Genomic DNA, 486,536 nt, shown 5'->3' with positions numbered 1-486,536 from the left:
AAAAAATTATTGACGGTTGTCACGCATACCAAATAAAAGGAAATTAAATTTTCCTCATAAAGTGTCTTATAAACTTTTTTCGTAATATTATACATAGTTTCTGAGAAAACTGACGAAGATCTACATCAATAGAAACTACTAGTTATTTTTGCATAAATATGCCATTTGCCTTGTTTCTTGATAATGAAAAATTATTGACGGTTGTAACGTATATCAAATGACAGGAAATTAAATTTACTTCAAAAAATGTCCTATGTGTTTTTCATTGATATTGCATAGCTTCTGATTAAATTAAGAAAAACTGAACCAACACGTACCCCTAGTTATTTTGCCTTAAAATAATATTTGCTGCATCTTTAGTTGTAATGCATATCAAACTCAAGAGAACTGAATTCTTTTTGTTTAATGATTTTTCTCTTGGAAATTGTATCGTTTTTCACTGAACCATTACGAAGCAATAGTTTTTTTTTACACATGAATGTCATTGGACTTGTTTCTTGACAAACAAAAATTATTGACGGTTCTAATGCATGTCAAATAAAAGGAAATTAAATTTTCTCCAAAAAGTGTCTTATCAGTTTTTTATTAAAAATGCAGGACTTCTGAGTAAATTGAGAAAAACTGCTTGAGTGCTTCGCTGTATATAAATTCACCATCGTCATTGTTATGATCCGCTAAATAAGTACATTATAAATAGTATGTTATGTATTGCTGTGTTTGGGATTGTGTTGTTTTTTTATCCTTATATATAGACAAATAAATTGTTTGAGAAGTACTTGCAGGCCCTTCTGTAGACCCTTATCACGTTTTGGGAAAAAGAAAACATTTTTTTATTGACGTCCTGTATAATTAATGGAAAGCGACGATATGCTCATAGCAGGCTTCCCTTGCAATCAGCCAATTTAATTACTCACTCAGCAATTAAATCAGTGACAATTATTAATTTGGATATACCATTCTGCATGCGAAGTAAGGGCATTAGAGAAACCTGGTGCAGCGGTAGGATCAGCCATATATCAGGGAAAGGGGGATTCTAAAAGCGTTTTAGGAGCAATTGATACTTTAGTAGTAGTAAGTAGTTTAAAAAAGAGTAGTATGCTGCTGATTATCTTTAAGAGCTTCATAATTTTTATTCAGTTCAGGGACAGCAGCTATGAGGTTTCTACTTGATGCTAAAATTATCAAATATAAAGGGAAATTGAGAGGGTCTATTTCAAAACTCGCCTTATCCTTTTTTTTAAAAAAAATTAGATAATAATGTCTATAGCATCTGCTAAGAGCCCTCTATATGATGAATGCATTAAAATATGCTAAAACATAGGAAAAATCTCGTTCAATGCTTACAACGCAAGACATTACGAAGATTCATTACTTATATTATTCTTTAAAAAAAAACTTAATTAAATTAACAACGAAGTGGCTGTTCTTCAAAAGAGTCTTCGAATTTCTAAAAGTAAGACAGAATGACCCTTCAATTGACCAGAAAAGGGACAAAATTATCTCTTTGATCAAGTGGAAGAAAGACAGACGAATTCTTCGACTTCCTAGAAGTAGGACAGAATGACCCTTCAATTATCCAGAAAAGATAAAAAATTATCTTTTTGACAAAGTGAAAGAAAGACAGAAAAACTCTTCAAATGTGCAGAATAAAGACAAAAATTAACTTTTTTGACAAAGTAGAAGAAAGACAGAAAAACTCTTCAACTGTGTAGAAAAAAGACAAAATTACTCTTTAGCTGCTCGAAATAAAAACAGACGTATTCCTCGACTTCTCAGAAGTAAGACAGAATGATCTTTAACTACCCAGAAAAGGGAAAAATTATCTCTCTGACAAAGTGCAAGAAAGATAGAAAATCTCTTCAACCGTGCAGAAAAAAGATAAAATTACTCTTTAGCTACTTGGAATAATGACAGATTGACTCCTAGAAGTAAGACAAAATGACCCTTCAAGAGACCGGAAAAGAGATAACATTACTCTTTGACAAAGTGGAAGAAAGACAGAAAAACTATTCAACTGTGTAGAAAAAAGACAAAATTAGTCCTTAGCGGCTTGTAATAAAGACAGATAGATTCAACTGCCCAGAAAAGGAATAAAATTATTCTTTGACAGAGAGAAAGAAAGACAGAAAAAATTTTCAACTGTGCAGAAAAAAGACAAAATGACTCTTTAGCTGCTTGGAATAATGACAGATTGACTCTTCGACTTCCTAGAAGTAAGACAAAATGACCCTTCGAGAGCCTAGAAAAGAGATAACATTACTCTTTGACAAAGTGGAAGAAAGATAGAAAAACTATTCAACTGTGTAGAAAAAAGTTAAAAATTACTCTTTACCTGCTTAAGACAAAGACAGCCAGACTCTTAAATTTTCTGGAAATAAGACCGAATGGCTCTTGAACTATAAAGCAGAGAGATGAACTTACTCTTTGACAGAGTGGAACAAAGACCGAAAAATCCTTCATTTGTTTAAAAAAATACAAAATTACTCCTTAGCTGCTTGAAATAAAGACAGACGAACCCAGAATGACCTTCTAACTGCCCGTAAAAGGGATAAAAGTATCTCTTTGACAAAGTGAAAGAAAGACAGAGAAACTTATCAATTATGCAAAAAAAACAGGGTGACCACGGTAACTTTGGCAAAAATTGTAACTAGCAATTGCTTGTGTTCATATTTATTGCTTTTATAAAACATTTTTTGCCAATTGCAAAATTTTAATCAATGTGGCTGAGGAAACTTTTGGAACGAAACTCCTCAATTATGAAGCTTCTCAAAAGATAATCTTGGCTCGACCTTTTAGAGTTTCACGATACTCAAACTACAAAATTACATTGACATGACTTAAGACCTAAGAGTTTCAACATTCTTACTTTTAAACCAATAACCGATAAATTTCCATTGGTTGGTCGGATATCGATAAATAACATTTACCGCTCGCTCCCGTGCCTGTGCTCGTTCCCGCGGGACATCCGTAACAATTATTCTTTGAACGGGATAAGAAAGTTTCCATCGTGCCGAGGGAAAATTGCAGACATCGGTCCTAATTTAAAAAAACAACGGGTCTCTTAAATAATAGTTTTAAGGTGGCGGAACTTTTTCTGCACACCTATAAAACACCGTTAGATAAATCCGAGGGATGGGGGAGGGGTAGAAGAGGGAGAGGGAGAAAGAAAAATAACTTTCGCCCCGTGGAAATGGGAAAAGTGTCTAAGATCGCGATGATTTGTGTTGGGTATGAATAAGTCGTTACCGGTGGGGTTTTTCATATACGAAAGATACATATGGAGGGGTTCATTTCTTTAATGTAAAACGTGTATGCGGTATGTAGAAGTTAATTTTTGAAGGAGAGAAGGGTAGAGTGAAAATTTAACCTCAATGGTCAAAGTCATTTTAATTTGTCAACAATATCAAGATTATCAAGATCTAGGAGTTCTAGACAGCACGTAACCAATATAAATCCCAAATTTCAAAGGTAAATGATGTATGTACAATTTTGGAATAATTTCTTGCTTCCAGATAGTTATATTTGTTTTGTTAATTATTTTAAATAGTTCAAGTTCTATTTTCTATATCTTACAATCAGTTAGAGTAAATTTCTTATTTCTTGCAAGTTACATCGAATAAAAGAAAATTAAATTCTTTTCAAAAATTGTCTTATGAGATTTTTTCGTAATATGCACAGTCTTTGAGTAAATTGAAAAAAAACCAACAATAGGTACCCCTATTTTTTTTTGCATAAAAATGACATTTGCCTTGTTTCTTAAATATAAAAAAGTATTGACGGTTATAATGCATGTCAAATGAAAGGAAATTAAATTTTCTTCAAAAAGTATCTTATGAGTTTTTTTCTGAAGATCCATAGTTTTTGAGTAAATGAGGAAAAACTGAGCCAATACGTTCTCCTAGTTCTTCTGCATAAAAATATTATTTGCCTTGGTTCTAGTTGTAATGCATATCAAATTGTAGGGAATTTTGTGCCCTTAGTTTTTCTTAAAAATTTCATTGTTTTTGAGAAAACTGAAGAAAATTGGACCATTAGGAACTACTAGTTTTTTTAACATAAAAATACCATTTTCCTTGTTTCTTGAGTATAGAAAAGTATTAAGGGTTGTAATGTATGTCAAATGAAAGGAAATAAAATTTTCTTTAACAAGTAACTTATGATTTTTTTTGTGAAAATCTATAGTTTTTGAGTAAATGAGGAAAAACTAAACCAATACGTTCCCCTAGTTCTTTTGAATAAAAATATTATTTGCCTTGTCCTCTTAGTTGTTCTTGGAAATTATATTGGTTTTTTTAATGCAAATATGTCATTGGCTTTGTTTTTTTGTTTAATAAAAGTATCGACGGTTTTTATGCATATCAAATAAAAAAAAAATTAAAATTTCCCCAAAAATTTTTTCGTAATATGCATAGTTTCTGAGAAAACTGACGAAAATCTACATCAATTCCTCAGTTTCCCAAAGCTAAATCATTGATACCAACCTAAGAAAAATTAAATGTGAATTTTAGGAGTAATAAGTATGACACATAAAATTATTTTAAAAAATCTCTTAGTTTCTCAATAATGCCTGCATAAAAATATATTAAATTTTTGACAATTTCAGAGATAAGCAGTGCCACAAACCTACAAACATTTTGAATTTCGCGCTCATTCTAATCACCAACCCAAGAATATCATAAGTGTCAAAGGCAATGCCATACTGCCAATATAAAAGTAAATTGAATCTGTAAGGGTTTGAAAGTCAGATCAATACTACCAACCCAAAAATGCTCTGAATTTTCGAGTCTTTTAAGTCAATGTTGGTAGAACTTATAAAAATTCCCCAGTTACCCAAATCATTACTGCCAACCTAAAAATGTCCTATGACTTCACGTCTTTCAAAGCAATAATATCAACTTAAAAACTCTAATGTTTCGAGCCCAAATTAGTACTGTCAATCCCGTTTTTCGAACCAACACTACCAACCTAAAAATCTAAAACTTCTACGGCAAAATACCCAATTTCCGAGACTTGCCAAATAAATACTCAATAAAAGGGTATAGTCGAATTCCATGATCCTCCAAGGGCATTTGACCTTACCAACAATCAAACGTCCCTATATCAGCAGAAATTATGAAGAAAGCAGTAATGCCAACATAAGCAGAAATAACCACGGAAACACCTTGAATTTGTAAATAATTCAAACCACAACTACCAAGCTGGAAACCTTAAAGTTTCAACGCCAAATCGATACAATACTTGACCAGATTCTCGTAGTTCTTCAAGGCTTATTCAGCACTACCAACAGAAACCGAATAAATGAAATATCTTCGCAAAATTCCCTAAATTTCCTAACTTTTTTTAACGTGTTCCGTGACTTACCAAAGACATTTGACAATGTTGACAATTTCGTGTTTGTATTTTGTTTTCGTGTTTATAACAACATGAGATTTTTGGGAAATAGTTAATGGAATATTTAATAACTTATATATTTAATGGAATACAAACCTATGAATATCTGAAGAAACGGGCGAACATCAACAGACAACTTGCGAACTATAGAAATCATAAGTGTTTTCTTTTACATTTACTCAACAAATTGAAAACAAATTGAGTTGTAATGTGATCTGTGTAGGTCTAGGCCTGATGATGCTCCGACAGGAGCGAAACTTTTAAAGAAATTATATGGATTTGATGAGACCGTGACTTTGTGTCCTTATCTTTGTTTTGTTTTCGTTTGGTCTCTTAGAGAAAAATGGATGGATGTTTTTATTTGAAAATGCATAGTTGAGCAAGCTTAAATTGAGCATTTAAGAAACTTTCGTTGATAATTCTTAATTTACTAGAGGTAGCAACATAAGTCAAACTTTATTTGATTGACAGCAGCCTGTTCTACAATAATGGTTTTAACATCTATGGCTATACGAGTAATATCAAAGAATATATCTGAAACTGAAAAATTTAAAAACTGAACTAACACGTACCCCTGGTTCTTCTGCATGAAAATATTATTTGTCTTGGTTCTACTTGTAATGCATATCAAATTGCAGAGAATTTTGTGCTCTTAATTTTTTTTGAAAATTGAATTGTTTTTGAAAAAACTGAGCAAATCTACACCATTAGAAGCTACTAGTTTTTTTGCATAAAAATGCCATTTTCCTTGTTTCTTGATAATGAAAAATTATTGACGGTTGTAACGTATATCAAATGAAAGGAAATTGAATTTTCTTCAAAAAGTGTCTTATCAGCTTTTTGTTGAAAATGTATAACTTTTGAGTAAATTGAGAAAAACTGAACCAACACGTACCCCTAGTTCTTTTGCATAAAAATATTTGCCTTGGTTCTAGTTGTAATGCATATTAAATGGAATTTTGTCTGAAATTTTATTAGAAATTGAATTGTTTTTGAGAAAACTGGGAAGAAACTAATCTACTATATAAGTACCAATTTAAATTAACCTCTATTTAGTTGCAAACAGTCTATTCTACAACAATGACTTGGTAGGTTGACAATAATGACTTAGTTGGTAGTTGTTTTCTGGTGATTATCATTAGAATTTAAGTTGAAGATCAAATCAATATCTACCATTTAAATCATTTTAATCAAATGAAAAGGTAATGAGATCCATGCTTGTCATCCATGCAATATACATTATCAGTCAAAGGGTAGGTTTTTACTGATGAAATAATAAAAAAAAGTGCAACTTTTCGGTCGAAAACTGCCCCCTTAACCCCTTCCACCCCCTTAGAAAATGCGACCGCTCTCGCTGGCGAGTCATCAGGGTGGCTTTCGGGGGTTGTCGTCGTCCCTTTGATAAATTACGTTTAAAGTTAGTCCGATGGCGAGTAAGGGATGCGGGGGGGAGGTGGGAAAACGAGGTCGAGAGACGGGACTTTCCCACGTCAAATGTAATTTTCGCGACGTACGTCGAGTCGCAGTTGGCAGTTGCTTATTGGATTTCCTCCCCTCCCCCTCCAACAACCATAAAGTTTCATTTCTTTTCGTCACTCTATTGAGATATATGGAGAGAATTTTCGTGAAATGGCGATGATCGTGATGTCATATCAAACTAATTGACAACACGTTGCGTAAAGAAAGACAGAACTGACGTTGACAGGTGACAGCTGACTCAGCTCTCTCTCTCTCTCTCTCTCTCTCTGTCTGTTGTACTGACCGTGTTGGAGAAACTCCAATTTAAATTCGTAACGTTCTCAAAGACATTCAAGTCATCCTGACAATTAAATTTTTCCATCATTATCACTCGCATCATCTCCATAATCAATCGAAATCCTCAGTGTACGTACCACAGTCGTCCTGATTGATGTAGTATGGCCTCATATGTACCCAAGAATCTTCCAGTGGGCATCGACCTCGGCACTACCTATTCAGTTGTTGGAGTTTTCAAAAACGGTGTGGTCGACATTATTGCAAACGACGAGGGAAATCGCACGACCCCTTCTTATGTGGCTTTTACAGGTATATCACCAACAATATCATCGACAGTATCAGTATCAGTATCAGTATCAGTATCAGTATCAGTATCAGTATCAGTATCAGTATCAGTATCAGTATCAGTATCAGTATCAGTATCAGTATCAAAATCATCAGTATCGGTATCTTTTTTCTCTCATTTTTAGACACTGAGCGTCTTATCGGAGACGGGGCTAAAGGACAGGCCGCTCTAAATCCCTCTAATACAGTTTACGGTATCAAAAGACTGATCGGGCGTAAGTTCGACGATCCCACCGTACAGCAGGACATGAAGAACTGGCCATTTGATGTCATTAACGAGAAAGGTACATTCACTTACATACCACCATATCACCTAGATCTCAAGATCATCATGAGAAAGACCATCTTCAAATGACTGAACAGATCATTTGATCACTGGTTGTGCTCACCTTGAATCTCTTCACTTTTGATTCCAGGTAAACCGAAAATCAAAGTAAAATACAAAGGAGAAACCAAGACATTCTTCCCGGAAGAAATCTCGGCCATGGTGCTCACAAAAATGAAAGAAATCGCCGAGTCATACCTGAGTAAGCTCTACTGATCGCTCAACTTGAATCTCTTTAATAACCATTTGGTATGTTAAAGCTTCCAACGTCTCCAAAGCGGTGGTAACGGTACCAGCCTACTTCAACGACTCACAAAGGCAAGCGACCAAAGACGCTGGCACAATAGCTGGCCTAGAGGTGCAACGGATCATCAATGAGCCTACGGCCGCTGCGATAGCATATGGCTTGGACAAGAAGAGCGACAAGGACAGATATGTGCTGATCTTCGACTTTGGTGGCGGTACGTTTGACGTGTCTGTCCTACAGATCGCTGGGGGGATCTTTGAGGTGCAGAGCACTGCCGGCGACACTCACTTGGGTAAGTGATAACATAAAAAGTGCTGCTATCTCTGTTGCTATTGGTTTTATCGTAAATAACTTTATCATCAAAGTTGAAGACCAAGTCAATGTCTACCAAAAACTTCTTAAATCATATTGATCAAATGAATAGTTAATGAGATCCATCGGTTCAAAGTTTACTACACCTCACCAAGAGCTCCATGCGTCGACCTAAGAAACTTTGGACGATAATTCTTGATCTGCTATAGGTAGTAATATAAATTAAACTTTATTTGGATAATATTTGTGAGTTCTACAATATTGATTTTAACACCTGTGATGGTAGGACCAGTATCAATGGAGATATGCAGCCTAATAGGTCCAGGACTTCTTCATGGCTGAAGCTAACGCGAAAATTGCTGATACCTCAGTTGGTAGTTATTTTTTGCTGATCATCGTTATAATCAAAGTTGAAAATCTGCCAAAAACCATGTAAACTATTTTAATGAAATGAATAGGCATTAAGATCTACGGAGTCAAAGTTTGCTACATACCACTAAGAGCTCCAAACGTTGACCTGAGAAACATTCATTGATAACTCTTGATCTAGTATAGATAGCAATGTAAATTAAAATTTATTTGATTGATAATTCTTAGTACTACAATAATGATTCCTCCATCTGTCATCGTAGGACCAATACTAACGGAGATATTTAGTTTAATAAGTCCAGGACTTCTTTATGACCAAACCTTACATGAAAATTGCTGATATTTCAGTTGGTAGTTGTTTTATAGTAATCATCAATAAAATCAAAATGGAAGATCGAGTCAATACCTACCAAATACCATTTAAATCACTTTGATCAAATAGATAGTCGTTGAGATCCATGGATCCAAACTTTGACACAAGCCACCAAGAGTTCCAAGCGTCAACCTCAGAAGCTTTGGTCGATAACTCTTGATCTACTGTAGCTAGCAACATAAATTAAACTTTATTCGCTTGACAATAGTCTATTCTACAATAATGATATTACTATATATGACTGTAGAACCAATACCAATGAAGATATCCAGCTTAATAGGTACAGGGCTTCTTCAAGGTCGAAGATAACGTGAAAATTGCTGATATTTCAGTTGGTAATTATTTTCTGTTGATTAGCATTATAACCAAAGTTGAAGATCCAGTCAATATCTACCGAAAACAATTTAAATTATTTAAATCAATGGGATAGTTCTTCATATCCATAGATCCAAAGTTTGCTACACACGACTAAGAGCCCCAAACGTCGACCTAAGAAACATTCATTGATAACTCTTGATCTATTATAGGTAGCAACATAAATTAAACTTTATTTGGTTGATAATTTGTGGTTCTACAATAATGGTTTCTATATTTATCACTGTAAGAACAATATCAACGGACATATCCAGCCTAATAGGTCTAGAGCTCCGTCATAGCCAAAGCTAACATGAAAGTTGCTGATATTCCAGTTGGTAGTTATTTTATGGTTAGTATCAATGAAATCAAAATGAAAGATCGAGTCAATATCTTTTAAATTACATTTGAATTATTTAAATCAAATGAATAGTTAATGAGATCCATGGATCCAAAGTTTGCTACACACCACCAAGAGCTCCAAACGTCGACCTGAGAAACTTTCGTTGGTAACTCTTGATCTACTGTAGCTTGCAACATAAATTAAACTTTATTCGCTTGACAATAGTCTATTCTACAATAATGAGCTTAACTACTTTATCCATAAAACCAATACTAATAAAGATATCCGGCCTGATAGGTCGAAACGTCCATTAAAAATTCCGAACTTTGATCTAATGATGAGGTATTTAAGGTGGGGAGGACATCGACAACCGGATGTCTCAGTATTTTAAAGAGGAATATAAGAGGAAGTTCAAAAGTGACCTCACAGGAAACAAAAGAGCCTTGAGGAGGCTTCAAACTGCTTGCGAACGTGCTAAAAGAACTCTGTCAACTTCCACTCAAGCGACGATAGAAATCGATTCTCTTGCTGACGGTAATGATTTCTATTCGAATATGACCAGAGCGAAGTTTGAGGAAATCACGTCGGACATTCTGCAAGCCACTTTGGCACCCGTGGAGAAGGCACTCAAGGATGCCAAAGTGAGGAAGGAGCAGATCGATGATGTGGTGCTGGTGGGAGGTAAGTTTTAATTTCAGTGGATTTTTCTGGCTAAAGAGGATTTCGGACAGGTTCCACAAGGATTCCGAGGGTGCAGAGCTTATTGCAGGACGTGTTCCAGGGTAAAACTTTAAATAAATCGATTAATCCAGATGAGGCGGTGGCTTATGGGGCGGCAGTACAAGCTGCAATCCTTGCCGGGGATACTCATGATACTGTTAAAGATTTACTTCTGCTAGGTGCGTTCTATCCAGAGAACTCTTGAGAGAGTTTTTGAGTTTTTTCTTATATAGATGTCACTCCATTGTCGCTGGGGATAGAGACGGCCGGTGGGGTAATGACCGTGCTGATCAGAAGAAACACCACGATACCAGTGAAACACACTCAGATTTTTTCCACTTTTGCTGACAATCAACCTGGAGTGCTCATCCAGGTTTATGAAGGTGAGCGCGGGATGACCAGGGACAATAATTTGTTGGGGAGGTTCGATTTGTCTGGAATACCACCTGCTCCTAGAGGAGTTCCGCAAATAGAGGTGAGTTGTTTTAGAATTTTGATTTTAATTGTTTAGAATTGACAAAAATTGTTTTAAAATTGAGATAAATGGTTCGTTATCGTGCTCTTTTATTGCTAATTTTTCCAAAAAATGCATTGGTACAATTAGATTTTTGAGTCTTTCAGAATCAAAAAAACTTTTTTTAAAATTAGGTAAATAGGTCAACATTCAACAACTTTCCTGGCTGTCTCTTTCACAGAATTCGATCAAATTTTTGGTACCATCAATGGTTCTCTCAGAATCAAAAAAGTTTCTTGAAAATTAAAATTTATAGGTCGACATGGTACTCTTTTCTTGCTAATTTTTTTCAGAGAATTCAATGATTTAATCAGATTTTTTGTATTATCAATGGTTCTTTCAAAATCAAAAAACGTTCTTAAAAATCACGATAAATGGGTCAACATGGTATTTTTTTCTACAGAATCCAATGGTGCAATCAGATTACTGGTATTCTTAGAATCAAAAAAAAATTGTTTAAAAATTAGGATTCTCCTTCTCCTTCTCCTTCTCCTTCTCCTTCTTCTTTTCCTTTTCTTTTTCCTTGCCATTTTCCTTTTCCTTCTCTTTATTTTTCTTCTTCTTCTTAGAATAATGAAATTATGGATCAAAAAATCAGAATTCAGAATTCCTTGGATTCTATCTTTTACTTTTTTTGTAACATGTTTAATTGATCTATTTTTTTATCATCATTATCATTATCAATAATATGAATATTATCATTGGCATCATCAGCATCATCTTCTCATTTTCATACTTTTATTTCTATTCCTATGCAGATTCAAATTCAAATTCTTCTTTTTCTGTCGCTGTCTCTTGTCTCTTTCTCTTCTTCAAAAGAATTGAGAACTTTTTGTAATCCATCCTTTATAGTCTTCAATCATGTTTTCAAATAATCTACTTTTTTATCATCATAATTGCTATTTCTTTTTCTTTTTCCCCTTCTTCTTCTTCTTCTTCTTCTTCATTTTCTTCTTCTAATTCTTCTTTTTTGACTTATTTTTAAATTTGATTTCTTATTACATTGTGTTTTTTTCACTTGTTTGTGTTTCTGCTTTAGTACTATTGTTTCGATTGCTATTTTGTTTGTCTTCTTCCTTAATATAATTATTTTTTTCTTTTTCAACCTTCTTTCCTTTTCCCCTTCTACTAGTTTATTTCTTCTTTTTTTTTCTTCTGCGTCTTCCTAAAATATTGAAGTTACGTATAAAAAGATCAGAATTCAGAACTCTTTGGATCTCATCTTTGTTACATTCTTCAATCACATTGAATTTATCTACTTTTTTATATTCATCATCATCATCTTCTTTTCCTCTTTTTCTCTTTCTCTCTCTGTATTTTTTTGGTCTTTGACTTTTCCTTAAATACAATTTTTAATAAATTCTCTTTTCTCGTCGCTATCAGATGATCGTTTTTTTTGTGACTTTATGAATAACGTTAAAAATTTCTGTGTCAGTGACCGGTGCAAGAAAAAAATTACGGTTCGAATATTTGGGAACTTGTTTCCTTACATCGTGCTTCAAGTTTTTTGTTATTTTGGCAATAGAGGATAGAAAATACTTATTGAATTCTTTACATATTAATTTATTTTTATCCGCGTCCGTGCCATCGGGAGTATTTATGTTTATATCTGGTTTGAAATAACAGTTTTTATTTACAGTGGACCACAAAAGTGATGGTACAATAGACAATTTATATATAAATTTTATTTATAATTTTTATATGAAATAAAAATCAATTTTTACTTTTATGTATTTATTTTTTCCAATGCCCAACATCATAACATAAACCTATTTGCATAATATATCTAACACACAATAAACAAAAAAATAAAATAAAATTTTCTATAAAAATTTAATCCACAAAAGTCAAGGTACTCTTAATTTGTGTAAATCAAAATATGCAAGTATCTTTTAAATTTATTGTTATTTTGTTATTTGCTAATAAGAACATTCCTCTAATACTATTCTGGCATTCGTTTTCAGTATTCACTAGAATATTTCTTCTTAACTTTGACTGGTAAATACAGTGATAATCATGGGAAGAACCGAATTAAGTGTCAGTGAGCGGAAAATTATTATTAATTTGCATAGAGAGGGAAAATCATACACCAAAATTGCAGAAGTGATTAAAAGAAGCAGGTCCACTATACAAAAAGTAGTAAATCGTTTTCAAAATGAAAACAGAATTGAAAATAAAACGCGAACAGGACGTCCTCGGAAGCTGTCAGAGCGCGAATCCCGGTACATATTAAATGAAATTAAGAAGGACCCAAAGAAAAGTGCCATACAAATATCATCAGAGTTAAGAGAAATGTTTGGAGTATCTGTTCATGAAGAAACTGTTCGCCGGAAACTTAACCAGGGTGGATACAAATCCTGTAGTGCACGTAAGAAGCCCCATGTTAGCGATATTAATAGAAAAGAGAGACTGGAATTCGCTGAAAAGTACAAGTCTATTGAACTTGATTTCTGGAGTAAATTTAACATTTTTGGGTCCGATGGTCGTGTCAAGGTGTGGAGGAAACCCGGTGAAGCTCTTAATCCGAAAAATACAATCAAAACAGTGAAACATGGAGGAGGTGGAGTAATGGTTTGGGGTTGCATGGCAACTTCAGGTGTAGGAAATATTGTTTTTATCGACGAAACAATGGATCAAAAAGTATACTTAAATATTTTAAAAGAAAATTTACGTGCCAGTGCTGAAAAATTAGGGTTGCATGAGAACTATTACTTTCAACAGGATAACGACCCTAAGCACAAAGCTTATACAGTACGTCAGTGGTTGGTTTTTAATACTCCCCATCTGCTGGAAACTCCTCCCCAAAGTCCCGATCTTAATCCTATAGAACATTTATGGGATGTTTTGGGGAGAAAAATTTGGCAACATGTGATTCATAATAAATCAGACTTAAAACAGGTAATTTTAGAAGAGTGGCCAAAAATATCCAACGATGTGACGAAAAAACTAGTTCATTCAATGCCAAATCGCTTAAAAGAGGTTATTAAACTGAAGGGTTTTCCCACGCGTTATTGACAGAACTTTATTAGCCCATAGTCTGAAATGTACCTTGACTTTTGTGGATTAAATCTTTGTAAGAAATTTTATTTTATTTTTTTATTTATTGTATGTTAGATATATTATGGAAATAGGTTTATGTTATGATGTAGGGCATTAGAAAAAATAAATACATAAAAGTAAAAATTGATTTTTATTTCATAAAAAAATTATAAATAAAATTTGTATTGTAATTCTCTATTGTACCATGACTTTTCTGGGCCACTGTATATTGCGGTTTATTATGGACCAGGCCGTTTTTTGGCCTCCGAGATGCTTTTTTTGTATTGTTTTTCTAAAGTTTTATATTGAGATTTAATGTTAGGATAGGACCCCAGTGACGTTTGAGAGCCAATGCAAATTTTTTACTTGTTTTGAAATATTTACAATTTCATCGGTTACCCACTGACATTTATGTTTATTTTTAGTGCAATTTTTTAATTTTTTTTCAGGAAAGGATATGTTAAAATAGTGGGTAAAAGTAGTTAGGAAATTTTCAAATTTTGTGTTTAAGTAGATGGTACGGCAACGTAGCGAGACTGCAGGTGTTTTATTGTTATCTCATAATATCGTTTAAATAATCTGTTTTGAGTCCGATTTAATAATTTTTGTTATTATAGTTCGGTAGTGTACGGCTTACGTATTACGAGAGTGTATTTTGTTTCTCTGTGGTATTCCTGCTTCGTAAAAATACTGCTTTTGTAGTCGTTCCGCTGCCGAGTTTGGACCTTGGACCCCTAACCGTTGAGGATAATTTCCATTGTGCTTGGTCTCGAGAGTGTGCAGTGTTGCCGTAGTAACGTGTTTTTCGACTACAATCCGCTATGTCGAGTAAAATCTGTAAAAAATGTAATACCTCCATAGGCAAAAAAATAAAACTGTATTGTGGTGTCTGTAAGGGCTATTTTCATCTATCTTGTGGAGGCGTTTCAGAAGTTGACGCCAGGTTAATGCAGGCTGAAAAGGCTCCCTGGAGCTGCAATCATTGCACTAATAGTGGCCCTTTTAATGCTTCCTCATCCTCCCGTAGAACTACAATTTTCTCCGTACCTGGTGAAGATTTGGAACTAAAAATGCTAATAAGAGAACTGCAGGGTGAACTTCGAGAAATGCGTAAATCTATGGAATTTCTAAACGAGAAGTATGAAGAGGAGAAAGCGAGGGCCAAGGTTTTGTCTGACATAATTACCGAGATATCCAAGGAAAATACTTTGCTTAAGCGGGAGGTACAGAGTATTAAGGATTATCACAATATTTATAATAACTCATGAAGGTTTTAAACATAAAACACTTAATAATTATCAAAAACTTTAATATTATAATAGGTGAATAAAATAGCCACATCGAGTCAAGAGCCGACTTGTTTAACCCCCAAAATCGCAACGACTGCATGCCATCGTTTTTACTTGAGCAGGCACGGTTCCACGATGATTCACCTACGTTCTCGGGTCGTTTTTCGGGTGGTGTGATGATAAATTCCCAGGTCTTCGACCAGCCGATATATTTGTGATGCTACACTCGGCCGTGCTACCATCTTTTCCGTCCCGGAAAACTTTTCCCATAGTTACCTGTAAAAACAAATACATACATATTATCAAACAAATTACACTTTGGAGACAGGAACGTTGGAGTCAACGTAGATGCTAGCTAGACATCCCACTAACATCACAAATTTCCTCAGTCTCCTTTATTTATCTATATCATTTGTCATTAACTAAAACATTTTCCTCAGCTTTCGTGTCTGAGTCACTACTACTACTGCTTTCACAAGCAGCCGTAAAAAGCTTCATACGGTCGACCGAACTAATACCTCTGTATTTCTTTTTTGAACGTTTTGAGCCTGGCAGGTCTTCTACTACGTATCTGTCATTTTCAAGTACCTCTTTTACTATAAAGGGACCCTGATACTTGGGCACTAACTTTGCACTTTTACCGTCATTTGCAAGATTTGTCCGTCGTAGGACTACTAAATCTTCTACTAGGTACTTGTGACACTTCTTTCGTTTTTTATCAAAATAAGCCTTTTGCCTATCCTGATCGTCCTGGATTCGTTTTCCAGCTTCTTCTCTAGTTTTATGGATATCGTTATCCACTTTTTCGTAAGAAACAGCCCCACTTAGAAATGAATCGTGCATTCCCCTAGGCTTGTACCCAAATAGCAACTCGTAGGGACTTTTCCCTGTCGCTTTATTAGTCGAAGAGTTCATACTAAACGTAATAAAACTAATTGTGTTATCCCACTTTCTTTCATCTTCATGAGAAGCTGCTATTGATGACAATATTGTCCGGTTGTAACGTTCTACTTGGCCATTTGCACGTGGTGTTGCTGTGGCATTTAAAATGACCTGTATACCAAGATTTTTGGTAAATTCTTTAAAAGTCTCACTCGTAAAACGTGAGCCTTTGTCACATATTATTCGCCTAGGTACGCCAAATGTCTGGAAAATATATTCCAAAAAAGTTTTAACTGGTCCAGCCTTTGTGTTTTCACTTTACAAATAAAAATTTTGTAAGAGCATCTATTGTCATTATCAAATAAGCATTTCCTTTTGTACTTGTTACAAAAGGTCCTAAATGATCCAGGCGTAAGGTATCCATTGGAATCGTTGTCTTTGGGATTGGATGTAAGTGACCCTCCTTCTTTCCACTGGGTACCTATTGTATGCACAAGCTAAACAAGCTGAGATATATCGACTTACATACTTCCTCATCCTAGGAAACCAATACTTATTTGCTATATTTTCTAGAGTCCTCTCAAGTGCAAAGTGACCCATATTATCATGATGGAACATGGTTACAACTCGTCGAGCTGTTTTAGGTACATACCATCTTAGTCCATTTTCCATATTTTTATATAATCTGCCATCCTTAAGCTTAAAATCTTTGTGTATCTGTCGTTCTTCATGATCTTTTGGTTTGGACGAGAGAACTTCAATTAAATATTTACAACGTTCATCTTTTATTTGAGTTGCCAAAACCCAATCATCATTTGTTATGTCTACCTGAAAGATATCAATAGTTTCCTGTGTTTCCTTGGGTTCTTCCACAGGGTTATGACTCAGTGCGTCTACGTGAGCTATTTTCGTCCCTGGTCGGTACTCAATAGTAAAATTATACTCTTGCGTAATGAGCCACCATCTACCAATTCTAGGGATAAGGTCACGTTTCGTCATGGCCGTCCTTATAGCGTTACAATCGGTGACTATTTTAAAGTGTAGTCCCAGCAAGTAAACTCGAAACCTCTGCAAAGAATTCACAACAGCCAAAGTTTCTAGCTCGAACGAATGGTATCTTTGTTCTTCTTTGCTAGTTTGTCGGCTATAATACATTACAGGTCTTAGCCTATTGTCGGCTTGTTGCTGCATTAGTATACCGCCGAGACCAAGCTTTGAAGCGTCAGTATGAAGCTCTGTGTACCATTTTGAGTGCATGGAATCCCTCTAGCAACAACTTGGTCTTGCAAAATACTAATAGTATTTTCTGATGTGTTCAGAATTGGAAGTCTTAAATCTGACGTAGAAGTCGCACATCTTGGAACAATGGATTCTTTTGTAGGCTCAAAAGACTTTCGAAGATCCACAAAAACGTGACCATCATAACCATCCGAATTTGAACATCGCACCAAGCCAATGTGATTGGGTGGTATTTTAACACTTTTTATTGCACGCAAAATTATTTTATTAGGTGGCAAGCTTTCGAGCTGAGTTAATTCTGCCATTTCAGCATTAAAGAGTCTTGCATTTCCATCGATCAGCATAGCTACAGCATTTTTTCTTGATATTTCGCATTGACGAAGTAACTGCATTTTTCCAAAGTAGTATTCAGTCTAACTCTCATCAGGTAACTTAATGCGGCGAACTAGTTTTCTTATAGCCATAGGAAAATCATGATAGTCTGGAAATGCTTCAATCATTAGTTGCTTCCATTCACTCCAAGTATGTTTATAATCATCAAGACTATTATACCAAGTTCTGGCTAGCCCTGATAATATCGACTGCATATGATAGATCGTCGTTTTCTCGTCCCACCTATTGATCTGTGACAGCTGATCAATTTTGTCTAGCCACTTACTACAGTTCTCACCATGATTTCCAGGCGAAAATTCTGGGATACAGTCGGGCTTAATAGATAAGCGTACAGCGCCCCTATTGTCATTTTGTAATAACAGGTCTACCAATTCTTCCAGCTGTTTAATTCGTTTGTTCGATTCATTTTCGTTTGCACCATAAACATCAGAGCGTGGACTCTCTGTGATGTTAGCTTCAGGAATGGTTTGTATGTTGTCCCAATTTGCCTGATTTAATGACCTTCTGACCGTATCACGTCTGTGTGTAACGTCTACATCACGTACGTGTGTCAAACGATCACTATTTTGCGATTGAATATTACGCCTTTCGTTGTGGGATAAACTTTCTTCAAATGGCCTATTTGTATTATGTACTTGAACAAAAACTTTTTCTATAGGACGCTGTAAGCGGTTATCTACTACTTTACTAGGTACTGACACTGAGGAGAGTGTTTGATTACCACTATCTTTCGTAGAAATTGATTTGGAGGTATTTAAGTTATGTTCCGGAGTACTTACAGTTGTTTTTCTATGAGTTTTTCTTTGTTTACGTTTTCTTTTGTATCGTCCTGCACAATCACTACTAGATAAAGTACTAGAGCTGCTACTCGTAGAATTAGTAGAGCTACTAGGACGCCACGCTTTTTACCCATGTTTTGTTATAAAGACAAACAATTTAAAAAAAAAAGTTTCTTAGCTGCACGGACGACTGCAGCAACAACAACTAACTTTATCCAACAACAACAACTAACAACAGCTTACACAACCGAACTAGGCCAAAATATTATTAACTCCAAAAAAATAATAATAAACTTAAACACAATAAAACAATACATATAGTCACAAAATTACACGAAAACTGCTTCGGATAGAGCGTTTTAATCCCTCCGCTGCACTATAATAACTCACGAAGGTTTTAAACATAAAACACTTAATAATTATCAAAAACTTTAATATTATAATACGTGAATAAAATAGCCACATCGAGTCAAGAGCCGACTTGTTTAACCCCCAAAATCGCAACGACTGCATGCCATCGTTTTTACTTGGGCAGGCACGGTTCCACGATGATTCACCTACGTTCTCGGGTCGTTTTTCGGGTAGTGTGATGATAAATTCCCAGGTCTTCGACCAGCCGATATATTCGTGATGCTACATATTTTAGAGCAGAATAAAGTCAAGTCCAATATTTGTGTGACCGGTCTAGTGCAGAGGGAAGAAGATAAAGTAACCACAGTGGGAAAATTGAAGAAGCTTTTCAACTACATTGATGTCCAAGTATCTGAAACCGCATTTAACACCATTAAGTATGTCCCTACGAAAACTAGTGGTACAAAGGTTATCCTTACCCTAGAAAACGTAGACGCGAAAAAAATGATTCTTGATGCACGAGTGAAAAAGGGTCGTATAACGAGTAGAGCCATAGGACTGGGTGAGTCAACAAGCTACATCTTTTTGGATGAGGAACTAACTCCACTAACCTACCAGCTTTTTAAAAAGGCGAAACTACAACTAAAAAATCACGGTTTTAAATATATTTGGCATAGGAATGGTAATATTTTAGCTAGAAAAAGTGATAATGATGATTTAATCGTAATTAAAAATGAAAGCTTTCTGGAAGAACTACTTAATTAATCTAATAATTCTCCTTTATTTTCTCTATTAATTTATTTGTTATTTACTCCTTTCACTTTGCAATGGATTCTTTAGGAAAAGATCTTAAAATCGGTCATTTGAATGTAAGATCCCTGCTGCCTAGTATCAAGGACGTACAAAATTATTTACTGGCTTTAAACCTAGACATTTTGGCGATTTCGGAGAGCTGGCTAGGAGTAAGTGTATCTGACGAGGAAATTTATATCGATGGCTACCATTTTTATAGAGTTGACAGAGGGATTAGAGGGGGTGGAGTGGGAGCTTATATAAAAGATAATTTACAGGTTGATAAAATTAATGTAGTAGACTCCAACGCATCATTGGAACAAATGTGGCTTACAATTAAATTTAAAGTAATCACCCTCGGTGTGGGTATTTTTTATAGACCTCCAAAATATAATGTAATTGATGCACTTAATATTTTAGAAAATTCAGTCGGGTTTATAATGCCCTTGTGTGACGAATTGGTACTGTTGGGGGATATTTATATTAATTTATTACGTCATAACAAAATTAGTAACGATTATGATAATTTTTTGGAATCTTTTAATTTTAAACAAATGGTTATTAATCCAACTAGAATTTCAGCATCTGACCCTAGCTTACTAGATGTTATTATTCTCTTCAATGAAAATTTGTTGATAGGGCCGGTGTATCACAAGGATTTGCATGATATTTCTGATCATCAATTAATATACTGCTCAATTAATATTACGGCACAGATTACCTAAACCTTTAGGTAATCTGATTACCTTTAGGTAATCTGTGATTACGGTACCTTCCACCATTCCTAAGTATATTGAATACCGAAATTTTAAATATTTTGATTCTGATCGATTTCACACTGATTTGTGCAACTGCAACTGGTCAAATATTTTAGACTACGATAACGTTGAGGACAAGCTACAGTTTTTTACTGACTTAATAGTTGCTCTATTTGATATACATGCCCCTAAGCGTAGGATTAAAGTCACCAAACCCAAATCACCTTGGTTTACAGATGTTCTAAAGTTAATGAAAGCTGAAAGAAATAAAGCTTTGTCAAAGTATAAAAAATCTCGTGAGATCAAAGACTGGGAGGCCTATAAAACCTTAAGAAATATGTTTACCCAGGCTGTCCGCAGCGAAAAGAAAGCCTATCTAGAATATGTGACAAGCAGCAAAAATGATAAGTTGATGTGGCAATCTATAAATCAATTAAATGTTTACAATAAAACAAAAAATAATTTTAACTTACCATTAAACTTAAATAGCCCAGACAAGATTAATAATTTTTTTATTGAGTACGCAAAATATGTCCCACTGTCGACCAAGACACAATAAATTACTATAATACAAACCGCGGGACTAATGGCAGGTTTAAGTTAAATCTTGTTACAGAAAAGGATGTTGAAAGTGCTCTATCCCAACCAAGATCGAATGCTGCTGGCGCTGATGGCATAACTCTTTCCATGCTTAGACTATGCTGTCCTCTTGTTATTCCATTTTTGACCAATATATTCAATACATCAATAGAAACGGGTGTTTTTCCATCTCAGTGGAAGACAGCTATTGTTATTCCTATACCAAAAACTCCAGGTGTAAAACAACTGTCAGATTTGAGGCCAATTAGCCTTTTGAGTGTTTTGTCTAAGGTATATGAGCGGCTTATATATAAGCAAATGCTGCTTTATTTTCACGAAAATCATTTACTTTTTGAGGGCCAGTCTGGTTTTCGTAAGGGATTTAGTACAGCAACGGCCCTGCTCAATATTCTTGATAACATAATTAAGGCATCAGATCGTGGATATACGTCCGCGGTTGTGTTTCTCGACTTTAGCAAGGCATTCGATACTTTGGATCCAAAACTTTTTCGAGCAAAGCTGAAATATTATGGTTTTGAAGAAATAACTTTAGATTTGCTCGGGGATTATTTGGAGGGGAGATGGCAGCGTGTGTCTTTAAATAATAATAAATTTGAAAGTCTTCGCGTGGAGAGGGGTGTGCCACAAGAATCAATACTGGGGCCACTGTTGTTTATTATTTTTACAGCGGACATGTGGAAATCTGTTAGTCATGTGATTTAACAAGTAATATTATATCATATGATTTAACAAGTATATTAATATTGTTTCCATATTTTGTGGCAATTCAGTCGTAAACACTTGCTTTTTATTATTGTATACTATCATTTCGAATAGTTTATTTATACTGCAGTACGTTAACCGAATATATTTTATGAAATTGCGAAACCTAAAACAATTGAAGGAGTGCCGAAATATTTTGTTAAATTATGCTGTGTGCTACCTGTACAAAAGTAAAAATTAACAATAGTTGTTCGCATTGATAAATGATTTATAAACTAATTAATTCAGGTAAATGCATTATAGTCAAAAAAATGTATTCATGTCGAGTACATAATGTTAATAATTTCAAGTCAAAGCGAAAAAGACGAAATAATGAATGACATTGGTGATCACTAATTGTAATCTAGATAAAGATGTCCTGTATGTAGATGACACAAATATATGCAATACCTGGAATTCTTTCAAATTAATGTCCATTATCGAAAAACCTATGAGAAACTTTTAGCATATAAAAGCTTACTTTAGTCGAATATTTTTTATTTGGAGCATAAACAGGATGTGCCATATGTTCTAATTTTTTTGGAAGGACTCTCTATAGCTTATGGGTCAAATATGTTCTTTAAGGGGATTTATAAATAAGCTTTAACCCTTGAAAATGTTCGTCGTTACATATGGGCACGAAATAAAAACTCTTCTGTCAAGAAATATGAAATATTTTGATGAATCTGAAAAAGAAAAATAATCTCTTGAATAATATATTTCTTATAAGAGATTCTTAATCTTTTTTATTTAGTCTGTCATGATGCAGCTATAAGTACCATTTTATCTTAAGACTTGTTTTTTACTTTTTATACCATTTTGAATTTTCATTCTTAGATTAAATAAATTCTTTTATTACCTGCCAGGTTTACTTTATTGACTCAGCTTATAACTGGATATTGTAATTTGTGGCAATATAGATATTGACTGATTTATTGATTGATTAATTCCTAATACAATATTCTAATATCTAGTTAGATATCTGCATACCTTGATCTTATAGTTCAGGTTTGATTTTAACAAATACGTTGATTGATCTACAGTGTGACCTATTTGTTTTCTGGTCACCCTGATAAAAAGTTTATTTTTGGTGCGATTTTGCTCGGGTTTTTTTTTAAATGTTAGGTCCAGAAAAACTGCATCATTATAGCAAAAAAAATTCTGCCATGCAAATTCCAAGGCCTACTAATGTCAGTTTTTAAGGGCCAAATTTTAAGAATCCATGCTAAGCATTTTTTTTAGCAAAAAATTGTGCACACCACTGGATTCGGCATCCCCCAAAACGGCCTTATACCAGATTTCACCAAAAAATATTAAATAATAACAATTTTATGATAAAAAAAAGAAATGCGCTTTACTTCTAAATTGTCTTTAAAAATTATTGAAATATTGAATTGTCACATTTGACATCTAACTGTCAAAAGTGGTAATAGAACGTGTTTAGATAGTATTAGTAATCATGGAAAATTTAAATTTAAGAGAAAAAATTGAAATTGTTCGACTGTACTGTGCAACGTGTTAATAAAATTTTCAATGAAACAGGATCTGTTTCAAAAAATCTACTTAAAAATAGACATAATGGACGGCATAAGATGTTTGCAAAGTAATAAGATGTTTGCAATAAAATAACATAAAAGCATTTAAGCCAAAATTTTTGCACACCTTAGAGGATGGTGACCAGGCAAGAAGATTAGAGTTTTGCTATTGGCTTCAGGGAGAATATTTAATCAACAGAAACTTTCTAGATCAAATCCTTTTTAGCGATGAAGCCACTTTTACCACAAATGGCATAGTCTGCAGTCAAAATTGCCGCCACTGGTCCGTGCAGAATCCAGAATTTATAATAAATGCAAGGAGACAGTATTCGCAAAAAATTAACGTTTGGTGTGGAATACTAAGCGACAAAATTATTGGCCCTTTTTTCTTTAATGGTAATTTGAATAGAATTAAATTTTTGAATTTTCTTGAGAATGAATTTTCGAACGCATTAGAAGATTTTCCCTTAAGATATCACCTTAATTTGAAGTTTCAATTAGATGGTTGTCCTGTCCATAATGCTCGTTTAGTAAGAGACTTGTTAAATCAACATTGCAAGTCAGTATGCTGATGACACCCAAATAGGAGCAGAATTCTCAAAAAATAATTTTAAGGCGGCTGAAGACAGACTTAATGAAACGCTAAATAGTATATTAACATATTCAAATAATAACGGTTTAAAGTTAAATCCCAATAAATCCGCAGTAATGTTCTTTGGGCCAAATACCGGGTGGGCTAAATCGAATATAAAAATTCAAATGGGTGGTGTTGATATACCAGTGGTTGCAGAGTACAAGAACTTGGGAGTTTGGTTCGATGAAAAATTAAGATTTAGGGGACATATTTCAAGGGTTAAACAAAAATCCTATTTTTCATTGCGTAATTTATATAAAAGCAGGCACTTTCTCAACTTCGGTATAAAGAAGCAGTTATGTGAGACCCTGGTTTTGTCCCAGTGCAACTACTGCAACTTTGTCTATGGCCCTTGTCTTGATATGAGTAGTAAGTACAAGTTACAAAAAATACAAAACTCCTGCATAAGACTTATTTTTAATCTACGCTTAAAAGATCACGTCAGCCATAGACTAAAGGAGCTTCAGTGGTTAAGTATTGAGGACAGACAGCAGCTTCATTTTGCTTCTTTTCTTCATAGGATGCTCAAAACTGAATCGCCAAACTATCTATTTGCAAAAATTACACATAGATCAAGCCTTCATAACCGAGATACTAGATATAGAGACTATTATGAAATTCCAAGGCATAAGGGAAGCTTCTTTAAATCTTGCTTTAGCTATACTTCTGTTAATTTATTAAATCATTTGCCTGGAAACATAAAAATGTTTAATCAATCAACTTCGACTTTTAAAAAGAAGTATAAAAGTTACCTTTTTTCTAAATACTAATCACTTTATTTATTTATTTATTGTTTTTTTTTTGATTAATCACTTGTTTTTGTCTTGTGGATTCTGGAGAGAATTTTGCCTTATTTTTTTGCTTTTGATTTACTTTATGTTTTGTAGATTTTTTAGGGACAATTTTCAGTTGTATTTTCTATTTATTTGAATATTTAATTTACCTTACTGTATGTTTCGACGTTGTTGTAATTATTGAAATCTTATATTTTGTTTTTGCTATGAATACTCGGCTAGCAACAGCTGTGCTGAATCTCACCGAGTATAAAATAAAGTCGTTTTTTTTTTATTTATTTATTATTATTATTTAAGTTCGTTCACCCAGTGCTCTGCTAATAAAGAGTCATGGAATTTTATTTTGTTGTTTTCATTGTAAATTCGCCCTACGACAGCACTCACCTCTGTGGCCCGCCTCTGAGCTGCAGCGTCCACCAAGACAGCCTTATGATCACAAAATTCACAGTCTTCCGTAAATGACAGTATCTCACCGTAGTTAGTATAGATTTTGTCGAGCGTTGAGCCTGAAATGGATTTAGTAGGAAGAGAGTGTGATAATTTAAGATTAAAAGCAGACATTAAGTCGTCAAAACTGGACCTAGATGAGTTAGATATATTATTGACATTAAAAAAATCTAGATTAAAATCGGCTCCCAAAACAAATAAGTGGCCTTCCCTTTTGCTGCTATTAGAAGTTTCTCTAGATTTTTTGAAGAAGAATAATTTTTCCTTTACTATAATCGGGAGAACGATAGAGCGACAAAAACATGCAATTTATTTTCTCGAGTTTAAACTGACATGCGCAATATTCAAATGTTTGTTCCGTACATACACAAGGCAACTCCTCCGCCCCCCATATTTGATCTACAATAAAAGGAACTTAAATAATAGTTTTCGAGTGAAAATGTTTTTATTTCGGATTCACTGCACCAGTGTTCTGCAAAACTAACCAGGGCAGGGTTTTTTAGTTTTCTCAAAAATACCTCCATTTCTAGCTGCTTTTTACGGACGCTTCTAGTGTTGATTTGGCATATTCGCACGGTATCTCGGTTTAATTTTCTGTGGGGCGAGTCTCGAAAAAACTGAAACTGACTTACAATAATTCCTTTGTCCCATACAGATAGACTCCTTTATGTTCGCTCTCACACCAATTTTAAAGGCACTGTTAGATCCCTTTGTGTTCAGCTTGTGGCATTTAAAGCTTTCATTAGGCCAGTGTGTTTGCAGAAAAAGGTGAACATCGGAAGATTCAATGTGCCCAGCAGTGTTCCCCACATACAGCCATGTGAATGTAGTAGCTGCCTTCAAGTCCACTGGCTGCGCATTGGGTTTAATGGGTGCAACGATATCGGCTTTGACGTGAGTGAGTTGATGTTCTAGTGTCACAACGGTTTAACATAGATTAAAATTGTTTTTACTTTCTTGTTTTCACTTTTCCAGGTCTATTCGATGATAAATAGCAAATGTTAAATTGTTTTTTTTTTTTGAAAATAATAAAATCTCTGATATTTTCTATATGACACCCAATATATTACATCATTTTTAAATTCTTGCCTAGAACTCCATAAAATTTGATGGGTCACAATTCAGACAAACCGTTTTAGAGGTATAAACAGTTGAAAATTGCCTCTATTTTTTTTTCCTTTGAAATGCTATAGTGTCAAAACGGTTCAACATAGATTCAAATGGTTTTCACTTTTCTATCTTGGATTTTGCAACTGTTTATCTTACCTTATATCTCCTTTTGACAGGTGACATTTGACATAGACGCCAACGGCATCCTCACCGTTTACGCTAAAGAACAAGCCACCGGTAGACAAAACACCATAACAATCACCAACGACAAGGGCAGACTAACAAAGCAGCAAATCGAAAAAATGGTATCGGACGCCGAGAAATTCAAGGAGCAAGACCAAGAGGTCCGGGCAGCGGTCGCTGCCAGAAACGAGCTGGAATCTTATGTTTACCAAATGCGATCCGTAACTCAAGACCCGGCAGTGTCCAGCAAAATCAGCAGTCAAGAGAAGGCGAATATCCTTAAGGTTTGTAAGGAGGTGGACGACTGGTTGAAATCCACCGATAAAGCTTCCGAGAGGGAGTACGTAGCTAAGAAAGACGCTATAGAGAAAGTGTGCAAACCTGTTATGGTGAGGCTGTACTCTTCTGCTGCGGGACAGGCTCCACCACAAAGAGATTTTCCTAGTAATAATGATGATAGTGGGGGGCCGGTCATCGATGAGGTTGATTAAGTGTATTTTTTTTCAATAAAAACATCATCATTAAAAGCGTTTTTTTATTTACTCATTCCCTCTCAGTTTCATAGAAAAGTTCCCAAACAGTACAAATATGTTTGAAATTGTCATAGAGCACGCCATATAAGGATGTGTTAAAGAATATTTCTACCTGGATTACTATGGTTGTCGAATGTCATTAACCCATTTGACCCTGAAACTATATTTTTCCGAATTTGTATATTTTTTTCTTAAAAACGGTCAATAGAAGGTCCCATAAGTCGAGAAAAAATCATGACAGGACTGTAGGATAGAGGGCTACTATTAGAAAACTTAAAAATATGTTTATATATCTTACAAAATGCTTATACTTAAACTTAAAAACTAATTTGTATGATAGTCCACAAAACAGTTTTTTGAGTGAAGACCAACTTCACATTTTTGGCACACAAAATTTGCTTTTTTGTGGCACACAGCACATTTCCGTTGACTCTCGTGATATGTAACTAAATAATCTAGTCTATCGTAATGTGAGAATTGGAATGCAGTTTTTGGCAATTTCGAAGGTCCTCTCTTGTTTCTTGTTGTTTCCTGTACGTTTCGAGCAGCTGTGTCCCTAGGTCCCTTCTAAACTGAAGTTGGTCAAAAGTACCACCATTATTCCTATGGAGTTGCCACGAGTTTTGTGAGGCCATGTCTACACAGTGGGAAAATAACGGAAAATACCACTTTTTACCTCGTACTGAAACTCTATATTGGCTTATGTTTTGGTCACTACGGTCTACACCTCCCATAATTTCGTTGTATGCCTTGATCAATTGAGGCTGTTCTATATAAACATGCTTTTTTTCAGCCTGTGAAAATCGTTTGACCTTATTTACTGGCAAAACTGAACATGCATTGGTGGCTAAAGTAACAACGCTGTGGTCACTCCATTTGCATAATGCGATTTCATTATCGGCAACACCCCATTCAAATGTACCTCGTGTCTTTTTCTTCAGAACTGCCGCATTGCTAAATGGAGATTGTGAGATCCGGTTTTCACCTATAATACCAGTTGCCTTGATGTTCCTCAATTTTAGCTCCTTTAGAAGTGACAAAGATGTGAAAAAATTGTCAAAAAATATGTGAAAGGGCTGGTAAGGCATTTTCTGTAAAACATCTGAATATTGTAGAACAACTGACGCTCCCAAACCCAGGTGTTTATATTTGTCCGGAATTGTTGTCGACGCACTTTGGTAGGGATCAAAATAAACAATGTATCCAAGGCGTAGGGTACCTACCCAAAATTTATACCCTCACCTTATAGGCTTGCCTCGAATAAATTGCTTACCGCTATGTCTCCCAAAATACGGTATCATGGCCTCATCAAGGCTGTGATTCTCTTCAACTGGGTCATAATCAAAAAATTTTTTATTTAGACTCTTGAAAAGAGGACGCAGTTTCGAGTACTTGTCTTTTTTATCCAGGGAAGTATTATCACTGCAATGAAGTTAGAAACGTATCATCCATTTTTCTCTAAGAGACCAAACGAACACAAAAACAAAGGTAAGGACACAAAGTCACGGTCTCATCCAATCTATATAAATTCTTAAAAAAGCTTAAAAGCTACACGTGTTTCGCTCCTGTCGGAGCATCATCAGGCCTAGACCTACACAGATCACATTAGAACATGAGTTGTAATTATGTAATTACGTTTGATAACTTATAATGTTTATAGGCTGTTCTTTTTATTTATCAATATTGTTACCATAAGAAAAGTGCTTTAATAGGTGAAAATGAAAATCCCCAATAATAATGCTAGCCAGTATCATTAAAATCATTAACTTATTCTAAGTAATATTCAAAAAAAACTAAAAAAATTGACATTTTCAATCTGACGTTAATGACATAGAACTGAACCCAAATATTTAATGTCAACTAAATCAACACACAACAATCAAACATAATCTCTATCAGATACTACAGACCTAATTTTATATTTAATATCTATCTCGCCTGTTCTACTATTATCACTCGTGCATTTTTCCAACCTGTACTCATAAATGATCAGCTCGCATGGTTCAATTTCAGGTGTTACGTGAGTCTCACTAAATAGTATATTCCAATTTATTGCCAATTAGACAATGCTATTTTTGTTGTTACATAACCCTGGCAATTATAGTAAACTATACAACATGTTGTAATGTGATCTGTGTAGGTCTAGGCCTGATAATGCTCCGACAGGAGCGAAACACGTGTATCTTTTGAGTTTTTTTTAAGAAATTATATAGATTGGATGAGACCGTGACTTTGTGTCCTTACCTTTGTTTTTGACTGCAATGAAGATTACTCATTATGAATTGAAATCTATCTCTGGAAATAGCGGTTAATATAAGTTTATTCTGGGTATCGTTGCAATTTTGCCAATACATATGTCGCTTTGGAACAGTTGTATATCCACTGACAAGTAATACCCCTATGAAGCAGTGCATCTCGTCTGCAGTAACGTTACCGGGGCGGTTTTTTTGCTGTGCATAAATATTGGTAAAATTCTCATCAAAGAACAGCTTGAAAATATTTCCAGGGGAACGATTGCTTTGTGCTGATTGCCATTGCATAAACGTAGACTCTAAATCTTTATTGAGAGTATAGTCAAACGTCTTTATGTGTTTAGGTCGCCTTTCAACAAAAGTGGACAGTAGTAGATCGTCTTCACTGTCCCAATCGTCTTCACCTTCTACGTCAAATTCAATTTCCGCCGGGGCCCTTAGTTGCACTCCGGGTAAATTATTTGGTACTACATCGTCTTCAGCCCCGGAATCTTCATCGGTATCGCAGTTTTCGTTGGCATTTTCGGGTGGAAAAATTGTAATGCCTGTAGGAATGTCCGAGATAGAGTTCTGCCATGGTTAGTGGCTTTTTCCAATACCTGTAAAAAACCACATAGTAGTATACAGGGTGACAATTTCAAGAGTAGCCATGGCTTATAATTTTTAAACCGTAAAAGATATAAAAAAATGCTTAAAACCGTTTCTATAGTAACAAGGGGAAACCAAAATGATGAATTTTTTAGGGATATACTATCATCCCCCTAACCCCCAGAGCCACCCCCTTAAAAATTTTAAATTGGAAGGGTAGTCGAGTGATACCTTGTTTGAAAGGTCTATTAATTCCCTATATTATGCGACCCTACTTATAATAATCAGTGCATTTATTTTAGAGTTATGCCAATTTTAATATTTTATTAAAGGTTATTTAAGTGTTTTTTAATTTCTTATAAAATTAACATATTTTGAAAATGTCATAAAATATTTAACATTTGAACATTAGTACAAATGGTTAAGAACTAGGAAAACACTCTGCAATATTGCATTTATTCTATTTTTAAAACAATAAAAATCTGCATTGAACTTTAATTATTTTATTAAATGCTCAATGTGGCTTCCATTATTTTGCAAGCAAAAGTACAATCTGTTTTCAAACTCTTGACGAACATTTCTAAAAACTTCAGTAGTTAATAATCGGCACTCTTGTGTAATTCTTTGTTTTAGCTCCTCAATGGTGGCAGGCTGCGTTTTGAAAACGACCGATTTTAGGTGACCCCAAAGAAAAAAATCGAGAGGTGTGAGATCTGGCGATCTTGGCGGCCACTCAATAGGTCCTCTTCTACCAATCCATTGGTCTGGATAATGATTATCTAGCCACTCTCTAACAGGCAATACATAATGTGGTGGGGCCCCATCGTGTTGAAAATGCAATAAATTTTCATCAAGAACAAGATCTCCATTTTCATCCCTTTGGTTTTCCAATTCCGTTATTACTAAAGGCTCAACAGTTGTTTCTAACATTTCAGCATAAATTTCTCCATTTAGATTATCATCAATAAACAATGGCTCAATTATATTATTCCCTAGAATTCCGGCCCACACATTTATTTTTTGGGGATATTGGGTGTGCCCTTCCCTAAAAATATGGGGATTCTCATCACTCCAGTAACGGCAGTTTTGCTTATTAACGTTACCGTTTAAATAAAAAGTGCACTCGTCACTGAAACAAATGTTTTTTATAAAACGTGGCTCATTTATTATTTTTTGGGTCATTAATTCACAAAATTCGACCCGCCTGTCTGGATCGTCATCACCAAGTTCTTGAACAATCTGTAGCTTGTAAGGATGGAATTTATTAATTTTTAATATCTTTCGTACTGATTCACGAGACACTCCTGTGGCAGCTGCTGCTTGACGAGTCGACATACCAGGATCCATAGCAAAATGCCCAAGAACCTCAATCTGAGTTGCTTCATCCAGTATTCTTGGCTGATTTTTCTTTACATCACCTACAAACCCAGTTTCTTCAAATTTTCTTACCAACTTCTGGATGTAATAATGCCCAACCTGCTTATCTGGGTGCCTCTCATTAAATATTGTGGCACTTCTACGAAAACAGCGATTTTGAGAACCATAAATAAATATCATTTCAACTCTTTCGGCGATCGTATAAACCATTGTAAAAATAAAACTAGAGCAGTGAGAGAACTTTAAATCACAAAAAGAACCACGATATTACTAACCAAACCAAAAATTGAACATTTTAAGGCAAAATTTAAATAAACAAAAAACAACAAATATTTCGAGAATGGCAGGCATCGAAAATTTTCCTTTTTTTTACATCGCCAAATACCATTCCGACAATTCAATAATTTCAGTATAAGTGTACTATTTATTGGAGTTTTGTTTTGGCTTTTAACAATTCATTTTAGTATCAGAATAAATATTTTTATTCTGATAGTAAAATGAATTGACTAACATTTAAAAGGACATACATATCTCGGAAATGGTTGCATTGATTTTAATGAGTAAGACGGCAAAATATAGGGAATTAATAGACCTTTCAAACAAGGTATCACTCGACTACCCTTCCAATTTAAAATTTTTAAGGGGATGGCTCTGGGGGTTAGGGGGATGATAGTATATCCCTAAAAAATTCATCATTTTGGTTCCCCCTTGTTACTATAGAAACGGTTTTAAGCATTTTTTTAAATCTTTTACGGTTTAAAAATTATAAGCCACGGCTACTCTTGAAATTGTCACCCTGTATAATCTTACCGTCCTTTTAAAAGAACTCGTTTAATTGAACGCTCCTGGATTGATCAAGAAGTGTGAAATATAACCACAAATATATAAAAAGGTCCGTATGTCATGTTATTTGTTAAAAACAATCAAAACAAGAACGAAAAAATAAGCGAGTTTTAACATATCTTACCTTGCGTCACTCATTGCAAAATCACTAGAAACACAGCGTGTTTTATTCGTCATTATCGATCCAAATATTAACAAAATCCTAACGATCGCGATTGACCTTGATTAAAATGTTAACTAAATATAATGTGACAATGGGGACATCTTCAAACCGTCAGCTGAATCAGAAAAATACAGGTTTCTTTTTGAAATCCTTTTAAAAGGACGGTAGGCGTAAGAGCGTTGATTGAATATTTGGGAAGATACGCAATCCTGTGTTAAAAAGTGTACCCAGTCGACTATCGGATTGCCGTTCAGTTTCGTGCACCGTGTGGTGCTGCCGCAAAGCGTCAAATCTAGGAACGATTTATTTTAGCTGCGTGGACTTGGCTTTTGGCTTCTTTGAGTCAGGCTTTCAACAACGCTGGAATCTCCGGTTACGCGGCCGTGTTGGATATTTTTTTAAGATATGGGATGATGCTGCCAACTATGTTTTTAGTATTTTTTTTGAACATACAGCACGGTGTCATTTATATGGTGGTCAAGTGATAAGTGATATACTTAAGGGTGGAGGCATATTGAAATTTCTTAAAAGTTAAATTTTAAAAACAAATAATTACTTAAAAATTAATACAAAAATATATATAAAAAGCTATTTTTACAAAATTACCAACAAAGTTTAATATAAGTTATAATTCCAACAAACATTATGTTTCCTCCATTTTGTGTTCAAGAGGGTCAAGTTTTTAAATAAAAAGCCCGTTGCACTTAATTAACTAAAAACTAATATACAAAAAATATGTGGAACAAATTTTAAGATATAAGTAGGTTTCACGTAAATATTATAAAGAATAATTGAAATAATTCATAAGACTTAATACCGATGGTAATATAACTTCTTGATCAATAATTTTTTGTAAAAAGTAACCCATTTTGTCACGTGATTCAATATCTGAAAAATTGTGCAGGGTAGTGAGATCTGTAAAGTAAGGGGTTGTGAGTGAGGATGTTAATAGAAATAAAAAATAGGCCACATTTTAAGTTTTAAGCGACACAGGAAAATTCTCAATTACCAGTTGTTACAACTATACTTAAAACTATAAAAAGATACCTAGTAACAAAAAAAAACATTTTGTTTAAAGACCCCGCATCACGGTTATACAGGACGTCAATAGAGGTGGTATAATTAGAGGACAGTTAAGCAATATAGTGTCCTTTTATAATAAAATCTAAATACTTCCTAAATTTTGCAAAAAACTGAAATTTGGCAAAATCATTTTTTTTTCTGGCGTTATTTCAAAATATATGACAAAAGTATTTATTAAATGAATAAATTATTGTGACCACTTTTCCTCGCCTATACGATAACACCTTTAAATTTAAAATACGACGTTCTGTCTTTAAAGAGCCATCATCAACTTGTTTTGTTTTTCTTTGTCGGCGCTATATTGACCATTTGCAGTTGACGACGCGGGAATCTTTGGGCGCCAGGCCGTTTTGTTATTTTTTTAAGACAAGGGCGATGATGATAACAGCGCTTTTATTTATTTTGTTATTGCCGATATTTAAATGCGCTGTGATCTCGCATAAATAACTAGATAAATGTGGTGGTCAAGTAATGTATTGGAAGGTGCTATCTCTTACAACTTAAATTTTATTAACAAATAATTACTTACCAAAATCCTTTTTTGAGACAAAAATAAATAAATAAAAACAAAACAAAAATTCAATAAGCTTTTATTTATTAATTAGAAAATTAACAAAAATATTAAATAAAGGTGGTGATATAGGTAGGTTTAATATAAAGAGTAAATTCAATAATTAAAGATTTAATATCTATATACGGTACTACAGTTTTTTAGAGTCAATAATTTTTTGCAAAAAGTAGCCCGTAATGTGATTTTTGACAATACGGGTTTGTGAAACCAGCCAATATCTCAAAAACTGTGTAGGGTAGTGAGATCTGTGAAGTACACTTTTTTTGGACAAAAATATTGAAAAACAGATACCTTTAACTGAAATTAATATAAAAATAAAATCGCAAAATTTAAAAGGTTTTGAATAAGGGTGTAACAACACTATAAAATATAGAAAATAGGCCACATTTTAATTTGCAATACAGGCAAACACTTAATTACTAATTCTTAAAACTAGAAAAAGTTAATAAGAAAAAAAACAAATATTTTGTTTAACAGTATGAAGGGTCTGATCGCGATTATACAGGATGTCCAAAGTAAGGATGAGCAGTAAATGGTTTAATTAGGCGAAAGTTGCGCAATATAAATGCAATGATTGAATAAATGGAATTTTAAAAATTGGAAAAATGCCAAATACTTCCTAATATTCAGAAAAAAGGTGAAATTTGGCAAAATGGTTTTTTTATTTTTTTCTGACGTTATTTGAAAATATAAAATAAAATCATTTATACATTGTTGTAAACACTTCCTCTCATTTACAAGTTAACATCTTTAACTTTTAAATACGACGTTCCTTCTTTAGAGAGTCATAATCAACTTTTTTTTTTCTTGTCGACGCCATATTGGCCACTTGCAGTTTTGAATAACCCTTTTAATTACTTTTTTAACGAGGTAATTTCTAGTGAGTAGTTGGAATCATCCCTATTAAATATTATATACCTCTCTCTCTTTTAAATACAATTTTGAATTTCAAAAAATTCAAAACATTCTTTATTCATAAATACATGGTACCTACTTGTTGACATGGTACTTCTATGATATAAAATAGGCACATTAATCGACATATTAACAACACATAATTTAAAAACAATACACAATAGTGGATTCAACATACTAGTATAAACACAAAATGTTTTTTCAATTTCAAAGCAAGACGACTTAAAAATTTTTTAGAGTAACATCACAAATTCTAACCTTTACATCTTTACTAAAAACTAATTATATACTATTGGCCTATTCCTAACTATCTTCAAAAAATTCTAATGCTATAAAAATACTTGCTTTTAAGAAGTTTCGTTAAGAACTTTTTAAAGCGAGGAGAACCTGTAAAGACTTTTATGACATTTGGAAAATGATTAAAAATTTTTATGCTCAAGTAAATAAGAGAATTCTTAGTTCACTTTTCGGGATGGGCATTGGAATATTGTATTCTTTTCTGATATTATAATGTTTTAAGGAGCCATTATTTTGAAGATACAATTTATATTTTTTATATATTAGGCAAGCAGACTCAACAATAAACAAGCAACACAAGGAAAGTATCTTTAAATAGGGGTCTGCATGTCCTGTGGAGATTTATGACACATATATTTAATGGCTCGTTTTTTAAAAACAAACATCGAGTCAAAAAGCCGTTTACTAATGCAACTCCAAAATGTTATTCAATACTGTAGGTATTTTTGTATAAAAGTAAGTTCCAACTTTCAACAAAAAAAAATAGACTTTTGCAGATATCAATCTCAGTTCATTTAAAACTACTCAATAGCATAACATCGTCTAGCCAGTTTTTGCCTCCTGACATATCTCCATAAAACTTAGGTTTATGATCGATAACAATTCCAAGAATCTGTTAAAATTATTCACTTCCAATTCTTTGTTGTGAATCATGAACTGCTCTGAACATTAAAAATTAACAATTTAGTCTTATCTATGTTTAAAGACCACAAATTAGCATCAAACCACTGTTTAATCATTAATAAATCTTTAGAAATTGTTCTTGTTAATGTGCTTTTATTATTGTCTGCCCATAAGATAGTGGTGTCATCTGCAAAAATAGTAAAGAATCCTCTTATCTGGAGAGACGCCAGGTCATTTATATACAATAGAAATAAAATAGGACCGAGAAACGAACCCTGCTTACTACACAAAGTTCAGACAAACTGCCATTTGGCCAAACAAACTTTTTTCTGTCTAACAAAACAAAATTTTAACCATTCTAGAGCAACTCCCCTAAACCCATATCTAGAAAGCTTACCGAGCAGTATTCCATGGTTGACACAGTCAAAGTCTTTAGAGAAGTCGCAGAATACCGCTGCAGCAAAGTGACCTTCTTCAAGCTCAAATATAATCTCTCCAGGAATGAAAACATTACTTGACATTCATTTAATATGTTATTTTTTTTAATTAGGAAAGCTACCATTCGTACTATAACCAGTTTCTCAATAACTTTAAAGGCTTTTAGGCTTTATTTTTATCTTTTTCATGAATGAATTTTATCATGAAAACAATTATTGAAAATACTTAAAACACTAAAGACCATAAACATACTATATTGATTTAAAATTTTCTTAAAGTAAAAAAAAGAAAAAGAGAAAATGGCTCTCATAGACATGAAGAGACAATATCTTTAAGAGTTTGGATTGATTTTTGTAGATAAAATAGATAATTTTCTGTGAGGTTTATAATTAGATTTTTTTAAAGATTTTCTAATAAGATTTTGAGATTCCCATTTTAGGTTGTTATAAATCAAAGTCTTAATTAATAAATGCAAAAATTTATCAATATGCTGTGGACATATGTTTGGTTTATTTATATTTATTTTATCTAGTAATATTTTATTAATTGACTTGCATATATTATTATTTACTTTTAGAGTATGATAAAGTTAATTAAAGGATTTTATTGTGTTTTGACATAAATTTGAAAAATTCTCTGATGGGTTTATTAGAGAAGATACATTATTTGATTTAGCAAAGCTTTTATTAATTAAAAATATTTCTTAAGAAACTCAGAACATTGTTTTTACATTTTCTTACATTATTGCACCCACGATACGCACACTGATTAATTTTGCCTAAAGGAGCCATTGTCTCACAAACTGAACACATTTACATATATCTATCTATTTGTGATTATGATATCCAACAAAATTTTTAACAACTACCAAATTTCAATACGGCAAACACGAACCTGTGCAAAAACTCTCCCACACGACTCAGGGATGATCGGCCAATTACTAATGAGAAGCGACGGACGAAATTATTTTCGCGCATACTGGAGAGAATCGCCATCTATTTTTCACGCATATTTGCGGTCACGCTTTAGCCCATAAGGTTGCGTATCTTCCCAAATATTCAATCAACGGTAAGAGTATTTTATCATAGGTTTTCGTTAAATTGTGAAAAAAGCCTTGTTTTTCATAATTGGTTCTTTGAAACACTCTAAGTAAGACTCTATTCCGCAGGTAATTGCATTAAATTTACTCGTGTAATGGTTTATAAAGAAAAATAACAAGAAATTTTTTTGTCTTCGGACTTTGAGACCTCTAAGTCCGTCCAATTAAATTGAAAAATAGTGTCTTCGTACAGAAATTTTAGTTTATACAATAAGAACTTATTTTGCTACTTTTAAAATTACATGTATACAATGGACACCATATCACAAAACAAACACAGTTAAAACACAATTGTACAATGACTTAATAGCTCGAGTATCACAGATATGATAACAGTAGGCACTTTTACAAATCAAGAGTAACGACATTTTAAATTCAGAAATTATCACTTTCATATGAGAAAAATTATTCTTTTTAGTGCAGGTTTTCATATACAATTGTTTTTAAACTCATAAATTTTAAAAGTAATTTTTTAAATCATCCATAAAATAATTTTCTTTCTATTGTTTTAAGATCATAAATATTTTAAACATCAATATAATATCCCATAAATAACTAAAAAGTTTGATATGCACTGGCTTGCAACACAAGAGATCAATTTAGTACAAGCTAAAAAGAGACAGAACGCAGCGAATTCCAGTAACCATCAAAAGTAATAATCATAAAAGTATAAACCATTTTATAGAAAATCCAATTAATTTGTTTAGTCCGGGTGTTTCTGTAATAAAAACTATAAAATCTCGTCTTCTACTGTATGGATCTTAGCGATATTTGCCATTTTAGTATAAAAAAAATTCAGGAAATCCTACAAATCAAGAATCACTACTATTACAATCACATTTATATGAAAAAAATTAAAATTCCGGAAGTATCCGGAATTTTAAAATTTTTTAAACGTCATTTTATTAAGCTCCACATTGCACAACTTTGCCTTTATTTAACCGACCCTGTAACCTTACGGTTTCCGAGATTCCAATGGTCACCCTCGAATTTGGGACACCCTGTACATAATGATTGATGATCGATGGTACGTTAAGTAAGTTTATTATTTATTTGTTTTTATTTTTTAATTACATATGGAAAACGCAACGTAGGATTTTTCTGAAAATTTCGTAACCGTGTGGTACAATAATATAATAGTGATATATGTTATTTATTTTTAAGTATCATACTGTATATTAATTTGTTATACAATGAATTATTATTATTGTTAAATATTTATGCAATACTATTGCACACGTATGCACGACAATTATGTAGAACACTGTTTTTAAATAACTACTAATATACCAGATATCATCGAAGAGAGTAATATACAATGGTGTAAGCGCATTTGGAATTCTTATTTATAATTCCTAAATCAAACCTTCACATGGCGACCCTGCCAGGATGCGATTAGATTTAGAAGAATATAATTTTGAAATTGAATATATTAAAGGAAAGGACAATGTAGGAGCAGATGCATTATCGAGAATTTGTATTAGCGAACTAAGCGATTTGGCGATAAATAACAAAACAGTCAACGTATTTGCAGTAACACGGGCAATGGCAAAAAAGGATACTACCTTAACAGAAGATAATAGCAAGAATGCTAGCATGCCGTTTACGGTTAAACCAAAAGTCCTAGAGACTTTAGAAAATAGTAATATTTTAAAATTAGCTTATGTAAAATTTAAAATTCAGCATAAATATCTATGGATAATTATGGGTAAGAATAAAGATTTTATAATCGAGGATAAAATGTTAATCAGTAATGACAAAACATTCTTAGGAACAGTTTTGTCTAAGCTGCAAAAAATGGCTGCTGATTGCAACATTAAGGAACTAAAGCTAAAAATAACAGATGAAATATTTAAATTGCGCACAATAAACGAATTAAAAAATATTGCTTTAAGTAAATTAAAAAATCTTACTATTTTTCTGTATGAAGAGCCCAAAATTATTAAAAATAATGATGACAAGTTAGCGTTAGTACAGGAATATCATGATAATCCACTTACCGGAGGTCACTGTGGACAGAAAAAATTGCTTAAGAAGCTAAGAGCAAATTACCGATGGAAAGGAATGTCCCGCGATGTCAACAAATACGTTAAAAAATGTCAAAAGTGTCAAATTAATAAGAGAAAAATAACTTATTCAGAGCCAATGGTAATAACACCTACACTACAAAAAGCATTTGACATCACATGTATCGACACGATTGGACCATTCAGAAAAACTCCTAACAACAATATTTATGCAATAACAATCCAGTGCGAGTTAACTAAATTTATCAAAATTATCCCTATTCCGAATAAAGAAGCTAAAACTATAGCTAGGGCAATGTTTAATGAATTTATTTTTAATTATGGCCCAATGCAGGAAATCAGAACCGATATGGGCACTGAGTATAAAAACGAAGTACTTACATCACTTTCTGAACTTCTAAAAATTAAACATTCTATTTCGACAGCCTACCATAGTCAAACTATAGGTGGTTGCGAAAGAAATCATAGAGTCTTAAATGAGTTTCTTAGAATGTACATAAACGAAATGCAAGACGATTGGGATGAATGGACAAACTATTTCAGCTTTTGTTATAACACAACTCCCAGTGTATATCACGAATATACGCCATTTGAATTAGTTTTTGCACGTAAGGTTGATTTTTCTAATATTTTAAATGGTACTTTGATAGACCCTGTATATAATATCGACGCATATTATCAAGAAGTCAGATATCGCTTACATATTGCAAATAGACGAGCCAATGATTTTATTCAAAAAGCAAAAGTTCAGCGAAAATTAGAATACGATAAACAGTCTAAAGAAATATATTTAAAACCCGGTGACTCAGTACTTTTAAATAATGAAAATAGATCGAAATTTGACCCTTGGTATAAAGGCCCTTTCGTAGTAGAGGAGGTAGAAGGTGTAAATTGTATATTAAGTAATAGTAAAAGTGACGCTAAAGTGAAAGTGCATAAAAATAGATTACAGCATTTTTATAAGTGAAAAAGCCATTTTCAGTGTTTATCGTAGAAAAATTAAAAGAAAAACAATTCATTATGTCAATTATAGCAGTTGTACCGAAAAGAAAACATGTACTAGTTTTAATTTACTAACCTTGTAACCTAATATTTTATAATACATATTATGTACTCATAAGTCAATGCAAAGCTTCGCAAAAATTGAGGTTCATAATTTAATAACTTAACACGTATTGTTTAGGCTTCGAAATAGTTAAGAATTATGTAACATTATTTAAATTAAACAACTTAAGTACATGTGTACTTTAATTAAGTAATAGGTTTATTTAGGTAATAAGTTTGTTTAAGTAAAATCAGGGTTAACATTTTAGGTTTCATTTTTAAATAAAAAAAAAATATTTAAATCTATATTCGATCGATAATACTTTTCTTTTCTATCCTTTCTTTATTATTTATTTTCTTTCTATTATTCCTCTTATCTTTTTCTTAACACTTTCCTTAAACCTCTAATAATTTTATTTTTATTGTAAAATAGAAGTGTAAAATGTAGTAAAAAAACCTTATGAATATTTATTTTTGTACGAAAGTACTCCATTTTTATTACATTAAAAATGTAGTTCATTCTATCAAAAGGGGGAGATGTGGTACAATAATATAATAGTGATATATGTTATTTATTTTCAAGTATCATACTGTATATTAATTTGTTATACAATGAATTATTATTATTGTTAAATATTTATGCAATACTATTGCATACGTATGCACGACAATTATGTAGAACACTGTTTTTAAATAACTACTAATATACCAGATATCATCGAAGAGAGTAATATACAATGGTGTAAGCGCATTTGGCATTCTTATTTATAATTCCTAAATCGAACCTTCACAACCGTAGATCGGTCTAAAATATTTTCAGCACTGCAGCGTTGCCGCTCATATAGAAAAATGGCAACAGCTTTGATTATTCACTTTTGGAACACCCAATATATTTTGATTTACTATTTCGTTATGAGTCTTTTTTAATCATACTCCCCTATACTTTTAATCATACTAGAGGTTTTTACGAAAAAAAATATTTTTTTTTTACTAATTGTTTATTTCTATGCTACTTATGTAAGACCCTGTTTATTTTCTAAAGAATTGAAATATTTTTCTTAGTCTTTAAGATGTAATTTATCGGTCTGACCGAAAAGAGGTCCAGGATATTTACAAAACTAAAGCTAGCTCAGCGGTACCGTAAGTAACCAAATACGGTTTACACTTAGCGTTTCCCCTCGGGAATTATTTTTATGGGTTTCGATAAAAGAGTGAGATAAATATTTGGTTTATAAAATTCATTTGAGTTTTGGTCACTAAAGAGTGAAGTTATTTAATAAAAACAATAAAGGGTGTTGCGACGTGAAATAAGCTGTGTTGGTTTGGTGTAGTGTTTTACTACAAGAAAGGGTGAGTGTTATCACAGAGCATGCTTATTTCTATCTTATTAATTACACCGATATTTTACCTTTTTAATTAAAAAATTGATTAATGACATATTTTAATGACCGATTGTTGTTTGTCTTGCTTGTGTTGTTGTGACGATTGTTTATTGTTTTTTGTTAAGATACTGAGCTGGTCTGGGACCATTGCATAGCTCGTTGTATTTAACAAGGCTTTGTATCTGGAGAGGACCCTCGCGTTTTGGTGTCCATTGCACCCCTCAGTACAAAGTGTGTTATCGTCAAGTGGTCTAGATCGGAGATTGCTGTCTCAATCTCATGTTTTATGATAATGTTTTTGGTAGCATTTTGGCTACGGTTTGTAAGTAATGTAGTGCTCACGTTTTGGCATATTGAACGATTGTATATCATTCAATATCAGTACGTTGTCGTTACTGGGACATTTAACAATCGGATAAAAATAATAAATTGGTGAATAATGAATTTTGGGATATTTAAGTTAAGTGGTTAAATGTTGGTGAACATGAATTAAATGGTTATCGTAAAAGTAAAATCACTGAGCAAGTTTAAAACATATTAATTCATATTTTTCATATTAATGAGTTTTGCTTAATATTTTTATTATTAATTAATTTTACGGGAATAAGTGTGCTTAGGTTACTTTTATTATTTCAGGTCTACACGTCACCATCTCTACTTTGGAGTCGCCCAAGCGTCCAGTTGTTTTACAAGGTGTTTATTCTATTTTTATGATTTATTTTGATTATTTTGGACTATTTTGAATTTATTTAACGTATTAAAAATTATACAATTATTTAAATGACGTTCACAGGTTTTAATTATTATACTTAAGTTCCTGAAAAGCTCAAATTCTAAACATCACTTTAAGAGATCAGCTTTATTAACTTCCCATAGCCTGATTTAATCAGCATTATAGAGAATCGTTTAAAATTAAATTTTTTATTTATTAAAATGGCGAAAAGTCAATTTTTCTTAATAGAATAAGCTATATTTTATTTTATTTTATAATAGACAAAAATACCTTTAATCTAATATAACACATTCCTATACCTAAGTAGCCGTGTTTTAGAAATAAATACGTATTTTCATGAAATTTGATAATTTTAAACATTTTTATTTTGTAAATTATTTAGTTATGAATGGTTTAATAAATGACAGCGACATTTTTAGTTATAGTATTACCGTTACGTTTTATAATAAACATAATTTAAAAAAAAAGGAACATGTAAAAAATTTATTAATTGTATTTAGATGTACAAGTGGATAAAGCAAGCTTATTTATAATACAAATACTTCATTAGTTAAAAAAGAAGTATTATAGGACATTTTTGAAATGGCTTTGAAATAGGTGTTCAATTTAATTACTTCAAAAATATGTATACAACAAAGTTTTGGAATTTTATTTCTACTGGTTTTTTGGTCAAATTTTTGGGAAAAAAACGCCACCAAAATAATTTTTTGCTGAAAACTTTGTTAATTTTTTGAAAAATATTAAAATTGACGCTAAATTAAATTATCTTAGGAGTACGTGTAGAAATTTCCAAAATTTTATTTCTACTGGTTTTTGAGATATGGGCATTTTGAGATAAAAAAATAGACCCTAAGAAAGAAATAATTTTACATGATTTTTTCATAATCCTGTACATTTTTGAAAGATGCTGAAAGAGGGGTGCAGTCAAGTTGTTTCTGGAATATGTATGAATGTTTTCAGAATTTAATTGATCTATTTTTTGATTTGTTTTAACATTTTTTTAGTTTTAGATTTTTGAAAAAAAAATCGATCATTCAAAAAAAATTTTTTTTCAAAAGCTTGACATTTTTTTTTAATACTGAAATATATGTCAAATCAAATAATTCCAGGAATGCGTATAGAAACTTTCAGAATTTTATATTTATTGGTTTTGGAGATATGGGCACTTCATTAAATTTTGAAAAATTGTTTTCTTAAAATTTTGTTGATTTTTTGAAAAACGCCGAAACAGGTGTTACTATTCCAGGAATTTCTACAGAATTTTTTTAAATTTAATTTTGAATTATGAAAATTTTGTAAATTTTTGAAATAAAAAATCGATTCCTTCAAAAATTGTTTTTCCGTATCCAGAATAATTTAAAACTAAAATGAAGAAACCCGGCTTTATGAGTTTCACTGGATATCCTCAGATAAACATGACATGTAAAAGATTAAAAATTTGCAGGGTGCTTTGTAGTACAAATTTTCAAATAGTACAAAGATACTACTATTTTGTACTAGTTGTCACCCTCAGTTTTACAATAAGATTGTACTAAAAACGCCTTATGCATGGCCATTATTCCAATATTAATGCTAGACTTTTGAAACTTGGAACAATTGTGTGCTCGGGCTTTAATATTACAAATTAGCCTTTGCTAATTCTGGAAACTGCTTTAGTGGAGCATAAGCATTTTATTCAGAATCATAATGAAAGCAGGAATGTGCCAAATATTCGGCATCTGTACACACAAGTCAGGATCATATTAAGCAGGGTTGGTTAACAAAGGCATGAGAATCCAGCCTAAGAATTTTTACCTCAATTGTCAATGCCTACAACGTCGTGCATAATAAACAGTAAATTTTATGTTTTATACATAACTTAAATGGACACTTATATTTACAATTTTCTATTAAACCAGTGCCATCAATTATGGCATAGCATGAAAGGCGTGTCGCACGCAATGTTGTCTACAAGCATTTCTTGATTAAAATTTGAAATTCCTACTGAAAATGCACGGGAATTTTGTTTTATTTCAATTTGAATGTCCCGTTAAATTTTTGAAAATGAGAGAAACAACAAATGACGTAATCATTGATAAATAAACAAGCAGACATTCTTGACGAATAAAAATTCACCCCAAGGCAATCTTATGTCAATTGCTACAGGGTGTTTTTAGTACGAATTTTTAAAGAGTACAAAGTTTCATATTTTGTACTATTTATCACCTTAAAGGATTTTGTTGATGAAAAACATTGTTTTTGCGGAAAATATATATTTAACATTTATTTTAATAACATTGATTATTTAAATTTGATATAATTTTATATAAAAACAGCGTTATTAAACTAGATACTATGGACAAAAAATAGTGATTCTTCAGAAGAATTTTATCAAATATTTGAGCTGTAGTAATGAAGCTTAAAAACAAGATAATAATATGTAAATCTTGTGTCAATTTTTTTAAATGCCGAAATTTTATCCTCAGAAACAGGGTCGTATATGATATACGTATATTCTTCAATTTAATGAATATATCTTGACTATATACAATTGAAAAATATGTAAAAACCAAAAATTTACTAAAAAATCGTTGAATAAATAAATACATAACAATTATAATACATGATATTGTGTTGCTTGGGTTAAGTATAACAAACAATATATAGATATTTCTTTATACAATAATATCAATACATACAAATTAAAAAGTTTTGGTATAAGTGCAATAATGATATATGTATTGTTCCAAGTAATTTAGTAGAAAACTGTAAGTTTGTTAGTGACATTCATCAACACAATACAACATCAAAAGATAATTTTTACATAAACAGGGTAAATACTGGTGCAGCTCAAAAAATTCCCATCAAAAGTTCAAATGAACTATATTTCTTATATTAAAAAATCATTTGTAAAAAAATACATGTCAGTTTGTTTAGTCTTTATTTAGGTTAGTATAGATTTTAGTGATTTTCCCCATTTTAGTATAAAAAAAAACTTCAGAAAATCCCACAATTCAAGAGTCATGAATATCATGTAAACTCAAAAATCATCATTTTTATATGAGAAAAATTATTCATTTTAGTACAGGTGTGCGTATATATTTTTTTTAGGCTTATATATTTTCAATTAAAAAAACTCTTTAAATTCATTTATACAACAATTTTTCTTTCTATTTTTTAAGATCCTGTATATCTTAAACATTAATATTCCACAAATAAATAAAAAGTTTGACATGCACTGGTTTGCAACACAAGAGATCAATTTAGTACAAGCTAAAAAGAGACAGAACACAGCGAATTTCAGTGACCATCAAAAGTTTTACCAAAATTTATTTTTATATAAAAAAATGATTTTATAGAAAATACAAGTTAGTATATTTAGTCCAGGCGCTCCTGTAACAAAAACTTTAATATCTCGTGTTCTACTGTATGGATTTTAGTGATTTCTTCGATTTTGGTTTAAAAAAACCTTCAGAAAATCCCACAAATCAGGAATTACTAAGCTTTCTATTAAAAATTATTTTCTTTAAATTCATTTATAAAATAATTTTTTGTTCTATTTTTTTAAGATTCTGCATATTTTAAACATTAAAATTTCACAAATAAATAAAAAGTTTGACATGCACTTATTTGCATCACAAGAGATCAATTTAGACAAGCTAAATAGAGACAGACTACGGCGATTTCCAGTGACCATTAAAAGTTGCATCGAACTTTATTTTTTATATTTAAAAATCATTTTATAGAAAATCCAATTAGTTTGTTTAGTCCAGGCGTTCCTGTAATAAAAACTATAAAATCTTTTCTGCTGTATGACTTGTGACTTTTTCGATTTTGTTAATAAAAAACCTTCAGAAAATCCCACAAATCAAGAGTCATGGCATTCTAAACTTAAAAGTCATCACTTTTATATGAGAAAAAATATTCTTTTTATTACAGGTGCGCCTATACAATTTTTTTTAAACTTAATAAATTCACTTATAAAACAATTTTTGTTTAATTCTACTTTTTTAAGATCCTGTATGTTTAAAACATTAATATTCCATAAATAAATAAAAAGTTTGACATGCACTGATGTGCACCACAAGAGATCAATTTACTACAAGCTAAAAAGAGATAGAGCAGGGCGAATTCCAGTGACGATCAAAAGATTTGTCAAACTTTATTTTTGTATTAAAATAGTTATTTATGTAACAAGTGTGTAAAATGATCCTTTTTTTATTATTTTTATTAAAGTTTTTTCCACTACCGACGAAAACATTAAAAAAATCAAAAATACTAAAAAACGTCAACACATTTGTTAACAAATTATAAATTACATGTCAAACAAACGAGTGAGTACTTGGTTTTATTAATGTTTTATTGTAAATTTTTAAATACATTTTATTTTTTTTTTAATAATTTTTTAAAATTATATTCATAGATTCTTCTCAACCTACTATACTTAAATGAATTTAGACTAAGGACAAATACAAAAATTAAAAAAATAAATGAATTTTTGAGGAAGTCTTTTGATTTTCTGAACTAAATTGTTAATACGTAGGTCTCATCTTGCTAAATTGCCAATTTTAATTTAATTTCAAATTAGGAATAAGAAAAATAAATTATCAATTGTAAATAATCTTAAATGTACTGCTGTAGAATGAAAGCTAAATGACACTGTTTTATTAATTATTGCTATATTTTTGTAATATTTTTTTATACAATATTCTTGTGAATCTTAAATATGTTAATAGTTATAGAGGCGTTTATTTCCATTCATGTTGCCCAGAAAATAACTCTCAAATAATGTTGTTATATGTTAATATTAACTGTCTTGTCTTATACATTGCTATTGAGGTACGTTTGTCTTTCTCTAATTCATTATATATTTAAAAAACTAATTATTAGGCTAGAGGTGATATAAGGAGACCGAGTGATACGTAAGATTCTATGATTTTTAATAAATAAGTGGAGGGAGACTGTAGAATTTTTATTTTACTTTAATCTACTGCAAGTATGGACTATTTCTTCACTATAAGTATATTTGATAATTTTTTACAGGCAATTTATGTATACCTCATTGGATTTCGAAAGTCACCAATAAAGGTGAAAATTACCACAAAGTCTTATTTGAGACAGAGTGTTTATGTTATTAAATCCTAAAAGTTCTGAAAAAGAAAACTAGAAAATTTCCTGAAAAATAAACAGAGAAAAATAACCTCAACTGCATAAAAAAGGATTTTAAGAGATTTGGTCTGGACTTGTTTAAAAATAATTTAATTTGTTAAATATGTAAAAATAAAACTTCAGGTAGTTTTCTCTTCTTCTCGCCCCTATTCCACCATCAAACCGAATCCAGAGATCCTCTTATGCTAAAAAAAAAAAGACGAAAAAACACAACCGAGCGAGAATAAAACAGACACGACGACGACGCTGCTATTGAATCCGCCCGTAGCTGAGCACAGCTACATGCCTAGCGTCGGTATACAAAGCATCAGGCAGCGTTTAGCTATGCAAAGGGAGGCGCCTTCCAGGAATTTCAATATACACGTGTTCCTTAAAGTCTGTCGTCTGTTGAAGGTGCCGAATACGAATTTCCAGGTGCAGCAGCAGAAGATGTTGCACGTACTCGTTCCTTGTGCCATCGTCTCTTTCGGTTATTTGATTAGGTTTCGCCATACGTGACATGGATGGTGTGTCGTCAACTTGTCTGTGAAACTGGAAAAAGCTATGAGGAGGAGTCAAAAGTGTACTAACTGACTCATCATCGCAGAGCCCAAACTACAATAGCTAGAAACGTGAAATTTTGCCCGGATACGAACGAACTTTTGAAATTCCACCGATAAGGGGTGTTAGCGATTTGATAAATATCGCATAGCGACATAAAACTGATTAATAAATACGATTGAAAAAGTGCCTCTGTATTATTTATATTTTGGTAGACATAACAACAAGGCGGGCCCATGCGAGACTGATACCCGAGAGGTGACTCGACTCAGTCTTACTGCTCGCTCTGCATCTAAAGCGAGGTTCTCACGAGGCGAGTTCAAATTTTAATTCAATCAAATAGAGATCAAATTTTAATTGATCAAGAGAAATCGCAAGCGATTTGCGTTCTCATGGTTGAAACAGAAATCGCTTCATACGGCTTTAAAATGGCACCGAGGAAAATTGTGCAATCGTGTATTTGTGAGATTAAAAAAGTTTTAGTTGACGAATTGAGAATTATTTTGAAAAAAAAATATTCAAAAAAAGACGTAAATGTTGGGTGAGAGCTTGGATCTTAAGAAGAGAGCAATTAGGAGCATCGCAGTCACTTCTGAAAGAGCTAGCAATTGAGGATAAGGCTGAGTACAGGAACCATCTGCGTATGAACGAGGCTATGTTTAATGAACTTCTTGCTAGAATCCGGCCATACATTTCAAAACAGGATACCAACATGCGAGAAGCCATTCCAGCAGAAGTTAAATTGCAAATCACCCTAAGATATTTAGCAACAGGAGATTCGTATTCCAGCCTTGCCTACCTCTACAAAGTTCCAAAAAATACAATTTCTAATTTTATGAAAAATGTTTTAGAAGAAATATACAGGGCCTTGTAAGAGTTCAAGTTAAGCAATAAGAAAAAAAATTATTTACCATATTATTTATAAAACCTATAACTACATACATAATGTGTTCTATTCAAATATTTGCAAAAGCCTTTCGAATCATATCAGAGGGATTAATAAGTATTATCTTCATTATCTACATTACTCGGTATCATAGGTTCAAACGTCCTTCCGCTGTATACTGGCTCAGATATCAATGATGGTGGAGAATTTATTATGGATTCCTCTGATGGAGATAGTGTTCATGAATATTGAAAAGAAGACGAACTCGCCGAAGTATTTCTAATAATTTGAATGCGTTGCTTTCTAATAACATTTTCTATTTTTTCCTCGCACAATAAAGCGTCCAGTTATGGCATTTTTCTTAGTTGAGCGGCAACTAATTTTCCAAAGTGATAAAATTCATCTTCCGTTAGAACATTACCTGATCCTACAGCATTTAGCCTGTCAATAGTTTCATTGATATCAGCCAATTTACGTTTACGGGAAATTTGTGACGATTGTTTCGAAATCACTTGAGGTGGACGCGAGGGTGGACGGTTTTTTGGAGTCGAAACTGACGAAGCTGATGGAACCAAAAACTGGGTATTCGTCGCTGCGGGTGTTCCTTCATTTTCCACAGATGTAACATTTGTGTGTCCAATGTCCACTCATCCCCATCTTCAGCCGTTGCTGTACTCTGAAAAAATGTTTTTGTTTCAGATACCACAAACAGATGGAGAATGGAAGAAGATACAAGAAGATTTTAACTGTCGTTAGAATTTTCCTAATTGCTGCGGTGCCCTTGACGGTAAACACGTTGTTATTAAAAAAGTTCCAAATTCCGGATCCGACTTTTTTAATTATAAAGGAACGTTTAGTGTTATATTGTTCGCGAGTGTCGATGCAAATTATTGTTTTCGCTATGTTAAAGTCGGAACTAATGGACGACCAAATGATGCAGCTATTTTTGCCAAGTCATCTTTGAATGATTCGTTGCAGAGAAACATGTTAATTTTCCAGAAAATGGGGTATTTGTAGCAGAAGATGCGTTTCCTTTAACAACAAATATTCTCAAACCATTTGCAAGAAACGCACCACTGACAAAAAAACAAAAAATTTTTAATTACCGGTTGTCAAGAGCACGTCGCATTGTAGAAAATGCTTTCGGAATTTTGGTGACAAGGTTTAGGGTATTTGATAAACCTTTAGCGTTAAACAGTGACAAGATCAATGATATCATTAAAGCTTGCTGTGCACTCCACAATTGGTTACGAATACATTCAGCTGAAAACTACACACCCCTTGGTTAATTGGACGTTGAAGATATAAGTTCATATACTGTTATACCCGGTACGTGGCGATTTCGTTGCCAAACAAATCAAGCATTAAAAAACATAGGACGAATTGGAAGTAATAATTTTTCAAGGAATGCTGTTACACTCCGTGAAAATTATGCTGCTTATTTCTGTGGTGATGGAGCTGTATCTTGGCAGGAAAATATGATTCATTGACAAATATAAGTTTATTAACCACAATACCTCTTTTATTTTTTAATTTCTTCAAAAAATGTAGTTTGTATTATAAAATTAACAATTTTTAAAATGTCTTCAATTTCCTCAAATAACAAAAGAAAAAGAGATAAATATATGCTTATAAATAATTAATAATTAATAATTAATAATTAATAATTAATAATTAATAATTAATAATTAATAATTAATAATTAATAATTAATAATTAATAATTAATAATTAATAATTAATAATTAATAATTAATAATTAATAATTAATAATTAATAATTAATAACTGCTCGTCAAAATAGGGGAGACACCTACGTTTTTGGATCAGATTTAAATGCATGTAACTTAAAAAAATATATTTTTTTTTAAATTTAGTTTTCAACACTTAATAGGTATATTTATCCTTAATTTAAAATCCTATTAAAATTTTAAAATTCTCCTTTATTCTAAATAAATATTATAATAAATACTTATTGAGCTATACCAAAACGCCACAAAAAAATTTGTGATCATTTGTCACCTTCAAAAACTTAAGGCATTTTTTCTTAACTTGATTTAACCCCCTGTATAAATTAGAATAACGAAGATTTTTAAAATTTGAATAAGTTTTTAAGTTAATGATAAATATACCTATTAAGCATTGAAAACCAAACTTTAAAAAAGTAAATAGTTTTTAAGTTAGAGGCATCTGAAATCTGAATCTGACCCAAAAACGTAGGTGTCCTCCCTATTTTGACGAGCAGTTTATATAGACTTACCAAGTTGGAAGTGCTGTCTCTAGTAGTGAACACACTTCTCAGAAAAGCATCTGCTCTTTCGAACCAAACTAGTTTGGGTTTATAAATGTCGCTTGTCCCAGCTCCACTCTTCACTGATTTCAGCACCAAGTTCAGTTCTTTTTTGTGCATGGTACGTACAGATTTTATTTTATTTTTTATGTCTTCACATGTTAACTGGGAACATTCCATATCCACAGTTATTGCTTGGATAGCGGTCTCTCTAGCATCCTTGTTTTTATATACATTAAGGGTTTGGTTCCACAGACATTGTTGCTGTTGATACAAGTCCAAAAATTTTAAATTTAACACGATCTATACCACAAAACAAACAATAAATCGCTTTCGACTTGAAATTAGTCTGTTCCTACGTTCAACAAGTTTCAACTCGCTTGCAATTTTCGTCGACTCGGCTCAAAAAGTTGACGGGCAGCAAATTTTTGTGGTTCAATAAAAATTGAACGATTTTTATTGAAAACATGTTCTCATGGAACGATTGTCATTTCAACTCGAGAGCGATTTTAAATTGACCGACAAAAATCGCCTCGTGAGAACTTCGCTTAACGAATCATTTTTAAGATTACTTGTGTCTTGGTTTTATAATAATTATATTATATTAATCGCGCCCCTTGACCTCAAGAAAAACGGCGTGGCAATTGTGGGTTGCATGTACTATCAATGAGGAGAGGCTTCGGATTTTATTTTTGTGTATTGTGGGTTGCATTTACTATTATTAGAGGCCTTCTTCGACTTTTCTTTTATTTTCACGCGAGCAACGCCGCGGGCATTCAGCTAGTATAGACATATAGATAGATAGAGACAATCCATCATCATCGAACTCTAAAATATTTTTATAATCGAAGTGGTATGCGACTTAAAAAGTCAGTACAAAGGTCAAATTGGCAACTAAAAGAAATTGGCAATAATGTTAAATTTGTCGTATTTGTCAACGATCTCGTCGATCGATTTGTATCTACTGATCCTGTGAAAGGTAAACGAATTTTTAAAATTTCAATTTTTCTCTATGACACCACTAATTTTTTGAAAATTTTCGATCACTTGTCAATTTTTTTTTTGGTGTTTTTAGGAAATATATCACTTTTTTCAATGACAGTACTTGTTTGGACAAATTTAAGCAAAAGTTCGATTTTTTGGAAATTTATCGCTTTTTTTAAGAGCACCACTAATTTCGTAAAAGTTTTCAAAATTGTTTGAATTTTTTCGGAATTTATCACTTTTAGTAAAATTTAACGACTTTTATAAATTTTAATTGTTTTGGAAACTTATCACTTTTCTTAATGACACTACTATATTTGTTAAATTTAAGCAAAATTTCAATTTTATTTTTAGAAATTCTTTGAAATGTATCACTCTTTTTAATGACATTATTGATTTGGTTAAATTTAAGGGCAATTTCGTACTTTTGTTTAATTTAGTGAAATACAAGCAAATTCTCAAAAGGTCAATTTTTTGGAAATTTCCCTTTTTTTTAATGGTAATTTGTTCAAATTTTTTTTCCAAAAAAAAAACATTTTGATAATTCACGTTAATTTAAAGAAATTAGTGATGCTATTAACACTGATAAATTTACGCAAATTTCTGAAAAAAATTGAAATTTTAAAAATTGGCTTTAATTTGACCTAAAATGACAATGTTTTTTTCACAAAATAAAAGTCATCTTCTAGATTGCATGGAAAATTTTAAAATTAATATTAATGGAACAGCTATACCAACCGTTGCGGAAAAACGTAATCTAGGGGTTATATTCGATTCAAATCTCAGCTTTGCCTCCTACATTAAGAACAAAATTAAAATTGCTTACGGTCGTTTAAAAAACTTATATCAATACAAAAATCAGTTACCATCAAACACCAAATATTTGCTTTGCAATTCGCTTGTACTGTCTTTGGTGGATTATGCGGACATTGTGTATGGCGACTCACTAACCGTATCTCTGTCAAGGACGGTGCAGAAACTGCAAAATAGTTGTATGCGTTTTTCCTTTAATATATCGTATAGAGACCACATTACTTCTTATCTAAATTCACATTTTATATTAAATATGAGAAATAGAAGAAAGTGTCATATGTATAATTTAATTTACAAAATAATTAAATCAGGTCAGCCGCCATATTTAAGAGACTTATTTTTTCACCATGATTATATACACAATATAAGAAATCCAAACTTAATTAGAATTCCATTTCATCGAACATCAGGTTTTAAAAAATCATTCCAGTATGTAGGCATTCATATGTGGAACAAGTTACCGGATTACATTAAAAATAGTTCACCCAAGAAATTTATTGCATATGTTAAAGAAATCCTTCTTAATTCTCAACTAACATAGGTATTTTAACAAATTCACACCACCAAATTTTTATTAAAAATATAATTTAATTATTTTTATTTAATTGCAACCATATTATTTTTGAGTTCTTACTTTTTAAATCAACACTGGTCTTGTTGATCTTGCAGGCATAAAAATAAAATTTTAAATGGTTCATTTTGGAATATCTATTCATTTTTGCGTCGTGTTGCCCTGGTTTTCCAGCCTCGGCTCGTGTTTTTTGCCGCCCTTCCTCCTCTCTGTCTATTGCACAGATGGTACCTATATTAATGTATATGATATAGTAAATTATTACACTATATTTTTTTTTCTTTTTAGCTTTTATATGTTTTTAGGGTTTAATGACTTATTTTCTTAATAATTATAATTGGGAAAGTCTGTATTCTTCTTTTAGTTGTAATTAGGTTAGTATGTTTTAACGGTCTGAGCGCGCTAGCTCGTGTATGTGTTATCGGTTGTTTTTATAATCGCAGTTCAGTCCGCATTACTCTTAGCATTGTGTAAATTCTTGTAATAAAAAAATGTAATTTTCTATGTACAATGTTTAAGTGGTAATAAAAGTCTTTTGAATTTGAATTGAAAAAAATAAATCATAACAAATGTTGAAAAATTTTAATTTTGCTTAAGTTTTACCAAATGAGTGGTACCATAAAAAAAGTGATAAAATTACAAAAAATGTTGAAAATGAGCCACATTTAAGCCAAATTTAATTTTTTTTTTAAATTCTTGGAAAATATTTATTTTTTTAATGGCGCAACTAATTCCGTAAAAATTTCAAAATTGTATTCAATATTCTTAAGAAATTTCTTCCCAATTTTTTTGGAAATTTAAAGAAAATTTTTCATATATAATTTAATTTTTAAAAAGTACCAAAAATATCGAAATTTTTCTAAATTTCACAGAATTGATGAAATGATACATTCTCAAAAAATTTCGAATAAAATCGTAACTTTGATTAAATTAGACGAAACTAGTGGAGCCATTAAGAAAGTGATATATCTGTGAAAAGTAATAAAATCGAAATTTTAAGAATTCAATAGAAAAAATGATATATTTCCAAAAAGTTCCAAAAAAAAATGCGCTTTTCAAAAATTAAGAAAAAAACAAGTTTTAAAAATGTTGAGTTAGAGGAGCCATTACAAAAGTGAAAATTTCAATTAAATTCTCTAAATCAATGATAATAATAAACTACCTGAAAAACATGAAAATTAACAAAAAAACTTTAAATTAAAAACAGCTTGAAAAATAGCAAAAAAAGAATATTATGACCCTTCTCAAACCTACATCAGCATCCTATTCTAACATATCTCTAGGAGTCTATAATAATTAATATGTTCATTCATAACTAGGTTAAACACAATTTTTGGGGGTAAATATTTATGCATAATTTTAGTCGACCTGACAACCTCTTCCAGAAATCCATTCCAAACAAATAAATTCCGAGAAATGGTATTATACTACATACTATTTTGCTCTCTTTCTCTCTCCCTTGCCATCACCCTCTAGCGCTTAATTTTGCTTTGTTTCCCAGTGAGGACCATAAATTCCTCGTCTGTTATACTGCTCCCCCGGGCTACGAGTGTTGTACCGCCCATAAACTTTCCCCGAAATGGCATCAAAAACCCACAATAACCGTGTCGGACTTTACGCCATAATTCCCTTTATACCGGGCCGAGTATGTATGTTGTGTAGAAAGCTTTTCTAAATATTATGCTTTTGGTTTCATGAAAATGCTCCCGGTAGTTTGAGAGATATTGGAGATTGAATTAGGCGGACATCCTAGTTGGACTATGATGGATAAAAAGTAGGTTATCTCCAAAATAGTTGCTTCTACTGGCTTGATCTAAAATTTGTATCTTTAGTGCAGGATGCTTTTTATTTTATAAATACAATAAACTTCAGGAAGAACTGCTTACATGCAATTGGAATAGAAATAGTTCAAATGTTGACTTATTAGCTAATACTTTTGTAACAGATATTAAAACAATTCTTGACAGTATGTGCCCAAGGATTAAAATTATACAAAAACAGAAATATGCCGATAAAAAATGGATAACTCAAGATATAAGGGAGCAAATACAGGAAAGGGATCGATTATGTAAAAGGGCTACCATATAAGACAACATTTAGAATGAATATAAAGCTATAAGAAATAACATAGTAAACAAGATAAGAGTAGAAAAGGACAGATTTTTTGCAAATACCATAGATCTAAATAAAAATAATCAAAAAGAACTCTAGAAAAATCTGAAAACGCTCTTGCCAGGAAAAAACCAAAACATGCCTAATGAAATAAAGTTTGAAAATGAAATCATTACACAGGAGGATAAAATTGCACATAGATTTAATAATTATTTCGTGAATAGTATTGATCTTGTTCTTGCAGATAATCCACCAGCAGCAAATGGTCAAACATATTTCATTGAACAACCTTCAGTCCAGAAAACCTTGACACAATTTAATAAAGTTCCGATGACTAAATGAAGGAAATACTTAAAAATCTAAAAAACCTCTGCTTATGTTGTGGGTGATCGTCTTTTGGATATAGTCAATACATCCTTAAGTACTGGGGTTTTTCCGCGAGCCTGGAAACTTTCTACTGTTGTTCCTGTTCCAAAAATTGTGTAATGAATTTTGGCCAATTAACACCGTACCTATTTATGAGAAGCTCCTTGAAGTATGTGTTAGGGAACAGCTACTCGAACATTGTAATATAAATAAAATAGTTGTGCCTAACCAATCGGGGTTCCGTGAGAATCATTCATGTGAGTCTGTCATTATTAATATAGTTGATAATTTTCTCAAGGCCCTTGACTCAGATAATCTAGTACTTGCTGTGTTTTTTGGATTTTAAGAGAGCGTTTGAAACCGTGAGTAGAGAAATGTTAATTAGGAAATTAGAACGGTTATGCCTTAAACATAATGTATTGAAGTGGTTTCAATCTTATCTAAGTGGTAGAGTTCAGCGAGTCATGTACAAAAATGAAAGTGTTAATGTAAAGCATGGTGTGCCGCAGGGAACGGTCTTGGGACCCTTGCTATTTTTATTGTATGTCAACGATATGGTGAAGGTAGTGCGGGGGTGTAATGTGGTGTTGTTTGCGGACGATACAATGTTATATGTGGTGGGTAAAGACATTCATCAACTACTACAGGTCATGAACGTTGAACTCAATAACTTATTCATCTAGCTTTGAAGAAATAAACTAAGTTTAAATGCAAGTAAATCTAAGTTTTGTATATTTGACAAGAGATTTAGAGTAAGTTCTATAGACATGGGCAATATACAGATTTCTGTGAATGGGGAAAGTATTTTGTATGCCAAAGAAATTAAATATTTGGGAACAATTTTCGATGCCAATCTGAATTTTTTTATTATAAGGCAAACAACAATTAACTGTGTTTTTAATAAGTGGGGCAAGGAAATAATGTTTAGGTTAAGTCTAGTTTTAATTTAAGGTCTACCTCTGACAGGATATTTCTGGAACCGGGATGCTGTTTCTGGATTACGGAGACCATCCATGGACAAACCGGAGTTTCTTGATACAGTTATGGCCAACTTATACTTTTACTTTATTTTTCATTTATGTTTTTTTTTATTGAATGTAGCTTTTTTTGCTAAATAAAGATATTATTTATTTATTTATTTATTTATTTATTTATTTATTTATTTATTTATTTATTTATTTATTTATTTTAAAAGTAAACGGAAAATATCTTGGAAATTTCACAGAACTTTTTGGAATTTTACAATTTTTTTAAACATTGAAGAAAATATTGAAATTTTTAACTGTTGAGCAAAAGGATTTTTTTTGTTACAACGATACGATCCTGATTAATTTTTCTGGAAAAAACAAGGAAAAAACGTATTTTCTGGAAAAAAATAACATTTTCTGGCAAAGGCCTGTAAACAATCGTAGCAAAATAATTACACCAGCGCATCCAGATAAAACCCGTCACAGTAACGTCGTTTTCCCCCGTTAAATTCGTCGTCGTCGTCGTCTTCGTCTAATTCTGCAATTTCCCATTTCCTTTAATGCACTTTAGGTCCTAGCCGGGGCTTCACCACCAGTCGGCTCCTGCCGCTTTTGTGCATCAAAGTTGCCTCCTCCAATTAGGGAAATATTTGAGTCCGTCTGTTGCCGGGATTATCGTGGTAATTGCTCCTGCTACTTCAGTCATACATTCTCTCTCTTTCGCACAATTTTTAATGTAACGAAATTCAGGAACATACTTCTTTCACATATACACTTTTATGTCAGCAACACAATAATAATACATTTATTAGCAATAAATAGCATTACAATCATAGTAACATATCGCACATGTATCAATCCAAAAGTGTCACTATACGAAAAATGTAAATTTTTCAGGAGAGCAATTTAAAGTTTTCAGCAAAATGGAAAGACAAATGAGGCTATGAGTACAAAAACGGACTAACCCCGATATTATTAAGTACTAAAAAATAGGTTTAAAAAAATACGAAAATGAGAGTGCGCAAAACCCTTTTAAAAAGACATTTTTGTAGATCGGATTACTTGAATGTTCTTAAGTATTACTTATATTTGCGGAATTTATTTTAAATTTTTGGATATGGCTAATATTCGATTTTTTTATGTGGGTTAGTCCACTCTGCATTTAAAATTGATTGGGTTTTCTAATGGGTTACTATAACTTAAGCTATTATAAGTATTACGTCAAAACCTGTATTACTCGTATTGCCACGAGAATAAATAAAAAAAATATAGAAACTTAATTTTTTTATTAAGTAGGTAGTTATTAAATACGTAAAGTTTCTTCTTCCTCAATTGGGCCAACTACTTCACCTCCAGTTGCTTGAGCGGATGACCTCAGATTTTTATAAAAATCTTGGTATATACAAGGGATGAATTCCATTAACTCAAGGAGATCTTTATTTTAGCTTCATTAATGGCATTACCATTTGGGTATAAAAGGGGCAGATCCTTAATTTTACTGTGTTAAAATAAACCTCTTCATTATTCGAGTATCCATTTCTATTATGGCAAAAAGATTTTTTTTAGCATGTCTTATGACTGTATGCCAGTCTTGAGGTATAAAGATATGTGGATGGAATTTCTTTTCTTTTTCTATGATTCCGAAATCTTGGTCGCATGGTAAATAGGAATGGCCACTTACAAGGAATTTATGATCTATTTCTTCCATAGTAAATAATGGAGATTCAGTAATATAGTTACATATCAATGACATTTTTATATTACGATTCTGACTACCACATTGGTCAGAATACATTATAAGTCTTTTCGATGTAATAAAGTTTTAATGTAATATAAAATACAAGATCCCACCGCTTGCGGCCCCTTCGAAGCAATACTTTCATCCCATAAAAACATGAACGAATTATTGCTTCCCATTTCATGTATCATAAAGCAGTAAGTCCATAACTGCCTTTTATAGTAACAATTGCCTGTGGTAAGTACATGTGTAGGAAGAGTCTTCATTAGATCAAAACAGATGACCGCTGCGTTTCCACTTTTTGCCAGTTCAGTGTGTTTTCTTAGGGTGTCTCTAGCACATAAACTTCTTACTTTTAGCAGCACAGTGGACTAACTGAGAATAGTCCACTTTGCTTCTTTAAACTTTTATCAATAATAAAGTTCAATAAAGTTCTAGTTTGGTGCTGCCATCTCGTAACGAAAAGGAATAGGTTGTTTAGTCCACTGTGCAATAAATAGATTTTAACTTGACGGATAATATTCTATAATACAGTCGATTTTGAATTTTTGTGGGTTAGTCCGATATTGCACTCATAGCCTCAAATAACGGTGATTATATTGATAATAAATGAACGATTTTTTTATCACAGTGAACGATGTTTTGGCTTTAACCATTTTATTAAACAGAAATGGAAAATAAATTCTTTTATTTGTTTATTTTTTAGTTTTTTGATTTATAGTGTCACTTTTCCATTTATTATATGCAATATTTTTAGAATTTGTCAAAATTTTTCAAACCATAAAATTTAAAAAAAAAATAGAAATATGTAGAAAAGCATAATATTATTATATTAAATGAAACATGAAACATTTATTTTTACACACAACTGCTTGAACAAAAAGTGATGTAGGTAGGTACTTCTAAAAAATATTTTTTATCTTAACTACTAACTTAACTTAAACCGACAATCTAAATGACTACTTATGCACCGCGAACTTAACCATAGCTTAAAATTTAAACCATCACTGTTATTTTCCATTCAAATGCATACAAAATAGCTGTCGTTTACGTTTAAATTTTAAACTACGGTTAAATTTACACTGTGCCAATAAAAGTTTACATCACTGCTACAGAAATGGCACTAAAGCCAAATTAATGGCTATAAAAACAACTGCAAAAACAAAAAATTAATTCCTAAAACAAAATATTCAAAAACCTGGTAAATACAACATAAACACAACTTTAAATATGGACAGCTTCCATTATGAAAAAAAAAAATATTTTCGTTCGGTAAATTAAATATAGTGGGTAATTATCATTACAAAATATTATTATAAAAGGAGTGTACATCGCATTGAAGTATTAAGGAATTTTCAATAAGACTTTTGATGTCTTGAACAATTTTAATCTTTCTGTGTAAAGTTTATTTAATTGAAAACTTTTGCGATTTTGACGTGTTGAACGACGCGCCGAACAACTAATTTGCTTAAAAGTTTGGTCACTGTATGAAGTTTTGTAATATATTTCAATTTGGGTTTGGCTAAACCGTCACTAAACAAAAAATGTCACTATTGCCCGCCACGAGAGTATCAATATTGCGTAAGCCATAATGACACTTGCGCCATCCAGAGGTCTCTAATATAATTATTCAAGATATTTTGTATAGTGACACTTTTGGATTACATGTGCGATATACTCTTAAATATATATTTTTTGTAAGGCACCTAGCTAAATGAACAGCTGTATGTGCCGATATAAATTTACATAAATCTATTATAACTTATTAGAGTGTATTCAAATAATATCAATTTTAATAAATTTCTAATTGTATCATTATGAACGAAAAACTAAACCTATACTTATTCCATACATATACATCAAATTATTATCTTATTTTCTTTCTCTAAAACAGATTTTCAAAAATTGGGTAGCTGGTGACTATATAAGATTTATATTTTTTCAAGAAAATTTTATTTATTTTTTTAATTTTTCTAATATATGTACAGGGTGAGTTTTTCAAAGCGCGGAGTAGTATTATGCATTGATGATATTATTTATCGATGACGTGCTCCTGGACTATTATTTGGTTAAGCATTCTTCACATTTTAAAAATATTTTGGACTATACAGAGTGCTCCGAAAAAGCAGGGCACTACAAAAGTTAATTTTTTTAAATGGAACACCCTGTATTGCAAAACATTTTTGAATTCTTTGCGTAATTACCAATCTTTTTTGATAATGGTTTAATATGCCAAAAATTAATAGTTTAGGAGATAAATCAAATTTTGTTAAAAATTTAGAATTTGCACGCATCTCTTTAATATAAAAATTTAGCACCTAAATTTTGAATACAGACTTAATTTTTATCATCAGAAGTAAAATAAAGTTACTTTGATATGCGTGCTATGTAAAATTATTCATTTTGTTATACAGGGTGTTTTTTTTGAAAGGCCAAACTTGCCCAACTTTAAATATAAAAATCTCTCTTATTTTAAATGAAACACCCTGTATATTTTCATGTCATCTAATAGCTTACTTAAGAGCCTATAAATTTTATTAATAATGTCCTATCTCTATATCTAATTTTTGAGATATCATGGATTTTTCTGTTTTTCTCCTGTAAAAACTGACAATGCCGACTTAAAGTTTTGAAGCACCTCGTATTTTTTATGTATCCATCAAGGCGCCGTGGAAACAAATGAAAAAAATCTCAATAACAAAAAGACAGTTACATTAATAGTTAGATTAATAGTTAGATTTGTTTTAAGGTGTTTTTTAGATATTTGTTTTCAATATTAAAAATGAATTATTCAAGAAATGAATTTATTGATATGATTTTTGTTTTGGGTGAAGCAAATAAAAATTGTCTGCTAGCTCAAAGGCTATATAGAGAAAAATATCCTCAACGGCGCACACCCGATTCCCGCAGTTTTCGCGTTGTTATGGACCGATTTATGACGACTGGTAGCGTGGATCTGCCAAAACGTAATGTTGCTAATAGGGTGGCAAATGAAGGTAAAGAACTTGAAATTCTTTTGCAAATTGAGGAGGATCCCCACATTGGTAGCCGTAGGTTAGCCTTACTTTCTGATGTTTCGCAGACAACGGTAAACCGGACAACACGGAAATATAAATACCACCCATATCACATTAAGTTGCATCAAGAACTTCACAATCAAGATTTTCAGCTACGTGTAACTTTTTGTGAATGGTTACTTCGCAAAATTGAAATTAATCCAAATTTTGTTAACTATATTATGTATTCCGACGAGGCGACATTTAAAAGCAATGGTGCTGTCAATAGGCATAATATGCACTATTATGCAACAGAGAACCCTCATTGGGTACGTGAGGTTCAGCACCAGAATCATTGGTCCCTTAATGTATGGTGCGGCTTCCATAATAACCGTATAATTGGACCATATTTTTTTAATGAACCTTTGAATGGGCATTCATATCGAGTATTTTTACAGCAGCAATTGCCTGAATTATTAGAAGAAGTCAATCTCCAGGAACGGCAAAGTATGTGGTTTCAACAAGATGGTGCGCCTCCCCATTTTCATCGTGCAGTAAGGGAATATTTGGATCAAGAATATCCTCAAAGATGGATTGGTCGCGGAGGATTTGTTGCATGGCCGCCAAGGTCTTGCGATCTTACGCCGCTAGATTTCTTTCTGTGGGGTTATCTCAAAGATAAAGTCTATGCAACAAAACCAACTACAAGGGAGGATATGATTATTAGAATTAGGGATGCCTGTCAAACCGTAACACCAGGAATGTTATACCATGTTCGACAAAATATAATTAAAAAAATTAATATTTGTATCGAACAAGGAGGACATATCTTTGAACATTTGTTGAACAGAAATTAACTTTTATTATATAAAAATAAGTGAATTTAATAAAAAGAAACGTCCATAAATTTGTTTCATTTTATAAGAAAAAAATAACACGAAATGAAGAAATATAAGTATATTTCAAAAACTATTAGAGATAGGGATAGAATATTATTAATAAAATTTATAGGCTCTTAAGTAACCTAATAGATGACATGAAAATATACAGGGTGTTTCATTTAAAATAAGAGAGATTTTTATATTTAAAGTTGGGCAAGTTTGGCCTTTCAAAAAAAACACCCTGTATAACAAAATGAATAATTTTACATAGCACGCATATCAAAGTAACTTTATTTTACTTCTGATGATAAAAATTAAGTCTGTATTCAAAATTTAGGTGCTAAATTTTAATATTAAAGAGATGCGTGCAAATTCTAAATTTTTAACAAAATTTGATTTATCTCCTAAACTATTAATTTTTGGCATATTAAACCATTATCAAAAAAGATTGGTAATTACGCAAAGAATTCAAAAATGTTTTGCAATACAGGGTGTTCCATTTAAAAAAATTAACTTTTGTAGTGCCCTGCTTTTTCGGTACACCCTGTATAGTCCAAAATATTTTTAAAATGTGAAGAATGCTTAACCAAATAATAGTCCAGGAGCACGTCATCGATAAATAATATCATCAATGCATAATACTACTCCGCGCTTTGAAAAACTCACCCTGTATACTGGAAACAAGTTAAATCGTTTATTGACATTTTTGTGATTTTGTGCAATCATCAGAATTTTTATAAGAATTTGATCTGGAATTTTGCTGATGGTCAATAAATGATAAAAACTATTATTTTTTTTTTTATAGGTATAGCAACATGATTTAAGAATATACAGGGTGGTCCATTTAACTTGAGACATCGCAATATCTCGAAAACTAAACATGTATCCAGAAAATGTTTCATGTGAAATTTGAATGGTTTACAGAAGGCCATAAAATGACGTCATTGGTTTGACCTTGAGTGGACGTCTTCAAGGTAAAATGAAGGTCAACTTCATTTTTTTGCATAGAAACCTCTATTTTTTTTAATAGTATCTGATTAAACGTTAAAAAATAAGTAACTTTCATTTGATACTTTTTTACATGCAATTTCTCCTTTTCAAGATATTAATTCTTGATTCTTTTACGTTTATCCTTGACAATGACATTTGCCTTCGTAGGTAGTATCTGATGATCTATCAAAAGGAGTGAAAGTATCTTGATGATACTTTCTTATACTTATCTTGATGATGATATCTTGATGATAGAATTTTGTTATCAATACAATCGAAAACTTACGTACAAAATTCAAATAAAAGAAATTGAAACAAAAAAAGTCAGAAAATTTTTTTAATAAATGTTCAAAGTGTTGACCTTCCACTTCTATACATTTTTCGACTCGCTTTCTAAACGATCAATGAACAGAGTTCAGCATCTGTGGAGTTATCTGCCCGCAAACCTCCGTGATTCGCAGCTTCATATTTTCAGGAGTCGTTGGTGGATCGCGATATACGATCTCCTTCAAATAACCCCATAGAAAAAAATCTAAGGGCGTCAAATCAGGTGACCGTGGCGGCTAGTGGACTGCTCCACCGCGACCTATACAACGTCCATTAACCCTTTCAGGCATAGTGGTTTTACTATGAAACCACCATATCAAAAGTCTTTATTTTGTCTCACAGTGGTTTTTAAGTGAAACCAACGACAGTATTAGCGATATCTGTTATCGGCTCGTTTAATTAAATGATTCAAGGCCTTCTATCGATTCAATTTGAGGCTACCGTTCTTCAAATATTTCCGTCAGGTGGTTTTTTGCAGAAGTATCCAATTTCGCGGGTGTTTTTTTATTATTGTAAATTGGCATAAAATTAAGCGGTAAGTACAATATGATTAGTAGGTGTGTAGCATTACGGTTATGTTTAGAGCGATGTATGTCAAATGTCTGCAAAAGTAAGATTAGTGAAAACGTTTCTTGTTATGGTTTCGCGGTGAAACCAGTATGAGTTATCTAGTATGAACATAGAATTTGATAATATATTTTGCAATTAGTGTTATTTAGTTTTGATTTGATTTACTGTTTTAATTTTTATAAATTTTATAAATCCTACCTAAATAATGACATAAAATCTTGCTACAGTATTGACAGAAAATCAAGAAAATGGTGGCATAGACTGTTTTGGCACTTCATTGATGTTTCTGTGGTAAACTCGTATTTTTTATATCGAAGCTCACCGAATGCGGAAAAACTAACTATAAAGTTATTTCGCCTTAGAATAATTTCTGGTCTTATTGGCGCGACTAAAAAAACACTCCTGGCAAAAAAAGCGTCATAAAAGAAAATAGGTACAAGCCGTACGTACCGCCTGAGGTAAGAAAAAGTAATGCTCTTCATATGCCCGTCCATGGAGGATCTAGACGTTGTGCTCTATGTAGCACTGCAGTAATGCCACATCGAACTAAATGGGCCTGCAATACTTGTAATGTTGGCTTATGTCTCATTTCGGATAAAAACTGTTTTATTACGTACCATACCACATAAATTTAAGACTTTGTTTTCGGAACGAGTTTATGTTGTATCTCACAGTGGTTACCAGATAAAACCATGTCCTGCAGGATATTTGTAAATAAATTAAGGAAAAAAAATAAAGTTAAGTTATCAGTTAGAGTATAAAGTTTTTATTTATTAATAAACATTTTTTGATTAAAGACTTTTTCTTTTATGTGCCTGAAAGGGTTAAAGTCTCGATTCAACACTTGGCGCGCAACGCGTGAATAATGTGCAGGATAACCATCATGCTGAACCACATATTTAGTATTATTTCAAAACACACATCTTCCAAAAATACTGGTAAAATCTCCAGCAAAAAATTACGGTATTTTTGGCCTGTAAGGACACCATCAATAAAATAAGGTCCTATGACTTTATTATTGATGATGCCACACCATGGCCGCTGATGTTCTATCGCTCGAAACCACCTAGGATTTTCAACTGCCCAATAATGCATGTTACGACGATTAACTACACCATAGTTTGTAAATTAAGCTTCATCGGTGAATAAGACGCGCAGCAAGAAATTATTATTTTCATGCAACTGATTTTGGACCCATTCACAAAATTACACTAGATTTTGGAAATTATTCCAGTGAAGCTCTTGATGTAGCGACAATTGATACGGATGAAACTTGTGGAGTCTAAAAATTCTCAGGATACTTGTTTTGGAAGATTCCAGAAGCAGAAGAAATTAATCGTGAGCTGACTCCATGATTATGGGCAACTGCAGCTAAGACGGCAATTTCATTATTTTGACTGGTAATGCTTCTCTTTCATGATCGATTTATCGTTCTCACACTTCCATCTTCTATAAAGTGGTTCACTACACGATAAAATGATGATCGCGATGGAGCATGTCGCATGGTATGCAGTTCAATGGCTCTATTAATATTCCGTTCAGATTCACCATAGATAAGGACCATTTCAACTTTTTTATTTATTGTTAGGCATTTCATAGTCACTCAACAAAATAGTCAAATACTTGATAACTGAACGAATACTATGAACCAAAATAATTTCTCATTTACTTTATTCATCAGTATTTGTTTACAATCGCCTGAAATACCTGGGATAAACACGTGAGATCTGTTCACTATAGAAAATGTTCATCATAATAACTTGCAATAACAATGCCTTGTCACAACAATACTGAAGTTTCTAATGTTATTGTCAAAGAAAAAATTCGTAAAAGAATCAAGAATTAATATCTTGAAAAGGAGAGGTCGCATGTAAAAAAGTGTCAGATGAAAGTTACTTATTTTTTAACGCTTAAGCAGATACTATTAAAAAAAATAGAAGTTTTTATGCAAAAAAGTGAAGTTGACCTTCATTTGACCTTGAAGACGTCCACTCAAGGTCAAACCAATGACGTCATTTTATGGCTCAAAGAAACCATTCGAACTTCACACGAAATATTTTCTGGATACTTGTTTAGTTTTCGAGATATTGCGATGTCTCAAGTTAAATGGACCACCCTGTATATTGATCTCACATTTAGAACATCCGCTGTAAATAATAAATCGGTTGGATAACGTTTGTTCTTTTTATAAATTATTTTTAAGATATATTTCTGCATTACGTTCAGTTTAAAGTTTAAAGTGGTGTTATAGAGACCTCCTCATACCAAAATGCCGTAGCGTATAAGTAACTCAACTACCGCCTTTTATATTACTATCAATAACTTTTTAGATAATATTTATCTTAAAATGTAAAATTTATATTTGCTGCTGTTATTTTTTAGTTTGATCGTATGACTTTTCCACTTCAAGTTTTTGTCAATTTTTATACCCAAATATTTTGTATTATTTACTTCCTTAATATCAAAACAAAGGTAAGAACACAAAGTCACGGTCTCATCAAATCCATATAATTTTTTAAAAGCTACACGTGTTTCGCTCCTATCGGAGCATCATCAGTCCTCAAGATTGATTTTTTCTCAAATAATTGTGCAAGTAAATGCATGCCATAACAATTTTTTCTGCTTTATGTGGTTCTAACAACATTGGCTTCCTTAAAACTCGAAACACCGCAGATATTATATCGAATACTATTTCAACAATTCTTCTCGCTCGAGAAAGTCTATAATTAAAAACTCGTTTGGAAGATCCATTTTGATGAGAGTCTGGGTATGGTTTTAAAATATTATCTTTTAAAGGGAAGGCTTCATCAGCAACGAAAACATACGGGACATGGTTGTGTTTTCCTGGTAAAACATCTGGATTTGGCAAATTAAGAGAATTTTCTTCGAGTTTTTTGAACAAAGTTGCATTTCTGAAAACACCTCCGTCAGAAATTCTTCCCGGACATCCAATATCGGCATATAGAAAGTTGTAATCAGCATCGACAAGTGCAAAAAGAACAATGCTAAATGTTGATTTATAATTAAAATAATTCCACTGCAAATTGGTGCTTGTATTTGTATATGCTTGCCATCCATTGCACCGAGGCAATGGGGAAAGAGCTACTTTAAGCCAATCCTCGGATGTTTTGATTTATTAAGGAAATAATAAAAGTAGCTAACAAAAAATAAAATAGAAAAAGTAAAAAGGTACAAAAAATAAAAGTGTATAACTGCTGAATATTGTTATATACGATGACAAACCATGCGGTTCCGGGTTCCGACTAACAAGCAGATCAGTTTAAAAATGTGGGTTATAGCCGAGATTAATAGAAACCAATTGCATTTACACAAAAAAATGTTTTGAAATCATAAACATAGGACCAATTATTAGACTACGTAATTATTTCTCAATTATTTGTTTACAGGAGACCAATTTGGCCGGAAACACTGAATCAGAAGACACATCATCAAACATACAGCAAGAAAGCAATGAACTTGTACAGGAAGACGGAGAAAATATTGAAGAGACACAAGTTCAATCAAATAATAAAATAAGTAAATGTAAATCACTCACAAATATGAAACCAAAAAATGTGAGAAGCGAGGATCCTCGAATAGGCGAGACCTTCAACATCTTGAAAAATATTGAAGCAAAGAAAGCCAGGAGGACAGAGAAAACGGAATCTACTCTATATGGGGAGTATGTCGCAAGTCAGCTTGAAAAGTTTGATCCACATCCACGAGCTGTGGTTAATCACAAATTTGCCACCATTCTTTTCGAAGCAGAAATGGGAACATATCGACATCTGCATTCTGCATCTATGCATCCAAACCCCAGCCCACAATGGAGTTACCCTGAAAGTAACAGTTCGGCGTTAACATCGACTCCATTGCCATCACCCAATTATAGCCAGCAACCAGAACAGACATTCCAAGGAAAAAAAAACATCTGGCTGGGATGCAACATCAGCAACCAGTACTGACTCTACACCAGCATTTTTATCAGCGCTCGGTTCTGCTCCAGGACTTGTCGCACTCAGTATGGCACAACCCTCGACATCCACTAATGAGCCATCACCTGGACAATATGAACAACTATATTAAGTGTCGCAAATAAAATAATACCTACTTAAGTACCTAATGTTTTTATAGGCTAAATTTTATAAGCAAAACCAAATAAAAATTTACCTTGATATATTCTTGTAGTGATTCAACTAAGGCCAAGCAAACTTCTGGAATAATGGACAAAATTAATTGCTTCGATACTTTAAATGTGTACGCCAGACTAGTAAAGGAATTTCCAGTTGCTAGATAGTGTAGGGTAATGGCCAATCTTTCTTTCGCTGGAATAGCTTTTCGGTAATTGGTATTCTTTTTCTCAATTTTTGGAGCCACTAAATTAAGCAGTTCATCAAATATTTCTGGGGACATTCGGCAGAAGTTCCTAAAATGAACAGAGTCTTCATTCCGAAGCTCATCCAATAAATTACTCGCGTTCTAGGACCTTCTGTTTTTATACGGTGTTGTCATCCACCAGCGTCTGCGCCTTCACTTCTTATTTTTTTTTGTTTAGTAAATTATGTAAAACGAGAAATCCTGCACTTGCACACATTAAATCATCATCACTTTCGTTCGATGACATATTTAGCTCGATGAAAAATTGAAAAACCACCACACAATCAAAAAAAATTTAAAACCACGGAACCGCTACCAACGGTCTTCAATGCAACACTAAAAATTCGGTGTTGACGATCTTCTCAAATCCTTACGCAACGCTTACCAATTCCAACGCCAATGACACCACATGTGCCGTTGGCGTTGGTCTACGTTGGAAACTCGGTCTGTAGGCGGCTTAATAACTAATTTAAAATATATGCTTATGATGTTATCACAGGTTTTTATATTATTCGATAATTTATTAAATTCGAACAGACCTTTATAAAGCACCGAATTGAACAGTGTTACATTTATAAGATAGGATAAAATCTGTACAATTTCTTGTATTATTATGGACATCATGAAATATTAGTAATTTATCACAGATATATCTTGGTAAAAGGCCCTTTTTAACCTAAATATAAACATATTAACGTCAAACACTACTCATTCATGGACGGACAACATATTTAAGACATTTAACATTAATTTAATTGGTGTATAACGGTTGCATTTTAAAATTATCCTTATAGACCTATTTTGAATTTTTCCCAATTTTTTTGGCAAATTATGTAATAGCGTTGAACAAAACTGCAAATACAAAGAAATTTTAATAGACATCGACAGATTTTGGCCTATTCTTGCTATAAATCCCACTTTCTTTGCAAATTTTCTCATAGTATAGTTCATAGTAGAAATTAACAATTTGGTTTTAAAATTTTCAAATTTATTAGACCTTGGTTGATAAAATCGGCTTTAATTCAAAAAGTTTTTGAGGTGCAAAAAACGTTTAGATGTGAAATTGTCCGAAAATAACTAGACTTTATTATGTGTAATTCTTTTAAGAAATTTTCAATTATTTCATAGAAATTTTTGCAATAAAATTCAGAAATTCGTAAAAAATTAGCAAAAAAAAAATGGCCTAACCAAAAATGTCCCTTCTATTCAAATCTTGAATTCAGAGGCACGTTTTTACAACTATATTCATCCTCAGGAATTCCAGTATTTTATCGTGAAAAAATTATAAAAGTATTTACAAAAGGTTCTCAATTTATGGGCAAAAATGTCGATCAAGTAATAAAATTCATAAAATTACAATTTGGTTTTAGAATTTTTAAATTATTGTCATGGCATTTTTGCGAATTTTCAAAGTGCTCTCAGAATAATAATAAATAATTAATTATCACTAATAGTGTTATATTTATTGTAGTGCCCTGAAGATGGTCTAAAATAACGTCGGCAATATTAAAATGTAAAATATGAGTTTCATTTCACTCCTCACATCCACTTTACTTCGGCAAAGTTAAAGTTTCGACGTTTGCCTCTTTCCTCAAATTGTGGAGGCGAATATCGATCAAACTTTGAGGGTTAAAAATTAAAACCAACGAACGTGTTTCCGTTTTGTTTTTCTAAATATGGCAGCGTCCTCCGCTTGCGATTTGGTTGTTAAATATGAGGTTTTGTGAGTATTTTAATTAACTTAAGTTAATTTAAGTTTCACTATCAATTGTTTTAGGAGGGCCCAGAATCTGTTGGAAGAGAAAGCGAGGCGACAGTGGCCTCAAAAATGGGCGGTTTGCCTCAATTTCGATAAGGTAACGTTTTATTAAATGTGAATTTTTAATATCACAGTCCTAGTTAAACGGAAATAATAGTTGCAATGAAAATTGTTGAAAGGGTGACCAGGGGAGGAGTAAAAAGTCATAAAGAGGAAGAGTAAAAACGAGTCTAAGAGTCAAAAATCTAAAGAATAAAATGTCAAGTGATCATGAGGACGAAGAGTTGATGAGTAAACGAGTCAGGAAGTCAAAAAGCCAAAGAGTCAAAATGTATTAAAGGCGAAGAGTAGAAGAAATAAAGAGTCAAAGACTCAAAGAGTAATAAAGACGAAGAGTAAAAGAGTGAGGGTCTTATAAAGATAAAGAATAAAAGAAACAAAAAGTCAAGGAGTCAAAAGTCGTAAATAGTAAAAGAGTCATGAAGATGAAGAGCAAAATTGTCAAACGGTAATGAAGACCAAAAATAAAAGAATCAAAGAGTCAGAGAAAGAAAGAGTAATAAAGAGGTAGAATAAAATGGACATAAAGATAAAGAGGTCAAAGAGTCAAGGAGTCAAATAGTGAAAGAGTGAAAGAATGAAAGAGGGAAGGAGTAAAAGAGTGAAAGAGGGACGAAGCAAAAGGGCAAAGGAGTGAAAAAATGAAAGAGCGAAGGAGTGAAAGAATGAAAAAGTGAAAGAGGGAACGAGTGAAAGAGTCAAAGAATGATGCAGTAAACGAGTAAAAAAACTTATATTACTTTAATTTATTAAATTTAAAAAATAAAAATTAATCTAAAATCTAAAATCTAAAATCTAAAATCTAAAATCTAAAATCTAAAATCTAAAATCTAAAATCTAAAATCTAAAATCTAAAATCTAAAATCTAAAATCTAAAATCTAAAATCTAAAATCTAAAATCTAAAATCTAAAATCTAAAATCTAAAATCTAAAATCTAAAATCTAAAATCTAAAATCTAAAATCTAAAATCTAAAATCTAAAATCTAAAATCTAAAATCTAAAATCTAAAATCTAAAATCTAAAATCTAAAATCTAAAATCTAAAATCTAAAATCTAAAATCTAAAATCTAAAATCTAAAATCTAAAATCTAAAATCTAAAATCTAAAATCTAAAATCTAAAATCTAAAATCTAAAATCTAAAATCTAAAATCTAAAATCTAAAATCTAAAATCTAAAATCTAAAATCTAAAATCTAAAATCTAAAATCTAAAATCTAAAATCTAAAATCTAAAATCTAAAATCTAAAATCTAAAATCTAAAATCTAAAATCTAAAATCTAAAATCTAAAATCTAAAATCTAAAATCTAAAATCTAAAATCTAAAATCTAAAATCTAAAATCTAAAATCTAAAATCTAAAATCTAAAATCTAAAATCTAAAATCTAAAATCTAAAATCTAAAATCTAAAATCTAAAATCTAAAATCTAAAATCTAAAATCTAAAATCTAAAATCTAAAATCTAAAATCTAAAATCTAAAATCTAAAATCTAAAATCTAAAATCTAAAATCTAAAATCTAAAATCTAAAATCTAAAATCTAAAATCTAAAATCTAAAATCTAAAATCTAAAATCTAAAATCTAAAATCTAAAATCTAAAATCTAAAATCTAAAATCTAAAATCTAAAATCTAAAATCTAAAATCTAAAATCTAAAATCTAAAATCTAAAATCTAAAATCTAAAATCTAAAATCTAAAATCTAAAATCTAAAATCTAAAATCTAAAATCTAAAATCTAAAATCTAAAATCTAAAATCTAAAATCTAAAATCTAAAATCTAAAATCTAAAATCTAAAATCTAAAATCTAAAATATTTTTTTATTATTTTATCATAAAATCATAAAATTCCAAAAATCCAAAAATTTAAAACGTCAAAATATCAAAAATTTAAAACGTCAAAATATCAAAAATTCATAAATCCAAAATCCAAGACTTTAGAAATCTAGAAACACCGAAAATTCGAAAATTGAAAAATCAAAAATCAAAATCTTAATTTCAAAAATCTTAAATTGAAAAAAGTCCAAAAAATTTTATAAGACAAAAGTCAACAATTTTAAGACACTAAAGCCTAAAATCTGAATAATCCGAAAATCTCCAAGAATCTAAAAATTACAAAAATGCCAAAAACATTTAGAAATGTGACAAAAATCAATAAATATAAAATTCTCAACATCCTAGAATATTAAATTTTAAAAACTCAAAATATCCAAAAATTAAAAAAGTTCCAAATTGTATTAAAAATTTAAAAATTCCAAGAATTTAATAAGACAAAGGTCAACATTTTAGAAAGACCAAAACTTAAAATCTTAAAAATCTAAAATTTTAAAAATATTTAGAAATTCCTAAAAACTCAAAATTCTAAGATCCTTAAATATTAAAATTTAAACATCCGGAAAGCCTTTAAAAAATCCTAAATTCAAAATTTCAAAAACCTGAAAACTTAACATCATAAAATTCCAAAAATTTTATATGATAAATGTCAACATCAGAGTCATCCTAAACCCTAAGAGTTGAAAAACTCCGGAAAAATCCAAAATAAACCTTGAATCCTAGAAAACATAAAAAGCCAAAAATAATCAGAAATTTCAAAAACCTAAAAACTTAAATTTGTTAAGATCTTAAAATATTAAATTTTAGAAATTCAAAATACCAGAAAAAATTATTTATATGTCAAAAATCTAAAAAATCCAAAAATTCTAAAGATAAAAGTCAAATATCTTAGAAAAATCCAAAAACCAAAAAAAAAATCCTAGAATCCTAAAAAATCTAAAATGCTAAAAACTATCAGAAATCTCAAAAGCCTAAGAATTGAAATTTCTCGAGATCCTAAAATACTAAATTTTAAAAATCCAAAACTCCAAATTTCCAAAATTTCTTTAAGATAAAAGTGAATATTTTGGAGACCATAAGATCTGAAAATTCCGGAAAACCCTATAAAAGACAAAAAATCAAAAAAAAAATCAAAAATCTTAAAAAAAATAGTTGTTTCAAAATTTTAAAAATTTAAATATCTTAAGATTCTAAGACTTAATTTTGAAAATCCAAAATTCAAAAAAAAAATAAAATCCAAATTTTAAATATCTAAGAATTAAGAAAAGATCCTAAGATCCCATTAAAAGATCCTAAAATCCAAAATATCAACACTTCAAATAAAAGAAATCCAAAAACCCATAGAAAAAATATAAAAATCCATAAACTCAATAAAAATCCAAGAGTCTTATAAGCCACAAATCCAAATAGTTGAAAATCAGGAAACCTAAAAAAAATCCTAAAATCACTAAAAATCCACAAAAGTCTCAAAAGATCCTATGATTCTACACTTAAAAAATCCAAGAAAGTAAAAATCAAAGAAAACAGTCAACATTAAATAAGAAGACTATATAAAAACTCAAAGATTCAAAATAAAAAAATTCTAAAAGTGCAAGAATTTAAAAACTAAAAATATGTATAGATGCCAAAAGATAAAAGTTAACAATTTAAAGATATTAAAAGCAGGATCTAAAAAATCTTTTGAAAAATCCAAAATGTTCCAGGTCCTATCAGAAACGATTCGGGAACACGGTTTAACCAGGGAAGAATACGACAGGAGAACTCGCTTTAAAAAACCAAAAGGCAACTTAGAACCGGACATTTGGCCAATAAAACCGAGCAACCGTATACCAAGAACATCTTCAGGTACAGAAAACTCCAATTTTTTCCACTTTCTTACTTCTGTTATTTATAACATTTTTCAGGAGTGATAGGCTGTAGGGCCTACAAAGAATATTCCCTAGAAAAGTTCGGACCGTTATACCTCAGCCCCAAGCTGACCCTACCTTACGACCCACCGTACCATTCAATCTATTTAGCAACAACTAGAGTATAGAGTTTTATACAACTAGAGTTCGTACTAGAGTTTTATACAGGTATCATACTAGAGTTTTATACAACTAGAGTATCTTATGTAGTCTTGTTTGGTATTAATAAAGTAAATTGGAGAGATTTATTAGAATCTTTGATGTGTCGCAGATGCCGCACTAAATAGTCCATGCGCCTATGTCGTATTTTTCTATGAAATCATTTTAAATGTTTTACACTATTTTTTATTTTTCTTATGAGAATGTCCATTTTTAGAAAGGAAATACTATCGAAAAATTGACCGCGGACTAAAATCCAAGCATTGTACAAAACATTTTAAACACTCCTAGCACTCACAGACTTCTCACCTCTTCTTAGCCAGTCTGTTAAACAAAGATAAAACACCTGCGTTCTGGCGATTCCTACTTTAGGCTGTGCAAGTGATTGTGTATCTCTCTCTATCCCACTGATTTTGAGGATTACGGCCAAAAATCCCGATAAATAAAATTTTTAATACAAATAAAATTTAAGGCCGGATCTGTGCAATTTTTTACTCTTGAGTGGCTGGGACTGAGGTCAAAGTCTAACAAAATAGTACGTGGGCATATGTAGTCAAATTTTACGAATCAAATGTATACATTTAAAAAAAAATTGATTTATTTAATGAAATGATTAAATATCGTTTAGGATATTACTTTATGACTCTTTCTACATAAAATTTTGCGATGCATGCTGTCGCGAAAAGGTGGTTCCTATTAAAAGACAAATGTGAGTGTCGCAGGGATCCCTGATTTCCTCTCGAGAACTTGACTGAATTCTGCTTGTTTCAAAGCATTCACTTAGATTAGATTTTCTTAAAAACAATGTAGACTTTTGCGAAAAAGAGCTTGCGAAGAACTACCTTTTGAGAATTACTTTTTTAATATGCTTGGAGAGAGAAAGAGAGAGAGAGAGAGAGACGACTGGTGGCGCTTCAATCGCAAGACTGCTAAGTCGTCTGCGCATCCAGGTGCCAACCAAGTATTGCCAATGTATAAATATAAAAATGTAACTTTAGACGCGGGAAATAATTGTTGCAGCGACACATGCCATGTGGCAATACAAGCAACACCGGCACACGGACTATTCGCGGCACATCAAAGATCTCATCTAATAGATCTCTGAACTGGACTTTACTAATTATATACTATAAATCATTTATTAATATTGTTATTATTATTATTACTCAAGTCTTGTGATTTCTCCCGGAAGAAAAATAAAAACTAATTTTCTTTTTTATCAAGTTACAACAAGAGAAAATCGAGGGAGGGAAAATTCGCTTCGCTAACTCTGACCCGAGGCAACTATAAAACCTTTTAAGTCTCTCGGTGATGCCGTGAGGACGCTTTTCGAAGAAAAGCACTAATGAAAAATTCCGTCCGAAAAAGGCAAAGAAATTATTTCATACTGAGATAATACAATTTGTAACGAGCGGTTTTCTCGGTCATGCATTCACCAAAAAGGATGAAAAAAGTTAAAAATACGACTCAGAACGTCCGAGTGTTCAAATGTTGAATTTTTATGAGGAATTTTGTGCATTTTTTTTCATAATTGAAACTACAAAGAAAATCAATAAATATTACATTTTTAAACGAAATTTATGCATAATTTAAATATAGATGACGAAGGTTTCTTTTATTATTCAAAAAAAAAAGCAATCATAAAATATTACATCCCAAGCAACACATCATATATTATTATGGTTAAATATACAGGATGTCCAGTAATTAATTGGACATAGGTTAATGTAGGATACCTGACAAGAAAATAAACCGTTTAAGCTCAATATCGCCTAGCACAATGTTATTGGTTTTCGTTCTACAGGGTGTTAAAACTAATTTATTGAAATATTTTGGAATCCACTGGACAGATTAACCTAAAATTTGGCGTACTCTTATTATTTGGGATGTGGAACACGAATATGATATCTATTTTGCCATTGCCACTAGATAGCGCCACATACAACAACATTGAGTGATTAAAAAGGTCATAACTTTTTTGACCTCCCTGTACGACATTTACGAGTGAAAATAATAAAACAGCACTGAATTCTAGTCAAAAAAAGGTATACTTCTTTGATCTCCAAAAAAGTAGACCGTTATCGAAATAAACGCATTTTTTTATTAGGTTGCATATGAACACTTAATCTAAAATTTAATTAATAGTCATCTTCCTCATCATAGTCATCATCATCAGGGTTAAGTAATTTAATATTTTGTATTATGTTTTTAGTATTAAGGGTAAGGGTATAATAAAGATGCACTAACATTTTCGAATGGTTAAAAGATAATCTGTTTCTAAGAGGTGTATGTACGTGTCCCCAATTTGAAAATAAGCGCTCAACTTGAGCAGAAGATGCCGGAATTTTAAGCAACTTAAGAGCCAAGGAGCCCAAGACTGGGCACTCCATCATAGCCATACTAACGGTTAATACTAATACTTAATACTAACGGCTTCGTTACGTTCTTCTTATAAAGAATTTCGAATATACCTACAAAAAAGTTTATAAGTATTTATTTTATAAAAGTTATGGATATTCATTTACCTGATCTGATATTAAAAGAATCCCATTCCTCTATTCCCTTGTTGTTGAGATGTTTAAAAAGAAAAGAATTTATTTTTCCAGTGTGAGACGAGGATAATTTTGAATTGTCATATGTTGGATGAAAAAAGTATGCTGTCAATGCATAAACGTTTAATGCCATTTCTTGTCTGCTTTTTAGTTTTTCTGCAAAAGATTCTGGTACCTCCAATGCGAGCCAAAGATTCACAGCATCTGCCAACGAAGTATCCCCGCTCTGACAGCTATTAATAAGATTACAAATTGGATTTTGTATATCTAAATTTCTTTGGACGTCATCAGCAAAGTCGTCATTGAATATTAATGCAGTAACTTGTAGTCTTGCAGCTGCTATAATTTTTTTCATGTAATCTAAATTTTCCAAAAAACTCTTAAACGCATTACGATATGAACACCAACGCGTCTCTACAGGAAGTTTAATTCTTCGACCTCCTTCATCTAAAATCATTTTTTCGAAGTCAGGTTGCTTGAACTCTTTAAGCACAAGAACAACATTTTTCAGCAATTTCTTGTCCAATATATCCTTTGCTAAAAGATTGCCTGTGTGACTGTTACAAGTACTGTGCCACAAACAATGTTTTAAGAGAGATCCCATTTTAACCATTGCACTAGCGTTATCAGAAACTACAGCGTACACATCAACATTATATTTTTCTTTAGCAATTTCTCTAGATTGTATAATTATCTCAGCAAGTTTCTCTGTAGTCTCTGATTCAGTCGTTAAATCCCAGGCATCAATAAAACCACTCTCTCCATCGGTCGAGTGTAACATTGTTACAACGGTCTTGGTGTTGCTAGATGAATTTTTCCAACCATCGCACAAAATGACCGAATCTGATTTAACCTCTTTGCGAGCACTATCAAGGCACTCTTTATAACATGTCTGCAATAGTGTTGTACTGAGTTTTTTACGGCCAGGTATGTGATCAACATACGCAGGACGAATTGTCCTAATGAAGTTTTTGAATAAAGGTGATTCAACTACCCTAAAGGGTAGATTACATCCAAATATAAATTTAGCCAATGCTAGATCTATTTTTTCATCTTCGTTTTCTCTTAAAACATCTATATATTCCGTTATTTTTCTTGATTGTTTGAGCTGTCTTTTTTTTCCAGATGGAGTATTAGTAGGATCTAAATTTATTGCATCGTTAACAGATAAAGTTGATGAAGATTCTACATCAGAATCAGCTAGTTTGCTTTTTTTATTAGACATTACCAGTGTCGTTAACAAATTTCTTTTTGGGGGCTTTCGAATTATCCCCAAGTCATCTTCATTTGTTTTTTTTGCAAAATTTGTATTATTTTTAGAGTTAGGGAAACTTTCTTCGGTTACATCAGGAGCCGCGACTTCTTCTGTATTATTGGTACTATGTGAATCCGTTGAACCAACTGGAACAAGCGATCCATCTTCCGACACTAAGTAAGCCTCAACTTGAATACATTGACCATTTTTTGAATGTGCGCTCTAAATAAAATAAAAAATAGTAAATTTATGTAAGTGTGCAGGAAGGAATTCTTAAATAGAATCAATTCGATATCAAAAATGCGATATTATATTATTTATGCAATATACAGGGTGTCATTGAAATGGTGTAAAAAAATTCGGGGGGTGATAGTACTCCTAAAAATTTTAAAAAAAGTTCCTATAACTATAGGGTGGAAAATGCATATTAAGGGAGTTAGGGGCACTGAAAGGGTAAATTTAAAAAACGGTTTTTTGAAATTGTAGGCTTAAAAAACGAGATAAAATTTCGAAAAAAAATCCTCTGCCATAAATTTTGACCCAAAATCAAATGGTGGTACTGAAAAATAATTTGGAAAATCGGAAAGGGTAGTTTTTGCAAGGGTAGGGGGTTAATTCGCGAATAACTTTTTTTAGGTTATTTTCTTCGCAACGTGGGTTCATTTTTTAAGAACTACATACTTTTTCCTACAAAAAAAGGTACTCTTGTTGCACATCGCCCAGAACGATGGTTTTCGAGACAATTGAAGGCAAAAAGTTTGCTCTGATGGGCTGCTAACTGGTTAAACAACATAAACTTATGAAAGTTATGAGGTTTCAAAAGTAAACAAGTAGTTATTAAATAATTAATTGAAAAATCTAAATTTCATGATTTTTAAAACATTGTATTGCTTTAAAAAAACGAAATAAACCAATTACCAAAATTCCTTATTAAATGCATACTTATTTGATTCATTAGCCTAGTTTACACCGCGAGTACCAAATATTCAATACGCGGACCCAATCCCCTATTCTCAAACTCAACGTGCGCGAGTTGACAAGTTTACACGTAAATTATTCCAAATTGTGACTTAATAGGTTTGAGAATATGTAGAGGTTTTAGTCCGCGTACTGAATATTTGGTACTCGCGGTGTAAACTAGGCTAATGAATCAAATATGTATGCATTTAATAAGGAATTTTGGTTTATTTCCTTTTTTAAAGCAATAAGATGTTTTAAAAATCATAAAATTTAGATTTTTCAATTAATTATTTAATAACTACGTGTTTACTTTTGAAACCCCATAACTTTCATAGGTTTATGTTGTTTAACCAGTTAGCAACCCATCAGAGCAAACTTTTTGCCTTCAATTTTCTCGAAAACCATCGTTCTGGGCGATGTGCAACAAGAGTACCTTTTTTGTAGGAAAAAGTATGTAGTTTTTAAAAAATGAACCCACGTTGCGAAAAAAATAACCTAAAAAAAGTTATTCACGAATTAACCCCCTACCCTTGCAAAAACTACCCTTTCCGATTTTCCAAATTATTTTTCAGTATCACCATTTGATTTTGGGTCAAAATTTATGGCAGAGGATTTTTTTTCGAAATATTATCTTGTTTTTTAAGCCTACAATTTCAAAAAACCGTTTTTTAAATTTACCCTTTCAGTGCCCCTAACTCCCTTAATATGCATTTTCCGCCCTATAGTTATAGGAACTTTTTTTAAAATTTTTAGGAGTACTATCACCCCCCGAATTTTTTTACACCATTTCAATGACACCCTGTATAAAACTTTTTAATTTTGTGTGTAATTAATTTATCAAAATATAATAATATAAGAACTGTCCCTTTTTCAATAAATAAAAATTCATTGGTCACCGTTCTTGATTTTAATGTTTTTGTGAATTTAATTTTGTATAATAGTCATTGTTTATTACCATAGTCATATTCTTTAAATTTTTTCCACGTAAGAATTCCACCCTGTGTATGATTATTTATTAGTAAACTTACTGTACCACTACTTTCATGTACAACAGGAAAATCATCATCATCTTCGTATTATGTAGCTTATCTCTATTATAAGATATTATGTAAAAAACCAAATTTTAAAATTTTATAGTGCACGGGAAGGATGGGAATTATAAATGTACTGTAATTACCTGTGAGCTTGTAATCTTCTAGCGCCGGTATTTTTAATAATATTATCACAGAATCTACACTTTGCTGAATATTTCCCATTTTCTTTTATCAAATCTAAGCGTTCCCTCAGGTGTTCCTCAAGGATCACATTTGGGGCCGCTTCTTTTTAATGTTTTTATGAACGACATCCACTCATGTTTTAAATATTCCAGATTCTTATGTTTTGCAGACGACCTGAAATGTTTTCTAGCTATCTCCTCTCTTAATGACTGTGTCAATCTACAGTCAGATCTTTCCAGACTGGAAGAGTGGTGTGTTCAGAACTGCATGGATTTGAATCCAGCCAAGTGCTATAGTATTTGCTTCTCCAAGCGTAGAAATACCACAACATTCGCATATTCCTTGTGCAATAGACCCTTGTCGAATGTGACAACAATTAGGGACCTTGGAGTCATATTCGACTCATCTCTTACATTTAGCTTTCATATATCTGAGATAGTAACAAAAGCCCTTAAAATAATAGGTTTTGTCAAGAGATGCACAAGAGATTTTACAAATACCCCTGCTATCCGCATGCTCTACTGTACATTGATCAGACCTTTGTTGGAGTATGCCTCCTCAGTCTGGAGTCCTCATTATGCCTGCTATATTCACAGGTTGGAACAGGTGCAACGGAGAATGCTGAAATACCTGGCATTTAAATCCAAAATTGATCCTGTTGACAACTACCATTATGATTACAGGGTTCTGTATGAGCTGTTTTGTCTTCCTCCTCTTGTTGTTCGTCGGAAACAACGGGATTTAAAAAATTTGTATAACCTTCTGACTGCTTCTGTAGATTCACCAGACCTGCTATATTCAATAGGTCTAGCAATACCTACGAGGAATACAAGGTCAAACAGCCTTTTCTACCAACCTTTCTGTAGAACAGACATCAAGTACAATAGCTTTATTGCTAGATCAGCCAGGCTTGCAAATAATAGTACATCTCTGAACATAGATTTCAATATAAGTCCAAGGCGCTTTGCTAAGTTTGTTGAGGATTTTCATGTGTGACTTTGTATATTGTTGTGGGGTTTTTGCTATTCTGTTTAATTGTGTGTACATACTATTCATACTTCATACTATTGTGTGCTGGTTTAAACCAATTTTGGAGGTGATAATTGGGTTCAAGGGAGTGAAAACTGAATTTAATTAATTTTATTGTGTTCTTTTGTTGTATATTTTTTAAGTTCTCCTGTTGCCATTATTTATTAATCCTGTTTTATTCTATGACTGTGATAGTGATGGGTTGTGAATATCAAATGATAATTATATAAAATAATACTAAGTATAAATTGTTTGAGGTTATAAATTATTGTTATTGTAAATTATGCTATTTCTGTAAAAATGGGTAATGCCCGTAAATAAATAAATAAATCAAATTTAAGTTCTTGTTGCACTTTCTTCCACTCATTTTATGTCACTTAATGAAATAAATCAATTAAAATATAATTTCTCTCATCGATTTACACAGAGGAGACGGGATACAGAACCCCTTACACTTCTGAGAGAACAGGAACTAATAAAAATAAACATTAAACCTAACCTAGATCTCCATTGTCGACATTGTTGACATTGTTGACATAGTTGACGTGTCGAGGTCGACAATCAAAGTCGACGCGTCGACGCCCATCACTGACTAGGACACATTGTCTAATTCTTTTATTTAAATTTTGCCTGACCACAAACAATGATCCTTCTGGGGCCCTGATGGTATTGACTCCTTCCACAATCTTTTGCCACAATTTCTGATGGTTATTTATTTAATTTTTATACACAAGTGATTTCAAGTAGCCCCAGAAATAAAAATCTAAGGGATTAAGATCGGGAGTACGCACAGGATATTCACTACATCTACCAATCTATTTATAGGGATAAATTTCGTCCAAGTAATTTCTGACTTGCAGTGAATAATGTGCCGGTGCACCATCGTGCATATACCAACTGTCACGTCTTAAATTTAGAGGCACATCTTCTAGAAGAATGGGTAGATCATTCCTCAAGAAATTTATATAACGTTCTCCATTAAGCTTAGCTGGCAATTCAAACGGTCCCACAATACAATCCCCAAAGATGCCACACCAAATATTTATTGAAAACTCATGTTGAAAATGGTGTTCTTGTGTAATAACTTAGGTCTTAGGTTCGTTTTTAGAGGCCATTAATAATAGTCAAAATTCAACCTTTCTACATAGTTTATTCAACTATCTGCAAAAACAATATCGGTGAAAACATCTTGTCGAACTTGCATGGTCTTATTTATTTAATGTAACACGACGTTATCAAGTGTAAACTGTTTACACTTAAGTCAGTTTACACTTGATAACGGTTGGAGATACTTACCAACCGAAACGTCGTGTTACATTAAATAAATAAGACAATGCAAGTTCGACAAGATGTTTTCACTGTACCATTGTCTACCACCTTTAAAAACAACAATATCGGTCGTATATTGACCGGACATCGCACTTGCTTACTTTGCAGAATTGCATAAAACTATAACGATAACAATTACCCTAGGATATTAATTAATTCTAATAATATACCGGATGATTTTATTTATATTAAAATTACTTCATACTACAGTACACTTGGAAAGCATGAGGATTTTCCATCGAATAGATATGATTGTTATGCCAACTAAAAACACCTCTCCTTGTGAACGTGGCTTCATCCGTAAATAAAATTTAATTACAAAAAAATGGATCATTCAATTGGCGCTCTCTTAAAAATTGACTGAATTGGAGTCTTGCAGGAAAGTCTTGTGGAAGAAGATTTTGAACTGAAGTGAAATGATACGGATACAGTTTTTCTTGGCGTATAATTTTGGACACCGAAGATTTCCTTACACCAGTGGCTGCCTCAATACGTCTTGTGCTGGTTTCGGGATTTTTGATAACACGAACCAACATTTTATCTTCCATATCTGCTCTAATTATCCTTGGCCTTCCCGCACTTACGTTTTTTGAACGAAATGAGCCCGTTTCGCCTAATCTATCGTACAACGCTTTAAATGTTTGATGATTGGGCTGCCTTCTATCCGGATACAGATCTAAATACCGCTGCGCTGCTCTTCGACACGAAAATTTTCTTGAGCATATACACATACCATATCCCGCATATGAGCATTAGAAAAATCATTGTGACGTGGCATTTTTAAGCGAAAATAACACAACAAGAACACGAGCTTAAATTAAAGACTTACTTATTAATACTGTACCTTAACAGGTCGTAGTTATGACGTGTTCATCCTAGGCAAGGCCTACTTTGTAAAACTCCGATAATAATTTGTTCATACGCAACCTAATACAAAAATGCGTTTATTTCGAAAACGGTCTACTTTTTGGAGATCAAAGGAGTATACCTGTTTTGACTAGAATTAAATGCTGTTTTATTATTTTCACTCGCAAATGTGCGTACAGGTAGGTCAAAAAAGTTATGACCTTTTTAATCACTCAATGTTGTTGTATGTGGCGCCATCTAGTGGTAATGGGAAAATAGATATCATATTCGTGTACCTCTTCCCAAATAATAAGAGTATGCCAAATTTTAGGTTAATCTGTCCAGTGTATTTCAAAATATTTCAATAAATGTTTGGTAAAAAATTAGTTTTAACACCCTGTAGAACGAAAACCAATAACATTTTGCTAAGCGATGTTGAGCTTAAACGGTTTATTTTCATGTCAGGTATCCTACATTAACCTATGTCCAATTAATTACAGGACACCCTGTATATTTATTCAGCGATTTTTTTGTAAATTTTTGGTTAAGATATATTTTTAACTAATATGATCAAGGAAAATTTACCAAATTGTATATTATGTACGACTCTGTTTGCAGAAAGGAAAAAAATTCGGCATTTAAAAAAATTGACACGGGATTTACTACGCCTTAAATATTTTATAAAATTCTTCTGAAAAATCACTGTTTTTCGTCCATATTATTCAATCTAATAACGCTGTTTTTATACTAAATAATTACATATCAAACTTAAATAAATAGTGTTATCAAAATAAAATAAAACAATAAATTAAAATTAATTTAAAATCTTTATAGAGATAAACGATGATGATATAAGAGAAAAACCATTATATTACTTGGCACCCCTTTTGCCCTATAAAGGTCAAGGCCATGACATGCTTGGGGGATAAATTCAAGCTCCATTTCTCCCCCTCAAAAAATCCGAGTGCGTGTAGCTTTATGGCTTGTGCGTGTAAAAGGGACCGATTCCCATTTTATCCCTTTAGCACGTTTTATGGGTTTTTTCTGAAAAAGAAAACCTATTAATGCTCCCGTTTTTCTTCAAGGACCAAAACTGGTACATCACTACTCTGCTTAATCCCATTTAGGGGGTGAAACTTAAACTCTACACTAACAAATGGAGTCATTTAAAATGAAAAATTTGTCGCATGTTAGTCAGAAAAGAATCGACTGTTCTGCTGCCCCCATTCCTGTGAGAAATACGGGAGATCTCTACGATAGATTGGCACGCCGGGAGAGCGACTTTTGACTGTTTTAAATGACGTCAATTTAAAATTCCTCCTCTCTAGTCTAGACGTTGAATTTCTATAAAATCTCAGTCGCATTCTTCCTCGCCCTTTTTTTTATTCCCTAATGGATGTTGCGACTGACTGAACGGACTAACTTACGCTGAATAGGTGCCGACGTCCATTATGTGCAGTTAAGTCGATTTATTTTGGAAAATCACGTGGAAATTATTGATGGACTATACTGGGATCTTTAAGTTGCCAATTTAGTCCAAAAAGCTTTATATAGGGACTTGGATTATAAAAGAATGTAGCTCAAAAGTTGTATGACCTACAAAAAAGCTTTATATATGTAATTATTCCTCAGGAAACGCGCTTACTTTGGTTAAATACTTCATTTAGGTACCCGAAGAAGTTTTCTAGTGAGCCTCAATAAACTAAAAAATCTGCTCGAAAAATTACCTCAGGATCAAGGTTTTTTTCCCACGGTAATTTTTAACCTAGAGATCAAATTTTCACTTAAAATCTATACACAAAGTACCCTCTAAGATACAGTAAAAAAATCATAAAAATATCTTAATTAGATCAGAAGATATATGGAAATAAGTTTCAGAGTAATAAGTCAAATTGTTTATTTAGTCTTCAATTTTGAGTTTGGTAAAAAAAATTATAAAACATTTATCACAGCAGTGATTTTAAGGCGTCATCAATGAAAAGCAAATAAACAGAATTTTTTTTTAAATAAAAAAGTGATGTGTGCGGTTCTATTATAATAAAGAATTAATCTCAGCTAATCTAATAAATATTATTTTTCCTTTCTTAGGATTAAATGCATAAAATATTTATCACTGCAGTGATTTTGTACTTTGAAATAGAATTTCCTAAGCACGAAAATAATTTTAAAAAATTTATCACGACAACGATTTTTTGGAAGAAAATAAACAGTGATTTAAAAGCTTTCTTACTAAATTTTTTTTAAAAATCACTGTTGAGATAATTTAAATTATCTCGCCTAATTAAAAAATCACTATTGAGATAAATCGTTTTTAAGCCTTTTAGGAGAGCCATTTCCTGACTCCTTCTCAATTTGAAAATCACTGTTTAGATAAACGGTTTATCAGTTTTAAGACGATAAAAGTAAAATCTGCGTCGATGAAACTACAAAATCTAAAAAGAATGATAAGAGAATGAAGAAATACTAAATTTTTAGCTTATTCCAGGCAGTCAAAGCTATTAAATCACAACTAGGATTAATCAAAGCGGTAACTTTTTAATTTATTATAAATCACTGTTTAAATAAATAATTTTTCTATTGTTGCCTAAAACAGGAACGATCATTGTTTTTAATAATTACTGTTTAATAAATTTTCTTAAACAAGAAAAAAAACATCACAACTGTGATTTTTGTATGGTCATCATCAAAGGACCATAAATACAATATTTCCTCCTCCTATCCTACTGCGATAAATATTTTATCAATTAAACCTTCAGGAAACAATATTATTATTTATTAGGCTTAAATATCCCTGCTGAGATTATATTTTTTTATTTTAATCAAGCCAATGCACTAAAATTAAAATCACTGTTGTGATTTTATAATTTACAAGCGCATCAAAGATAAGACTTTTAAATCATTGTTGATTTGCTTTTCATGAATCAACGTTTAATATCATTGTTGTGATTATAACAGCAGTGATTATTGAAATGTGACATTTATTTTTACGTTAGACAAGTTAGACAAAGATTTGTTTTCATCACAACAGTGATTTTAAAAAATATTTATTTTAAGAGTGATTTTTAGTCATGGTTCAATCAGAATCTCTATACTACATTGAAATATTAAAACGTTCTCTTAAACAAGGAAATAATCTTTATCACAGCTGTGATTTTAAATCAATGGTCAACAAACAAGCATAAAAACAATATCTAAACAGTAATTGATAAAATTCAACGATATCATTCATACTTATTGAACAATATCATTCAACTTGAAAATAAACAAATATTTATCACAACAGTGATTCTTATAATTTATTTGTCGCTTGTCTCAAAATAAAATACTAAATCTCAACAGTGATTATTAAAAACAATGAACAGTGATTTATAATAAATTTAAAAGTTACCGCTTTGATTAATCCTAGTTGTTATTTAATAGCTTTGACTGCCTGGAATAAGCTAAAAAATAAGTTTTTTTTGTTCTCTTAGTATTTATCACAGCAGTGAGTGAGCAATTAACCGAGATAATTTAAATTACCTCAACAGTGATTTAAAAAAAATTTAATAAGAAAACCTTTAAATCACTGTTTATTTGCTTCCAAAAAATCGTTGTCGTGATAAATTTTTTAAAATTATTAAAAATCTTTTAAACATATTTTGATGCATTTTCTCAGACAAGGAATTTCTTTTCATCACAAATGTGATTTTAAAAAATATTTATTTTAAGAGTGAGATAATTGGTCATGGTTCAATTAGAATTTTTATTCAACATTTAAATATTAAAACGCTCTCTTAATCAAGGATTTAATATTTATCACAACAGTGATTTTTAGATGTAATATTTATTTTAAATGATTAAGGCAGATAGATTTATATAAAACATTTTTAAAAATCACTGCTGTGATAAATAATTTCTCATGTGTAATAAAATATATGGAATTGTTTAAATGATTTTAGATTTTCGAATTTTTCTAATCACTATTATAATGAAATTTGCCTTTATGGATTTTTGTTGTAAAAATCACTGCTGTGATAAAATATTTCTTTTCAACTAATTGAAAATCACTAAGGTTCTTATGCCGTGATTTCAATTTAAATCAAAATCACTATTATTATTTTAGGTCCAAACAGAGAAAAAAAATTATTAATTTTATTAAAAATCATTGTTAAAATAGATATTTCTAAAAAAACAAAAAAAATTATTTTTTTGCTCATTCCAGATAGTCAAAGGTTATTAGTTTTAAATCGCTGCTGAAATAAATAATTTATCTGTTGTTAATAATCACTGTTGAAATGAAATATTTTATCAATCCACTTGAGACTCACAGAGAGATAAATTTTAAAAATCACTGTTGTGATAAATATTTTTCTATGCTTAAAAGAATAAGTGAACTTGTTTAATTAGATTTAGATCGTCAAATTGTTTAAATCACCGTTAAGATGTGACCATCGATTAAAAATCATAGCTGTGATAAATATTTTTTTTGCTGAAAAAAATACATTAAATTTTTATGTGCAGTTTAAAAATAATCTCTGTGATAAAACATTTTTTTTTTAATTTAAAATATTCAAGTTTCATATGCATACTATATATACATTTAAAAAATCACTGTTGTGAGAAATATTATATCTTAAAAATCATTGCTGTGATAAAGAATTATAAGAGAATTAATGAGAAAAAAATTAGATCGGAAAATTTTTACAATCACTATTGAGAAAAAATTATCGTTATAGTGCTTTATTGACAACCGTTTAAAAATCACACTTGTGAATAATTATTTTTCTTGTGTAGGAAAATTTATTGAAATTTTATATAAAGATTCTAACTGCCTTATTGACTTAAAATAAATATTACATCTAAAAATCACTGTTGTGATAAATATTAATTCCTTGATTAAGAGATTGTTTTATTGTTGAATAAAGGTTCTAATTGAACCATAATCAAGAATTACTCTTGATATAAATATTTTTTAAAATCACAGTTGTGATGAAAAAAATCCTTGTCTGAGAAAAGGAAGCAAATAAACAGTGATTTAAAGGTTTTCTTATTGAAATTTTTTAAAATCACTGTTGAGGTAATTTAAATTATCTCGGCCAATTGAAAAATCACTATTGAGATAAATCCTTTTCAAGCTTATTAGGAGATGACAATTTCCTCATTGCTCCTCAATTAAAAAATCACTGTTTAGATTAACGGTTTATCAGTTTTAAGACAATAAGAGTAAAAATTGCTCTGCGTCGATAAACCTTCACAAAATCACTGCTAAAATAAATCAAACAGTTTGCAAATCACTGCTGTGATAAATATTAAGAAAACAAAGGAATACTAAATTTTTAGCTTATTCCAGGCAGTCAAAGCTATTAAATCACAACTAGGATTAATCAAAGCGGTAACTTTTTAATTTATTATAAATCACTGCTGAAATAAATAATTTATCTATTGTTGCCTGAAAAAGGAAGGATCATTGTTTTTAATAATCATTGTTGAGATTTAGTATTTTATTTTGAGACAAGCGACAGAAGAATTATAAGAATCACTGTTGTGATAAATATTTGTTTATTTTCAAGTTGAATGATATTGTTCAATAAGCATGAATGATATCGTTGGATTTTATCAATCACTGCTCAGATATTGTCTTTATGTTTGTTTGTTGACCATCGATTAAAAATCACAGCTGTGATAAATATTATTTCCTTGTTTAAGAGAACGTTTCAATGTTTGAATGTAGAATAGAAATTCTGATTGAACTATGACTAAGAATCACTGTTGAAATAAATATTTTTTAAAATCACAGTTGTGATGAAAAGAAATCTTTGTCACAGACAATGCATCAAAATATATTAAAAAGATTCTTGATAAACGGTAACTTAAAAATAAATTTCATATATTAATAATCACTGCTGTTATAATCACAACAATGATATTAAACGTTTATTCATGAAAAGCATATGAATAAACATTGATTTAAAAGTCTTATCTCTGATCTGCTTGTAAATTATAAAATCACAACAGTGATTTTAATTTTAGTGCATTGGCTTGATTAAAATAAAATAATTATCGCAGCAGGATAGGAGGAGGAAATATTGTGTTTATGGTCCTTTGATGATTACCAAACAAAAATCCCAGTTGTGATGTTTTTTTTTCTTGTTTAAGAAAATTCATTAAATTTTCGTATAAAGACTCTTAAGGGCCCATTTACTAAAAATAACTTTTGTGATAAATATTGAATTTTAAAAATCATCACTCTTATAAATATTTCTTTTTTTGTAGAAGATTCATGCCTAAACATAACCTTGGAGATAAATAACACATCCAAAAAATTGTACGGTATGGTGTAGAAATATTTAAAAAAAAGTGAGATTTGGTCAGAGTTTAGAATATTTTAAACGAAGACTTTCTTAACTATTGTTCTTTATTAGTGGCCATTTCAAAATCACTGTTGTGATAACAAAAATCTTGTTCAAGAGAATAAATTTAAATCTCATATAAAAATTTTAAATGAACAATGAGAAAAAATCACTGTTGAGCTTACATTGTGTTTATGGATTTATATAAATCACTTTAAAAAATCACAACTGTGATAAATTATTTTTTTTTGTTTAAAAGAAAATGTACTAAAATCTTGTAAAGATTCAAAAATGTTGCGAAAATCAATATCTTATTGTAAAAATCACTGCTGTGATAAAATATTTCTTTTCAACTAATTATGAAATTAAAGCTTTATTTATCTTACACAAATAAAAAGTGATTTAAAAGTGTTATATCTGCTCCGCTTGTAAATTATAAAATATTCATAGTTATAAAATCACAACAGTGATTTTAAACTTGAGTATAAAAAAAACTAAAATTTTTCTATCACAACAATCAGCCTGGAAATTATAAAACATTCACAACTAAAACATCATATCAGTGATGTAAAAACTTGGTCAAATTTTTTTTCTTCTTGACGTTGAATTTATAAAAAAAATATTACTACAATGATTTAATAAGTACATTCTTAAAAAGTAAATACACTGTGATTTAAAATCCTCTATCAATATAAAAATTTATTTTTCTCTGATCAATCTAGAAATTATAAAACATTTACAATTATAAAATCACAACAGTGATTTCAATTTTAGCGCATTGGCTTAACTTTAGTAAAATATTAATTTTAGCAGTGATTTTTATGCTTAGTAAATTATATTATTTTTTTCTGAAGGCTGAATTTATAACAAATTTAACACATCAGTGATTTTAAAGCTTCATATATGGAAAGCAAATGAACCCGGGTATAATAAGTAAATGAGGAAGAAATATGGTGTTTATCGTCCTTTGTTAACGACCTTATAAAAATCACAGTTGTGATAAATGTTTTTTCTTGCTTAAGAAAATGTATCAAAAAATCATATAAAAACTTTAAATACCCATTTACTAGAAATAACTTGAGAGATAAATAAAAAAAATTGTACTTTAAAAATCACTTATGTGATGAAAAAATCTTGTTGAAGAGAACACATTCAAATGTCATATGAAAATTCTAAATGAACAATGAGTAAAAATCAATCACTGCTGAGCTTACATTGTATTTTTATGCCAAGATAATAAGTAAAATTATCTTATTATATCATCTAATTTTTAAAATCATTGTTTAGATAATATTGTATTTATAGTCATTATCGATTATCGTTTAAAAAATCACAGTTGTGATAAATGTTTTTTCTTGTGTAAGATAATGCTTTTAAACTTCGTATGAAAATCTTACGATGTGCCATAATTAAGAAGGACTTGAAAATTGATATCACATTTAAAAAATCACAAGAGTGATTTTCAATTTATCGAAGAGGTTTAATTATATAAAGGTCTTAATCTGAATAATGGTTTTGAAACTGTGTAAAAAATATTTTTTTCTTTGCAGCATTAAAAATTAAACATTTAACACAGCAGTGATTTTAATTTTATTTCCTAAGCATGAACATAATTTTAAAAAAATTATGACGACAACGATTTTTTGGAAGCAAATAAACAGTGTAGATTTAAAAGCTCTCTTACAATTTTTTTTTAAAAATCACTGTTAAGGTAATTTAAATTATCTCGCCTAATTGAAAAATCACTATTGAGATAAATTGTTTTTAAGCCTTTTAGTAGATAACCATTTCCTGATTCCTTCTCAATTTAAAAATCACTGTATAGATAAACGGTTTATCAGTTTTAAGACGATAAAAGTAAAATTTGCGTCGATGAAACTACAAAATCACTGCTAAAAAGAATGATATTAATCAAACTGTTTGTAAATCACTGCTGTGATAAATATTAATTAAGTTTGTACCCCGAGAGTTTAATCTTGTTTAAAATCTCTGTCATTATTTTCAGTCTAAAAAAAAAATAACTTTTTAGTTAAATATTTCACGAGTAACAAAGAAAAAAATATTTTTTTCAATCAATTTTATTAAAAATCACTGCTAAAATATATACTTTTAAGAAAACAAAGAAAAACCAAATTTTTTAGCTTATTCCAGGCAGTTAAAGCTATTAATCACAACTAGGATAAATTAAAACGGTAACTCTTTAACTTATTATAAATCACTGCTGAAATAAATATTTCATCTGTTGTTGCCTAAAAAGGGAAAATATCATTGTCTTTAATAATCACTGTTGAGATACAATATTTTGTTGCGAGACCAGCAACAAGTGAATTATATTGTTTAAGTGTTAGATCGCTAAATTTTATAAATCACTGTTGAGATATTGTTTTCATGTTTGTTAGACCATCGATTAATCACAGCTGTGGTAAATATTATTTCCTTGTTTAAGAGAACGTTTCAATGTTTGAATGTAGTATAGAGATTCTGATTGAACCATGACTATGACAAGAATCACTGTTGAAATAAACATTTTTTAAAATCACAGTTTTGATGAAAAAAACTCACTTATCATCAATATGTTTTAAAAATCACTGCTGTTATAATCACAACAATGAAATTAAAGGTTTATTTATTTAAGACTTTAATTAATTATAAAATCAAAACAGTGATTTTAATTTTAGTGCATTGCCTTGAAGAGATTTTTGGACCTAGAAAATTATGTTTTTTTTTGAAGATTGAACTGATAAAAATTTATCACAGCAGTGATTTTAATTTTAGCACAAAGGTTTACATATAAGAGAATATTAATCCCTTGATCATAAAAAAATAATTTTAAAAATTTATCAGAACAACGATCTTAAACCGTTATTACGAAAAGCAAATAAATAGTGATTGAAATTGAATATTGTTTTAATTGATAAAAAAATTTCTGCGATCAACTTATAAAATTATAAAACATCCATCAGTATAAAATCATGGCAGTAATAAAATCACTGCTGTGATATTTATTTGTTAGCAGTTGTTTGATTATATTAAAGTATTAACTTCAGCAGTGATTTTTAGGCGTAATAAAAAAGACTAGCCTATTATTAGGGTTAAACTTAATAAAATATTTATCACAGAAGTGATTTTATACTTATCATGAAAAAAAGTTTTTTGAGTTAAAAAAAATAATTACTACAATGATTTTCAAGGTTTATCGATAGAAAAAAAACAGTGATTCCAATGCATTATCGATAAAATTTTTCGTTTCAAGAGAGACATTTATAGAGAGAGAGACAGACATTTATAATTATAAGATCACAGCAGTGATTTTAATAGTTATTGGATGCATGTAGATAAAATTAATGAAAAATAATAATCTCAGTAGTGATTTTTATACTTGATAAAAATGATTTTTTTCTTCTCGGTGTTAAATTTGTAAAACATTTATCACAGCTGTGATTTTCTCAACAGAAAATTCTTTTAAGCATGAAAATCTAATTTTAAAAGTTTATCGTTGGGAAGTAAATAAACACTGATTTAAAAGCTTATTTATTTGATTTTATTAGGAAAACTATATATTATACAGATAGATCGAGAAAGTGAGTTTTTAAGGCACTAAAGGAAAATTGAATCCAAGATTGTAAATAATAAAAAAAGTTGTCACAGCAGTGATTTTAAATAGTTAAAATAGTGATTTTATTAAAATAACAATCTCAGCAGTGATTTTGGAGATTTTTTGATAAGAAGCCAGTGGAAGAAACACACAATTTTTTCCATAAATTTATTAGGAAAACTATATATTATGGAGAGAGATCGAGAAAGTGAGTTTTTAAGGAAATATAAAAAAATTAATTCCAAGATTATAAATAAAAAAAATGTCACAGCAGAGATTTTAAATGGGTAAAATAGTAATTTTTATTAATATACTCAGCAGTGTTTTTTGAGACTGATAAGAGACTAGTGAAAGAAAAATAATTTTTTTGTCAATAAATTGATTTTATTAGGAAAACTATATATTATATAGATAGATCGAGAGAGTGAATTTTCAAGGCACTATAGGAAAATTAATTCCAAGATTATATATTATAAAAAAAGGTGTCACTGCAGTGACTTTAAATAGTTTAATAACAACTGAATATCTTAATGTTTTAATCTTATTAAAATATTTTCAAAAGGTAATGACATAGGAAGGTAGAGAAAAATCTTAAAAGTCATGTTAGACGCATAAATATAACACTCTTTTTCAGCTATTTTTTTCCAGCTAAGCTAGTGGTAAAATAAAATTTTTGATATTATCAATGGTATAATAAAATCATAAAAAGGCATCCAAAGGGAGAATAAACCTATCGATATGGTTTTTCGGTTAGATTTTTGCAACCGAGTTAATGGTAAAATCAAAATTTTATTACCATCATTGGCATACCCAAAATCACAAGATTCTATCAAAAATAACCTCAATAAAAAGTTGATTTTCTAAAAAAAGAGACTTCAGCTTTTAACTATCCATTATCGACCTCATAAAACCCGATACCCCCTTATAAAAGTCCAGCTATTAAGCAAATCTGAGCATGAAAGCCGTAAAAGATCAAAAGACATTCACCGGCTGGATTTTCCTTTTTTTACTTCTTGTGTCAGCCAAAGTCGTTCAAAGGGCGGTTTATGGACAGGGTGGTGCTTCTTAATTGAAAGAAAATTCAATTTCAGACCTTTGATTGTGCACGCTCGATCAGATGAAAGGGCGGCACACGGAGTTACCAAAAAAAAACTGGATTTTGATTAATTAGGGCTGTTGTCATAGTTTACCGGTGTGCAAGGGCCTTTTTGGTTAACCTGCATCGGCAGATGCCCCGATCGTCGTCAACTTCTCCTCGTTATACCACCGACCTGCACTCGCAGGATTACACCGTCACTTCTTTGGTATAAAAGGGTCCAGATAGAATCTATTCCATTAGAAAATCTCATACCCTATTATTGCTTTAAGGCTGTTGCATTTTTTGTACAGGAAATTGTGCCGTCAGTTATGAAGGGCGTCAAAACCAGGTCCGTAATTTTGAACATTTTTAATTTAATTTTAGGTGGAATATAAAACAGCCCTAATTTGTACAAAACAAAGCCAGTTGCCACGTAATTGAACCTTCCCTGACATTTATAAATACTTTTTTGCGATTTAAACTGAAACAGGCACTGAATTTCCAAACAGGTCCACTATAAATAAGAGCGAAAACTCGGTCAACTCATAAATTCAATTCGACGGAACGGACTCTACGTCCCGCTTCGATCCGCTTGTGACGTAGCGTCTAGACTGTCTCGCTTACGCCCCGCATCACCCTTTTTACCTCCCTCCCGCTTCCGCTCTCCATGCCCGGGCGGTCATGCCGCCCTTAACGCCGCCCATATAGCGTCCCGACGCCATCCATACCACAGAGAGTTGCCACACTGTGGAACATTCAATGGAAAAAATGGACAAAACTCTTATATAGAGGGTTTTTGATATAGTTAGTTAAATGTTGGTTAAAGAACGATTTAGGGATATACAGGGAACCTGGAACAGTAAATTTTGTCCATAAAAGTCCGGATATCCGCCCCTGGTGCATCGTGACGTCCGAGGAGACGCGCCATGATGATTTGCTTGAGATTCCATGAGGGTTGGGGGTTGGGAGGAAGAGGGATGAGGGGTGCTAAAGAAGGACAGCGATAAGGGAGCAACTGTCCAAATGAATGGAATCGGTTCATGTGTGCATAATGGAATAACAAATTGATGTCGCCGGTGCAAATCTGCCTGTCGGACGCCTCGGCTGGAAGATTTTCTTTTATGTTTTTTTTGAGGTTACGTTTGTCCTTTTTTTGCTCTAGTTGAATGTGTCTGTAGTTATTGGGTGGGCATTATTAGGAGTCATGTAAGAATATAAATAAATATAATCTTTAATTTCATATAGTGTTTACAATAATAATGTACAAACAAATAAATGGACACTTCCAGACAGTACAGATGTGTCCTGTGGACATCCAAAGGTTTCTTTTTTTTTGGAAATATAAAGGTCCAATGGACATTCATTAATTTCTTTAAAAAGGCAATGGATATCCATAGGATGGTACAAATATTACAAAAGTAAGTAGACTGAGTAAAATTATCCACTGTACGAATAATTTGTCATTACAAAGGGATGCAAAAAATAACATATCCAACGTTCTTCTAGATAAAATAAATCAAATTCAAATTCAAATTCAAATTCAAATTCAAATTCAAATTCAAATTCAAATTCAAATTCAAATTCAAATTCAAATTCAAATTCAAATTCAAATTCAAATTCAAATTCAAATTCAAATTCAAATTCAAATTCAAATTCAAATTCAAATTCAAATTCAAATTCAAATTCAAATTCAAATTCAAATTCAAATTCAAATTCAAATTCAAATTCAAATTCAAATTCAAATTCAAATTCAAATTCAAATTCAAATTCAAATTCAAATTCAAATTCAAATTCAAATTCAAATTCAAATTCAAATTCAAATTCAAATTCAAATTCAAATTCAAATTCAAATTCAAATTCAAATTCAAATTCAAATTCAAATTCAAATTCAAATTCAAATTCAAATTCAAATTCAAATTCAAATTCAAATTCAAATTCAAATTCAAATTCAAATTCAAATTCAAATTCAAATTCAAATTCAAATTCAAATTCAAATTCAAATTCAAATTCAAATTCAAATTCAAATTCAAATTCAAATTCAAATTCAAATTCAAATTCAAATTCAAATTCAAATTCAAATTCAAATTCAAATTCAAATTCAAATTCAAATTCAAATTCAAATTCAAATTCAAATTCAAATTCAAATTCAAATTCAAATTCAAATTCAAATTCAAATTCAAATTCAAATTCAAATTCAAATTCAAATTCAAATTCAAATTCAAATTCAAATTCAAATTCAAATTCAAATTCAAATTCAAATTCAAATTCAAATTCAAATTCAAATTCAAATTCAAATTCAAATTCAAATTCAAATTCAAATTCAAATTCAAATTCAAATTCAAATTCAAATTCAAATTCAAATTTAAATTCCTGAAAGTAGCCTCGCAGTGACGCAAAAATGGGTCTAATAAGTATCTAAAAAAAGGGATTTATAGGAAGTAAGTATTAGATGATCCTCAAAATATAAAGTAATCCAGCTCCAAAGTGCAGGCATTAGTTGTCTACTAAAAGCCAAATATCTCAAAAACTGCTGAAAATAAAAATATGAGACGAATAGTTTTATAATGAGAAAAGAGTGTCGCATAAATGTCATTTAAGGTCCAAAGCGATCCAGGCAAAATTTTCCAAGTTATCCAGATTCAAAGTCCAAGCAAGAATTTATTCTCTATTTTGAGTATAAGAGTCTAAAATTGTAATTTTTTTGAGTTTCTTATGTAAGATTTTTAGGCATTTAAAGGCAATTTTTCATGAAAAGTAATTAGTGACTTGCCCAGGATTAAAGAGCCCCTAGACTAAGTGCATTATTAACTTTAGTCGGTTATTTATTCCAGGAATTTAAATTACTCAGAAGTTACTTATAGGCACTTGAACTTACTTAAAGCAACCTTTTAATTAATTAAGTACTTATTCTAGGTCTTTGGATTAATGAACAAATTTCTTCAAGGCACTTGAGGTACTTCTGTAATTGAGCACTTATTCCAGGCTTTTACATTTAACAGTAACTTGTTCCAGGTATTTTAGGAACTTATCAGTATACCCGAAAAATGAAAATTTCCGAACTTTGAAGGTCGATATTTCGGCTTCTATGGGAGCTATCGGGAAAATTCCAACGGCTTTGTCTTAGTTTCGTCGCTCTGAATCCAACGAGACTATCCGCAAGGTCGTAGCTCTTCTAGTAGCTCAGATATGGCATTTTTGATGCCCATTTTTGGCCTCAAAAACGGACGTCGAAAACGACTTTTTCAGGATTTTCAAAGTGCTCTCATTCCCTTAGTTCTGCTCGGATCCTGTTATAACCCGGTGTTTTCGTAATCTAGGTGACTCAAATAAGACACTGGTATACTTAGTTTGATTTCGAAAAAAATCAATTTTTGGTGAAAAAATTCGATACGGGGGGGTATACCCGAAAAATTAAAATTTCCAAACTTTGAAGGTCGATATCTCGGCTTCTATTAGAATTTTCAGGGAAATTCCAACGGTCTTGTCTTAGTTTCGTCGTTCTGAATCCAACGAGACTATCCGCAAGGTCGTAGCTCTTCTAGTAGCTGAGATATGGCATTTTTGATGCCTATTTTTGGCCTCAAAAACGGACGTCGAAAACGACTTTTTCAGGATTTTCAAAGTGCTCTCATTCCCTTAGTTCTGCTCGGATCCTGTTATAACCCGGTGTTTTCGTAATCTAGGTGACTCAAATAAGACACTGGTATACTTAGTTTGATTTCGAAAAAAATCAATTTTTGGTGAAAAAATTCGATACGGGGGGGTATACCCGAAAAATTAAAATTTCCAAACTTTGAAGGTCGATATCTCGGCTTCTATTAGAATTTTCAGGGAAATTCCAACGGTCTTGTCTTAGTTTCGTCGTTCTGAATCCAACGAGACTATCCGCAAGGTCGTAGCTCTTCTAGTAGCTGAGATATGGCATTTTTGATGCCTATTTTTGGCCTCAAAAACGGACGTCGAAAACGACTTTTTCAGGATTTTCAAAGTGCTCTCATTCCCTTAGTTCTGCTCGGATCCTGTTATAACCCGGTGTTTTCGTAATCTAGGTGACCCAAATAAGACGCTGGTATACTTAGTTTGATTTTGAAAAAAATCAATTTTTGGTGAAAAAATTCGATACGGGGGGGTATACCCGAAAAATGAAAATTTCCAAACTTTGAAGGTCGATATCTCGGCTTCTATTGGAACTATCAGGAAAATTCCAACGGTCTTGTCTTAGTTTCGTCGTTCTGAATCCAACGAGACTATCCGCAAGGTCGTAGCTCTTCTAATAGCTGAGATATGGCATTTTTGATGCCCATTTTTGGCCTCAAAAGCGGACGTCGAAAACGACTTTTTCAGGATTTTCAAAGTGCTCTCATTCCCTTAGTTCTGCTCGGATCCTGTTATAACCCGGTGTTTTCGTAATCAAGGTGACTCAAATAAGACACTGGTATACTTAGTTTGATTTCGAAAAAAATCAATTTTTGGTGAAAAAATTCGATACGGGGGGGTATACCCGAAAAATGAAAATTTCCGAACTTTGAAGGTCGATATTTCGGCTTCTATGGGAGCTATCGGGAAAATTCCAACGGCCTTGTCTTAGTTTCGTCGCTCTGAATCCAACGAGACTATCCGCAAGGTCGTAGCTCTCCTAATAGCTGAGATGTGGCATTTTTGATGCCCATTTTTGGCCTCAAAAACGGACGTCGAAAACGACTTTTTCAGGATTTTCAAAGTGCTCTCATTCCCTTAGTTCTGCTCGGATCCTGTTATAACCCGGTGTTTTCGTAATCTAGGTGACCCAAATAAGACGCTGGTATACTTAGTTTGATTTTGAAAAAAATCAATTTTTGGTGAAAAAATTCGATACGGGGGGGTATACCCGAAAAATGAAAATTTCCGAACTTTGAAGGTAGATATTTCGGCTTCTATTAGAACTATCAGGAAAATTCCAACGGTATTGTCTTAGTTTCGTCGTTCTAAATCCAACGAGACTATCCGCAAGGTCGTAGCTCTTCTAATAGCTGAGATATGGCATTTTTGATGCCCATTTTTGGCCTCAAAAACGGACGTCGAAAACGACTTTTTCAGGATTTTCAAAGTGCTCTCATTCCCTTAGTTCTGCTCGGATCCTGTTATAACCCGGTGTTTTCGTAATCTAGGTGACCCAAATAAGACGCTGGTATACTTAGTTTGATTTCGAAAAAAATCAATTTTTGGTGAAAAAATTCGATACGGGGGGGTATACCCGAAAAATGAAAATTTCCAAACTTTGAAGGTCGATATCTCGACTTCTATTGGAACTATCAGGAAAATTCCAACGGTCTTGTCTTAGTTTCGTCGCTCTGAATCCAACGAGACTATCCGCAAGGTCGTAGCTCTTCTAGTAGCTGAAATATGGCATTTTTGATGCCCATTTTTGGCCTCAAAAACGGACGTCGAAAACGACTTTTTCAGGATTTTCAAAGTGCTCTCATTCCCTTAGTTCTGCTCGGATCCTGTTATAACCCGGTGTTTTCGTAATCTAGGTGACCCAAATAAGACGCTGGTATACTTAGTTTGATTTTGAAAAAAATCAATTTTTGGTGAAAAAATTCGATACGGGGGGGTATACCCGAAAAACTAAAATTTCCAAACTTTGAAGGTCGATATCTCGGCTTCTATGGGAGCTATCGGGAAAATTCCAACGGCTTTGTCTTAGTTTCGTCGCTCTGAATCCAACGAGACTATCCGCAAGGTCGTAGCTCTTCTAGTAGCTGAAATATGGCATTTTTGATGCCCATTTTTGGCCTCAAAAACGGACGTCGAAAACGACTTTTTCAGGATTTTCAAAGTGCTCTCATTCCCTTAGTTCTGCTCGGATCCTGTTATAACCCGGTGTTTTCGTAATCTAGGTGACCCAAATAAGACGCTGGTATACTTAGTTTGATTTTGAAAAAAATCAATTTTTGGTGAAAAAATTCGATACGGGGGGGTATACCCGAAAAACTAAAATTTCCAAACTTTGAAGGTCGATATCTCGGCTTCTATGGGAGCTATCGGGAAAATTCCAACGGCCTTGTCTTAGTTTCGTCGCTCTGAATCCAACGAGACTATCCGCAAGGTCGTAGCTCTTCTAATAGCTGAGATATGGCATTTTTGATGCCCATTTTTGGCCTCAAAAAAGGACGTCGAAAACGACTTTTTCAGGATTTTCAAAGTGCTCTCATTCCCTTAGTTCTGCTCGGATCCTGTTATAACCCGGTGTTTTCGTAATCTAGGTGACCCAAATAAGACGCTGGTATACTTAGTTTGATTTCGAAAAAAATCAATTTTTGGTGAAAAAATTCGATACGGGGGGGTATACCCGAAAAACTAAAATTTCCAAACTTTGAAGGTCGATATCTCGGCTTCTATGGGAGCTATCGGGAAAATTCCAACAGCCTTGTCTTAGTTTCGTCGCTCTGAATCCAACGAGACTATCCGCAAGGTCGTAGCTCTTCTAGTAGCTGAAATATGGCATTTTTGATGCCCATTTTTGGCCTCAAAAACGGACGTCGAAAACGACTTTTTCAGGATTTTCAAAGTGCTTTCATTCCCTTAGTTCTGCTCGGATCCTGTTATAACCCGGTGTTTTCGTAATCTAGGTGACTCAAATAAGACGCTGGTATACTTAGTTTGATTTCGAAAAAAATCAATTTTTGGTGAAAAAATTCGATACGGGGGGGTATACCCGAAAAATGAAAATTTCCGAACTTTGAAGGTCGATATTTCGGCTTCTATGGGAGCTATCGGGAAAATTCCAACAGCCTTGTCTTAGTTTCGTCGCTCTAAATCCAACGAGACTATCCGCAAGGTCGTAGCTCTTCTAATAGTTGAGATATGGCATTTTTGATGCCCATTTTTGGCCTCAAAAACGGACGTCGAAAACGACTTTTTCAGGATTTTCAAAGTGCTCTCATTCGCTTAGTTCTGCTCGGATCCTGTTATAACCCGGTGTTTTCGTAATCTAGGTGACCCAAATAAGACGCTGGTATACTTAGTTTGATTTCGAAAAAAATCAATTTTTGGTGAAAAAATTCGATACGGGGGGGTATACCCGAAAAATGAAAATTTCCGAACTTTGAAGGTCGATATTTCGGCTTCTATGGGAGCTATCGGGAAAATTCCAACAGCCTTGTCTTAGTTTCGTCGCTCTAAATCCAACGAGACTATCCGCAAGGTCGTAGCTCTTCTAATAGTTGAGATATGGCATTTTTGATGCCCATTTTTGGCCTCAAAAACGGACGTCGAAAACGACTTTTTCAGGATTTTCAAAGTGCTCTCATTCGCTTAGTTCTGCTCGGATCCTGTTATAACCCGGTGTTTTCGTAATCTAGGTGACCCAAATAAGACGCTGGTATACTTAGTTTGATTTCGAAAAAAATCAATTTTTGGTGAAAAAATTCGATACGGGGGGGTATACCCGAAAAATGAAAATTTCCGAACTTTGAAGGTCGATATTTCGGCTTCTATGGGAGCTATCGGGAAAATTCCAACAGCCTTGTCTTAGTTTCGTCGCTCTAAATCCAACGAGACTATCCGCAAGGTCGTAGCTCTTCTAATAGTTGAGATATGGCATTTTTGATGCCCATTTTTGGCCTCAAAAACGGACGTCGAAAACGACTTTTTCAGGATTTTCAAAGTGCTCTCATTCGCTTAGTTCTGCTCGGATCCTGTTATAACCCGGTGTTTTCGTAATCTAGGTGACCCAAATAAGACGCTGGTATACTTAGTTTGATTTCGAAAAAAATTAATTTTTGGTGAAAAAATTCGATACGGGGGGGTATACCCGAAAAATGAAAATTTCCGAACTTTGAAGGTCGATATTTCGGCTTCTATGGGAGCTATCGGGAAAATTCCAACGGCCTTGTCTTAGTTTCGTCGCTCTGAATCCAACGAGACTATCCGCAAGGTCGTAGCTCTTCTAATAGCTGAGATATGGCATTTTTGATGCCCATTTTTGGCCTCAAAAACGGACATCGAAAACGACTTTTTCAGGATTTTCAAAGTGCTCTCATTCGCTTAGTTCTGCTCGGATCCTGTTATAACCCGGTGTTTTCGTAATCTAGGTGACCCAAATAAGACTCTGGTAGACTTAGTTTGATTTCGAAAAAAATCAATTTTTGGTGAAAAAATTCGATACGGGGGGGTATACCCGAAAAATGAAAATTTCCAAACTTTGAAGGTCGATATCTCGGCTTCTATTAGAACTATCAGGAAAATTCCAACAGTCTTGTCTTAGTTTCGTCGCTCTGAATCCAACGAGACTATCCGCAAGGTCGTAGCTCTTCTAGTAGCTGAGATATGGCATTTTTGATGCCAATTTTTGACCTCAAAAACGGACGTCGAAAACGACTTTTTCAGGATTTTCAAAGTGCTCTCATTCCCTTAGTTCTGCTCGGATCCTGTTATAACCCGGTGTTTTCGTAATTTAGGTGACCCAAATAAGACGCTGGTATACTTAGTTTGATTTCGAAAAAAAACAATTTTTGGTAAAAAAATTCGATACGGGGGGGTATACCCGAAAAATTAAAATTTCCAAACTTTGAAGCTCGATATCTCGGCTTCTATGGGAGCTATCGGGAAAATTCCAACGGTCTTGTCTTAGTTTCGTCGCTCTGAATCCAACGAGACCATCCGCAAGGTCGTAGCACTTCCAATAGCTGAGATATGGCATTTTTGATGCCCATTTTTGGCCTCAAAAACGGACGTCGAAAACGACTTTTTCAGGATTTTATTTAATTAATTAAAAGGTTGCTTTAAGTTAACTTAAGTACCTATAAGTAACTTTTGAGCAATTAAATTCCTGGAATAAGTGACCGATTAAAATTAATAAGGCACTTAGTTCAGGAGCTCTTAAATCCTGGACAAGTGACTTTTAATTAATTTTTATTAAAAAATTATCTTTAAATGTCTGGAAATTTCACAATAGAAACTCAGAAAAAATTACATTTTTAGACTCTCATACTTAAAATAGAGAATAACTTCTTGTTTGGACTTTGGACCTGGATAACTTGAAATATTTTGCCTGGATTGCTTTGGACCTTAAATGACATTTATAGGGCACTCTTTTCTCCCTATAAAACTGTTAGTTTCATATTTTTATCTCCAACAGTGGTTGAGATATTTGGCTTTTAGTAGACAACTATTGCCTGGACTTTGGACCTGAATAACTGGAAAAATTTTGGCTGAATCGCTTCATACCTTGAGAAACATTTATAGGGCACTCTTTGCTTATCATGAAACTGTTAATTTAACATTTTAACTACAGTAGTTCTTAAGATATATGTCACTTAGTCTCACCATATAATGATTCTTTTAGGCACTTAGCACTTTTACTCTTTTTTGAGTCACTTCGAGGCTAATTTTAGGTATTTAAATGAATAATTAATTCAGTCCAGAATATTAAGTTCATTAAGAACTTTAAGTGCCTGAAAGTAATCTCTAAGTAAGTTCCTAAAATGCCTGAAGCAAGTTGATATTTAACGCAAAAGAAAATACGGTTGCGAGCGAAAAGCCGCCTGATTGGTTATTTAATGCCTAAAATAAATTTAAAAAGTCTATACAGGATAATTTAGGAGCTATTCCAGGCATTTAGATGCAATTTTGCAGTTTAAGAAGTCTCTGAGCTAAGGTCACATTTGAGAGGGATGTACCCAGGGTTCATTTAAACACACTTTTAAAGGGTATAATTTAAAAACCCCTTAACGAATTTTGATATATTTTTTTTAAATATAGGGACCTTAATAGAAATGGATCATATGCATAAACCACCTTTTTAAGTATAAGATTTACTGAAATAGGGCAGTTTTGGTTGACCAGCTTTTTTTTTAGAAATGTTAGTTTCTATCCACCATAACTCAAAAACTACTTGAGGCATTTTTCTGAGGGTTTTACTTGAATTTAAATCAGTTCTTTTGACTCACTTTTCGGAATTTAACTTCATCTCAAGAATCCTGGAAAATCGTTATGAAATAGTGATGGTTGAAGTTCGTAACGTACTCCAGATGAAAGGAAATTAAATTCTCGTAAAGAAATTTCTTATACATTTTTTTGTGAAAATCCATAGTTTTTGAATAAATCGTAAAAAACTGAACAAACACGTGCTCCTAGTTTTTTTGCATAAATATTTTATTTGCCTCGTTTCTAGCTGTAAAGCATACCAAATTATAGGGAATTGAATTTTCTTTAAAAAATGTTTCATGACTTTTTTTGGAAAATGCATAGTTTTTAAGTAAATAGTGAAAAACTGGACCAATAGCTATCCTAGACTTTGGCTTATTTTGGAATACAAAAAAAAAATTGAGATTTGAAATGCATATCACATGAAAGGAAATTGAATTCCCCTCAAAAAGTGTTTTATGTGTTTTCTTCTAAAAATGCAATGTTTTTGAGTAAATAAAGAAAAACTGGACCAACACATACTCCTAGTTTTTTTTGCATGATGGGTGTAAGTGGGTAAATAGTCCATTATTTCGGTTTCTACCGTATTTCATAGTCCAGGCACGCCTTGAATCAACTCAAGTTGATTATTAGTGACAAAAGGCAATTTTACTAAGGGCTCTGTTTTACTGACCGAAAAGCCGCCTGATTGATTATTTAATGCCTAAAATAAAGTTAAAAATTCTATACAGGATAATTTAGGAGCTATTCCAGGCATTTAAATGCGATTTTGCAGTTTAAGAATTCTCTGAGCTAAGGTCACATTTAAGAGGGATGTACCCAGGGTTCACTTAAACACACTTTTGAGTATACCACCATAACTCAAGAACTACTTGAGACATTTTTCTGAGGGTTTTACTTAAATTTAAATCAGTTCTTCTTACTGTGGGAAATTTAACTTCATCTGAATCCCAAGAATCCTGGAAAATCGTTACGAAATAGTGAGGGTTGAAAATCGGGACATACTGCAGATGAAAGGGAATTAAATTCTCGTAAAAAAATATCTTATTCATTTTTTTGTGAAAATACATAGTTTTTGAATAAATCGTAAAAAACTGAACAAACAAGTGCTTCTAGTTTTTTTGGATAAATATATTATTTTCCTCGATTCTAGCTGTAAAATACAATAGGGACTTAAATTTTCTTTAAGAAATGTCTAATGACTTTTTTTTTGTAAATTGCATAGTTTTAAAGTAAATAGTGAAAAACTGGACCAATAGGTGCCTCAAGTCTTTTTTGCATAAAGGTGTCATTTGATTTATTTTGGAATATAAAAAAAATTTGAGATTTGAAATGCATATCACATGAAAGGAAATCGAATTCCCCTTAAAAAGTCTATTTCGTGTTTTCTTCTGAAAAAGCACAGTTTTTAAGTAAATGAAGAAAAATTGGAACAATACGTACTCCTAGTTTTTTTGCATAAATATATTATTTTTCTCGTTTCTAGCTGTAAATTACACCAAATTATAGGAAATTGAATTTTCTTTAAAAATTGTCTTATTACTTTTTTTTGAAAAATGCATAGTTTTTGAGTAAATGAGGAAAAACTGAACTAATAGGTGCTGCTAGTCTTTTTTGCATAAAGGTGTCATTTGGCTTAGTTTGGAATATAAAAAAATTTTGAGGTTTGTAATATATATCAAATGAAAGGAAATTGAATTTTCTTTTAAAAATGTCTCATGCGTTTTTATCAGAAAATGCACAGTTTTTGAGTAAATGAGGAAAAAACTAGACCAATATCTACTCCTAGTTTTTTTGCCTAAATATATTATTTGTCTCGTTTCTAGCTTTAGGATACACTACATTATAGGGAATTCAATTTTCTTTAAAAAATGTCTAATGACTTTTTTTTTTAATTGCATAGTTTTTGAGTAAATGAAGAAAAACTGGACCAATACGTACTCCTAGTTTTTTTGCATAAAAATTTTATTTGCTTCTCTCCTAATTGTAATTAAATGATAAGGAACAAGTTGATAGGTACAATAGCTTTGTAGCTTAAGAACTATTTGAAGTAGAATCACATTAATAAGGGACGGACTCAGGGGATGAATGACCCAAGGATCATTTTTGAGTATAACTCAAAAATACTTCGAGGAATTTCAATAATTATTTTAGTAAAAGATATTAGTATTCTGAGGGATGAGTTTTGTGTATGAGCTGCGGCAGTTTTAGATAGACCATGTTTTAGGAGCACTGGTTTTTTTATAATTTCAACTTTTACCCAGGATAATTTAAAAACTATTACAGGCATTTTTATGCGGTTTCCACTTTTAGTTGGAGCGTTTAACAACAAACAATTTCATATACAAACAATTATTGTAGGTCAAGAATTATTTGATTTACAGTCAGATTTAGGACCCAGGGGACCATATATATACTCTTTTGAGTATTCCTCAAAAACCCCTTGAGGAATTTTAATACTTTTTTTAGTAAATGGTAAAGAGATTCTTCAGGATGCTTTTTATACATAAATTAATTTTTGAGTAGTTTTGGTTCGACTGTGTTTTAGTAGCATTAATTCCTTAAAATGTCAAACTTTATCCAAAAAAATTTAGGTACTATTCCAGGCATTTTTATGCAAGGGTCACTTTTAATTAAAGCGTTTAATAGTGAACAATTTTGTATATAAAAAAATTTTGTAACTCAAAAGTTGCTTACGCTACGGTCAAATTTTTTTGAGGGATAGAGCTAAGGGGCATCATATAAACACACTTCACTAAAATATAGAGGGACTTTTGAGTACGGTTCTTATGCTTAAATCACGTTTTTTAGTGCCAAATTTAATGAATTAGGGCAGTTTTAGTTGAATTATGTTTTAGTAGCATTTTTACCTTAGAACGTCAAATTTAATCCATGATAATTTAGGAACTATTCCAGGCATTTTTATAAGATTTCCATTTTTAAGTGAAGCTTTTAATAAGGAGCAATTTATTGTACAAATAATTTTTATAATTCAAGATTTGTGAGGCATAGACCTAAAAGGTGACCTAGTGTGACCTAGAACCACCCTATAAACACACTTTTCATTATAACTAAAAAACCGTTGATTAATTTTAATAATTTTTTTACTAAAGGATACAAGGATTCTCTAGGATGTCTTTTATACAGAAACAATTTTTTTAGGTACAAAACTTAATCAACTACGGTAGTTTTGGTTAAACTATGTATCAGTAGCATTTTTTCCATATAATTTCAACTTTTATCCAGGATAATTTAGGAACTATTCCAGGCACTTTTATGCGATTTCCACTTTTATTGGAAGCCTTTAATAACAAATCATCTCATATACAAGCAAGTTCTTTAGCTCAAATTTGCCTGGGCTAGACTCAAGAAGCATCATACATATAAAGACTTTTAGGAATAATTTAAAAACCTTATTAATCAATTATTTAGTCCTAAAGCAAATTTACAGATGGCGCAACGTAATCGTATCTACAATCATGCTAAGCGCATGCGTGATATAAATTGTTCCATTGATGACTTGTCAGTTTTACTGGTTCACCACAAGATGACGCACTCACCCAACCGTTTTTTGTATGTACGGATCTGTATTGATGACTTTATTTATTTATAAAGGATACGTGTCATAATTGGAAATAGATTTGAATAATGGCGGGAAAGCGTCGAACTGCCTACTAGATACTTGAACATAGTTTTTAACGTTTGTTGACTTAGTTGTAACATTTCTGCTATAATTGTACGAACTACGAAACACGATTTTCAATTTCTGTCTCTCTTTTACATCAACGGTTTTATCGTTTTTCTCTACTTCGCCCGTCCCGATGCCTTTCTGGTCTTATTTTGTCTGAGGCGGTCAATCAATGTACCGAGCAAAAAGAAATTGCAGAATAAAGCTTTTGTGGTCAGTCACGAGAGAGAGAGAGCGATTAGATCAAACTTCGTGGAAGCGCGATGATGAATGACATTTTCGAAATAATCGTCTTTTGTATTCTGCGACGGATAATGTGACTGGAGAGATTTTAGTAATTTTTTTTAGGTTGGCATCCCGTCATGTATAAAATAACATATGAACTTGGCTTAACGGTTTGCTATTGGCAACCATTGCTGTCAACGTGATACGCATTAAGGTGCGTTTTGACTAGACGCATCTACTAGAAACTTCGTTTGACATAAGAATGACAGTTGCAGGTTTTTGTATAGGGCGTGGCTACTTTTTGGAAAATTCAGCTTGTGACCGCCCCATTTGGGGTTGTTCCTTAAATTTCATTAATTTTTTTTTGTCAAATGAACATTAGTAACGCCGCGGTTCATTCCAGCGTATTGTTCTGCATACTTTCTCCCCTTGTCGCTGATAATTAATAGCGTATAACCGTTGAAGCAAGGGTGAGGGGCGAAAAGGGTGCAGGGGGGTTAAAACGCTTTTTGTTCAATGTACGCTCCGCCGAACTGTTGTTGTTATGCCGGAAAATTTTATATAGGAGAAAAAAACTATTGTGGGATATTATTCGCTTGTCATGAACTGGATTAATTTTATTAATGTAAGGTTATACGGAAGTATAAGGCACTTTGACAACACCGTCACTCAACGCGGCAACATTGAAATAATTTCCCTAAAAGGATCACCAGAGAGTGTAGCGATGCAATGGTCCAAGAAGTGCAGGTTCAAATCCTATAGCAACCGATTCTTTTTTTAATTAAAACGCTATGGTATTATACAGATTTAAATAAGTTAATATATAAAAGTCAAAACTACAGCCCTTAAAAGTAAAAAAAAAGAGAAATTAAAAATTCTGATATCTCAAAAACCCTTAAAGTTCACTATGAAATATTACACATCATATTTCTTAGGATTTTGCCTAGAATCTAAAAACGCAAAAATATAGAGGGTGTCATGTGTAAAATAACGAAGTTAGCAATGAGGTGTAAGTTCAAAATACGAAGCAACCATTTTATACATTTGTATGATTAAAATAGTCCAGTAATTTGCTAAAAATGTACCTAGTCCATTATTTCGGTTTCTATCGCATCTCATGATCCAGGCACGCCCTGAATCAACTTGAAATATCACTTTGCTTGAGTAATTAAATCCACTGCAGACGTAGAGCACGATTTTAAGAAAATCGTCAATAATTCATGGGTCTCAGATGGGTTTAAAGGTCAAAAAGTGCGTAAATAGTCCATGTGCATTTGATATTAAATAAAGACATATTTATTTATTTGTTTATTTATTATTTGATTTAAAATAGCATCCTTAAAACAATCCCAACCCACGCTTCCAGCATACATTGAAATCAAAAACATACTCAAATGATATGACAAATGATGTTCTCATCAGTCAATGTCAACGTCATTTCTGTCAGCTCCCTGTCAATTTTGTCAAGAAAGATGATCGACATACGATTCCGATTTTCACCATACAAGCTTCATACATGCGGGCATATGAAATTTGATTTTATTATGAAAATCATGTGTCGTACATTTGTCAACATTGACATCTTAGGTTGCCTTCACATTGTAACACTAAAGCGACCTTTACACTAAAAGATATTAAGTGCGCTTCACAGTAACACTATCACATACGTGTTTCCTCTCCTCTGTCCTTGGATCAGATATAACCGGCTAGTGTACTTTCTTTTCCACTCCATCAGTTCGTATACACGTACCGCATATTATATAGAGTTCCAAAAACTTTAACGCTCTATACTTGGGACCGAATGTTTGTTGAGTGGAAGTTGTGAGAGGCAGGCAAACGATGGCAAGACAAACACAATCAAGCGAAGCCTCCCTTCCGTCTCTTCAACCCCTAACGAAGAAGAAACACGTCGTTGCATCAGTGTTCCAGTGTTGACATTGGCCTCTCTCCCCCGCCTCCTCCCTTTGGCCCTAAAGTGTCTCTCCCGTGATAAATTGCAGTAATGCATTCTATTCATCGACTCTCGCTCGGGTTTATACGGTATTCATCGGATGCCATTTCCGGCAATTTAGTTATGAAAGAACGACGTCTGGGGCGGTATAGGATGAGGGGTTGGGTGGATAAGTGGAGCTAGGCTAGACCAGGAGATTTTTTATAAGGTAATATAATAAATTTGCGGAAAGAAGGAACATTAAAGCAAGTGATAACTGCGTTATTTTTAAACGGGATTCACTGTATGTTTTTGAATTTTCGGAATCTATACCAAATTCTAAGAAGGTCATGGAAGATGACCACTAAGAGAAAACACTATTTTTGTCAATGTTTTTAACGTAAAAACCCATTTTAGATTATTGACGATCGCTATGAAATGTTCTACGTCTGTAGTGGGTTTAAAGTAAAGTGACATTTCAAGTTGTTTCAAGGTGTCTGGACCGTAAGATGTGGTAGAAAACGAAATAATGGATTATATACCCACTCTAGGTCAGTGGTGTACGCTCAAGTGTCCTTTACAGGAAACTCTAAAAATGTTCAAAATATTTTTGATTAGTTTTTGAGCTATCGCTAGGTTTTCCCAGGAAGTCTTTGTTATAGCGGTAAAAATTAAACTATAAGGTGACCTTCAAATATTTCCTGATTTTCCAATAAAACTAGCCAAGCTAGAGTTTCCAAACCTAGACAGTGGTGTGCGCTCAAGTGTCCATTAAAAGAAACTCAAAAAAATTTCAAAATATTTTTGACTAGTTTTTGAGCTATCACTAGGTTTTTCTAAGAAGTCTTTGTTATAGCGATAAAAAATAAACTGCAGGGTAACCTTGAAACATTTCCTAATTTTCCAATAAAACTTGTTACAGGATTAATTACGCTTTAGACGGGATCTGGAGAATCCTAACTTTTATTTATTTGGTTAAAATATTTAAAAATGACTTTGTTCTAAATTTTTCTTTCGAAACTTTATAAGTACGAGACTGCTGACTGAGACCCACCATAATAATTACAATTGCCTTCGACTCTTGATAGAATTCGCCAATATTTTTCATTGAACCACTATCAATATTATCACCATTTTAATTCTTTGTTATTGTTTACAATATGCTGTGCATGGAGAAGATTTCACGGCAATTGAATTGGTCAACCGGTTTACTAAAGCGGACGCCAGTGGCGCCGCGTGTCGAATTATTACGATTTGGCCCGTATTTGTACTTTCTACCAGCCACTCTATGGTTTGCTTATTAGTGATCTACGTATGAGCTTTAATTGGGCCCATAGCGGCTAAACCCATAAAGTAACGAGCGAAGTTCCTCAATCTCCGGTCTTCCGCCCATACGTCTTTTGGACTGCTACTTAAGCAGTTCCGCGACGCATCTGGGGGTCTTTCCAGCTCCTGCGTCTGTCAAAGGTGAATCGTGCTGTCCGCTGTGACGGAGAGAGATTAATGGTGTAGTGAAATAAATCTAGTATCATCTCTCTCCGCCAGCACATTTTTATCGAAATTAATACTAGAAACTAAACTTCATTAGTGTTTCTGCATTTTTCAGCAAATATTTTTTTGAATGGTTTTTAGTGGTTTGATGCCTCTCGAAACTTCGTAAGTAGTTCTCACCGTTGGTGACATTTTATTTGGTGTTCCGTGTTTCCATTGAGAAATCTTTCTTAGGGCTCCTTGAAAATGAGTACGTAAATCGCCAGTCATGACCCAGCAGTGGAGGATTTCGCCCTGAAGCCTAACAGCAAATTTCGCCGCCCTTAGCCCCGTCAATCCACATCATGCCTTAGGCCCTATGTTGTGCAAAATAGCCCATCGCGGGCTCTCGCCCCCGAAATAACAACATCATAGGACTTGACCCGTAAGCTTGCTAGTCTTTTTATTTTTGATTTTAACCATATTCTTTTGATTTCTCTGTATGATTTAACATGAATTTATTATTATTATTATTATTTATTATCATCTTCTAATTTTTATCTCTATAACTATATTTTTATTTTATAATTATGTAAATTAAAATACTTTCATGTTACGCCTTATTATGTAATTCTTCCGAAGTGATCACTGACGAATTAAGGTACCTTTGGGTATAAACATATACAGGGTGTCAATTTGAAAACTTCCCACCCCTATTATCTCGAAATGGGTTAGGTTTTTATAAAATCGCTAGGACACGTCGATTTTATTATCGAGGGGGAACAATTTTTATGCAGAAATCACTTCGCCTCTTTCAACCCCCTACCCCCCAGAACCTGCCTCTCAAAAATCTTAAATGGCAATAGGGGTTGAGTGATACCTCATTTGAAAGAACTTTTTATTCTCTACATTTTGGCACCTTATTTTTTAAATTTGAGTGCTGCGTTGCCAAGTTAGGGTTATGTAAACATTGTTAAATTACTTATTATTAAACATTATTCCTGTAAGTGTTTTAAATACGTTGAAGCTATGATTTCTATTGGAACGTGTTTGACCATAAAGCGAACCGGTGCATTTCTCACTGAAAGTGTTTATCAATCCGACAAATTCTTTTGGTCATGAAAGATAAACATTTAATTTTTTTTCTTTTTTGTTTATTTTCGTTTGCAATGGAATTCGTCTCAATACAGTTCGATGATATGATCCGAAATTTAAAATAGTATTTAGTGAACTTTCCTACCAGTCAATGTCACTAGGTATTTAAATCAGTTAAAATTTATTTCGATAATTTGTGTGTTATTGTTAGTTACTATGGTATACACGCTTAGGCAAAGAATTGAACTGATTTTTATTTATGGCGAGCAAGAAAGATGCGCAAGAAGAACGGCAGAAGTTTTTAATAATAGAAATCCTAATTGTAATGTAAGTCACAGATACATTTTGGACGTAGTAGCTAAATTTAATGAAACGGGTTCAGTTGGAAAAAAAAAGGGCAAGTCGGCGTGTTTTAAACGAAGATGCTCAAGTAGAGATTTTGGGAACATTCGTTGCAGAACCCACCAATTCTCTCCGTACAGTAGCACGTCTAACTGGAATGTCACATGAAACTGTATGACGAGCATTACAGTTACATAAATATCATCCGTACAAGATGCAAATTTTACAGGAACTTCATGAGGACGATTTTGATAGGAGAATAGAGTTTTGCGAAATTATGTCCAACTTAATAAACACTCGTGCAATTGTGGTAAGCAACATTTGCTTTAGTGATGAATGTACCTTTTTCCTAAACGGCCATGTCAATAGACAGAATTGTCGATACTGGAGTGAGGACAATCCCCACATTTTCAGAGAGGGTGCTACACAGCGGCCACAAAAAATTAATGTTTGGACCGGTATTCTTGGAAATGCTGTTATAGGACCGTTGTTTATTGAACAAAACTTAACTGGAGAGCTCTACTTACACCTACTTGAAGATGTAATTGATCCTTTGATAACAACTGAACTGGAAAATCAAGTTGGTAACATTTTGCAAGAAAACGAACTACACTTTCAGCAAGATGGAGCTACGCCGCATTATTTTCGGCCAGTGCGGGAGTGGTTAAATAACAGATTCCCTAACCAATGGATTGGTAGAAGGGGACCGATAGAATGGCCTGCTAGGTCACCAGACTTAACGCCGTTAGATGTTTTTTTATGGGGGCACATAAAATCGGTTGTTTACAAAACTCAGCCTGATGATATCGAAGATTTAAAAAGAAGAATTACAGAGGCAAGTAGGGCTATTCCAGAAGAGGTATTTCAGAATGTTCGGGAAGAATTTGAGAATAGACTTTATTTTTGTTTGGAGAACAATGGAGAACACTTTGAACACCTCTTAAAGTAGATGTGTTAATAAAATAAATTTTAGGCGTGCTTTTGTAAAGACCATAATTGTAACGGCTATGCAAATGTTTAGTAAAAATAATATTAACCTAAATAACATGTTTCAATGTAATATTAACCTAAATAACATGTTTCAATGCAAATCATAGCTTTAACGTAATTAAAACACTTACAGGAATAATATTTAATAATAAGTAATTTAACAATGTTTAAATAACCCTAACTTGGCAACGCAGCACTCAAATTTAAAAAATAAGGTGCCAAAATGTAGAGAATAAAAAGTTCTTTCAAATGAGGTATCACTCAACCCCTATTGCCATTTAAGATTTTTGAGAGGGAGGTTCTGGGGGGTAGGGGGTTGAAAGAGGCGAAGTGATTTCTGCATAAAAATTGTTCCCCCTCGATAATAAAATCGACGTGTCCTAGCGATTTTATAAAAACCTAACCCGTTTCGAGATAATAGGGGTGGGAAGTTTTCAAATTGACACCCTGTATATATATATATATATAGTGCTTTTCTTTGAAGTCCCCCCCCCAATTTATTTTTTGAACGGGTCAAAAAAAATTTTTGAAACTTGGCATAAGTAACTTGGTCTATAGATACTATTTTTCACTGTAAACTAGGTAGTTGTAAATTCCAAGATGGCGGCTGGGCGACATCTTGAGAAAAAAATTTAAATAGAAAGGGGGGTCTTGTGGTACCTCATTTTAAAGGTCTCAATGAGTACTTTATAACCCTGAAATATTAGACCCATATCTTAACTCGTTTCAAAATGGCGGCCTAATGAAAAAGTATTTTTTTTTATTTTAACGTTTTACATGTTTATGATTTTTGAATAGGTAAAAATCAGTGTACGAAAATAAATGCGTCACTATTTTATTTTGACTTAAAAACGACAGTTCTAAATGTCACAATAACACATAAGCGCCATCTTGAATAAATGCATTAAATAGAAATCTTGTGTTACCTCATTTAAAAGGTTTTATCAGGTCTATCAACATAAACTTTACTTTTGAGGAATCCCCACAAAAAAAAGTCCAGTGGGGTGAGGTCGGGAGACCTAGCTGGCCAGTTTAGATCTCCATAACGGGAAACCACCTTTTCCGGAAATAATCCTCTAACGACTTCCATAGACGCTCGGGCTGTGTGTGCGGTAGCCCCGTCCTGTTGAAACCAGGTATCCTGATTGAAGCCATCAAAATCTTGTAGCTGAGGTGTCAAATAATCCCGAAGCATCGCACAATAACGAGCACTATTAACAGTAAGGGCTGCGCCGCGTCCGTTTTCAAAAAAATACGGACCGATAATTCCCGAGGACGACATAGCACACCACACAGTTACCTTTGGGCTATGTAGGGGCTTTTCGTGTTTTCGCCTTGGATTGTCTGGTGCCCAATAGCGACAGTTTTGCTTATTGACTGCGCCTGAAAGGTGAAAGTGCGCTTCGTCACTGAACAGGATATTGTTAACTCGATCGTTTACAAAAAAATGGTCTATAATGGTTTCAGCGAAAGAACGCCGGTTTATAAAGTCATTTGGGTTTAATTCTTGCACTATTTGAATTTTGTAGGGATGAAACTTCAAATCTCTCTTTAGAATTGTGTGTAGAGATGATTTGTGCATTTGCAAAGCTTGTGATGTTTTACGAACTGATCCACTAGGGTTACGAATAATCGCAGCACGCACGGCCTCAACATTCTCAGGAGCAGTTGCAGTCCTTGGACGACCAAGGGGTTTTGCATTTACAGCTGACGATGTTTCTCTAAACCTTCGCACCCAGGATTTCACCAAATTTTTGCTCGGAGCGTCCTCCACACGCCTAATATTGAAGTGAGAACAAAATCTTCGTCTTGCAACTATGTAAGAATCATTACTCTTGAAGTATGCCTCAATAATGAACGCGCGATGCACACCTGACCAACGCTCCATTTTGACTAAATAATAGACGCCACTAAAAAGCACCCGATTCCCGGCGGTGATCGTGTATGTTCGGAGAAAAATTCGGTCGTTTGACGTGAATGACAAGAATAACGACACGAATGTTCCCGCGTTTGTTAGTTGTTTACATTCGTAAAAAAGCTCCAACTAATTTGATCAATTATTGCGATTATACTGAACTTGTTTCTTTGTGAAATATTGACCATATTGTTGCTTATAGTGTTTTAAAATAATACCTGAAAAGCTGTATTAATTCCAATTCAGCGATTTTAGCTGTAAAGATGGACGGCCTTACTCAAAACTATCAGAATCAGGACCAAACTATCAACAAAAATTTGTGCCACTTATGCAGTAAAATGTTTTCTTCCATTTCAGCTAAGAACAAACATATTAAAGTTATTCATAAGCAGCAGCTCCTAGATAACCCAAAGTCACACATTTCTTGTCCCTTATGCAAAGAGACTAAGTATTCTTGTGAGACTTATCAAAGACTTGAAGCTCATTTACAGGTTAAGGCATGATATCAAAATAGAGTCCTCAACTTTCCATTTTTCCAGCGAAGAAAGATTTGAGGAATGGTTAAGAGAGCATAAAATAAGCACAAACTATGCACTTGTTCGCTCAAGGAAAATTGAAGACAAGATTGAAAAAGTATATTATTGCAATCGAAGCGATTTTAGAGGTAATTTGTAGCAATTTCAATTGTTCATTATGGTGTGTGAGCAAAGGAAGGGAAGAGATTCTGTTTTAGGTGAACTCCTTGAGGAATGTTCTTTTAATAATATTGAAGCTAGCCATAGTCTAGAAATTGAAATTGAAAGTGTATCAAACTTTTTAAGATCTTTAAATGATGAAACTTATGATTTATGATAAGTAAGTTATCTTTTTATAAAATTATATAAGATATATTAACATATACCTGTAAATGTCTAGGTGCATGAGACAACTAACATCAATGATGGAACAGATAAATAAGACAAATGCAAGTAAACGAAAAATGGACAAACAAGTTTATTTTCCATCAAAGAAGAAGAAGGAGCAGTAAATAAAAATAATTCATTGTATATTTTTTTCTATTTATCAGTATTTTTTTATATAATAGTAGGTATATTTTTATAGGTTTAACTATATATGTATGTATATGTGTATTATAATTTTTTATGTAAGTTTTAGGCAAATATTTGAAAAAACATTACCTATCTCATAAGTTTCTTGCAGTTTCTTCTTAGGAGTATTAATCGAAACTGCGAATTGTAAATTAGTATTTTAGCATAAAATAATTAAGTTTATTTTCAAATCAGTCATATACATGTCTTTGCAGCATTTATAAAATAAAACTATTTAATATATGATACATTTATATAACAGTATAACTAATTAAATCCATTGTGTTTTCATTTACCAAAATTACCTCTCTACCTAGGTATAAAAGTTATTTAAAAAAATAGGTACTTATTTCAAAAAGATTAATAACATTTATATATTTAAGATTAAAATTAAAGTACAATACTACAATATTTTATAAATTATGTTTTCCATTTATTTATTTTTTCTAAATATACAATACCCTATTGTTTAATTTGGGCTTTTCCTTTTGATATGTCCACATATAGAGAACTTAAAAAAATAATTATTTGTATAACAAAAGGGAGCAAAGTGCATAATTTCCTTAAGTGGGTGAAGTTTGATCCAGCAAAAGCATCCACAGTGAGGAAATGACACTGCTCCTACAGTACTTCATTTTCTACTTTCATTCTTATTAATAAGCACAATGTAATGTAAAAAATTAATTTCATAAAAAATAATAAGCAAGATATAGTCAAATAAAAAAATTTAACTATGCAGGGAAATAAAATTAAAAATTTTCTTATAAGGTAGTAGAAAAATACATTTTTCAAATAACACTTTCTCAAAAATAAACTATAGTAATTTTAAATAATATCCAAAATCAAATAAATCCATGTCCGTCCAAAAAAATTTTTAAAAATATTTATTCAAAAAAAAAAAATTCAATTTCCATTCCATTGGATCGTTCAACCAAACTGCATTTTTTTGATACTTACATTAGGGTATTATGTATAAAATTAATAATTCAATTTTCTTGTTTGCATCCTTTATTTATATTTAATTTATTTAAAGAATCAATAATTATTATTATTCCAGAAACGCTATTTTTTATTTTAATTAAATTATTATTTACATTACTTATTCTTATTGCCAGAAACCGTTGCTTCTATAGCAGCAAACATTGCTCTTTTGTTGGTTGCCCGCCATTCACATAATATTTAAATATCCGAATGGGACAGTCGGAGATTTAAATATTATGATATACGAATGGTGACGGGAATCGGGTGCTTTTTAGTGGCGTCTCTAAATAATCCGCATCGATCCACTATCGAACGCCGCTAACGCGGCTCCGCTATATTACACGCTTGTCAACTTGTTCAAGTTTTAAAAGGGAAATCCATTCTTGGACACCTTATATATATAAGTATTTGTGTTTACACGTTTTTAAGATCATCAGGTATACTTATTTCCTTGTATTTATGTACTTACCATGTAGATATTAACTTTAATAAACACCCTAGTTAAATTGAATTAAGGTGTTTTACTACTGAGTGAGTGAGGGTGACTGAGACAACTGACCATATAGAGAACCCACAAAGCCGGCCTGATAGGTTCTTTTTTTTTTCATCATTTAAATTTAACAGGGTTTTCTGGAACCTATCAGATCTAGGGAGTTGTTCTTGTTGTTTAGAACTTTTAAATCAAGACTGTCGAACAAACTCAACTCCCTAGAAATGGTCCCTGTAAACCGGTTAGTCTTGCCGGAATATTATTTATACCATAACAAACTAGCCGAGCTAGTTTTATTGGAAAATTTCCGAACCTGGACAGTGGTGTACGCTTAAGTATCCCCTACTAGAAACGCCAAATTTACTTCCGATCTGAGTAATTATACACCGTTAATGACATGTACGAGGGTTGTCTTTTAAGTTTTGCATATGCAGCTGGAATAAAACAAAAAATTACTTTTAACGACTTTATTGTTTTTCAAAGTATTCTCCACGAAATTTAATGCACTTTTGCATGCGCTCAAACCAGTTGTCAAAGCTGTTATTCCACTCGTTTGTGGGTACTGTCAAAATTGCATTTTTAAAGGCGTTAACTGCTTCCTCTGGCGTCTGAAACCTCTGACCACGCAGTTCATTCTTGATTTTTGGAAAAGTATAGAAATCTGTGGGACTTAGGTCGGGACTGTACGGAGGATGATCCAATAATTCGACGTTTTGATAAGTTAAAAATTCAATAGTTTTCCGGGCTGTGTGCGAACTTGCATTGTCTTGGTGGAGGATGATTCGTCGTTGTGGGTTCGCTTTTCGAAGCTCAGCGATGACTTTCGGCAAACAAATGGTAATGTACCAATCGGCAGTAACGGTTCGTTGATTCTCCAGAGGAATTGTTGCAACATGACCTGCTTTTGAGACAAATGTTGCAACCATCTTTTTGGATACACTTCGAGAACGAATGACTTTTGTTGGCTTTTCTTCATCTTGAAATACCCATACAGACGACTGACGTTTATTTTCAGGTTCATATGAGTAAATCCATGAGTCATCACCACTGACAATGCTGTACACATTTTTAGAGTTTCCTGCCTCAAAGCGGTCTAGAGTTGTTTGACACCACATCACCCTAGCTTCTTTCTGTTCTTCAGTTAACAGATGCGGTATCCAGCGGGAAACTAATTTTCTTACCCGTAATTCTTCATGCAAAATTTTTTGAATTGAGGTCTTTGAAATCGCCAATGAAGCCTCAATCTCACGATATGTCACATGCCGATCTTCCGTGATAAGTATACGCACAGCATCGATGTTTTCTTGGGTGACAGCCGTTTTTGGTGCACCTGACCTTGGATCTGGTGACTGATGTGGTGCTTCATTACCGAAAACAGAAATCAACTCAGCACAGCATTCTTGTTGAGATAATTGCCTTCGAAAATTGTAAAAAATGATGGCCCGAAAATGTTCTCTGTTTAATTCCATGGTATGCGCAATTTGCTACCTTTAAAAATTCACTGTAGCTGTAAAACTATATGTATCGCACTGACGTTTTGAATTTAAGAAAAGTAAAGTTTGAGGTTAAGTTTGACTAATGACATTTGATTAGTGACGCCCTCTATGTTTCTATATGCAAAACTTAAAAGACATCCTTTGTATTCTATAGGCTTATATACTAGATGTGTGCAGCGATGTGGAAAGGCAAGTCATCCGTGAAAAGAGTTGAAAAACTTCCTCTTCCGCCAGTGCTGTTCCTTGTGCAGAATCTTGGCTTCTGACCAATGGATATTGTGTCTATTATGCCACGCGTGCTCTGCTATTCCGGATTTGGAAACCTCTTCTCTTTGGGTCCAGCTGCGATGTTCATTCGCTCTGACTTCAGGGGGCGCTTCGTTTCACCTATGTGTGAGTCACCGCACTCACATGGGATCTGGTAGACGCAATTTTTGGTATCCAACAGGCCATCTGGTTTGATACCACGCTTCTGATAGTAGTGCTAGATCTAAAGGTAGTTCTAATATTGTACTTGCTGGCAATGCGTCGGATTTATTCCGATGTACCCCTAATGTAAGGTATGGGTAGAAGTCTGGTTTTCGTGGTGGCCTCGTCTCTGATTTGATTTGGACGCGTCCTTTGGATGGTCCTACTTATTAGCTTCTTTGGATATTCATTCTGTTGTAGGTCTTTGTAGATGGTATCCACTTCAGTCTTGAGATCCTCGTCGCTTCTACAGATGGTTCGAGCTCTATTGTAGAGGGATCTTATGATGCCTACTTTGGTGGTTGCAGGATGGTTGGACTCATAGTGAAGATACTGGCCCATGTGTGTTGGTTTCCTATAAACTGAAGTTCGTAGATTTCCACCGACCTTTTTAACGAGGACATCTAGGAAAGGTAGAGCTGAGTTCTTCTCTGTCTCCATCGTGAACTTGATTGTTGGTCTGATGTTGTTGAGGTGAAGCAGAAACTCCTGAAGTGCTTTTTCCTCTCTGTCCCAGATGATGAGGGTGTCGTCCACATATCGAAGCGAGAGCTTGGGTTTGCAATGGGAGGCATTTATTGCATGTTCCTCGAACCATTCCATGAAGATGTTCGCTATTACTGGGGAAAGAGATGAACCCATCGGAAGTCCTTCGTCTTGGGCGTAGAATCTATCCTTGACCTGAAAGTAAGAATTACGAAGACAGATCTCCAAAAGTTCCATCACCCCGTCCAGAGGCAGTGTGGTCCGAGTTGAGAAAGCTGCATCCTTGCTTAGTTTGTCTCGGATGATGTTAAGAGTCTCTCCTATGGTGTAGAGACTTTCGACATCAAAGCTCACCAATCTGTCATTGGTCTCGATTTCGATCCCTCCAAGAAGGTCTATAAAGTGGGCAGAGTTTTGCACGAAAGACGCTGCATTTCCCTGGATCGGTTTAATGATCTCCAAAAGGAATTTCGAGAGTTCTGATGTCGGCGAATTTCTAGAGCTCGTGATGGGCCGCAGAGGCATTTGCTCCTTATGAATCTTGGGTAGTCCGTATAGGTGTGGAGGTTTGCTATAATGTGGTGTCAGCCTAGAGCGTACCGCATCCGACAATGTTGAGGAGTACTTCTTAAGTGCTCTGTAAATTCGACTTTCTATGGTTGTCGTCGGATCCTTAGATAGTAGCCTGTATTCGCCTTTGTTCAAAGTTTCCTCAACCTTGTTTTCGTAGGTTTCCAGGTCCATAACCACAGTTGCATTGCTCTTATCTGCAGGAAGAATTTTGTTGTTCTTTTCACTTTTGAGATTCCTGAGAACTCTTCTTCGCTGATATTCTGCGAAGGTTTCTGTTTTTTAAGTGAGTCCAGAGCAACCCTTACCTCGTGTCGAAGTTCATCGGCCTCAGAACGTGGTAGGTGGATTGATTCTACCGAAGACACTATGTCAATAAAGGATGGTTTTGAGGATATGGCGAAGTTTAGTCCTCTGTTTAACACCTTCTGTTCAGCATCGGTAAGGGTTCTTTTTGACACATTAATGATGGTGGCGGGGAGGTTAGAGGTTGGTGCTGGTTGAGTCCTGTTGGTTCGTCTGGATTTAAGGTTTTGGAGTTTTGAAAGGTGGCCTGCTCTTAGCTTTTCTCTTAGTTTCTGGCAAGCGAAGTCTATTTTGTCAAAGATTGGTTGATAGTCTTCCTCCAATGTAACTTCTTTGATTTCTTCGAATCGCTGAATGCATTCGATTTCTATTTGTGTTTTCTTCCAACGGTGGTAGCTAAGTTGAGATCGCAGCAGCTCCATGCTAGCATGTTCAAGTATACGTTCAGATCTTCCAACTGGTATAGCGGTTTTGAGGCGTAGACCAGTAGGAATGACATTGGCATCTCTCGTCTCTCGCAGGAAGCTGATGTGTTCCTCCTCCTTGATCATCTTTATCTTGGTTTTCTCAAAGCCTCTAAATAGGTTGCTGGTCCGTACCGGTTATCCAATCTGTTTTTGAAGGTGGTCGACAATGGTACAGTGAAAACATCTTGTCGAACTTGCATTGTCTTATTTATTTAATGTAACACGACGTTTCGGTTGGTAAGTATCTCCAACCGTTATCAAGTGTAAACTGACAGCAATATTGTACAAAGCAAAAAAAATGCACAATCATTTGCCGTTGAACATCAAGTCCATCACATCTTTTCCTACTTTCCGTAAGGCATTAAAATCATTCCTACTAGAGAGAGCCTTTTACTCGGTAAACGATTTTTTTAATACTTAATTTTAACTTTACACACACAGACTGATTTATTGTTTTTATATGTACTGTTTTATGTAGCTATATCTATATCTTACTTTTCTTTTATACTTTTTTAATGAACACTTTTGTATATTTTTTAATTTTTAATTGTGTTTTATTTATTTATTCGTATTTTTGACCACAATACAATTATTGATTTGTATAAGTTTGTATATTTGTTTTACTAGTTTTATAATATTTTTGTATGTTTTGTTTGTTTTTTGTAAAATTTTTTGACTATCAAGCGATTGATTGATTGATTGATTGATCCTTGATAATAATATAGATTGTTCATTTCTTCTCTAAAAAGTCGCCAATTTTTCGAATGTCCAGTGCCGCCAACCTACTATTTCATATTGACATATTTTACGAACCATTTGGGAAATTTTAACAAAAATATATCTAATGTAGAATATTTTTAAGTTTTTTTTTTCCTTTTTACTTTTTTTTCAGCTTACCTAATGTATTATCTGGAGGGCAAAGAATCTATTTTTTTAAAATTTTGTACTATGTAGTGCTTACTTACTGTGCTTATTAGTCATTAAGGACCAATTGTAATCATTTAAACGACTTTGTCTGTAGATTGCATAAAAAAAATAAGAAAAAAATAAAGAAAGCACTTTTTGATTGTTGTTAAATAGGGCGTTTTGTTGTTTTCTTTTTGTGCATTTTACGTATTATTATTATTATTATTATTATTATTATTATTATATACCTAACACCCCAAGTAAGACACCAGGATAAAACATTAACCGATCCGGCAACCTGACCTGACTCGCCGCGACGGGAAATCTCCTCCCGAGACGTCCCGAAGTGCGTCCGTTCGCCGTCGGCGGCGTCTGGACGTGCCGCCCCCGACGTCGTCGCCGCCGCCACCGTCGTCGTCATCCTCCGCCATCCATCCGATGCTCTGAAAATCGGCCCCGGCCAACAAACCGGCGAGGCACCAGTTCGCGACCGCCATTAGAAAGGCAGGCACGGAAACTCTCGCGTCGTCGATTTTCCAACACATTTTAAATAACAAGAAAATTTCAAAATTTATTATTAGAAAAAAAAGGGACGAGGGTCGGAGGCGGCAACATTAACAACAACTTTAATCGCCATCTTTAATTTATTTAATAAATAAATAAACGATGACGGCGACGAGGTCGGTGTTGGGGGCGGCGCTGGCGGTTCAGTTGAGCGGCCACCGAAACCGACTGATTTGGTGCCACGCGATTTTCCGCTGCTATTACTGAATTTTACTGCGGGGAGGGGGGGTATGGATAAGAGTTTCGGTGGTGGTGGTGCCGCCACCACTTAAGGACGTTTAATTACCACTAAAACCAATAATATTAAGAAAAAGAATCGGAAAAGGACGATTATGAGACACTTTATCAGTTGTTTCGTGTTCGTTTTGTGAGGGAAGGAGGCATCATCAGCTAATACCTCCACGGGAGTTGCCGCAGTATATGACAGATAACGTAGGTTGACGATAGCTTTGTATGGTTTGATGTGTTGTAGGTGATGATAATGATGATGGTGTTTGCCCCACCCAATGCTTGCATATCATAAGAATAATGCCTTAAGAATATTCTTTGTTAAAATGCAGTAGGGGAGACTTAACCTCACATTTTCTCGACTCGTTATTGACACGGTGCTGTGACGTTATACGGCGCGGGAGCACCGTAAAACGTTCGCTTCTCTGGAAATAAAATTAAGTTTGCGGAATTTTTCACGCGTTTCTGATGATCGCTTTATTTTGGGCTTTGAGTTAATTATTATCTTCTTATTGGTTTTTTATTAATCTTAAAGCTTAATCGCTATTAAAGTATCCTAGAAATAGTTATATTTTAGCCACTACAAAATCAAGATATTCAATTGCCAATAAGAGACAAATTATTTTATTGCTTTCAAGCACTCCAATGAAAATAGTATCAAATTCTTATTAAGTATCCAAATAAAACATCATATATTATTATCGTTACATATATATTTATTCAACTATTTTTGAGTAAATTTTTGAAACAATGATTTTCGAAAACATATTCTTATTGGTAAGTTGTATGGGATGGGTGGGTGGGAATTTAAGGGTACGGTTAATGAAAAACAATGTTTTTGCAGAAAATATATATTTAATAATACTATTTATTTAAATTTGTAGTAATTATGCCATTTTTTATTGCAAATAAGTGGAAATTCAGTTTTTTTAGATAAAAGTTCAGTTTTTTGGTTCTAGATAACTTTTCATTATCTAAGTTCAAAAATACAGTTTTCAAATTAAACTATTAGGACATTTATCAACCGTATATAGTCAAGGTTTATTTATTAAACTGTAGAATATACCTATATCATATACGAAATTCTTCTGAAAGTCACTGTTTTTTATCCATATTATACAATCTCACAGCGCTGTTTTTATACTAAATATTTATATATAAAATTATATCAAATTTAAACAAATAGTGTTATTAGATTAAATATTGAATATATATTTTTTGCAAAAACATTGTTTTTCAACAACACAACCTTTACCCCCCCCCACCCACCCCAAACGTTTGTCCAGTAAGAAATTCTTTTGAAAAATCACCGTTTTTGGTCCATAGTATTCAATCTAATAGCACTGTTTTTATACTAATATTTAATAATATATACAGGATGTGCCAACAAGGTGTACGGCTAAGATAGCGCCTTAACTATACGAGGTAGAGCAAAAAGTTCTAAAGCAAAGTTGTAGGGTTGACAAAAACCTACGAACTAAAAATATTTTTATGTATACTGGGTGTGTCACAAAAAGTTACTATAAAATATGATTTTTTTTTAACGGTACGCCCTGTATATTATGGTACAAAAATGTGAGGCAAAAAGAGTACTTTACTTTCGTATAACGTTTTTAAAATTTCTGTGCGGCGTTGCAACGTAATTAATTTTTTTATGTTATTTTTTGCCTTTTAGAGGGTTCATTTAAAAAATCATAATTAACTTAAAATTTATTCTGCGCCTGTGAAACTTGTACCACAGTTAGTCTAGGGTACCTCCTTTAAGCTGACTATGATAATTTGTAATTTTTTGATACAGGGTGTTTTTAAAGAACTTTCAAACTTGCTGAAATTAAATACGCAATATCTCAAATTTTTCAAATGGAACATCCTGTATATTTTTATCTAATTAAGTTTGTCCCTCAAATACCTTCATTTTTTATTTAATATGTCTTATAGCTAAACCAAGTACTTTTTGAGATATTTTAACTTTTCTGTAAAATAATATGCATAAAACGGTTATTCTTTAAGTTTAACGACAAAGTATTAATTAGAACAAATTAGCTGAAAAAGAATTCAAATTTGGCATATTTATATTTAAAGTTCGAGAAGTTTTAATTTCTCCAGAAAGGTTTCTCGAATCTAATTTTTAATAGCGTCAAAGTCTTAACTAAAAACTGTTATCTAAAAAGAGAACAAGTTTAATTTGCTTATACTTAAAACTCGAGAATTTTCCATTTTCTCGAGAACCGTTTCTCGAATTTTGTTTTAATAAACGCCAGAATCGTAATAAGAAAAAAATTGTTAAGAAAAACCCTACTTGACATATCTCTTTTTAAAATTCGAGAAGCCTCAATTTTCTCGAGAACGGCTTCTCGAATTTAATTTCAATTCATTAGAGAAAGATGAGATTAGAGATGAAAGAGACGAAACTCGACATGTTTATTTTTAATATTAAAAAAAAAAAAATATTAAAGAATTCGAGAAGTTTCAATTTTCTCGAATTTGATTTCAATTAACGAAAAGGTATTAATTAGAACAAATTAGCTGAAAAAGAGTTCAAATTTGGCATATTTATATTTAAAGTTCGAGAAGTTTTAATTTTCTCCAGAAAGGTTTCTCGAATCTAATTTTTAATAGCGTCAAGTCTTAACTAAAAACTGTTATCTAAAAAGAGAACAAGTTTAATTTGCTTATACTTAAAACTCGAGAATTTTTCATTTTCTCGAGAACCGTTTCTCGAATTTTGTTTTAATAAACGTCAGAGTCGTAATAAGAAAAAAATTGTTAAGAAAAACCCTACTTGACATATCTCTTTTTAAAATTCGAGAAGCCTCAATTTTCTTGAGAACGGTTTTTCCAATATAATTCTTATTATTGTAAACGTCTTAATTTTCTAATTAATTAAAATTAAATTCGAGAAATCGTTCTCAAGAAAATTTTAAGTTTTAAAAAATCGACATCTTGAGTTTGTCCTTTTTTTGAACTAATATTTTCTAATTAAGACGTTTACGATAATTAGAATTATATTGGAGAAGCTGTTCTCGAGAAAATTGAGGCTTCTCGAATTTTAAATAGAGATATGTCAAGTAGGGTTTTTCGTAACAATTTTTTTCTTATTACGACTCTGACGTTTACTAAAATAAAATTCGAAAAACGGTTCTCGAAAAAGTGAAAACTTCTCGAGTTTTAAATATAAGCAAACTAATCTTAGACTTTTTTCCAGCTAAGCTTTTTTAGTTAAGACTTTGACTTTATTAAAAATTAAATTCGAGAATCTTTTCTCGAGAAAATTAAAACTTCTCGAATTTTAAATATAAATATGTCGAGTTTGAGTTCTTTTTCAACTAGTTTTTCCTAATTAAAACCGTGACGTTACTAAGAATTTGATTCTCGAGGCCGTTTTCGAGAAAATTGAAACCTTTTGAGTTTTAAGGCTACACATATCGAGCTTGGGCTCTTTTTCAGCCAACTTTTTCCAATTAAAGCTTTGCCATAATCAAAAAGAAAATTCAAGAAAACATCTTGGGGTAAATCAAAATAATGGGCCTAGATTCCAGTTCCTCGATTAACAATCAAAGTTTCATCCAAAGAGTCCCATCAGGTGAAACTTCTTCTATCTAGGTTCAAAAATAAATAATTAATTAAGTAACTAATTAAATTCTGGAAAACGACGGTGTGCGAGTTTGCCGCTTGACCTTTCGAAGCCCACAGGAATCTAAAACAAGAGAGAATTAATAATAAAACGGCAAGTATGTATGTACTATGTGTGTATGTACGCAAACAACAACTGTTCCACCGGGAGGAGGAACGCAAAATTATAAATACCTCAGTCATTCTAAAATAGGGCTGTTTTGGCTTGGGGCCAACCATCCGCGTGCTGTCGGTGTCAATCAGGGCACCAAAGAAAAGAATAAACCATATCGGACCATCTATACTAAACAACTAATGGTCTTTCTTTTACTTTCTGATGTTTTCTAGTCAAAAATCCATAGGAACAACCTGAAAAGTTAAAAATATCCAGAGAACCGAAGCGTGTACTCCACGGAAGTGCATATTGTTTAGTCTGGATCCGTTCAAGTAATTTATAAAGGTTTTTCCAAAAATATTTTGCTGTTTATTAACCGGCTAGACGATTTTCCACGAAAAACAAGCGTGTGTATCTTATACCCTGTTTTGATTCAGATTGAAGTTTTCAAGCAGTCAAACGTCAGGACGTCACTGGAGAAGACGCTGGATATGTTAAAATCTACACCTTGTATAGGCTAGGAATGCATATAATATTTGTAAAACAGGCTTTTCTTAACCACATGTTTTTGGTTCCATAAGGATATTTCAAATAGTTTTTGAGATATTCGATTTTGATGTGAGTGCTCACCTTAAAAGTCAAACTGAACTTTTTGACATCACTGGGTAAAAAGCTGAATATCTTAAAAATGATTAATTTAATTAAAATAAACTTTGAATAAACATTGTTTAGAATACTATTGTTAATATTATTCTTTTTATTTCATGTAAATACTTTAGTTGGTTTTTGAGATATTGGACTTTAAATTGAGTGCTCACCTTGGAAGTCAAACTCAACTTTTTGACTTCACTGGATAAAAAGTTGAATATCTTTAAAATTGTTAATTTAATTAAAATAAACTTTGAATGAACATTGTTTAGAATACTATTGTTAATAATATTTTTTTTATCTCATGTAAATACTTTAATTAGTTCTTGAGATATTGGATTTTGAAGTGAGTGCTCACCTCAAAAGTCAAATTGACCATTTATGACATCACTGGGTAAAAAGCTGAATATCTCTAAAATTGTTAATTTAATTAAAATAAACTTTTCATAAACGTTGTTTAGAATACTTTTGTTAATATTATTCTTTTTATTTCATGTAAGTATTTTAATTAGTTTTTGAGATTTTAGACTTTTAATTGAGTGCTCACCTTGGAAGTCAAACTGAACTTTTTGACATCACTGGGTAAAAAGCTGAATATCTTTAAAATTGTTAATTTAATTAAAATAAACTTTTAACAAACGTTGTTTAGAATACTTTTGTTAATATTATTCTTTTTATTTCATGTAAATACTTTGATTAGTTCTTGAGATATTGGATTTTGAAGTGAGTGCTCACCTTAAAAGTCAAATTGACCATTTATGACATCACTGGGTAAAAAGCTGAATATCTCTAAAATTGTTAATTTAATTAAAATAAACTTTTAACAAACGTTGTTTAGAATACTTTTGTTAATATTATTTTTTTTATCTCATGTAAATACTTTGATTAGTTCTTGAGATATTGGATTTTGAAGTGAGTGCTCACCTCAAAAGTCAAATTGACCCTTTATGACATCACTGGGTAAAAAGTTGAATATCTCTAAAATTGTTAATTTAATGAAAATAAACTTTTAATAAATGTTGTTTAGAATACTTTTATTAATATTATTCTTTTTATTTCATGTAAGTATTTTAATTAGTTTTTGAGATTTTAGACTTTTAATTGAGTGCTCACCTTGGAAGTCAAACTGAACTTTTTGACATCACTGGGTAAAAAGCTGAATATCTTTAAAATTGTTAATTTAATTAAAATAAACTTTTAACAAACGTTGTTTAGAATACTTTTGTAATATTATTCTTTTTATTTCATGTAAATATTTTGATTAGTTTTTGAGATTTTAGACTTTTAATTGAGTGCTCACCTTGGAAGTCAAACTCAACTTTTTGACTTCACTGGGTAAAAAGTTGAATATCTTTAAAATTGTTAATTTAATTAAAATAAACTTTGAATAAACGTTGTTTAGAATACTATTGTTAATATTATTTTTTTTATCTCATGTAAATACTTTGATTAGTTCTTGAGATATTGGATTTTGAAGTGAGTGCTCACCTCAAAAGTCAAATTGACCATTTATGACATCACTGGGTAAAAAGCTGAATATCTTTAAAATTGTTAATTTAATTAAAATAAACTTTTCATAAACGTTGTTTAGAATACTTTTATTAATATTATTCTTTTTATTTCATGTAAATACATTAATTAGTTTTTAAGCCATTGGATTTTGAAGTGAGTGCTCACCTTAAAAGCCAAACTCAACTTTTTGACTTCACTAGGTAACAAGTTAAATATCTTTAAAATTATTAATATAATTAAAATAAACTTCTTATAAACATTATTTAGAATACTTTTGTTAATACTATTTTTTTTATTTCATGTAAATACTTTGATTAGTTTTTGAGATATTAGATTTTAAATTGAGTACTCACCTTGGAAATCAAACTGAACTTTTTGACATCACTGAATAAAAAGTTGAATATCTTCAAAATTATAATTTAAACTAAAGGGAACTTGTAATAAAAGTTGTTAAGAATTCTTTTTTTAATTTTATTCTTTTTATTGCACATAAATGCCTTGACTAGTTTTTAAGACATTGGACTTTAAAGTGAGTGCTCACCTTAAAAGTCAAACTCAACTTTTTGACGTCACTGGATAAAAAAATTAATATCTCCAAAACTATTATTCAAACTGAAATGAACCTTAAACAAAAATTATCAAAAATATTTCTCTGACTCGTCCAATTTGTATTCAATTCGCATTTTTCTACCAGTTTCAGAGATATTCCACCTTAAAGTGACTCAAACCTAACTCATTAAAAATCATTAATTTATTTATTTACTATTGTGCCTTCATCCACTTAGTCCGGTAGTTAATGAGACACATTGGCAACGTCGATTTATCGTCCGTCTAACGATATTTTTAACTCGCAAGCTATTTACCAGTATGCTGCCAAAAAACCGAACTATGGCAGACGTTTCGTTACATATGCGAGCACACGTAATACCAATAAGTGTTCATTTTATTTTTTTGGATTAAGTTCTATGAAACATTTATCTTTTCCAACTTCAATTTCAAGCACTGCTTCTATGTATATTATCATTTTAATTAAGGAAAAGACAATAATTCTAGGGACGCCTATGGTAACTCCGCCCTCTCATCCTTCTGATTCGCTAGGAAACAGTGTTTGCTATACTGAGGGGCGGGTTTAAGGTGATCAGTGGCGTCCTGGTATAAATTTTTAATTGCTATCAAAGTACTAGAGCAAAAACCAGAGAAACCAACTGATTCTGACTAAAAGATGATGCACCTTTGTTGCTGATTAAGTAATCGGATCATCAACCGACCGATCCGGAAGGTTCCTTGACCTTTTTTCTCCTTGACCCCGGAAGCGAACTATTGTTTTAAAATTTCGTCGTTTTTTCAGGTATAATAATTTAAATGGAATGCGACGAATGGTCGGGTCAACGACTACGACGAAACTTCCGACCGGCATTATTAGCAGGAGCCGATCTAACGGACGGATTTCTTGACTGTTGTGTGTGTTTTTTTTTAATTTTGACCTTCAAGGAATCACTATGATATTTATGTATTAGGAAACTGAGACCATCGATTTTTACTATGCGATGGGACCATCTGCATCATGGTCTAGCACTGAGCAATATTCAATTTATCCACTTTTTTCTTTTAATTTAAAGTAAATTCAAATGCCTTTTTGTTAACAAATATTAATAAAACTTTATACTAAGAACACCTTGTGTGTGGCCAATCTAGATCCAGATCATGATGGTACGATACAGATTCTTGTACATGACTCATTTTCAAATCCAGATATTTTACAGAATCCCCATATATTATTCTGTGTAAATTCGCCACAGAAACATTCAAATTAGATCTTCCTTTTGCATTCACTGTTAGGCATTCCGTCAGTGAATTCAGCACCCAGGTAATAAAAGCTGATAACAATCCTTTTTTCAAACTTTATTGCATGTGAATGCCTTGACTAGTTTTTAAGATATTGGACTTTAAAATGAGTGCTCACCTTAAAAGTAAAAGTAAACTTTTTAACATCGCTGGATAAAAAGTCGCATATCTTGAAAACTGGTGTTTAAAATAAAGTAAACTGTGAAAAAAAATTGTTAACCATACTTTTTTGAATCCACTATTTTTTATTTTATGTAAATGCTTCAATTGGTTTTTGAGATATTGGACTTTAAAGTGCGTGATCATCTTGAAAGTCAAACTGAACTTTTTGACATCATTGGATAAAAAATTGAATATCTTCAAATTTAGAGCTTAACCTGACATAAACCTTAAACGAATATTGTTAAGAATATATTCCTAAATCTAATACTATTTACTTTATATAAATGTCTTGACTAGTTTTTAAGATATTGGACTTTAAAGTGAGTGATCACCTTGAAAGTCAAACAAAACTTTTTGACATCCCTGGATAAAAAGTCGCATATCTTCAAAACTATTTTTTGAATTAAAGTAAACCCTAAATAAAAATTGTTAACCATACTTTGCTGAATCCAATACTTTTTATTATATGTAAATGCCTTGACTAGTTTTTGAGATATTGGACTTTAAAGTGAGTGATCACCTTGAAACTTAAACTGAACTTTTTGACATTAAATATAAACCTTAAACATAAATTATTAAGAATGCTGTATCCAATCTAATACTTATTGTTTTATGTAAATAACTTGACTGTATTTTACTACATTTTTACAATCTTTTTAAAATTTTTAACGAAATTTGATTTACTCGGTATAGTTTGGTCAATGAGTTTTTGAGATATGAACAATTGAAAATTGCTTCTCATTAAATCACAGAGGCTCTCAAATAAATACTACGCAATGTTTAGAAAAATGTTTTTTATATTTTTATTTAAATTTATCAAATATATCAAATTGCACTACAGTTACAAAAAAATGTCAAATTCGATCTGTCAAAAAAAAATTCAACTGTATATATCTCAAAAACTATTCGAGCAAACTATGGCGAGTGACCTCTCAAATTTCTCAAAATTTTCCCAGAAGTCTACAAATGAAATAATATATAGGGTATCCCGTTTGAAGTAATCAATTTTCTGCCTAATATCAGTTATTTTTATTGGGACACCCTATATTTTATTACATTTTTGAAATCACTGTAAAATTTTATGAAATTTGAGGGCTCACTCGGTATAGTTTGATAAAAGAGTTTTTGAAATATAAACAATTAAAAATCGCCTCCACTCAATTTCCAGAGGTTCTCAAACGGTTTTCAAATGTTGGTTTAATTTATTTGAAAGTATAGATAATTTTATTTATTATGTCAAAATTATGGTCATCTGTCAAAAAAGGCAATTTTCAACTATATCTATCTCAAAAACTATCCCGAGTAACTCCTCAAATTTCTCGAAATATCACCAAGAACCTAAAAAGTGTTCCATATGAAAAAATCAATTTTTCGCCCAATGCTCATGGATCCATGTATTTATTATTTTCTGTTAAACCAGTGCCAAAATTTATGAAATAGTATAAAAGACCTGTAGCAAGCATTCTTGATTAAAGTTCGAAATTCTTATCGAAAATTCACGTGAATTTATTTATTGTTAATTTGAATCTCCCGCCAAATTTTTGATCATGACAGTAACGGCAAATGACGTAACCATTGACAAATAAACAAGCAGATATTTTTAATGAATGAATATTAAACCTAAGGCAATCTTACATATCAATTAAGGCAAGCTCTCTGTTCACGCACAAGGTGTATTTAGTACAAATATTGAAATAGTACCAAGTTCCGTTAATATTTATCCCTTATTTTCGTATTAAAATTGTACTAAAGAGGAATTTCTCCAGCTGTCACAATTCTTGCATTTAAACTGACATACTAAAAACTCATTTCTTAGTACAGTAGTTTTTAGTACAATTTTATTGTGGAACTGAACGTGAAAATGTCTACTATTTAGAAATTAGTACAGATAACTTGATTCAAATCGAGTGTTTGCCGCTGACACTTATATAACTTGCCTCAACACCAACTAACACCATCTCTTTTCATTCCAGGTACTGCTACATCCTTAAGATCGTCTTCCCACGCCAGCACAAGACAATGGTACCGAACCCACTCAAAAAATGCCTCAAAAAACACTTTCACATCACTTTTCAAAGAGACTCCGTATCCAGTTGGAGGGACCCGAGGTGCGCGCGCTCTCTCCCCATACACTAACTCAAATTCCATTTTTTCTTTCTGTTTTAAAAAATCAGTAATTCCATAATTTTAAGTCTCGTCATATTACCGTATTTACGTACACTTAAGCCGTTTGTTATTAATTAACAACATATCAATTAATTAATTATTAAGGTTGTAATATAACGAAGAAGCGCTACAGTGGTCTCGTTTTTATGAAGAGGGCGGTTGCTGGTCAAAATTCCGACCGCAGCCCCCAAGTGGTCCCCGCTGGCCCCCACGTTGATCCGCATACTATTCGCGTTTTCGGCTACGGCTCTTGTTTTGGGACACTCATTGTTTCCTCACTCGTCCACCTCCTCCTCACCACCACCACCTCGAACCACTTCCAACCGTTTAGCTCTAAGGAAAAGTGATACTAGAAATATTTCAATTGACCACCTCGATAGTGAGTTTTCAAGTGATTCAGGCAGCAGTGACGTGAGCAAAGAGAGTGTATTAGTGACAATCGGGGGCGGTAACGTGACCCCTGTTATATACGAAACTGCCGTGAAAAGGGGCGGCGGTTTGTTGTCGAACAAGGGGGGCACTAAGAAGAGATTAAAGGGCGGCTACGTGCACTTGTCCATGCCACCGGTGCATGCGCAAGAGACAGATTCATGTAAGTAAATCATTAAAAATTCGATTATTAACAATTATTTTATGTGTACCCCCCCACTAACCCGTCTTAACTTAAACAATATTGTAGACGTTTATATGAAATTTAGCCAGTGGCGTCCCTACAGGAGGTCTTCTATTGAGAGAGGTCTTCTATTTCTCTATATCTTCTAGGCAATTGATTTCCTTGTTTATGTTTTTTCAGGAATTGGAAATATTTTTTACCATTTTCTAGACCTTTGAAATAATTTTTTAGAACTTCCGGGAATTTTAGGTTTCTTTAAATAAATTTTTATTTCTAGGGTTTTATACCAACGTTTTTTTTTTCAATGATTTATTTCAGGCAGTTAAAGACATTAAACAGGAAGAAGAAGAAAAAGAGAAAATGTGGAATGAAGTAACTAGAGTTCTGTAAAAGAAAAATTTAATAATTTATTCCAAGCAACTGTAATCATTAAAAAAGAAGAAGAAAAAGAATTAAGGACTGAAGTGACTCAAATGCCTGTAAAACTAAAATTCAATAATTTCTTTCAGGCAGGTAATGACATTAAAAAGGAAGAAGAAGAAAAAGAAGAAATTTAAATGTAGAATGAAGCAAATCAACTGCCTATAAAAGAAAAATTTATTAATTTCTTCTAGGTAGTTGTGCCTAAAGTGAAAAGTATAAATCATAAATTCCACATTCCTTCCAAATCACTTTAAAAATCAATGATTTTCAAAATATCTCGACTAAATGAATCCAATACTTGATGGCTTTGGTTTACTCAATCTATTTTTGCCGAATAACTAGTTTGCTATTTGTCCTAGGAAAAAAATTCTAAAATACAATTTTGTAGACTATTTTCCATTCTTCCAAATGGATTATAATTATTTTTCTCAAAGAACCAATGGTTTTCCAGATATCTGAAGTAAATGGGTCCAACACTGATTGAATTCAATTTAATGAGCACATTTACTTAAATATCTCGTTTGCTATTAATCGTATGAAAAATTCTATGGAATATAATTTTGTAGGTTAGATCTAAAAAAACACAAATTTCGACGTTAAAAAAATACTTTAATATTAAAAAACTATACAGTTCAAGTTTACGTGAACTCTAATCGGCCCGTTAACTCTCATTAAATTCAAAAAACTGTTGCGACCTGTATCAAATCCCGTGTACAAAAATCGAACCAAAAAAATGTTTTAATTCTAAGGCGTCCTTGTCCTAAAAACAATAACAAATGAAAACTTAAAAAAAAATCAAGTTGTAGCCCCATACTTCTAAATTATAAAGAGGTAAACATCGTTCCTCTACCCTAAATAAAACCAAAGTTATAAATACTTTTGTTCGACAAGACACTGCTTCCATTAGAGCTTATGGAACTTACCAGCCCACGCATAAAATTCTATTTTCGCTTAATATTATACCCAAAAAGTTGAAATAACCACGTTATGCAAATTATATTGTGGTCACGGTATCATTCGCACAATATGGATGGCATCGTTACGCGTTTATACCCACGGTTTGCTCGATAATGTGAAAAATTCAAAGTGGGTTTTTTTTCTCTTAATAACACGGTGATGGGGCTATTGCGACCCACTGTGTCCCATGGACAATGGGGTTTTTGACTGCCCTTCTATTTTAAAGTGAGGATGATCATTTATTAATACATGGTCACCTTTTTCTCATATAATAAATATATAGAGAAGAACGTTAACATTGTCCCGATGTTTTACCTGTTTTTATGAGTTTTGTACAATCCTTAACCGCCTCAGTGGCGCCAGCGGCTTATTTGTAATTTTATTAAATGGACAAAATATCAATTTCATGCAACTCGTAGAAACCTTCAGACTTTCCGCAGCCAGATCAGCATTTTTTTGTGGTATCAGCCTTTTTTCGAACAACCAAATTGGCTCGTGTGTGAAAATTATTATAATTCGTATTAAGATTATCGAGAGTAGCGCACTCAATTTCATCGTCATCGTTTTACCGTTTAAAACCTTTTACTTTATTTTTAACTTTTCCATTTTATTTGTAATCAAGTAGTTAGTTGTGTTTTTTAATATATCCAGTATTTTTTAAAACAATTCTTGCCGGAGTTTTCTTTAATAAAAAGAAGCTATAGCGCACAAGTTTATTAAGTTTGATTATCCTGAGAACTTTTGAAAAGTGAAGTTGAAGGTGTGTTTGTTCGCTGTGAATAAATGTGTTCAGTTTCCGCCACTGATTAAGGTGAAAATTGCTGTTTTTCTATTAATTTTTTCCAGCATGTTTTCATTGGACCTTGGACCTGTCACTTTTTTAGTTTGTTTTGATTGTTAAGTCAAATACTCCAGTCAATCTCTCTCTCTCTCTCTCTCTCTTTAAACTTGGGGCTCACTTCACGAGGTCACATATCAGACGAGCATGTAAAGCTGGGTCTAGACTTGCGAGCAGGGTTACACTTGGGTCTAGTTTCTCAATCGTGGGTTAACCACAGGATGGCGGATCGATATGTATGCTCGATTTGTGAATGTGATATCAGACGAAATCAGACAAAAAGTGCTGCACATGGATTCACGAGGGATGTACGGAATTGAGTAATGCCCAATTTGACTTGATATTTTGAAGACATGATTGGAAATGTAAGGTATGTGCCAGAACTGAAGTCAGAAGAGTCTCCATGGGTGCTTGCGGACCTAGTACAAATCGCTCGCAGGGTGTTAAACCCAAGGTTTCTACTAAACCATTGAAATCTAATTCAAACAGCGGCAACATGTGTTCACCAATGGGACAAGACGCAACAATAGCAATTCCCTCAAAGCCCCGGTCGACGGTTCCCTGACCTCTCCCTTTGATGGAGTTAAGGACCAGATGTCATCTCTTCTGAACAAACAGAATGTGTACACCAAAGATGTTATTACATTATTTTCAAATATGCTCAATATTATGCTTGATCAGAGAACTGAATTACAATTCATTCTACTTGCAGCAGTCGTACGAGACGGTCGTGTTTTCGTCCGTTGGCGCGTGTTTTAAAAACTTTTTTGTTTAAAAATTACAACGGTGTGTTTTCCGCTATACATACGCTTCCTGATAAATTCTAGTTCCTATTCTACTGTTTACGTTCCGCTAGTATAAACTTTCTCCGGTGTAACTTAACGTGGCCTTGTATAGCTACCATTGACTTTTTCGATATTTATTGAACTTTTAATATTGAACATAATTGCTGTGCGTGCTTTCTAGTTAAAAAACATTTCCCGCTAACTATTTAGTTCTTGTGTAACTCTGTCTGTTGAACTATTTTTGAGTTTTTCCTGTCTAAACATCTACCGTCCACTTGAGAATAATGGCCGAATTCAAGTGCGATTCCTGCCAAAAAATCGTCTCGGATATGGAGAAATACAAACTTCGTTGCAGTGGGGAATGCCGCCGTAATTTCTGTATGGGCTGCACAGGTCTGGACAAGGTAACTACGAAGGTCCTTCATCAGCAGAAATACAACAACATTAGATTTTTCTGCAGTGTTTGTGATTCACCAACATTAAAATATCTTTATGATAAAGTTTCGCAGCTGCAAAACTCTCAGATATCTCTAGAAAATGTCACTGCTCTGGGAACCTGTCTAAAGAAGAATAACGATCTTCTTCCAGTGTTTTCAGAGATGTACGACATTTTAAATTCTCACGACTCCAAATGGAAGAATCTCTATGACAAAATTGATGACATTCATCGCCTCCATACTGTCTCTGAAAATGGACAAGAATCTCTTTTCCATTCAATCAGAGATATGAAACAGGAAATTTTTAACCTGTCATCAATTCTTATGGACAACCATGGTGAGACGGTAAAGGTACAGGTCCATGATTCTTCCAATGAAGAGTTAAAAAGTGAAGTAGTGAATCTGAGGAAAGATGTTAAACAAATGGCTCGCACCATAGAACAATTAGCTACAGAAAGATCTAATGTTAAAAGTTACCAACCTGTAACTAAAAGGACGATAGCCTGCCAGACTGATCATACAGAAAAACCAGACCCGGAGGTTCCGACGTCACCGAAAGACAACACAATGAACAAAGATGAATGGCATTACGTGGTTGTATCAAATATCCCACTTTCGTATACCGGAAATCAGCTTGCACACTTTATCAAAGAAAAACTGGGAACGACGGAATTTATCCGATGTTTCCCAATGCTAAAAACCAAGGACATTGCACATTCCGACTTTAAAATTGGTGTGCAGAACTTAAATCACTTAAAGCGGCTGAAGGATATTAGTATGTGGCCACCGGGCACTCTCATAAATTCATGTTTGGAAACCTCTAAAGCGCCAGTCCAAATAAATAGTACCACCTCGCCCAAATCTAAGCCTTCCCAGTCTAAGTCTAAGCCTCACTCTCCAGACAGCCATAACTTGCCACATCGCTCAGTTTCATCAACATCTGCTACAATATCCAGAGAGGTTCAATCTTTGAAAATTAGTTCTGATAGGGAGGCCATTGCTGCCTCTAAGTCCCTTGCAACAGAATTATTAGAGGTTGATTTTGTCATCGATAATAATTCAGTGGCGAATAAAGCAGCAAATATGGACCCGTTGACTCCACCAATAGTGCGGCTATCAAGAGACTCAGATGCGACTGATGGTCGCTATTTATTGGCCAGACTGAGAGACCCTTCCATCTTAAAACCTCTTAGGCTATTCCTTGCCTATCTGCATGATCAACCCTCCAGTGTGTGTTTTGTAGGACATACCAACACCAGCATCCGATTGGCACTTGCATCAGAGGGACTTCCTGGTGACGTGGACTCTTTGCGGAGGCTCTACTTTCGCTACCATGATGCCTATGGTATTGGTCCAACTGAAGTTGAAGCAGATCTGTCAGCCTTTAGGTCCTTCTTCTCATCAGAAAAGCTGCTACGCCTTCAAGAAATCAGAGAGAGTCATAGCAATTATTATTCTGGTGGATCTCCCGCCAGGAATAAAAATTTTTAAATGACTTGACGCGAACAGAGGATCAAGCACCCTCTGAAATACTGGACAATGGCAAGCTTAGTATTTTCTCTCTAAATATTCAGTCCTTAAGACATAAAACTAATGATCTATTTCTTTTACTAGAAGAGCTTCATTTTCCAGAAATCGTTGCCATAACTGAACATTTGTTGCATGTTGGTGAGCCTGTGATGGTGGATAATTACACTACAGTTGCCAGATTTGATAGAACAAATCTAACTCATGGAGGTACTGTGATATTATCTACTAGCAACGACTTTTCAATGGTAACCAGGTTCGAAAATTAGGTTCTGAAAAAATATTTGAATTTTCCATTGTCTACAATAATAATTTTGATCTTTATGTTGTTTGTATTTACAGAACACCTGATGCTGCCGTTAATGTTTTTTTCCAAAAATTACTAAGCTTGCTTGATTCTCTGCCGTTAAAAAGCAAACTCATTTTATGTGGCGACCTAAACATTGATTTTTCCAGTGTGTGTGCTGCTCAAGAATCTCTCCAGTCCATTTTCGACTCTTTTGGCTTAATCATGCACATTAAATCACCTACCAGAATAACTAAAACCAGCTCTAGTACAATAGATTATGTCGTATCTTCCTTTGAGCCAGATTTCGTCGATTGTACTGTTTTAAGCCCAGGTTTCTCAGACCATGAAGCAATGTTAACAAAGTTTTCCATAACTAATTTTAAAAGTTAAAATGTTCCACGCAAATTAGGCCGTATTTTCTCGGATAAAATTTTTTTACATTTTAGGCAACTTTGTCAATCAACAGACTGGAATATTCTCTCTGACGACGTTGATTCAGAATTCTCTAGGTTTGTAAAAACGCTATCTAGTTTTTCTCACAAGTCCTTTCCTTTGAGACCTCTTAAAAAGAAGCAACATAACCCCTGGTCTACCCCAGGCTTGCGTACATCTGCTAAGAACATGCGCTTATTATCTCATCTTAAGAAATTTTCAGACAGCGCTTTTTTTATGAGTACGTAAGACTTTACAAAAAGATTTATCAGAGAACTTTAAAAGCCGCCAAGGATATTAACTATAATAGGAGACTGGCTAAATCTAAAAATGTGGCTAAGGAAACATGGTCGATTGTTAATGCTTTGAGAAATAAGCCTTCTTTGTCGAATACTATCTCCACTTCATCTGAGAACCTTAATGATTATTTTGTAAATGTGGCAAATAATTTAATGAGTACCATAACTCCTTCCCATGATCCACTTTCATATCTTCCCATTGCAAATGAGAATTTCCACAGCTTCTTCTTTACGCCCGTAGTGTTACCAGAGCTTTGCAGTTCAATTAGGGAAATCAAAAAAAAAGGCTCTTCTGGAATTGATGGACTTACTCTCAAAATGTTTTCAAATCTGCCCGAATGTACATTATGTCATCTTATTACTCTAATTAATCAGTCTTTTCAAAAAGGTGATTTTCCTAACTGCCTTAAGTTGGCGATAATAATTCCACTACATAAAGGAGGAGACAAAGATCAGTCTTCCAACTATCGCCCTATCGCTCTTCTTCCCACACTTTCAAAAATTATTGAAAGATTGGTTAAAAAAAGACTTCAATCATTTTTGCTAAAATATAAAATACTTACTTCCCATCAATTTGGATTTTTAAATAACAAATGCACAAATGATGCTATGTTTTCCCTTTTTAATAATGTATACTCTAGCTTAAACAACCAACACCCTACAGCAACAATTTTCTGTGATTTTTCTAAAGCCTTTGATTGTGTTAATCATGACATCTTATTAAAAAAGTTGCAATATTACGGGTTCAGAGGAGCGCCTTTTGAATGGTTTAAGTCGTATCTCAGTAACAGAAGTCAAGCTGTGAGAATTGATTCGACTATGTCTTCCTGCAAGCCAATACAAAGTGGAGTGCCTCAAGGTTCCGTACTTGGCCCTATTTTGTTTCTTATCTTCATCAATGACATTGCTAATCTAAATATTAACGGTAAAGTCTGTCTATTTGCTGATGATACTAGTTTTACCTGGAGTAATCCGGATATTTCTAAACTTCATAGAACCGTATCAAGTGACTTAACTACTATCAAATCATGGTGCGACTCTAATCTCCTTTGTCTCAACATTTCCAAATCTAAAATGTTGTCCTATAAAAATACCTTGCAATCTTTTGTACTTGGTAATGCAACAATTGACGAAGTTGATTCTGTAAAGTTTTTAGGGCTAACTGTTGACAACTCGTTAAAATGGGACACACATATTGACTTTTTATCAAGAAAATTAAGTTCCGCTTGTTTTGCGTTAAGATCAATTTCTAAGGAGCTTAGCCTGTCTACTTCTAGAACAGTTTATTTTGCCCTTTTTGAATCGCACCTTCGATACGCCCTTCCATTCTGGGGTACATGTAGTGCAACTCAATTTGACCGTATTTTTAGACTACAAAAGAGACCTTTACGTTATACACTGAGACTTAAATACAGAAGTCATTGCCAGCATTTCTTCAAAAAATTTCAAATATTAACTTTTCCATCTTTATTCATATTTGAGTCCCTTTGTCTAATACGCAAACACGGTTCAGCATCTGATAGGCCTTCCCATAGTTATCTACTTAGAAACACGGAACATGATCTATACCTGCCTATCCCACATTCAGGGTTGGTCAAAAGTTCCATATTATATAATGCAAAAAAAATGCACAATCATCTGCCATTAGAAATTAAATCCATCACATTAAATCCATCACAGTTAACGATTTTTTTTTTGTAATCATTGATTTAAAATTTCGCACTAGCTGATTATTTATTTTACTATCTGTACATGATTAGGTATACTGCTTTGTGTAGCTATTTTAGGATTTTTTATAATTTTTTATTTTTTTTTTAATTTTTTACATTTTTTTTTAACATAGAGAGATTTTTTAATGATCTTTTTTTTTGACATTGTATACATTAAATTGTATATTTTATAATAATATTTTTGACTACTTAAAATTTTTAAATTGTATTAATCTGTATATATTGTAGATAATCTATTCTATTTATTCATTTATTTATTTATTTTTTTAATTTTGTTTTGTTTTTCTTTTTTTTTAATTGTGTTTTGTTTGTATTTTTGTGTCTTTTTTGTTTTACAGCTTTGTCTACAAATTGTAACAATTTCTTGACAATAAAGCATTGATTGATTGATTGATTGAGACTTTACAGGAAATACGCAACCTGACTAATGAAAAATCAGAGCGTATTGAAAGTCTGGAACAGGAAGTATCTACCTTGAAACAGGCGGTAAGTGACCTTCAAGTAGTCTTTTCTAGATCTAGTTCTCAGAGTGAAGGTGAAAACAGAGTACCCATTGCCTCAGATACAGGTGGCGATTTTTTTGAGGCATTTGAAGAGCGACAAAGGCGATCTAAGAACATCATGCTGTACAATGTGACCTGAGTCGACATCTGAGGATGTTAGAGAGAGAGTGGCGTTTGATACGAACAAAGTTAGAAGCTTGCTTCAGAACGTAGTGGAGGACAGACCCGAGGATCAAATTCGTAAAGTTTTTCGTGTTGGTAAGAGGGGTACAGGAGTGAGACTTATCAAGGCTGTTCTTGCTAATGAACAAGTGGCATTGAAGATTTTGAGGAGCAGAGTGTATAGTGACACTGCTGTTAAATTAGGTCCTGATCAGACTTTTCTCCAGAGAAAGCAGTTTAAGGAACTAAAGCTTACTCTGTCGAATCGCCTTAATAATGAAGAACATAATCTGGGAATCAACTACATTAGAGGAGTGCCCAAGATCGTGCCGTTGAAAAATGTGAGGTTCAAGATGATGATAACAATTCAAAAAACGATTAAGTCTCTACTGCCAAAATGTTGGTGGTATGCGCACTAAAATTGAACAATTTCATCACGGAGTGCAGCTGTCTGACTATTCTATCATAATCCTAGTTGAGACTTGGCTGAATGGGGATATCTCTGACAGTGAAATCCTTGTGCCTGGGTATACCATCTACCGCACTGACCGTAGCCTGGAATCAAGTACAAAGATTAGAGGTGGCGGGGTGCTTATAGCAGTTAGTAATAAATTTAGTTCTAGAAAAATTGCTACTCCTTACATCTCAGTGGAGCAAGTATATGTAGAAGTAAATATTTGCAAGAAGTCATGCTACACGCGATAAGTACGAGTTACATGGGATGTCAGTTCATGAAATCTGTGAAAGCTACCAACAATCATCGGTGATTAGAACCTATCTGAGGCGGTTTGGTCAAATGATGTTGATGGGGTTTGTGTAGCTTGCAATAAACACTATCCAGCCCGAGTATTAGCTGAAATGTTTTCTTATCATAATATGTTTCAATGCAATAACGTACCAAATAAGAGAAACATATTGTTAAATTTACTATTTTCTGATTTGCATAATGTTAATATTTCAGCTGCTGTTGACATGCATTTTTAGTCATAGTTTGCACTACGTTTCTTATGATATTAATATTCAAACTGACTCATTTTCACTAATGCTTGATGAATTTTATTTTTTAAGACTTTGGGGCTATTAACTTTCATTTGGAGGCTATTGATTGGAGTATGAATTTTGATGGGTTGAATGTTGATGGTGCTGCGGGTAAGTTAAATGATATTTTACAGGATTGCCTTGATTTGTATGTTCCTAAAAAGAGACTAAGGTCTTCATCTTTTCCTAAATGGTTTTGTCCTTTACTTAAAGACTTAATTTGTAAGAAGAAGGCTGCACACAGGAAATATACGTCTACTCCCTTACCTGACTCTTATGCTCGTTTTTCGACCCTTAGATCTCGATGTAAAGTAGAACACGATCGTTGCTTTGGTGAATATATTGGTAAAGTGGAGAGGTCAGTGGTGGATGATAGTCGTTACTTTTGGAAGTTTGTCAACGATAAAAGAAAGAGATGCATTTCCAAATTCGATGTTTTTGGGCTAGGAAATGGCAGAGTCTAGGGAAGCAATTACTGATTTGTTTGCAAAGTTTTTTGCTACAGTTTACGACAACTCTACTTATCCCATTCCTGATTCTCTTGAATTTGGTTCCCAGAATATTATTGTTGGACACTTCACTCTCTTGGAGGTATTTTCTAAGATCCAGAAATTACCTAACAAGTTTATCTGTGAGCCAGGTAATATACCTAATGTTTTTTTTAAAGAACTGTATTTATACAATCACTAGGCCTCCCCAGATGATCTTTAATATGTCTTTACAGGGCTCTACCTTCCCAGAATCTTGGAAGCACAGTTTCATCATGCCGATATTTAAGGCTGGCAATAGTGGAGATATTGCCAATTATCGTGGAGTATGTATTTCAAAACTCATTGGCCAAATTTTTTGATAGTTTGGTTTGCGGACAGCTAACATGGCAATGCAAAGGAATCATTAGTGAAAACAGTCAGAATTCTCTTCTGGGAAATCCACAACCAGCAGTTTGATTCAATACGAGTGTGATCTGTTGAGGGCTTTGGAGAGGGGGGTTCAGACTGATGCGGTCTATACCAACTTCTCCAAGGCCTTTGACAGGGTGAACTTTAGTCTCTTGCTAGCCAAGTTGGAAAGTGCTGGTTTTCATGACCCCCCTTTTCAAATGGCTAAAGAGTTTTCTGATAGGAAGAACTCTATTTTTGCACCTACTAATGTAGTCTCAGGGATTCCTGCGGGATCTCACTGTGCCCCTCTGCTCTTCAATCTATTTGTAAATGATATTGTTAATGTGATCAATCATAGTTCTGTTAGTAGGTTTGCTGATGACCTGAAGCTCTACATGCAGATTAATCAGGTGAATGATATAGCCAAACTTCAGGAAGACCTTGATGCTTTGTGTGAGTGTTGCTACATATCATTTTATAGAGATTCGAAAAGATTCAATTCAACATATAGTATCCTTGGTAAGTCCTTGCAGTATGTGAATGTAGTCAAGGATTTGGGCGTGTGGTTCGATGAGCATCTGAGATTTGTTCATCACATCTCTAAAATAACTTTAAAGGGATTTAGAGCGTTGGGTGCTGTAAACGGGTATAGTTCACATCTCTTTCTGCAAGCCTATAGACTCCTTTATGTCTCATTGGTCTCATTGGTTAGATCTAATCTTGAATTCTCTTCAGTAGTGTGATCTCCTCTATATCAGAATTCAATAGATATGATTGAGAGAGTGCAAGATGGATTTTTATGGTGTGCTGCATTTAGAATGGGCCTTAGCTTTGACGAGTACCATCGTGAGGACATGAGAGTAAGACTTAACCTGGATACATTGGCCAAAAGGCGTGTAAACGCTGATCTTTGTTTGGTCTTTAAGCTGGTTAATGGCATGATTAATGCTCCTGACCTTCTTTCTAAAGTGGGTCTCAATGTTCCAAATAGAACTCTACGCAATTTTGACCTTTATCATGTTCCTATGCCCAGAACTGAATATGGTCGTCATTCTCCTATCGATAGATCTCTGAGTGTCTTAAACGCTCATAACATTGATTTATGTAGTAGTTCACCGTCCGTTTTTAAGAATAGCCTGAGCAACCTATGGTTGTAATGGTGTCAACTCACTCTCAACTATTTATATATATATATATTTATTTACATTGTATCAACTCACTAGGTTAAGTTATCTATTATGTAATAATCTATTTTGTACATTTATTTTGTAAAATGGGGATTCCCGTAAATTTAATAAAATAAAAAATAATATTATAGGACAGGAAGGTGAAATGAAGTTTTATTTATTATATTGAATAGTTCAATTTTCAGAAGACCAAGGCAGTAATTGGGAAATTATTGGACGGTATATAGAAAAAAAACAACGAAGGAAAAGTCCAATTTTTATTTATTTAGATCTATATCTGTAGGGTTGTGTTGATAAAAAACAACGTTTTTGCAGAAGATATATATTCAGTATTTAACACTGTTACATCCATAAAATCCCAATGGTTATGGAACGCACCTCTCAAATTTTTTTTTCTTCGATTTTTGTACACGGGATTCGATACATATCGCACCAGTTCTTTGAATTTAATGAAATTTAATGGGTCGATTAGAATTCACGTGAACTTGAACTGTATAGTTTTTGGTTATTGTCAAAAGTCGGGAAGTATTTTTTAACGTCGAAAGTTTAGGAAAGTTCTGATATTCTAGCCCCTTGGACGGTGTCTTTGCAAAAAATGACGACTTACAGAACTATAATTAAAAAAAAAATATTGACAATCAGTTCTTCCTCATCCCATTTAAAATCTCTTATTAAAAAAGGGCTTTGTCCTTTAAGTGGTGACCTCAAGCAACATCGGCGTTGCTGTTGCTATATACGTGTTCTTATGGTAGAGAAAGAAGATGAAGAAGAAGAAGAAGGAGGAGACGGTCAAAAACCAAAAGAGCGAGTGAGAGAGAGATAAAGAGAGAGTTGAACGACCTCCAAGGCAGGTCCATATCGAAAGTAAACGTGATGGTGGTGAAGGACCCGGCGGTGCGTGTGGTGACCTTCACCACGTGGTGGACGAGATGGCGCGTAATTTCTCGTGCACCAGGTGCGTGTCGGGGGGGAGAAAGAGTCGATGACCGAACCGACTTAGTGAGAAATCACCCGAATATTTCGATGGTGATAAAAGTCGATTTTGACCAGTCAGTAGAACCTGATATGGCAAAAATGATAAAATTGACTTAAAGAAATTGCAATTGTTGATTACTGGAAGTAGAAGGACCAGTGTCAGAATTGTCTTTGAAATCTGAAGGAATATTTCATTAAAAATGTCATTTATATAGAAGTTGACATACCGAACACAATGACACCACATATATGTCAAATGTTGACGTTTATTAAATAAATATTTGAATAATATAAAAATTTAATCTATATTATTATTGAAATATATTGTTTTACATATTCAAAGGATGCCAAAATCCACTTTCCTGACACTAAGTATTCTATTTCTATATATCAATTCGTTAAACAGAAGCATGAAAAATGACCTGGAAAATCAAAGGCCCCTTAAGGCATTTATGAAGAATTTATAATTAGAAATCGAATGGGTCGGATTGAAGGTAGGAAGAAGGATCTATTTCCGTGGCTATTAGTAATGCAGTAATGATGCCAAAAGGTAAACACCAGCCGTACGTATGTACTTGGTGCAACAATGCCAGGTTTTCTCTCTCTCTCTCTCTCTCACTCACACTGATGCCTTTTTAATTAAATATAGGGAAGGATATGGAGTTGCGGCAATACTGCGTTAATAAAAAAAATGCCAGTTTATATCCAGACTAGACTAAGTGGCTAGTACGAAAACATTTCGCTTGTGTCGATCGAAAATAGATTTGGGACGTTGGGATCTCGCTGTCTCTCTCTCTCTCTAACGACCTAAAAAATGCGGAGTTTTAGTTTGTTTTCGTTAAATAGTGAGGGTGAGGCTATGTCATAGTAGCGGATCCAGCTTATTTGTTAAGTTTTTGAAGCAGTAATAGAAATTTATTGTAACTTCCAGGTTGAGCTCTTTTAGTGATTTCTGGATTTCCAAACATCATCATTTTATTCATAAATTATTGCCTGGATCATCTGGAAATTATGTTTTCTTGGCATAGTTTCTTCAGTTATATACAAAATCACTTTTGTGATACCTCCTTATAAGTCCCTTTGAAATTATTGAGCAGGTTTTCAAAAAAAAAAAACCTTGATACTGTTAAAGGCTTTACAAAAATCTAAATATCTCAAAAACACATAAAGCGATTTTATTGATTTTATTTTCATATAAAAGCTGATGAGTTTTTTTATAAAAAAGGTTATTACAAATTTCTTTGTAACTAAAACCTTTTCGGAGCAATTGAGCAGTTTTTTAATGGACTGAGAAAAATCTTGACACTATTAAAGGCTTTACAAAAATCTAAATATTTTGAAAACTCATGTAGCGATTTTATTGATTTTAGTTTCGAATGAAAGCTGATGAATTTCTTTACTAAAAAGGTCTTTATAAATTTTTTTGTAACCAAAACCTTTTCGGAGTTATTGGGCAGTTTTTCAATAGACTGAGAAAAATCTTGATACTATTAAAGGCTTTACAAAAATTCAAATATCTTGGAAACTCAAGCAGCGATTTTATTGATTATATTTTTCTATGAAAGCTGATGAGTTTCTTTATTGAAAAGGTTCTTACAAGTTTCTTTGTAATTAAAACCTTTTCGGAGTAATCCAACATTATGAAGTAAATATTGTTGCGATTTATAAACCCTTGTTTTATATTTAATAATTTCATTTATCAACGCGCCCTCGTATATACTTAATTTTTCTATTATGATTGCCTTATATGGGTATTTCAGCCCGACTGTGTCACTCTGATCAGTGCGAAAGACTACACAACAGGCTTTCATCCCGATTATACGTTGATACAATTAATGTAAACGTTTAAATAAATAAAATAAATAAATAAATATGCCTTTTATTTTTAAAATTACATAAACATAGCTGAGAAAAAAAAACATTATTAAAAAGCTGAAAAAAAAAACATTATTAAAAAAAAAAGTAGCATAAACCACTGGCGCAGTCTAGCTTTAAAGAGCTACTCTACTGAACCAGAAGCTATACTTTACCATCAGTAAATAAATTAGGTAGTTAAAAAAAAAAAATTATCTTAGGCAAATTAATTAGTAAATTACAATAAATTATTAATTAAATATTACAATTAGAAGAAACTAGAAGAAACTTGCATAACAAACATTAAATTTGCCAGAAAAATTGCACAAATAACAAAAGCCACTAAAGAAAATCTCCATTGGTTTGCAAATTAAATAGATGTTCCTTGAATTTTATTTTAAAAGATTGAATTGATAAATTAATTAGGTTTGTTGGTACTTTATTAAAAATATTTGCTGCATTATAAGAATATGACCTCTGAAACATGATGGCACTATGATGGCACATGAGGCACTATGATGAAGTGGAACCGTAATTCTTTTAGAAAACCTTATATTTAAACCATGAACAGTGTCCCGAAAAATTAGTCTTTCTTTAAGGGAGACAGGGGAAGATGTGTCATTAATTATTTTCAATAAAAACACTGCAAAATGTAATATCCTGCGCATATCCATTTTAAGCCATCTAATATCTCTATATAAATAAGATACATGGTCAAATTTTCGGAGTCCATAAACAAATCGAACGCAACCATTTCGTTCAGACCCTTTGAATTCTTACCCGACATTCCAAATCTAGACAAAACCCATAAACTACGTCAGCATAATTAAAATGAGACAGTACAAGGGATTCACATAATTGTTTTCTTAACTTTACATTTAACATATGGCGGTTATTATACAATGTTTTCAGGGACATAAAAGTTCTTTGAAAAATTTTTTTAAGGTGTTCCTTAAATCTTAATTGTTCATCCAAAATAACCCCCAAGTTTTTACCGTTGTTTACAAATTCCAATCTTGTATTATCGAAATTAATATTTATATTAGATTTTAAAAACTCTCTTTGATTTTTGTTACCAAATATCATTAGCTGGGACTTATTAGGATTTAATTTTAAATTGTGATTTTTTGAGTTTAAGCCTAGTGCTTGCAGGTCTTCATTTATGAGTGATTCGGCCTCTTTATAGTCGCTGTAATCAAAACAATAATAAATTTGCGTATCATCAGCAAATGCCTGAAGCTTACAATATTTCAGCGATTTTAAAACATCTGAGGTATACATTATAAAAAGCAAAGGACCCAAAATAGAACCCTGCGGTACTCCACAACTAATACTTACTTGTTCAGACTTTCTGTTATCGGAAAAAATCGTTTGATATCTATTAGACAAATAGGATTTTAAAAGCAAATAGGAGTTATTATTAAAACCGTAATACTTAAGCTTAGCGCACAACAAATTATGGTTAATGGTGTCAAACGCCTTAGAATAATCCAACAGCACTAAAACGGTATGCATGTTTTTATCACAAGCTCTAAATAAGTCATCAGTTACATTACAAAGTGCTACCGAAGTGTTAAAATGTTTCCTAAACCCACATTGTGAATTTGGTATTATTTCATTAGATAAGCAATAGTTATATATCTGATTATAAAGAATTCTTTCAAAAATTTTCGAAACGGCAGGCAAAATACTTATAATGCGAATGTCATTAAGAGTTGTAGGAGTAGACATTTTAGGCAAAGGTTTTCCCATTGAAGTTTTCCATTGATCAGGAAAGTAACTTATCTCTATGCAACAATTTATAATGTGGGTTAAGTACAAGTCAACAAAGGGGCTACAATACTTAAGCATTAATGAAGAAATTTCATCGGTACCTATCGCAATTGTTTTTATATTATTTAAAATTTTGTTAACCTCATCCGGACTCGTTAAATGGAAACTAAACATATTCGCATCTCTATAAAAGTTATTATTATAATAAGACGTTTTTTCCTCACAGCCTGGATTGACTTGCGCAGTTAAGTCAAAAAAATTACTTATCTCATTGGGATCAGAGAGAAACGACGGAATTAGACCATCCTTATTCTTACAAATATTAAAACTTTTTAGTGCATTCCACAGCTGACTCGGTTCTCTTTTATTTAAAAAAAGTGAATCGATATACTTCCTCTTCTCTCTCCGAACCCGAGACAAAGTAAAATTTCTTAAACCTTTGTAAGTATTCCAATCTTCCAATAGTTTTGACTGTTTGAATATACGCAAGGCATCGTCCCTTTGTCTCATAAAGATTTTTAGGTTTTCTGTGAGCCATGGTGCTTTAGGCTTAGTAATGCGAGATTCTCGGACCGGCGCATGCCTATCGAAAAGGGTTAAAATAAAATTATTAAACATAGATATCTTCATATTAATGTCATTTTCGTAAAAAATATTATCCCACGGCAAATTGTGCATGTCTGCATTGAAATTGTATACATTAAAATTTTTAAAACAACGGTACCTAACAATTTTTTGACTGCAATTTATTTTTGCTAAATTTAATTCACAATATATAATTTTATGGTCGGATACGGCATCAGCCGATAACACACCCTTATTAGAAACCAACAGCACATTAGAAACAAATATGACATCTAAAAGAGCACTTACATTTGCCGTTACTCGTGTGGGCTCTTCATTTACTTGATGTAGGTTGTAGTTTTCAAAAAGTGTAGTAAGTGGATTTTGAAGACTCAATAAATTAATATTAAAGTCCCCTAAACAAAAAGTTTCTTCTACAGCAGGATAAAGACATGAAAATATATTATCAAAGTCAGCGGTTAATGCACTAAAATTTAGCGTTGGTGGCTTGTAAAAAACACAAAAGCCATAATACTTATTTCCCAACCTAATCTTAAAAACAAGGTATTCAAGTTTAGGATTAATATTAAAATCAAAAGTCAATATATCAACTTGATATGTACATTTAACAAAAGCAGCCACACCTCCCCCCCTGCCGACCCTATCTTTTCTAAACATTTGGTAACCCGGAATCTTAAATGCGTCAGAATCATCCCCCTCAGACAGCCAAGTTTCAGACAACAAAAATATCTCAAAATTATTTGCTTCTATCATATCACGTAATTCAGCAAAACCCGTAAAGATAGATCTTACGTTTAAGTGGCCAACTTTGAATTTACTAGTAGTCATCATCCAGTAACCAATTTGATTCTTATTAACAATAATATATGTATGTATAATTATAGGAAAAATGCGGAAAAATTTAATGTTATGCAAGCTCGAAAATATATCAGTGTTTCCCTATACAGGTATAAATAGATAATATATAGCTTAGCCTAAAAACAAAACAATAGAAAACAAAATAGGAAAAACAGCGCTTCCACACAATGCCCCGGGATTATTTTGTAAAAAATAAAAATTATTCATATAGAACCAAAACCGAGCAAAAAAAATTAAGCAAAAATCGTAATAACTTCATGCAATTAAATAAATTAAACAACAAAAAAAGAGAAAAAAAAGAGAAAAACTGTTTCTTATCCCAAACAACACAAAATAAAATTGTAATTATGATTAAGTTATTGGTTAAAAAGTATTTTCTTACCGAAAATCGAAATTGCATGAGTATTGATAACAATAACAAAACGCATTAAATTACTGTTCATTATTAAGCTAAGCAGACTTTATTTTAATTAAGTCACTTTCACTAGGTATACGATGCACTTTATTGTTAAACTTAGTATAAATAACTCCATTCAGGACCCATGCGTTTTTGACACCAAACAAGTCAATGGCCTTATTAAGTAGAAAAAGGCGATTTTTAGTTAAATCTTCCTTTATAAATATATTACTGTTTTTCAAATTTTTGCGACCTTTTAGTACCGAAACACGAGCCATATCACTACCGAAGTTCACGAGAACTGCAGGAGGACTATCATTGCGTGCCTTGGCCAAAACACGGTAGCACTTTTTTATATCCGATCCATTAATATTTACTTTTAGCTGTTCGGTAAACAATTCGGTTACTTTTGAATGCAGGTTCTCGTTTACATCCATGGGCAGCCCAAAAATGCGTATATTCATGTTTCGTTGGGATTGTTCAACGCAATCTGTTGTGGTGCGCAGTTTTATGTTTTCCCGTTCCAGCTCAAGGACTCTATCCTCCAGAATATTACACCTATTCACCAGGACAGAGCAATCATTATTTAATAAGTTTAGCTTCTCTTCAAACTGTTTTTCAATGCGGGAGACAATTTTATCGACAATTTCTTGCAGAAATTTGTCGTTAAAAATGCTTATTACTTGCGATTTAATCTCGCGCAGGTCTGTAGATGAGAATCCCATTATGGCGGACAGGAACAACAACTTGGAATCAGTTAAACACCAATATTTCACTGCACTGGAACTATTTTAACCCAACTACTTGGAATTAATATTAACTGTGCTGCACTTATGACAAAACTTTGAAAATTATTTAATAAACTTAGGTAATGACTCCATAAACAACAAAAATCAAGGAGCGTGTGCGAAGACGATGCTAACTACTCGCACGCCATCTCTAATCTCTAATCTCGTTTAAGTAGTAATTAACGGCAATAAGTTAAAAGTTATTTTTTTATTTTATTCAACGTTTTTGATTAAGTTCTCCGGTCCATAAAAATTTGATATTTTTATAATATTAAATTACAAGTTGAAGAAATTGTGTATTATTTATGCATACAAGGTATGCGGGAAAATTATTATGTCAGTGGTCCTTCGAATTTGGGAAAAAACTATAAGAACCAGCAGGCACAGTTAGCAGGTGCTAACAAATATTAAAAAGAGTGAAATATAGTCGGGAATAAATAGAGGGCTTATGAAAAAGGTTATTTATTATTGAGTTTAGAGACAAGGTTCGACAGTTTTTAGAGAGAATTGGTCCAGGTCAGTAACCGGCTACAAATCGCTGGTTTTTATCTTTATATACAAGTAGATAGTTTCTCATTATTTTATTGAGCAAATCTCACTCTAATATTGGGTAAAAAAAATAGTGATCCTTCAACATATATGTGAGCATTTCATAGAATTTGGGCGTCAAGCAGGCAAAAGAAACGACAAAAGAACCTCTATTTGGATTTTCTAGTGGGTATTCAAGTGATGTGCTGACGAACTTTTATTGAACGATTTATAGTTTCGATCTTTTAGCTTTAGATGTCTTTGTTTATGTTTAGTCTGTAATATGATATAGGGACTTTTAAGTTTAAGGCATGCGAGATGAAGAAAAAGCAGATTGAGACGGTACGTCGTATTGTACGCATTAGCAAGTTGGCTTGTATAACCTTCTTTTTAAAATAGATCGTTGGTGAAGCAGTTTATTTTTTTATTTTTATTTATTGCTCCTTCTTACATCAGAAGTAGGATAGAATTCGCGTATTAATCCGCAAGTATAAAGAGGCCGCGAAAAATACTTGAAATTTTATTATATTAAATCATAATTACGAGAATGGAGCAATTAACGGAAGTGTTGGCGGCTACACTTAAAGAACTAAGAGACGTGTCGTGTCGTAATTCGAGTCCTGTGACCGCTATCGAAATTCCGAAATTTTGTCCAAGTGATAGCGATGGAGCTAGCAAGTGGTGTGAACAAATTGAAAAGCTTGGTGATACATTTAAGTGGTCGTCCCTTGAACAATTAACGAGAGCAGCTTCTGGACTTCAGGGAGAAGCGAGACAGTGGTATAACAAGTGGCAGCCAATTGAAAAATCATGGGAAAGTTTTAGGGAGGAGATTTGTAGTTTCTATCCTCCAAAGAGGAATCTAAACGAAAAGTTTCGTAAGGCCAGCCTGTATACCAGCCGAAGCACCACCTCATATTGTGAGTATGCCAGAACAAAAATTTCTTTAATTCAAGCCCTTAATTTTGATTTAACAAAAAAACAATTGTTGGAACTGGTTATAGGCGACTTAGATGATATTCACGTTAAGACTGCTGCTTTTAATAGTAGACTAGATTCAATTTCAAGCTTATTGACTTTACTTACATATATGTGAAAAATTTTTTTGAGAACCCAATTGAATTGAAGAAAACACTATAAAAAATAATATAAGAGAGAAGATTACAGTAATAACAGATGATCGATAAGTTTCTGGAGTATATGCGTGTAGGTATCACCAAATACCGCGGCATGATTAACCGGGACATAAAACAAATGGGAAAACGGCACACACGCGATGACGTTACGTTTGCTTTGCCCATAAATCAGCCCAAGCTGATTTAACTCAAATAAAACGCACGTAATAAATTTTAGATGTATAATATGGTGAGATGCCTTAGTTGCCTTATGACATGCTACACATATATATACAGTGACCGCCTAAAGTTCCACATAAATTCGATAAAAATTAGAGACATGATTTTTTGAGAAAACGCTCGGACCCGTTGATTTTTATTTTAAGTTGCGTATTATTTCACATAAATTTTTGTATACGGGGTGGAACAAAAAAAAAGATATGACGTCATCGGTCATTTTTTTAAATGGAATGCTATATTTTTTATTGCATTTATGAAATATAGGCGAAATTCCAAGCAAGTTTCGTATAACACACCTTATTTCAAAACTCAACTGTTTCCGAAATATTTACATTTAAATAACAAGAAAACAAATAAGTAAATCTATTTACAAATTAAGGTAAAATCGAGGATAAAAATAATGTTATAGACATTGCCGATTGTTTCTATTTCCATGGTTGCACTTGTAAAGAATCTCCATTTTCGAATGTCACTGTCAGTTCTGTAAAATACGCTTTAAAATGTGGTTTATTACCTGTCAGAGTTGTTCTTAGCCAATGGGTCTCTACAATGCAAATTCACTCAACAGTCATCCTTCTCATATTGTTAGACATAAACTCGAACATCACATAAAAATAATAAAAAAAACAATATTTACTGTTCTGTCAACTTTTAGCAATAATAAAATATACTCACCGGGGAACTCCGTTCCCTTGCATCACCTCAGTCAACATCAATGTACACAATGTCACATTTCAATATACAGGGTGAGTTTTTTAAAGTGTTACAATGCGATATGTCAAAAACGGCTGCAAATTTTTTTTTGACATTTTGGTGACATTTCAAGTATACCGGGGGGCACTTTTTGTGATATTTTTGACATTTGTCCCTTCACCCCCCTAAGAGGGGGGGAGGGTCACTTCCTTATTTTAAATGGAATGACGTGTTTTTTGTTCTTGAATCTACATAAAATATGAAGTCTATTTACAAAAAATTTTTAAAATTGCTGTGCTAGTTACGGAATTATGATCAAAAATGTTTTGATTAAATTTAAAAATAATTCGAATATTTTACCATAGTAACAGCCAGTTGCCATGGAAATCCTACTGTTTATTTTACTAGTATGGATGAAAATGAAAATCCTAGTAACAGTAGGATTTTCATGGCAACATAACAAGCAGTGTCACATAAAAATTTTGACGTGTTATTAACAAGTAAATTGTGTTTAATAAGAAAAAAATGGAAGCGAATTTCAGTGTAGAAGTAGATATGTTGTTAATTTTGGGGGAGTGCAGAAAAAATTATAGGGAGGCTGCAGTAGTGTGGGCCAAGAGGTTTCCGGATATTCCAAAATCTCATATGGCCTTTAAGAGACTGGAGACCAGAAGTCGTATGACTGGTAGTCTAAAACGTAAACGACGAAATCGGATTAAAACGCAAACAGATGAAAATAAGGCAGTTGCTGTATTAGGAGCAGTAGCTATTGATCCTCAAATCAGTACCAGGCGGCTTGCTTTAGATGCTGGAATTAGTCAATCATCAATTATAACAATTCTGCACCGGTACAAGTTTCATCCTTACCATATTACACTTCATCAAGAGCTTTACGGAGATGATTTTGAGAATCGCATTAATTTTTGCACGTGGTGTGGTATTTTCGAGGATAGAGTTATTGGTCCGCATTTTTTCCAAGGTCATTTAAATGGACAGGTCTACACAGATTTTTTAAGAAATCAGTTACCTCGTCTACTAAACCAAAATTTAAATCCTAACGTATGGTTTCAGCAGGACGGAGCTCCACCCCATTATGCCATACAGGCCCGTACTTACTGGTCCTGTCAACTGGCCTGCTCGTTCGCCAGATTTGACCCCCCTTGACTTTTTTTTATGGGGATTTATAAAAGACAAAGTAATGGCTAGTGCACCTACAACTCCAGAGGACATGAAGAACAGGATTCGTTTTGCTTGTTCATTAGTGACACCAGCAATGTTACAGCGGGTACGAAACTCATGTCAAGAAAGGATAAGAAAGTGTTTGGAAGTCGAAGGCGGTCACTTCGAACAGCTCCTTAGGCATAATACACAGACGATAAATAGTTAAAAAGTAGGAAATAATTTGTTTTTATTGTAGTAGAATATTCGAATTATTTTTAAATTTAATCAAAACATTTTTGATCATAATTCCGTAACCAGCAGAGCAATTTTAAAAATTTTTTGTAAACAAACTTCATATTTTATGTAGATTCGTATTTAAGAATAAAAAACACGTCATTCCATTTAAAATAAGGAAGTGACCCTCCCCCCCTCTTGGGGGGGTGAAGGGATAAATGTCAAAAATATCACAAAAAGTGCCCCCCGGTATACTTGAAATGTCACCAAAATGTCAAAAAAAATTTGCAGCCGTTTTTGACATATCGCATTGTAACACTTTAAAAAACTCACCCTGTATATACATATGTCAAATATGTTATCTTCCTTTATTTGACGACTAGCTAGTGTCACCTAGAATAGTAAGGGCTTCCCCAGACGCTCCACTGCCGCTAAACAGTAAGCATCTCAACGAATTAGACAAAGGATATATTTCTACTATAACCTTCTGTTTATTCGTGTCAATCGAGCCCGAGGTAAGGCCTCCAGTCTTACCAGACAGCACTCGAGGAATGGCGCATTAGTTCCTAATTGAACAGAGGCTTTCACACCTACTTATGCGGGCATCTTCAAGATGCGCAAAATAAAAACAGATCTGTACAAACTTACTCATAATGGCCACATATCTACTCAAGATCAACTATTTCTCACATATTCACCACTATTGAATTTAGCAGCCTGATTTAACCAGTAAACAAAACTCTTTTTCCAACACACCAACTTACACACATTTCTCTCAAACGTTGCTTTCTGATTGCCTGGCCAATTAATATTTTTGGGTGTCCTCTTGACTCAATGAATATTAGAGATCTTTAGCCATATACGTTATTTTAAATATATCAAGTTATTAATTGATTATGGAATTAATTAAATTGAGATAGAATTATTATAGATCATTAAAAGAGTTTTTTTTTATTTAAGAATACATATATTAAAATATAAAATAAAAAAATATAATATAATAAAATGATAAAAATAAAATATGTTTTACAGTTTGAAAATTAATAGTTGATATCAGAATAAATTATGGCTAATTTAACGGAAACCCAACGAATTGAAATTTTGTTGATGCTAAGGTACGGGGATCGAGTGCGCACGCAAAAAGAAGTAAGTGAACTGTTTAATGCCAAATACTCAAACCATCCAATTTCTCAGTCAACACTTAGTAGAACAAAGCACAAATTCATAACTTCAGATCATGTTAGAGATTTGCCAAGATCAGGTCGACCAAAAATTTCTGAAGAAACAAAATTAAACGTATTGCTCTCCGTCGAAGAAAATCCATTCACAAATTTCGGTTGATAATAATATAGCCTGAACGTCAGTAAGACGCATCTTAAAAGCAAATGAATACCACCCTTATAAAATTAGACTAATACGCGAATTAAATGAGGACGATCCTGATCGAAAAAACCAATTTTGCGAGCAAATGATGAACATTTGCAATAATAACCGTCAGTTTGCGTTACGAGTTTTGTTTTCGGATGAAGCAACTTCTTGTTTAAACGTTGTCGTAAATCGGCAAAATTGTCAGTACTGGTCAGTGTCAAATCCACACTGGGCAACTGAGGCTTATACACAGTACCATAAATCCAAGTTTTGAGATAAGATGTGTTATACGAAACTTGCCTATATTTCAAAAATGCAATAAAAAATATAGCATTCCATTTAAAAAAAATGACCGATGACGTCATATCTTTTTTTTTTTTGTTCCACCCTGTATACAAAAATTTATGTGAAATAATGCGCAACTTAAAATAAAAATCGACGGGTCCGAACGTTTTCTCAAAAAATCATGTCTAACTTTTATCGAATTTATGCGGAACTTTAGGCGGTCACTGTATATGAGGCTACCAATAGGTTAATTTGTGTTAGTTCAGTTTAACTGTATTATATCTTTTTGCAGGCCAAAATTGAGTTTTATGATATATGTCTCACCTTTTTGCTGTTTTAATATAAATTCCTTGAAATCTACAGTGTGTCCCACTTAAGGGTTAGCCACCCCTCTAAAATTTTTGTTTCTTGACCAATTTTCAAAAACTTTTTTTTGTTGGATAGATGGTCAAAAATGGCACTTATAAGCCAAGTTCGACGTTTAGAGAAAGCAGGGCATGGCCTACTGTATTCAAGTTTGAAGTGCAAAAAATCGAGAAGTAGTATTAGCGATATTTATTTTTGAAAAATGGTACTGGATTATTGTTCAGGACCACTTAAAACATAAGTGTACCAAATTTGGTTATGATAGTATACAGGTTGTTGAAATAAATTGGAGTCAAATTTTTAAAAGGCGCTAATTCTTAATCAAATTCGGATATTTTTTAAATTTTTGGCTAATTGGCATGCGTCTTGAGAACACAAAGGTTGGAAATATCCTTCAATAAACAACAATCGATCATATTATCATACTATTTTGGGCTCAATTTGTTTGTTTTTTTATGAGTTTGTTTGTTAAATTCCAAAAATATGATTGTGTCTGGTTAAAAATTATTTTGTGGGAATTTTACCCAAGTATGCCATGAAAGAAAATGTTCCTGACAGTTTGTCAAAGTTTTCATGCATTTAGTTCATTTTGACTGAGTTGGCGATGGAGTTAGAATATTTCGTGAAGTTGCGGAATTTAACAGGAGACATCTTGGTAAAAACATCCACCATTCAACAATAGCCAGAACAAACTACGGGTTTGATCAGTCTGGTTCAGTAGGCGGAGTACGTCCTTATTTACATCGTAATCGAGCAAATAATAATAACCAAATAATTCTTGAATACTTTAATGCTAATCCGCAATCTAGCATTAGAGTTGCTAGTGCCAACTTAAATATTTCCAAAAATTGCATATGGAGGTGTTTAAAGAAAAATAACAAGAAGCCTTTCAAGCCTATATTCCTTCACACTTTGGAACACGGGGATGAAGAACGCAGGATGGAATATTGTTTGTGGTTACAAGGCGAGTATTTGGCTAACCCTACATTTTTGAAAAATATTTTATACACCGATGAGGCAACATTTACTACAAACGGCATTGTGTCATCTCAAAATATTAGAATGTGGAGTAACGTAAATCCCCATTGGGTACAATGTAAAAGGCAGTATTCGCAGAAAATTAACGTATAGTGCGGTATCTTGAACGAACGTATAATCGGGCCGTTTTTCTTTAATGAAAATTTAAATGGACTTAATTTTCTTCGATTCCTGGAAGGTGATTTTAGTGACGTAATCGATGATTTGCCGTTAGCCGAAACAAGAACCTTACACATACAATTTGACGGTGCGCCTATCCACAATGCAGTGGTAGTGCGGAATTGACTAAATCAGAATTATCCGAATCGATGGATAGGACGAAACAGTCCATTAATTCAGTGGCCAACACGTTCCCCCGACCTTTCTCCCTTAGATTTTTTCTTTGGGGAACCCTTAAAAACAAAGTGTACAAATCAAGACCGCAAACTCTACATGATCTTTGTGAGCGCATTAGACAAGAGTGTAATGAAATAAGCAGGGTAGAGTTAAGAAGGATGGTAGTAAACAACAGAAGACGCATAGAAAAATGTATAAGAATTAATGGAGGACATATTGAAGGAACTAATATTTAGTTTTGTGGCATTAATTTTTAAATTTGAGTGTTAGCAAAGATAAAATACTAGTAGTATTATTATCTTTGGTGTTAGGTAATTCCTTAAGGTAATTATTTTCAGTTTTTGCTGCTTAGCCTACATTACATTATTAAGTAACTAGTGTGAATTGCAACTTGACAATGAAATAAAGCTAAAAAAATTATAAATGAAGTTGTATTATTGTGAAGCCCAAAATAGTATGATAATATGATCGATTGTTGTTTATTGATTGTATTTGTTGGATATTTCCAACCTTTGTATTCTCAAGACGCATGCCAATTAGCCAAAAATTTTAAAAATATTCGTATTTGATTAAGAATTAGCGCCTTTTAAAAATTTGACTCCAATTTATTTCAACAACCTGTATACTATCATAACCAAATTTGGTACACTTATGTTTTAAGTGGTCCTGAACAATAATCCAGTACCATTTTTCAAAAATAAATATCGCTAATACTACTTCTCGATTTTTTGCACTTCAAACTTGAATACAGTAGGCCATGACCTGCTTTCTCTAAACGTCGAACTTGGCTTATAAGTGCCATTTTTGACCATCTATCCAACAAAAAAAAGTTTTTGAAAATTGGTCAAGAAACAAAAATTTTAGAGGGGTGGCTAACCCTTAAGTGGGACACACTGTATATAACAATAAATAGAGCCACAAAAATAGAAAGTACCAGACAAGGAGTCCTTAACACCTATTTCGCCTTAGGTCGATATTCGGCTTTTTTCATATGTATCTTTCAAAAAATAAAATTAGAAGCAAAGGGTGAACTGATAGTACTGCATGACTTGATTAAATTAATAATTGACTTAATTAATTAAATTAATAGGGTTGTTTTTAAGGGCAGGTTTAAGGTTACTATTGTAACGCAGGAATTTACAAAAGCAGTTGATAGTGCCGATGTGTTAAACTTAGATGCTACGAAGGCCTTTGATCGCTGAAATTTTACGTACAAGTTCTTTATTAAAATTAATTGAATTTTTCAACAATATTGGATACTTTAATAAATTTTTAAACATTTGAAAGAAAAAATATTGTTGGAAGAATAATGTTTTTTCCAAAAAGGCACTAAAAAGTAATCAACAGATATGCTTAAAATTTGCGCATATAGGTTCTCAATTAAAATTGATTAAACAGTAAATTAAATTAACTATTAATTTTTTTCCAAACATTTACAAATTATTCATAACCCAAAAACCAACCAACAGATATGTTTGAAATTTTGTACATAAGTTCCTCATTAAAATAATGATCGTAGAGGAACGCTTTTTATGAATTAGATTAAAGGGAGTGTTCCTAATGATAAAAATTATTAAAAAATACAAAAAAATAACAACTTATATTAAAATGCCCGAATAATGTCTATAAAATGCCCCTTTTCTTATGTGCATTTTGTCCAAATGAAACCACTGAAAACAATCAACAAATGGAAGGGAAAGATTATTTTTTGACATGTTGCAGTCCAAAATCTCCTGAATATTCCCCAATTAATAACATCCAAAGGTATTCATTTTTGGGGGTTTTTTGGCGCCCAACAGTGTGGGAAAAACCCACTTTATGACGCTTTTTTTCAACTGTGGGACTAAAGGGTTATTTAGTGTTATCTGATGCAATCTATTATAAACTTCGTTTATTGACGATATTAACCAAAAAAACCTGATTGGTTTCTTATTAACTGACGCAATTAAAGCTGGGTTGCCCTGAGTGATGTCAATGGTGGGTTTTTTTGTTAATAACTTAAAAAATATTTAACTTACGAGTAAATGTGACTTAAGTGAAATTGTAGATAATTAAATTTTCTATTAAATTGTTTTCTATGATTTTTTTATAGGGAGCAACTGGTCAAAAGATATGACGTGTCAAAGTCAAAAATCACTGCAACTGTGTTTTTTTTTTAAATATAATATTAAGAAATAATTAAACCAGTTTAGAATAAAGTAAAGGCTATTTATTTATTTATATGTATATACAGGATAACTTAGGAGAAATTCATGTTCATCTAAATTGATAATTTTCATAATTTTTCATAACCTTCATAATTTTTAGTCTTATATTATATTTATTTATTATATTATATAGAAAAAATGATGATTTTTTCTAGAATTCTATGAAAAGAAAAAGTTCCTTTAAATTTTGGCGTGCCTCTAATTAAGAAAAATCTATTTTAATTTTTTTTTGGAAAATATAATTTTCTGAAGTAGATTTAAAAATCTCGGAATAAAAAAAATTTAATTTTCTTCAAATAGAGCATAAAAAATTATATAAAAAACTATTATACCGAAAATTTCTATCTTCCGTAGTAGAACGAGGAACCACTTCTAAACATATCCTTTATCCTAAAATGATCACAACTCAAATTGCAAAAATGGTCCGATTTTACCGATATTAGTGTTGAATTATACGTCTGAAAAATTGCTATAAAATGTACCAAAGCCACCAGGACTGGACTTGGACTGGCTTAAGACTTAAGTAATATTTGTAAAGAATTTCCTTCTGAATAAGATGCTTTTTGTGCCATAAGGATCGTGCAATTAGTCTTTGAGATATCGGGGTTTGAAGTGAGTGCTCACCTTAAAAGTCCATACTTATCATTTCATTATGTCCAGTAAGCATTTTCCTTATTTAGCTTCATAAAAATCGTCTTGGTCAGGTAAATAAATATTTTTTTATTAAAATAAAAAAACAAAAAAAGTAAATAATAATAAAAATTAAGAAGAAAATTAAACAAGACAATTGAGAAACGTGACAATTCAATAATAAAAATGCTAATAAAATCGTAATAAATAACCGTAAAGAAACGCTTAAAGGATTTGATCAAAGAAAATATTTTTAATGATAAAAATTGATAAGAATTCAGAAAAATTAATACTAAAATGCCCAAATACTGTTCATAAAGTGTCTCTTTTTATATGTGTTTTGTCCAAATAAAAACAATAAAATTTTTTATAAACAATTAATTCAAATACCTGGAAGTGAAACATAATTGATTGGTAACAGTTCAAAATCGACTGGATATTCCCTAATAACAACATCCAACGATATTAATTTTCGGGAGGTTTTTTGGCGCCCAACATTGTGATAAAAGAACCACTTTGTAACACTTTTTTGGCGCCCAACTGTGAGACTAAAGAGTCATTTAGTGTCATTTCTTGCAGTCTGTTGTAAACTAGATTTATACTAAATTATGCAAGATGTTAGACAAAAAAAAACCTTGAAAATTGGTAATAAAAAACCAATTAACGCAATCATGCAAGCTTGCCCTGAGTGTGGTCAATGTTGGTTTTTTTTGTTAATAACTTAAAAAATATTGAACTTACGAGTAAATGTTACTTTAATAAAATTGTAGACAAATAAATTCTCTATTTAAATGTTTCTTATGATTTTTTTGCTACAAGCAACTGGTCGGTAGATATGACGTGTCAAAGCCAAGGAAGAGTTTTTTTTTTGGCAACTGTGGGTTTTTTCTTAATGAACCTTTAAGAGTAATTAAACCATTGTAAAGTGAAGTTAAGAAATTAAAAACTTCCTTTTTTGAAAAGGTGCCGACGTTTCGATGTTTATTCATGTCTTTAAGGTTGTAATTAAGAAACAGAACATTTTTTAAGCACGTAACTAAATGATAATTTAATTTTTTTTTTATATAATATAAAAAACAAAAAATTCTTTTTTATTAATATATAGACAATAAAAATGAATAAAGATAATAAATAAATACAACAATAAAATTACAATATCTATAAAACTGACAGACTAAAGATTTTATAAAAAATTACCTGCTTACTGTGAAGAAGCTATTTTGTGTCGATTGTATATATACTAATAGGCTAATAGCAACAGAACAATATATGTAGATGGACACATATGTAATTATATCGTAGAAAAGATATGTTATGAAAAAAATTCCTAATAAGAGTTTTGAAAAAGACGTAAATAAACGTCGGCACCCTTTACAAAAAGAAAGTATTTGATTTCTTGACTTCACTTTAAAAAAGGTTTAATTACTCTTAAAATGTTAAAAAGTTCATTAAAAAAAACCCACAGTTGCCAAAAAAAAAACCCTTCCTTGACTTTGACACGTCATATCTAACGACCAGTTCTTCCTAGTAAAAAAATTATAAGAAACATTTTAATAGAAAATTTAATTGTCTGCTATTTTATTAAAGTAACATTTACTCGTAAGTTCAATATTTTTCAAGTTTTTTTCAAGACCACACTCAGGGCAACCTAGTATGATTGCGTCACTTAATAAGAAACCCATTTTTAGGATTTTTTTGCATAATTTAGTATAAATCAAGTTTTCAACGAACTGCAACAGGTGACACTAAATGACTCTTTATGCCCACAGTTGGGCGCCAAAAAAGTGTCACAAAGTGGGGTGTTTTACCACACTGTTGGGCGCCAAAAAACCCCTAAAATTGATACCGTTGGATGTTATTAGAGAATATTCAAACGATTTTAGACTGCAACATGTCAATAAATTATCTGTCTCTTCTCCTGTTGAGAGAATCAATCAATAAACAGGAAAAATCAGCAGTAGTTTCAGCTGTCTGGAATAAATGGAAAACAAGTTTTACTATACTTAGGGCAAACTGTCAATTGACTTCCAATTATCTGGAAGAATGACCTGCTAAGTACTTAGCAGGTCATCTAGCTATAAGGTCTGATGATGCTTTATTAGCGAAACATGTCACCTGATTAATTAAAAAGACATTTTGAGACTGAGACTTAGAGTTTTCATTTTTTCTCTATTACACTAATCCTTGTAAAAAAAATTTGAGGCACTTTTAAAGGATCAACTGAGTACATACTTCAAAGGGAATGATTGTTGATAAAGGAACGATTTGGTTTTAGGAAAGACAAACCCGCAATAGTGACTTTATAATCGAGGGCTTCCAAGAAGACCAGATTGTGGATTCAACTTTCAGGGATCTCTCCAAGGCTTTAGACTGCATATCACACGATATCCTTTACGAAAATCTTGAATACTATGACCTTAGTTTAAGGCTCTTGTATGGGTACAATTTGGATCACAGAAATAAATGGTGAATGGTCTGAGGAAAGGGTTGTGCAACATGCTGTTGTTCACGGATCAATTTTTCAGGACCTATGCTCTTCCCAATGCACGTCAATGATTTTACAAATGCAAGATTTTAGAATTTGCTGACGATGCCAATTCTAAAAAATCTAAATACTGAGATTGTTACTGACTGGCTTCTTGCAAATCTTTTAAATGCTAATTAATTTATAAATAAAACTGAATCAATGATGTACTCTTTAAACTAACATCCCAAAAAACCCTGAAAAAATCAAGTTCTTGGGAGTAAGTCTGGATGCAAAGTTGATCTTTAAAAGCCACGTTGACATCATTAAAAAAATGCTTTTATTCAATTCATGAGCTATTAGGTCACAGATCTGCGTTTTTAATGTGTATCTTCTATATTTATATATATCTACATACAAGAGAACTCTTTTAATATTGTGCTCTGTAACCTTATTTCGTTATATGTGTGATACAAATCTATTTAAGACGATGTTATATTTATTGTAGGTTTTTACTATGAACTATCAACCATGTGAAATAAATTAGAAAAACGACATAAATCCGACTGCTTGAAAAAAACTAATTATTTAAATCAACTGAAAACGAAAAAATCCAAAATCTGGATTATTCCTCAAGTTATTTTACCCTTGAACGTAAATAAACCAAACCCAGTTCCGAATAATAAACCCACTTCACACGACCAAGAAAAAAAAAAGAGACAACTACTTAATTGCGTAAAAGTGTTGAAGGGAGTGAGGAAGAGGCTGAAAGAGAGGGTAAACCGAGAGCGTTTTTACGCATCATTTCTGGAACGTGCGTGCGTAAGGTGCGTCTTCCGTTGCCAGGGCACGGTGACGTCACTTCCACAAGGAAATCGACCAAGAGACCCTGTAGGCTCTTATCAATTCTTCCACGTTATTTAAAGGCGAAATCGCTCTCAATCTCAGCAATGTGACATGGTCCAATAAGCAAAATATTGCATGTTATTTTCAGTTTGTTTTTGAAGTAAGTTCCTTTTTTAATCCTGAGTCTGGTGACTATATTAATGGTATATTTTTGTATAGGCGAGTTCTTAGAAGGATTTTACTTAATTCAATATTATCATAGCTGAAATCTGAGAATTTTAGCATAATTTTCTGCCAAGCAGATCCATTGTTACAAACCTCTGCTTTTTTCTGAACACGTTGGTGCAGAGGCATTCGATTAGGTCGACCATTGTGAGAAATGGAAAGAATGGCTTTATAAATAGTAAATCGAAACAAAAGAGTAAAAGTTGGTAATGCCTTGTCTCAAATGTATATTGCTACCCCAGGGTAGTAACGTCTTGATTTTTATCAATGATTTGCCTGGGAATCTGAAGCATTTTATTGAATTGTTTGCAGATGATTTTAAAATGTTTAGATCTTTAAGATCGGACAGTAATATGGATTAAATTTGATGCAAAAAAGTCAAGTGATTTATTAAAAATAATTGGACGTCTATTTTAGACGTCCAATTATTGACGTAAACTCCTTTATGATTGGTATGGTTAAAGCCTTAGAACATTGAAAGGCTAGAAGTAGCATGCCGTGGAACTATGGGCAGGTTTGTTTGCTTGCAACATCTCTGATACAATGATGCCAAATGCTTATAGAGAAATGGCAAAAATCACTTTATAATATCATAAAAATTTTCAGTTTTTTCCGAAAACTTGAAACAATACTACTGCTCCCCTTTAATAAAATATCAAGCATTTTTTAAAAATAAATTTGATAAGATACTCTATATCGAAGTCAATATAAGTTAAGTAAATAAAAATAAAGTACGAAGAAACGAGAAAACGTTAATGGCATCGCAACGCCGCTCGAACGCATTGTTGACGCCACAGATACAAGCTCTCTCTACCAGTGACGTCGTCAACAAATATTTACCTGATAAATTTTTATTAATTATTATAGAGTTTAAGTATAAGTAATATTACCATTTATGAGCTATTTATGTGTTTTTTTAACGGACTTCGTTAGAGGAAGGTCCTAATAAAAGGCAGCATTTTTGTCAAAGCATTTTTATGGAAATAAAATATTTTATTAATATAATATTATAGATTTCTTAATAAATCATGTTTTAAGACACAAATTTTTAACATTTTGCAAAATTTTATTATTGTTATATTGGACAAAACTCAGTTTTACATCACTTACTTTAAATCACATAATATATTGGATTATATATGTTGGATTATACTAAAGCTTTTGATTTCATTAGCCACTCAATTTTAAAGTCTTTGTTTCATTATATTGGCTTTTCTGATGCTGCTATTAATTTAATTGCCTCTTATTTAAATAATAGGATTCAACGTGTTAAAATAGATAACGACATATCTGATCCTTTGGAAGTTGAAAGTGGTGTGCCTCAGGGTAGTATTTTAGGACCCTTATTTTTTATCATTTACACGTCTAGAATTTATCTTCAATTAAAGCATTGTGCCCATCATTTTTACGCAGACGACACGCAGTTATATTATTCATTTTTACGAGGAGATTTTAAAATGGCTGAGTTTAAAATTAATCAAGATTTACAAGCTATTTGTGATGTTTCTTCAAAGCATTTATTAAAATTAAATCCTTCGAAGTCATCTATAATGTTCATAGGTAATCGAACTAATGTAAATAATATTTTAAATGGTATAAACATTAAATTGGGGGACGAAAGAATTCCAGTTGTTGACAAATGTAAGAGTTTGGGCCTTATAGTAGATAATAATATTCGTTTTAAACATCACGTGTCTAATATTCTTAAAAAGGCATATCTTGCTTTGAAATTAATTTATTTGCATAGACACTATTTAAGTAAAGATATTAAGAAGCTTTTATGTGATTCATTGGTCCTTTCACAATGTAATTACTGTGATGTAGTGTATGGCTGGTGTCTTGATTATGAGGATAGGGGTAGACTGCAAAAGCTCCAAAACTCTTGCATTCGACTAATATTTGGCATTCGTAGGAGAAACCGCATTTCCCATAAACTTCACGAACTTGGATGACTTAATATGCATAATCGAAGAATTGCTCATTCTTTAACAAAATTTTAATATATCGTAGTCCGCCCTATCTCTATCAAAAAATAACTTTAAAAAATGATGTACACCATTTAAATTTAAGAAGAAATACTATTCTCATTCCAAGACATAAAACACAGTTATTTAAACGATCATTTTCTTACAATTTTGCTTATCAAATAAATTCTTTAAATTTGGATCCGGACCAATTATTAATTTCTTGTAATACTTTTCGTAGGAGGATGATTGTAAATCTAATGAATCAGCAGGGTATATAATTTAAGTTCTTTTTTTTTAACTTTTTGAATGGTTGTTTTCTTAAGTAATTTATTACAATTTTTGGTATTGGGATCATTTTATTTATTTATTTATTGTCTGCAATAATTTTTCTATTTTTTGTTATTTAACAAAAAATTTAATCTGTTTTTTGGGTATTTGCAGTGTGTATTGTTTTGCTTGATGTTAAACTGTCAAATTTAGAATTTAGAACTCTTATGTAGTATTATGTAGGTTTATTAGGTATATGATTAAAGAAAAAGCTGTATTTATTCAGTTATTAGTTAAGCGTTACTGTTAATGAGCGTTACTGAAATTACCATTTTTTTTTAATGAAGTGCCCCACACTTCATTAAATGTTAAAGTTAATGTTAAAGACCAGAATCTACCGCGTAAATTTATTGCTAGATTTTGTAAACTTGTATTTTTTTTGTTTCTTCTATGCAAATAAAAAATATTTATTATTATTATTATTATTATATACTTCTATGGTGCTGACTTTTTCAAAGGGACAGTATTGCTTCAGCGGAAAGAGTTAAAACTACAAGGATGTTCAAATTGTGAAGGAGTTATCAAATAGAAAGTATTATTTAGCCTGTACAATGGTTTTGAGACATTTAACAGTGACCTATATAATACCTAATACCAATTATTATATCAGATTAATTTATACTAAAAAACAAAGCTTACCTAAGAAAAAAGACTATGTACAATAGATTAGATTAGATAGTTTATTAGTAGTAATATACAAACAAGTACTTTTACAAGTCAAATAAAATATGTAATATGTTGGGCTTTTTCGAAAATCATGTTATTATTTCTTAAGTATTTTAATAATAACTTGAGACATCTTATTCAATTTCTTTGGCGCAAATTTGTTTGTTGCAATCTTCGAATTTTAATTTTTTGTTCTTTTTTTTTCATAATTTGGTGACAAGTGATTTAGCTTTTAAAAAGTCCTCAGGATATCATTTACATTTTACCCTAGAGTAATATATATAAAAATATAGTATTACCAATATTAAAAAGAAAAAATTAAAAAAATGTGTTATGATAATCCAATTGATTAATAAAATGTATGTTATTATAAAGAATCTTTGAAATATCATACATTTGATTAATTGCATTTAATTACAAATATAAGACAATAAAATACTATATCACTTTTAAATAAGATATATAGAATAAGATGATACATGGCATAAAAGTCTTATTTGTACTTAGAGAAATAATTGAACAATAATTTTTAAATGTGCTATAATGATGACTATTTTGAGTGTATTTTTACCCTTTCCTTGGCAGAGTCAGGGAATGTGTAGCAGTTAAACAAAAACGGATTGGATGGGAAATAGTAATTGTTGACCTAGACCCCACAGTAACTTTTAATCGCAGATGCAGTTATTGTTGATGATGAATGATCAGATCTGTAATTATACAAAATTTGGTGTATCAAGAATATTAATTTATTTTAATTATCCATACTTGTCTATATTAGCTTCACTGTTTGTACTATATACCATTTTGGAAGCTAAAGAAGTTTTTGCACTCTTCAGGAAAACTACCCTTGCTGCTTTGAAGGGTAAATCACTTGGTAAATTAACTGAATTATCGGCTGCTGTGTTTTTAACCAGTGCATCAGAAATCCTAGTAAAAAAATAGTTTTACACACATACCTAATTTAGTAAGTATTAGGTATAAATAAAGCTTATATGAGTAACACTAATACTTTTTGTGATGATTTTTTTATACTAGAAAAATATATTAAAAAAAAATTACCTTTAAGGTAGAGCTGATTTTTTTAATAAAGTCTGGCTACTGATAATATTATCTTCCTTATATAATAAATCACTTCTAAGGATGTGATCTAAACAAATATATTCTTTTTAATTGTGTTGATTTCGATTAATGAAATCCATTGTTCTCTTTGGGCATATATTAGGCAATTTATAATAAGTATTTGATATTTAATCAAAAAGCAAAAAAATTACAGTAATAAATTAATATGTGGTGCCAATTACTATATATTTATTATTATAAGTTGCAATATGCTAAAACAAAAAAAAAATTATCGACCAAATTTTAGGGAAAGACAAAATTAACTATACATAGATATCAAATCTAAATAAATTACAAAATTCTTTAAAGGCAATAAAAAATTAGTAATTTCATCTATCTACCTAATGTCTATATTAAAAAACATAACTATATATAGATAGGTATATGGGTATTATGCCATCTTTATGCCAAAACAACAAAAAAAAACATAAAATCCTGCAATAAAACCAGGGACAAAATTCTAGTTTTATATTTATAGCCTATTGATAGATGAATATGTTCAAAAATATATTTAGATTTAAAAATATAAATATTTTGGTATTTTACACACACTTTCACATTCAAGTTTTTATTAGGTTTATATCTATAAGATCCCCTATTCTACGTTTATGATGATGGTTACCCCATGATGTGATGTTATGAAAGTATGGGTACTTTCTTGTGAAAAGATCGGCTTGAATCACCTTTTTATCATGATGCGGCACAAACGACACAAGTTTTTGCCATCCTAGCAATTTAAAAAAACACTAAAATGTGGCCTTTTTCCTTTTGAAACCAAAAAATTAAAGAAAATACACGAATCCCGAACGTAAACAAAAAGCCGCTTGACAGATGACACTATGCGTATGGCTCAGGCGCTTAAGTTCCGGTGTTGTCGCTTCAAATTTTTTAGAAACAGTTTTAGGGATAAGAATGTTAATAATTTTGTTTTTTTTTGCTTAAGGATATTATATTTATTCTTAAAATAGTTTAATTGTAGTATTTATATTCTTTAATTCAAATTTTCCTATAAAATACAATACAAGTAAGTTAAATTAACGTTATAATGGTTGTTAAAATATAGCAAAAAATTTCCTCCGTTGGAAATTCGCGTCGACTTGACAACAGAGAATCGGCAAATATGTTTGTAAACAACACACCCCTCTTGCCCCTGTGCACATGTTGGACTCAAACAAAGTTGTTGTTTACTAATTCTAGCCTTTCAATGTTCTAAGGTTAAAGCTGTGTCTGTAGGATGTTTTTATGTTAAGATTGTTAAGTTGTATTGTATATAGAGCATTGTATATTGGCACATAGAGTTTACTTCATCTTAGGGTAGGCATACAATTGTGATCTTAATTCAATTTATTCTTTGTAATAGTAGGCTTGTAAATAACTAACTTTTTCAGAAAAAATGCCATCTGAGACTTTTATCGGGGCAAAAAGATATTTACAGTCAAAATTTTATAACGTCTGTTACATTTTGCATCTCATGCACCAACTGCAACGTTTCTGCCCCGCATACAAACGACAATTAAGTGCTCATAAAGAATGATATCTCACTTAAACTTAACTTGGGTACAAACAAAAAAAAAACAGCTCGATGCGCGTCGATGCCTAACGAGATAATTCGCCAGGATTTTAATTTGATTGTTTACTTTTTGTTACAGGACCGTACTTTAAACATTTTTCTCTGAACAAAAAAACCCTGGCTGTATAAAAAAACGGCCTTAATAAACCCTCAAATTAGGCAAATCTAAAGAGCGATTCCAGAGATTTTGGAATTCAAATTCATCTGGAAAAATACGCAGATAATACATTTTAAATAGGATTCTAGTGAAAAGAGTGTTTTTGTTTAAATGCTTCACTAACCGAATCAATTGGGATAATAATTTGAATTTTTTGCGCGTTCCAGTGCCGTAGTAATAAAAATTTATTTGGAGTTGTTCTGATAAAAAAACTGATAAAATAATAAAAGATCTGTTTTGGTAGATGTGCACGGTCGTCCTCTGCGTTATAATCATAGATTTTCTATTCCTAGGCATCGTAAAGAAATCTTTAAAAGATCTTTTTCACATACTGCAGCCAAAGCTATAAATTTATTACCGCAAACGTTAGTTGGTTCTTCCTTAGTTACAAGTAGGTATACACTTTACTCTCATGTCACTTTTCACATATTTCTTATACTTCTTAATTTTTATTTAATTTATTGTTCCTTTCTTTCTTTTTTTTTTCTTAATTATTTTACATTTATTATTATAAAAATTTAGAATGTCATATATACTGTTGCCCATTTTTAAGGATTTTTAATTCATTGTAAATTGTAATAACAATCAGTTAAAATATATTTTCCTATTGGAATGATTTATTGTATTACACTTAAAATTTAGAGTATTGTAAAATTTAAGTTAAGTTAAGTTAGAAAGTAAGAGGTTACAAGCTAATTTTTTTTTTTTTTTTTTTTAAAGCAGTACAGCCCAACAGTATATCCATTTAATGGGCAATATAAATTACATGCCTATATATATGTCATTATAAATGTTCAAAATATAAAGATAAACTAAGTCTAAATAGCCTATAAGTACCTAAAAAATTATTTCAAGAGAAAAAAAGAAAAAAAAAAACAAGAATTTCAGAGAGAGAGGAAAGAAAAAAAAAACAAAAATATCATTTCAACCCGAAATATAAATCAGCTAAGCATACTAAATAGAGTACCATAACAAATGCGATACGTAAACTTTAGAATACCAAGTCGCGAATATAAGTTCATTAAGAAGTAGTAAACAACTCTGTAAAAACTTTAATTAAATTATTACGTGAGCAAACAAATAGATCACAGAATGGCGTTATTTTGTTTGAATTGTCTGACATTACGTATAAGGGTGAACTTAACATTACATTTGTCCTGGCCCCTGGGCAATAAAATAAGTTTGTGTTTCTTGAGTTGAGACGCGGCACAGAAAAATTTAGATTCTCTAGTAGCTCAGGACAATCAACTTTCCCATGCAATATCTTATGCACCAACAAGACCGACGATCTATTTCTTCTAATTTCAAGAGGTTCCACGGAAAAGCGAGTTAGGAGAGTTTCGTAAGAGATTCCCTAAGGAGGATAAAATCCGTCAGCCTTAAGGAAAGATACTTTAAAAATTTTCTCTGTATTTTTTCGATGGAATATTTATGAACCTGGTAGTAAGGGTTCCACACTATAGAAGCATATTCCAATTTAGAACGTAAAAGAACAAAATATAAGTTTTTTAAGGCTTCTATGTTACTGAAACCCCGACAGTTTCGCACAATAAATTCAAAGACTCTACTAGCACTGTTTGATATATTATCTCTCTGGTTCACAAAGGTAAGCTTATTATCAAACACCACACCCAAATCACTGATTAATGAACATCGAGTAAGTTTTGTGGAAAGGATATAATCGAATTCGATTACATTTTTCCTTCTAGAAAAGGACACCACCTTACACTTAGACACATTTAGATTTAACCTGTTTTCATCACACCACAGACTTACACACCTCAAATCGTTCTGCAACGACATGCAATCAGTAGTATTGGTTACAGAAGAATAGATTTTTAGATCATCAGCAAATAAGAGCTTTTGTTGATCTAGTTTATCACTTAAGTCATTGATAAATAAGAGAAAAAATAATGGACCTAAATTTGACCCTTGGGGAACCCTCGATGACGCAGTATATTTATAGGAACAGAAACCCCGTTGACAGACATATTGCTTTCTATATAAGAGATAGCTCTTAAAAAGGATCAAGGAATCCGATAGAAAACCAAAACTATGAAGTTTATTTAAGAGTATATTATGATCCAAGCGATCAAAAGCCTTTGAAAAATCTAGATAAAATATTAGTTTAATACTTAATTTTCGGCTTAAGCAGTACCCTTAACTCTTTTGTTATAGGGCGTCTGAATTTTTTGAACTTGATTATTATTATTATTGTAATACCCGACCCTAATAAACTCCCTCTAGAAGTCGAACTCGCAGTTTCCAGTTGCACGCTGCTGCTGTTGCGGCTCATAATAAAAGTTTTGTCGTCGTTGTCCCTAAGGGAGGATCGATAGAGCAGCGACGGGTAGAGCGATAAAAAATATGACTCCTAAATGTCAGCAACTTTGGCTCAAAGTTCTCTTTGTTGTCTGGGGGGGTGGAGGAACAGCAAAAGCAGCAGCAGCAGCACAATTTTTACCCACCACAAGGGTAAATCCGATTTTATATGAGCTGTTACTGTTTCTTCTTTGTTTGTGCATTTCTGCGATTTTCAGGACAGTTTTGTAGATGAGAAATGTCATTTAAGAGTAATCGTTTTTAAAACTTAGGAATGAGCAGGGTTTTCTTGGCAAAAATCGGGTTAAAATTTATTTTTTTTTTTGGACCGCATTTCATGAAATTTTTGAAGAATTCACATTATATTAAAAAGTAGAAGGAGGCTGGTAATGATCCAAAGAAGCAAAGGAAAGATAGGAAAAAAAAGGAAAAAGTTTTTCCAGCTGCTAAAGACTTTTTTTAATTTTTTGGATAAATAAAACCTTTTTTACCTTCACCTTAAATATGGACATAACTATAATAGAAAATCATAAATAATTTACTCAAAGGGTCTGAACCAAACGCTAGTGTAATTAAGTCTCTGTTGGTGAGGGCAAGGTTAAACAGGGAACAGATATAGTTAATTGTTTAAATAGCCTTTTTTTCAATTAAAAAGAAATAAATACGGAAATTAAAGAACGTAATATTGGAAATGTGGTTAAATTTGAAGAAATTGCCGGCCTCTATTGGGGCCACAATGGAATAAGGGGCATAATTAATGCATTAAAATGCAACTCAAATATTGGTTTATGATGTATGTAATTTAGACAAAAAGCTTGTAGTTATTTTAGCACATTTAATAAATCAAATTCGAACAAATGGGTTTTTCCAGACTAACTTAAACGTAGCGAGTAAGTCCCGGTTCATGTGGGAAATCTCGGATTTTGTAAAAGTATTTTTTAGGACACCACTGTATTTTTAGGAACATGTATTTTTTTTAAAATTGAATGACTTACATCAAAATTTTCTGGTCTTTGAATACCTGGCGTACTTATCTCATTTAAAAAAAAATTAAAAAAAACACATTGGCTCGTTTATTTTTTTTCTCCAAAACGATTCATTTTATCGATAATGAACAGGAGTACCTTTTTTTAGCCTAGGGTTCAAGGTATCCAAATTTATTTTTTTTAGACTTTAACGTACAGGGTGTTAAAAATATACGCATTAAAGTGTACAACCTAGTCCGCCCCTAGTAAAGTAAACAAGGTAAATGTATTTTAAGGATGTCATTTTAAGAGGTCCCTAATAGTGTTCATCACCTAAAATTTTTATTAAATTCTACCGGGTAGTTTAAAAGTAATTTATGAAAAACCAATTTCCAGCAGCGTCCTTTAGGAGGCTGTATCTTCGTAAAGAAGGCCTAAAGTGGGAATTTTTTTTATAGGAACGTTCGGTATTATTTATTCTACATGAACCGGAACACCCTGTATATCTAACGATAAAAATATATGATGTGTTTCTTGGGAATGTGCTGAGTCACTTAGTATAACATAGAATTTTGTTGCTAGTGTGTAAATTAGTTAGAGCACAATTGCTTCGGGTTATAGGGCTACAAACCTTGTCTTTCAAAGAATTTATACCTTTCTTACGCAGATTGAAGCTCTTCTTAACAGTAAACCTCTTTGCACTCTTAATAACAACGTCAATGACTTGCAACCATTAATACCAAGTCACTTTTGCCCTTTGAAGTCTACTACTCAATTTATTCCCGATCTAGACCTAAGCGAATTAAAGATCAGTCGAATAAAGTCCACTTCTGTTATTGAATCAAATTCGCAATTCCGTTGACCACCTAGAAGATAAATACATATGGAAATTCCCTCAAGATGATAAAAGACAAATAATTCCTCCTTATAATAAGAAAATCTCATCCATTTTTCACAAAGAGACCGACGTATACAACAGACGAAAAACAATGAAAAACACAAAGTCACGGTCTCACAACATTTACTTAAAGCTACACGTGTTTCGCTCTATTCAGAGCATCATCAGGCCTAAAACAATAATAATTAGTCTTAAAAGAAAAAAGAGGACATTAAAAAGACTAAAACCTTAAAAAGCCACTAACGTTGGCAAAACAGTAAATAAACACACATTTAAGGTAAGGATGACTATACAGTTATTTAGAACCAAAAAATAAAAAATTGTAAAATATCACACCTATTGGGAATCGAACCCGCGACAACAAGCTTACAAGCCAGAGACTATAACCTATGGGCTACCGGAACACTGAGGACAAGTTCAAAACATTTGTTGTTAATCCAAGGCATTCTAACACAATATTAAACTTACTTCAGTTGGAAGAGATTATGTAAATATAAAATTGATTATAAATAAGATTATTAAAAATAAGGTTGGGTTCAAAATTAAATACGTCGTTAACACAGACAAGAACAGGACTCTTCTTGGCTTTAGTAATTTCCATCCTCTCCAGAAGGTCAAGCCTTTTCCCTTTAGGGCATTCATGAAGTATTTCATTTCGACCTCTGGAGAAAAGTGATGTGTGGAAGCTAACAGGTGATTCGCAAACGCTGACTTTGTATCATGGACGTCTGTATTTTTAAATTTCTCAAACAACGCTACATGTTCTTTAACGCGTGTAGAAATTTTTCTTCCAGATTGGCCAATATATACAGCGTCACAATCCCCACATTTCAAAGAGTAAACCCCTGATTTCGAAAAGACATTTGCCTTGTCTCTATTTACTGTTTTGCCAACGTTAGTGGCTTTTTAAGGTTTTAGTCTTTTTAATGTCCTCTTTTTTCTTTTAAGACTAATTATTATTGTTTTAGGCCTGATGATGCTCTGAATAGAGCGAAACACGTGTAGCTTTAAGTAAATGTTGTGAGACCGTGACATTATGTTTTTCATTGTTTTTCGTCTGTTCTATACATCGGTCTCTTTGTGAAAAATGGATGAGATTTTCTTATTTAAAAATGCTAGTCCAGCTCAGCTCATTCGCCACTATCTGAAGAATCTTATTGCACGGAGGAATCTGCTGTTAAAAATATGGTTTCTTCAACAATGCTTACATTTCGGTTTGACCCCGAAATTCATTAACCTAAGGTGTAAATCCAAAACCAGAGCTTCTCAAAATGCTTTGGACGTCGCCAGAAGCACTTGGTTGAAAAGGGAAGTTAAGTGCCACTATAAATCTTTAAACAAGGTGAACTCTTTACTTAAGTATTTGTATTTTACACTTAATCTAGTTTTAACTCATTTGGAATTTAGTGTTTTAGATAGCTCGTTCAGAGATAGGGTAGTAGTTTATTCTAGAGACTCTTTTAGCAGGTTGAGCAATAAGTTAAGTCGTCTTAAAGCCGCCCATAATAAGTTAAAGTCTTTTAATTCTACAGAATACCGAATAAAGTTGGGCCAATGTCATTTTCAATTTCATAAAAGATTTCTTAATTTATCAGATGTTATTTTTACTTTAGAGGAAGAGAATTTGCTTAACTTAAATCTTAAGTTCAATCTTTCTAAGAAGGTGGATTTACATACACGGGAAACTTTGGCTGTGGAGGCGGAGAGTGTTTTGCAAACGACTGATATAAAAAATAAGAACATTTGACGTGCTAAAATAATAAATTTCTTAAATTCTAGTTTTGGCTCAGATAATCTTAATGATACTAATTTTAACAAAAAACATTTAACTTCTTTAAAAAATAAAATCAAAAGTAACGATTTAATATTATCAAAAGCAGACAAGGGTACACTCTTAAAAATAGGTAAATAAAAATTCAACAATTGTATAGATTTTACATACAATTTGATTCTGGAAATGGTACAGAATCAATTTGTGTAGAATTTCTCTATTCTATTGTGTTTAAACAACTGTGGTTCTATAATCAACAAATTGTGTATCAATTTGATTTATTTTATTGTATATATAGTACACTATTTGTGTACTTAAATTCGACAATATTTTATATTTATTTAATATAATTGTTCAGTAAAAAAGCAAACTCTTAGTGTTTTTTTAACATGGTATGTACAGAAAAAAAACACAATTTGTGCATTTTAAATACACACGTTAGTGTAGGTTGTTTTAACAATATATTTTATTTTCTTTCATTTCAACTATTAAATTTTATTACAAATTGTGTATAATAATACTATATATTGTTTTATAAATTTAAATATAGTATAGGTTACTTATTTTAGGTTTGTATATCAAATTAACATAAGAACTGGAGTTTTTTATTACAATATTTTGTATTTATGTTCATAAAAATTTTAAAATAATCAATATATTTGTATAAAAAAAATAAACAAATTGTTTAAAAATTTAAAATACGTTTTAGAGAATTTCGTCATAAATCTGTGTAATAATAAATTCTAGGGCGCCTGGGAAAAACAGGATAGGTCATAATTTGATTAAAATAAAATAAGTCTTGTAACAAATGGGAAATAAGTGAGGCCCAACGTTTAGTAAGAAAAGTAGTCATATTAGAAAAATACAGATTGAATATGTATTTTCCTAATTTGACTTATTTTCTTTTTATCAAACGTTAGGCCCCACTTTTTCCCATCGTGTTACTTAATTTACTTATTTAATTTTAAGCAAATTATGACTTTTTTTGCATATTGACTATTTTTCCCAAGCACTCTAACATTTATGTTTTATAAAAATTTTAGTTGCATAGGTCGGGTAAAAAAATTCAATTGTTTTAAAAAAACATTTTTTTATTTAAATATCTTTTAAAAAAGTACACATAACCTGCACAACAAAACAAAAAAAACTTTAGTAGTAGTATTACAAATACACATTAGGAACGCAAATAGGAACTTAAAATGGAAATTCTTAGTTGTAAAAACAGGATTTTAAATAAGGCTAATAAACACATACATTTATGTACAGGGTCATTTTTTATATTTGCGTGCCCATAAACAGGGGTACTGTAAGTGATAGAGAAAAACTTTTCATACAAAAGTTGCATACTTTTTTCCGTATTATCTTTTAGATTTGTAAAAAAAAAAAACAAAAGATCATTGCAAAGTTAATAAAACAATAGCAAGTTGATTTTATTAAATAAAACGCCCTATATATTTTCTGCTAGATCTAAAGACCTTTTTTCAACGAAATACAACGAAAATTCTTATGTAGGTACATACCTACATATTAACAACATACAGTTTTAAGCTAAGGGTTTTATTAACAGGTACATAATAATATGCTCCTGGAGTTGGTCCAATAAACCCCACTCCTTAAGTTTATCTTCAACGAATATATCCATATTCTTCTTATGCAATTTTAACACTTTTAACAATTAATGAAACGAAAAAACCTTAAAACAAATTAATGCCGGCCGGTTGATTGAAGGACTGAAGAATGAACAGTTGAACACCTGTGACACTGAGAATTATAGCAATGCTGCCAAATCAAATGTATCTTAAAGATTATACAGCCAATTAAAAAAGTTACGTTTCCTTTTTCCTTGCGCGTGTTATTATCACGATATTATTTAAATAAATAAAATTAGAACTTATGCTTATTGGGCTTATTTTTAAATATCCTATTAAATCATTTTTAATTAACAACTTTAAATCGACTGCAAATTTTGATGCATACCTTTACAACTGTTTAATATTGAATCTGGCAACATTGACGCTAACAACGAAGTTCTAGCGGCAAAGGCAAGGGCGTCGGGCCCGTCCCCCTTTTTACACAATTGTGTATTATAACTATACAACACATGTTTTAAAATTCAATAATTGTGAAGGGCTATTAGCAAGAATCTTTTTTATTCTCCACAATTGTAAATAAAATCAACCCAAGCCAGAATAAAAAATTAATTAAAAATTGTAGTAAAAATATACTTGGTTATTAGATTTTTTACCAAACTACATTGGATTTAAAAAAAAAAATGTGGAATATTTATACACATCATCTTAATAATTAATATCCACTTATGGTGTATTAATTTAATATGCAATAATTGTATGAATTATACACATTAAAACATATACAAAATGCCTGAGAATTTTTATACAGGACTGTGAGATATTATCTAACAATTGTGTATTAAAATTAAACATTTTTTTTTACACAACAAAATGTAAAAAAAAATTCATCGGGATTTTTCTGTGTGTGTATCCTATGAATCCCAGAACTCCAATTCTCTACGGTCTTCCAAAAATTCACAAAAACAATGTTCCCATAAGACCAGTGGTTTCTTTTATCAATTCTCCCTGCTACCATTTATCAGCTTGGTTAAACACAGTTTTGAGGGAGGTGACTAAGTTTAGGAGTGTTTATTCAACTAAAAATTCAGTGGATTTGTCAAATAGTCTGAAAAATCTTTACACACCTGACGGATCTATACTTATTTCTTTGGATGTAAAAAATCTTTTTCCTAGCTTTCCCCCTATAGAATGTATAGATCTGGTAAGAACTCTATTATTAAAATCTTCCCTTAGTCGAGTTATAATTGATAACCTCTTGGACTTGCTCAGCTTTGTTGTAAATAAAAATTTCTTTCAATTCAATAATAAAATTTTCAAACAAGTCTCTGGATTGGCCATGGGTTCATGCCTTTCCCCACTGTTAAGTGAAATTTTTATGAGCAACCTAGAAGAAAGGATTGTTAAGGGTAGGTTTGGGGATTTTCTCATTGAATATAAGAGGTATGTTGACGATATTTTCATTGTCTGGAATGGCCAGAAAGAAGATTTGACAAATTTTCTTCGTTTTGTGAATTCTTTGCACCCAAAGATTATTTTTACCATTGAGGAAGAACAAAATGGTAAACTGCCATTCCTAGACCTCCTTATAGAAAGACTCAATAATAAACTAATATTTGAAATATATCGTAAACCCACAACTACTGATAATGTCATTCAATATGCGTCTATTTCTCCCTATTCATACAAATTTGCCTCCTTCAATTCTTTCTTTTACAGACTTTTTAACATCGCCCTGTCAAAGGAAGCGTTTGCTAAAGAGCTTAATATTATAAAACATATTGCTTTTAATAACGGATTCCCACTTTACTTAATTAACAAATTATACTTTAAGTTCTTAAATAAATATAGGTTGACTTACAACCTTCTTCATGCGAAAGACGACAAAAAGTCCTTTAGATCTTTGTCCTTTTTCGGCTCAATTTCATTAAATTTAGCTAAATTTTTTAAGACCTCTAATATCAAAATCGCTTTCAAAACCGCGAATAATTTAAAAAAACATTTAGTGAGCGTGATAGACAAGGCAAATGTCTTTTCGAAATCAGGGGTTTACTCTTTGAAATGTGGGGATTGTGACGCTGTATATATTGGCCAATCTGGAAGAAAAATTTCTACACGCGTTAAAGAACATGTAGCGTTGTTTGAGAAATTTAAAAATACAGATGTCCGTGATACGAAGCCAGCGTTTGCGAATCACCTGTTAGCTTCCACACATCACTTTTCTCCAGAGGTCGGAGCTGAAATACTTCATGAATGCCCTAAAGGGAAAAGGCTTGACCTTCTGGAGAGGATGGAAATTACTAAAGCCAAGAAGAGTCCTGTTCTTGTCTGTGTTAACGACGTATTTAATTTTGAACCCAACCTTATTTTTAATAATCTTATTTAATCAATTTTACATTTACATAATCTCTTCCAACTGAAATAAGTTTAATATTGTGTTAGAATGCCTTGGCTTAACAACAAATGTTTTGAACTTCTCCTCAGTGTTCCGGTAGCCCATAGGTTATAGTCTCTGGCTTGTAAGCTTGTTGTCGCGGGTTCGATTCCCAATAGGTGTGATATTTTACAATTTTTTATTTTTTATTTTTTGGTTCTAAATAACTGTATAGTCATCCTAACCTTAAATGTATGTTTATTTACTGTTTTGCCAACGTTAGTGGCTTTTTAAGGTTTTAGTCTTTTTAATGTCCTCTTTTTTCTTTTAAGACTAATTATTATTGTTTTAGGCCTGATGATGCTCTGAATAGAGCGAAACACGTGTAGCTTTAAGTAAATGTTGTGAGACCGTGACTTTGTGTTTTTCATTGTTTTTCGTCTAATTCCTCCTTATCAATAAAAGATTTCAAAATATTATCAGATCATAACCCATTAACAGTCAACTTTAGATTTAAGAGAAAACTAGTAACAAAAGCCAAAACAATATAATATTGATGCACTTAGCAACCCTGAATAAACTAAGGGATGATTTAAAGAAAAGAATATCAGACAACACAGCTGTCCTTAGAACATAGAGCAACAGTAGAATAAAATCAAAGTAAACATACAAGAAGCTACAGAGACAATCCTTGAATACAAAAAGAGGCAAGCTAAGAAAGAGTGGATGGTTAACGCGACTCTGGATATAACACTGAAATATAATGAAAGACACAGAAATATTCATCGCAGAATTAGAGAGACAAACACTAAGTAAAATTATTTACTAGTTTACTAGAGAATACACAGAAATGCTATGACTAACAAAAAGACGTTCTCTTCTATCTTTCTACGTTTTAATGAAAAAGATATTCAAAGCCGCAAAACTATAAAAGGTCTTTCTAATACTCTAAATTTTATTTCATTGATTTACGATCAGTAGTTCATCAGATATTTTCCTTTTTTTGAAGCATGACCTATTTTATTGGACTAGTGAGTCAAAAAATGTAAATATCTTACAAAGTATTTTTTTAATAATTTTCCACTACTAATAAAATTTGTAGAAAAAGGTCTTTTTAATAAGCCGCTTTTTATTTCATTGATCTACAATCAGTATATCTTCAGATATATTAGTTTTTTTGAGGCATCAGCTCTTTTATTGGACAACTGACCCCAAAAATTCTAATATCTTAAGAAGTAATTTTTTAATAGTTTTTCGCTTTTAACAAGGTTTATAGGAAAATGTCTTTTTATTAACTCACTTTTTATTTCATTGATCTATGATTAAAGATTTTTAGATATTTTACTTTTTTTGAGACATAATCTATTTTATTGGACTAGTAACTCCAAGAATTTTAATATCTTGCAAAGTAATTTTTTAATAGTTTTTCACTTTTAATAAAGGTTGTAGAAAAAGATCTTTTTAATGACTCACTTTTTATTTCATTGACCCACGATTTCTGGTATTTCAGATATTTCACTTTTTTTAAAGCATGACCTATTTTATTAGACTAGTGACCATAAAAATTTGAATTCCTTACAAAGTTATTTTCTAATCATTTTCCATTCCTAACAAAGTTTATGGAAAAATGTATTTTTAATAACCCACTTTTTATTTCATTGATCTACGATCAGTAGTTCTTTAGATATTTTCCTTTTTTTGAGGCTTGACCTATTTTATTAAACTATTAACCTTAAAAATTTTAATATCTTACAAATTAATTTTTTAATAATTTTCCACTCTTATTAAAGTTTGTAGAAAAAGGTCTTTTTAATAACTTAGTTTTCATTTCATTGATCTAGGATAAATATATTTTTAAATATTTCACTTTTTTCAGTCGTGAAAATCAGTTCTTTAAACGAACAATCGACCCCAAAAGCTTGATATCTCTTAGAGTTTCATTTCAATCATCTTCAAATCTTCATAGGGCCGTAGCGCCTTATTACCACAATCATTAACCACTTAACTTATTACTCTACATCAAGCAGTTTTTCAAAAAAGTTCAACATAACTGACTCCCGACCTGGCCAAACGCCATTACAACCAAAGCAGACAGAGTTCCTTGCGTCTAGGCCAAAGGCCAGCCACAATCGCATTTTGCATCTCAACTCGACCAAAACAAAGAAAAGCAAAAAGAGAGAGAGCGAGTATATACGGTCATCATCATCATCAACATCAGCATCATCATCATCATCATGTTTGGTATTCACGTCATGTAGACGACGACCCCATTTTCGGCATGAAGTTTAATTTTTATATTACGTCGTTTTCTTTCTCTATCATTTTTTTTTATTGTGGTCCCAGAGATCGAGAGAAGGATAATGTTATATGGGGAGACGTAGGATGCCAACGGTAATTTATCTTTCTCTCTCTCTCCCCGGTTTTTAATGAGAAAACTTGACTTATTATCTGCCCGTGCGGAAGGAGAGGCAGGGGGAGGAGAAGGGAAATTTACCGAAAAATTTGATTTTTTTTTGAAGAATTTTACTGACATTTGAGTTTTGTCAATTTTTCCAGCCATTTTCTAGTCCTGTTATGTGAAAATATGGTTAATCCAAGTCAATTTTGAATTTTCTTTCGGAGAAAAATTCCAGGCAGCAGTAAGTCCAACGTGAAATTACTAAATTCAAAAGACGTGTTCCATATAATTGTTCTCATTTTGCTCAATCATTAAATGTGAATTGAAGCTCAATTAAAGACATTTCAGGTGAATTTTTTCATACAGCAAGCGTGAACCTTTGGGCCAACATTATTAATTGATTTATTTCTTTCAGTCCATAAAAGTACCTACCCATAACTCAAAAATAAAGCAACAGATACATTTGAAATTTTATATACAGATTCTTTATGAAAATTAAATGGATACCTATTCAAGGAATTTCCATAAAATTTTCAAATTTTTGAAAAAAAAAATTTCTTGAGATAATTTTTTTTTTCCAAAAATTCATAGAATACCCATAACTCCATAAAACTAGGCAACAGATACATTTGAAGTTTCATATACAGACCCCTCTTTGGTCACCTTGTCACCGACGACAAGGTGTGAAAGTGCTGAAGGTGAAGCTAAGAAAGTTCCCACGCAGCGTCTGATCCAGAGTGGACGGCTGCAAACAGCGTCTGTTCTCCATGTCAGGAGCGGCTGATATCCACATCTTCCAACCCGTTTAGGCAATGTGGAAGATTATGGCTAAAAACCCCCGTAAACCATGATGGATTTTAAAATAAACGAAATAGTACCTCAGGTGGGTAGATCATCGCATGACAAATCCCACACCAGTAACAAGGTCGGCCTCAAGGATTCTGGGGGAGGCAAAAATTCATCCCCTCCACTCTTAATACAGAACAAATTTAAACTTCACCTAGCCACCTATAATATTCGAACAATGAGATCAACCGTACATCTGGAAGAATTAGAGATGGAACTATCCCGTATCAAATGGAATATCTTGGGCCTATGCGAAACCAGATTACCGGACAAAAAATGCATCACACTGAAATCTTTTGTATGTGGCCTCTTTTGTATCGAAACAACAGAGAGGAAAATACACACATTGGCGGAACAGCGATAATGATTCCGCTTTATACTCTTATATAAAGCGGCTAGTTACTAAGATGAAATCCATATCGAGTAGAGTCATTTACATAGTATTGAAGATATCGAAAAGATATAGCGTCCAAATAATTCAAGTATATGCCCCTACAAGCTCTACACCCGATGATGAGATAGAGAGGTTCTACGATGACATTTCACAAGCGCTGACAATAGAAACAGCACACTACAAATACATTATTGGCGATTTCAATGCTAAACTAGGAGTACCAGCAGGAAACGGAAATCAATATGTGGGTAAATTCGGACTGGGTTGTACCAACGAACGAGGAGAAAGACTGATCCATTATCTCCAAAAAGAAAGTATGTACTGTATGAACTCCTTCTTCAGAAAATCAGAAAAGAGACGTTGGACATGGAGAAGCCCGAACTCAAATACGAAAAACGAGATCGACTACGTACTAACCAATAAAAAGCTTACTATAAAAGACGTTTCGGTCCTAAATCGCTTTGATACTGGTAGCGATCACAGGTTAGTAAGAGCTAAAATAGAAATAAACGTGAAGAGTGAAAGAAAAATAGGCTAATCAAAATACAACCATTTCCCACATCAAAAACAATCCAGGAAAACCGCCAAAAATTCCAAGCTGAACTCAACAAGAAATTGTCTAATAAAGCACTGAACAGCTTGAATATAAATGACCTAGAAAACAGAATAAGTACTAACATTAGAACGACACCCAAAAAGATATGTGCCACTACCAAGAAAAATAATTCAAAAATAAAAAAGGAAACTAGAGAACTCATGGCAAAGAGAAGAAAGGGACTCATGAATACAACGAAATTAACAGATTGATAAAAAAAAAACAAGGGAAGATTTAAGGCAATACAACACAGAAATGATAACAACGACCATCGAAAACAACAAAAACATGAAAGTACTTAAAACACGTAACAATGATGGACGCCTCCAAATACATCAACTAAGGGACGCAAACGGAAACATCAAAGAGGACAGTAAAGATTAAATGGATATCGTGGAAAATTTCTACAGCACACTGTACACAGGAGACAACCCAGAACAAGCAATTGATGAAACGATTCTCAATGTAAGCTCCGAAGATCTTCCTGACATCACCAGAGAAGAAGTAGCACTAGCATTGTCTCAAATGAAAAACGGTTAAGCACCAGGGGAAGATGGAATTACAGCTGAAATGATAAAACTTGGGGGAAGAACTACTGTAGAAGCAATGACAATTCTTCTTAATAAATGTATGACAGAAGGCGTGATACCCCAAGCATGGCAAAAGGCCCAGGTGATTTTACAGTACAAAAAGGAGATAAGTTATCGACCTATTAGCTTACTCCCCCACCCGTACAAACTTCTGACAAAGATAGTAACAAATAGGCTTACAGCTAAACTAAATGCCTATCAGCCCCCGGAACAAGCTGGTTTCCGAAAAGGTCATAGCACAATAGAACACATACAATCCGTTCGCACTATAATAGAAAAATGCAACGAGTATAATGAACCACTACACCTCGCATTTGTTGACTATAACAAAGCTTTTGACTCCGTAGAGTTGTGGGCTATTTTTAAGGCCATGAACAATGCAAGAATCGACTCTCGATACAAGCAGCTTCTCAAACACATATACGAAAATGCGACAATCACCGTTAAAATCTCGGAAGAGATAGAAACGAACAAAATTCAAATAAAAAGGGGAGTAAGACAAGGGGACACCATCTCCCCAAAGCTGTTTACACTGGCACTGGAAGACGTTTTTAAAACTCTGGACTGGAACGAGAGAGGCATCAAAATCGACGGCAAACATCTGAGCCATTTACGCTTTGCGGATGATATAGTACTCTTTATCCAGAATATAATAGAATTACAGGAGATGTTGGCGGAACTTCAAAGAGAATCGAAAAGAATAGGTTTAACCATGAATTTAAATAAAACAAAAGTCATGTCACCTGACAATATTCAAGTACATATAGAAGACTGAGAAGAAGACAAGTTATTGACAACGTCGAAGAATATGTATATTTGGGACATTGCATCAAATTGGGCAAAGAAAATCAAACTGCCGAAATAAACAGACGTGTTCGTTTGACATGGGCAGCCACGGGTAAACTGTCACACATCTTGAGTTCAATTAATTTGAAAAGAAAGGTCTTCAATGCCTGTTTACTGCCCGTGATGACCACCCAAAGAGCCATAGAGCGGATGATGCTAGGAATAAGCCTGAGAAGAGACAAATGAGAATATTAGACAAAGAACTAGAGTTGAAGATGTCATAACACGCATAGCCCACCTGAAATGGAGCTGGGTAGGATACGTCGCCCGACAGGACGACTTGAGATGGTCAAGACACATCGTTCAATGGAGACCTCGCATACATAAACGCAGCGTTGGCAGACCACAGTTATGCTGGCTCGATGATGTCAAAAACAAAGTGGGCAACAGATGGCACCAACTGGCACAGAACAAAGAAACATGGAAGAATATAGGGGAGACCTATGTCCAGGAGTGGACTGTGAACGGTTGCTGAAAGAAGAAGAAGAGATACAGATTCTTTATGAAAATTGAATGGATACCTGCTTTGAAAATGTCCATAAAATTCCCAAATTTTCTTAAGAGAATATTTTTTTTTCAAAAATTAATAGAATACCCATAACTCAAAAACTAAGCGACAAATACAATTGAAATTTCATATACAGGTTCTTTATGAACATTGAATAGATAACTGTTTCAAAAATTTTCATAAAATTTCCAAAATTTTGAAAAAAAAAATTTTTCTTGAGAGAATATTTTTTTTTTCCAAAAATTCATAGAATACCCATAACTCAAAAACAGAGCAACAGATACATTTGAAATGTCATATATAGGTTCTTAATGAAAATTGATAAAAACCTGTTTCAGGAATTTCCAAAATTAAAAAAAAAATTAGGAATTTCTTTTTCCAAAAATTCATAACTCAAAAAGCAATCAGCAGATATGCTTGAATTTTTTTATACAGGTTCTTTACTAATTATTAATTAAAAACCTGTATTAGAATTAATTAATTAGTTAAAAACCTGTAATTAAAAACTAAATTAATTAATTAATTAAAAACCTGTTTTAGAATTTTATAAAAAAAAATGATAAAATTTGGAAAAAAAAACTTCTGAGAGAATCATTTTTCTTTAGGGAAAATAAGATAAAAATTATTTAAGCATCCAGAAAATTATATGCAATTATAATTATTACCTGGACATAAGTATCTTGAATTTTTAAAAACTAGTACTAGAATCAACCCGACTATTTCCTACCGAAAAAGGAAATTTTCACGAAAGAATCTCTTTTTAGCAAAATGGTACACCTCCTCATTATATAGGACAATTTTTTTAAATAATTTTTTCCACAATAGATGGATTGGATGTAGAGGGACCATCGAATATCTGGCGAGTTCACCTGACCTAACTCCATCAGATTTTCACCTCTTTAAAGGTAGTTCAGTAGAAAAATAGTAAAAGTAAAGTCCATTCTACCAGATCCAGAAATATTGAAGAACTTGAGTAGAAATTTAATTATTAATTATGCCGATTTTTTTAAGTATGTTTTAATTACTAGTTTAATTAGTGTGCTCAACTACTCACAGTAAAACTGCCAGTGATAACTTGGAAAAAAATACAAAATTATTTTATTTGCCTAAAAATTGAAATGCAATACATAAAAACCCAAATAAGTACCTTCCATTTTCAAATTAGCATTTATTTACTTTCACACCTGTACCTCACTAAAAAAAAGAAAATTCACATCACGGCAATATCGTGCACCTAAAATAAAATACTGCAAAGACATTGTTGAATATAAAAATCCTTAAATATTCCACGAATCTTTGTTTGTTTGTTTATTTTATTTTTGGTTACTTTCATTTGCCAAAATGCACAATATTTGCATAAAAAAAAGTTTACGTGTTTCGTCCGAATAAAGATCGACAATTACTGATACCGCCGATGGTCGGTCGTAGCAATATGCAGCAGACAGTTTTATTTTATTTTTTTATTATTTTTTATATTGTTTGTCTGTTCGGTTGTCTAGACTCGATAAACTTTTGCAGTTGATTGTTCGTTTGTTAAATGGCGAAAATTAGAGGTCGCGCTGGATGTTATCTTTTGTATTAACCGGACGGACGTTTTAAAAATTAACGGGGCAGAAAGAGAAAGGCTGTTAATGTTTGTTGTCTTTATTATCGGTGGTTTGAAAAAGTCGTAAATTTTCGAGAGGAGCGTTTTCGGTTTCATTTTGTGTGACAAAAAAAAATCTAATTAAAGGCAATTTATCAAATATACATATTAAAAAATAGTAATCGTTTTAAATATATTTTGTTTTCAAATCTGTTCTTTTTTTTCTTCTTATGCAAATGACACAAAATTGATTCGGAATTGAAAGGAAAATCCTCGCTTGACTTAAATTCTGTAATTATATTAGCCGATGAGACTGGATCGACCAACTAAACCGGTTTTGTGTAAATAATCTTCTATTAAATACTTTAAAAAATTGATGTTATTACTGAGCATTCTACTGTTGATGTGTCTTGGAAATAAATGTTGATTCTGGGATTATTACACAACTGCAGATTACCAACCGCAGATTACCACGTTATAGAGTATATGCCACAGAACACAAATATATAGAGAAGTGGTGGTTGCATACAAACTGAAAGAAATTCTTCTGACAAATCAGCTAGCGGCCTCTCGCTTGGCAGCGGAAACTGTTGTAACTAACTTGACAGTTTGACGTGTCTAATTGGACCAATCGAAATGGTAGAAAGGCGTGGCCAAATTAAGGCGGGAAATCACATTTTATTTAATCTGACAATCTTATCATTTAATCGTAATATCTAAAGCAAACGCCTAATCAAAAAGGTTACTCATAGAGAAAAGAGCCTTTTTGTTTAGGTGTTAGCATCAGATATTGATCTGAACAAAAATAAAACTTTTCAGCTTTATTTTACATATCTAAATAGGTTAATTTACTGCAATAATCTACGAAAGTGTACTTAGTGTACGACAATCACCAATTGGACAAATGGAAATAAAACAATGTTTTTTTTGCTTTAATACATTTATTATTTAATTTTCCTAGAAAAAAAAATACTTAAAATGATATACATAATATTCAATAATTCATTATAACAGACATTATATAAATTAGAATTAATCTAAAAATGTTTAAAATTATTTTGTTAGCACTGAACTACACTAATTTTATACAGATTAGAAAAGGTCAACATTTTTGTGCTATTTTCTCATAATACATCTAAAGGCATTCCCATTAGGTTAATAATATCCTCATTTTATTAACACATAGAGTCAATAGAGGATGAATTATTCTTATTTAATATGTACTTGTATCTGTTTCCTAAAGAAAAAATAAACAGATTTTAAAATTATTTAAATTATGATCTACATATAATTATTAAATTTTTAAAATTAATTAAAAATTCTATAACAGAGTATTATCAAAAGAAACAATATATGCATCGACAAAACAAAATAAACTCTTTCAAAATGAAAACAATTTTTTAGTATAAACACTTCTACATATTCTACATAGAATATATTTGTTGGTGTCTTATAATTCTAACAACATATCTTGGTACTATAATATTACTAAAAACTTAATTCAAGGATAGATGTTTACATAAAATAAAAAGAAACTCTTAAAAAACATGTTGTAAGAAAAACATTAATTCTCATCCATTCCGGGTGCTCAGGTCTCTTAGTCGCTATACCTATGTCTTGTCTCAGTGAACACAGGAAGTGGTATGATACGAGCAGGAAATAAAATAAAAAAATAGAAAGTGCAAACCTTATAAATCAATTTACTAAATGATTTAGATAAAAAAAGACAAAATAAATGTTTAAATAAATATGTATTGTAGTGTAAAGCCAGGGGTATCAGCATTATTAAAATTTGTGGAGAACTGATCAGAAGAAATTCTATAGCTCAAAGTCTTAATAATATTTACATTGCATATCCCTCTCCATGTTTTTCTTGTAATATGAACTGAAGGAAATTAAAAAAATCTTTTATTACTGTTTCTCAGAAACATTTAAAATAAACATACTCTTACATCAAGGTCAGGAAAATTTCAATCAATTTTTAATTGTTGAATAGAAAATGAGAGGCCAGACATTTTGTAATATGTATTTATAATAATCAAGTTAAAAATTAAATACTTGAAAAGTGAAACTTCTTCATTGAAATCAACTGAATTTGATTTTATTAAAGACTAAAGATTGACAATACAAAAACATAATAGTAATAAATAAAATCAGATTTTCTTACCAGAAACCTGGAATTGCTTGCCGCAAATTAATTAAAACACTACTCCCAATATTGAAACTATTGAAAGAGAACTTTTTAGAAAAAAAAAGTCATAAATTTAAAATAACATCCTTAAAACAAATAGCAAACTCAACCCACGCTGGCATTCATTGAAATGAAAAACAAACTCAAATGGTATGACAATGACAAATGATGTTCTATCAGTCAATGTCAACAACTGTCTGTCAGCTCCCTGTCAATTTTGCCAAGCAAGATGGCCGATATACGATTCCGATTTTCACCACGATAAACTCCAAAAACTGGTAAGTATACCAACCAAAAATTATTTTTATACGATATATGGTAGAAGCGTTGATTGAATATTGGGAAGATACGCAACTATATGGGCTAAATCGTGCCCGCAAAAGTGTCCAGCGGAGAGATAGCGCACTGCTTAACCCTTTTGCAACGACTTTATTTTTTAAAAAATGGTTTTGATTTTACTAATGGGATATATATGTCCCACACGAGCTGATGCATTCAAAATACGAGTTTTAAATTTTAATTTTTTTAAATAAAAAATCTTGTTATAGGATAAGGTAGCTTAGAAATAAAACAAAAAATTGCTTTTTATCTATTTATATAAGCGTATAAAAGAAATACAACCTGGGACACGGGTGTCCCACTAGTAATGAAAACTAAGTAAACATCGGGACAAATGTTACCACCAGATAAACATAATACATAAAATTTAATTATAGAAACCATAAACGCGCAAACTATTTATGGTATATCGAAAAACAGTTCGCGCATAACGGAACTTTGCAACCTGAACACATAGTTTTTGTACGTTTTACGATTTTTTTTGACGAGCACGAATGGCATCTACGTCGAGTGGTTCCCTGAATAAGTAAATGATCGCCAACATTTACCATATTTGTTGACGAACTTGAAGGTCTGCCAGTACAACGTTTCCTTACCATGCCTGCATTTTCTCTTTCCAAATTAATAAGCGATTCAGCTAAGTTAACTAAAAAAACTATAAATGGAACATCACGATTGTGAGCTTCTTTGAAAAGTATCCACGCATTTGTGGCTGAAGTAAGAAAAAGTTTATAGAACACCTTTCTCCACCATTTCTGTGACTTCCGGTCTATATCATAAAGGCCGGAGAGTTGATCTGAGAGATCCACTCCTCCCATATAGGAGTTATAATCTTTGATTGCTTTGGGGCACGGCACTGTAGCCTTAGTTCCATCCTTCTGTCGCCGTTCTACAGTTTCCATCTCAGAACTGTGGCAGTTTGAGAGATGCACTAACAACCTACAAAAGATTTGGCTTGTAGGATCCTAAATGAGTGAATTATTTTTGTTTTTGTGGAGACGTGCAAATGTCGATTTTTTGATAAAATATTAAATATTTCACAAACGGGTAAGTTTTGGTATAGACGATGCTTAATAAAAGGTATGCAGAATTTTTAAAGCAATCCTAAAATGCAATAAAATATAGGGTGTTCCATTTAAATTAAAAAAGTTGTGTATCTTATCACATTTATGAATCACCCTGTATATCCAAAAATATTTTTGTGTTATGCACCTTAGACAGTAAAGTAACTTTGTATAAAAAAATTTTGTTTTGTATCACTGTATAAGGAGCTATCGTCCGTTATCGCACTAATGGGACACCCTGTATTATATATATGGTTATATATATATATATATATATATATATATATATATATATATATATATATATATATATATATATATATATATATATATATATATATAACCTATTTAATATATAAGCTGTTTTTATATTAATATATTAATATTTAATATAAAAACAGCCCTATTAGAATGGATAATATGGATGAAAAATAGTGATTTTTCAGAACAATTTCATTAAATATTTGAGGTGCACTAATCGAGTTTAAAAACTAGATATGTGAATACCGTGTCAATTTTTTTAGATATCGAAATTTTTTCCCCTTTTTTAAACAGAATTGTATATGATATACGTACATTCTATATTAAATAGACTGTTGATAAATAGACCAAAACCAAAAATTCACTAAAAAATCATTGAATTCAATTTTTCATTATTCTTCCAAGCAAATAATAAATATTTTTCAAAATACACACTAAGAATATCAAAAAAAAATTTTTTCAACCATTAATATGTTCAACAATAACCCGGGCCATCAGTATTTTATTTTAGGTAGTCGTGACGTGAATTTTATCGAGTTGGCTGTTGCAGGTGCGAAATTGTTATCGCTGATTAATTTTCGATCAACATCAACGAGGAATATTTGATGATCAAGTGTCCAAGACATCGATCATTCCGAACAATGGAACGCGGGTGTCATCGAATCGATTATAATTCGACTTCGAGTTGGATTCGATGGGAACTTTTTTGTTACTTTCGAACGTTGACCTTATAGTCTATCAATTATATATCGATCATTTTTTTTTTCAATTTCCTTAAAAAAATACACAAAAATGACTATAAACCTGGAAATGCATAATTTTATTTATTCCAGGCAATAATTGAAAATCATAATTTTTATCTCAATTTAAGGAATCACGAAGGTAAGAAGATAAGAACCATTAATTATTTTTACGTAATTATATAACCTATGCTAAAACAAAATAATTTCCAGAGGATCTAGTGATAAGAATAATATCTTATAGACTTTATATAAGTTTAATTCCACGATATATTGAAAACTCTTGAGTTCATATAAAAGTTGTGTAAGAGTTTCTTAACTTAAATTTAATTCTCATTAAGATTGTTTATTAGGAAAAATGTCATACAATCAATAGAAACTTAGATATCAACGAAAATGTTCAGATTGACATCTTAGGTTACAAGTGACTTTAATTTATTATTTTTTTACAACAACCTTTAACTAAAATTGTTGTAGTTATGCTAATTTTTAACATAGAATCATATCATTTGCATCAAATTGATCTAAAGCACTCCCTTCTTTATACTGTAAAAGAATTACAACAATATCTGATATAGCTTAGAAGTTATTAGGAAAAATGTCCAAGAACTGTTGTAAAATTCAAACTTTTTAATTTATTCTGAATCCTCCAGACTTCTCAAAAATAATTGACCCTACATAAAAAATAGTAGGAACCATTCTTGTAGTGCAGAATTCAATCTACAACTTTTCCATCTACACTTTTATTCATTTGATCAATAGTAACTGAGCTTTAAGGAATTTTTCAATTAGAGGCAGTAATACATGGAAACATGTTCAGGTTTAAATTCTTCAAAAACAGTTTACTCTACACAAAAAATAATGGGAACCAATCTTATAGAGCGTAAACCGGTCTACAACTTTCTTCTCTACACTTTTTGTCATTTGACCAATTGAAACTGAGATATTTTATAAATTCTCTGATAAAGGGTAGTATGTAATGGAAACATTTTAGGTTCAAATTCCTCAAAAATGGCTGATTTAACTTAAAAATTGATAAGAATAATTTCTATAGAACACGATCTAATCTACAACTTTCTCCTCTACTCTTTTTGTCATTTGCCCAATAGAAAGTGAGATATCTTGGAAATTCTTTGATCAAAGGTAGTATGTAATGAAAAATGAGTCAGCCATTTTAAAGGTCCAAATTCCTTTAAAATGGCTGACTCTACTTAAAATTTGATAAGAATAATTCCTGCAGAACACGATCTAATCTACAATTTTCTTCTCTACACTTTTTGTCATTTGACCAATTGAAAAGTGGAAATTAGAAAGGGCCTAAGTGCCTTTTTTCCGAAATTCAGTTTTTTTACATAGAAACGTTCTATGTGCCATGCTTTATGTCCTATGAAAGGTTCTAAGTGCCAAAATTACATTTTTACCTTTATAAGAGTCCCTCGTAAATATCGATAGTTTTATGTGCGCAAGCATTTTTCTTAGAAAGGTCCTAAGTCCCATATATTTATTACCTTAGTTATGTCTAGACATTTGCACGTGTACGTTGTGTGTGATAATTTCTTGATTTGAAATACATTATAATGGAAGAAACCCAAAGAAAAAGGAGAAATAAAGGCAGTGGTTCATTTAGAAGTGAACAGAGTCGTTTAAAAACAAGTGGAAAGTCATAAAAAGAAGATAGTACCTGAAAAAAACTATCCAGAACAGCAGGTACGGAATACAAACTTATTAGCTATTTTCGCGGAGATTATTCCGAACCGGTTGTCAACGCTAAGGCAGGAATTACACTAAGAAAATGGCATGTGTGTTGACGTTGGTTTGTGAATGTATTTGTAGGGTAGGCCTTAGTGTTCAGAACCCGCGAAAATAGCTACTGTTTTCTTTTCCGGTTATAGCTGCAAAGGTGTTACCCACGAAAGAAGACGTTTTCTTTTTGAAAAGTACCATGCACAAAATATGAAAACACAAAGCACTTTTCTAATGGTGTTTGTGATGTTCCAAGAAGGCGACATAGTTCGTATGAGGATGAGCAAAATAGCAGACGTCAAGCAACAATATATTACTCCCTTCCTAATGGCCAAGGAAAATTTGAACAGGTATGTAAGAAAACATTTCAGAATACATTCGGTGTTAACGATAAAAAATTACGGGTCCTCATTGAAAAGAAAAAAATGGGTGAGACCTGTTATAATGATAAACGTACCAGACATGCTGCTCCAAAATTTTCTGAAGCTGATCGTCTTCTGGTAAAAAAATCATGTAAACATGATACCAAGGGAAGTTGGTCATTATTCAAGTGCCAAATCCGAAAAAGAATACCTTAAATATCCACAGACTGTTTAAAGCTTTTACGCAATTACACCCAGATTCGCCAGTCACATACAAATTTTATAGATCTGTTTTCATCAAGGATTTTCCCAACCTAAGTTTCCACAGACCACGAGTTGATACGTGTAGCACATGTAACAAACTAGAGTGTCAAATTAAAGCCAACATTAAGTCAAGTCAATCTGCAAAAGATCAGCTGGAAATCCATCATTGAAAGGCTGAAAGGGCAAGAGAGATATTAAAGCAAGATACGATTGAGTCTCAAGATCCCGAAGGACACAAAGTGTTGTTTATCCATGGATCTACAGCTGGTCATGTTTGTTCCATCATTGACACACAGCGACATGTTCTACCTTTCGCAGTTGTCCTGCTACAACTTAGGAGTTCATATTGAGGAACCAAATGAGGCCTACATGTGTATGTGAGTAGCTTCTCGTGGAGGCAACGAAATTGCATCATGTCTTTTATACATTATTAACCGTGGATTGACCCTTAAGAAGCATTTGGTAATATGGTGTGATAATTGCGGGGGCCAAAATAAGAATAGAATTTTATTGTTTACATTGATCTTTTTGGTGGCCAATGGTGTTTTTCACACTATTAAACAGAAATTTCTTGTAAGCGGCCATAGTTTCATGCCCTGCGATAGAGATTTTGCTTTAGTAGAAAAACGGAAGAAAGTATCTAAAGCATTTGTACCCTCAGACCTCCAAGCAATAGTAAAATCAGCAAGGTACGCTCCACCTTATAATGTTGTTGACATGACTCCACGCGGCTTTTGGCAGTGGCGAAGCGTACGAGTAGACAAGGTAGACACTGTCTACCCAAAATTATTCAGTTATTTGTCATTAATTTATCACGTAATTATTTCATGTAATTGTTGAATTAAAATTTTAAAAAAATTAACACAGAACGTAGTCGCTATCCTTACTATTATTATACAGGGTGATTCATTAATATTGCACGAAAATGAAATGCCGGTTTTTTTGGGTTAAATTATGACGAAAAGTTCCTATAAACATATGTCCGAAAGTGCTTCGTTTCCGAGATACAGGGTGTTCAAATTTTCTTAAAAAATCGATTTTTTATTAATATCTAAGAAATGCCTTTGCTGTTTGCAATGTCATTCACACCATTTCTGGATATCTTAATGATGTATCTTTTTGACATATGACAGTTGATTTGTTATTCCAGGGACGTGCCCACGGGGTAAGCGGGTTAGGTTTTTTGTACAAAAAATAGCACCTAGTAGATTTTTTGAACTTCCTGTACATTTTTTGGATGACGCAACTAAAGATGGAATTGTTTCAACTCTTGGGTGTTTTTCGTATCTCCCTCCGTTTTCGATAAAAAAATTAAGAATTGCTTTTTTGCATCCCTCTGTAAAAATACAAGTAAATGCTTTTAAATCACGCGAAAGCAAAGAAATAATTTTCTTCCTAAAATGTAATACTTACCTATTCATAGTGTCGAATATCAAGTACTGCATTAACAACTGCTGATCTAAAAAATACTGCGGAATGTTGAAATTGTAAATACGTATTAAACAAAATTTAGTAAATACTATTATCGTTTTAGTTTTTGTCGCATTCTTTTCGTTGCTTTGAAAATGCAATAAATAAAATACCAGTTCATTTAACATTACTAGGTGTGGCTCAGTGATAAGGTGTTGTTTTTTTCTGTCAAGTAGACAATTTCCTCATTTTTGTCTAAAATGGAGTACACTTATAGTGAAATGTGCAATATGCACTTTGTGTATGGTCTTGCTAATGGTAATTCACAAGCAGCGAGGCGTATTTACGCGGACAAATACCCTAACCGAGTACTTCCTCATAGTCAAATGTTTACTCGCCTCCATCAACGTCTCAGAGAAAGTGGAAGTTTTAAAAAACTTACAGTCGACAATGGACGACCCCGCACAGTTGCAACCGCAGAAGCTGAAGAAGCAGTGCTCCACGAAATCGAGGATAATCCTTCAACGAGTACAAGACAGATTGCTGCCACTTTAAACATTAGTCAGCCAACAGTGTTTAGAATACTGAAAAATCAGCTTTTGTACCCGTATCACATCCAGCGGGTACAAGCACTTTTGCCAGACGACTATCCTCATAGAGTGGCTTTCTGTCGATGGTTACAACAAAACATTGTAGAAAATCCTCCTTTTTTATCAAAAATACTTTTCACGGACGAAGCTAATTTCTCCAGGAATTCGATAATGAATTTCCATAATAATCACATTTGGGCAGATGAAAATCCACATGGAATAAGTGAAAGTCGCCATCAACACCAATTTTCACTGAATGTTTGGGTTGGAATCATTGAAGACCACTTAATTGGTCCTTTCTTTTTGCAACAAAGGTTAAGTGGAGAAGTGTATCGGCGTTTTCTTCAAGAGGAGTTGCCAACACTATTAGAAAACGTCCCGCTTGACTTAAGGTACCAAATGTTTTTCATGCATGATGGCGCTCCGGCGCATTTCAGCTTAATTGCTGTTGGATAGGTCGTGGAGGTATACAACCCTGGCCTGCGCGATCTCCCGATCTAAACCCAACAGACTTTTTCCTCTGGGGCCACCTCAAGCAATTAGTTTATACCACCCCCATCGAAAATGTTGAAGAATTAAGAAATCGTATTATTGCAAATTGCGATATTATTCGAAACACGCCAGGGATCTTTGAATGTGTTCGCCAGTCAATGCGTCGCAGGACAGACGCATGCATTGCAGTTGGAGGAACTCATTTTGAACAACTCTTATAGCGTACGTTTCTTAGTCTATAGCTTTTCATTACCTTCATCAATTTACTAATGTTTATTCTAAGAATTTAATTAATGTACCTAAGTTTAATTAAAACTAGTTTTCAACAGGTAGTACAGTTAATGTCATGTCAAAATTCCAAATTACCGTATTTACTATTCTTCACCCTGTAAATCGATAAGTAGGCATTTTATTATGTTTATTCAAGTTTTTTCAAACGTTTGCGTTAAACTAATTTTTTTATCGAAAAAGGAGAGAGATACGAAAAACACCCAAGAGTTGAAACAATTCCATCTTTAGTTGCGTCATCCAAAAAATGTACAGGAGGTTCAAAAAATCTACTAGGTGCTATTTTTTTGTACAAAAAAGCTAACCCGCTTACCCCGTGGGCACGTCCAGAATAACAAATCAACTGTCATATGTCAAAAAGATACATCATTAAGATATCCAGAAATGGTGTGAATGATTGCAAACAGCAAAGGCATTTCTTAGATATTAATAAAAAATCGATTTTTTAAGAAAATTTGAACACCCTGTATCTCGGAAACGAAGCACTTTCGGACATATGTTTATAGGAACTTTTCGTCATAATTTAACCAAAAAAAACCGGCATTTCATTTTCGTACAATATTAATGAATCACCCTGTATATTATCTAAACATGATTAATCCGAAGGCGCCGCACCGATTAAGATAAAAATACAGGGCTGACACCCAATTAATGTATACGAGCCCCAGGAAGACACATTGATATTTGTCTTCCGAAATTTGGAGCATCTAATCGAACCAAATACGCATTAAGCAGGCTACAGAGGTCCGGCCGCATCAGCATTCAGCCTATTACGTATGCAAAATTTACTCGCGGGGAAGACATTCGAGTTTTTGTCTATCGAAGTCGACCAGCTATTTTATTATGCTGTTGAGGGTTATTGTTTATGGGCACGCTTGATCTGGTCGGCCGCAATACATCTTAGGTTTTTTTAAGTGGTTATTTATGAACGACTGTTCGATATTGGCAATTGTATTTTAGTTGTGTTTGTTTGTTAGTATTTATTTTTATCTATCTATCTTTTTATGCTAGTAGTAATTATTTATTTCTTTTTTATATCACTACATAGTTTTTCTCTTTGAGTTAATATTTCATGCGCTTTCATTAAAGTGAATAATATTGAATATACATTTTTTTCTAATTAACGATTTTTATTGTTTGTCTACCCGAAAAAAAAGTTCACGCTTCGCCACTGGCTTTTGGGACCTAAAACAAGCGGCGGATGAGTATATTAACACTACCAAGTTAAATATCAGTAAAGCTACAGTAATAACGATCGAAGCTACGAATCCTACACTTATTAAGATAAAAACTTCATTTTCTGATTTTGAAGAAGGGATGCAAGTTAATGTTTGAAAGAAAGGGAAAACTTTAGCTGGACTCAGACAGGCTAATATAATAAAGCTGCCATCAGAAAGCAAGAAGTCGGAAAATAAAAAGGTATCTCTTCGAAGCATGATTCCTTATCTTCAAAATCCAACGTTTTTACAAAGAGCTACTTCAGATTGATGACAATGGTTAAGAACAAAAAAAGAAGTAAAATGTATTTTATAAATACTTCTATACTCAAAATCATTTATGGCACTTAGGCCTTTTATTTGTTTAAACTTTTTTATTTTGTAGTAAGAAGTTTAGTTTGTAAATTTTTGAAAACATCTTGTCGAACTTGCATTGTCTTATTTATTTAATGTAACACGACGTTACGGTTAGTAAGTATCTCCAACCGTTATCAAGTGTAAACTGGAGTATATAAGACAATGCAAGTGTTAAAAGTTAATTTTAAAAATTTATTTTATTTTATGATTTTATGGAATCGAAGTTTATGGTTGTCAAACGAATACTACCTTTTTTCTCAAGTAAATAATTTTTGCCTGAACTTTCTCCCAAATCCCAACATGTGTTTTTACCTACTTTTTAAGAAATGCCTTTGTTACCAGTTTAGCTTAAGTGCACTTCAAAATCCATTTTCTCCTCAAGTTCACTTAAGTATTGGCCCCATGACACACGTGCATCCCACATTTTTACCCAACATTTCACCCCGAGTCCCACGAGAAAAAATCAGTATTCACTCCGTCGCCGCAAAAAGAAGTACCTACTCTCGCGCCCCCGAAACACAAGGTTTCTTTCACCAGTGAAGTAATTCACAAAGCTTAAAGTACCGAGAAAATAAGTTAGTCAAGAGCAAGTTGGCGCAAGCAATTCCTCTCTCTCTCACTCTCTTCCGTTTAAATATTTGTCTAAAGTTCATATATGTATACATAATTGTTACGATAAAGTAGTTTAAGTTATGTAAAAAGGTCTATAGTGAATAAGTGTGCGTAAAGGTGGAAAACTGAACTGAAAGTGAGTGCAACAGTGGTTGTCAATAGCTGCACAAACCAAGGTGACGTTAGTGCTAATGCCGTTCTTGGTTCCTGCTAAGTTCCTGCTATTGGTCTTGTGATTCTGGAAGGCTGGTAACGTCAACTAATATTGTAAACCCTGGTAAATAACTAACTTCAACATTGTAAATCGTTCATTAGTCTATACCTGTTAATTATTACTAACCAAAAGGTACAATAAACCCTTATGTAATCGTAAATCACAACTGTGTAATTTATTGAACTGGACCTATGTCATCGAAGGGGTCGTCAATGCAGTAGCCGTTGCTCGAGCAGGTATAGGTAGGTTTTTAAGAAACCCTAATCTATATTCAGCAAGTTCGACAAGATGTTTTCACTGTACCATTGTCTACCACCTTCAAAAATTGCAAATTTTTGTTAAAAAGTAGGTCTTCCGTTTCAGTTTAAATGCATAATTATTAATAAAGCTTTACTTAAAAAAGTTCTCTGACTTTTATTTAGTTTTTCTCTATAATCTCAAAACCTTTTTTTTTGGCACTTAAGCCCTTTCTAATTTCCGCTCTTCAATTGAAACTGAGATATTTTATAAATTCTCTGATAAAGGGTAGTATGTAATGGAAACATTTTAGCTCCAAATTCCTCAAAAATGACAGACTCTACTTAAAAATTGATAAGAATAATTCTTGTAGAACACGATCTAATCTACAACTTTCTCCTCAACACTTTTTGTCATTTGACCAATTGAAATTGAGATATCTTAGGAATTCTCTAACAGTATACCTTGGAAATCTCATAAGTTACAAATTTCTCAAAAACTATTGAGTCTACACAAAAAGTGATTAAAATCATTCTTGTAGACCCCAATTTAGTCTACAACTTCCTTTTCTTGGCTTTTTGTCATAGGACCAATAGCAATTGAAATATAAAACAAAATGTCCGGGTAAACGTTTTAGGTTACAAGTAATTTTATCTAGATTTAATTCCACAATATCTTGGGAGATGTTGAAGATACATAAAAGTTGTATAAGAGTTTATTAAAGAAAATTTAAATCCTAATAAGTTCGAATATTAGGAAAAATATCATAGGATTAATAGAAACTGATATATCAGCCGATATGTCCAACACCTAAACTAGTACAGTTTTTAAAAAAATTAGGCAAATTTTTAATTTCAAGACCTTTCTGCAATATTGAGTTACATAATTGATTGGTTTTATAAATTTTTCTTTCAGAATAAAATCGCGTCTATTTCTAGTAGTGTAGTATATCTTTAAATACTTTGGTTCTAGCACAAACATAACTTAAACTACTTTTAATTTTAAAAACATTAAATAAAATCTTTTGGTTAACAGAAAACCTATTTAAAATATTATCTATTGATGTATATCTATTACAGTATATATCTATTACAGTATATAGTAGATACGATTTAACTGCATTTAATATTTGCTTTAAAAAAAAAAATGTTAATTATAAATAAATTTTTTTTTGTTCAATTCCAGTAAAACTCACTTTTGTAATAACGTTTTTTTTTCAATTTTCTAGATTGATTGACGCTCTATAGTAAACTATAGCATCGCATATCGTCAACCTCTCTCTCAGACATAATAATCGTGGTTCATCGTCCTCTATCGCGTTACACAAACAGCATATTATTGTCTATAATAATCTGTTTTATTTTTTTTTTGTTGAATTGATATGGTATGACACGACTTTAAACTATTTGTCCGTCGTATAATAGTGTCTCAAGGATCTTCTTACTTGCATAGAGCGTTTACCTTTTAATCTGATCAACCATTACAAACAAAAAAAAAGTACATTTTATAATTTGAACACGGTTAGAGTAAAATAGCTTGTTGACAAAAGGGGGAACTAGAATGAGAAACTGGGATATATCCGGAGGTTATAAAGGCTATAACTGCTTGTTTTTTCTGGAAAACATTACAAAAATTAGATTTTTGATCTGTACTAACTTTCTATTTTTTCCAGGCAATTTATAATCCTTTTTTCTCTTTTTCAGACAATTGATTAACTATTGTTTTTAACTGCCTGGCATACATTTTATGCGCATTTCCATACAATTAGCCAGTACCGTAATGTGGGACTACTTGCCCACCCCGGGGTAACTTGCACACCACGTGTATTCTTCTTTACTTTTTTTTTAGATTATGTTATTTTGTGTTTAATCGCCGGCTTTCTGTTGTTACAGGTAAATAAAGTATAAAAATGGTTCGTACGTACAAAAAAACTCCGGGAGCAAGAAATTACCGAAATTACTCAGAGAACGCCTTGCGCCAAGCGGTAGATGCAGTAAATGCGGGTATGTCGAGGAAATTAGCAGCCGAAACTTTCAAAGTAGAACGGACTACGTTAGGTCGAAGACTTCTTGGTGCACACTCGAAATCAGTTGGTCGTCCAAAGGTTTTAAGTGATGAAGAAGAGGCTCTCATTTCAAAGACATTGGGTGTTGTAGCAAATTGGGGATTTCCTCTCACAAAAGTTGATATTCGTGACGTAATAAAAAAACTCTTAGACAAACAAGGAAAAAATATTCGAATATTTAAAAATAACTTACCCTGGACTTGATTTCTTACAATTATTTATAAAAAGGAACCATTTAAGCGTTAGAATGGCTTCAAACATAAAGAGATCCAGAGCATCAGTGGATTGTAATGAAGTTTTAAATTTCTTTAATAATATTGACTTAGCAATTAGAGAAGTAAAAAGCTCAAATTTGTATAACTATGATGAAACAAACGTTACAGATGATCCTGGGTCCAGAAAGGTGGTAGTGCCAAGGAACGCGAAGAGAGTGGAAAGAGTTCAGGAGCGTTCCCGGGCTATGACCAGTTAATTGGTTTCTGGAAATGCCAATGGAGACCTTTTACCACCAATGGTTGTATATAAAGCTTTGAATCTTTATGACAACTGGACGCAAGGTGGACCACGAGGAACAAAATATGCGAGCAGGCGAGCAGATGGTTCGACATGAACTTATTCGAAATGTGGTTCTTCCAGCTTTTCCTGCCTCACGACGAATCCACCAGAGAAAATAACGACCAGATAATTCTCGTTGGTGACAACCTGGCAAGACACTTTTCACCACAGGTGATAAAGGCATGTGGTACAAATAACATCTACATAACTCCCTTCCCAGCCAATGCCACGCATTTAATGCAGCCCCTTGATGTGGCCGTATTTGCGCCTATGAAAAGAAAATGGAGAGAGATTCTCGATCAGTGGAGAAAGGAGTCGCGGTTCCAAGGCTGTATCCCGAAAGAACAATTTCCGAACCTACTGGACAAATTGTGGAAAGGGGTAAGTCAAAATGTAGCAGAGAATCTCAAATCAGAATTTAGAGCAACTGGTTTACATCCTGCAAATCCCGACGAAGTTTTGAAGCGCATTCCTGGTGGGCTAGAAGATGCAGACATCGAAAGAGTCTTAGACAACAGCTTGGTTGATTTGTAGCACCGTGGAACAGAGGTTGAGAAAAAACGCAAAAGGGGAAAAAAAGTCGAACCTGGAAGTGATGCGTCTCACACTGTTACAGGCTCTAATATTTCTGAAAATTCTCTAACCATTCCTGAGGAATTTCGAACTACAGCCGAAGAACCAGGACCCTCTTCGTCTAGCGTTTTGCTATGCACTCAGCAACTCACTACTAGGAAAAGCAAGAGAGAAAGAAAGACTAATAACTCCCAGTGAACTGCAACATTAATTGGAAAGACTACAGAGGCGCAATTGATTGGATACAATGCACGAAGTGTCGAGCTTGGATTTGTGGACCCTGTAATAAAGACAGCAAAGACCCTTATTTTGAATGCGAATGGTGTGAGGATTCGGAAGACAATGAATCTCCAGTCGATGACAGTGATGCCGACAAGGACTTCCTAGTTGACAATAATAATTAGCCAATGTTTTGTGATTGATTTTTCCAAATGTGCCTTATTTTACCAAAGTTTTGCTAGATAAAGCTTGTTTATTTTTCAATAACTTCTTATTAATATTTCTAAGCATTTATAGGTACAGAATTTGTTTTTAAGTTTCATATATTTTGACAATATATTATTTTTTCTTTAAAAATATTGATTTTTAATTGGTTGTAACGGTGGCCCTTATAGGTTTTTTTCATATGATTAAGGGGTAACATGCACAGAATATGCTTTAGAATGCAATATATAAACATTTTTTCATGGATGTGTAAGTTGCCCCAACCATGGGATAACTTGCACACCCCACAAACAAATTTTTTTTGGGACCAATGGCCGCATTCTTTCAATTTTTATACCAGCCATGGGTAGCCCTTAAATAGGTCGGTACAATGTACAATTTTTGCAAAGTTGTAAAGTTACAATGTACGGGGGTACATTGGGAAATGTGCTGAAAACGTGTGCAAGTAGCCCCAGTTTACGATACTTTAGTATTTTTTTAATATGAAAATTAAGAAAATGACTTGTTCAAACTGCTAGTAAAACTAGGGTTCCTTCGTCATAATGTCCACGGTTTACGGTCTGTCAAGAAAGAATTATCAAAAAAAAATCAATTTTCTGGATCAACTTTAAATAAATTGGGAAATGTATCACTTGCGGAGAAAAATCTTCTAGAGAAATATATCCAAGCCATCTAAGGTTTCAGGAAACATTTTAGGTATTTAAAACCATTTTTGGTCTGTCTAGTTGAAATTAAAATCTGCCATTTATTTTTTCGTTTTCTAGACAATTAATAACACAATTGACATGACAATTAAACATAATACCTTTGGTTATTTTCTTAACTTCCTGAAAGAAAACAAACATTTATCTATTCCAGGCAGTTAACTTTAGTAAATTAGCTTTACTGCTTACTAAAAAACTGCTTGGAAGAAAATAATATTTTATATATTCCAGGCACTTCACGAAGTTTTGCAGCAATTCTTAGCTTGGGTATACCATGTCAAAACCAGTAATTTATCTTAATAAATGCCGACCTTTACCTTCACTTTATCGAATTTTGTTAAGTGCGGCAACACTGTCAAATATCCTCTATAAAATATTGACGTATTGGAGAGTTTTCGCATTGCAATATTGTGAAAATGACGTCATTTAGTACAAAATATAGATTCACCTCTGGTTAGATAGGTATTATCCAAATCGTTCGATAGTGTTGCAAAATCTTGAATGGTTTCTGAATTACAGCGTGAAATTTCTCTTGGCTGTAATTTGGTACGGACCTGATTTTTGTGCTGAATAAACTTTAAGATATTTGAACGTTTCTGCATAAAATCAGTCATCATCAGACTTTCTTTCCCAGTAAGCGACAATTTATAAAATTTTAATTAATCAGGTCTTCAGATGATAAAACAGATCTAGACTAAGGAACAAAGTCCACATAAACGTCATATTATAAAAATTGAATTTGGAAGAAATAAATGTTTGATATGTTATGACTTTAACTTAAAATAAATAAATAAATAATATCTTTATTTAGCAAAAGCTACATTCAATAAAAACATAAATGAAAAATAAAGTGAAAGTTGGTCATAACTGTATCAGGACTCTCCGGTGTGTCCATGGATGGTCTCGGTAATCCAGAAACAGCATCCCGGTTTCAAAAATATCCTGTCAGAGGTAGAGCATAAATTAAAACTATACTTAACCTAAACATTATTTCCTTGCCCCACTTATTAAAAGCACAGTTAATTGTTGTTTGCCTTATAAAAATAAAAATAATGTCGACTCAGGTTGATCGAGTCGGTTCGGTTGCAAGCAGCCGATGACACACATTTGGAACTTAGTTGTCCCCCCGTGTAACACTTAGAAATGCTTCGGTAGTGCCAAAAAGCTGTAACCAGTATCCCGGTTGGCCCAAAAATACCCAGTCAGCAGCTAAACCCAGAATCAAGATGATGATTGGAGCGGAAACAATGCTTACTATAGTAAAACTCAATAAACTACATAATTAAAATAACAAACACAATTTTACTTATTCATAATAAATTCTCTCAAGAGCCCTCTGAATTGATTCAAAGTAATACAATTTTTGATGTTAGCAGGCAAGTTGTTAAATAGAATTAAACCTTAACTGAATTATGCATTTGGGTTGTGTTACATCTGTCGACTAGTATGAAGTCTATACGATTTCTCGTATTATAGTTATCTCCAAAAACTCTCAATTTATTACAAATATAATCGGGAAGCATCTGATGTTTTAATTTAAAAATAAACAAATAAACTTTATACTTTGATGTACAGACAACATATTTGGGACACCCAACATAGAGACAATAGGCGTGTAACGATTACAATTTAGAATCAGTCTCATAGCCCTATTTTGAATTCTTTCCAGTTGGTCAATTCTATACTGTGGCAAGTTAAACAATAATGTTGAACAGAACTGTAAATGAGGAAGAGCAGTGGCATTGTAAAGTTTTAATTTGATGTACCGTCAAATGGGGTTAAGTGAATCAAAATAAGTGGTTTTTTTCGTTTTTCTGCCAAAGTATTAAATTAAAAAATATGTAAAAAATATTGTAGATTCTGGTAAACGTCTTAAAAGATTTTGTTAAAACTTGTGAGCATTTAAGCATGGGAAGTCCTCCATTTTTTTTGATAAAGTCTGATTCACTTTACCCTCCGGTTTGGGGTAAAGTAAATCATGTATTAGAAGTGCTGTAAAATTCACTTTAAACATAATGTGGGTAAAATGAATCAACAAAAAATAAAAAAAGAAGATTTAAACGGAAAAAAACATTTAAAAAAAAATAAATTCTTTATTCTAAAGGTAACAAAAGTAAGATTAAGTAACAAAGTCTTATTCTATAACACATTCTATCACAGAATATTAAGGCTTTATAAAAACAACAAACTTAGGAACTTTTCTTTAAACAAAAATGGCACTCTTGGTAAAAAAAAAATTAAGTCTACATACAAAACATAGGAAAATTAACAAAAAAGAAATTACTCCAACTTTTTAAATTCGTCGTTGTCTAAGTTAAAAACAAATTTACCCCTCTTGAAAGACTTTTGACGCAGTTTTCTAATAATTTGGTCTTGGCTTATTAGGCAAAGGTCCTGTATTTCTGGATAAACAAAATACCCCTTTTCCGAGTTTCCCTTTTTTCTCATGGCATTTATAGTAAATTCTTTTTTCTTTGAACAATTCTCGATTTTGCCAACAAACAATCGATCTCGTTTCTCGGTTGGAAACCTTGCAATAATAAACTCCCCAATCCTTGGCTCCATGGATAAGTCTGTGTCGATCATGTAAGTATCATCATTCGATGTCGACGGATTTGGATCAAACTCGTCAAAGTTTTCAACAATATTTTCGAAATCACTTAGGGAAAATTCTTTATCTAACTCTCGATCTAACTCATCATCCGATATTTCCAGGGCTCTTCTTTCGTTTTTTTTCATGTTTTTTTTAGATGATTTTTTTGTGGGTGTTATCTATTATCGTTGATAATAAACTTTGACTTGACACACTTTTGCCAGCCTCGATAATAATTTTTTTTCCTCTCTTTGTTGATTGATTCGGGGTAGTTTTTAAATTTTTTAGGTGACTGATTATTGTGTTACTCCAGGCCTGATCATTATTCTCACCATTTTCATCGATGTGTAAATTTCGTGGAATTTTATTTAAAACTTTGTTGGGATCGAGCGGAAAAATTCCACATGCCTTAAAACCAGCAATGGAATTTTCTTTCGACTTTATGCCAACCTTTTCCACACTCTGTCTCAGCAGCCTTGGAAACTCCGTTTTAGGAATGACTCCACGGTGTTTTAGTTTCCATTGTTCCAAGGTGGATCTCCATGCAGCTTTTAAAGGCCTAAAACACGCGACATCGAGCGGTTGAAGCAAATGAGTTGAATTGGGAGGGAGTAAGACAAAATCAATTTCATGATTCTCACATTGCTGTACGACATTAGTGGTAATGTGGCAATTTAAGTTATCGCCTATTAAAACTTTACGCTCAGCAAGCTTTCGAAAATAAGGCATGACAATTGTCTTAAACCAGTCTTCAAATATATCAGAGTCAAACCATCCACTCATGCTTCTGTTATATCTTGCTCCTTCAATTCCTCCCTCTGTCCAACCATCATAGGAATGTTTTGCCTTGTATACCGTATATGGAGGCAGTAATGTTCCATCAGCGGCTATTGCAAACATCACAGTTGTGCTGGTCTTTGAGGAGTCTATTAACCTATGGGCATGCTTTGCACCTCTTTTTGTAATTACTTTAGCCGACCCGGGATCATCCACAAAATTGGTCTCGTCGTAATTGATAATATTTTGAGCAGGGACGTCTTTCAACGTGACCTGCAAGTTTTCAAAATATTTTTGAATAACCTCGCGGGTTAATGCACCTCTAACGCGTTTTGTATTTTCAGCCAACTTAACGGTAAGGTCTTTATTTCTGCTCATAAAACTTTTGAACCAGTCCATCCCTGGCATATTTTCTTTAAATCTGGAATCCCTTACTCCTAGTCTATTTAGATATTGTTGCACAATTGCTCTAACATCTGTACTTTTTAATGGGAATCCCCAGTCGGCGCAAATTTTGATTGTCTCCCTTAGTCTTAGCTCTTGCTCACCACTTAGTACAGGCTGTCGACCATATTTTAAAGAATGTTTGCCATGATATCTTCTTTGAATGGTACTGAAAGGTACACCAAATCTTTCAGATGCTTGTCTCATGGACATATCACCTCGTCTAACCGCTGCCACTGCTCGACGAACATATTCTTGATCGTAGTTACATTTTCCCTGCGGCCCCAATTTTTTTTTGGAAATTCTCGGCATGCTAAAAAGACCAAAACTAATAAAAAAAATATTTCTTATATAAAAAATTATTTAAAAAAAATTTAATCATAAATTTACAGCGACACTTAAATGATTCATTTTACCCATTAAAGTTACCATCTTAGAAAAAAAAATGCTAAAATTTAACAAAAAAAAATTTTACCAAAAATTAAGCACAAATTTGTTTATTAATGTCTAATAAACATATTAATTACATTCAAGTAAATAAATATTAATATTGATCACTTCCGCAACCAATCGTTTCCAAAGTTTTGTAAAATACAAAAAAATCGTTTAACCGGAACATGTCGTTATGGTACTCACGTGTATTTTTTTGAGCAGCGAACCACACCCTACCACATACAAAGACATACTAACGAGGTCATCTCGATGCAATAATGTCACTATATGGGGCAGGTCTGCGACGGGATCGACTTTTTTGCGGAAATACCCGATTAATTCATTTTACCCACTATGATTCACTTAACCCCGTTTGACGGTACATTGACAAATTTTTTCCAATTCTTGTGATAAATCCAACTTTTTTTGAAAATTTTCTCATTACATAATCTGCATGAGCATGGAAATTCAGATTGGCATCGAAAATTGTTCCCAAATATTTAATTTCTTTGTTTTATCATTTTTTTTTGTTTTTGTTAAGACACCATAAATTGAATCGTGTTTGTTTACAGCCGAAGATGAACCGGAAATCATTGAGCTACTCCCGAACATAATCCTGAATCCGGGATTCGAAGGGAGTCAGCAACGTCGTCGTCCCAGCGAAGACCTCAGCCCCGATGAGAATTCCAATAACGAAACTCCACTTCGCCTTAATAATAATACGGTAGTTTATCCGCAGAGTCATACCTTATAGCGTCAAGAGTCCTCCCTGGATTCATTTATTTCTTGCAAGTCTTCGCATTATGTCAAGTAAAACAAAAGAGGTTGAAAAATACTTTCCCCATTCACAGAAATCTGTATATTGCCAAAGTCTATAGAACTTAATCTGGATCTCTTGCTAAATATATAAAACTTGGATTTACTTGCTTTTAAACTTCGTTTATTTCTACAAAGCCAGATGAATAAGTTATTGAGTTCAACGTTCATGACCTGTTGCAGTTGATGAATGTCTTTACCCACCACATATAACATTGTATCGTCCGCAAACAACACCACATTACACCCCCGCACTACCTCCACCGTATCGTTGACATACAATAAAAATAGCAAGGGGCCCAAGACCGTTCCCTGCGGCACACCATGCTTTACATTAACACTTTCAGATGAACTATTTTTGTACATGACTCGCTGAACTCTACCACTTAGATAAGATTGAAACCACTTCAATACATTATGTTTAAGGCATAACCGTTCTAATTTCCTAATTAACATTTCTCTACTCGCGGTTTCAAACGCTCTCTAAAAATCCAAAAACACAGCAAGTACTAGATTATCAGAGTCAAGGGCCCTGAGAAAATTATCAACTATATTAATAATGACAGACTCACATGAATGATTCTCACGGAACCCCGATTGATTAGGCACAACTATTTTATTTATATTACAATGTCCGAGCAGCTGTTCCTTAACACATACTTCAAGGAGCTTCTCATAAATAGGTGCGGTGTTAATTGGCCGAAATTCATTACACAATTTAGTGTTTTGCACTTTTGGAACAACAACAACAGTAGAAAGTTTCCAGGCTTGCGGAAAAACCCCAGTACTTCAGACGATCACCCACAACATAAGCAACATCGCAAAGAACCTGCTTAGAGATGCCACTCTCCCCACCACCAACGTTTTTTAGATTTTTAAGTATTTCCTTCATTTTAGTCATCGAAACTTTATTAAATTGTGTCAAGGTTTTCTGGACTGAAGGTTGTTCAATGAAATATATGTTTGACCACTGCTGGTGGAATATCTGCAAGAATAAGATCAATACTATTCACGAAATAATTATTAAATTTATGTGCAATATCATCTTCCTGTGTAATGATTTCATTTTCAAACTTTATATCATTAGGTATGTTTTGGTTTTTTTCCCGACAAAAGCGTCTTCAGATTATTTCAGAGTTCTTTTCGATTATTTTTATTTAGATCTATGGTATTCGCAAAAAATCTATCCTTTTCTACTCTTATCTTGCTTACTATGTTATTTCTTATAGCTTTATATTCATTCCAAATGTTGTCGTTATTTTCTATGGCAGCCCTTTTATATAATCGATCCCTTTCCTGCATTTGTTCCCTTATATCTTGAGTTATCCATTTTTTATCGGCATATTTCTGTTTTTGCACAATTTTAATCCTTGGACACATACTGTCAAGAATTGTTCTAATATATGTGACAAAAGTATTAGCTAGTAAATCAACATCTAAACTATTTCTATTCCAATTGCATGTAAGCTGTTCTTTCTGAAGTTTATTGCATTTGTAGGTTTTAAAAGGCCTAGTATAACTTACTATATCCATTGGCTGTTCCTTCGATTGATCCATAGAAATTGACATAATAGAATGGTCACTAATTTTAGGAGTTTGATGGAAAGAGATTTGTCATTTGAATTTAAATAATCGATCAGAGTCTGACTTCTTTGGACTATTCTAGTTGGAGTCTTAATTATTTGACTAAACCCATTGGTATAAATGATACTTAATGATTTGTTACTATAAAAACTGTTTTTTAATAAATCAAAATTTAAAATCCCCAAGGGTAATGTTGGTGCCATTAAATCCACTAACTTGCTCTAAATATCCCCCAAAAAAACTCTATAAGTTTGGCATCTTGTTTCTGAGGCGAATGGTACAAAACAGAGCACAAATATTTACCTTCACCCACAGATAGCTCAAAAGACAACAACCAGACATATTCATCAATAGACAATACAGACCCCACCTTATATCTAATATTATTTCTAATAAGGGCCAGGACCCCACCTGTTCTACTGTTGTTACTAATGCATTGCTCCAAATTGTGCCCATCAATAATCAAGTCACATGGTTCAATAACCGGGGTTACGTGAGTCTCACTCAAAAGCAATATTTTAGGCCTCCAGTCATTTACTAGTAAAATAATGTTATCTTTGTTGTTTAGATAACCTTGGTAATTAAAATAAACAATGTTGGTGTTAAGTACAATATTTAGGTCTAATTGTTACTAAATATATTTATTCCTTTGTAACTCTTCAATTCGCTTATAGGAATCACAACTAGTTACATCCCAAGAAACGTGATTGACGTTTAGCCTAAGACCATACTTTTCATTAGATACTACACAATTGATTACACTTAACGCTACTTACATTACATTCTTTAACATCATGGGGTTCACTTCACTTTACACACACTCTTTCAGTAAATGCCCATATCGACAGCACTTGAAACACCTTCGGATACCATATTCGTTGAAGACAGGACAACGGTTCCAACCAATGTTCAACTTCTCTTTTTCAATAAACACTGCATACGTGGTAGCATCAACTTTCAGGATCATATTGAACTTTTTGTTTACGATTTTAGTTTTTCTCGCAATTTGAATTTTTCGGTTTGGAGATTCTGGAACATTATTTTGACTCTTTATTTTGGCCAAAATTTCATTATCTGCCTACCACCTTAATCCTGTGCTCTAAAAGTTTTGGTACCTCAACACTGTAGTTGTCACCCATGTTGTTCTGAATCTACGACTGAATCGAAGTTAGCTCCTTCTCATTGCCACACTTAATGATAACGCCCCCACTTTTAGTTGTTTTACCTAGCGATAACCCAGCTCCAATGACAGTAGGATTGACTTTCTTTCTAAAATCCTCCTTCACTTGCTTTACGTCTTTCTCTTGTGCACTTTTGCTTTACAACCAAAACGTTACTGTCATTTTTGGTGCCTATTGCTGCAGCATATGACAACTTGGAGTTTACACTTGATGGGGCTGTTGACGGCTTACATTCCTTCAGGCTGGCAATTTCACGTTTCAAGTTCTGATTTTCGTTTAAGAGGAGATTTAATTCATATTTTATTAAAAGGTTTTTTGATTCTGAAAGAACCATTTATGGTACAAAAAATTTGTCTACATCACTGAATTCTCTGGAAAAAATCAGCAAAAAAAGAGTACCACGTCGACCTATTTATCTAAATTTTCAATCTAGATTTCCATTGCTGGAACAAAAAATCTAATTGTATCTTTGAATTAGAAAAAAATCATGAAAATGGGAGGAAAATATGTTAGAAATGCTATAAAATGGTTTCCAGAACGACAAATTCACATTTATCAAAATCGATGTTCTAATCCAAATTTACTGGGAAAATTCTCAGAAAAATGGTTTTAATTTTTTTTTTAGAATTTCTATGAAACTGAGAGAAAAATAGTTTTTACAAAAAATATTTGGCCTGGTAAGAGCTATCATTTGTAAAATATTTCACATTTTTATCTATGACCATTTTCGAGAAATATGAGAAAACCGATTTTCTGATCTTGCAAATTTTCTCTGGAACTATGAGAAAAATTAGTGTTTTTACTTCTACATTGGATTCTATGTAAGGGTGCCTAAAATAAGGCCACAATACATTTTTGTCCAAATTGGCAAAATAAAAGAGCTATGACGGATTTTTAAAACAACAGGTCATATTTTAAGTCTAAAATTTTAGTTTTCGAAAAAACAAAATTACTGCAAGGCAAAGCATTAAATTACCATTAAATAAGTCTTATAACACTTTTTCCTAAGTTTCGCAAAAAGGATATAAAAAAAATACAAAAATATAATTCCTCAAAAACTCAAGAAATAGAACGAATTTATTTTAATTAAAATTTTCATGAAATTAGTGGCGTCTTTAAAAAAGTGATAAATTTTCGTTATGATTTATAAAATATATGAGTTTGTATTTGAAAATAGTTATTTCACTTTCAATGATATATATTACAAACAAATTTATGGTCTTGGAATGGGTAACTGTCTATCACATATATGTTCTGACCTAGTTATGTCAGAATTACAGAAATATCGCATGGGGAAAATAAAATTTAGGTTACCATTTTTTTAAAGATTCGTTGACGACATTGCCATTATTGCCATATTCCAAAAACTGAAATAGAAAACATAAAAAGTACATTTAACAGCTTCAACCCTAAATTACAGTTCACTATAGAGTGTGAAACAAATAACAAACTTCCATTTCTAGACATTCTATTAATTAGAACAGAAGATAATACAATCATCACTGATTGGTATCGCAAACGCACTTTCTCTGAGAGATTTCTTAACTACCAATCAAATCACTCATTTAAACAAAAATTATACCTAAATAAAGTTTGAGATGTTCAGACGGTTCTGCTTAAAAAAAATCAACACCAGACATTTCTTAGTAAGCGACAGTGTTTCAAATATTAATAAATCGGGACCATTTTTTTAGGACCTTCTGGAAATAGTGGTTTTCTGACATAGACATCAAAACATCATTTTTCTTTTATAAATAATTTTTTCTCATGTTTTTCTCGTTTTCTTAGTCTTGCAACCGAACCACAATGTAGTATGCAAGTAAAACTAAAAATAAATGGGTTGCATTAGTAACGCCAGATCCGTCAGTCAGGAGAGTAGAGTCACGCGGATCTGCACAAAATTTCCATAATTCATTTCTGGATCGTCGACGTACATCAGAATGAAATGACTTGACGGCTTCAGGAAATAGAAAACATATTAAGGCGGCTTTTAATGGTTTTTATGACAATATCACTGAAGCCAAATTAATTAATATTAATTAAAAACATATAGTACAGTCAATCTGTATTTTTTTTCTTTTAAACTATCCAAGTCGCTAATTTTTTGAAAGTCGATTCTATTTCCAAAGAAAAGCTTAAGTCCTCGAAATTGAGAGTCTCACCCCCCCCCCACTTTTTTGGGAAACTCAAAAAGTTTTTCAAATCGATTTTCCAGCTAAACAGCGAGTCATACAGAAAAACTTATTGAACATAAAATGTAGAGATTTTTGTGCTCTACAATTCATCTCATGGGCCCGAAGCTGTAGAACCAAAATTCGAAAAGTTAGAGGGCGCCAAAGTCACCAAAAATGACTTTTTTCATTTTTTTACTGTGAAGCAATTTTTTTTTACTATCGCAAGGATTGCAAAAAGGAGAGAAAAAATAATAAATATTCACATTCAGGTAAGTGTTCAAATAAATATATAGTAATATGTTAATGATGGAATAGCAGTAAAAAAGTGGGGAATGGAATTTTGCAAAAGTAATGCTATCAACATGTACTATGCAATTATTCAGTAATCAATTATCATTACATGCATTACGCAACCATAATTATTGAGGCACGTTACTTTCACAACTGCAACGCCCTCTGCTTTTGTTGTAATTGGTGCTCCGTAAACCATGTACCAATTTCTCTTATCCTTTTCTACTAAATCACTTCAATTATTCACTTTGTGCAAGTTAAAGTACATTTAATCTATGCAAATTTCATTTTCGTGGACTTACAGCGCCATCTGCATGGCTTTTTTCAATTTGTCAAGGAGGGTAAAAGAAATTTTGTTCAGGTTCTACTTTAATTTCATGATGCGCAAACATTAGGCGACGAAAAACAGCTTTCGCCAAACATCTGAGGCAGGCTACATACACGAAAGTAAACATTTCGGTATTAAATGCATTATATCTCAAAAACGGTAAATCGAAAAAAAAGTAAGACACGCATTTTGTAAGTATTTTTGTCCTCTACATTTTTGCAATCCTTGCGATGGTAAAAAAAAATTGTTTCTCAGTGAAAAAATGAAAAAAGTCATTTTTGGTGACTTTGGCGCCCTCTAACTTTTCGAATTTTGGTTCTACAGCTTTGGGCCCATGAGATGAATTGTAGAGCACAAAAAGCTCTACATTTTATGTTCAGTAAGTTTTTCTGCATGACTCACTGTTTAGCCGCAAAATCGATTTGAAAAACTTTTTGAGTTTCCCAAAAAGGGGGGGGGGAGGGGTTGACTCTCAATTCCGAGGACTTAAGCTTTTCTTCAGGAATACAATCGACCCTCAAAAAATTAGCGACTTGGATAGTTTTTAAAAGTTCTGGCCTTTTTTAATTACAGATTGACTGTACTAATATAGATGGTTTTATGCAAATAGCGGGGCAAAGAAAGAAATATCTGGAAAAGAACCAATTGACAAAAAATCCGTTTTTTGGACCAGAAGTTTTGGTTATACTTTTTTCATATAATAGAGGTAGTCGCTTGATATTATGTCCTTGTAGTTGCAACTATTCTTTATCTTCTAAGTAATTAAATCATATTCCGTATTTTCTGTAAATTGTATTTTTCTATCATAGTTTATCCTATTATTAAATTGAAAAAAATTGTCTTTCTTTTAATACTTTCTAATTTTACTATCCAAATAATTAAAAAGTAATCAGAAAAAAAGTTATGACATTTCTATCTTTGCTGACCACTAATTTTAAACGTCCATATATACACTTTACCATAAAAAGTTATAAAATCAGTTATACTCTATTTCAGAAGTGTGTAGAGCAATAAAACCTCATTAGGTATGCAAAAGTGGTACCTGGTGATCCACCAATATTTTATGCCACTACCTTAGTTGGGTATTAGTTTCAATGTAAAATTCTTTCTTTTCGTTGATTGCAGGTAGAGCCACCCGGTTTTGGGTTAATTTATGAGTTTTGCCCATTGTTACCCACTGATAAACATTGAAAACGGTTCGCCAAAGGCGTGCAACTGGGACTTGTTTATTACCTTATAATTAATGTACTTAAATGCTATTTTATTTTAGAAAGTTACTTTTGTTTAAATGGAATAATATATTTTTTTCACAAATTTATTGAACATAATATGTAGAGTAAAACAGTTGAAAATGTCACTTTTGGATCTGGCACTTTTTGAACAGTGTATAACAATTTTAAATTATAATAGATTGTAGTCTTCTTCGTCATCGGACGAACTGTCATCACCTCTTGACATTATAATTAAAGGATCGACTGTCTGATCGATGAGGTTGTCAAGATCCCACATTTTGTCCTCTTGCTTAATTACATGCTGGACTGCTTTTCGCCAATTCTCTGGTGTCGCTTATGTAATGGCTTGATCAAACAGTAGCTTAACATCTTTCATTTTAAAAGTCGTGTTTCGTCTTGCTACAAATCCTTTTACCTGCGCCCATATCAGTTCTATAGGATTTAGTTCGAAATGATATGGCGGTAAGCGCAGTACAGTTATATTATATTTTTCGGCTATATCTTCCACGGCGTATTTCATGAAACGAGTTTTGTGTAAGTTTGCTATTGCCAGCAGTTCTTTTTTTATCAAATTTGCTTCAAACGCAATACCTTTTGCAGTCAGCCAATCGATAATTTCTTGCTCTCTCCAACTTGAAGTTGGCGTCTTCTCTATTCGCCGTGAATTGCTTGCGTTATCCATAACCACCACCGAATTAGCCGGAAAAAATGTTATCATTTCACCAAAATAGTCCTCGAAAACATCTGAGTTCATGTCTTCATGGTAATCTCCTGTGCGAGTCGACTCAAAGGTTAGCAGACCTTCTTTTAAAAATCCCTCTTCGCTTCCAATATGTGTGATTATAAGTCTTTTTCCTTTTCCCGAAGGTACTTTAATACCCGTAGACAGGCCTTCTATGAAAGCTTGGCGAGCACTGGTTATATTTTTGTCTTGCCACATTTTTTGGACTATATTACCTTCGTTAATCCACGTCTCATCAAGATAAAAAACTTTCTTTTGCTCCCTGCGGTACTGCTTGATACTTCTCAAGTATTGTCGTCTCCAACAAACAATTTCGTCGCTCTCCAGTAAAAGTGCTTTGCGGTTATGCTTTTCCCAGGCAAAATCCATATTTTTTAAAGTTTTCCATAAAAGTTTTCTACTTATCAACGGAATACTGTCATCTCGGCCAAGCTCCATTAAAATTTTGTCTAGGGTGGGTATTTCCTTTTTAAAATAAAAAGAGTGAACTTTTCTTCGAATTATAGATTTAGCATTTTCATCAAGGACTTTTGTAGGTCGTCCTGGCTTTTGCTTGGGAGATTCCACTTGACCTGCTACTTTTCTTTCCCACAACAATTTGAAAATGGCGGACTTTCCAATTCCACTCATTCGAGAACATTTTTCAACAATTTCTTGCACAGTAAAACTAGGGTAATCCTGTTTTATGCAATCATGTTCATTTAAAATAATAACTTTTTCACTCAGCGATAGTGGAGAATTTTTAGTACATCTTTTTGTTGGACTGAATACCTCCATTTTTTAAATATTGGGATAATAATATTGTGATTACACTACAGCGTAGCAGTGACTACTAACGTTTAAAATATGATTTAAAAGTATTTATAGTCTGTATATATTACCTGACCCCATTTTTGCATGTTACAAAGCGTTAAAAGATAGGTACCTATACAAAAGGATTAAAAGTATTTATTTAGTATTTAATCTCTTTCAAAATAAAGGCATTTAATCCGTGAAAATTAAATTCATAAATATTATAAGTACCTGCGCCTATGAACTACCACGAAATGTAGCCAAACAGAACGGAATTCCCCAGTTTATTGCTCTACACCCTTCTGAAATAGAGTATAGTAACAATAACAGTAGTACCTATACGATAAAAATTTCGAAAAATAACGCACAGGCGTTTCGAAAATATTAACAAAAAACCATCTTTCATAGAAATTATAAAACACGCCGTACCATGAAAACGATTTATTTTTTAAGATTCCTGTATATGAAGTTTTTGTCTTATTTTAGACAAAGATGCGGCTAGTAAAATATTGCGATGTAATTTCGGGACACCCTGTATAACTAACAAGATAAAATTCAGGGTGGTATTTAAAACAAAAATTAAATATGATAGTGGCTTCTGAGAAACGAAATGTCGTGCTTAAAATGTCAGAATTTTATTTGATGTTTTAAAAAAAAATCGAGGTATATTAAAAAATTTATATAAAAAATAGAAACCTTAGTAAAAGATAGACAAAGGGGGAGATAGAAGGCATATATTTTTTTCTCTATAAATAAATTTTTTCATGTGCCAAAAGTAATGAAAAAATCAATAAAACAAACAAATGCAGGGTCGTACTTTAAGAAACATATAAATTCGTTGATTGGTACTCAAAAACGAAACACTATTGTCATGCTGATTTCTTTCGGATATATTCGAACATTTCGGGTGTATAGAGTAAATTTGAAGGGCAAAATCTGACGTTTCGTCCCTCAACCGCAATCATCAACATTAACCACTTTTTCATATAATTTCTTTATTACTGTCTTAATTTAAGGAACTAGTGTTTCCCCGATACTTCCACCTAATAATCAATACAACCGCGACCATAAAGAAGAACCTAACGACCCATCAATTAACTTTAAAGAAAAAAATTACAAATGCTGCAACAGAGTAGGGAGATTTAATGTAATTACTCTTAAGAGCAACGGTCTTGATTGATAATTAAACCTAATACCCGTAACGGGGGCCGGGGGGAGAAGGGAGGTCGTTAAAGATGAACTTAATTTTAATCGTTCGCAATTAAGATCCGATCCAACAGCAGCAGCAAGAACGATCGGTACCAAAACCGACGTAAAATTTTAATTTACGACTGCGGTACCGCGACCGTTAGTTAAGAAGTTACATGCGAGGCAATAAAATCCCCGCTTATTTCGGACGAGTTACTGGGATGGTTCCAACATCGCGGTAGTAAATGTAAAATTACGTTTTTTGATCGTAAATTAGCAGGAGTAGTGAGGCGATTTTCTGTATAAACTACAGGTGAAAATTCTCCAAAATAGCGTTGCTTTTGATAATTAATTCAAATTCAAATATATTTATTGTCTATAATAAGAATCTAATCCTAATCACTATAGACAATATAATAATAATAATAATAATAATAATAATAAACGTCTTTTATTTAACAAACAAATAGTTTACAGTTGTGATTATTATACATACATTTCTATAGGGATGTAAGAGAGGCGAAGTCTAGCTATGTGGCTACTCTTACTTAACCTACCTAATCCCTTTGAAGTGAAAATAAAACAATATGCAACTTATTAGCGAATAGTTCTTTAAATGTACGCAGACATTGTAGAAAGAAAAGAAAAGTTACTTAAAGAATTTTTATACACAACGACAAACTGTGCGATACAAAGACCGTAATATAGCTTTATCCAGTAGCAGGTGGAGATTTTCTTTAAAAAGTAGATAGTTAGATATGTTATTTTGAAATAATTTCAAAGCCTAGTCCAGTTCAGCATATCATTTGGTTTATTACACAAGTCAAATACACTTTTCCTGGTTATTCTCCCATTTTTTTTTATTTACCCCTTTATTTTTTTTATTAAGTATTGCCTCAACATGCTCATTTTAGGTGTCTTTTTGTCTTTAGTAAGAAAGAAAGAAAAAAATCCTTTCTTATTCATGGCGAATTTGTTGATTAAATAAAAACAAACGCATTTTGTATTTAAATTTGTTAATATTAAATATTTTAAAATTATCAGGTATGGAATTATAAAAGGTGATTGCATTATATGAAAAGGATCTTTTATACATAGATGTTTTATGTAACGGGATGGAGAATTTGTTTTTGTTTCTATAATAATTTTATATATTTTGTTATAATATTCTGTCCATGTATGCTTGTCCTTGGCAGAAATTTATTTTTAAGAGTATTCGAGGTGTTAGTGATATTGAGAAGCTTATGCACAAAATTTGAAAGATGTAGTTTTCTACGGCTTTCCATATTTAACCAGTTAGATTCTACAATTTTATAAGTAATATGGTCATGCTTCCTAATTCCGTATATCAATCGACAGCATGCGTTCTGTACCCTTTGTATTTTTTGTTTATCGAGAGCAGTAAGACATGGACCGTATATAAAGTTACCATAGTTGAAATGTGAGAGTACTAATGTGTCGCATAAACTTTTTTTCAACGAGTAGTTAAGAATGTGCCGATTATTATATAATAATTTCAGCGCACAGAAGCTTTTTCTTGTGCTCTTTTCTGAACGTGTGCACTAAATCTGAGATCTTCGTCGACAGTTAAGCTAAGATTTTTTGCGCTGGATACAAATTTTAATGTAGTATCATTTATTTTTAATTTTAAGTTATTTTTAATAGAGTTTCTGTTGATTTTGCTGCATGTATAAATACATAATAGTTTAGTTTTGTCAGAATTTAAGTTTAGGTTATGTTCAGCAGATAATTCTTTAATTACCTGAAGATCAGCGTTTATTTTATCGGCTATTTCTTGCGATTTGTTATAATCAAAAGAGACATAGATTTGTGTGTCATCCGCGTATGCTTGTGTTTTACAGTATTTAGGTGCGAGAAGTATATCAATAGTGTAAATAATAAATAGAAGGGGTGATAAAATAGCTCCTTGTGGCACACCCGACAGAACATCCAATGCATTCGACGTAATATTGTTATAGACCACCTTTTGCGACCGTTTGCTTAGAAATTAATTAATTAATTGAACAGAGTCCGCGTCGAACCCATAATATTTTAACTTAGCTAATAGGAGACGGTGATCCAGAGTATCAAAGGCCTTGGAGAAGTCTAGAAGTACCAAAATATTTATGTAGCCTTCATCGCAGGCCCTGAATATATCATCAAGCACAGATCCTAAAGCAGATACTGTACTAAAATTCTCTCGAAATCATTCATTGATTCATCACATTGATTACACCGCCCAACAGCATGTATGTTGCATGGAATATTTTTATGATTCTAGGCTTATTTTTAATGCTGATATTAAATAATGTCATCAGTTTATATGTGTCAGCTCTAGTTTTTGAGTTAAAAGGAGGGAGTATTTTTTGGGAATTAAAAATACACTCAACGTACAAACATTTTTAATTACAAGAACTATACCCTCAGGAATTTTCTTTTATATGATTTTCTACTAGTTTTGAATGAATTGCTACTCTGAATACTCCAGCAAAAATCGGCCAACATATGTGCATCTCAGCGACCCTGAAATCGTTCCTCCATGGTTCGAGGTTCTTGGTGGAATCGTTCACCCTGTTCTTCACTCATGTCACCGAGATTTTCAGGAAAATGGTGTAAATGGCTGTGTAGGAAGTGCACTTTGATGCTCATGTTACATCCAAGTCGCTGGAAGTGTGACAACATCTCTTCGACGTGCGCAATGTAATCATCACCCTTCCTATTACCTAAGAAATTTTGGATAACCCAAACAAAGGAATCCCATGCATTCTTCTCAATTTCTGACATTGAGCTGGTGAAATTAGGATCGTTTACCAACTTGCGAATTTGTGGACCATCAAATATACCTGCCTTGAGTTTTTCTGAACTTAGACTTGGAAATTTCCTTGAAATATATTTGAAACATTCGCAAACAACGCAAATCACCCATTTATGATCGTTATATTTGATTTTGTTCATGACCAGTGCTATTGTGGGGTATTCTTCCTTAACTTTAGTTGAATGTGCTATTGGTATGGAGCCTAGTTTATTTCCGTTGTGCAATAGTACACACTTCAAACTCCGTTTTGACGAGTCAATAAATAAACGCCAATCGATTGGTTCATATTTCTGCAAGCCCATGGCAGTCATTAAACCAGAAATATTAGTACAAAATACAAAATTATCCTCCTCAGCGAAAAAGGGAAGTAAGTCTTTTTCTCGAGTGCGGTATTAAGAAACTTTAGTTTCTTTAGTTAAAAGATTTATCTCTTTTAATCTGGAGGCCAATAATTCAGACGAAGTTTTGGATAGTCCAAGGTCTCTAATTAAATCATCAAGTGCACTTTGATCGAATGGTTTTGGTTCAAAGAGATTTTCTGGAACAAACTCGTCATCGCTCATGCTACTCAGTTCATTCAATTCATCAGAACTTTCTGTAGATGTAGATGGTAATGGTAAAGATGTATCTTTTGAGCTCCTTACAGGCCTCACAGCTGATGTTGATGTGGGGTAAATCCATTTGGAGCGGTTCGTCTTGTTGATTCCTTTTATATTAACAACGCAAAAATAGCAGTCATCGTGATGATTTAAAGGTTCACGCCAAATCATTGGGGATTGGAATTTAAAAGAGAGTCTCTTCTTAGTGGCCCATAAACGTAATTCTTCAACACAAATTTTGCACACAATATTGGGCACCCAGCACTTGTTATCTGTTTCCAAAGGAAAACCAAAACACTCTAAATACGCTCGTTTCACAAAGTCTGACATATTCAATCGAAATTTTTGAAAAACATATTCACCACAAATATAACAAAAACAATTCGGATCGTTAATGCAGACCCTTCTTAGCGAAGTCATGATGAAAATTAAAATAATTTATCTAAAACGCGACTATAATAGATAAAAAACCAAAAATAAAGATAAATGACAAGAACGTTAGCTATATCTAAACAACTCGAGCTGTTAGAGTAAAACTGACGACAGATTCGAAATCAGATGCCTCGAATTAGTAAACAAGAATAAAAATATTTCAGTCAACATAAAATAACCTTCGATTTGTTGTGCAGTGTTATCAGGCAGGATTTTATTAACAGTGAAATAAGTGAATATTTGGTTATAAAGGATTCGCTCAAAAATTTTTGACAGGGTGGGAAGAATACTTATGATCCTTAACTCAGAAAATGGGAGGGTTGACTATTCTTTGGTAGTGGGATTCCCAGAGCAGTTTTCCAGATTGTTGGGACTTGTTTCTTCTCTATGGCCGTGTTAATAATGTGTAAAATTATATGATCTATTAAAGGGCTACATATTTTTAGCATTTTTGCATTAATTTGATCTGTACCAACAGCGTTAGTTCGGATGTTATGTAGAGCGGAGTGTATTTTATCTATTGTAGCTAAAGAAAATTTGAAGTTTATTTCTGGGTTGAATATATGGGAGTTATAATATAAAATTTGATTATTTGAAGGATTTGATATGGATTGCAAAAAGGATGTAAAATAACTATTAGTATATAGTTTTCCAGAGTTTAGCTGTATTGTTTAATTGAGAAGTATTTATAATATATCTCTTTTTTGCAGCTCTAGGGGCAGATAATGTCTGGTTACGAATATTTTTATAGAGTAAATGGTCAGCGTCCGATCTAGTCTTTCTATACTTTTGCCAACTTTTATCTCTCAATACTTTTAGGTGACGAATGTCATCATTTAACCAGGGAGCTTTAGGTTTTGTTGCTCGGACCACTATTATGGGAGCATGTTTATCAAAAAGTTCTATAATGAAATGGTTGAAAAGTTCTAGTTTACTTTCTAAATTCTCTTCCCATAAAATTTGATGCCACGACATATTTAAAAGATCATTTTCAAAATTTAGTTGATTAAAATTTCTAAATGATCTAAAAAAGAATATTCTAGGAGGTGCTTTTGTAATATTAAGAGACATATTAACATATACTAAACTATGGTCAGAAATTCCATTTGAAGATATCGTTCCACATTGTTTTACTATGTCAAAATTATTGATAAATATAGGATCAATAAGAGTGCTTGAGGTCTCCGTCACTCTAGTAGGCTCATTTATAAGCTGTTGCAGACCATAAGACTCAAAAGTATCCAGTATAAGATTAGATAAATTAAAAAAGTTGATGTTAAAATCTCCCAGGTACAAAAATAAATATCCGCTTGAAGAAATGTCTCAAATATTATGTTTTCAAAATCATTTATCATATTATTTATATTTGTGTTAGGTGGTCGATAAAAAGCTCCAATTATTATATTTTTATTTGGAAGTGTAATTTTTAAAAATATGTATTCTAGTTGATCAGATGTTTGAAAATTAAAACTAATAGTTGTATGTTTTAGATTACATTTTACATAGGCACCAACTCCCCCACCTCTACCAAATCGATCCTTGTGATAAAAACAGTAGCCAGGGATATTCAGTGCATTAACAGATAAATTATTGTTTAGCCACGTCTCGGTTAACAACATCGAAGTCATGTTCAACAACCAATGAGGTAAACTCTTGAAAACCATTGAAAAGCGATCTTACATTGAGTTGTGCAACCTTCATGCTTTATAAGAGAACACAAGTATATACAAGTATAATAGTGACATTTTTCATTACCAAATGAAACTTATGCAACTAAAGGAGTAAATGCGTTAAATTTTAAAAAATGATCAAAACAAAAACAAAAATGTTATATGTTTTAAAAGAAGTAATATTATGTTATCACTATTATTTATATCTATACTGAACCAGGGATAGGCTTACAAAATTAATAGCTGTTAATTTAATTATTAATTAAATAAATATTATAACAAATTTACAAACGTTAATCCCACCTAACCACTGCAAAAGGCAAAAGCAAAGAAAAAATATAAATAAAAGAAAACAGCAGCTCAAGCTCTTCACAAATTTACCTGCATGAAAACAGCTCCACTTCTATATTTATACAGTCAAAAAGTGGTTGTAAATTAATTTTAAAAGAAAGGAAAATTATATAATTGTGCAAATGTGAAAGTTTTACTAAGAGAAAAAAAACGATACTATAAAATATATAAGAAAGCAAGAAAAGATATTATAAACTACTATAATATATCAAAATATAATTAATAACAATTCATAGATCATGAAAAATAATATTAATCATATACAGGATGTCCCCTTTCGAATGGTCTAAAATGCTATAGTATATACAGGAGCCATAAAAAAGTAGTTTGAAATAGGACATCGATGGTCAGAAGTGCCTCGTTTCCAAGTTACAGGGTATTAAAATTTTTCAAAAAAATCAATTTTTTTCCTCTATATTAAAAACGCTTTGAGTGATTCAAATGAATTTTTTAGGTTTTAAATGATGAGGCAACTTTTTGAAGAATTGCAAGTAATTTGATTTGTCCAGGGACGGACTTGCAGTTCAAATGATGGACATGCACGTTAATTTTTTTATAAACCAATTACACCACTGTTTTTTTGAAAAACAAAATGATTTTTCTGAATATTTTGTTTATTTCTAACAAAACACAGCCCTTGCATTTTTGGGGTCCGACGCACCGTTTTGGTGCAAAAAAATTAAATCCATACGAGAGTTCTTTATTTTATTAGTTTTTCTTTATTTCCCGAAAATTTTAAGCAGTTTTTTTAAGTAAACTTCATAAAATGTGAAGCTTTTTCTTAGGAGATCGGATCGGAAGTCAATTTTTGTAGATCGAGATTTCAAATAACTACAACAACAAGTGAACTGGTAGAGGTGGTCCAATCCCTTGGCCAGCAAGATTACCTGATCTGACACCTCTATACTTTTTTGTCTGGGGCACCATGGAACAGCTTATCTACGCAACACGTGTAACCAACAGAGAAGATCTAGTTGCTAGACCTATGGTGGCTGCGGACTTGACTGAGAGACGATCCAGAGATCTTTGTTCGCATACATCTTGGGTCAACAGATGTAGAAATGCATGGAGCATTTGGTTTGAATTGTTTATTGTTTAAATTGTTCTTTTTAAGTTGTTATAATTTAAATTGTTTATTGTTTAATTGAATTATTTATTTTTTTTTTGTAATGATATCAAAATTTTCGTTTTGATATAAAAAATTTGAAGGATCCTTGTATGGATTTTATTTTTTTGCACGAAAACGGTGCGTCGGAGCGCAAAAATGCAAGGGATTTGTTTTATTAAAAATGAACAAAATATTTAAAAAAAAATTTTTCTTTTCAAAAACTGGTGTATACCTTTTTTTTTGTAAAAAAATTAACATACATGTGCTGCAACTCCGTCCCTGGACGGGTCAAATCACCTGTAATTCCTCAAAAAGTTGCTTCACCAACTATCATTTAAAACTTAAAAAATTCCTTTAAATCTCTTAAAGCGTTTTTAATACAGAGGAATAAAATTGATTTTTTTGAAAAATTATGACACCCTGTATCTTGGAAACGGTGCTTTTGCAACCATGGTCAACCATGTGTATATACTCTAGCATTTTTGACCATTTGAAAGGGGACACCCTGTATAAAAATATAACTAGGTAATCATAAAATATGTTCAAGAAGAAAAAAAAATATATAAAAGGCATATTAACTAAATAAGTTTACGATATTATTTGACAATCATTTTTTAAATAACGAGAAGACATATTAAAGAGATTAACATCCAGACTCAAATAGACCAAGTTAAACCATAGAGCATGCTCTGTATAAAGGCTCTTACTTTGCTAAATTTGTGCTATGTGAAAAATGTTTTGTCTTCTAGTATTAATGTAAGGCACAACAAAGTGTAGAGCTACTAGCAATTCCGAGCAGTTAATACGACTATTGCACAATTTGAAAAAAAAAAGCAAACTTGCACAAATAGTTTCCTGATGAAGGGAAAGCATATTGAATCTGCTGAGTAACAAGTGCTGATCGTATCCTTGTTCCGCATAGATTCCATCAGTTTTAAAAGCGATATTTCAGAAATTTACGTTGAACAAGTTCAAGTCTAACAATGTGAACGATATAAAGGGTGGTTTTTTTAGAGGCGGAGAACTTTAAATTGAAATTAAACACAAAATATTTTATTGATATGAACGAATTTGCTTTTATATTAAAGAATTTTTTTTGGCATTAATATTTAAAAATGATTTCGGGCATGTGACCCCCACGGCTGGCGCGTACGTGGCGTAATCTAGAGGTCCAATTTTCACACACTCTTTCCAGTACTGCAGGCTTCGGCAATCACGCATCGTATGTTGGCTTCCAAGGCCTCAAGTGTTTCGGGCTTATCAGCGTAGACATGCGACTTAGCATAGCCCCAAAAAAAATAATCTAATGGCATCAAGTCGCACGAAAGAGCTGGCCAGTTTACAGGTCCATTTCTTGAAATTATTCGTTGCTCGAATGTCTCTTGCAGTAAATTAATTGTTTGGCGCGCTGTATGGCAGGTGACACCGTCCTGCTGAAACCACATTTCTGCAACGGCTTCCAATTAAGGCACAAAAAAGTTGCTTATCATGTTTCTGTATCGCTCACCGTTTACTGTAACGTTCTGACCATCAGCATTTCTAAAGACATAAGGACCAATGATTCCACTGGCTCATAAAGGGCACCAAACGGTTAGGTTTTCTGGATGTAACGGTTTTTCGCCAATAGCTCGTGGATTCTCATCCCCCCAAATTCGGCAGTTCTGCTTGTTTACATAGCCATTTAACCAAAAGTGTGCTTTATCACTGAACAAAATTTTCATATGGATCAACAGCAATCTTTCCTTCTGCCCATTCAGCTAATGTACGGCGTAAAAGATGATCCTGGGGTTTCAACTCCTGGACAAGTTGAATTTTATATTGTGTTCGCAATCCGAGATCTTTGCGCAAATTTTTCCATAAAGTGGATGGACATAAGTTCACTTGTTGAGAACGACGACGAATTGATACATTTGGATCATTATCAACACCACGATACACCAAAACACGGTATGTCAGCCGCTCGAGTAAAAATTTTTTCGTTCTGCGCATTGCGTCATCTGTGTAACAGTGAATTTTTAAGCACGTAAACGTAAATACTTAATAGGCGAAAATTTATTATTTGTGTGCCATATATGTGATTAATTTTTATTTAAAAGTTTGTTTGGCAGTTTAAGAAGACTTTTTAATATATAAATCGAGTATCGAGTATTATTATTTAAAAGATTATAGTTTATTAATTATACATTGTGTGTGTGGTGTGCCGTTTTCCAATATGGTGAACTGTGCGGTTCTGGGGTGTAAAAATCACACAAAAAAGACAAAAGGAACTAAAATTAAGTATTTTCGATTTCCAAAACAAGAAGACCTTGCTAAACAATGGGTAATTAGGTGTCACCGAGGAGACAAAATTAATCTGAAAAATGGTAGGTGTTCAAAACATGTATTTTAGGTACCAAGGGGGCAGTGTTATTACTAATTAATACTATTTTGGTGTACATACACATTTTCTATAATTTTGATGATTTTTTTTGTATGATTTTTTTAATGACTATGAGTTTTTGCATAGTTTTTACTATTTGGTGTACAAAATTGTTCTAAGTGGTTGCCCCCTCGTATTAATAAGAACCTTCCTTTATTTTTATGAATTTACCTCTCAATAACTTGTACTTCTCGATTTCAGCATGCATTTGTTCAGAACATTTTGAACAGGATTGTTATGAAGTTCCTTTAAGACAGCGGTTACTGAATTATAATCCAAAGAATACTAGGATTTTAAAAGAAGATGCTTTGCCAACTTTAAATTTGCCATTAGCGAAGTCCTCAATGTCATCACAACTAAAAGAAAATCTTAGTCCAATGTTCAAACCCTCGACGAGCACAAACAGTGTATCTTATAAAGACACTAGCATCAATATGGACATTGATTCTCTGCCTAAAAGGTAAGTTTTTTAGTATTAATAATTACATAATTTGAAATATTATTTATGTTTAATTATTTTTAGAAATCCATGTCAAGAACACCTAGACAAAATAGAGAAACTCACAGCAAAAGTTTCAGTGTTAAGGCAAAAAAATAAAATGCTTTTAAAGATACTTCAAAAAAAAAAATCAAAGAGGGAAGTGGATGAAAACATCTTTAATGAAAATTTTCTCTTCAGGACAAATTAAAAAACTGGAACATCCTGAAAAGAAAACTGTTCATTGGAGCCCGGAGGACATTGCATCGGCCATATCTTTACGCAGTGTCGGCCCCAAAGCTTATAGATATTTACGAGCTAATGGCTATCCTCTACCAGGGCTCTCAACTCTTAGAACCTGGGCAGCCACTTTTGATTTAACACCTGGTATATTACATAGTGTTATCAAAATGTTAAAGGGTATAACATTGAATATGAAGCCCATTGATAAACTTTGTATTTTATCCTTTGATGAAGTGTATGTGTCCAACAGAATAGACATCGAAAAAAAATATGAACAAAAAATTGGACCTCATAAGAGTTGCCAAACTGTAATGATACGAGGATTATTAAAAAATTGGAAACAGCCCATTTTTTTTCAATTTGATCAACCAATGACAGCTGACATTATAAAAAGTATAATTATAGAATTGTATAATGTGGGGTTAACTGTGGTGGCAATAGTCAGCGACATGGGTCCTATAAACATGGGTTTATGGTCACAGCTGAATATTGGACATACGAAAAATTGCCATTTCATTCATCCGTCAGATGAAAGTTTAAAAATTTTTGTGTTTGCAGATGTCCCTCATTTAACTAAGCTGGTTCGTAATCACCTTCTTGACCAAGGATTTACTGTAAACGGGGAAAAAATTGACAAGGTATGTTTCCAAACACTTCTAGATTGTTCAATATCTGAATTAACAATTGCGCACAAGATAACCGAATACCATTTAAATGTTACTGGAGCAGAGCGACAAAAAGTTAGGCCAGCGGTGCAGCTATTCTCAAATTCAAATGCAAAAGCGACCTTATAACGTATCATGGAAAAGTGTAGCAGATATTTGTCAATTATTTAATGATTGGTTCGATTTATTAAATTCAAGAAATAAATTTTCAGGGTGCATGGAAAAAAATGCCTTTGGTACAGAACTGAGAGCCCAACAAGACTTACTAAATCAAGTCTCAAATGTAGTTCTGGGTATGACCGTTGGCACCCATAAATATTTGCTTCCTTTTCAGAAAGGTATAATTTTAACCAACAGGTCTATGATAGGTTTATCTGAGTACGTGCAAAAGAGATTTGGTATTGAATACATTTTAACATCAAGGCTGAACCAAGATGTGCTTGAAAATTTTTTTTCATATATTAGAGGAATGGGTGGGTCAAATGATCATCCCAGCCCCCTAGATTTTGTGTATCGCCTGAGATGGTACATACTCGGGAAAAATTCCTCTGCAATTTTTACAGAAAATACTAATACTCAAGAAACTATAGAGCCGTGCTTGCTTAAGCCTTTACAAGTAACATTAGAACCCCACCCCAAAAATGAAGTTCTTTTTAGCCTGACAAAAAATCCAAATATCGATACCGACACATCTCTTGACCCGGAAGAGGTATTGTTAGAAAGTTACGACGTTTCTGAGCCGGCATACACAGAAATACATATTTCTGAGGCAGAAGGTAATGCTGAAAGTAACGAAATTCTGAAAACTTTCGAGTTAAAAGATAGAATTAACGAGGATGCCTGAAGGTACATAGCAGGATATGTGGCCTACAGATTCAAGGGCAAATTTAACCTAGGTGATGAAACAAAAAAATTTACAATTGACAGAGTGTCACAGAATTGGCTTACATTTATTTCCAGAGGAAACCTTTTATATCCAAATGAGGAGTTATTAAATGCTACTAGGATTTTAGAGGTTGAATTCCAAAACATGCATGGAGAATCATTGCTGAGCAAAAAAAATTTATTTAAAAAGTTGGCAAATCAAACAATGGCCAAACTTACTACTGAAATCCCATATGAAGTCCTTTTGTGTTTATCTAGAACTCGTACATACATCAGATTACGAGATTTGAATCGTAAAATTAGTTTTTTAAACATTAAAAAACGATTAGAACGCAAAATGTCAAAGTTTACTAATGTTAAGAAAAAATAATACTTAATTATGGAAAAAAATATATAAATTTGTCCTTTTATTACTTTTATCATGTTTTCAATAAAAGCAGTTTTTATTTTTAAACAAAATGTACCTACTCAAAACGTATTTCTGTTTTATTTGAAAATTATTAGTCATAATAATTAAAGTGTATACATATTAAAATAAAGAAAAAATTAAAAAAAATGTATTAACTACTTCAAGTTGTGTTTTATTTATTCTTTAATTTAATTACTCATAGGTTTACTTATTCATAAATTTTATTAACAAAAAGTTTTTTTTTTAAATTTGTTCCACTAATAAATCTCGAATAGATTTTTTCGATTCTTTACACTGTCCTACGAATTTCAAGTCAACCCAACTCCATAATCCTCTAAATACGTAATACATTTTATTAATAATTATAACATTTTGGTTGTATTTTACAGTTATTAGACTTTTCCTGTATATTCTATAAAATAAAACAAATAATACTAAATAAAATTTTGCCCCCCTTAAACTATTAATTCAGCAAATGAATAAATTTTATCCGTTTCTATCCCGCATCTAGTGGTATGGGATGTTACACACGTGACGTCACACCAACCGGGAAATGCGTTATGTGTGCGCGCTGACATACCGTGTTTTGGTGTATCGTGATCAACACTATGCCTGCACAGCAGCTATCGCTTGTTGCGTGCGCACTGTACGGCGTATTGTCGACTAGAGTATAGTTCAGTTCAGAGATCTATTAGAATCTTTGATGTGCCGCGAATAGTACGTGTGCCGGTGTTGCTTAAATTGTCACATGACATGCATGTTTAAATCGCAAAATTTTATGTAGAAAGAGTCATAAAGTAATATTCTAAGCGATATTTAATCATTCCATAAAGTAAATAAATGTTTTAAGCATTTTTTTAAGAATTTATACATTTGATTCCTAAAATTCGACTGCATGCGCCCACGTACTATTTTGTTAGACGTCTGACCTCAATCACAGTCACTCAAGCGTGAAAAGTTGCACAGGTCCGGCCTTAAAATTTATTTGTACTTAAAACTTTATTATTGGGGATTTTTCGGTTTAGTTTTATTAAGTTAGAAATTCAGGATAGTTGATAGCAAGATAATATTTTATTTAAATATAAGATTTAAGCTCGTAAAATGAGTCTAACCAAAAATTTTAATTTAATAAATTTAGTTTTTAGCGCCATCAGTGGGATGTTTATAATAAGTGATAAGAGAATAGGTGGTACGAATTACTTAGACCCATTTATTCTGTGGAAAGGCATGAAAGATTTATTTTTTGACACAAAAGGGTAAAATGTTTTGGTTTATCTTCAAATTTTATAATTTCCTTTTTTTAGGTATTGAGATTTATTTTTATTTGGTGGTTATTATTAACGGGGATTTTGGCTGCCACATTCAATGTCCTTTATTATTGTTTTTTTTAATTAATACATATTATGATATATTATTATAATAATATACTCATGAAAACCCTCATCTCTATATTTAATACCAACTTCTTTTTATAAAAAGTAATTATGTAATCAGAAAAGTGGAAGTATATTTTTTAAAGTAAACTTTTACATTAAAAATCATCTAGCTGTCTATATCTTATGTGTGTAAAAGACACAAGTTTTACTTATTTAATTTGTTTGCCTCATATATAGTTATTGTGCATAATAGGAGAGATTAGATGAAAATTAACAAAAATAAATGCTTATACTAAAAACTAAAATTCTTATACAAAATCTTAAAATTACTCATTTGAATCTGTCCCAAAGAGTTAATAATACAATTTTCTAAACTCAATTTTTCCTTTTTTTCTTTAGCAGTTTCTTCCATTAAAGAAGGAACCAGTTTCTTTGTTGCCGCTATGGATTCCAACTTCATCTCGCACAGTCGCAATAAAGCTTTTGGATACTAAAACAGATTTAAAAAGTGTACACGAATAGCAGAAATAATTTTTAAATTAAATTAATAATAAATTTACATTTTTTTTTTAAATAATTACAACTCAGATGTAAAATAGGCTTTTTTCTTCCAGTGAATTATGAAAGAAGTAGTTTTGCCTCTCTGAGACAGAACAAGTGTGGCAGTAACCGTAAAAAAAAATTAAACTGGTTTTATAATGTCTCTATAAGACAAATCATGGACAAAAAACTGTAAAAAAAATTTAACTTGTTTAATTAGGTAATAAAAAAAGGGTTTTCTTACCATATGCAACAATAACTAGTTTAGCCACAGATCTTCAATTTCTGCATCAGTCATTATCCCAATTTATAATGAAACGGTCGCCTCCATTCAAAATAATCTGATGCAAATTACGATATTCCTCTTCATATCTTATAATTTTTTCCTCAGATTTTCTCCACTCTTCCTCTCCTAAATTCATAACTTCCTCCTTAATCAAATTTATAACTTTTTTATCAAATTTTGGATACTTATTTTTCCTGCGAGTTCTCCTTTCTAGTTGTCCCCAAATCAACTCGATAGGATTAAATACACAATAATATGGAGGAAGTCTGAGGACAGTATGACCATACTTTTTAGCTATGTTATCTACTACATACTGCTTTTCCCATGATTTGGTATTTACAACTTCCAATAATTATTTCTTTGTATAAGATTCATGAAAATAGAGATCAAGTTTTAATAAAAATGTCTCAATTTCTAATTTATGTGAAGATGTGTTTGGGATTTTCTCAGAAAGCCTTGAATGGTATGATGCATTATCTATAACAATGACACTGTTTTCCTTTAAATTTGGAATTAATGTTTTCTCAAACCAGGTTTCAAATATATCTGCATGCATGTTTCTATGATAGTCCACATTGCACTCTTCTATTTTTTTGCCACACAATTTCAGTCCATCTTTCACCCAACCTTCTTTTGAACCACAATGAATAATGATCATCCGAGATCCTCTGTTCGGTGGAACATCTTTTAGAACACATTTATTAGAACTATCAGTCCAACTCTTTTTTGCCATGTCATGTGTATCATACCATGTTTCATCTAAATAATATATGGAACTTTCTTCCTCCCGAAATTTTTTAATATTTTCCAAATATTCTATACGCCACCTGACAATTCAAGTATTTTCCATTACAGCAGCCCTTTTGTTAACCATCTTAAATTTAAATCCAAGTTTTATTAGGTATCTCCGCAAGGTTGAGACTGTGAAATGTTTGTCCCTTGCCGATAAGGTGTCCTTAACCATCTCTATAGTTGGAACTTCGTTGTTTTTGTATTTAGAATACACAACTTCCCTATTAGCAATTTGGCAATGTCCATGTCAAGTCCCTTTGATTGTCCTGCGTCTTTCCTTTTTTTTGTGTCTTTAATCCCTTTTTTTACAAAATAGCATATTGTACTATATGGAACCCCTGGTAAAAACGCTGTTTTTTGCAAAGCACTACAATCATTTGTGATCTGAGGATCTCCTTAGATTGTTATAGACATTTAAACAAATTTTGTTTGGCGTCTGTACTTAAACAATTACGTTTTAAAACCCCTTGATTTTCCCCTATAGCTTTTACTTCCCTGGCTTCTTCCTCTGCTTCCTCAACACAAGAAAATGAACCATCAGAACTATATGAGTCTAAATCACTGTCCAGATCACTCTTATTGTTTTCACCACAAATATTATTGTCTTTTTTGTGCACCCTCGGTCTCCATAAGCCGGCACAAACACTGTCCTTTTCATTTGCCAAATTTTCTTGCTTATTTTTCCAGGGTCGAAACATTTTAAGGTCTTTAAGTATAATATTAAAACAAATCCACAAACACAAATAAAAAAACACACTTCCTCACATTAAAAACTGCAAAAAATTTAGACGAATACAGGCCAAATTCTAAGTTCTCCACTTTAATAAAAGTGTAAAAAAGCAAAACCGGCAAAACACATCAAATAATAACCTCACATGATTCTCCCCCTTCCAACTATTAAAGGCGATAGACCCATCGGTAAAGATCTCTTTAAAAACACGACGAAAATAATACAAAAACGGTCCAAAAATTTATCTGCGTACGGCCCCGTAATCCTTAAAATCAGTGGGATAGAGAGAGATACACAATCACTTGCACAACTTAAAGTAGGAATCGCCAGATCGCAGGTGTTTTATCTTTGTTTAATAGACTAGCTAAAAAGAGGTGACAGTCTGGGAGTGCTGCAAGTGTTTAAAATGATTTGTAAAATACTTGGATCTTAGTCCGCGGTCAATTTTTTGATATTATTTTCCTGTGATATTATTTTCGTTTTAAAAATTGACATTTTCGAAAGACAAATAAAAAATAGTGTACAACATGGGGTTTTATGTATATTTAAAATGATTTCATAGATAAATTATATAAAATTTTGCCATTTAAACATGTATATCATACGACAATAAATACGACATAGACGCACGGACTAGTTAGTGCGGCATCTGCGACACATCAAAGATTCTACTAGATCTCTGAACTGGACTTTAAAAGTATTGCGAAAACGATCAACAGTTTCTTGAATTAATCTCTCTGAAGGACGATTATGAGCACTATAAAACTTACGTAATGCCCGATGTTTTTCTCGAATAGAACCATGTCTTTCAAAATAAATTTGAACAATGTGGAAACGTTGCTCCGGCGTGAGCCCGTTCATGATGAATTGTCAAACCAAAATAATCTAAAAATAACCCAGAATTGTCAGGTCGGCTGTCATAAAAAACAGTGTTGCCAAATAAAAGTTCTCCGCCTCTAAAAAAAAACACCCTTTAGTTTGGATACCAGAGTGGAGCCGCATAAAGTAATCGCGATTTTATTAGGGAATTAAATAAGATGATTCTACTTGATATACTAGTGAAGTCTGATGTAGCTCTTATAAGAAAACCAAGAGATCTTATGATATTATCGATATGATTGCAAAAATTAAGCTTCTTGTCAATAGTGATACCCAAATCACGAACATAATCACAGTTAGAAGTAAAAATTCTTCTAAACAGCGTTGTTTTAATTAATTAATGACTTTTTTTGAAAAACTGCATTTTCACTTATTTTTTCATTTTTTTAAACTGATTTATTATTATTATTATTATTATTATTATTATAATTATTATTTATGTTAATATTTTTTACCTTAATATGCCCTTCATATGCTCTAATTAGGTATCAATTACAATAATGCATGAGTGACGCTTGCATATTTCTTAAGGCTCCGCTACCTATCTTCTAGCCACACAGCTGAGGGGCAGCGGTGAGAGACGCGGTAGTAATAAATGTCTATTTTAGAACGGTTGATAAAATTTCAGGCACCCTCTTACGCCGGGATCCGATGTAATTTCAGGGTTGGCCTACATAAATTTGGTGCAGGATATGCAAGTATAATTATATACCTGCATTACTACCTAATAATGCTATTATATATGCATTTTGGGTTTTTTTTTGTTTAGTGCGTGATAGTTCCGGGATGTAGCCATGTGGTTTCGTTGCGATCATTTTTTGCATTTTATTTTGGTGGTTACATACTGAAAAACTGAAAAGTGTTCCTGTGTTTTTATTAGTATTTTTTTTGAAATACTTGTAAAATATGGATGCTAAAAGAAAAGGATTAAAAGGCCGACTTAGGTTAAATGCAGTTAGAAAACGCCCAGGTCCGAAAAAAGGACAGATTGTAAGTATATATGTAATTACAATGTTTTTTGTTTTTATAATTATAATTTTTAATGTCCGTTAAATTACTATTGCTCTTTGGTAAGAAATAAAAAAAAGTACGATCTGCACCGAAGCACTATGTTGGCAGAATCATGACGTGCGCATTGTTCATTTTAGAGAAATTTAAAATATAATGTTTATTTAACAATTTAACATAAATAGTTTTTTTATTGGTCCTTTGTTTTTTCTTTAATCTGCCTAAACATTACCTATCCATTTTAATAGACATTGGGACTTAATCACCACAATTTGTTATTACCGTCTTTTTGTTTGTTTTAGCTGTATTCGGCCGAAAATAGTTTTTGAGGCCTGGAGAAGACGACGAAAAGTTAGAGAAAATTTTGAATCTCATCCAGGACAACTCAGACTGTGGAATGTCCGACGGCGAAGGGAAAACTGAAGATCTGGATATTGAAAACAACCAGCAAGAAGATGAGGCGGAAAATGTTGAGTCTAGCAGTGAAGATGAGGAGGACAACCTTCCTCTTAGTGTCGTTAAAAATAATTTAACAACTTCCAATAAAGTTCCAACTTCTTCAAGGAGAGCTGTTTGGAAGAAAAATCCTGTATTCTCACCTCAGGAATTTGGAGATTCCTCTCCTGCTGAATCTGATTGTGAAAGTCGAAGTACATCGGCCGCAAAAGACTACCTCGCAATGTATATTGATTATGAACTTTTTCAAACAATGTATGACTGTACAAATGCTAGATATGTTGAATTAAAAGGATTATCTCTGAAACTTACGTTAAATGAGATAAAACAATTTTTTGGCGTAGTATGCCTAATGTATTGTTTAAAGTATCCAAGGATTAGACTGTACTGGGCCAAAACAACTAGAGTTCCAGCGAATGTTATGGCTAGAGACAGACTTTTTGCAATAAGGAGCAAGGCAAAAATACATTTTTGGAAAATACAGCTAAAAATCTTGGCATTGGGCCGTCTGCTGTTATTTGGTTGGTAGAGACTTTACTTCCAGGATCACATATTTACCACGACAGATATTTTACAACCATTCCACTTCTTGAATACCTCCATGAACGGAATTTGTATAGTACTGGTACCATAATGAAGTCACGTGTACCAGCAGCTGTTCACTTGACACCTGACAAAACGTTGGCAAAAATGGCTCGTGGAACCTCGGAACAGTTTAAAAGGGAGGATGGCAAGTTGGTTGTTGTGCAATGGTATGATTTAAAATCTGTTCTAATGACATCTACGGCTTTGGGAAGTCAGCCAATCAATGAGTGCAAGCGATAGTCAAAAAATATGGGAAATAACTCCAAGTCTCAAGACCTGAAATTGTGGCAAAATACAATGACTGCATGCGTGGAATTGATCTCATAGATGGAATGATCAGCTACTACAGAATTCAAGCAAGGTCAAGAAAATGGACAGTAAGAACAAGTTTCCATTTTTTTGATTTGGCAATGGCAAACTCTTGGGTTCTTTATCGGAAAGATAAAGCATTTTTTAAAACACATCCCCGAAAAGTTTAGCAATTTCTTGAATTCAAAATAGAGATTGCCACATACTTGCTAACAAGACAGCCTGATGCTGCAATAGACATGCCACGAAGTATGGCTACTAGAAAAAACCCAGCAGGAAATATCATGGTTGACTCTTTATCTCCAAATTCAACTAATAGAAAACAACGCGAACATTTTCCTGAAATAGATTCTGAGATAAAAAATTCTGTAAAATGCAAATTAAAAAATTGTAATAAAAAAACTAAATTTTATTGTGATACTTGCGAAACTTTTTTATGCATAACAAGCAATAGAAACTGTTACAAAGAGTTTCATTCTAAACAATTTTGAAATAACTGCATTTTTCGTTTTTTTTTCAGTAAAACTTGTATTTTTTTTAACTTTGCATGCAGAAATATAATATTTTCTGAATTCTTAAGCTATGTTGACATTTTTATATTTTTATTTTTAAAATGTTAGTTTAAAATGAAACATGTATTTCTTATTTTAAGAATTTAAAATATTTTTGTTTATTCTATTTTTTTCTAGGGATTAAGACCCAATTTCCACTTAAATGGACACCAGTTTTTTTGTTAACTATAAAAAAAAATAAAAAAGGTTATTAACAAAAGTTGTTTCTTTTTACACTTTTTAACGAAATTTAAAAGGATTTTTTTTTCCTAAAAAAAACACCTCTGGGTCCCAGGAGGATTAGGAACGAAAAACTAAATAAAACCATATATTAGGAACGAAGAACTGGAATAAAAAAACGCCCAAAAGGGTTTCTATAAAACGAAAGAGGAACAAAACAAGCATATTATCCCACCCTTATCTGCAACACCTTGGACAGGGTGAAATACACCCCTAAAATCTTAAATAGAAAGGAGAGTCGAGTGACATTAATTTCCTGAAATGTGGCCTTCTATGGTATCATTGGAAAGCATTTTTCAAAAGCTTCAAGATGATCTATTACTCGATCCCCCTTTCTATTTAAGATTTTAGGGGTGTATCTCACCCTGTCCAAGGGGTGCAGATAAGGGTGGGATAATATGCTTCTTTTTGTTCCCCCTTCGTGTTATAGAAACTGTTTTGAGCGTTTTTTTATTCCAGTTTTTCGTTCTTAATATAAATGGTCATTTCAAGTTTTTAAATTGTCACCCCTGTATATTATTCCATTCCTAAATATTCCTAATCACTACAATAAGTTCCTTTTTTTTAAATCACTTCCTTTTTAAGAATTGCCAAATAGAGAATAAAACCCTTAAATTCATATAATTTTTACCATCCAAGAAATTTAAGAGAGATTGATAGAAAACTGGAATAATCCTGTATTTTTTAGGCTATTTTAATAATAGTGTTGATTTAATTTAATAGGCTTTAGTAATCTGAATTTTTATTATCAGCGCAATTAATTAATTTAATACATTTATTAAATTAATTTACTGCCATTTTCATAAAATCATAATGATTAATCAAAACACGAGCACAACTTTTTCCTTAAAAAATAGTAGGTACCTAGTTGATTCAAATAAACCTTGACTAATATATAGATCTGATTCCAATATGACTCTTATATTTAAATTTAAATAAAATATTTAGAATACGAACCTGAAAACCTCCCATCTCATCAAGTATCAAGTACTCATATAATCAGCAGAGGCCGCCACGTCGCTGCTAGTAAAAATGCACTTGTAAGGCTCTCGAAATCCGCGAATATTTCAGCAATGGTTTAACTTTTTTTTTTTAAATTTGACTAGCCTTTAGACAAAGGTTTGGTCGATGTCTATAATTATGTTTAAACTTAATTTAAAATTTATAATTACTCTTAAATGGCGTTTGAATATTAACAATGTTTGATTAACAAATTTATATATTTCTAGGCATATCCTCAGATTTTCATATAATTACGGACATGTGTTGAACCTTTATCCATTAAATAAAAAAAAAATTGAGTCAAAAAGTCTAACGGTTTTCAAATTATACCCGGATTTCTAAACCCTTAAAATGATATTTTCGCATGGCCGTGATGCGGAGCCCTGAATCGGCGAATTGGAATGGCGAACCCGATGCGACCGGTTGAAGACCTCCAAGTGCACCACCGATTTCGCCATTTTAGAAAGTAGAGGTGCGATATGTTCTCATAGAATGGAAATTCCTACGTAGATGGGAGCCTAGATGTGCACTCGAATGGAAAAACACGCACCTTGCAACTGCACTAAAATAAAACGGTGTTATTTGAAATAAACAATAATATTGAATTTTTGCGCTCGTTATAATAATTTAATCTTTTGTTTGAAACCGCATCGGTCTAGACAGGCGTCTTTGACCCAATGCGGTTTTGCATAATAATTAATAAATCGAAACAATCGCATGCAAAAATACAGTTTTTCCGGTTCAGGATGGGACTTTAATGGACCAAGTATTAACTAAAAAAAAATAATAATAAAAATATCTCGTTGGGTCCAATAAAATGCAAATAAAACGCTCTTTTTTACGATACCACGACTGGCAGATGAAATATCGTCGAAATAAAAATGGTCGTCAAACAGCGGGACGGATCGAAATTAACCCGGTTTTATTGGCCGGAATGGCGATCGAAAATACAACATGTGCCCCGTTACGTCCGATGCATAATATATTAATATATGATGATGCATTTCGGGTAATTGACTTGATATGCCTTAATGGACCTGCGACATCTCCTCTCAAGTAATTTATTTATTTATCATTAACATACTCTACAGACTTACTCACTCTAAATGGTGCAGCTAGGTATCCTAAGCCTAAAAGAAAAAAACAAACAATAAACTTAAAGCGATATATAACTATGAACTTAGAAGTCTTTTAAACGTTCCTATTGATGAAGAACATAAATTGACGTTTGTGTAATTTTTGCTGTCATTTATAGCAAGCCGATCCAAAAAGCAATTGGTCAATTTTAAGGTCTGTAACAGTCCTAATCGAAAAAGGAACATGATTAAATATTTTACGACTAATAAATATAAGAGAGTTTCTCGTAAGTGAGGAGGTGGGGATTGGAAGAGATAGGTTGCCCACTTGACGAGTATTATGACTGGTGCAGGATGGTGGACTTACGCATGAGTGTTGCAGTTTCCAACATAAAGAGTGAGAAAACTATTAAAATTCTTTCAGCTACAAAAAGAGGTTTTACAAGAGACTCTCAGACCACACAGATACCTTAATGTTTTTTTTCTGAATAGTAAGAATTATGTTATGGAGTCCCTTGGAGCACAAACCCCAAAATGGCAACCCATAACGGATATGAGAGTCTATTAAGGTGAAATAAACCGAACGAGCTAACAACCCCTCCAACACATGCCTGGCAACCTTGACTGCAAAACAACCAGAAGAAAGTTTAGCAGCGAGGCCCAAAACGTGGCTGTCAAACCTTAAGCTCTCATCAATGAAAAGGCCGAGAAATCGACAATAGTCCCTACCATGTAGTGGGCTCTGCTCATCAAACAAAAAACCCTCTACATTACACTTAAAGCCCAGAACAAAAGTCTTATCAACATTGAATACGAATCAAATTAATTACCCATGAAAATTTGTTTAAAATTATTTCTAAAATAAAATCTAATGCTGTTGGCGAGGACCTTTTATTAATAAGGGATATAAAATTGTGTCTACCCTTTTGTGCGGATGCTATTGTAAATGTTATTAATTCTTGCATATTAACTTCAACTTATCCAACAATCTGGAAAACTGCAAAAATTTTACCACTACCTAAAACTAACGATCCAAAAACCCTTAAAGATATAAGACCAATTAGTACACTTTCTGCTATGTCAAAAATATTTGAAAAGCATATCTACTCACAAATTGAGTCATTCATAGAACAGCAAAATATAGTCCCAACCTGCCAATCTGGTTTTAGAAAGAATTTTAGCACAACATCAGCACTAACTAATATCCTCAATGATATAAGAGAAAATCAAGAACAAACAAATAGTACTTGCATGACACTTTTAGATTTTAGTAAAGCTTTCGATACGGTACATCTTGAACTGTTATTAGCAAAATTAAAGTATTATGGATTCTCTACGGATGCACTAAATTTGTTACAAAATATTTTAACCTTTAGGTATAGTTACGTAAGTACAAAAAAAGACTCTACAATAATAAAATCGAATCTCAAACTTGTCAAAAAGGAAGTACCTCAAGGATCCGTCCTTTCTCCTCTGTTATTTGCCATTTATGTAGCAGATATGTACAGGAGTGTTAAATTTTGTAAATTCAATCAATTTGCTGATGACACCCAACTTACTATACCTGTAGTGAAGAGTAATGTGATAGAAGCTAAAGAAAAACTTACTAATGACTTAGACCAATTATTCTTATATTCAAAGAACCATAATTTAAAATTAAACGCAAATAAATCTAAAATTCTTATAATAAACAAAGATAAACAACTTCGTGAACAAATTGAACAAATATTTCAGGTATCTTTAAATAATAATACTATACCAGTCGTTCAAAATGCAAAAAATTTGGGGGTTATTTTTGACACAGACCTATCTTTTCAGCAACACATAAATAGTAAACTTTCCACTGCATATTTAAGACTTAAAAATATTAATTATATTAAAAAGTATCTACCTCAAAAACAAAAATATTTTTTATGTAATTCTCTGGTTCTGTCCCTGTTTGACTACTGTGATGTTGTCTATGGTGACTCGCTATCATTGGTAACTAAAAGGTCCATTCAAAAGATGCAAAACTGGTGTATGAGGTTATCATATAATATATCTTATAGAGAGCATATAACGCCCTATCTAAATGAATTTAAAATTTTAAATATGGCCAACAGACGAAAACAACATTTTTACTGTTTCATACACAGAGTAATAAGTACTGGCAAACCCCCCTACCTTTTAGAAAAATTTAAACCGCTTCCAAGAACTACTTTAGGGCTACAGCGTACCGCCAATGACCAAAGCTATATTGTACCCCACCATAGAACTTCATGCTATGAAAAAAGTTTTGCATACACTGCTGTTAAAATGTGGAATAGCTTGACACAAGTCCTTAAGAATTCAAAATTTTTGTTTTTTAAAAATTCAATAAATAAGATCCTATTGGAAGAACAGACTAGGTTATAAGTTTTAAAAGTCACATAAATAAATTTAAGTACCTAAATAAGATCAATATTATAATAATTTCGATGTTGAGATTTTTTATTTGATTTTTTATTTCCTATTGTTTCTAATATTCTGCCACGCCCTGACTTATCCCTAAAATCTAGCTGTCATCAAGACTCGTTTTCCTTCTGCGCGCTCCCATTCTCTTCAGAACTCTTATTTTTAATTTGTCTTTTTGTTTTTTGTTTTTTTTTTTTTGGGAATTATTTTATTAAGTAGTTTTTTATTTATTTTTCTTTGCATACTTTATATGTACTATTTTTTATTTTATTTTTTTTTTGTATTTATTATAGTAGCTATTTATTAGGTTAAGGGTCCTTTCGCAGGCGTCCGCTCAGCGGTCACTGTTACCGGTTTTGTAATCGTGAATTGGTCCTTTTTTGTCAACTGTATATATTATGTGTAACTAAATGATACTTGTATTTTTTTACTTTTGGCAAAATAAACAATTTTGATGATGCACAGATGCAATTCAGATGCACCCATTTTGAAGGTCTTCTACTATGAGAGATCTGACTAAAAGACTTTTTGATCTTTGTTATGCCACAGAATTGTAGTATCATCGGCAAACTGAACCACTAGTCCATGCAGTGATAGAGAGCTTAAGTCATTAACGTATAATAAAAATTAAATAGGACCTAACACTGATCCTTGAGGTACACCACATTTAAGATGTGCTATCCCTGACGAAAATCCAGATGCAACCACCCCTGTGGGTGCGGCCAGACCCCAAAGCCACTTTCCTAAATCCATAAAAATCAAGCTTTGACAGCAGTATTCCATGATCCACACAATCGAAGGCCTTGGACAGGTCACAGAACACCGCTGCTGCAGCCTCCTTGGAGTTAGAAACATAGATAGAAACACACTCTCCAAGAATCTGAAAATGGCATCTTGCGTGCCCTTAGATGACTGAAATCCATACTGATTAGGGGACAGCACATTGTATTTGGTCAAAAAAGAGACAATTCTCTTTTTTGCAAGCCGCTCAAGAACCTTGGAGAGGGTAGACAAAATTGATATGGTACGGAAGTTAGAGGGTCGGTCCAAGCTACCACCCTTATGAAGAGGGATAATCATAGCTTCCTTTAAACAGGATGGAAACTCGCCCTGCAGAAATGACTGATTGATTGCCCAAACCAAAGCACCTAAGGCGCTCGCAGGCGCTGAAGAGATACCATCGGAACTCGAAGACCTATGATTCTTCAAGCACTGAATTGTTTCAAGGACCTCGGTGGCAACTACAGGGTCGAAAAAGAATGATTGGTTGATAGCATTCCGATTAAGATACTGCAATGGATCGCCGTCACTGGGAACTGCTTCCAGTAACTTCTCAGCAATATTAGAAAAATAGTCATTGAAATCATCGGGCCCCAAGTCCGATTCAACCAACCGCCGACGAGAAGACTGCCTACATTCGTAAGTGATTAACCAACTTTCCTTCTGTCTGTTACCGGACGAATCTAAGCGCTTATTGTAATTTATCAGATGCCTATAAAATTTCCGATAATCCTGAAAATAAGACCTGATGAATTGATTGTCAATAGATTTGCGAAGTCTTGCTAAGCATCGCAAATTTTGGGCAGATGTTTTTAGTCCCGCGGTGATCCATGGTTTTCGTCTCTTGGATTTAAATCTAACCAAGGGAAAGCAGATATTTATTTTATCACGTAATATATAATAAAAGGAAGAAAATGGTTGTGGAGTGGTGAGAAAGGTTATTGGTGGGATCCCACATACCAGTAGGGCATACTCGCTGGGGGAGCACGCCACTGTCTTCCAGGCCGAAGTATTCGCTGTATTAAAATGCGGACAGAAAATCCTAAGCTGCGGACACCGCAATACAGTCGTATCAATATGCTCGGACAGCAGAGCTGCCATTAAGGCTATCACGGTCGCAAAGGTAAGCTCCAAGCTTAGACTAGAGTGCATAAAAGTCCTGAAAAAACTGGTACAGGTTGGATGCAGGGTCCAACTCGTCTGGATACCTGGCCACGCACGACATGCAGGTAATGAGGAAGCGGACTCTCTTACCAGCCTGGGATCCGCGAATGTGCCGATGGGGCCGGAACTCATAGTTGGTATCGCCAAATGCGTTGCGGTCGCGTCAATGAAGGGTCTGCTGGACAAGTGGACCCACCAGATATGGACTGAGTCCCCTGGTATAGTTCAGTTCAGAGATCTATTAGAATCATTGATGTACCGCAAATAGTCCGTGTGCCGGTGTTGCTTGTATTGTCACATGAAATGCATGTTTAAATCGCAAAATTTTATGTGGAAAGAGTCATAAAGTAATATTCTAAGCGATATTTAATCATTTCATTAAATAAATAAATGTTTTAAACATTTTTTAAAGAATTTATACATTTGATTCGTAAAATGTGACTACATGCGCCCACGTACTATTTTGTTAAACGCCTAACTCAGTCATTCACCTCAGTCACTCAGACACCACCTCAGTCACAGCCACTCAAGCGTGAAAAGTTGCACAGGTCCGGCCTTAAAATTTATTTGTATTTAAAACTTTATTATTCAGGATTTTTGGGTTTAGTTTTATTAAGTTAGAAATTCAGGATAGTTGATAGCAAGATAATATTTAATTTAAATATAAGATTTAAGTACGTTAAATGAGATTAACCAAAAATTTTAATTTCATAAGTTTAGTTTTTAGCGCCATCAGTCCCTTATAACAAGTCAAGTCTCTTTGCTTTGCAATATGTCAAGTTGGAATAATGTATTGACTACTGTTAACCCACTGCATAGCTTTCATCAAATAGTATTAAACAATTTTAACACTGCTTTTCCTGTTGTCAATATTAAGAAACGAAATAGAAAACCTTGATATACTAAGGGTTTACGAGTATCTGGGAAAAAATATGCACTCCCTTTTTTTCATTAGGAAATACGCTATGAACAATGCAACATTTTTAAATTATTATAACAGATACCGCAAAATTTACAGAAACTCAATCAGAATGGCTAAGTGGACCTACTTTCAAAGGAGGATAAATAATTCCTCCAATAGAGCAAACGAGTCTTGGATGATTTTAAATGAGCTTAGGGGTAAAAATAATGTCTTGGTTATTCCAAGTACCTTAGATTCCAATGTCCTCAATTCCTTCTACTGTGATATTGCTAGTAACCTTGCAGCCAATCTCTCACAAAAAATAGATCCCAGGAGCTATCTCAGCAATGTGGTAGTAGCCGAATCTTTGTTTTTTGCCTCCACAAGTGTAGAAGAGCTTAAACAGTTAATGGTTAATATTAAGAATAAGAGTTCATCAGGTTGGGATGGGCTTTCTCTTAAAATATTTTGTTTTTTACCTCTTGTTGCTTTGCAAGTCTTGGCCGAGTCAATGAAAATGTCGAGCAAATGAAAAGTTACATTTATGTCTGGAGTTTTCCCAGAGTGCTTAGAAAGAGCAATGATTGTTCCTCTTTACAAGGGTAGCGATCGCGACTGTCCTTCTAACTTTAGACCTATAGCGTTATTGCCTACTTTAGCCAAGATAGTGGAACGGCTCGTTAAGGTGAGGATGGTTTCATTTTTAAATAGATTTGGCCTATTGAGTCTTCAGCAGTTTGGCTTTCGTGAGTCTGTGAGCATAAATGATGCTATCTTTAGCTTTCTAGAGCACCTGTACAACCGACTGAATGTTGGTGAAGTTGCAGCAGCGGTGTTCTGTGACTTGTCCAAGGCATTTGACTGCGTGAGTCACAGAGTGCTGCTGATGAAACTGGAGCTCTATGGTTTTAGAGGAACTGCCCTTGAGTGGTTTCGTTCCTACTTATCAAATCCTGTCCAGGCTGTCAAATTTAATAATGGTATCTCTAAGGAACTTAATATAAATGTGGGTGTTCCGCAAGGATCAGTACTTGGTCCTTTACTTTTTCTCATTTATGTGAACGATCTGCCACAACTGCAGGTAACTGGCAAATTGACATTGTTTGCCGATGATACCACCATCCTCTGGCACGACTCTGATGTTTCTCAAATGGAGGCTAATATACGTGCAGATTTGTTAAAAATAAAAGGCTGGTGTGATGCAAATTTTTTGACATTTAATGTTTCCAAAACAAATATCCTTAATTTTAAATGTAATACAAATGATATATGTTTAAATAATGAAGCCATCAACATGCCACCGTTCAGTAAGTTTTTGGGTCTTTCCATAGACAAGTTCCTTAAATTTGAAGACCATATTGTGAATGTATGTAGAAAAGTCTCATCAGGCTGCTACGCCCTAAGGGTTACTTCGCGATTATCGAGTCGCACCTTCGATATGGAATTTGCTTTTGGGGTTCATGTTCAAATTCACTTTTTAGTTCAGTGTTTGTACTCCAGAAAAGGGCCATTAGATATCTATGTGGGGCCAAGCTTCGTGACTCATGTCGCCCGCTTTTTGTAAGTCATAATATTTTAACCCTGTGTTGTATTTTTATTTTGGAAACAGTTTGCTTAGTTTTTAGAAAATATAAACAGGAACTCGACTTAGGAAGCCACTATAATACGAGACAAAATTATTTGTTGATGCTACCCATTCCTCATTTTGAACTTGTCCGTAGCTCTATCATATATGGAGGTAGAAAGCTGTTTAATAAACTTCCACTAGAAATAAGATTGAACTTAAGACTGAAAAAAGCCTACGTACAAGGGCGAAAATATTTCTTGCAAGTAAAGCGTATTAAACTATGTAGCACCTAAACTATGGTGATTTTTTTAATTATTAGCATTTAAGTATTTTTCAAAGTTTAATATAATTTTATTTTAAATAAGTTTCTCGTTTTTATTCCTTTAATGTACAGTCTATTGGCTTTGTCTACAACTTCTATGTTTATATTGACAATAAAGCATTTTTGAGTTTAATGAGATAATAGGTGACAAATTACTTAGGCCCATTTATTCTGTGGATTAACACATTAAATAGTTACTTTTTGACACAAAAGTGTAAAATGTTTTGGTTTGAATTCAAATTTTATATATTTCCTTTTTTTGGGAATTGAGATTTATTTTTACATGGTGGTGATTATTAATGGGGATTGTGGCTCCCATATTCAATGTCCTTTATTATAGTTTTTTTTTAAGTAATACATATTATTATGATATATTATTATAATAATATACTCATGAAAACCACCGATCTATATATTTAGTACCAACTTCTTTTGATAAAAAGTAATTATGTAGTCCGAAAATTGGAAGTATATTTTTTAAAATAAACTTTTACATTAAAAATCATCTATACTCTATTTCAGAAGTGTATAGAGCAATAAACTGGGGAATTCCGTTCTGTTTGGCTACATTTCGTGGTAGTTCATAGGCGCAGGTACTTATAATATTTATGAATTTAATTTTCACGGATTAAATGCCTTTATTTTGAAAGAGATTAAATACTAAATAAATACTTTTAATCCTTTTGTATAGGTAGGTACCTATCTTTTAACGCTTTGTAACATGCAAAAATGGGGTCAGGTAATATATACAGACTATAAATACTTTTAAACCATATTTTAAACGTTAGTAGTCACTGCTACGCTGTAGTGTAATCACAATATTATTATCCCAATATTTAAAAAATGGAGGTATTCAGTCCAACGAAAAGATGTACTAAAAATTCTCCACTATCGCTGAGTGAAAAAGTTATTATTTTAAATGTACATGATTGCATAAAACACGATTTCCCTAGTTTTACTGTGCAAGAAATTGTTGAAAAATGTTCTCGAATGAGTGGAATTGGAAAGTCCACCATTTTCAAATTGTTGCGGGAAAGAAAAGCCAGGACGACCTACAAAAGTCCTTGATGAAAATGCTAAATGTATAATTCGAAGAAAAGTTCACTCTTTTTATTTTAAAAAGGAAATACCCACCCTAGACAACATTTTAATGGAGCTTGGCCGAGATGACAGTATTCCGTTGATAAGTAGAAAACTTTTATGGAAAACTTTAAGAAATATGGATTTTGCCTGGGAAAAGCATAACCGCAAAGCACTTTTACTGGAGAGCGACGAAATTGTTTGTTGGAGACGACAATACTTGAGAAGTATCAAGCAGTACCGCAGGGAGCAAAAGAAAGTTTTTTATCTTGATGAGACGTGGATTAACGAAGGTTATATAGTCCAAAAAATGTGGCAAGACAAAAATATAACCAGTGCTTGCCAAGCTTTCATAGAAGGCCTGTCTACGGGTATTAAAGTACCTTCGGGAAAAGGAAAAAGACTTATAATCACACATATTGGAAGCGAAGAGGGATTTTTAAAAGAAGGTCTGCTAACCTTTGAGTCGACTCGCACAGGAGATTACCATGAAGACATGAACTCAGACGTTTTCGAGGACTATTTTGGTGAAATGATAAAATTTCTTCCGGCTAATTCGGTGGTGGTTATGGATAACGCAAGCTATCATTCACGGCGAATAGAGAAGACGCCAACTTCAAGTTGGAGAAAGCAAGAAATTATCGATTGGCTGACTGCAAAAGGTATTGCGTTTGAAGCAAATTTGATAAAAAAAGAACTGCTGGCAATAGCAAACTTACACAAAACTCGTTTCATGAAATACGCCGTGGAAGATATAGCCGAAAAATATAATATAACTGTACTGCGCTTACCGCCATATCATTGCGAACTAAATCCTATAGAACTGATATGGGCGCAGGTAAAAGGATTTGTAGCAAGACAAAACACGACTTTTAAAATGAAAGATGTTAAGCTACTGTTTGATCAAGCCATTACGGAAGTGACACCAGAGAATTGGCGAAAAGCAGTCCAGCATGTAATTAAGCAAGAGGACAAAATGTGGGATCTTGACAATTTCATCGATCAGACAGTCGATCCTTTAATTATAATGTCAAGAGGTGATGACAGTTCGTCAGATGACGAAGAAGACTACAATCTATTATAATTTAAAATTGTTATACACTGTTCAAAAAGTGCCAGATCCAAAAGTGACATTTTCAACTGTTTTACTCTACATATTATGTTCAATAAATTTGTGAAAAAAATATATTATTCCATTTAAACAAAAGTAACTTTCTAAAATAAAATAGCATTTAAGTACATTAATTATAAGGTAAAAAACAAGTCCCAGTTGCACGCCTTTGGCGAACCGTTTTCAATGTTTATCAGTGGGTAACAATGGGCAAAACTCATAAATTGACCCAAAACCGGGTGGCACTACCTGTAATCAACGAAAAGAAAGAATTTTACATTGAAACTAATACCCAACTAAGGTAGTGGCATAAAATATTGGTGGATCACCAGGTACCACTTTTGCATACCTAATGAGGTTTTATTGCTCTACACACTTCTGAAATAGAGTATAGCTGTCTATACTTTATGCCTTTAAAAGACACAAGTTTTACTTATAAAAAAAAACACACTTTACATCCTGAATGCAATATTTATTAATTTGTTTGCCTCGTACTAACTAAATTAGTTATTATGCATATTAGAAAAGATTAGATAAAAATTAACAAAAATAAATGCTTATACTAAAAACTAAAAATCTTATACAAAACACTACATTTTAAGTATACTGGATCCTAAAACTACAGTGAGGATACTAAATACTTTTATAAATTTAACCACTCTTTTGAATCTGGCCCAAAAAGTTAATACACATTTTGTAAATTCTGTTTTTTTGCCATTGTTTTTTAATAGTTTCTTCCATTAAGGAAGGAAACAGTTTCTCTGTTGCTGCTATGGATTCCAACTTCATCTCGCACATCAGCATATGGATACTAAAGCATTACATTATATATACTTTATTGTGTCGCTGAAGAACAAACAGGGGCAGTAAGCTGAAAAAAACAAAACTTTAAACTTGTTTAATTAATAAAAATAGGATTTTCTTACTATGGCAAAAAAGGGACTTTTTTCCCAGAGAATGGAAATCATACATCAATCATAAATTTATCATATCATGTTTCGGCTAAATAATATATGGATCTTTCTTCCTCCCAAATTTTTTAAATTTTCCTCAAATATTCTATACACCACCTGACAATTCCATTACAGCAGCTCTTTTGTTAACCATCTTTAGCTTAAATCCAAGTTTTATCAGGTATGTCCGCAAGGTTGAGACTGAGAAATGTTTGTCCCTTGCTGATAAGGTGTCTCTATGGTCAGAACCTCATTTTTTTGTATTTAGAATACACACCTTTCCTTAGCAATTTGGCAATATCCATGTCAAGTCCCTTTGATTGTCCTGCATCTTTCCTTTTTATTCTGTCTTTAATCCTTTTTTTTACAGGCATATTGTACTAGAGGGTACTATAGGGTACACTACAATCATTTGTGAACTGAGGATCATTCCTTAGATTGTTATAGATATTTAGATAAATTTGTTCTTTTAAAACTGCTTGATTTCCTCTGTAGCTTCTACTTCCCTTGCTTCTTTTTGCTTTCTCAATACTAGAAAAGGAACTATCAGAACTATGTAAGTCTAAATCACTGTCTAGATTACTCTTATTGTTTTTATCACAAATGTTTTGTCTTTTTTGTACAGCCACGGTCTCCATAAGCCCGCACAAACACTTGCCTCTTCATTTGCCAAATTTTCCTGCCTATTTTTCCAGGGTCGAAACATTTTAAGGTCTTTAGGTCTAATACCAAAACAAATCCACAAACACAAATAAAAAAACAGTTCCTCACAGTAAAAACTGCAAAAAATTTAGACGAATACAGGCCAAATTCTAAATTCTTTACTTTCATAAACGTGTAAAAAGCATAACCGGCAAAACACATCAAATAATAACCTCACATGGCGGCATGGCCCCCTTCCCAACTATTAAAGGTGATAGACCCATCCAACAACTATTTTAAAGGCGATAGACCCATCCTTAAAGATCTCTTTAAAAACACGTCGAAAGTAATACAAAAACTGCCCAAAAATTTATTTGGGTACGGCCCCGTAAATCTTAAAATCAGTAGGATAGAGAGAGATACACAAGCACTTGCACAGCCTAAAGTAGGAATCGTCAGAACGCAGGTGTTTTATCTTCGTTTAATAGACTGGCTAAAAAGAGGTGACAATTCTGTGAGTGCTGGAGTGTTTAAAATATTTTGTAAGATGCTTGGATTTTAGTCCGCGGTCAATTTTTTGATATTATTTTCTTGTGATATTATTTTCTTTCTAAAAATTGAAATTTTCGAAAGAAAAATAAAAAATAGTATAAAACATGGGGTTTTACGTATATTTAAAATGATTTCATAGATAGACAATATAAAATTTTGCCATTTAAACATATATATCATGCAACAATAAATATGACATAGGCGCACGGACTAGTTAGTGCGGCATCTGCGACACATCAAAGATTCTAATAGATCTCTGAACTGGACTTTATAAGACAGGTCAAAGCGCACATAGGTGGACCCTCTGCCTGTCTCACCAAAAATCTTCTACGTCTAAAAAGACGCGAAATTTGGCTAGTGACAGGTCTTTTAACCGGTCACTGGCACTTAAGAAGCCATCTCCATACTATCGGTATTGCGGACAACCCGGAATGCCGATGGTGCTGTGAGGAGTGAAGAGGATGAAACCGTTGACCATGTAGTCGAGGAGTGCCCAGCACTCACGCGCGCCAGGTTCAAATACTTGGGTAACACTTTCAGTGTACCGAGCGACTTTAAATCCTTCAGACCAGAGAGCCTTATCGGTTTCTCTAAGACCGTCGGACTCTGGTAACCCTTGGTGGGGCATGACGGGTCCATCAGGAGACCTATATGCACAACTGCCTTGGCAGCCCACTGTTTCGTCAATTCAATTCAATTCAATGGTTGTGGAGCAGCCCGAATTGCATACCAGTTAACATACGAAATGGATTGAGAAAATAAATTCAAATTATTCCCACTAAACACTCTCCCAATGCGGCGGCCAGATTTGTTTTTAAAGTCACCAGGGAATTAGACATACACCCTCTCGTGATCCGATATACCCACTGAGTGCACTGAACACAACACCGTCCAAATTACTGCAAAAATAATCAATAGTGGTCGATGAAGAGGACGAAATACCAGTGGGTGCATTAACATGCATGGTGAGTGCAAATGATTTGAAGATTCAATCAAGAGAAATTCTTTGCGGTAAGGAAACCTCTGAATAATTAATATTACAATATCCAGCCAAGATAACACGCGAGTGAATAGGGAGCTGGAACAGAAGACAATTTAACCTATCAAGAAACACACTGATATCCCCAGAGGGCAGGCGGTATATATAAATAACGTACTTATTAAACAATTTACAAAAACACACCGAACACTCAAAAACCCGTTCAACTGAGGCATCACCAAACTTATCAACAGTACAGAAAAAGTTTTGAAAAAGTTTAGAACAGCTAATAATTGAGTTGTAATGTTTGTTTTACATGTCCTGCGTAGAATCCCCAACATTCTACAACCCTTCAGCACAATGTTGTCAATGTGCAAGTTAAAATTCAGCTCAGGATCGAACAACACACCTAAATACAAAACGTTATAGTAATAAATGTTATATTAATAATTCCAAGCCTATTTAAATTTGCCGATGTATGTTTATAAAAAAATATTGTTACAGGGTGATTCAGGAGAAAATGGCGCAAATAAAATAAGTTTGTATATTTTGGAATTTTTTCATGCAAATCACCACAGTTTTATGGATGATCGTAATAAAATTGTCTTCCATTTATAGGGAACATAATCACTTTAATTAATTGTAATGTATTACAATATTTATAATAAAAATGATATTTCAATGCAACTTACAGTATAGAAAAATTAGAAAAAAAATTGATTGCCTGGCCTGGCTTGATTCTATATGAAAATGTTTCTTCCCTCCTCTTTCTGTAATAAATTATCGTGATCCTAAAGGGATAAGGAGTGCATTTCTCGTGGGTAAATCCGTCCTACATAAAATAAATTGCTCCCAATCAATTACGAAATTCCCGCGTTTTATTTTGACACCGGGACCCGTGTAGGAACTGAAAGAACAACGCCGCAAGAAGAACTAATTCCCCTTCGTACCCATTAATCAGAAATTTGAACTATCGAAAACGTTAGAATCACTATAATTAGAAGTATTCAATTTTTTCCGTTCCCTCGGAAGATTTATGGGAGACATTTTGGGGATTTATGGGAGCAGGAAATCGGGAAATTACGGTCGTTATTACGCGTTTTTTTCACTAAATCTTCAGGCTGTGAAGGTTGCGTCAGACCGCCGAAGATGGTGAAAAATTAAGTAGTGTCTTTAGTTTTATAGCGAGACAGCTGCGGTTAATAAATAATTGTCTGTTGGCAATAGTTGCTGGATTTTTGGGACTTAATGTATTTTTTTCTTTTAAAGTGAAAAATTGCTTTGTTTTATGTGCTAATGGGCCATAGTTTGATTGTCTGTAGCGCTGATAGAAGAACTTAATGAAATCCAGACTGAGAACAATTTGTTTAAATGCAACAATATTATAGGAAATTTCACTTTTTTGAATAAGGCATCAACAGATAGCAAATATTTTTTATGTACAATTTTTTTTGTCTTGACTTAAAAAACGCATTCTTTTTCATGTTTTTTTCGCTAGAATCCCTTTGAAAATCTGCTTAATTAATGCATGACAAAGGGCTCAAGTGAACCTAACAAAACAGACGAAAGTATCGCGGTTATTTCCCGGAATCTGGAGTCTAGACGGGCGTTTAACCACCGTCAGACCAGACCAGACAGACGCACGGACCTTTTTGATAAGATGATAAAACCGTGAGAGGGAGACAAGGGTAAGGGGTCATAAACGTAAAAGAGAGAGAGAGAGAAAGTGCATCGCATCGAGTGCACACGGTGCAGTGCACTTTGATTTGCTGCCACCACCACCACTCTTCCACTCGGTTCTTCGTGTGGCCAGACGGATTAGGTTTGTTCAGAACGGACGATAGTCAATTCGACTTTTAACAATTCGAAATAAATTTCTATAAAAAAATTATAAGAGTTTTATTTAATCCCACATATTTAATAACAAGGATAATAAACAAAAATTTATAATTAGTTGAAAAAACTGACAGAGGACCTTTGATACATACAGGGATTTTTGAAAGACGTAAGAAGAGATTATAAAATGGAATAATACACAATCTTTAAAAGCAATGCAAGAACAAATAGTCAACAGCTTCTGCTTCCACATGAAAACCATAAGCTAATACCCGTTATTTAGTATTCTGATAGTGTCATTAAGGAGCACTCGATTGTGGCCTAAAATCACCCTCTATGATTAAAACCTAACCTCTATTGTTACGTCAAGTGTCAATGTCATATTTATGACAGAAAAACTTTCACATTTGAAACTGTTATTAACAGGTTTCAGTTACCCGATAATCGCATTTTAATCTCCCTCAACGATCATTATTTACAAACATTTCCCTTGGAACTAATATGTACATATAAAATGGGATGTTCTAGCACCACAAACTTCATTTCAATCAAAATTTCTTTTTTAAATTAATTTGAATAATAATTTTTATAAACAAACTTTTGGTACCCTAATGGGTTAATTCATATCCTCAACTTACCTTTTAACATACTTTTTATTTATCAATACCTAGATAATTTAATTTATGCTGTTCCCTCTGACCCAGTTAAAACCACATTGAATTTATTTATATAATTCTTTTAATTTTTTAGATACTATTACGTATTTTTTTTATAAATGCTTGTCACAGCTGCATTTTAAAGTTCCCTTGTTCAAAACTTACGTGGACGACAACTAGTAAAGTTCAAACTGTTCTTTCAACTCTTTTCAAACTAAATTACAATTTTATCTAATCCAATGGACCCTCACAATCTCAAATTGTCTGAAACATTTTCAATTTCAATTGCCTCGAAGAAATCAATTATGATCTAAATCCAGGCTCTTACAACCTGAAAGGAAATTTGAAAAAAAGAAGAAGAAGAAGAATGATTTAATACGTCTAGGCAGTTAAAACTGTGTTATTTCGATCCAATTAACCTTCACAATCTGAAATTGTCTGAAACGTTTCATTTTCAACTGCCTGGAAGAAATAAATCATGATCTAAGTCCAGGCTCTTACAACCTGAAAGGAAATTTGAAAGAAAGAAGAAGAAGAATGATTTAATTCGTCCAGGCAGTTGTAACTGCGTTCTTTCGATCTAATAAATATCTACAGTCTTAAATTGTCTGAAATATTTTCAATGTCAACTGCCTGGAAGAAATCAATTATGATCTAAGTCCAGGCTCTTACAACCTGGAAGGAAATTTGAAAAAAAGAAGAAGAAGAAGAATGATTTAATTCGTCCAGGCAGTTGTAACTGCGTTCTTTCGATCTAATAAATATCTACAGTCTTAAATTGTCTGAAATATTTTCAATGTCAACTGCCTGGAAGAAATCAATTATGATCTAAGTCCAGGCTCTTACAACCTGGAAGGAAATTTGAAAAAAAGAAGAAGAAGAATGATTTAATTCGTCCAGGCAGTTGAAACTGTGTTATTTCGATCCAATTAACCTTCACAATCTAAATTGTCTGAAACGTTTAATTTTCAACTGCCTGGAAGAAATAAATCATGATCTAAGTCCAGGCTCTTACAACCTGAAAGGAAATTTGAAAAAAAGAAGAAGAAGAATGATTTAATTCGTCCAGGCAGTTGTAACTGCGTTCTTTCAATCCAATAGATATCTACAGTCGTAAATTGCCTGAAACTTTTTCAATTTCAACTGCCTGGAAGAAATAAATTATGATCTAAGTCCAGGGTCTTAAAATTTGAAAGGAAATATGCAAAGAAGAAGAGGAAGAATGATTTAATTCGGCCTGCTATTTATCTGACGAATTTGAGTCAAAGCAAGCCCTAAGAACGTGAATTTATTAGGTACTTCATGCATTTATCTAACCTACTTCTAATTTCTTTAATTGAAAAATTATTTACTTCTCAGCTATAAAACTGTATTATCATATATTTGACTGTATGGATTTTTGTGATTTTTTCGATTTTGGTATTAAAAAACCTTCAGGAATACCCACAAATCACGAATCACGGCATTCTATATTCAAAAATAATTACTTTCATGTGAGAAAAATTGTTCTATTATGTAATTTTCTAATTATTCTATTATGCACCTGTACTAGGTGCGTTTATCCAATTTTTTTAATTCATGAATTTTCTATTGTTTGGAGATTTTTTTTTCAGTCCACTTATAAAATATCTTTCCTATCTTTTTTTTTTAGGACCCTGTATATCTTAAATATTAATATTCCAAAAATAAATAAAAAGTTTGACATGCACCGGTTTGCACCTTGATCGTTAACACGACATCAATTTAGTACAAGTTAAAGAGAGACAGAACATAGCGAATACCAGTGACCGTCAAAAGTTCCATAGAGCTTACGTTTATTAATTTTTGATATTAGAAAAATTATTTTATAGATTATTAGAAGGAACATGTCTGCCTTGTCTATATAGGCTTGGGGTTACTTTTCTTAGTCAGGGCAATTTTTTATCAAATTGAAGTGTGTATTTTAAATTACATTTTCGTCTAGAACGTTCTGTTATTGAGGAAGTAGCGACTGTTTTTGTTACTGATCTGATTATAAGATCATATTGAAATATAACTCTTTAGATTTATTAAATATCAGAAGTTTGAATAAATAGGATTCTAGTTTCTCATTGCATTTTAAAATACATCTACTTTCTTTAAAACTTTTTGGAACCTAGTGTGCCGATATACTCTTCACCAAGTGATCGTTTTCTTTAGTTCATCATTGTTGTTCTCTTTTCTTCATTTTCTGCTTATTCATTTTCTTCAGTATGCACACCGTCAGATTTAAAGTTAGGGTCATCTAGATCTTCTTTTTCAGTGTGTACATCATCAAGTTCAATGTTTAGAGTCTTTATAGCTGCAGTTTCTTATATGATAATATTTGCTTCTTGATCTAAGGATTAATCAGGGTGACTGGATTTTTCCGACGTATTTAGACAAATCGAGTCAAATTAGGTGATTTAGAATAGATTAATAATAAATTTAATTTATTTTCATAAGTGTAAATATTTAAAAAGACATTAGCATTACCTTTATCTGCTAGAAGAATTTTAATAATGTTATCGGATTTAAGTGTCTCAATCAGTGTTTAATTTTTGGAATTTTAATCGATGCCCTAACTCTAAATTCGTCTTGTTGATCCCTTGGTACGTTTTTGATTGCATTTTTGTGTGGCTGAAATGATATTTAATTTAAGCAGTATTTTTGGAATAGTTGAGTAATTAAGACCTCAAAAACCGAAATAAAAAATCAACTTTTAGGTCTAAAAATGCATATGTAAAGGAAATTTCTACTGTACCTCTGAGGGTCCGAAGTGCCTTAAAATGCTCTTTTAAGCCTAAAAAACGAACCATTTTTTCCGGTCGAAAACGATCGGGTTTCATTGCCAAGCAACAATGACACACTTTGAACCGAACCTAGAAAACAATGCGGCAATTGTTCAATTACCATTAAAAAGAATCGCGTAGGAACACAAACCGCGAGAGAATAACATTAGCCCGATTAAAACGAGCGCAAGAGGAGAAAAAAATTTAATAAAACCGGGGTCTAGACTTACAAGGCCGCTAATCAATTAGTAGATTTGACGAGTAAAAAAAAAATACAACAACCATTTGTTGCATTGGATGGGTTTTGTCTGGCCGGTTTAAGGGAACGATCGATAGTGATAATGATGATTTTTACCAAGTGCAAGTAGAATCGAATTTGTTACCATAATATACTAATTAGGAGTTGTAGGAAGCATCTTATGCGACTAAGAGCTAAAAAAGATAATAGTGTCATCGGTAAATTGATGTATTTGGTTAAATTTTAAGCTTGATCTTAAGTCGTTGCTATACAAGGCAAACAATAGTGTTCAAAGGACACTTTCATATGATCCAACCCAACCCTTTTATTTTTTTTTTTTTGATAGAGGTTTAGGAAATCTGCGTGCAGACCCCCCAAGCATTGTTGTTCGGGCGCCCGAGGGAGTGTGGGGATGGGGGGGGGGGGCCTCTCGGCGTACCCCGACCAACTAAAACCCTTTCCTCATTTCTTTTGGCTCTGGAACCGCTTATTTAGCATTACTTCAGAGCTTTCCACTTAGTTCCTTTAAATTATAGCTCTTTTATTGCACCAATTCATTGCTTAACTCCCTTTCTTTGATAATTTTATCATTCATGATTTTTTCTAGCATATTGGCAATTGTGTGGAAGTGCTTTTCTGTAAGTAGAAACAAATTTCCTACGTTTTGTTTGGTGATTCTCCACCCCAATCTCGTTTTGAGCCGCCTCTCCGTACAATTCAAATTGCTGACACTTAGAGATTGTATGTTCTGGTTCGTCCACTTCATCATAGAACCAGCATTTATCGTCTTGGTTTTTTTTTATTTTTTTTAGGTATGAGCAGAAAACTCCATGTCCTGTTATGGCTTGGGATGTGCAATGATTTACCTCGCCCCATTTACGGTTACACCAGTCCGAGATATTTGGAATAAATACCTTCGCCCAGCCCTTGTAACGGTCCCACTTTGTCTGCCAGTCGCTCAGTATTCTTTCTTTAGCGACACCACGTGAATCTCTTCCATCCCTGTATACCTGGATCCTCTCATTTACTAGCAATTCGGCGGGTGGAATTGCAGCAGCAGCCCCAACCGCTGCAGATGAGGAAGTCCGGTAGGCACTTATGACAAGAATACCCAGGTTCCTTAACACTCTGTTTAACATGTCTTTATATTTACGGTACTTTAATGCTTCAGCCCAGGCTGGCGCTGCATAAAGCATTGCCGATATTGCTGCGTTAGCCATTACCCTTTTTTTCCTCAACCCAACCCAACCCAACCGAATACAAACATTGGTTTGGATTTCATCATCACTTTCATATGAGAACGATTATTTTTTCAGTACAGGTGCGTGTATGCAATTATCTTTTTAAGCTCATAAATTTTCTAATAAAATTGTTTTTTCTTGAACTTAAAATTATTATTTTAATTTGACATGCACAGGTTTTTGCAACACAAGAGGTCAATTTAATATGAGCTAAAGGGAGACGGAGCATGACGAATTCCAGTGATCATCAAAAGTTTTGTCGAGCTTTATTTTATTTTTATATTAAAAAATAATTTTATAGAAAATATAAGTTGGTTCATTTAGTCCAGGCGCTCTTTTATCGATTCGCAGCGATTTTTTCGATGTTGGCATTAAAAACCTTCAGAAAATAACATAAACCAAGAATCACGGCATTTTAAACTCAAAAATCTTTACTTTCATATTAAAGAAATTATTCTTTTTAGTACAGGGGCACTAATAACTTTTTTTAAACTTATAAATTTTGTATTAAAATTAATTATTTTTTTTTAATAAGTTAGTGTATTTAGTCCAGGCGCTCCTGTACTAAAAACTATCATATCTTATCCTGTACTTTATGGATTTTAGTAATTTTTTCAACCTTATTTTCTTTAAATTCACTTATAAAATAAATTTTCTTTCTATTTTTTAAGACCATATATTTTCAATATTAATATTCCATAAATAAATAAAAAGTTTGATATGCACTGGTTTGCACCACAAGAGGTCAATTTTATACAAGCTAAAGGGAGACAGGACATGACGAATTCCAGTGACCATCAAAAGTTTGATCGAACTTTCTTCTTTTATATTAAAAAATCGTTTTATAGAAGGTACAAGTTAGTGTATTTAGCCCAGGCACTCCTGTAGTGAAAATTCATCATATCTCATCCTGTACTTTATGGATTTTAGTATTTTTTTTTAACTTTGGTATTAAAAATTATTCAGAAAATCCCACAAATCATAAATCACGGCATTCTAAATAAAAAAAAACATCACTTTCTTATGAGAGTTTTTTTAGTACAGGTACGCGTTTAAATTTTTTTTAATCATATATTTTCTATTAAAAATTACTTTTTTTAAATTCACTTATATAAGGAAGTTAGGAGATTAGAGACAGACCATGACAAATTCCAGTGATTATCAAAAGTTTGATCGAACTTTCTTCTTTTATATTAAAAAATCATTTTATAGAAAATATAAGTTGGTTCATTTAGTCCAGGCGCTCTTTTATCGATTCGCAGCGATTTTTTCGATGTTGGCATTAAAAACCTTCAGAAAATAACATAAACCAATATTCATGGCATTTTAAACTCAAAAATCTTTACTTTCATATTAAAGAAATTATTCTTTTTAGTACAGGGGCACTAATACATTTTTTTAAACTTATAAATTTTGTATTAAACTTAATTATTTTTTTTAATAAGTTAGTGTACTTAGTCCAGGCGCTCCTGTACTAAAAACTATCATATTTCATCCTGTACTTTATGGATTTTAGTAATTTTTTCAACTTTATTTTCTTTAAATTCACTTATAAAATAAATTTTCTTTCTATTTTTTAAGACCATATATTTTCAATATTAATATTCCATAAATAAATAAAAAGTTTGATATGCACTGGTTTGCACCACAAGAGGTCAATTTTATACAAGCTAAAGGGAGACAGAACCTGACGAATTCCAGTGACCATCAAAAGTTTGATCGAACTTTCTTCTTTTATATTAAAAAATCGTTTTATAGAAGGTACAAGTTAGTGTATTTAGCCCAGGCACTCCTGTAGTGAAAATTCATCATATCTCATCCTGTACTTTATGGATTTTAGAATTTTTTTTTAACTTATTAAAAATCATTCAAAAAATCCCACAAATCATAAATCACGGCATTCTAAATCAAAAAAAAACATCACTTTCTTATGAGAGTTTTTTTAGTACAGGTACGCGTATAAATTTTTTTTAATCATATATTTTCTATTAAAAATTACTTTTTTTAAATTCACTTATATAAGGAAGTTAGGAGATTAGAGAAAGACCATGACAAATTCCAGTGATTATCAAAAGTTTGGTCGAACCTTATTCTTTTATATTAAAAAATCGTTGTTTAGAAAATACAAGTTGGTTTGTTTAGTCTAGACATTCCTGTCATTAAAACGATATTTCGTCTATTTATTGCGAGGATTTTCAGATTTTTTTCAATTTATTCTTATTATTTAAATGTTCCATAAATAAATAAAAAGTTTGACATGCACTGGCTTGCACTACAAAAGGTCAATTTTATACAAGCTAAAGGGAGACAGAACCTGACGAATTCCAGTGACCATCAAAAGTTTGATCGAGCTTTATTTTATTTTTTAATAAAAAATAATTTTCTAGAAAATATAAGTTAGTTTATTTAGTCCAGGCGCTCCTGTAATATTTCATCTTCTACTGTATGGATTTTAGTGAATTTTTCAATGTTGGCATTAGAAACCTTCAGAAAATAACATAAACCAATATTCATGGCATTTTAAACTCAAAAATCTTTACTTTCATATTAAAGAAATTATTCTTTTTAGTACAGGGGCACTAATAAATTTTTTTAAACTTATAAATTTTGTATTAAAATTAATTATTTTTTTTAATAAGTTAGTGTATTTAGTCCAGGCGCTCCTGTACTAAAAACTATCATATCTCATCCTGTACTTTATGGATTTTAGTAATTTTTTCAACTTTATTTTCTTTAAATTCACTTATAAAATAAATTTTCTTTCTATTTTTTAAGACCATATATTTTCAATATTAATATTCCATAAATAAATAAAAAGTTTGATATGCACTGGCTTGCACTACAAGAGGTCAATTTTATACAAGCTAAAGGGAGACAGAACCTGACGAATTCCAGTGACCATCAAAAGTTTGATCGAGCTTTATTTTATTTTTTAATAAAAAATAATTTTCTAGAAAATATAAGTTAGTTTATTTAGTCCAGGCGCTCCTGTAATATTTCATCTTCTACTGTATGGATTTTAGTGAATTTTTCGATGTTGGCATTAGAAACCTTCAGAAAATAACATAAACCAAGAATCACGGCATTTTAAACTTAAAAATCTTTACTTTCATATGAGAGAAATTATTCTTTTTAGTACAGGGGCACTAATAAATTTTTTTAAACTTATAAATTTTGTATTAAAATTAATTATTTTTTTTAATAAGTTAGTGTATTTAGTCCAGGCGCTCCTGTACTAAAAACTATCATATCTCATCTTGTACTTTATGGATTTTAGTGATTTTTTCAACTTTTATATTAAAAACCATTCAAAAAATTCCACAAATCATAAATCACGGCATTCTAAATTAAAAAATCATCACTTTCTTATGAGAATTTTTTTAGTACAGTTACGCGTATACATTTTTGTTAATCATAAATTTTCTATTAAAAATTACTCATTTTAAATTCACTTATATGAGGAAAAATATTCTTTTAGTACAGATGCGGGGATACAATTTTTTCTAACTCATAAATTTTCTATTAAATTTAATTTATTTTCTTTAAATTCACTTAACTTGTTTGTTTATTTTAACACGTGGTGCTTGATGTAAAAATAATAATTATGTCCGAATCTGAAAGTAGTGATGTAGTAGTGCCTGCCTTGAATTTTTCAACTAAAAAAAGGAAACGGTATTGAAAATTAAGTGATGTTATGAAAAAAATCAACTTAAGAAGCCATGTTATTGGCAAAGATTGTGGTTGCAAACGTTACAAGTGCTTTGAAAATATGCCCGACGTAGAAAGGTTACAGGTAATTAGGCGGTTTAACGAATTAAATTCGGTTGATGAGCAAAATATCTACTTATGCGGTTTAATCACAGTATTACCAATAAAACAGAGAAGGCCTCGCAAAACAGAAGAAGCTGCTGTACTTCACGATGCCTCCTATCATTATAGAATAAGATTCTCTGCCAATGGAAGCATACAAGAAAAGCATGTGTGTCAAAAAGCTTTTTTGGTGATGCATGGCATTGAAAGGAAAAAACTGGAAGTACTTCAAAGGTCCTTAAAACAAAAAGGTGAGGCTCCACGTGACCGCAGGGGCAAACACTTGAATCGTCCTCATAAGCTTTCAGAGAACTCCAGAAACCTAGTCCGGGATCATATTAAATCTTTTAAAGGGCGTAAGACGCACTATAGCCTAAGAAAAACCACCAAAGTTTATATTTGCCTGAAGACTTGAACATTAAAAAGATGTTTAAAATGTTTGAAGAGAAGTTTCCCCTAGTAAAAGTTTCATATGAAACATATCATATAATGGAAAACAAGTTACACAAATTAAAAGCAGAAGTATTTTACCAGAGGAAACGAAATGCAAAGAAAAACAGCCAGAAGAGCATTTCTACAGAAGCTATCTGCTTAGATTACGCAAAAAATCTGCCAGTTCCTAATATAACAACGAATGATGTTTATTACAAAAGACAACTTTCCATCTATTCATTCAACATTCATGTTTTATCCACGTCCCATTCAGTGTTTTACATGACTCCAGAAATTACTGGAAATAAAGGTAGTGACTGCGTTAGCTCTCTACTCCATCATTTTTTATTTAACTTTCTTGGTGAATATGTTCGACATTTGGAGATTTTTTGTGACTCGTGTGGAGGCCAAAATAAAAATTACACTTTAATTCGTGCTCTTCATTACATAGTACATACTGAAAAAAAACTAGATTCAGTTAAGATAACATTCCCAATCAGAGGCCATAGTTACATGGAATGTGACAAAGATTTTGGTCTCATTAACCAAAAAATACGTGCTTCAAATCTGCTAGGGCAAGGCCTATGCTCTTTGAAGTTGTTGAAGCCAAACAAGATCTTTTTAGAAACTGGACGTCCTTTTTGAAGCCCAGATATAGAAGAAAATATCCTTTTTCAACAAGACCGATAAGAGAACTGAAGATTGTGAGAGAACATCCCCAATTAATCTACTTCAGAAACAGCTACAGTGGGATGTGGGAATCAAGCCTGCTGGAGAATTTAACTTCCCGATTTGTTATTTGATGGTGAGTTTAGTATATGACAAATTTTTAAATAGTTTTACTATTATAGGGAATTTAAAATTTTAGGTCCATTACCATTAAGTCATGCAAAGTGGAAAGATTTACAAGATCTTAAAAAATTTTGCGGACCCGAGGCTCAGCAATACTTTGACAGCATTCCATTTTCAAGAAACTGACACTGGCCACCACAAAAATTAATTATTGCTACTATTAATAATTTTAGATTTTTTTTAATGAAAAACTTAGGTTAAGAATCATAATGTGTTGTAATAAATCATAATATGACAAAGTGCGTTTTTACCTTTTTTTCTGTAATGAGGTGTCTTTTTCTTCTTTTTGTAGAATTTATTTACGATTTGATTTAATTTACTAGATAAACATTAATAATAAACATGAAATCTACATTTGTGTATCATTTATTTGGAATATTACTCACCCCAACGAACAAAAATAAAGGTTCCAATGCTTTAGAACGGGTTTTCTCGAAATCCCGTTTTTTGACAAAGCGCCTTCTTTGCCTGTGGTCTTCATATATTTTCAATATTAATATTCCATAAATAAATAAAAAGTTTGATATGCACTGACTTGCATTACAAGAGATCAATTTTATACAAGCTAAAGGGAGACAGAGCATGACGGATTCCAGTGACCATCAAAAGTTTGGTCGAACTTTATTCTATTATTTTAAAAAATCGTTTTATAGAAGGTACAAGTTGAGCCGATGCGCTCCTGTAATATAAACTATATTATCTCATCTTCTGTTGTATGGGTTTTAGTAATTTTTTCGATTTTGCTTGTTAAAAACCTTCAGAAAAGTCCATTTTCTTTAAATTCAGTTATAAAATAATAATTCTTTCTATTTTTGTAAGATATAGATGTATATATTAAATATTAATATTTCATACATAAAAAATAAAGTTTGATATCTACTGGTTTGCACTACAAAAAATCAATATAATACAAGCTAAAAAGAGACAGATCATGGCGAATTCCAGTGACCATCAAAAGTTTCGTTGAACTTTATTTTTTTATATTTAAAAATTATTTTATAGAAAATACAAGTTAGTTTGATTAGTCCAGACGCTCATGTCATAAAAACGTTATTTCGTCTTTTATTAAACGGATTTTAGTAATTTTTCGATTTTGGTAATAAAAATCCCAATCACCACTTTGCTAATTTAAAAATAATCACTTTTTTATGAGAAAATATATTTTGTTTAGTACACAATTTTATATTATAAATTTTCTGTTAAAAAATAAATTTCCTTAAATTCACTTATAAAACCTTCTAGATTTTAAATATTAATATTCCATAAATAAATCAAAAGTTTGACATGCACTGACTTGCACCGCAAGAGATCAATTTAGTACAAGCTAAAGGGAGACAGAACATGGCGAATTCCAGTGACCATCAAAAGTTTCCTCGAACTTTATTTATTGTAGAAAATATTAGTTAGTTTGTTTAGTCCAGGCGCTCCTGTAATAACACCTGTATTATCTTTTGAGTAAAATAATGTCGGTTAATTTTTATCTGGATAAAACATAGATATAGATATTTATTGTAATTACTACCTAAAATTTTACAATTATTTTTATATAAATTACTAATCCCTCAGTATGATTACTATAATGAATGAACTGTAACAAACTATACTGGCATCTGATAACTGAACTATAATGTATGAATCTACTCTATTTTATACTGAGAAATAAACAATTTTCATATTATATTGTACTAGTTATATGGGTTTCAGCTAAGCAGACTATAAGAGGATTAATGGATTTGATTTTACTAATATTGGTGTTAATATTAATGTTATTACACTGTTGTAGTTTGGACACTGTCAATCAAATCTAAATTTACAATGCATAAAACTTTGACTGCATTTAAGTGCCCACGTATCTTTAGCAATAAATCATCATTCATAAAAATAAAAGAGAATTTCGATATTCGGTGCATACTTAATGCGATTTTTTTTTCGTGGTTGTCCGGTCCGAGTCTGCCTGCCGAATTTTCAATAACGCGAACAAAAGGCCATAACGAGCGTTTCGGCCAAGTAGCAGATATAAATGCAAGAGGAGTCGTTGACGAATATTTTTTGAAGAAACGGGGTGCGGAATTTATAAATTAAAATCAGAAATATTCGCGATTTTCAGCAGTCGAGCCTATAAGGAGCGAGTTGGACTTTCAAAGTGACCGCTCACTTTAAAGTCCGAAATCTGAAAAACTGTTTGGAATATTCGCATGAAACAAACTGTATGATATTCAGAGGGATGTTCTTTGTAGATGTTGCTTAAGGTTCAAACCGGTCCGGGTAAAAGTTTTAGAAATATTGGCAGTTTTCAGTAGTAAGGCCTAAGGAGTGCGTTGGACCTCCAAAGTGACCACTCACTTCAAAGTCCAAAATCTAAAAAACTATTTGGAATATTCTTATGAAATAAAAAGCGTAATGTTCAGAAGAATGTTCTTTGTAGATATTGCTAAAGGTTTAAGTTGGTCCAAGTAAAAGTTTTATTTGTATTGGAGTTTTTAAGCCAAGTACAATGTTTCAACTTTTAGGTGACCACCCACTTCAAAATCCAATAACTCAAAAACTATTTGGACTATTTACATAAAATAAAATAGAAAATAATCAAAGGAATATTTCTATGAAACTTTGTTAATGACTTCAAGTAGTTTAGCTACAACTTTTCATAATTTTGGAATTTGTAAGTAGTGGTAACTGAGAACAATGTTTCAGCTTTTAGGTGACCACTCATTTCAAAGTCCGACAGCTCAAAAACTATTTGAACTATTTACATGAAATAAAAAGAAAAATATTCAGAAGAATATTTCCTTGAAGTCTTGTTATGGGTTTAAAGTCGTCCAAGCTAAACTCTTTGAAATATTGGAATTTTTAAGCAGTGGTAACTCAAAACAATGTTTCAGCTTTTAAGTGACCACCCACTTTAAAGTCCAATAACTCAAAAACTATTTGGACTATTTATATGAAATAAAAAAGCGGATCATGAGAAGAACATTCCCTTGAAATTTTGTTAAAGGTTTAGATAAGTCCAAGTGAAACTTTTCGAAATAATGGAATTATTAAGCAGTGATAACCAAAAACAATGTTTCAGCTTTTAGGTGACCACCCACTTTAAAGTCCAATAACTCAAAAACTATTTGGACTATTTATATGAAATAAAAAAGCGGATCATGAGAAGAATATTCCCTTGAAATTTTGTTAAAGGTTTAGATTAGTCCAAGTTAAACTTTTCGAAATAATAGAATTTTTAAGCAGTGATTGCCAAAAACAATGTTTTAGGTTTTAAGTGACCACCCACTTCAAAGTCCAATAGTTCAAAAACTATTTGGACTATTTATATGAAATAAAAAAGCAGATCATAAGAAGAAGATTCCCTTGAAATTTTGTTAAAGGTTTAAATTAGTTCAAGTGAAACTTTTCGAAATAATAGAATTTTTAAGCAGTGATAACCAAAAACAATGTTTCAGCTTTTAGGTGACCACCTACTTCAAAATCCAATAACTCAAAAACTATTTGGACTATTTATATGAAATAAAAAAGCGGATCATTAGAAGAACATTCCCTTGAAATTTTGTTAAAGGTTTAATTTAGTTCAAGTGAAACTTTTCGAAATAATGGAATTTTTAAACAGTGATTGCCAAAAACAATGTTTTAGGTTTTAAGTGACCACCCACTTCAAAGTCCAATAGTTCAAAAACTATTTGGACTATTTATATGAAATAAAAAAGCGGATCATGAGAAGAACATTCCCTTGAAATTTTGTTAAAGGTTTAAATTAGTTCAAGTGAAACTTTTCGAAATAATAGAATTTTTAAGCAGTGATAACCAAAAACAATGTTTCAGCTTTTAGGTGACCACCTACTTCAAAATCCAATAACTCAAAAACTATTTGGACTATTTACATGAAATAAAAAAGCGGATCATGAGAAGAACATTCCCTTGAAATTTTGTTAAAGGTTTAGATAAGTCCAAGTGAAACTTTTCGAAATAATGGAATTATTAAGCAGTGATAACCAAAAACAATGTTTCAGCTTTTAGGTGACCACCCACTTTAAAGTCCAATAACTCAAAAACTATTTGGACTATTTATATGAAATAAAAAAGCGGATCATGAGAAGAATATTCCCTTGAAATTTTGTTAAAGGTTTAGATTAGTCCAAGTTAAACTTTTCGAAATAATAGAATTTTTAAGCAGTGATTGCCAAAAACAATGTTTTAGGTTTTAAGTGACCACCCACTTCAAAGTCCAATAGTTCAAAAACTATTTGGACTATTTATATGAAATAAAAAAGCAGATCATAAGAAGAAGATTCCCTTGAAATTTTGTTAAAGGTTTAAATTAGTTCAAGTGAAACTTTTCGAAATAATAGAATTTTTAAGCAGTGATAACCAAAAACAATGTTTCAGCTTTTAGGTGACCACCTACTTCAAAATCCAATAACTCAAAAACTATTTGGACTATTTATATGAAATAAAAAAGCGGATCATTAGAAGAACATTCCCTTGAAATTTTGTTAAAGGTTTAATTTAGTTCAAGTGAAACTTTTCGAAATAATGGAATTTTTAAGCAGTGATTGCCAAAAACAATGTTTTAGGTTTTAAGTGACCACCCACTTCAAAGTCCAATAGTTCAAAAACTATTTGGACTATTTATATGAAATAAAAAAGCGGATCATGAGAAGAACATTCCCTTGAAATTTTGTTAAAGGTTTAAATTAGTTCAAGTGAAACTTTTCGAAATAATAGAATTTTTAAGCAGTGATAACCAAAAACAATGTTTCAGCTTTTAGGTGACCACCTACTTCAAAATCCAATAACTCAAAAACTATTTGGACTATTTACATGAAATAAAAAAACGAATCATAAGAAGAACATTCCCTTGAAATTTTGATAAAGGTTTAAATTAGTCCAAGTGAAACTTTTCGAAATAATTGAATTTTTAAGCAGTGATAACCAAAAACAATGTTTCACCTTTTAGGTGACCACCCACTTTAAAGTCCAATAACTCAAAAACTATTTGGACTATTTATATGAAATAAAAAAGCAGATCATTAGAAGAACATTCCCTTGAAATTTTGTTAAAGGTTTAGATAAGTCCAAGTGAAACTTTTCGAAATAATTGAATTTTTAAGCAGTGATTGCCAAAAACAATGTTTCAGCTTTTAAGTGACCACCCACTTTAAAGTCCAATAACTCAAAAACTATTTGGTCTATTTACATGAAATAAAAAAGCAGATCATTAGAAGAACATTCCCTTGAAATTTTGTTAAAGGTTTAGATAAGTCCAAGTGAAACTTTTCGAAATAATTGAATTTTTAAGCAGTGATAACCAAAACCAATGTTTCAGCTTTTAGGTGATCACCCACTTCAAAATCCAATAACTCAAAAACTATTTGAACTATTTATATGAAATAAAAAAGCGGATTATTAGAAGAATATTCCCTTGAAATTTCGTTAAAGGTTTAAATTAGTTCAAGTGAAACTTTTCGAAATAATAGAATTTTTAAGCAGTGATAACCAAAAACAATGTTTCACCTTTTAGGTAACCACCCACTTTAAAGTCCAATAACTCAAAAACTATTTGGACTATTTACATAAAATAAAAAAGCAGATCATTAGAAGAACATTCCCTTGAAATTTTGTTAAAGGTTTAAATTAGTTCAAGTGAAACTTTTCGAAATAATAGAATTTTTAAGCAGTGATAACCAAAAACAATGTTTCACCTTTTAGGTAACCACCCACTTTAAAGTCCAATAACTCAAAAACTATTTGGACTATTTACATGAAATAAAAAAGCAGATCATTAGAAGAACATTCCCTTGAAATTTTGTTAAAGGTTTAAATTAGTTCAAGTGAAACTTTTCGAAATAATAGAATTTTTAAGCAGTGATAACCAAAAACAATGTTTCACCTTTTAGGTAACCACCCACTTTAAAGTCCAATAACTCAAAAACTATTTGGACTATTTACATGAAATAAAAAAGCAGATCATTAGAAGAACATTCCCTTGAAATTTTGTTAAAGGTTTAAATTAGTTCAAGTGAAACTTTTCGAAATAATAGAATTTTTAAGCAGTGATAACCAAAAACAATGTTTCAGCTTTTAGGTGACCACCTACTTCAAAATCCAATAACTCAAAAACTATTTGGACTATTTACATGAAATAAAAAAGCGGATCATGAGAAGAACATTCCCTTAAAATTTTATTAAAGGTTTAGATAAGTCCAAGTGAAACTTTTCGAAATAATGGAATTATTAAGCAGTGATAACCAAAAACCATGTTTCAGCTTTTAGGTGACCACCCACTTTAAAGTCCAATAACTCAAAAACTATTTGGACTATTTATATGAAATAAAAAAGCGGATCATGAGAAGAATATTCCCTTGAAATTTTGTTAAAGGTTTAGATTAGTCCAAGTTAAACTTTTCGAAATAATAGAATTTTTAAGCAGTGATTGCCAAAAACAATGTTTTAGGTTTTAAGTGACCACCCACTTCAAAGTCCAATAGTTCAAAAACTATTGGGACTATTTATATGAAATAAAAAAGCAGATCATAAGAAGAAGATTCCCTTGAAATTTTGTTAAAGGTTTAAATTAGTTCAAGTGAAACTTTTCGAAATAATAGAATTTTTAAGCAGTGATAACCAAAAACAATGTTTCAGCTTTTAGGTGACCACCTACTTCAAAATCCAATAACTCAAAAACTATTTGGACTATTTATATGAAATAAAAAAGCGGATCATTAGAAGAACATTCCCTTGAAATTTTGTTAAAGGTTTAATTTAGTTCAAGTGAAACTTTTCGAAATAATGGAATTTTTAAGCAGTGATTGCCAAAAACAATGTTTTAGGTTTTAAGTGACCACCCACTTCAAAGTCCAATAGTTCAAAAACTATTTGGACTATTTATATGAAATAAAAAAGCGGATCATGAGAAGAACATTCCCTTGAAATTTTGTTAAAGGTTTAAATTAGTTCAAGTGAAACTTTTCGAAATAATAGAATTTTTAAGCAGTGATAACCAAAAACAATGTTTCAGCTTTTAGGTGACCACCTACTTCAAAATCCAATAACTCAAAAACTATTTGGACTATTTATATAAAATAAAAAAGCAGATCATTAGAAGAACATTCCCTTGAAATTTTGTTAAAGGTTTAGATAAGTCTAAGTGAAACTTTTCGAAATAATTGAATTTTTAAGCAGTGATTGCCAAAAACAATGTTTCAGCTTTTAAGTGACCACCCACTTTAAAATCCAATAACTCAAAAACTATTTAGACTATTCACATTAAATAAAATGGAAAATAATTACCAGAATATTTCCTTTAAATTCTGTTAAAAATTTAAAGTAGTTTAAATTCAACTTTTTGAAATATTGGACTTTTTAGGCAGTGATAACCAAGAACAATATTTTACCTCTTAGGGTGACCACCCACTTCAAAATTCGATAACTCAAAAACTATTTGGACTATTCACATGAAATAAAATCGAGAATAATCATCAGAATATTTCCTTGATTTTGTCTAAGATTTATAATAGTCTAAGTTAAACTTTTCGAAATATTGGAATTTATAAGCAATGATAACCATGAGCGATGTTTCAACTGTTAGGTGACCACCTACTTCAAAGTCCAATAGATCGAAAACTATTGGGACTATTCTAATAAAGCAAAAAGCATAAAATTCATCAGGATATTTCCTTAAAACTTTGTTAAGGAATCAAATTAGTTCAAGTAAAAGTTTTATTTCTGATGGACTTTTTTGGAAGTGGTAACCGAGTACAATGTTTCAACTTCTAGTTAAGCACTAACTTTAAAGTCCAATATCTCAAAAACCAATTGGACTATTCTCACGAAACAAAAAGCATAATATTCAGAAGAACATTCTTTATAAATGATACTGATAAGCCAAGCCAGTACAAGCTGATGAGAGTTGAAAAAACTCGATTATACAAAAGACAAATTAACAAAAACTTGATGTTTTCACACGTCCTCAGGTGAATAAGCAGAAAATGACCATGAAATCTCGACTCAGCTTTACTTTACCAACCAAAAAAAAAACAAAACCCATAAAAACTCTATAAAAAGACAAGCAGCAGCTGTAAAAAGGCCACGAGTGCATTAATATTCTCGCCTTTTAAATGTAATTTATACATTTTTATGCCGGCCATAAAAAGTTCCCCATTATGGGAGAAAAATTTAATTAATGTTAATTAAATCGACATCATATTAATAGATTTTGTTGTGTCTACGACGACCTCTTGCGCACATAAAACCCGCTAAGTTCACACTTATGTCACTCTCCTGATCGAAAGGATTTTGTAAAACTATAAAAAGCGAAGGAACGGTGGGAGTTTCACGTTCTACAAGAGACCCGCCAGACAGATTTACGATCCGTAAATAAGTTGTAAAACTTTTAAATAAACACGATGATGAGGTAAGAAGGACCGCTTAGATGGTTTTATTCTCGTGCACTGTTTTCCTCTTTTTTAATTTACCCGGAAAATGAAGGAGAAAATCAATTTTAGGACACCCGGTATGTGCATGGGAGATGAGGAGACCTGCTTAGCCCCGACGTCTCGTCTTCTTCTTCTTCTTCTTCTTTTTCTTCTTTCTATAGTACCCCAGACAAAATTATATTTCGATTTTTATTTTTATGTTTATGATTATGATAGTAGTTGTAGTTGACGCACCGCAAGTTCCAAGGTCATCGCAAGGGCATATGTTCGTCCACTTTAACCTGAAAATTGTTTTTTTTTTATAAGTGCGTTTGAAAGTTAATAAATTAAATATTGAGTTGAGTTGCATTTCACCATAGACTGAGGGGTAGGTTTCTCTCAAATATCTTAGTAAATACAGGTTTTTTCAAAAAAATTATAGATAACAAAGTTGTTCAACATATCAAAACCTACAACAAATATTCTAAGAATTTTTTTCAAAAATCAATATTTCTTAAGATATCTTCGTATTTGTAGGTTGACATTGAAGTTGCATATCATTATAGACTGAGGGGTGCGTTTTTCTCAAATATCTTAGTAAAGATAGGTTTTATCAAAAAAACTATAGGAAACAAAGTTGTCGACCCGATCATAACCTACAATATTACTTTTAAGCATTTTTTCCAAAAACTGATATTTCTCGAAAGATCTCGAAAGACCATTTTAATGATTTTTTTTGAAAGAAAAAGTACCTCAACATTTTTTTCAATATCTTAGGAACTATAAGTGGTACGACCTTGCAAATTGTCTCATTCGATTCAGAAGGATGAATATACGAGAAATCCATTAAAAGTCTTCTCGTAATTTACTGTCCAAGTTTAAAATTTGTCACTCTCCGAACATGGACTTATTTTAACTAAAACAGCCATATCTCAGCACCTATCACACCTACATGAATAAAACAAACACCCATATTTTCTTTTTTAATACACTTTAGTTTCTTTTAAACACTTTTTTCTGTAGCATTTAAATTTTTCGACCTATTTAATAAAAACCTATTTTTCTTTCGTTTTTTCCTTAAGATTCACTCTTAAATCGAATTCACCCCTTAGAAAGTACTTTGCTTCATAACCAACTTCTCCTAGCACCTGCTTAATGCAAAAATATCGATTTTTTTTTATTAACCGATACGTCAATAACCCGCTTCAACGTAAATTAAAACGGCACACTTTCGGAGAATCGCCTGCCGTTGATGACGGTGATTATGCAATAACAATGACCCGTCGTCAGTTGTTTATTGTCAGTTTCACTTTGCACCATGTTGGGCACACCGTCTAGACAGAAATAGATGTGAAATTAAACTCTCACATGTTCGCGACATACAAATTGCTTCGTTTTTTATCTTTACTGTAATATGCGCCAATTCAGTATATTCTAGTATACATTGAACAACCTTGGTATTTTGATTTCTTTGCATCAGTTACGTCAACTTTTATGAGCAAATCAGTATCATCCACATATGTTTGGACATCTTTTTCTATTATGTACGATATAAAAACAAAGCCCTACTTCCAACCCTTTATTCGGCTCAGAAATCCTCCAAAGACAAAAAATTAGGGTGGTGAAAAATCAGGTGAGGGGATGAAAAACACCCTTTTCTCTCTACAACAACAACAACGAGGCGAACCGACTAGACATTCAGACCACGACGATCGATAGTGTGGATAGGGGGTGCGAGGCGTAGGGACGAGGGAGAACGATTTCGAAATTCTATGGCTAGACTAGGGTGGGCCTGCTATGGTGTTATACAAGCCGGAATACAGACAAAAATTTATAGATTGTTTTTATATAAAGTGGGTATGGTCTAAATGACACTACGGGGGCAGAAAGTTTGGATTTGGAAAGTTTTCCTGTCTTGTACCTATGTACATATTTTGACTCGTAACTGTAGAATGAGTGGCTTAGTAAAAAAAAGTGTAATAGTCAAAGTTGTAGAATGGACATTTTTCTATCAAAAATGTCTTTTGCATTTTTCTCGTAATTATTCTAGTTTTCGGGTAAATTGAGTTTGAACATTGAAATTTCCCTAATAACTCTCTAATTTCCTGGATAACTTAAGAACCGTTGCTCTAATAAAAAAAGTATATTAAACAAAGTTATAGAATGGACATTTTGCTATCAAAAATGTCTCTTGCATTTTTCTCGTAATTATTCTAGTTTTCGGGTAAATTGAGTTTGAACATTGAAATTTCCCTAATAACTCTCTAATTTCCTAGATAACTTAAGAACCGTTGCTCTAATAAAAAAAGTGTATTAAACAAAGTTGTAGAATGGACATTTTGCTATCAAAAATGTTTCTTGCATTTTTCTCGTAATTATTCTAGTTTTCGGGTAAATTGAGTTTGAATATTGAAATTTCCCTAATAACACTCTAGTTTCATGGATAACTTAAGAACCGTTGCTCTAATAAAAAAAGTGTATAAAACAAAGTTGTAGAATGGACATTTTGCTATCAAAAATGTCTCTTGCATTTTTCTCGTAATTATTCTAGTTTTCGGGTAAATTGAGTTTGAACATTGAAATTTCCCTAATAACTCTCTAATTTCCTAGATAACTTAAGAACCGTTGCTCTAATAAAAAAAGTGTATAAAACAAAGTTGTAGAATGGACATTTTGCTATCAAAAATGTCTCTTGCATTTTTCTCGTAATTATTCTAGTTTTCGAGTAAATTGAGTTTGAATATTGAAATTTCCCTAATAACTCTCTAATTTCATGGATAACTTAAGAACCGTTGCTCTAATAAAAAAAGTGTATTAAAACAAAGTTGTAGAATGGACACTTTTCCATCAAAAATATCTCTTACATTTTTCTCATAATTATTTTATTTTTCCAGTAAATTGAGTTTGACCATTAAAATGTCCCCAAATTACTCTCTATTTTCATGGATAGCTTCAATGTACCTATTTTGACTCGTAACTATAGAATGAGTGGCTTAGTAGAAAAAAGTGTAATAGTCAAAGTTGTAGAATGGACATTTTTCTATCAAAAATGTCTTTTGCATTTTTCTCGTAATTATTCTAGTTTTCGAGTAAATTGAGTTTGAATATTGAAATTTCCCTAATAACTCTCTAATTTCCTGGATAACTTAAGAACCGTTGCTCTAATAAAAAAAGTGTATTAAACAAAATTGTAGAATGGACATCTTTCTATCAAAAATGTCTTTTGCATTTTTCTCGTAATTATTCTAGTTTTCGGGTAAATTGAGTTTGAACATTGAAATTTCCCTAATAACTCTCTAATTTCTTGGATAACTTAAGAACCGTTGCTCTAATAAAAAAAGTATATTAAACAAAGTTGTAGAATGGACATTTTTCTATCAAAAATGTCTTTTGCATTTTTCTCGTAATTATTCTAGTTTTCGGGTAAATTGAGTTTGAATATTGAAATTTCCCTAATAACTCTCTAATTTCCTGGATAACTTAAGAACCGTTGCTCTAATAAAAAAAGTATATTAAACAAAGTTATAGAATGGACATTTTGCTATCAAAAATGTCTCTTGCATTTTTCTCGTAATTATTCTAGTTTTCGAGTAAATTGAGTTTGAACATTGAAATTTCCCTAATAACTCTCTAATTTCCTAGATAACTTAAGAACCGTTGCTCTAATAAAAAAAGTGTATTAAACAAAGTTGTAGAATGGACATTTTTCTATCAAAAATGTCTTTTGCATTTTTCTCGTAATTATTCTAGTTTTCGGGTAAATTGAGTTTGAACATTGAAATTTCCCTAATAACTCTCTAATTTCTTGGATAACTTAAGAACCGTTGCTCTAATAAAAAAAAGTATATTAAACAAAGTTGTAGAATGGACATTTTTCTATCAAAAATGTCTTTTGCATTTTTCTCGTAATTATTCTAGTTTTCGGGTAAATTGAGTTTGAACATTGAAATTTCCCTAATAACTCTCTAATTTCCTGGATAACTTAAGAACCGTTGCTCTAATAAAAAAAGTATATTAAACAAAGTTGTAGAATGGACACTTTTCCATCAAAAATATCTCTTACATTTTTCTCGTAATTATTTTATTTTTCTAGTAAATTGAGTTTGACCATTAAAATGTCCCCAAATTACTCTCTATTTTCATGGATAGCTTCAATGTACCTATTTTGACTCGTAACTATAGAATGAGTGGCCTAGTAGAAAAAAGTGTAATAGTCAAAGTTGTAGAATGGACATTTTTCTATCAAAAATGTCTTTTGCATTTTTCTCGTAATTATTCTAGTTTTCGGGTAAATTGAGTTTGAACATTGAAATTTCCCTAATAACTCTCTAATTTCCTGGATAACTTAAGAACCGTTGCTCTAATAAAAAAAAGTATATTAAACAAAGTTGTAGAATGGACATTTTGCTATCAAAAATGTCTCTTGCATTTTTCTCGTAATTGTTCTAGTTTTCGGGTAAATTGAGTTTGAACATTGAAATTTCCCTAATAACTCTCTAATTTCCTGGATAACTTAAGAACCGTTGCTCTAATAAAAAAAGTATATTAAACAAAGTTGTAGAATGGACATTTTGCTATCAAAAATGTCTCTTGCATTTTTCTCGTAATTATTCTAGTTTTTGGGTAAATTGAGTTTGAACATTGAAATTTCCCTAATAACTCTCTAATTTCCTGGATAACTTAAAAACCGTTGCTCTAATAAAAAAAGTATATTAAACAAAGTTGTAGAATGGACATTTTGCTATCAAAAATGTCTCTTGCATTTTTCTCGTAATTATTCTAGTTTTCGGGTAAATTGAGTTTGAACATTGAAATTTCCCTAATAACTCTCTAATTTCCTGGATAACTTAAGAACCGTTGCTCTAATAAAAAAAGTATATTAAACAAAGTTGTAGAATGGACATTTTGCTATCAAAAATGTCTCTTGCATTTTTCTCGTAATTATTCTAGTTTTCGAGTAAATTGAGTTTGAATATTGAAATTTCCCTAATAACTCTCTAATTTCCTGGATAACTTAAGAACCGTTGCTCTAATAAAAAAAGTATATTAAACAAAGTTGTAGAATGGACATTTTGCTATCAAAAATGTCTCTTGCATTTTTCTCGTAATTATTCTATTTTTCGGGTAAATTGAGTTTGAACATTGAATTTTCCCTAATAACTCTCTAATTTTATGGATAACTTAAGAACCGTTATTCTAATAAAAAAAGGGTATTAAATAAAGTTGTAGAATGGGCATTTTTCTATCAAAAATGTCTCTTGCATTTTTCTCGTAATTATTTTAGTTTTCGAGTAAATTGAGTTTGAACATTGAAATTTCCCTAATAACTCTCTAATTTCCTGGATAACTTAAGAACCGTTGCTCTAATAAAAAAAGTATATTAAACAAAGTTGTAGAATGGACATTTTGCTATCAAAAATGTCTTTTGCATTTTTCTCGTAATTATTTTAGTTTTCGAGTAAATTGAGTTTGAATATTGAAATTTCCCTAATAACTCTCTAATTTCCTGGATAACTTAAGAACCGTTGCTCTAATAAAAAAAGTATATTAAACAAAGTTGTAGAATGGACACTTTTCCATCAAAAATATCTCTTACATTTTTCTCATAATTATTTTATTTTTCTAGTAAATTGAGTTTGACCATTAAAATGTCCCCAAATTACTCTCTATTTTCATGGATAGCTTCAATGTACCTATTTTGACTCGTAACTATAGAATGAGTGGCCTAGTAGAAAAAAGTGTAATAGTCAAAGTTGTAGAATGGACATTTTTCTATCAAAAATGTCTTTTGCATTTTTCTCGTAATTATTCTAGTTTTCGGGTAAATTGAGTTTGAACATTGAAATTTCCCTAATAACTCTCTAATTTCCTGGATAACTTAAGAACCGTTGCTCTAATAAAAAAAGTATATTAAACAAAGTTGTAGAATGGATATTTTGCTATCAAAAATGTTTCTTGCATCTTTTCTCGTAATTATTCTAGTTTTCGAGTAAATTGAGTTTGAACATTGAAATTTCCCTAATAACTCTCTAATTTCCTGGATAACTTAAGAACCGTTGCTCTAATAAAAAAAGTATATTAAACAAAGTTGTAGAATGGACATTTTGCTATCAAAAATGTCTCTTGCATTTTTCTCGTAATTATTCTATTTTTCGGGTAAATTGAGTTTGAACATTGAATTTTCCCTAATAACTCTCTAATTTTATGGATAACTTAAGAACCGTTATTCTAATAAAAAAAGGGTATTAAATAAAGTTGTAGAATGGGCATTTTTCTATCAAAAATGTCTCTTGCATTTTTCTCGTAATTATTTTAGTTTTCGAGTAAATTGAGTTTGAACATTGAAATTTCCCTAATAACTCTCTAATTTCCTGGATAACTTAAGAACCGTTGCTCTAATAAAAAAAGTATATTAAACAAAGTTGTAGAATGGACATTTTGCTATCAAAAATGTCTTTTGCATTTTTCTCGTAATTATTCTAGTTTTCGAGTAAATTGAGTTTGAATATTGAAATTTCCCTAATAACTCTCTAATTTCCTGGATAACTTAAGAACCGTTGCTCTAATAAAAAAAGTATATTAAACAAAGTTGTAGAATGGACATTTTGCTATCAAAAATGTCTCTTGCATTTTTCTCGTAATTATTCTATTTTTCGGGTAAATTGAGTTTGAACATTGAATTTTCCCTAATAACTCTCTAATTTTATGGATAACTTAAGAACCGTTATTCTAATAAAAAAAGGGTATTAAATAAAGTTGTAGAATGGGCATTTTTCTATCAAAAATGTCTCTTGCATTTTTCTCGTAATTATTTTAGTTTTCGAGTAAATTGAGTTTGAACATTGAAATTTCCCTAATAACTCTCTAATTTCCTGGATAACTTAAGAACCGTTGCTCTAATAAAAAAAGTATATTAAACAAAGTTGTAGAATGGACATTTTGCTATCAAAAATGTCTTTTGCATTTTTCTCGTAATTATTCTAGTTTTCGAGTAAATTGAGTTTGAATATTGAAATTTCCCTAATAACTCTCTAATTTCCTGGATAACTTAAGAACCGTTGCTCTAATAAAAAAAGTATATTAAACAAAGTTGTAGAATGGACATTTTGCTATCAAAAATGTCTCTTGCATTTTTCTCGTAATTATTCTATTTTTCGGGTAAATTGAGTTTGAACATTGAATTTTCCCTAATAACTCTCTAATTTTATGGATAACTTAAGAACCGTTGCTCTAATAAAAAAAGTATATTAAACAAAGTTGTAGAATGGACACTTTTCCATCAAAAATATCTCTTACATTTTTCTCATAATTATTTTATTTTTCTAGTAAATTGAGTTTGACCATTAAAATGTCCCCAAATTACTCTCTATTTTCATGGATAGCTTCAATGTACCTATTTTGACTCGTAACTATAGAATGAGTGGCCTAGTAGAAAAAAGTGTAATAGTCAAAGTTGTAGAATGGACATTTTTCTATCAAAAATGTCTTTTGCATTTTTCTCGTAATTATTCTAGTTTTCGGGTAAATTGAGTTTGAACATTGAAATTTCCCTAATAACTCTCTAATTTCCTGGATAACTTAAGAACCGTTGCTCTAATAAAAAAAGTATATTAAACAAAGTTGTAGAATGGATATTTTGCTATCAAAAATGTTTCTTGCATCTTTTCTCGTAATTATTCTAGTTTTCGAGTAAATTGAGTTTGAATATTGAAATTTCCCTAATAACACTCTAATTTCATGGATAACTTAAAAACCGTTGCTCTAATAAAAAAAGTATATTAAACAAAGTTGTAGAATGGACATTTTGCTATCAAAAATGTCTCTTGCATTTTTCTCGTAATTATTCTAGTTTTCGGGTAAATTGAGTTTGAACATTGAAATTTCCCTAATAACTCTCTAATTTCCTGGATAACTTAAGAACCGTTGCTCTAATAAAAAAAGTATATTAAACAAAGTTGTAGAATGGATATTTTGCTATCAAAAATGTTTCTTGCATCTTTTCTCGTAATTATTCTAGTTTTCGAGTAAATTGAGTTTGAATATTGAAATTTCCCTAATAACACTCTAATTTCATGGATAACTTAAAAACCGTTGCTCTAATAAAAAAAGTATATTAAACAAAGTTGTAGAATGGACATTTTGCTATCAAAAATGTCTCTTGCATTTTATCTCGTAATTATTCTAGTTTTCGGGTAAATTGAGTTTAAACATTAAAATTTCCCCAATGACTCTCATGGATATTTTCATTTTCATTTTCATGGATAACTGGAAAATGAATGCTCTAATGGAAAAACGTGTATCTGCCAAAGTTGTAAGTAAATAATTTCTTTATCAAAAATTTCTTTTACATTTTTCTCGTAAAAATTGCGATTTTTGACAAACCTTAGTCTGAACATTGAAATTTTCCTAAGAACTTTCTATTTTTAAGAATAACTCAAGAACCAGACCTCTATTGGGAAAAAGTGTAATTATCGAAGTTATAGAAAATAAAATTTCCTATCAAATATATTCTGTAAAGTTTTCTGGTGACTTTGATAGTTTTCGAGAAAATCGAGTTTAAATTTTGGAGATTTCTCTACTGGACCGCTATTTTTATGAATAACTGAAAAACCAATGTTCTAATGACAAAAAGTGTTTTTACCAAAGTTGTAGACAATTTTTTTTACATCAGATATAGTCTATAAAGTTTTTCCGTAAATTAAATTATTTTCGAGAAAAATGAGTTTAAATTTTAAATATTGAAACAATACTAGACCATACCTTTTTACTCTCAAAATGCGTCTTCTTAAATGCTAAGAACGTGACCCACTCATAAGAATTAATTTATAGTAAGCCACATTCTGAGCATAAACCATGGATCGTTCTCGTTTAGAAATATTAAGGGAAAAATGTATTTACTTCGGCCTGTTTTGACACCATAAAAGGTCTGCGATGTGGAAAAAACCGCCCCGACTGTCTGACCTAGACACAGCTGCCACAATATACTTGTGACGCTACTTTAGGCGTTTCCACCGAGACAGACAAAGAAGAGAAGAGTCGCTTTTTCACTTACTAGGGAATTCCCAAGATAATATGGATATTTTTTTAAGTGAAAACTGAAAATTTAAGCATTTTTATACATGAATCATAAAAAGCGTTTTTTTACGCACATTATTCAAGGTTTTATCAAGACTTTCATAGTCACTTGTTACGTTTCTCGTTTTTCTTGTTTAATTTCGTTCTTGTGTTTCATCATAATTTATTTTTTTGTCTTTTTTTTTTAGTTTCTTTCTTTTGCTATTATAGACAGTACTGCCAGTAAAAATCAGAAATGGGCATTTTATCTGCATCAATCCAATGCGTTCTTCATCAATTTTATCCTTATTTTATTTGATCCTTGGAGCGACATCTATCTTGAAAAAGACAAAAAATTGCTTTTATTTTTATTAATAATTTATTTGTTGAGTAGTTTTCCTTTACTGCTTTTTTTAATATTTTTCAGCCTTATCCTATACAGGGTAAACCAAACGTAAGTACAGAATCCCTAAGGAATATATAATGTTCTCTTTCTTTTAGACTGCATGACATATTTTTTGGTCTCATCCTCAACATATGGGATACCCTCTATATACCAAATACTATAAAAAAAAAACCAAAACTCCTAATTTTTCATTAAAATGATGAGCGTATGCCATTAAGAAAGACACTAACGTATTGCCCTGACAGCCAGAAGTACTAATAAAAACTAATAATTCCTCCTAATTAAAAAGCTCCTAAAGTGTTTAATGTTTATGAGTGTGTTACACTCACAACGCATCCATAATGTCACATTTAATTTTTAACGCGTTGTAGTATGGTTACCACATGGGCCTCGTGTGTCTATGCTTTACGACACTAGTGCTGATAAATTATTTTTCTAGTAGAGGAGATTTGTGACATTTTTACGGTTAAAAATGTGACTTTTAGGTTTTTTTGAAAATGCGTCTCCTATAGGCTCTCAACTTGTCTACAATATTGCTCTCTATAGATTTTTCGATAAAACTTATTCTAACTGAGATATTTAGGTAAAATTGCTTGATAGAGCAGCAGGAGTTGGATTTGAAATGTTGGACCTACAAAATTTATTTTTTTCCAAAAAATATCAGTTTTTGAAAAAAAATGTTAAAAGCATTTTTGTTGGTTATGATCTGGTCAATAATTTTGTTCCCTATAGTTTTTTTGATTGAACCTACCGTTACGAAGATATTTAAGAAAAAGCTGCTTGTCAGCCTAAGATGAAGTGCAACTAAAATGTCAACCTACAAATTCCAAGATATCTTGAAAACTATTAATTTCTCAAGAAAATGGTTAGAATCATTTTTGTAGGTTACGATCTGGTGAACAACTTTGTTGCCTATAGTTTTTTTGATTAAACTTACCGTTTCGAAGATATTTAAGAAAAACCTGCTTGTCAGCCTAAGATGAGGTGCAACTAAAATGTCAACCTGCAAATTCCAAAATATCTTGAAAACTATTAATTTCTCAGGAAAATAATTGAGATCATTTTTGCAGGTTATGACCTGGTGAACAACTTTGTTTCCTATAGTTTTTTTGATTAAACCTATCGTTACGAAGATATTTAAGAAAAACCTGCGTGTCAGCCTAAGATGAGGTGCAACTAAAACGTCAACCTACAAATTCCAAAATATCTTGAAAACTATTAATTTCTCAGGAAAATGGTTAGAATCATTTTTATAGACTATGGTCTGGTGAACAATATTGCTTTCTACAGTTTTTTTGATTAAACTTACCGTTTCGAAGATATTTAAGAAAAACCTGCTTGTTAGCCTAAGATGAGGTGCAACTAAAATGTCAACCTGCAAATTCCAAAATATCTTGAAAACTATTAATTTCTCAGGAAAATGGTTAGAATCATTTTTATAGACTATAATCTGGTGAATAATATTGCTTTCTACAGTTTTTTTGATTAAACCTACCGTTATGAAGATATTTAAGAAAAACCTGCTTGTCAGCTCAAGATGAGGTGCAACTAAAATGTCGACCTACAAATTCCAAGATATCTTGAAAACTATTAATTTCTCAGGAAACTGGTTAGAATCATTTTTGTAGGTTATGATCTGGTAAACAATATTGCTTTCTACAGTTTTTTCGATTAAACCTACCGTTTCGAAGATATTTAAGAAAAACCTGCTTGTTAGCCTAAGATGAAGTGCAACTAAAACGTCAACCTACAAATTCCAAAATATCTTGAAAACTATTAATTTCTCAGGAAAATGGTTAGAATCATTTTTGTAGGTTACGATCTGGTGAACAACTTTGTTGCCTATAGTTTTTTTGATTAAACCTACCGTTACGAAGATATTTAAGAAAAACCTGCTTGTTAGCCTAAGATGAAGTGCAACTAAAATGTCAACCTACAAATTCCAAGATATCTTGAAAACTATTAATTTCTCAAGAAAATGGTTAGAATCATTTTTGTAGGTTACGATCTGGTGAACAACTTTGTTGCCTATAGTTTTTTTGATTAAACCTACCGTTATAAAGATATTTAAGAAAAACCTGCTTGTCAGCTCAAGATGAGGTGCAACTAAAATGTCGACCTACAAATTCCAAGATATCTTGAAAACTATTAATTTCTCAGGAAACTGGTTAGAATCATTTTTGTAGGTTATGATCTGGTAAACAATATTGCTTTCTACAGTTTTTTCGATTAAACCTACCGTTTCGAAGATATTTAAGAAAAAACTGCTTGTTAGCCTAAGATGAAGTGCAACTAAAATATCAACCTACAAATTCCAAGATATCTTAAAAACTATTAATTTCTCAGGAAACTGGTTAGAATCATTTTTGTAGGTTATGATCTGGTGAACAATATTGCTTCCTATAGTTTTTTTGATTAAACCTACCGCTACGAAGATATTTAAGAAAAAGCTGCTTGTCAGCCTAAGATGAAGTGCAACTAAAATGTCAACCTCCAAATTCCAAGATATCTTGAAAACTATTAATTTCTCAGGAAACTGGTTAGAATCATTTTTGTAGGTTATGATCTGGTAAACAATATTGCTTTCTACAGTTTTTTCGATTAAACCTACCGTTATGAAGATATTTAAGAAAAACCTGCTTGTCAGCTCAAGATGAGGTGCAACTAAAATGTCGACCTACAAATTCCAAGATATCTTGAAAACTATTAATTTCTCAGGAAACTGGTTAGAATCATTTTTGTAGGTTATGATCTGGTAAACAATATTGCTTTCTACAGTTTTTTCGATTAAACCTACCGTTTCGAAGATATTTAAGAAAAACCTGCTTGTTAGCCTAAGATGAAGTGCAACTAAAATGTCGACCTACAAATTCCAAGATATCTTGAAAACTATTAATTTCTCAGGAAACTGGTTAGAATCATTTTTGTAGGTTATGATCTGGTAAACAATATTGCTTTCTACAGTTTTTTCGATTAAACTTACCGTTACGAAGATATTTAAGAAAAAGCTGCTTGTCAGCCTAAGATGAAGTGCAACTAAAATGTCAACCTACAAATTCCAAGATATCTTGAAAACTATTAATTTCTCAAGAAAATGGTTAGAATCATTTTTGTAGGTTACGATCTGGTGAACAACTTTGTTTCCTATAGTTTTTTTGATTAAACTTACCGTTTCGAAGATATTTAAGAAAAACCTGCTTGTCGGCCTAAGATGAGGTGCAACTAAAATGTCAACCTGCAAATTCCAAAATATCTTGAAAACTATACGTTTCTTAGGAAAATGCTTTAAATCATTCTTGTAGCTTACGGCCTGTTCAACAACTTTGCTTCCTATACATTTCCTGATATTATTAATCAAAACTTAGATAACTTCAAAAAACCTATAGTACCTCCTAATTTACAGAATCCTCAACCTTGTATGAACAGACTAAATAAAGTCTCTCGGGAATTCATGTATATTATATAGAATCCATTTTATTCATACAAAAAAGTGGGAAATATACCCTTGCAAGTGAATGTCATACACAAAGAAAAATTACCCTTATCGATCCGACGTCCTGCTCCCTGGAACACGACGGATTTACAAGCAGCAACAGCAGCAGGAGCGAGCGGTAGCAGTAGGGTAGATCCCAAAGGACAAAGACACTCGAGGACCTTGTTCCCGTTTCCCTAGTTGGGACATCGTCGGGATCAATAACCGGCCCTGATGGACGCGCCATCTCCCTCACATCCATAGGGATATCGGGAATGTTGAATGAAATAAAAACAACGTATTCACTGGTCCATATCCCCAAATCAATGGATCTTTCTAATGAACTATTTAATGATGAGAGTAACATTTGTGATGCTTTCGCCAGATATTTTGACGGTGTTTACTTAAATGATATTGGTACCAACTCCAATATTCTATACAATATTAATGCTCATGAAGTGGTAATTAATCAGGTTTAGATGCATGATGTACTGGACTCCATCATATACTTTAATAACTATATTTTTAATAAATCGAATATACTAGTCTACTACACCAGTAAATTAACGAGTGCTACCGAAGAGATTCTTGATGCTTTGAATCTTCGAGAACAAATAGATTTTATATACAGTGACTTTGCAAAAGCTTTCGCCAGTGTTCGTTTATCAATGTTGATCGCTACCTTAGTTTTTATTTCACTTTGACTGTCCTTATAATCAATTACAGCGTACAACTAACAAAATCTATTAATCCATAGTGATGCCTATATCCAGTTTATTAATTTCTTTCTTAAGTAAGCCTCCTTCACGTTGTGTTCCAGACGCTACGCGTGTAGGTTATATTGTGCCTGAAATAAAAGAGGAACTCATCCAGACTCAACATTAGAAAACTCACCCATAACGGATAAAAATGAAGCCGCCTGTGGCCGAATCGGTTGGTTATTATTAATACAAAACTCATTCATAGAACCGCGTTTCGTTTCCCTCTCTCTCTCTCTCTCTCTCTCTATACATCCCGGTTCTATTTTCAAATCCTGGAGCAGACGAATAATAAACTAAGGCAAATCGAAAATAGAACGAACGTCGATTTTTGTTTTATTATTACGCGATCCCGAGGGGGAGGGGCGCGATGCAAAAAACCGTAAAAAAAAAACAACATACACAATTTACGATGCCGTGGATGACGTCAGGTGCGTCTGGAATTTCGTCTGATGATGCACGCTTATCCAGATTTCGGTTTTTTTTTTATGTATGTATGTATGTATGTTTGCCATGAGACTAAACGATCCAGTGAGTAATTGCTTGGAAATGGGGAATTTATACGAAAAGTTCGAGGATATATAATAGGAGTTCGTGAAAGTTTGAACTGCTGAATTGGAAGATATCTCGAAAAATATTGATTGTAGAAGAAAATGGTTGGAATGAAAGTTGTCGGTTGTGATCTTGTCAAAAAGTTTGTTTCTTATATATTTTTCGATAGGGCCAACCCTAACTGAGAAAATTAAGAAAATCTGACTTACCAGATCAAATTGAAGTGTGACTCAGGTGTCTAAGAACAAATTTTGCGATATTTTGAAAAATATTGATTTTTTCGAAAAATGTTTAGATACATTTTTGTTGGTTGTAATAGTACCAACAAATTTGCTTCTAATAGGTTTTTTGATAGGGCTCACCCTAACTGAGATAATTAAGAAAAACTCACTCGTAGGACCAAGTTGAAGTTTGACTCAAATGTCAACATACAAATTTCAAGATATTTAAGAAAATATTAATTTTTGGGAAAAATACTTTATATAAATCTTATAACTGTTGATGTTTCTCACAAATTTGCTTCTAATAGATTTTTTGATAGGGCCAACCCTAACTGAGATAATTAAGACAATCTGACTTACCAGATCAAGTTGAAGTGTGACTCAGATGTCTAACAACAAATTTTGCGATATTTTGAAAAATATTGATTTTTTCGAAAAATGTTTAGATACATTTTTGTTGGCTGTAATAGTACCTACAAATTTGCTTCCTATAAATTTTTTGATAAGACCTTTCCTAACTGAGATAATTCAGAAAAACTCACTCGTCAGACCAAGTTGAACTTTGACTCAAATGGCAACATACAAATTTCAAGATATTTTAAAAAATATTAATTTTTGGGAGAAACGCCTTATATAAATCTTGTAACTCTTGATGTTTATCACAAGTTTGGTTCTAATAGATTTTTTGATAGGGCCTATACTAGCCGAGATAATTGAGAAAAACCTACTCGTCAGACCAAGATGGATGTAACTCGAACACTAACCCACAATTTTCAAAATATTTAAAAAAATATTAGTTTTTGGTAAAAACACTTCTTACAAGTCTACTCATAATGTTTCCTACAAGTTTGCTCCCTTAATTTTTTTGATATGACATACTCAAACTGAGATATTCAAGAAAAACCTACCTGTCACTCCTTAAATGACTCAAAAGTCAACCAACAAATGGCAAACCAAGTATTAAAGATCGTAATTCTCTTATTAGTCTTTTTTTTAAACTGATCAGCTTCAGTTTGCTTCCAGTGAACTCAGACGAACCTTCCCACACGCAACATTCATTTACGTAAACAGCGTTTCTATCGCCTGAGCACTCCAAATTAGAATTTCATTAATAATCAACTAGAAAATATCATTTTATGCATCCCCTTCTGAATGAGGGGGATGAAGTGAACCTGCTCGGTCTAGACAGGGTTGTGTTTTTCCTTTGCCTGTCCGCCTTTCATGTTATTCTGAATAAGTAACTAGGGGTCAAAGTAAATGTTAGATATGTTGGAAAATATTGAATTTTGGGGAAAAATGGTTAAGAGCTTTCTGGTAGCTTATGATGTTTTCTAGAAGTTTGCTTATTATAGATGTTTTGATAGGACGTATAGTAACTAAGATATTTAAGGAAATCGGGCTTGACAGACCAAGATGAGGGGAAACTCAATTGTCAATCTACAAATTTTAGGATATTTCGAAAAATATTGATTTTTGGGAAAAATGCTTTAGAGCAATCTTGTAGGATATGATGTTGTCTACAAATTTGCTTCCTATACATTTTTTGATAAGACTTATCCTAACTGAGATATTTGAGGAAAACTCACTCACTAGTCCAAGATAAAATGATAAATTAGAGATCCACACATTTGATAAATTTCTAGGTTAATTTTCCAAATAAATGTATAAAAAGTACAATTATTCAAAAAGAATTAAAAATTAAAAATTAGTACAATTTTCCAAGTGACTAAGTAAATTAGTACAAATTTCATAAGCAAAATAGTAAAAGAGTAGAACTTTTAAAATCAGGCAAGTACAATTATTTTTTTAAAACTAGTACAATTCAACATTTTTCCAAGTAACAGTTTTAATTATCTTTCAAGTAACTCTGTAAATTAGTACAATAATTTTACATAAATTTGTAAAAGAGTACAACTTTTAAAATCAGATAAGTACAATCAATTTTCTATTAAAATTATGAACATGTAAAATTTTTTAAGTAAAATTGAAAACTAGTACAATTTTACGTTTATTTAAGTAACAATTTTAATTAGTACAATTTTCTAAATGTTTTTTATGAATTAGTAAACATCTTATAGGTAAAATTTAAAAAAATACAAATTTTAAAGTCGGGCAAGTAAGTAAAATCATTTTTCTGTTAAAATTATGAACAAGTACAATTTTTAATTAACTTTATATATTAGTACAATTTTTCAGAAGGAATTTTATAGTAGAACAATTTTCTTAACATTGATTTTAAAAAACTTAAATAATTAAAATATATTCACATAGTTTTTTTAGGTAACTTTTTAAATTTGTACAATTTTTCAAGTGCACTTTTAAATAAGTACAATTGTTTAAAAGTTATTATAAACTGGTACAATTTTCGAGGGGAGCGTATAGAAGAGTACAATTTTTCATTGACACTTTTTCAAGAATTCTATACTGTACAACTTTTGAAGAAAAATTGTAAGCGAGTACAATTTTATGTTATAAACTAATTATAAATAATATTAATATAAAATACTAGGAAAGTACTTTTTTTTTTTAAATTTTGAGCAAACACCTAACCTAGTACAATTTTCCAGGGGCGTATTTAGAAGAGTACAATTTATCGTTGACATTATTGAAAAGTACAATTTTTCCGATGAAGGGAAAAATAAGTACAATTTGTCAAGCGAAATTGCTGACAGTACAATTATTTGAACTACAAATTAGTTATTTTAAGAAAATGTTAAACTAGTACAATTTTTCAGGGACGTATATAGAAGAGTGCAATTTATCGTTGATATTATTCAAAAGTACAATTTTTCAAGCGATATTGCTGACAGTACAATTATTTGAACTACAAATTAGTTATTTTAAGAAAATGTTAAACTAGTACAATTTTTCAGGGACGTATATAGAAGAGTGCAATTTATCGTTGATATTATTGAAAAGTACAATTTTTCAAGCGAAATTGCTAACAGTATAATTATTTGAACTACAAATTAATTTTTTTAAGAAAATGTTAAACTAGTACAATATTGTAAGTGAAATTATAATAAAATATTTTTTTAAATTTGTACAATTTCAAAAAAATGCAATTATAAATGAGTACAATTTCTCTAGGGGAATTACAAACTAGTACAAATTTTCAGGGGCATATATAGAAGAGTACAATTTATCGTTGACATTTTTGAGAAGTACAATTTTTTTGATGAATTGAAAAATTAGTACAATTTTTCAAGCGATATTGCTGACAGTACAATTATTTGAACTACAAATTAATTATTTTAAGAAAATGTTAAACTAGTACAATTTCGTAAGTAAAATTATAATAGAATCTTTTTGTTAATTCATTTTTTAAATTTGATTAATTTCAAAAAAGTGCCATTGTTAATGAGTACAATTAATCTAGGGGAATTATGAAATAGTACAATTTTCCACGGGCGTATATAGAAGAGTACAATTTATCGTTGACATTTTTGAAAAGTACAATTTTTTTGATGAATGGAAAAATGAGTACAAATCTTCAAGCGATATTGCTGACAGTACAATTATTTAAACTATAAATTAATTTTTTTAAGAAAATGTTAAACTAGTACAATTTTGTAAGTGAAATTATAATAAAATATTTTTTTAAATTAGTACAATTTCAAAAAAATGGAATTTTAAATGAGTTCAATTCCTCTTGGGGAATTATAAACTAGTACAATTTTCCAGGGGCATATATAGAAGAGTACAATTTATCGTTGACATTATTATAAAGTACAATTTTTCTGATGAATGGAAAAATGCGTACAATTTTTTAAGCAATATTGCCAACAGTACAATTATTTGAACTACAAATTAATTTTTTTTAAAAAATGTTAAACTAGTACAATTTTGTAAGTGAAATTGTAATAGAATATCTTTTTTAATTCATTTTTTTAATTTGTTTAATTTAAAAAAGTGCAATTGTTAATGAGTACAATTCCTCTAGGGAAATTATAAACTAGTACAATTTTCCAGAGGCGTATATATAAGAGTACAATTTATCGTTGACATTATTAAAAAGTACAATTTTTCTGATAAAGGGAAAAATGAGTACAATTTTTCAAGCGATATTGCTGACAATACAATTATTTGAACTACAAATAATTTTTTTAGGAAAATGTTAAACTAGTACAATTTCAAAAAATTGCAATTGTAAATGAGTACAATTTCTCTAGGGGAATTATAAACTAGTACAATTTTCCAGAGGCGTATATAGAAGAGTACAATTTATCGTTGACATTATTAAAAAGTACAATTTTTCTGATAAAAGGAAAAATGAGTACAATTTTTCAGAGCGAAATTGCTGACAGTACAATTATTTGAACTACAAAATAATTTTTTTAAGAAAATGTTAAACTAGTACAATTTCAAAAAATTGCAATTGTAAATGAGTACAATCCCTCTAGAGGAATTATGAAATAGTACAATTTTCCAGGGGCATATATAGAAGAGTACAATTTATCGTTGACATTGTTGAAAAGTACAATTTTTCTGATGAAGGGAAAAATAATTACATTTTTTTAAGCGAAATTGCTAACAGTACAATTATTTGAACTACAAATTAATTTTTTTTAAGAAAATGTTAAAATAGGACAATTTTCCGAGTAACAATACTAAGTAGATTTTTTTGTATAAAATTTGAAGCTAGTACAATTATTCGTAAACAGTGTCATTAGATACATTGGAAACAAGTAGAACTTTTTAAGAGGAACTATAAACTAGTACAACTTTCCAACAAATTTCATAAGTGACTACCACTTTTCTAGGAGTACAATAAATAGGACAATTCATCCAGTTAAGTGTGTAAGAGGGTGCATTCAGGGCTGTGGCAGGCTCAATAATTGTACATTTGACCAAATTTATATGCGCAATAGTGTGACCGTATAATTTTTCCTTTAAAACCAAACTTTGAAGGTCGATATATCGGCTTCTATGGACCCTATCGGGAAAATTTAAACGGTTTTATCTTAATTATATCCTTCTGATTCCTATAAGATTATTTGCAAGATCGTAGCTCCCTTACTAGCCAGGATCTCGCCATTTTAGTGCCCAAAAATAATTTTAAAACACTTAGCACCTTTTGGTTCGGTAACAACCTTCCCCATTCGCCATATGATGTGAATTTTTTATTATTTGTTAATTTTATATGGACGTTATTTATGGCCTGACGTTTTATGACGATGGCAGATGACGATATGGAACGGATAAAATTAATTTGGCAAAAGGAGGATTTTTTCTTTGAGCGCTCATAAAATGTGAAAATTGACTTTTATCTTCTTGTCGCTGGCATCTTATGGACATTTTATCGGTTGTTTTATACGACAAAAAGGTCTTGAGAGCCAATTTGTGAAGAGTTGAACGGGATCCAGTCGTCATTAAATTCAATTTCAATTTATTGATGAAAAAAAAAACAGGAAAATGTGACCCAATGGACGCTTATTTAGGGTGTAGCCTTGTCAGGGTCAAATTCTGTTAAACGTAAATTTTTAAAGGGTAACTAAAATAGTTTCGGTCATCCTCCACTAAATTTATTTGAAAAACCATCTATCCTACATGTTTCGGACATATAAGATGTCCATCATCAGGGATCTATAAAGAACTGAGGAAACTTATAAGCTAAAGATTAAAAGTGTTGAAATAAAAAGGTATTAAAAATAACTTACATATAATGACGGTTTTCATCACAACACATAAAAAGCCACAGTGCTTCTGGCAAGGTCAAAGCTTAAAATTACTAACAATAAATAAAAGGGCATCGACAATAATGAAAAAAGGCTTAATTAACTAACAAATGAACAGTTGGACGTTGAAGACAAAAAAACTTACTTTAAGATGCATGAGAAAGTTACTAAACAAGGTCTACACAAATATTAAAATCACATAATTACCACACTAGGATAATTGTTATGTCAACAAGAATTAAGAACAAAAGGAACATATAAATTTTCAAAAGATAGGGCGCGTTCTATTTAAACGTAAATTTTTAGCTTATTTTGAATACGCTGGAAAAATCAATTTTTGGTGAAAAAATTCGATACGGGGGGTATACCCGAAAAATGAAAAAATTCAAACTTTGAAGGTCGATATCTTTTATGAGCACTATCGGGAAAATTCCAACGGTTTTGTCTTAGTTTCGTCATTCTGAATCCAACGAGACCATCCGCAGACTCGTAGCTTTTATATTAGCTAAGATATTGCATTCTTAGAGCCCATTTTTGGCTTCAAAAACGAGGTCGAAAAATGACTTTTTTCGAATTTTCAAAATGCTCTCATTCTGTTAGTTCTGCTCGGATCCTCTTATAACCCGGTGTTTTCGTAATCTAGGTGACCCAAATAAGACGCTGGTATACTTAGTTTGATTTCGAAAAAAATCAATTTTTGGTGAAAAAATTCGACACGGGGGGATTACCCGAAAAATGAAAAAACCCAAAAATTGGAGGCCGATATCTCCCTCATTTTTTAAAATGTGATAGAATTTATTTTTACATTAGTTAGCTTTATTAAAGTTCTCGTGGTACCACTTTTTCTATTAATTTCATACGTTTTTACTATATTAAACCGAGAAACAAAACTTCCATTAATTTTAAATGTTTATTTTGGATTCATAGAGTTATTTTTTAATGATTTTAAAGACCAAGAAACATCAAATATGCTAAAAATTTATGAATTTGCAATATCTATAACAGGATTTGTTTTTCCTGCACCTAGACACTTAAAGGCATTTCTGTTGTCGCATACCAGAGCAACTAGTATAAATGTGAACTTCTGTAATGTTTTATACCAAATTTTATATAAATTTGAGTGGTCCGCTAGAGGCAAAATAACATATGAGGATTCCCCAATTGCCAAATATGCCTTTTACCTGTTTTTCAATCAACGGTTTAAGCTTTTTATGTTGTCCCATAATTTTAGAATGATATTGTAGCGGAACGACCTCTACCTTTGCTATACTTTGTTCTATTAGAATATCGGGCGGCTTAAATATTTCCTTTATTTGCGGAAATGACATTCTTTAAACCTTACATCGGAGTATTCTTATGATTATTACTTCGTTTATCACCATTTAATAAAGAAGTGTGGCGTCTTTGACTTCGTGATTCCGTTAAAAGGTTTTAATCCGGGTCAGTGCTTTTATTATTAAAAGGTGTTAAAACTAAACCCATAACTGAGGTGAATAAACTGTGATTTCCCGAAATTAGTGGTTTCTTTGATCTACGAACCCCCGGGACTAAAAATCCCATTACAATATATGTAATTTTCCTTTAAAAAGTAGCCTGAAAATTGTATGTCTTTTTTAATATAAATTAGGTGGTAGTGGATTAATTGAATAAACAAAATAAATACAGTAAACTCCTGTTCGTTGCAGCGGTCGTGACCGTCGGAGAACACCATCTCCAGCACCACCATCAGCTGCACCGGTACCCGAGCGGCGGTACGACGCACCAAGGGGCGGACGAAAAAGACCCTCAACCGCCCCCGCCGACCTCGCCGCCCCCGTGGCCCCTCACCACTCTGGTGGGTTTCGTGGCGGCCGGCGCCTTCTTCGGCTTGGCCTCGTGTCTCCTGTGGCGGCACCACCGTCTCCAAGAGGCGGCGACCGCCTCCTCCTCCTCCTCCCGCTCTCCTCCTCACCCGCCTCTTTTGTCGCCGACTTTTTCCGCGGAGGCGGTTGTCGCCTCCTCCTCCGCATCGTCGCTACGTCGACACATCGATCGTCTCTCCTCACGTTCTTCCGTTTCTTCTGTGTCAGTTACTTCCGCTTCCGCAGTTACTTCCGTAAGTTTCTTAGTTGTTGATGTTGTTCTGAGTTCTTCTTTTTTTTTTTTTTTGTTAGTTGTTGCATGCATTTTTATGTTTTGTTTTTCTTTATACAGTGCATCCCAAAAGTTATGTCTAAATTCATTAAAAAATTCAGGGGTGTGGTTGAAAAAAACGCATTGCACATGCGCATTTTTGTACGTGAAGTTTGTATACACAGGGTTGCTCAAAAATAAATTACGACCATCAACATCATTTTTTCAAATGAAAGCACCTTTTTTTTATTGCATCTTTGAATTTCGCGTGGAACTCTACGTATGTTTCATGGATCATGTCCTATACTTAAAGTCAACCTGATTAATTAAAAAGATATTTTGAGACTGAGACTTAGAGTTTTCATTTTTTTCTCTTGGAATCAGGAAAACTAGCAATGACCTATTTTTTTGGACAATTGATATCAAGGAACATTTTTCGAAATTTCATTGTTTTCTCATGTAAAAATATAAATTTTTCTTAGTTAATATTTCATAGTTATTAAAATGGATAAAATTGTCTAGGAATTTGAAAAATAAAACATTTTTTTTATTGCATTTTTTAGGCACTAAGGGTTCATATCTCTTAAACCAACAAAGATAGAGATGTGAAAATTTGAAAACAATTTCGTCTAATAAAATTATTTGATATTTATTTTGAGTTTAATTAATTTTAAATTAAACTTGGAATATGGCTTTTTTAGTCACAAATTATGATATGTTCGAAACCACCGAAGATAGAAATGTAAAAATTAGAACATTCAGTTCCTTTTAATATTTTATGATGGAACTTCTAGTATGTAGGTTGTGATGTTAAATAGAAGTTTGTTTCTTATAAATTTTTTAATAAAACCTGTCCTAACAAAAATATTTAAGTAAATTCGACTTACCAGACCAATATGAAGAGCAACTCAACTATCAACCGACAAATTCTTAGATGTTTAAAAAAATATTGATAGTGAAATTTTTTAGATTTTTACCGCATTTCCCTCTTTGTTTACGTTCTCAATTACCTGGAAAAGTCGTTTTTTTACGTAATGATGCTCCCTATAGACGAGGAACATAATAACACAGTGATCGTCTAATAGTTTCCTGAGTCTGAGATGGAAAATAAACCAAAAAATAGCGAAAATATTTCTTTAGAATTCTACCGCATTTTACTCTTTGCTTACGTCCTCAATCGCCTGAAAAAGCCAACTAATTACAAAAATAAAAGTGATTTTTTTTTAATGTTTTTCCAGGCAGTTGATATATAATTTTGTTCAAGCCTTTAACTTAGTATGCCTTTGTTGCATGGAATGACATAGAGGCTAGAGCCAAGGCAACATAAAGTTAAAGGCTTAAACATATTTTCTGAATTAATTATCACAAAGGTATTGAAACTGAAAATTCATTCTAGTATCATCATCTCAGTCTGACGTAGTGTATAAAATTCTTATATATTAGGAAAAATTCGATCGACATTATATATTTTCATTGTTTCAATCAATTGCACAAATAAAAATAAAGAAATTTTCCATTGATTTAGAGAAAATTTCCATTTTTGTTCAGAGGTTTTTCATCACTTTATAGCACTGTATGGAAAATTGGATCAAAACTTCTGTGTGATTTTTCTTCCTAGAATAACTTTTCATTTTTTAGGCGTTAAGGGCCAGTTTTGAAACTTTCCGTGTCAGTTGCAGTGATTGTTCATAGGTTTGAAGTTTTCGGAATAAATATTAATTTCTTCCAAGGAATTTGCTTAATTTTCCATTTTTTTCGGATAGTTCAACTGATTTGTCATATGCCTCAAACCCCTGGATTAACTTTTCTTTCTTTCAGATACCTGAAGTGATTTTTCACTATTTACAGAGCGATGTATAGCTTGAGAATTAATTTGAATGACAATCATGTTAGAACTTAGACTTTAGCTTAGTACAGGAGCAAATATGTCTAGTCTAGAACTAGACATCTTTGCATTAGGCATTCAAATTAGCAAGGTTAATATAAGTCAGCTGTTTACTCGAGGATTTGCCACCTGTAGTAGCTTTATAGGAGGACCAGTGAAAATCAAGCCTCTTCTTTCATGTCTGTTACGAGGGCAGGTCAATAAGTCCGTGACTTTTTGGATAAAAGACAGGTTTTTATATAAAAAATTATTTTATTTTTCAACATAGTCTCCTTTGAGTTCTATACACTTAGTCCAACGTTTCTCCAATTTTTTTATCCCTTCGGAAAAATATGATTTGTCGAGGTCATCAAAATAGGCATTTGTTTGAAGATGATTTCGTCGTTGGAGTCAAATCTCTTTCCGCCGAGCAATTTCTTTAAGTTTGGAAATAGGAAATAGTCACTGGGGGCTAAATCTGGAGAATAGGGCGGATGAGGAAGTAATTCGTAACCTAATTCATGGATTTTTGCCATGGAAACTGCATGTGTGGACCCTTGCATTGTCCTGGTGGAAAAGAACAATTTTTTTTTTGGCCAAATGTGGTCTTTTTTCTTTCAGTTTCTCATTGAATCTATCCAATAAGTTGGTATAGTATTCTCCATTGATTGTTTTCCCCTTTTGAAGATAGTCAATGTGGATTATACCGCGTGCATCCCAAAAAACGGTCGCCATGACTTTATTGGCTGACAAACCCACCTTTGCCTTCTTGGACGCCGATTCACCCCGAGAAATCCACTGTTTTGACTGCTGTTTGGTCTCCGACGTGTTGTGGTGGATCCACAAAAATTCGTCCATATTGCAGTTGAATAACGCCAAACACTCCTGGGAAATTGTCACACGGTTGCGTTTGTGGTCGATTGTGAGCAAACGCGGCACCCATCTTGCGGAAAGCTTTCTCATACCCAAATGATCATTCAAAATTGAAACTACTGAACCATGTGAGATGCCTATGGCTTCCACAATCTCTCTCACTTTCAATCTCCGATCGGCGTGAATTTTTTCGATTGTTTTGGATGTAGAAACTTCGACTGGGCGTCCAGAACGTTCGGCATCTTCCGTGCTTGTACGGCCACATCGAAATTCAGTAAACCATGGAAATGGATGGTGCAGAGTCCCCATAATATTAATCAAGCTTAGCCTTGGATTGAGTGAAGGTTTTTTTTCCGTACAAAATAATGCTTGATAATAATAATAATAATAATAATAATAAATGTCTTCTTTATTCAGCATAAAAATACATGTTTTCTTAACTACTAAATAAGTAATGGCGAGATCTAGCTTAAAGCTACTCTATCTAACCATATTTATAAGCACAAATGCAAAATTTTATAGAACATAAGAGCAGAATAAAAAAGTAAAATAATAAATATAATACAATCTATGCTGCAATAAATCATAGTAGGTACTTCAATGAAGGACCAGAGATGATTACCTATGTCGGTTTTGAAAAATATTATTTTTAGTTTTTTGTTTAAAGGTCGTTACAGAGAGAAGAGACTTAACTTTAGGTGGTAGTGCATTATAGATTTTTGGAGCATTGTAACTAAATGAGCCCTGGAATTTTGCAGTTTTATGCCCTGGAATAACAAAATTATGCGCGTTTCGTGTGATTCTGCCGTGAATTTTGGAGTTTGAAATTAATTTATTAGATAAATAAGCTGGTTGTCCGAAAAGCACAACTTTATGGACTAGTGTAGCCATTTGCAGTGCAAAGCGTTCATCCAAAGAAAGCCACCCTGATCTGACCAACAGGGGAGTGACATGGTCGCATTTAACATTAATGAGCACACGAAATTTACTTTTTTCCATTTTCTTCGCAAAACGAGTGGTAGTCTGCTATCAACAGCTGTCAAACACAAACTAAATGACGCAGCTTGTTCAAATTTTGACAGGCGTCAACTGACAGTTCTCTGTTGACAGGAGCAGAGTTGCCATTTCCATTAAAGAGCGGGAAATTCAAAAAGTCACGGACTTATTGACCCGCCCTCGTACTTACGTTTAAATAGGTTGGATTAAGAGGGTTAACAGACACATGTTGAACAGGATTCTTGAACATTATTCTGGTTATGTACATTATTCACATGATTAAAGGATAGTGTAGAGAAATCAAATACTCTAGTATACATGGTAGATATATATATTCAGATTTACACTGCGAGCATTGGATGAATTATCTACTGAATGGGAGAGTTACCTAAAATATTGGTAACAACCTTAATTAGATCGATAATTGATTCTTTCAAGGTCCTAACATCGGCAGTTGGCTTAGTTATGATATCTTTACTGTTGGAGCTGCTCTATACAGCAAATCATATATTGCCTATAGATCTATACTTGTTTGTAAACGTTTTCTTCATTTTTAATCCTTTTAAGACTTTCCATCACTTGTCCCTGTCTAGACAAAATCAAGCAACCACAATCACCAAGTGGTACCAACATTCATTCGTACGACTTTCGCCTGAAAAAGTGTACAAGCGAACTTATCGAGTCTGGACTGCCATATATGGCGAATAATTATTTATGATCAGCCGTCATACAATATCACACCAGGCCAGACCGACTGCGAACGAATCGGTACCAAAGTACGACCGTCATCCTTGTTCTACCTTCGACGATGTTGACGTTGTTTCTGTTTTCTGTTTCTTTTCTTGTTTGTTGGCCGACGGTAGCCGTAACCTGTAATGAGGTCGATTAGTGAGTGAGTGCATCGGAGACCTGGGAGGGTATTCTTGAAAAACATTGGGATACCTATAGTAGAATAGTACAATGTACATCCAATGATTAGGTTGTTCTGGATGAAGGACTATTGGATTGCATAAGAGTAGAAGTGTGTTTACCTGCAGAAATCGTCATTTGCTACGACAAAAGACGAACAAATTTTGATCCTATCTTCAATACAGTGGAAGAAAATCATGAAAAACCTTTGAATAAAGAAGGCAATTTTTACAAAATGTATGGGAAATTTCTTGATTTTTATTTTTGCAATCGATGCTTTATTTAAATCTAAAACAAAAAGTATTCTACGTATTCTTCCTAAAAATGAACGAGAAATGACTTATTGGCATTTTTAACCGAAAGTGACCGAAAAAACTTGATGAATGCGTCAAAGGCAAAATGAATTTTTTATTGTGAATTTTATTTTTTATGAAAAATTTATTGACCTGAGACAAAAATGGTTCATATAAAAAATGTTTGAAATAATAAGATATATACTTAAACATAGACATTTTGATTTAGTTTTCCATACAGTGGAAGAAAATCGTGAAAAACCTTTAAACAAAAAATGGCAATTTTTACAAAATGTATGGACAATTTCTTGATTTTTATTTTCGTAATCGATGCTCTATTTAAACCTAAAACAAAAAGCATTTTATAAATTTTTTCTAAAAATGAAGGAGAAATGAGTTATTGGCATTTTTACCCGAAAGTGACCGAAAAAACTTGACGAATGGACCAAAGGTTCAATGAATCTTTTATGGGGAATTTTATTTTTTTATAAAAAATCTATTGACATTAGAAAAAAATGGTTCACATAAAAAATGTTTGAAATAATAAAACATATACCTAGAAAATGAAATTTTGATCCTATTTTCCATACAGTGGAAGAAAATCGTGAAAAACCTCTGAACTCTGAACCAAAAAAGGCAATTTTCTCTAAATATATATAGGAGATTTATTCAGTACTTCAGACTAAGAATTCAAGAATGAATTTAATGGAATAAATTATTTTAGGAACAATGTTCGACCCTTGAACTTTATGTTGCCTTAGCTGTACCCTCTATGTCATTCCATGCAACAAAGGCATGCTAAAGTTAAAGGCTTTAGAAATTAGGTCTCAATATTTGTTTGTTGCTTGTCTACCTCACATGAATTTTGATCTAATTTTTATTATTATGATTTTCTGAAATAGAAAATATATAATAAGAATTTTTATAGCAGTAAATAAGGACAATTTGCGACCATGTTTTTGTCTCTGGATGAATCACTTTAAACGTGTCATTTCTTAATAATTTAATAAACTTATCCCTTTACCGCATCATGTGCCATATATGATCCAAACTACAATATAAAAATATTGTCTAAAATTAAGTTATATTCCTTTACTGCATACTGTATCATATTTGGAACGTACCCGCTTACACAGCAAAATGTACACATCGATAGTATTGTATACGACAGTTATTTCGCGTCAGAGACTGCCGCGCGCTATTTCACGCTAACAGCTGATTGATACGTTTTGTTTGCAAGTTTTTTGTTTCTTAAAATTATAATATTATCGAAAAAAAATTATTGGCATTACGGGTGAAGTGTAAGCTGTCTTATACGGTAAGTTATTTTTCATTTGATGGTAATTTAGGAGGTTATGTTTACGATTTTGTGCTTGTGCCATATATGGAACAATATGCAATTATGTTTAAATTGGTTGCTTTTATTTTCAGTTATGGACACAAAGAAATTTTATGGTACTCTACAACATCTAGCTAATATACACTCCGATGAAAGTGATGATCCAGATTTATCTGGCGACGAAGCTGAAAGTTGTGTAAATTCAAAAATACAAACCAACCAAAATGATCCGGATTCAGAATCCGACTATTCATCTGATAACGATATGCCCCTATCAGAAATTCGAAAACGAATATCGAAGAATATTGAATGGCACGAAGGTAATCTATTGAAAAACGATAACGAAATTCAATTTAGAGGTTGTCAGGATCTTCCGGATTCGATTCGTACGCTTGCAACTCCAGTAGAATACTTCAAATTCCTTTTCCCAAAAGAGCTCATAAGTTACATTACAGAGCAAAGTAATTTATATAATATCCAGTGTCAACCACACAAGCCTGTCCATACAAAAAGTCATGAGATTGAACAGTTCATCGGAATCTGCATTTTGATTTCTCTAATACAGTTGCCTTCTACAAGAGATTATTGGAATGGTTCATTAGGCCATCCTGCTGTTTCTGAGGTTATGTGCTGCAATAGATTCGAGACGATAAAACGCTTTATTTATTTCAATGACATATCATCATTTGACAATAGTCAAATGATCCAAAGAGGTCAACCAGGTCACGATAAGTTATTCAAAATTAGACCTTTTCTTACCCAAATAAGAGAAAGACTATGGATACTATTAGTACCACGTGAGGAACACCTTGCTATAGAAGAGCAAATCATTCCTACTAAAGCTAGAAGTCAACTAAAGCAATATAACCCTAAGAAACCTCACAAGTGGGGTTATAAGAACTTCGTTCTTATCGGAATTTCCGGGTTCAGCTACGATTTCGACCTTTTTGCAGGATCCCAAAGCAACCAAGTTCCTAACGGGCGCCCCAATTTAGGAATGAGTAGTAATGTTGTAATAAGGTTATCCGAGAGTGTTCCAAGGAATAACAACTATAAACTATTTTTTGACAATTGGTTTACTAGCATACCTTTGATGATTTACTTACATAAAAAAGGGATATTGCCTTTAGGGACAGTGAGAGCCAATCGTATACCATGTACATTACCATCTGAAAAAGATATGAAGAAAACTGGTCGTGGCACAATAAAAGAAAAAATATCTCGCATAGATAATGTGGATATTGCAACAGTGTCAGGGTATGATAATAAAGTCGTGACCACCCTTTCTACCTATGTTCGTGGTAAGAAAAAAAGATTTTTCAAAAAAGAAAACACTCATAAAATGATTGAATGCCCTAGAAGTGTTTTTGTTTACAATAATTATATGGGAGGCGTCGACCTTCTGGATGCCATGTTGGGATTTTATAGGATTAAAATTCGATCAAAGAAATGGTATTTACGCATATTTTTTCACATGTTGGATTTGCGTTGCGTAAATGCTTGGTTATTTTGGAGACGCAGCAATAAAGAATTTGACCTACCCTTTAAGGACTTCAAGCTGGCCATCGCTGATTCTTTATGCAATGCTAATAAAGAATATAAAAGAAGAGTAGGAAGACCTTCAGCAGAGGTTCAGACATTATATGCTATAAAAAAGAAGCGTGGACCTACCAAAGAAATTCCTCAACAAGAGGTGCGTCTTGATGGTATTGACCATTTACCAGAATGGAGTGAACAACAAAGATCAAGATGCAAGTTTCTATTGTGTGAATATTAATCTTTTGTGTCTTGTACGAAATGTAAAGTTTTCTTATGTTTTAATAAAGACCAAAATTGTTTTTTGAGGTTCCACACTGAATAAATGATAATGTTGTTGCATAGTGTTCCATATATGTTACTTTCCATTTTTTTATAAATAAATAAAGCAAATATTAAACAAAAATTAGTTTGGTATTTTTTACATAAATAAAGCGTATCCCTCCATCCCTGGGAATTTTTTCGAAGAAAACAAAAAATTCATGCAGTAAAGGGTTATTTATGATATAGCTGTTGGGGATTTATGGGCTGATAAATACTTTACATGTAATCACAGCTTAGTAGCAGACTTAAGACATTTTAATCATATACTATTTGTTTACTAATAAAATGATTCTTAACCCCTTCTCCCAAAATCGATGCAAATCAGGTTTTTTAAACGAAACGTCGGTCCTTATTTAAATAATGTGTTTTGATTCTACGGTCGTGATAATGACGCTAAATGACTCACTTATTTTAAGGATTAAATTATATTATGTCGAGACGACCAGACGTTTATTTGTTTTAGCCTCTTTTTACAACTTTTTTTTTTTAATGTTTTTATTAAGTTCGTCTGAGTCATTGTCTGTCTGGCCGATTACGATTCCGGAACTGTATCGTAAAACCTGATAAATGAATTTTTTAACTTTCGGGGGCTGAGCTGTAGGATTTTATATATATTTTATAATTGATTTAAAATATAAATGGGATTTGAAATATCGTAAAAAAAATTGTCGGTTTACATTAGTATGATGGCCACTATTCATTTTCTAACCACTATCAAGCAACAATCAGTATCACAAACCACAAATAAAGATCATTTTTATGTCGACCGTAATTTATAGTATAAAATACTTCTGCAATCTGTTAAAAAAAATGAAATCAATAAGGTTAATTTCCAATCATATAAGTTTAATTTAAAATAAGCAGTTATTGCATAAAACACTCTAAAATCTAAGCTAATGTTATTATTTTTTATGAAATATCCCATATTTTATACCAATATATTACTAGTACATTGCTCTGATAGCGTAACAGGTGATTTTAAAATGTCTCTATCTTGGAAACTATTTAACTAACCCATCAAGTTTTTTAGAATTTTATATGTAGAATCTTATAATATAATAAAAATGGGGTATTTCGAAGTTAGGATGACTTTCTCATACATTTCAATGACTTTCTTACTAAGGAAACCATGTTTCTATAACGCACGTTTCAATAATTATTGATTAAAAGCTAAAAACTCTTGATTGCATTGAAGATTAATTTAGGCATTATTTTTGCTTACGTAAATGGATTTTTTTTTCAATTTTCTTTTCTGCAAATTACCAATAAAACATAAAGTCGATCCACTACCGGGAATTTACGAAATTAAAAGTCGCACATGACTAGATAAGCAAACAACAAACTATGTACCTAATCTCGCACATTATTGACTTTACTACATAATATATAGACAATGAAATAGATGTCGTGACGAGTTTTCTGTCTGGACAATTATTTGCTCAGTGAATTTTCCATATAGAAACTCGCATTACCGTACATTTTAATCTGTTGTAACATGAGGCGAACCAGACATAAAAAATTACCCGATTGCGATTAGATTTTCCACGGTATATCAGACAATTAGTGAGATCATACCTTGAAATTTTCGCTGTTTTCTGTTTGAAAACTAAATCTTCAAATAGTTCAAAGAATATCTGAGCATAATAATTTAATTAGTCCAATGAAAATTAAACCTATTGCCTGGTTTAATAGGACCAGAATTTAATGACAATATTAATTTTATTGTATCAAATGCAATAATGATTTTTTCTCCACTAATAAAACAGTAAAGCAACACTATCAAATATGCGACACAAAACTTAGATGACAATAAGTCAGCTATACTCTCAATACGACTCAATGTAATGACTTTGCATTTAAATATGTCTAGTTCTAGTTCATTGTTGTAATACCAACTGTGCATGATATTAATTTGCTTTTGTAAAAAGTATATAGTTTATGTCCAATACCATCTCTAGACAAATTTACCATTTCATACCTTCTATCATATACCTGCACAAGTCGTAACACCTGGGAAATAGTTCACACCAAAAGTGAAATTTGGAACGTAGAAGTACGAAATTCTCAAATCGCCGATGTAATTAATTAAATATGGGAGCAACTAAATATTATGCAAATTTATTTAATGCGAAATACAAAGAGTTTCATCAGCAGAAGTGTACCAAAGACTAGAAAGAACTGAATCACATAACTTTAAAGATTTAATTTCCACCTGACCTTGGTACGTCTACCTGGGAGTCTACAGTCGATATCTTTTGATCTACTAATGCTACCAACATCAAGTAAACTTAATTGAAAAGCAATTAATTTATTCTTCAATTTTTGTACAGACCTTTAGACCTGTAAAAGTAATATTTACTAAGATATCGAATTTAGAAGTTGAGAACCTCCCCAGTGACAAAATCTTTCATGAAAATCGTTCATAACTCTTTAAGAAGTAATTTTTTGCTCATCATTAATGGAAGTAAAGTTATAGAATAACACCTAGTCTACCCAAAACTGCTAATAGAAATTTTAAGAAATTACTTCTTCATAAGTTATCACCTTTTAAAGTTTAGTCGAGACTAGTAAAACTTTAGAGTATCGACCTTGGAGTCTACAGTTAATATCTTTTGATCTACTAATGCTATCAACGTCGAGTAAACTTTATTGGGAAGCAATTAATGTATTCTTCAATTTATGTAGAGACGCTTAAACTTGCAGAACTAACATTTTCTGAGATATCAGATCTAGAAGTTAAGGAACTTTATAGTGACAAGATCTTTCACGAAAATCTTCCATAACTGTCTTAAAAGCAAGTTTTTGCTCCTCCTCAATAAGAGCAAAGTTGTAGAATAGTAGCTAGTCTACCCAAAACTGCAAATAGAAATTTTAATAAATCATTACTTCAAGAGTTATCACTGTTTAAAGTTTGGTAGAGCTAGTAGGTCTTTAGAACATCGACTTGGGAGTCTACAGTCAATATCTTTTGATCTAATAATGCTATCAACGTCGAGTAAACTTTATTGGGAAGCAATTAATGTGTTCTTTAATTTATGTAGAGTCCTTTAAAACTATAGAACCAATATTTACTGAGACAACAGATGTAGAACTTGAGAACCCCCATAGTGACAAGATTTCTTATGAAAATCTTCCATAACTGTCTTAAAAGTATTTTTTACTCATCCTCAATAGAAGTGAAATTGTAGTACAAGACCTAGTCTACCCAAAACTGCTACTAGAAATTTGAAAAAATGAGCCTTTCATGAGTAATCATCAGTTAAAGTTTAGTAGAGGCTAGTAGGTCTTTAGAACGTCATTTTGGGAGTCTACAGTCGATATCTTTTGATCTACTAATGCTATCAACGTCAAATAAACTTTATTGGGAAGCAATTAAATTGTTCTTTAATATATGTAGAGTCCTTTGAAACCATAGAACTAATACTTACTGAGATATTAGACCTCGAAGTTGAGGACCTCCATAGTGACAAGCTATTTCACGAAGATCTTCCATAACTGTCTTAAAAGCAATTTTTTGCTCATCCTTACTGTAAGTAAAGTTGTAAAATGGCACCTAGTCTATCCAAAACTGCTAACAGAAATTTTAACAAATTACTCTTTCATGAGTTATCACCATTTAAAATTTAATTGAGGCTCGTAGGTCTTTAGAGCGTTGATTCGAAAGTCTACAGTCGATATCTTTTGATCTACTAATGCTATTAACGTCAAATAAACTTTATTGGGAAGAAATTAAATTGTTCTTTAATTTATGTAGAGTTCCTTAAAACTGTAAAACTAATATTTATTGAGATATCAGATTTAGAAATTGAGGAACTCCATGGCGACAAGCTCTTTCACGAATATCTTCCATAACTATTTCAAAAGCAAGTTTTTGCTCATCCTCAATGGGAGTAAAGTTGTAGAATAGCAGCTAGTCTACACAAAACTGCAAATATAAATTTTAAGAAATCACTTCTTCATGAGTTATCACTATTTAAAATTTGCTTCAGGCTAGTATATCTTTGGTGTGTAAACATGAGACTCTACAATCGATATCTTTTGATCTACTAGTGCTACTATCATCAAATAAATTTTATTTGAAAACAAATATCTGGTGCTTCAATTTACGAATATACCTTTAAAACTGTAGAGCTAATATTTACTAAGATATCAGATCTAGAAGTTGAGGACTTTCATAGTGACAAGATGTTACACGAGAAGCTTCCATAACTGTCTTAAAAACAATTTTTTGCTCATCCTCAATAAGAGTAAAGTTGTAGAACAAGATCCATTTTATCCAAAACTGCTATTAAAAATATTAACAAATTACCTCTTTACGAGTACTTATCATTTAAAGCTTGCTTAAGACTAGTAAGTCTCTGGTGTATCGGCTTGGGACTCTACAGTCGATATCTTTTGATCTACTGATGCCACCATTATAAAATAAACTTTATTTAAAAGCAATTATTTGGTTCTTCAATTTATGTAGAGATCTTTAAACCTGTAAAACTAATATTTACTGAGATATCAGATCTAAAACTTGAGGACCTCTTTAGTGACAAAATCTTCATATGCAAAAAATTTATTAAATCATGGGAAGTAAGCAGTAAAAAAAAGAAAGTTATTGCCTTACTATTTAAAGGAAAGATGATTTTTTTATTATTGCATCTATAAATCATATTGTGTAAATCTACAAGCTGTTCTAACAATGACTAATCATTAAATTTGTTTACTTTCTTAATTTATGTTTTTTTATAATAATAATCATTCAATGGCACTATTTAAGTGGAATTTGATAATAACACAAGAAACTAAAAAGTTACAACACAATGATATATTTTTTTTACAGGAACAACATGATTGAACACGAATTATATATAGTCTATTTCAAATAGGTAGAGAGTAATAAAACCTTAATAAGTATGCTATGGCTTGAATTTTCCAATTCTACAGGGTTTGTTAGACTAAATAGCTGATTTGATTTTCTACTATAAGTCCTCCCTTCTCCCCTCGAACTTATCGAACCGACTATAAATATTGAATAAAAGGGAGAGAAAATTTTTTTTTCACTGGTTGCACCCTCCTCAGATCGTTCGCTGATCAAGGCCGTCGGAAAACCCTTATTACTGCTACCGCAAGCCGCACCCCTATAGGGTGAAATCGAATTTAACAGGGGTGCACTTGGTGGGTAAACAAAAAAAAATTCCTCTTATAGGAATTTTTTTTCTTTATTAGATTTAAAGTAAAGTGTGCATCGATAGTCTGGTCACCTGATAAATGGTAAGACATTGAGGATTTTAAGAGGGTTTAGAGGAGGTTTTTATGCCTTTAATGCTTAGAAGAATACCCAGAGGAAGACTTACTTAAACTGTTTAATATTTCATTCCTTTTAATCAAAAATAACAATTTCTCACAAGTGTTTTTACGAACTTGACTGACTTCAATTTTTAGTCAAAATTCATTATTCTCTTTATGTAATTCTCATGTGTCTGTTGTCATTTAAAAATATCAGTTTTTCTTAATGGTCCGCCCCTGGTGTCGTCATAAATCCACCCTTTTGTCAAACACCCTCCTGGCTTCTGGGTCATACGACCGACCCATTCATCCCTTATTATTATATCGCTGCTGTTTTTTCACCGCCGTGGGGGGGTAAATGTCGTCTCTTTTAATCGATATTTTCGATGATGGGTGTACGTAATAAAAGTATGTTTCTACAACAAAAAAAACGGTTAGGAAATATACATATACAGGGTGTTCCTACCCTTAAGTACCTTCTGAGGCTTATATTTTATGGGTTTCTAGGTCAATGTCATTATTTTGGAATCTGTAATTTTTTTAATAAAAAATTTTTAATAAAATTTTTTAATAAAAATTTTATTAAAAATTTTTATTTTAATAAAAAATAGTCTAACTTTTTAATAAAAAATGGTCTATTCGGAAATTTTCTGTTTTAATTTGCAGGTAGTTAAAAAGAAGTTTAATGGATTTTTTTATTTTAAATGGGAACTTTTTTAATTGAGAACTTTTTGAGTTTAAGAATTTAAGAATTTAAGAATTTAAGAATTTAAGAATTTAAGAATTTAAGAATTTAAGAATTTAAGAATTTAAGAATTTAAGAATTTAAGAATTTAAGAATTTAAGAATTTAAGAATTTAAGAATTTAAGAATTTAAGAATTTAAGAATTTAAGAATTTAAGAATTTAAGAATTTAAGAATTTAAGAATTTAAGAATTTAAGAATTTAAGAATTTAAGAATTTAAGAATTTAAGAATTTAAGAATTTAAAAATTCCTTTAGTTTCTTAATTTTTAAATTATTTTCTTAATTCTATGAACATTTAGTTTTTGAATTTTTGTTAAATTTTTAAATCGTTGAATTTTCTAAGCCTAGAAAAAATTCTTGACATTAAATTTTTAAATTAAAATATTTTCAAAATTTGATTTTTTTTAATTTTGGATTTTTTAAATAGGTTTTGAAATATTGAATTCCTAAACTGTTGAATTTCCAATTTTTTGAAATTTTGAAATTTTTTGACTTTGTGTTTTTTTTTAATGTCGAAAAATTTTTGACTTTTCAAATTTGTAAATTTATGCATTTTTAATGTTTTACATGCTTGAATTGTTACATTTTTGTCTTATTTTTAAATTTCAAAATTTTTCACTCTTTAGGTTATTGAAATTTTGAATTTCTAAACTTTTGACTCTGGAAATTTGCAAATATAAAGTTTTTGAATTTAATATTTTTTTTGTTTTTTATCATTTCAATTATGGATTTTTGTAGAATTTTTAAAATTTTTATATTTTCAATTTCTTAATTTTTAAATTGTTGAATTTTAATAATTTTGAATTGTAGTTAGTTAATTTTTGTTGTATTTTTTAATTTAGTTTGTTAAATTTTCTAATTCTACAATTTTTTACCTTTAAAATTTTTCATATCATTTTTTAATTCTAGATTTTTTTTTTATTTTATAAATTTTTGTATATTCTTATATGTTTAATTTTTACATTTTTCATTTTTTGTGCTTTTTTGGAATTTTTAAATTTCTGAATATTTGAATTTTTAAATTATTAAATTTCGTAAGGCTACACAAATTTTTGACTTTGCATTTCTCAATTTTGACCTGAATTTTGAAATTTTTGTTAAATTTGCAAAATTAAAATTTATGACTTTTTAAATAGTTTTTGAATTGTTGAGTTATTGAATTTTTGGCTTGTTGAATACTCAAATTTTTTACTTTTAATTTTTCAGTTGTTGAATTTTTAAATGGTTAATTTTTTGTATTTTAAATTGTTAAATTCTTGTAGAATTTTGGACTTTTCACATTTTTAAATACATAAATTTTTGATTTTTTCAAGTTTTAAACTTTTGATTTCTTAAAGTTTTGAATTTTTAAGTTTTATAGACTTTAAATTTTAGAATTTCTAAAATTTTTAATTTTTGGTTTTTTGAGTTTTTGTTGTATTTTTGAATTCTTAAAATGTTGTATACGTTTTGATTTTTAGATTTTTTAGTTATTAAATTATTCGATGTTTAAATTGTTGAATTTTTGTAAAATTACTAAATTCTTGAAGAATTAAAATTAAAATAATAAAATGTTAATAGCAACCTAATGCAATAATTAAAAAAGTTAAGACTGTTGAAAATTTATACTAAAATTCATTAAAGTGTTGCCAAAAAATGCACAAAAAGTTGGGAAAAAAAATTCTCAAAAATAATCCATTTGCCCAAAATTGCCCATAACTCAAAAACCAAGAAATTCACACTCTTGAATATGTATAAATAATTTGCTCGATTGAAATAAGTAGACACTTAAAAAGTACCCAAAGGATAGCTCAAAAAAGATACCAAATAAGTAAATCAATAAAAATGACATTATAAAAAATTAATAAAGTATTACAAACAAATTCTTACCCCCTTTAAAAAAAATAAATAAAATAAAATCATTAAAAATGTTAACAAAGTCTAAGTCAAATTTCAGTCAAAACAAATGCAAACCTATGACTTCCATGAACAAACCGGAGTGTCCTGGTACAGTTATGGCCAACTTATATTTATTTTTAATTATATTTATTGAATGTTCAATAGCTTTTTGCTAAATAAAGATATTATTTATTTATTTACTTAAGAGAGTAAAACTATATTTAGTAAAGCACCCTTTAAAGCATCATACATACACACGAATTTCTCTCAATAAAACTGGTTTACACGAAGGATAAGTAGACCGATTAGCATGTCGTCGCTTGACAGGTGACACCTTACAGACGGCTCGAAAATAACCACTTTTCAGGACAAATAAAACAACAATGAACAAAAAAAAATAAAACAGGGCAAAATTACAGCTGGACATACTGTATGTAACACTTTGGGGTAATTGTTGCGGCGTATCCACCTTGCATGTCTGTCTCGACATCGGGTTCAGTTCAACCAATTATTTTAAATCGTTGTATGTTGTATACATATTATGCTGATAGCGGGTGGGGATACCTTTGGAAGACGTTCTATAGAATTACGCTAATTGAATATTAAAGATCTTAATGACAAAATAAGGAAATAATTGAGCAAAAACGAGACAAAGAACGCGCTAGACACTCGAGAAAAATTCAGCTCATTTATCCACTTTTTGGTGTTTTGCTCGATCTCAAACTCAACAATCCTTTACGATTGCTATGCTAATCTGATATTCTCACCTGTTTATTGATAATTCAAATCATTTTTCAAATTTATCCACCTTGTAACTGAAATGAGGTAAAATACAAAATTTAAAGCGATTTGAACCGACTCAAACTATGATTTAGAGACAGTTGACAGTTGAAGGGCTTACTAATTGAAGGGCAACCGTTATAAGTTAAAAATGTCTTGTCACGGGGAAGGGGGAAGGGTGGACATTACCGTCAACGTTCCAAAATTAATTTACGAATTTTTTTTAACCTTTTAGCGTCCGTGACAGACGGACGCGAAAATTAATTTCGGCAAATATTAACGTGTCAGTTACCCCATATACGTTCGGCCGTTTTCTGCATATTATTATCATCGTTATTGTTATTATTTTTTTTAAAGTTGTATGGTCTTTTGTTGTTTTATTCAATTAACGCGAATGCCGTTGGCACAGCCGCGTCGTTTTTAATTAAGCGACGATACGTGAAAATATTTTTTTCGAGAAAGTTTCGGGTTCGGTTTAATATGCTGCGAATAAAGAATCCTAATCGGAAATATGTTTGATTGCATTTTTAGGTTGTATATGAAATTCCATAAAATTTGAGAGGTGATGCCGTAATTTAATCGAAGAGTTTTTAAGATACAAACACTTTTAAATCGCCTCTATTTAAGCTTCAGCCATTATAGAGCACATGAAATTTCTTGCAATTTTACGTAGAATTTAAAATTGCAATAAAATGTAAGGCTGTAGCGCGTAACTCGGTTCAAACCAATTTATTTCCAACCTGTGTGAGTAATACCTACTATCCAACCACAAAAAAAATTACTAAGTCCAGACAAGCAAATTTTGTTTTAAAAGATTCAGAGATTTGGTGCCCGCCAGCTTTTAGACAGTGGAGAAGGTAGTGGGAGAAATTTTAATAAGAGCGCCACTTGATTTAAATATTTTACACCAAACCCTGATATATTATGATGGTAATATAAGCCCCCCTTAATCAAGAAAATGATGACCTATATTTATGCTTGTACCTAGATCCTAAAAGCTGAAAATAATTTGGGAAAAACTCAAATAACAATCCATAGGTCCACCAGATTGATATAATCATCCAAGAATTTACATAGTCACTTCCATTTATATAAAAAAAATTAAATTCCACTGAGATATTTAAATTTAGATAATTATTCAAAATGTAATACTGTAGTAATTTTAAATAAATAATCTGTTGTTATTACTGTTTAAAGGGAAAATCCAAAACGTGATCACGTGTTGTTTACAAGAAGTATATGTTTGGAGCCTAATTCACAATACCTCACTGGTCCTAAATACCTTTTACAAACTCTAGTCAAGTCACATTTAGCAAGAACCCCTTAACGTTTTTGTTTTACATAAAAGAAAATAAACCCATAAAATTCAAATTAATAAATCAACCCCAAACCCTAAATCAAACTGTTCAATAAGGGAAAAATAAAATAAAATGTGCAAAAACTTGCGTGTCCCCTAATCTCTTGTGTATTTTGGCTAAGGTAGCTTAACTCGCCAGCTCTGGAACCAGTCAGCTACAACCAGGGTAACGACTACATGGGCAAGTCGATTCCAGGCAAGTTCCAATCCAAAATCGCAGAGCCACAGTACAATGCTCAGTCCAGGCTGTGTTGAGGCTCACTTCAGCCGGTTGCCAACAGTGTTGGGATGACCAGAAGAAACCAGAGAATAGAGGAGAGAATGAGAAAAAGAAGAGAATGAGGAAAAGGAGAGAATGAGAAAAAGAAGAGGATGAGAAAAAGGAGAGGCCTCTAAAATAGAGGACATAAAAAATCAGTAAAATAAACACACAATCAATTCTATGGCAATTACCAACATGTTGCTACATACCTAAGGTGGTGAGCGAGGCCTAGAGTCTCGTTATATGGTTAGAAAATTTCAAAATCCCATAAATGGTGTGGGAGCAGCCGACCAAATCCAAAAATATCAGGTCAATCCGAAATCCTCTCTGGGCTACAACTTCCCACTAGACGTTCGTCAAATTAAACCCCAAAACTTGGGAGGAATATTTTTCCATTCAACCGAATTACCGGCAAGATTAACTTAAATTTTCCTTAAAACCACAAAATGTCGACTGTTCTTTCTGATAACGGGATGGCTACAGGCTGGACAAGGAACTGACAACTCCAGACAGTGACAGGTGACACTGGCAGTGAACTTGTCACTCTCTCTCTTCGACACGATCTGACCCTGCCTCTTGCAAACTACGCGGAGCCTCACTCTATCAAAATAGAAATTCCGCAATACCACAGCAAAATGATACTGCTCGGATACTAAAACATGGAAAACTAACAAAATTTTCCCAACGGGGCTACGAAATTCCAATTTTCCTCTTACGTCGCTCTGCCTGATTTATGACGCTCCGTTATCCGCCAAATGGAAACCAAACTTTAATGGGAAACAGCAACGCTGCCAAACCTCCACAACAACAAGTGTGTCAATAGTCATTACTGTCAATCACAGTCACTGTCAGTCGACTAGTAGGGTTAGAAACCAGATGTCAAGGCACTTTTATTTACTAAAACTTAACTTGAAGAATTGAAGGGAAATATAGCAAGCAAAACTGGGGAGGCCAATTTCAAATCAATTAGGATACCTTGCCCAACATGATTCCGCTATAGAACAAAGTATTTGTAAGTTTTCCTACACTAACGGATCACCATCTAAAAGGTTTTATTTACTCCACTCATAGCGCAATCTGTGGCACAACAGCACCCTCTAGAAGTCCCTCCATACCCCAGACATATACCGGCCTCATAGAAACTCTTGACAAGCAAACCGAAGGTCAGAAAGTTCCCAACACCAGGTACATGAATAGGGACTAAGGAAACATAATACGACTAACTCCACAGAGGTGTGCTGACAGGATAGAGTAGGTAAATACATTCCTAAAAATAATCAAACCCCAAAAGCCTTAAAAAAAATAAATTGCATTACTATCAAACCCCAAATTCCATTTATAAAACTGTAAATCACACAACCCTTTCAAGCCGATACCAAAAACCATAAACTTTTGCCGAATTTATATGAAATCCCATGTTACATGCTTAGGGCAAAATCTGCATGTAACAAGGCATCCTATTTAAGATAAGCCAATTGTTTGCAATTGGAACCATCTAGAAACTAAGCTAATTTTATTCAACAATTCACGAAACTTAAAAACTTAAAAAATTAAACAAAATTTTCAAAAATTCAACCTAACTTCAAAAAGTAAAAAAATCAACAAAACATGAACAATTTAAAAATTCAAAAATTCAAAGATTTACAAAGTCAAAAACTCATATTCTAAAAAATTCAAAATTGATAAATTTTCAAAGTTGAAAGTTTAAGATATAAAAAACAAAAATTTAACAATTTAGAAATTTAAACATTTCAAGTCAAAAATTCTACATATATTCACAATTAAAAAATTTAGAAATTTAAGAAAGCAAAAGCTCAAAGGTCCAGGAATATATTAAAAATTCTTAAATTTGAAAATTTATAAAGTTGAAAGTTCAAGATATAAAAAAAAGCAATAACTTACAAAAGCCAGAATTGCAAATTTTAAATATTCAAAGTCAAAAATCAAAACTCAAAAATTTTACAATTTAAAAATTTAAAAATTCACAATTTTAAAAAATTTAAATGGTAAAAAACTAAAATATTAGAACTTGAAAAGTTCAATAATTAAAAAATAGAGATTCAAAATTTCTAAATCTCAAAAATTTAAAACGTTAAAAACTCAAAAGTTCAACAAATTAAAAATGCAACAAAAATTCAAAATTTTAGTCTAAAATTATATAATTTAAAAATTCAATAAGACTTCGACATTTTTAAAAGTTAGAAGTTTAACAATTTCAAAATTTAAAAAATCAAAAATTAAAATTAAAAATTTAGAAATAAAAAGAAAATCAGAAATTCAAAAATTCAAAACGTTTACACTTTAAAAATTTATTTATTTACAAGAATTTAAGATTTTGTCAAAAATTTGGAAATTTAAAAATCAAAAATTCAAATATTTAAGTAATTAATTCTACAAAAATGCAAAAATTTAACAACAAAAAAATAAAATTTTAAATTCAAAATGTCAAAAATTCTACAAAAATTCAAACATATAAAAGTTAAAAAATTAGAAATTTAATAAAAATTCAACAATTAATTAATTTAAAAATTCAATTTCAAAAATTTACTAAGAATCAATAATTTAAAGATTTAAAAATTCAAAATTCAAGAATTTAAAAATACAACAAAATCTTGCAAAAATGCAAATGTTAATCACTAAATAACAAAAATTCAAAACTTAAAATAATATAAATTTGGGAGAATAATTAAAAAATTGAAAATACCAGGAAATTCATAAAATGAAAATTTTTAAATTCTTAAATTCTTAAATTCTTAAATTCTTAAATTCTTAAATTCTTAAATTCTTAAATTCTTAAATTCTTAAATTCTTAAATCATTATTTTAACTTTGTTATAATTCATTAATCATTCAATTAAAAAAGTTAAAATTTTTTCTAGAATGTCTAGTGGTGTCCAACAATGGTAGATTTGCCTTCAGGGTGACCACCCACTTTGAAATCAAATATCTCAAAAACCAGTTCAAATATTACTGTAAAATCAAAAATATGAAATTAATGAAAGTATGCTCTACAAATAATGTTTAGAGTCTAAAGCTATTAAAATCATATTTTCGGTGATATCAAACTATTCGTCTAGTGAAGTCTAATAATCGTGGATTTACCTTCAATGTAACCACTCACTTTAAAGTCGAATATCTCAAAAAGCAATACAAATATTTTTATAAAATAAAAAGCATGATATATACAAAAATATGCTAAAGCTAACGTATGTTAATTTTTTTTTCTGCACCACCTTTTAATTTTTAAAAATCCTAATCTGACTGAACATAACTGAAAATAAAAAGTTCGACCTTTAGCCAGACAAATCCCCATTATCACCTCGTTTGCAATAATTAACTAAAATGTTGTTTTTTTCTTATTTATAACTTACTAAACATCCGACGTTGCATCATTTCACGCGTGTATGTCTTCTAACAATGTGTGTGATTCTGAATCACGTGAATTAAGTCTCGACGTCCATTCGCGATGTGAATGGCACGTTCAACCCGTGCGATAACCTCCTCAGTCGGTCAATTTTATCTGTTTTTCCTGATTTATTAGTTATTTGTCATTATAATCATCATCATCATCATCAGACGACAAAGTGCTTTACTGTTTCATTTGTTTTAATTTTTTTTTTTTTTAATTATTGTCCGATTTAAATCGACTGCAACTTGTTACACCAAGAGATCCATATAAGGCTCAATTTTTAATATAACCTCGAAATATCCGTGATATATGAAAAAAATCGAGTTTTTTTTTTAAATTAAGTGTGATGAAACCGTCCATTCATCTATAAAAAAAATGAAAAAAAAAATTCTTGAATTTAATATAATTAATTTAGAACCTAATTATGATAAAATAAGGGATTAAATTGGTTTCTCAAAAAAACCTCTTGAACAAAAGTTGTGTCTTTTTTAATTCTAAATAACTGTTGTCATAACGTTTTTTTGAGAAAGTCAATTATTTCCGTGAAAACCGACATAATTTGACACTCAGGTGCATAATTAGTGTGGCAATGGGATCCTTAGTGAAAATTTTTTTGTATTTGAAAATCTTAAAGTTTGGAATGAATGGTAAATTATGGAACCAAAAAAACGTAACTCCTAGGAGATCCGGAAATTAATTAAGAAATTACACCATGATATAAATAAAAGAGAAAAATTTTTTTTTTATCACCAAGCACTCTTACGTATCACGAATAACAGAAACAAAATTATGTTTTTTTTGTTTTATTGAATAAACTATTCCATGAAAATCCAATGTCCTGAAAATACAGACCATCATTTAGAAATAAAGCGATGATATACAGGGTGTTTCACTTTAACTCTAAGTAAAACGGAGTGATAAAAAAATGCCCTTTTATAATCAATAACCTTCTGAATAATCAATCACCTTGAAAAATTGAGCTTCATTTTCAAGGCGATAAAAGTCAAGCGATAAGCTTAAATGGCATTTAAAAAACCTTTAGTGACCTTAACAAGTTGAGACGGATAGAAAAACTCCTTAAGGTGAAATTGATTTTTTTGCAATGGTTGAATACAAATTAATAAGAACCTTAATAATTTAGTTTGTTTCCTGTAAAAACCATATTATTCGAACAAAAAATTATTATTTTTTTTTTTTTCAATTTGAACTGATATCAAAATATTTGATTATGTAAATTCGAGTTATGGTCACTTAAGAGAGCAAATATCATTTATACAGTTTATTGGACTAAATATTTTTTATCTGCAAAAATATAGGCTGAACAATTTTAGAACCTTAATAGCATTTATAAAATATATTTTTATTAATTTCATGCTTTTTATTTTATAAAAATATTTACAGTAGTTTTTGTGATATTCGACTTCAAAGTGGATGGTCATCTTGAAGGCAAAACTAACATTATTGGACTCCGCTAGACAAGAACTTTGATATCTTTGAAAATGTGACTTGAAAAACTTTAGATTTTAAACAATATTTGTAGAAAACACTTTTAGTAATGTCATACTTTTTATTTCACAAGTATATTTGTACTGGTTTTTGAGATATTTCACTTTAAAGTGGATGGTCACCTTAAAGGCAACTCTACCATTATTATACTCCACTAGACCATTCTGGATAAATTTTTTACTTTTTCCATTAAGTGATTATTGAATATTGAACAATAGTAAAAGAATTTTAAAACTTATTTTAGAATTTTAGAATTTTAGAATTTTAGAATTTTAGAATTTTAGAATTTTAGAATTTTAGAATTTTAGAATTTTAGAATTTTAGAATTTTAGAATTTTAGAATTTTAGAATTTTAGAATTTTAGAATTTTAGAATTTTAGAATTTTAGAATTTTAGAATTTTAGAATTTTAGAATTTTAGAATTTTAGAATTTTAGAATTTTAGAATTTTAGAATTTTAGAATTTTAGAATTTTAGAATTTTAGAATTTTAGAATTTTAGAATTTTAGAATTTTAGAATTTTAGAATTTTAGGATTTTAGAATTTTAGAATTTTAGAATTTTAGAATTTTAGAATTTTAGAATTTTAGAATTTTAGAATTTTAGAATTTTAGAATTTTAGAATTTTAGAATTTTAGAATTTTAGAATTTTTAGAATTTTGGAACTTTTTAAATGTTTAAGTTTCGAATTTTGCAAATACAGAATTTTTAATTTCATTTTTTTCTGATTAAATTTTTAAAAATTTTTTGATATTTTATACTTTAAAATTTTGACTTCGAATTTTTCACTTTTTAAAGTGTTAAATTTGTATATTTTTGAAATTTTGAATCTTTAAATTCTTGTAGAATTATTGACTCTAGAATTATAGACTTTAAACAACATTTATAAAACACACTTTCAGGTATGCCATGCTTTATATTTGACAAGAATATTTGCACTAGTTTTTGAGATATTCGATTTCAAAGTGGGTGGTCATTTTCAAAGCAAATCTTCCATTCTTGAACTCCACTATATAAAAAATTCACTTGAATAGCTTTAGACCCGTTACAATATTTATAAAGCATACTTCCATTAATTTCATGCTTTTTATTCCATAGGAGTATTTGTACTAGTTTATGAGATATTCGACTCTAAAATGGGTGATCACCTTCAAAGCAAATCTTCCATTCTGGGACTCGACTAGACAAAAAATTCGATATTTTCGAAAATTTGGCTGGAATAGCTTTAGACCCTGAACGGCATTTGTGACGTACACTTTCTTAAGCATTATGCTTCTTATTAAATACAAATATTTAAATTGGTTGTTGAGATATTGGACTTTAAAGTAAGTGACCACCTTGAAAATCAAAGTGAATTTTTTGACATCACTGGACCAAAAGTTGAATATCTTCAAAATTGTAACTGGAACTGGTGTAAGCCTTAAGTAAGAATTGTTAAGAATAGTTTCCCTAATCTTTCGCTTTTTATTTTATCTAAATGTTTTAACAAGTTTTTGAGATATTGGACTTTTAAAGTGAATGATCACCTCGAAGAGTTCATCATCCTTTGGAAATATGTCCAAAAAAATGGAACTTAGAATTAAGAAAACGTGAACTCGACCAATAGTTTTTACAGTTGTTACCCAAAAAAACACTTTTTCTATCAAACTTTAGTCTAGGCCCAGTTCGTAGACGTCCAAATGCATTAGTTGCATAGACCAAAGGTAAATTGGCGTCGTCGGTGTTACCTCAACCTACTTGCGAAACGAGCGAACGTCTGATGGTGGTGCCCTTGGGCATCGCATAGAACAATCGCCGATCAATTGAAAGTAAGAGGTATTAGTCTTGCAATGTAACCACTTTGTATTACGTTATTGGGTTTTCGGTTATTCTTCATTGCTACATTTAAAGTCCGATAGGTCAAAAATTATTGGTTAATAATAGTTGTCTTGGGTATAATTCTGAATGTTTTGCCTTTTGTTTCATGAGAATACTTGCAGTAGTTTTTGAGATATTAAGTTTTAAATGAGTGGTCACCTTGAACACTCGTCTTGGATTCCACTGCGTCAAAAGGCTTGATATCTCCGATATTATGACTCAAGCTGTTTTGAACCTTAAGCACTATTTGTAGAACATACTTGCCTAACCATAATGCATCTTATTTCATACAAATACTCAAACAAGTTTTTAAGATATTGCTCTTTAAAGTGGAGTGATCCCATTGAATTTCAGATTTTTTAAAAGGTACGGCAACAGTGCCTCGAGTGTCATATGACCGATTCTTCCTATAGAAGCGGGTGTATTTTTACTAGAAAATCTAACAAAGAACACTGGATGATGATGGGGATGTGTGTGAGGGAGAGGGAGGTATTTTGGGTGTCCTCTTTCCGTTATTTATGTCCCTATTAGAGCCCTAAAAATAATTTGAGACGCTCCGATGGGTGTACAAGGTGCACGGCTAGACGTAGGCAGGGTCGGATGTCTATAACGTCTGACGGTATACCAAAAAAAAAATATTATTATGTAATTTTGAAATGGAGGTTTACTTCCGGTTTGTTTTTTTTTAAGGTAAAATAAAGGTTGATGGTTATTGGGTTGTAATAGGTATCCGATGTTTGATCATTAATTTAAAAAAAAGGGTGTTTTTTAAGTTTTTTAGATTTTTAAGGTTTTAATTGATTTATTGATTTATTGATTTATTGATTTATTGATTTATTGATTTATTGATAAATTTTAAAATATTTAAACTTAACTTTCTCTACTTTTGTTTTTTTAATTTTTTACCGTTTCAATTTTTCAAATTCGGGATTTTTTAAATTGTTAAATTTTTTAACTCGTAAGTTTTCGTAAAATTGTTTACTTTATTATATTTTCAAGTTTTACGTTTTTGACAAATTTTTAAAATGTTAAATTTGTATATTTTTGAAAATTTCAATCTTTAAAGTGAGTGGTCACCTTGAAGGCAAATCTAATATTATTAGACTCCACTAGACAAAAAGTTCGATATCTTTGAAAATATAGCTTAAACAACTTTAGACCATTAACAACATTTATTAAACATACGTTCAGTAATGCCATGTTTTTTATTTTATAAGAATATTTGCACTGATATTTGAGATATTCGACTTCAAAGTGGGTGGTCACCTTGAAGGCAAATCTAACATTATTAGACTCCACTAGACAAAAAGTTCGATATCTTTGAAAATATAGCTTAAACAACTTGAGACCATTAACAAAATTTATTAAACATACGTTCAGTAATGCCATGTTTTTTATTTTACAAAAATATTTGCACTGGTTTTTGAGATATTCGTCGTCAAAGTGGGTGGTCACCTTGAAGGCAAATCTAACATTATTAGACTCCACTAGACAAAAAGTTCGATATCTTTGAAAATATAGCTTAAACAACTTTAGACCATTAACAACATTTATTAAACATACGTTCAGTAATGCCATGTTTTTTATTTTACAAGAATATTTGCACTGGTTTTTTAGATATTCGACTTCAAAGTGGGTGGTCACCTTGAAGGCAAATCTAATATTATTGGACTTCACTAGACAAAAAGTTCGATATCTTTGAAAATATAGCTTAAACAACTTTAGACCATTAACAACATTTATTAAGCATACCTTTAATAATGCCATGTATTTCATTTTACAAGCATATTTGCACTGGTTTTTGAGATATTCGTCTTCAAAGTGGGTGGTCACCTTGAAGGCAAATCTAACATTATTAGACTCCACTAGACAAAAAGTTCGATATCTTTGAAAATATAGCTTAAACAACTTTAGACCATTAACAACATTTATTAAACATGCGTTCAGTAATGCCATGTTTTTTATTTTACAAGAATATTTGCACTGGTTTTTTAGATATTCGACTTCAAAGTGGGTGGTCACCTTGAAGGCAAATCTAACATTATTAGACTTCACTAGACAAAAAGTTCGATATCATTGAAAATATAGCTTAAACAACTTTAGACCATTAACAACATTTATTAAACATACGTTCAGTAATGTCATGCTTTTTATTTCACAAAAATATTTTGACTAGTTTTTGAGATATTCGACTTCAAATTAAGTAGTCACTTTGAAGGCAAATCCACCATTCATATATCAATTTATATTTTTTTCAATTTAAGTTGATATCCATAAGCATTCTTCTACTAGAGTAATAGGAGTTTCTTAACTAATTAACCTGACACGCAGAAATGTCTGGAAATATAATTTTTTACGACTGCCTGGAAGGAAAACATTAACATTTTGGCAACACTGGACTACTTAATTGATTTAGCCACTAGTCTCGGTGACTCACGCAAGTCAAGTACAAAATTAAATCTTAGGTTATATTTCTATTATTAATGTGAATAAGAATGAACCAAAGGATGAGAGATGACAATTGACACCTTAAGCAGCTCCAATGTTGCCAGTTATACTACATGCAAGGAATTTATGCTCTGGTGAAGAGTGTGGATCAGGATATGAGGTATTTCTTTAATTATTGTATCACAGTTTATAAGTCTGTAAAATACCTTAAATCTTGGAAAGTAACAAATATCCAGAACATTTAATTTTTTTCTCGTAAACTCAGCGATATTTAATGCATATCATTTAATTGCTGTACAAAAGTGTCTATTGGAAGGGTGTGAGCGATTATAAATTCTGTGACCAACATTCTATGGTCTTTTTCCATCAAAGTACCACTTATAAGATTTTATTTGATAGTCACCCACCTAAAAATCAAATACACTGACTAAAAATGATCAAAATCCATTGATTCATTTGAGACTATTTATTTACATTATCGTTCGATTTCATTGTATCCTTATCATTGGTCTGATGTTGTGACTGCTCCATTTTGTCAAACCGTTTATGATTTTCTTACACAAATAAAGACATTAACGTAGCCGAGGTCATCTCGGTACGATTAAACCGTTTAACTTGTTTGTGTACATATTGTCGTCTCCACTTTAAAACGTATTAGTTTATACGGTGCAAGGTTCACAGATGGAAATTTTTCTTACAGGACCAGGGGTATTCAATTATTGTTTCTTCCGATTTTTTTGAATTGCAAATATATATGCTGAACTCAAAAATTCAATAGTAAAGTCAAAATTCAGGTTGCAACTATCAAGAGTGCATTAATAATTGAAAGTTTTTCCTCTGTAACTCGAGTGCTTTTAGTGGCGGCTCGAGGTTGTCAAAGGGTTATAACTAAAAATTAAATTCCTTAATAAAAAGACACAAAAATCAACCTTCTAGGTTAATTAGGTGAAAAGTTATCACAAAAAAATGAGAAGACGAATCACTATATTAATCTTCCTTCGACTGTTTCTAATTGTTATTGCATTTTAGAGTTTTACAGTGTTAAGAAATAAATAAAACCCATGCATACTGCTGCATATTATTCAATAATTCTTCGATGTTACCCGATTTAAAGTCAAGGTTCGAAACCTACTAAAACATAAACATTTATTTCGAATCGCGAGAGTTAAACGTCCTTTGGCTCGATTTCTGTTGCAACGGAAATGCAATTCAAATCGATTCGAATTGTTCATTGATCGATAATTTAAAATGCCACCAGAGATATATGGTGAGAAATTTGTTTTGTCTGTACATACACGTACAAAGTCTATTTATTGCGCCAATTAGGGAAATTCAACGATCAAATGATGCCATAGCGGTCATAGGTTGGTTTTTTCCTATGGGCCCCACTATGCAACGAACATAATATAATAGTGATTCAGTAAATGGTAAATCTACCTACTTAGGCGCAGTTTTTTTTTACAATTGCAAGGTTACTTACATAATTGAAGGTTACCTAGTAATTAGTATTGCATGGCTACGTTTATTGTGCAAATGGTTTTTTTAAATGTTTTATTGTTAGAAGTGGATACACACAAACTCGTCCAGGAAAAAAAAGCCTCTATTTTATTAATCAATTGAGAGTTCTGTAAAGCCGCAAGTCTAGTTTGTGTATCTAAAATAAGGAATTCAGTTGAGCAAAAAGTCCGTTATTTTCAAGAATATACTTATGGATTCTAAGGTGGATTTGAAGAGCATATTTTTCACAAACTGTGCCTATGTATACCACATTTACAGTAGCATATTTGTAGGAGTTTAAAAATAATAAAAACATCATAAACGGGGGATTTCGAAATTTTTTGTCCCAACAACCTGTATATTTTTCTATACAGTGACATAGAGAATTTAAAGCAGATTTCAAAAATATAAAATACTATGGGTCTATCTTTCACCTTTTACGAGTTATAAGCGTTTAAAGATAAACATCTTTTGGGTGCACCCTGTATAATGTTATTATATTAAAATTCAAATATCTTAACAACGGAAAGTAATAAGTTGGTCGAGTTTAGACTCATTTTAATCAGAAAGGCTATAGGAATTTAAAAATCACGAAGAAATTATAAACCGGCAATTTTCAAATTTTATGCCAGAACAACCTAAAAATTTCTCTATGCAGTGAATTAAAGAATTTAAAGCAGATTTCAAAAATATAAAACACTATGGGTCTATTTTTAGCCGTTTACGAGTTATATGCGTTTAAATATAGGAACTTTTTGATCATACCCTGTATAATATAATATAACCACTTAAAAATTAGAACTTCTTAAGCGCACCTCGTATAATATTAATATAATAAAAGTCAAATATCTCCGTAACGGAGTGTTATAAATTAGTGGTGTTTGGATTCATTTTAATCAGTTAAGTTCCTGGAATTTAAAAATTATAAAAAAAACTGAAACGGTGGATTTTAAAATTCTATACCTTATTAGCCTGTAAATTTTTTTATGCAGTGAAATAGAGAATTTGAAGCAGATTTCAAAAATATAAAACAATATGCGTCTATGTTTAGCCGTTTACGAGTTATAAGCGTTTGAAGATAAGAATTTTTTCATCATACCCTATATAATGTTAATATATTGAAAGTCAAATATTTCCACAACGGAAGGTGAAAAGTTGGTCGTGTTTGGACTCAATTTAATCAGAAAAATTGTAGGAATTAAAAATCACGAAAAAATTATAAATCGGCAATTTTAAAATTTTATGCCATAATAACCTAAAAATTTCTCTGTACAGTCAAATAGAGAATTAAAATCAGATTTTAAAAATATAAAACACTATGGGTCTATCTTTAGCCGTTTACGAGTTATAAGCATTTAAAGATAAGAACTTTTTGATTATACCCTGTATAATGTTAATATATTGAAAGTCAAATATCTCCACAACGGAAGGAGATAAGTTGGTCGTGTTTGGACATATTTTAATCAGAAAAATTGTAGGAATTGAAAAATCATGATGAAATTATAAACTGGCAATTTTGAAATTTTATGCCATAATAACCTAAAAATTTCAATGTACAGTCAAATAGAGAATTAAAATCAGATTTTAAAAATATAAAACACTATAGGTCTATTTTTAGCCGTTTACGAGTTATAAGCTTTTAAAGATAAGAACTTTTTGATCATACCCTGTATAATGTTAATATATTGAAAGTCAAATATCTCCACAACGGAAGGAGATAAGTTGGTCGAGTTTGAATTCATTTTAATCAGAAAAATTGCAGGAATTTAAAAATCATGAAGAAATTATAAACCGGCAATTTTGAAATTTTATACTGTAACAACCTAAAAATTTCTCTGTGCAGTGAATTAAAGAATTTAAAGCAGATTTTAAAAATATAAAACACTATGGGTCTATTTTTAGCCGTTTACGAGTTATAGACGTTTAAAGATAAGAACTTTTCGAACACACACTGTATAATGTTAATATATTAAAAGTCAAATATCTTCACAATGAAAGGAGATAAGTTGGTCGTGTTTGGACTCATTTTAAACAGAAAAATTGTAGGAGTTGAAAAATCATGAAGAAATTATAAACCGACAATTTTCAAATTTTATGCCATAATAACCTATAAATTTCTCTGTACAGTCAAATAGAGAATTTAAATCAGATTTTAAAAATATAAAACACTATGTGTCTATCTTGAGCTATTTACGAGTAATAAGTGTTTAAAGATAAGAACTTTCTGGACACACCTTGTATAATATTAATATATTAAAAGTCAAATATCTTCATAACAGAATGTGATAAATTGACAGTTTTTGAACTTTTTTAATCAGAAAAACTATAGGAATTTAATAATCATAAAAAAATGAAAATGATGACAGAGAATTTTAAAATTTTATATCCGAACAACCCGTAAATTTTTCTATACAGTGAAATAGAGAATTTGAAGCAGATTTCAAAAATATAACACATTATGAGTCTATCTTTAGCCGTTTACGAGTTATAGGTACTTAAAGATTATAAATTTTTAAGCGCACCTCGTATAATATTAATATAATAAACGTCAAAAATCTCCGTAACGGAGTGTTCTAAATTAGTGGTGTTTGGACTCATTTTAATCAGTTAAGTTGCAGGAATTTAAAAATTATTAAAAAAATTAAAACGGAGGAGTTTAAAATTCTATACCTTATTAGCCTGTAAATTTTTTTATGCAGTGAAATAGAGAATTTGAAGCAGATTTCAAAAATATAAAACACTATGGGTCTATCTTTAGCCGTTTACGATTTATAAGCGTTTAAAGATAAGAACTTTTTGATCATACCCTGTATAATGTTAATATATTGAAAGTCAAATATCTCCACAACGGAAGGAGATAAGTTGGTCGAGTTTGAATTCATTTTAATCAGAAAAATTGCAGGAATTTAAAAATCATGAAGAAATTATAAACTGGCAATTTTAAAATTTTATGCTATAATAACCTAAAAATTTATCTGAGTCAAATAGAGAATTTAAATCAGATTTTAAACATATAAAACACTATGGTTCTATCCTTAGCCGTTTACGAGTTATATGCGCTTAAATATAGGAACTTTTTGATCATACCCTGTATAATGTTAATATATTGAAAGTCAAATATCTCCATAACGGAAGGAGATAAGTAGGTCGTGTTTGGACTCATTTTAATCAGAAAAATTGTAGGAATTTAAAAATTATTGAAAAATTATAAATTTAGGATTTTTAGATCTTATGTCTAAACAACTCGTAAATTTTTTCTAGCGGTCAAATAGAAAATTTTAAGCAGTATTATCTCATTTATTTTTTACCACCTCTATACTCATAAATCCGTAAAAAAAGGAACACGCAAAGATGTTTTGACGGTGTTTAGCGCATTATTGCGGGGCCATAAGTCAAGTTCGGCATGCGAATCGGACGGTAAAACCGGTCCTATCTGCGACACCATCACTCGACCAAGAGGTTTTTTTATTTTTATTTTTCAATTTTTTGAAAGCCTTTATTTCGGAAAATTTATGGGAACCGCTCTCGGATTCGCGAGTCTCGTACGGAATATCGTCTAGTAAATGTTTTTCTTCGGTATATGACTAATTTGGTAGAAAATAATAATAATAATAATAATAATATTTATTTAGTTACACGAAATCGAATGTATTGCGTATGTAAAAAAAACGAGAAATAATGTAGAATTCCTTTATTATTCCAATAAATAATACGTGCAATGATTTCGTGTAAACCTGGTTAAAATTTAAAAATGAGAAAATTCCATATATATTATACGGACATTCCAATAGAGTATACAGACTAGTTTAATTTAAAAAAAACAAACAAAATGAGTGGAAGAAAATAAATTAAAAACTACAGTTTGTTCACTTACAAATCAGAAATTTTCAGTTAATTGAAAGTCATATTTTTTTTATTGTTTTATTTGGATTTTAATTTATGTGATGCCCATTTATCACCGGATTTCTTAGGAATGGCTGCTTCTTACTCCCTTACTGAACACACGATGCTTATTAGAAAAAAAATCGTCCAATGTGATACATCTAAAGAGGTTCCCTAGTTGCGTTTTTGAATCATTTAACCCCCCCCCGGTATGTTAATATGCGACAGACGACCCGCAGACGTCCTAGCAAGGTTGTCTGTCGTACATTAAAAGTGGCGTCTGGCCAGTGCAGACAGTAAAAAACAAAAAATACCGAAAAGTTGCTCTCTTTAGGAACAGCGTGAAGGGGGATCGATTCTTGATGTTCTTAAAGGCAGTTTGTTACTTTTAATCGATTATTTTGTGTTTTGAATGCATTAGAACACGTCTGAGGTCCAATAATCATCATATTCATGAAACAAATGTACAAACTTTTTATAAAATAGTACCAGATGCGTGGAAGGATCATTACCACATTGATCACCCTGTATATAAACTAAGCATAAGGTGCAAGTGAAAAATGCACTTTTTACCTCTTTTTTGATTTAAAGAAATTAATAAAAAATAGAGAAAAGAAAGTAGAAGCAAACACAAAAATATTAAGAGGGATGTTAACGTTGCATTGCTGCTTTTTTTGACTTCTAACCGGATTTGACCAATATGTCCCTTTTTTTAATAGGACACCCGGTACATAGAGATTTTGTGTGTCTGATCTTAGCATTGGAGTCTACTTTTGTAGCTGTAATCTGAATAAAGTTTATTTCATGACTGTAGTTTTGGTGGATCAAGAGATATCGACTGTAGACTCTCAGATCGATGCACCAAGGACCTACTAACCTGAACCAAATGTTAAATAGTAATAAGTCATGAACAGATAATTTCTTTAAATGTTTAGAGACAGTTTTGGGTAGATTGGGTCTTGTACTACCACTTCAATTCCATTGATAATGAGCAAAAAATTATTTGCAAGAGAGATATGGAAGATTTTCTTAAAAGGTCTTGTCACCAGTGAGATCCTCAAGTTTTAACTCCGATAAGTCAATAAATATTGAATCTACAGATTTAAAGATATTTACATAATTTAAAGAATTAGTCAATTACTTCCAAATAAACTTTATTTCATGACTGTAGCTCTAGTAGATCAAGAGATATCAACTGTAGACTCCCAGGTCGATGCACTAAGGACCTACTAACCTGAACCAAATTTTAAATAGTGATAACTCATGAATAGATAATTTGTTTAAATGTTTAGAGGCAGTTTTGGGTAGAGCAGATCTTGTACTACAACTTCACTTCCATTGATAATGAGCAAAAAAATATTTACAAGAGACATATGGAAGATTTACTTGAAAGGTCTTGTCACCAGTGAGGTCCTCAACTCTTAGCTCTAATAACTCAGTAAATATTAAATCTACAGATTTAAAGGAATTTACATAATTTAAAGAATTAGTCAATTGCTTCCAAATAAACTTTAGTTCATGACTGTAGCTCCGGTAGATCGGAAGATATCAGCTGTAGACTCCCAGGTCGATGCACCAAGAACCTGCTAACCTGAACCAAATTTTAAATAGTAAAAACTCATGAAGAGGTAATTCGTTTAAATATTTAGAGGCAGTTTTGGGTAGATTGGGTCTTGTACTACAATTTCATTTCTATTAATGATAAGCAAAAAATTATTTACAAGAGAGATATGGAAGATTTTCCTAAAAGGTCTTGTCACCAATAGGGTCCTCAACTTTTAGCTCTAATAACTCAATAAATATTGATTCTACAGATTTAATGGTCTTTATAAAAATTGAAGAATGAGTCAATTGTTTCCAAATAAACTTTATTTTATGGCTGTAGCTCCGGTAGATCAAGAGATATCAACTGTAGATTCCCAGGTTGATGCACCAAGGACCTACTGTCCTTGACCAAATTTTAAATAGTGATAACTCATGTATAGATAATTTGTTTAAATGTTCAAAGGCAGTTTTGGGTAAATTGGGTTTTGTACTACAACTTCACTTTCATCGATAATGAGCAAAAAATTATTTCCAAGAGAGATATGGAAGATTTTCCTAAAAGGTCTTGTCACCAATAAGGTCCTCAACTTTTAGCTCTGATAACTCAGTAAATATTAATTCTACAGATTTAGTAGTATTTACATAAATTGAAGAATGAGTCAATTGCTTTTAAATAAACTTTATTTTATGGCTGTAGCTGTGGTAGATCAAGAGATATCAACTGTAGACTCCCAGGTTGATGCACCAAGAACCTACTGACCTTGACCTTGATGTTTAGAGGCAGTTTTGGGTAGAGTAGATCTTGTACTACAACTTCACTTCCATTGATAATGAGCAAAAAATTATTTGCAAGAGAGATATGGAAGATTTTCCTAAAAGGTCTTGTCACCAGTGAGGTCCCCAACTTTTAGCTCTTATATCTCAGTAAATATTAGTTCTACAGTTTTAAAGATTTATATACAAATTAAAGAATAAATTAATTGCTTCCAAGTAAGCTTTATTTCAATACTATAGCTTTAGTAGATCAAAAGATATCAACGGTAGACTCCCAGATCGATGCACCAAGGACCTACTGACCTGAACCAAATTTTCAATAGTGATAATTCATGAATAGATAATTTCTTTAAATGTTTAAAAGCAGTTTCGGGCAGATTGGGTCTTGTACTACAACTTCACTTCCATCGATAATGTGCAAAAAATTATTTCCAAGAGAGACATGGAAGATTTTCTTGAAAGGTCTTGTCACCAGTGAGATCCTCAAGTTTTAGCTCTGATAACTCAGTAAATATTGGTTCTACAGGTCTAAAGGTATTTACATAAATTAAAGAATAAGTTAATTGCTTTCAAATAAACTTTATTTCGTAACTGTAGCTCTAGTAGATCAAGAGATATCAACTGTGAGCTCCCAGGTGGAAGCACCACGGACCTACTGTTCTAAACCAAATTTTAAATAGTGATAATTCATGAGGAGATAATTTGTTTAATTGTTTAGAGACAGTTTTGGGTAGGTTAGGTCTTATACTACAACTTCACTTCTATTGATAATGAGCAAAAAATTATTTGCAAGAGAGATATGGAAGATTTTCTTGAAAGGTCTTGTCACCAGTGAGATCCTCAAATTTTAGCTCTAATAACTCAATAAATATTGATTCTACAGATTTAATGGCCATTATGTAAATTTAAGAATGAGTCAATTGCTTTCAAATAAACTTTATTTCATGACTGTAGCTTTAGTAGATCAAGAGATATCAACTGTAGATTCTCAGGTCGATGCACCAAGGACCTACTAACCTTGACCAAATTTTAAATAGTGATAACTCATGAAGAAATTATTCGTTTAAATGTTTAGAGACAGTGTTGCGTAGATTGGGTATTGTACTACAATTTCATTTCTATTATTGATAAGCAAAAAATTATTTCCAAGAGAGGTATGGAAAATTTCCTTAAAAGGTCTTGTCACCAATGAGGGCCTCAACTTCTAGCTCTAATAACGCAGAAAATATTAATTCTACAGATTTAATAGTATTTACATAAATTGAAGAATGAGTCAATTGCTTTCAAATAAACTTTATTTTATGGCTGTAGCTCCAGTAGATCAAAAGATATCAACTGTAGACTGCCAGGTGAATGCACCAAAGACCTATTGTCCTAAACCAAATTTTAAATAGTGATAACTCATAAAGAGATAATTCGTTTAAATGTTTAAAGGCAGTTTTGGGTAGAGTAGATCTTGTACTACAACTTCACTTCCACTGATAATGAGAAAAAAATATTTACAAGAGAGATATGGAAGATTTCACTAAGAAGATAGACTCTAGGGAGGTTCTCAACTTTAAGATCCAATATCTCAGTAAATATTAGTTCTACAGGTTTAATAGTCTCTATATAAGTTAAAGAATAAATGAATTGCTTCCAAATAAACTTTATTTCATGACTGTAGCTTTGGCACATTAAGAGATATCAACTATAATTTAGGAATAATTTTTCAAACATGGAATAGACCGATTTCAAATGCCTGGAATAAATTTTTCAATTATTTTAATTGCCTGGAATAGGCAAACAATTGCTGCGTATTACATCTTGAAACTGGAACTTGTTTTGGAATATTTTTTCAAATTTGGAATAATCCCATTCCGAATGTCTGGAAGACCTATTTTTGGAGATATAAAATTAAATTATGATTTTTAAATAATGAATTCATAGTCATAAGATTCTTATTTATAAGATCTTCAATTTCTGCAAACATATTATCAGCATCTAAACAATATATTAACTGAGTGTCATCAGCAAAAACTTGAACTGCACAATACCTCAACGGTCTTAAGATATCAAAGGTATAAACGAGAAAAAGTAATGGTCCTTCGATCGAACCTTGGGGTGGTAATCTAGAGGTAAAATTTAAGACAAAAATATAACAATATAATGTTTGTTATTAAATTCCCATTTACGATATGTGACCTATAATAGTCAGATAATAATTTTAGCCTTTATTAAGCAAACAAATACGAGTACATTCCCGAAAAAATGTAAGTAATTTGGAAAAAATGCCCGATAACTCGATAACGGTATTATCTTATAAATTATTTAGATGCGCGTCATTTAATTATGATAATTTCAATTAACAGCTTTGGCTAATGAACGGCGACAAAAAAGAAAAATTATAAATAAAATTAAAAAAATCCCAGACCGTCTGTAAATAACGAGCTTATCTTCGCCACACGTTATTGTTTTATCACTTTTATCTAAATAAATTATCAGTTCTTAATGACAATGGTTGTGGTGCCAGCAATGTGTAGAAAATAGTGAACATCCAAAATATATTTGTTTTATGAATGAATGGTTTAATTCAACTGAAATACAAAAAAAAATAGTGCAGCATTGTATAGAACTACCACCATGTTTTCCTTAATATAAAATTGTGATAATAAGAATCTATATTCAAGTGTATAGTAGCATTTGACCACTCATAAGGCGTTTTTTTTTGTACAATATTAAAAACAAACGTACAAAAAATTACTACACATTCACAAAAATTTTTACTTTCTTAGCTTTAGAATTACAGGCATTTGCAGGTACATTTTTACAAAAAAATGTACCTAAATTTAAAATCCCACATGTTGGGCGCCAAAATTGATTTTAAGGTTATATAAGTGGTTTTGGAAATTTTGGTCCTAAGAGCCAATTTTATATTTGTTTTTTTAAAATTTAGACAATTTTGTACAAGAACTGTCTTGTTGACTTTTAAAAGTAATTATTGAAATTAGTTCAATTTTTCAAGCGATTGTACGGGAATCGAAAAGTTGATTATCAATTTTTTGAAAAACTGACCAGGGAGTAACTTATTTAATTTTTTTTTAATTTCATATAATTTTCAGAAAAAATAAAAAATTTGTCAAAACCAACTTTTATAGCCTATAACTTATATATGCCTATAAGCCAGCTTAATATATATTATATTTTTGAAAATATCCCTCAACAAGTGTTTCATTCATTTATTCGGACAATTTATACACAAAGGTATCTAAATTAAAATAATATATATATTAATCCGGCTCGAAGAACCAAAAAGTCCTTAATCTCTTATTTAACTAGCAAAACAATATTGGCGCCCAACATAAAGCAATTTTTTAATTATTCATTAAAATATCAGATATTTTTTAGTGTATAGCGGCTAAATTCATGATTTGAGACGTAATATTTATTAAAATTGAAAAAATCCGGCTCAAAGAACCATGGCAATTCAACAATTAATTAAACAATTGCTAATTAATTTAAACAAAAACAAGCAATCTACTATAAAAGTCACAACAATCCCTCTTCCAAAAATCTTCCTCCAGACAGAAGAACCCCTCCTCTCTCTCTCTCTCTTTCTCGTGTCTTCGTGCATCCGACGCCCCCTACGATGACTTAAGAAGAATAAAAAAAACAAAAGGCAAGTCTGACGACGTTCTACGTACTCGTACGTACGTAAAACAAAACAAAAAAAAACGAACATCAGACGAGAGCAAAAGAGAACAAAAAAAAACTGCCCCAAAACACCATCTGAGACTAAACATTTATACGGTGCAATAACTACAACCCGGCAACGTCGCTCGCACTCTTTCTCTCTCGCTCGCTCCGTGGCATGCGTGCATCCTCAGGGTCGCCGTGTTATCACAGACAACCCTGACGCGTCGTGGGGATCAAAGTAGGTAGGGGGGTGAGGAGGATTTAGCCGTGGCGAGAGGTGAGGCGGGGCGTGAGGTACAACGCCGATTTTCAACTGTCTAGACGTCCACGGCACTACACTTGACTCTCTCTCCCTCTCTCTCTCTTTCTCTCGCTTACACGCTCCTCGTTCGACAGCTCCTGTTCATTGTACGGTCGACCCTCGTGCGGTTACGACGTACGCGCGTCCGTCCCGCTCCATTTTATTTTTCTCTCGTTTTTTCCCCCTTTTCAGTTTTTTCGTTTTTCCGATCCTCTCACTTTAATTTCGTCCGTTGATGTAATCAGTGTCATCGTCAAATGACAGTGAAACAGGTCCTCCGAGTCGCTGCTGCTACGGATCACGATAATAGTTCAAATAGTGGTGGTGGTGGTGGTGATTGTTGCTGTTGTTGTGCTACGATCAAACAGTTGGAGAAGAACATCTTGAAGAAGGCGTTTAAAAAATGTTGCGGAGTTATGCGGCTCAGGCTGCAGGTTGATAAGAAGGTACTTGGAATTTGATTTTATATGAGAAAAATCCCCCCGTATGCGGTGATAAGTGTTTTACTACTACTTCTTGGCGCCCAACTGTGGGTGGAATGAAAAAAATCACTTTTTTTGTGGAATTTTGGCGCCCAACTGTGGGTAAATTTAAATGTTAGTTAACGCCACTTGTTGGAGTCCAAAATCATCTGAATATTCCCTAATAGCATGTTATAATATTGAGTTTTTTGGCAAGTATTCTCTACGATTTTTCGAGTGTTCCAGGAGAGGAATCAATTTTCAAAAAAGTGGCAAAAATGTTGATTTTTATGCCACCTTATAAGGAAAATGTTTTTTTTAGAGGCTGATCAAATAAAAGACTCGATTTTTAAAAAAGAAATTTTTCTGTAGTAAATTTGAAAAATTGAAAAAATCTTTAGAATCAAAAAGTTTAAGTTTTCACCTTTTAGAGCATAAAAACTTGTTCAAAAAGTTATTACAACAAAAAGTTCCATCTCCCATAGCAGAGCAAGAAAATACTCCTATACATTTAAGTTCTATAAAAGGATCATAACTCAAAATGCAAAAATGGTCCGATTTCAACGATTTTAGTGTTGAATTGTAGGTCTCAAAATTTGCTATAAAATGCATTTTAATGCACCAAAATCAAAGAGATAGAACTAAAATTATGATGAAAAAACTAAAAAAAAATAATAATTTTTTTTTCATAAAATTACAGAAAATTAGTAATTTTTTCTTATAAGGCATAAAGAAACAACGAAAAAATTATTATGACAAAAAGTTCTATCTTCCATAGAAGAGTGAGAAAATGCCTACAAACATTTTCTTTATCCTAAAATGACCATAACTCAAATTGTAAAAATGGTCCGATTTTAACGATTTTAGTGTCAAATTGTAGGTCTTAAAATTTCTTATAAAATGAAGTTTACACCACTAATGTCGAAGCTATAAAGTTAAAGTTATTGTAAAAAAATAAAAAAAAAATTTCCAAAAAAAAACAGAAATTGGTCATTTTTTATTATAAGGCATAAAAAAATACTTTAAACATTATTATTACACCAAAATCGAACGCACACAACTAATGTTAAGGCAAAAAAACTGAAAAAATAAAGTAAATATTTTGGCGCCCAACAGTGGGTGCACAAACGGCGCTCTAACATAGTCCAAAATTGTCCGATTTTAATAATTTTGACGTCGAATTGTAGATCTAAAAATTTCCTGTAAGATGATATTTAAACCACCAAAATCGAAATTATATAACTAAAGTTATTGTAAAAAAACTAAAAAAAATAAAGTAATTTTTTTCCACAAAATCACAAAAAATTGGTAATTTTTTCTTATAAGGCATAAAAAAACAACGAAAAAATTATTATGACAAAAAGTTCTATCTTCCATAGAAGAGTGAGAAAATGCCTACAAACATATTCTTTATCCTAAAATGACCATAACTCAAATTTCAAAAATGGTCCGATTTCAACGATTTTAGTGTCAAATTGTTGGTCTAAAAATTTCCCATGCGACGCACTTTAAAGCACTAAAGTCAAGCCAATACAACAAAAGTTAAATTAAAAAAACTAAAATGAAAAAATACATTTTTTTCTCAGAAAAATCAAAATTTGCAATTTTTTTCTTATGAAGCATCAAAAGCTATTCAATAAACTATTATAACAAAAATTTGTGCTCCTATAGCATAGCGAGAAAATGCCTGTAAACATTTCATTTATCCTAAAATGACCATAACTCAAATTGCAAAAATAGTCCGATTTTAACGATTTTGGTGTCAAATTGTCGGTCTAAAAAATCACTACCAAAGGCACCGTAAGCCATCAAAATTAAACGCAGACAAATGATGTTAACCTAAAAAAATTAACAAGAAAATCTGAAAAAAAAAACAATTTTTAATATTAAAAAAAGTATTTTGGCACCCAACAGTGGGTGCACAAACTGCGCTCTTACACAGTCAAAAATAATCCGATTTTAACGATTTTGGTGTCAATTTGTAGGTCTTAAAATTTCCTATAAGACGAAGTTTAAACAACTAAAATCGAAGCCATACAATTAAAGTTATTGCAAAAAACCCAAAAAAACAAGACTTAAAAAAAAATATATATTAAAGAGAATAAAAAACTATTTAAGAAATCACTATTAGAAACTGTTCCATCTCCTATAAACATTAAATTTGTATACCTCAATTTGCAAAATAGGGTCCGATTTTAAAGTCGTTTTAATACTTTGTGGCGCCCAACTGTGAGTCTATAAAAAATCACACTTTTTCGAGGAATTTTAGCGGCCAACTGTGGGAAAATTAAAACGTTATCTTACGCTACTTGTTGGACTCCAAAATCACCTGAATATTCTTTAATATTATACAGTGGGATCGATTTTCTTAAGGGGATTTTTGGCGCCCAACAGTGGGACAAAAAAAAAACGGCTTTAGCCTGTTTTATTGGGAAATCTGGGAAAGTATCAGGTTTAGAAGAAAAGTGATAAGGAACGTTTTTATAGGAAAAAATGTAGTCTTCAAATTTTATCTCTATAGATTTTTTGATTTTATTAGTAGAAATTGAGAAAATTTGAGAAAACCAGCTTGTCAGAAGAAGATGAGTCGTGCTTCAAAAGTCTACTCATTAAAATGAAAATATCTTGAAAAATATCAAATTTAGCAGAAAAACGCATAGGAACATTCTTATAGGGAATAACCGAGTGAACAACTTTTATTACTATAAACTTTTTGATTTGATTGATAGAAATTGAGAAATTTTCAAAAAACCAGCCTGTCAGGAGGGGATATTGATTTAACTTATTGCAGTACACTAATGATTTACATTGCAATTTTGGTGCCCAACTGTGGATTCAAAAAAATTGATTTTGTACCACTTGCTTGGGTCTTTAATACCCTTAAACAATGCTGAACTACATACAAGATAAGTTTTGTACAAATAAAAGAATTATATAGATAAATACAGTTAAAAATTCTAATTAATATGCACTTTCTTAGCATATAAATGACTGAATTAATTTTGTTTTTTTTTAAGGGTTTTTGGCGCCCAACAGTGGGACTGAAGAATATTTTAATACCATTTATTGCAGTCTTTTATACACTAAATTATGCAAAAATCCTGATTAGTTGGTTCCTCATTAACTAACGCACAATCGGTTGCCCTAAGTGCTGATAGAGGTAGAATTATTTGGGTTATATCTCAGAAAATATTGAACCTACGACCAAAAGTGCCTCTAGCAAAAATGCAGATAATTAAATTATCTGTTAAATTGTCCTCTATGATTTTTTTCGTAAAAGCAAATGGTCGTTAGATATGACGTGTTAAAGTTAAGGATCGCTGCAACTATGCGTTTTTTTTATTAAGCCTTTAAAAGGGAATTAAATCGGTTTGGTTATGTAGATTTTTTTCAGTTTTATGATAAACATGCATTTTTTTATTTTTTAGTGAGTAATCGAAAAAGAAAATCCCGTTTTTATTATTTTTTTTTAATAAAAGTAAATTTGAAAAATTGATAAAATTTCAGAATCAAAAAATTTTAATTTTTGCGTTATAGAGAATAAAAAATTATTCAAAAAGTTATTATAAGGAAAAATTATATCTCCCATAGCAGAGCGAGAAAATGGCTATAAATATTTGATTTGTCCTAAAATGATGATAACTCAAATTGCAAAAATTGTCCGATTTTAACGATTTTTGTCAAACTATGGGTCTTGAAAATTGCTATAAAATGCATCTTAAATCACCAAAATCAAAGCCATAGAACTAAAGTTATTGTAAAAAAAAAAACAAAAAAAAAATTATTTAAAAAAAAAAAAAAAAACAAAAATTCCTAATTTTTTTCTTATAGGGTATGAAAAAAACAACAAAAAAAACATTATGACAAAAAGTTCTAATTCCCATAGTAGAGCAAGAAACTGCCTCTAAACATTTAATTACCCTAAAACGATCATAGCTCAAATTGCAAAAACGGTCCGATTTTAACGATTTTAGTGCCAAATTGTAGGTTTTAAAAATTGCTATAAAATGCATTTTAAATCACTAAAATCGAAGATATAGAACTAAAGTTATTGTAAAAAAAACTAAAAAAATAAATGAAAATTTTTTACCAAAAAAAAAAAAATTCGTAATTTTTTTCTTATAGGGTATAAAAAAACAACAAAAAAATCGTTATGACAAAAAGTTCTAATTCCCATAATAGAGCAAGAAACTGCCTCTACACTTTTAATTACCCTAAAATGATCATAACTCAAATTGCAAAAACGGTCTGATATTAACGATTTTAGTGTCAAACTGTAGGTCTTAAAAATTGCTATAAAATGCATTTTAAAGCACTAAAATCGAAGATATAGAACTAAAGTTATTGTAAAAAAAAACAAAAAAATAAATGAAAATTTTTTTTCAAAAAAAAAAAACAAAAATTCGTAATTTTTTTCTTATAGGGTATTAAAAAACAACAAAAAAATCGTTATGACAAAAAGTTCTAATTCCCATAATAGAGCAAGAAACTGCCTCTACACTTTTAATTACCCTAAAATGATCATAACTCAAATTGCAAAAACGGTCCGATTTTAACGATTTTGGTCTCAAACTGTAGGTCTTAAAAATTGCTATAAAATGCATCTTAAATCACCAAAATCGAAGCCATAAAACTAAAGTTATTGTAAAAAAAACAAAAAAAATAAATGAAAATTTATTTTCAAAAAAAAACAAAAATTCGTAATTTTTTTCTTATAGGGTATAAAAAAACAACAAAAAAATCGTTATGACAAAAAGTTCTAATTCCCATAATAGAGCAAGAAACTGCCTCTACACTTTTAATTACCCTAAAATGATCATAACTCAAATTGCAAAAACGGTCCGATATTAACGATTTTAGTGTCAAACTGTAGGTCTTAAAAATTGCTATAAAATGCATCTTAAATCACTAAAATCGAAGATATAGAACTAAAGTTATTGTAAAAAAAAAAACAAAAAAATAAATGAAAATTTTTTTTCAAAAAAAAAAAACAAAAATTCGTAATTTTTTTCTTATAGGGTATTAAAAAACAACAAAAAAATCGTTATGACAAAAAGTTCTAATTCCCATAATAGAGCAAGAAACTGCCTCTACACTTTTAATTACCCTAAAATGATCATAACTCAAATTGCAAAAACGGTCCGATTTTAACGATTTTGGTGTCAAACTGTAGGTCTTAAAAATTGCTATAAAATGCATTTTAAATCACTAAAATCGAAGATATAGAACTAAAGTTATTGTAAAAAAAAACAAAAAAATAAATGAACATTTTTTTTCAAAAAAAAAACAAAAATTCGTAATTTTTTTCTTATAGGGTATTAAAAAACAACAAAAAAATCGTTATGACAAAAAGTTCTAATTCCCATAATAGAGCAAGAAACTGCCTCTACACTTTTAATTACCCTAAAATGATCATAACTCAAATTGCAAAAACGGTCCGATTTTAACGATTTTGGTCTCAAACTGTAGGTCTTAAAAATTGCTATAAAATGCATCTTAAATCACCAAAATCGAAGCCATAGAACTAAAGTTATTGTAAAAAAAAACAAAAAAATAAATGAAAATTTTTTTTCAAAAAAAAAAACAAAAATTCGTAATTTTTTTCTTATAGGGTATAAAAAAACAACAAAAAAATCGTTATGACAAAAAGTTCTAATTCCCATAATAGAGCAAGAAACTGCCTCTACACTTCTAATTACCCTAAAATGATCATAACTCAAATTGCAAAAACGGTCCGATTTTAACGATTTTGGTGTCAAACTGTAGGTCTTAAAAATTGCTGTTAAATGCATTTTAAATCACCGAAATCGAAGCCATAGAACTAAAGTTATTGTAAAAAAAACAAAAAAATAAATGAAAATTTTTTACCAAAAAAAAACAAAAATTCGTAATTTTTTTCTTATAGGGTATAAAAAAACAACAAAAAAATCGTTATGACAAAAAGTTCTATCTTCCATAGTAGAGCAAGAAACTGCCTCTACACTTCTAATTACCCTAAAATGATCATAACTCAACTTGCAAAAACGGTTTGATTTTAACGATTTTGGTGTCAAACTGTAGGTCTTAAAAATTGCTTGCTGAAAAAATTTTGGCGCCCAACAGTGGGTGCACAAACCTCGTTTTAGCACACTCTAACTGCATTGAAACTAATTTAATTCAAACACAACAACCACAAACGGTGATAGAGGAGAACAAAAAAATGATCAACGAGCGTAAAAACCAGGAAACTAAACGCATGTATCGAGGTCACATCAACGGCGTGTGTATAGGGCGGTAAAACAACTTCGTATAGTAGTAAAGTGGAACGGCAGACAGTGTTGTATATACATAACAACAAATAAAAGCGATTATATTTCGGTCTAGAGCGAATTTCTAGGCTAAATTAAAAATAATACGAGACGTGCTAGACGAACGTGATGTTGTCGAGAAAATAAAAATGTAATTTCAGTTTGTTTAATGTGTTGTGTAGTCTGGACCGGGGCCCACGAAACCCACAACAATGTATTATACGTGGCGAGCCTAGAACGTTCGCATTTAATTTAGGATAAGTCCAGGAATTTCCGATTTGTGATGACGTTTTTTACTTCTAATGAATCCTTGGACATTGCTCTTTAAGGTACTGGAAACCTCTCTAAGATATCTTAAGTAGTTTTAAAGTTATGACCAAAAATGTTTGCCCAAGACAGTTAGGAGCAGTTTGATCCTCTAGAGGTGGGTCTCATTAATTTGGGATAACTCCCAGAATTTTTTATCTATGTAAATGTTTTATACCTTCAAGAAATCCTAGAATGTTATCCTAGAAGATACCAAAAACCTTTTTAAGATAACTTAACTAGTTTTAGAGTTATGATCGAAAATATTTGCCCATGGCAGTTAGGAACAACTTAATCCTCTTAAAGGTGGGTCCCAACAACTTGGGATAACTCTTCGAATTTTTTATCTATAAAAATGTCTAATACCTCTAAAGAATCCTTAAATGTTTTCCTAGGAGATGCTGGAAACCTTTTCCAGATATCTCTAGTAGTTTTGGACTTATGATAGAAAATGTTTGCCCACACCAGTTAATTGCAACTTGATCCTCTAGGGGTGGGTCTCAATGACTTTGGATAACTCCTGGAATATTTCATCTATGAAAATATTTTATACCTTCAAAAAATCCTTAGATATTATGCCATCCAAGGTTGCCACATTCATTTACATTTTGCCAAATTTCTCCCTAAATCTTGAGGATCTCTCTTTCAATAAAAAAAAATTAGACTTACCAAGCAACTTTCGCACTTCAAGACTTACTTCTCACAAAATCTATTGTCATCCCTCTTTGATACTTCAGCACCCTTACGCTGTTGCCATCTCTCCAGATTTTTCCAGACCTCCCAGTCAAAAACCAACAAAGCGTCCATCGTATCCATTTATGTTATGCGTGACCCAAGACATACTGATAGAAAAAAAATTTCCAATTACGCAATTTGACCTTTTGCAGCGACTCTCCCCCTCCTCTTGGTGGGGGAGCAGACACTCCCCGCGTGGGGATACAATCAAGTCGTCCTTGGCTTTATCCCAGCCGTCTGCATCGGGCCAGACGAAGGGCGTAAGGGATACGAAACGGCGGCGGGGCAAAGGGAAAAACCGAGAGGATGGGGAATGCGCTCTCGGTCGCAGGTGTTTAATTGTTTCCACCACATAGGCGTAACTAACGGTGTGTTTGTGTCTGGGGTGTTTTTTTTTGTTTTTACGGTTTATATAAGAAACGTAAGTTCTTACTAAACTTTTGACTGCATATGTGTAGCGATATTTTAATAATTTTTGCAAGTAATTGCTGTATATAAAAGACTTAGTTAGGCCAGACGACGGTTTATGTGTTTATCTAATCAAGGCTGAACTTATGTATGTTTAGCTTAAAATGTAGGTTGTCGCGATGAAATAGGAAATTTACATAATTTTTCAATTTAAAATTAGCGTAAATTAACGTGGAATTTTTTGGGTCTTTGGAGGTCCGAAAGCACCAAAAAATTTTAAAATTTTAAATTGAACTTTTAACAAATTTTGTAGGAAATAATCTGAGGAATATTTGGCTTTTTGTTTTATGAGAATATTCCAATTAGTTTTCGAGATATTGGACTTTAAATTAGGTGGTGACCATGAAGATCAAACTCTGATATTATTGCATAAAATGTCCTATATTTCGGTACTTTTAAGTTTGACTGTCTTGAACCCTTAACACAATTTTTAGTGAATATTCCTGTGAATATTATACTTTTTGTTATATGAGAATATTCCAATTAGTTTTCGAGATATTGGACTTTAAAGTGGTTGGTCATTCTGAAAATTAAACTCGGATACTACTACTTAAAGTAGCTTATAATTTAAAAATTTTTACTTTTATTGCCTTAAACTCTCAACAATATTTTTAGTGAATATTTTCGTGAATATTATACTTTTTGTTATATGAGAATATTCCAATTAGTTTTTGAGATATTGAACTTTAAATTGGATGGTCACCATGCAGATGAAACTCTGATATTATTGCATAAAATGTCCTATACCTCGATACTTTTAAGTTTGACTGTCTTGAACCCTTAACAAGATTTTTAGCGAATATTCTGGTGAATATTATGCTTTTTGTTATATGAGAATATTCCAATTAGTTTTTGAGATATTGGACTTTAAATTAGGTGATGACCATGAAGATCAAACTCTGATATTATTGCATAAAATGTCCTATATTTCGGTACTTTTAAGTTTGACTATCTTGAACCCCTAACACAATTTTTAGTGAATATTCCTTTGAATATTATGCTTTTTGTTATATGAAAATATTCCAATTAGTTTTCGAGCTATTGGACTTTAAAGTGGTTGGTCATTCTGAAAATCAAACTCGGATACTACTACTTAAAGTAGCTTATAATTTAAAAAATTTTACTTGCATTGCCTTGAACCCTTAACAAAAGTTTTAGTGAATATTCCCGTGAATATTATACTTTTCGTTATATGAAAATATTCCAATTAGTTTTTGAGATATTGAACTTTAAAGTGGTTGGTCATTCTGAAAATCAAACTCGGATACTACTATTTAAAGTGGCTTATATTTTAGACATTTCTACTTTAATTGCCTTGAACCCTTAACAAAAGTTCTAGTGAATATTCCCGTGAATATTACACTTTTTGTTATATGAGAATATTCCAATTAGTTTTCAAGATATTGAACTTTAAAGTAGTTGGTCATTCTGAAAATCAAACTCTGATATGTCTTCTTAAAATTGCCTAAATTTCTAAAATATTTACTTTGGCTCTCTTGAATTTTTAACAAGATTTTTAGTGAATATTCCCGTAAATATTATACTTTTTGTTACATAAGAATATTCCAATTAGTTTTCGAGATATTCGACTTTAAATTGAGTGGTCACCATGAAGGTTAAACTCTGATATTATTGCATAAAATGTCCTATATTTCGGTACTTTTAAGTTTGACTGTCTTAAACCCTTAACATAATTTTTAGTGAATATTCCTGTAAATATTATGCTTTTTGTTATATAAAAATATTTCAATTAGTTTTCGAGATATTGGACTTTAAATTGGGTGGTCACCATACAGATTAAACTCTGATATCATTGCATAAAATAGGCTATATTTTAAAACTTTAAAGTTTGACTGTCTTAAACCTTAAAGAAAATTTTTAGTGAATATTCCCGTGAATGTTATACTTTTTGTTACATGAGAATATTCCAATTAGTTTTCGAGATATTTGACTTTAAATTGAGTGGTCACCATGAAGGTTAAACTCTGATATTATTGCATAAAATGTCCTATATTTCGGTACTTTTAAGTTTGACTGTCTTAAACCCTTAACATAATTTTTAGTGAATATTGCTGTAAATATTATGCTTTTTGTTATATGAAAATATTCCAATTAATTTTCGAGATAATGGACTTTAAAGTGGTTGGTCAATCTGAAAATCAAACTCGGATACTACTACTTAAAGTAGCTTATAATTTAAAAATTTTTACTTGCATTGCCTTGAATTCTTAACAAAAGTTTTAGTGAATATTCCCGTGAATATTATACTTTTTTTTATATGAGAATATTCCAATTATTTTTCGAGATATTGAACTTTAAAGTGGTTGGTCATTCTGAAAATCAAACTCGGATACTACTATTTAAAGTGGCTTATATTTTAGACATTTCTACTTTAATTGCCTTGAACCCTTAATAAAAGTTCTAGTGAATATTCCCGTGAATATTATACTTTTTGTTATATGAGAATATTCCAATTAGCTTACGAGATATTGGACTTTAAATTGGGTGATCATTATACAGATCAAACTCTGATATCATTGCATAAAATGTCCTATACTTCGATGGTGAATATTATGCTTTTTGTTATATGAGAATATTCCAATTAGTTTTTGAGATATTGGACTTTAAATTAGGTGATGACTATGAAGATCAAACTCTGATATTATTGCATAAAATGTCCTATATTTCGGTAGTTTTAAGTTTGACTATCTTGAACCCCTAACACAATTTTTAGTGAATATTCTTTTGAATATTATGCTTTTTGTTATATGAAAATATTCCAATTAGTTTTCGAAATATTGGACTTTAAAGTGGTTAGTCATTCGGAAAATTAAACTCGGATACTACTACTTAAAGTAGCTTATAATTTAAAAATTTTTACTTTCATTGCATTGAACTCTTAATAAAAGTTTTAGTGAATATTCCCGTGAATATTATACTTTTTGATATTTGAGAATATTTCAATTAGTTTTCGAGATATTGGACTTTAAAGTGGTTGGTCATTCTGAAAATCAAACTCGGATACTACTACTTAAAGTAGCTTATAATTTAAAAATTGTTACTTTCATTGCCTTGAACCCTTAACAAAAGTTTTAGTGAATATTCCCGTGAATATTATACTTTTCGTTACATGAAAATATTCCAATTAGTTTTCGAGATATTGGACTTTAAATTGTGTGGTCACCATGAAGGTTAAACTCTGATATTATTGCATAAAATGTCCTATATTTCGGTACTTTTAAGTTTGACTGTCTTAAACCCTTAACACAATTTTTAGTGAATATTCCTGTAAATATTATGCTTTTTGTTATATGAAAATATTCCAATTAGTTTTCGAGATAATGGACTTTAAAGTGGTTGGTCATTCTGAAAGTCAAACTCGGATACTACTATTTAAAGTGGCTTATATTTTAGACATTTCTACTTTAATTGCCTTGAACCCTTAACAAAAGTTCTAGTAAATATTCCCGTGAATATTATACTTTTTGTTATATGAGAATCTTCCAATTAGTTTTCAAGATATTGAACTTTAAAGTAGTTGATCATTCTGAAAATCAAACTCTGATATGGCTTCTTAAAATTGCCTAAATTTCTAAAATATTTACTTTGACTCTTTTGAATTTTTAACAAGATTTTTAGTGAATATTCCCGTAAATATTATACTTTTTGTTATATGAGAATATTCCAATTAGTTTTCGAGATATTGGACTTTACAGTGACTTTAGTAAAAAATTCGTATAACGGCTTAATTTATTCTTTTATAAATTTTTCTGTCTTGGGTTCTTTTTAAGGCATTACCCGCATCCTCACATTAATAAAAAAATAAATAAATAAATCTAAACACATAAATATGCCGTAAGCGAGTCTCCGAGACATAATAAATGGCTCCAGCCAAGAAAGCTGCTGCTGCTGCTGCTGTAGAAGAAAAAATTTATCTATAAAGAAGGAGAAGAAGAAAAAAAAAACAAATGCGACACCGGTGCACGTTATAAACGTTAAAAGAGTCTGGACAGGTTTTTCTAGTTTCTAGGATCTGTCTAGCTTTACTTAGGTAGATAATAAATATACGTTTCTACTTTGGCTTTTCCCCCTATGGTTGTGTGAGGAGGGCATAGTATAGTAAAACCGGTTTCGTTATGTAACGGACATTTCAAAAACAAATGACTGAAAAATGTTCTCCCACACACGCGCATTCGGGGCCACCCTGTAAATTATATAAGCGGGGATCCGGGGTCAATAACACGTCTGAATGGGTTCAGTATATAACGGTATCACAGTACAAAGGTCTCTCACAAGCTACTACGGAGATTGAAGAGTTTAACAGTTATAGCAGCATTGGAAAAAATGCATCGTTTATATTTCCGCTCTTTCGTTTATATTGTCTGATGGGGAAGTGGAGGTCATGCCTTATTAAATTATGCCCGTTTTGTTTATTGCTTTAATGTGCTTCTTAGGCACTTGGACTTATAGCTGGTGTATGTTTGATGACGTTTTTAGATTCTACGTGAAATTTTAAGAATTTTGATGGGTCACTTGCCATAATTCGGCCCAATGGTTTTTAAGATATGCACGTTTGAAAATTGCCTCTATTTAGGCTTGAAAACATATAGTCACTTTAAATTATTGTATCTCGAGAATTAATTGGAATATTCTCATGAAACTAATAGCATAATATTCAGTGGAATATTCACTAAAAATGTTGTTTAAGGTTCAAGCCAGTCGAAGTAGAAACTTTTAAACTATAGGCCATTTTATGCAGTAATATGAAAATTTAATCTTCAGGATGACCACCCACTTTAAAGTCCAATAACTCTAATAGTAATTCGAATATTCTCATGAAACAAATAGCATGATATTCACCGGAGTATTCACTAAAAATTTTGTTTAAGGTTCAAGCTAGCCCAAGTAGAATCTTCTGAGTTATACACTATTTTATGCATTAATATCAGAGTCTCATCTCTCATTTTTAGAATTTTAGAAATTATTAAAAGTTTTGATTTTCTGAATTTTTCACCTTCTGACTTTTTAAATTCGAAATTTGAAATTTTATTGATTTTTTAAATCATTAACTTTTTGAATTGTTGAATTTTTGATTTTTAAAGTTGTTGAATTACTGAGTTTTTGCATATTTAAATTTTTGCCTTTTTGCAATTTTGAATTTTTAAAAAGTAAAACTTTTGAATTTTTTAATTTTTGAAAATTTCAATTTTCGAGTCTTTGAATTTACTAATTTTTAAAAATTTAAATTTTGGACTTTTAGAACTAATTGAATTTCTGTAGAATTTTTGATTTTGTTAAATTTTAGAATTTCTTTTTTTTTTTAAATAGAAATTTTAAATTTTTTAGAATTATGACTTTTTAATATTTTGTTGAATTTCTAAATTCTTACGATTTGTATTAATTGTTTTACTCTTTAACTCTAAAATTATTAAATTATTAAGCTTCTTGACTTTTTGAGAATAGGAATTTTTAAATTATTGATTTTTTTGAATTCTTATATTTTTAAAATTTTGAATTCTTAAATGTTAAATTTTTGAATTTTAGAATTTTAGAATTTTAGAACTTTAGAACTTTAGAACTTTAGAACTTTAGAACTTTAGATCTTTCGAACTTTAGAACTTTAAATCTTTCGAACTTCAGAACTTTCGAATTTTCGAATTTTCGAATTTTTGAATTTTTGAATATTTTAGAATTGTAAATTTTTAAATTTCCACATCGTTGAACGTTAAATTCCAAAATTTTTGACATTTTAGAATATTGATTTTAAATTTTTGAAAAGTTGACTGAATTCTTAAGAATTCCACAATAATTTTAGAATTTTAGAACTTTAGAACTTTAGAACTTTAGAACTTTAGAATTTTAGAATTTTAGAACTTTAGAATTTTGGAACTTTTGAATTTTGGAATATTATAGAATTGTAAATTTTTAAATTTCCACATCGTTGAACGTTAAATTCCAAAATTTTTGACATTTTAGAATATTGATTTTAAATTTTTGAAAAGTTGACTAAATTCTAAAGAATTCAACAATAATTTTAGAATTTTAGAACTTTAGAATTTTTGAATTTTTGAATTTTTGAATTTTTTAATTTTTTAATTTTAATTTTCGAATTTTTGAATTTTTGAATTTTTGAATTTTTGAAAATTCCAATTTTCGAGTCTTTGAATTTACTAATTTTTAAAAATTTAAATTTTGGACTTTTAGAAATAATTGAATTTCTATAGAATTTTTGATTTTGTTAAATTTTAGAATTTCTTTTTTTTTTAATAGAAATTTGAAATTTGTTGAAATTATGATTTTCTAATTTTTTGTTGAATTTCTAAATCCTTACGATTTCTATTAATTGTTTTACTCTTTAACTCTAAAATTATTTAATTATTAATTTTTTGAATTCTTACATTTTTAAAATTTTGAATTTGATTTTCAATTTTTGAAAAGTTGACTTAATTCTAAAGAATTCAACAATAATTTTAAAATTTTAGAATTTTAGAATTTTAGAATTTTAGAATTTTAGAATTTTAGAATTTTAGAATTTTAGAATTTTAGAACTTAAGAACTTAAGAACTTAAGAACTTTAGAACTTTAGAACTTTAGAACTTTAGAATTTTAGAATTTTAGAACATTAGAACTTTAGAATTTTAGAATTTTTGAATTTTTGAATTTTTGACATTTTAGAATATTGATTTTAAATTTTTGAAAAGTTGACTTTTAGAATTCAACAATAATTTTAGAATTAAAATATGATTGTACTAATTTTAGTACAAAAATAAAGAAATATTTCATGAAATGAAATGATCAATTTGAATACATCTTGTAGAACTTATTGATTAAAATTGTACAATATTTATTAAAAAAATCATAAAAAGCTTTTAAGATCCTTTGATTAACGATGAAACCAAGCCTGTTAATATTTAGCGTTTTTGTACCAAAGTACAATTTTCTTGAATATAAACCATTTATGTTCTTTGTACTAAATTTTGTACAATTTACAAAACTGATCTCTTCAAAAATAAACAACGTTAAAAGAATATAACTGCAAGTATTTTAACAAACTGATAGTGAAAACAAACACTGAAAAACTTATATAATTATTGTAATTTAAAGACATTTTGTACAAATATTTCATTAAAAATGTACAGTTTTTTAGATGTGAGCCAAGCAAGGCTTTTAAGATTAATCATAAAACCATCCATGTCAAAATTCGCAGTTTTTGTACAACATTTGGACAATAAATCAAATTCCTTTAACAAACAAACCATTTAATGAATGTAATTTGTGTACTAACTTTTGTACAAACTAAAAGTTTTCTCTAAACTAAACCGTACAACATTTGATAATTAAAGATAGACTTCTAAGACCCTTTTATTGGCAACTAAACTTCACTAGACATGTACATAATTTTTGTACAATTTGTAGTATCCTTAAAAATGTACAACATCAGCGAAAAAAAACTAACCAAGAAGTTTTGGACATTTACATTATTATATAAACCAATTAATAGGTAGAAAGGTATTATACTATTTTTAGTAGAATTTATACAAAATTTAAGAGGCAATTTAAATAAAAAATCTTAGTGAATTTTGTACAAATCTTTAATCGTAAAATTGTACAATATTCTTCAAAACTTTTAGGACCCTTTGATTAACTATGAATTCTATTGTGTTGATATTCGGGGTTTTTGTACTCTCTTGAATATTTTGTACAAATATTGCGTTAGAAAGGATTAATAATTGGGTTATTTCTGTACTAATTTTTTTAAAGAAACTTACACAACAAGCCTATCCACTCAAATTGTCCAAAATATATTTGTTTATTGTTTATACAATTTTTAACATTAAGAACATTTTCTTTAATCAAATCCATAAAAAGCTACTCTCTACAATCATTTTTTACGATTTTATTAGCATCTTTACTGGAAATTTGTCACGTTTCTCAATTTTCTTGTTTAATTTTATTCTTGAGTTTTATTATTATTTACTTTCTTTGTCTTTTAATTTTAATTTATTTTAAATTAATAAATATTCATTGTACTATCACTGTAAGAGAATACTTTTCATGAAATTAATAAGGGAAAAATCAAATGATATAATAATGATTTTTAAGGTGAGCACTCACTTCAAAGCCCGAGATCTCCAAAGCTAATTGCACGATCGTTATGGGGTAAAAAGCATTTTGTTCAGAAGAGGATTCTTCACAAATAATGTTCGGGGCCTAAACCAGTCCAAGCAACAATTTAGGAAATATGAGCCATTTTAATTAGTGGTTTCAGAGGACACTGCTTGAAGTGAACCACTTACATTAAAATGTTGCATATATCATATAATTTTCAGCCGAATCTATTTGAAGCTTTAACATTATTTTTAGGAAATATCCTGCTTAATATTATGCTTTTTGTTTTCTGAGGATATTGCAAATAGTTTTTGAGATTTTTGACCTCCGGATTTTGTGCGGTGAACTTCAACGCGTTAAGGTACACACACACGCACACACACACACTCGACGCACCTTTTATTTTTCCATAGTAAAATTCCTGGTCCGGTTTTACATACCGAGGAACTCTGGCAAAACGCGATTTGGCACTCGGCCATCTCAGGATCACCCGTTAAATGAATAAAAAAAAAATTAAAAATGTGGCAAACCTACGAACGACGACGAGTTGTTTATTACCGGGCAAATGTAGCTTAGAATTTAAAATCGGGAAATAAACGGGTCGGGTTTGTTGGTAAACAGTCGCAGGGGAAATAATTGGTTCGCATCGGTTGTTTCCCTTTAGGTTAAATTAAGAAAATGGTTTTTGATTGCATATAATCAATGCGTCGAGTGTGTTGTCCATTAGAAATCAAGAATCTCAAAAACTATTCGGAATATTCTCGCGAAATAAAAAGCGTAATGTTCAGCAGGATATTGTTTAAAAAATTTGTTAAAGGTTCAAACTGATTCGGCTAAGAATTGTATGAGATATACGCCATTTTAATAAGTGGTTACCTTTAAGCACTGTCCTTTGAAACCATTAATTAAAATAGCGCATAGTTTCTTAATTTTTAATTGAACTGGCTTAAGTCCTAAGAAATATTTGTGAAGAACAAGATGCTTTTTGTCCCATAAGGATCGTGCAATTAGTCTTCGAGATATCGGGCTTTAAAGTGGGTGCTTACCTTAATAATCATTATTTTATTTAGTTTTGTACAGTAAGCATTTCCCTTAAATATCCCTTTATAATATAATTAATATTTATAATCAAAAATAAATTAAAATTAAAAGACAGAAAAAGAAAATAATAATAAAATTGAAGAATAAAACAAAACAAGAAAATTGAGATAGCTGACAAATCACCAGTAAAACTGGTAATAAAACCGTAAATAATGATCGTAGAGAAACGCTTTTTATGAATTAGATTAAAGGGAGTGTTCCTAATGATAAAAATTATTAAAAAATACAAAAAAAATAACAACTTATACTAAAATGCCCGAATAATGTCCATAAAATGCCCCTTTTCTTATGTGCGTTTTGTTCAAATGAAACCACTGAAAACAATCAACAAATGGAAGTGAAAGATTATTTTTTGACATGTTGCAGTCCAAAACCGCCTGAATATTCCGCAATAACATTCAAAGGTATCAATTTTTGGGGTTTTTTTGGCGCCCAACAGTGTGGGAAAAACCCATTTTATGACGCTTTTTTCAACTGTGGGACTAAAGGGTCATTTAGTGTTATCTGATGCAATCTATTATAAACTTCGTTTATTGACGATATTAACCAAAAAAACCTGATTGGTTTCTTATTAACTGACGCAGTTAAAGCTGGGTTGCCCTGAGTGATGTCAATGGTGGGTTTTTTTGTTAATAACTTAAAAAATATTGAAATTACGAGTAAATGTGACTTAAGTGAAATTGTAGATAATTAAATTTTCTATTAAATTGTTTTCTATGATTTTTTTATAGGGAGCAACTGGTCAAAAGATATGACGTGTCGAAGTCAAAAATCACTGCAACTGTGTTTTTTTTAAATATAATATTAAGAAATAATTAAACCAGTTTAGAGTAAAGTAAAGGCTATTTATTTATTTATATGTATATACAGGATAAGTTAGGAGAAATTCATGTTCATCTAAATTGATAATTTTCATAATTTTTCATAACCTTCATAATTTTTAGTCTTGTATTATATTTATTTATTATATTATATAGAATATGATTTATAAATCATATTCTAGAAAAAATGATGATTTTTTCTAGAATTCTATGAAAAGAAAAAGTTCCTTTAAATTTTGGCGTGCCTCTAATTAAGAAAAATCTATTTTAATTTTTTTTGGAAAATATAATTTTCTGGAGTAGATTTAAAAATCTTGGAATAAAAAAAATTTAATTTTCTTCAAATAGAGCATAAAAAATAATATAAAAAACTATTATACCAAAAATTTCTATCTTTCGTAGTAGAGCGAGGAACCACTTCTAAACATATCCTTTATCCTAAAATGATCATAACTCAAATTGCAAAAATGGTCCGATTTTAACGATTTTAGTGTTAAAATATAGGTCTGAAAAATTGCTATAAAATGCATCTTAAGCCACCAAAATTGAACCCATAGAACTTAAGTTATCGTTAAGAAGATACCAAAAAAATTAAAGAATTTTTTTTTTCAAAATTTTTTTTATAGGCCATAAAAAAAAAACAAAAAAAATTATTTTAACCAAGAGGTTTAAAAAGTTTGTCAGAAAATGCTTGTAAACGTTTATTTGACCTAAAAAAACCATAACACAAATTGCTAAAATGGTCCGACTTTAACGATATTAGTGTCAAATTATACGTCTGAAAAATTGCTATAAAATGTACCAAAGCCACCAGGACTGGACTTGGACTGGCTTAAGACTTTAGTAATATTTGTAAAGAGTTTCCTTCTGAATAAGATGCTTTTTGTGCCATAAGGATCGTGCAATTAGTCTTTGAGATATCGGGGTTTGAAGTGAGTTCTCACCTTAAAAGTCCATACTTATCATTTCATTATGTCCAGTAAGCATTTTCCTTATTTAGCCCCATAAAAATCGTCTTGGTCAGGTAAATAAATATTTTTTTATTAAAATAAAAAAACAAAAAAAGTAAATAATAATAAAAATTAAGAAGAAAATGAAACAAGACAATTGAGAAACGTGACAATTTAATACTAAAAATGCTAATAAAATCGTAATTAATAACCGTAGAGAAACGCTTTTAAGGATTTAATTAAAGAATATGTTCATAATGATAAAGATTGGTAAGAATTCTGAAAAATTACTCTAAAATGCCCAAATACTGTCTCTAAAATAAATTTAAAATTTTTTTTTATATATGTTTTCAATCAATACAAATGCCTGGAAGTGACAGATAATTTATTGACATGTTGCAGTCCAAAATCGTCTGAATATTCCCTAATAACATCCAACGGTATCAATTTTTTGTGACACTTTTTTGGCGCCCAACTGTGGGCATAAAAAGTCATTTAATGTCATCTGTTGCAGCCTGTTGTAAACTTGATTTATATTAAATTGTGCAAGTTAGACAAAAAAAACCCTAAAAATTGTGACGCAATCAAGTTGGGTTGCCCTGATTGATGCCCAAAAATTGCAAACCTATTTCCTCATTTAATGGCACCACTTAGGAGTCAGTTTTTTTTATGTAAAACCAAATTACATAAAAAAACACACACACTAAACTAACGTAAACGTTCGGGTCCATGACACGGAAGTCATAAAAGTATGTAAATTAGCAGACTGAGAAAGTGTTTGTATAGGATTCATTTATCCTAATGTGACCATAACTCAGATTGCAAAAATGGTCCGATTTCAACGAATTTAGTGTCAAATTATAGGTCTGAAAAATTGCTATAAAATGCGTCAAAGCCATCAAAACTGGACTTGCACTGGCTTAAGCCTTAAGTAAGTTAAATAAGTATTTTTAGTCTTGATCAGTTAAATAAATATTTTTTAATTAAAATGAAGAAACAGAAAAAGTAAATATTAATAAAAAATAAGAAAAAAATTAAACAAGAAAATTGAGAAACGTAACACATTAATAATAAAATCGTAATTAATGATCGTAAAGAAACGCTTTAATTTTCTTCTTTTTAATTTTTTAATATATTATATTAATTATTTTTGGCGCCCAACAGTGTGGTAAAAACCCCTTTGTGACACTTTTTTGTTGCCCAACTGTGGGCATAAAGAGTCATTTAGTGTCACCTGTTGCAGTTTGTTGTAAACTTGATTTATAATAAGTTATGCAATATGTTAGACAAAAAACCCTAAAAATTGGTTTCTTATTAATTAACGCAATCATGCTAGCTTGCCCTGAGTGTGGTCAATGTTGGTTTTTTTTGTTAATAACTTAAAAAATATTGAACTTACGAGTAAATGTTACTTTAATGAAATTGTAGACAATTAAATTCTCTATTTAAATGTTTCTTATGATTTTTTTGCTACAAGCAACTGGTCGTTAGATATGACGTGTCAAAGCCAAGGAAGGGTTTTTTTTTTGGCAACTGTGGGTTTTTTCTTAATGAACCTTTAAGAGTAATTAAACCATTTTAAAGTGAAGTTAAGAAATTAAAAACTTCCTTTTTTGAAAAGGTGCCGACGTTTCGACGTTTATTTACGTCTTTCAAGGCTGTAATTAAGAAACAGAACATTTTTTTAAGCACGTAACTAAATTACAATTAAATTTTTTTTTATATAATATAAAAAATAAAAAATTCTTTTTTACTTAATTTATAGACAATAAAAATGAATAAAGATAATAAATAAATACAACAATAAAATTACAATATCTATAAAACTGACAGACTAAAGATTTTATAAAAAATTACCTGCTTACTGTGAAGAAGCTATTTTGTGTCGATTGTATATATACTAATAGGCTAATAGCAACAGAACAATATATGTAGATGGACACATATGTAATTATATCGTAGAAAAGATATGTTATGCAAAAAATTCCTAATAAGAGTTTTGAAAAAGACGTAAATAAACGTCGGCACCCTTTACAAAAAGAAAGTATTTGATTTTTTGACTTCACTTTAAAAAAGGTTTAATTACTCTTAAAAAGTTAAAAAGTTCATTAAAAAAAACCCACAGTTGCCAAAAAAAAAACCCTTCCTTGACTTTGACACGTCATATCTAACGACCAGTTCTTCCTAGTAAAAAAATTATAAGAAACATTTTAATAGAAAATTTAATTGTCTGCTATTTTATTAAAGTAACATTTACTCGTAAGTTCAATATTTTTAAAGTTTTTTTCAAGACCACACTCAGGGCAACCTAGTATGATTGCGTCACTTAATAAGAAACCCATTTTTAGGATTTTTTTGCATAATTTAGTATAAATCAAGTTTTCAACGAACTGCAACAGGTGACACTAAATGACTCTTTATGCCCACAGTTGGGCGCCAAAAAAGTGTCACAAAGTGGTTCTTTTATCACAATGTTGGGCGCCAAAAAACCTCCCAAAAATTGATACCCTTGGATGTTATTAGGTAATATTCAAACGATTTTAGACTGCAACATGTCAATAAATTATCTGTCACTGCCAGGCAATTGTACTGATTGAAAACTTTATATTTATTTTAGGGTCAGTATTTGGGCATTTTAGTGTTATTTTTTCTGAATTCTTATCAATTTTTATCATTCAGAACATTTTCTATAATGAAATCCTTAAAAGCGTTTTTTTATGATCATTAATTACGAATTTATTAGCATTTTTAGTATTAAATTGTCACGTTTCTCAATTGTCTTGTTTCATTTTTTCTTCATTTTTATTATTATTTACTTTTTCTGTTTTTCATTTTAATTAAAAGATATTTATTAAATTGACCAAAATCCATCTACGATAAATATTTATTTTGAATATTTGCCTAGTCTCTCCAATAATACGAAAATATATAAAATATTTTATAAATAAATAACGCTACTTGGGTATAACCTTTTATCCTGGTCGATGTCGCCTAGATAGACCACTTAAAGCCCAAAAGGTTACAACAGATAATATGACAAACATTCTATCAACATGAAAATACTGCATATACACTTACATAATATATCGTAGATCGTCAATAATAATAATAATTGTAAAACCATAATAAGTGCAAATATTTATATCAGTTTCGTGGTCTAAATTTTTTTTTAACTATCTACCTTATAAGGTGAAGTTAGACAAATGAGACAATCAATTCTTTATAGAGGAAAAAAAGCAAAACATTGCTAAGTTAACAACATACGTTTTAAATAATAAAATTATTTATGTGTAAATTGTTTCAGATGCTGTCGGTGGTGAGCGCCGGTGCCGCGGCTGGTATGGGCGGCATGGACCGGTTGCGAGGCGGCGGGGGCGGCGGCGGAGGCGGTGCGGGCGGCAGGGCGGCAGCCCGCGAACTTGCCGCCTCGCGGGATCGGCAGGTGCGACTACACGCCGTCCGCACGGACTTGGCTCTAAATCTGCCGCCCAGTTTGGCGTTGCCGGACGGCGAGGACCACAATTCCCACCACCACCATCACCACCACCATCATCATCATCATCATCCTTTCAATCGGTCGGCCGCCTTCAGTAGTAGTTCTGCCGCCTCACGCTTACAAATTAGGGATGCCGAACAGGTCAGTGGGTTGCCTTAATTGCTCTTGGAGCGGTTGAATAATCGATCGATTTTAGGAATCGGAAATATACCAAAAATGCATCCGACCCCCGCCCAACCGGACGGTGATGGAGAGCGAGTCGCCGCCGCCCTTCCGCCCCCACGCGGGGGGCGGGTTCGCCTCGTGTTCGTCCTCGGGGAGCAGCGAATGTTCGTCGATAGCGAGCGGTTCGATAGGTAATCGCATTTGTTTTAAAACGGGCATCACTGAGGTTCAATGTGCTGTCTACAATTAACTACTTTCCTGAAAATGTACGTCAAGGTTCTTCGAGTGAAGTCACGAAGAGATCTTGTAGACAGCATATCGAACTGCGGAATAAGTTGCGGAGAGGAATTAGCTTTGGAAGCAACGGTGACGTAGCGGTTCACTGTGCTGTCCGTAAGCCTTCCTCTCATTAATTGACTGAGATGACAATTGACATCTTAGCAATGGCACTGACAGTTGACGTATTTTCAGAAAAGTGTGCAGATAGCACGTTGAACCGCGGTAGGGTCAAATGAAAGGCAGAAAGAAAAGAGGAATTGGAATTTTTAATTTTCTTGCAAATTTTCTCCCGAAACAATTAAAATTTTACTAAAAAAACTGCGGCAAAAGAAAACAAATTTCTTAACAAACAATTTGATGTATGACCATTTTTTGTACCTTAAAAACTCATTGAGTTAGAGGCATTTTTGTCCGCCAAGGTCCAAGGACCCACCGAATCTAATAATTTGAAACTTAAATTAAAATATCAACATTTTAATTCTCTATTTTTGGCCATAACTTAAGAACCACTTTGAATATTTGTGTAATTTTTTCAGATTAATATTAGGAGGTTTCTGAAAATGGCTTTAGGAGTAAAAAAATAATTTCCGTTAAAAATTTAGGCAATAAAGGCAGTTTTAGTTGAAGGCATTTTTTTAGTTAATTTTCCTAAAATTTCTTCACACGCCATTTTTCTCATGAAATATTTATAATATAGTTACAGGAGTTGTACCTAAAGAAAGCATATATCTTAACAAATAGTTTGATATCAGAACATTTTCTTGTACCTCAAAAACTCTTTAAGTTAGAGCATTTTCAATCAAGGTCCAATAGTCCCCCCAAATTAAAAACATTGAAATTCAAATTCAAAAAACAAGATTTATATTCTTTAGCAGACATTTTTGGGCATAACTTGGTAACCACTAAGAATATTTTAATGATTTCTTCACACTAATATTAAAAAAAACCTGATGATGGATTTGAGGGTCAAAACGTCACTTTATATAATGAAATTGGGTAAATAGGGCCATTTAGTAAAGGTATTTACAAATTCGTTAATCGTTTGACTTCACCGCGGTTTCACGTGCTATCTTCAAACCTTCCTGTCAATGTGAGTAATGTTTGGCGATACAATCTTCATATATTTAAATTATTAAGATTTATAGACAGCATATTGAACCGCTATATTAAATATTACTGTATATGACAACGCAATTGAACCAAATTCGTCTAGGCATTAGTGAACATACACAAAATGTGACAATTATTTGCTACTCATTTAACAAAAATGAAGTTCAAATTGCTGTCTACAAGATTTACTGCAAATTAACCTGAAATGTGTCGTTAATATTTTGTCATTTCTGTCAATTGATGGGGAAGGATTACGTGCAGCACATTGAACCGCAATATTGATATTAAAGGCAAGATTAGATTCTTCCACGCATTTCTTTTTATATTAAGTTATTTTGGCCTCACTGAGGTTCAAGCTAAAATTGTATTTCAAAATTATCAAATGACCAATAAAAATACAGTATGTAATACTATTGATTATGGACGATTGAATTGTGTTCGTTGAATGTTCGTTAAACCTCAGTAAGGTCGGAATACGTTAAGACCAGATTTGACGAATTTGCGATTCAATATGCTTTCCACAAGAGTTTCAATGTACTGTATACAAACTTTCCATAAATTCTACTTTAAGAATTTAGCTGACTAGTCGTCAAACTTCATCATTAATATCAATATTGCGATTCAGTATGCTGTCCGTAAGCGTTTTTCATGAATTGACAAAAATGATTAAAAAAAGATTTTTCTAGTAAGTTTATATAGAGCACATTGAACCGCGGTAGGATCAAAGAAAATTCAAAGGGGAATTAGCTTTAAAAGTTTGATACTAATGGCAATGTAATGGTTCATGTACTGTTTATAAGCTTCTGGTCAGAAAATGTCCGAATAATAATAGTGAACCAGATGTGACGATTTTGACAATTGACAGTTCACATAAAATATATGGTTCAAAATGCTTTCCACACGCAACAGCTTACAATGACAGTGCAAGTAACAATTGACAGCTTTACATATAATTTTAGGAATACTTGTAGACAGCAGATCGAACTGCGCCGAAGCCAGAATAGCCTTTACTTACATTAATATTGCGGTTCTATATGCTGTTTCTAAGCCTTCTTCACGAATTGACAGAAATGATAATTAACATGACACTGAGAATTGACTGAAAAGAAAGATTTTTCCAAGAACGTTTGCACACAGCATATTGAACCGCAGTAGGACCAATTAGTATAAGGAAAGAAGTTTGGTAGTAATGGCAATGTAGCGGTTTAACGTGCTTTCTATATGTTTCTAGTTAAAAAATGTCTGACAAATAAAAAACGGACCAGTATTGACGATTTTGACAATTGACAGTAATGACAGTTGATATAATATTTGTATTCATTGTGCTGACTGTAATCCTTCCTCAGAAATAACAAATAACGTACATTTTCAAGAAAGTTTGTCGACAGCACATTGAACTTCGGTAGGGCCAGAATACATTAAAAGTATATTGACCATTTTGACGAATTTGCGGTTCAATATGCTTTCCACAAACATTTGTTATGTTCATGTGTTAAATACTGCATACAGCGTTGACATATAATTTAGGTAATATTTGTGGACAGCACATTAAACCTTAGTAAGGTCAGAATACTTTAAAGTTAATAAATGTGGAAGAATCTAACTTTGCCATTAATATCAATATTGGAAAAAATGAAGTAAATAAAAGCACGTAAATTTTCAGTAAAACTTGTAAACAGCATATTGAACTTAATTTTTATTAAATTATTGCCAAACTGTTCAGTACTTTAAGGCATTAAAGGTGCATGCAATGAGGGCAACATTGCAGTTCAATATGCTGTCTACAAGTGTAACGATTCAAATTTTTGAAGATTATAGCAGCAAACATTGATAAACAGGTTTGTAGACAGCACGTGAAACCGCAGCAAAGCCAATGATTGAATTTGTAATTACCTTTACTACAATGGCCTTCTACCCAAATCTTTAATGGAAAATGACGTTTTTACCTTCAAATCCATCCTCAGGAATTCCTTAGAATTAATATGAAAAAATTATGAAGATATTCTAAGAAGTTCTTAAGTTATGCCCAAAAATGTCCACAAGAGACTAAAAATCTTGATATTTCAATTTGAGTTTCAAAGCCTCCAATTCGGAGGGCTCTTGGTTCTTGATGTACAAAAATGCCTCTAACTCAAAGAGTTTTTGAGGTACAAGAATCGTTCCGATATCAAATTGCTCTGTAAGAAATTTGCTTTCGTTGGGTAAAACTCTTGTAAGAATATTCTAATTATTTCATGAGAAAAATGTGCAAAAATTATGAAAATTGGTTAAAAAAATTTGCAGAAAAAAGGCCTCTAACCAAAACTCCTCTTCCGACCCAAAATTTTAACCAAAAATTACGTTTTTACTCTCAAATTGATCTTTTGGAACCTTTTAATATTGGTGTGAAAAAATTATCAAAATACTCTTATTGGTTCCCAAGTTATACTCAAAAATGTCCGCTAGAGAGTAAAAATCTTGATAGTATATTTTGAGTTTTAAAATTTCTAATTTGATGGCCTCTTGGACCTTGGTAGACAAAAATGCCTCTAACTCAAAGAGTTTTTAAAGTACAAGAATCGTTTTGATATCAAATTGTTCGGAAAGAAATTTGCATTTTTTAAATAAAACTCTTGTAAGCATTTTTTCATGAAAAAATTTGCAAGAATGCTGAAATTTTGTTGAGAAATCAGCAGAAAAAATGCTCTCAACCAGAACTGCCTTTACTACCGAAATCTTTAACCGAAAATGACGTTTTTAGATTTAGGTCTATTTTCAGGAACGACTTAATATTAGTGTGAAAACTTATTGAAATATTTCAAGTGGTTTTTGAGTTATGTCCAAAAAAAGTCCGCTTGGTTCAAATTTAGCGACTCTTGGACTTTACTTGATAAAAATGCCTCTAACTCCGTTAATATTTGAGCTACAGAAAACGTTCTTACATCAAATTATTTAGCAGGAAATTCTCTTTCTTCAAATGAAATAAATTCAAAAATATTTCTTGCAAAATTTCCAAAAAAGCTTTCGTCTCAATAAACAACTACACCAATTGACTTGCAACTTGCCATAGATAGAAGGGTGTGGGGGAGGAGAAGGAAATCATAACTTTCCAAACTAGTAAAGTACCATAGTACTAAGACACTTTGTTTTTTTAGGTATGAAAAGCCAATTAATGACGTCCTCGGCGAGTTACCACCAGCAGGGCGGCCAAAAGACTGATTTTTTACAAAGAACTGTTAAAATATTCACCGGCAGCAGCAGTAGCAGCAGCAGCAGCAACAACAGCAGTAGCAGCAAAAAAACGACGCAGCCTAGCACTAACCATAGTATTAATAGTAGCAACCAGGGGGCGTCGGTCCCAGTGACGTCACCGACGACGCATGCGCCGAACCAGAGCCGAACGCCAATGCAAAGGCGAGAGCCGCCCGTCTGACCCCCCACTCCACATTTTTAGATAAATTACGTGAATTTTTTTTTTTTTTTTTGGTGTTCTCGTCTCTCTCTCTCTCTCTCACACACATACACACACACAGTTGCAGAAGAGTTGGAAATGTGACTGATCAGTTGTTGGTGGTGTTCCAAAGTTCCATAGAGAGAATTTTGTTAGTTAATAAATGGAGTAATGGAAACTAGGAGCGACTTCCTTGTGTGGAATTCTGGATGTTCCGTTTTGGGGAAGTCGCTCAGGGTTTCTTACGATGTGCGCGTTTTATCAGGGATTTTTTCATTATAATTATTTTTTTCTGGTGAAAAAGCATGCAGCCGAAGGACACTTTTTCCGATATACATATAGAACAATAGAGTGTGTAAACGAAATGAAAGACTTGGAGTGTGTTTGTTTCGCGGAGTATCAATAGTCCGACGACCCTAACGTACTATTATAACTTAGCTAATATCCCGATTTCTGAAGACGATCTGGCCTTGGGCTGTAAATATTTTATATATATATATATTATTATATTTATTATTATTATTACTATTATTATTATTATTTATGTACTGTGTACATGCTTAAGGGTTAATTTCTTCTGTTTAGTTGGAAGAGGTGTGGAATTTTATCAAAAATTCTCTGTTTTTTATGGTCATCAATGATGATGAAATGAAAAACCGTTAAATTGCCATGAAATAATTAAATATTGTCATTTTTAGACGTCAAAACCACCAATTTATTATTGCCAAATTGGTCTGTCTATTTTAATCATGAAAATCACGTGTTTTTGGTTCAAAAAATCGCCAATTTATGGCCAATATCCCACGAATGTCCCTAAGGTCTTACAATTGTGTAAAAACACATTAGAGGATCCTAGATAGTATGGAAATAATTAATGGATATTCCTGGAAGACAATTAGGAATAAACTACGTCAAATTCCTGAAATAAAACGAGAAACGATGTAAAATTTCTGTAGGATGTAAAAATGGCTCTGAAAGCCTGGAAAATCCAAAAAATTATATTGACAAATTGACACCAAATAAGCTAAAGATTATCCCAAATTCAACGACATAAATTCGGCATTTTTTTTTACTAAATTTCAATCGACGATAACTCAATAATTATTTGAGTTACTCAAATAAAGTTTCTACTCAAAGAAAGAGCGTTTTCTAAGGAATAATTTCTTATATCAACCATTTCTGTAAGTCTCATACTCACTGAACTAGAGCAAGTTTTGTGTCATGCTCACAAGATTTGAGGTTTCTGTAAAAGTTTAGCCATATTTCTTTATAACTTCCGTTCTATTGAAGATATCTTTGTAATTCTTTTACAGTATTATAATATCGAATCCATAGATTGATTATATGTAAAATTTTTTATTTTAGGTTAAAAATTCGCATGGCTGCAACCATTTTGGTTAAAGGCTATTTTTTTACTAAATTTTCCTTAAGAATAACTCGATTAATATTTGAGGTATTAAAATAAATTGTACACTCGAAGAAAGAGCATTTTCTAACGAATAATTTCATGTATGAACCATTTTTTTAGGTCTAATACTCTTTAAGTTAGAGTAAGTTTTGTCCGTCAAGTCCCAATGTTCATGAAATTTGGAATAAATTAAAAAGTTTAAATTTTCCAATAGTTCTTGGACATTTTTCCATATAACTTCCAAGCTATAAAGGATTTTTTTGTAATTCTTTTACAATATTAAAGAGAGGACTCTATAGATTAATTCTATGCAAAAAATATGATTTTAAGTTAAAAATTCGCATAGGTACAACAATTTTGGTTGAAGGTTATCGTAATAAAATAATAAAGTCAAGAAGTCACTGGTTACCTAAGTTTGACCACCTATGGCATTTTTTCTAATAGCCAAATTTATTGAGATTTAAATTTCCGTTAAGAAACTCTTATATAACTTTTATGTGGCCCTAACAATTTCCAAAATATCATGGAATTAAATTTATATCTTGTTTCATGTGTCCCAAGGTGTCCACCTGAATATTTTGGTTGATATCTCAGTTTCTATTGATCCTATGACATTTTTCCTAATAAACGAACTTAATAAGAATTAAATTTCCTTTAAGAAACTCTTATACAACTTTTATGTATCTTCAACATCTTCCAAGATATCATGCAATAAAATCTGTATAAAGTCACTTGTGACCTAAAATATCCACATGGACACATTGACTGATATCTCAGTTTTTATTGATCCTATGACATATTTCCTAATAAACAAATTTAATAAGAAATAAATTTCCATTAAAAAACTCTTATACAACTTTGAGATGACCTTCCCAGTTTCCAAGATATCGTTAAATTAAATTTATATTAGGTTTTATGTGTCCCAAAGTGTCCACCTGGACATTTTGGTTGATATCTCAGTTTCTATTGATCCTACGACATTTTTCCTAATGAACAAACTTAATAAGAATTAAATTTCCTTTAAAGAACCCTTATACAACTTTTATGTAAACTTAAGAGTTTTCAAGACATTCTGCAGTGAAAGCTATATAAAGTCACTTGTGACCTAAAATAGCCACATGGACATATTGGTTGATATCTCAGTTTCTATTCATCTTATGACATTTTTCCTAATAAACAAACTTAATAAGAATTGAATTTCCTTTAAAAAACTTTAATACAACTTTTATGTAACTTTAACAACCTCCCGGATAATCGGGCAAGAAGTTAAGAGAAATTAATTTTACAGTTTTTTGTAGTGCCAAAAATGTGTTTTTTTTTCGGTTAATACTGGAATAATGAATTACAATTATTATAGATAAAAATAATAAATGTTTAGAGAAACAATTGGCTAAAAAAAAACTTTTCTTAAAAGGATCAATAAATAGGCTAAAGTTACGTTAATTGCCAGGCTTTATTGGCCAATTAGAACCTTAAATATACATTTTTTAAATACAGAAAGTAGCAAATATGACCTAAAATGTGACGATTTCTTGTATTTTTATTACAAATTAAATTATAGACCAATTATGGCCACACATACTACGGCAATATTTTGAGCCATAAATTGGTTAATATTATTGGTTAATATGCCCAAAAAAGGCAATTTTTGCTGTCATATTTAGGCCACCACAATATTATATTAATACACAAAAAGCAGTTAAATTAAACTCTAATTTAGGTAGCCATTATGGCCAAAAATAACCAAATTCTTTCCTTTTTATTGGTCACTTTATTTCACTCTGTAATGCCCAAATAAAAATCAACTTTTAGGTTCAAAATGATCGGTCATATATCAAGGTATACTTTCACGTAGAATCTAAAAACAAAATAATAAATAGGGTGTCACTAGGTTTCACTATTCTGAAAAAAAAACAATTTTACAATTACAGTTGCTGCTTATCATTGAATACACCTTGAAAAGGTACTATAAGCAGGTGAAAACCGTTTCGACCTAAGTTAAACCGTTTTGAAACTATAGCACTTCAAAGTAAAAAAATTAACGATTTTCAACTGTTTGTATCTTCAAAACGGGTTGTCTGAAGTATATCGTGTGACCCATCAAATTTCATGGAATTTTACGTAGAATCCAAAAATGAAATAATAAATATGACGTTATACATAAAATAACAAAAAGATCACTATTTTTGAAAAAAAATAACAAATTTTTTTAAGTTGCTGCTTATTATTTAATACATCTTAAAAAGGTACTATAAGAAGGTGAAAACCGTTTCAACCTAAGTTAAACCGTTTTGAAACTAGAGCACTTTAAATTAAAAAAATGGACGATTTTCAACTGTTTGTATCTTCAAAACGGGTTGTCTGAAGTATATCATGTGACCCAACAAATTTCAGGGAATTTTACGTAGAATCCAAAAATGAAATAATAAATATGACGTTATACGTAAAATAACAAAAAGATCACTATTATTGAAAAAAAAAAACAAATTTTTTACAGTTGCTGCTTATCATTGAATACACTTTGAAAAGGTACTATAAGAAGGTGATAACCGTTTCAACCTAAGTTAAACCGTTTTGAAACTAGAGCACTTCAAAGTAAAAAAATGGACGATTTTCAACTGTTTATATCTTCAAAACGGTTTGTCTGAAGTATATCGTATGACCCATCAAATTTCAGGAAATTTTACGTAGAATCCAAAAGTGAAATAATAAATATGATGTTATATATAAAATTACAAAAGGATCACTATTTTTGGAAAAAAAATCAAAAATTTCAACAGTTATTGTTTATAATTGAAAAGACTTTAAAAAGTTACCTACAATAGGAGAGTGAAAACCGTTTCAATCTAAGTTAAACCGTTTTGACACTAAAGCATTTCAAAGTAACAAAACTGGAGATTTTCAATTGCGTATATCTCCAAAACTATTGGACTAAAGTATGTCATGTGACCCCTCAAATTTCATGGAATTTAACGTAGAATTCAAAAATAAAATAATATACATACATATTCTAAAGCGAAATTCCACACTTGCGTAAATATTTATTTATTTATTTATTTCAAATAAATGAATTACCTCTCTTCCAGCTGATTTTAGGAAATTTAAACTTGGATAATATTTAGGCCCTCGGCCGTCTCACGATCGCAACAAGAAAAGGTATTCCAATTAAATATTAAAGTAAACCAATTAAATATTAAGTAGTGGAGCATTGTTCTGTTTTTAAATATTGTTTATGTAAGTGAAAGATCCAAAAAATGTTGGAAATTTTTGAGGAATTTTACTTGTTGAAAAAAATAAATGGGGTGAAATTTCTCAAGTAAAATAGACACGCTAGAAGGAAGACTTTAGTAAATTTCGTCATAAGCAAGATAAGAATTAATAATATAATTTCTGTATTTTTTTTTGTACCTACTGTTAATTTCTAATAAATATTCGCTAAAAACGTGTTCATTCTGTAATTCTAAGAGATTTAGCGTCGTTTTCCATTCACTTTCAGCTTTTTTGTTGGGGCTTAGCCGTAGGTCTTTTTAGGAATCAAAAAATTTAAATAATTTACTCCTTGGTAATTTATCAAAAATATTATAGAGAGCTTTTTGATTGGCCGTTTACTGTAGAATGACTTAAAAAGATAAAAAGTTGAATTTTTTCCAAAGGCTTCGAGAAATTCGAGTTACAAAATTTACAGTTTTTCACCATTTTTTCAAATTTTATTAAGTAAAAAGTCAATTTTCTTTTACAAATATATTCTTTTAATTATTCTTTACAACTATTACTTAAAATATTTTCTTGTAAATCTTTTACATTTTTCATAAAAAAAAATCAAAGTTTTTTTTTTTAGTTTTAAAAAAAATTCTTTCCTTACTCTCCTTTAGAAAATACAACTTTTTCTTGCTAAACTTTTACTGCTCTTTTTTTGTGTCTTACACTTTTCTCACAGGATTTTTTTGTTTTTCAATTGGACCAGTTTTGAATTTTGAGTTTTGGTCATTTTAGGAAAATGCGTTTCTTCTAACTCATTTTCTCGCTCTCCTATAGGAAATTGAATTTTTTGTTAAAAGAACCTTTTAAATATTTTTTTATGTCCTATGAGACGCAAGAAATTTTTTTTTGATTTTGACAATATTTTTAATTTTTCGATTTTTTTTACAAAATCAAAAAACGTTAAATAACTTGCTTTCTGGTCGTTTTTTCAAAAAACCTGTAAAAAGCTTTTCGATTGACCATTTATTGTAGAATAATTTACACAAATAAAAAGTTTAATTTTTTCCATGGGGCTCGAGAAAATCAACTTCAAAAAATTCCAGTTTTTCTCGATTTTCTCAAATTCTATTTAATAAAAAGTCAATTCTCTTTTACAGAAATATTCTTTTTTTTATTCCCGACAACTTTTACTTAAGACATTTCCTTGTAAATCATTTACTTTTTTTATTAAAGAAAATATAATTTTTTTCTCGTAATTTAAAAAAAAATTATTTCTTGCTCTCCTATAGGGAATACAACTTTTTGTCACTAAGCTTTTATTTTTCTCTTTTTCTGTTTTATATAAAGGATTTTTTTGTTTTTAAATCGGACCAGTTTTGAATTTTGAGTTTTGGTCATTTTAAAAAAATGCATTTCGTCTAACTCGTTTTCTCGCTCTCCTATGGGAAATTGAATTTTTTGTTATAAGAACTTTTTAAATATTTTTTTATGTTCTATAATATACAGCTTTTTTTTATTTTGAAAATGTTTTTGATTTTTTTTTTAATTTTATACCAAATCAAAAAAAATTAAATAACTTGCTTCCTGGTCATCTTTACAAAAAATTGATAATAAGCTTTTCGATTCAGAATTTATTGTAGAATATTCTCCAAAAAGAAAAAATAACTTTTTTCCAATAGGAGTGGAGAAAATCAAGTTCAAAAACTAGCAGATTTTCTCAACTCAAAACCTTTAAAAGTCAATTTTCTTTTACCTACATAATAATCCGCACAATTTTCAATAAAATTTGTACCTCCCAAACCCTCTGCTAGGCCCCCACAGTTAAAACAACCATATATAGTTAAGATAAGAATTAAAATTTCAAATCTATTACTATATATATATATATATATATATATATATATAAATATATATAAATATATGAAAACAAAACTATTGTAAATGGTAGATGAAAATTCGTATGTTAGTGACATCATAAGCATTATTGTGATGAATTATTGTAAACTCTAGGTGCTTGGGAACATATGTGCATTTAAACCTATAATTTTTTTCTCCTTTTTCTGTTCATATAACGCATAAGAAACACAACAGCCCCGTTAGGTGCAATTATACATAATTCGTCTTTTAGGGGGTGTCTGAAATGACGTCACGACCATTTTATTCGAGACACCTTGTAAACAAATAATAAATCGATTTCGCATTATAGTTTAATAATTGTAAATATTTAATTGTTAAGGAGAGGCACGTCTGTATTATTTTATTATTATTATTATTATTATTATTACTATTATTATTAATTACCCCCTTTACAAAATGATTCTTTAGTAATTAATTATTATTTATTTATTTTTTTCCTGCAATTGTAGATATAAATGATATGCCTAAGTGTTTTTTTTTTTAATAGTTCACACTATAATAAAGCTAAGGAGTTATTTTGTACCATAATCGAACTGATTTTTGACTTTAGTATTTATTTATTAATTTTTATTTAAATAAAAAGAGATTTTTTTTTGTTATTTGTAAACAAATGAAACCGACGCGTTTGCTGCATATATGTTGTAAAAATCCAAGCCAAAAGTCTTCACAACAGCAAGGAAATTGTGATTAAATTAAATTTTACTATTATTAAAGAATAACAAAATTAATTGACAAATGTTTTTTGTATTAGTGAATTATTAAAACATCTGAAATTGTAGATTTTGTTGTTTTATTTACTTTTATGTTCTTATCCTCCAGACAAATTCAATCCCTCAAAAATATACTATAAGAAGATTAAAATGCGAAAAAAATGGTTTATAGTTAAGGAATCGCATGTTTTCTTCCATTTTTTAGGAAAAATGTAATTGTTCGTTTCCTGATCATTTTTATGAAAAATTGATTATAAACTTTTCGATTGGCATTATATTGTACGATAATTTACAATAATAAAAAGTTTGATTTTTGCCATAGGTTTCAAGAAAATTGACATTGAAATTTTACAGTTTTTCAACATTTTCTCAGCTTCTATCAAATATTATGGTAATTTTCTTGCATATAATAATCCTTTTTTTGATTCTACACAACTTTTATTTGAAACATTTTCCCGTAAATCTTTTAGTTTTTTCATAAAAAAATAAAATAAATTTTATGAACGGAACTCATGTTTTCTTCGGTTTATTTTGATAAAAACTTTAGTTATATAAGTTCGATTTTGTTTTGTAATACTGCATTTTAAAGGACTTATTAAGACCTACAATTTGACACTAAAAACGAGAACATCGGACAATTTTTGCATTTTGAGTTTTGATCAATTTTAGTACTTCAGAAATGTTTCCACTGATATTGCTGGTTTCCTATGGGAAATACAAGTTTTTGTTATAAGGATATTTTAACTCTTTTGAGACCCTTAAGAGGCCAAAAAAAGAATTTTTTAGTTTCGACCATTTTTTTGGATTTTTGACATTTTTATACCTGAAAATGAGAAAATTAAATAGATAATCATTTTTTTTTTTTAATTATTTTATAACTTCTTTAATGACAGTAAATTTTTTTTTAATACAATTTTTGAAATGTAATTTGATTCTGTATAAGAATGAAAAAAAAAAATTTTAATTCTTACAATTTTTTGGAATTTTGAAATTTTTTGACAAAACTATGTAAAAATTCGATAAAAAGTCAAATAACTCGTTTTCTGGTGGTTTTTAAAAAAAATTGATAATATACTTTTCGATTAACTTTTTAGTATGGAATACTTTGCAAAAATAAAAACTTTGATTTTTCCCATAGGATTCAAGAAAATTGACATCCAAAATTTACAGTTTTTCACCGATTTCTCAATTTCTATGAGACGTAACGTCAATTTTCTTTTATATAATTATACTTTCTTCAATTCCTCACAACTTTTATTTAAAACATTTTTTCGTTAGTTTTTTACTTTTTTGATTAAAAATTAAAATGTTTTTTCTATACAAAAGACATATTTCTTTTGGTTTTTGGACAATAACTTTAGTTTTATGGGTTCGATTTTATTCGCTAATACTGCATTTTATAGCGCTTATTAAGACCTACAATTTGACACTAAAAACGTGAAAATCGGACAATTTTTGCATTTTCAGTTTTGATCAATTTTAGTACTTCAGAAATGTTTCCACTGATATTGCTGGTTTCCTATGGGAAATACAAGTTTTTGTTATAAGAATATTTTAACTCTTTTGAGACCCTTAAGAGGCCAAAAAAAGAATTTTTTAGTTTCGACCATTTTTTTGGATTTTTGACATTTTTATACCTGAAAATGAGAAAATTAAATAGATAATCATTTTTTTTTTAAATTATTTTATAACTTCTTTAATTACAGTAAATTTTTTTTTAATACAATTTTTGAAATGTAATTTGATTCTGTATAAGAATGAAAAAAAAAATTTTAATTCTTACAATTTTTTGGAATTTTGAAATTTTTTGACAAAACTATGTAAAAACTCGATAAAAAGTCAAATAACTCGTTTTCTGGTGGTTTTTTCAAAAAATTGATAATATACTTTTCGATTAACTTTTTAGTATGGAATACTTTGCAAAAATAAAAACTTTGATTTTTCCCATAGGATTCAAGAAAATTGACATCCAAAATTTACAGTTTTTCACCGATTTCTCAATTTCTATGAGACGTAACGTCAATTTTCTTTTATATAATTATACTTTCTTCAATTCCTCACAACTTTTGTGTAAAACATTTCTTCGTTGGTTTTTTACTTTTTTTATTAAAAAATATTTTTCGACCATATTTTTGACATTTTAATACCCAAAAGTAAGAAACTTAAATAGCTTATTTTTTTAAAATTAATTGGTAACTGCCCCATTGACAATTAATTTTGTTCTTATATAAGTTCTTAAATGCTATTTGATCCTGTATAAAACTAAAAAAAATATTTTTTTAATTTTTTGGAATTTTGAAATTTTTGACAAAACTATGTAAAAAATCGATAAAAAGTCAAATAACTCGTTTCCTAATGGTTTTTTAAAAAAATTGATAATATACTTTTCGATTAACTTTTTAGAGTGGAATACTTTGCAAAAATAAAAAGTTTAATTCTTCCCATAGGATTGAAGAAAATTGACATCCAAAATTTACAGTTTTTCACCGATTTCTCAATTTCTATGAGACGTAACGTTAATTTTCTTTTATATAATTATACTTTTTTCAATTCCTCACAACTTTTATTTAAAACATTTCTTCGTTGGTTTTTTACTTTTTTTATTAAAAAATAAAATGTGTTTTCTATATAAAAGACATATTTTTTTAGGTTTTTGGACAATAACTTTCGTTGTATGGGTTCGATTTTGTTCACTGATACTGCATTTTATAAGGCTTATTAAGACCTACAATTTGACACTAAAAACGAGAAAATCGGACAATTTTTGCATTTTAAGTTTTGATCATTTTTAGTACTTCAGAAATGTTTCCACTGATATTGCTGGTTTCCTATGGGAAATACAAGTTTTTGTTATAAGGATATTTTAACTCTTTTGAGACCCTTAAGAGGTCAAAAAAAGAACTTTTTAGTTTCGACCATATTTTTGGATTTTTGACATTTTTATACCTGAAAATGAGAAAATTAAATAGATAATCATTTTTTTTTTTAATTATTTTATAACTTCTTTAATTACAGTAAATTTTTTTTTAATACAATTTTTGAAATGTAATTTGATTCTGTATAAGAATGAAAAAAAAATTTTAATTCTTACAATTTTTTGGAATTTTGAAATTTTTTGACAAAACTATGTAAAAACTCGATAAAAAGTCAAATAAATCGTTTTCTGGTGGTTTTTTCAAAAAATTGATAATATACTTTTCGATTAACTTTTTAGTATGGAATACTTTGCAAAAATAAAAACTTTGATTTTTCCCATAGGATTCAAGAAAATTGACATCCAAAATTTACAGTTTTTCACCGATTTCTCAATTTCTATGAGACGTAACGTCAATTTTCTTTTATATAATTATACTTTCTTCAATTCCTCACAACTTTTGTGTAAAACATTTCTTCGTTGGTTTTTTACTTTTTTTATTAAAAAATAAAATGTGTTTTCTATATAAAAGACATATTAATTTAGGTTTTTGGACAATAACTTTCGTTGTATGGGTTCGATTTTGTTAGCTGATACTGCATTTTATAGGGCTTATTAAGACCTACAATTTGACACTAAAAACGTGAAAATCGGACAATTTTTGAATTTTGAGTTTTGATCAATTTTAGTACTTCAGAAATGTTTCCACTGATATTGCTGGTTTCCTATGGGAAATACAAGTTTTTGTTATAAGGATATTTTAACTCTTTTGAGACCCTTCAGAGGCCAAAAAAAGAATTTTTTAGTTTCGACCATTTTTTTGGATTTTTGACATTTTTATACCTGAAAATGAGAAAATTAAATAGATAATCATTTTTTTTTAAATTATTGTATAACTTCTTTAATGACAGTTAATTTTTTTTTAATACAATTTTTGAAATGTAATTTGATTCTGTATAAGAATGAAAAAAAAAATTTAATTCTTACAATTTTTTGGAATTTTGAAATTTTTTGACAAAACTATGTAAAAACTCGATAAAAAGTCAAATAACTCGTTTTCTGGTGGTTTTTTCAAAAAATTGATAATATACTTTTCGATTTACTTTTTAGTATGAAGTACTTTGCAAAAATAAAAACTTTGATTTTTCCCATAGGATTCAAGAAAATTGGCATCCAAAATTTACAGTTTTTCACCGATTTCTCATTTTCTATGAGACGTAACGTCAATTTTCTTTTATATAATTATACTTTCTTCAATTCCTCACAACTTTTATGTAAAACATTTCTTCGTTGGTTTTTTACTTTTTTTATTAAAAAATAAAATGTGTTTTCTATATAAAAGACATATTAATTTAGGTTTTTGGACAATAACTTTCGTTGTATGAGTTCGATTTTGTTAGCTGATACTGCATTTTATAGGGCTTATTAAGACCTACAATTTGACACTAAAAACGTGAAAATCGGACAATTTTTGCATTTTGAGTTTTGATCAATTTTAGTACTTCAGAAATGTTTCCACTGATATTGCTGGTTTCCTATGGGAAATACAAGTTTTTGTTATAAGGATATTTTAACTCTTTTAAGACCCTTAAGAGGTCAAAAGAAGAATTTTTTAGTTTCGACCATATTTTTGACATTTTTATACCCAAAAGTAAGAAACTTAAATACCTTATTTTTTTAAAACTAATTGGTAACTGCCCCATTGACAATTAATTTTGTTCTTATATAAGTTCTTAAATGCTATTTGATCCTGTATAAAATTAAAAAAAATATATTTTTTTAATTTTTACAATTTTTTGGAATTTTGAAATTTTTTGACAAAACTATGTAAAAAATCGATAAAAAGTCAAATAACTCGTTTCCTAATGGTTTTTTAAAAAAATTGATAATATACTTTTCGATTAACTTTTTAGAGTGGAATACTTTGCAAAAATAAAAAGTTTAATTCTTCCCATAGGATTGAAGAAAATTGACATCCAAAATTTACAGTTTTTCACCGATTTCTCAATTTCTATGAGACGTAACGTTAATTTTCTTTTATATAATTATACTTTCTTCAATTCCTCACAACTTTTATTTAAAGCATTTCTTCGTTGGTTCTTTACTTTTTTTATTAAAAAATAAAATGTGGTTTCTATACAAAAGACATGTTTTCTTTGGTTTTTGGACAATAACTTTCGTTGTATGGATTCAATTTTCTTCGCTAATACTGCGTTTTATAGGGCTTATTAAGACCTGCAATTTGACACAAAAAACGTGAAAACCGGTTAATTTTTGCATTTTGAGTTTTGATCAATTATAGTACCTCAGAAATGTCTCCACTGATATTGCTGGTTTCCTATGGGAAATAGAATTTTTTGTTATAAGGATATTCGAACTGTTTTAAGACTCTTAAAAGATAGAAAAGAGAATTTTTTGAGTCTGACAATTTTTTGTTTGGATTTTTGAGTTTTGTAGACCCAAAAACTTGAACAGCCATATTTGTTTTTCGCAAAAATTGATGAAAAACTCGTTGAAAAACCTAAAGAACTTTTTTTGTTCTTCATTTTTTACCTTAAAAATCGTTTTTTTTTTTAAATTTCCTTTTTCACCCAAATTATTAACAATTTTGCACTTATTGATCGAAACGTTCGACACAACAAAGTTTTTATTCAAATAATTCACCATTCTAACAGAAACATTGGAAATCTTTCACCATAAAATCAGGAGAATTATATTTTTTGCTATTCTGATGAATAATCTCCAATACAAATTGTGTTAAAATGGTGAAAGAATTATGTAAGTCAATAACTTGATTTAGTACAATTTTGATAATTTGTACAAAAATGTTCTCTGGACAACTGACATTTTTTGCACTGGAGTGCCTGGAAATAAATATCTTGGTCAAAAATTTAAAATTATTGATTTATGGAACACTCTAAAGACTTTTTTAGTATTTTGTGAAAAAAATGACTAAAATTCGTCCACAAAAAATTAAGATAATTGAATTCTTATTCTAGGAGTGCCTGTAAGGAACAAAGTAATTTGCCTCAACTTGACTATGTAGATTTTTAAAAAGTTGTTAAAATATTCTCTGGACAATTTGACTGAACAGCTATTTCAGTATTTTTCTAAATATGTACAAAATTTTGGAAAAAAAAAGTGTTTTTGAGGAAAAGCATAATTTTTTTTTATTGTACAAAATGTCCATAAAATAAATCAAAAACTTGATTAGCTACAATTTTGAAAATTTGTATAAATATTCTTTGAACACAATATGATTGCTTACTTAATTTAGCGTTTTTAAAAATTGTATACAATATTTGTTAAAAAAAATATTTCTTTAAAAGTTTGTTAATTGTACAAAATAACCATTACTTAAAAATTTGAATAGGTATGTATATACAATTTGAGAATTTAAGTAAATATTCTTTGGACAATTTGACTAGACACCTATTTTAGCATTTTTGTAAATATGCACAAAATTTTGAAAAATATTTTTTTTTTTGGTAAGTATATATGTATATACGCCAAAATTTAACAGTCCCTACATAGTACAGGAAGAACAAAAATTAATTTTTTTTAAATGGGGCGTGGCACTCAAAAAGACACTTTATAAGGCTTTTATCATGCCCAAGATCCATTAAACACATGAGACATACAAAAGGCTCATTTCTCTCATATATCTCACCATTATATAAACTGGGATGATTGCACTATAGTATATACAGTTTCATAACGTATTTTTTTTGCAAATCATTCATTGTTCCAACCTTGACTGCAGCAAGTAACATTATAACTCATGAGATATAAAAAGTGTGGACTTTAAATGAGATTTTTCTCTTTTTCGAATAATTCAGTTCGGTACATCGCTGGTTTATATATGGGTTTGGTCGGGTATTTGGTCACGTACTTTTATCTAAAACTAACATTTCTAAGGAAAACAGTGATTAGTAATATTTCGGAGAATGTGACGGTTGTTTGAGATTTTATGGCGTTTTTTTTTAATTTAATAGAATCGTTTTCCCTGATATGGTGTGTTGTGGAAATTGTCGGGGAAAATCGCAAAATTAGGGTTTCTTGGTATTATAGAGTAGTTGCATAAAATGGTGTTTCCTAAGGACCGTAGCATGCCTCTTATTTATTGAAAACTTCTTATTAATTATTAATATATTTATTTATTTATTTATCTATTGTTTATTGTTCAACAGAACAAAGCTAGCACACCAAGTAACAGATATAAAATATGAAAATAAAACTGAAAAATACAATATGTGCTATAAGACCTACGACCTACACATCTATAACTTAAACTTAAATAAGAGGGGAGAAAATTTCTCTAGTGAAAATACCTATTTGTCTAAGAGAACAGTTATGTATATCGCACAAAGCAGAGATGCTGTTAAAATTTGTGATCATAACAAAAATTGGTGACTTCTTACCAATGTTAGTTCTCGAATGAGGACAATAAAATTTTTCGGTAAGCCGTGAGTTACATCTTGGTACTCTAATACAAAGTTATTAGAAACAAGCATCCTTTTAACTGCCATGTGTATCCCATAGTATACACAATAGATTGTCCCATATCGCCGCGTGTATATTCTGGCAGTGGCGTATCCAGGATTTATTCCTGGGGGGGGCAACATGGTTTATCACCATTTAATATACAATATACTTACATATGTATGTATGTGTATGTTAGTTAATTTTTTTGGCCTATTATCGGAGATATGATATTATTCATCAGGAAGGGAGAAATAATTACCATGTTTTTCAAATGCTTTTATTAATTTAAAAGCTACAAAAATAAAGAAAAATAAAAGATACTAATATAATATATGGATAGTAAAACAGGCATAAGGCAAACAAAAAAAAAACAAAAAATTATTCTAAAGTAACAAAAACAAATTGACTCCTAAAAAAAAACTCCTCAAAACTCAATAATGTATCTATATAAAACACCAAAAAAAGCCAAATAAAACTAAATAACAATATCAAGTTTCCTCGATTTAAGCTGCATTTCGTTAAGTACTTCCTCGGCACTAACTGAGATTTCTGGATATACATACAGAAGAGTTAAACTATTTAATCTGTTTTCACTTATTGTATTTCGTAAATAAGTCTTTAACAATTTAAGTGTAGAAAATTTTCTTTCAGGGGTTGCTGTGCTTACAGGTAAAGTACAAAAAATCTTTAAGAGTATAAATATATTGGAAAATATATCCTCATCACACATTACTAGGGCATCGAGAGCGGAGCTCGGATATTTTTCTGGTGCACAGGCTTCAAATTTTCTATACCAAAGTTTGAGTTCAGCAGAAACCATAGTAAATGAACAATTTTCTAAATCATTTTTATAAAAATTTACCAAATACTTAAGACTTTAAAGTTGATTATCAAGTTTCTTATTTACTGATGGAATCAGATAGTTAAATGATTGTAATATACCTTTGTGTTTAACAAATCTTTCTTCTAATTGTAATAAGACGCAATCTAAAAACGGAATAAATATTGATATTCTGAAATATTCTTCAGTTGTGTTAGTTTCAAAATTTGCCCTATTTTTTTGTCTGCTAGTTATGCGTGGTTTTGTTATTTCTAAACCAAATAATTTGTTTATATTTTTTTTGCCTCTGCAAAAATAGTTGCAAAACTATTATCTGCTTTATGACATAAATCTTTAAGCTCTTTAAAGCAATCTTCAGCCAGTAATATTGCTTTGCCTAAATCAATATTAACTGATTGCAGCAACTTTGATAACGGAGTGGTAAATGCAAAAACATGTTCAATTACATAAAGAGTAATGAGGAATTCTGATGTACTTAAGGTGTTTAGTAACAACTTGCTACAAGTAGACGTTTCTTTGTCTGGCCACTCAGCTATTTCTTCTAAAGCCAATAACACAGAATTTAAAAGCTCTCTCATTACGCTTACTGAATCTTGTCTTTGAACCCATCTAGTAGCACAAAGTTGTTTTAATCTGTCTCGTCTTGATCTCTCATTATCCGGCATTTCATTTATTTTAGTTAAAATATTTTGACGTTTGGGAGTATTAAAAAAATTGTAAGCATTTTCAATAACACCCATGCAATTTCGTACAGCCTGGACAGAACATGCATTGGATATAGCAAGGTTAAGGGAGTGTGAGACGCAATGAACATATAAAGCTGTAGGATATTCCTTTCTTATAATAGGCTGTACCCCAGAAAACTGACCACTCATTGCCGCTGCTCCATCGTAACCCTGGCCTTTAAGATTATTTAAATCTAAACCCCAGTTTGTCAAATTTTCGATAATTGTTTTTGCTAAATTATGCCCAGTGGTTGAAGTTACCGGAATAAATTGAAGAAAGGACTCTTTAATAGATAAATTATCGCATACGTACCGAACGCAAAGAACAAACTGCTCTATTTTGGCAATATAAGTTGTCTCATCTGCCAAGATTGGATAATATTTTGCAGATTTTACTTCTGCTATTATTTTTCGTAAAATATTTGTGTTATACATATATTTGTGTTATGTATGTATATTGTACTACTTAAATATGTTGCGTTATTAGCAGAACTTAATATATGTTTTTTCAAAATTTCATCACCCGCATCAATTCGAAATTTTAACAAAGATCGAAATTTACCTTCACCAGGTGTGCAAGACAATGTTTTCAAGTTTAAGGATAAGGGTCCAGAATCTTGATGCCCCCTTAATGGAAGACCATTTCGCCCACAAATATGATAGTTTTTATAATAGGTGTTAATTTTAATCTATTTTCTTGTGCCTGTTATATGCGACTATAAGTAGTATAAGCGACTTATAGTAAACAATAATGTTTCTATTGACATTTGCTTATTTTCTATTACTTGTTTCCTGTTAACATAATCTAAAACTGACCTCTTATGTTATTCTGTCTGTTCATGAAGTCTTAGCTTTTTAGTAATGAGATATCAATATCATACTAAATATACTTTTATTATATCATATTATTAATACATTAATAATTTTTTTTAATGAGAAAATAAAAGATTTTAGGGGTCAAAGGGGGCAATTGCCCCCTTTGCCCCCCCCTGGATACGCCACTGTATTCTGGTATACACATACACTATCGGACAAAAGTAGAGAAACTTTTTAAATTTGCGTTTTATTTGAATACTTCAAAACTAATGCAGTTCTACACATAATGAAAATCAACAATAATTGTTAAGACTTAATTTGTATAAAGTAAAATAAATTGTAGAAGAAAATCCTAAGATTTAATTTAATTAAACAAAATATTTATAAAACAAAAGTAGAGAAACTAAATTTTATTCCAAAAGTACAAGTTATTTCTTATTTTTATCTTAGAAAAATTAATAGTAAGTAGAGTATCCCTTATTGGCAATCACCTCGCGGCATCGATTTGGCATGGATTCCAACAGTTTCATAATGGTTTCCTCTCCAATAGAATTCCAGGAATCTTGTAAAACTTTTATAAGATCATTTTTATTACTGATCTGATGTTGCCTTACACGCCGGTCTAGTTCCTCCCAGAGGTTTTCAATCGGGTTAAGATCGGGACTTTGCGCAGGAAAGTCCATAACCCTAATATTTTCCGATAAAAACCAATCTTTGACAACCTGATTATGACAACCTTGATTTATGTTTGGGGTCGTTATCTTGTAGGAATATCCAAGTCAAACGTAAATTATCCTCAGCAAAGGGTAGCATTACATTTTGTAGGATGTCTAAATACACAAATCGATCCATGATACCCTCAATGATGTGTAATGGTCCTGTACCGAACCCAGAGAAGCAACCCCATACCATGCAGGAGCCACCACCATGCTTTACCGTAGGCTGTGTATATCTTGGATCGAATCTTTTGCCTTGTGGTCGATGTACCCATGAGATTCCATCGGACCCAAACAAATTGAACTTACTTTCATCAGTAAAAAGAACTTTTTTCCAGTCGTTGGTTGTCCAATGCAAATATTTTTGTGTAAAGTTGAGTCGGGCCTTCTGATTCTTCTTGCTAATAAACGGCTTTTTAGCGGCTCTTCTACTAAATAATCCTCCTTCCCTCAGTCGTCTTTGTATGGTCTTAGAACTAACAGTAACACCAGGTAATTCACTTAAAATTTTATTTGCTGATTTGTGAGGATTAGACTGGGCAATTCTTTTTATCATCATTTCCATGTGTTTGGTTGTTTTTCTTGGGCGGCCACTTTTTTTAATGCTTTTTGTTGAATTTCGTGTTTTAAAATTAGAAATTGTCTTGCTAACAACGGACTTATGCAAATTAAGCGTTTTACTAATGTCCACTTGTCGTATACCACTCTTGTGTGCATCAACTATTTTTCTACGAAGGTCTTCAGACAAATATCTTCCGCGAGGCATGTTGATTAAAAAAACTATGCAAAACTATCAACAGAACTCACGTAAACCGAACTAAATACTAAATTTGGACGATTGATATTTAGGTTTCTCTACTTATGTCCATCCGAAAATATTTGAATTCTTTTATTGTAAATAAACAACTGATAAGAGGCATGTAAAATGCGGTAAAAAAACGCAGTTGTTGAGAACTACAATCACAGCATAAAGAAACCAGCAGTCTCACTCCGCTCGAAAATGTAAGCGAACTAATAGCATCCTTAGCCATGCCGCAGCCATGTTCTCCGGATGCCGAGCTCACTGTTTATCGAACTGTGTTCATAGGTGTATCGCCTAGTTCAGCGCCGTACTTAGTGACTATTTTAATAGCATTTTTACAAAGCGTAGCGTTTCTTATAAAAACTTTTGTATTAAAAGAGGGGTATGTCAAAAATTATTAATGAAGCAAAATAATTGACTTTGCCAAAGTTTTTAATAGCTGCAAATTTGGCTGTATGGCTTAAATAACATAATTAAGCATCAATTAAAGTTGCAGCAATGTAATATTTTTTTTTTTTTGGATTTTTAAGGACATTATTTATATTTCTGCCATTTTAACAGTGTTGCCATATTTAAAAGAGTTGCAAAATTGTATACTTTTACTTTAGTTGGTACTTAATAATATAACAAAAATTCGCAGATGTTAGAATTGTTTTGAATTGTTGCCAACTATTTGTCTTTATTTATTGGCCTAAGAGTTTCTATTTGTTTTGAAATATTACTTTATTTGTATAATTAGTTATTCTTAAACTACTATGTAGTCAGATGTTAATCTAAAAGCGTTACTATACAGGGTGTTAATTAAGTATGTACCATAAATTATTTAACAGGCGATTGTTTGAGTAATTTTAAGACAAAAAGTTCATATGAACATAGGTCCGCAAGTTCTCTGGCGGTGTTATTTATAACATTAAGGAGCTAATTTACCCCTAACATGATTACATTTATTAGGTTCAGTGTAATCTCGAACGGTACCTGAAGAAATATTTGTGGCAAAAAAATTGGAGCACCTGAATATGTTATTTGATTTACTCAAATACAAATACAACTTTTTCGTATCTCGCTTATTTTTCGAGAAAAAAAAAGTCCACTTAATTGCATATCCCTGGATCACACAAGGAATTTGGGGAAAAGTTTCATTTGGAATTCATTATTAACTAAGGAAGATACGAAAAAAATTCAAGAGACAGAAAAGTTTTATTTGTATAATCCACAGAACATAATAAAAATTGCACAAAAGTCAGTGGCGTATATTTTAGTTGTTTAACAATTTAATTTTAACACCCTGTATATTGAGAACGAAGAATTTCTGGACATATGTTTATATGAACTTTTTGTTTTAAAATTACTCAAAGAATGGTCTCTTAAATTTATGGTACATACCTAATTAACTTCCTGCACGTATTCTTCTATATCGTCGTTGTTAGATGTAGAAATGCGATGTTTATTTTTGTTTAAATATTTTGTTAATGTATGAACTTTATTTATATTAAAAAATCAATATTTGTACTATGTAGGTATTTTTATTTTACAAGATAATAAAATCTAAAAAAATATTTAAGTCCGGCTCTAGCCAAGGCAAAAGCCGCGTGGACCGTAGCGAGTGTCAGCGGCATCCCTACTATAAGCAAAAATGCCTCGCCTGCGTTAGTACACATGCACCGAACTCGCTTATTCAAGCCAATGTATTTTTATTGAAGTGCGACTGCTGGTTTCTTTATGCTGTGCTACAATATTTGTAGTAAATATTTAATTTAAATACATGGTTTCCGTAAATCAAAGAATTTTTAGAAGTTTCTCTACTTTTGTCCGATAGTGTACATTCAACAAATTTTTGCCGCGTGTATCCTCGAGTAGTACGCTTTACGTGCATTTCTTATGGGATATCGTTTAGCGTGGCGTGGGGCAATGACAAAATGATCTTAGCTTCGAGTTTTGATTTTTTTTTTTTTGATTATTGTATTATTTTTTTATTGCTTTGAAATAAAAAACAGTTTTTAGTTTTGACAGCGGAACTTTATTTGAAACATTACATAAAAAACAAGAAAAAAAACACAGAAAAACGTAAGTACACTACTTTGAGCTTAATTATTTATTTTAGGCAAAATATTGTGCCTGTTGAAAAAACATTCTAAACACAGAAACTATTCAATGCATGACTCACATTTAGTTGTAACTTGCTTGGTTTTAGTTATAGCATATTTTCTGTCATGACTATTTTTATTTTTTTGATAGCATATAACACAACGGCTTTTTTTTCTACCTGAATTAGTTTGTGTACTGATGTAGATGGCTGATTAGGTGGAGCAATAGCTTTTCCCATGGATAACATCTTTAGGCACAATTTCTCCTTGAAATCGATAATACCTCCTTTTTTCATCCACACTCATATCAGAATCTTCCTCCCACATTCTACGCAACCTAGCTTGTTCTTCCTCGTATGTGTCCATTTCAACAACAAAAACACCGTATGTGTTACATGCGACACAAGAACTACAACACTGCACCACGTTCCAGACGAAAATAATGAATATTTGCGATTCGCAAAGACAGGATTTCTCCTGTCTAAACCGTGTATATCGCCGTATACACGCGGCGTAGAAAAAAAAAAAAAAATATATATATATATATATATATATATATATATATATATATATATATATATATATATATATATATATATATATATATATATATATTTTTAATTTTTCACTTCTACGCCACGTGTATATATTTTATACGCTAGCCCTAAGGGCATAATAATAATAAAACTAAAATTTATAACATATGAGTGGGTGTTACAGAGCCATTTTAAATAGTTTTCTATAAAAAAATTACCTTGGCGCACGTGACCCTTCCATTGAATTTGGCATGGCAGTTAAAGTGTTAAAATTAAGACAGTAAAAGAGCAAAATTGAGACAGTAAAAGAGCATCATTATCAAATCCTCTTTGAGGATAGACACCAGTTTCCTTCAAATAGAAAAATTTGATGAATTTTCTTTGAACATTCTCTAGAGCCATAATATGAATCTGATATATTGGATACCACACTGAGATTCAAGTCTTGATCGAACTAGTGAGTAAAACAGTGTTTTAAGAGATGTAATATTAGTGAATTGTTTACAGTTTCTCATTATGAAACCTAAAACTCTATTTGCGGATGAAAGGACTGACTGAGTGTGAGGAATAAATGTCAGTTTGGTATCAAATGTAACCCCCAAATCATGTATATTTTCACAATGCTCTAATTCTTCAGAACTGATACTGTATACGTAATTTAATGGTTTACGTTTCCGAGTGAATGTCACTACTTTACATTTAGATATATTTACTTTAAGTTTATTCTTTATACACCATCAGGTGTGTAAAATGTTAAGTTGATGTTGGAGAAATACACAGTCGTCAATACTATTGATTCTGCTATATATTTTCAAATCGTCGGCTAACAGTAAGTTTTCACAAGTTAAGGCGCGGGAAAGGTCATTGATGAAAAGTAAGAACAGTAAAGGCCCCAAATTCGATCCTTGAGGCACCCCAGATGAAGCCAAATACAACTCAGACTTGAAGCCGTTATAAGAAACAAATTGTTGCCTTGAAGTAAGATATGATCTAAAAAAAGAGACAAGCGATGGACTAAATCCAAAAAAGCATAGTTTTTTAAGTACAGTAAAATGATCAATGCTTTCAAAGGCCTTTGACAAGTCTGTATGCAAACTTCGTAAAAGAATTTTTTAAAAAATTGTGAATATTATGGTAATCCAATTTAATAAATCAAACTCAATAGTCCAACCTCCAAATTATTTATATAACGTTAGTAACAACAATTCGGTACATATATTGAGACAATTCCTTATCCTCTAATTAAATAGGACCGATTTTTAGTGTATGTATTTTGGTATTTTTTTCAAAAAATAGCCCATAGAATATTGTATAAATTAATAATTACAACATTTTAACTGCTAGAACTCGAGATATTTACTTACCATTAAGAGACAAATTATTTCATTTATTACAGGCACTCTTGGAATAGCAGTTCTAATATCTTGACTTTTTGTAAATGGATTTTAGTCAATTCAATCAAAAATGACTTAAAGTTCTTCAGAGTAGGCCATAAATCAATAATTTCAAAATGTTGTCTACTAGAACTCAAGTTTTTAAGTTGCCAATGAGAGGCAAATTATTTTGTTCCTTACAGGCACTCCTAGAATAAGAATTCCATTATCTTATTGTTTTTTTTGTGAAAGAATTTTAGTAATGTTTTTTACAAAATACTAAAAAAGTTTAGTATTTTGTAAAAGTATAAGAGTGTTCCATATATCAATCATTTTAAAGTTTTGACCACTAGAACTCAAGATTTTAATTTCCAGGCACTCCAGAGCAAAAAATGTCAATATCTTCATTTCTAGTGTACGGATTTCAATAATTTTTTTAGTAGTTACTTGAAGAGCCTTTGAAGTATCCTAAAAATCAATAATTACAACATTTTAGCCGCTAGAAATCAAGATATTTAATGGCCAATAAGAGACAAATTATTTTATTTATTCCAGGCACTTCGGTGCGAAAAATGTCAATATCTTGATTTCTAGTGTATATACCTCAATAACTTTTTTAGTAGTTGCTTGAAGACCCCTTGGAGTATCCTAAAAATCAATAATTACAACATTTTAGCCGATAGAAATCAAGATATTTAGTGGCCAATAAGAAACAAATTATTTTATTTATTCAAGGCATTCCAGTGCGAAAAATGTCAATATCTTGATTTCTAGTGTACGGATTTCAATCATTTTTTTTGTAGTTGCTTGAAGACCCCTTGGAGTATCCTAAAAATCAATAATTACAATATTTTAGCCGCTAGAAATCAAGATATTTAGTGGTCGATAAGAGACAAAGTATTTTATTTATTCCAGGCATTCTAGTGCGAAAAATGTCAATCTCTTGATTTCTAGTGTATAGACCTCAATAACTTCTTTAGTTGTTGCTTGAAGAGCCTTTGGAGTAACTTAAAAGTTAATATTTACAATATTTTAGCCACTAAAAATCAAGATATTTAGTCGCCAATAAGAGATTAAATATTTAATTTATTCAAGGCATTCCAGTGTGGAAAATATCAATATCTTGATTTCTAGTGTACGGATTTCAATAATTTTTTTTTGTAGTTGCTTGAAGAGCCTTTGGAGTAACTTAAAAATTAATATTTACAATATTTTAGCCACTAAAAATCAAGATATTTAGTCGCCAATAAGAGATTTAATATTTAATTTATTCAAGGCATTCCAGTGTGGAAAATGTCAATATCTTGATTTCTAGTGTACGGATTTCAATCATTTTTTTTGTAGTTGCTTGAAGACCCCTTGGAGTATCCTAAAAATCAATAATTACAATATTTTAGCCGCTAGAAATCAAGATATTTAGTGGTCGATAAGAGACAAAGTATTTTATTTATTCCAGGCATTCTAGTGCGAAAAATGTCAATCTCTTGATTTCTAGTGTATAGACCTCAATAACTTCTTTAGTAGTTGCTTGAAGAGCCTTTGGAGTAACTTAAAAGTTAATATTTACAATATTTTAGCCACTAAAAATCAAGATATTTAGTCGCCAATAAGAGATAAAATATTTAATTTATTCAAGGCATTCCAGTGTGGAAAATATCAATATCTTGATTTCTAGTGTACGGATTTCAATAATTTTTTTTGTAGTTGCTTGAAGACCCCTTGGAGTATCCTAAAAATCAATAATTACAATATTTTAGCCGCTAGAAATCAAGATATTTAGTGGCCAATAAGAGACAAATTATTTTATTTATTCCAGGCATTCTAGTGCGAAAAATGTCAATATCTTGATTTCTAGTGTATAGACCTCAATAACTTCTTTAGTTGTTGCTTGAAGAGCCTTTGGAGTAACTTAAAAGTTAATATTTACAATATTTTAGCCACTAAAAATCAAGATATTTAGTCGCCAATAAGAGATTAAATATTTAATTTATTCAAGGCATTCCAGTGTGGAAAATATCAATATCTTGATTTCTAGTGTACGGATTTCAATCATTTTTTTTTGTAGTTGCTTGAAGAGCCTTTGGAGTAACTTAAAAATTAATATTTACAATATTTTAGCCACTAAAAATCAAGATATTTAGTCGCCAATAAGAGATTTAATATTTAATTTATTCAAGGCATTCCAGTGTGGAAAATATCAATATCTTGATTTCTAGTGTACGGATTTCAATAATTTTTTTTTGTAGTTGCTTGAAGAGCATTTCAAGGCATTCCAGTGTGGAAAATATCAATCTCTTGATTTCTAGTGTATAGACCTCAATAACTTCTTTAGTAGTTGCTTGAAGAGCCTTTGGAGTAACTTAAAAGTTAATATTTACAATATTTTAGCCACTAAAAATCAAGATATTTAGTCGCCAATAAGAGATAAAATATTTAATTTATTCAAGGCATTCCAGTGTGGAAAATATCAATATCTTGATTTCTAGTGTACGGATTTCAATAATTTTTTTTGTAGTTGCTTGAAGACCCCTTGGAGTATCCTAAAAATCAATAATTACAATATTTTAGCCGCTAGAAATCAAGATATTTAGTGGCCAATAAGAGACAAATTATTTTATTTATTCCAGGCATTCTAGTGCGAAAAATGTCAATATCTTGATTTCTAGTGTATAGACCTCAATAACTTCTTTAGTAGTTGCTTCAAGAGCCTTTGGAATATCATAAAAATCAATATTTACAACATTTTAGTCTCTAGAAATCAAGATATTTAGTGGCCAATAAGAGACAAATTATTTTATTTATTTCAGGCACTTCAGTGCGAAAAATGTCAATATCTTGATTTCTAGTGTATATACCTCAATAACTTTTTTAGTAGTTGCTTGAAGAGCCTTTGGAGTAACTTAAAAATTAATATTTACAATATTTTAGCCACTAAAAATCAAGATATTTAGTCGCCAATAAGAGATTAAATATTTAATTTATTCAAGGCATTCCAGTGTGGAAAATATCAATATCTTGATTTCTAGTGTACGGATTTCAATCATTTTTTTTTGTAGTTGCTTGAAGACCCTTTGGAGTATCCTAAAAATCAATAATTACAACATTTTAGCCGCTAAAAATCAAGATTATGACATTTTTCGCACTGGAGTGCCTGGAATAAATAAAATAATTTGTCTCTTATTGGCGACTGAATATCATGATTTCTTGCGGCTAAAATATTGTAATTATTGATTTTTAGGATACTCCAAAGGCTCTTCTAGCAACTACTTAAACAGTAACAATTTAATTGATAAAAAAAATAATTCTTAGAGTCACCCTGTCTCCCACCTTTATGCCCAATGACAAGTGACAGTTAACGTATTGTTTAACTGTCATTTGGTGACGTTTGGAATGCACTCTTTTTACATTTTAATTATTTAAAGATTTTATAGAACGTTAACGAATAAAAGACGTCAATAAGGATGCAATTTATTTTTATAATAAAATTAAAAATGCATGTGTTAATGTAACCGATTTAAACAATTCATATCCTTAATTAAGTTCCAGATATGTGGGGGTTTCTAGGACTGAAAATAGCAAAGTCTGGTTAAATAGGAATTTCAAATTGCTGCGGTTTCCTTTATAGATTATAAGGAATATCATATCGCTTGGTTAATTGGAATTTATTAATTATTATACAAGACGTTCAGTTTGTATAATTATATATAACAAAAAGTTGATTTTTATTGGTGATTTTTTTAAATCGAAAGACAGGTCAAAGTCCAGCGGGATGTTCGCTCTCCATGTTCTATTATTAAATTGTAAATTATTTATTGCGCCTGTTTAATTATTCATGAAGTTAATCTGGTGATATTTATTGCGTAGTCTTGATTTTATCCACCGAGTTTCCTTAAGTGTATTTTAAAATGGAATTTTTTTTGTTCAGTTAAAAACCGAACATTTCTGGAAATTCTTTTTTGAAACTTTTTGGTTCTTAGGGTATTCCAACAACAAAAATTATTTTTTTACAAAACCGACAAAGTTGTCCAAAAAACGTTATCAGTGATGGTCGTGTAACAATTGATTAAAATATTTGTCTGAAATATTTCAAAATAAAAAAAAATTACACCGGGATTATGTTAAATCATCTTTTTTTCGGTAAATAATTAAAAAATCTGACAACTATGAGGTTAGAAAAACGCAATAAAATGTGGGAAATTCACAGAAATGTGTCTCGCATATCATGATTTATTAACATTAACATGGATACTTTGATTCTGTTGCTAGAGCATGAAAAAATATTAAAGCAAGTTTCAATAGCAACTCTTTACAACATGTTTCTATACCCTCTTTGATGGGTATGTTGATAAATAAAAATAAAATGAAATTCTCCTCCCATTTGTATTTTTAACCTCGTTCGATTTAAATTTTAGTAAAACTTATAAATTGCCAGTTCAAATAAATTTCTCCATTTTGTTTACGTAGTGCGTCGCATAAACATAACATTGTCTTCCGCCTGTTTATTTAAACTAGTGGTCCTTATGCCAAAATAAATTTTTCTATTTTAAAACAAAAAAAGATATTTATACTTACCGTTGAGAATATTTAAGTGTGGCATAGAGTCGGTTAGTTGTAAGAATATAGATTATTACAGTCAGTTTAAATAAATTTTCTAAATATTAATTTAGTGTTTTAATGGTCTATTAAAGATATTAATTAATTTCTTTTTATTTATAATTTTGACATTTTAAATGACAGATAAACAATACGTAACTATCACTTGTCATTGGGCATAAAGGTGGGAGACAGGGTTACACTAAGAATTATTTTTTTAATCAATTAAATTGTTAATGTTTAAGTAATTAAATAATATGTTAATTGTTTAATTTAAAAATTTAATAATTTTCCATCAATCAAACTTTTGAAGACTACAACTTAAAAGCTGGATTAATTACAAAATAGTTATCGGGAAAATTTCAACGGTTTTGTCTTAGTTTCGTCGTTCTGAATCCAACGAGACTATCCGCAAAGTCGTAGCTCTTCGAATAGCTGAGATATGGCATTTTTGATGCCCATTTTTGGCCTCAAAAACGGACGTCGAAAACGACTTTTTCAGGATTTTCAAAGTGCTCTCATTCCCTTAGTTCTGCTCGGATCCTGTTATAACCCGGTGTTTTCGTAATCTAGGTGACCCAATTAAGACGCTGGTATACTTAGTTTGATTTCGAAAAAAATCAATTTTTGGTGAAAAAATTCGATACGGGGGGGTATACCCGAAAGATGAAAAATTCCAAACTTTGAAGGTCGATATCTCGGCTTCTATGGAAGCTATCGGGGAAATTCCAACGGTTTTGTCTTAGTTTCGTCATTCTAAATCCAACGAGACCATCCGCAAGGTCGTAGCTCTTTGAATAGCTGAGATATGGCATTTTTGATGCCCATTTTTGGCCTCAAAAACGGACGTCGAAAACGACTTTTTCAGGATTTTCAAAGTGCTCTCATTCCCTTAGTTCTGCTCGGATCCTGTTATAACCCGGTGTTTTCGTAATCTAGGTGACCCAATTAAGACGCTGGTATACTTAGTTTGATTTCGAAAAAAATCAATTTTTGGTGAAAAAATTCGATACGGGGGGGTATACCCGAAAGATGAAAAATTCCAAACTTTGAAGGTCGATATCTCGGCTTCTATGGAAGCTATCGGGGAAATTCCAACGGTTTTGTCTTAGTTTCGTCATTCTAAATCCAACGAGACCATCCGCAAGGTCGTAGCTCTTTGAATAGCTGAGATATGGCATTTTTGATGCCCATTTTTGGCCTCAAAAACGGACGTCGAAAACGACTTTTTCAGGATTTTCAAAGTGCTCTCATTCCCTTAGTTCTGCTCGGATCCTGTTATAACCCGGTGTTTTCGTAATCTAGGTGACCCAATTAAGACGCTGGTATACTTAGTTTGATTTCGAAAAAAATCAATTTTTGGTGAAAAAATTCGATACGGGGGGGTATACCCGAAAGATGAAAAATTCCAAACTTTGAAGGTCGATATCTCGGCTTCTATGGAAGCTATCGGGGAAATTCCAACGGTTTTGTCTTAGTTTTGTCATTTTAAATCCAACGAGACCATCCGCAAGGTCGTAGCTCTTTGAATAGCTGAGATATGGCATTTTTGATGCCCATTTTTGGCCTCAAAAACGGACGTCGAAAACGACTTTTTCAGGATTTTCAAAGTGCTCTCATTCCCTTAGTTCTGCTCGGATCCTGTTATAACCCGGTGTTTTCGTAATCTAGGTGACTCAAATAAGACGCTGGTATACTTAGTTTGAATTCGAAAAAAATCAATTTTTGGTGAAAAAATTCGATACGGGGGGGTATACCCAAAAAATGAAAAATTCCAAACTTTGAAGGTCGATATCTCGGCTTTTATGGAAGCTATCGGGGAAATTCCAACGGTTTTGTATTAGTTTCGTCGTTCTAAATCCAACGAGACCATCCGCAAGGTCGTAGCTCTTCTAATAGCTGAGATATGGCATTTTTGATGCCCATTTTTGGCCTCAAAAATGGACGTCGAAAACGACTTTTTTAGGATACGTATTTTGGTGTTTTTCAAAAAACTGACAAAATTTTGAGAAATTTAAAAAAAAAAATTTCAAAATGCCCATAACTGAATAAATATTTGACTTAGAGGTATAAAAACTTGCACTAAAATTCTTTGAATAATGTAATTAAATACCTATTTTAGCATTTTTCAAAAAACTAACAAAATTTTGAAAAAAAAAATTCTTTTGTGAAATACATTTTTTTTTCAATAAAAAATTATATAAATAGCCATAACTTAAAAGGTATACCACTTAAAGTCGTGAAAATGTACACTAAGATTCTTTGATAAAACCGCAACGAAAAAAAAACAGTCGACGATCGGTCCTCGACGTTCCATCCCCACCACCGTCAGCACCAACCAGACTCGAATCAGTTTTTATTTGAATCGCGTCGTTTTTCCGAAATCCCGAAACCGATCCCACCCACCCACAAATCGCGCTACGATTTCCAACCGACCCGCCACTCAGACATCAGTCAGTCGCTTTTCCGACGTAACTCGACTCGGGACGAATTTTCTTCACGAATTTTTCTTTTTTTTTTCGGTCATTTTTTCATCAAATTAAGCGGGAAATTCGAAGTAGGGAAATCTCCATTGTTTCAATATTAAAAGAGTCTGTTTTATCACGGTTTTATTGTGGTTTTTTTTTTATCGCGTTTATCATGCTACCGTATGGCCGTTTAGGTGCGTTTTTAGGGAAGTTTTTCATCGCTGGTAAGTGAAAGTTGTAATTTCTTAAAAAATGTAAAAAAATAAACTTTTACTCCTATAAATGGAAATTAAGTGACACTCAAGTTTTCCAGCTTAATTACGACTATTTTATTGCCCTAAAGTCCCCATTTCAATACATTTTTTTGAAACACCCAACTCTTCTCTTTTTAATAATTATTATTTTTTTAATATTTATCTCTTTTTTTTTCATGTAAAGTTACGCAACAAAAAATATATTAACTCATGGAAATGTTCCTAGTCATCTATAAGGAATGTTGTTCTAGTCACGGCAGTAACGTCAAAAAGTGCCATAGTCCATACGTCAAATGTCAAAAAAAAATTATTCACTTAAACCAGGGTTGCCAACCCTGAGATATCAATCAAAATGTCCAGGTGGACGCCTTAGATCATAAGTGACTTTACCTAAATTTGATTCCACCATATCTTGGAAACTGTTGAGGTTATATGAAAGTTGCTTAAGACTTTCTTAAAGGAAATTTAACTGTGCTTAAGTTTGATTATTAGGAAAAATGTCATAGGAGTAACGGAAACTGAGATATGAGACAAAATGTCCAGGTGAACCCCTTAGGTCATAAGTGCCTCTATATATATTTACTGTCACAATATCTTGGAAACTGTTTAGGTTACATAAAAGTTATATAGGAGTTTCTTAGAGGAAATTTAATTTTGTTTAAATTTGGTTATTAGGAAAAATGTCATAAAACCAACTTTAACTGAGATATTAACAAAAATGTCCAGGTGGACACCTTAGGTCACTAGTGACTTTACATAGATTTAATTCCACGATATCTTGAAAACTGTTAGGGTTATATAAAAGTTCTATAGGACTTTCTTAAGGGAAATTTAATTCTTATTAAGTCTCAAGTGTTGCCAACCCTTTAATAAAAACATGAAAATTACAAGAAATTTCACCCAAACTCCTCCTTAATCCTAATCCTAACCATTATTTTCCTTTAGTGCTGCTCGTCTGTACAGAACGCTATTTTACTCACGGCAAGTGTGTGAATGGACCTTAAACCACAGTCTAACAAAATTGAAATCTATATAATTTGCTTAAACGTCAAATAAATGACTTCAGTCTGTGTTGCCAACCGTTTAAAAAAAATGAAAAAAATGTCATTCAAATGTCAATTCAAGGAGTTTACTCTTCTAGTGCCGCTCACCTGTAAGGAATGTTACAGTAGTCATGGCAACTACGCTACTATGACTCACACAGTGCTGCCAACCCTTTTAATTTAAAAAAGTAAAAAAGCCCTTAATATATTATTTCAATTGCTAATGGTGATTCCCAAGTGGGATCCTCAAGGTGATCTCTCATTTTGAAGTACTATATCTTAAAAACTAATGAGAATATTCTTATGAAATAAATAGCAGAATGTTCAAGAGAACATTAAAAATAATGTTTAATGTTCAAACCAGTTTAAATAAGAAATTTTAAGATATCGGCTAATTTAGGTAGTGGTGTCCCAAAAGTCTGTTTGATCCTCAAAGTGACCACTCCCTTCAAAGTACAATATCTAAAAAACTAATGCGAATATTCTTATGAAATAAAAAGTAGCAAACTCGGGAGAATATTCCCTAGAAATAATATTTAAGGTTTAAACCAGTTTAAACAAGAATTTTTAAGATATCAGCTAATTTAGGTAATGGTGTCCAAAAAGTCTGTTTGATCCTGAAAGTGACCACTCCCTTCAAAATACAATATCTGAAAAACTGATGCGAATATTCTTATGAAATAAAAAGTATCATACTCAGGAGAATATTCCCTAGAAATAATATTTAAGGTTTAAACCAGTTTAAACAAAAATTTTTAAGATATCGGCTAATTTAGGTAGTGGTGTCCAAAAAGTCTGTTTGATCCTCAAAGTGACCACTCCCTTTAAAGTACAATATCTGAAAAACTAATAAAAATATTCTTATGAAATAAAAAGTAGCATACTCAGGAGAACATTCCCTAGAAATAATATTTAAGGTTTAAACCAGTTTAAACAAGAATTTTTAAGATATCGGCTAATTTAGGTAGTGGTGTCCAAAAAGTCTGTTTGATCCTCAAAGTGACCACCCCTTTCAAAGTACAATATCTGAAAAACTAATGCGAATATTCTTATGAAATAAAAAGTAGCATACTCAGGAGAATATTCCCTAGAAATAATTTTAAGGTTTAAACCAGTTTAAACAAGAATTTTTAAGATATCGGCTAATTTAGGTAGTGGTGTCCAAAAAGTCTGTTTGATCCTCAAAGTGACCACTGCCTTCAAAGTATAATATCTGAAAAACTAATAAGAATATTCTTATGAAATAAAAAGTAGCACACTCGGGAGAATATTCCCTAGAAATAATATTTAAGGTTTAAACCAGTTTAAATAAGAATTTTTAAGATATCGGCTAATTTAGGTAATGGTGTCCAAAAAGTCTGTTTGATCCTGAAAGTGACCACTCCCTTTAAAGTACAATATCTGAAAAACTAATAAGAATATTCTTATGAAATAAAAAGTAGCATACTCAGGAGAATATTCCCTAGAAATAATATTTAAGGTTTAAACCAGTTTAAACAAGAATTTTTAAGATATCGGCCAATTTAGGTAGTGGTGTCCCAAAAGTCTGTTTGATCCTCAAAGTGACCACTCCCTTCAAAGTACAATATCTGAAAAACTAATGCGAATATTCTTATTAAATAAAAAGTAGCATACTCGGGAGAATATTCCCTAGAAATAATGTTTAATGTTTAAACCAGTTCAAACAAGAATTCCCAAGATATCAGCCTTTTCAAGCATCGTTGTCCAAAAACAAACTTTAAACTTCAAGGTGACCATTCATTTCAAACCCCAAAATCTTAAAAACTACTTGGAATATATTCATGAAATAACAAGTAGAATATTTAGAGGAATATTCTTAAAAAATAATGTTCGATATCCAAACTAGTTCAAAAAGGAATTCTCATGTTATTAGCTCTTTTAGGCAGTAGTGTCCAAGGATACTGTTTGATCCTCAAGGTGACCACTCACTATGAAGTAGAATATCTTGAAAACAATTAAGAATATTCTTATGAAATGAAAAGTAGAATATTCAAAAGAATATTCTTTAAAAATAATGTTGAATGTTTAGACTAGTTCAAACAAGAATTCTTATGTTATTAGCTCTTTTAGGCAGTAGTGTCCAAGGACACTGTTCGTCATTCTCAAGGTAACCCCTCACTTTAAAGTACAATATCTTGAAAAATAATAAATATATTCTTATAAAATAAAAAACAAAATATTCAAGGGAATACTCTTAAAAAATAATGTTTAATGCTCAAACCAATTCAAACAAAATTTCTTAAAATATCAGTCTTTTTAAGCATCGTTGTCCAAAAACAATTTTTGATCTTCAAAGTGACCACTCGCTTTGAAGTAGAATATCTTGAAAACTAATAAGAATTTTTGTATGAAATAAAAAGTAGCATATTTAATAAAATATTTTCTAGAAATAATGTGAAATGTTTAAACCAGTTCAGACAAGAATTTCCAAGATATCAGCCTTTTCAAGCATCGTTGTCCAAAAACAATCTTTGAACTTCAAGGTGACCGTTCACTTCAAATCTCAAAAACTACTTGGAATATTCTCATGAAATAAACAGTAGAATATTAAGCAAGATATTCCTTAACAGTAACGTTTGATATTCAAATCAGTTCAAGCAAAAATTCTGAAGATATCAGCCGTTTTAGGCAGTACTGTATAAGGACACTGTGTGATCCTCAGGCAGTTCTGGGAAAAATTCAGTGTTGCCAACCGCTCACTCTAAAAAAAATGAAAAATTCTTTTTACATGATAACAATAGGAAAATATTGTCTTATAGTGCTGCTTACCTGTAAAGAATGTTATTACACTCAATGGCAACTCCGTCTATAAATATTACACTAAAATCTGTGTACCTTTCGCATTAAAAAAGTACATTCTTTATTTATCAAATTTTAATTTTTTTCTGTTAAAATGTTTGTCTTTTTGTATGTTTTATTTTCTTTTAGAAATGCCTTTTTTGCCGTATATTTTTTCTTTTTTCAACTCCCTTTTTTCATTATTCTTTTTATCTTGCGAGCTTCCTTTTTATCATCCTCTTTTATCTCATGTTCTTGATCCTGAGGATAAAATATATTTTTTTTATATTTTCTTAAAGGAAATTAGACTTTCTTTCTAAAATCTTCTTTTCTCAAAAAAATTGATACTTTTTTGAAGAAAAATTAGAGCGATGTAAAACAGTACTTATCCCTAGTGTCCCACATACCATTAACATAATTCCTCGTTTCTCTTCTGTAGGAAAATGTGATAAGGTATGTTTTACACCATTTTAAAGGAAATTTAATTTTCTTTAAAAAATCTCTCTATAATTTTTCCCTGAAAATAGATAGTTTTCGAGAAAATTGAGAAATTCAGGTCAGGTACCCCTAGTTCTTAGTAATTTTGATGCGATTGCTCTAAAAATGGACATTTTCTCCGAAAGTTTCGATTTTCAAAAGAAACATTTTGAAGGAAATTAAATTTCCTTTAAATTAATTTAAATTATACATTGCCACATTTTTCTACTGCAGAGAAACATTGATATTAAATTAAAGAAAACTAGGGGCACCTACCTAAATTTTCTCCAAAACTATCAATGTTCTGAGAAAAGTACTTAAGAGATTTTTTGAAGAAAATTGAATTGTCTTTAAAATGTTATAAATATAGTAAAAAAACACTAAAAAACTATCGAGAAATTATTAATTTATGGGCAATAATAATAATTAATATTAGTATGCAGTCGAATATAACCTTTAACATTGCAGTGCATAAAGTAGGTGTTATTGGGTAAGATTTTCAAGGACGCGTTTACCTATTAATTATTATATTTTCAGTAGACCCGTGTGTGTTATTCATATGCCTACTATCTAGTTATATTTTATTATTATTTTTTATTTAATTAAAAAAATTTGTGTTGAAAATGTAAAAATCTCTATATGATGATTAATCAAGTTGATGTCAATCAAATAAAACGAAAATCAGAAATATTAAAATTCATGGAATTTCATGTAAAATCAATAAGAGATTATCGAAGGAAGGAATTGTATGATGTATTCTTTCATTTGCCTTAATCAATACGAACAAATAAATAAAAATTAGAAGCAAGATAATAAAAAAATTAAACAAGAAAATCGAGAAAACTAACAAACCCCGAGCAAATCCTTAATAAATGATAAAATAAAGTCCCTAAAGTAACGCATGCACTTAAGTATCTTTTTTTTATCTTAAATGACACAAAAAAATTCACCCTCATTTTCAAATATTCGCATAATGTGTAATTACTACCCTTATACATGTAGGTGGAAGCTTAAATAATTTTTTTATTTGTATTTACTTCAAACTATCCTGTCTGGCAAGGGGAGTATGGAGCAAGGTTGAGGAGATAATTTATAGAGGCCTATATACTTTTAAAAATTATTTTAAAAAAAGTGCGGAGCCATTTTTCGCCTTTTTTCTCAATAATCGTACTCAAAGCCTTCAAGCGGCGAAACCTTTTTCTTTTCAAATAAAACAAGAAAAAAAAACGCAGCAGCGTCTATTTCAGCTATTTTTAACGCATGTAGTGAGTGGGGCACTTAACTGCCTGCTGTTAAGTGCCTAGACTGAGTAAATCTGTAAATTTTTTTTTAGTCGAACAGCTTGATACCGCTCGTGCTGTGGATCGAATGGTTTTTGTTCACGTGTGGTCCAATCGGACCCTCTTAGACAAGAGAGAATTAAGAAAAACGTCGATGTCCTTAAAAGCACACATTTACAAATTACAGTTTTACGGATATTAGTCATAACCGTGCTGTACTAAACCCTATGCAAGCATATCGCGCGATAAGATAATGTTTAATGAAATTTACCCAGGGTTAAATCAACTTGGTCACACCCAAATGGCTTATCGTAGAAGTCGAACTAATGGGAAAAATAACAGCCTTTATTAAAATATGATATGCAATATTCTATTCTTGCTTGACTATGATCTGAATCTTCTATCGCTTTAGGTAATAAAGTCAAAATTTGTGCACTCAGACAACCTCATTTTATCCCAACATTTTTACGTTTATTATGTATTTATTGAGTAATTTAGGAAACAGAATTAAGAGATATAAAGAAACAGTGATACTTAAACTTAGTCTTCAGTTTATTGTAATTTTTGGAGTGTGTATTATCACTGAGTCTTTTTATTTAAATTCAAAGTCATTATTAAGGCTCTTTTGGGCCTAACCTAAAATTATATACAATATTTTTAACAGTTATATGAGAGTTTATAAAAAACACATACTTTGACGTTGTTTTATTTTGAGCTAACCATTTTTCAAATAAAAGGAATTGATCCTTAGACATGCTGAAAAATGCATTCAAAAATTTTGTGCCTCTTATATTATAGAAGTAGTCTAAAAGTGAAGTGTGTATTTATGCCTAATATTAAGTTGATTCTATAAGTTTTTCTTAGTAGAAGTACCTAATAAATATTTATTACTTAATAGAAGTACTACTAACGTTATTTCGTTGCTTTTCTGAAGGTAGAAGCAGAGCAACCATTTTTCTTACTTATCTAAAACATTTGTTAATAGTTATTAATGATGGAGACTTAAGAAAATTGGCAATATTACGAACAAATGTCATCAATTATGTCAAATATATAAATTTTTGTTTACACAAAACAGTGTTAATAACTTAATTTTTTTTTAAATATGAACCATGGGCGTTATGGCTTTAATCACTTTTATATTGAAAAATCAATCTGGATCTATGATATTAGTCCCAAGTTTGTGATCGTGCCTTAGAATATTAACTTAGACATTTTGGTTGATATCTCAGTTTGTATTGGTTCTATGACATTTCTCCTACTAATCAAACTTAATAAAAATTAAATTTCCTTTAAGAAACTGTTATACAACTTTTATATAACCTAAACAATTTTCAAGATAACGTAAAAATAAATTTATATAAAGGCACTTTTAATCTAGGTCGTTCACCTGGACGTTTTGGTTGATATCTCAATTTCTGTTACTTTTATGACATATTTTCTTATAACCAAACTTGAACAAAATTAAATTTCCTTTAAGGAACTATTATACAACTTTTATTTAACTTAAACAGTTTTCAAGACATCGTGAAAATAAATATATATAAAGGCACTTTTAATCTAGGTCGTCCACCTGGACATTTCGGTTGATATCTCAGTTCCTGTTACTCCTATGACATTTTTTCTAATAATCAAACTTAATAAGTGTTAAATTTCCTTTAAGAAACTATTATACAAATTTTATGTAACCTAAACAGTTTTCAAGATATGGTGAAAATAAATATATATATATAGGCACTTTTAATCTAGATCGTCCACCTGGACATTTTGGTTAATATCTCAGTTTCTATTACTCTTATGACATTTTTTCTATTAACTAAACTTAATAAAAATTAAATTTCCTTTAAAAAACTATTATACAACTTTTATGTAACCTAAACAATTTTCATGATATCATGTAAATAAATATATATAAAGGCACTTTTATTCTAGCTCGTCCACCTGAACATTTCGGTTGATATCTCAGTTTTTGTTACTCCTATGACATTTTTTATAATAACCGAACTTAATAAAAATTAAATTTCCTTTAAAAAACTTTTATACCACTTTTACGTAACCTTAACGGTTTCCAAGATATCGTGGAATTAAAACAATATAAAGCAACTACTAAAAAAAAAAACAGTTGGCAGCGCCAAGTGCCATTTGTCATCTTAAATCTTGTTACCAACCTACTAATGTTAGATTTTTGGGTTCATCCGTGTTTGAATAGTATCATCGGTTCAAATCTAGGGTTGTTACGAACAACGTAATTGTACTATAAACCTTGAATCTACATGGGAACAATTCACTTCCGGCCTCACCGGACGTCAAAGCTTCAATACCTAATATAAGTAATATTTCTATTGATTATTTATTTAATTTATTATGTCGTGTAGGAAAATATTAAATATTTCTTACGTAGAAATCGTTTATTTAATCGTCTATTAAAACTCGTTACATCACCATGAGAGTCCATAGCAATTTAAAAGAAAAAATTATAATGTCACTGCAGTATGCAACACTTACGTAATGCATTGGTTTATATACAGTGCGGCCCAAAAAAGGCAGTAAGAGCCACTTTGTTATTTAATATGGGACATCCTATATACTATTGAATTTTTAGAGTCTACGTGAAATTGTATGCCATACTTTAGTGCGGTAGTTTTTGAGATTACATATTAAGGGACCGAGCATTAAAATTACTTACGCAAGGGAAATTCAATCGCTCAACAGGAAAAACTCTCTTTAAATTTAGCCAAAGGATTCTTTAATAGTTCAAGTACTCCTAGATAAGAACATAGATGAAGTGAGGAGTTTATTATGACCAGAGATCTTTTACACCTAGAAGCAGTTGAAGCAGTTGTGGCGGAAGAAGAGAAAGAGGTTCAAATAATTTATTGATTACTAATTTGTTTGCTCTTATAACATGAAGGAATAGACAAAATCGATAATGCCGTTTTCAAGGGCTTTTTTATAGGACACCCTGTATATTATGTTGTTAATCGATAGGTGTTTAATTTCTAAGTAAAAGATGTTTAATGCTCCATGGCTCCAAAGTTAAAAATAAAGAAGTTATTGATGTTTGAAATAAAGGGCGACCGAGCGACGTTCTTAGTACCATGTCGCACTTATATAATGCGGTATATCTCGCTTATTATTAACATTAGAGAAAAATTATAAATAATAATTTATGTTCAGGATTTAATTTTCTTTTGATTACGGTAATTCTATACAGAGTGTGCTAAAAAATTTACGCATTTTGGGTAAAATAGCAAAATTGTCTATTTTTTTACGTCTAATATGATAACGAAAAAAGCTTTGAGCTTTTTGCAAAAAAAACACTTTTTTTATAAGGGACACTCTATATATTATACTGCCAATCAAAGGGTATTTAATTGCTTAGTAAAAGTTGTTTATTACTTTATGACTCTAAAGTGAAAAATAAAAGAGTTATTGATGTTTAAAAGAAAGGGCGACCGAGCGACGTTCTTTGTACCATGTCTCTCTTATAAAACGCTCTATATTTCTCTTATTATTAGCATTAGAGAAAAATTATAAAAATAACTTTGGCTTAGAATTTAATTCTCTTTTAATTAGAGTTATTTTTATATAGGATGTGCTGAAAAATAAATATTTTGATGATATATAACTTGTATGCTATAAAAGATACTAACTTGGTTAATGAAGCAAAATTGTGTATTTTTTGTCGCTTTATATAATAGTGAAAAAAATTTAAAAATCGATATTGCCGTTCTTGAGAAATTAACAAAAAAACATTTTTTGTTTATAGGACACCCTGTATATTTTACTTTTCATCGATAGGTATTTAATTTCTAAGTAAAAGTTGCTTAACACTTCATTGCTCCAAAGTCAAAAATAAAAGAGTTATTGAGGTTTGAAATAAAGGGCGACCGAGCGACGGTCTCTGTAACATGTCGCTCTTAAAAATAAAATCAAATAGTCAATATCTCGTTTATTTTGAACATTAGAAAAAAATTGTAAAAGTAACTTTTGCTCAGAATCTAATTCCTAATCGATTAAAATTATTTTATACAGGGTGTTCCAAAGAACAAAGACATTAATGATCGCTAATTCATTTGCTACAATAACTACAAACTTGGTTATAGAAGCAAAATTGTATGTTTTTTTACGTCTATTACGATAGCGAAAAAATAAAATTAATCAATAATAGCGTAAAAAAACACTTGTTTTATGGGACACCCTGTATACCACGCTTACGATCGATAGGTATTTAATTTCTAAATAAAAGTTGTTAAATACTCCATGACTTCAAAGTCAAAAATAAAGAAGTTACCGATGATTGAAATAAAGGGCGACTGAGCGACGCGACGGGCTTTCTACCATGTCGCTCGCATAAAATTACTAAATCAAACGAACTTACCTGTAATGAAGTTCGATTGTAATTATATAAGTCCTCGTGAAGTAAATAAGACAACAACGTAGTATCCCTACTTCATAACGCACACCACGAAATTTAAAGTGAACCAATAGCTCCCCTGCGCAGACATACCCCTCGGTCCTCCAACGTCATCCGGCTCATTATTTTAAAGTTAGTCTGCAGTGTCACAAAAAAGGGGTACCTACACTTAAAGACAAGGAGGGTGGGACTTATTTACTTCACGAGGACTTATATAATTACAATCGAACTTCATTACAGGTAAGTTCGTTTGATTTAGTAATTATATTACGTCCTCGTTCCGTAAATAAGACAACAACGTAGATGTTTAAAGAATTTGTGCATCTGTAGACTAACACAGGAATCTTTTATTACAAAATTAGAAATAAAAACGAACACTCTAGTGGGGAAAAACTTTTTTATAAGCCATAATTGTTGAATAAACTAAGTATAACCCTAAAGTTTAACTAGAGACTTTACACTGCAAATGAGACTCTAAACAAAAAAATTTCCAAATCTATCAGCTATTATATTCCTAGCTAATGACTAAATGGTAACAAAATAAATCCATCCAAACAAAACAAAAAATATATACAAAATATAGAAATATATTCTATACACTAACTTCAATTTGTATTCAAATAATATGTTTAACTAACAAGGTTACTTTAATTAATCTAATATAGCCCTTGCATAAGAATACGGATCAGAAACAGGTCTCTTATAAAATTTAGCAAATGTTTTTGAGTGATCGGTCCAGCCTGCTGCTGACCTAATAACATCCATCGAAACACCTCTACGATCTGCTAGAGATGTAAATGCGTGTCTCGTAGAATGGGACCCGTATTCTGAGATATTAATGCTTGACTTAACCATAACATTCTGGATCCATAGAGAAATTGTTTGTGATGACGCATTGTGATAGGGTCTTTTAAAAGTAATGAAAAGTCTATTGCAATCTGAATTTCGCATGGATTCTGTTTTGTTCAAATAAAATAATAAATTGGTAGCTACGCAAATGGTCTTATCTTGTTCATAAAAAGGTAAAGAGATGATGGGTTGTTTTCTACTTGGCCCAGAAGTTTTTATTCGGTTACGAATGAATATTTGAACCCCCTGGGAGAAAGATTTTATATCTTGACATTCTATTACTGAGAAGGTCTGAACTCTCTGGCCAGAAGTAAGGGCCAACAACATGGCCAATTTACTTGAAATTAGTTCCATAGAAACAACTTCATTTATTAAAGACCTTAGATAATTTAAAACCTGCAAAGGATCTCAAGTGTTAACATATTTAGGTAAACTGGGTCTTAAATGAAAGACACCCTTAAAAAACCTTTTTACACGGAAGTCTTCGGCTTAAGAGGGTCCTAAAATTTGGGCTATAGCAGAACGATAGGAATTTATTCATTCTTTAACGTTTTTGTAATGTTCTTCTTATAGTGCTTTTATTTTTATTTTCTTTCTATCTCTAACAATCAATTTTTAAAGTATTCATAAACCAAAATCGCTTTTTTTAGCAAAATTTTTACAGAAATTGCTCATTAAATTTCATTAGACACGTACCGCTTTATTTTTTGATAAAACCTACAGAGTGTAACAAAAAATTGATTTTTAAGGCTAATTAGGGACAATTGTTTACACAATGTAACAGTTTTCATTATTTATAACATAAGAAATACGTCATCAAAGTATAACATGTATCCATCAAATTTCATGGAATATCGCGTAGAATCCAAAAATGTAATTATATATGAGGCATTCTATATAAAATAACGACGAAAATACTCCATAAACATAATTTAATCCGTAATCCAATTGTGCTACATCTCAAATCAATTTTCTTGGTGGTATTCAATATTCAAACATGTTATATAATTATCCACGTCTGGGCTCGTAAAACTGCAAATTGGTTCACAAGTAGCAAAGAATATTTTTAGATTTTTTATTGGGTGATGTAAAATTGCCGATTTTCTCATTGATGTAGTGTGCTATTACGGTCGTCATGTGTTTTACATAAAATAAGAATTATTTTTCGAAAACTCGTTTCACTCTCTCAATTAAAAAAAAAATCCTCTTGATAATAATTGAAATTCATACATAAAATTCAATGGGATCGTGCGACCTATCAATGTCATTGTTGTCGCATCGAGATAGAAAAATTGATGTTTTTCGATTGTAAATAATAAAAAAAAATTGTCTAATATAGTTGAATTTTTAGTTATACGCGTTATGCATTTAATGAAAATCGAGAGAAAAAAATCAAGTTTCCTTACGACACGTACGTGGTCGAAAATCGGCCGCGAAACACGTACGAGACTCGTAAAACCGCTTTAAAATCCGTAAAACGAACCGTTTCATTTGGCGAGCAGTTAAAACGCACCGAAATAACACAATTTACCAAAAAACAATGAATGCATTTCTAATTAAGTTTTTTTTTGAGACTACTTTACGGTTTTCGAAATTCAGTTATTTAATATTGGAAATACTTTGGAAATTCATGGGAAGAGAAGTCCACAAGAATTGCCCACATTGTTGATTACTAATAGAACAGAAACTATATGTAATCCAGGATCAGAACACCTTAACGTTTAAAAATTAAAAAATCACCCTTAGGCAGTACAATATCAAGAGAAAATTATGTGCTACTTCTCAGAGTATCCGTTCGTCTCTTTAAAGGAAAACCTTTGAATTTTTTTGAGACACATGATATTAAACATGTTTAATCGATAGGAAATTAAATTTTGAACAAAAATTATCTTTTTAATTTTTTTCTAATATGAAAAATAAGAGAGATACAGACCATTTTATGAGAGCGACATGGTACAGAGACCGTCGCTCGGTCGCCCTTTATTTTAAACATCAATAACTTCTTTATTTTTGACTTTAGGGCGATGAAGTATTAAACAACATTTACTTATAAATTAAATACCTATCGATGAAAAATATAATATACAGGGTGTCCCATAAACAAAGGTATTTTTTTGTAAATATCTCAATCATCACTTCTCTCTCTTTCACTTATATATAAAGCGACAAAAAATACACAATTTTGCTTTATTGACCAAGTTAGTAGCTTTAACAGCAAATAAGTTAATATTCATCAATGTGTTTATTTTTTGGCACACCCTATATAAAATAACATTAATCAAAAGAATATTAAATTCTGAGCAAAAGCTGTTCCTATCATTTTTCTCTAATGTTAATAATAAGGAAGATATACCGCATTTTATAAGAGCGACATGGTACAGAGACCGTCGCTCGGTCGCCCTTTATTTCAAACATCAATAACTTCTTTATTTTTGACTTTAGAGCAATGAAGTATTAAACAACTTTTACTTATAGATTAAATACCTATCGATGAAAAGTTAGTAGCTTTAATAGCAAACGAGTTAACGGTCAATAATGTGTTTATTTTTTGAAACACCTTGTATATAATAACGTTTATCAACAGAGAATTAAATTCTAAGCCAAAGATGTCTTAATAATTTTTTTCTAATGTTAATAATAAGCGAGATATACCACATTATATAAGAGCGACATGGTACAGAGACCGTCGTTCGGTCGCCCTTTACTTTAAACATCAATAACTTCTTTATTATTGACTCTAGAGCCATAGAGTATAAAACAGTTTTTACGTAGAAATGAAATACCTATCGATTGGCACCATAACATACAGGGTGTCTCAAAAGAAAAAAGTATTTTTTACAAATAACTCAAGAACAACATTTTTGATTGTTTTTATCTCTTCCCTATCATTTTAAGCGAAAGAAACCATACAACTTTGCTTTTTTACCTAAATATGTAGTTAAAATAGCAAACAAGTTAGTCGTCATTAATGTATTTATTTTTTTGAAACACCTTGTATAAAACAACGGTAATCAGTAGAGAATTAAATTTCAAATAAAACTTGTTTTAATAATTTTTTTTATAATGTTAATAATAAACGAGCTATAGAGCATTTTATGACACCGACATAGTACAGAGGCTGTCGCTTAGTCGCCCTTTATTACAAACATCAATAACTTCTTTATTATTGACTTTAGAGCAATAAAGTATTTAACAACTTTTAGTTAGAAATTATATACCTGTCGATATAAAGTATAATATACAGGGTGTCCCATAAACAAAAAGTGTTTTTTTGTAAATATCTGAAGAACGATAATATCGATTTTAAAATTTTTTTCACTATTGTATAAAGCGACAAAATATACACAATTTTGCTCTATTGACCAAGTTAGTAGCTTTAATAGCAAATAAGTTATTATTCATCAAAGTGTTTATTTTTTGGCACACCCTGTATAAAATAACACTAATCAAAAGAATAATAAATTCTGAGCAAAATTTGTTTTTATATATTTTTTTCAAATAATAATAATAAGCGAGATATAGAGCATTTTATGAGAGCGACATAGCACAAAGGCCGTCGCTCAGTCGCCCTTTATTACAAACATCAATAACTTCTTTATTATTGACTTTAGAGCTATGGAGTGTGAAACAGATTTCACGTAGAAAAATTAAATACCTATCGATTGGCATTATAATATACAGGGTATCCTATAAGAAAAAAGTGCTTTCTTGCAAATAACTCGAGAACTCTTTTACTGATTGTTTTTATTTTTTGAAGCATTTTGTATAGAATAACGTTAATCAGTAGAGAATTAAATTCTGAGCAAAAGTTGTTTTAATTTTTTTTTTCTAATATTAATATTAAGCGAGATATATCGTATTTTATAAGAGCGACATGGTACAGAGACCTTTATTTCAAACATCAATAACTTCTTTATTTTTGACTTTAGAGCCATGGAGTATTTAACAACTTTTACTTAGAAATTAAATACCTATCGATTGGCACCCTAATATACAGGATGTCCCAAAAGAAAAAAGGGACTTTTGCAAATAACTCGAGAACTCCATTGTCGATTTTTTTAATTTTTTCACCATCATATTAGGCATACAAAAATACACAATTTTTCTTTATTAATCAAGTTAGTAGCTTCAATAGCAAACAAGTTAACGGCCATTAATGTGTTTATTTTTTTAAACACCTTGTATACAATAATATTAATCGATAGAGAATCAAATTCTGAGCAAAAGTTGCCTTATTAACTTTTTTTAAAATATTATTATTAGGCAAGAAATAGAGCATTTTATGAGAGGGACATGATGCAGAGGCCGTCGCTCGGTCGCCTTTTATTTCAAACACCAATAACTCCTTTATTTTTGATTTTAGAGTTATGAGGTATTCAAGAACATTTCCTTAGAAATTAAAATCCTATGGATTGGCACTATAATATACAGGGTATCCTATAAGAAAAAAAATATTTTTTGCAAATAACTCGAGAACCGCATTATCTATTGTATCTATTTTTTCATATTATATTAGTATCCATCAATTTATTTAAAACTGTTTCACTTCTCCTGTTCTAGCTTTTTAAACTGTTTCTAGATGTAGAAGAGTTCTTTGGTCTTAATAGATTCCTCACTTCATCTATGTCCTCATCCAGGTGTATTGGGACTATTATAGATTCTTTTGGTTAAATTTGGGGAGAGTTTTTCTTCTTGAGCGATTGTGAATGTATTTATTATTTCCTAAAGAAAATTGGATTTCTTTTTTCAAATCCTCTTAGAGATTTCCTCAAAAAATTGATACTTCTCGAGAAAATTAGAATGATGTGAAACAGTAGGTACCCCTAGTTTCCCACGTAACATTAATATAATTCCTCGTCTCTTTCTTATAGGAAAATGCGTTAACGAATACTTGATATCATTTTAAAGGAAATTGAATTTTCTTTGAAAAATCCCTTTACAAATTTTCCTGGAAATTAAATAGTTTTAGAGAAAATAGAGAAATTTAGCGCAGGTGCCCCTAGTTCTTTTACGTAATTTTGCATTTTCCGAATTTTTTCCGAAAGTTTCCATTTTTCAGGAAATATTGTAAAGAGAATTTATGAACGAAAATTAATTTCCTTCAAAACGAAATAAATTGTTGAGTTGTTCAGTGCAACAGAAGAATCCATTTGAGTATAGGAACCCATGTCAAGAAATGAGTCACTACGCCACTACGGCCCTAAGACGCGTTAAAAATTATAAAAAACATTAATTACCTAAATAGGATGTGCTGCATATATTTTTACCTTTTGTACATGATACAATTTTCAATGTCATGTTTAAAAATTTTATAGCTTACAATTGTTAAACACTTATTGCTAATGGAAAACTTTACCAATCAAGAATTGGCGGATGTGCATTTGGCATACGGAGCAACAAACTGCAATGCACTAGCAGCATCGCGGTTGGTTGTATCATGAACGTTATCCCGAACGACAGCATCCTGGATACAAAAAGTTTATTGCGGTTCATCGGCGGCTCGCTGAGACAGGCATTTTTAAGACCAAGTTGCATGATACTGGTGTTGCTCAAACCGTAAGAACGGTCGAATTTGAAGAAGAGGTGCTTCAGCGAGTTGCCGATGAACCATCAAATAGCCCACGTGACGTGGCTAAGAATATGAATACGAGTAACGCTTCTGTCTGGCGGGTACTACACGAGCAACAACTCCATCCTTAGCACTTCCAGAAAGTTCAAGGTATGACTGCAGCCGATTATCATCCTAGAGTTCAATTTTGTCGATGGCTTCTGGATCACATCATTGCACAACCAATTTTTTTACGATATGTTTTGTGGACCGATGGAGCCTCTTTCACAAGAGACGGTATTTTTAATAGTAGGAATAGCCATGTTTGGGACGAAGAAAATTCCTATGCAATCTTACCAAGAAAATATCAGAATCGTTGGTCTGTCAATGTATGAGCAGGCATTGTTGCTGTTTATTTAATTGGGTCATACCTTCTACCGGAACGGTTAACAGAACCTATTTATCTGCGTTTCTTGGAGGAAGTTCTTCCAGAACTCCTTGAAAATGTTCCACGAAACGTTAGATAGCAAATGTGGTTTCAGCATGATCGAGCGCCGGCTCACTTTGCTGTACAAGTACGCGAGTATTTGGCTCAGCGGTTTGGGCACCGTTGGATTGCCAGAGGTGGAGCAGTTTCTTGGCCTTCTAGAAAGAAAGAAAGAAAGAAAATGTGCTATATTACGTAAGACAACAAAATCTTGTGTACAAGCATCCTAAAAACTAAAAAATTCCAAATTCACTTTAAATTTCAAACAAACATAACTTCTAAAACACTTTACCATAAAATTTACACACATTACCAAAATTAATCATAACAAAACAGATTGAGAAAAAAAAGCATCTTTTTGATAAATTGCATTAAAAAATAAGTAAAGCTGTCAATAAAACAGAATTTAGAAGAAGTAAATTACATTATTTAACAGGAAACAAAACTAAAACACTAAAATGATGTCAGAGCACAGGTTAAAAGGTATCATTAAAAAAATCGTCAAGGCTAGAATATGCCCTGGATAATAAAAGTGATTTTAATTCCTTTTTGAATCTCTTAACTTCTAAAATTTGTCTGATACATAGAGGAACATGGTTGTAAATCTTTTTGCTAAGGTATATAAGTGAGTTCTTGGTGAGGGAGGATGTAGGGATTGGTAAGGGAAAATCGTTAACCTGGCGAGTCATATGACCAGTGTTAGAGGGAGGTTTGAACATTTATGAATAAGAGTAGCTGTTTCTAAGATCAAAAGAGAAAAAAGAGTTAGGATTTTTTGAGATATAAAGAGAGGTTTACAAGAATCTCTTAACCCAGCGGAACATAGGTATCTAACTGCCTTTTTTTGAATCACAAAAATTATGTTTAATAATCCCTTGTTGCTTAAACCCCAAAAAGGCAAGCCATAACGAAGGTGGGACTCAATAAGAGAAAAGTACACTGAACGTGCAACTACCCCTCCCAGCTCATGCCCCGCCATTCTTACTGCAAAGCATCCAGAGGATAATTTTGATGCAAGATTTAGGATATGATCTTCGAAGCGAAGGCGACCATCAATGGTAATACCAAGGAACTTACAGCTTTCTTTGTTTTGCAAGGGGGAGTTTTCACTAAACATAAGGCCCTGAACGTCACACTTAAATCCCATAATAAAGGTTTTGCCCACATTAAATACAAGCCTGTTTGCAGCACACCACTCCGATAAAATCTTAAGATCCTTAAAAACCTGAGCTCTAACATTATCAGAATCTCTATGATTCCATAAAATGGTGGTATCATCAGCAAACTGAACCACTTTGCCCTGCAGTTTTAATGAACCCAAATCATTTACATAGAGCAAAAATAATAGTGGTCCTAACACTGAACCCTGAGGTACTCCAGTTTTAAGGGATCTGGAATCGGATAAACATCCAGATACTGTAACTCTTTGGGTACGATTAGACAGATAGGATTCCAGCCATTGCAATGCCACACCTCTAAAGCCATAATTATTGAGCTTAGACAGCAGTATTCCATGATCTACACAATCAAATGCCTTGGATAAATCGCAAAACACTGCCGCCGCGGACTCTCCAGAATTTAAGGACACATAGACACTCTCCAAAAAGCCGAAAACAGCGTCATGAGTCCCTTTTCCCGTTTGAAATCCAAACTGATTTGCAGATAAAATGCAATTATGTTGCAAAAAAGATAAAATTCTGATTTTTGCAAGTTTTTCAACTATCTTGGAGAGGGTAGACAATATAGAAATTGGACGAAAATTACAAGGCTCACTCACATCTCCACCCTTATAAAGAGGGATAACCACTGCCTCCTTCAAACATGCTGGAAAGATGCCATTATGAAAGGAATTGTTTATGGCAGAAGCTAAGACATTCAATGCTGAGTCAGGCAAAAGGAGTAGTAATTTTGATGATATTCCATCAGCTCCAGCTGATTTATGGTTTTTTAAGCTTTTAATTGCATCTCTAACATCAGTAAGGCTAACAGGATAAAAGAAAAAAGAATTTTGAACTGACACTTGTTGAATATAATGCAAAGGATCAATATTAGTATTCACATCCTTGAGCAATAAATGAGGAATATTACAGTAATAATCATTTAAACTATTTGGTCCTACTTCTGGTTCTGAAACTTTCTTGTGAGAATGCCTGAAGTCATTTATAATTGACCAACATTCTCTCTGCCTATTTGAGGACACATTCAAGCGGTCACTATAATATTTAACTGCTGCTTTTATCGTCTTTCTGTATAGACTACGATATTTCTGATGATAAAGAATAATGTTTGCATTAGTTGTATACTTGCACAACTTAGCCAAAAAACGGAGGTTTTTAGCCGAAGTTCTGAGGCCTGTTACCCATGGTTTTCTATTTTTCATTTTAAGCCTCTTTTTAGGAAAACACTGATTGATCTTGTCACATAGCACATGAAATAACAAAGTAAACGGGTCAGGAGCCATTTCAACTGCATTTCAATTAACCAAAGCTGCAGTAGAAGAAAAAGCATTAAAATTTGCTCTGCTGAAAATTCTTCCTATATAATGAGATGAAGGAAATACAGTGTTGCATGGAATCCTAGCGAGAATGGCTTCATGGTCAGAAATACCAGATGAGAGTACTCTACATGACACATCATTTAAATTTGTACACAAATAATCAATAGTAGTTGCAGATGAGGATGTTATACGTGTGGGTGAAAGAACATGCATCTTCAAGTCATAAGATTCCAATATACTTAAAAGGGATGTATGATATGATGGCAAGCTTACATCAGTGAAGTTAATATTAAAGTCACCAGCCAATATAACCATGGAGTGTAGAGACAATTGGGATAATAGAGAATCAAGTTTGTCCAGGAACATACCAATATCTCCTGTCTAGGTCACCCGATTTAACGTCGCTCGATTTTTTCTTGTGGGGACATGTAAAGTCTTTAGTCTACGAAACTCCAGTAGAATCATAGCTAGACTTAATTGGACGAAAAACTGCAGCATTTGAAATCATTCAAAACGAGGATCAAATTTTTAGTGTAGTCCGGCGTTTAAATCGATGTATTGAGGTTGGAGGAAGACATTTTGAACAATTGTTGTGATGGTATCATATACAAAAGGTAAAAATAAATGCATCAGATCCTATTCAGGTAATTAATATTTTTTCTAAATTTAAACGCGTCTTAGGACCGTAGTGGCGTAGTGACACATTTCCGCTCATGGGTTCCTATACTCAAATGGAATCTTCTGTTGCACTGAACAACCCCTAAAAGTTTGATCCCATAGTTCTGAAACACCCTGTATTGATGATTAATTCAAAAAAAAACTAGGGGAACCTACCTGAATTTTCCAATTTGCTCTAAAAATATAATTTTGTTTCGAATAATATAAATATAGTAAAAAACGTTCAAAAAATATCGAGAAATTATCAATTTGTATGCATATGTGCAATAATAATAATTAACATTAGCATGCAGTCGAATATAACCTTTAACATTGCGGTGCATAAAGTAGGTGTTATTGGGTAAGATTTTCAAGGACGCGTTTACCCATTAATTATTATATTTATAGTAGACCCGTGTGTGTGTGTTATTTATATGCCTACTATCCGGTTATATTTTATTATTATTATTTTTTTTTAATTAAATAAATTCGTGTTGAAAATGGCTATTGAATAAATAATGACCTTTGAAAACCGTTTAGCATTGTATAAATAGTAAAGAGGTCTGGGTATTAAAGGAGGGCTTAAAAACTTGTACTCGTGCCATTAAGGAATTTTTAAGAACGACATTAGAGTTTCATGGGTTATTGAAGTTTGCTAAAAATGTAATTTTTTTTTGTTGTGTGCCTTTGGCACACATTTGATCACAGAAACAACACACTTAACGAATAATTCAATCACCGAGTTAACACGGAATGTAAGAAGACCTCTGTGACTTAATACTTTACCATTTTGGCATAAAAAAAATTCAGAAACTTCATCATTTTGACCTGAAATTTGACATACAAAACTTGGAATTTCTGGTTTTTTTTGAGAAAAGATCATGAGTACGTAAGGAAATTCAGGATGATCCAGGTTGTTACTGAGCGATGAGATGTTGTAGAAAGTGACAAAAATGGGCCCTCATATGTATTATTTGCCTTCCAAAATAATACAGATTAATTCAACTTCCATGCAGTTTTATTTTATATTAAAAAAAAATTAAATTTTTCAAAAAATGAAAAATAAGCTCAACTGCCTGGAATAAGGAAAATATCTGAAAAAGCCAAATTTGTTTAAAAATTATTAAAAAAGGCATAACGGTAATTTTGCCTGTCACAACCACAAAATGATATAGAAAAAATGGACTTTTAGGCAAAGCAAATCCTATTTGATATAGGGAATGTCCAGTTTTTCAAAAGAACTTAATAGTTAATTTAAATGCTTGGAAATAAATAAAAAATGCCTTTTTGAAGTATTTGGGAAAAACATTTAAACACTTAATGGACTTTACTTTTTTAAGCTGCCCTGTTTAAGGACAATGTAATACTCATAATAAAACTATCACAAAATTTAACGGATATTATCGAATTATAGCATCCTATAAAGATTATTATTCATATTAATTTCAAGGATTCAATTTTAATTTTTTAGATTAATTCTTTATCAGTGGATTAAACTTAAAATAGATCGTATTACCTGGATTAAAGTTTTATATATTTTTTAAATTTTATTTCAATTCAAACAACTGTTCGTAAAATTTGTTTAAAAATTATAACTAAAATGTAATGAATTAATGATTCAACTGCCTGAAATTAAAAAAAAAAAAATTAGTCATTTATTCCAGGAAGTTGAAGCTGAATTTTAATTTGACACTTTAGAGAGTTGAGTGATAGATTCTAGAAGCAGTTAAGAGGTTTTACTGTGCTAGTCAGTTCAAATAGGTCTCAGACAAGTGATCAACTGCCTGGAATAATAAATTCGCTTTGACTGAATTGCCTGAAAATATTTGAAATAAATTCATGAATATCCTCTTTAAAAACTAATGAATCAATGGTTAAATTGTCATTTATTCCAGGCAGATGATTCAGAATATTAATTTGGAATTTTAAGCAGTTAATTAATAGATTTTTATTATCTTCAAGTAGTTGAGTGATATTACTATATCAGTCAGTAGAAATAGGTTTCAGGCAAGAGATCAACTGCTTGGAATAATAAATTTACTTTGACTGAATTGCTTGAAATATTTGGAATAAATTAATGTGAAGACTCTCTGAAAAGTAGTGAATCGGTGATTCAACTACCGAGAATTAAAAAAAAATGGTCTTTTATTCTAGGCAGTTCAGCCAGAAATTTAATTTGTAATTTTAGGCAAGTAAGTGATTGATTGTTATCACTCTCAAGCAGTTGAGTGGTTTTACTACGTCAGTCAGTTAAAATAGTTCTTAGAAAAATTATCAACTGCCTGGAATATAAATTTAATTATTTACGAATTAAACTAAACATTTATAAGAGAATATTGATTCTTTAACCAAATTTATAGATATAATACAAAAAGTCTTAGAACTAGTGCCTACTCATTTTTTGGTCTATTTTTTGGAACACCCTATGTAAAAAAAAAAAAATAAAGTTGCTTTTGTAATTTTTCTTTAATATTTTTTTAAATTTTTCGCCTTGTAAAATTAATGCAAGAAATTGATCAAATTAAAATTGATATAATAAAAGGCTACTTTCGGGCAGGTGAAATTTTGATTCATTTAAGAAAATTTTAGTTTTTCACGAAATAAAAAATGTCCCCCACTGCATATACAGGGTAGTCCATTTAACTTGAGACATCGCAATATCTCGAAAACTAAACAGGTATTTAGAAAATATTTCATTTGAAGTTTAAATGGTTTCTAGGGGGTCATAAAATGACGTCATTGGTTTGACTTTGAGTGGACGACTTCAAGGTCAACTTCACTTTTTTGCATAGAAACCTGTATTTTTTTTAATAGTATCTGATTTAGCGTTAAAAAATAAGTAACTTTCATCTGACACTTTTTTACATGCGACCTCTCCTTTTCAAGATATTAATTCTTGATTCTTTTACGAATTTTTTCCTTGGCAATGACATTAGAAATAGGAATAGCTTTGGTTTAGGAATTCTTCAATATTGTTGTGACAAGACATTGATGATCAATGCAAATTGTTATGATGCGAAAATTTTCTATAGTGAACAGATCTCACGTGTTTATCCCAGGTATTTCAGGCGATTGTAAACAAATACTGATGAATAAAGTAAATGAGAGATTATTTTGGTTCACAGTATTCGTTCAGTTATCAAGTATTTGACTATTTTGTTGAGTGACTATGAAATGCTTAACAATAAATAAAAAAGTTGAAATGCTCCTTATCTATGGTGAATCTGAACGGAATATTAATAGAGCCATTAAACTGGATACCATGCCACATCCTCAACGACGAATTCCATCGCGAGCATCATTTTATCGTGTAGTGAACCACTTTATAAAAAATGGAAGTGTGAGAACGATAAATCGAATACAAAGGAGAAGCATTACCAGTCAAAATAATAAAATTGCCGTCTTAGTTGCAGTTGCCCATAATCGTGGAATCAGCTCACGATCAATTTCTTCTGCTTCTGGAATCTCCAAAACAAGTGTCCTGAGAATTTTGAAACGCCACTAGTTTCAAAAGTCGTTACATCAAGAGCTTCACGGGAATGATTTCCAAAATCGAGTGTTGTTTTGTGAATGGGCCCAAAGTCAGTTGCATGAAAATAACCATTTTTTTCTGCGCCTCTTATTAACCAATGAAGCTTCATTTACAAACTATGGTGTTATGTGTATGTGAGTTAATCGTCATAACATGCATTATTGGGCAATTGAAAATCCCAGGTGGTTTCGAGCGATAGAACATCAGCGGCCATGGTCTGTGAATGTCTGGTGTGGCATCATCAATGATAATGTCATAGGACTTTATTTTATTGATGGTGTCCTTACAGGCCAAAATTGCCGTAATTTCTTGCTGCAGGTTCTACCAGTATTTTTGGAATTTTTGAAATTAAATATGTGGTCCCAGCTTGATGGTTGTTCTGTACATTATTCACGCGTTGCGCGCCAAGCGTTGGATCGTGACTTCAATGGACGTTGGATGGGTCGCGGTGGAGCAGTCCACTGGCCCGATTTGACGCCCTTAGATTTTTTTCTATGGAGTTATTTAATAATAATAATAATAATAATAATAAGACGTTTATTAGCCACCAATTCAAAAAAAGCATAATTACAGAAGGTATTATGATTATATACATGGAATTGAATATTAGAATATTAAACAAAGAGAGCATATTAAAAACAATAGGTTATATAAAGAATTTAGTTAACACAAGTAAGGCAACTAAAAAGCCATGCATTCAGACTTCCAGAAAAGAAGGAAACAACTTCCTGGATTCTGTTAAGGCTTATAATAGAAGAAGTGAGAGAAAAAAAAACAATTCTTATAGACAAACTAAAAAAAAACACAAATAGGTAGGCATATACTTATGAGGGGAAAAAGCAGTAGGGGAAAAATGGATGAAACGGAATGAAAAAATTCTTCTTTTTTCTTCTGTTTTTTTTTTAAACAGTTAATTTTTGAATAATAAATGTTAATAGAATATTTTACGTTGCATTCAGTTAGTTAGCATGTGCGTAGTATTTTAATAAAGAAAGGCATTCAAGAAAAATTAAGTTTGATTTAAAAGAAGAAGCTTGGTTTTTAATTTAAAAGTTTTTTCAGTGACAGTCAAATTAATTATTTTGAACTTATTAATCAAATTTGGTACGAGAAAAGGATCGCTTAAAGAGTTCTTTGCTATGGCTAGGAATTGTTAAAAGATTTTTACGTCTTATATTAGGATTATGCACATCAGTACGATAGGTAAGCTTTTCAAGTAAATAAGGCGGAGTTTTTGATTTAAGAATTTTGTAAGAAAAACATAAAATATGTAATATTCGTCTATTGTGCATATTTAGCCAACCTGCTTCTTTTAATTTATAAGAAATATGTTGCCGTCTTCTTATACCAAATATAAGTCTTAAGCAAAAGTTTTGAAGTTTTTGAATTCTACCTGAGTCGGAGTTATCGAGACATGGTTCATAAATTGTGTCGCAAAAATTTAACGGTGATAGTACTAAAGCATTACAGAGCAGTTTTTTGATACTTGAGCTTAAAAAATGTCTTTGACGATATATTGTTTTTAAGGCAGAATATCCATTTTTTAGTTTAAGGGTAACATGTTCTTTGAATCTAAGTTTATAGTCCATTACTAGTCCAAGATTTTTTGCAGAGTTTTTAAAACTTATTATATTGTTATTAAGGTGTACATTTAAATTATTTAAAATATTAGTTCGATGATTGTCACTACAAAAAAGAATAGCTGCTGATTTAGTGGGGTTAATCTTTAGAAGTAATTTTTGAGTTTCTATATTTAAGGTATTTAAATCCTCATTTATATATTGATTAGCTTGGACAACATTAGTGTGATGAAATGAATAAAATAGCTGGGTGTCATCTGCATAGCAATGGTGCTTACAGTGTAAAATTTTTTTAGTAATTTGTGAAGTATAAAGAGTATAAAACAAAGGACTAAGAATGCTACCTTGGGGTACCCCAGAGGTAACATCCAGTGCATTTGATTTATTGTTATTAAGCACTACTCTTTGTTTTCGATTAAACAAGAAAGAAGACACCAATGCCAACGCAGACTCAGCAAAACCCATATATTCTAATATAGCCAGTAATATTCTGTGATTTACCATGTCAAAGGCTTTAGAAAAATCTAAGAGAATCAACACCGTAGCTTTATTTTTATCAAGTTCCTTAAAAATATCATCAGTCACTTTAGATAAAGCGGTTGCACAACTATACCCCTTACGAAACCCAGACTGGTATTTAGGAATTAAATTATTTACATTTAAATATTGAACTATTTGATATTCCATAACTTTTTCTAATATTTTTGATAGTATAGGAAGTACAGATATTGAGCGAACATCATTAAATTCAACAGGATTTTTTATTTTGGAGGAGATCGTATATCGCGATCCACCAACGACTCCTGAAAATATGAAGCTGCGAATCACGGAGGTTTGCGGGCAGATAACTCCAGAGATGCTGCACTCTATTCATCGATCGTTTAGAAAGCGAGTCCAAAAATGTATAGAAGAGGAAGGTCAACACTTTGAACATTTGTTGAAATAATTTTCTGACTTTTTTTGTTTCAATTTCTTTTATTTGTAGGGCATTTTTTTGGGTAAATCTCTCAGACAATTAAAACAATAAATTTTCGTCAGAATGGTTTATTTAAAATTAAATGAGAGATATATATAAAGCGGATGACAAATTAAAGTAGGTATAACAACTTGCGGACCAAATAGACGGTTTTAAGATTATTTCAACTACCAACTATAGTGAAATACAAAGAACAACTAAACTCAATATTTCCAATTAAAACGGTCGAGACGGTCTTCTTTCAAAGCTCAGCCGGGATGTTGACGCCTTGGCATTTTCCGCGAACACCGATAAGCACATAACCATAACAACTCTAAGAAAAACATTCGGACTTCATAATTTAAATCGTTGTTGCCAAATTGCCTACAAATCGGCCAAACTGACAATAAGCCGTCCCGGCTTACTCAAAATTAAAAAAAACTAAATCTACTCAAAAAAAATATATAACTAAAATAACTTACTAACAGATTACTAACTAACAGATATATGGTTTCATGTTATCGGGTGCGACCACCCCGTTATAAGGAAGTTGAGTAACTTGAAAGCCTTCAACATCTTCAATCACATATCTGTCACAATCCAATATTTTCTTAACTCTATAAGGCCCTTTAAATTTTGGAATAAATTTTTTATTGACCCCCGCAGTAGTATCAACATTCTTAATCATTACGTAATCCCCCACATCATATACTGAAGCTTCTTTACGCTTTTCGTTATAACTAGTCTCGTTACACTTTTGCACTTTCACTATGTTTTGATATGCTTCTTCCCGAATTTGCTCTAAATTCCGCACTTTCTCACAGTTATTCTCTAAAATTAATTTAATACAATCATTTGTTTTACCTAATTGATCGATTTCAAATAACAATCGACTTGGTGTATTATTTGTCGCTCGAGATACCGTGTTGTTACAGGCAAACTCAACCTTGTCCAAGACACGGTCCCAATTTTCTGGCAATTCACATAATTTCGCGATCATTGGGGTTATGGTTTTATTGAACCTCTCAACCTGGCCGTTCGCGCGCGGCGTACCTACAGCTATCAAAACATGATCAACTTTTTCTGAGTTTAAAAAGTCTGTAAACAGAACAGAGGTAAAAGCTGTACCACGGTCAGATATAATACGGCGAGGTTTACTATAAGCCCTAAAATAATTCGTCAAATGCTTCACACATTCTTCTGATTTAGTCGATTTGCATGGATATAGTTTTAAGAATTTTGTAAACGCGTCCACTATAACAAATAAATGCTTATAACCCTTTGATGTTTTTTCTAACGGACCAAGATGATCGATATGCAAAGTCTGAAAAGGTAACTTTTCCTTATCGATACTATGCAAAAGTCCTTCGGGCTTTCCGCTAATAGGAGAAAATTCAATACAACGTAAACAATTGGCAATATACTCTTTTATTTTCTCGCGCAGTTTCGGAAACCAATATACTTTTAAAATACTATCTACCACCTTTTTATATCCAACATGCCCTAGATCGTCATGACAGGTTCTAATTACATTGTTTTCCATGGACTGAGGAACATAGAAAAGCAATTCTTTATTTTTATTTTTTCTATATACAAGACCATCTCTTAACTCAAAGAATTTAGATTCCGCGTTCTCTAATTCATTACGGATTTTCCCTATCTCTAAATCACGATTCTGACAAATTGAAAGAGTTTGCTCAAAAGTGTTAGCTTCAATAACTAAAACGCTATGACATCGACTCAACGCATCAACGTGACTCATGCGTTTTCCCGGACGATGACATATTTCATAATCGTAATGTTGCAAAAACATAGCCCAACGTGATATTCGCGGATTGACTTGTTGTTTACTAAGAGTTAATCGAAAACTATCGCAATCGGTAATAATTTTAAATTTTATTCCCCCTAAATAGATATGGAATCGTTTTATTGCATTTACAACGGCAAGACATTCAAGTTCAAAACTGTGATACTTTGCCTCTGCTGGAGTGGTGCGTTGGCTAAAATAGAAAATTGGCTTAAAAAGACCATCCTCTTGTCTTTGCAATAATATTGCCCCAGATCCAGAGGCACTAGCATCACAATGCAATTCTGTTTCAGCAGTGGGAGAATAAATTGACAAAAGAGGTTTACTCGCGAGATGTTTTTTCAAAATTTTAAAAACCTCATGGTGTTTACTACCAAACTCAAATTTAGCATTTTTCTTAACAAGGTCATATAAGGGTTTCGCCACCGTAGAAAATGATGGAATAAAACGGCGAAAATAACTTGCTAAAGAGACAAACCGTAATACTTCCTTGGCGTTTCGGGGAACCGGATAATTTAATACTGCCGCAATATTTTCGTCAGTAGGTCGAATACCTTCGTAACTAACACGGTACCCCAGTCTGAATAAAGAAACATTTGTCTAATCTAAATGTTAACTTTGCTTGGCCTGCCAATCGAAATACCTTTTCCAATATTTCAAAGTGATTTTCCAAGGTCGTTGTTGCTATCAAAAAATCATCAAAAAATTGCATCATTTCACCACTCTGTAAAAGTTCAGAAAAAACTTTTTTAATAAATCTCCCAAACACTTTAGCCGCATTTGTTAAACCAAAAGGGCAGAAAAGAAATTCATATTGACCCATAGGAGTCACAAAGGATGTAAATTTGACAGATTCTTCGGCTATTCTCACATTATAATAACCGTCTTTCAAATCAAGAGAGGTGAAATATCTTTTATTCCTTAATAAATCAATATTATCGTCAATCAACGGGCTTGGAAAATTATCTTTAATTGTGATTTTATTCAATTCGCGATAATCAATACATAATCTAGTTTCACCATTCTTTTTCCCTACTAAAACTATAGGGCTGGCATACGGTGATTCACTCGGTCTTATGATACCGCGATTCAAAAGGTCATTCAAAATTAACTGTAATTTTTCTTTATCAGAATACGATAAACGTCTAGGTCTAAAACTTATGGGCTGATCGTGTTTCAACACAATTTTCATTTCAAAATCAACTTTACTCGGCCCACTATCTTTAATCTTTAAATAGTCAAAATACATGCACCTAAGCTGTTCAACAAACTTTCTATCAATGCTGGAATTAATTTGTAATTCCTCCGACACTTTCAGTGAATCCGAATCAACTTCAATATTCATAATCTGATGAATTTCCGAATTTAAATCATTGGTTGAATAGCTTTCAGTGTTTTCTTTAGTTATTATTATACGATCTCCAAGTGTGACTGTGATGAAGGGTAATGTAGAAAAATCACGCCCAAGTAAAGCCATAAAAGCCATTGTATGATCGGGTACCACATAAAATTTTAATTCAACATCAACATTTTCAACTTTTACTTTAGTGTAAAAAATATTTATAATTTCTAATGGTGACCCATTTATACCACAAAACCCTTTATCATCCGAACAAATCGGGGATCTCGCCTCTAACGGTACAAAACTTTCCTTAATTAAACTAATCGGTGATCCGGAATCTAATATAGCACTTAATGTCTACTTACAGTGTTGTCCAGTCTTACAAAATACCTCATAACTTACGGAAACCATATACGGCCTGGTATGAGCCGTCTGAAGCAAATTGGCTAACGTTGAGGCACTTGACTCTTCCTGTGAGCCTCTAACTGGTTGATGAGAAATACGGCGAGGACACTCGTTCAACTTATGTGATGTTGACCCGCACTCGAAACACGCACCAAAAGATCTCTTAGGCTTTACACATTTTGTCGAAATATGTCCCGTTTCTCGGCAATTAAAACACCTTACTTGTTTAACGCCCGGATTTGAATATTGGACAGTTTTATTGCCAACCGCACTGTTCACTTTACGTTCCCGTTCATTTGGTTTCTTGTAATCCAATGTGATTTTTTCAAAAGCTTCTAACAAATCTGCTCCTGAACGAAAACGTTGAATACGAGCCTGATCTCGTAATTGTCGATCCGAAATCCCATCAATTATATAGTCTATCAATTCTTCCTCTTCAATCGGCACCTGATTTCCTAAAATTACCTTGTCATGGTAATAATCCGTAAATCGTTCACCTGTTCTCCAATGTCTATTTTCAAAATCTTTCCTCATTAACAATTTACTGGGACGGTGCATAAACATGTGTTGCATGTTATCTAACAAAGTGGTGATATCCATTGTTAGGTGAGCTGGCTTTGAATGGAACCAAGACAAAGCCCGACCTTTTAGTTTAGAGCTAATTAAAACTCTGACAGCGTTATCATCCAATTGATAAGATGCTCGCAGAAGTTGTACCTGCTGCTCCCATTTTCCAAAATCATTGGAGCCATCAAAATCACTCAATAAATCGCCATTGCTCGAATACTGATTGTACTGCTAGCTGCGGAGCTGCTTCTGCTATCAGACCTCTCTGGCGTCGTACGAGAATTTAACAACTCTTGTTCTCGTCGTAGAAGTTCAATTTCCCTTCTTGCCAATTCTTGCTCACGTTTCAACATTTCTAGTTCATGTTGAGCCACTCTAGACGCAGCAACATCGATCTGTCTTTGATGTCTTTCGCTGACCAAATCTTCCCAAATGCTTTCGGACACTTTGTCCAGCCTGTCTATAAGTTCAGCCTTACTGCCGGTTACTGGTAAATTATGGAGCTTCAAAAACTCCTTCAACTCATTTACCGTAAAATCTTGCGCCGACATTTTTTTTCAACTCCACTTGAGGTGACGAGTTAGGAAAACAAACGCAACCAATACGCACCAGTGCTTGTTTTGTTTATTTTCACAACACAACTGACGTCACTACTTCACCGAATAAAAAAAATGCCAATCGCCAACACAAACAAAACTTGTCACATAACCGCCGCGAACCGCGTACACTACTAAAATTGCCACCTTTCTTTTCTTTTTACATCTCACTTCTGAAGTTTGTAGGGCATTTTTTTGGGTAAATCTCTCAGACAATTAAAACAATAAATTTTCGTCAGAATGGTTTATTTAAAATTAAATGAGAGATATATATAAAGCGGATGACAAATTAAAGTAGGTATAACAACTTGCGGACCGAATAGACGGTTTTAAAATTATTTCAACTACCAACTATAGTGAAATACAAAGAACAACTAAACTCAATATTTCCAATTAAAACGGTCGAGACGGTCTTCTTTCAAAGCTCAGCCGGGATGTTGACGCCTTGGCATTTTCCGCGAACACCGATAAGCACATAACCATAACAACTCTAAGAAAAACATTCGGACTTCATAATTTAAATCGTTGTTGCCAAATTGCCTACATATTTAAACTTTGTACGTTTTATTTTCAAGTTTCGATTCTGTTGATAATAAAATTCTATCATAAGATACTTTCGCTCCTTTTGATAGATCATCAGTTACTACCTACAAGGGCAAATATCATTGTCAAGGAAAAAATTCGTAAAAGAATCAAGAATTAATATCTTGAAAAGGAGAGGTCGCATGTAAAAAAGTGTCTTATTTTTTAACGCTAAATCAGATACTATTAAAAAAAATAGAGGTTTCTATGCAAAAGGGTGAAGTTGACCTTCATTTGACGTTGAAGACGTCCACTCAAGGTCAAACCAATGACGTCATTTTATGGCACCCTGGAAACCATTCGAACTTCATATGAAACATTTTCTGGATGCGTGTTTAGTTTTCGAGATATTGCGATGACTTAAGTTAAATGGACCACCCTGTATATATATAGACAAGTCAGTTTTTCAAGAAAAATTATGCCTAGAGTCTAATTATGATTTCAGTCATGATTAATAAAAAAGTTACTTTAATTCACAATCTGAAAAAAGATATGCAAACCATAAACGTCCAGAACACTGAATTATGAACGCTTCTCAGTTTTCTCAAGGCTGATTTTGTCTAACTTGATAACCAAGGTATAAATTGTACTTTTTTGACGGCTGTTATATTTTTCTTGCAAACATTTCCAATTCAGTTGGATTTATAAGACAAAGTATCTTAACTTAAATGTAACCAAGGAAGTTCCTACATAAATTTGTTAATGATATTTTCTGTCAGAGCACCTGTTCATTAGATATGGAGCTTTAAAGTCGAAAATCGTACTTTTTTAAAGGCTGCTGTACTTTCCTTATAAATATCTCAAAATCTATAGGATTTATACAAAAAAGTGTCTGAACTTAAATGTAGTTAAGTTTTGCATAAATTTGCTATCAATGATTTTTCATGTCAGAGCAACTGTTCATTAGATATTGAGAACTGAAAATTGTACTTTTTTTTAGGGCTACTTTACTTACTTACAAACATTCAAAAATTTAATTTTTTACTATACATTTTCCATAGCAAAACAACGTTTTTATAGTAAATAAAATTGTTGTGATTCATTCTTTCAAAAATAACAACTCGCAGGTCATTCGACTTTCCAGAGAAGACACACGCCACAAACAAGAATTATGTGTTTTCGTCTGAGGTAGATGCTCCAAAAAAAAAAAAAAAAAAAAAATTTCCGAAAATAAACTTATTTGTCGCCAGTTTATCAAGCGACATCCCACGGGATTATCCTGGATATTACTAGGAATATTTCGGAATATCCCTGAGGCTTTTGATGAAATTATTTATCGGTTTTTTTGATTATTAAATTGGCTCGGGTAAGAGTGCGAATAAACTTTTATACAAGGAAATTTAAAAAGTAGCAAAATTACGACTGGGGATTTACTTTTTTTTAGAATATACAGGGTCCTGCAACAGTGCATCGGTCTTCCATAAAGCCTAAACAAATTAGGTTAACATTTTTTAACCTCTTAACAAATTTTTGAGACCTGATAGCGCATATCTGGAAAATATTTTGAAGTATACAGGGTGCTTCAAAAAAGTAGGGCGATAAAAGCAGTATTTTTTTAAATGGAATGCCATTCTTTTTATAAAACTTAGGCTACCTAGTATATGCGCTAAATATGGCTGGTTTGTCATGCGCAGTTTGACTGCAATGATTTTTCTTATAAAAAAAATCTAAAAATCATTACATCATTTAATTTTAGAAATGTTAATTCAATGTCAATATTGGACTTAATTTGGATTCTAGAAGAATGAAGAATTACTTTGACTTAAATTGTTTCCTTCTGTCGTATACAGGGTGTTCGTAGTTAGCAATCATATTTTACGAATTTTAAAGCTCCATTTCTCGCTTTTTTTAAATGGAACACCCTGTATATTTTTTATCCATTTAATGAAGATTTAATACATGAACATTTTTTATTATATAAACATATTAGCTATCTTTAGTCGTTTTTAAAATATTCACGATAATTATCCGTAGATTAATATTAGTATTATATTAGTTATTATATTATTATTTAGATTATATTAGTATTAACCTGACTTTATTCCAAATATTTTCAGGCAATTCAATTAAAGTAAATTCATTATTCCAGGAAGTCGATCATTTATCTGAGACCTGTTTTAATTGACTGGAACAGTAAAATTTCTAAACTGCTTGAAGGTGATAAAAATCTATTAATTAACCGCCTAAAATTCCCAATTAAAATTCGGAATCATCTGCCTGGAACAAATGGCTACTTTTTTCAATTCCAGGCAGTTGAATCATTGATTTACTACTTTTCAAACATTGCAAACATGAATTTATTCTAAATATTGACAGGCAATTCAGTCAAAGTAAATTTGTTATTCCAGGCAGTTGATCTCTTGCCTGAGTCCTATTTCAACTGACTGGAATAGCAAAACCACTTAACTACTTATAAATGATGAGTATCTATTACTTAGATGCCTGCAATTCCACATTAAAATTCAGACTCAATTGACTGGAATGAATGACTATTTTTTATTTAATTCCAGGCAGTTGATCTCTCATTCAAGACCTATTTCAACCGACTGGAATAATAAAAGTTCTCAATTGTTTAAAAGTGATAAAAATGTATCACTCAACTATCTAAAATTACAGATTAAATTTCTGACTCAACTGCCTGGAAAGAATGACTAATTTTTTAAATTCTAGGCAGTTGAACCATTGATTCATTACTCATTAGACAGTGTAAAGATTTAACAATTTAGTCCAAATAATTTTAAGCAATTAATTCAATTGCATAAAATTCAATGTAGAAGGCAAAAAGTTAATAAAAAGTCCATATTTCTTTTATTCTAGGTAGATTGGGTCATTTATAATTCATCTACTATTATTTCTTCTATGTAATAAATTATTAACTGTCTGGAATTAGATTTTTGTAGGGCCAAAAATGAGTCTGGATCATTCTAAAATTGATTATTTTACGTATTAATGATTGATTATTACAGTCAAATTGGTGGCTACTGAACTTATTTGCCTTATAAGTCGTTATTTGACTTTTAATTGAAATTTAGGTACAGTTTAGGATTAATTTTTCTGTAATATTTAATTCTTTTTTTGTTTTTTTCAGCGTGAGTTATGTCGGCCTTGTGAACGTGTCTTTTTCCGCTTTGCTGCCGGTAGTTTTAAAAAATCCGCCAGCAGAGTGAAAGAGGCCAGTGCACAAGTGTTGAGTCTACAAAAGATACACTGCACCAGGAAAATCAAACAGTACGTAAAATATAGAGCCAAACTGGATTTTTTTCTAATAAAATGGCGCCAGACTGACAGAGAATTCCGCAATTTATCCAGACTTACAACATACACTCGCAGAACTATATTTACCAGGAAGTAATAAGTTTAACTTAAGCCTCTCGCATTTTATTTTTAACTTAACATGAATTCGTGGTTTTGACATTTCCATCGGAAAATATATAAATCTGATTGTCGCAAGTACTCTTCGAAAAACGCGATTTAAGCACCACAGTTTTGCATACTAAAACATGTACAATATAAATGAATAAAAAGTATTCCTGTTTGACTACTAGTTCATTAAAATAAGAATTTATTGGTGCAGACGCACCATTCCTCTCTCGGTGTGACACTTTCGGTCGATATCTTAATCGATATAATCGCTTTCGACCGTTAATTTGTCCCTCTCTTTATATTGCATGTATACGTTTACGTATACATGCATACAGTTTGTCCCGAATTCGATGTTCGGTTAAGTTCGGCTCATGTCGGCACAATTTCGTTTTTTCTTAGGGAAATTTTAGGTCAGAGTCTTCCAGACTTTTCAAGTCATTTTCTACTTTATTCGTAAGTATTTAAAGTAGTTTCTTATAGTTCCTGTCCTGTAAGACAAATATGCGGGATTTAATAAGAAACTTTGAAAATTCTTTCCCAAAAAAATAAATTCCAAATTGACCATTTTCGGATTGTAAGACAAATATGCATAATTTTACAAAAAGAATTTGAGAGCCTATATCTTGGAAACTATGAAACGTACGACTTTTCCGGTGGTATCAAACGATTTAGAAGGTACGAAATATTTCAAAAATTTTAAATAAAAAATTCTAAAGTTATTTTCTAAAGTTTTCTCAAGAAAAAATTTCAAAATTGACCATTTTCGGACTGTAAGGCAAATATGCATAATTTCATAAAAATAGTTAAAAGCCTATATATTGGACACTATGAAACGTATGACTTTTAGTAGTAGTACCAAACGATTAAGAAGGTAATTAATTTTATCAAATATTTGAAAAATGTTCAAGAAAAAATTCTAAAGTTATTAATTTTACCAGGAAAAAATTTTAAATTTGACCATTTTCGGACTGTAAGACATATATGCATAATTTCGTAAAAAAAATTTGAAAGCCTATATCTTGGAAACTATGAAAGGTACAATTTTTCTAGTGATACCAAGCGATTCAGAAAGTACGAGATATTTTAAAAATGCTGAAGAAAAAATTTAAAAATTATTAGTTTTTCCAGAAAAAAAAATTCAAAATGGACCATTTTCGAACTTAAGACAAACGTGCATAATTTAATAGTAAACTTTGAAAAGCCGTAGCTTGGAAACTATGAAACGTACGACTTTTCCAGTGGTACCAAACGATTTAGAAGGTACGAAATATTTCAAAAACGTTAAATAAAAAATTCAAAAGTTATTAACTTAAAAACCGCCTTTTAAATATATTAATTTTTTTAAATGAACCTCAATTAACTTTTAAACAAAAAAAGCAATCTGAGCCCCAGAAATAACGCTCTGTCCGATTTTCAGATTTTTTTTAATTTTTATTTTATAAAAAACATTGCAAAGAAACATTTAAAACAATTGAAATATTAGAAGTGAGACTACAGTCGACCCAGTCTCTCTTTAGAATCTTTGACGCCCAACAGTGTGTAAGTAACGCTCTGTTTCGGATTATTTGAAACTCTGTCACTCTTAGACACTTGAAATTCAAATAAAACAATTTTTTTTTGCAACAAAAATTTTAAAGAAACAATTAAAACAAGAAACAATACACAATTGAAACATTAGAAGTGGAACTACGACCGAGTCTCTCTTTAGAATTTTTGGCGCCCAACAGTGTGTAAAAAAATGTTTCAAATGACTTATAGGGAATATTTTTGAGTATGAAATTCAATATTCTTTTCAATTTTTCAGGTTCATAATGTTTTTTCAACAGTTTGTATCTGATAGGTAGATTTTGCTTACGCATGTTGGGCGCCAAAGATTTAAAATTTGAAAGTCAACACTGACTATCTTCGGACTGTAAGACAAACATGCATAATTTAATCAAAATCTTTGAAGATCTGTAGTTTGGAAGCTTTTAGACGTACGGCTTTTCCAGTAGCACTAAACGATTCAGAAGGTACCAAATAATACAAAAACGTTTGATAGTTATTGGTTTTCTTAGGAAAAAATTCCAAAATTGACCATTTTTGGACTGTAAGGCAAATATGCATAATTTAATAAGAAATTTTAAAAATTTGTAGCTAGAAAACTATACGACGTACAACTTTTCCAGTAGTATGAAACGATTCAGAAGATATCAAATATTCAAAAAACGTTGACCAAAACATCTGGAAGTTATTAGTTTCTCTAGGACAAGATTCCAAAATTAACTATTTTCGGACTATAAAATAAATATGCATATTTTAATGAGAAACTTTAAATGCCCGTAGCTTAGAAAATGTAAAACGTACCACTTTTTCCATAGTACCAAATGATTCAGAACGTACCAAATATTTCAAAAATGTTAAATAAAAAATTTAAAAGTTATTAGTTTTCCCAGGAAAAAATTTCAAAATTGACCATTTTCGGACTGTAAGACAAATATGCATAATTTTACAAAAAAATTTGAGAGCCTATATATTGAAAACTATAAAAGATGCGACTTTTCCTGTAGTACCAGACGATTCAGAAAGTACCAAATATTTTAAAAACGTTAAAGAAAAAATTCAAAAGTTATTAGTTTTACCAGGAAAAAATTTCAAATTTGACCATTTTCGGACTGTAAGACATATATGCATAATTTCGTAAAAAAATTTGAAAGCCTATATCTTGGAAACTATTAAAGGTACAATTTTTCTAGTGATACCAAGCGATTCAGAAAGTACGAGATATTTTAAAAATGCTAAAGAAAAAATTTAAAAATTATTAGTTTTTCCAGAAAAAAAATTCAAAATGGACCATTTTCGAACTGTAAGATAAATGTACATAATTTAATGATAAACTTTGAAAAGCCGAAGCTTGGAAACTAGAAGAGGTACGACTTTTCTAGTGGTACCAAACGATTTAGAAAGTTCCAAATATTTTTAAGACGTTAAAAAGGACATTTGAAAGTTATTAGTTTTCTCAGTAAAAAATTAGAAGGTTAACCATTCTTGAACTGTAAGGCAAATATGCATAATTTAACAAGAAACTTTAAAAATCCGTAGCTTAAAAACTATCAAATGTACAATTTTTCCAGTGGTATGAAATATTTGCAAGATATCAAATATTCCAAAAACGTTAAAAATATTAGTCTGAAAGTTATTAGTGTTCTCAGAAAAAAATTCCAAATTTGACCATTTTCGGACAATGAGGCAAATAAACATAATTTAGTAAAAAAACTTTGAAAATTCCTAGTTTGGAAACTATGAAACGTATGGCATTTCAAGTGGTATCAAACGATTTAGAAGGTACCAGATATTCCAAAAATGTTAAAGAAAACATTTAAAAACTATTTATTTTTCCAGAAAAAAATTCCAAAGTTGACCATTTTCGGACTGTAATGTACCACCATTTTGTACCTATTTTTGCCCTTGCAATATGATGTGCCACAAGACCACCTTTTCCATTTAATTTTTTTTTCTAAGATGGCGCCCAGCAGCCATCTTAAAATTGTCATCTGTCAATTTTGCTTTAAAACATAGTATTCATTGATCGATTGCATTACCTCAAGTTTCAATAATTTGAATTGATCCATTCAAAAAATGAAAAGGTAGGGGTCATTAAAGAAAAGCGGTGTGCAAATTTTAATGTAAAATAAGAATACGGCAAATTTTACGCGTTTTCTACTAACCAAAAATAATCTTTCGGTTTATATTGTTATTTGGCCCGGTACGAATTTAGAGTCGTTACCGCGTTTATGTAGATGAAACTTATCATTTTTTCTTACTAAAATAAAATAATAAAATCTCGTTCCAGTTGGCTTAGACTTTTATCGTCAAACGGTGACTTTATAGCCGCACACTTTTGTTACAAATTTTTATATTTTAGTTACAGCTGAAGTAAAAAGAATTAAAAAAGAGAGAGTATTAGAATGTCCAAAATACTTTAAAACGAATGTTGACATTCTTCAAAGATCTCTCTGCTTTGCTAAATATACTCTTTCCAGTTATTATCAAACATATTCAAAATAGTCTTAAGTTAATCCAGAATTTATAGGCCCAACCTCATTTCGAATAGTAAATTTCCAGTGTGTCAAGCAGCGTATGCAAGTAAGATATCCCGAGACTCCCACAAGTAAATAAATGAGCGCAGTGTATATATCTTGCGGGCGTGTAAGCATAAAATTTTACTTCTATATTTAATCCGAGATTTATTAGATTAACGCGTGAATATATAAGCAGGTGGGTGTTTGTTTATTTGTACATAATTTTTATTCTGATATACAGTAGAGGATAAAAAGTTGATTAAATGAAAGGTAGGGGTGGGAGGGTGAAGAGCGATTATAATGGTGCATTTTTCGCTTAAATAATTGAGGTTTTCCTTTTCCAATTTGTTGCGCAAATTGAACTTTAAAATGTTCATGTTTAAAGTGTAATAACTTGCAATTATTTGGATAAAGTACTCATATCTCTAAAAAGATAAAAGTTCGAGATTTGAAAATTGAAAAAGGGGTTCTTATCATATTATCATTGGATACCCATTTTAGTGTTTAATACTCATATCTCTGAAACTATTAAAGTTAGAGATCTGAAAATGGGAACACAGATTCTGCTCATAAAATTATTAGATACCTGTTTCAGGGTTTTTTCAGTTTTTTTTTAATAAGGAAAAAAGTAAAATCTTCCATAAGGCACGAAGTAATATAGCTAAAAAAATATCTATTTTTGTACCTAATAATTGTTCATATTATTATTTTAGTACATGGCAAGAATGATCATTATCATAATTACGCTTACGAACCTTGATAGAATTTTAATTTTTAAACAGATATACATATTCAAATTAAATTTTTCGTATTATCAAAAGTGGTATGTAATTGATTCTAGCTATATACATAGATACATATAAATAAGAAGAATCAACCATAAAATCGAAAAACTTAAATATCACAGAGACTCTTAAAGGTAATTTATGCGCACTCGGTGTATTCTTGTTCTTTGGAACACTCTTTATAAGAACCGGATCATTCTAAAAATCATTCATAAAATCGGCAATCTTCAAAATTAACAGTCTTTGAAATAAATTTGGTGTATCAAACCGATGTAATTAAAACGATGGTAAACTATCAAAAATAGGCTGGTCGTACAAAAACACACTTTTACAATATTATTTAATTTTATTTTTCTTCAACTAAGCAAAAAGCATCATGTTTTCGCATCGAAACGAAAGCAAAATGCGTTCCACGCAGCTCAAAGGCAATACAAAAAGACACTCAGGGACTCCAAAAGACAGTGCTGGAGGCGGTTCTGCGATGACGTTGAAAACACACCATCCGCAGCACGACTGTGCAAAGTACTGTCCAAGGAACCTGGAACTAAACTGGGGTCGCTGTCACTTCCAGATGGCGGCTTTACTACTAATGAGCGGGAGTCACTGGAAGTCATGCTGCGCACCCACTTATCTCGCAATCCTCCTAGCTGTTCTCGGGCTCCGATTCGCTTAGAGTTCGAGACTGCTAGAAGAATAATTACCTACGAGAGGGTGAAATGGGCAATCAAGACATTCCCCCCCTTCAAATCTCCGGGCACGGATTGATTATATCCATGCCTTTTGCAAAACGGGTTAGAAGTACTAACCCCACACATAGTCAGACTATTCAGGTCGTCCCCTGCTCAGGGCTACGTCCCACAGTTATGGCGTCAAGTGAAAGTCGTCTTCATTCCGAAACCCGGAAAAAGCGATTTTACAGATCTCAAATCGTACCGACCTATCAGCCTTACCAGCTTTATGCTGAAGGCGCTGGAGAGGCTGATTGATCGATATCTTAAGGAAAGCATCCTGGTCAATAAACCACTGCATGTGCACCAATATGCCTATCAGGCGGGCAAATCTCAGGATTAACCCCAAAAAAGCAGAGCTCCTACTATTCACGAGGAGACGTAACTTTGGCAGCACGCCCCCTGTTATATCTCTAGATGGCGTGCAGCTGCATTACTCCAGGACAGTTCGATTTCTGGGAATCAAGTTGGATCCCAAACTCTCCTGGCACGATCATGCAGACACCAGAATGAAGAAGGCCACCTGCGCGCTATGCCTACAGGCGGGCTTTTAAAAAAGCGAAAATTCGTGCTCAACTGGACAACGTCTAGCATGTCTCAGCATAACGGGTTCCATGCGGACGGCGCCAACTAGAGCGCTTGAGACTCTGCTGAGCCTTCCGCCTCTGCACGTTGTGCAATTCAAGGCAATAAGGACTGCGTACAGGCTATACGTCCTCGGCAAACTACGTGCTGGCGAGACCAGTCACGCAAAAATTTGGTCACGGGCCATACACGAATGTCCTCTCCTTCTGAATGGTAGTGACTGCATGGCTCCAGTGACTATGGACTGCGAGGGATTCGTGACGCACATTGCAGGCGGAGAGGAGTGGTAGCATTCCAACACGCCTACATTGCTAAATAGGGGGACCATCTGGTACATACATGGCTCCAGAATGAATAACAGAGCTGGATCAGGGCTTATTGGTGGGATCCCACATACCAGTAGAGCATACTCGCTGGGGGAGCACGCCACTGTCTTCCAGGCCGAAGTATTCGCTGTATTAAAATGCGGACAGAAAATCCTAAGCAGCGGACACCGCAATACAGTTGTATCAATATGCTCGGACAGCAGAGCTGCCATTAAGGCTATCACGGCTGCAAAGGTAAGCTCCAAGCTGGTACTAGAGTGCATAAAAGTCCAGAAAAAACTGGTACAGGTTAGATGCAGGGTCCAGCTCGTCTGGATACCTGGCCACGCAGGCCATGCAGGTAATAAGGAAGCGGACTCTCTCGCCAGACTGGGATCCGCGGTAACGATCCCATAGTTGGTATCGCCAAATGCGTTGGGGTCGCGTCAATGAAGGGTCTGCTGGACAAGTGGACCCACCGAAGATGGACTGAGTCCCTTGGTATGAGACAGGCCAAAGCGCACATAGGTGGGCCCTCTGCCTGTCTCACCAAAAATCCACTACGCCTAAAAAGACGCGAAATTCGGCTAGTGACAGGTCTTTTAACCGGTCACTGGCACTTAGGAAGCCATCTCCATACTATCGGTATTGTGGACAACCCGGAATGCCGATGGTACTGTGAGGAGGATGAAACCGTTGACCATGTAGTCGGGGAGTGCCCAGCACTCACGCGCGCCAGGTTCAAATACTCGGGTAACACTTTCAGTGTACCGAGCGACTTTAAGTCCTTCAGACCAGAGAGCCTTATCGGTTTCTCTAAGGCCGTTGGGCTCAGGTAACCCTCGACGGGGCATGACGGGTCCATCAGGAGACCTATATGCACAACTGCCTTGGCAGCCCACTGTTTCGTCAATTCAATTCAACGAAAGCAAAAGGTTGAACAGATGTAAATCAAAAAGGACTTTTTTGATAGTTAAACGGGGTGTTAATGAGGTTTATCTCAGTTTCAAGTATAGGTATTTTAGTTAAGATAGACTTCCCCGTTATCGGGAGAGTTTAGTATTACCACAGATTTAACTAGCTAACGCAAGCTATTTTTAATTTTTATATTTTAGCTTGCGTTAGCTAGTTAAATCTGTGGTATTACACTTTATGAATACCTACGTTACGATGCCATGTGTTAATAATCATGGGGGTTAATATTGACACCTATGAGAACAAGTAGACGACTGAAACTAAAGCAAAAGAAAACATACCCTTTCATTCGTTCGGAGTTAGAGTCTAAAAAGTCTAGAGGCCGCAGCTTAATTTGAACGCTTGGGTTTGGGCTTTGATTTTATATCGAATTTTCTAAAAAATTGAATTTTCTCAAAAATTCATGAGTAGTTAGTCTTCAGAACCGCCAATGTGACTTTAACGCTCGGATTTTGTTTATTGGGCTTTGAGCTTGTTATATTAAGTACCAACCAACTTTGCAAAGTACGGGCTACGGGATCAAAGCTTTTTGAGTGTTTAAAGTGTGTATAATAATATTCATTTCAATTTATGTATTAAAATTGTATCCAACAGTTTGTCCAGCAGGTAGGCCAATAAATTATTGTAAATATTTTATTATATTATTGTTCTAATTTTAGAATTATGGAAAACAAGCAAAAAAAAATAAAAACACAACTAGTTCAGAACCAAAAATTAAATAATTCACGCGATGATGTGAATCAAGTACCTGTAAATAATAGGCGGAAATGTAAAACGGTTCATCCTTCTTTAATAACAGCTGACTCCAGAGAAGAGAAATTAAGAGCTAAAAAACGTAAATTAAACGCCGAACGTTGCCGTGCTTATCGAAAACGTAATAAAAATTGTTTCCCTTTTTTATATAATCACCTTCTGAAATAGGCTGTGTAAATATAAATTATGGGTAATTACTGGCATACTGACATCACTTTTACAGCCTGTTGCCTATTTCCAAAAGCGGACCAATAAAAACAAACTCAGTATGGCAATCAAGTAATTTACTTAATATGGTACCTACATTGGGCGAATAAAATAGGTATAGGGCTAACAGATCTAAGATACTTATTGCCTAATCTTATAATTAATAAATATTGCGTCCCCGACCGCACTTTCTAATTATTTAAGATAATTAAGTCGGTAATTATTATTATTATTAAACTTTTCAGTTATAGGTATGTAACTTATTTGACAACCGCAAATCATAGGGTATGTCTCGTAATTGATCAAGTAATAATAATAATTAAAAAGGACACAAGTCTTATAGTAAACTCTGAGCAAAAAATTAAGCTTAAGTGGCCGTTTAGTAAAAGGTACAATAATCGAAAAATTACTACTCGGAGTATACCAAGCATTAAAATCCGAAAGAATTACTGTTAAAGAGGATGGGTACACCTCCTTTTGTCAACGCGCATTTTTGAGAGGTACGAAGTCACACGCAAACCGAAGTTTATCAGGTTGTATCTAGAAGTAATCTTATCGGAGGTCATAAAATTATTTGGTTATTTTCAATACGCCCATGATACTTGCGCGAGTTGCAAGATCTATGAATTTTTTTTTAAATAAAACTGTAGTAAGTCTTGGAAGTTGAGAAAAAACTTATTTAAAAAATTACATTTTTAGGGTTAAATTATTCATGTCTCGAAAACTAAGAAAGTTAGAGTTTTTTTTTACAAATTTTCCTTATAAAATTAATGGATGCCTATTTCAGGGTTTTTTATTAAAATAATTTAAAATACAGTAATAAGCCTTGGAAGTTAAGCAAAAAAATATTTTTTTTAGGGTAAAATTCTTATATCTCTGAAACCCGAAAAGTTAGAGATATGAAAATTGGAACACAGATTTTTCTTATAAAATCATTAGACACCCATTTCAGCGTTTTTTACCAATTATTTTTTTTAAACAGAAAAATAAGTCTTGGAAGTTGAAAAGATAATTATGTAAAAAAGGTTAAATTTTTGGGGTTGAAATGTTCATATCTCTGAAATTATGAAGGTTAGAGATTTAAAAATTTTAACATAGATACTTCTCATAAAACCAGTGGATACCTTTATCAGAGTTTTTTCAAAATTCATACTAAGATACAGAAATAAAGCCGTCAAAGTTAAAAAAGAATATTTAGAAAAATTAAATTTTTAGGGTAGAATTGTTTATATCTTTGAAACTATGATAGTTAGAGACTTGAAAATTGGAACACAGATTTTTCTTATAAAATCATTGGACACCTATTTTAGTGTTTTTTGCAAAAAAAAAATTAATTAAGAAATAAGCTTTGGAAGTTGAAAAAAAATATTTAAAAAAACTGAAATTTTTTAAGATCAAAATTATTATATCTCTGCAACTATGAAAGTTAAAGGTTTGAGAATTGGAACATAGATTCCTGTCAAAAAATCATTGGACACCTATTTTAGCGTTTTATTTATGTATTTTTTTAAATAAAGAAATAAGCCTTGGAGGTTAAAAAAATATATTTAAAAAAAAATGGGGTAAAAATGCTTATATCTCTGAAACCAAGAAAGTTAGAGATTTGAAAATTGGAACACAGATTTTCTTATAAAATCATTTGATACCTATTTTAGCGAATTTTTTAAATATCTTTTAAAATAAAGAAATTGACCTTGGAAGTTAAAAAAAATATATTAAAAAAAAAAATTTTTAGGGTTAAAATGCTTATATCTCTGAAACCAGAAAATTTAGAGATTGGCAAATTGTTGTATAAATTGTTCCTATAAAATCATTGGATACCGGTTTCAGCGTTTATTTTCAATTTCTGTATTTAAATGAAAAAATAAGCCTTGGAAGTTACAAAAATTTATTTTAAAAAAAATAAAATTTTTAGGGACAAAATGCTTATATCTCTGAAACCAAGAAAGTTAGAGACTTGAAAATTGGAGCACAGATTCTTCTCAGAAAATCAGTGGACACCTATTTTAGCGTTTTTTCCAAAAATTTTTAAAAATGTAGAAATAAGCCTTGGAAGTTGAAAAAAGATTATTTAAAAGAATTTAAATATGTTAGGGTCAAAATAAGGCTTGGGTAAAAAAAATTTTTTTAGAATCAAAATACTTATATTTTTGAAACCAGAAAAGTTAGAGACTTGAAAATTTAAATACAGTTTTCTTTTGTAAAATTATTGGATATCTATTTCAATAATTTTTTAGGCTTATATCTCTGAAACTGTGAAAGTTAGAGTTTTGAAAATTGGAATCCAGATTTTGCTTGTAAAACTATTGTACACCTATTTCCAGGTCTCTATAGTTTTTTTGTTAAATTTCAAGAAATTGCACCCTACAACACTAAAAAAATTGTTCTTTAACATAAATGGTTGTAACTTTTTAGTTATTATAATTAAGGAAGTGATCTACATAGCACTGTTTAGAAAAAGATTGAAGGTTCATAGATTATTTATGGTTTCTAAATAATTCGTAATAGACTCCTTACCCAGAACCTTTAAAGAACGATCAAAATTTTGCCATTTCTTGTCAATGTCAACGTTGTCAAAAAATCCACAACGTCTCCTAGGAAAACGTTCAAAAAACATCTTAAAAGAACCTTAGAAAATATTTTCATGAATGTTCTGAACTACATCTTTACCGAACATCCCTGGTATATTTTTGTATAAAGGGTCATTTATCAAAATCAGTCAAGAAAGTAAAAAAATCAAGGACAATTAGTAAACACATGTTATTATTTCAAGATCTCCCGTCTTACGTTATCGGGAACATCTGGAAAGTGATTTTTATTTTATTTAATTTTTTTTTTCGAATTCCTCGACGTGTTGATAATTAATTACTAAGTTATTCGACGGCCGGCAACGATAACTCATTCTGAAAATATCAAAAGAGTGTTAGTAGTGAGTGCGGCCTCAAAAGATTATTACATAAATACACAAACGCGTTGATCTAAATTTGTAACTTCCACATTTCTGGAGATTGAAACTTTTCGATTAGAAATTTTCTACGGTCTGGATCTCGGCCAGATATTCGCCCGAGCTACTTTCTAGTATCGTCGCCTTGCATACAAAGGGGCGTAACTCATAATTTGAATTTTTTTGGATTTCGCCCGGAGGTTGACAAATTTGGTGTTTTTTAGCTGCTCTCAAAAGGGCGTAACTCAATATAATTTATTGCCTGGGTTATGCACGCAAACTGTTTAGGCGTATCTCATCAAGTAATTTTAAAACAGCAGACAAAAAGGCGTATCATCTAGATACGCCCTAAGAATTAAATTTTTTTTTAAATATTTTTTTTCAACTTCCGAGACTAATTTCTTTAATTAAAAAAAAATTATAAATAACGCTAAAATAGGTATCTACTAATTTTATGAGAAGAATCTGTGTTTCAAATTTTAGGTCTCTAACTTTGACAATTTTAGAGATATGAGCATTTTGACCCGTAGAATTTAACTTTTTTTTCAAATTCCTTAATGCTAATTTCTTTAATTAAGATACAATACTAGGAATATTCATAAATAGCCAAACTCTATATTTTTTAAGAGGGCCTTGACCCCGTACCACAGATGTATACTATATACATTACCCGTACTCATATTGCCTAATAGTCCGGGAAATCTGTACTTTTTAACAAAAAAATTGCAACCCGCAAACGAACGACTGGATGTGGTAAAGGGGTTCATAAGAAACATAAAAAAAATAAATTCATACCTGGGGTAGTTGCGGGGGTGAAAACTGAAAAAAAACAGCTGGAGCATTTTTCTATCGCTATTTCCGGCGAAAGTTGACGCACAAATAAAAAGTGCTTAATGGCAAAGTTGTAGATAATATAAAAATCTATAATTTTTGTAGAGGGCACTTTTGAACATAACCTCAAAATGTTCAAGATAAATGCAAAAATTGCGAAAATGTGTTTTTTTCGTTTTTTATTTTTCATTTATCCAAAAATTATGCAATTTTCATAAAACTTAGTATAAATATACCCTTTAGTATCCTAAATAATCTCTATTTTTTTCAGTACTATACAATAACAATTTTTCAAGAAAATCAAGTTTTTCGGAAAAATTACTTTTTTTTAAACGAAATTTGTTGAAAGGTTATACTTCCCATTTGAAAATAAGCCAAAAAATGCAAAAAACTTAAAAATTTTTTTTTGCAACAATGAACTTTTTATTAATTGTTAATAATTTACTAAAAATTTTTAAAATGTCAAAAAATTAATAACACCACTAGATTCTACGAAAAAAAATACATAAGAAAATATATATTTCATCATGTAAAGTTCAATAGATTGTTTTATGCAGGAGACAATTCAAGCTTACCCCCCAGTATGTATCCCGTGCCTCGACGCGTATTCTTTATATTACACTAAATCAGCCAGAGAAATCGATGTCGCTTTATAATTTTCGAAGGGTAGAATCGATTTTTCGAACATACCAATTCCAAATCGATTTTATTAAACAAAATTTGGCTACTTTTTGATCGAAATCAGCGGTTTTTACATATTTCCATAAAAAATATTTAATGAAGTATGAAATAATTGTACAAAATTGATTAAAATTTTACAAAATTGCTGAAAATTTATTGCAGTATTTGATTTTATGAATACATTATACATTTTATGATACAAGAAAATTCTTCATTTTCGGCGTCTAATAAGATTCTTGGAAGTTCAAACTCATTTAAAATCTCTTCCGAATCACTGCAATCTTCCTCTATTTCATCGATATTGGAGCAGTTGCCTGTATCTTGGCAATTAGTGCACAATGATGTGCACGATAGCCCATGCTTCCTACACCCACATCGATTTGTACTGCAATTACCTTTGCAGGTGCAAAAGATTTTTTTGAGTAACTCTTCGGGTATCATCGTGTCGCTTGTGTATCGAGGCCTAAGATTTGTTCTATTATTCACGAGTGACTCTTTTCATCCCCACATGGTTGCACTTAAGTTGTTACCAAGCCACATTTGAAGTTGATGATATACTCTGAAACAATGCTGTGTAGCTGCTCCAATTGTTGGTGGTAACTTTTCTAATTTGAATGTAGATTTAGCAGTTAAGATTTCGTACCGCTGAAATCTCAAATCGTTCAAAGTTGCTTTTCCTTTAGTGTAATTGTAAATATGTGCAATCATATTACAACCATTGTAAGCTATTACAGTTGGATGAGAATCAGGCTCATAAAATGGCTTTGCTAATTCAGCCAAGTTCGGAGAGTCATGAGCGCTTCCACTGTTTTTTTTTGCCTTTCCCTGTGAACCCAGATGTTGAATCGCAGCCAGTAAAACAATGGATAAAAGCAATAATAGATTGGTAGTGCTGGAATTTGAAACTTTTTGATGAATAAATTGCATCATTTACTTTTCCTGCACCTACTTTCAAAAAGTAGATTGTTTAAATTGAATTGATGTAATAAAACTAAAAGATCAACATCTTGGCCTACAATGACGACCTGCTTTTTATATTCACTTACTCCAGTTGCTGAATTTTTAAACATATTACTTTCATTTTGCACGTCGATAATTATATAGCGACATCGACTTATATGGCTGATTTAGTGTAATATACAGAATACGCGTCGAGGCACGGGATACATACTGGGGGGTAAGCTTGAATTGTCTCCTGCATAAAACAATCTATTGAACTTTTACATGATGAAATATATATTTTCTTATGTATTTTTTTTCGTAGAATCTAGTGGTGTTATTACTTTTTTGACATTTTAAAAATTTTTATTAAATTATTAACAATTATTAAAAAGTTCATTGTTGCAAAAAAAAATTTTCAGTTTTTTGCATTTTTTGGCTTATTTTCAAATGGGAAGTATAACCTTTCAACAAATTTCGTTTAAAAAAAAGTAATTTTTTCGAAAAACTCGATTTTCTGGAAAAATTGTTATTGTATAGTACTGAAAAAAATAGAGATTATTTAGGATACTAAAGGGTATATTTATACTAAGTTTTATGAAAATTGCATAATTTTTGGATAAATGAAAAATAAAAAACGAAAAAAACACATTTTCGCAATTTTTGCATTTATCTTGAACATTTTGAGGTTATGTTCAAAAGTGCCCTCTACAAAAATTATAGATTTTTATATTATCTACAACTTTGCCATTAAGCACTTTTTATTTGTGCGTCAACTTTCGCCGGAAATAGCGATAGAAAAATGCTCCAGCTGTTTTTTTTCAGTTTTCACCCCCGCAACTACCCCAGGTATGAATTTATTTTTTTTATGTTTCTTATGAACCCCTTTACCACATCCAGTCGTTCGTTTGCGGGTTGCAATTTTTTTGTTAAAAAGTACAGATTTCCTGGACTATTAGGCAATATGAGTACGGGTAATGTATATAGTATACATCTGTGGTACGGGGTCAAGGCCCTCTTAAAAAATATAGAGTTTGGCTATTTATGAATATTCCTAGTATTGTATCCTAATTAAAGAAATTAGCATTAAGGAATTTGAAAAAAAAGTTAAATTCTACGGGTCAAAATGCTTATATCTCTAAAATTGTCAAAGTTAGAGACCTAAAATTTGAAACACAGATTCTTCTCATAAAATTAGTAGATACCTATTTTAGCGTTATTTATAATTTTTTTTTAATTAAAGAAATTAGTCTCGGAAGTTGAAAAAAAATATTTAAAAAAAAATTTAATTCTTAGGGCGTATCTAAGATACGCCTTTTTGTCTGCTGTTTTAAAATTACTTGATGAGATACGCCTAAACAGTTTGCGTGCATAACCCAGGCAATAAATTATATTGAGTTACGCCCTTTTGAGAGCAGCTAAAAAACACCAAATTTGTCAACCTCCGGGCGAAATCCAAAAAAATTCAAATTATGAGTTACGCCCCTTTGTATGCAAGGCGACGATACTAGAAAGTAGCTCGGGCGAATATCTGGCCGAGATCCAGACCGTAGAAAATTTCTAATCGAAAAGTTTCAATCTCCAGAAATGTGGAAGTTACAAATTTAGATCAACGCGTTTGTGTATTTATGTAATAATCTTTTGAGGCAGATAATTTTTATTAAATTATTAACAATTATTAAAAAGTTCATTGTTGCAAAAAAAAATTTTCAGTTTTTTGCATTTTTTGGCTTATTTTCAAATGGGAAGTATAATCTTTCTTTATTTTATTAAAAAGTAGAAATAAAAACAAAAAAAATGAGCCCCATATGAACTTCCTAGGACAATTCTCTAAAGGACAAATTTTGTTTAAAAAAAAAGTAATTTTTTTGAAAAACTTGAATTTCTTGAAAAATTGTTATTGTATAGTCACAGCATAAAGAAACCAGCAGTCGCACTCCGCTCGAAAATGTAAGCGAACTAATAGCATCCTTAGCCATGCCGCAGCCATGTTCTCCGGATGCCGAGCTCACTGTTTATCGAACTGTGTTCATAGGTGTATCGCCTAGTTCAGCGCCGTACTTAGTGACTATTTTAATAGCGTTTTTACAAAGCGTAGAGCTTTTTATAAAAACTTTTGTATTAAAAGAGGGGTATGTCAAAAATTTAATTTTAATTTAATGAAGCAAAATAATTGACTTTGCCAAAGTTTTTAATAGCTGCAAATTTGGCTGTATGGCTTAAATAACATAATTAAGCATCAATTAAGGTTGCAGCAATGTAATATTTTTTTTGGATTTTTAAGGACATTATTTATATTTCTGCCATTTTAACAGTATTGTCATATTTAAGAGAGTTGCAAAATTGTATACTTTTACTTCGGTTGGTACTTAATAATATAACAAAAATTCGCAGATGTTAGAATTGTTTTGAATTGTTGCCAACTATTTGTCTTTATTTATTGGCCTAAGAGTTTCTATTTGTTTTGAAATATTACTTTATTTATATAATTAGTTGTCCTTAAACTACTATGTAGTCAGATGTTAATCTAAAACCGTTACTATACAGGGTGTTAATTAAGTATGTACCATACATAATTTAACAGGCGATTGTTTGAGTAATTTTAAGACAAAAAGTTCATATGAACATAGGTCCGCAAGTTCTCTGGCGGTGTTATTTATAATATTAAGGAGCTAATTTACCCCTAATATGATTAAATTTATTAGGTTCAGTGTAATCTCGAACGGGACCTGAAGAAATATTTGTGGCAAAAAAATTGGGGCACCTGAATTTTGTGCCATTTTTAATATCTTATTTGATTCACTCAAATACAAATACAACTTTTTCGTATCTCGCTTATTTTTCGAGAAAAAAAAAGTCCACTTAATTGCATATCCCTGGATCATACAAGGAATTTGGGAAAAAGTTTCTTTTGGAATTTATTATTAACTAAGCATGATACGAAAAAAATTCAAGAGACAAAAAAGTTTTATTTGTATAATCCACAGCACATAATAAAAATTGCACAAAAGTCAGTTGCGTATATTTTAGTTGTTGTCACCCTGTATATTGAGAACGAAGAATTTTTGGACATATGTTTATATGAACTTTTTATTTTAAAATTATTGAAAGAATGGTCTCTTAAATTTATGGTACATACCTAATTAACGTCCTGCACGTATTCTTCTATATCGTCGTTGTTAGATGTAGAAATGCGATGTTTATTTTTGTTTAAATATTTTGTTATTGTATGAACTTTATTAATATTAAAAAATCAATATTTGTACTATGTAGGTATTTTTATTTTACAAGATAATAATATCTAAAAAAATGTTTAAGTCCGGCTCTAGCCAAGGCAAAAGCCGCGTGGACCGTAGCGAGTGTCAGCGGCATCCCTACTATAAGCAAATATGCCTCGCCTGCGTTAGTACACATGCACCGAACTCGCTTATTCAAGCCAATGTATTTTTATTGAAGTGCGACTGCTGGTTTCTTTATGCTGTGGTGTAGTACTGAAAAAAATAGAGATTATTTAGGAAACTAAAGGGTATATTTATACCAAGTTTTATGAAAATTGCATAATTTTCATAAAAAAAAAAAAATTTCGCAATTTTTGCATTTATCTTGAACATTTTGAGGTTATGTTCAAAAGTGCCCTCTACAAAAATTATAGATTTTTATATTGTCTACAACTTTGCTATTAAGCACTTTTCATTTGGGCGTCAACTTTCGCCGGAAATGGCGATAGAAAAATGCTCCAGCTGGTTTTTTCAGTTTTCACCCCCGCAAAACCACCCCGCAACTACCCCAGGTATGAATTTATTTTTTTTGTGTTTCTTATGAACCCCTTTACCATATCCAGTCATTCGTTTGCGGGTTGCAATTTTTTTTTTTTAATGAAATATGTTACAGATTCCCCAAACTATAATGCAAGCAGCGAATTGACTCGACTCGACTATACGCTGGTCTAGCTCTACGGTGACGGTCGGGGCGGCGCGGCGCACGCTCAATGTCGCTCGAATCTGTCGCATCCCGTGGAAGATTTCTCGGATTAGGATCCCAATAGTATTTTCAATACTAAAATTGAAAAAAACGATGATATATCAATTTATTTTTTGTATTTAAAATCCGAAAAACCTTCATTATTTAAGCATATTCCCAATAATTAAAAAACAAATTTATTAAGAATATTCTTGACACAATGAAGAAAACGATTTGATCTGTGGAAAAAATACATTATTTATTTAATATTCATTATAAAGAATAATTGGCAAAATTAAAATCAAAACAGTGACGTTTCTTAATCAATAATTTAATTTTGTCATTTTGCAACATCTTCGTAATCAATAAGTGAACAAACCCTTCTGATTATACCAACAGAATAATGGTAGAAAAACTTGTGATAAAATACCTCACAAATCCCTCCTTAACTTTTAAATTACTTAGCACATTTCTGTTTTTTAAATAACTTTATTAAATCCCCATAAAATTACACAAATTATAATATTTCCTTTTCATATTGGGCCTATCCAGACACTTGTACAGATCGTTCAGCTTCAAACAGTCTCCCTTGGACATCGCTTTCCGTTGTCCGATTTTCCTCGGATGGCCCATTTTCGTCGTGATGGTCGGTCTACTTTTGCTCTTACTAAAGAAATTCCTCCCGTAATGCATTATCGAGTCATAATCGTACTCGAAGCTGTACGTGGTGTTTTCCAGACTTTGTTTCTCGAAGTTCGATTTGAACACTAACGAAGACAAATCAGTTTAAGAGAAGTGAATTGGGAGGTTATTAAATTCCTTACTTGGTATGATGTTTTCCTCGTGTATTTTCACGTACTTGTCCCTGTCCCATCTGGACTGTTCGTGGAATACTCCTAAAGCGTGCATTAGTTCGTGGATAGCTCTACCTTCTGTTCCTAAACAGTTTTGGTTGTTTTTGTCTGGAGGTTCTAGGCTGACTATTTGGGCACCTCCGAAACGACCTAAGAAATTATACGTTTATAGATTCTGTCTTAAACACAGTTTTTTAAGAAATGTTTCCTCAATCTTCTACCGTTTGTTTTATTAAGCTACATTGAGTAGTTTTTGAGATATTGGATGTTTTTTACAAGAATTTTAAAGCCAAAGCTTCTTACTGGATAAGGCACTGGAAAACGTTCCATAACTTAAAATGTCTAAGTGGAAACTATTTACGCTCTAAACAAAGTTTCTCAAAGGAATGTTTTTCTATTATTCCACTCATTATTTCATTAACCTATATTGAGTAGTTTTTGAGATATTGGTTGACAAGACTGACCTTTAAAGCCAAAGCTTTTTAATAGATAAGGCATTGGAAAACATTCCATAACTCAAAATGGCTTAGTTAAAACTATTCACACTTTAAAGAAAGTTTCTCAAGGAATGTTTCGTCAATCTTCCACTGTTCGTTTTATTAAGCTATATTGACTATTTTTTGAGATATTGGATATTTCTGAGAACTGACCTCTAAAGCCAAAACCTTTTACCGGATAAGGCATTGGAAAAAAATCCATAAGTTAAAATGTCGTAATTGAAACTATTTGCACCAAGGTTTCTCGAAACATGTTTCCTCAATCTTCCTTAATTTTTGAGATATTGGATATTAACCCTCTACTGCATGAATTTTCCAAAAAAAAATTTTTTTTCTGGAAAAAATATATTTTTATGCTGTATATCTTATTTTTCGACGTATACGTATTAAAAACATTTTTTTTGTTTTATTTTTTTATTTTTAGCCAAAAAAAGAAATGTTCCCGAAAGGGAACATTATGGATTAATTTTATATAAAGGTAAGTAAAAATAATTTTAATTCTTATGTAAGTATAATATTTTAGGAAGTATGGAATTTAACGAAACAGTTTTGTTTTGAATTACAACAAAGATGAACCTTACATTTTAAACATTTAACTCTTAATTTGCCGTTACATTGTGGAAATTTACATCTCTCCCTTTCCACTGTCCAGTTTGGCCAATGGCCAACACTATCTAATTGAATTGCCTGGATGGTCCAGCTTCTTGGCATCTTCTTTTTGGTATAGGTAGAATTTCATTACTTGGTCGTCCCCTTTTATGACTATTTGGAAAGCCTCTATTGCACAACTGCATAGCAAGTTCAGTTTTGAAAGTCAAAAGTGGTATAATATTGCTTTCTTGTCCAAGTTGTTTTTTAATTTTTTTATCTAATATCCAGGCATTTACGGCAACCACGTCAAGCATATGATAAAATATTCTATGGTACCATTTGCGACTTTTCATTTTTATAGGGTAAAGGCCAAGTAACGAATCCTGGAGATCCACTCCCCCCATGTGTTTATTATAAACTCGAACAATATCGGGACAATCAATTTCCTTTTTAGTATTCTCGGTTTTGAAAAATCTTTTTACTTTTCTAACAGGTTCCGTACCGCAATAGGACGAAGCCAAGGTAACAATTTTATTGTCATACCACTGAACTACTCTTATTTCAGATTTTCCCAAAGTTACTGACTTTTCTTCTATTGTCCCTCTTCCGTTTGTTTTCATTTGTTTTTCGGTTTTGGGATTGAAATTTTTAAGGCGGTTCTGTCTAATAGTGCCGACACTTTGAATACTTTTATTCGCTAAGTAAGCTATAAGAAAGAGGTAGTGAACAAAAATAGTTATCATAATAAATTTTATGATTTATGTTTGGAGTAACATCTCTGCATAATCGAACAATAACGTTACTTGCTGCTCCTAAATTTGGCTCTCCTTGTATGATCTGCGTTGCATCCTTATCTCCATAAAGCTTAAAGTTATATGAAATTCCTGAAACTCCAGAAAGTACCCACATTTTGTAGCTCCATTTATGAGGTTTCTTCGGGTTATAGGTTTTTAGACTAATCCATTTTCTTGCAGAGGCAATTTTTTACAGGCAATTTTTATTTCATCCAGAACTGGCATAATTTTATCAATACTTTTATCACTTGTCAAATTATCTGCAAAGTGGATATTTTTTTTAGCCTTTCGAAGCGGTTTACGGTCATTACATCTGCAATTTGCGGAAATCGAGTGTTTGGGGACCAATGTCTTCTTGTTAGGGTTGTCGAACGAGAGATGACCAATAAATAATTCCAACAAATCGTTGTAGTTCCTCAACTCCTGTTGTGAAAGGTACATTTGGATTTTTTTGTACACTGTACAGGCAACTTTGGCGAGCAGTTTCTTCAAAAAATTCTTCGGAAAGAAAAAAAGAAAACAATTTATACGGAGTATTCAGTTGCAAAATTGAATCAGGCAACTGTTCACTTCCAAGAAATTGTGTGTTTAGTTCATCTGTTTGGCTGCGTGTCTCTGTCCATTTTATTTGAGATATATCTATATAATTTAGACGTTGTCGTAAGACGGACAATGGTATGTTGTCATCTGGTTCTTCATCGCTGCTAGTAGTGTATAAATCTTCATTTTCTGGCTTAGGGCTCTCCCGAATTTCGTCTTCAGAAAGTTCCGAATCTTCGCTTTCATCAGGAATATTCCTCACGTGAAAAACAGATTGAAGTTTTTTTCCATAAAAATTTTTGGTACTTATTGGCGTAGTCATCTGGATCCATTCTGAAAAAAAAACAATAATTTAGCTAAAAAATATACTTGTCAAAAAAAAACAAAAATATCTAGTACCGAAGTAATTTCTACGCATAATGTTCCCGGATGGGAACAAAAATATAAATATGTTTTTTATTACTTTATTTTCAAGAAGTATTTAAAATAAATGTACCTTATACTAATTTATATACTACAAAATGATATTTTAAAAAAATAGTAATTATTACTTACCTAAAAATATAATTATTTACCACTAAAACTCGCACAAAAACACGTTACGTCTCGTCAGAACAGTAGAAACCAAAATATGGAATATTTTGTCTTGGCCTACCATCTAGTGGGAGAATGACAAAGTTTTAAATAATAATGTTCCCGAGAAGTCACTCCATGCATAAAAACAATATTTTGTAAGTTTTATTTAATAGAAATTATTGAAAAATGATATTGTTCCCGTTTGGGAACAAAATGCAATAGAGGGTTAATGACAAGAGTGACGTTTAAAATCACAGCTTCTCATTGGATATGACTCGGCATGAAATGGCATAGTGGAAACTATTTATACCCTTAACAAAGTTTCTCAAGGAAGGTTTCCTCAATCATGCACTGTTTGTTTCATTAAGCTACATTGCGTAGTTTTTGAGATATTGGATGTTTTTGACGTTATAAATTGCTATATCAGAATATTTGGGGAAAATTCGCAAAATATATATTCCTGTGAAAACTGTATTTTTTTATTTTTTTTTGGAAAAAATGAGGATTTCTTGGAGATTTATTTAAATCTAAAAAAAGTACGTTTTTTCATTAATTTGAACCTACCCGAGTTATCTCGGGTAAGCTCGCCTGTCACATTTTCGCTAACCCGAGTTAACTCGGGCAAAAATAAATTATTGGGTATTTTGTGTGCCGACCCGAGATAATACGTTTTACTCGTTTATATGCAGTTTTTGGCTGCCGCAAACGAACTTGAAGTGCGAACCGGGGTGGTTCTTCACTGGATGCGCGTTATTAGGCAATGGATGGGCGCTGCTACTGCATGAGTTATTGTGGTTTGATTTCGCAATACCAAAGATAATTATACTAACGAATAGATAACCCACGTAAATGGCAAGCTGTGAACCGACAAGGAGACATCAATGCTTCCTTAAATAAGAATATTTTATGCGCTAACCTTGTAGGAATCGAAGCGACGTTGCCATTACTGATAACATTTTAAATTTTATCTAATTCTCTCGCGCCGCGCCGTATAAAGACAGAACGAGGTATTCGCAAAAATTAAGTTTTGGAAAAATGGATGTTTTAATTAATTTTTAGTTTATTCTTAACATATTCATTTAACGTATTATTAGAAACTTGTGACTATGTTTTTTCCCTTATTTATTTAGATACACTGAGATAAAATTACTTGGGCCTTAATATATAGTGAGGTTTTGTCGCCTGCATTATTTGCCTCTATAAAACTACATAAAATATTACACCTACCATATTATTTCATTGAAAAAATTTGTAAAAAACGCGAAAAATTGTTGAGTCATCACTTTGGTTTTGTTCGCATTAAAATTAAAATTTCTCTATTATTATTTCAAACGCTAAAATTAAAAAAAAAAATGCACGTGCCTAGAAAAATAAAACGATTCCAAATCTATAAGACTTAATTTTTGGCATTTTTGCATTGATTTGTCTTTGTACCGCATCGCAGAATTATTATTGATAAGGCCTTAATCTTTAAAGTTGACATTTGAAGTTAATTAGGAACAAAGTGAAGGAATATGTTTTAATAGAAAATAATTCTCACAAACATTTTAAATAACAAAATCAAAGAAACATTACTAGTACCTATATTATTTTTATGAAAAAACTTAAAGTTATGGTTTAAAAAGTAATAGGATATCGGAAGTTTCCAATTCTTATATAGGCCTTTAATCGAAAATACGAGAGCATGTGTTGCTTTTTTTGAGGAACGCCCTAAGACACCTGAATCTTCAAATCCTTCAATGAGATCGAGTTTTTTGTTGTATTCAATTAGTTTTTTAATGCTAACCTCGTCAAAGACTAACACACATTTTTTTAAATTTTTGGTCATACCCTCACATTTTTTTTTAAGATGATACTTTAAACCGTTATCAATATCTGTTTTAAATAAATTTTCGCTCATCCATCTTCGTATTGTTGAAACGGACGGTAAAATAAAACCTTTTCGCCTCAAAAACATATATGCCGCAGGAGATTTATAAAAAATTGACACAGACACTTTTTTTTTCCCTGTTGTTCCATTTTTTTCTAGACTGTCCATTTAATTGCATCAAAATAAATGTTTTTGGTACTACTGATAGAAATATTAACAACGGCATTACTTTTGAAATTAAAGATTTATAATTTTTTTGTTTTAACTGTAAAAGTCGCATACAGAATTTTTTTTTTTAAATTTACTTCCGAGAATTTTTATTTTGTTTTTTTAACATTAATTTTCTTGGCGTCATTGTATGATTTGGAAGTTTAATTATTTCCTCTAGTTTTTTTGTATTATGATCGCCTTCGTTTAAATGTAATTTTTTCGTTATATTTTCGTTGGTTGTCGGACTGTCTGCAGGTAAAGCCCGTTTTTCCCCGAATAGGTCCTTTCTGGTGATAGTACTTTTAAATGTTCATCTGTTGGGAAATATACGTAGGGTATTGCATTTGTTTTTAAATAACGCGGTTTTTCCGTCCGAAAAGCGCTGTCCGCAAGATGTCTCTCACACAAGTGTTTATTGTTCAGGATTTCCAGATCCATACCAAGTAACGTTGCGTTTCCTGAAATCGGCAAATAATAAAAATACCGTTTGATGATTAATTTTTATTTCGGGTGTTCGCCAAGAGTGACCTAGGAAAATATTGACTCTCCTTGTAGAGAGAAAAAATATTTAAGTTAATTAAAGAATAATAAAATCTTCTAGCAACAAAATAACTACTATTTTTTTTGAATTGGTTTGTTTAGAGGTTATGTCCAAAAATCTTGATGAGTTTTTTCTTAAGCTGTACTTACAGGTACTGCTCAAAGTAGAAAGCCAAATGACTACTGTATTTACTACCAATACAGTAGTCATGTATAAAATGACAAACTTATTTGACGGTCCACTAGTCAAGATAAAAAAATGTCTGTAAATACATTGCAATAAAAACAAATAATTTTTTATATAGATTTTTGGCTATAAAGCTTAATAAAGCTCACAGAATCGGCGTGAATTGATATATATGTCAAAGGTATTTTGACTATCAAAGTAACAAGTGGTAGAGATTTAAGCTATTTAAATAAGTAAAAAATGTCTGTGCGTGACGTGCTATTTTATTGGCTGTAGATTTTAGTGCTCTTTAATAAATTTTAATACTTTTTTCTCTAAGTTAAAGAGGAAAGCCAATCCCTATAAAAAATAACATGGGATTTTCTGTGTCCCACTTAGCAATGGCAACACTAAGTATACAAAACTGCATGAGCACAAAAAAACGATGGCGCGCAAAAGAGAAATTCTATCAAAAATATTTATATCATCGATCCTCAAACTTCCCCAAAATCGGTATCATATAATACCTACCTATTTAAAAAGAAAAGCGTAACTTATATTTTTTGTCAACCTGATAATTCTTAAAGACGACGTTTAAAGTTGGTCAAAATCAGAAGATTCAGTATAATAAAATAAAATAATATATTTTTCGCCTTCACTCAAAAAGTTCACTTTATTGACTTTTACAGATGAGGCAGTAAAATGATTAATAGGGAGTAAAATGATGAAGTTTACTACACGAGCTTTAGCGAAGGCAGTAATTTTAAAACGCCTATTTTACTCTAATAAATAACTATTATTATTTGTTATGGTACTATTTTTAAGGTTTTATCTCAAAGTAATTATTGTTTTGGAATTTGACTATTTAAACCGGTATTATATATTTTTATTCTTTAAATTTAATTTTCAGTATTCAAAAATTAACTTTGTACATCACCTCATAGTTTTACCACCTTACACATTTTTCATTTACCTAAAAGTCAGAAAATTATAGTTTTTGGTTAACTGTAATTTTCATTGCCGAATAGTTCCCAATTAAAACTTGAGATAGATATAGATTGAAGGTGATGTTCATTTCACAGGTATTCAGCTGTAATTTTGCGTAAAAATACACGTATTTATACCTGGCTCTTCTAGGACCCACAGTTAAAGACCCATGAAATGAACTTTAGGTACAAGGTGTTCCATTTAAGAGGAAAAACGGCATATTTTTTACTTTTTCCGTATCTTTACAAAATTGAAGATAGCCAATCGACGTATTTTAACTCGGAGAATCTGAAAATCGTAATAAGAAAACAATGTCGTCAGTCTTTTTTGTTTTTTTATGGAATTATTTTCTTATTACGATTTTCAAATTCTCCGAGTTAAAATACGTCGATGGGCTATCTTCAATTTTTTTAAATATACCGGGAAAGTCAAACAATATGCCGTTTTTTCTCTTAAATGGAACACCCTGTACTTACTTACTAAGGCACTGTTAAGGTATGAGTATGTTTATAGAACTCTAGGACTTACCGCAATTTAAAATCCAACGTTCGCAAATACTTTTTTTACGGATTTTTATAAGAAAATTTAAACATCTTTAACGTAGGATTCTCTCTTCTAGTTCGCATACAGTCATAATATTGGCATACATTACCCGACATTATGTATTACAAAACCAGTGACAAAATTTTAAAAAAATAACAGAATTATTTGTAAATAACTTTTGTCAAAAATCGACGGAGAGCTTTGCCGGTGTTGATAACCTGTATCGATACATCCGTCACAAGAGCGAATAACAAAAATAATATTGTGTTGATCAGCTGAGTCGCAGCCGCCAAATTAAATTTTGCAACACAGCCAAGCGATCGGCCAGATTTCAACGCGTAATTTCACCGATGGATCCTCGCTCGAAAAGCGGGGATCCTTTTAGGTGGTCAAAAAATTTACACGGGATGGGTTTTCTATAGTTTACTATTATTTTCTTTGGCAATACTTAGTCACTACGTATTTGGTTGTAATAGGGGATTGATTATCGCATATTTTAAACACCCTGTATAAAGAACGTTCTAAATAAATATAATCCGTGTCAAAGCCATTAAATATTCGAACGGTTTTGACACAAATTATTTATGGTACCATTAAAATTAAAATTTCAACTTTCCGTTTATCGCTATAGAAAATCGACGAAAAAAACATGAAAACAAACGAACGATGTCGAAATGTGTGCATTTTTATATCTGCTGAAAACATTCCAGAAGTAATTTAGAACGTTCCATATATATCCAAATAAAAAAGAAATCCTTGGAACTTGCATAAGTGGACCCTAGAAGAAATTGTATAAATAATCTTTGTACACTCACCAACAAACGACCAACAGCCCTTGGGATACTTTATAGGCCAAATAACTAAATAGTCTTTGCTCTTATTGTCCCATGGCACGAATCTCACGCAGGTCATAAAACTAATCGTCTTGATCGCTTTTAAAATGGTCACTCGGTCGGACGGTTCTGGAAAACCACCCTTTAACAACCCCATAACGGTTTTCTCGATTAAATTTACCATATAGAGGGCTGATTGTGTATGGTACCACCCCATTGTCCCATAATTTCTCTGGAAAGGCGTCCCACTTGATCCCGATCCGCCAGTAGTTGTACAGGTCGTTGTTTAGGGCCATGTCGCCCTGGAACAGTCCCGGACTCATTTCTGGATCGATTTCCGCATCGGTCAGTTCTGACGTTACGTTAATCATTTCGACTAAAAATTGATTTTTGAAGAGAAACAACAAAAGACTGAATCTTGAGCGGAAGCTGTAATAATTTGACAGTTTTTTTGTAGGGCGATTTATAAAAAAAGTTACATAATTAGATCCGAGAAATTTGATATAACACACTATACTATAGGTCAAAAATTGATGACGTAGAAGTTATTTTGGTTTTAAATAGTTCGTTTTAGATGTGTCATTTAAAAAAAAAATAAAACAAAAGAAGGATATTGATATTACTGAGAAAATGGAAAAAATCGTGCTATCTAAATTGGACAGTTTTAACTACTAAGTTGGTATTTTACAATAGAAACACATTTAAATTAAATTAAATTAGATAAAATATGTAATTAAAACAGATCAATTAACACTTACAATTGTCAGGCAACGGGGGATGAATAGAATCGGGCACGTAAGGCATCGCAGATCGTCCATCGCAACCATCATCCCATAAAATCACCAGAACACCCCACGATAACGTCACTAGTGAACACAGCGAGAACTTTCGCATCTTCCGGTATTCTCGACAATAACATTAACACACTTCACGTGTAGATAGATAAATTCTTTAACAGTTCTTCGGTTTTCATTTCCATCCGATGATTTCGTGGGTTAAAAAGAAAGTTATGGTCAATCCGCACCAATAACTGATTAACCGTTCAGGTCTTATTATGGTGTAGTATGACCTTTAGCAATACATATACAGGGTGTCCAAGATAAGAATCCTAAGCATGCGGATCTCGGTACCTGTTGGAGATACAGCTTCGGTTAAATTAGGAAAAAGTTGTGCACTTTGAAGCGTATTTATTATTGAAAATAACCTCCTTTCCGGCTACAGGTAGTAGTCGTAAATTATTGCCAAAGTGGAAAGGTCCTTTCAGAGTATCGAAGATTCTGGGGAATGATCGTTATGAAGTAAGAGAAATTCCAGGAATGCATCGATCTCAGAATCCTTATGTCGGGGTTACTGCGACTGAAAACCTAAAACCATGGATTAAATTATAAATTGTTCATTTAAGGTACGCATCCAATTCTTGGATCATCTGTTCTTTTGTTGAGTTAGAGTGTGGTAATTCTATCTTCGGGAGTAGGTTAAAAGCCGGTACTCCGAGTGTCAGTAGCGCTCAGACGAAGCATAAGAATACCCAGATTACTCAGAAGTGCTCACAAAAGAGAACTTTTAATAGTTATTCTGCTATGGAGAGTGTGCTGTTTCTATCTTGGAAATAGGGTTCGACCTGGTACTTCGAGTAATAGCAATTACTCAGACAAGATAAAATACCCAGATTACTCAGATTTACATGGTAGAATGATAAATTAACTACCCTGTCTGAACTTAAAAAGAGAATAACAGCATAAAAAAAAATACACTAAAAAGTTAGTTAAAGTTATGTTGTTTCTTCCAGAGTCAGCCGAGTAGACGACTGATCTGGTTCAGCAGAGTGAGGACACTCTAAGAGGTCAGGAAGGGCCGAATGTTATCAATCGCTCTATTGATGGCATTATGCCGCCTCAAGGATTAAGCTGACTGAACAAAAAATGAAGAACCGTGGGACGGGAGAGAAACGCGGGCACTTGAGACTCGGCGGGCTCTGACGATACATTTGATTACGGTCAACATTAGATGTTGTTATAATGTTTGTTTTAATATTATTCATTTAATTTAACTCTTTGTTCGTTTCGTTTAAGGACCATTAAAGTTTAGAGTAAAGAGTGTGGTTGTTATTTCTAACACAGCATTGCTACCGATCTACCAAATAGACACTATAAAATAAGAACCTTATTTATTTATTTATTAATTATTTATCAATTCTGGTTCAGGAAAAATAGAAATAGAAGGAATCCGAACATAAAAGGATTTGGCAACATCGGTTGACCTAAGTAAATAAGAGATGTGGCAATCTTGTATTGTATAGGTTAGTTTTCTAACCTTTAATTTCAATAATGAAAATATATTATATATACTTCTAACCTATACTCAATATTGTTATCAGTGTTGCCAGATGATTGGGTAAGAATTATGGTACATTCTGGCCAAAATTATGGTACAATCATACAATTCTGTCAGTACACAACCTTTTCCTATTTATGACGTCACGTCACAGTCGCGCCGTTGCCAAACTTATAAAATGTGTTACATTTTGTTGATAATGAATTATGAATTTAATCAAATTTCCTATTCTGATCATTTCTTTTAATTAAAAGAACGATTTCTAGTAGAAATAAAATACTTTTTAACAAAGATAGTAATTTATTGAAAAATGAACAAAACATTGCACTCAAAAATCTAAATTAAAAATAGATAAACATCAACACAAATACATATACAAATTTGTATATTGGATAAATTGGTTTAACCAAACAAGAAAAACATAAAGATATTGCATAAAAACATTATTGAAATTTTAGATACAATATAAAATGAATAAAGATATATACAAAAAAAACAAAAATATTAATTTACTTATAACAGAAACAAAAATAAAACAAAATTCTAGCCTTAAATCCTACTATAAAAATCAGTCTTTAAATTAATTTTCATTAAAGGACACGTTTACATTTTCGTCATTTTTATATATATTGCTGGTCATAGCCGTAAGTATATCTTTGGTTACAGAAAATTTATGACATTCTTTCCCTACACTTTGGGATGCCAGCAAGAGACCATTTACGGTGTTTGTACACAATTTATTCCTTATATCAGTTTTTATTAAATTGACTTTGGAAAATATTCTCTCGCACTCCGCATTTGAATAACAAGAATATCCAAAATAAACTGGGCTAATTCTTTAAATTTAGGACTGTTAAGTCTTTTAGAAGAACAATTTTATGCCAGTATTTATCAATAAGAATTTCATTTCTTATGTTATCTGGTAATTCCAATAAATTCTGGCAATACAATTTCCATTGATCGTCTATTTGCTGCAATTTATCATTGGCATCTATTATCCTGGGTAACATGTTTATCAATGATAAAAGGGTATTTGGTCCAGGCTTTGCATAATTTGGATTAAATATATCTATTTCTGATAATATTTTCTCACTAAAATCAAAACGTTTTTTAATTTCTGTTGCAGACACTATAAAAAACTGTCTACACCTGAAATAAAAATCATTTTGTTCAGTAAGATTTAATTTCTGTATATTTTGCATAACTTGGACCCATAGATAGACCGTATTTAAAGTTATAAATTGAGCGGAATTGTTAGGTTCAATGTCTCCTAAGTCAGCTCTATTTACATAATTTAGATTTAAATAATTTTACAAAATACTTTTGTAAGTTTCACAAATTTTGGGGAAAACATTTGTAATTACTACCCTCTCGTTTTGAAAATATTCATTCAGTTCAACAAATTTTGGTAATATCCATTGTAAAAAAAAATAAAAAAGTTTAGTAGAGGTATCATTTAGTCTGTTAGCAATTTGTTCAGAAGTCTGCAACCTATGTTCGGTCCAATGTTGTGTAAAAAATAATTGTAGAGCACCCCACTGTTCAACAATCCTTCTTACTACCATTAACAATGAAAGCCACCGGGTTTGCAAAGGGCGTAATATTTTATGAGGCTCTACTTCACAGAAATTTTGAAATTCAGCATATTGGGACTGGCGCTTAGAGCTGTTTTTTAAAAAAATATAAATGTCACGAGCCACGTCTTCACAGTGACGTGGTAAAACCTTACAGGAATCACTAGCACATAAGTGCAATGAATGGCACACATACTTTTGGACAATTATCCAGTGGCGAAGCGTGAACTTTTTTTTCGGATAGACAAACAATAAAAATCATTAATTAGAAAAAAATGTGTATTTAATATTATTTACTTTAATGTAATAGAGAATGAAAGCGCATGAAATATTAACTCAAAGTGAAAAATTATGTAGTGATATAAAAAAGAAAAAAATAATTACTACTAGCATAAAAAGTTAGATAAAAATAAATACTACTTACAAAAAAACGCAACTAAAATACAATTGCCATTATCGAACAGTCGGTCATAAAGAACCACTAAAATATCCACTAAAAAATCCTTTTCTATATACCCAAAAATAAAAATACTAATTATTAAATTAAAACAAAACAAAACTGAAGATGTATTGCGGCCGACCAGATCAAGCGTGTCCATAGACAAACCTTCAACAGCATAATAAAATAGCTGGTCGACTTCGATAGACAAAAGCTCGAATGTCTTTCCCGCGAGTAAATTTTGCATACGTAATAGGCTGAATACTGATGCGGCCGAACCGCTGTCATTTGCTTGATGTGTATTTGGTTCGATTAAATTTCGAAAGACAAATATCAATGTGTCTTCCTGGGGCTCATATACATTAATTGGGTGTTAGCCCCGTATTTTTATTTTAATTTTTGCGTTAGGCGGGGCGCGCCTTAGATATTATAGATAGATATTATAGCCGTTTAGATACTATATAATAATAGTAAGGAGAGCGACTACGTTCTGTGTTAATTTTTTTTTAATTTTTTATTCAACAATTACATGAAATAATTACGTAATAAATTAATGACAAATAACTGGATTGGGTAGACAGTGTCTACCTTGTCTACTCGTACGCTTCGCCACTGCAATTATCCCAGGATAATTTAATTTTAATCTGCTGACAATTGAATTTTTTGAACCAGACATAGTATTGCGGCCATCTGATCCAAATCCTATAAGGTTTGAGTCTGGAACTTTTTCAGATTTTATTAATTTATTATATATCGATTCTGCAGTAGCCCCAATATTTGCTTCATCATAACTTTTGTTTGAAAAACATTGTAATAAACTTAAAAACTTAGTAGTTATACTACCCGAGTTATACAAAGATTTTTGACAGTGCCTACATCATTGGACTCATCAATTAACAGGCTAAATTTGGTGCATGCTAATTATTGGATTAACTCTTTAAAGTGTGTTTGCTCTAAAACATTTTTTATCACGGCAGTTACTTTTGTCCGTCCCATTTGAATGCCTTGTGCTATTTTGGAGTCCGGAAAGATATCTTTCATAAGTGGTAGGAGATAATCACACAGCTGCATTGGTAAATTATGCTCCGCAAGCATTGCAGTAATTTTATTAATTTCTGCTCTAGTAGATTGCATTTCATCATTGTTTTTCTTGCCAAAAAGTTCATTGATCTTGGGTTGATTTTGAGCAATTGATTGAACATTGGTAATGTGTTTTATTCCCTTACTATGGTTTTTTATTACGGATATGTCGGCCTGAAACTCTGTGTCACATGCATGACATCGAGCTTTGGTTGGTTTATCTAAAAGAAGTAATAGAGTAGTCCTTAACCAACCCTGAAACGACTTATCTAATTCCCAATCCTTTCGATAGTTTTAGGGTCTATTTGCTCGTCTATTTTTATTTCCAAAATTAACTTGTTTTAAGTTTCGTTCACTATTTTCGTCTTCGGATTCAGAAATATTTATATGTTTTCGTTTTAAGCCGGAGTTGGAGGTCATAATTGTAAAATACGCTTTAAAATGTGGTTTATTACCTGTCAGAGTTGTTCTTAGCCAATGGGTCTCTACAATGCAAATTCAGTCAACAGTCATCCTTCTCATATTGTTAGACATAAACTCGAACATCACATAAAAAAAAGCAATATTTACTGTTCTGTCAACTTTTGGCAATAATAAAATATACTCACCGGGGAACTTCCGTTCCCTTGCATCATCTCAGTCAACATCAATTTACACAATGTCACATTTCAATATATACATATGTCAAACATGTTATCTTCCTTTATTTGACAACTAGCTAGTGTCACCTAAAATAGTAAGGGCTTCCCCAGACGCTCCACTGCCGCTAAACAGTAAGCATCTCAACGAATTAGACAAAGGATATATTTTTACTATATCCTTCTGTTTATTCGTGTCAATCGAGCCCCAGGTAAGGCCCCCAGTCTTACCAGACAGCACTCGAGGAATTGCGCATTCGTTCCTAATTGAACAGAGGCTTTCACACCTACTTGTGCGGGCATCTTCAAGATGCGCAAACAGATCTGTACAAACTTCTCATAATGGCCACATATCTACTCAAGATCAACTATTTCTCACATATTCACCACTATTAAATTTAGCAGCCTGGTTTAACCAGTAAACACAACTCTTTTTCCAACACACCACCTTACACACATTTCTCTCAAACGTTGCTTTCGGACTGACTCCCAATTAATATTTTTGGGTGTCCCCTTAACTCAATGAATATTAGAGATCTTTAGCAATATACGTTATTTTAAATATATCAAGTTATTAATTGATTATGGAATTAATTAAATTGAGATAGAATTATTATAGATCATTAAAAGAGTTTTGTTTTAAATGAGAATACATATATTAAAATATAAAATAAACAAATATATAATATAATAAAATGATAAAAATAAAATATGTTTGACATAATCTTATAATAATTATTGAAGCTTTATTCTTTAGTTCTATTTAACCCCCAACCCCCAACAGCCAAAAGCAAACAAATGACGGACTGTTGACGTTGACGTTTAGAAGGGTTGTGTTTTGTGTTTAATGGGATTTTTCATGTATATTTCGCATTTTACTGCGAAATTGTTCATATCATATTAATATAAAAAATAATCATAGAAATTTATAAAACCCAAAAAAAAAACAAAATAATGGTACAACTATGGTACATTTCTGATTATGGTATAAATTATGGAGCAAGCAAAAAATGTTGCAAAATTATGGTACAATTCCATAATTATGGTACGTCTGGCAACACTGATTGTTATTTAAACATAGGTATCCAATGATTTTACGAGAAAAATCTATGTTCCAATTTTCAAATCTCTAACTTTATTGGTAACACAGATATAAGCATTTCGACCCCAAAAATTTAATTAAATTTTTTTTTATTTATTTAACTTCCAATGCTAGTTTCTTTATTTTAAAAAACGTTTGCAAAAAACACTGAGCTTGGTGTCCAATAATTTTATTAAGAGAAATCTAAGTTCTTATTTTAAAATTTTTAATTTCCTTACAATCAGAGATACGACGCTTTTTGTCCCTAAAAACCTAATTATTCAAAACGATCATTTTCCAGACGACAATTACCGCACATTTACACGCATTTAAGTATCCTCGGTTAGTCAAAACCCCGAAAATTTTTATTGGGATTGTAAAACCGCAAAATTTATCACACTCGCCCCCATAAAACAAACGTCGCGAAATCGTCGTGTAATGCCAGCAATTGTAATATATTATCCGTTATATTTAGCTGTTGTATGTACTTGCATAAAATACAATTAGATATAAATTGTAAGCGGCATTAAACGTGTATGGCAATGTAGCGATTCACTGTGCTGTCCATACGTCTTCCTCACCAATTGACTGAGGTGAAAATTGATATTTTACCAATGACACGTAAATTTTCAAAAAAAAAATTGTAGACAATACGTTGAATTTCAGTGGAGCCGAATGAATTGCAAGAATCTAGGGACGTTCCACTATTCTATACTTCTCTTCCAATTTTCTCCTAAAATAATTAAAGTATTCTCAGGAAATTTTACCAAAAGAAAGCATATATCTTACCAAACAGTTTGATATCAGAACATTCCTTGTACCTCAAAAAGTCTTTGAGTTAGAGGTATTTTTGTCCAACAAGGTCCAAGGACCCACCGAATTTGAAACTTAAATTAAAAAATAAGATTTTAATTCACTATTTTGGCCATAACTTAAGAACCACTTTGGATATTTGTATATATAATTTTTTCACATTAATATTAAGAGGTTTCCGAAGAAGGCTTTAAAAATAAAAAAGTCAATTTTTGGCTAAAGATTTAGATAGTAACGGCAGTTTTCCTTGAAGCCATTTTTTTAGTTAATTTTCCTAAAATTTCTTCACTATTATTGCAATTTTTCTCATAAAATAATTGAAATATACTTACAGGAATTTCACCCAAAGAAAGCATATATCTTACCAAATAGTTTGATATCACAACATATCTTGTACCTCAAAAACTCTTTGAGTTAGAGGCATTTTTGTCAACCAAGATCCAAGGACCCACCGAACTTGATAATTTCAAACTCAAATTAAAATATCAAGATTTTATTTCTGGCCATAAGTTAAGAACCACTTTGAATATTTGTATAATTTTTTCACACTAATATTAAGAGGTTTCTGAAGATGACTTTAAAGGTAAAAAAGTAATTTTTGGTCAAAGATTTAGGTAGTAAGGGCAGTTTTAGTTGAAGGCTTTTTTTAGTTAATTTTCCTAAAATTTCTTCACTATTTTTGCAATTTTTCTCATGAAATATTTAAAATATACTTACAGGAATTCTACCCAAAGAAAGCATATATCTTACCAAAGAGTTTGATATCACAACATTTCTTGTACCTCAAAAACTCTTTGAGTTAGAGGCATTTTGGTCCACCAAGGTCCAAGAGTCCACCGAATTAGAAACATTGTAATTCAAATTCAAAAAGCAAGATTTTTATTCTTTAGCAGACATTTTTGAGCATAACTTGGTAACCACTAAGAATATTTTAATAATTTCTTTACACTAATATCAAAAAAATCCTGATGATGGATTTGAGGGTCAAAACGTCACTTTAGGTTATTAACATGGATAAACACGTTTGACTTCACCGCGGTTTCACGTGCTCTCTGTAAACCTTCCTGTCAATTTGAGTAATGTTTGGCGATACAATCTTCATATATTTAAATTAATAAGATTTATAGACAGCATATTAAACTGCTATACTAAATATACTGTATATGACAACCAAATTCCTCCAGGCATTAGTGCCATTAGTGAATATAAATACAATGTGACAATTATTATTTGCTACTCATTTGATAAAAATGAAGTTCAATATGCTGTCTACAAGCTTTACTGTAAATTAACCTTAAATGTCAGAGTCGTTAATATTTTGTTAATTGTCATTTCTATCGATTGATGGGGAAGGCTTACGGACAGCACAGTGAACCGCAATATTGAAATTAAAGGCAAAATTAGGTTCTTTCACACATTTCTTAATATTAAAGCATTTTGACTCCACTTTATTGTACTATCTACAAATTTTCCTGAAATTCTAGTTCAAGCTAAAATTTTACGTTAAAGCTATCAAATGACTAGTAAAAATACAGTATTTAATACCATTGATTATGGACGATTGAATTGCATATTGTAAAATATCCTAAAGTAATTAATTATATTTAATAAACGTATATTTTATAAACACCCTGTATTCATTTATAAGTGTCTCAACCGCCCGAGAATTATCGTACATCCTTGAAAATCTATACCCTAAACATAAATAATAATATAAGCAGAGATTGAGAGAGTCCTAAAGAAGTAAAAGAGTCAGTGAGTGCTAGCACTTCGCCTTATAAAGAGCCTTGTATATAGAGTGGTCATAGTTGACCAGGTGTGGTGGTGTTTGTCCACAAGGTGGATATTAGAATGGTTGTTATTGTTTTGTGCACAGGTTAATCATGTCGACATGTGAGTAATATTTTATATTGTTGTTGTATAAGTCCATGGCTAGAATTTTATTGTATACCAGTTTGTCGCTGTTTAGCGAGGTATTACCAGGTTGTGGTCGATTGTGTAGCAATCGACAGGGATGCCCTCTGAGCTCGCAGTTCCTTCGAGTTGGTCTTGTGAGTTATAGAGGGCCCTCACTTGTCTTCTCGATTGACACATTTGGGTTCTAAGATCTCGGTATATGTTATCTTAGTTTCCGAGTGTTGAGATGCTTACTGCTTAGCGGCAGTGGAGCGTCTGGGGTAGCCTTAACTATTTTAGGGGACACTAGCTAGTCGTCGAAGAAAGAAAATATATATGTAAATTATTAGCAAACATAAAGTAACTATATTGATGGTTGTTGGCATGACTGAATCAAGGGGACCGAGGATCCCCGGTGAGTAAACTTAATCTTTATTAGATGGGTCAGTACAGTAAATCGTAAACATTTTTGTTTCATGGTACTCTCAATCTCTTGCTGTATACATGGTGGAGCTCGCTGAATGAATTGCATTGTCAATACTCACGTAAGTTTAATTTTAAAATACCCAAATTTTACAATATGCATATAGAAAAAGCTTGAAGAGAACATATTGAACCGCAAAAATCGTCAAATCTGGTTTTAATGTTATTTCGCTTCACTGTGAACTGAAACTCACTATTCGTTACTGCCATTACTACCAAAGTTCCAAAACGAATTTTTTTTCACATTTTATTTGACCCTACCGCGGTACAATGTGCTGTATACCAACTTTCCTAAAATTCTACTTAAGAATTTAGTTGATTAGTCTTCAAATTTTACCATTAATATCAATATTGCGATTCAGTATGCTGTCCGTAAGCCTTTCTCACGAATTGACAAAAATGAGTAAAGAAAGATTTTTCAAGAAAGTTTATATACAGCACATTAAACCGCGGTAGAATCAAAGAAAGTTCAAAAGGAAATTAGCTTTAAAAGTTTTGTACTAATGGCAATGTAAAGGTTCAATGTGCTGTCTATAAGCTTATAAGCAGAAAATGTCTGAATAATAGTGGACCAGATGTGAAGATTTTGACAATTGACAGTTCACTGAAAATTTGTGGTTTAATATGCTTTCCATAAGCATTTCTTAAGTTCATATGCTGAATACTGCATTTTTATTGGTCAATTGATAGCTTTGACGTAAAATTCTTTACGTATTATTTCAGGAATACTTGTAGATAGCAGATCGAACCGCGCTATAGCAAAATTAAATTCTTTCACACATTAGTAAAGTATTATGACCGCACTGAGGTTTATTGTGCTGTCTACAAATTATCCTCAAATTCTAGTTCAAGCTAAAATTTTACGTTAAAGCTATTAAATGACCAATAAAAATACAGCATTTAATACAATTGAATATGAACGATTAAATTGCATATGTATTTAAAAAACGCTCGTAAAGGTGCTATTTTTAGTTCGTCTGTAAAATGTGTGTTTGTCTCTCAAATATTCCATACAAATTGTTAATTGAACGTTTTTTGTACGTCAAAAACTGTTCGAGTTAGAGACAATTATATCGACTAAAGTCCACGAAGTTTTCATTCATTGGCGGACATTTTGTGACCTAACTTGGCAACCAGTTAAAATATTTTCATAATTTCTTTATATTCATATAGAGAAGGTTCTGAGGATAGATTTGAGGGTAAATATTTCACCAAATAGCAAAGAACTAATATAAGAAACTATATACAAACTTTTAATACCATAAATTATTGAAAAAAACAGAATCATTTCTTTTTTCCGGCCTTTCCAAACACCACCACCAACGGTTTATCCTTCAAAATAAATCCGTTGGTCTCTTTTACGGCCCGCTGTGCCTGCTCCACACTGTCCAGAGTGACGAACGCTTGTCCCTTCATCCTGCCCTCCTGCATCAGTCTTATGTTGAACTCGCTGGGTTTTCCTCCATGCATTTCCTCCCTATACCTGCAAGTAACAATCGCTCATTTGTAAAATCTAGCACAAAAATCCGAAAAACTATAGAAGTAATAAATATATATACGAGAATAAAATATATTACCGAATAAATTACAAACTCACATGTTCGATTATTATGCTTAAGCGTAATAACGACAACATACCTATAAGAAGAGTAAAAACCTATTTGGTAAACATTACAAGGCGTACTTTATTAACAAAATAGCAAACTTTATTGACAATAATAAAAAAAGAGTTCAGAGAGCTTTATCAAAACGGTATTAATTTAGCTCTTATTAATGAAACCAGCAAAAACATCTTTTACAGACTACAATGATGATCCAGACATAAGTAATAAAATGAAACCATTATATAGAAAATAGAAAAAAAGTTGAATTTTCATTTATCTCATTTTAATAATTAGAAGAGGATGGGAATAAAGTGATATTTTTCTCGTTTAATTGAACCAATCAGACTCAAAAAACACTATTTCTAGATGATCCAGAGACTATTATTAAAATGAAACCCTGATATAAAAAATAGAGGGAAAAGTTGAATTGTCATTTATATATCCTTGTCTGGATTACACAGTTATGTGTATATATAATTATACAGATATATGTACTAAAATTCCATAGTTTGAAGAGTAACTTATATCACTGTCATTCTTACAATCCAATTTTTATCTCCCGTTAGGTTCAACATATTGTTGTAGCTTTTGTGTAATGTATTAATTTAATTAAAATTAATATTTGTTTTAAATGAGGTACTCACACAAATCTTATGATTCATTGAATTGCTCTAAACTAAATTTGTTAGAGTATAATCCTGTATTTTGTTTTTCTTGACAATAAATTTGACTTGATTTGAGGTATGGTACAAGACCTAGTTTTTATGATTAATGAAGAATTAATTAATTACCTATTAAAGATGTACTCCAGATCCTGTACGACCACCGTTTTAGCGCAATTCTTGATGTACAACTTGTTGGTGGGTTCGCCGGGATTGTAGTTTTTAAACACGGGCATCACCGTTAAATCGGTGATCTGGTTGGCGGCCAGTTCCTCCAAAGAAATGCACGGAAACTCATCTTCGGACGCGTCCCCCGGAACCACCTCTGGATCCGCAGCAATCGACTTATCCACCTCAGTTTCTTTCGCTTTTAATTCAGGACTTTTGGGTTCTTCAGGTTTAACTGATGGCGATTCTTCTAAAGGTTTTGCGATTTCCACCACCTCTAAAAGTACTGCTTTTGGTTCTTCCAGCTTCTCAGATTCAGTTGTTTCGGGTGTCATTAGTTCAGGTTCTGGTAAGACCTTTAACTCGATTTTCTTCGGTGGTTGCACTTGTACCTAAATTGGGAAATAATCACATACAGTTTAAGACATGATTAAAGCATAAATACCATTTCGAAAACATCTTCGGGCTTATCAGCGGCCTTGGCAGGCTCGTCCTTTTGCACTTTCTGCGGTTGTTTGATGAATTTCGGTCTTTTAACGGTCTTTTTTGGTACCACTTGCCTCACCGGAATAATATCGCGGCTCCTCTTGTTTGTCTCTTCGTCACTCTCCAGTTCTGATTCTTCTGAGGATGTTGCCTTCCTTTTTTCTCCAGGTGTTTCTTGAATTGCCACCTACAAAGTATTATCCAAAAAATGCAGCAAAATATTTCAAATATTCTATAAATCTTCCAGAAATGTGCTCAGAATTATTTAAATAATGCATTTGAATTGTGGAATATTAAATGTGTGTATTCAAATTCAAATTTCAAATTCAAATAGTTTATTGTCCAACAAGAAAATTCCCAATTACAAGACAATCGAAATAATTAAAATTAAAACAGTACAAGTTATAAGCACCTTAAATAAGTAGTACAAAAAAAATAATATAAGATCCAATATAGAGTGATAACAAAATTTAAAATTTAAAACAATAGCATAATTGTAAGAATATAAGACACACTAACCAAATGATAACAATCACAGAAAAATAATCAGGTATCATTCAAATTAAGAGAGGAGCACATCCTTTTTTTAAAAACATATTCAGTGCTGCTAAAGATGTCGACATCTATAGCATTCATCTAATTATACTATGTACAAGCACGGCACAGTGGAGCTTTGCTGGACAGATTTGTTAAGTTAAGAGAGGGATAAAATATATGGTGCCTCCTTGTATTGGCAGGAGGAACAAATAGAGGTAGCCTCTCTAAGAGCTCAGAACAATCAATTTTATTATTGCAAAGTTTATATAAAAATATCTGACTAGAGAGAATAGTATTTTGCTTTAGTGACAAATAGTTGAATCTATTCAGCAGGTTCTCCTGTTCTACACCTCTTACTGGATATAGTCCATCCAACTTAACAGAAAGTAACTTTAAGAATCTGCGCTGTACATACTCCAGTCTGGTAACATGAACATCATAGATGGGGAACCACAACATAGAGCCATACATTAATTTAGACTTTACTAATGAATTGTACAATACAGTCAAGCTGGATATATTCTTAAATTGAGAAGTGGACCTTACTATAAACCCGAAGGATTTTAAGGCTGAACTAGTGACCTGTGCTATATGCTGGTTGAATGTGAGCCTCTTATCTACTTCACTGAAGAACAGTCTAGCAACTGAGAACCACTCAATATATATGGGTATAAAATCTCTTCATGAAGAATGGAAATTGTCATTTTTTTACATTTGTCACAGTTTAGGGGTAGTTTATTTCTTTCACACCATTCAAAGACCCTATTCATGTCCTCTTGTAGCTTCAGGCAGTCCAGCATAGTACGAATGATACGAAACAACTTCAGATCATCAGCGAATAAAAGACAGAAACTCTCCATACAATCAACTAAATCATTAATAAATAGATCGAACAGCATTGGGGCGAGGTTACTGCCTTGGGGCGCACCACTCGAAGCCATGTAATACTCAGACCCAAAACCATTAAATACATACTGAAGCCTGCCAGTCAAATATGAGATGAAGAACTCCACCAGACAAGGATGAAATCAAGGATTCGAGAAGTCTGTGTACAGCACATCCAGTGTATTCAATTTTGTATGATTTGATTTCAATATGCAAAAAACAAGCCCCAAATTAAAGCAATAACAGTATACACCTAAAACTTTCCCACCGAAAGGTTCCTGACACATTTTATAAAAAACCCCCTGCTTACCTTTTGAGTCACAACTGGTTGAGCTTGTCCTCCGGGTACCACCACCCGTACAGGTGGCTCGGGCACAGCAAAAGGTGGAGGAAGATTCATTTTGTTCATCAGATGTAACACTTGCGTGTAAAACCGCGGTACAGTAGCCAACGCGTGGGCGATATTATTAATAGTGGGCCTATTCGCTTTCGGGTAGTTATACTTTAAATGTGAGGGTGGTGGCTGGTGAAACCCCACTGAATCGTTAAAGGCGTGAATCTTGTTGATAAAACTCTTAAACAATTTGCCGTCGACGTTGGTGCGTTCGTCTGAGACCCGCTGATTGGTGAGTTGTCCCTGTAGGATGTCGGTTTCTGCAAACTCTACACAGAGTCTACAGTTGAGGATCGTGATCTGGTGCAGTCTGGACATGACGTTTTTGGCCACTTCTTCATTCTCGAATTTCGCATAGACCACCGATTTGGATTTCGCTTTTGATGTTATTATTTTCACTTTGTAGGCCCCGAAGTGTTTTACGAAATCTTCCTTTTGATGGTCGGTCAGCTCTTTGGGGAGATGTTTGATGCGCAAGGTGTCTTTGCACACCATTTTGGATAGCGGAATTTATTGTTTTATATCTTTTCTTAGTTAAAATTAAATTTAATGCTAATAAAATCCACAAAAAACTTTGTTGTTTGCTTTGTTTATATTTGGTTATGTTTTTTAGGTTAGGATGCACATTGCACATTTGACAGTCAGACCACGTTGCCACATTAATTGTCATATAAAATAAATTAAATTAATTAAAAAAATGCTTCAAAACAAAATTGTTTTAAACAAAGTTAAATAAATATTTACAATATTAAAAAGGTCAAATTAAAACTGTCCTGTCCTAAAAACATAATACAACTTACAAATAATGGTGCTAAAACAATCATAAAATGAAACAACAAAATACCTAAACGAAAACGCAACTTACCCACATCAAAACAGTAAAAACATAGAATATAAAAAATAAAAGTTATTAAAACTAATTTAGGTATATCATAAATTATAAAACTAATTAAAAAACATACATAAATATAACTTTAACCTCATTTACAACAAGAAAGAACCCAAAAAACTATATAATTGCCTCAAGGAATCATACCTATATCTTCTTGATTTTATTTGGTAAATGGTTAACAAGTTTTCGTCCATTAATTAATACAAATAATAAATAGTTTATACTCATTTTATGCTGCTCTCCCTATATATTTGTTTTAATCAATGTACTGTATTTTTTTGCTTAATAAACTGTTTACTCATACATTAAATTAAATATTAAATTTAATAAATGTGACAGCATCGCGGAATATTTGGAACAGCTGACATTGATTAATGTCAGTGCAAGGTTGCCACGTCTGGGAAAAAATTCCAATATCTAGGAATTTATTGGACATCCTAGGGATGGAAAAAGAGAATTTAAAAAAAATTGATGTAATAAACTGAAAAGACTATCTTAAAAAAATTATTATTTATAGTTTTTAAACTACCATATAACACGTGGACAGCCAAAAATAATATTTGCTAAATTGAATAATCAGGCTTGTTCCTCTTGGCAACACTGCGACCTTATTAGTTATAGGTTAGGTCAACCATTACATTACTTAATTTAAAATGTAAACAATATTGTTTTATCATTTCATTATCAGTTTATAGTCTATATTTTGTTGTGTAACGTATATTTTTATTTAATTTAGTTGTTTATTAAGCCCTAATCGCTATAAAATGTTCCTAAAAAAAGCATTAATGACCACCAGAAGGATCGGCAGGAGTATGTCCGATTTTCCAAACCCAAACTTAGTAAGGACAGATTTTAAGAATGGAATTAAACAAATTACGATGACCGATCCGAAAACAAGGTAATTCTACTCAAACACGCTTAATTTGCCTTAAAGCTTATAAACGACTGCAGAAATTCCTTATCAGTTGCCATGATGGAAACCCTTATCGAGCATATTAAGAAAGACGAACACAATCCTGAACTGAGGGTGATAGTTTTATCAGGTGAGGGCCCCGCCTTTTCAGGCGGACACAACCTTAAAGAACTTGTAAGTAAAGATCAACTAACCACTATAAATCCTATTTTAATGCCTTCATAGGCCTCAAATAAAACCCAACAAGAGGCCTGCTTCACCTCCGCATATAAATTAATGAACACATTAATAGACAGTCCTGTGCCCATCATAGCAAAAGTGGATGGCATTGCTGCCGCCGCTGGCTGTCAATTAGTAGCCCAATGTGATATCTCAATATGCTCGGACCAAAGTAAATTTTCCACTCCCGGGTACAATATAATCCCTATAATCCTTTAAATTAATTAATATTGTATATTTCAGGGCTAATTTTGGTTTATTTTGCTCGACCCCAGGAGTGGCCCTGGCCCGATCGATAAACAAAATGCCCGCCCTATACATGCTCTTTACCGGTCTGCCAATTTCAGCTGAAGAAGCCAAAAGTTTCGGACTGGTGAGCAAGGTGTATTCTGGTGATCAATTAGATGATGAAGTGGGTGTCATCTGCGAAACCATCAAAGCTAAAAGTAGGGACGTAATAGAGCTGGGTAAAAGGTTTTATTATAAACAAGTGGAGTGCGATGTGAGGAAGGCGTACCAGTTAGGTTGCGAAAAGATGTTGGAGAATTTACAAATCGGGGATTGCCGGGAGGGAATCAGGAGTTTTATTGAGAAAAGGAAGCCCCAGTGGGGAGCAAATAACTAATTAAAACGACAATAAAAATATTAATAATTTATTTGTTCAGTGTATTTTTTCGTGTATAATATATTCATCAAATTCATACAAATTAGCCTGCAAAGGTGCTTCGGGTCTGTGGAGGATGGGCTGCGATGTACTGCAAGGACCTTAAAATGGCCTCGGGAATAGGTGGAGGAGTTGGTAAATCGGCACTTTGGGGCTGAAAACCGTTTTCGTCGGCTACATAATGGACTTCGTGCTGGTATCCCTCGGGATCTATCCAGGAATAGGAACCACTGGCAGTGTTACCTGGTGAATTTTTTTTAATTAGCAATAAATCATAGTAACATATACTCATAAATTAAATATTCACAAATAAATAACTTCATAGATTCTAGCCACTAATCAGAGCATCAAGTCTTGAAACTTCAACTTAAATTTATTCTTTTACAGATCTAAATACTCAATCAGTAATTGGTTCAATTTAATTTAATTTAATATCAATACATCATAGTAACATTTAACATCAATATACCATCAATCACATTATAGTATCACCTAATTTAAACAAAAAAACTATAAAGAATGTGCCACCTAGGAGGGCAAACAGGCCATGTACTCCATTACTGAGTAATAATAATTTATTAGCAGAAAATAAATAATACACAGTTTCCATATAATATTTCTCTACCCAATATTAAATTGGCAAATTCCAGTAACATAAAAATATCCAGTAACAGAAACAACATTCACCCGAATATACATTGAATTAGGTCCACGATCAATATAATTCTCCAATCTGCTAACTATTTGGATATATAGGATATTGTCAATTATCCATTTATTTATTTATTTATTTTTTTTACTGTAGAATATTGATTGGTCTTAATATTATTATAAGAGAGTATGCTAGGGATTTTGCAGAGCTACTTTTTGTCATATGTGCAGCATTTCTTGTGTTTTTGAAATTGCTCGAATTTTCCTTGTAGTAATTGGATTTCAGCATAAATCCAACTACTCATTTAATGTATTAATACAATATAATATTGAATAAATCACTTTCTCTTAAACAGTAGAATAAAACGCATTATTTTAAGTATCCACTTTTATACATATAAGTTACTGTAGGTCCTTTTCTCCACAGACTCAACGAGTGCATAGTAAATCATTTTAAGGGTTATCAATGGTAATAAATTCCTTAATTCATAAAACTTAAATCTTAATTTTCTGGTCTTTTGTATAACATATTTTAAATGCTCTTTCCAGCTTAAGTTTTCATCTTTCATGATTCCCAAGTACTTCAGACCTATTTTTCGTTCTTAATTGTGATTTTTTATGTCAGTGTAACTTCAACAAACAAGGTCCTTTGAACATGTTGCAGGAATATTCTTGGGACATTCGATCTTAGTTGTCCTATATTCTTTTATATTAAAATTGTAATACATCTTTCAATTCACCGTTATATTTCTTGATTTTTGGACTTTTGTTGATAAAATTGCTCTTAACTGGGAGGGTTTTTGAGGTAAAAGAATCTAATTTGCTCTCATATCAAATTGTTGGGTAAAGAATGCTCTTTCTTTGGGTAACACTCCTGTGAGAAAATTCGTATTTTTTCATGGAGAAATTTGCAAGACCCCCTTAACTACCCAAATATTTAATCCTCAACTACGTTTCTACCCTCAAATCAATCCTTAGGAACCCAAGATTATGAGTGTAAAAAAATTATGAAAATAGTCTTAGGGGTCCCCAAGTTACACCCAAAAATGTCCACTAATGACTAAAAATCTTGATGTTGCAATATGTGTTTCAAAACGTCAAATTTGGTGGCTCTTGGACCTTCGTTGATAAAATTACTTATAACTCAAAGAGTTTTTGAGGTACAAGAAACGTTCTCATATCAAATTGTTGAGAAAGAAATGCTTTTTCTTTGGGTAGTACTCCTATAAGAACATTCTTATTATTTCATGAAAAAAATTGCTAGGATAGTGAAATATTGTTAAGAAAATTGGCAAAGAAAGTTGACCCTACCAAAACTGCTTTAACTCCCCAAGTTTTTAACTTGGAACTATGCTTTTACCCTTAAATTAATCTTCAGAAACTTGATTATATGAATGTACAAAAATTATTCAAATATTGCAAGAGGTTCCCAAGTTACACCCATAAATGTCCACTGAGGACTAAAAATCTTGAAGATTGGGAGGCTCTTGGATTTTGACTGATAAAATTGCCTCTAACTCAAAAAGTATTTGAGGTACAAGAAACGTTCTTATATCAAATTGTTGGGAAGGAAATGCTTTTTCTTTGGGTGATACTCCTGTAAAAACATTCTTATTATTTCATGTACAAAATTGCAAGGATAGTGAAAATTTGTTAAGAAAATTGCCCTAACCAAAACTGCCTTAACTACCCAAATATTTAACTTTGAACTACGTTTCTACCCTTAAATTAATCACCAGGAACCCGAGTAAATGAATGTAAAGAAATTTTAAAAATATTATAAGCGGTTGCCAAGTTATACCGAAAAATATCCACTGTTGACTAAAAATTTTGATGTGGCAATGGGTTTTAAAAACCTCAAATTCGGTGGTTCTTGGACCCTTATTGACAAAATTGCCTATAACTCAGAGAGTTTTTGAGGTACAAGAAACGTTCTCATATCAAATTATTGGGTAAGAAATGCTGTTTCTTTAGGTAAGACTCCTGTAAAAATATTCTTATTATTTCATAGAAAAAATTGCAAGAATAGTGAAAATATGTTAGGAAAAATAGCAAAAAAAATGCCTCTACCAAAACTGGTTTAACTATCCACATTTATAACTTGGAAGTACGTTTTTACCCTTAAATGAATCCTCAGGGAACCTACCATATGATTGTAAAAAAAAATTGAAAATATTCTAAGTGGTTCTCAAGTTACACTAAAAAATGTCTATTAATGTCCAAAAATCTTGATGTTGCATTACATAGTAATAGCGCACACACAACATCTTAAATGCCATTGTGCATGTAGTAATTTGCATTAGAATAAGTTCATTAGTTTGTTTAATACCTATTCACTTTGTATTTTTTTAATTGCTGCTAATAAATAAAAATTAAATATGTATCAAAAACCTGAAATTTGCTGTGTCTTGGACCTTAATTATCAAAATTGCCTCTAACTCAAAAAGTATTGAAGGTACAAAAAATGTTCTCATATCCAATTGTTGAAAAAGAAATGGTTTATTTTTGAGTAAGACTCCTTTAAGAATATTCGTATTATTTTATGAAAAAAATTGCGACGATAGTGAAAATTTGTTAAGAAAATAGTCAAAATAAATTGCTCTAACCAAAACTGCTTTAACTACCCAAGTTTTTAACTCTGAACTATGTTTTTTATCCATAAATTAATCCTCAGAGACTTGATTATATGAATCTACAAAAATTATTCAAATATTCCAAGAGGTTCTCAAGTTACACCCAAAAATGTCCAGTGATGACTAAAAATCTTGAAAATTTGGTGGGTCTTGGACCTTCGTTGACAAAACCGCTTATAACTCAGAGAATTTCTGAGGTACAAGAAACGTACTTATATCAAATTGTTTGGTAAGAAATGCGTTTTCTTTAGGTAAGACTCCTGTAAAAATATTCTTATAATTTCATGAAAAAAATTGCTAGGATAGTGAAATATTGTTAAGAAAATTGGCAAAGAAAGTTGACCCTACCAAAACCGCTTTAACTTCCCAAGTTTTTAACTCGGAACTATGTTTTTATCCTGTAATTAATCTTCAGAGACTTGATTATATGAATGTATAAAAAATATTCAAATATTCCAAGAGGTTCCCAAGTTACACCCAAAAATGTCCAGTGATGACTAAAAATCTTAAAGGTTGGAGGGCTCTTGGACCTTGATTGACAAAATTGCCTCCAACTCAAAAAGTATTTAAGATACAAGAAACGTTCTCATATCAAATTGTTGGGAAAGAAATGGTATTTCTTTAGGTAAGACTCCTGTAAAAATATTCTTATTATTTCATGGAAAAATTTGCTAGAATAGTGAAAACATGTTAAGAAAAGTAGCAAAAAAATTGGTCCAACCAAAACTGGTTTAACTATCCAAATTTATAACTCTGAACTACGTTCTTACGTTTAAATTAATCCTAAGGGAACCCACTATATGATTGTAAAAAAAAATTGAAAATATTCTAAGTGGTTCTCAAGTTACACCCAAAAATGTCCACTGATGACTAAAAATCTTGAAAATTTGGTGGGTCTTGGACCTTCGTTGACAAAATTGCTTATAACTCGGAGAGTTTCTGAGGTACAAGAAACGTACTTATATCAAATTGTTTGGTAAGAAATGCTTTTTCTTTAGGTAAGACTCCTGTAAAAAAAGTCTTATAATTTCATAAAAAACTTGCAAGGATAGTGAACATTTGTTAAGAAAATAGGCGAAGAAAATTGACCCTAACAAAACTGCTGTAATTATCCAAGTTTTTAACTCTGAATTATGTTTTTATCCTTAAGTTAATCCCCAGAGACTTTATTATAAAAATGTACAAAAATTATTTAAGTATTCCAAGAGGTTCCCAAGTTACACCCAAAAATGTCCAGTGATGACTAAAAATCTTGAAGGTTGGAGGGCTGTTGGACCTTCATCGACAAAATTGCCTCTAACTCTAAAAGTATTTGAGGTACAAGAAACGTTCTCATATCAAATTGTTGGGAAAGAAATACTCTTTCTTTGGGTAATACTCCTGTAAAAATATTTTTATTATTTCATAAACAAAATTGCAAGGATAGTGAAGATTTGTTAAGAAAATAGGCAAAGAAAATTGACCCTACCAAAATTGCTTTAACTATCCAAGTTTTTAATTCCGAACCATGTTTTTACCCTTTAATTAATTTCCTTGGAGCATAATTGACAAAATCGCCGCTAATTTAGGGAGTATTTGAGTTACAAGACACGTTCTCACATTAAATTGTTGGGAAAGAAACGCTCTTTCTTCAGGTAAGAACATCTTTATTTTTTCATGAAAAAATTTGCAATAAATAATAAAAATGTGCAAATAAAATTGCCCCTACCAAAAATGCTCTAACTACTCAAACCCTTAACCCAAAATCACGTTTCTATCCTCAAATTCATCATCAGAGACTCTTTTATATGAGTGTAAAAAAATTATACCCAAAAATATCCATGTATATGTCTTAAAAACCTTGATTCTATGTTTTTCAAAAAACGTCAAGTTTGGTGGCCTAAAAATGTTATTCTAGGCATATTTCCGTTACTAACTAGATATTTCATTAAATATTCCTTTGGGGATATTGTTAGAACATTAATTCCCTTTTGCCTAACCGACCCCATTAATCCAATAAATATTAACATTCTTACCGGGATAAGGTGATAAATTCTTTAACCCTCCGTGATGTTCCTGGTAAGTCCCATCAGGAGACTGGAAACTGTATTCGTACGAGCCGTCGGGACTGGATCTGGACAAGGCTAAAACCGCCTGCTGCTGTCGATATTCCGGGAAAATACCCCCGAGCACCGCACCACTTAAGGCGACCAAAATGGCGCTTTTCAAAAACATTTTACAACAAAATTATTTTTTTTATATATTAGAAGAAATGTTAGTTTAGAAGTGAACTGATTTATCTCCGGGGCTTAGGAGGGTTTTATATGTTTTAAATCGACCCACCTGATCGTTGTTTTGACTCTTGAAAAATGTCGTAAATTCGTCGTTATGCATAAAAATGCAATTTTTGGCGCCCGTTTTATTTTTTTTTATTCGAATTAACGTGGGAGTTATCATACGAATGTATCGAAATTCCCATTTTCGATTGCTTCTTTTTTTTTTTTGTTTAAATAGATGCAAACGATAAAACTACAAAAGCGTTTGACGAATCGAGTGTGGGTAGGTTTAATCATGTTGGACATGGAAAGTGCATCATCTTCTTCATTTAATATTTTCTTGTTGTTGCTTAAATAGCGTGGCCCATCAGTCTTGTGGATATAATAAATTAGGTTATGTCCATTATTGTACATCAAATATTAATAAAGTAAGAAAAACATTTATAAAGTTCATGATACGCAACAATATTACTCGTTTTGTGAAATACAGCTTTAGATCTATTTTACCATAAAGTTCTCTTTATATGAATCCAAACGAGTGTTAATATTTGGTCCTAAAAATAATGTACATCATATAAATGTTGTATAAACTTATGTCCTATAAACATTATTAAGGGAATGTTAGGGTAGGTGATGTGTCTTAAAAAAATAAAGGAAATTATTAAAAAATCTTATTTTTGACAGTCTATTTCGTTGTATTCAGAAAGCTTATCTTAGACTTAAATTATTTTACAGTAATTGATTAATCTTAATTGCTTTCCAATGATATACTTATATAGCAATATCATGGACAAAAGAAAAAAAAACCACAAAAAATAAAAATTTTCAAATTTTTTCTTTCCTGATTGACCAAAATTAAAAAATCAAAATTTGATAAAAACAAACCTAAAATTATAACAATTGCTCAAAATGTTTTCCCTCTTGTTCAATACATTTGATGCATCTTCTTCTGACACTATCAACAACTCGTTCAAGTTCAACGCGTTTTTGTCGCATTTCATTGCAACACACATTAATTCGATTAATTAGTTCGTCTCGAGTATTAATGTTAATACTATAAAAATTAGATTTTAATGTGCCCCAGACATAAAAGTCAAGGGGCGTAAGATCAGGGCTTCTGGGCGGCCATCTTACCGGACCGTATCTTCCGATCCATTTCTCCCCAAAGCATCGATTCAAGGAATTTTGCACAATTCTGCCATTATGGACTGGGCATCCGTCTATTTGAAACCAAAGTTCCTGTCTAGCGGCTAAGGGGATTTCTTCCAGAAAGTCAACAAGGTCATTATTTAATAAATTTGAAAACTCATTGGAATTTAGCCGATCAGGAAGTATTACAGGTAAAAAGGCCACCTCTCATTAATCCTATCCATACGTTGATCCTTATCTCATGCTGAAAATGTGAAACAACAATCGCATGAAGGTTTTTTGTATGCCATACGTCGACGTTCTGGCAAAAATCACTAAGTCCAAAATGATAGTTTCGAGAAAAATGAGATTTAATTTTATAATTGAAAGCAAAATTTCATTTTATAGAAAAGACACATACTATAGAAAATATATTGTTTTATATAGTATGATACAACAAGTAGCGACATGCAGACTTTTTAGAAATGACTAGATTGATTTTTGATGGACTTAGTGAGTTTTCTTGGATTAAAAAATTAAAAAAATCCTAAATAGTGAAATATTTAATTTCATCAAAATTAATTTTAAAGTACATTCTAGTTGTTGAAAAATGCATTTAGCTTATCACTAATATTAATTGATCTTAAAAATCATAGCAAACCCAAAAAAAACTAATCTTCTTCGCTTTCACTTTCTATGCTGGGGGTCTCAGCGTTTCTGTTCTGACAAGCTGCCTATGTTGGTGGTGACAGATACCAGTTATGAAATTCCATGGGGATTACTTCACTGGTGCATAACTTCTTCAAGTCGTTATATTTCTGGACAGAAATGGGTAACATCTCAGTATATGCCCTATGTAGCGAAATGGTGGCTGATGAACGCCTGCCTTTGCCACTGATGTTTATAGAGAGATAATCCCCTGTATGACTGTATCGGTATTTAACTATTCCAGGATTAGCTTTTTCGATTCGGAAACATTTTACATGAAGCCACTTTACTTTTTCTCCATTGATATTGACTGCTTTATTTTTTAAAATTGTTTGCGAAAGGGTCTTGAAATCAAAAAAGTCTCTATACTTCAGTTCTTTGACATGATACGGGTCATTTTTTTTCTTTCTCCGTTTGGATCGGGACATTTTAAAAATGTTTATCCAGTCATTTAGTGTGTAAACTGCCACATACCTTTTTTCTTTTTCAATAGCACTATGCATACTATCACACTTCATCATCGAGTGGCCAGAAATTTTTGTTCAACTGTAGTAATAAAGGCATTTACGTGGTGAACGAAATAGTACAGCATAGCATGAACATTCTGATTTCTATTCTGCCAACCACATGTATCGGAAAACAATGAGACCTCTGTAACATGATTGGGAAGACTACTAAGGTATTCGTAAAGGCATGTTGCTATTTCTAAACTACCCCGTGCTCCATTAACTTCAGTCCATGTGTAACAGTATGCGTTGTTGGGTGGAGCTCCTTCATACACAGTTAAATTATAAGCGCATAATTTCCTACTGTAATACAATGGCGAAACGTCACTGCTTGGTATTTGGAGGACACTTTGAAGATCAAACGTCGCTGTAAAAAAGTAGGGCATGTCTTTTCTTTATCAGGCCTTTTCGACTCGTTTGCATCAGCTTCTCGCCTCTTATGTTCAATGTAGGTTGACTCAAGAGTAATCTTTTGTTCCCCATTTGATGATTGGTACTTCATACAAAGCGCACACTAATCTTTTCGTGGTTTGAAAAATGAGTAATTATATTCATTAGTAAACACTCGTTTGTATGTTGTCAAATTTTTGGGAATATGGCCTTTCTCCTGACATAGTTCCTTGTAGAGGGAGTGTAATTTAGCTATCGACAATTTTGCATCTAAATATTTTCTATGAGATGACTTTCTGCAATAGTGTGACTCGGTTAAAGGGAAACTCTCGATGTGATTTGTAAGTTTTTTTTCTTCTTCAGTGATTTGTTGGAGGGATTATGCCTATCTCGCATGTCATCTCCGTCATACAATCCTGTGGATTCACTTTTGTTTGCAAAAGCTTTATTTAGTGGTCTGTTACTTATAGAAAGAGTCTTTAAAAAAAACTTTTGGCAAACTCTCGTTGGTTTATCATTTTTCAAAAAATAAAACTCTTTGCAATTACTTCTTGCCTTGTCGGTCTCTTTTCGAAATCTTTGTCTTTGTGGAGTTTTACTGTTAACATTTTGAAGAATAACATCTTTTTTTCGAGAGTATATTTCTAACTGCCAATAACTAGAACACAACTGAAATCTCTCCTGTTCACTAAATTCTTTGGAACATCTAAATTTACATTTACTGCAATCGACAGACTGTGGAATTTTAGCTGACGTTGGTCCTTTTTTGGTAAGGTAGGGTTGACCAAGATTACTACATTTTTTTTTTGTAATATTTCGAGCCCATTTTTGTTTATTTGCTTTATTCCAACGGCTTTTTTTCTTGCCATTTAGAGACGAATCTAGAAATTAAGACACAAAACTTCAGTATTGCTGTTCACAAAAAAACCGTTCAATTTCCTCATCAGTTGCAGAACAGTTTTCATTAATTGGCTCGTAATTTTTATCTTCATCATCACTACATGCAAAAGGGTCACTATACTTTCATCTTCTTCACTGATCTATAAATATTAATGTCAATCAAAATTCTTGTATAAAGGATGTAGGTTTTACGTGATTTTAATCATCAGTTATTTTAATATAGGACAATGATTGGACTGGATCTATCTTGGAATCTATTGCCTTTATTTGCGTTGCCTTGAACAAAAATCAATTGCTAAATCAAAAGTTTCAACATCTGGTAGTTTTTTTACATACCTGATTATCTAAAATAATGTCCAGCTGTGAATTTTGAGAAATTGTTTGTGGTGAGGGATACTCATTACAGCTCCCGTCGCGGTTTGTAATAATCTAAAAGAACAAATCAATATTTACGAAATAAACTACAGAACTGCTTAAAGTTTCTTACCTGTTGTTTCAGAGTTTTTTCTAAATTTCGTGGTGCTAACGTTACAACTGATTGCACAATTACTTTCGGTTTTTTATTGTTATATGCATTTTTACCAAGTTCTAATATACGCTTGCCCCTACAGTTTTGCATTTTAAGCTCGTTTTTTTGTAAATATAATCAAAGCTCACGAATATTTACTAAACAATAACATTATTGTCATTAAAATGATAATCGTAAACTCAAAATCAAATTTCAAATAAATCACCAAGTCCAGGCTTAACAGTTGTTGGAGATAGGCCAAAAGTCGCTAAGTCCATTTAACGACTTTTGCCTGTCATAAAAAGGTTCGTATGTGACTTGATGATTAAATCGTAGGTAAGCAACCAGCTATACATACTAAAATGGACTTAATTAGGTTTGCCTGTCGAAAATTGTTCTTTTTTGAGAATGTTTGGTGCCATTAAGTCAAAATTGCTAAAAATGGACTTAGTGACTTTTGCGTGAACGCCGACGATATATATCGTTATTTCTTAAATTCATTATTCCGGCTCTTTTAAATGTTTAAAATATTTGATCTGTTCCCCACTCTTGCAACTTATTCAAGTACCACCTACAGAATTGAAAACTCACTTCACCATCCACTGGCAATAAATCCTGGACTTTTTTCAAATGAAACGGATGCAAATTATTTTTTTTAAGAACTCTATGTACAGTGGAATGGTTAATCCTTAATGCAGCACGAATGCGGCGAGTACTTCTAGGTCTATCTTCTGTAACAGTTCTCATAATCGCAGGTTCTTGTCTCCAGTTTCCCCACAGCCAGCGTCTGAACACTTCTGCAAATGTACTTCTATGGGGTTGCCGTCTATTAGGAAAACGAAGTGCATAAGATGTCCCGATATTCAATGTTTGTGAAACTAGACATTATTTTTTTAAGCACGTTTAAATCAAATTACTTATTTAGCTACTCTAAGTCAAAGTGAAAACTTAATGACAGTTCTTGTCAAATTGTAAATGTCTATGCTTTTGTTTGAAAATCAAGTAATATACAGTGCTTTCATTTTAAAAAGATCCACCGTTAATAACTTTCTTAAAAAAAAAACACGTCAAATTAGATATACAGGGGGACGTTTAATTAAGCAGTTACTGAAGTTCTGTCAATCACCTCCAGCCTAACCTCACTTTAATATGTCAAATGGGAACCCCCATCGTCTGATACATCATAGTAAGGAGCGTAAAATT

General features: G+C 31.8%; 7 protein-coding genes and 1 long non-coding RNA gene across 9 annotated transcripts; 4 read left to right on the top strand and 4 right to left on the bottom strand.

Moving 5' to 3' along the window:
* The first annotated feature begins 7,197 nt into the window (after window positions 1-7,197).
* On the top strand, window positions 7,198-27,141 carry LOC126738243 (heat shock 70 kDa protein 1-like). Its single transcript, XM_050443480.1, has 8 exons — window positions 7,198-7,455; window positions 7,617-7,775; window positions 7,908-8,018; window positions 8,077-8,355; window positions 10,166-10,495; window positions 10,546-10,713; window positions 10,768-11,009; window positions 26,608-27,141. Exons 1-8 carry the CDS (start codon window positions 7,308-7,310, stop codon window positions 27,103-27,105), a joined length of 1,935 nt encoding a protein of 644 aa, XP_050299437.1. The 5' UTR covers window positions 7,198-7,307; the 3' UTR covers window positions 27,106-27,141.
* A 43,639-nt stretch (window positions 27,142-70,780) lies between these two features.
* On the top strand, window positions 70,781-74,854 carry LOC126738249 (uncharacterized protein C20orf85 homolog). Its single transcript, XM_050443490.1, has 4 exons — window positions 70,781-70,861; window positions 70,916-70,994; window positions 74,489-74,630; window positions 74,690-74,854. Exons 1-4 carry the CDS (start codon window positions 70,815-70,817, stop codon window positions 74,818-74,820), a joined length of 399 nt encoding a protein of 132 aa, XP_050299447.1. The 5' UTR covers window positions 70,781-70,814; the 3' UTR covers window positions 74,821-74,854.
* Window positions 74,855-124,327: 49,473 nt separating this feature from the next.
* Window positions 124,328-373,815, top strand: LOC126738246 (putative protein TPRXL). Its single transcript, XM_050443486.1, has 6 exons — window positions 124,328-124,859; window positions 134,523-135,307; window positions 299,045-299,454; window positions 361,336-361,668; window positions 361,724-361,883; window positions 366,216-373,815. The coding sequence occupies exons 2-6, from the start codon at window positions 135,274-135,276 to the stop codon at window positions 366,491-366,493; spliced, it is 1,215 nt and encodes a 404-aa protein (XP_050299443.1). The 5' UTR covers window positions 124,328-124,859; window positions 134,523-135,273; the 3' UTR covers window positions 366,494-373,815.
* On the bottom strand, window positions 312,496-393,755 carry LOC126738250 (uncharacterized). The gene is made up of 3 exons (XR_007661271.1): window positions 393,612-393,755; window positions 389,031-389,248; window positions 312,496-313,295 (listed from the first exon to the last, which is right to left on the bottom strand). It is a non-coding gene; the product is annotated as an uncharacterized LOC126738250 (long non-coding RNA).
* A 55,565-nt stretch (window positions 393,756-449,320) lies between these two features.
* On the bottom strand, window positions 449,321-458,919 carry LOC126738422 (hatching enzyme 1.2-like). The gene is made up of 5 exons (XM_050443754.1): window positions 458,651-458,919; window positions 458,074-458,268; window positions 457,875-458,021; window positions 449,716-449,895; window positions 449,321-449,658 (listed from the first exon to the last, which is right to left on the bottom strand). The coding sequence occupies exons 1-5, from the start codon at window positions 458,784-458,786 to the stop codon at window positions 449,384-449,386; spliced, it is 933 nt and encodes a 310-aa protein (XP_050299711.1). The 5' UTR covers window positions 458,787-458,919; the 3' UTR covers window positions 449,321-449,383.
* A 10,543-nt stretch (window positions 458,920-469,462) lies between these two features.
* Window positions 469,463-473,733, bottom strand: LOC126738606 (RNA-binding region-containing protein 3-like). The gene is made up of 4 exons (XM_050444017.1): window positions 472,883-473,733; window positions 471,110-471,337; window positions 470,626-471,056; window positions 469,463-469,713 (listed from the first exon to the last, which is right to left on the bottom strand). Exons 1-4 carry the CDS (start codon window positions 473,459-473,461, stop codon window positions 469,515-469,517), a joined length of 1,437 nt encoding a protein of 478 aa, XP_050299974.1. The 5' UTR covers window positions 473,462-473,733; the 3' UTR covers window positions 469,463-469,514.
* A 755-nt stretch (window positions 473,734-474,488) lies between these two features.
* LOC126738607 (enoyl-CoA hydratase domain-containing protein 3, mitochondrial) lies at window positions 474,489-475,646 on the top strand. 2 transcript variants are annotated; one of them, XM_050444019.1, is made up of 4 exons: window positions 474,489-474,756; window positions 474,824-474,945; window positions 474,997-475,181; window positions 475,234-475,646. In XM_050444019.1, exons 2-4 carry the CDS (start codon window positions 474,829-474,831, stop codon window positions 475,613-475,615), a joined length of 684 nt encoding a protein of 227 aa, XP_050299976.1. In that variant the 5' UTR covers window positions 474,489-474,756; window positions 474,824-474,828; the 3' UTR covers window positions 475,616-475,646. The 2 variants fall into 2 exon arrangements, with proteins under 2 accessions (XP_050299976.1, XP_050299975.1); XM_050444018.1 differs by having other exon boundaries at window positions 474,490-474,756; window positions 474,810-474,945.
* LOC126738608 (endocuticle structural glycoprotein SgAbd-3-like) lies at window positions 475,630-481,218 on the bottom strand. Its single transcript, XM_050444020.1, has 2 exons — window positions 480,954-481,218; window positions 475,630-475,897 (listed from the first exon to the last, which is right to left on the bottom strand). The coding sequence occupies exons 1-2, from the start codon at window positions 481,150-481,152 to the stop codon at window positions 475,698-475,700; spliced, it is 399 nt and encodes a 132-aa protein (XP_050299977.1). The 5' UTR covers window positions 481,153-481,218; the 3' UTR covers window positions 475,630-475,697.
* Window positions 481,219-486,536: the final 5,318 nt, after the last annotated feature.

The sequence above is a fragment of the Anthonomus grandis genome, chromosome 7 (assembly GCF_022605725.1).
Source record: "Anthonomus grandis grandis chromosome 7, icAntGran1.3, whole genome shotgun sequence".
Classification (NCBI taxonomy): domain Eukaryota; kingdom Metazoa; phylum Arthropoda; class Insecta; order Coleoptera; family Curculionidae; genus Anthonomus; species Anthonomus grandis.
Note: the sequence above shows the minus strand (reverse complement) of the source record. Positions and strands in the feature narration are given on the sequence as shown.

Excerpts from the sequence above, each read along its gene's own strand:
- LOC126738243 (XM_050443480.1), top strand. The coding sequence starts at position 7,308 with ATGGCCTCATATGTACCCAAGAATCTTCCAGTGGGCATCGACCTCGGC. Across the intron at positions 8,356-10,165 it reads TGCCGGCGACACTCACTTGG|GTGGGGAGGACATCGACAAC; the intron begins GTAAGTGATAAC and ends GAGGTATTTAAG. Across the intron at positions 11,010-26,607 it reads GAGGAGTTCCGCAAATAGAG|GTGACATTTGACATAGACGC; the intron begins GTGAGTTGTTTT and ends TCCTTTTGACAG.
- LOC126738249 (XM_050443490.1), top strand. The coding sequence starts at position 70,815 with ATGGCAGCGTCCTCCGCTTGCGATTTGGTTGTTAAATATGAGGTTTT. Across the intron at positions 70,862-70,915 it reads GTTGTTAAATATGAGGTTTT|GAGGGCCCAGAATCTGTTGG; the intron begins GTGAGTATTTTA and ends CAATTGTTTTAG. Across the intron at positions 70,995-74,488 it reads TTTGCCTCAATTTCGATAAG|GTCCTATCAGAAACGATTCG; the intron begins GTAACGTTTTAT and ends AAAATGTTCCAG.
- LOC126738246 (XM_050443486.1), top strand. The coding sequence starts at position 135,274 with ATGCCACCGGTGCATGCGCAAGAGACAGATTCAT. Across the intron at positions 135,308-299,044 it reads TGCGCAAGAGACAGATTCAT|CGGTCGTGACCGTCGGAGAA; the intron begins GTAAGTAAATCA and ends TGTTCGTTGCAG. Across the intron at positions 361,669-361,723 it reads AAATTAGGGATGCCGAACAG|GAATCGGAAATATACCAAAA; the intron begins GTCAGTGGGTTG and ends GATCGATTTTAG.
- LOC126738422 (XM_050443754.1), bottom strand. The coding sequence starts at position 458,786 with ATGCGAAAGTTCTCGCTGTGTTCACTAGTGACGTTATCGTGGGGTGTT. Across the intron at positions 458,269-458,650 it reads TCCCCCGTTGCCTGACAATT|TCGAAATGATTAACGTAACG; the intron begins GTAAGTGTTAAT and ends ATCAATTTTTAG. Across the intron at positions 458,022-458,073 it reads CACAATCAGCCCTCTATATG|AACCGTCCGACCGAGTGACC; the intron begins GTAAATTTAATC and ends GTGGTTTTCCAG.
- LOC126738606 (XM_050444017.1), bottom strand. The coding sequence starts at position 473,461 with ATGGTGTGCAAAGACACCTTGCGCATCAAACATCTCCCCAAAGAGCTG. Across the intron at positions 471,338-472,882 it reads AACCAGTTGTGACTCAAAAG|GTGGCAATTCAAGAAACACC; the intron begins GTAAGCAGGGGG and ends AATACTTTGTAG. Across the intron at positions 469,714-470,625 it reads CTGGAGTACATCTTTAATAG|GTATAGGGAGGAAATGCATG; the intron begins GTAATTAATTAA and ends TGTTACTTGCAG.
- LOC126738607 (XM_050444018.1), top strand. The coding sequence starts at position 474,623 with ATGTTCCTAAAAAAAGCATTAATGACCACCAGAAGGATCGGCAGGAGT. Across the intron at positions 474,946-474,996 it reads GACACAACCTTAAAGAACTT|GCCTCAAATAAAACCCAACA; the intron begins GTAAGTAAAGAT and ends ATGCCTTCATAG. Across the intron at positions 475,182-475,233 it reads AGTAAATTTTCCACTCCCGG|GGCTAATTTTGGTTTATTTT; the intron begins GTACAATATAAT and ends TGTATATTTCAG.
- LOC126738608 (XM_050444020.1), bottom strand. The coding sequence starts at position 481,152 with ATGTTTTTGAAAAGCGCCATTTTGGTCGCCTTAAGTGGTGCGGTGCTC. Across the intron at positions 475,898-480,953 it reads GAATTTATCACCTTATCCCG|GTAACACTGCCAGTGGTTCC; the intron begins GTAAGAATGTTA and ends AAAATTCACCAG.